We start from the raw sequence: 496505 nt of genomic DNA on the forward strand, positions 1-496505 counted from the left end.
CGCGCCCCGGCTGACCTAGGGGCCGGTTCAGCCCCGGTTGCAGCGCACCTCAGTGCGCAGCGGGAGAGGGGTGAGGGGGGTCGCGCTGGCATGAGCCCCAGGCTCGGTTTGGAGGCGGGCTTGTGCCGTGGGAGGCGGAGGATGGCCGAGGGTCTCTGTCACAGCCATCGCCTGCGCGAAGGTGCCAGGGCGCCCTGTCTCCAGGCTGCGATGGCCAGCGGGAGGTGGCTGCGTGCAAGGAACCCGGGGAGGTTCCCAGACACTTGCATTTGGGTACACGGGCCTCTCACCAGGGACAAGGTTCTGCCGGCGCCCCTGCGCTTCGCCTCCTGCCTGGTGGGCAGGTCGCATGCCTGCAGAGATTGAAGGGCGGTCTGGGGCCCGAGGGCGGCTTTCGTGGTCGGAGGCACGACACCGGGCCCGGGATTGTCCGCCGTGACTCTTGGACATGCCGTTTTGGTTTGTTTCTTTGTTTCTGCTTTCCCAAGCAGGCCGGCATGGCATTGGCCTTCCTGAGAGCTGGGCCGTTGGTCGTGAGCGCAGGGCGTGCGCGCGGGGGGGGGGGGCGGTATTTTGGTGGTGGTGGCGGGGGGGGGGGGCGGCGGTGGGGGCCGGTGTGGAGGGCCGGCTGAGCCTGTGCCTGTGCTCCTTCCGTCCAGAGGTCCCCACGTCCTCCTGCGTCCCGCTCCCCCTGAGCCCGTTCCTCCCCTGCTGCTTACCTGTGTCAAGGAACCTAACCTGCATCAGGGGCGAGTGGGCAAGGCCTGGGAGGTCCTGGATCTCCGGCTGGGGGCCAGGGCGGATGGGTGCTGAAGGCCCGGGCCCCTGTCTCTGGCCTGAACAAGCGGGTGGGGCGGGGTGTCTGAGTCCAGGAGTGAAAGGAAGGAAGGGCTGAGGGTTGCTGTCCCAGGACATGTCCGCCAGACGGCGCCAAAGCGCCAGCGGAGCTGCGCTGCCTCCGCACCTGCCTGGCTGCATCTCTGGGCTGAGGAGGGGATTGGCCCTGGACTGATGGAACCCCCAGGAGGTGCCCGGAGCCTGGTGCCTGCGCACGTGGTGCCGCCGGCCCGGTGGGCCGGTTTGGCTCCCCTCGGGGAGGGCACATGGTTCTGCCTCACAGGGCCAGTTGAATTCGTGCCCGGACGGGAGGCCGGACGGGAGATCGAGAGAGTTTGACAGGCTGTGCGGGGTCCGGGTGCCCTTTGCCTGTCTGGCCCCGGAAAGAAACACCGATGTCGAAGGTGGGGCGTGAGGGTTTCCAGAATCAGCCTGGCGGGGCGTGGGGCCTCTGGAGTGCTGGGCTTCAGGGGGTGAATGCAGTGTGCCAGTGCGGTGGGGCCATGCGGTTGGGGGCCGCGGGCCGCGGGCCGTGCTGGCACACCTGGCTCCGTGTGGCCAGGGATCGCCCAACCCGCTCCTTCCTTCGGCGCCTCAGCCTGTGCGGGGACCCCTATCAGAAGGAAGCTCGCTGGAACCAGGAAAGGGGGGTCATGGCTGGCTGGTCATCGTTTCAAGCTGAGTCACAGCGACGAAGGGGGCTGATTCCAAGGCGGCTTGCGCATGGGCGAATGAGTGGGGTGGCTGGTATCGGGAAGTGGGCTGGTGTCGGGTGGGGTGCGCGCCCCGGCTGACCTAGGGGCCGGTTCAGCCCCGGTTGCAGCGCACCTCAGTGCGCAGCGGGAGAGGGGTGAGGGGGTCGCGCTGGCATGAGCCCCAGGCTCGGTTTGGAGGCGGGCTTGTGCCGTGGGAGGCGGAGGATGGCCGAGGGTCTCTGTCACAGCCATCGCCTGCGCGAAGGTGCCAGGGCGCCCTGTCTCCAGGCTGCGATGGCCAGCGGGAGGTGGCTGCGTGCAAGGAACCCGGGGAGGTTCCCAGACACTTGCATTTGGGTACACGGGCCTCTCACCAGGGACAAGGTTCTGCCGGCGCCCCTGCGCTTCGCCTCCTGCCTGGTGGGCAGGTCGCATGCCTGCAGAGATTGAAGGGCGGTCTGGGGCCCGAGGGCGGCTTTCGTGGTCGGAGGCACGACACCGGGCCCGGGATTGTCCGCCGTGACTCTTGGACATGCCGTTTTGGTTTGTTTCTTTGTTTCTGCTTTCCCAAGCAGGCCGGCATGGCATTGGCCTTCCTGAGAGCTGGGCCCTTGGTCGTGAGCGCAGGGCGTGCGCGCGGGGGGGGGCGGTGTTTTGGTGGTGGTGGCGGGGGGGGGGCGGCGGTGGGGGCCGGTGTGGAGGGCCGGCTGAGCCTGTGCCTGTGCTCCTTCCGTCCAGAGGTCCCCACGTCCTCCTGCGTCCCGCTCCCCCTGAGCCCGTTCCTCCCCTGCTGCATACCTGTGTCAAGGAACCTAACCTGCATCAGGGGCGAGTTGGCAAGGCCTGGGAGGTCCTGGATCTCCAGCTGGGGGCCAGGGCGGATGGGTGCTGAAGGCCCGGGCCCCTGTCTCTGGCCTGAACAAGCGGGTGGGGCGGGGTGTCTGAGTCCAGGAGTGAAAGGAAGGAAGGGCTGAGGGTTGCTGTCCCAGGACATGTCCGCCAGACGGCGCCAAAGCGCCAGCGGAGCTGCGCTGCCTCCGCACCTGCCTGGCTGCATCTCTGGGCTGAGGAGGGGATTGGCCCTGGACTGATGGAACCCCCAGGAGGTGCCCGGAGCCTGGTGCCTGCGCACGTGGTGCCGCCGGCCCGGTGGGCCGGTTTGGCTCCCCTCGGGGAGGGCACATGGTTCTGCCTCACAGGGCCAGTTGAATTCGTGCCCGGACGGGAGGCCGGACGGGAGATCGAGAGAGTTTGACAGGCTGTGCGGGGTCCGGGTGCCCTTTGCCTGTCTGGCCCCGGAAAGAAACACCGATGTCGAAGGTGGGGCGTGAGGGTTTCCAGAATCAGCCTGGCGGGGCGTGGGGCCTCTGGAGTGCTGGTCTTTATGAGGTGAATTCAGTGTTTCCAGGCCTGGTACCTTTTGTCTTTGTCTTTGCTCTTGACCGTGTTCTTTAAGGCTAGAGTTTGGCCGAAACTCCTTTCTTCTCTACCTGTGCTTCTCACCCAGTGTTCCACCCCTAATTTTTCCTTTTTTGTTTCTCTTTGGTAAGGGTTATCATGGCTGGCAGTCCATTAGTTCATGCTGAGTCGTAGTGATTACTGGGCTCATTCAAGGGCTGCTCAGATGTGATTGAAATAGTGCGGTTGTTGGTATGATGATATCGAATTGTGTCGGTTTATGTGTCTGCCCCAACCGTCCTACTGAGGGGTTCAACGCCAGGTGTAGCTCATTTCAGTGTGTAGCGGGAGAGGGTTGTGCAGGTCTTGCTGGCACCTGTCCTAGGCTCGTGCACAACCAGGGTCCTGCTTCGGTAGCAGTGAGCATAGATGTTTATGCCCATACATGCCAAAATACTTTAAACCTCTGCAGAGCTTCTCTGCCTTTCCTAGGTTTCACCTTCATGCTCATGGAAATGGTTTGATATATGTTGTCTGACACTCTTAGGATATTCTCAGAGCCTTTCATTTTGGTACATGGTCTCTTACCATCCCATGAGTATGCCTCAACTGAAAGAGGGAAAACAGTTCTGCCTTTACATGTATTAGTCACTTTCTATATGGCTGCTTGGCCCAACTGCTAGAGAGGCAGGCATGTTGTCTGGGGTCTGGGTGCCCTTTCATTTTTTGAGCAGAACTTTGGATCTACAAATTCCTGCCTTGAATATTAGGTTTCAGTTTTCTAGAATCAGGCTAGATTGGAGTTTGACTTTTGGAAATCTTGGCTTCTCATTGCGAAACCAGAGTTTCAAACCAGTGGCTTTTTTGGGTTGGGCTGTGCCTCTCCCTTTGCCCCTTCTGCCCAGGGATATCCACATCCTCCTCTTCACTCCCGCACGAGCCTCCTCCTCTTTGATCCCCTGTGAGAAGGAAGCCATCTAAATCTAGGTATTTGAAGAAAGCCTGGGCAATTTTTTTATTTCAAGCTGGGTCCAGGGCTGAAGGGTGGTGATTTATTCAAAGCCTGGTCACTTGACTTCAAAATGGGGGTTGCTGATTTCAGTCAGTAGGATGGTGACAGGTGGGTTAGTGTCCTGACCGATTCTCAGATAATTATACCCCCGCCTACCATGCATTTCAGTGTGCTGAGAGGGAGTGGAGGAAGGAATTCATGCTGGCACATTCCCCGGGCCAGTGCCCACCAGGGTTCAGCCGTGGGAGGCTTAGGAAGGGCTGAGAGTTGCCATTAAAGCACATTCCATTCAGATGGTGCCAGAGCCCAGCAGAGCCGCCTGCAGCTCCCTGGCCATACCTTCAGGCTGAAATACATGGTTGGAGATGGTTCGGTGGAACTCCAAGGAGGTGCCCAGACCTGGGGTATGTTTGCAGGGCACCCCTTACCCTCTGGCCAATTTTCCTCACCTTAGAGAGGGGACATCTGTGGTTTACTTTCGGCATGGTCAGCTGGCCCAATATCCAGGCAGTTTGAAAGGCTCTCCGGGTTCTGAGTGCCCTTTGTTCATTGGAGGCACAACTCTGGACCCAGAGATACCTGGATCGAATCTTAGATGTGCTGGTATCACATCCTCGCCTGTAGGGTATTTCAGTGCACTGAGAGGCAGAGGAAGAAGAAAATTCCTCAGACTAGGGCTTAAAAATGACAATCCCAATATACATCACATATGTTTTGGGTCCAAATGTCTGCCTCTGGAGAGACAAAGGGCAAGCTGACCCAAGGAACATGTCACACTCTGGCACCTGATCAGGCTGGACATGCCCATCAGATGCTGAAGGCACAGCTGCGTCCCCTCCCTGAGGTGAGGCAATTTGGCCAGAGTATTAGAAGTGCCCTGTAACCAACCCAAAACCTATGAGCGTGTGCTAAATGGTTCAATAGTCCTTCAACTCTCTTTCTTTCTTTCTTTCTTTTTTGTCTTTTTGCCTTTTCTAGGGCTGCTCCCATGGCATATGGTGTTTCCCAGGCTAGGGGTCTATTTGGAGCTGTAGCCACCAGCCACAGCCACATCAGATCCAAGCCAAGTCCCAATGTGGGATCCAAACCACATCTGTGACCTATACCACCGTTCACGGCAACACCAGATACTTAACCCACTGAGCGAGGCCAGAGGCCAGGGATTGAACCCGAAACCTCATGGTTCCTAGTCAGATTCGTTAACCACTGAGCCATGACAGGAACTCCCAACTCTGCTTCTAAGACTGTTGGAGACAGTCTCTATTTCTGAGACTGTAATTTCATCCAGGCAGCTGCAGCGGGGCTCTGCCTGTGCTCTCACACAGCCTGGTGACCATCCACTCCACACGAACTCTCAGCCCTTCCTCCTCTTTCCCTCAACAGCCCCTGAAGCTATGCTGGCCTTGGATCCTGGCAGCTTGATTTCATTTCTCCTTAGCTGCTAAGAGCAGTGAAGTGCTGTAGACAGTGGGGTAGTTCTCTCTCTCTGTCTCCCAGAGCGCTCACCCCAACCTATCCAACCCCAACTCATTAAAACCCTCTGCCTCCCCACCCATCAGGTCCTGAGAGCCCTCTTTAAGTCAATCACATTGCCTTCATTCACATGACTTTCCTTTAGGTCTGCTTCCTAAAACAGGGGCCAGAGACAGGAAAAAGAGGCTCAGATGGGAGGGGAAGAATGGACTTTGGGGATAATTGTGGAGAGAAAAGCACAGGGATTTCCATAATTTTTCCATTTCCCATTCCTGACTACCAGCCCCATTTTTCACATGACAACTTCCCAGATCCTGGAGGCTTTTGAATTGCCAGCCCAAGATTCAAGAGAGATATTTTGGTTCCAGAGACCTTTGTCTAGAGAAACAAAAAAGCAATCTAACCCCGGAGAAGCTGTCAATATCTTTGGCTCTTGGGCCACCCAAGTAGGTTGGAAATACTCATCTGATGCTAGAGGCACACATATTTCCCCTTTCTGAGGTGAAGCAACTTCAGACAGTGTCAGGGCCATCCTGTAACCAACCCCAACATTCTGGGCACGTGCTGGGTGTTCTAGTAACCCACCTGCAACCCCAATTCTGAGCCTGCAGGTGCAGCCAGGAGGTGCATGGGGGCTCTGCCAATGCTCTGGCGCCATCTGGTGGGCATATGCTCTAACAGCAACTCTTAGCCCTTCCTCCTGTTGCCCTCAGCAGCCTTGACCTGGGCCAGCTTGATTTCGTTCCTCTTCACGCTCTTAAGTCCAGTGATGTGCCCTACACACTGGGGGTATTTTACTGTCAAATCTCTCAGAGAAATCACCCCATCCATTAATACCTCTGCCTCTCCACCCACTGGGTCTTGAGAGTCTTCTTTATATCAATTAACCTACCTTAATTTATGAGAACTGCCTTTAGGCCTGCTCCCTGAAACAGGGAAAAAGAGGCTCAGATGGAGAGGGAAGAAGTTTGGTGAGATCTTTTGAGAGGAAAAAGGACAAAGATTAGCAAATCGGCCCACCAAAGCATCCCCCCTTTTCCGTATTCCATTCACAACCACCAGCCTGTTTTTCCACATGGCAATCTTCTGCAGTCCTGAGGCTTGAAAACTGCAAACCCAAGATTTAAGGCACGTTTCTTGTCCAGAGTCCTGCCTCTCTAGAAACAAACAGAAATCAGACCCAAGAGAACCTGTCAAGCACTCACACCACTGGGCTGCCTAACCAGACTGGAAGTGCCCCAGTACCTTCTGAAGTGACACCTGTGTCCCTTGTGTGAGGTGAGGCAACTTGGGATGGAGCAACAAAGATCCAGAGTAACCAACCCCTCATGTGTGGGGCTCTGCCAAACTTATCTCCAGCCCCATCTCAGATGGAAGGTGCACCCAAGGAGGTGCAGATGGGCTCTGTCTGTGCTCTGGTGCCATCTGGCAGCTGTCCCCTCTAACATCAACTCTCAGCCTTTCCTCCAGAGCCCTCAGTAGCCCTCAGGGATGCACTGGCCTTGGGCACCTGCCAGCTTAATTTTCTTCCTGCTCTCCAACTCAGCACACTGAAGTGCCCTGCAGACAGGGCTATTTCTTTCTCAAACTCTCTCAGAGCACTCAGCACAACCCAATACAATAAAACCTGCTGCCTCCCCGTGACTGGTCTTTTTGGTTTTTTTTTAGGGCCACACCAGTGGCATATGGAAATTCCCAGGCTAGAGGTCAAATCAGAGCTACAGCTGTGGCCTACACCACAGCCACAACAATGTGGGATTTGACCACATCTGAGACCACAGCTCACAGCAACCCCAGATCCTTAATCCACTGAGCGAGGCCAGGGATCGAACCTGCATCCTCATGGAAACTAGTTGGATTCACTTCTGCTTTGCCACAACAGGAACTCCACCACTGGGTCTTGAGAGCCTTCTTTTTTTTTTTTTTTTTTTGTCTTTTTTTGTTGTTGTTGCTATTTCTTGGGCCGCTCCCGCGGCACATGGAGGTTCCCAGGCTAGGGGTTGAATTGGAGCCGTAGCCACCGGCCTACGCCAGAGCCACAGCAACGCGGGATCCGAGCCGCGTCTGCAACCTCCACCACAGCTCACGGCAACGCCGGATCGTTAACCCACTGAGCAAGGGCAGGGACCGAACCCGCAACCTCATGGTTCCTAGTCAGATTCGTTAACCACTGCGCCACGACGGGAACTCCTTGAGAGCCTTCTTTAAATCAATCCTCCTACCTTAATTCATGGTACATGTCTTTAGGTCTGCTTCCTGAAACAGAGGTAAGATACAGGGGAAAAAAGGCTCAATGGATAGAAAGAAGGAAATTTAGGGATATGTCTTAAGAGAAAATTCACGGTGATTCCAAAATCACCAACCAAAATATTATAACTTTTACGTGCTACATTCATGAATAACAGCCCCTTTTTGTACATGATAAACCCGCAGAAGCTATAGGCTTGAAAACTGCAAGCCCAAGATTCAAGACAGATATTTCTGTGTCCTGAGTTGTACCTCTCCTGAAACAAGGGAAGTCTGACCCCAGAGAACCTGTTGAACTCTCTGGCACCTTGGCCACACGACCAGGCTGAGAAAGCCCATCGGATGCTAAAGGCAGAGATGTTTTCCTTCCTTGAATGATCAATTTTGGGCCAGAGAGTCAGAGGTGTCCTCCGATTCGCCCCAACACTCTGACAGGTCCTGTGTTTGCACCAACCTGTCTTTAACCCCATGTCCGAACCTGGAGAGGCAGCCAGGAAGCTGCGGGTGGGCTCTGGCGCCATCTGGCGGTCATCAGCTCTAACACCAACTCAGCCCTTCCTCCTGTTTCCCTCAGCAGTCCCTGAGGCTGTATTCACCTTGGGCACCTGCAAACCTGATTTTGTTCCTCCTCACCCTCTAAGCACAATGAGCTTATACACCTGCCAGGTTGCTGTCCTTCCTTCTCACCCTTTAAACGCAATGGCTTGCTTTGCAGACTGGGGTATTTCTTTCTCAAAATTTCCCAGAGCACTCACCACAACCTACCCCACCACAATACATTAAAACCCTCTGGCTCCCCACCCACTGGGTCTTGAGAGCCATTTAAAAATCAATCAGCTTGTCTTAATTCATGAGAACTGCCTTTAGGCCTGCTCCCTGAAACTGGGGTAGGAAATTGGAAAAAGGCTTAGATGGAGAGGGAAGAAGTTCGGTGAGATCTTTTGAGAGAAAAAGTACAGAAATTAAGTAAAGCAGCCCACCAAAGCACCCCCCTTTTCCATGTTCCATTCACAACCACCAGCCTGTTTTTCCACATGGCAATCCTCTGCAGTCCCAAGGCTTGAAAACTGCAAGCCCAAGATTCAATACACATGTTTCTCATCCAGAGTTCTGCCTCTCTAGAAACAAGGGGAAATCAGACCCCAGAGAATCTGTCGAGTAGTCTTACCCTGGGCTGCCTAACCAGACCGGAAGTGCCCCAGTATATTCTGAAGTGACACCTAGGTCCCCTGTGTGTCAGGGATTTGGGATGGAGTGACAAAGACCCAGAGTAACCACCCTCTCATCTCTGGGCTTGTCCATGGGATTTTGCCAAACTTGTCTGCAGCCCCATCTCTGACACTGAAGGTTCTGCCAGTGTTCTGGCGCCATCTGGCCCTGGAGCTGCGGCACTGCCCTTGGAAACCTCCTAGCTTGATTTTATCCCAGATCTCCCTCTCAAACCCACGATATGCCCTACAGACACCGTCATGATTTTCTCAAAGTCTTCCAGAGTACTCACCCCACCCTAGACCACTTCAAAACCTGATACAGGTCACAGGTCTGCATTTTCAATCCCATGAGGCTTGTGAGCCTGATTTGGCTCCCCTCCATAAAATTAAAAGCCTTATAGAGGGTGGTATTTATCTCTCAAAGCTCCCCATATCTCTCACTGCTCCTTGTCAGCACTCCTTTAAGTCAATCAGCAGGACACACTCTGACTCAGGTGACCGGCTTTAAATTATTCCAAATACCACCCCCCCCCCAAATGTCACCTCACCATCCCTTATTTTACGTGACCTGGTTTTAGGTTAAGATTATTCCCTCAGGAGTGCACGAAAGGAGGGAGAGGCTCTGATGGAAGAAAAATGAGCGAGTTTTCAGAGATGCCTCACAAGACAGGTCTCTGGGATGGGCACAGCCTGCCTAGCAAACGACCTCTGCTTTGACGCTTTCCATCACAACCAGCAGCCCAGCTCTCCAGAGGCCAAACACTGTGCAAGCCCAACTCTGGAAAACTGCAGGCCTGGTACTCAAGCCAAAGGCTTGCTTGTGGGTTCTGAGTTCTGCTTCTGCAGAAATAAAAGGCAGTCAGACCCCTCATGACCCATCCAATGGTGTGGACTTTGGACTGCCTCAGCCCACAGATGATGACCCAGACATGTGAAAGCAGAACAATATCCCCTTTACCAGATGAGCAAGTTTGGACTGGAGAGGTAGAGGTGGCCTTGAACCTACCCCTCCTTGCTAGACAACTGCTGGGGGATCCACCATCCCCATCTTGAACCCCATGTCTGAGCCTGCAACTGTTAAAGTTAGGCAGCGGCTGGGCTGGGCTGGTACTTTGGCGCCCTCTGGTGGCCATTCTCTATAATAACTCAGAGCCCTTCCTCCTACCCCATGAACAAACCATGGGCTCTACTGGGCTTGCCCACATGATAGCTGATTTAATTCCTTCTCTCCAAGAACAACCAAGGGCCTACCAGAGAGGGGGTATTTCTCTCTTTCAGTCAGCCATGGCACTCACTCCTCCCTATCCTTCACCACTCCTCTCAGTCACTGAGCCAAACCTACTCCATAACAGGCAACCAGGGTTAAATTAATCAGCCTCCCCTCTTGTTTTGTGTGACTTGCTTGGAGGTAATGTTCCCCCCCACCCCCCAGGGGTGAAAAAGTGAGGGAGAGGGCCATATAGAAGCAAATGAAGGAAATTTTCAGAGAAATTTCAAGAGACAGGTCTGAGGGATGAATGCAGCCTGCCCACCGAGCCACCTCTGTCTGCTTTTACCCTCTCCATTCATGAATGCCAGCCCAGTTTCCTGATGCCAAAGAGCTTATAAGCCTGATCCTGGAACATTGCATGCCCAATATTCAAGCCAACTACTTTTGGGTTTGGATTTCTGCCTCTGCAGAATCCAAAGGTAGTCAGAATGGTGACAGCCTGTCCAAATGTCCAGACCTTGGGCTGCCCGAGCTGTCTAACAGTGACCTACAGATGTGAAGGCAGAACTGTGTCCCTTCTATTAGGTGAGGTAATTTCAACTGGAGAGTCAGGGGCGACCTGTAACCTACCCCTGCTCACTAGGCACGTTCTGGGGGATCCACTGGCCCCATCTCAAACCCCACTTCTGAGCTGTGATATGCGAAGCAGCTGCTGGGCTCTGCCAATGCTCTGATGCCCTCTGGCAGCCATCCTCTCTGATAAACTCAGAGCCCTTCCTCCTGCCTCCTGACAAAACCCATGGATGGACTGCCCTGGCTTTACAGCTGATGTCCATCCTCCTCTCCCTCCGAGAACCACCATGTGCTGCCTTACGCAGGGTGGCATTTCTCTCTCCAAGTCTCTCAGGGCACTCTCCCCCCTCCTTTCCTCTCCAACACCACTACTCTACATCCATCAGCTGATCCCACTTCAAGTCAGGTCCCCAGCTGGAATTCATCTGCTCACCTTAATACATGAGACCCCGTCTCAGCTAATGTTCTTCCCTCAGGAGTGACTCACAGGAAGCACCGGCTTGGGTAAGAAAAATAAAAAGGAACTCTGGGGAGAAATCTCAGAGCTACATCCCAGTGATAAGCACACCTGGCCAGGCACAAACACCGCTGCTACCCACACCATACCGGTCCACAAGCACTGCTTTTCTCATGCCACACCCGACAAAAGCCTGACTTGTGAAAACAGCATGCCTAACATTCAAAGCAAATGCCTTTGCATTCTGGGTTATACCGCTGGAGAATCCAAAGTTTGGGCTGGAGAGTCAGAGATGGCCTGGAATCCACCCCTTCCTCCCAGATTCACCATCCCCATCTTGAATCCCATCTCTGAGCCTGAAAGTGCCAACCAAATTCACACACCTGCTGGGCTTAGCCTGCACTTTTGTGCCCTCTTGTGGCCTCTCACTCTAATTACAACTCAGAGCCCTTCCTCCTGATCTAACCCATGGACTCCACTGGGCATGTGCAATTGAGAGCGGATTTAATTCCTCCTCTCAGTCTAACTAAGATTCTTACTGAGGGACATTTCTCTCTCAAAGTCAAGCATGACACTCTATTCTTCAACGCTTCACTTTGGTAAGATTTTCTCTCATAGGTAAATGAAAGGAGGGAGAGGCTTAGAAAGAATACGAAAAAGTAACTTTCAGAGGGCCCTCAGGAGACAAGTCTCTGGCTGTACCCAACATGGCCAGCAAGGAACCTCTGCTTTTGCACTCCCCAAACAAATAGAAACCTGATCCTGGAACACAGCATGACCAATATACAACTACTTTTGGGTTCATTTATGCCTCTGAAGAATCCAAAGGCACTCGGAAATTTGACAGCCTGTCAATAGTCTGGACTTTTGGTTACCCCAGCTGTCTGATAGAGACCCAGAAATGTGAAGGGAGAAGAATGTTTCTTCTATCAGCCAAAGTAATTTAGACTGGAGAATCCGAGGCAGCCTGTAATCTCCCCTAGACCCGGTGGATCTACCTATCCCCATCTCAAATCCCATCTGAGACTTGAAGTTGCCAACACCAAGCGGTTGCTGGGCTTGGCTGGAGCTTCTACACCCTCTGGTGGCCATTCCCTGTAATAACAACTCTGAACCCTTCCTCCTGAACAAAACCCATGGACTTCAACTGGGCTTGGGCTCCTGCTAGCAGATTTAATTTCTCCTCTTACTCTAAGAACAACAAAGCACCTTAAAGAAGGGGCTATTTCTCTCTCAGAGTCATCCATGGCACTCACTCCTCCCTATCCTTCACCACTCTTCTTAGTCAGTGAACTGAACCTACTCTAAATGAGCCTCCCCTCTTAATATAAGTGACTTGTCTTGAGATAAGATTTTTCCTCAGCTGTGCACAAAAGGGAGAGGCTCAGATGGAAGAAAAATAAAGAACTTTTCACAAAACTCTCAAGTGTCTGGGATGGAACCTCTGCTTATACACTCTGCATTCAGGACCACCAGCCCAGCTTTCCAGATACCAAACACTGTGCACACTGACTCTAGAACGCTGCATGCACAATATCCAGTCAACTACTTTGGAGTTCAGATTTCTTCCCCTGAAGATTCCAAAGGCTTTTAGAACTCCTGACAGCCTGTCCAATTGTCTGGACTTTGGGCTATCCTTAATTCATATTACCTGCCTCACATTTTTTAAGCCCCCTGAGTCTGCTGAAATCAATCAGCTGCCTTAAACTAGGTGACCCATCTTCTAGTAAATCACACAGCCTCAATTCATATTACCTGGCTTTAGGTAGGTCCCAATAACAGTGGTCAGTCCAGGAGGAAGGATCTCCGATGGAAAAGGAAGATGAAGTTTGAGGGGGAACGCTCCAGAGGAAAAACACAAGGATCAGCACTGCCCAACAGCCAGAATTCTGTTCTTCTTACCCACTCAATGTTCAAGATTCAAGTCCACCAGCCCCCACCCCACCCCTACCTTTTTTTTCCCCCCTGATTTCAGGAAAATCACTTTGCTAGCTGAGGAAGGAAGAAAAGGAACTCTAAGTCATCCTAACTTTTTGGACCGTTGTATCTGAGTATGTAGAGAACTGAACACATGCCAAATAGGCATTTGGCCTCCCTGACTGATTACCTGTATTCGAGCATGAGCAAACCCTATTTGAGCAAGTCTCACTGACTGCCAGAGAGGCTCTCTGAATAATTTATTTGGCTAGAGAACCTTTATTCCCACTCCACCTTCCCCCCATATCCAGAGAGTGTTTTCTGAAGAGCACGCATCTACTTCAGCTATTTCCTACAGCCTCACAGTGGGGCTTGGAACGTTGAATCACTGACTTAAGAGGGGACCTTATAACCAAGGTTCTCTTAGACTGCCCTTTGCCTCCCATCGCCTGCAAAGAGTTATTCATGTCTCTGTTAGAGCACCTAGACCATTTGGTGTGGGCTAGATTTTGTGGGATCTGCATCACCACCAACCCTCAGAGGAGGCCATACAGGAGCTGGAAACAGATAAGAAGTGAGGTCTTCCCTGGGGGGTGTAACTCAGCCTCTATCCTGGCAAAAATCACCATCAGAGTACATCCTCCATAAGTGAAAATTCTCACCCACTAACAAACAGCTCATTTCCTTTTGCCCCATCTCATGACCCACATGACCACAGTATAAATTTGTAGATGGGGAAAGTTAGCCAACTACTGGCTCTCTCAACTATAATACCATTTTCCATTGGACCTCCAGTGCTAGCATCTGAAAAAAATGGGACGAGATCCCCTTTGTCCCATTTTTCAGGGTGCTTTGCCAAACAGAGGGCCCCCAAAAGAAATGAGTTTATGTCTAATCTCTCTCTCCTTGTACTGGAATCTCAGCCCAAGGGTCCTCTTCATTTTCTCCCCTGGCCATGAGTAGCTCCTTCCCCTTCTGAGAGTTCACCCATGACTCCTGAGTCATCTCCCCCTACCTCTCCTCATTCTCTGGTGCCGTCCTTTCCCTCCATTTCACCACCATCCTACCTGTGGTCCTCACCCCCTCTCTGACTCTCCCACCTCCACCTTTTGGTATGCCTCCTTCCGAGACCAGATCAATGCACACCCATATTGACTTTCAGTACCAGCTCTCCTGAGTCACTACGCTATCCCCCCTTTGGGAGGTCCCCAGTGGAGAGGGCTGACTGACCACCATGTATATATCCTTATCTCCTCTGATCTATATAACTGGAGTAGTCACTACAAGGGATTGAAGGAAGGCCCCTTAGCTTCCTTTGAGACCTTTGGGACATTCTACCTTCCAGTCGCCCTCCTTGCAGTGTGCACTTTGATTGGTTTTGAGCCCTTCTCTCCACTATGGACAAGGTCTTTGAAACTGGGGGCAATTCACCGATGTCCCATCCTAGCTGGTTGCACACTTGAAATAGAAGACTGAAGGGGCCCAAGAGTTCCTTCGAGGAGGCTTAGCTGACCCTGACTGTGGGGAGTAAAAAGGTTTACTTTCTAGTCAACACAGGGGCCACCTATTCAGTCTTGAATACCTGACAAAGCAGAATGACCAAAGATAAATGTAAGATCATGCGAGTGGGAGGGAAACAATAGGAATAGAATTTTATAGTACAATTCAAAAGGGAGAATGTTATCTCACTCTTACATGTGTTGGAATGCCCAACCCCCCAAATAGGAAAATATTTATTCTACAAATTCAGAGCTACAATTTATCTCAGAGACAAACCCCTTACTGTGGAAACCCCTTACCTGAGCCCATTCTGTAGCTTAGGGCTACTGCACTCTTCCAAGAATAATAGCCTAATTAACCTTAAGGTGGTTAATCTCTTGGTAGGTGTTAGGGGCTACATGGAGGCTCTTTTTTTTTTTTTCTTTTTTTGTCTTTTCTAGGGCTGCTCCTGCAGCATATGGAGTTTCCCAGCCCAGGAGTTGAATTGGAGCTGTAGCTACCGGCCTATGCCACAGCCACAGTAACTCGGGATCCGAGCCGTGTCTGCGACCTACACCACAGCTCACATCAATGCTGGGTCCTTAACCCACCAAGCAAGGCCAGGGATCGAACCCGCAACCTCATGGTCCCTAGTTGGATTCGTTAACCACTGCGCCACGACGGGAACTCTAGGAGGCTCATTGTTAAGATGGCTTTTTATGCTGACCCATGGAACTGACCACCTTGCTCAAGCGACATCCTGTTTTCATCCACTGGGCATCCACTGGTGCCTACTTTCCCAAGACTATGAGACCTTTCCCCCCTTCACTGTGGGACACCACACACCTCCAGCTTTCTCGGGATTACGAGACCACCCTACCATGAGACACCTCCGACTTTCTCATGACTATGTGACCACCAGAGTTCAGCTGCAGGCGAAAGATAAACTCCCCCCGCTTCAGGGAATCCAATTTGCCATCCATAGGGTATAAGAAGACCCTGCAAGAAGGGCAAGGGGTTGGCTCTTCTCAAGGGTCAGTCACCCTCTTCCTTTCCCCTCTAATAAATTTTCTTCTCTTTGCCTGAACACCTGGCTCATTCTCTTTCTCTGTGCTCACCTTACAGTAGGGACCTATGACATCATGGGCTGAGTCAGAAGGCACTGCTCATCATAGTCAAGCTGTGACCTGGCCATAACTCAAAAAAAAAAAAAAAAAAAAAGTATATCCCTTAAGCAAAGAAGCCCTAGCAGGTACAAAGCCTCCTCAAGCAAGAGCTTCTTAAACCCTGCCAGTCCCCCTGCAACACTCCTATTCTGCTGGTAAAGGAGACAAATGGGAAATACTGGCTAGTTCAGGACCTTTGGGCCATGAATGAAGCTATGGAGGAGATTACTCTCTCCCCTAAACCCTAAGAGGACCTGTTACTCAGTGTTAGACTTAAAAAGGCTTTCTTCTGTGTGCCCCTGGCCCCAGAATCTCAATACATTTTTGCACTTGAATGGCAGGATCCTGGACAACTTGAAAAAATAACAATAGTACCAGATGGTTCTGCCCCAGGGATTTAAAAACTGCCCTACCCCTTTGGGAAAGGTTTTAGCTGAGGGCCTAGGTGACCTTGAGTTAGAACAAGGAACGAACTATTCTCCAGCCCATGGGTGACAACTTAATCACCAGCCCCACCAAAGAGCTTTCTGACCATAATGTAGTTAACATCTTGAATCATCTAAGAGAAGAGAGTTTCAAAAGAAAAAGCATAGTGGGTAGAATACTTAGGGTTCTTTATAGAAAAGGGGCACAAGGCACTATCTAGGGAGAGGAAAGAGTTGATCTGCCAGGGGCATTGCCTAATATGAGAAAGCAGCTCTGGGGTTTCCTGGGGTGGTTGGGCTCTGCTGCATGTGGATCCCCAACTGTGGCTTAATGCTAAGTCCTTGTCTGAACAATCAAAAGGAAACAGCCTTAACCCTTTCTAGTGGAACCCTTGATTATGACCAGTCTTTCCTTGAACTGAAAAATCATCCCATGAAAGCCCCTCACTTAGCTTTACCTGCCCCAGTTGTTCCTTCCATCTATATATGCAGGAGAAAAGAGGGACTACCCTGGGGTCTCTGGCTCAGGTTGTAGCCTATTTTTTTAAAAAACAATTTGACCCAACTGCTAAAGCTTTGTCCTCTGGTTGGTCTGCTGGAGGGCAAGTTGTTAATATCTACACAGACTCTAAATACACCTGTTCAATCCTACAGTGGGTCATCTGGAGGGGAACAAAGAGATTAAGAGTGGGAGGAGCTGGAATATGCAGCTACTGGAAGTTATACTCCTGCCAAAGGAGGCCCTCAAAAGGGAGAAGCAGGAGAGCTCTCATGTGGCTCGGTGGGTTAAGGATCCAGTGTTGTCACTGCAGTGGCTTAGATTACTGCTGTGGTTCAGGTTTGTTCCCTGGACCAGAACTTCCACACATCACAAGCATGGCCAAAAAAAGGGGCGGGGCAGGGCGGAGGTGGGGGAGAAGCAGGAATTCTAAGAGGACATGACAGAGCAGATGAAACAGTTAAACAAGCAGCAGAGGGTGGGGACAGACTTCAAATGCATTCTTCCTGGCTCTCCCAGACCCTAACTCCTACACTTCCATACACACCCCAGGAGAAAGGGGAAAAGGTGTTGAGATGGGGCTATTTTAAAATCCCAGACTACACAAAGTGGATGGATAATGGCCATGGGTCAGAACACACATTATGGGTAAGGGATCCTATAACAATGGCTCATAAATCCATTACTGTCCCCAATTTCCCTGGTCTCCTTCAATGGGTGGTTGAAGCTTGTCATATCAAGACCAACTCTCACCCTCCCCAAGGTAATTGGAGTGACCCCTATCTGGTATAGTGGCACATATACAGGTCAAGACTGGCAAACTGATTTTACAGTAATGCTCTAGGCACGAGGAAATTTTAGATGTTTGTGAGTTTTGACTGACACCTTCTCAGACTTGATGGAGATATTTCCCACCCAAGCCATGACTGCCTTGGAGGTCTCTGAGACCCTGCTCTAGGCAAAGATCCCTCAGTTTGGGCGCCCTAAGTCCATCCAGAGTGACAATGGGCCTTTAATTCCCAAATTACTAATGGGGTATCTAAACTCTAGGAATTAAATGGGGCTTACACTCTGATAGGGATGGAGTAGGCACAGGTAGTTGTAGAAGTTCCAACAAGGGACCACAGATAAAGAGGGAAACTTAGGGGAATTTGGGAGATCACTGTAAGTTAATAAATTGCCCAAGAAAGCCATCAGAACAAGGCAGGCTTCCTTAACTAGAGAAGGTGAGAGCATTGCCTCAGGATATTGGGTGGGGGTTGGGGTGAGGTCTGCATTCAGATTCAGACCCAGGGCAGGAGTTTGAGGATCACCCTTCAGCTGATTTGAATACACATCTTAAAGATACTAAGGAGGAGCTACTGCTCTAAGAAAGAAGACAAGGCAGTCTTTTCCGACCCCCACTCCCCTTGGATGATAAAACTGTAGCCCACTGGATCCTGGGGGCAGAGCCTCCTTGCCTGCCTGCTTACATCTCTCACAAGCATCCTATCTTAAAAAATCTATTTCTTGCCTATCACTTTGTCTCTGGCTGAATTCCTTCTGCGTTGAGGCATGAAGAACCTGAACCTCAATGAGTCCAGACATGGGGTGAGTGATTCTAATTTAAAACTGTGGATTCAAGTCCCAATCTGGGTTTTGGCTGGGTTCGAGTCCTGGCACATGGGTTCAAGTCCCAATTTGTGTTCTGGCTAGGTTCAGGCCATTAGTGCTGTCAGTTTCAACTCCACTAGGAAACCACAATCCTCAGGAAAAGTGGAAAAAAATCAAACCCTCAAAAGAAACTCCTGGATGTATATCTGGAGAAAACCATAACTTGAAAAGATAATATACACACCAATATTCATTGTGGCCCTATTGACAATAGCTGAGACATAGATGCACCTAAATGTCCATTAGGACATTTATCCTAAGTGTCCATGGATAAAGGAGATGTGGTACACATATACAATGGGATATTACTCAGCTATAAACAGAAGAAAATAATGTTATTTGCAGCAACATGGGTGGACCTAGAAATTAACATACTAAGTAAATCAGACAAAGACAAATATCATATGATATCACCTATATGTGGAATCTAAAAAAAATGACACAAAAATTTATTTATAAAACAGAAATAAACTCAAAGATTTTGAAATCAAACTATGGTTACCAAGGGGGAAACCATGGGGGGAGGAATAAATTGGGGAAATAGGATTAGCATATACACACTACCAAGTAGGGAATAGGCAACAGGCAAGAATCTGCCATAGGAGTTCCCATCATGGCTCAGTGGTAATGAATCCGACTAGGAACCATGAGGTTGCGGGTTCTGTTCCTGGCCTTGCTGAGTGGGTTGAGGATCTGGCATTGCTGTGAGCTCTGGTGTAGGTCACAGATACAGCTCGGATCCTGTGTTGCTGTGGCTCTGGTGTAGGACAGTGGCTACAACTCCAATTGGACCCCTGGCCTGGGAACCTCCACATGCCATGGGTGTGGCCCCAAAAAGCAAAAAGAAAAGAATCTGCTGTAGAGCACAGGGAAATCTACTCAATATTTGGTAATAACCTAAACGGGAAAAATTAGTGGCTATATATCTATATCTGTATATCTATATACACACAAAAAACTGTTTCACTTTGCTGTGCACTTGAAATTAATACAACATTGTAAGTCAACTATACTCCAATAAAGGTAAATATATATATATATATTTATTTATTTATTAGCCAAACTATGTCAAAACACTCATCAACCCTGGATCTCCCTTCTCCCCATTGCTCTCATGAGAATGTGAATAGTCTCTAAAGGAAAAATCATGTCTAGTCCATATGAGCCATGTATGGGAGGCACACTCCTGAAGGACCCGGCTCCAAGACTAATCTTAAGGATATGAAATATGCCTTATGGAGAGGGGGAAATTATCACAGCTCTACACCATCCAGCAATCCCAAACCACCTTCCTTTCTGACATGGTTGTACATCGTTTCTCCCCTGGGAATTGGGTTTATGTGAATGCCTGGAAAGCTGGAAATCTATAGGACCAGTTAAACTCCCAAGTGGACAGGACCTTATCTAGTCATCTTATCCACTTATTGTGCCCTAAAATTCCAGGGAATAAGTCCATGGGCCCATCATACCAGAGTGAAGAAATCACCTATATCTGAAGAAGTTCCTGAGCCACACACTCAAAACACTTGTGAACCTGGCACAGACCTTAAGTTACTTTTCAAAAGGATGAACTTACCAATACATAGGTAGCATGGTGGACAGGCTTGGTATCTGGCTTTGCCATTGCTATTGCCTTAGTTGGCTTCTGCTGTTCTGCCAGATCCCCTTCTCTGGTAAACATCTCATCTGTCCATGCTGGATATTAATATAGGAAGCAGGATGAGTAGCCATTATTGACTATTCTTTCTTATATTCTCTGCTCCATCTTTTACAAAACTGTCCATGCAGAATGGGAACTTAATGTAATCATAAATTCTGCAGGATTATAGCCCATGGACAAAATCTATCCCAGTGGCTGGCTCATCACCCGCACCCACACAGTGATGCCTATGGATTAAAGGTATTACATTTTATGCCTAAGAAAGACAACCTCACTCTCACCTTTGTTCACAGGTCTGCTAAACTTACCCCTCTTGAAGTTCATGTCCCACCCCTAATGTAGCTTCCCTGCTTGGAACTCACCCCTAGCATTGGTATCTCTAACAAATAAAAAGCACTGACACTAAAGCACCATCTCTCTAACTGATCTCACTGCCACTGCCCCACTACCAAAGTGAGAATCTTGCCATCAAATGCTCTACCCCCGAGCTATACCCCCCTAAAGTGAGAAACTTGTAATAACACCCTGGGGCTGCTCTGGACTCTGATTGATGCTTCTTCCATTACCTCACAATTTAAGTGCCCCAGGACTGACTCCTGTGGAAATCTCACCCATTGGTGCCCTCTGCACTGACTCCATGAATACACTCAGGGACTACACAGAGATGTAGTTATGGGGAAGGGGAGATGCTTCTTGTCTGATGTTTAGTGTATGGCCTTCCTGAGACCTGGGGAAAAGCCACCAGTCAAGAATCCCCCAGTGACCCCCAGTATGCAGATGGGCTTCTCTCCCCACACGGCAAGGGCACCCCCTCTTGGGATAGCCTCTTACAAATGTGGTTCAACTCCTTATAAGGGCACAGGCATGTGCTCCCTCTGGGTACCTATTCTTTCGGAGCCCTGGGATAAACCAACCATCCCATCAGAACAGCCCTAACTCCTCTGGGATGGGGTCTAGCCTACCCTTGCGTAGAAGATGCCCTATTTGTGCACAATACATGCTAGGCTGGCTGAGTTCTAGGAGCCTAGGTATAGCCATTCATAATATCACCCAGTCCTGAGATAAAAGGGTAATAAGACTCATTCTGGCAGGAGCAGAGATTGCTCTTGGACTGGTGGCCCCCTGGGGAGGTTCTGCATACCATGAAATCACTCTACAAAGTCTCACATGGGCCCTTGAGGACTTGTCTAAAAACATGAAGGATGCCTTACAAGGACCCCATATTTTTCTGGACTCAGGAGAAAAGATTGTACTTGACAAGAGGCTAGCCCTTGACTACCTCCTGACTGAACAGGGGGAATTCTGCACAGTTATTAATAAAACCTGCCACACGTATGTCAGTAACTCCGGTCAGACTGAGGTAAACCTAAAAGAGATATATGAGCAAAGATGTAACATAAAAAGTCCTGGAATATGGTCAAGCAGAGCCTTTTTAGTTCAACCTGGTTTCTTCCATTTCTTGGCCCACTAACTGCCATTAACCTCCTGCTCATCTTCAGGTCTTGCCTCCATAAAAGCCTTGTTAACTTCATTAGGAAAGGACTTGAAGCCCTCAAACTTCAGATGATACTAACACAAGGATACAAACACACAAGGATACAAGAACTGAGACTGTAGCCTGGTGACAATCAGACTTATTTTAGGCTGGGCAGGAACATTCCTGCACCTCCTACACCCATGTTCAGCAGGAAGCAGCCTCAGAAGACAGACTTGCACCCTCAAGAATGGGGAGCATGACAGGGAATGAGGGGAATTAGTTGCCCCAGCTGATGGCAAAGCCTTGCTCCAAACCTGCCAACTCCTCCTTGAATAGGAGTTAACATGTATCTTTAAATGACAGGGTCAGGTGACAAAAGGAGGAAGTTCTGGGAACACAAAAACCAGACTGAAGGAGATGGAATCAAGATGGTGAAAAATTTGACCTTCCACAGACTCCAAGTCTCATGCTGTGCTGATTTTACTACATTAGCTACTAGATGACACACCTCTTGGTGGCCAGGACTGGAAGATGCAGACCAAAAAAGGATAAGAAGGGGGTGGTACGCCATTTCCAGGAAAGCACTGCTCTCCCCTGCAGATGAATGCACATGCCCTCCCTGTCATTAGCCTCACTTCTCCTCCCTGTATCTTTACTCATTAAAATCAAATTCCTCTCACCACTTGGGTGGGAACTTGATCTGTGAACTATGTTCCCACATCTCCATTCTTTGCCCACTGAATGAAACTTGGGCTGCGTCGATCTCAGCTTCAGTTTCATTTTTTGACTGTGCGAACCCAAAGTAGCATCCATTCTATAGTTTCTTTTCATTCTTGTCTTTATAATACTGGAAATGACCACCTTAAAAAAAGACACTTGGAGTTCCTGTCGTGGCGCAGTGGTTAACGAATCCGACTAGGAACTATGAGGTTGCGGGTTCGGTCCCTGCCCTTGCTCAGTGGGTTAACGATCCGGCGTTGCAGTGAGCTGTGGTGTAGGTTGCAGACGTGGCTCGGATCCCGCATTGCTGTGGTTCTGGCGTAGGCCGGTGGCTACAGCTCCGATTCGACCCCTAGCCTGGGAACCGCCACATGCCACAGGAGCGGCCCAAGAAATAGCAAAAAGACCAAAAAAAAAAAAAAAAGACACTTGGCAATATATTTATTACCCTAGTTTGTAAATCAGAAAAGGAGAATAGTATGTCTCCCTAAGACTCAAGGAAGAAGCTCCAGATCCACCTTCATTTCCCTAAGCTGAAAATTAAGACTTAAACTATTCCTGAATAATTTGCATATGGGACATTTATACTATCTTTTAAGTGCCGTGTAAGAATTAAAAATGTTATCATAAAAGCTGACGTTACTGTGTACATTGTGCATTACTTGTCCTTCCATATATATAATAAATATGCTTTATCACACACAATTCATGATCATATAAAATGCATTAATTATCTACCTCATATGTATAAGCATGTACTTCAGGTTATTGTTATGGTAGGACACATTAAACATACAATCCAGGGATTCCCTAGTGACCTAGCTGCTGTGGCTTGGGTCTGATCCCTGACCTAGGAACTTCTACATGCTGTGGGTGCCCCAAAAAACAAAAAATAGTTCAATCCCTGGGAGTTCCTGCTGTGGCTCAGTGGAAACTAGGATCCATGAGGATGCAGGTTTGATCCCTGGCCTTGCTCAGTGGGTTAAGTATTCAGCACTGTCTTGAGCTATAGTGTAGGTTGCAGATGCGGCCTGGATCCCACATTGCTGTGGCTGTGGTTGGCTGGCAACTGTAGCTCCGATTCAACCCCTAGACTGGAAACCTCCATGTGCCGTGGGTATGGCCCTAAAAAGACCAAAAAAAAAAAAAAAATCCTTATTAGATTTCAGTCCCTACAGAATATTCATAGGGGTAATTGAAGTGATTGATATTATATAGGGAATATATTTATTAATTGTACATACCACATTATGTCCGAACATTTCCAGTCAACATGCTTGTCATAACCAGCAATAAGAACATAATTAGAAAGCCTCAATAAACCATCAACCTGTCCACAAATGTGCCTCTCTCCTAGTTCCAGGCCCAAGAACCATGGGGATTTCTATAAATTAACCATGTACATGTGTGTGTATGTGTGTGTGTGTGTGTGTGTGTGTGTGTGTATACATACACACTTGTTTGTTTTTGCCACACCTGTGTCATACCGAAGTTGCCAGGTCAGGGATCAATCCTGGGCCATAGCAGTGACAACATCAGTCCTGAACTTCTAGACCACCAGGGAATGGCAAACAAAATATATCTCGTGGTTGGTTCTTATTTCAGGGCCATTTCTCCCTTCACTGCCCACTCTTTCTCCTTAAATATCTCAGTGAACTATCAAAACAGCTTCTGTTCACATGTAACTGGTTTTATGCATTTGGTATTTTTAATTTTGGAGGATGCTGTGACTCAGCTGTGGCCATCAGAGGCCTTAACACAGTCAAGCAACTTTAGCTGAGCTTAAACTGAATAGTATTTACCAACATAATCAACCGTAATGTGTTACTGAGTCCATGGTCACAGGACATAGAGCAATTACACACATACGTACACACACACATGCACATCAGGTAGATAGCCCCCTTAATCAAATTGTCCTACCTCCCACTAAATTTCATACTTTGTATGCTATTATTGCTGAGCCAACACTCCTCCAAACATGGCAAAGCATAGAACTACATAGGAGTCAACTAACTCATCTAACAAACATTGCCGTTACTTCAGTAACCCAAAGCTAGTGTACCTTCAACCTAGCCTTCTAATAATACCAATCAATTACTTAGCTATTAAGGCTTATATAGAATGATGCCCCCTCTAGCTGCCATTTACCTCAAACAAGATAAAAACAAAGTACATTTTAATGATCTCCAAAAGAAAATAAATATTTCAACACTAAGTAACACAACCCAGACTACTACACAGAATACAAATATATCATAAAAATGCATAAATCTTATATGTACAAAGTCTTACTCCACCCGTTGATGTAGTTTAGTATTTAAAGTGAGCCACTGTAAATGCCTAGATGGATTTACTAACTCCATAAACACAAAGGTGTGGTCCTAGCCTATTCATTTCTAAGAAGATTACACATGCAAGTATCTGCATCCCACTGAGAATACCCTCTAAATCAGGAAAAATTAAAAAGAGCAAACATCAAGCACACTAAAAAGTAGCTCACAAAGTCTTGCTTAACTTTGCCCCTGTGGGACATGGCAGTGATAAAAATTAAGCCACAAAAAAGTTTGAGTATGTTATGTAAACTCATTAGGGCTGGTAATTTTTTATCAGCCACCTTGGTCCTAAGATCATCCCACATGCATAGAAATCCAGAGTAAAGCATGTTAAGGATTATCCCCAAATAAAGTTAAGTCCTAGTTAAGCTTTAAAAAGCCATAGCTGAAATAAAAACAGGTTATGAAAGTGACTTTAACATTTTTTTTAAATCATTGTGTAATTGTTCTGTTTAACTCTTTTTACCTCTAAGCATGTAGTCTCAGTCTTATCCAGACGATGAGTTAGCTTCTCAAATTTATACTTAAGACATTTATCCATACTTAACAAGAGTGGTCTCAGAGGCTATATAACACAGTCAGGTATTCTGAACTCTTGTATGTTACATAGGAACATTTTCTCAATATTTCTTTTAATTCACACCTCATTTATTTTCCTAAGGAACTGCACAGGCTTTTTAAAAATAGGTTAAAGACTTGTAATCAACTAGTTTGCTAAGCATCTGGTTAATGCTCCAAATGGTGTGGCCAGAGGAAAAGCAAGCATTATTAAATATGAATGCAATCCTTACCAACACAAATTGAACATTTTTTTTCCAATAAAAAAGCTAGTCCAGAAAAAGTTCTCATTCTATAAAGATTTATCATTTCCAAATCACAGTGAAAGGAACTTGAGTAATTTGCTACTTTTGTTTTCTACCATGGTGCCTTAAAGATAACTCACTAAAAACTGGTATCTGACACAAGGGAATGACAATATGCATATGTAATCCTGTAGTGACAGGACTGAGGTTGATTGTTACAGACATGTTTAAACACTGAGTATTAAATGGTTACATCCTAATTGATATAGAACATTGGTCCAATAACAAAAACAGAGAACAGCAGCTGGAAATATATCTCATTCAATCATCAGAGATAAAAGGGTTAACCATTCTTTGCATTATTTTCTGCAGATATGTCCTTTTTTTAAAATATTTAAATCTGATGTCATCTGAATTCTGGCATTTTTCCGAGCTACTGTATGAAGAGAATGCTGAAGGCCATCACAGCACAGGATAATGCAATAGAAGGACTCTTCTGTTCACCAATTCTAGTGTACTTCCAAAATATACCCAACAATCCAGCTTTATTTCTGTTCAGGAGGCTGGGTGCCAAGGATCGGATATAAGCACAGGTACACATAAGCAGCAAGATTACAGTCAGCAGACTGTGAAAGTTGAAAATGGCAGACATAGTGAGGCCCACGAAGCCCCAGCCACATCACCTTTCCCAGTGCAGGGAAGAAGACGACTTTAACATTTTTTTTCTTTCTTTTTTTTAGGGCCGCACCTGCGGCATGTGGAGGTTCCCAGGCTAAGGGTCCAATCCCAGCTCAGCTGCAGGCCTACACCAGAGCCACAGCCACGTGGGATCCAAGCCATGTCTGCAACCTACACCATAGCTCACAGCAATGCTGGATCCTTAACCCACTGAGCGAGGCCAGGGATTGAACCCACAACCTCATGGTTCCTAGATGGATTTGTTTCTGCTGCGCCATGACGGGAACTCCCGACTTTAACATTTCTGATGCCATAGCAGTGAAGATACAAACTGGCCTTAGATGTCCCACTATGCTTAGTCCTAAATTGAAATAAATATAACAAATCATTCACCAGAATACTACTAGCATCTGCCTAAAAGTCAAAGAACTTGGTGGCATTTCACACCCTTCTAGAGGAGGTCATTCTATAATCAATAAACTTGGACAAGTTTATTGGAACTCGCCAGTCCTATATGCTGACATCCTCAGGAAACCCTAGTAAAGAGTAGTGAGAGGAGTTCCTGTTGTGGCTCAGCCATAACGAACCTGACTATCATCCATGAGGATTCGAGTTCAATCCCAGGCCTCACTCAGTGGGTTGGGGATTGGACTCTGTGGTGTAGGTTGCAGACATGGCTTAAATCTGGCATTTCTGTGGTTGTGGTGTAGGCTGGGAGCTGCAGCTCTGATTCAACCTCAGCCTGGGAACTTCCACATGCTACTGTTGTGGCCCTAAAAAAAGACAAAAAAAAAAGGAATGACAACAACAAGAAGAACAGGTGTAACCCATGGGAGGGAAGAAGTGGGGTGCATTTTCTATCTCAAAGCATAAAATAGTTTATACAAAAGTTTTTATGAAATAAAAGACTGAAGGAGGATCTAGAAGCAAATTAAGAATAGAGGGCTTAGTTGAATCAGGCATGAAGCACAGACTCATTGCCTACCACCCTCCCCAAATATTGATAACTTTTCATAATCTCTTAACAAGTACCAAACATAAAGGGGGAGATATGGAGTTCTTGTTGTGGCTCAGTGGGTTAAGAACACAACTAGTGTCCATGAGGATGTGTGTTTGATCCCTGGCCTTGCTCAGTGCGTTAAGGATTCGGTGTTGCTGCAGTTGCAGTATAGTCACAGATGTGGCTTGGATTGGGCATTGCTGTGGCTGTGGTGTAGGCCAGCAACTGCAGCTCCAATTTGAGCCCTAGCCTGGGAACTTCCATATGTTGCAAGTGTGGCCTTAAAAAGAAAAAAGAAGAAAAAAAAGAGGGGGGAGATAAATTATAAGGTGAGCATATTGCTAAGTGTGTTTGGATGAATCAAAATGTAGCTTAAAGAAAAGCATGTAGTTTATACCCTGGAGAGTTCATATTGCATGAATACCTTGAACTAAAACTAGCCACAATTTCTCACCAAGTTCAACTATTATAAGTAATTAAATCAAACACTCATTCAACATTGTGTGTGTGTGTCTTTTTAGGGTTACACCCGTGGCATATAGAGGTTCCCAGGCTAGGGGTTGAATCGGAGCTATAGTTGCTGGCCTGTACCACAGCTCACGGCAATGCCCGATCCTTAACCCACTAGTCAGATTGGTTTTTGCTGAGCCATGACACAAACTCCTCATTCAATATCTAATGTGTAGAAGATAGAAATTTAAATCTGGTGCTATAAAGTACCACAAGGGAATGATGAAAGAAGCATTAAAAGTACCAAAAACTTATCCCTTTTATCTTTTGCATAGTGCTTTAACTAGAACACTTTAACAAAGAGCAGGTAAGTCCCTGAAACCAGATGAGCTACTCTGTAACAGTTTATAAGAACAAACTTATTTAAATGGCAAAATAATGAGAAGATTTATGAGTAGAGGTGACAAGCCTAACAAGCCTGTTGACAGCTGGTTGTCCAGAAAAGAGTTTTGGTTCAACTTTAAATTTGACTTAAAACCCTACGTTTTCATGTAACTTTAAATGTTATTCTAAAATGCTAAAGGTTTTTAGATACAGGATACAACCTTCTCTGGAGAATACGCATATACCATAGTTGGCTAAAAGCAGCCACCAATTAAGAAAGCATTCAAGATAGACCACACGTTCATCTTAATACCAACAGTAAATAGATCAAATAATAATTTAATACTGGACTAATCTGTTAATAGAAGAAATGCTGTTAATATGAGTAACAAGAAATATTTCTCCTTGCCTGAGCTTATATCAGAACAGACAACCCACTGATAGTTAACAATAAAAGACACCTAAACTAATCCTTAATGTATTCAAACATTGCTAACCCAACACAAGTATGCATTTAAGAAAAGATTTTAAAAAGTAAAAGGAACCCAGGATTCACAAACCCTGTCTCCTTATAAAAAACATTGCTTCTAGCATTTCTGGTATTAGAGGCACTGCCTGCCCAGTGACATCTGTTTAATGGTCACTATATCCTGAGTGTGACTAGGTAACGTAGTCATTTTCTCTCTAAACAGGGATTGTGTAACTGGTCAAACTGGGGTTTCACTGTCCCATTTAATCAATGAAACTGACCTGCCCAAGAAGAGGCAGGACTAATGTAAGACAGGAAACCTCCACGGAATTTCAATTAAGTAATTAATAAAAATTCCAACAACTGAACTTTAAGGGATAACATAGTTTTTAATGGATTAACAATTTTGGTTGGGGTGACCTTGGAGAATAAAGTTTAGGGATAACAGTGAGATCCTCTTCTAGATTTCCACAATGGAATTAATGACCTTGGTGCTGGTTCAGGATATTTCAATAATATAACTGCTATTAATGGTCTGTTTGTCCATCAATTAAAGTCCTACGCGGAGAGAGTTCCGAATGGAGTAATCCTGGTTACTTTCTTTCTATTACAGATTTCTCCCAGTATGAAAGGACAAGATAAATCAGGCCTAATTTTCAAAATGTCTTCAAAATAGATGATGATATAATCTATGTTCAAGTAATTTATACATATTCTACGGTAGAACAGGGTTTTTTAGGCTTTGCAGAGCCCAGCAATTGAATAAAACTTAAAACTTAAAATCCAGTGGTTCAATCCTCTTCCTAAGAATACGCTTATGATCAGCATTCTTTCACTAATTACCCAATTTTACTTGCTATAGCATTCCTTACATTAACTGAATTAAAAATCCTAAGCTATCTACAAATCCAGAAAGAACCAAACAACACCAGCAACTATGGATTATTATAATAACCCAGTACTAATGAAGTCAAATTATTTATTGAAAAACTGCTATGATCATCACCATCAATTTATATAATGAATTCCTCTTCCCATGCCTTTTCCACTAATTAATATATACCTAGGTACACTGTTTGTGTTAGCTATATGAAGCCTCGCCATTTATTCCATTCTCTGATCTAGATGAGCTTCGGATAAGACAATAACATATGAAATAACACTAGCAATTATTCTCTTATCAGGCCTTCTGATAAATGATTTAATAGAAGTAGAATCGAACCTCTATCTGGTTTCAATGTAGAAAATGTAGCAGGCCCATTCACTTTGTTCTTCCTAGAGACTATGTCAATATTATTCTAATAAGCATTTTCACAACAATCTTATTTTTAGAAGAATTTCACAACCCCTAAATGCCAGAATTATACACAGCCAATGTCATCATTACAACACTCCTAACAATCGCCTTTCTATGAATTTGAGCACAAATTGATGTGATCAACTTATACATTATAATTTTTTTTCTTTACCCCTAATATTAGCCCTACATATATGAGAAGTTTCACTACCTGTCTTCACATCAGGCATCCCACCACAAACATAAGAAGTACGTCTGACATAAAAGTTACCTAAAGTAAATTATAGAGGTTTAAACCTTCTTATTCCTAGAATCATAGGAATTGAGCCTACTGTTAAGAGTTGTACATGTTCCATGCTACCATGTTACACCTCATGCTAGAGTAAGGTCCACTAAGTAAGCGATCAGGCCCATACTCCCAAAATGTTGTATATATGTTGTTTTCTATCTTTTTTTTTGTCTTTTGTCTTTTTAGGGCTGTACCTGCAGCATATGGAGGTCCCCAGGCTAGGAGTCAAATCAAAGCTGTAGCTGCTGGCCTACACCAGAGCTGTAGCAATGTGGGATCCAAGCCACATCTGCAACCTACACCACAGCTCACAGCAATGGTGGATCCTTAACCCACTGAGCAAGGCCAGGGATCAAACCCGTGTCCTCATGGATACTAGTCGGATTCGACAGGAACTCTGTATGTCTTCATGTACTAAAAACCCTATTGTTTTTACTATAATTTTACTGACCATTCTCTAAGGAAGCATAATTGCAGTAACAGGCTCACACTAGTTAACATGATCCTCATTCTAACAAAAAAATTAAACCATAAGCTATAGAAGCATCCAACAAATATTTTCTAAAACGATCCACCACATCAATACTATTTATAAGGGCTGTTGTTGTTAATCTAATATACCCTGGTCAGTGAACATAATAAATTAAAAAAATCTTTAGCCCAACAGCATCCACCATTGAAATAATAGCTTTTGTCATGAAGTTAGGACTTGCCCCATTTCATTTCTGGGTACCTGAAGTAACACAAGGCAGTCCATGAAGAGCAGGCCCAATGCTATTACTGTGATAGACTTGTACCCAGATCTCACTACCCATCAGTCTAAACATAATGTTAGTCATATTGGAGGCTGCAGGGGATGCAACCAAGCTCGACTACAAAAATTATGGCCTGCTTATCAATTGCCCATATAGGATGAATAACAGCTATTAAAATGCATATTGCAACCTTAACAATCCTAAACGCTCTAGTTTATATTATAGTAACACTGTCTTCTTACTATTTATGCCCAGCTCATGTATCACACATTTGAAACTATACACCTCCAATCATAATCTTTATCCTCATTATTAGAATGTCATCAAGAGGTCTCCTATCATCAATATTTTTACCCAAGTGAATAATTATGCAAAAGAGATAACAAAAATGATAACATCATTCTACTTACACTAATAGCCATCAGAGCACTACTCAGCAGATATTGCTACTTGTGGCTATCATTCTCCACATCACTAACTACAGTAAACATAAAGATAAAATGACAATTCACACATACCAAAAAAATAACCTTTCTATCATTACCAATTGTGATATCCACACTATTACTTAATACCCTTTGGAGTTCCCGTCGTGGCACAGTGGTTAACGAATCTGACTGGGAACCATGAGGTTGCGGGTTCGATCCCTGGCCTTGCTCAGTGGGTTAAGGATCGGGTGTTGCCATGAGCTGTGGTGTAGGTTGTAGACGCGGCTTGGATCCTGCGTTGCTGTGGCTCTGGTGTAGGCCGGTGGCTGCAGCTCTGATTAGATCCCTAGCCTGGGAACCTCCATATGCCATGGGAGTGGCCCTAGAAAAGGCAAAAAGACAAAAAAAAAACCCAAAAAATAAAAACAAAACAAAAACCAAAACCCTTAACACCCACTATATCAGTGCTGGACTAGAAATTTAGGTTTGTTTAGACCAAGAGCTTTCAAAACCCTAAGCAAGTACAATTTACTTAATTCCCAAAAATAAGGATTACAAAACATACAATGATGGGCTTCCGCCCCAGGAAATTTTAGTTAACAGGTAAATACTCTAGGCGACTGGCTTCCATCTACTTCTCTGTCTTCAAGAAAAAAGAAAAATCTGGAAAAACACTTGCAGAATTGAAGCTGTTCCTTTGAATTTGCAATTCAATTTGTTGATGCATCACAGGGTTTGACAAAAACAGGGCTAAGCCCTTTCTTTTGATGTATACTCTAATGCTTGCTCAGCCATTTTACCTGTGTTCATAAATTGCTATTTTCAACAAATCACAAATGTATTGTCACTTTACCATTTGGTGCTTGAGCTGGAACAGCAGGCAGCACTTTAAGTCTATTAATCCATGCTCAGCTATGCTAGCCTGGAGCCTACTTGGAGATGACTATATCTATAATGTAGTCATGACAGCCCCTGCCTTTCTAACATTTTTCTTTATAGTTGTGCCCATTGTGATTGGAGGGTTTGGGAACTGTCTTGTCCCACTAATTACTGGGGCACCTAATGTAGCATTTCACCAAATACATAATATAAGCTTTTGACTACGTCCCCCTCATTCTTACTCCTACTTGTATCATCAATAGTAAAGCAGATCTGGTACCAATTCAAGAATACACCCACATTCAGCCAGCAACATGGCACATGCAGAAGCCTCTGTCATCCTAACCATTTTCTCCTGATTTTTAGCAAATGTTTCTTCAAATCTTAGTGCTATTACTTTTATGGCTACAATCTTTAATATAAAATCACCAGCCATTTTTCCAATACCAAACCATTGTTTGTTTGATCTGCCCCAGTTATAGCCATGTTACTATAATCATCCCTCTCAGTCCTAGCAGCTGGAATTACCATACTGTTAACAGATCAAAATCTCAATTCTACTTTATTTGACCCTGCAGGAGGAGACCCACTCCTATACTAACACCTATTCTTTTGATTCTTTGATCACCCTGAAGTCTGTATTCATAGCCTACCAGGGTTTAGAACAGTCTCACATTATCATTACATACTATTTAGGACAAAAAGAGCCTTTCAGTGAGGTACCACCTTACACCAGCCAGAATGGCCATCATCAAAAAGTCTAAAAATAAATGCTGGAGAGGGTGTGGAGAAAAAGGAACCCTATTACACTGTTGGTGGGAATGTAAATTGGTGCAACCACTGTGGGAAATAGTATGGAGATGCCTCAGAAAACTAAAAATAGAATTACCATTTGATCCAGCAATCTCTCTTCTGGGCATCTATCCAGAGAAAACCATGACTCAAAAAGATACAAGTACTCCAATGTTCATTGTGGCACTATACACAATAGCCAAGACATGGAAACAACCTAAATGTCCATGACAGAGGAGTGATAAAGAAGATGTGGTATACATATACAATGGACTATTACTCAGCCATTAAAAGGAAAGAAATAACGGCATTTGCAGCAACATGGATGGACGCAGAAATTAACATGTTAATTGAAGTCAGACAGCGAGACACCAACATTATATGCAAAAAAGGACACAGTGAACTTCTCTGCAGAACAGATACTTACTGACTCATAGACTTTGAAAAACTTATGGTCTCCAAATGAGACGGGTTGGGGGGTGGGGGATGTGCTGGGGGTTTGCGATGGAAATGCTATAAAATTGGGTTGTGATGATCGTTGTACAACTATAAATGTAATAAAATTTATTGAGTAATAAAAAAAGAAAAAAAGAGCCTTTCAGATACATGGGAATGACATGAATCATGCCCATTGGCTTTTTAGGACTTATTTTATGGGCTCATCATATATTTAACAGAGGGATAGATGTCAACCCATGAGCTTACTTTACATCAGCTGCCATAAATATTCCTACTTCTATAGGAGTAAAGGTATTCGGCTGAGTAGTAACTTTTCACAGATGTAGTATAACATCATCTCCCACTACATTGTGAGCTTTAGGCTTTACTTTTCTTTTTACAAGAGGTGGTTTGACAGGAACCATCTTAGCCAGTTCATCCTGGGACATTGTCCTCCATGGTCCATATGATGTAGTAACACACTTCCATTATTTAATGTTAATGGGAGCAATTTTCACTATTGTAGGAGGATTCATACACTGATTTTCACTATTCTCAGGTTTAGCTTAAGTAAACTTGAGCAAAAAATTCATGTCACAAATTTTTTTTGTCTTTTCTAGGCCTGCACCCGCGGCATATGGAGGTTCCCAGGCTTGGGGTCTAATCAGAGCTGTAGCTGCCAGCCTACACCACAGCCACAGCAACTCGGGATCCAAGCTGCGTCTGCGACCTACACCACGGCTCACGGCAACACCAGATCTTTAACCTACTGAGCCAGGCCAGGGATCAAACCCGCAACCTCATGGTTCCTTGTCGGATTCGTTAACCACTGAGCCATGACGGGAATTCCCATTTCACAAAACTTTATTTGCAGTAGTAAATATGACTTTTTTCCCACAGCACTTTTGTGGCCTTTCAGGGATGTCACTACATTATTCCAACCACCCTGATGCACACACAACATGAAATAGTTCATCCATGGGCTCATTCACGCAGTAACAGCAGCAATGCTAATTGTTTTCATAATTTGAGAAGCATTTGCATCCAAACAAGAAGTCTCAGGAGTGGAAACTGCTACTACTCACCTAGAATGGTTACAGGGATGCCATCTCCTATGTTTGAAGAGCCTACCTATGTACATTTAAAATAAGGAAGAGGGAGTTCCTCTGTGGCTCAGCGGGTTAAGAATCCAGCATTGTCACTGCTGTGGCTTAGGTCACTGCTGTGGTGCAGATTCAACTCCGTCGCAGGAATGCCCACATGCTGCAAGGGCAGCCACAACAACAAAAAAAAAAGAGGAAAGAGGGAATTGAATCCTTTCCAATGGTGTTAAGCCAATACCACAACCATCGTGTCTTTCTCGGTAAGTGTGGTAACAGCAAAAATTATAGAACTTTGTCAAAGTTAAATTATAGGTAAAAATCCTGTATATCACTAGGTGTATCCTCCCCAAAGGCAACAAAAGCTATTATGGAAGAACTTTTACATTTTCATGATCACACATTAATGATCATTTTGGGGAGTTCCCTTGGGGGATAGTGGGTTAAGGATCTGGAGTTGTTACTACAGTGGCTTGGGTTGCTTCTGTGTTGCATGTTCCATCCCTGGTCCAGGAACTTCCACATGCCAGGGGCATGGCCAAAGTATAATTATTTTTGGATAAATTCTTTCGTCCTCTATATTATTTCACTAATATTGAAACTGAACTGATTCATACACATACATTAGATGCACAAGTAGAACAATTTGAACCATTTACCAGCCACCATTCTAATTTTCTTCTTTTCTTTTTTGGCCACCCCATGACAATGTGCAATTCCCACACCAGGGATCAAATTCAAGACACAACTGCAACCTACACCACAGCTGTGGCAATACCAGATCTTTTAACCCACTGTGCTGGGCAGGGGATTGAACCTGCACTGCAGAGATAACCACAGATCCCATTGTGCCACAGAGGGGACTCCCACCATTCTAATCTTAATTGCTCTATCATCATTGCTAGTCCTGTACATGATATGTGAAATCAATAACCCTTCCCTAAACTTAAAAACTACAGGTCATCAGTGATACTGAAGCTATGAATATACAGATTATAAAAATTTAAATTTTGACTCCTCTGTAACCCCTACATCATATCTAAAATCAGAAGTATGACTAATAGACATTAACAATCGAGTAGTATAGAGATAGTCATCAAATATTAATTTCCTTTGAAAATGTTTTACACTCATAAACTCTTCCCTCTTTAGGCCTAAAAACAGTTGCCATACCAGGACACCAAAATTAAAGGGCCCTGTTACCAACAAGGCCTATGTTGTGAGCAATGATCAGTAGGCGACGTTTTCCTGTGTTCGAGATGGGACCGAGGAGACAGCTGAGACATGGGGCAAATCCGGAGCCCATGGTGAACATGCTTTCTGAATTCCAGGACTGAGATGGGGCCTCTGGCTCAGTCCACCCACCATGCCCTCCTGAGTTGGGTCATGGGAACATTCCGCATGGGTGATAAGGTGGCCTGAGAAAGTTTCATGACTCTGACACTGTGTCCCACGTGAACTCCATGCTCTTGGGATCATACCCCATACTCTGCGAGTGCCTCCTGCAAGGCTCTTCCTGCCTCAGGAGTAGAGATCACCTGGCAAGCAGTTGACCTGTCAGCAAACACCATAGGATGCCATTCAAATGGGGGCCCTGGAGGTAACAGCTCATGGAAGGAAGTGGACTGTGGTGCCAGGGCTGCCAGAGCAGGTGGGGAGTGACACGTTCATGGTTGTGGAACTTTGGTTTTATTACAAGACGAAAAATTCTATGGGTGGTGTAAGGGCTCCACAACAATGCGAATGTAACTCATGCCTCAGAAACATGAACTTAAAATGGTGATGATGGTAAAGGGTGTGTGATATGTGTTATAGTCCACTTAAAATAAATTTCATTTAATTTATTTTTTACTTTTTGCTTTTTGGGGCCACATCTATGGCATATGGAAATTCCCAGGCTAGGGGTCGAATCAGAGCTACAGCTGCCCACCTACACCATAGCCACAGTAACTCAGGATCTGAGCCACGTCTGCCACATACACCACAGCTCACAGCAATGCCAGATGCTTAACCCACTGAGTAAGGCCAGGGATCAAACCCACATTCTCATGGATACTAGTCGGATTCGTTTCTCCTGAGCCATAATGGGAACTCCCTAAAATATATTTTAAAAATGATGTCTTGTTAAGATTCCATTTTGACTCCCTTTATCACAAATGTGGGAGCCCCAAGCACTGTCCACCACCAAGGAGGCCATCATGGTACTTTCACATGGCACATGGGGAATCATTCTTAAGGGGGCTAGTCTGTGCTACTTGAACTCTGTTCAGGGGAACCCAAACAGTGGTGACCCCCATGGGTTAGATATACATTATTTTTAAAAATTTATTTATTTTTTGTATTTTGTCTTTTGAGGGTTGCACCCACAGCACATGGAGGTTCCCAGGCTAGGGGTCCAATCGGAGCTGTTGCTGCTGGCCTACACCACAGCCACAGCAACGCAGGATCCAAGCCGTGTCTGCAACCTACACCACAGCTCATGGCAACACCTGATCCTTAACCCACTGAGCAAGGCCAGGGATCAAACCCACAACCTCACGGTTCCTAGTCAGATTCATTTCCACTGTACCATGACGGAAACTCCTACACTGTGAAATTAATATGATGCCACCAAGAGTTGCCACTCAGCAGAACACAGAGCGGCAACTACTCAAAGGTGCCTTTCCTCATATGAATGTGTCAAGATAAAGAGAAGAAAGGGGACCACAGGTTCATCAGGGCAACACCCTCAATTCAGAGGTTTGAAACTTCAGAGAGCACAAGATATACTGGAGGAAAAGAGCAGTCATGGAGTTTCCCCTGCACAGAGCCTGACCCACACAGATGGGGTGAGACCCACACAATCGCCAGACCCTCACCTGGGGGCTCATGTTTATACTAACCAGGGTGACCTCACCTCCCTAGACACTGCACCTGAGGTCACAGGTTCCCTTGGTCAGGACCTGGGACCTGCTAGGACTGTAAAAGAAGTGTGGGGCCTGGAGTTCCCGGTGTGGCTCAGCGGAAACAAATATGACTAGTATCCATGAGGATGCAGGTTTGATTCCTGGCCTCTCTCAGTGGGTTGAGGATCCGGCGTGGCCATGAGCTGTGGTGGAGGTCACAGATGTGGCTCGGAATCTGGCGTTGCTGTGGCTGTGGTGTAGGCCAGTGGCTACAGCTCCGATTTGACCCCTAACCTGGGGACTTCCATATGCCATGGGTGTGGCCCTAAAAAGCCAAAAAACAAACAAAAAGAAATGTGGGGTCTGTCTCCTCCCCCAACGCTTGTCCCAAAGAAGTCAGTCCCCACCTCTTTTCACTTTGGTTCTGGGTTATTTTAATTGTTTTTAACCTTCTATGCTAATGTTGAACACACTACCTTGGCTCTGGCAGGCTTGGCCATTTCCTGCCTTGCTGAAGTGTTGAGAAAACTCAAGGGAAAGCAGGGCTGAAAGAGGAGGTCAGGTCTGGACTCTGCTGAGTAGGGATGGGCAACCAGAAGGAGACCCCAGAGGCAACTCCCCCAATTGGCCTTACACCCAGACCCACGTGCCCAGCAATCACTTCACCAGACAAACATGCCTCCCTCCTCACCTGGTGCAATCTGGTGAATTTGTTTATTATTTATTTATTCTTTAAATGGCCATACACAAAGCGTATGGGAGTTCTCAGGCCAGGGATTGAATACGAGCTGTAGCTTGGACCTATGCTGCAGCTATAGCAATGCTGGATCTTTTAACCCACAGTACCAGGCCAGGGATCAAACCTGCACCTCTATAGCAACCAGAGCCACTGTAGTCAGATTTTTAACCTGCTGCACCACAGCAGGAACTCCAAGGTAAACTGGTTTAATTATGAGGTAGCTCATCTGAGGAGCCTCCACAGTCCCAGAGAAGGTGACCGTCCAAGGGTAAAGTCTCCTCCCATAGCAATGACTCCTGGGAGGGCAGAGAACCACACTCAGAGCAGAGGCTGTGACCAGACAAGCCCACCTCTGCTCCAGATTTGACATCTAAGCACAGAAATTTGGACAGAGGCATAAAACTTCCCAGGACTGAGGCCAGTCTGGGTCTCTACCCAGGACCCCATGTCCCACCACCCCCAAAGCTCTCAGGACTGAGGTTGGGTCTCCACCAGGTCCCCACATCCTAGTGTGGGCAGAACCTGGTCAGGTCTAAACATATGCAGTGTAGACAGGGCATGGAGAGGTCCAAATCTACCATGTGGACAGAACTCGGTCAGGTTTAACCTAGTTTAGGGATGCTCTCCTGGGAGGCACAGGTCACACACATGGGACCTCTTCCCTGTGGACAGGGGCTTAGCCTTGGCGAGAAGTAGGATGTCCATTTCTTGGAGAATAAATCAACATCCGGCTGCATATTTCACCCACATCAGGAAACTGTACTCAGTGTTTGCCATTAAAACATTTCAACACGCAAAACAAAAAAGTTACCGATTTCTCTGGCCATGTGATGGTCAGGTCCCAGAAGTCAGCATGGAGCTTCTTGTAGTGCAGCCCAGGATCCCTAAGAACAGACCAGACGTGGTCCAATTCCACCATCCCAGGTCCCTGATAGAGCACCCATCCTGTGGACAACTAAAATGACATACACAACTCTAGATGCACAAGTAGGACAACTTGAACATTGTTAACAACCATTATAATCTTAATTGTCCTATCATCATTGCAAATTCTTTAAGCATATGTAAAATCAATAATCCTTTCCTGGAGTTCCCATTGTGGTGCAGCGGAAACGAAACCAACTAGTATCCATGAGGATGGGGGTCAGATCCCCAGCCTTGCTCAGTGGGTTAAGGAGCTGGCGTTGCCATGAGCTGTGGCATAGGTTGCAGACATGGCCTGGATCCTGAGTTGCTGTGGCTGTGGTGTAGGCCAGCAGCTGCAGCTCTAATTCGACCCCTAGCCTGGGAACTTCCATATGCTGTGGGAGCAGCCCTTAAAAAAGCAAAAAAAAAAAAAAAATCAAAAATATAATCCTTTCCTAAGCATAAAACTATGGGTCATCAATGATACTGAAGCTACAAATATACAGATTATGAAGATTTACATTTTGGCTCCTCTATAATCTTCACATCAGATCTAAAACCAGGAGAATTATGACTAAAAGAAGTCAACAACCGAGCAGTATAGGCATCAATGATCAGTTTCCTCCAAAAATGTTTTACACTGATGAGCTGCTCCCTCTATGCCTAAAAACAGCTGCTATCCCAGAACGTTTAAATGAAAGGATCCTGATATTGACAAGACCAGGCCTATGCTTTGGACAATGATCAGAAGTGCACCGACTGCCCACGCAAGGTAATTGCCTCCCCCAGCAGGTTCCACATCCCTCCTCTGAGGGGACTGGCTCACAGAGCCTCCTCTTAGCAAGATTCACTTTGCAAACCTTCCCTTCACTGGTATTCATGTTACAGAGCCTTCCTTTGCTGGGATTTGTCTTAAAATCCTGTTTTGGGGTCACCCAGGAGGCTTTTCCCCCTGAAGTGGGTTTAGTCTCATGTCAGCAGAGCAGCTTTCCTGGGTCACACTCACCACCTGCTCATCCATTCCCAGCTCACACCCAGAAAGACTTCCTTGGTCCCCAACCCCATGGATCTGCCTGTGTCCTCACTCCCCTACCGCCTGGCCCCTCCCTCTTATGTCCCCTGCGGGGTCACCAGGAATTCCCACCAGCCCGGGGTGGGCTATCCACTCTGTCCTTAGGGAAGCCTCTGTGTTGATAGGGGGAAGAAGCAAGAGGTGCTCATGGGGCCTCCCTCATGCAGCACAGCAGCCAGCACCCACCTACTGACCTTGTGACTCTGATCGCACCTGGGTCAGGGTCCAAGGACTTACAGCATCTTCTGGTTCTCATCTCATTCCAGCAATGCCCACAGGGGAATCATGCTGAGCAACTCTGTGCTGGCTGCAAAGAGAACGCTCATTCACAAGCCCCTCCCGGTTCATGGGCTCTTTTGGGCAGGCCCCTCCTAGGATATGGAGCTCACCTGGGCAATCAGCCAGTAGGCCACAGGGCTCACAAGGCAGGCCCCTCCAAGGATGTGGAGCTCACCTGGGTAGGCCCCTTGAGAGGGTTTAGCACATAGGAACTGTGCACATAGCCCTCACTGCAGACCACCCCCAGCCCCACTTGTTAGAGCTGACCCTGAGCACCTGAGACCAGGATCTGAACTAACAAACAGAAGCTCCTGGACAGGCCTGTGCCCCTGGGCCTCACTCTGTGCAGCCTCCCTCCACTGGGTTTCCCTGAAGCTTCCACTGAGCCAGGGTACCTGGCATCTGTTTCCACTCACCTTCGCTTCTCTCCTTGACTTCTGGATTTCTCTCCTGATGGTCCTTTTTTTTTTTTTTTTTTTTTGGTCTTTATAGGCATATGGAGGTTCCCAGGCTAGGGGTCTAATCGGAGCTGTTGCTGCTGGCCTGCACCACAGCCACAGCAACACGGGATCCGAGCTGCGTCTGCGACCTACACCACAGCTCATGGCAATGCCAGATCCTTAAGCCACTGAGGGAGGCCAGGGATCAAACCTGCAACCTCATGGTTCCTAGTCGGATTCGTTTCCACTGTGGCACGACGGGAACTCCCTGAGGGTCTTCTTGAAATTGTATTCCACTCATGGGCCTGTTAAAATGATTAGAAAACAAGCTGGAGCTACAGTCCTTTGTCTATCCTGACCCTCAGGACCTCACTCTTGTTCCTTATGCCTAGCCCATGCAGCAAAACCCATTTTCTGCAACCATGAGCCCCTGATGGGTGAGGACTGGCTGACCTGGACATCTTGACCCAGCAGGCCCACCCTTCCCAGGTGTGCTGGGTTGAGGTCCGTATAAATAGCCACTCCAGGCAGCAAGAGTACCTGCAGCTGTACCTGAGGCTATGCTTTCTGCCCTGTCAGCAACAACAGGGCTCTGCTGGTTGGAGGGAGTGAGGACCCATGTGGGTGGCCCAGTCTGAGTGGGCCTCTGCTGGACCTTCCATAGGAATTGACAGGCCACGACCTGCTAAGGAAGAGGATGTGTCTCTCATATCTGCCATTGGAAGTTCTCCCCTGGGGAAGAGGCGAGGAAGCAAGAAAAAAGGCAGAGAGGACTCAGATAGGAGTAACTCAGGTAGGCAAATGGAAAGCTTCCAGAAAAGGCCATAGGCCAGGTCCATCCCCTAGAGCCTGCAGAGGCCAACACAGCAAGCATGCTGTCACGGGCATGGCGCCAAATGCTTTCTTCCAGCTTTAAAAGTCTCTGCACATATTCAGGTGGTTTCCCTGGAAAGAGTGGATAAGGTTCAGGGGCAGCATTGACTGGCATTTACTCAGAGACCCCTCCACATGGTCTATCAGCTTTCCAATGAGGATGCTCTTTGTTGGGGGCGCTGCTGGCGGCATGGGAGAAAATTTCCCACCTCTGACCGACCTCAGAATTGTTCATCAGTGTAGTCAATGTCCTTATTGGGTTGTCATCTGTGTAACTGGTGGGTTCGTAATTAGCAGTGTGAACGGCGATATTAAAGGTCCTTGATCAGGGGTGAAATAGGTGTAAGAACCTGAGGCTGTGTGCAACCAACACCGTTAGGGATGGCTTGCAGACTTGACCCCTCAACAGCCCATCCCAACATGTCCACCCACTGCTTTGGGTTTTCTGGGGGCCCAATGCTGACTCTGAGTCTCTGTAATCCAGCCCCTATCTGCCTTTAGTGAGACCCACACTTCAAATCAAATATCAAACAAACTCATGCAGTGCAAAATGGTCTCTTAGGATCATGGTTCCATGGCACCAAAAAAGGAGATTACCATCCACGGCAAAGGGAAAAACCCAACCAATGCTCTGCCGCAGGCAAAACCCAACAGGCTAAGGAAGGATACCTGGGGTCATCAAATGGGAGCCCTGTTAGCCAAGATGTCTCAACTGACTGATGCAAGGACTACAACGTGTACCCCAACAATAAAGGATACGAGGAGTTGCCCAGAAATTCCACTTCAATTCCTAGATGGAGGCCTCCAGAGCAGCCTGGCTCCTGAAAGAGAATGGACTATGAGTGGCTCACCTCAAATCATACACACAAAAACACAAACAACGAATAAGCTATGGTGGCACAGACAGAAAACATGCAGTCTAAAACTCCACTTCAAAAACCTCCAGCTTAGCCCAGCTCTCAAAGGAGAATGGACCCAGAGTGGCTCCATTCCTGCAAAGGAAGCAGCCCAAATGGAGTGGAGAGAGTTCCCAGCTTGTGCAAGCTGGAGTGACTTACTCCCAGGTGACACCATCATTGGACGGAAGCTCTGGACATTTCTCGGCTCCAAACAGCCTTGTGCTCTGGGTGGCCAGTGCCTGTTGGGGACAGTCCCCCAAGATCCCTGGAGCAAAATTGGCTCTGGCAGCTGCTGAGGGGTCAGGGAAGGGGCTGTCCCTGGCTCATGCCAACCCTCCGCCAACCCTCCATGGGCACAGACTCCTAGGCTGGCTTCACCAGAATTATTAGTGCAAATCCATGTGTCCCATGCACAGTAAGGCCAGAACAAACTGAAACATTGGAGTTTGGAGCATGGAAAGGTTTACCACAGGGCCATGCAAGGAGATGGCTCATGCCTCAAAAATATCCCAAACTCCCAGAACCAAAATTGCAAAGCATTTTTAAAGGCAAGGGGAGGGAGGGGCATGGTTGTTTGTTGCAAACTTCTTGGTCCAGAAATCCTTTGTTCTTGCAGCTGTCCACAGAGGGCAGGTCAAAATGTTCCTATAAACCTCCAACAAGACACATGTTATACTTCAGCAAGGAGCTAAAGCAGAGGATATGGGGGAAGGGCCTGTTAATACCAGATCCTTAACCCACTGAGCAAGGCCAGGGATTGAACCCACGACCTCATGGTTCCTAGTTGAATTTGTTTCCCCTGCGCCAGGATGGGAACTCCTTGAGCTAGAATTAAAAGCAAAAATTTTTGAGTCATTAAGAAAGATTGTTTCATCCTGGGGCCCTTGGTCTTCTTAATCAGTGGAAGTTGATTAGAGGCCAGACAGGAAAATTCAGGCAAGGCTTTATTGGAGCCCCTGCTGCAGCAGGGGGGAGCAAAAACAAACATGTCTCTTGCTTGCTCACTCACTGGGGGTGGGGTGAGCTGATTCCTTTTGTGGGGCAAAGATAGGGGTGGATCCAGTGGTTGGGCCAGAGGAGTGCCCTAGCAGGTCTGCCCACCTTTTGATGGTGTTGTGTGCAGGGGGCATGCGTAGTACCCTGCTTTTCTTTCGGCTCCTCTGAAGTGACAGTTGGGGGGTTAGACTTTTTGTATTTTCTTGCCCTTAATTTGCCCCCACTGCCTGTATGCAGTTATTTTTAGTTCCTTATAGTTTCTTTGTATTTTCTTGCTGAAGGAGATGTTTGTTTAGGTGTAAGCATTCCAGCCACTGCAGCAAAGTGTCCCAGGTCCTGGCCTGTCTCAAGGTAACTTTCCTAGATTAAGCAACAGTCTTCCATTTGCATCTTTATGTGGCTCACTTTGGGACAGACCCCAAATGGTATTTTACGACAATGAGCATCTTTCGCTGGGAGGAAGGAGAGATGAACTACGCAGAAATGACAGCTATAGGTGGTGAAATGATGGTGTACCCTAGTCCTTAAAAGCAACGGCATTGGATTCAGACCCCCTGATTAGAATTGTGATTCTTCCACATCTGTTTCATGGAAGCTCACCTACTTTTCTCGGGTTCTAAGTCAACCAGCTTAGTATTTGTCACAGAGGGTTGTCATTAAAAAGTGTTAATGATGAAAAATAATGCCAGAGTACAAGGCTGGCAGAAAATTCTAGAATCCAAAGGCAGACTATGAAAAGTGGGTAAATGACATGATTCCAAGTAGACAAAGCAGGGGGAAATTTCTGGAGCTTAGCAACTTCAGGGTGAGCCTAAGAGGAAGCAAAGGCCCAAGAAGGGACCCCACGTGACCAATCCATGGCATTAACAGACTAGGGTAAAGTGTCTGAGGACCAGTAGTGAGCAGCCCCATCATATGAGGACCGAGAGTGGCCAGGCTGTTGTCCAGCTCGTGCCCAAGACTGAGCAGTCAATGCCTGGTCTGACCAGTAAGGGGGCATTTTGAATGTCATCCCCGATTAGGAGGGCTGTGAACCCAAGCTGAGAGAAATCTGATCGCTGGGACTTATTCACAAACTCAAAGAATATATAAACCAGAAAATCAGAACAGATACAAGGCTTTAAAGGGGGGAGGGCCTTTAAAATGTGTGGTTAATGTTAACAATTCTTCCCAGTCGCAGAGCCATTTCCATTCATTATCATTAAATGTCCTCCACTTAACGTGGGCAGACATGGGGTTGAAAGTGAATACTTGTAGCCAGAAAGAAGGAGAACTCTAGAGGTGTTTTTGTTTTTTTTTTTTTTTGCGTTCCCAGTTTAACATCCTGCATGGCACTCGGTAAGCATTTGGTTTATATAAATGTTGATGGTGGAAATGCAGCTTATATTCCCAGGGAGTTTTAATCTGATTTTCTACATAATATTACCATACCCCTGTAACAAAATACTGCACAATTAATAAAATTATACAACAAATAAACAATTACCATCAAAACTTATTCTTCAAACAATTCTCTTTAAATAATCTTGACTTTACTGTGATAATCTGAGTGAATAAAAATGAATAGAACCTTGCCAAAATGACAGGAGAAATCCTTATTACAAACCTCGATCCACAATTGAATTTCAATCTATCACATATTGAAATAAAGAATGTAATTCAGGAGTTCCCACTGTGGCACAGCAGAAACAAATCTGACTAGGAACCATGAGGTTGCAGGTTCAATCCCTGGTCTCGCTCAGTGGGGTAAGGATCTGGCATTTCTGTGAGCTGTGGTGTAGGCCAGCACTTGTAGCTCTGATTAGACCCCTAGCCTGGAAACCTCCATATGCTGCGAGAGTGCGTCCCTAAAAAGCAAAAAAAAAAAAAAAAAAAAAGAGAGAGAGAGAGAATATAATTCAACAGAGTTATTTGATGTCTAGGTCCTTTCTTGACCCTCTAGCCCTAACCCATGTTAGAGCACCATGATAGATAGCATTTATGACATATCAATGCAACTGCTTTTGTCACTGACTAGCTTCCCATTAGACTGTAAGCTACACAAGCCCAGAGATTTGTCTAGTTCACTTTTATATCCCTAGTGTTACTAAGCTGATTGCTTTGTCATGGAAAGCAATCAATAATTTTTTTTAAGTGAATGAATGAGGATTAGCCAAAATTTAGAATCTTAGTATTGACATCTATGATATAACATTTTAATACCAGAATATAATATACATGTACTATTATCAATCAATAATTGAGAATCAATTCTGTTATAAATCTGTTGCTGATTGTATTTTAGTCTGTTTTTTTCCTGTGAGAAATGAAATGTTATAGCCAATGGAATGACACAGTGTGAGGTGAATGTAATAACCACTACACTATGGAAACGCATGTACAGTTTTCTAAAGCCTTTTGAAGAAAAATAATAGAATTGGTTGATTTTAAATCATCAATTATTGGAAGCATTAGTGATTTTCTTTTCAAAATAAAGCAAGATGATAAGGTTTACAATATGGAGAAACTGATTTTCAAAATTCTGCTCTCAAGTTAGGAGAAATTATAATATGTTTTCATTGTAGAATGAAATTTTTTTCCCCCCACACCTGTGGTATGTAGAGGTTCCCAGGCACAGGATTGAACCGGCACCACAGTAGTGACCCAAGCCACTGCAGTCAGAGTCTTAACCCATTGCAGCACAGCAGGAATTCCCAGGTCCCTTCCTAGCTAAGCAATGAATGTTGTATAAAAATCCCATAAATCTGTACCCTCCTTCAGCATCCTTTTCCCATTTTTAGCAATAAGAACATTCTGAAGGTCATCACAACCAAGCTCACCAAGTGTAGCATGGCTGTAGGTTAGGGAATATCATATATTAGAGCACATACTTCACTATACAGCAGCTATGGCCTTAATTAGCTATATTCCAGTTTCAATTTCAGAAACTGTTAGAAATTGGCAAAACAAGGCTGAACATACTATTCTTATTAGTTTAAGAAATGATGCTAATCCCTGGCTAGCCCCCAAATATACCACACCCCAGTTTACATTTTATGTGTATTATATATACATAGAGGCTGTCTCCATATAATATACATAGTACCATCTGTAGTACATAAAATATGTAAAAATGAAATTATACTATAAATGTTCTATAACTTTTTTCTTTCTTTTTTTGCCTTTTAGGGCCACACCTGCGGCATATGGAGGTTTTCAGGCCAGGGGTCCAATCAAAGCTACAGCTGCCGGCCTACACCACAGCCACAGCCACAGCCACGCCAGATCTGAGCTGCGTCTGAGACCTACACCACAGTTCATGGCAACGCTGGATCCTTAACCCACTGAGCGAGGCCAGGGATGGAACTTGCAACCTCGTGGTTCCTAGTCGGATTCAATTCCACTGTGCCACAATGGGAACTCCCTTTTTTTCTCAATAATATGTCACAAACATTGTTCTAGTCCACCAAGTTTTAAACTTTGAATACTGGTATTACTTGTTTTGCTTTGAATTACATTCTCCCTCTTTTGCTACAGGTGTGTCATGCTTTCAAACTAATATAAAGAGTGCTATATTTAAAAAAAATTTTTGTTTTTATTTTTTTAATAATGATTTTTATTTTTTCTAGTATAGTTGGTTTACAGTGTTTTGTCAATTTTCTACTGTACAGCAAAGTGACCTAGTCACACACAGATATATATATATATGTATGTATGTGTATATATATATATACACACACACATTCTTTTTCTCACATTATTCTCCATCATGCTCCATCACAAGTGACTAGATATAGTTCCCAGTGCTATACAGCAGGATCTCATTGAGTGCTTTAGAAGCAAGATTGTGTTATGCCTTCCACAGCCTCTGGTAGATTAAGAGGTCCATCCAAGGTATTTAATAAATAATTCTAGAATTAAATTCATGAGTGGTTCAGTTTATAGCTATTTCAAATGTTAAGGTTAAGGTTTGGATATTTTAGAAAGTGATTAAAAATACATATGGGTTATGGGAGTCCTCTTGCTGTATGGCAATTGAGCATTGTCACTGTAGTGGCTTGGGTCACTGCTATGGTTCAGGTTTGGTCCCTGACCTGGGAATTTTACATGCCCCAGGCACAGCCAAAAAAAAGTGTGGAGGAAGTGGAGTTCTACATAAAACAAAAAATGCCTAGTTGGTTCTAAATTCTGTCCATTTCATGGTCAAATATTAGTTCTGGCACAGGAGCACCATCTTCTGCAGAAGCTCCTTGCTGGCGGCAAGACCTGCCTCTTAGACCAGCTAGAGGCCTGAGCAGGAGACACTACGACCAAGGCTGCACCACTGCCTCAAGCACCTCAGGACTCCATGGGGTTACACCCAGCACTACAGATAGCCCTTCTCCTGAGGTCTGCGCTCACCCTCCTGCTCCTGGCCGCCAATCAGGTGCCAGCAGCATGCCCAGCACCTACTAGAGGGCCACCCTGAAGCCTATCCTGAAGGGTGGTCACAAGGTGGACCCAAGACCACCTGGGACTTCTTGGGAGGCGAGGATGGGTTCTGCCAGTGCAAGTGCAGTGATGGATCTCAGTCTTTCCTGTGTTATGATATAAAACCCTCCCTGCCAAATGGATGTGGCTCCCCACTGTTTGGTGTTCACCTTAATGTTGGCACTCCTTCCTTCCCTGACAAAGTGCTGCAACTAGCACTGCAGGTGCTCTGAGACCTGGGGCAAGAGCACAAACAACTGTGCAGAGGAGTCCAGTATTGCCTCTCCGAGATCTTAACCCACTGCACCACAGCAGGAACTTGTGCATTCCACATTTAAACCTCAAGGAGAACTGGAATAACAAATCTTTAAAGAGGATTTTTTTTTTTTTTTTGCCTCTTGTCTTTTGAGGGCCACACCCAAGGCATATGGAGGTTCCCATGCTAGGGGTCTAATCGGAGCTGTAGCTGCTGGCTTATGTCACAGCCACAGCAATGCAGAATCTGAGCCACCTCTGTGACCTATACCACAGCTCATAGCAACGCCAGAACCTTAACCCACTGAGCGAGGCCAGGGATCAAACCCGCAACCTCAGGGTTCCTAGTTAGATTTGATTCTGCTGTGCCATGACGGGAACTCCTCTAAAGAGATTTTATAGATCACTTATTATTTGTAAGGGGGAAAAAAAAAAAGAGCTTTATCTAAATATGGGCAGAGATTTTCATGAGAATATTAATTTATTTAGTCAAAGAAAAACCAATATATGAGTCCTTAAGAACTTAAATATTACTTCTATTTAAAAATGACCAGTGGAGGAGTTCCCATCGTGGCGCAGTGGTTAACGAATCCGACTAGGAACCATGAGGTTGCGGGTTCGGTCCCTGCCCTTGCTCAGTAGGTTAACGATCCGGCGTTGCCATGAGCTGTGGTGTAGGTTGCAGACGCGGCTCGGATCCCGCGTTGCTGTGGCTCTGGCTTAGGCTGGTGGCTACAGCTCCGATTCAACCCCTAGCCTGGGAACCTCCATATGCCGCGGGAGCGGCCCAAGAAATAGCAAATAGACAAAAAAAAAAAAAAAAAATGACCAGTGGAGTTCCCAATGTGGCTCAGTGGGCTACTAACCTGACTAGTATCCATGAGGATTCAGGTTCAACCCCTGGCCTTGCTCAATGGGTTAAGGATCCTGCATTGCTGTGAGCTGTGGTGTAAGTCACAGATGTGGCTCCGATCTGGTGTTGCTGTGGCTGTGGTGTAGGCCGGCAACTGCAGCTCCGATTTGACCCCCTAGCCTGGGAACTTCCATGTGCCACAGGTGTGGCCCTAAAAAGAAAAAAAAAAAAAGACCAATCATTGGAATTTTCTAGGGGAGTGATAAGAAATTGAAATAAAAAACAGGAGTTCCCATCGTGGCACAGTGGAAATGAATCTGACTAGGAACCATGAGGTTTCAAGTTCCACCCTGGCCTTGCTCAGTGGGTTAAGGATCTGGTGTTGCCATGAGCTGTGGTGTAGGTTGCAGACGTGGCTCAGATCCCAGTTGTTATGGCTCTGGCATAGGCCGGTGGCTACAGCTCCGATTCAACCCCTAGCCTGGGAACCTCCATATGCCGTGGGTGCAGCCCTAAAAAGACAAAAAAGACCAAAAATAAAATAAAATAAAATAAAAACCAAAAAACAGGAGTTCTCTAGTGGCCTGGTGTTTAAAGGTTCTGCATTGTCACTGCTGTGGCTTTGGTTCAATCCCTGGCCCAGGAACCTCCACATGCCCTGGGTGCTGCCAAACAAAACGCAAAAATCCAAGCACTTTTGGGAAAATAAAAATTTCCAATATTCTATTCCTCTAGAATTCTGTTTTGAATCTAATATAAAATATTCCTCTTGGGGAAATTATATTTTGAGTATCAATTATATCTCAATAAATTTCATTACAAAAATAAATTATATGTAATACAGTTATTTGACAGATAAGGATCTGGCTGCAGGTTTGACGTTAAAAAGCAAAAAAAAAAAAAAAAAAAGCCCTGCCAGTAAACAAAGCTTAAGGACCAGATAGCATCACAGGTGAATTCTTCCAACCATTTAGAGAAGAGTTAACACATACCCTTCCCAAATTATTACAAAAAATTGCAATGCTGTACTTATTCCACAAGGCCAGCATAACACTTATATTAAAACCAGACAGAGATGTCACAGCACAACACACACAATTATAGGCCAATATCAGTGATGAACAGAGATGCAAAAATTCTCAGAGTTCCCATTGTGTCTCAGTGGTTAATGAATCCGACTAGGAACCATGAGGTTGCAGGTTCGATCCCTGGCCTTGCTCAGTGGGTTAAGGATTTGGCATTGCTGTGGCTGTGGTGTAGGCTGGTGGCTACCGCTCCGATTGGACCCCTAGCCTGGAAACCTCTATATGCCTTGGATGAGGCCCTAGAAAAGACAAAAAAAAAATTCTCAACAAAATATTAGTAAAGCAAATTCAACCAAATATTTAAATGATTATACAGCATGATCAAGAGGAATTTATCCCACAGATGAGAATGTGGTTTAATTTGTGCAAATGAATGTGATATCCCACATTAACAAGTTAAAGAATAAAAATCACATGATCATCTCAATATATGCAGAAAAATATGTTATATTATTTAACATTTATTTATAACAAAAATGTTTAACCCAGTGAGTATAGAGGGAACATACTTCAGCATAATGAAGGTCATATATGATAAACCTGCAGCTAACATCATACTCAATGGTGAAAAGTTGAAAGCATTTTGTCTAAGATTAAAAATAAGAGAGAGGGAGTTTCCATTGTGGCTCAGTGGAAATAAACCAGCCTAGTATCCATGAGGATGTGGGTTTGATCCCTGGACTTGCTCAGTGGGTTAAGGATCCAGTGTTGCTGTGAGCTGTGGTGTAGGTTGAAGATGTGGCTTGGATTCTGCGTTGCTGTGACTGTGGCATAAGTTGGCAGCTCCACCTCCAATTCAATCCCTAGCCTGGGAACTTCCATGTGCTGTAGGTGCAGCCCTAAAAAGCAAAAAAAAAAAAAAAAAAAAAAAAGAAAAGAAAAGAAAAAAAGAAAAAAGAATGTACAGAGAATGCATTGGTGGTTGCCAGAGGCAGGAGGTGCATGGAGAAATGGGTGAACTGTTTTGGATTTTGGATTTTTCAAGGTTAAGTAAATTGAAAGAAAAAAATAATTCATTGAACAAGTAGATAGAAAATCAGTCATGACATGGAGGAATTGAAAAATACTATCAACGAAGTTGATATAATTTACATTATAGAGCATTCCATCTAACACCAGAAGAATACATTATTTTCAAGTGGAAACAGAACATCTATCAAGATACACCACATCTGAGCTCTAAAACAAATCTCAATAAAGTTATTCAACCAATACAAAGTACATTCTCTTGTTAAAATAGAAGTAGGTTAAAATTTATAATGGCATGAAACATCCTCAGATATTTGGAAACTAAATAACACACTTCTAAATAATTCAGTGGTCTAAAAGCTATAAAAATTTAATTAAGGAAATATTTGAGACTAAATGACCAGGAAAATACAACTTATCAAAATGTATGGGAGGCAGATAAAGCAGTACTTAGAGGAAACTGATGTCACGCAGGAAAGCACTTTTAAGCAGTGGCACAATGGCAGAAATTGGTGGGATTGCAGCATTTCCACAGATTGAGCAAGTAAGTAGACAATAAGCCCAAATGGGTTTATACAGTTTATTACCTCGGCGATAATAACATCTTGACACTAGTTTCTCCAATTCCACCTTCCACAGAATGACGTGATGGGGTGATGTGCTGCTTGCACATACAGTGGGACTGCATTTTGAGAAAGAGAGCCTGAGATTTGGAGACTCTGATTTTATCTATGTCTGATTGCAAACCTGCCCATCTTGCTCTCAGATAGTGATATTATCTTTAACACCCTGGAATGTAAACAAATCTTTATGGAGAGGGAGATATATATCTCTATTTTTCCTATTCAGGAATGTAAATAAATTTGTTCCAGAAGGTGTCACTATTTCCATCCTTCCAAGGATGCCTGCTTATACAAACATTACTGAAAAGATGTCCTAAGTGGCTAATGCCTAGATGTATAGAAACATTAGAGATTCATGGTGAAATGTCTCCCAAGAATTTATAGCACTAAAGATGTGTATTTAAAACAAAAAGTCACAGATCAATGACCTCAGTTACCACCCTAAAAAAATAGAAAAAGAAGAGCAAAGCAAAAATAAAGTGAACAGAAAAAAAAGCAAATAGGAAAGTCAGAGCAGCATCAGTAAAAAATCAGAGCAAATCATTGAGATGAAAACAGAAAAAAAGCAGAAAAAAATAATGAAACAAAAACTTGGTTCTTTGGGAAGATCAATCTTCAGCTAGAATGATTAAAAAAGGAGAATGAATATACAAATTACCAATATCGAAAATGATAAATCCCCTATCACTACAGATTCTACAATATTCAAAGCATAATTAAAGAAATATTATTAAAAATGTATGCCAATAGGAGTTCCTGCTGTAGCTCAGTGGAAACTCATCTGACTAGCATCCATGAGGATGCAGTTTCGATCCCTGGCCTCACTAAGCAGGTTAAGGATCCAGCGTTGCCGTGAGCAGTAGTGTAGGTCAAAGATGTGGCTTGGATCTGGTGTTGCTGTGGCTGTGGCATAGGCCAGCAGCTATAGCTCCGATTTGTCCCCTAGCCTGGGAACCTCCATATGCTATGAGTGAAGCCCTAAAAAATAAAAAAATTAAAAAATTAAAAAATAATAAAAATGTATGCCAATAAATTAAACAATTTAGAGGAAATGACCAAATTCCTTGAAAGACACAAAATACTAAATCACACTCCGAAATATGATAACATTAGTAGTTCTATGTATAATAAAGAAATTGGATTTGTAATTTAAAACATTTCCTCAGGAGTTCCTGCTGTGGCTCAGTGGCTTAAGAATCTGACTTCAGTGGCTTGAATTGCTGTGGAGGTGTGGATTCAATCCCTGGCCTGGAACAGTAGATTAAAGGATCCAGCATAGCATAGATCATAGCTGTGGCTAGGATTCAATCCCTTGCCCAGAAACTCCCATTTGCTGCAAGTGTAGCCTTAAAAAACAAAACAAAACAAATAAAACATTCCCAAACATTTCCACAAGGACAACTCTATACCCAGGTGGCTTCATTGCAGAATTCTACCAAATATTTAAGGAATAAGACCTATTCTATACAAATTGTTCCAGAAAACTGAAGAGAAGGGAATATATCCCAATATATCTTATGAGGCCAGCATAAGATCAATGTCATTTATGAACAAAGATTCAAAAATTTTAACAAAATTTTAGTGAATATAATCCAATAATGTATTTAAAAAATAATACATAAGGACCAAGGAAGGTATAAGTCAGGAGTGCCAAGTTGATTCAGTATCCCATAGTCAAAATAGCCAGTAAGAAAGTCTGTTATTTGCTTTAGAGGAAGACATTATCTCTTCTCTACATATTGCTGCAGCTAACACAATGCTGGAGAAATGACCCTGGTAAAGAATGGTCCCACCTTAAATAAACAAAAACAAACCAACTGATTGGACATGAATCTGAGAGTAAGAGAAAAGGAAGGGCAACTCCAAGGATTTTTAACCTGAGCAACAGGTACAGTAGAGTCATACAAGATTGCCCCTTATGTGTGTCACACCTGTTTGGCCCTTGCAGGCATGTATCAGAGTTTGCAGCTGCTGAAGCCTAGCTCCCTCCATCCCCCCTTGCAGCCGCCCTCCTTATACGAAGCCCATGGTGGTCCTGGGAAGGGATGCATTGCCAGTGGGTTTCTGGGCCGTGGTCATATCTCTTAGTTTTTAGCCATAAAAGTTCTTACACAGGTATGAACTTGTTAAACTGAGCATTTAGAGTTTTGGAGTGTTCTTTTTAGCATGTAGAACATATTTCAAAAATGACACACAAAAGTAGCCCTAGTGGTACATTTTGGAGACACAGTAGAGCATAGTCCTTAAGAATCATGTGATTCTAGCATTCCCAAGTTCAAATCCTGGTATGCTAAGCCCTGTGCTTTTGGACAAGTTCCTCAGTCTTTCCAGGCCTTAGTTCCCTTTTGAAAAAGTGGAAAGCAAGACCATTACCACCACCTTTCTCCACAGGTTGTCACAATGATCCAGTGAAATAAAACACCAAAGTAAGAGGGTGTGGAAAAAAGGAATCCTCCCACAAGGTAGGTGGGAATTTAAACTGGTGCATCCACTATGGAGAACAGTATGGAGGTTGCTTAAAAAACTAAAAATAGAGCTACCAGCAACCCCACTCCTAGGCATATATAAGCAAAAAACTCAAATTTGAAGAGATACATGCACTCCTATGTTCATTGTAGTACTATTTACAATAGCTAAGACATGGAACCAACCTAAATGTCTATCGATAGATGAATGGATTAAGAAGATATGGTACATACATATGGTGGAATACTACTCAGCCATAAAAAGAATGAAATATTGCCATTTGCAGCCCCAACATCAATGGACTTAGAGATTCTCACACTAAGTGAAGTCAGTCAGAAAGAGAAAGACAAATGTCCTATGATATCACTTATATGTGGAATCTAAAAAATATGAAACAAATGAACTCATTTACAAAACAGAAATGGACTCACAGACATAGAAAAATACTCATGGTTACCCAAGGGGAAAGGGAATGGGGGAGGGATAAATGAGTTTGAGATTAATGTATACATACCACTATATATAAACTAGATAAACTACAAAGACCTACTATACCACAGTGAACTATACTCAATATCTTGTAATAATTTATAATGGAAAAGAATCTTAAAAATATATATATATATAGCAATCATTTTGCTGTACACCTGAAACTAACACATTTTAAATCAACTATATTTCAATAAAAAATCTTTTAAAGATAATAATGCCTAAAAAAACATACTCAGTGGCTGGTACATAATAAGTGCTCAATAAATAGCATTGTTATGGTAAAAAGAAAAAAAAGAAAAAAGAATAATCCTACCTTAATGACTTCATTTTAATTTAAAATTTTTAGGTCTTTTTTAGGGCCTCACCTGCAGCATATGAAGGTTCCCAAGCTAGGGGCTGAATCGGAGCTGTAGCCGCTGGCCTATGCCACAGCCACAGCAACACCAGATCTGAGCTACCTCTGTGACCTACACCACAGCTCACAGCCATGCCGGATCCTTAACCCACTCATCGAGGCCAGGGATCGAACCTGCATCCTCATAGATACTAGTCAGATTTATTTCCACTGAGCCATGACAGAACTCCCTGCTGTTCCAAATTTTTAATTGCTTGTCTACTTTGGGAAAATTTACAAAATTAGCTCTTATAACCATTAACAAAACAAAGTTCAACCGAGTAAAATTTAAAGCTCTTTATTGGATTTATTTAATGATTCATGAATTGGCAGCATCCAGGCTAGCAGATAGAAAGGAGCCCTGAGGAGTTGTACAGAATTCAAGATTTTTATAGGCAGAAGGAACAAGGAAGTAATACCAGGCAAAAAGGCAAGTTGGTTATTTCAAGATTACTTTCTTTTAGGGGAGGTGAACAGTCTATTAGGTGCTTTTATCAGGAAATTCCTGATTGACTTGACAACTAAGAAAAAAATTGCACAACATTAAAGTTGAGAATTATGTTTTATTTGATGAACTTACTGAGGACTTAAGCCCTGAAGATAGCCTCTCATTTAGCTCTGAGGGACTGCTCCAAAGCAGTAAGGAGGGGCCAGGAGTTTCTGCAACAAAAACAAAAGAGTAAGAACATCAAAAAATTACTACTAATTAAAGAAAATGAAGAGTTCCCTGATGGCTCGGCAGGTTAAAAAAATCTTGCATTGTCACTGCTTGGCTTGGGTCATTTCTGTGGCTTGGTTTTCAACCCCGGCCAGGGAACTTCCACATGCTGTGAGCCAAAATAAAAATTAAACGAAAAGAAAAAAAGTAAATAAAACCAGACATTTCAAGTTAATGAATTTAGCACTTTTCTGTACATTGACAAGATGCAAGAGTTTGGGTTCGCAGAAATTGTTCCTTTGATAAGCACCTTAGCCATCTAGGGCCAGTATTCTGCTTTTCTCCATCCTAAATCCCCTCAGGGTGCATGGTTGGGGTGGCTACAATGGCTGAGGGCTTGATGGCTGCAATATCCTTTTTTTACTGACATGACAGGTGACATTTTTTTCATCCACAGACAGGTTTAAAATTCCATTTCTGGGAAAGCCCAAAACTGTAATTAATGTAATGTTTAGTAATGTCAGCTTATTAAAATTGACTCCATTTTGGGCCTGTTCTCTTGCTTTTAACATAGCTAATGCATATTAAAAAGATTTTGGATCCAAATCAAAGAATGTAGAAATTGTAAACAATCTCAAGACTGTTCCTAATACATGGCACTGAAAGCTTTCTTCTCAAAATAAAATTCTATGAATCATCTTCTAAAATTCCATACTATATCCCACCAGCTATTTTTGCTCGAGAGACAGAGAGGGTGTGAGTGAGTGGAATTCTGACTTGGCTTGACATGTGCATCTTCACACAAGATCCTAAGAGACAAAAACATGTTATGGACCTTTGGGAGTGGGTGGGATAGTGGGCGGGTGTGAAACTTCTGGGGAAATGTGAGAGCCAGAGAGAAGGCAGCTCTCAGGAATATGGTGCGTGTCTTCCAGTGGATTTCACAGAGAATTGGCGGCAGGGGAGGGCATATCTGTGTGTTAAACTCAATCCCAAATTTCCAGATACTCACTAAACCAGAGGTCAGCAAGCTCTGGCCTGTGTGCTGGCTACCTGTCTTTGTAAGTAAAGTGCTAGGAGCACAGCTCCGTCATTCATTATATAGTGGCTGGCTGCTTTTGCCCTTCAATGGTGGAGCTGCATAGTTTAGAAAGATCAGATGGCTATATAAAGCCTATTTTACTATCTGGTTCTTCCTAGTAAAATTTTGCTGACCCCTGAACTAAACAGGAGGAGTGTATGAGGGAAATGAGAGAGTCATCCGCTGGTCCAAATACCTCCTTCCAGAACTCCCCTTCTAGATGGCCCATGGTTTTCAAAAAATTAGCTCAGAATTATATCATTGAGAACAGAGTTATAGACCTTTAGCTGTTAGAATAAAGCTCTGCTGCTCCAAAGCCTATTTATAGAATGTTATCAAAAAAACTTCAAAGGCTTTATAAACCACCACATTTTCATTCAAGGCTCACTTCACCTGAACTTGTGAGAGAAACAGAGCATATTTACTCAAGATTTCTACCTCTGTCTTTTCATGTAATTATCCTCACATCTGCCATCCACTAGAGACTCAAAAGTCCTGATTTTTCCTCAACACAAATATCCTCCAAGTAGTTCCTTAAGGGGCAGATAGAGATCTTATTCTCTCTCTCTCTCTTTTTCTTTTTGGCTGTGCCTGAGGCAAGTGGAAGTTTTTGGGCCAGGGATCAAACCTGTGCCACAGCAGTGATCTGAGCCTCTGTAGTGACAACCCACTGAACCACAAGGGAACTCCTGATTCTTTTTAAATCAAGAAAAGTTAAGGATGGCTATGGAAAGCCCTGCTAAGGTAATCTGAGGAATTCCTCCTTCCTACATCAGACTTTAATAGCCTGGAAACCCAGGGGAAATAAACAATGCCAAGATCAAAGATATTCTCACAATTATTTAAAAAAGACAGCCTTCTAAAGTGTGATCTTAGAGTTCCCACTGTGGCCAGTGGGTTAAGAATCTGACTGCAGCAGCTGGGGTAGCTGTAGGGGTGTGGGTTCGAACCCCAGGCAGCAAGTGGGTTAAAGAAACCAGTGTTCCTCAGACTCAATCCCTGGCTCAGGAACTTCCATATACCACAAGTACAGCCATAAAATTTTTAAAAATTAAAACAAAAATTAAAAAATAAAATGTGGTCTTCAATGCTATATGACTGGAAATCAACAACAAGAAAAAAACCTGCAAAAAACACAAACATGTGGAGACTAAACAACACGCTACTGAAGAAATCAAAGAGGAAATTAAAAAATACCTAGAAGCAAATGACAACGAAGATACGACACTCCAAAATTTATGGGATGCAGCAAAAGCCGTTTGAGAGGAAAGTTTATAGCAATACAAGCCCGCCTCAGGAAACAAAAAAAAGCTCCAATAAACAAGTTAACTTTACATCTAAAACAGCTACAGAGAGAATAGACAAGACCTAAAGTTAGTAGAAGGAAATAAATAATAAAGATCAGAGCAGAAATCAATGAAATAGAAACAAAGAAAACCATAGAAAAAAATCAATGAAACAAAAAGCTGGTTCTTTGAAAAGATCAACAAAATTGATAAACCCTTAGCCAGACTTATCAAGAAAAAAACAGAGAGGACTCAAATCCATAAAATTAGAAATGAAAAAGGAGAAGTAACAACGGACATCACAGAAATACAAAGGATCATAAGAGACTACTCTATGCAACTATATGCCAATAAAATGGAAAACCTAGAAGAAATGGGCAAATTCTTAGAAAAGTACAATCTTCCAAGACTAAACCAAGATGAAATAGAAAAGATGAGTGGACCAATCACAAGAACTGAAATGGAAATTGTGATTTAAAAACTTCCAACAAACAAAAGTCCAGGACCAGATGGCTTCACAGGCAAATTCTATCAAACATTTAGAGAAGAGCTAACACCTATCCTTCTGAAACTATTTCAAAAAATTGAAGAGGAAGAGATATTCCAAAACTCATTCTATGAGGCCACCATCACCCTGATACCAAAACCAGACAAAGACACCACAAAAAAAGAAAACTATAGGCCAATATCACTGATGACCATCGATGCAAAAATCCTGAACAAAATACTAGCAAACTGCATCCAACAATACATTAAAAGGATTGTACATCATGATCAAGTGGGATTTATCACAGGGATGCAAGGGTTCTTCAATATCCACAAATCCATCAGTGTGATACACCACATTAACAAACTGAAGAATCAAAACCATATGATCCTCTCAATAGATGCAGAAAAAGCCTTTGACAAAATCCAACACCGATTCCTGATAAAAACCCTTCAGAAAGTGGGCAGAGCAGGAACCTACCTCAACATAATAAAGGCCATATGTGACAAACCTTCAATGAACATCATTCTCAATGATGAAAAGCTCAAAGAATTCCCACTGAGATCAAGAACAAGACAAGGATGTCCACTCTCGCCACTAGTTTTGCAAGTCCTAGCCACGGCAATCAAAGAAATAAAAGAAATCCAAATTGGAAAGGAAGAAGTAAAATTATCACTGTTTGCAGATGACATGATACTATACCTAGAGAATCTTAAAGACGTTACCAGAAAACTGTTAGAGCTCATCCATGAATTTGGCAAAGTTGCAGGATACAAAAGTGATACACAGAAATTGACGGCATTTCTATACACTAACAATAAAAGAGCAGAAAGAGAAATTAGGGAAGAAATCCCGTTTACCATTGCATCCAAAAGAATAAAATACCTAGGAGTAACCCTACCTGAAGAGACAAAAGACCTGTACTCTGAAAACTTTAAGACACTGATGAAAGAAATCAAAGATGACACAAATAGATGGAAAGACATACCATGCTTTTGGACTGGAAGAGTCAATATTATCAAAATGACGATACTACCTAAGGCAATCTACAGATTCAATGCAATCCCTATCAAATTACCAAGGTAACATTTTTCACAGAACTCGAACAAAATATGTTAAAGTTTGTTTGGAAGCACAAAAGACCCAGAATAGACATCCTGAAAAAGAAAAATGGAGCTGGAGGAATCAGGCTCCTGGACTTCAGACTATACTACAAAGCAACAATCATCAAAACCGTATGGTACTGGCACAAAGACAGACATATAGATCAGTGGAACAGGATAGAAAGCCCAGGATTAAACCCATGCACCTATAGCCAACTAATCTATGACAAAGGAGGCAAGAATATACAATGGAGAAAAAAAAGCATGTTCAATAAGTGGTGCTGGGAAAACTGGAGAGCCACATGGAAAAGAATGAAATTAGAACACTCCCTAATGCTATACACAAAAATAAACTCAAAATGGATTAAAAACCTAGATATAAGACCAGACACTATCAAACTCTTAGAGGAAAACACAGGCCAAACACTCTCTGACATAAATGACAGCAACATCTTCTCAGATCCACCTCTTAGAGTCATGACAGTAAAAACAAAAATAAACAAACGGGACCTAATCAAACTTAGAAGTTTCTGCACAGAAAAGGAAACCCTAACCAACACGAAAAGACAACCCACAGAGTGGTAGAAAATCTTTACAAGAGAGTCAACTGACAAAGGATTCATCTCCAAAATTAATGAACACCTCCTACTGCTCAATACAAAAAAACAAATAACCCCATCAAAAAATGGGCAGAAGATCTAAACAGACAGTTCTCCAAAAAAGACATACGGATGGCCAAAAAACACATGAAAAGATGTTCAACATCACTCATTACTAGAGAAATGCAAATCAAAACCACTGTGAGGTATCACCTTACACCAGCCAGAATGGCCATCATCCAAAAGTCTACAAACAATAAATGCTGGAGAGGGTGTGGAGAAAAAGGAACCCTGTTACACTGTTGGTGGGATTGTAAATTGGTGCAACCACTGTGGAAAACAGTATGGAGATGCCTCAGAAAACTAAAAATAGAACTACCATTTGCCAGCAATCCCACTCCTGGGCATCAATCCAGAGAAAAGTATGACTCGCGAAGACACATGTACTCCGATGTTCATTGCAGCACTATTTGCAATAGCCAAGACATGGAAACAACCTAAATGTCCATCGACAGAAGAATGGATCAAGAAGATGTGGTACACATACACAATGGAATATTACTCAGCCATTAAAAGGAATGAAATACTGGCATTTTTAGCAACATGGATGAACCTAGACATTATCATGTTAAGTGAAGTCAGCCATGCAATGAGACACCAACATCAAATGCTTTCACTGACATGTGGAATCTGAAAAAAGGACAGACTTAACTTCTTTGCAGAACAGATGCTGACTCACAGACATTGAAAAACTTATGGTCTCCGGAGGAGACAGTTTGGGGAGTGGGAGGATGTGCTTGCGCTGTAGGATGGAAATCCTGTGAAATCAGATTGTTATGATCATTATATAACTACAGATGTGATAAATTCATTTGAGTAATAAAATAAATACATAAATAAAATGTGGTCTTGCCATCAAGGTCTGTAGATAATGCTAAATATACAGTATTTTGAACAGATGGCCCTCAAACACATGAAAAAATGCTCAACATCGCCGATTATAAGAGAAATGCAAATCAAAACTACCATGAGATATCACCTCACACCAGTCAGAATGGCCATCATTAATAAGTCCACAAATAACAAGTGCTGGAGGGGGTGTGGAGAAAAGGGAACCCTCCTGCACTGTTGGTGGGAATGTAAACTGGTACAGCCACTATGGAGAACAGTTTGGAGATACCTTAGAAATCTATACATAGAACTTCCATATGACCCCACAGTCCCACTCTTGGGCATCTATCCGGACAAAACTCTACTTAAAAGAGACACGTGCACCCGCATGTTCATTGCAGCATTATTCGCAATAGCCAGGATATGGAAACAACCCAAATGTCCATCGACAGATGATTGGATTCGGAAGAAGTGGTATATATACACAATGGAATACTACTCAGCCATAAAAAAGAATGACATCATGCCATTTGCAGCAACATGGATGGAGCTAGAGAATCTCATCCTGAGTGAAATGAGTCAGAAAGACAAAGACAAATACCATATGATATCACTCATAACTGGAATCTAATATCCAGCACAAATGAACATCTCCTCAGAAAAGAAAATCATGGACTTGGAGAAGAGACTTGTGGCTGCCTGATGGGAGGGGGAGGGGGAGGGGGAGGGAGTGGGAGGGATCGGGAGCTTGGGCTTATCAGACACAACTTAGAATAGATTTACAAGGAGATCCTGCTGAATAGCATTGAGAACTTTGTCTAGATACTCATGTTGCAACAGAAGAAAGGCTGGGGGAAAAATGTAATTGTAATGTATACATGTAAGGATAACCTGACCCCCTTGCTGTACAGTGGGAAAATAAAATTAAAAATATATATATATATATACAGTATTTTGAAAAGAAAACTTATCTTTTACATAGAGTGCCATTTCACTTAATAGCAGCAATTTCAATAGTCAATAATTTTGCATATAACTTGCTAACTTTCTTAGAAAATGTATTTATTATCAAGATTTTGGGGAGAGTTTCAGAGTATGCCTATAGTTCATTCAGAATGTATCTAAAATATTACATGTAAATGTTTTCTGTGAGGAAATTAATCGGTTTGCAAAGCTAGATAAACAAATGTGTAATGTTCTAAAGAATATATGGACTGTATCTGAGTTTCTCCCTCCCAGTCAGCCCCCTGCCGATTCCAACTGGCCAACTTTACACTTACTCCTTACGCTGCTTTTCTCTAGGTAGAATACAGTGTACCCGAGGAAAAGCAAAATGCGAACGCAGACTTTTCCTAGCATTGCCTATCTCATAACCCTTTGGGACAGTACCTGTAGATTTTTCTCTCTCACTGCATCTCTTGCTTCCTGGACAGATGTAATAATGTGAAAGCAGGAAAAGATATGCCCCCTCTCAAATAGTCCACAATGGTGATGAAAAACATATAAAAAAGCAATTGTGTAGGAAAACGAGATGAATATTTTGGTACGGATCTGGACAGAGTGCTGTGGAATCAGAGAAACACACTAAATTGTCCTGATAGGGCCTTGGAGGATGTCCCCCAGAAGGTGGCATTAGGAGGGTCCTGGAAGGTGAGGAGGAGTTCAGCAGCACAAAGGGAGAGCCAGAGGCAGGGTTGGGGCAGGACCATAAAGGCACAGAAAAAGTGAGGGTGATTGCTTTAGTTTAGATTTTGTATATTATGGATCTCAACAAATGATGCTTGAGAGAACAAATGGCAGCCTTGAGATGAAAGGTGGATATTCCACATTTGGTGGCTTTGATTTTCCACAGCATGTTGGCAAGCTGTTATTTGCTGTGAATGAGGAAGATAAATGTAGGGAAAGGAACTTGAGGAGAAATGTAGAGTTGGAAATCCTGCTGAGAAGAATGAAAAAAGAAACCAGTAACTGGATATTACAAGGAATGAGGGCCTGGATGAGTTTGGAAGCAATATGGCAAAATTAGCATAGGTGTATAACAAAGTGACAGGACATTGTAAATCAACTATACTTCAATAAAATTTGTAAAAATGAGAGAAAGAACCCCCCCAAATTATGGTTACAGCATTGCTTTCTTGGGCATAACTGGGTCAAGGAAAGCAGATATTTGAGTTAATCCAGAGCTTTAGATAGACAGTATTTAAAATTGATATTTTGTGCCACTAGTATTTTTCTTTTACAGTTTTTTATTGGTTAATGAAAATTGTGATTTAAATTGCAAACTATGTGAAATTGGTATAATGTTTGTGTATATCAGTCATCTATTCCTATGTGACAAATTACCACCAAAGTTAAGGGCTTGTTTTAACATATATTATCTCTCCATTTCAATGGTCCAGAAATCTGTGTGATCTCTCCTAGTGCTCCAGCCAAGCAGTTGGCTTAGGATGCAGTCTCATCTAAAGGCTTGACTATAGGAATGCATTAGTCCATTCAGGCTGCCGTAATAGAAAACTATAGAGATGATGTCTTATAAACAACAGAAATTAATTTCTCATAATTTTGGAGGCTGGGAAGTCCAATATCAAGGTGCTGGTAGAGTTGGTATCTGGTGAGAACTGCTTGATAGCTGGCCATCTTTTTGCTATAACTCACATGGCAGGAGGGGCAAAGGAGCTTCCTCAGGTCTCTTCTGTAAAGGCACAAGTTTCATTCATTCATGAGGGTTCTATTTCATGACTTAATCACCTCCCAATGGCCCCACTTCCTATTACATCACATTGGGCATTATGTTTTGACATATGAATTTGTGGAGGGAATACAAATATTGATTTCAATCTATATTCAGCAGAGAGGACCTGCTTCTGAACTCATTCATGTGGTTGCTGGTGGGACTATGTTCCTCAGGTGTTATGAGACTGAGGACCCCACTTCCTTCACAGCTACTGTCTGAAGCCTCCCATGGTCCCCCTGCCACACAGGCCTCCCCACAGGGCAGGACATAACAGGAGCAGTGCTTATAGGGAGATGGCTGGCAGGCAAAGAGCAATGAGAAAGATGAAGCATTAAAGAAAGTATTTAGGTTTAGTAAGGGTTTAGGGGACATGGGACCAGTGATAAAAATGAAGGTGACCAGGAGTTCCCAGAAACAAACCCAACTAGTATCCAAGAGGATGCAGGTTCGATCCTCACTCAGTGGGTCAGGGATCTGGCATTGCTGTGAGCTGTAGTATAGTGTAGGTCACAGATGCAGCTCAGATCCATGTTGCTGTGACTGTGGTGTAGACCAGCAGCTACAGCTCTGATTTGACCCCTAGCTGGGAACTCCCATATGCTACAAATGCAGCCCTAAAAACCAAAAAAAAAAAAGAGAAGATTATCAGAACCAGCCAGATTGTAAAGACACTTGTGTGTCCTGCTAAGGTGTTTATATTTCATGTTATGATAAGGTTATCACTTTATGATAATCCCTGAAAATTTTTAAATAGAAAAGCAATACAAGATTTGACACAAGTGTGCAGGATGAACTAGAGGCCGTGTGTGGTAGAAAGTTACAAATATGGCCCATATAAGAATTGATTAGAGAAGTTCCCATTGTGGCTTAGTGGTTAACAAACCTGACTAGTATCCATGAAGACACAGGTTCGATCCCTGGCCTCACTCAAGGGCCAAGGTCAAGGCATTGCCATGGGCTATGGTGTAGGTCACAGACGTGGCTTGGATCCTGCATTGCTGTGGCTGTGATGCAGGCCAGCAGCTGCAGCTCTGATTCGACCCCAGGCTGGGAACCTTCATATGCCATGGGTATGGCCCTAAAAAGACAAAAAAGACAAAAAAAAAGAATTAATTAGAGCCTCCCTTGTGTCAGGGTAGCTTCAGGCCTATGATGGCTCCTCCACCCCTGCCAGGCACCTGCCTAAAAAAATTCTAAAAATCTTGAAATGAAAAGTGAAGTCAAAAGCTAAGGCTACTATTATTCAAAGAGCAAATCAACCGGACTTGGTAAATCTTGGACATTGAGGGCCAGGCAGGACAACCAGAATTCAGTGTGGACCACTTGGGTAGGTGGTGGGATTGTTCCATAGAGAAAACAGGAAAGAGATTTGGGGGAAGAAGGGCACCTAGGTCTATGGTAAGAAGTATTCTACAAATATTTGTGGCTTATATGATGAATAAAGAACAGAATAGGAGTTCTTCTATGGCTCAGTGGGTTAAGGATCAAGCCAGTTAGATTAACCTGGATAGAGAGATGACATGAAAGATTCTAGTGTTATTTCTCAATCACGAATCACTTGGTGGAGGAAATCTACAGATTCAATGAAATCTCTATCAAATTACCAATGACGTTTTTCAAAGAACTAGAACAAAAATATTTTAGATTGTATAGAAACTCAAAAGACCCCAAATAACCAAAAAAGTCTTAAGAAAACTGGAAGTGAAGGAATCAGGCTTCCTGACTTAAGACAATACTAAAAAGCTACAGTCATCAAATCAGTATGATACTGGCACAAAAACAGAAATACAGAGCAATGGAATAGGATAGAAGGTCCAGAGATCAGCCTATGCACCTATGGTCAACTTATCTATGACAAAGGAGGCAAGAATATACAGTAGAGAAAAGACATTCTCTTCATTAAGTGGTGCTGGAAAAACTGGACAGCTACATGCAAAAAGAATGAAATTAGAACATTCTCTTATACCATATACAAAAAATTAACTCAAAATGGGTTAAAGATCTAAATGTAAGGCCAGATACTGTAAAACATAGGCAGAGCAATCTCTGACATAAATCACAGTAATGTCTTTTTGGATCCACTTCTTAGAGTAATGGAAGTAAAAACAAAAATAAACAAATGGGACCTAATTAAACTTAAAAGGTTTTGCACAGCAAAGAAACTGTAAACAAAATGAAAAGACACCCTACAGAATAGCAGAAAATGTTTGCAAATTATGCAACTGACATGGGATTAATCTCCAAAATATACAAAAATTCATGCAGTTCAATATGAAAAAAAACCAACCCAATCAAAAAAAGATCTAAATAGACATTTTCCCAAAGAAGACATACAGATGGCCAAAGAGCACGTGAAAACCTGCTCAACATCACTAATTATTAGAGAAATGCAAATCAAAACTACCATGAATACCTGAACACCTCACACCATCATCAAAAACTCTACAAACAATAAATGCTGAAGAGGATATGGAGAAAAGGAATCCTCCTACACCGTTGGTGTGTTGTAAATTGGTACAACCTCTATGGAGAATAGTATGGAGGTTTCTTAAAACATCAAATACAGAACTACCATATGATCCAGTAATGCCATTCATGGGCATATATCCAGAGAAAATCACAATTCAAAAGGATACATGCAGGAGTTCCCATTGTGGTTCAGCAGGTTAAGAACCTGATATAGTCTCCATGAGGATGCAGGTTTGATCCCTGGCCTTGCTCAGTGGGTTAAGGATCTGGCAATGCCACATGCGGTGGCATAGGTTGCAGATGCAGCTCAGATCTGGTGTTGCTGTGGCTTTGATGTAAGCCTCATCTACAGCTTTGATTCAACCCCTAGCCTGGGAACTTCCATATGCAACAGGTGAGGCTGTAAAAAGGAAAAAAAGGGAGTTCCTGTCATGGCCCATCGGAAATGAATCTGACTAGGAACCATGAGGTTGCTGGTTCCATCCCTGGCCTCACTCAGTGGGTTAAGGATCTGGCGTTGCCATGAGCTATGGTGTAGGTCACAGACATGGCTCAGATCCTGGGTTGCTGTGGCTATGGCTCAGGCTAGCAGCTGTAGCTCCGATTCGACCCCTAGCCTGGGGACCTCCATATGCCACAGGTGCAGCCTTAAAAAGCAAAAAAGGAAAAAAAAAAAGATATATGCACCCAATGTTCACTGCCGTATTTACGATAGCCAAGACATGGAAACAACCTAAATGTCCACTGATAGAGGAATGGATAAGAAGATATACAATGGAATATTATTGAGCCTTAAAAAAGAATGAAATAATTCAATTTGCAACAACATGGATGGGCCTAGAGATTACCATACTATGTAAATAACTAAGGTAGAGAAAGAAAAATATCATATAATATCACTTATATATGGAATCTAATTTAAATGTGTTACAAATGAACTTATTTACAAAACAGAGACAGATTCACAGATCTGCAAGTGCACTTATTGTTGCCAAAGGGGAAATGTAAGGGGAACGGATAAATTAGGAGGTTGGGATTACTGTATGCAGACTTCTATATATAAAACAGGTAACTAACCAGTACCTAGTGTGTAGCATAGGGAACTCTACTCAATATTCTCTAATAACCATTATGGGAAAATAATCTGAAAAAGAATAAACGTATACATATTCATTTTACATATGTGTGTGTGTATAACAGAGTCACTTTGCTGTACACCTGAAACTAACAGCATTGTAAATCAAGTATACTCCAATAAAATTTAAAATAAAAATCAATAATAAATAATAGATAAATAAAATGTCAAAAACCAAAACAACAACAACAAACTAAAAGCAAATCACTTGGCGGATCTTTGTTTCTTAATTCAAAATATGACAGGTTTTTTCCCTATCCTTGTTTATAGTTCCAAAAACCTATGATTTATTTAAAGAATTTTTTTTTGTCTTTTTGCTATTTCTTGGGCCACTCCCGCGGCATATGGAGGTTCCCAGGCTAGGGGTCCAATCGGAGCTGTAGCCACCGGCCTATGCCAGAGCCACAGCAACGCGGGATCCGAGCCGCGTCTGCAACCTACACCACAGCTCAGGGCAACGCCCGATCGTTAACCCACTGAGCAAGGGCAGGGACCGAACCCACAACCTCATGGTTCCTAGTCGGATTCGTTAACCACTGCGCCACGACGGGAACTCCCTTAAAGAACTTTAAATTCACAATTCTCATAGTAACTTTGGCTGGCCTTTCTCCTTACCATCTGATTTTCACTGTGCTGCCAACTCTTTTTCTTCTTTTCTTCTTTTTTCCATATCCTTTATTTTTCATTTAAATATCTTTTTCATGTCTCACAGGTCTTTTTTAATTTATAGAATTTTTAGTTTTTAAGGGAGTTTCTAGGGAAGATAAAATCAAGCTCTTCATAGACTACCCTCCCCAAATTTGGGCTCCAGATATGCATAGGATAAGTAAAAACTTGGAATTAGTACAACTTAACAAAGGATATAAAGAAGTTAAGAACTTGCTCTGTACAGTGAAATTTTGGCATTTTTCCATTGTTTTATAAAGAGGATTAAAATTACTAGAAGAACAATTTAAGCTCTGAAGCTTGGAGGTGCAAGTGTCGATATCCAATGGCACTTGTCTAGGGTAGTTGTTGAAAAGACTCTGGAAAACCTGTGAGAATCTTACAAAATATCCATAACAATAATGCTTTTCCTTTATATATTGATGATAGTATTCTATGTTAGAAAAATAGTAACTTTCGGAGTTCCCATTATGGCTCAGTGGGTTAAGAACCCAACTAATAACCATGAGGATGAGAGTTCGATCCCTGGCCTCGCTCAGTGGGTTAAAGCCTCCAGCATTGCCCCGAGCTTCGGTGTAGGTTGCAGTTGAGGCTCAGATCCCACATTGCTGTGGCTGTGGTATAAACCAACTGCTGCAGCTCCAATTTGACCCCTAACCTTGGAACTTCCATATGCCCCAACTGCAGTCCTAAACAGGAAAAAAAAAAAAAAAAAAAGAAAAGAAAAGAAAATAGAAGATTTTCCCTGGAGTTAGATTACCATGATATTCACCTACAAAAACTATATTGGAATAGTCATTTCCACACATGGAAGAATGTTTGTCAGACACTTATCAAAGTGATATTTTTCCTGGTCTACCATAGACTGAAAACTCCCAGTGTACAAAGCTTGTTAATATGCCACAAACTATGCACTTAATGGATTATATTTCTGTAATAATGATGTAAAACCACTTATTTAGTCTAGGAATTGAGGATTAATTTAAAGGGTTATTTTTTATCCTGGAAATCACATTAGTAAGGAGTAAAAATCCGTGGGGCCATGATGTGTGCAATTTTGCTTAAGACAGTGTCTATTCTACCCACTCAAGTGATGCGCAGAGCTGGGTTTGAATACTGAAGGGCAGAAATGCCTCTACAACACAAGACTTCTGGAAAATTCTCATAATTTTTTGTAACTTCCAGGAATTGGTTGGCTGGAAAAGCAGGTTTTTGAGACTGCAGTCATGCCACTGGAATTCAAAGAATGACTTTTTTTTTGTCTTTTTGGGGCCACACCTGAAGCATATGGAGTTTCCCAGACTAGGGGTAAAACTGGAGCTGCAGCCACTGCCTAAGCCACATCCACAGCAATGCCAGATCTGATCTGTGGCTGTGACCCACACCACAGCCCATGGCAATGCAGGATCCTTAACCCACTGAGTGAAGCCAGGGATCGAAGCTGCATCCTCATGGCTAGTAGTCGGATTCATTATGGCTGAGCTGCGATGGGAACTCCCACAAAGAATGACCTTTTTAAAAACCTTCCATAAATTATTTTTTTTAAAAACAGCTTTATTTAGATATAACTTATACATTATGTAATTCACCCACTTAAAGTATACAATTTGGGGAGTTCCTCTTGTGGCTTAGCAGAAACAAATCTGACTAGCATCCATGAGGATGCATGTTCGATCCCTGGCCTCTCTCAGTGGGTTAAGGATCTGGCATTGCTGTGATCTATGGTGTAGGTTGCAGATGTGTCACAGATCCTGCATTGTTGTGGCTGTGGTGTAGGCCAGTGGCTATAGCTCTGATTTAACCCCTAGCCTGGGAACCTTCATATGCTGTGGGTGCAGCCCTAAAAAGACAATAAATAAATAAATACATAAATAAATAAATAAATGTGCATTTTGGGAGTTCCTGCTGTGGCACAGTGGGTTAATGATCTGGCATTACTGCAGCTGTGGCATAGGTCACAGCTGCAGCTCGGATTCAATCCCTGGCCTGGGAATTTTCATATGCCATTCGTGTGGCTGAAGAAGAAAAAAAAATAGGTATAATTCAATGACTTTGAATGTATTTACAGAGTTGTACAACTATCACCACAATCAATTGTAGAATATTTCCATCACATCCCCCCACAATCCATACCCATTAGCAATCACTCTCCACTTTTCCCCAAACTCTCCCAGCCCCTGGCAACCATTAATCTGCTTTCTGTCTCTCTGGATTTGCCTGTTCTGTGCATTTAATATAAATGGGATTATGTAATATGTGGGATCTTTTGTTTTGAGGGAAGGAGCAGAGAAAGAGCATCTGCTTTTCTATTATTGTAAATTTCTTGTCTTACAATATTTACAATCTTTATGTTCCTAAGCATCATCTTCCTAATTCTCATCACAGCTAGTAATAGAAGAGAGGATGGTTTCCAGTTGAACAGAATATTTCCCAACATCAGGAACTGGTGTCCTGCTGTACAAAATGCATGCTCCTTGCTGACACTGTGAAGATGGGAGATCATGACAAACACTCTGCTCTTATAAGGCAACCAGTGCTGCCTTTGGGGTCCCCAGCAGCCTACATCACCTAATAATGTACTCTGGAGTAGGAGGAGCCAGAAGTGTAAGTATAAGCTGGAAGTCTGTGAGAAAGCACTGAGAGTCAAACACCAGAGAAATTAGTTAAAGGATCAAGTAGAAATAGACAACAGCAAGATTGAAGTCATGGTGTGGTATCTACTGTTTAGACGTAAATCAGATCAGAATAAGAATGGGTAAGAAACAAGAAGTTAATGTCCACAGTGTTAGCCAAGCTACTCTGATAGTCTCAATCTAGAACACAGGTATTCCACCAGGAGAAGCTGAAGGCCCAATGATTCTTTGCCACTGATTTAAGTTTTTGGAGAATGGGTAGGCATTGTTGGTGGCCTTCCAAGGAGTCATCTCCCCTTTTCCCACTCCACAATGCACATCCCCCTCCTCCATTCTGGAGGTCTGAAAATGCCAGATAATATATTCCCATTCCTTTTTCCAGGGGGAGCTAAGCATGAGATCCAACATGGCCAGGTGACCTGATGAGAGATTGCTGTGGGACTTCTTAGAATTGATTTCCTTCCTAATTAAAAAAAAAAATGCATGGAAAAATTAACAGCGTTTCGGCAAGACATTGTCTTCATTTGATCTCTGAAAGTGTAATAAACACCCTGAGACCATGAAGGAACAAGTCAAAGGATGGAAAAACGGGAATACAAAAAACATCAAAGCCTTTGATGGCAAAGTTGTAGTTCTGAGATAACCAGTCCCAGGATGCCTTCTTCAGCTTTTTGTTATGTGAGTTTAACAACTATTTTTCTTTTTATGGCCATACCTGCAGCATATGGAAGTTCCCATGCTAGAGGTTGAATTGGAGCTGCAGCTACCTACACCATAGCCACAGCAACATCAGACCCGAGCCGCATCTGCAACCTGTGGCAATGCCGGATCCTTAAACCACTGAGTGAGGCCAGGGGTCAAACCCACCTCCTCACAGACACTATGTTTGGTTCTTAACCCACTGAGCCACAAGGAGGACTCCAAGTTTAACAACTTTTGAGTATTCTGATATTTTTTATAGAAAGTATCCTAGAATGATACACTAGAATGAACAAACTACTTTCAGAGGACTCTCAATTATAAATATTGGTTTTCAAGGTAAGTATGCCTTTGTACTTCCTTTTTGATTTTGATTCCCTTGCTTCCTCCTTGGAAAAATCCTCCCAGGGCATGCCATACTTGGTCAATATTCCAAGAACTGGGGGTGTTGTGTAGACTAGGAGATCCTAGGAACCAAAGGCAGCACTGTGATGCTCCGAATGAGTGCTTCTTAAGAAACAGGGGATCATAGAAACACCAAAGTTCACCACCCCAAATGGTCAGTATGTGGTGGAGTATATCAGCCCCTTGAAGTGGAGGGGTGAGAGCAGATGGGGAGGCTGATTTTCTTTGTTACTGAATCCTAAATACCAGGCTTCCACATATAATACTTTGGATTGAAGGATATCTGGGCCCCAGGACCAGGGTCTTGTCAGTACACCATTTCAATTTTCCATAATCCACCTCAGTAAAGATTTTAAAGCAAGCTGGAAACCAGAATATATCCACTCTGATTAAGGTTTGAGATTTAGCAAAGGTCAAAAGCAGAGCCACAAACTCCCCATGATCAACACACAGTGACCTTGCCCTGAAGCATTTTTTATAGCTCTTGAATCAGAGATTTATATTCCTTTTTTTTTTTTGTCTTTTTGTCTTTTTGTCATTTCTTGGGCTGCTCCCCGTGGCATATGGAGGTTCCCAGGCTAGGGGTCGAATGGGAGCTGTAGCCACTGGCCTACGCCAGAGCCACAGCAATGTGGGATCTGAGCTGCGTCTGCAACCCACACCACTGCTCATGGCAACGCCGGATATTTAACCCACTGAGCAAGGCCAGGGATCGAACCTGCAGCCTCATGTTTCCTAGTTGGATTCATTAACCACTGAGCCACGACGGGAACTCCTATATTCCTTTTTTTGTTTGTATTTTTCATGCCCGAGGAATGCAGAAATCCAAGGCTAGGGATCAAATTAGTGCCACAGCAGTAACCAAAGCCACATCAGTAACAACGACGGATCTTCAACTCTCTGAACCACCAGGGAACTCTAGCGTATGGAATTTCCTGGGGCAGGGTTTGAATTTGACTCACAGCTGCACCAGCATCTCTGCAGTGGCGGGAGTGGTTCAGTTGAATTCCTAACCCACTACACCATGGCAGGAACTCCCCTATGTTCCTTCTTAAGATGATACTATGCCATCTGATGGTGGTAGGGAAATACCTCTATTGGAAAGTGATAGGGTCTTATGCCAAGCAACTCTGCTCTAGCCCACCTTAATCCTCTGTCTGCACATTAGGGAAAATCAGGAACAAGAAAGGATGTGTACACCCCCTTCAAACAAGAACCTCCATCTTCAAGCAAGAGTTTGTTCCGCAAAAGCCTCTTTGGACCACCTCAGCTAAATGTAGTTTTCCTCTGCTTATGCCCAGAATGAGTACTCTGCTGTCAATGGTCTTGATCAAAACTCTGCCTCTGCAAAACCAGTGAGACAGTGGAATGCCATGCCTTTAGGTTTCTACATAAATCATGGGTTCTGTGTGTATTTATTTATTTATTTATTTATTTCATTTTGGCCGTGCCTGTGACATGTGGAATTTCCTAGTCCAGGGACTGAAACCATGCCATAGCAGCAACCCTAGCTGCTGCAGTGACAATGCCCAGATCCTTAACCCACACTGTGTGTTTATATTTTAAAGCTCAAATACAAACATAACAAACTAAAAATGGTGGTTTGCTGGATTTCATGTGAACTTTGGTTGTAGGGAATAGGAATGAAACTGGAATCCTACAGTATCTATGAATAGCAGTCAAGTGGCCCCATTCAATTATCTAATAAGTTAAACAACACATTGGACCTCAGATACTAGGAATTTGTATTTCTTTTCTCTGTGCCATACTTCCCAAGGTCAGGGATTGGTACAGCACAACAAACTTATCCCTATTGCCAAAGATATGTGGAAAAGTTCCTGAACCAGCAATTTATTTATTTATTTCTGCTTTTTTAGGGCCACACCTGTGGCATATGGAGGTTCTCAGGCTAGGGGTCCAATCAGAGCTATAGCTCCCAGCCTACACCACAGCCACAGCAATGCCAGATCAAAGCCATGTCTGCGACCTACACCACAGCTCACAGCAAAGCTGGATTCTTAACCCACTGAGCAAGGCCAAGGATTGAACCTGGGTCCTCATAGATACTCATCAGATTCATTTCCACTGAGCCAGCAATTTCGAGGGAAGTGTCCAATACCCCTTTTCTTGGTAGGTCAATCTGCCTAGACCAATATGCTAGACCAGGAGTGGTGCTTGCCTTGAACTTGCAGGGGAGGGGGTTTCCTATCTGAGGTAATCTGTAGTGGAAAAAGGTAGAGAAGAAAGTCAGATCTTGAGATCAAAGAGGCAAATAACAGGAGTTCCCGTTGTGGCTCAGTGGTTAATGAATCTGACTAGGAACCATGAGGTTGCAGGTTTGATCCCTGGCCTTGCTCAGTGGGTTAGGGATCCGGAGTTGCCATGAGCTGTGGTGTAGGTTGCAGACGTGGCTCGGATCCCGCGTTGCTGTGGCTGTGGCTTAGGCCAGTGGCTATAGCTCTGATTCGACCCCTAGCCTGGGAACCTCCACATGCCACAGGAGCGGCCCAAGAAATGGCAAAAAGACCAAAAAAAAACAAAAAACAAAAATGAAAAAAACAAAAATAAAGATGCAAATAACAAATAAAGAACAAAGTAGTGGGGGAGGTAGCAGGGGGTGGGGGGCTAGGTAGATAAATATCCAGAGTAAATTGCTATGTACTGTAGTAGAAGATCTAGGAGGAGGAAGTGAGGAATCCTGGAGAGGATGAAGGTGGGATTATTTGAGAAGTCTTTGCTTAAAAAGTGGTATTGGAATACTACCCAGACATAAAAGAAGAATGATTTGCAACAACATGAGCAGACCTAGAGATTATCAGAGTAAGTGAAGTAACTCAGAGAAGGACAAATGTCATATGATATCACTTAGAGCTGGGATCTAAAATATGACACAAGTTAACTTACTTACAAAATGGAAATAGTCGCATACACATAGAAACAAATTTATGGTTACCAAGGGAGGTAGGATAAATTAGGAATTTGAGATCAACATGTTTACACACCAGTACACATAAAACAAATAACAGGAGTTCCCGTCATGGCGCAGTGGTTGACGAATCCGACTAGGAACCATGAGGTTGCGGGTTCGGTCCCTGCCCTTGCTCAGTGGGTTAACGATCCAGCGTTGCCCTGAGCTGTGGTGTAGGTTGCAGATGCGGCTCGGATCCTGCGTTGCTGTGGCTCTGGCGTAGGCCGGTGGCTACAGCTCTGATTCGACCCCTAGCCTGGGAACCTCCATATGCCGCTGGAGCGGCCCAATAAATAGCAAAAAGACAAAAAAAAAAAAAACCAACAAGGACCTACTATATAGCACAGGGAACTAGCCTCAATATCTTGTAATAACCAATAAAGGAAAATAATCTGAAGGGAAATATATATATATTATATATGTGTATACATATATGTACATAATATATATATATATTCACTGAATCACTTTGCTGTATACTTGAAACATTGTAAATCCAATATACTTCAAATTTTAAAGAAAGGAGACCCCACTGCAGTGCAACCAGATCAGCCACATCTCTGGAGCTCTGGGATGCAAGCTCAATCCTTGGCCTGGCACAGTGGGTTAAGGGTCTGGCATTGCTGCAACTGCTGTGTAGGTCGCAACTGTGGATCGCATCTGATCCCTGTCCAGGGAATTCCATGTGCAGTGGGGCGGCCACAGGGGAAAAAAAATAACGTTAGAAGTGATAGGTAAGTACGTAGAAAGTTGTCTTGGCATATAGGGATACTATTGAGACGGCACTTGGGCAAGTTAAATCAGTAGTATATATAAAATCATGAATTTCAGCATATACACACTGTATTTAGGATACAATGAATATTTCCAATAGAGTGTACTTTATATTCAGGGAAAGGTTTTGGTGTTTTTTTTGTTTTTTTTTGTTTTTTGTTTTTGGAATGAAAACAGGACAATGATGGTAGGGAGTAGAAAAAGTAGATAAAGATAAGATGATGATAAAGATAAGATGGAAGGATACCCTTGTAAAGGCTCTGACTGGCCTGCTCAGGAAAATGGCCTTGAAACTACTGAAAGTTTCTAATCTGGTGATGTGATTAGATCCCTTCCACAGCAAGTGTGCATATGCCTGCAGAGCCAGGCTCTTAATGGTACAGAATGAAGAAGTGGGTGTTCATGGTGCAGCAGAATCCCCTAGGAACCATGAGGTTGCAGGTTTGATCCCTGGCCTCCCTCAGTGGGTTAAGGATCTGGCATTGCCATGAGCTGTGGTGTAGGCCATAGACACGGCTCGGATCTGGCGTTGCTGTGGCTGTGGTGTTGGCTGGCAGCTGTAGCTCCGATTAGATCCCTAGCCTGGGAAACTCCATATGCCACGGGTGTGGCCCTAAAGATAAATAAATAAATAAATAAATAAATAATAATGAAAACAGAATGAAGAAGCCACATGAAGGCAGTGATGAACTAAGCACAGCACCATCTAAAGCAGGCTGAGCTACCCAGGTTCAGGGGATTTTTATCATTTGAGAATACAGGCCAGTGTTCCCAGCTCTTTAAGAAAAATGTTATTGAAATATACTTGACATTTAACTGTGTAAATTTAAGGTGTACAACATGTCAACTTGGTACATTTTATACTGTAGTATGATTGCCATTGTAGTATTATTAGGACCTCTATCATGTTCCACAACTATCATTTCTTTTTCGTGGTTGAAGTAAAGTTCTATCCAGTGTCTTAGCAAGTTTGATGATTATAACACAATATTGTTGTCTATATTCATTAAACTATACATTATATCAGATCATTACAATTTTAAAAAGAACCCAGAGGAGTTCTTACTATTGTACACAGAGTTGAGGACCCAGCGTTGCTGCAGCTATAGTGTTGGTTGATCCCTGGAACTTCCATAAGCTGTGAGAGTGGCAAAACAACAACAACAACAATAAAAAAAAAAAAACCTGCAGCAAGAAAGTCAGCTACATGAAACTTGTAATTTTTTAATGTTGGCAACTAATTTAAAACCAGTTTTAAACAATTTTTTTAGCTAAAACAAAGCATTTCTAAAACTGGTTTTGTCTGGATCTGAAGGCATCTAGATTTTTTACTCAGAGGTAAACAATGCTGCAAAGTACATAATTGCACAAGTGATGTCTATTTTCATGGCTTACACATTAATTACAAGAACTTTTTTTACATCTTTTTTTTTTTTTTGCCATGCCAGTGGCAAATGGAAGTTCACGAGACAGAATGGAATCCACACAGCTGCAGTGACTACGCTAGATCTTTAACCCGCTACTCCACAGGGAAATCCAAGCACATGAATTTTTAAACCAAATTTGAAAACCTGAAGTATTTAATGAGTCTATTAATGGCAACTCAGTTCAGGAAACAGGCTATACACATAAGAACTGTGAGGTTAGAAATCCAGCCCTAGGACTGGACAGATTTTTTTGGTGACCTTGAACAAGGTCATTAACCAGGAGTTCACCTCAGCATCTCTGTCTGCTGTGAGAAAAGCTAACCAAAGGGATTTAAAACATTTAGCTCCTTCCCAAAAAGTGCTTCAAGGATTCATGATACTGTCTGTAATTTTAAAGTCAATTTCATTTGGAGAGTGCCCATGAATTTTGCCAAGCTTATCAGCATCCTATAAAGCCTAAAAATGACAGTTAAGCACTGTCAGCTGAATGCAAGCTTTTGCAACACTGTAAAAAAAAAAAAAAAAAAAAACCCTAGATATTACTTTTATAAATTACAACATATATTTTCCGGAAAATATCTGTTTAAATCAATTTTTTTTCAATCACTTAGGCTCCGAAACTAACTTCCTTATAAAGCACAGTAGAAAATGAAAACATATTAAGACGTAGGAGTAAATGAATTGGTAGAAGAAGCTAATATTTACTTCTTTGTTTATCCACTCATATCCGTATATGACCCTTGAATCAAGGCTACGAAGAGTGGTAATTTACACTAGTCCTTATGAAGAGAATGCATTCGATTAAGTATGATGAGCTCTTTTTAGCTTTGATGCCAAAGTTCATTTAATATTCTCATGCTGTATTTTATAAGCCTCGATGTGTACTGCACAGATATGCACAATAAATAAAATTTTAACAGGGTCAGTCAAATTAATAAATGTGATATACTCCAAAATTATTGTTTGGTATATGATACCATACTTTCCCTATTCATCAGCATAAAAACCTTTTTCCCTTTGGTATGGGGTTTGGTGTGGATCTTTAGTAAAGTCTTCAATCTTATCCAACCTATCAATGGCCTTAAAAACTAATTCTTGGAGTTCCCATGTGGCTCAGTGGGTTAAGGATCTGACATTGTCACTGCTGTGGTTTGGGCCAATGCAGGTTCAACCCCTAGCCTGGGAACTTTCATATGAGGGTGCAGCCAATGAAAGAAAGAAAGAAAGAAAGAAAGAAAGAAAGAAAGAAAGAAAGAAAGAAAGAGAAAGAAAAATAAACTAATCCTTATATTTTTCATTTGTGAAATTTTCGGGTTTTCTTCAGCATTAAAAATGAGTTGAAGAGTTCCTACTGTGGCACAGTAGGTCAAGGACATGGCATTGATGCAGCTGCAGCTCAGATTGGATCCCTGGCCTGAGAACTTCCATATACCACAGGAGAGGCCAAAAACAAACAAACAAAAAAATTAGGTGATTGTGGAGTTCCCTGGTGGCCTAGAGGTTAGAGATTTGGTGGTGTCACCTCTGTGGCTTGGGTTCAGTCCCTGGCCTGGGGACTTACATATACCCCAAGCATGGCCAAAATTAAAAAAAAAATTGGTTGATTGTTCTTCTTGAAGCCCTTCTGCTACTTTCTCTAAGGAATATACAGGATTGATCTTACAAAAATCAATGTGAATGCTTCACTTTTGTGCAACATAAGTATCGTGACACATTCCCTACCTCATCCTCATTGTGTACCTCTGCCCGTTCCTCTTCAGCAGCAAATCATCTGCTCCAGTTATTCTGCCTTTGTTTGCTATAGTCTTATTCTCTCCCTTTCCTCAGGACTTCCAGCTTCACACAGACCTAACTGATTTGGCATCTGTGTGCATTTCTGACCCTCTAGCCTCCTACACATGCCTCATGCGCTGCTCTGACTGTGTGCTTTGTCTCCCTCGCCCACTCCACAAAATCCACTCCTTGTTTTTATTGACCTTTATGTTCAGAACTTCCTCCCACGAACATTCATAAACCTCCTTACTATGCTCCCTCAGATAATTTCTCCAAAAAGCCTCCTCATCTGCAAGCATCCCTGCTTTGGTGTCTGCCTGACACACATTGAACTGTTTCTGAGATGAATCTAGGCATTTCTAGCAATTCACTTTTCTCCTTGAAAGATTTTATTTGGAGCCTTAATTTTTTTCTTGATCACTTTTTTTTGGCTTTTTTTTTAGGGCCATGCAAATGGAAGTTCCCAGGCCAGGAATCCAATCAGAGATACAGCTGCCAGCCTACACCACAGCTACAGCAATGCAGGATCTGATCCACATCTATGACCTACACCACAGCTCATGGCAATGCTGGATCCATAACCCTCTGAGCAATGCCAGGAATAAAACCCAAGTCCTCATGGATACTAGTTTGTTACCACTGAGCCACAATGGGAACTCCCTGGATCCTTTCTTTATAGAAATAACCAGGGAAACTGCAGAAGTATATGTTAATTAAGTACGCATAATATTTATTTTTAAGTAAATTATGCAAAAACCTGGGCACAAGTAATACTACTGCCTAATGATCACATAGTACAGTGATGGCAGAACAAAATTATTTCTCATACTTGATAAACTTACATCTTTGCTGTATAGCATTTAATAACCATTACTATCAGGAATTTTGAAAATTTTTTTGCCTGCACCTATGGCATGTAGAAGTTCCTAGGCCAGGGATCAAACCTGCACTTGCAGCCTGTGCCACAGCTGTGGCAAGCCAGATCATTAACCCACTGTACCACATGGGAACTTCCAGGAATTTTGAACTTTTTGATTAAAAATGCCAGGTCAACATTTAGGATGTTTGTTAAAATGTTTAATGTTTGTTAGAATTTAATGTTTGTTGGAGTTTCCGTCATGGCGCAGTGGTTAATGAATCTGACTAGGAACCATGAGGTGGTGGGTTCGATCCCTGGCCTTGCTCAGTGGGTTAAGGATCTGGTGTTGCCATGAGCTGTGGTGTAGGTCGCAGACGCGGCTCAGATCCTGCGTTCCTGTGGCTGTGGTGTAGGCCAGCGGCTACAGCTCTGATTAGACCCCTAGCCTGAGAACCTCCATATGCCACAGAAGCAGGCCTAGAAAAGGCAAAAAAAAAAGGAATTTAATGTTTGTTAAAGAAGCTTTTTAAAACTGCTTTTATCATAGATATAAGAATACATGATTCTTAGAATCTTTGAGTAGTTTCACTCTTTATAGTATATAAGACTTGAATGAAAATGTATGCCTTTAAATATATTTGAGATGGAGAGGCATGAACAAGATGACAGAGGAGTAAGACATGAGGCTCACCTCCCACAAACACATCAAGAAGACCATCTACATGTAGAACAATTCACACAAAATATCCAGTAAATGCTGGCAGAATAACATAAACCTCCAAAAAGGGCAAGAAACCCTCCTCATGAGTGGGTAGAACAAAAAGAAAAAAGAGAGAGAGAGAAAGAAATCAGGATGGGTCTAGCACTCCTGAGAGGGAACTGTCAAAGAGGAAAGGAGCCCACATCCTGCGAAGTCACCTAACTTACAGGGAGATCAGCTTAGATGGAGGGACATCAAAGCCTCAGAGAAAAGCACAGCATCTTGTTTGAGGAGGGCAAAGCAGAGAGAGAGCCTCACAGACCATTGGTACCACTTCCCAGGACACCATAGCCTGAGATGCTCAAAAGGGCACTGAGACTCAGGTTCCAGAGGTCAGTTCCAGGGAGAAGACTAGGGTTGGCTGTATGGAGACAGGCTGAGGGGCTAGGGAATGGTGAGCCAAGGGCTAGGGAGTGGAGTGCCACAGTCGAGGGAACATGGGAGGAAGTCTGGGCCTGCAAGAGAGGTAAGGCACCATCACTGGGGAGGGCAAGAGGAGGAGGGGCAGGCAGTCATAGGAATATCTTTCTCTGTGCACCCATGGACTCAGGGCATGGGGCGGGGGGCGGGGGGGGGACTAAAGGTGGCGAGGCACCTCCAGTGCAGGCTATAAATGATGGGCCCCTCTTGCGTGGGCTGTGGGTGTTAGCACTTCCTGTGCAGGCTAAGAATGATGGGACACATCTTGTGTGGTCTACAGGCAGTGGGGACAAACCAGCACAGTCATCTCAGACTTCAGAGGTGGGTGTGGCCCACCAGCACTGGCATCCATGAACAGGCACCAGCTCTAGTCACCTCAGAGGTTGGCAGAGAGGAGGGCACTGCAACCAAGCACCACCAATTCTTGCACTCACTCCACCAGGAATGCACATGTCCTGATGCTGCCAGGGCCGGAAAGTCTGGGTGCTGCCTATATGTTCCTGAGGGTCACTGCCACTTCCCAGGGCCCTGAAACTAGGAGCAGTCTGCACCACCTTCCCATAGGTCCTTGCCACTGTCAAGGGCACAGCAACAAGGCACTAACTACTAGCCCTGCATGTCTCCATCTCCCTGGAAGCACCTGCAACACATTATCAAGGGAATAACAGCCTGCACACACTAAGGAAAGAGATAGCATGCATCCAAACAAAAAGCAGCCCTTACACCAAAAAATAAATAGTAAGCCCTCATAAAATACCCAGGGGTGCTCTTGCATATAAATATCCTTCCAAGACTACAGTAGATGTTTTCCCTAAACTCACAGAATGAGAAAAATAGTGAAAATACTGAAGGAATTAAGAGTGAATTTGAAAGAATTAAGCAGATAGGGATAGTAATGCAGATTACTTTAGAAAGGAACTAGAAAATAAAAGGAGGAGCCAAAAAAATTAGAAAATTCATTTAGAGAGACACAAGCTGAGTTAAAGGCACTGAAGAGCAGAATGAATAATGCAGGGGAACAAATAAGTATCTTGAAAAATAAAATAATGGAAATCACCCAACCAGGACAGCAGACAAAATGAAATGAAAAAACATGATAGCAATATAAGAGATCTATGAAATAGTATAAACTGGGCCAGACTACAAATAAATGGATTCCAGAAGGAAAAGACAAAGAAATGGGGATTGAAAATATTTTTGAAGAAATTATAGCTGAAAACTTTACAAATATAAAGGAAACGCATATCAAGATTCAAGACACAGGAAGCACAGAAGGCCCCAAACAAGTCGAACCTAAACAGGCCCACACCAAGACATAGTATAATAAAAATGGAAAGCGTTAAAGTGAGGATTCTAAAGGCAGCAAGAGAAACACAAAGCGTTAATTATAAGGGAACACCCATAAGGCTATCAGCTGTACAGAAACACTACAGGCCAGAAGAGAGGGGCAGATGTACTCAAAGTTCTAAAGCAGAAAAATTTGCAGCCTAGGATACTCTACCCTGCAAGAATGTCATTTAAGATAGAAGGAGAAATAAAGAACTTCCCCAACAAACAAAAACTAAAAGAGTACAGCAATACTAAACCCATTCTGAAAGAAATACTGAAAGGGCTCCTCCAAATAAAAAAGAAGTAAAAAGAAATATGATGGAGGAAGTCACAGCTGGAACTAATCACTTATATAAGCCAGTATACAGATCTAAAAGAGAGAAAACTATTGTAAAGTGACAATAAACACAAGGAACAGCAAAAGGTAAACAAGAAGATGTCAAAAAAGGACATTAAGGAGAGAGGACAAGATGGTGGAGGAGTAGGGGGACCCGCTCGCCCTCTCCCACAAACACAACAAAAAAAAGCACATCTACAGAATAAATGACTCACACAGAACAGCAACCAATCGCTGGCAGAAGAACCTAAACTCCAATAATGGCAAGAAGTTCGTGACATTACGGGGCAGAACGGGAGAAAAGAGGAGAGTGAGAGAAGGTGAATCCGAGCGGGACAGGCACTCCTGAAAGGGAACTGCGGAGGAGAAAGGGATCCTGCACCCTGGAAAGTCACCTACATGGGGGAAAGATCAAACGAACCGGAGGAATCTCCAGATGCAGAGAAGAGTGTAGCAGTAAGTTGGAGTACGGAAAAGCCGATCAAGAACCGAACGGACCATCTGAACTACGGGCACAGTCACCAAAAATTGAGACGCCTGGGTGGGGGCTGGGCACCGAGTCCTCCGCTCCAGAGGTTAGTCCCCGGGAAAGGGCCGGGGGACGCCTGGGTGGGGGCTGGGCACCGAGACCTAGGCTCCAGAGGTTAGTCCCCAGGCTGGGGGGGCAGGGCGGAGCGGAAACTGCTTGGGAGGTCTAGAAACCATTTGACAGGGCAGAGACTGCCTAGGAGACTAGAAAACAAAGCTGTCGCAGAGGAAGGGAGCAATACTCTAGGGGCGGGGAAGTGGAAAGCTGCATCAGAGGGAACCTGGGAAAAGAGCCTGGTCTGCGCCCGTGCTGGGGAGGGGAGAGAAGAAGGGGTGGGTCCCCATAGAATACCCCCTATGCCACAGCAAGCTGACAGGCCCAGTAGCTAGCTGAAAGCTGTGCTTCCCAATGCATCCCCTCCCCCCACCCCCACCACCCACTACGCTCTCGCTGAACCTGGGGCTGCCTGCCATCCAGGAGGGCTGGCCTCAACAATTGCCTGAAGCCTACCACCGCAGGGGCTGTCCCTGCACAGGCCTGCTTGCCCTTTGGAGGGGCTACACTTCCGCAGAGTAGCACCAAACGCCACCAGCCCCCGAGAAAAGGCCTGCAGCCCAGAAAAGCTAGAACAAGCCTAGCCAGGCAGTGAATAGATCTGCCTAATTCCCGGACGGTTTTTCTGAGTCGGGCTGCCCCGGGGAGGAGCCTCTTCGGTTTCCAACGGCCCTGCTACCCGCCCAAGCCCCCAGGGGGTGCCCTAGTGGATCAGCTGCATAGGACTGCCAGCTCCAGGCAGGACCCCCTGCAGCCCAGAAAAGCTGCAACAAGCTCAGCCGAGCCAGGAAAAGATCTCAGACGGTCTTTCTGAGTCGGGCTGCCCTGGGGAGGAGCCTCTTGGGTTTCCAGTGGCCCTGCTACCCGCCCAAGCCCCTAGGGGGTACCCCACTCCCACAGAATAGCTGCTCAGCACCACCAGCCCCCTAGAAGAGCCCCTGCAGCCCAGAAAAGCTGCAACAAGCTTGGCCAGACTGTGAAAAGATCTGCCTACATTCTCAGGCCATCCTTCTGAGTTGGGCTGCCCTAGGGAAGAGCCTCTTAGGTTCTCAGTGACCCAGATAGCTGCTCCAGCCCCCAGGGGGTGCTGCACTCCTGAGGAACAGCTGCCCAACACCACCAACCCCCTGCAAGAACCCCACAGCCTAAAAACACCAGAGCAAGCTCTGCATGACCAAGTGAAATCTGCTACCATCGTGGTGTGGACCTCCCAGTCCTGTCTGCCCTCAGGAACTCCTCCTTTGCTTCAAAGAAACACTGTTAGCCCCATCAACACTCCAGAAAAGCCACACTGCCTCAGAAAAGATTGACCAACAACACCAGCCCACAAGAAATATTCCACGGCAGTGACAAGGCAAACACTGCCCGATCACGGAGAGTACAACTCCCTCAGGAGAAAGAAAACAACAAGCAAGATGAAGAAGCTGAGAAACCACCCCCAGTCAAACCAACAGGAGAACTCACCTAAAACAGTCAACAATGAAACAGATCTCTGCAGTCTGACAGACCTGGAGTTCAAAAGAGAAATAGTGAAAATACTGAAGGAATTAAGAGAAGATATGAACAGTAATGCAGATACCCTCAGAAAGGAACTAGAAAATATAAGGAGGAGCCAAGAAAAACTAGAACATTCATTTGCAGAGATGCAAACGGAACTAAGGGCAGTAAAAACCAGAATGAATAATGCAGAAGAATGAATCAGTGATATGGAAGATAGAATAATGGAAATCACTCAATCCGGTCAACAGACAGAAAACCGAATCAAAAACTGGAAAGCAATACAAGAGACCTACGGGATAATATAAAGCGGGCCAATCTATGCATAATAGGAATTCCAGAAGGAGTAGAAAAAGATAAGAAGATGGAAAATATATTTGAAGAAATTATCGCTGGAAACTTCCCAAATCTAAAGGATACTGGGTTCAAGATACAAGAAGTACAGAGGGCCCCAAACAAACTGAACCCAAATAGACCCACAGCAAGACACATCATAATAAAAATGGCAAAAGTTAGTGATAAAGAGAGGATCCTAAAGGCAGCAAGAGAAAAACAGAATGTTACCTACAAGGGAACCCCCATAAGAATATCAGCTGACTTCTCTACAGAAACACTACAGGCCAGGAGGGAATGGCAAGAGATATTTAAAGTGCTAAAAGGAAAAAATATGCAACCTAGAATACTCTATCCAGCAAGAATATCATTTAAAATAGAAGGGGAAATAAAAATTTTTTCCAACAAACAAAAACTTAAAGAATACTGCAACACAAAACCCAGGTTAAAGGAAATATTGAAAGGGCTTCTCTAAACCAAAAAGAAAGGAAGGAAAGGGAAGAAAAAGAAAAGAAAAGAAAAAAAAAGAGGAAGAACTAGGACTGAGGAAACCGCAATCAGAGAGCAGTCACTCAAATAAGCCAGCATACAGATTGAATCATGAACAGGCCTCAAACAAAATAAAATTAAAAAGAAAAAAATGAAAAAGAGTCATCAAAACCATAAAATGTGGGCAAGGGATGTTAGGAAGTAAATAACCCTTTTTGTTTGTTTGTATGTTTCTCTTCTTAATTTTAATATAGTAATGAAGTGTTTGAACTTACAGGACCATCAGGCTAAAACACACAATTATGGGAAGGGGTTAGCATACTTAAAAAACAGGGCAACCACAAGCCAAAACCAAATATTGCATTTGCAAAAAATGAAAATAAAAATACACTTAAGCAGATAATAACAGGAGACCATCCAACCAAAAAAAAAAAAAAAAGAAAGGAAGAATGGAGAACCATAGAATCAACTGGAACACGAGGTTCAAATGGCAATAAATAATCATCTATCAATTATCACCTTAAATGTCAATGGACTGAACGCCCCAATCAAAAGACACAGAGTGCCTGAGTGGATAAAAAGGCAAAAACCTTCAATATGCTGCCTACAAGAAACTCACCTTAGGACAGAAGACATATAGATTGAAAGTGAAAGGGTGGGGAAAAATATTTCACGCCAATAGACATGATAGAAAAGCAGGAGTCGCAACGCTCATATCAGACAAAATAGACTTTAAAACAAAAGACATAAAGAAAGACAAAGAAGGACACTACTTAATGATTAAGGGATCCATCCAAGGAGAGGATGTTACTATCGTCAACATATATGCCCCAAATATAGGAGCACCCAGATACATACAAAAAATATTAACAGACAGAAAGGGAGATATGGATGAGAATACAATCGTAGTAGGAGACCTTAATACCCCCCTCACATCAATGGACAGATCCTCTAGACAGAAAACCAATAAAGCAACAGAGATCCTAAAGGAAACAATAGAAAAGTTAGACTTCATTGATATCTTCAGGACACTACATCCAAAAAAAGCAGAATACATATTCTTCTCAAATGCTCATGGAACATTCTCAAGAATCGACCACATATTGGGACACAAAGCTAATCTCAATAAATTTAGGAGCATAGAAATTATCTCAAGTATCTTCTCTGACCACAATGCCATGAAATTAGAAATCAACCATGGGAAAAGGAAAGAGAAAAAACCTACTACATGGAGACTAAACAACATGCTACTAAAAAACCAATGGGTCAATGAGGAAATCAAAAAGGAAATTAAAAACTACCTTGAAACAAATGATAATGAAGACACAACCGCTCAAAATCTATGGGATGCTGCGAAAGCAGTGCTCAGAGGGAAATTTATAGCAATACAGGCCTTTCTCAAAAAAGAAGAACGATCCCAAATTGACAACTTAACCCTCCACCTAAATGAATTAGAAAAAGAAGAACAAAAAAGTCCTAAAGTCAGCAGAAGGAAGGAAATTATAAAGATCAAAGAAGAAATCAATAAAATAGAGACTCAAAAAACAATAGAGAAAATTAATAAAAACCAAGAGCTGGTTCTTTGAAAAGGTAAACAAAATTGACAAACCCCTGGCCAGACTCACTAAAAAGAGGAGAGAAAGAACCCAAATAACCAAAATTAGAAATGAAAAAGGAGAAATCACAACGGCTACAGCAGAAATACAAAAAACCATAAGAGAATACTATGAACAACTATACGGCAACAAGTTTGACAATCTGGAAGAAATGGACAATTTTCTAGGATCTTACAGCCTGCCAAAACTGAATCAAAAAGAAACAGACCAACTGAACAGACAGATCACTAGAAATGAAATTGAAGAGGTTATAAAATCACTCCCTACAAATAAAAGTCCAGGACCAGATGGCTTCACAGGTGAATTTTATCAAACATATAAAGAGGAATTGGTGCCCATCCTCCTTAAACTCTTTCAAAAGGTTGAAGAAGAAGGAATACTCCCAAAGACATTCTATGATGCCACCATCACCTTCATTCCAAAACCAGACAGAGATACCACCAAAAAAGAAAACTATCGCCCAATATCATTGATGAATATAGATGCAAAAATTCTCAACAAAATCTTAGCCAACCGAATCCAACAACATACTAAAAAAATTATACACAATGACCAGGTTGGGTTCATCCCAGGTTCACAAGGATGGTTCAACATACACAAATCAATCAGCATCATACACCACATTAACCAAAAAAAGTCAAAAATCATATGATCATCTCAATAGATGCAGAAAAAGCATTTGACAAAGTCCAACATCCATTCATGATCAAGACCCTTGCCAAACTGGGTATAGAGGGAACATTCCTGAATATAATCAAAGCCATTTATGAGAAACCCACAGCAAATATAATCCTCAATGGGGAAAAACTGAAAGCCTTCTCACTCAAATCTGGAACAAGACAGGGATGCCCACTCTCACCACTGCTCTTCAACATCGTTTTGGAAGTCCTAGCCACAGCACTTAGACAAACAAAAGAAATAAAAGGCATCCATATAGGAAGAGAAGAGATAAAACTGTCACTGTATGCAGATGACATGATACTATACATAGAAAACCCTAAGGACTCAACCCCAAAACTCCTTGAACTGATTCATAAATTCAGCAAAGTAGCAGGATATAAGATTCACATTCAGAAGTCAGTTGCATTTCTGCATACCAGCAATGAAATATTAGAAAAGGAATACAAAAATATAATACCTTTTAAAATTGCACCTCACAAAATCAAATACCTCGGAATACACCTGACCAAGGAGGTAAAGGACCTATATGCCGAGAACTATAGAACTTTAATCAAAGAAATCAAAGAAGATGTAAAGAAATGGAAAGATATTCCATGTTCATGGATTGGGAAAATCCATATTGTAAAAATGGCCATACTACCCAAAGCAATCTACAGATTCAATGCAATCCCTATCAAATTACCCATGACATTTTTCACAGAACTAGAACAAACAATCCAAACATTTAAATGGAACAACAAAAGACCCAGAATCGCCAAAGCAATCCTGAGAAACAAAAACCAAGCAGGAGGCAGAACTCTCCCAGACTTCAAGAAATACTACAAAGCCACAGTCATCAAAACAGTGTGGGACTGGTACCAAAACAGACAGACAGACCAATGGAACAGAATAGAGAATCCGGAAATCAACCCTGACACCTATGGTCAATTCATCTTTGACAAGGGAGGCAAGAACATCAAATGGGAAAAAGAAAGTCTATTCAGCAAGCATTGCTGGGAAACCTGGACAGCTGCAGGCAAAGCAATGAAACTAGAACACACCCTCACACCATGCACAAAAATAAACTCCAAATGGCTGAAAGACTTAAATATACGACAGGACACCATCCAACTCCTAGAAGAAAACATAGGCAAAACACTCTCTGACATCAACATCATGAATATTTTCTCAGGTCAGTCTCCCAAAGCAATAGAAATTAGAGCAAAAATAAACCCATGGGACCTCATCAAACTGAAAAGCTTTTGCACAGCAAAGGAAACCCAAAAGAAAACAAAAAGACAACTTACAGAATGGGAGAAAACAGTTTCAAATGATGCAACAGACAAGGGCTTAATCTCTAGAATATATAAACAACTTATACAACCCAGCAGCAAAAAAGCCAATCAATCAATGGAAAAATGGGCAAAAGACCTGAATAGACATTTCTCCAAAGAAGATATACAGATGGCCAACAAACACCTGAAAAAATGCTCAACATCGCTGATTATAAGAGAAATGCAAATCAAAACTACCATGAGATATCACCTCACACCAGTCAGAATGGCCCTCATTAATAAATCCACAAATAACAAGTGCTGGAGGGGCTGTGGAGAAAAGGGAACCCTCCTGCACTGTTGGTGGGAATGTAAACTGGTGCAGCCACTATGGAGAACAGTTTGGAGATACCTTAGAAATCTATACATAGAACTTCCATATGACCCCACAGTCCCACTCTTGGGCATCTATCCGGACAAAATTCTACTTAAAAGAGACACGTGCACCCGCATGTTCATTGCAGCATTATTCGCAATAGCCAGGACATGGAAACAACCCAAATGTCCATCGACAGATGATTGGATTCGGAAGAAGTGGTATATATACACAATGGAATACTACTCAGCCATAAAAAAAGAATGACATCATGCCATTTGCAGCAACATGGATGGAGCTAGAGAATCTCATCCTGAGTGAAATGAGTCAGAAAGACAAAGACAAATACCATATGATATCACTCATAACTGGAATCTAATATCCAGCACAAATGAACATCTCCTCAGAAAAGAAAATCATGGACTTGGAGAAGAGACTTGTGGCTGCCTGATGGGAGGGGGAGGGGGAGGGGGAGGGAGTGGGAGGGATCGGGAGCTTGGGCTTATCAGACACAACTTAGAATAGATTTACAAGGAGATCCTGCTGAATAGCATTGAGAACTTTGTCTAGATACTCATGTTGCAACAGAAGAAAGGCTGGGGGAAAAATGTAATTGTAATGTATACATGTAAGGATAACCTGACCCCCTTGCTGTACAGTGGGAAAATAAAAAGAAAAAAAAAAGAAAAGACAAAAAAAAAGGACATTAAAATCATGAAATGTGGGAAAGGAAAGTAAAAACACTGGACTCTTTTTTTTTTTTTTTTTTTAGAATGTGTTTGAGCCTATATGACTATGAGGCTAAAGCAAGCAGATATAGGAAGGGGTTAACATACTTGAAAAACAGGGCAACCACAAATCAAAACTAAATAACATATTCACAAGAACCGAAAAGAGGACCTAAACATAAAATAAAGTGAAATTGTCTAACTGAAAAAGAAAGGGGGGGATGGGTGGAAAAAGGAGAAACAAGTTTAAAATGGCAATAAATACATATTTATCAATAATTATCTTAGTAGTTCCCATCACGGGTCAGTGGAAATGAATCTGACTAGCATCCATGATGACACAGGTTCGATCCCTGGCCTCACTCAGTGGATTAACGATCTGGCATTGCTATGAGCTGTGGTGTAGGTCACAGATGCTGCTCAGATCTGGCTTTGCTGTGGTTGTGGCATAGGCCAGCAGTTACAGTTCTGATTCAACCCCTAGCCTGTGAAACTCCATATGCTATGGTTGTTGCCCTAAAAAAACAAACAAAAAAATTACCTTAAATGTCAATGGATTGAATGCTCCAAACAAAAGATATAGAGTGGCAGACTAGATTTAAAAAAAAAAGATCCTACAATATGCTGCCTACAAGAAACTCACCTTAGGGCAAAGGACACACATAATTTGAAAGGGAGGGGATGATAGAAGCTATTTCATGCAAATGTAAAAGTCAGGAGAAGTTGCAATACTCATAGCAGACAAAACAGACTTTAAAACAAAGGTCATAAAAGACAAAGAAGGACAATGCTTAATGATTAAAGAATCCATTCAAGAAGAGGATATTACACTTGTCAGTATAAATGCCCCTAATAGAGGAGTACCCAAATACATAAACAAATACTAACAGACATAAAAGGAGAAATTGATGGGAATGCAATAATACTATGAGACTTTAATGCCCTACTCACATCAATGGACAGATCCTCTAGACAGAGAATCAATAAGGTAACAGAGATTCTAAATGACAATAGAAAAGTTAGACTTAATTAATATTTTCAGGACATTACATCCCAAAAAACCAGAATATGCATTCTTTTCAAGTGCACATGGAACATTCTCAAGCATTGAACACATACTGTGGCACAAAACTAACCTCAGCAAATTTAAGAGTATAGAAATTATTTCAAATATCTTCTCTGATCACAATGGCATGAAAGTAGAAATCAACCACAGAAAAGGAAATGAGAAAAAACTGCCTATATGGAGACTAAAAACATACTACTAAGAAATCAATGGGTCAATGAGGAAATCAAAAGGGAAATTTAAAAATATTTTGAGACAAATGATAATGAAAACACAAACATTCAAAATCAATGGGATGCTTCAAAAGCAATTCTTAGAGTGAGGTTCATAGTGATAGAGTCCTTCCTCAGAAAAGAAGAAAAATCTCAAATCAACAACTTAACCTACCAGTAAAAGAATTAGAAAAAGGACAACCCCCCCCCCAACCTAAGAGCAGAAGGAAGGAAATCATAAAGATCTGAGAGGAAAACAATAAAAGAGAGATTCAAAAAATAATAGAAAAAAATCAACTAAACCAAAAGCTGCTTATTTGAAAGGGTAAACAATTGACAAACCTCTGGCCAGAGTCACCAAAAAGGGGAGAAAAAGAACTCAAAAAATTAGAAATTAAAAAGGAATACAAAAAAGGGGGGGGGAATACTATGAACAATTGAATGCCAACTAATTTGACAACCTAGAAAAATGTATAACTTTCTGGAGACATACAACCCACCAAAACTGAATCAACAAGAAATAGATCAATTGAACAGGTCAATAATTAGAAATGAAATTGAATATGTATAAAAATACTCCCTACAAACAAAAGTCCAGGATCATACATCTTCACAGGCAAATTCTACCAAACATACAAAGAAGAACTTATACCCATCATTCCTAAACTTTTCCAAAATGTTGATGAAGAAACACTCACAAAGACATTCTTTTTGTTGTTGTTGTTGTTGTCTTTTTAGGGCTGAACCTGCAGCATATGGAGGTTCTCAGGCTAGGGGTCCAATTGCAGCTGTAGCTGCCAGCCTAATGTGGGATCTGAGCCTTGTCTGTGACCTACACCATAGCTAATGGCAACTCCAGATCCTTAACCCACTGATCAAGACCATGGATCAAACCCACATCCTCATGGGTTCTAGTCAGGTTTCTTAACAGCTAAGCCACATTGGGAACTCCTCAAAGACATTCTATGAAGCCACCATCACCCTAATATGAAAACAAAGACACTAATAAAAAAGAAAATTACAGGCCAGTATCATTGATTAATATAGATGCAAAAATTCTAAACAAAAATTTTAGCCAACTGAATCAAATAACATACTAAAAATATCATTAAACTAGGACAAAGTGGGATTCATTCCATGTTCACAAGATGGTCAACATACACAAATCAACCAATAGCACACACCACATTAACAAAAGTCAAAACCACATGATCATCTCTATAGAGGCATAAAAAGCATTTAACAACATCCAACATCCATTCATGATAAAAAAAAAAAAGAACTCCTACCAAAGTAGGTATAGAAGGAGCATAACATTTATGACAAACCCAAAGCCAATATAATACTCAACAGAGAAAAGCTGAAAGCCTTCTCGCTAAAATCTGGAAAAAGACAAGGATGCCCACTCTTACCTCTTTTATTCTACATAGTATTGGAAGTCCTAGCTACAGCAATCAGACAAACAAAAGAAATAGAACTATTCAAACTGGAAGAGAAGAGATAAAATTGTCACTCTATGCAGATGATGTGATACTATATACAGAATACCCGAAGGACTCCATACAAAAACTACTCAAACTGATCAATGAATTCAGTGAAGTAGCAGGATACAATAACATTCAGAAATCGGTTGCATTTCTGTATACTGACAATGAAATATTAGAAAAGGAATATAAAATACACCCCCAAAAAAGGAATATAAAATTGCACCACCAAAAATTAAATACCTAGTAAGAAACCTGACCAAGGAGGTGAAAGTCTTATATGCTGAGAACTATAAAACATTAATCAAAGAAATTAAAGAGGATTCAAAGAAATGGAAAGCTGTCCCATGCTCTTGGATTGGAAGACTTGACATTGTTAAAATGGCCATACTACCCAAATCCACAGATTTAATGTGATCCCTATCAAATTAACCATGACATTTTTCACAGAACTAGAACAAACAATCCAAAAATGTATATGGAAGAATAAGAAACCCAGAAGTGCCAAAGGAATCCTGAGGAACATAAACCAAGTAGTAGGCTTAACTCTCCCAGACTTCAGGCAACATTACAAAGCTTCAGTCATCAGGAAAGTGTGGTACTGCTACAAAAAAACAGACATACAGACCAATGAAACAGAATAGAGTCCAGAAATAAGCCCAGACACCTATGGTCAATTAGTCTTTGACAAAGGAGGCAAGAATATGAAATGGGAAAAAGACGGTCTCTTCAGCAAGTGGTGCTGGCAAAAGTGGACAGCTGCATGTAAATCAATTAAACTAGAACACACCCTCACACCATGCACAAGAATAAACTCAAAATGGCTTCAAGACTTAAACGTAAGACAAGATACCATCAAACTCCTGCAAGGGAACATAGGCAAAACATTCTCTGACATCAACTGCACAAATTTTTTCTTAGGTCAGTCTCCCAAAGCAATAGAAATAAAAACAAACATAAACAAATGGAACCTAATTAAATATAACAGCTTTTGCACATCAAAGGAAACCATAAAAAAAATGAAAGAACAACCCATAGAGTGAGACAAAATCTTTGCAAATGATGCAACTAACAAAAACCTTATCTCCAAAATATACAAAAAACTCATACAACTGAGCAATGAAAAAACAAACAACCCAGTCAAAAAATGGGCAGAAGACCTAAATAGACATTTCTCCAAAGACGATATAGAGACATAGCCAGTAGCCACATGTAAAAATGTTCAACATCACTGATTATTAGAGATATGAAACTGTTTGTGGGAATGTAATTTGGTACAACTACTATGGAAAACAGTATGGAGGCCCCTCAGAAAACTAAATATAGAACTACCATATGATCCAGCAATCCCACTCATGGGCATATATCTGGATAACATTTTTATTAAAAAAAATGAACCCCTATGTTCATTGCAGCACTATTCACAATAGCCAAAACATGGAAGCAACCTTAATGTCCATCAACAGATGAATGGATTAAGAAGATGTCATACATATACCCAGTAGAATACTACTTGGCCATTAAAAAGTACTAAATAAGAGTTCCCACCATGGCACAATGGGGTTGGCAGTGTCCCTGGAACACTGGGAAGCAGGTTCAATCCCCAGCCTGCCACAGTGGGTTAAAAATCTGTGGTGTAGGTCACGACTGCAACTCAGGTCTGACCCCTGGCCTGGGAACTGCACCTGCTGCAGGGCAGCCAAAAAAGAATAAAATAAAATAATTTTTTAAAAAGAACTAAATAATGCCATTTGCAGCAACATGGATGGAACTAGAGACTCTCATACTAAATGAAGTAAGTCAGAAAGAGAAAAAGAAATACTATATGATATCATTTATATCTGGAGTCTAGTATATGGTACAAATAATCCTATCCTATAGAAAAGAAACAAACTCATGGACATGGAGAACAGACTTGTGGTTGCTAGCGGGGAGGGAGTGGGATGGACTGGGTGTTTGGGGTTAGTAGATGCAAACTATTGCATTTGGAGTAGATAAACAATGAGATCCTGCTGTAAAACACAGGGAACTGTATCTAATCACTTGAGATGGAACATGATGGAGTGGAGCATAATGTGAGAAAAAAATATATATATATTAGAAAAAGGATATAGATAGATAGATAGATTAGACATAACTGGGTCACTTTGCTTATAGCAGAAATCAACAGAACCTTATAAATCAACTATAATAAAAACATTTAAAAATAAGTAAATAAATATCTTTGAAAGGAAGCAAATTATCTTTGAAAGGAAGTTCTATTATTCCATCTTTTTTACCTGGAACAATTTAATAAAACAATTTACTAAAACCTCCTTGCTGCATAAAACTTCATGCAGTATCCCAAAACTGAAATTCTGTATCTGTCTATAGATAGGTCTATATATCTGACCAGATATGAACTGATGCAAAAATAATAATAATCAATAGAAATTATAAGCTTTGAACTCACTTCACTATGGTCATAGGGCAGGTTGCCAAACCTCTCTTCATATGATAGCTCCCAGTCTCAGAAAAATCAATGCTAAATAAATAGTTCACTGCCTTGCCCAAAGGTTCAAAAAATGCCCTTTTTTATAAAAGTCATGTGGAGGTTCAAGGTCTTCATTTGGTCTCCTACAAACATTCCATCAAGCACCATTTCCCTCCCCTCAACTACTGTTGCTCTTAAACTCTGTGTCATTTACTCTCACAGTTAAACATGCAGTCCATCAACTATATTCTCCTTGCTTGTCATTTCAACACTGGTGCAATGCAAATGGGAAGTATAAGGATTCATCCAACAAGCATCTGCTGCATCTCTACTATGCTCCAGGCACTGTAACTGGAGATACAAGGGTAAACAAGACAAAGTCCTGCCCCCAGAGAACTGAAATCTAGAGGAAGAGAGATAGGCAACCACCATAAAATGTGATGTGTGATCACTGAAGCCAAGATTAGGGGTCATGACAGAACGTTTGGAGGAATTTGAGCTGGTTGTAAAGAGTCCAGGATGAGTCCTGGATGAAGTGACTTCTAACAAGCAATTTGGAGATAAGTAGAACCTAGCACGGTGAACAAGAGTTGGGGGAGGTGGAAGAGTTTCGCAGAATGCTTAAATTGCGTCCCAGTGGTGAGAAAGAATAGAATACATTAAAGCATAAATAATAAATATTTCAGTAGACTTGGAGGTTAAAGTGGTGGCATGGATTGGAAATGGGGGATGAAGCTCTAAAAATGAGCAGAGACTAAGATACACAAGAAGAAATTTAGTCTTGCATCTTCATGATAACGGAGTGTTGGGAAGGGTTCTAAGTGAGTATGTGACACGACTGTGTCTGAATTTTAGGAAGGTCTTTGAATGCACTGTGAAGAGATGGATGGAAGGAGCAGTGGCTGTGACAGTGAATTGGGTGAGAGCAGGTTTAGGGGGCCTGCACTAGGTGGGAGGTGGAGAGACATGGTTACACTCACTTCCTCTCTCCAGTGGTGGGAGATGGAGAGACATGGTTACACTCACTTCCTATCTGGCATGTAGAGTAAATGGAAAGGACTTGGTGGTGATTTTGTGTGGAGGATGTAGGAGAAGGAGGAGGATCAAGAGGATATCTGTGTTTTCAGTTTAGTCAACTGTGTGTAGACTAATAATTCTAGAGCAATAAGGAATTTCTCAAGGTGTGGACCCATAGCAATCACACCAACTGGGAAGTGATGAAAAATGCAAATTCTTTGAGTTCCCATTGTGGCTCAGTGGGTTAAGAACCTGACTACTATCTATGCGGATGTGAGTTTGATCCCTGGCCTCGAGCAGTGGGTTTAAGATGCTATGAGCTATTATGTAGATTGCAGATGCAGCTCGAATCTTGTTCTGTCATTGCTGTGGCTGTGGCACAGGCCAGCAGCTGCAGCTCCAATTTGACTCCTAGTCTGGGAACTTCCATATGCTGTGGGTGTGGCCCTAAAAAGAAAAAAATAAAGTAAAATAAATTAAAATCACAAGTCTGGACTTCCTACCATGGCACAAGAGGATCTGTGGTGTCTCTGCAGCATCAGGATGCAGGTTGGATCCCTGGCTCAGCATGATAGGTTAAAGGATCTGGCATTGCTGCAGCTGCTCAGATCTGATCTGTAGCCCTGGAATTCCACATGCTGCAGAGTAGCCAAAAAATGAAAAATAAAATAAAATAAAATTTAAAAATCACAAGTTTAAATCAATTACTTAAGGAAGTTCCCATCGTGGCTCAGCAGTAAGGAGCCTGACCAGTATCCATGAGGATGCGGGTTAGATCCCTGGCCTTGCTCAGTGGGTTAAGGATCCAGCATTGCTGTGAGCTGTGGTGTAGGTCACAGACTTGACTCTGATCCTGTGTTTCTGTGGTTGTGGCACAGGCTAGCAGCTGCAGATCCAATTTGACCCCCTAGTCTAGGAACTTCCATATACCATAGGTGTGGCCTTAAAAAGCAATAAATAAATAAATAAATAACTTGATCTAGCATTTTTTTTATAAAGCTGAAATTCTAATAGGAAATTTTGTATGTTAAAAATGCATAAGAAATTTATTCATGTTCTTTAACACAATAATATTATTGCTATGGTTTTGATTTTCCTAAACATTTAGAATTTTCCTGAAACTAAGATGTTTACCCTCCATGAAAGACAATAAACCTTGTAGTGCAGGGCAGTGTCCTCAATTGTAATACAAGGACCAATGGGGAGCAGGATGTGCATTATGGGGGAAGCTGCAGGTGTGGTGACAAGGACTATAAAGAAGAACTCTGTACCTTTCACCCAATTTTTCTGTGAATCTCAACAGCTCTAAAAAATATAATCTATTAATTCATTTTTAAAAAATAGGAGAAAGAGGAGTTCCTGTAGGGGCTCAGTGGTTAACGAATCTGACTAGGAACCATGAGGTTGCAGGTTCGATCCCTGGCCTTGCTCAGTGGGTTAAGGATCCAGTGTTGCTATGAGTTGTGGTGTAAGTCGCAGATGCAGCTCAGATCCCACATTGCTGTGGTTCTGGCATAGGCCGGAGGCTCCAACTCCGATTAGACCCCAGCAGGGAATCTCCATAGGCTGCAGGAATGGCCCAAGAAATGGCAAAAACACCAAAAAAATTAAAAAATAAAATAAGAGAAAGAAAGTTACCATCTCAGTTAATGGGAGGTTTGGGTTGGGATGCTGCATTCTGGTTCACAGTCCTCAAACCCACAACCCAAAGTCATACTCATCACCTATTTCCTAAGTCTCTCTCAGAACTTTATAGGCATGTACATTAATCACTTAATTGAATTTTGCATGGTTTTGGTTTTTAAAATATCTTAATGTATCTCAATGTATTTTTCCATGTAAAGATCTCTGAACTTTACTAAAAACCTGCATTATTTTTATTTTATATGTTTTATAGGCCCAGGCAAAACAGATGTTAAAAGCATATTTCTTAGAGAGCAGGATCAATATGGTGGAGGAGTAAGATATGGTGTTCACCTTCTCCCACAAACACATCAAAAAAAAAATCTACATGTAGAACAATTGATACAGAACATCTACTGAATGCTGGCAGAAGATATTAGACCTCCAAAAAGGGCAAGAAACCTTCCACATAACTGGATACAACAAAAGAGGAAAAAAAGAGTGAGAGACAGAAGAGAAAAAATGGAGGGTGGAAATCAGGAGGAGACCAGCACTCCTGAGAGGGAGCTGTGAAAAAGGAAAGGAATCTGCACCCTGGGAGGTCACTTAACTCACAGGGAGATCATCAGGATGGAAGGGAAACCTCAAAGCCATGGAGAAATGTGCAGCAGCCAGACTGAGGAGGACAAAGCAGAGAAAGAGCTGCACAGAAATCAGTACCACTGCCCTTGGACACCACAGCCTGAGATGCTTGTATGGGGGTTGGGTGCTGAGACTTAGGCTTTGGAGGTCAGTTCCTGGGAGAGGACTAGGTTGGCTGTGTGGAGACAGCCTAATGGGCTAGGGAGTGGTGTGCCATGGGCTGGGGAGTGGAGTACCACAGCTGAGAGTGCAGGAGGAGGTCTGGGCCTGCAGGAGAAGCATGGTGCCATTGCTAGGGAAGGGAAGAGGAGGAGGGGTGGGGCAATCATAGGACTGTCTTTTTCTGTGCATGCATACGGGCTATCAGGTGGCAGGGCACCTCATGCATGGGCCATGGTCAGCAGGTGCAAAATGCCAGTCATCTGCCACCACTAAGTGACCTGTGAACAGGTACCAGCTGCAGCCCCATACAACTTAGAGGTCATTGCTGAGGATGGCACTGCAACTGAGTGCCACCCATTGTCCTTACGTCCCTCAGAATGCACAGGCCCTGCTGTTGCCACTGCCAAAGGTTCTGGGCACCACCCACACCTCCCTGAGGGTCACTGGCACTTCCCAGGGTCCTGTAACCAGGAGCAGCCTGTGTCACCTCCCCATCAGTCCTCGCCACTGTCAAGGGCCCAACAATCAGGCACTGGCTATGGCCATGTGCATTGCCTCTATCTCCCTGGAATCAGGTGCAGGACTTAAACCAGCACAGCCCCTATTAAGAGAATAAGAGCCTATACACATTAAGGAAAGATAAGGCATGCATCCAAACCAAAAGCAGTCCTCATGCCAAAAAATAAAAATAAAAAAAAGTAAGCCCTTGTGACTTACCCAGGGGGCACTCTAACATATAAATAGCCCTCCAAGACCACAGTAGAATATTGTTTTCTAAACTTACAGAATAAGAAAAGGGTAAGTAAAATGAAGAAGTTCACAAATCATTGCCAGTTAAAAGAACAGTATAATTCCCCTGAAGGAGCAAACAATGTAGTCTAACAGACACCAAGTTCAAACAGGAGGTAATTTTACTGAATGAATTGAGATCAGCTATCAAAAGTAATGCAGATTACTTTAGAAAGGAACTAGAAAATATAAGGAGGAGACAAAAAAATTAGAAAATTCATTTAGAGAGATGCAAGCTGAGTTAAAGTCACTGAAGAGCAGAATGAATAATGCAGAGGGACAAATAAGTGTCTTGGAAGATAGAATAATGAAAATCACCCAACCAGGACAGCAGACACAAAATCAAATAAAAAAAAACATGATAGCAATATAAGAGACCTATGGGATAATATAAAATGTGCCAGACTACACATAATAGGGATTCCAGAAGGAGAAGACAAAGAAATGGGGATTGAAAATATATTTGAAGAAATTATGGCTGAAAACTTTACAAATCTAAATGAAACACATATCAAGATACAGGAAGCACAGAAGGTCCCAAACAAGTTGAACCTAAATAGGCCCACACCAAGATATATTATAATAAACATGGAAAAAAGTTAAAAATAGAGGATTCTAAAGGTAGCAAGAGAAACACAAAGCATTAATTATAAGGGAACACCCATAAGACTATCAGATGATTTTTCTGCAGAAACACTACAGGCCAGAAGAGAGTGACAAGGTATACTCAAAGTTCTAAAGGGGGGAGTTCCTGTCATGGCGCAGTGGTTAACGAATCCGACTAGGAACCATGAGGTTGCGGGTTCGGTCCCTGCCCTTGCTCAGTGGGTTGGGGATCCGGCGTTGCCATGAGCTGTGGTGTAGATTGCGGACTCGGCTCGGATCCTGCATTGCTGTGGCTCTGGCGTAGGCTGGCGGCTACAACTCCGATTCGACCCCTAGCCTGGGAGCCTCCATATGCCACGGAAGCGGCCCAAGAAATGGCAAAAAAAAAAAAAAAAGTTCTAAAGGGGAAAAATTTGCAGCCTAGAATACCCTACCCAGCAGAATATCATTTAAAAGAGAAGGAGGAATGAAGAATTCCTCCGACAAACAAAAACTAAAAGAATAAAGCAATGCCAAATCCATTCTAAAAGAAATACTGAAAGGGCTCCTCTAAACAAAAAAGAAGAAGAAATAGGATGGAGGAAATCACGATTCAAATGTAATCACTTAAATAAGCCAGTATACAGATTTAAAAGAAAGAAAAAGCTATTGTAAAAGGCATGATAAACACAAGGAAAAACAAAAGGATAAAGTTGTCAAAAAAGGACATCAAAGTCACAAAATGTGGGAAAGGAAAGTAAGAAAATATGGACTCTTTCTCTAGAATGTGTTTGAGCCTGTGTGACTATGAGGCTAAAGCAAGCAGATAGAGAAAGGGGTTAACATACTTGAAAAATAAGACAACCACAAATCAAAACCAAATAACAAATTCACAAAAACCAAAAAGAAGAGGACACAAGCATAAAATAAAAGGAAATCCTCCAACCAAAAAAAGAAAGGAACAAAAGAGAAACATAATATCAACTGGAAAACAAGGTTTAAAATGGAAATAAATACATATTTATCAATAATTACCTTAAATGACAATGGACTGAATGCTCCAATCAAAAGATATAGAGTGGCAGACTGGATTAAAAAAAAGTGCCTACAATATACTGCCTATAAGAGACTCACCTTAGGGCAAATGACACAAATAAACTGAAAGTGAAGGTATGGAAAAAGATATTTCAGGTGATTGGAAATGACAGGAAAGCAGGAGTTGCAATTCTCATATCATACAAAATAGACTGTAAAATTAAGACCGCAAAGGAAGGTAAAGAAGGACACTATTTAATGATAAAAGAATCCACTTAAGAAGAGAATATTATACTCCTCAATATATATGCCCCTAATATAGGAGCACCCAAATACATAAAACAAATGCTAACAGATATAAAAGGAGAAATTGGTGGGAATGCAATAATAGTAGATTTAACACCCCACTCACATCAATGGACAGATCCTCTAGAAATAAAATTAATAAGGCAACAGAGATCCTAAATGACACAATAAACAGTCTTAATTGATATTTTCAGTACATTAAATCCCCAAACAACCAGAATATACAGTCTTTTCAAGTACACATGGAACATTCTCTAGGATTGACTACATACTGGGACACAAAACTAACCTCAACCAATTTAAGAGTATAGAAATTATTTCAAGCATCTTCTCATTCCACACTGGCATGAAATTAGAAATCAATTGCGGGGGGGATGTAAAAAAACTTACTATATGCAGACTAAACAATACTCTACTAAAACACCAATGGGTCAATGAGGAAATTAAAAAGGAAATTTAAAAGTACCTCAAGACACATTACAAGGAAAACACAATGTTCAATACCAATGGAATGCATAGATATTTTATGCATTGTTTATTTAACCTAAACAAAAGTGGGGAAGAAAAACTTGTAATCCTTTGAGTTCCTAAAACCAAGATTCCTAACATATTTCAAGATATCAAATGAAAAAGAAGAAAAAATCAGGGCGGAAAAAAGTACAAATGAATTTCTCCCTTTGTGCATATAAACCCCAATCACTTTAAGAGTATTAAGTTAGGGAATTTTATAATTTGAGAAATATATACAGGAATCCCCCCTTATCCCCAGGGGATTATGTTCTAACACCCCCAGTTTTAGTGGCTTAAAACCACAGCTAGTACCAAACCCTATTTATGCTATGTTCTTTCCTATACATGCATGCTTATGATAAAGTTTAATTCATAAATTAGGCACAGTAAGAGATTAACAACAATAACTGTTCCCTTGTGGCTCAGCAGTAATGAACCCCACTAGTATCCATGAGGATGTAGGTTTGAACAATGGCCTTCCTCAGTGGATTAAGGATATGTTGTTGCCATGAGCTATGGTGTAGGTCACAGACATGGCTCAGATCTAGTGTTGCTGTGGTTGTGGCATAGTCCAGCAGCTGCAGCTCCAATTCCACCCCTAGCCTAAGAAGTGTGCCTCCCTTCCCCCCACCAAAAAAATCTATGGAATGCTGCAAAAAGAAGTTCTTAGAAGGAAGTTCATGGCAATACAGACCTTCCTCAAAAGAGAAGGAAAATATCAAATCAACAACCTTACCTACCACCTAAAAGAATTAGAAAGGGAAGAACAAAACCTAAAGTCAGCAGAAGAAAGGAAACAAAAATCAGAGGAAATCAATAAAAGAGAGATTCAAAAAACAATAGGAAAAAAATCAACAAAACCAAGAGCTGCTTCTTTGAAAGGGTAAACAATTAACAAACCTCTGACCAGACTCACCAAGAAGAAAAGAGAATGAACCCAAATAAAGAAAAACAAGAAATGAAAGATGAGTTCCTGTTGTGGCATAATGATAACAAATCTGACAGGTATCCATGAGGATACAAGTTCAACCCCTGGACTTGCTCAGTGGGTTAAGGATCTGGAATTGCTGTGAGCTGTGGTGTAGGTCACAGATATGGCTCAGATCCTGTGTTGCTATGGCTGTGGCATATGCCAGCAGCTGTAACTCTGACTCGACACCTAGCCTGGGTACTTTCATATGCTGTGGGTGCAGGCCTAAAAAGACAAAAAAAAAAAAAGGAATAGGAGAAATCTCAATGGACACTGCAGAAATTAAAAAAAAGAGAGATTATGAACAATTATATGCCAACAATTTTGACAACCTAGAAGAAATGACAAATTTCTAGAGACATACGGCCCACCAAAATTGAATCAAGTACAAATAATTTGAACAGAACTATCACTAGAAATGAAATTGAATATTTAATAAAAACACTCCCTACAAACAAAAGTCCAGGACCTGATGGCTTCACAGGCAAATTCTAACAAGCACACGAAGAAAAACTTATACCTATCCTTCTTAAACTTTTCCATGAGATGGAAGAAGTAGGAACACTCCCAAAGACATTCTACAAAGCCACCATGACCCTATTGCCAAAACCGGACAAAGACACTAATAAAAAAATTATAGGCCAATATCATTGACGAATATAGATGCAAAAATTCTCAACAATATTTTAGCCAGCCAAATCCAACAACATATAAAAAAGATCATACACCATGACCAAGTGGGATTCATACCATGTTCAAAAGATGGTTCAACATATGCAAATCAGTCATCATACACCACATCAACAACAGAAAAGACAAAACCACATGATCATCTCAATAGAGGCATAAAAAGCATTTAACAACATCCAACATCCATTCATGATAAAAACTCTTATCAAAGTGGGTACAGAAGGAACGTATCTCAACACAATAAAAGCCATTTATGACAAACCCAAAACCAATATAATACTCAACAGAGAAAAGCTGAAAGCCTTCTTGCTAAAATCTGGAAAAAGACAGGGATGCCCACTCTCACCTCTTTTATTCTACATAGTATTGGAAGTCCTAGCTACAGCAATCAGACAAACAAAAGAAATAACTATCCAAACTGGAAGAGAAGAGATAAAATTGTCACTCAATGCAGATGATGTGATACTATATACAGAATACCCGAAGGACTCCATACAAAAACTACTCAAACTGATCAATGAATTCAGCGAAGTAGCAGGATGCAAGATTAACATTCAGAAATCAGTTGCATTTCTGTATACTGACAATGAAATATTAGAAAAGGAATATAAAAATACAATACCTTTTAAAATCACACCCCAAAAATTAAATACCTAGTAAGAAACCTAACCAAGCTGAGAACTATAAAACATTAACCGAGGAATAAAAGAAATGGGAAGATAATCCATACTCCTGGATTGGAAGAATTAATATTATTCTTTGGGTAATGCTTTGGTAGTATTCCATACTACCAAAAGCAACCTACAGATTAAATGTGATGCTTATCAAATTAACCATGACATTTTTCACAAACTTAAAACAAACCATCCAAAAATTTATATGGAACAGTAAGATATCCAGAAGTGCCAAAGAAATCCTGAAGGAAAAAAAAACAAGCAGGAGGCATAACTCTCCCAGACTTCAGACCATATAATAACGTTACAGTAATCAAGAAAGTGTGGTACTGGTACAAAAACAGACATATGAAAAAATGAAACAGAATAGAATCCAGAAATAAGCCCAGACACCTATGGTCAATTAATCTTTGACAAAGGAGGCAATAATACAAAGTGGGGGGAAAGATAATCTCTTCACCAAGTAGTGCTGGCAAACGTGGACAGCTGCACGTAAATCAATTAAACTAGAACATACCCTCACACCATGCACAAGAATAAACTCAAAATGGCTTCAAGACTTAAACATAAGACAAGACACCATAAAACTCCCCCAGGCAAAACATTGTCTGACATCAACTGTACAAACGTCTTCTTAGGTCAGTCTCCCAAAGCAATAGAAATAAAAACAAACATAAACAAATGGAACCTAATTAAATATAACAGCTTTTGCACAGCAAAGGAAACCATAAACAAAAGGAAGAAACGACATATGTGATGGAAGAATATAGTTGCAAACGATGCAACTGACAAAGGCTTAATCTCCGTAGTATATAAACAACTCACACAACTCAACAACAACAAAAAAACCAAACAGCCCAATTGGAAAATGGGCAGAAGACCTAAATAGATATTTCTCCAAAGTAGACATAGAGCCAACAGGCACGTGAAAAAATGTTCAACATCACCAATTATTAGAGAAACACAAATCAAAACTATAATGAGGTACCACCTCACACCCCTCAGAATGACTGTCATCAATAAATCTCCAAATAATAAATGCTGGAGAGGTTGTGAGAAATGGGAATCCTCCTACACTGCTGGTGGGAATGTAAACTGGTACAACCAATGTGGAAGACAGTATGGAGATTACTCAGAAAATTAAATATAGAACTACCATATGATCCAGCAATCCCACCCCTGGGCATGTATTTGGAGAAAACATTCATTCTGAAAGATACATGCACCCATATGTTCATTACAGCACTATTCACACTAGCCAAGACATAGAAACATCCTAAATGTCCAATGACAGATGAAAGGATTAAGAGTGGTACATAATATACAATGGAATACCATTCAGCTGTAAAAAAGAATAAAGGAGTTCTTGTTGTGACTCAGTGTGTTAAGAACTCAACATAGTGTCCATGAGGATTCAAGTTCGATCCCTGGATTTGCTCCATGAGTTATAGGCTCCAGGATTGCCACAAACTGTGGCACATGTCGCCTATGTGGCTCGTATTTTTGTTGCTGTGGCTGTGGTATAGGTGGGCAGCTGCTGCTCTGATTTAACCCCTAGCCCAGGAAATTTCTTATGTCACAGGTGCAATCCTAAAAAGACAAAAAAAAAAAAAGAGAGAGAGAGAGAGAGAAGAAAATAATGCCATTTGCATTATTAGTTGCATGGATGCAACTAAAGATCTCATACTAAGTGAAGTAAGTAGAATGGGAAAGACGAATACAATATATCACTTATATGCAGATTCTAAAATGTGGCAAAGATGAACCTATTTACAAAAAAGAAACAGACTCAGAGACATGGAGAATAGACCTGTGGTTCCCAAGAGGGAGTGGGATGGATGGGGAGTTTGAGGTTTGGTAGATGCAAACTATTACATCTAGAATGGATAAGAAATGAAATCCTACTGGAAAGCACAGGGAACTATATCCAATATCTTGGGATAGAACATGATGCAAGATAATATGAGAAAAAAATGTATATATAGGTATGATTGGGTTACTTTGCTGTACAGCAGAAATTGGCACAGCATTGTAAATCAACTATAACTTTTATTATTTTAAGTTTTATTTATGTATTTAATTTTTTGCTTTTTAGGGCAACACCTATGGCACATGGAGGTTCCCAGGCTAGGGTTCCAATCAGAGCTACGGCTGCCGGCCTACGCCACAGCCTCATCAACACAGGACCTGAGCTGTGTCTGCAATCTACACCACAGCTCATAGCAATGCCAGATCCTTAACTCGCTGAACGAGGCCAGGGATTGAACCCGCAATCTCATGGTTCCTAGTCAGATTCATTTCCACTGTGCCATGGTGGGAACTCTACAATTTAATTTTTAAAAAGATGCACACTTCCCTATGTTCATAACAGCACTATTCACAGTAGCCAAGACATGGAAGCAATCTAAATATCCAACAACAGATGAACGGACAAAGAAGAAGTGGTATATATATAAAATGCAGTATTACCAAGCCATAAAAAATAATGAAATAATTCCAGTTGCAGCAACATGGTTGCAAATAGAGAGCATCATACTAAGTGAAGTCAGGAAGAGAAAGACAAATTCCATATTATACCACTTATATGTGGAGTCTAAAACATGACACAAATGAACTTATCTACCAGCAGAAACAGATTTAAGGACATAGGGAACGGACTTGTGTTTATTTACCGAGGGAGCCGAACATGGGGGAGGGCAGGATTGGGAGACTGGGGTTAGCAGATGCCAGCTATTATATATAGGATGGATAAAAACAGGACCCTACTGTATAGCACAGGCAACTGTATTCAACATCCTATGATAAATCATAATGGAAAAGAATTTATTTATTTATTTGTTTGTTTGTTATTTTAGCACCGCACCCACGGCATATGGAAGTTCCCAGGCCAGGGGTCAAATCAGAGCTGTAGCCACCAGCCCACGCCACAGCCATAGTAACTCGGGATCCAAGTCGCCTCTGTGACCTATACCGCAGTTCATGGCAATGCTGGATCCTTAACCCACCAAGCGAGGCCAGGGCTCGAATCCATATCCTCATGGATCCTAGTCAGGTTCATTAACTGCTGAGCCATGATGGGAACACTGAAAATAATGTCGTTTTTTTTTAAAAGAATGTACAAATATATTTCTTTGAACACTGAGTGTTTCATAAGTTTTTCACTGACTGGTAGGTGCAATTTATGAAGCCCTTTTAATAACAATCCTTCCCTATCTCTTAGAAAAGAGATTTAACTAAATAATGGTCTATATGGTGAAATATTCAAGCATAGAAGAAACTGACAGAAAATATCAGAGGATAAGTAACTTGGTGGAAAGGTACTAGGTATGTGTTTTCAGAGCACTTGATCATGGAGAAGTGTTTAGAATGTTAAACAGGTAAATACTAAGCAACTAAGAATGAAATTCCAGTAGGGAATGAAATTAGTCCAAATGCATGTACAATATTTTGGCTAGGACACTGCCTAACATGCTATATGGTGCTCAATAATCACTTCTTGAGTAAATGAATGAATACCTGAATCGTGAATGAATACAGCATAAGGTGCCCATAGAAGGTATTAGTTTGGTAGTACTAGAGTATAAAGTAAAAGATGGGGTTAGGCTTTTGATTTATTGTATTTTAAGATAAAACCCATTCCTCCCCCTAAAAATCCCCTGTGTCCTGCCTATTTCTTCATACCCCCAAGCCCAGAACCCCTGGCAACCATTAATCATTCTACTAACCACACGGTTTTATACTTTCTAGAATGGCATATATTTGGACTAAGCAATATGTATCTTTTCCACACTGGCTTCTTTCACCAAGCAATATTCATGCAAAATTCCTCCATGTCTTTTTAGGGCTTCTTTTTCACAAAGAATTACATTCCATTGTCTGGATGTATCACAGTCTGTTTATCCATACACCTATTGAGACCATCTTTGTTGCTTCCAGTTTCAGTTGACTATGACTCAAGTTGATATAGACAACTGTTTGCAGAATTTTGTGTGAAAATAGGTTTTAAAATAAATTGGATAAATAAGATCGCCGGATTGTGCACTATGGTAAGACCATGTTTAGCTATTTAAGAGGCAGCTAAGCTGTTTTCCAAAGGGCCTGTTTACCATTTTCATTTCCAACCAGCAATGAGTGAGAGTGCCCATTGTTTTGCATGCTCACTAGGATTTGGTGTTGGCAGTGTTTTGGATTTTAACCATTCTAAGAGACATGTAGTGGTGTCTCAGTTTATTTCATGAACTTCCCTATGACAAATGATGATGAGCATCTTTGCATATACTCATTCTCCATCTTCTTTAGTGATGTGCCTGTTCAGATCTTTTGCCCCCCCCTCCTTTTTTTTTTTGGCCCAGCCCATGGCATATGGAAGTTTCCCAGCCAGGAATCAAATTCACACCTCAGTGGCCCCCAGAGCCACTGTGGAGACAATGCCGGATTTTTAATCCATCGCACCACAGCGGAAACTCCTCTTTTGCTCTTTTTAATTTTTAAAACATTTTTTTACTATGTTTGATTCTTTCGCCCATTATAAACTGGGATGTCTGTTTTCTTATTGTTGGATTTTTTTGTCTTTTTGTCTTTTTAGGGCCGCACCTGCGGCATATGGAGGTTCCCAGGCTAGGGGTCTAATTGGAGCTGTAGCTGCAGGCCTACGCCAGAGCCACAGCAAGGCCAGATCTGAGCCGAGTCTGCAACCTACACCACAGCTCACAGCAATGCCGGATCCTTAACACACTGAGCAAGGCCAGGGATTGAACCCACAACCTCATGCTTCCTATTTGGATTCATTTCTGCTGCACCACAATGGGAACTCCTATTGTTGGATTTTAAGAGTTCTTTGTATTTTTCAATGAAAGACTTTTATCCAAGTTTTGCAAATATTTTGTAGCTGGGGCATGACTTGATTTTCTGAACAGTCTTTCACATAGTAGAAGTTTTGAAATTTTAATATTCAATTTATTTAAACTAAAAACAAACACAAAAAACACCACAAGAACATTTTACTCATTTTCCCCATCCTCCAACCCCACTTCTGGCAACCACCAATCTGTTCTCCATATCTATGACCTTAGTTTGGTTTTTGTTTTTAGATTCCACATATAAATGAGATCATATAGTATTTGTCTTTCTCTGTCATAGCAGCATGCCATGAAGTCCATCCATGTTCCATTATTTTTTATGAATAATATTTCATTGTGTATGTGTGTATACACACCACAGATTCTTTATCCATTCATTCATTGATGGATATTTAGGTTGTTTCCATATCTTGGCTACAGTAAATAATGCTGCAATGAAAACAGAGGTACCTATATTTTTTCCAGTTTTTTAAATTTCCTTCAGATAAAAACCCAGAAGTGGAATTGCTGGGTCATATGGTACTTTCATTTTTAATTTTTAAAGAAACTTCATAGTGGTTGCACCAATGTACATTCCCACCAACAGTGCCCAAAGTTTCCTTTTCTTAACACCCTTATTATTTCTAGTCTTTTTTTTTTCCTTTTTTTTTTCTTTTTTGCCTGCACCCGTGGCATGCAGAAATTCCTGGGCCAGGGATCAAATCTGCACCACAGCAGTGACACTATTCACTGCAGTCACAATGCTAGTTCTTTAACCTGCTATACAACAGGAGAACTCTTAGTCTTTTTGATAATAGCCATTCAAAGGCAAGTTCAAAATCTGTTATTAAAGCAGCATTATAGGTAAATTTGTTCTTTTAGCAGAAAGTAATATCTAGTCCTGCACCAATCTTCTTTTAATAACAAAATCCACTTACCTAATTAAGCTTAATCTAATCTCAGCCCACATACATAAAACTCCTTTTCTACTCAAAACATATCCCATTTTCCTATAATATAATAAAATATTTCCTTTATTATTTTTAGTAGCTTTAATTACATATTTGGATTAGAATCCTCAACTCTTGGGAGTTCCCATTGCGGCTCAGCAGTAACAAATATGACTAGTATCCATGAAGATGTGAGTTCAACCCCTGGCCTCACTCAGTTGGTTAAGGATCTGGCATTACCATGAGCTGTGGTGTAGGTTGCAGACAAGGTTCAGATCTAGTGTTGTTGTGGCTGTGGCACAGGTCAGCAGCTACAGCTCCAATTCGACCCCTAGCCTGGGAATCTCCATATGCCACAGGTGCGGCCCTAGAAAAAGACAAAAAACAAACAAAAAAAGAATTTAATTGACTCATAAAATTTCATCAAACCAAGCTATTTTTTTATTGACAAATTGGTAACAGATATGACAAGATTTTATTTAACTTCTATTACACCTAGGTGGTAATCAAGCCAGGTTTCTCTAAGTGCATATGCAAAAAGACCCAGTTTTGGAATTTCAAGAGTTTCGTCTCAACCAATTCTCTTCAGATTCTAAAGAATATAGTGGCCAGGCAGTGTTAAAAAATCTTTCTGTCTCTTTCTAGAAGCATATTAAAGATCTCCCAGTTTTGCAAAACGTACCCTAGGGGAACTATAAAATGGAATAGAGCTATGATTATCATGGCAGGTGTTATCAAATACCAAAAAAAAAAAAAAAAAAGGCAATGCAGAACGGTCTCTTCCCATCACAAGTCCCTAACACCAAAAAGGAAGTTTCACATCCATTGCAAAGGGAAAATACAAAAAAATGCTCTGCCACACGTGAAACCCAACACAAAAGGGAAGGACAGAGGCTGTTGTTGTTACCAAACAGGGCCCTGTGGGGCTTCTGGGCACTAAAGCCTTTCTATCCCCCATTTGTTATTTTGAGGAAATGGGCCTCATTTGCCCTCCATCACCTTCCTTGAGTTCCTGGGGACAGGTTCAGATAATTGCTCATCAGAGAAGGAAGGGGATGCAAAGACAAGGGAGGAAGAGTTAAGAAACAATAGTACAGCCTTGGGGGTAAGATCCCAGTTCCCTCAAGGGATACACATAATGATGTATCTTATACACCAAGAGAAAAGTTATATCCCTTATGCTTCTTTTAGAAATGAATACTTTAAAATTAAGCTTAGAGTCCCTCCTTGTCCTTCTCCCTGGCTTAATTACACCCTAAACACAATCACCAATAAGCTAAAGATTAGGCACCCTGAGCACAATTGCATGTGATTAAAAGATTATTAGCACATGATGTTTTTTAAGAACTTTCCCAGTTTGTTCCAATCTCTGATCAAGATGCCCTTTTCACAAGTACTGTTATTCTAGACAACAACCCAGAAGACCACCATCATGATCATGCTGAGATCTCCTGACAAAAGCTTTGATGACCAAGATTCCTCCAAAGAAAGAAGAATGCATGTTTGCCCCAATCCTGATTCCTATCTGAAAACCTGTTTTTATCCTTTTTACTATAAAACTCCCTGCAATTCTTCTCAATGGAGGGCACAGTCTTTAAGGCATTAGCCTGCTATGGCCTCATTTGCCTGGCAAAGCAATTAAAACTATTTCTTTCCCCTTCCCCCAAAACTCTGTCTCTGCATTTCTATTCAGTACCAGTGGCAAAGGCCAAGTTTCAGCAATATTGACACATGAGAGCCCTGATGCCAAAGACATCTCAACTGACCAATGCAAGTACTACAGTGCACACACAAACAACAAAGCCTGAGAGGAGGAGTAGCCCAGAAATTCCGCTTCCATTCCCAGATGGAGCCCTCTGGAGCAGCCTGGATCCTGAAAGAGAATGGACCATGAGTGGCTCACCCCAAATGATACACACAAAACCACAAATAACAAATAAGCTATGGTGGCACAGACAGAAAATCAGCAAAGACATAGTCTAAAATTCCACTTCCATTCCCAGATGGAGGAAACCTCTAGCTTAGCCCAGCTCTCAGAGGAAATGGGACCAGAGTGGCTCCCTTCCCACAAAGGAAGCATCCCAGATGCAGCGGAGAGAGTTCCCAGCCTGTGCAGGCTGGTGCAGCTTACCACCAAATGACATTGAGTGCGGACTGCAGCTCTGGACATTTCTCAGCTCCAAACAGCCTCAAGCCCTGGGCAGCTGGTGGTTGCCAGGGACAGTCCCCCCAAGATCCCTGGAGCAAAATGGGCTCTGGCAGCTGCTGAGGAGTCAGGGTGAGGTAGGAGGTAGATGGGCCCCTGGGCTGAGAACAGTTGTTAGGCCAAATAAATCAGGCCTTGTTTCTCTTTGACAGGTCAAGGAAAAAGTTAAAAGCTGAGCTCTGGTGGAATAGAAAGATAAGATGACCACTTCAATCACTCTTGTGTTCAAGGAGAGCTCCCCAATTACACATGAGCAGTAAGACTCTTAGGAGTTAAAAAGGGAGGGGGGGTGCCAGGCCATAAGACTCCTGACAGCATCCCAACACCCTTTGCTTTTGGAATCCGTCTTTGCCAAAAGATGCTCACATATATTGGGGAGGATCCTGGGTCACGTCAGGTGTGAAAAATAAAACAATTAGGATTTCCCATCGTGGTGTGCTGGAAATGAATCCGACTAGGAACCATGAGGTTTCGGGTTCAATCCCTGGCCTTGCTCAGTGGGTTAAGGATGCAGTGTTGCCATGAGCTGTGGTGCAGGTCGCAGAGGCGGCTCAGATCTGGTGTTGCTATGGCTGTGGCATAGGCCGGCAGCTGTAGCTCCAATTAGACCCCAGCCTGGAAACCTCCATATGTCACCAGTGCGGCCCTAAAAAAAAAAAAAAAAAAAAAAAGATAATTGGCTAAAGGTCAACAAAGATCCTGAAGAACTGTGCTATATAAGTGATTTAAATCACCTCTCTGATGTGCTCCTCACTCAGGGGGATTCCCGCACCTGCACGCCTCTGTAGGGTGTGTATTACTTCTTTGCTTCTGACTTAATAAAGAAATTACCTCTCTGTGTGCTCTCTCACATGTTGTAATGTGATTCTAACAATAAACTTTATACCTGTTTTCACAGTCTTTTCCTCCTTGAAATATTCTTGCTTTCAACAGAGGTCAAGAATCAGGGCAATTCTGCTTCTAGCCTCTACCTGGTCTAGGGGCTAGGATTCCTGGTTTTCATCCAGGCTGCACAGGTTCAATTCCTGAGCAGAGAATTAAGATCTTGCTTCAAGCCATCGCTCACTCCTGTCTCTTCAAGATCAAGCATCCCCTGCTCCCCAGCCCCACCCCACATTGAGACCAACCCACCAGGGGCACAGACTCCTAGGCTGGCTTCCCCAGAACTGTTAGTGCAAGTCCGTGTGCCCCATGCACAGTGAGGTCAAACAAACCAAAAATTCAGAGTTTGGAGCAGAGAAGGGTTTATTGCAGGGCCATGTTACAAGGTGTGTGTCTACATTTTTTCTTTTTTTTTGGCTGTACACCTAGCATGCAGAAGTTCCCAGGGATCTAACCAGTGCTACAATAGAGACCTGAGCCACTGCAGTGACAACACTAGACCTTTAACCTGCTGAACCACTGGGGAAATACATTTTTGTTGTTGTTGTTGTTGGTTTTTTTTTTTTTTGCATATGGAAGTTCAGTTGTTCCAGTACAATTTTTTGAAAAGATTATCCCCCCTCTTTTTAGAGCAATACCACACTGTCTCAATTGCCACAGTTCAGAGTAAACCTTGCAATCTGATAGTGTCAGTCTCCCAAATTCTTTTTTTTTTTCAGTATTATGCTGCCTATTTTTGATCTTTTGTCTTTTCACACAAAGTTTGGAATTAGTTTGTTAGTATCCACAAAATAGCTTGGTGGGATCTGATTGGGATATGTTGAATCTGTAGATCAATTTGGGAAGAATTGACATCTTGATATTTTTTCTTCAATCCATAAACACAGGGTATCTATCCATTTATATAATCTCAATTTAAATACCTTAAATAATGAATATATTTACTTATATAATAGAAAATTCTCAAGGTAACATAGCCCTCAGGCATGATTTCATGTAGAGGTTTATAATTTTATCCTAACACACATGTTTGCCCTCAGCTGGCTTCCTTCATTGTGCTAAGTTGGCTTCTCACATCCAGGCCATATGTGCATCTACCCTATTGTCCAGATATTTTGTGCAAGAAATTCTAGCATAATTCCAGAGCCATTCTGATTCAACTAGTAGAGGTCATGTGCACATTCTCAAAGCAGTATTTCTGTATTGTCGTATATTCCATTACAGATATTAGATACCAGGCAGGGGAAGTCTACTTCCCCAAGGAGCCCATGGATTTCCAAATAGGAAGTGGATGTTGTTCTAAGGTGTTGTGGAAAGCAATTACATATGCAACTCTAGCACAAAACTGAAGAGATAAGGACCAGATAATTTAGGGCCTTAAATTAAATCTAGTGATGCAGAGTAATGAATGGTGTTTACACAGTAGTGCAAAATTATTAGATTTACATGTTAGAATTTTTTCCTCTGTTCTGCTTAGAAAGGATTGAATTTTACATGCCTTGAGATAGACTAAGGAGGAAGCTGTGAAAGTGGTCCTGGAGAGAGAAGCTGAAGACTTAGAGCTTGACTATGGCTGTGGCAGGGAGGAAGGCATATTTAAGAAATCTTTAGGAATTTTTTAAAAATTGACAAGCATTTAGACTGACTTTCTGATTTCTCTAACTGACAACCTCATAAGACACAGAATAAAGGATGCTAGAGCGTGAGGTGGGAAGCAATGTGCAATACAGTTGGTTGGTTATTTTGGTCTGGTCAACTCAGAGAGAGTGTATAATAGGCAAGTGGACTTGGGAATGCATTATAGTTAAGCTGAGGGCAGAGAGGTATCATCAAATAGAAAGAAACTGAAAACAAAGTCACCAGGATTACAGTGTATTACATTTTTAATAAAGAATGGGGAGTTAACTTTAACAAAGCCTTTATCTTATTTATTAAGTTAATTGTAAGTAAACTAGTTGTGGTGATGATTCTTTAGTGTAGCTAACTCTATCTTAATAAACCCTTTTTATCATTTTAATGTCACAAATTGAAGAACCATTTTATGTATGACTTTGTATAGATGTCTGAATCAGTTGTGAACCAAGTGAACAATTGCCGTCAAGATTCTGGAGCCCAGCATAGGAAGACAATATAAACAGCACCTTTTCCTAATAGTCTTTTGATACAGCTTTATATAGAAATAAAATTTAGTATATCTAGTCACTTGTGGTGGAACATGATGGAGGGTAATGTGAGAAAAAGAAAAAAAATCTTCAAAAAGATATAAAATTTGCAAATGAGTAAGGCCTAAAAACCAATTTTTTTTTTTTTGGTCTTTTTAGGGCCGCACCCTCAGCATATGGAGGTTCTCAGGCTAAGGATCGAATCAGAGCTATAGCTGCCGGCCTACGCCACAGCCACAGCAACACCAGATCCCAGCTGCATCTGAGACCTACACCACAGCTCATGGCAATGCTGGATCCTTAACCCACTGAGCGAGGCCAGGGATCGAACCTGCATCCTCATGGTTCCTAGTCGGATTCGTTTCTGCTGTGCCACAACAGGAACTCCAAGACTAAATTTTAAGTCCTTTTCAAGATAAGCCATATGGGAATTCATTTTTTAAGCAATGCATTCATTTTCTAATGTTGCTATAACAAATTACCATAAATTTAGTGGCTTAAAATAGCACCAATGTAATCCTAAAATCAGTGTCAGCAGGGCTGCATTCCTCCTGGAGACTATTGAACAAAAATTCATTCTCTTGCCTTTTCCAGCTTCTGGAGGCCACCTGACTTCCATGGCTCATGGTCCCTTCCTCAATTACTCTGATCACTGCTCTGTCTTCAAATTTCTTTTTGTAATGCTGACTCTCATGCCTCCCTCTTTCACTTATAAGGACCATTGTGATTACATCAGGCTCTCCTGGGCAATCCAAGATAAACTCCTCCTCTCAAGGCCAACTGATTAGCAAACTTAATTCCATCTGCAACCTTAATATCTATGTAACATACTTACAGATTCTGGTAACTAGGACATGGATATCTTTGGGGCCATCATGCTGCCTACTATGGTGGGTTTCTATAATTATGGCAGCAGATCTTGTGAACTGTTCTCTCATGGTATCAGCTGGTTGGATCAAGTGGATACTTGATACTGTGGGAACAGCCCTTAGTTGGGATAAATCAAACACTGTTCAGTACCTGAAGTAAGTGATGTAGAACCTGGTCTTGTTTAGTTGTTTCAGGCCATGTGCTGCTGTTTTAGCAAAGGAAACAGGAGATTGCAGATGCACAGAAGTAGAGGCAAGAGACAGTCACAGGAGACAGACAGAGAAAGCAGGTGTGTGATGCCTTTTAAGTCACTGCTAATGGCCCAGGGTTCTTTGTTTTCTGTCCTCGGAAGTTCATGCATGTGCCCTTGAAAGAAAACACTTTTACTTGGAACTTGAGTGGATTTTGTTTCCTTGCATTGACATATTTCCTGGGACTATTTGTATGTACATGAGCAATTAACCATTCTTGAGCACTGCTTTGGGGATTAGAAAACAAAACTTGGTCTTGAGTTTAGTTTCCCACTCTGCCTACTCTTTCCCTTCTTATGATGAATATCTCTTTGGAATCAATGAAGAAGAAAATTAAAAATGGATTCAAGGGATTCCCATGTGGCTCAGTGTTAAGGATCCATTGTTGTTATTACAGCAGCTTGGGTCACTGCTGTGGTGCGGATTCAATCCCTGGCCTAGGATGCCATGGGTGCAGGAAAAAAAAAAAAAAGTGGAATTCTCAGTTGTGGCAAATCTGACTAGGAACCATGAGGTTGAGGGTTTGTGATCCCTGGCCTAGCTCAGTGGGTTGGGGATCTGAAGTTGCCATGGGCTGTGTTGTGTGTTGCAGATGTGGCTTGGATCCCCTGTTGCTGTGGCTGTGGTGTGGGCTGGCAGCTACAGCTCTGATTTGACCCCTAGCCTGGGAACCTGCATATGCCATGGGTGCAGCCCTAAAAAAAGAAAAGAAAATGATTCAAAAAACTTCCCTTGATGGGACTTGAGATGTCCAAATTGCCCCTGTCACTTTCGCTGACAGGTAACAAATTTTTGGTCCATTTTGAGTACTTTTGAAGAAAATATTAGCTCCTCTTTAGCTCATCTATTGTTAATAAGAAATAGTCTTTGGAGGAGTTCCACGGTGGTGCAGTGGAAATGAATCCAACTAGGAACCATGAGGTTGCAGGTTGATCCCTGGCCTTGCTCAGTGGGTTAAGGATCCAGCGTTGCCGTGGGCTGTGGTGTAGGTCGAAGACTTGGCTCAGATCTGGTGTTGCTGTGGCTGTGGTGTAGACTGGGGGCTGTAGCACTGATTGCGACCCCTAGCCTGGGAACCTCCATATGCTGCGGGTGTGGCCAACAAAAGACAAAAAAAAAGTCTTTGGAGGCTAGGGACCTCAAATTCATAATGTGTGTACCAGTCAGCCTGTCAGTGTCAATACCATGACAAACCCAGCTAGAATTCTTTCCTTGCTTGGCTTATCAAGTGAAACAGCACATCCCACAGCCACCATAGCCTTCGGGACTTTGGGACATTCATCTCTGGAACCCACTGTGAAGTTCCTTTTGGAACCTGACAGGTGAGTTGAATTTGGGCACCCAGGCCAAGGCTGCAGAGCAATGGGACACAGGCCATATATTATCTGGAAATCACTGCCTCCAAGCTGAGGCCCAAAGTGAGAATTTTTCACTTTTTAAATTAATATTTTATGAATGGTTTTGTGGAGGTGTAGTTTACATGCCATAAATTTACCTATTTTAATTCAATAATATCTTAGTATATTCACAGAATTGTGTAACCATCACCACAATCTCATTTTAAAACTTTTTCACCCCCCAAAATTAAACACATGCCCATTACAGTTACTCCCCATTCCTACCTCCAACCCCAGGCAACAACTAATCTACTTTCTAGCTCTATAAATTTGCCTTTTCTGTTTTACATTTATTTGTTTTTGTGTTTTTAGGGCTCCACCCATGGCATATGGAAGTTCCCAGTCTAAGGGTGGAATGGGAGCTGTAGCTGCTGGCCTGCACCACAGTCACAGCAACACCAGATCCAAGCAGCATTGCTAATTACACCACAGCTAATGGCAACCTTGGATCCTTAACCCACTGAGTGAGGCCAGGGATTGAACCTGCATCCTCATGGGTACTAGATGGGTTCATTTCTGCTGAGCAAAGATGGGAACTCCTAAATTTGCCTTTTCTGGACATTTCATATAAAAGAAGTTGTAAAAGATGTGGACTTTTTGTCTCACTCTTTGACTTAATGTTTTTGAATTTCATTCATGTGCTAACATGTATAGTATTTCCTTACTTTTTATTGCCAAATAGTATTCCATTGTATGGATATAGTACTTTGTCTACACATTTACTAAAACCATTATCTTTTACTATTAGATCATGAAAATATATTCTAGCTCAGAGAATGTATTTTGAGGAAATTCCCAGATGCAGTCAGATCTGAGGTGCTGGGTGGATTCCTGCCTGGTTGGGATTTCTTGGCTAAACACTCTGTCCCTGAAATGGACTCAAAACTCAAATCTTTTGGTTAGGAGTCCTGGGTACAGAGACTCAGGGCTCAGGCTCTCCTAACTCACACCTCAGAGGCTGTAGTGGATAAAATTCAACAGTGGGAGCAGAAAAACACTGGGCCAATCAGGAAAACACTCAGCCCTTGGTACTCATCTGAGGGTGCATAAGTAAAACGTCTTTGATGACAAGGTCATGGAAGCTCAGGACATCTAGCAACAGAACTTGAGAATGTCCAGCTTCTCATGCCTGGCAGGCTTACTCTGTCTGTCCTGGCGAACTAACAATTCTGCCTTTCCTCGTTTCCAAGATGCCTGGAAGAGGTTGTAAGACATTTGGGGTATTTGGATTACATAACTGATGCTTATTTCCTTTATTTAACATCTACTGAGCATCTGATATATACTAGGCCATTTATATATATTATCTAATTCAGTCCTAGCAATGATCCTATAAAATAGCTGCTCTTGGGAGTTTCCATTGAGGCTCAGCAGGTTATGAACCTGACTAGGATCCATGAGGATGCCAGTTTAATCCCTGGCCTTGCTCAGTGAGTTAAGGATCTGGCGTAGCCATGAGCTGTGGTGTAGGTCGCAGACGGCTTGGATCCTGCATTGCTGTGGAGTAGGTGGCAGCTGTAGCTCTGATTCTACCCCTAGACTGGAAACTTCCATATGCATAGTGTGGCCCTAAAAGGCAGAATAAATAAGTAAATAAATAAAATAGCTGCTCTTATACTTATTTTACAGATGAAGAAACTGAACCTCAGAGAGATTATTTGTCCCAAATCACTCAAGCTAAATGGTCAAGTCAAGATTTGAACCTGTTTCTCTAAGGTCGATTCTCCCTATAAATGAAAGCTGCTTTGAACAAGTAACATTAAAGAAAGGGGGGGGGGGGGGGGAGTTCCCGTCGTGGCGCAGTGGTTAACGAATCCGACTAGGAACCATGAGGTTGCGGGTTCGGTCCCTGCCCTTGCTCAGTGGGTTAACGATCCGGCATTGCTGTGAGCTGTGGTGTAGGTTGCAAACGCGGCTCGGATCCCGCGTTGCTGTGGCTCTGGCGTAGGCCGCTGGCTACAGCTCCTATTCAACCCCTAGCCTGGGAACCTCCATGTGCCGCGGGAGCGGCCCAAGAAATAGCAGCAACAACAACAACAAAAGAAAGAAAGGAGGGGATTTAATTTATTATGGTAGAATGGTGAGGGAGGAAGTAGGACATGGTTAAAATATGACTTTTCCAGTGGTTTTAGGGAAAGAAAAGGACACAGGCTGGATAACTATCAAAATCATGGAGGGGTGAGTGGGTCAGTTTGTAGGTGTCTCTAAGGTGGGTCCATTAGTCTGTTCCCACATTCCATGCCATCACTTTCCTCATATCTTTACAATGTAAATAATTGCAAGGACCAGATGGTTCTCAAAAGATATTAAATAATTTATACTCCATTCTGTTATACTGAAAATAGGTGGTAAATAGAAATAAAAATATTAAGAGATTTCCCAGGAAATTAGATGCTGCGAAAGTAGAGTCATAGATTCTGAGGCATGGAGCTACCTTGCCAGTTGCTTTCACCAATAAACTGCACGGCTTCCTAAACCCCGATTCACACTTTTTGTTCTGCCCGAATACTTTTCTCACACATTTTGTTTGTCTGAATCCTCAACCTCCATCTCTTGTCATGCATATCAGGCCCTTGGAGAGGCTTTTCCAGACTTCCTGCTTTAAAGCAGGTTATTCTCATCCTTAGACAAATCACCTGTTTTTGTTTTTTAGGGCTGCACCTGCAGCATATGGAACTTTCTAGGCTAGGGGTCGAATTGGAGCTGTAGCTGCTGACTGATGCCACAGTCACAGCAATGTGAGATCCAAGCTGTGTCTGCCATCTATACCACAGCTCACAGCAACGTCAGATCCTTAACCCACTGAGCAAGGCCAGGGATTGAACCCATATCCTCATGGATACTAGCTGGGTTTGTTACTGCTGAGCCACAATAGGAACTCCAAAGCACCTGTTCTTAACTTTCAAGTCTGCAGCATAACAATTTGTAATTATGTAGTTTATTGGGTTGTTCAGTGTCTGTCTTGCCTCACCCAGTTCAGGAGAACACGTTCCAACCCATCATTGCCTGAGGCCAATACAACTGTTGGCTTGATGGAGACAAGTTGGTACACTCTGGGCCTTTCTCCTCAGGCACACCAGATTCAACAACTCCACAAAGTGCCAAGAAGGGACTTTTTAGGGCTGCACCACCAACGGCATATGGAGGTTCCCAGGCTATGGGTCGAATTGGAGCTGTAGCCGCCAGCCTACACCATGGCCACAGCAATGCCATATTCTTAAACCACTGAGTGAGTCACAGAAACACCAGATCCTTAACCCACTGAGTGAGGCCAGGGATCGAATCTGCATCCTCATGGATATTTGTCAGATTTGTTTCCACTGAGCCACAACGGGAACTCCCCAAGAAGGGACATTTTAAATTGTGCAAGATACCACTCAACTGTTCAACTTCTATTTTAATTTTTGTTGTCTTTTTAAATCTTGTATATGCATTCATCTTAGAAGAAGTTCTATGAGCTTTATTGGGGCTGAGGAAGAAATGCTTAGAAAGTGTTTCTTTGGCTAGGAAGATTCTAGAAGACAAGATGAGATGAATATGTTAGGGACTCTGACCCGGTTGATTCAAAACAGGACATTTATCATTACCAAAACCAGGAGGCTTGTGATCAAACAATGAAGACTCATGCAGATACCAGAGGAATGCTCTTCAGAGCATCTCCCTATAACATTTTCCCCATGCAAATAAGGCATGGCTGGAAACCAATCAGAGGATCCAAATGTGCCCCCTTATGCCAGCATGGTGCAGGGGGGTAGGGACAGGAAATTAGTGGGCATGGAGCAAGAGAATGAGGGTCCCCAAACAGGTCCGTGATATAGGAATATAAGGAGAGACCCGGTTGCAGCCAGCGCCAGTCTCTACCCCAGGGCAGCCTGCTCTCTTTGAGGGTGTAAATAAAACTTGCTGTATACTGCTACCTGACTCTTGATTGTGACCTCTGAGGCAACAGGCAGGTGCATTTTTTCTCTCGGTGGCAATGGGCTTCGGGCCCGGACCAGAACAGCTCATTAAAAGAGTCTAGGTCATAGCCATTACACTGCAGCGGGCAACGGACCAGAATGGCTCATTAAAAGAGCCCAGGTCAGAACTGTTACACTGAGGTGTCGGTTCAAGGGGAAATTCCCTCCGACCCAGAACTGCTCCTGCTTTGAGCTGATTGTTCCTGCCTGGAGAGGCTGCCTGCCTCCATCCCTTCGCAAGACCACTGGATCTATCCCCATGCTGCTGCAGCACCCCCAGCCGAACAACCTCCTGACAGACCGCCTGCCTCCAGCTCTGGTTGCTTTTTAGGGTTTCACCTGCAGCATATAGAGGTTCCCAGGCTAGGGGCTGAATTGTTTCTGCAGCTGCTGGCCTACTCCACTGCCACAGTAACGCCAGACCTGAGCTTCATCTGTGACCTACACCACAGCTCACAGCAACGCTGGATCCTTAACCCACTGAACGAGGCCAGGGATTGAACCTGCGTCTTCGTGGATACTAGTTGGGTTTGTTAACCACTGAGCCGTGACGGGAACTCCTGGCTCTGGCTGTCTTTAATGTTGCATCTCAGGCAAGGAAAGGCAGACTTCCAAATCCTTAATTTCTGAGGTAGGGAGGATTTAAAGTGTTAAGGTAGGGGTTCCTGCTGTGGCTCAGCAGTAAGAAACCCAACTGTTATCTATGAGGACACAGGTTCGATCCCTGACCCAACTCAGTGAGTTAAGGATCCAGCATTGTTGTGAGCTGTGGTGTAGGCTGCAGATATGGCTAAGATCCTGCGTTGCTGTGGCTGTGGCATAGCCTGGCAGCTGCAGCTCCAATTTGACCCCTAACCTGGGAACTTCCATATGCCACGGATGTGGCCCTGAAAAGACAAAAATAAATAAAATAAAGTGTTAAGGTAGACTCATAAATTAATTCCCAGTAAGCAAGTAATGTAACTTTACCCTGAAACTTTAGTGACAGCTGTTTCTATACAATTACAAGAAAAACTAGTTGTCAAGAATAAAAATTTCCCTTTCCCCAGGGAGCATTCTGAGGTCAGACTGCTCTAACACAGCTGAAGCTCTAACACAGGTGAATGGAATCAAATCTCCCACCAAATTTTATCTTCTCTCCTGAGGAAATGTAAAGCTCCTGGCAGAAAACACTACTTTGTGTGAGAAAATAAAGGAAGGAAGGAAGGGAAAGAAAGAAAGAAAGAGAGAGAGAGAGAGAGAGAGAGAGAGAGAGAGAGAGGGAGGGAGGGAGGGAGGGAGGGAGGGAGGAAGGAAGGAAGGAAGGAAGGAAGGAAGGAAGGAAGGAAGGAAGGAAGGAAGGAAGGAAAGAAGGAAAGAAAAAACAGCAAGTACGCATTTCCTAGTGAGGTGTAAATTACCTGAGGGAAAGTCTCTTGAAGGATCAGTTTTGAGAGATGTGAGTTTCAAATTTGCTTTGGATTGGATTCATTTCTTATCAGAACAAGTGTCCTTAATTTCTTTGTTAGTTGCAAAGGTTTTATAATTAGCAGGCAAGCCATTGCCCCTAAAGTGAAACATTTATTTTCTCTTCCTCACTCTTGACCTTTTCCCACGTTGTGAGAATTAACCAAATTGACTTGCATTCTAGGAGAAAATGCTGACACTTAGAATTCAATGTAAAGTCATCTTTTAAAATATACGTATAGATAAATAGTGAAGATTTTAGGGAGCATTGTGATTTAAATCAACATTAAGATCATCTTCTGGAATATGCATGGACATACTCATGTTTATTAGAAAAAAAAATGTGTATGCATGGTATTTGTGGAATCTTGGCTTAATGAAAATTCATGTGTTTGGCCTAATTTTTGTGGGCAGCTCTTATTTTAGTAGTTAAGGCAGAGAAAAGATTACTAAAACTGGAGTGCTTTCTGGAATACAGTTTCTTCTCTTCTGTCTGTTGACCAAAAAGTGCACAACATAAAGCGTTAAGTTTCAGTTTTATTTGGGAATCTTACTGGGGACTATAACCTGGGAGACAGCCTCTCAAAGAGCTCTGAGGAACTGCTCTGAAGAGGTAGGGAGCCAGGATATATATGAATATTTTGGCCAGGAAATACACAACACAGAGTCAATTATTGGTAAAAGACTGGCTTGACTAATCACAAAGAACAAATATCTCAAGTTAATGACCATAGTGGTTTTCTCTGCATGGGAAGATGAAGAATCTGGGATCACTGAAATTCTTCCTTAGGAGTTCCTGTCATGGCTCAGTGGTTAATGAATGACCAGTATCCATGTGGATGTGGGTTCCATCCCTGGCCTTGATCAGTGGGTCAAGGATCCAGCATTTCGTGAACTGTGATGTAGGTCACAGATTCGGCTCGGGATCTGGCATTGCTGTGGCTGTGGTATGGACTGGCAGCTGCAGCTCTGATTAGACCCCTAGCCTGGGAACCACTCTATGCCGTGGGTATGGCCCTAAAAATACAATAAGCCAAAAAAAAAAAAAAAGGAAGAAAGAAATTCTTCCTTAGATATGCATCTTCACTATCTAGGGCCCATATTTCCAAAAGCACAGGATGCTTCCTGTTTTTTTCCATTCTGAATGCCACTCAGGGCTCACTGTCTGTAGTTGATTATTACTTAACCCTTGTAAAAAGGGATGACGAGCAATATTGTTTGTTCTTTGTTCTATTTGTTTCTACATCCATATTTATAATGAAATCTCTTTCCACCATCCTTCCTATTCTGTAAATTCTTTACTATAGTGAGGGCAAGCTCTGTCTAGATCAAGATCTTAACCCCTATTAAATTCCTAATAAAGCAAATGGTTTAAAAATGATATTTTTTTCCCAGTGTGTTAAAGAAAAAATGTTATGCTTATACATAAAAACTATATGTTTATGTTTTTATAAATATAATCTACGTGTCCTTTTTTTTTTTTTTTTTTTTTCTGGCCACGAATGGCATATGGAAGTTCCCAGGCCAGGGATCAAACCCACACCACAGCAGCAACCTGAGCTACTGCATCGACAATATTGGATTCTTAACCCTCTGTGCCACAAGGGAATTCCACCCATGTGTCATTTTAAGTCCATCAAAATACATCATACTCTTTTTAACAACTCAATGACGATATGGATCAGCCTTTGCAGACTCTAAGAGTTGCTCCAGAAGCTCTTAGGAATCAAAGGTAAGGCCTTGTTGTCCCAAAAGAGCCATCATTCACTATACTGGGCTGCCGCACAGGTGAGTGTGGCTGGTCTGAAGTGAGATACGGCTATTTGTGTAAAGTCGATGCTGGATCTTTTTTTCCTTTTTTTCTTTAAGTCAGCAAAACGAAAACAAACCAAACTTTATTAGGGCTGGTGATTAAAAGCATAGGAGTTTAAAAAAACTTGATTCTAAGTTATGGTCTAAGATGTGGTCTCGAGCAAAAGCTAAACGGGCAGAGAGGTGTTCCCTGGTAGCCTAGCAGCTATGGATCTGTCACTGCTATGGTGTGGGTTTGATCCCTGGCCTGGGATATCTGCATGCTGCATAGAATCGATGAATCTTTGAGCAGAAACCAAGGCAATTTTACTAAGAAGATGGCAAGTGTGATAGTTTCCCAGGAGAATGGAGACAGAACCTCACCCCTCGAATGTGGCTGTTGACCTTGGAGACATGCTGGGGACTTGAGTACAGCCAGCACCAGACCTACACCCTTTCCTGGAATGTGAAGCATAGATTAACCACCTATGAGGATTAACTGCCCTCTGTCATGGGACTAGACCACCTACCCATCCCCACCTACCCTTCCCTTGGTCTTCCCCTCCTCCTTCTTTGTTCCTGCTACAAGTTTCTGCCATGAACTCCATCCAGCCACAAATTCCCACCAAAGATCCGTTATAAGCCCAGCACCTCCTCACAGTCAGGGCTGGTGCCGTCTTGAGCTTAGCCCGTGCCCTTCTGATTCCTTAATAAATCTCTTTTGCTTTACTAACTAGGCCTTGCGTGTTCCTCCCTCAGCAAACCTAACAAAGTATAAATCTCCACAAACTTTTTAACTCACAAACTTGATTATGAAAACCTCACGCAGTGGAAATTGCAAAAGTCAACTTTGACTTCAAAGTGCTTTTCCTCACCCAATGTCACTCTCTCATACGAAACAAAATGCCTCCATTGTGGAATCACAGCATGAGGTCTTTTTGCTCCTGGCAGTCTTGGGGTCCAGGTTGGATCCTCCTTTAGATTCTAAAATTTTGAACTTCCACTAGATAAAATATGCAGTCAAGCATTAATTAGCACTACCCATCAGACATCAACATACTGAGCAGTGAAAATGTTCAGGTTATGGAATAAGCATACTACATACAATGGCAATATTTTACCTCCCTTTGTTCACAGCATGAACAGTTCTTAGAAAGCTACTTCTGGAATGTCACTACAGAATCCCATGATGGATTTACCCAAAAGGCAATCATGTTTATTTTTTGGCCCAGAAAGAAAAAGCAATGTCTATTAGACACATGTGGTTTGTGCTGGAGAATTAGGCTGGATTTCATGGGAACAGAGATAGAAATAGAGGTAAGTGGTTACTTAGCTGCAATATTTATAGTCCAGGTAAGAGTTTCCAAAACAGAATCTAAGATATTAAAGGATATATATTCAATCATACATGGAACATTCTCAAGGATTGGGCATATCTGGGCCATAAAACTCATAAAAAGGATAGAAATATAAAGAGTATGTTCTCCAACTACAATGGAATTAAACTATAAATCAACAAAATTTGAAAAGCCAAATATCTGGACATACTCTCTAAAGACATTTCGTGCTGGGAATTCTTAGGCAATTTGCTCATTATTTCTTCATGGTGTTACTGGGGTAGGCATGTGTTGTAAAAGAAAATAATGCAGAGGGGTAAGCACATTTTCCTAGATAAAAATGATCCATAGAGTTGGATATAAGGCCTCAAGTTCAGTCCCTAGTCTGTGCTTAATAACTGACATTTGCAATCAACTTCCCTGAATGGTTTGTCTCAAATTGTAAATGATGCCGGATCTTAAAGATATAGTATGAAAAAAAAAGAATGTAAAATATCTCCCTCGTAATTTTTAGTGATTTGTTTTCTTGAACTATTTTGGATATTTTGGATTAAATAAATATGTCATTAAAATTAATTTTCTTTTTCTTTTTACCTTTTTAATGTGTCTAGTAGAAAATTTAAAATTACTGCTAAGGCTCTCATTTTGTTTCTACTGAAGAATGCTACTCTAAGGCTAAGGCTTCCTCAACCTTAATTTCTTTCAGGCTCTGTCTTTAGAATGCTTTTTGTCACTTCTTGCCCCTGAACAAGGTACATTATGGGCCGAGGCAATCAGAGTGGGCTTTCTATTGTTAATTCTGAATGGTTTTTAATGACTTACCTAAGAGTCCCTGAATGATCCCTTAAAGAGTATTGAAGAGTTCAATGCTAGAACTCTTTGGCTTTATAGGAGATTTCTTGTGACAAAAGAGCAAAATAAATTATTTCATTTCTTCCTTTGTTTCTCAGTTGCTGTCAGTGATGAAGACATTTTTCTCTACCCGTCTAGGTTCTTCTGGCTAGTCTAAAAATTAAGTTGACATGAGACAGATTAACAGAAGAAAATCAAACAAAAATTTGACCACATGTATACATAGGAAAGACACAGGAAAACTGAATAATTCACCAAAAAGGCTGAATTCCTCACCTTTTTATTATTATTATTTAGGGCCTCTCTTGAGCATATGGAAGTCCCTAGGCTAGGGGTCAAATGGGAGCTGCAACTGCTGGCCAGAGCCATAGCCACAGCAGCTCAGGATACGAGCCACGTCTGCAGCCTACACTACAGCTCAAGGTAACCCTGGAATCTTAACCCACTGAGCAAGGCTAGGGATTGAACACACATCCTCATGGCTACTAGTCAGGTTCTTGACCTGCTGAGCCACAACAGGAACTCCTTATTTAATTATTTTATTCTTCGGAAGGTCAAAGACTCTTCCTGAGTCTTTTGGGCCGTAATTTTTTCAGCACAAAATAATAATATAAAGGGACATTTGGGGGTGGCAAATTTTGCTCCCTTACACAAACAATCCAAAAACTTTTGGCTTAATATGTGTTGAAAACTAAAACGTGCCTAGGAGTCTAAGAAGAAAGTTTAAGTTCCATTTGCAGCATCTCTTTGCCTCAAATTTTTTTTCCTTCCTTTTTTTTTCCTCCCCTGCCACAGCATCAGCTTGAAGCGTACTTCAGTTCCCAGGACAGGCTGAAGTGGTGAAAGTGCTGAGTCCTAACCACTAGACCACCAGGGAGCTCCCTTAACTCTTTCCTAATATAAAAACAAATTTGTAGTGCATTCTGTATTGCTTGGGGAAGTATTATTTGACTTGTTCTGCTTTGTAAACGTTTTATTTCCAAATGTTGCATCAGTGATAAAATGAAAGATTGTGGTTAAAACTGAAAACTACATACAGCTCTGAGAATTCTGTCCTGGTTACCAGAAAATTTCTGATAACAGAAAGGGCTTTTTATAATGTTATCAGTTGTGTGGAGAATTGGAATAGTTATACAGATGTATAGTTTCATGGAAGTGTTTTGTGTACAAATATCTCCAAGGAGAGTTAATTCAAGGTATTTGGTGATATAGACACAGTGTTTAAAATCTGGTAGGGGTAATAAATGAGAAAAAGAATGTGTGTGTATATACACACACACACACACAATAACTAGGTCACTTTGCTGTACAGCAGAAATTGGGAGAACATTGCAAATCAACTATAATAAAAAATCAAATCAAAGCAAATCTTGGCGTTCCCTAGTGGCTCAGCAGGTTAAGGCTCTGCCATTGTCACTGCTCAGGTATATGCCCACCCCCCAAAAAAGAATAAAACATAATTTTGAAAGAATTTTCATTTTTTTTACTCATTCAGTAAACATTTACTATTTTTGTCCCACCTAAGTTTGTGTGCCCCTTGCACAGTGAGGCCAACAGACAGAAATGTGGAAGTTTGGAGCAGAGAAAATTTTACAGAAGGCCTGAACAAGGAACTCCCCAATGGTTTCAGGGGGAGAGTTTTTGTAGGCACAATTTGGAGGAAGGGTTGCAGGGTGTGTGACCCTCCTCTTGTTGGTGGGCAGGTAACAGGGTGATGATCCAGGAATTTCAGTCATCAGCCTGTGGTTTCAACCAGCCTGGGGTCCATGTGCCTGTAGCATGTAGTCACCAGCCTGCATCTGTGGGAGTTTTAGCTTCTGTGGAAGTACTCAAAGTTGTGTGTCAGACAGTTATCTACATCCCTTCAGGAGGGATGGGGAGTCCTATGCCTTTGTGGTCCTAAGAACTGCTTGAATCTGTTCTTTGGAACTCAGGGAGGGCCTAGGAGGCTGAAGCATTTTCCCTATAAACAAGAAATGAGGACATGGAAAGGCTTTTGTACCCATAAGTGTTCCACAGTGTCCTGATCACCATCAGCTCTGTGAGAGGGATCTTAATATAAGACAGGCGTCTCCACCACAGCATTATTGACATTTTGGGCTGGATCACTCAGGTTGGGGTTGGGGTAGTGTCCTATTCATTATGTTTAGTATTGTGGTCTCTGCACGTAGGTGGAAAAAAAATTTCTGAATTTAAAGCAAGGTGTAGAAAAGACAAATTTATTGAGGCAAGAGACACTGTTAATACAGTGGACTGACTTCCTGATAATCAGGGAGAGCTGACTCTGAGCACATGGTCATGTCTGTTTTTATAGCCCAAAGACAAAGGAGTGCGAGGAGTGGTCTTGCCATACACCTCTTGACCTGCTGATTGGTTGGGGAAGAATAGGGTCTTCTGATACACTTGCTGGTTGGTTGGGGAAGGACAAGGTCTTTGGATACACTTGCTGGTTGGTTGGGGGCATCTGTTGCCCCAATAGGGGTGGGGTAAGGAGTGGGCTACATACCTTTTCTAGTAGGGGGCAGGAAGGAGTAGGCCAAGTTGGTGGGGTGGGGAGGTCCTTAGAAACATTGTAACAATTACAGTGAGACAGGTGGGATGATAAGGGTCTGGCAAGTTTTAGGTCAGCCAGAGGCTTTTTGAGTTTTATCTCTTTGGAGAAGCCTTGAGGTCCCATATAAGGCATTTCATTGCCAGGCAAAGAGGGGACACAGCAGGCTAGTGCCTCAAGGACTGTGCCCCCCTTGGAGGGGGTAGTGAGGAGTCTTATAGTGTTTGAGGAGCAGGATGTGATCAATTTGTGGACATTTTCCTGATTGGTGGGTAGTGAGGTAACTTGGAATCAGCATCATTGACCTTTTGGTTCCAATCAGTCTGGGGTCTGAGTGCTTGTCGGCAGCATACAGTTGACTTCTTCCACCCAGTGGGGCTTCGGCACCTGCAACATAGCTCAAAGGACATGGCTCAGAATATTTTCTATAGTTCTATAGTTCTATAGTTGAAAAACTGAAGGTCCTTGATTTTGTTGAATGTCTGAATTATTATTGTTTTTTTTTTCAGTATTTTTTTGTAACTTCTATGATTAAATTGGTTCTTTTAAAAGTTTTTTCTACAGATAAAAAGGCAGGTGGAGGCCATGAGGTGGGGGGTGGTCCACTCTAGGGAGGCCTCAGAGTGTCCTGCTCAGTTACAGACTCAAGTATAGCATTTGCTGCTATGTGACTTTAGAAAAAAATCTCTTAGTCTGAGCTCATTTATTAATTAAATTGGATTGAAAGTACCTATCTCCCTACCAAGTACACCTGTGAGTTTTAAATAAGCCTTTGCATGTAATAGAGCTTTGCCATCTGTGACCTGTTACACAACTGTCATCTGTTTTTTCATATTCAAAGGATGTGAAAAAAACCAGAAGTCTTCTCTGTTTCCCATCTCTTTCTTCTTCTCTCTTTGCCTTCCTCTCTCCGTTTCTTCTTTGATCTTCAGAACTTGTAGAATGCATTGCAGAAAAAAAAAAAAGGAAGCAAATAGTTCAGAGGCAAAGACGTCTTGTTAAAAAGAAAGCAAAAATAAAGATCCATAGTTCCTCAGCCCTCAAAGATGCAGAAAATTCTTACAGCCTTGGGCAAACTGTGCTCACTTGGAGGAGCCTGGATTCTGGAATAGAGCAGTCTTATGAACAACCTGAATCAAAAGCTTTCCAAGTACTCTGGAATTGCCCACAGACTGGGATATTATCCTGGCAAAATTACTAAAGTTGATCTCTCAGAACTATTTACTCAAAAGGGCCACCTGAGGATAACGAGTCACCTGCCCTTAAATTACCATCTATTTTAAAGAAAATAATTAGAAAAAGGTTAGTAGTTATTGTTTTTTTATTATTACTCAATGAATTTACTATATTCGTAGTTGTACAATGATCATCACAATCCAATTTTATAGGATTTCCATCCCAGTTAGTAATTATTGTTGTATGATGCTTTTACATCCAAGAATTATAGGACCTTAAAAATAAGGTTTTTTTTCCTCCTGGGATAGACCATGATGAAAATAATATTAAAAAGGAATTATATATATGTATATATATATGACATATATATGACTGAGTCATATTGCTGTACAACAGAAATTGGGACAGCATTGTAAATCAACTATACTTTGTTGGGCTTCAAGGCCCCTTCAAGGAGATTGAACTCAAAGCCTCCGGCCAAGACAAGAATTACCAGACCCTTATTATCACCCCGCCCTGTCTCATTCCCCCAAATGCCTCTTCCCCCCAATTCAGCAACCTGGCCTACTCCTTCCTACCCTCTTCTAGGAAAAGTACGTGGCCCACTCCTCACCCCACCCCTGTAGAGACCTTATATGCCTCAAACCAACCAGCAAGTTTGTTGTAAGAACCCTCTTTCCACAGCAAATCAGCAAGTCAGTAGGTGTATCTCAAGACCTCTCTTCTCCCTGGGTTATAAAAACAGACATGACCACACACTCGTTGGCCCTGGTTATGCTCTCCCTGATTGTCAGGAAGTTGACTGGCTCCATCTGCAGCATCTCTTATCTCAATAAACTCGACTTTCTGTCCACCTCGCCATCCTCAATAAACTCTTTATTCTTTTCACCCTGATATGAGTCCGAAAATTCTTCTTCTGATCTGTGTGTACAAACTTTAATAAAAAATAAAATAAAAATTTATAAAAAAAGTTTTTTGGTTTTTTTTGTTTTTTTGTCTTTTTTGTTGTTGTTGTTGCTATTTCTTGGGCCGCTCCCACGGCATATGGAGGTTCCCAGGCTAGGGGTCCAATCGGAGCTGTAGCCACCGGCCTAAGCCAGAGCCACAGCAACTCGGGATCCAAGCCGCGTCTGCAACCTACACGACAGCTCACGGCAACGCCAGATCGTTAACCCACTGAGCAGGGGCAGGGACCGAACCCGCAACCTCATGGTTCCTTGTCGGATTCGTTAACCACTGCGCCACGACGGGAACTCCAAAAAAAAAGTTTTTTTGATAAAATGGGTAAAGGAGGGAGGTTTCAAATATTAATTTAAAATATGCAAAGGAATATTTGCTTGCTTCATTTAAAATGCATCATGTAGGGGGTTCCCGTTGTGGCATAGTGGAAATGAATCTGGCTAGTATCCATGAGGTTGCAGGTTTGATCCCTGGCCTCACTCAATGGGTTAAGGATCCGGCATTGCCGTGAGCTGTGGTGTAGTCTGCGGACGCAGCTCTGGTCCTGTGTTGCTGTGGCTGTGGTATAGGCTGGCAGCAGTAGCTCTGATTTGACTCTTAGCCTGGGAACTTCCATATGCCACAAATGTGGCCCCCAAAGCAAAAAGAAACAAACAAACAAACAAAAAACATCATGTAATATGTAGTACTTTCTCCTCCTTTGGACTTCTTTTAAAAACACTAGCATGTTAGCTAGGTATTTCATATTTTCAAAATGATTAACAACTTCTAACAAATATTTATAACATTATTGATTAATTCCATTTTCATCTTATTTTAATTTACTGCTTGGAGCTTCTTTAGATGCCAATGATGTTTAAAAATAACTTTTAAATATAGGTATTTAAAATAGGTAATTCAATTTCCTAAGTAATTAAAATAGTGGCAAGATTTGCAATGAGGAGATTTTTATACTAATATTATGCAGAATGTTAAGAAACTCTTTTTCAGTTATCAGAGAGGAAGATATTTTTCTCTACCTTTCCAGGTTCTCCTGGCTGGTCTAAAGATTAAGAGACAGATTAACAGGAGAAAATCAAAAGTTTTAGCATTTGAGAGACTCAGGAAAACTGAGTAATTTGCAAAATGGCAGAAGCCCCCATTTTAAGTACCATCTTCAGCTAAAGACAATGGAGAATATTGTGGGTAGTGGTTTGGAACTTTGAAGAGGAAGACAATTCACGTGGAGACAGAAAAGCCACTGGTAAAGCAATCTTTGCTGGCCCTGCAGAGAAAGGGGAAGGGTGGACTCTGATCTCTAGGCCTGCTGAGTTTCCTGATCACACGCAGCAGCAATCTCTGCAGATAGTCTATTCAGCTCTGTTATCTGAATTCTTTAGGCAGCTATGTGGGAGTAAAAAAAAGACTTCCCTAATCTTCTGTTTCTTAAAAAATAGTCTAAACTAATCCTCATGCCAAAGAGACAATTTGGGGTGGCAAGTTTTGCTCCCCTAGGCAGTGAACTGTTGCAAACTTTTATAACAAAGGCAAGGACAAAGTTTGTCTCAAAGGGTTTGCTTGGGAAAGGAGTGGTTTAGGTGCATAATGTGATTTTTTTGTGTGTGTTGGTGCCAAGGGTATTTCCTTTTGTCTTTTTCTTTTTTGTAGGTGGCAACAATAGGCACATGTTTAATATGGATGAGTTTGACCTCATGGGAGTTAAAGTATATGTACCCTTTTTGAATATAAATGCTGTTTAGTTTATACGGTAGACACACAGAAACTTACAGATTAGCATTTTAATCAAGTCTAATCTTAGTATTTTCTGATTCCCGGCCCCCGCCCCCCCCGGGCCATTTTGTCAAAAAAAAGTCTGAAAAATTAAATTTTGAAATAATTAATGTTCTCTTATGGAGATACAAAGTCTGCACCAACATAAAACAAGCACTACGTGTAGTAACTTTCCTAAACCATACATCAAGCACATTAACAGTGTTTAAGATTATCAATCACAGAAGAACAGAACAATCCATTCAACCAGTATTTATTAAAAAGCCATGCTTCTGCAGGCAGATTGGAGAGGGTAGTGTATGTGGCCTTGATATTATCGCACCTCTAAACTGGAATTTGGCTTCCCTTTTCCTCTTTAAAATTTTTCTTTTTTTTCGGTGTACATCTTCCAGCTGCCAAGCTCTTTGGCATTCGACTGCTATGGCCGAGATTAAAGCCCCCAGACAGAGGGGCGCTCTCCCTTCAACGGCCGAGAGGCGGGGCCCAGGGCCCGGGCGGGGGCGGGGCCCTGCGTGTTCCGCGCGTCCATTGGCGGCGCTGCGTGAGCGTGTCGGGCCCGGCGCGGGCGGGCGCTGCGACGGCGCGTTGTGTGAAGCGCGGCAGGTGCGTTTTCGGCCTCCTTCCTCTCGGCGGATCGCCCGCGGTCTGGCTTGTCGGGAGCCTAGAGCGGCGGGGCTGAAGGCCGGCATGGCTTGAACACCTGCCGGGGCGGCGGTGGCAGCAGCAGCGTCAGCAGCAGCATGGGGAACCAGGACGCGAAGCCGAAGAGGAGCGCAGGCGATGCCCTGCACGGAGGCGGCGGCGGCGAGGACGCTGCCGGGCCCCGCGATGCGGAGGGCACAAAGAAGGGGGGCGGGGGCAAGAAGGCGCCGGGCAGGCACGGCAAGGGGGGCGGCGGCGGAGAGCCTGGCAGGAAGAAGAGCAAGTCGGACCCCAGGGCCTCGGTCTTTTCCAACCTGCGGATCAGGAAGACCCTGACTAAGGGTAGAGGTGCCGGTGGCTCACGTGAGGATGTGCTGGAGCCCCAGGCCCTGCAGGCCGGGGAGCTGGACAGCGCCCACTCCTTGGTCACCAAAACCCCGGACCTAAGCCTCTCAGCCGACGACACAGGCCTGTCAGACACCGAGTGTGCCGACCCTTTCGAGGTGACACGTCCCCGGGGGCCCGGGTCGGCTGAGGCCGGGGGCCCGGCGGTCGCCGAGAATTCGGAGACTGCGGCAGGGGCGCAGGATGGACAAAGGACCAGTTCAGGCTCGGACACAGACCTTTACAGCTTTCACTCGGCTACGGAGCAGGAGGATTTGCTCTCAGATATACAGCACGCGATTCGCCTTCAGCAGCTGCAGCAGCAGCCCCAGAGCCCCGAGTCACCCGCAGCGTCGCCCCCTTCCGCCCCTTACCAGTTCGGGGCCCTGCCGGGCCTGGAACGACCCCTGCCGGGCCCCAGCGCCGAGCAGACGCCGTCCGCGCGTCCCGACCAGCCCTCGGCCCCAGACTTGTCCGCGTCCGCCGCCCTTCCGTCTCCTGAGTCTGCTTCTGGGGAGCCCTCGGCTGGAGTCCCTCTGCGAGGGGCAGGGGACACTGACGAGGAAGGCGAGGAGGATGCTTTCGAGGACGCCCCCCGAGGCTCTCCGGGGGCGGAGTGCGACCTGGCGGAGAGAGAGGCCCTGCAGAGGCCCGGGGTACCGCGCGAGGAGGGCGCGCCGAGGCCCGGCGCCCCCGCGGCCGTCTCCCTGCCCGGCAGCCCGGCGCGCAGCCCACGCTGTCTCCGTTCTCGTCCGCTTCTCGCCCCCTGCTACGTCAGGACCACCACCCGGCAGCTCAGTTCGCCCGGGCCCTCACCGTCTGCGTCCCCCAGCCACAGCCCAAGGGTCCAGAGACGGCCGGAGTCCTCCCTGGGCCGGGATTCAGGAGCCGTCACGGCCCCCGCGGCCGCCCCGGCCAGGAAGCCCCGCGCGGGCCGCAGCCGCTCGGCTGACTGGACAGCCGAGCTGGGCCGCGCGCCGGGTGTCGGGGGCTCAGCTCACCTGCAGCAGCGAGGGCCTGGCGGCCTCCAGGACGTTTTCGCGGGTGAGCGCCGGGCTTCCATGGCTCAGGGCACTTGCCAGTCAAAGGAATTTCTATTTAAATGCAGGGCCTTAAAGGGAAGAGCTTAGCCATTGCTTTCCTGTGTGTCATCTCAAGAAAGGCTGTCCACTTCTCCAAAATATCCGTGCTTTATGTCCAGAGTCATACCAGGCAGATCAACTCCTCCTTGGCACACTTTGCAAAGCCATCATTCTCTTTCCCTCCTCATCCCACGGCATTAAAAATAACAAGATTGTTCACGGTCCTCTGACAAATCATCTATTCTAGGGCTGCTCTGATAGACATGCTGCTGTGCACGCATGTGATTTGTAGTTTCTCCCTCAGCGATCTGGGTGCACTCTTTAATGAACTTAAGTGGTCACTCCTGTTTGCTGATGCACCAAATCTAATACCTGCCTTTAGAAACTAATACACAGTGATAAAGAATATTAAGGATCACTTGCATTTGGTTTCATGGCTCTGTCAAAACAGGGTGTGGCTTGGAGATAGTGATGGTGAGCAGGCCAAAAGCACACTCCATGTTACTGGTACCTTCCTTAACGTCTGTTGTGGACTGGGCCAGGCACTGTGGTAAATGTCAGGTAGTGTGATGAGTTTATCCTTGTCTTGCTTAAGTGCCCACTGGTAGACTGTCAGCTTGTTTCATGTTTAACAGCTTCTCAACTATATGAAATACTGAGTATCAGAATTTAAGGAGCAGGGGGAAATGAGGATTTACACATGTATGGTAGGTTGTGGTGAGTATTTGAATTATTAAAAATTTCAAATGTAACTTGAAAAGCTAATCAATAGGTTATCTAGAAAACAATGATATTTCTCAATGAGCTTATCTGCTTCTTAGCTAAATGCTGTTGATATTTGGTACTTACTTGCGTTGACCACATTTTAATTTTAATCCATGGGCTATCTTATATTTTACATTTATAGATTCTTAAGAGTGACCTCTTCTGTTCATTTTACATACTTGCTCTCCCTCTTTACAAATTAAAAGGAATGTTTTTAGTCTAATATCCATTAGATAAATTATAAAAACAGACAATAAAACCAAACATAAAAACCCCAAAAACCTGATTTTGAAGGAAGACGATTGGAAAGCTCTTTAGTTGATTTTCATGAATTTAACATTGGTAAGAAATTGAGTATTTTTTCCTTATCTAGGTAACACTCATTTTATATATTATTTTTCTAATAATGAAGATGTCACTATAATTAAGACATTCATTAATATTAATGATTGTTCTTCCGAGCACCGTTAGAGTTTGGAGATATATTAGTTTCCTTCACTTAACAAGTATTTTTATGTAATTTGTGCTGGACGGCCATATTGTGCCAGGCAGTATGTTAGATGCTAGGCGATGTAAAGATCCTTAAATCATGCTTCTGCCTTTCCAAGTCTCACTGACTAGGTGTACAGGAACATGTAGAGATAGACAATACGGTACTCTGGGGGCAAGAAGTGTGGAATGACTTACCTCTTTGGCAAGGGACGAGGAGAGAGGAATTCAGAGGAAGATTGATTAGAGTCCTGCAGATCATAGGGCCTTAGATAGGTTCAAGTTTTGCTTTCCTTAAGGGGAAAAAAAAAAAAAAAAAGATATTCCTGGAACTAGAATTCCTTACTTTTCCTTTTTTTTTTTGCCTGTTTAAGGGCCACACCCTGAGGCATACGGAGGTTACTAGGCTAGGGGTCTAATTGGAGCTGCATCTCCTGGCCTACACCACAGCCACAGGGATGCCAGATCCTTAACTGACTGAACAAGGCCAGGGATTGAACCCCTGTCTTCATGGATACTTGTTGGGTTTGTTACTGCTGAGCCATGATGGGAATTCCCACATTTCATTTTAATTTGCTAAGTATTTACAAATTTGAAATTTGGGTCTCTTAAGGATTCCTGGGGTTTTGTTGACTACCCTAAGCAGAACTTTTTTCCTTTGCAGAGTTAATTGCTTTAATATGTGTATCACCTACTATATATATATTTCTTTCCTTTTTTTTTTTTTCTTTTTAGAGCTGTACCCATGGTATATGGAGGTTCACAGGCTAGGGGTCCAATCAGAGCTACAGCTGCTGTGCCACAACCACAGCCACAGCCACATCAGACCTGAGCCATGTCTGCACCTGCACCACAGCTCACGGCAACGCTGGATCCTTAACCCTACTAAGTGAGGCCAGGGTGAACTTGAAACCTCATTGTTCCTAGTCTGATTTGCTTCCGCTGTGCCATGAAGGGAACTCTTCAGCTACTTTATATTTGATGCTTGGATACAGTTGTTCAGTGATCAGGGGATATTTGTGTAGTTTTTTCTATAAATTTTTCTTATCCACTCACTTTTTATTTATTTTTATTTTTTTATTTTTTTGTCTTTTTTTTTGCTATTTCTTGGGCCGCTCCCACGGCATATGGAGGTTCCCAGGCCAGGGGTCGAATCGGAGCTGTAGCCACCGGCCTACGCCAGAGCCACAGCAACGCAGGATCCGAGCCGCGTCTGCAACCTACACCACAGCTCATGGCAACGCCGGATCGTTAACCCACTGAGCAAGGGCAGGGACCGAACCCGCAACCTCATGGTTCCTAGTCGGATTCGTTAACCACTGCGCCACGACGGGAACTCCCACTCACTTTTTAAAAAAAAAAAAATTTGTGGGTTTAACCTTATCTTGCAACTGGTGAGCGAATGGAGGTAATAAAGAGATCAAACTTTTTCAAAGTAACACTGTGATTCATTCAAAGGCCAAACCACAGAAATAGCTGAGTCTACTGATTCAAGTCTGAATGTTCTTGTTTATTATTAATTTTTGGATGTTCAACGCTATAATAGTAAAAACTTTAAAAAATACAGAATTTCATTCTTTCGCCTAGGTGGTTTTCCAGTTTCTTTATCAATAATGTGAATTCCTTTAATTGTTGAACATCTGGCCTTCTGTGGGCTGGATGCAGGTGATTGCTGGTCAGAGTGAAGCAGGTTTTCTCTAGGCAGCTCTCGTGGAAGCTTTCCTATGGTGGTAGAATGAATCCAGATTGACACAGGCCTCTGTTCCTCAGCTGTTGTCTGTTTTCTTGTCATCTGGCTTCACATTTGGTTCTTTACCATTCTCTACTATTTTATGGGTGTCTTGGAAATTACTAGAGCCCCGGAGAGCACTAGCATTGTCCTTAGGGAAATTGTTTTCTGGCCTTAATTTACATGTCTTTGGATCAATTAATTGCCAGCTGCCTTTGAAGCAGGTGATAGTTATATCTATAAGCTTCCATGAACATCTTTTATTTTTAGACCGTAGAATGAGGGTTGTCAGCTCTGCAGGAAGGAACAGATGTTTTTTGCTTTTTACTGCCTTCCAAATGTAAGGAGAAAATTCAGATGAAAAGAGATCTCCATGGCACATGTTTGTGTTTCTTTTGCAGATGTAAAAACATGTAGCAATTATGGAGACCAAGCCGTTTTCACTGTTAAGGAACTGTTGATGTCTTAGGCCACTGCACTGAAATTTCAGTTAATTTGAAAATACATTTTGACAGTGTATAGTGGAAAAATTGCTATGAATTTGAGAGATTCCTTTGCACATTAAGAAGCTTTTGAGTAGAATTTTGCAGTTAGAGTTTAGACATGTAGGGGTTCCTGTTGTGGCTGAGCGGAAATGAACCTGACTAGTATCCATGAGGATGTGGGTTCAATCCCTGGCCTCGCTCAGTGGGTTAAGGATCCCGGGTTGGCTCAAGCTGTGGTGTACATTGCAGATGTGGCAGAGATCTGGCATTGCTGTGGTTGTGGTGCTTTGGCTGTGGTGTAAGCCAGCAGCTGTAGCTCCAATTCTACTCCTAGCCTGGGAACTTACATATGCCACACCTGTGGCCCAAAAAAAATTTATATATGTAAAACGTTAAATTTGTGATGCTAAATCACTTTTGATCAGGATCTTTCCAAAGTCAATTATGTGCTTATCTGTCTTATTTAAACACAGTGAATAAATGGTTTATCTCTTTTAAATGGCTTAATGTCTCTTTAGGCCCGTAATGGTTACATCCTGTGAAAACACTGGTGTTGTCCTCAACTGTTACTGACGTGTAGTAGGCTGGTGACTACAGTTGGCTGTTTCTGAGGTTTCATATCTATGTAGTTTTCTTGATTTTTCCTTCCTATCAGCTATTTATTCTCAGAGCTATTGGTCTCCCCCTCTCCATTACTTCTAATTTGATTTCCTCATCAATTTATTATTGGTTTATAAATCTTCTGACTATGATGTTAGCTATATTTATTGCACTTCTAATAAATTCCGGGCTCTCTGTGAGTGCATTACATAATTATTTCTAATCCTTACAACAGTCCTGAGGTATGGCTGTTTATCTTCGTGTTGCCATGGAGCTAACCATGGTCAGGTGTGTGAAGTAACTTGCCTAAGGGCATTAAGTTTGTAACATGGCCAATCTAGGATCTGTACTTAAAAAAACAAATCTGTTGTTAATGTAAATAGAATGAAGTAGGTTCATGAGGTTTTGGAGGACTAGCTAGTCAAAAAAGGGCTTGGGCTTTAGAATTTAGATTGTGTGACTCATTTTGGCTTTTCAAAAGGTTATCTTGATTTTTATGTTGGAATAGAAGGACTCACTCTAGGAGTACAGACTTTCTTCTACAGCTTGTCAGATTGTTAGACTGTGAACTTTTTAAGGCTGGGAGCAGTTTTATACCCCAAAGTAGCATCTGACAGTGTAGACATCTAGTAATTGTCCAATAAATGAGTGATGGTCAGAAATCACCCCTGCCCTATTTAATGCATCAGTGTTACTGTAACAGGAAAGGGGATTGAAAGAATGTTGTCCTTTTCCCCATATCTTGCTTTACTGGGTTTATATTATCTGAATAGGATTTAGCAATGTAAACTGGGAGTAGCAGCACTGGTCTCAAAGCATTTTAGTTTGGTCTCAAACATTCTTTTTCATGGTTTCTTTAAGTCTGTGATTTGAATTGAAGTCAAGAACCCCAGTAATACTTCAGTGATAAGTTTTACTGACTGCTTCATGAACTGAGAACTGGCCTGGTTTTTAGTGCATTTAGGCATTTGGATACGAACCATGCGTATTTGAAACTGAGCAGGTGTATTTAGAGCAGTGTTTCCTTCTAATCCTATTAAAAAGGTGCTTAACATGCACAGTTGGGTGATGCAGCTGTGGTTATCCTAAGTACTGTTATTCCAGGTAAATTTGCATCCTAGCTTGCTGTTTTAGTTAGGTAACCCTTAAGTAATTTTTTCTCATATTGGGGGGAGGAATAATTTCAAATTAATAGTGCTAGGATGAAACGAAATAGTGTATGTGAAGCCCCTACAATTCTTCCTGGTACATAGAAGGCATGCAATTGGTGCTGTGTGTTTTCCTGTCCTGGTTTATTGCCTTAATAAACTACATTGTTCAAAATAGTTCAAACCAAATTTTGTCAAATCAAAACAAAACAACTTTGAAATTGTTTACAGATATTGGGAACTATATAATCAGGTGCTAGTTGAAAATTAATATTTTGGGTCAATAGGCTTTTTTTTAAAGTCTACACATTAGTTTTTTTTCGCTTTTACTTTTTTATGATTTTTTTATGTCACTTTATCAGAAATTTTGGTTTTCTTGGGCCTTTGGATAAGGAAAGCATATGATGAGGGATGACTGTGTGATTGGGGGAGGTGATGATGTTTAAAGGATGGGTAGGGTAGAGGAGGTGCAAGCTGATATCCTCAGTATTTACCTGCCTGACTTTGCAACCTTAACCTCCCATGGTTTCCTTCATAAACTCTCTAAATGAGTTAATCTGCTTACTGTTCTATGAACATGCGCTTCATTTTCTGACTGTGTCTTTGTCTAGCAGTTCTGACTCCCTTGTAACACACTATTTGTCTCTCTTGACTTAGCATCTGAAAAAGGCCGATTAAATTCCCATTTCTTCATTTGTATCTTTCCCAGCTAGACCTGACCTGGTCTGTACTTACTGTCTATATGCCATATGTACTTTTAAGATTCAGGGATTCTTTAGATCTTCCTTCTCACTTCATTCCACTTTTCCTTTCTCCTTGCCTGCTTGCCCAATTCTCTCCATTAATCATCTGCTTCTGTCATCCATCCGTGAATACCTGCTCCACGCCTCCTGTGTGCCAGTCAGTAAGATGGGCACTAAGCATACTGAAGGATTTATGAATACATATTTGCCATTTTTTTACCCAGGAAACTTGGGTGTCTGGGCTTCCTATTGGCAACTAAAACTAGCTGAATTTAAGCTGGAAAAGTTCTAATATTTTTGGGTGATTGAAATTAATTATCTTCATTGAGGTATGATTGAATCAGTGGTAAAGGTAGAATGATACTTGGATAGAACTTGTGTTGAGAGAACATCTATTCCTTTGTGGGTTGATTTTATTTATTTATTTATTTATTTATTTATTTACTTATTTGCTATTTCTTTGGGCCACTCCCGCCGCATATGGAGGTTCCCAGGCTAGGGGTTGAATCGGAGCTGTAGCCACTGGCCTACGCCAGAGCCACAGCAACGCGGGATCTGAGCCACATCTGCAACCTACACCACAGCTCATGGCAACGCTGGATCCTTAACCCACTGAGCAAGGGCAGGGACCGAATCCGCAACCTCATGGTTCCTAGTCGGATTTGTTAACCACTGCACCACGACGGGAACTCCTGTGAGTTGATTTTAAAATAGCATGAAAATGCAGTAATCTGAGCTTCCAAATATAAATTTTATTGGTAATGAGAGAAGAGGAAAATTCTACTACTCTGTTCATTCCTGCTTTTGCATTTTAAGTAGTAGCCTGATGTTAATGGAATTTAGCATTCAGGGACCATTAAGAAGAAACAAGTACATACTGCCTTGTGATTTGATAGTTATTGGGTACAATTTTAGTGACTGAAAACTTTATAAGGGTTTTTAATATTAAAAATATAGGGAGTTCCCATCGTGGCGCAGTGGTTAACGAATCCGACTAGGAACCATGAGGTTGCGGGTTCGGTCCCTGCCCTTGCTCAGTGGGTTAACGATCCGGCATTGCCGTGAGCTGTGGTGTAGGTTGCAGACGCGGCTCGGATCCTGCGTTGCTGTGGCTCTGGCGTAGGCCGGTGGCTACAGCTCCGATTCGACCCCTGGCCTGGGAACCTCCATATGCCGTGGGAGTGGCCCAAGAAATAGCAACAACAACAACAAAAGAAAAAAAATATATATATATAAACACATGAAAAGTAAAACTTGCAGTCAGTTTGAAATGGTATTTAGTAAAGCAAGGTTATAATTATAACATCAGAATTATAAGAATAAAAAATAACAGTTACTGGATGCTGTAAGAGGATGGCTAGTATGCTAGAGAGCATTGTCCTTTGATACCTGCTCCACTGTCGATTCGAGAGAGGGAACAATTTCTATCTATCTTCCTTCCGAGGATATACTTGGAAGCGTTAATTGGATAGGAAAATTGCTGCCGTTTTTCTGTGATAGTCAGTCTCTATCGTACCCTGGACTCACTGGAAGCTTTATTATCTGTTATGCCAGAGCGGTGATGGGCTGATAATAGTCCTTTTTATTTTCAGGGGAAATAGAATAATTTCTTGAGAAAATTAAGCCTTTGTTGTGTTTAAAGATAAATCCTACTTAAACCTTACTCTTTTAGCGTCTCTTTTTATTTGAAGCAGAAAGGTTCTTGGTTTTAGTCGGCTGTTAGCTAGTGGACATGTATGGAGAAGAATCCTGTGTCACTTAGATTGCTGCATTACACATGCAGTAACAGCACTCTGGCAGTAGTGCAGGCTGAGATGGCTTTCCATCAACCTCCCTTAAGTATCCCACTGAACTCTTACCTCTTCTTAGTGCCCTGGTTTCCTAGGTTGCAAAAGTGAATGTAGTCTTGCTGGGAAGCTGCCTCCTCCAAGTCGCATCCAACTGTGAGATTCTATGGTGTGATGGTTCCAGAAGTTAACCTTTTCTCCTAATAATGATACTTTGCATATGTGGAACTTTTCCTTACTGTTAGAGTGGAAGAAAATCCCTGTCGAAGGGTCCATTTATACCCTGGGGTAAAGATGCTTTGGGTGTCAGTAATAGCTGGTGGTAAGACCTTGATAGTTTGGGTCAGTAGTTAATTGATACTGAAGGAGATTTTGATTGGTTGGAAAGCTGTTGTCTAATGTACACTTAGGACCTTGCATTTTTTTTTTTTTTTTTTTTTTTTTAAGGACTGCATCCGTAGTGTATGGAGGTTCTGAGACTAGGGATCAAATCAGAGCTACTGCTGCCGGCCTACATCACAGCCATGGCAATGCAGGATCCAAACCGCGTATGTGACCTACAACACAGCTCACAGCAATGCCCAATCCTTAATCCCCTGAGCGAGGCCAGGGGTGGAACTGAAACCTCATGGTTCCTATTCGAATTTGTTTCCCGTGTGCCACCACGGAACACCTAGGACCTTGCATTTTTTTTTTTTTTTAAGGAACTCTTCTAATTTATTTTTAAAATTTTATGGAATGATAGTAGACTTACAGTGTGTCAGTTTCAGCTCTATAGCAAAGTGATTCAGTTATAGATATATGTATTTTTCCAGGTTCTTTCCATTATACATTATTACGAGATGCTCAGTATAGTTCCCTGTGTTATACAGTGGGTCTTTGTTGTTTATCTGTTTTATATATTTAGTAATGTATATTTGTTAATCCTAAACTCCTAATTTATTCTTCCTGCCACCCCCCTCCCCTTTGATAACCATGAATTTGTTTTATGTCTATTTCTGTTTTGTAAATAAGTTCATTTGTATTTTTTTTTAGATTCTATATATTCTATATGTAAGTGATATCTCATTTGTCTTTCTCTTCACTTAGTATGATAATCTCTAGGTCCATCCACATTGTTGCAAATGGCAATATTTCATTCTTTTTATGGCTGAGATTATATATATCTATTATGTATATATCTATATCTATCTATTATATATATTATAAATATATATATCTATCTCACATCTTCTTTATCCATTTATATATTGAGGGCACTTAGGTTGCTTCCATGTTTTGGCTATTGTAAATAGTGCTGCTCTGAACATTGGGGTGCATGTATCTTTTATTTGTTTTTGGCTGTATCTGCAACATGTAGAAGTTCATACGGGAACTCTGTTTTTTATTTTATTTATTTATTTATGCCACACCCTCAGCATGTGGAAGTTATCAGGCCAGGTATCAAACCCAAGCCACAGTAGTAATCTGCTTTTTTTTTTTTTTAAGGTTTTTTAAGTTTTATTGACGTACAGTTGATTTACAAGGTTGTGATAATTTTTGCTGTACAGCAAAGTGATTCAGTCATACATATGCACATGTCTATTCTCTTTCAGATTTCTTTCCCATATAGATTATCATAGAATATCGGGTAGAGTTCTTTGTGCTATATTGCATGTTCTCATTGGCCAGTCATTCCATAAGTTTCAGGGTACATATGTCAATCCCAAACCCCCAGCCCATCCCTCCCTCCCACCCCCACCTGTCTGCTTTGGTAACCGTAAGTTTTTCAAAGTCTGTGAGTCTCTGTTCTGCAAATAAGTTTGTTTGTATCTGTTTTTTTAGATTCCAAATATAAGTGATATTTTACCATATTTCTCTTTTACTGTCTAACTTTGCTTAGTATGATAGTTTCTGAGTCCATCCGTTTTGTTACAGATGGCATTATTTCATTCTTTTTTATGACTGAGTAATATTCTGTTGTATATCTCTACCACTTCTTTGTCCATTCCTCTGTTGATGGATATTTAGGTTGCTTCCATGTCTTGGCTAATGTAAATAGTGTTGCAGTGAACATTGGGTATCTTTTTGAATTAGGATTTTCTCCAGATAGATGTCCAGGAGTAGGATTGCTAGATTATGTGGTAGTTCTATTTTTAGTTTTTTGAGCGACCTCTATAATGTTTTCCATAGTGGTTGCACCAATTTACATTCCTACCAACAGTATAAGAGGGTTCCCTTTTTTCCACATCCTCTCCAGCACTTATTGTTTGTAGACTTTTTGATGATGGCTGTTCTGGCTGGTATAAGGTGGTACCTCGTAGTTTTGATTTGCATTTCTCTAATAATTAGTGATGTTAAGGATCTTCTCAGGTGCTTTTTGGCCATCCGTATGTCTTTTTTGGAGAAATGTCTATTTAGATCTTCTGCCCATTTTTCATTGGGTTGTTTGTTCGATATTGAACTGCGGGTGGTATTTGTATATCTTGGAGATTAATCCCTTGTCAGTTGCTTCATTTACAAATATTTTCTCCCATTCTGTGGGTTATGTTTTTTTTTATGGTTTCCTTTGCTATGCAAAAACTTTTAAGTTTAATTAGGTCCCATTTGTTTATTTTTTGTTTTTATTTTCATTATTCTAGGAGGTGGATGTGAGAAGATATTGTGGTTTATGTCAAGAGTGTTTGGCTTATGTTTTCCTCTAAGTTTTATAGTATCTGGTCTTACATTTAGATCTTTAATCCATTTTTGGTTTATTTTTATGTATGGTATTAGGGAGTGTTCTAATTTCATTCTTTTGTGTGTAGCTGCCCAGTGTTCCCAGCACCACTATTGAAGAGACTGTCCATTCTCTATTGTATATTCTTGCCTTCTTTGTTGTAGATTAATTGACCATAGGTGCTTGGGTTTATTTCTGGGCTTTCTGTCCTGTTCCATGGATCTGTATTTCTGTTTTTGTGTCAGTACTGTTACAGTTTTGATGACTGTAGCTTTGTAGTATAGTCTGAAGTCAGGGAGGCTGATTCCTCCAGCTCCATTTTTCTTTCTCAGGATTGCTGTGGCTATTTCCAGTCTTTTGAGCTTCCATACACATTTTAAAATGTTTCCATTTTCTGTGGAAAATGCTGTTGGTAATTTGATAGGGATTGCATTGAATCTGTAGATTGCCTTGGGTAGTATACTCATTTTGACACTATTGATTCCTCTGATCCAAGAGCATGGTATATCTTTCCATCTGTTTATGTCATCTTTGATTTCTTTCCTCAGTGTCTTATAGTTTTCATTTATTTATTTTTTAACTTTTTTTTTGGCCTTTTTTTGCCTTTTCTAGGGCCGCTCCCGCGGCATATGGAGATTCCCAGGCTAGGGGTCCAATCAGAGCTGTAGCCTCCAGCCTATGCCAGACTCACAGCAACGCGGGATCCAAGCCGCGTCTGCAACCTACACCACAGCTCATGCCAACGCCGATCATCAACCCACTGAGCAAGGGCAGGGACCGAACCCGTGACCTCATGGTTCCTAGTCGGGTTCGTTAACCACTGCACCACAACAGGAACTCCATCTTATAGTTTTCAGAGTATAGGTCTTTTGTCTCTTTAGGTAGATTTATTCCTAGGTATTTTATTTTTTTATTGCAGTGGTAAATGGGATAGTTTCCCTAATTTCTCTTGTGCTATTTTGTTGTTAATATGTAGAAATGCAAGAGATTTCTGTGTATTAATTTCGTATCATGCAGCTTTACCAAATTCATTGATGAACTGTAGTAGTTTTCTCATGGCATCTTTAAACTTTTCTGTGTATAGCATCATGCTATCTGCAAACAATCACAATTTTACTTCTTTTCCAATTTGGATTTCTTTTATTTCTTTTTCTTCTCTGATTATTGCTGCTAGGACATGCAAAAACTATGTTGAGTAGAAGAGGCAAGAGTGAACATTCTTGTCTTGTTCCTGGTTTTTGAGAAAACACTTTCAACTTTTCACCATTGAGCTAGCTGTGGGGTTGTCTTACATGTCCTTTATTATGTTAAGGTAGGTTCCCTTTGTGCCCACTTTTTGGTGAGTTTTTATCATAAATGGATGTTGAAGTTTATCACAAGTTTTTTCTGCATCAATTGAGATGATTGGATGCTTTTTATTCTTCAGTTTGTTTGTATAGTATACCACACAAGTTGATTTGTAGATATTGAAAAATCCTTGCATCTCTGGGATAAATCCCACTTGATCATGGTATATGATCCTTTTAATGTATCTTTGGAGTTGGTGTGCTTGTGTTTTGTTGAGGATGTTTCTGTCTGTGTTCATCATCAGTCATATTGGCCTGATATCTTTGTCTGATTTTGGTATCAGGGTGATGATGGCCTCATAGAATGAGTTTGGAAATGTTCATTCCTCTCTGAATTTTTGGAATAGTTTCCGAAGGATATGTGTTAACTCTTTTCTAAATGTTTGTTAAAATTTGCCTGTGAAGCCATTTGGTTCTGGACTTTTGTTGGGAGTTTTAAAATTACTGATTCAATTTCAGTACTGGTAATTTGTCCATTCTTATTTTCTATTTCTTTTTGTTGCAGTCTTGGGAGATTGTGCCTTTCTAAGAATTTGTCCATTTCTTCTATATTGTTCATTTTATTGGCCCATAGTTGCTCATAGTAGTCTCTTATGATCCTTCGTATATCTGTGGTGTCAGTCATTACTTCTTTTTCATTTCTGATTTTATTTGTTTTAGCCTTCGCCCTTTTTCTTTGTGAGTCTGTCTCAAAGTTTATCAATTTTGTTGATCTTTTCATAGAAACTAGTTTCATTGATCTTTTCGTTTCTTTTTTTTAGGGCCACACCCACAGCATATGGAAGTTCCCAAGCTAGAGGTCAAATTGAAGCTATAACTGCCAGTCTACACCACAGCCACAGCAACACCAGATCCGAGCCATGTCTGTGACTTACACCACAGCTCATGGCGACATGGGATCAATAACTGACTGAGCGAGGCCAGGAATAGAACCTGCATCCTCATAGGTATTGGTCGGATTCATTACTGCTGAGCTGCAGTGCGAACTCTTACTGTTTTTTTTTTTACTATTTCATTTATTTCTGCTCTGATCTTTATGATTTTTTTTCCATCTACTAACTTTGGGTATTGTTTGTTCTTTTTCTAGTAGTTTTAGGTATAAGGTTTGGACCTTGTGTTTTTGAACACGAAGGTAGTGACTGTGGATATGGTGGGTAGGTTGAGCTGTATTTTTTTTTTTTTTTGAAATTTGTAAACGTGGAGGCTGTGGTTGTACAATTTTGTGACCCAAGAATTTAGAGCATATTGAATTTTTATACTATTGGCTCCAGATACATTGAGCAAGTCCTTTTATTTTTTAAAAATATTTACTCAATGAATTTATTACATTTATGCTTGTATAAGGATCATCACAATCCAGTTTTATAGGATTTCCATTGCTCAACCCCAGCATATCCCCCACCCCCCGAACTGTCTCCTTTGGAAAACATAAGTTTTTCAAAGTCTGTGAGTCAGTGTCTGTTCTGCAAAGAAGTTCATTGTGTCTTTTATTCAGATTCCACATGTCAGTGAAAGCATTTGATGTTGGTGTCTCATTGTCTGACTGATTTAACTTAGCATGATAATTTCTAGGTCCATCCATGTTGCTAAAAATGCCGGTATTTCGTTCCTTTTTATGACTGAGTAATATTCCATTGTGTATGTGTACCACATCTTCTTGATCCACTCCTCTGTTGTTGGACATTTAGGTTGTTTCCATGTCTTGGCTCTTGCACATAGTGCTGCAATGAACATCGGAGTACATGTGTCTTTGTGAGTCATGGTTTTCTTTGGATAGATACCCAGGAGTGGGATTGCTGGATCAAATGTTACTTCTATGTTTAGTTTTCTGAGGCATCTTCATACTGTTTTCCACAGTGGTTGCACCAGTTTAAATTCCCACAAACAGTGTACTAGGGTTCCTTTTTCTCCACACCCTCTCCAGCATTTATTGTTTGTAGACTTTTTGATGATGGCCATTCTGGCTTGTGTAAGGTGGTACCTCACAGTGGTTTTGATTTGCATTTCTCTAGTAATGAGTGATGTTGAACATCTTTTCATGTGTTTTTTGGCCATCCGTATGTCTTTTTTGGAGAACTGTCTGTTTAGATCTTCTGCCCATTTTTTGATGGGGTTATTTGTTTTTTTGTATTGAGCAGTAGGAGGTGTTCATTAATTTTGGAGATGAATCCTTTGTCAGTTGATTCATTTGCAAAGATGTTCTCCCATCCTGTGGGTTGTCTTTTGGGTTTTGTTTAGGGTTTCCTTTTCTGTACAGAAACTTCTAAGTTTGATTAGGTCCCGTTTGTTTATTTTTGTTTTTACTGTCATGACTCTAAGAGGTGGATCTGAGAAGATGTTGCTGTCATTTATGTCAGAGAGTGTTTGGCCTGTGTTTTCCTCCAAGAGTTGTATAGTGTCTGGTCTTATATCTAGGTCTTTAATCCATTTTGAGCTTATTTTTGTGTATGCTGTTCATTCTTTTCCATGTGGCTGTCCAGTTTTCCCAGCACCACTTATTGAAGAGGCTATCTTTTCTCCCTTGTGTATTCTTGCCTTCTTTGTCATAGATTAGATGGCTGTAGGTGCGTGGGTTGAATTCTGGGCTTTCTATCCTGTTCCACTGATCTATATGTCTGTCTTTGTGCCAGTACCATACGGTTTTGACGATTGTTGCTTTGTAGTACAGTCTGAAGTCAGGGAGCCTGATTCCTGCAGCTCCATTTTTCTTTTTCAGGATATCTTTGGCTATTCTGGTTCTTTTGTGCTTCCAAACAAACTTTAAAATATTTTGTTCGAGTTCTGTGAAAAATGTTACCTTGGTAATTTGATAGGGATTGCATTGAATCTGTAGATTGCCTTAGGTAGTATCGTCATTTTGATAATATTAACTCTTCCAACCCAAGAGCATGGTATGTCTTTCCATCTATTTGTGTCATCTTTGACTTCCTTCATCAGTGTCTTATAATTTTCAGAGTACAGGTCTTTTGCCTCTTTAGGTAGGTTTACTCCTAGGTATTTTATTCTTTTGGATGCGATGGTAAACGGGATTGCTTCCCTGATTTCTCTTTCATTGTTAGTGTATAGAAATGCCGTCAATTTCTGTGTATCACTTTTGTATCCTGCAACTTTGCCAAATTCATGGATGAGCTCTAACAGTTTTCTGGTAGAGTCTTTAGGATTCTCTAGGTATAGTGTGATCTGCAAATAGTGATAGTTTTACTTCTTCCTTTCCAATTTGGATTCCTTTTCTTTCTTTTACTTCTCTGATTGCTGTGGCTAGGACTTCCAGAACTATGTTGAATAGTAGTGGCGAGAGTGGACATCCTTGTCTTGTTCCTGATCTCAGTGGGAATTCTTTGAGCTTTTCACCATTGCGAATGATGTTCATTGCGGGTTTGTCATATATGGCCTTTATCATGTTGAGGTGGTTTCCCTGTATGCCCACTTTCTGAAGGGTTTTGATCAGAAATGGGTGTTGGCTTTTGTCAAAGGCTCTTTTCTGCATCTGGTTTTTCTTCTTCAGTTTGTTAATGTGGTGTATCACACTGATGGATTTGTGGATATTGAAGAACCCTTGCATCCCTGGGATAAATCCCACTTGATCATGATGTACAATCCTTTTAATGTATTGTTGGATGCAGTTTGCTAGTATTTTGTTGAGGATTTTTGCATCGATGGTCATCAGTGTAGTTTTCTTTTTTTGTGGTATCTTTGTCTGGTTTTGGTATCAGGGTGATGGTGGCCTCGTAGAATGAGTTTGGGAGTATCCCTTCCTTTGCAATTTTGTGGAAGAGTTTCAGAAGGATACGTATTAGCTCTTCTCTAAATGTTTGGTAGAATTTGCCTGTGAAGCCATCTGGTCTTGGACTTTTGTTTGTTGGAAGTTTTTAAATCACAGTTTCCATTTCAGTTCTTGTGATTGGTCCATTCATCTTTTCTATTTCATCTTGGTTTAGTCTTGGAAGATTGTACTTTTCTAAGAATTTGTCCATTTCTTCTAGGTTTTCCATTTTATAGGCATATGGTTGCATATAGTAGTCTCTTATGATTCTTTGTATTTCTGTGATGTCCATTTTTACTTCTCCTTTTTCATTTCTAATTTTATGGATTTGAGTCCTGTCTCTTTTTCTTGATAAAGTCTGGCTAAGGGTTTATCAGTTTTGTTCATCTTCCCAAAGAATCAGCTTTTCGTTTCATTGATCTTTTCTGTGGTTTTCTTTGTTTCTATTTCATTGATTTCTGCTCTGATCTTTATGATTTCGTTCCTTCTACTAACTTTAGGTCTTGTCTGTTCTTCTCTATGGAGCCATTTTAGATGTAAAGTTAGCTTGTTTATTTGAGCTTTTTCTTGTTTCCTGAGGTAGGCCTGTATTGCTATAAACCTTCCTCTGAGAATGGCTTTTGCTGCATCCCATAGGTTTTGGAGTGTCATATCTTTGTTGTCATTTGCTTCTAGGTATTTTTTAATTTCCTCTTTGATTTCTTCAGTGATCCATTGGTTATTTAGTAGCATGTTGTTTAGTCTCCACGGGTTTGTGTTTTTTGCAGTTTTTTTTCTTGTTGTTGATTTCCCGTCGTATAGCGTTGTGGTCCGAAAAGATGCTTGATATGATTTCAATTTTCTTAAAGTTACCGAGGTTTGATTTGTAGCCCAGGATGTGATCAATCTTAGAGAATGTTCCATGTGCACTTGCGAAGAATGTGTATTCTGTTGCTTTTGGATGGAATGTCCTATAAATATCTATTAAGTCCGTCTGCTCTAATGCTTCATTCTGGGCCTGTGTTTCCTTATTGATGATCTGTCTGGTTGATCTGTCCATTGCTGTAAGTGGGGTGTTAAATTCCCCCACTATGATTGTGTTATTGTTGATTTGTCCTTTTAAGGTTGTTAGCAGTTGCCTTATATATTATGGTGAACCTGTGTTGGGTGTGTAGATATTTAAAATTGTTATATCTTCTGTAGTTCCTGTCATGGTGCAGGATTAATGGATCCAACTGGGAACCATGAGGTTGAGGATTTGATACCTGGCCTTGCTCAGTGGGTTAATGATCCGGCATTGCCTTGAGCTGTGGTGTATTTTGCAGCCACAGGTCAGATCCCATGTTGCTGTGGCTCTGGCCGAGGCTGGTGGCTACAGCTCCAATTAGACCCCTAGCCTGGGAACCTCCATATGCCATGGGAGTGGCCCCAGGAAGGCAAATAGACAAAATAAATAAATAAAATAAAATTGTTCTATCTTCTTCTTCTTGGATTGATATTTTGATCATTAGGTAGTGACCTTCCTTGTCCCTTAAAATATTCTTCATTTTAAAGTCTAGTTTGTCTGTTATGAGTATTGCTACTCCAGCTTTCTTTTGATTCCCGTTTCCATGGAATATTTTCTTTCATCCTCTCACTTTCAATTTGTATGTGTCCCTAGAAGTGAAATGGGTCTCTTGAGGACAGCATGTATGTGGGTCTTGTTTTTGTATCCATTCATGCAGTCTGTGTCTTTTGGTTGGGGCATTTAGGCCATTATCATTTAAGGTAATTATTGATATGTATGTTCTTATCGACATTTTATGCATTGCTTTGGATTTGTTTTTGTTCCTCTTTTTTCTTCCCTTTACTTTTCTCTCCTCTTCTGGTTTGAGGACTATTTTTAGTGTTGTATTTTCATTGATTTTTCTTATTTGTTTGTGTATCAATTGTAGATTTTTGGTTTGCAGTTATTCTGAAGTTTTGATGTAGGAGTCTATATGTATATGAGGTTATTTTAAGTTGTTGGTTTCTTAATTGCAAGTGCATCTCCAGTGTCCTGCATTTGTACCCTCTTCACAATTGCTGATTTTGGTGGCATAGTAGTGCGTGGATGATTTCATATCTTTACCTTTACTGATGAGCCTTATCATTTGTGGTATTTTTGTTTTCTGTTGTAGCCTTTTGTTTTCTGTCTGGAGAAGTTCCTTTAGTATTTGTTGTAAAGCTGGTTTAGTGTTGCTGAGTTCTCTTAGCCTTTGCTTATCTGTGAAGCTTTTGATTTCTCCTTCACATCTGAATGAGAGCCTTGCTGGGTAGAGTCATCTTGGTTGGAGGTTTTTTCCTTTCATCACATTAAGTATATCATGCCACTCCATTCTGGTCTGCAGAGTTTCTGCTGAAAAATCTGCCAATAGCCTTATCAGGGTTCCCTTGTATGTTAATTGTTTCTTTTCCCTAGCTGCTTTCAGTATTTTCTCTTTGTCTTTAATTTTGGTCAGTTTGATTAATATGTGTCTTGGGGTGTTCCTCCTTGGGTTTATTTTATACGGTACTCGTTGTGCTTCCTGGATTTGAGTGAGTGGTTCCTTTCCCATGTCAGGGAAGTTTTTGGCTATTATCTCTTGGAATATTTTTTCTGTCCCCTTCTCTCTCTCTTCTCCTTCTGGCACCCCTATAATCTGGATGTTGGTGCATTTAACGTTGTCCCAGAGTTCTTTGAGACTCTCTTCATTTGTTTTTAATCTTTTTTCTCTTTTCTGTTCTGCATCCGTAATTTCCACTAATATGTCCTCCACCTCACTTATTCATTCTTCTGCCTCCTGTATTCTGCTGTTAGCTGCTTCTAGTGAATTTTTTATTTCAGTTATTGTATTTTGCATCTCTTCTTGTTTAAGTTTTATATCTTGTATCTCTTTGCTCAGTGTTTCCTGTAAGTTATCCATCTTTGCCTCCAGTTTATTCCCAATGTCTTGCATTGTCTTCAGTATCAACTGTCTAAAATCTTCTTCCTGGAGGCCGAGAATCTCCTGATCACTTAGCTGTTTTTCTGGGGTTTTTTCTTTCTCCCTTATTTGAGTTATAGTTCTCTGTCTTTTCATGTATATAGGTTTTTGGTGTGGTGACCTTTTTACAGATAATAGAGCTGTAGCCTCTCTTACTTCTGGTGGCTGCTCCCCTTGTGGCTGATGTTGGTACAGGGGTTTGCTGTGGGCTTCCTGATGGGAGTGGTGCCTGCCCACTGGTAGGTGGAACTGATTCCTATCCCTCCTATCCGTCCTTATCTCTGGGTGAGATTAGTGGTGGCTGTGTGCCTGGGGGTTCCTTAGGCAGCCTATTTACTGATGGGCAGGGCTGTGATCCCACCTGAATTGTTGTTTGCCCTGTGGCTTCTCAGTGCTGATGGGTAGGCCAGATTTTCCTAAAATAGCCACCTCCAGAGAAATGCAGGCTGCTGAATATTCCCAAGAGCTTTGCTTCCAATGTCCTTCCCCCAACAACAAGCTACATTCCCAGCATGTCCTCTAAGAACCGCACCCAGGTCTGACCCTGATTCCCATGGATACCCTGCTTTTCCTTGGGACCCAGTGCATGTGAAAGTCTATATGCTCCTTTTAAGAATGGGGTCTTTGCTTCCCCCAGTCCCGTGGAGCTCCTGCACACAAGCCCCACTGGCCTTCAGTGCTAGATGTTCCAGGGTCTCTTTCTCCCAGTGCCAGATCCCCACACATGGGAGTTTGATGTGGGGCTCAGAACTCTCACTCCTGTAGGTGAGTCTCTGTGAACCAGTTAGTTTCCAGTCTGTGGGGCTTCCCAACTAGGAGGTATATGGGGTTGCTTATATCATGTAATCACCCCTCCTACCTCTTGATGTAGCCTCCTCTTTGTCTTCTGGAATAGGATATCTTACAGAAAGTTTCTGGTCCATTTGGTTGACGATTGCACAGCATTTGGTTGTAAATTTTGTTGTTTTTAGGAGAGAAGTTGAGCTCCAGTCCTTCTATTCCACCATCTTATTCCTTTCAGCGGAGTAAGCCTTTAGATTCATTATCTACAATAAAGGTAATCTATTCTTGAATGGGTTATAAGCTTTAACATTTTCCTTTTAGTTTAAAGTTTTCAATAAAAGTAGTACTACTAGAGAGTTTCCATTGTGGCTCAGTGGTAATGAACCTGACAAGTATCCATGAAGTTGCAAATTTGATCCCTGGCCTCTTTCACTGGACTTAAGGATCTGGCATTGCCATGAGTTGTGTAGGTTGCAGACATGGCTTGGATCTGGTGGTGGTGTGGCTGTGGCTGTGGCCAGCAACTGTAGCTCAGATTTGACCCCTAGCCTGGGAACTTATGTATGCCACAGGCATGGGCCTAAGAAGGCCCACCCTCCCCCCAAAAAACCTTTTGTTGCCCTTAAACAAATGCAGCTTATTCAAGCTCATTAAGAAGCAAATGGACTAGAAAATAATTATTTTAAGATTCCAGATAAATGCATTTGAATGCTCTGCAAAGTTTTATAAGTAGTCAGTCTCTTCATTATTAACATACAAATCTTATCTTTGAAAAGAGTAATAAAAACAATATGATAACAATAGAGATATTACTTTGCAAAGAAATACTTGTAGATAATTTGCCCCTGCCTCCTGCTCCCCCCTCCCCCTGCACCTTTCAAAACTATAGACCAATACTTCCCCAGTTGGAGATTTAAGGTAAGACCTCCATGAGAGGTATTACAGTTTGCAGCTATTCAAGATTTTCTGCAATTATATCTTACTGTCCTTGTAGTGCTCTCTTGGTTAAATGGCTTTGAGGGTATTAAATGTTTGCGTAGTATCCTGGCAGTTTACTTCAGGATGTAGGGCTTGATATGTCTATGTTTTGTTTTTTGGAAAAATTCAAAAATGTATTGACTCTGTTGGATCTGATATATTGTTAGTGGGAAAATAAGGCTGAATAAAAACTACACTGATAGGTGGAGAGACATTGGTCTCTGGGTTGAAAATCGTGGTATAGGAGTTCCCATCATGGTACAGCAGATGACTAGGAACCATGAGGTTGTGGGTTCAATACCTGGCCTTGCTCAGTGGGTTAAGGATCCAGTGTTGCCATGAGCTGTGGTATAGGTCACGGATGTGGCTTGGATCTGGCATTGCTGTGGCTGTGGCATAGGCCAGCAGCTACAGCTCTGATTAGACCCCTAGCCTGGGAGCCTTCATATGCCCTGTGTTATACAATAGGTCTCTGTTGTTCATCCATTTTATATATGAGTGTGTATCTATTACTACCAACCTCCTAATTTATCCTTCCCTCACTGTTTTGATAAACATAAGTTTTCTATTTCTGTGAGTAAATAAGTTCATTTATATAATTTTTTAGATTTCACATAAGTGATATATATGACATTTGTCTTTTTCTAAGTTACTTTAATTCATATGATAATCGCTATGTTCATGTTGCTGTAAATAGCAATATTTCATTCTTTTTTATGGCTGAGTAATATTCCTAGCTGAGCAGGCAGTGTTAGCAGAGACCTGGTGTCCAGGCACTAGTTCCTGGAGGACCTTGTGCAGTAGGCAGGGGACACAGCATGGTTGTGGGCTGGCAGCAGAGGTAGCCCACCTGTGGGACCTCCTGACCTAGCAGTGGAAAGTGTGCTCTCGGGGCCCAAGGCCTTGGATCAGAGAAGAGGCAGCCATTTCTCTGGTGGCCTGGTTCTCAGTCATGGCTCAGTGAGTGGTCCCTTCTTTTTCTTCAGCCCAAGATTCTGTAAGACTAGGAATACCCTACAGTAAAGTCTCTTGTTATTTAAACTCGTTAAAGTGGATTCAATTTTGTGTAATTGTTGAAATCTTAAGATATAGAATGAATTTTAAATATTAGAAATATCTTCCCCTGGTATTTCATCCCTTTTTTAAATTTGACGTGTCCCTTATTGATCAAAATACTTAATTTTGATATAATCAGATTTATTTTTCATCTGTAGTTTGTGCTGTTTTCTTCTCATTTAAGAAATTTTTCTTTATGCCTAGGTCACAAACATCCTGTCCTCCACAGCCTTCTATCAGTGTTACTGTTTCACCATTTATATTTAAATCTTTGTTTCTCTTGAGTGTGTGGTGTGCGTAGGGATTCAGTTTTATTTCTGTCCACGTGGCAAGGCAGTGTTTTCAGAATCATCTCCTAAAATCATTTACCTCATTGATTTTTAACTTAATACCACTTTATATCACTCCTATATATGGATAGGTCCATTTCTCAGGGTCTGTTTTTTTCCTTTCATGTATTTTTCTGTCTTCAGTAGATAACAAACAGCTTTCATAAATATGCTTTGCAATATGTCTCATTATGTGGAAGAGAAGTGTCCCCCTTTTCAAAGTTTGAACATAGGGCTTGTCCATTGATAAACCCTGTAGTCTTCTATATAAATTTAAGCAGTTGTGTTTCTTAAAAGTCTTGAAGGTATTCAATTTATTAAATTTGCGGATTATGTTGAGGACTATTGTCAATAATATCATGCAAGACTGTGAAAGACCTCTTTATTTATTTAGGTCATCTTCTATGTCCACTTAGTAGAGCTTTAGACTTCTGTACTGAAGGTTTGTGTTTTCTTTGCTGAGCTGGTTTCTTGGTGCTTCATATGTCTTATTGCTAATGGGAGTGGTATTTTACTTTTGTATTTTTTCTAGTTATTTTGGGGGTAAAGAAATGTTTTTGGTGTCTTTCAGTTGTAAGTATTATTGAATCTTCCCTATGAATATTTTTTAAACCAGGAGTTCCATTGTGGTGCAGTGGAAATGAATCTGACTAGGAACCACGGGGTTGTGGGTTCGATCCCTGACCTTGCTCAGTGGGTGAAGGATCCGGCATAGCCATGAGCTGTGGTGTAGTTTGCAGATGCAGCTTGGATCCCACATTGCTGTGACTGTGGTGTGGGCCGAGGCTACAGCTCCGATTCGACCTCCATATGCCACGGGTGCAGCCCTAAAAAAAAAACCTAAAGGTTAGTTAGTAATATCTGTGGTTTATAGTTGAGATTCTAACACTAACTCAGATGTGTGGATTTTTTCCCTATACCCCCGGACAGTTGTCTGTGGTACCAGCTGAGTGTCCTGTGATTCATCTCAGTCTGACAGTCTACCTGGAGGTAGTGTTGGGTCCCATAGGTTAAGAGCTCAGCTCCACAAGACTGCCTGCCCTTCAGATGCCAATCACAAGTTCAGGTTGTCACCAGGGCTTCTTACTGAACAGCTTATAGGGTCCACAGCCTCCTCGTTGGGTTTAATTAATTCTCTAGAGTAGCTCATAGAACTCAAACTTTTCACTCACCAGATTACCAGTTCATTATAAAAGGATATAATTCAGGCACTGTTAGGTAGAAGAGATACATAGGGCAAGTATGGGGAAAGCGCACCAAGCTCCTTGTGCCACTCTCCCTGAATCTCCACATGTTCACTGACCCGGGAGCTCTTTGAACCCTGACCTCTGGGTTTTTATGGAGGCTCTGTTACACAGGCTTTGATTGATTAAATCATTGGCCATTGGTGATTGAGTTCACCAGCTCTGCTCCACCCCTCTCTATGGAGGGCAGGGGTGTGACTGAAAGTTCCAACTCTCTAATAACTTGGTTGGGTCCCCTGACAACCAGCCCCATCCTTAGGTGCTTCCAAAAATCACCACATTGACATAAACTCAGGTGTAGTTGAAAGGGGTCTGTGATGAATGTCAAGATATTTTTTTGTTCCAGTCACTTAGGAAATTCCAAGGATTTTAGGAGCACTGTGCCAGAAATTGGGCAAAGTCAAATTTGTATTTCTTATTATAAATCACAATATCACAAAAGTCATGGGATTTTTAAAGTCAGTCCTTTCACTTCTTTATAGAAGAATAATTGAAACAATCATAGAACATAGAACATTGTGTAGATTCTTTTGAAATTAGCATAGCTTTTTTTTTTTTTTGGCCTTACATGTGATCAATTTTTGTGAATATGTGCTCTTTGGGGGAATTTTTATGAATCTGCTCTTCAGATTCATATGAATCCTGAAATCCAGAAATATTTTTAATATTTTAATTTAGTAGGTTGTGTTTTACGCTCAACATTGATTAAAAAAAAAAATCTCTATTTAAAATACTTCCAGGAGTTCCCTTTGTGGCACAGTGGAAATGAATCGCATTAGGAACCATGAGGTTGCGGGTCCAATCCCTGGCTTCACTCAGTGGGAAGGGGATCCAGCATTGCCGTGAGCTGTGGTGTAGTTTGTAGACATGGCTCAGATCCCGCGTTGCTGTAGCTGTGGTGTAGGTCGGCAATTGTAGCTCTGATTGGACCCCTAGCCTGGGAACCTCCATATGCCGCAGGTGTAGCCCTAAAAAGCAAGAAACAAACAAACAAAAAAACTTCCAAAGCATCATTTAAATAACTGTATGTTTTTTACCCAAACAGAAAATAACATATTCCTTGGTTTCTAGGACATGCTTCTCCCTGGTGTGCTTTCTGCCTTTCAGGCTGGCTTTTGCTGTCTTCTTCTGGTCTTCTTCCACCTGAGCCTTGCTCAGTAAATGTTGCTTCCCCCAGGCTTCCTTTGTCTTATCATCCATCTTCAGGAATACCTTTCCCTGCATGTTGATGACTGCAGGTTCAAATTTCTGGCTCAGATCTCTCCGTGAATTCCAAATGCGAATTTCCTATTGCATTAAGAAAATATTGATATGAATGTGGGAGGAGATCTGGACTGAACTTCTCTCTTCTCCAAACCTGTCCTTGTTCATTGCCTGCCTGGTAGTGGTAACGGCATCTGCACAGCTCTTTACTCAGGTCTCTTAAGCTGGAAGTCTGGAATGTGTGCAACTTAACACATTCCTCGCATTTCCTCCTCATAGTCAGCCAGTCACTAAGTCCTGTTAACATATACCTTCAGAATTAAAACAAAACAAAAACCCTCATCCCCTCCCTTCCAGAAAAATTCTTAATGTTCTCAGAATCATTCTGTGGCTCGCCGTTGGGCCCCAGGACAACTTTTAAGCTTGAGATATATGTTGAAGCTGAAGAATGAATGTGTTCAGGACAGCGGAACTAGATTTGCCAACACTTTATGTGATTCACTGTCAGGGAGGTGTCCCTCAGAGTGTCTACCTTGGAATGGCTGATATTAGGAGGAGTAATTGCACCATTCAGAGACTGGGTGATGATCTACTGGTGTGGCCACAACCCTGGAGAGGCTGAACTTGATCTCTGATTTTCCTTCCAACTAGGAGAGTCAGTCATGTTTGACTTCAGAAAGTTCAGAGGAGCAGCAATGGCCTGCGTGTCTTGTTCCTTTTATTTGAGACTGCTTTAAATATGTAAACTCTTCAGCCAGAGGAATTTAAAGCTACCATTTAATAGACTCACTTTTATGGACTTAACATATAATTGAAATTTAAGGGTTTTTTGTTGTTGTTGTTGTTGTTGTTTTTAGGGCCACACGCATAGCATTTGGAAATTCCCACGCCTAGGGGTCGAATCAGAGCGCAGCTGCCAGCCTACTCCACAGCCACAGTAATGCCAGATTCAAGCTGCGTCTGTGACCTACACCACAGCTCATGGCCACTCTGGGTCCTTAAGTAACTGAGCAAACCCAAGGATCTAACCTGCATCCTCATGGATACTAATCAGGTTTGTTACCACTGAGCTGCAATGGTAACTTCCTGAAATTAGTTTTTTAAAGTATTTTCCTTTTGAGGTTTCTGTAATTTTTTTCCTTTGAACTTTGGTTTATTTCATGATCTTTTAAGAAATTACCGGAGAAATCCATAATCTAACATAGTCCTGAAAAGGGGTTGGTTGTCACTGTCATGTATGTTCTATGATATTCCTTGGGTGATTTTATTAGATTCATTAGATTAAGTATCTTGGCTTGTTCCTGTCATATTTCAGTCCTTGATCATTGAAGTAGCATAGTTTCTTTTTCTTTTGTCCTCCTCTCGAAAAAGCCGTGATGGATGCCAGAATAGAACTTTAATATGATATAAATTTTAGTAGACCATGTAGAGAATAGTCAGAGCTATGTGTCCCAAGTCATTATTTGAGTGCTCTCTTTGTGTGCTGTTTTATTTGTTTTATTGCAGTTGCTTTTGAGCACTTTCTTCTTTCCTTTTTTTTTTTTAAGCCATTTCATGTAGTGACTTGATGTGGGATCTCAGTTCCCAGACCAGGAATTGAACTGGGCTGCAGCAGTGCAAGTGCTGAATCCCAACCGCTAGACCACCAGGGAACTCCCTTGAGCACATTTTTTGCTACTGTTTTCCATATTCTCAGTGTCAGGTAAAAAAAAAGGAGTCCTAGTTCACCATGCAGAGCAGTCACCTTCTTCCAAACGATTATGAAGACACATCGTAGGTACTTACTATTAAGGATACAGATAGAAAACCAACATACCTGTACCCAATCTTTTAATAAAGTTTAACTTCATGAGGTGGAATTTTGAGCCCAAGGTTGGGAGTCTTCCTGTAGGGGTATCTAGACCAGCAGTGGCTGTATGCTCCATGGGTTCTGAGTCTTGGGGAGCAGAGAAGTTCCCTCTTGCGCTGAGCCTCTGGGTGTCATCTCTGCAGGTGGGGACCAGTTGGGTCCATGCACCTCTTGTGGCTTGTCCAGCCATTTGACCACACTCTGGCCTTCTTTTCTTGTGAAAGTTCTAGATGTTTATACTCTTAAGAGCCATTCTCTTACTGTAAAATTTGTAGTATTTAAGAAAAAATTGTATTAAAGTATAGTTGATGTACAGTGTTGTGTTAATTTCTGTTGTACAGCAAAGTGACTCTGCAGCATTTTGGTTCTGACACTAGGCATGTTAATATCCATTTGATTGTAATTGGCCTTGTCTGATTTTTCTTATTTATTCAGTACAGGTCATCAGTCTATGATGATGCATAATACGTGGTCTCCCTCTCTTTACCACATCATAAACTGAAGCACTTATTGTTAAGTCTAACTGGATTTGCTGGTTCACAGTCTCATTTCCTTATAATATTTCAATTGATAGACAATATAGGATTTATTATAAGAATAAATACTTACCATATTTATTATAGATCGATATGACTGAGTTATAAAATCAGAAAATTTTTAACATAAGAGACTTCTGTTTAATTCCCATTGTTATAAGATATGTACCCTGTAGAAACAAAAACTTATGTCAGTGCCTTTCAAAATATAGCAATTATATTGTTCTTGTCAGCCGTTAAAAAATATGCAAAAGAAAAAATATCCATTATAAGTTTCTAGGCTGTTAAAATAGAAATTAAAAATAGATGATTATAAATTAATGATATTATGGGACATAAAATAACACAAAACTCATACTGAGTCTTCCCCTGTATATAACCTGGGATGTGTTACTCAAATATTTGGGCCTTGATTTCTCTACAGGCAAAATTAAAAGGCTAAACTAATAATGTCTAAGGTTTCTTATGGCTCTGAAATATTGAAAACTAGGTGGTCGATTGTCATTGAGTAATTTAATCCTAATAACAACAAAAAGTTGTTAGTATTTGGGAACAATAAAAACAAAAGTTACATGCATCAGCAAGGCTAGACGGAAAAAAAGTCTTGTTTCTCTTCCTGTTTGGACACCACTGTCTCGTCTGGTAGATGAGGAAAGAGCCAGAGTCTCTCCCTGTGCTGTTATCATGAATTAGGAGCCTGTTCTCTGCATGTCTTCTACAAAAGTCTCCTGCCTGCATTGTCCTACTATATTATTAGTTAAGGACAGGAGCATGGCCTCCTCGTAGTGATATCCTTAGTGGCCCTGTGACTTTGGCAAGTGATAGACTCCTAAGTGCTTGGATATATCTTGTCTTTGCAGTATCCTCTCTCCCAACCAGCTAGAGGTGGAATCGGAGCTGCAGCTGCTGGCCTACGCCACAGCCACAGCAGCACCAGATCCGAGTCAGGCCTGTGACCTATGGCACAGCTCGTGGCAATGCTTGATCTGTAACCCACTGAACAAGGCCAGGGATCAAACCTGCATCCTCATGGATACTAGTTGGGTTCGTAACCCGCTGAGCCACAATGTGAACTCTAAAGTATTTCTTCTTGAGCCTTGGTCATTGTGACTAGATTGTGAGCCCCGGCAGGGCACAGATCTCGTGGTCTCTGTCTTTTGTATCTTAGTACAGAATGTTGGTCAGAAGCCTTTCCCAGAGTGGCTGGCCCACACAGAGGTGGAAGATGCCTGGAATAAAAATTAGGAGAGCAGAGTACGGGTCTAGTTTTGGCACTGCCACTTCCTGGTCTCATGACATTCAGCAGATTTTAGAACCTTTTCATTCCTTACTTAGTTTCTTTGACATTGTGATGATAAATCCTTGCTCTGCTTTGCAAAGTTGACAGCATATGTGAATATGCCTTTTACATTGTATAGTTTATCCAAATGAAAGATTTTCCACTTTTTATAGTGTCAAACTGTTCACTCACTCACCAGAACACCAGTGCACAGACTGGTGATTTTATTTCATTGTGTGAGAAGTTTGTGATGCTAAATAGTCCTTTAGGACTGTCCCCTGGCTGTTGTTTCTTGTTTATCTAGTCCAGTGATATTTGCTTAGCCATGTAAGATAAATGTTTATAGATACGATCAGCTCTTTGTATCTGTGACTTCTTAGCATCTACCATTTCAACCAACTGCAGGTTGAAAATATTTCTTTAAAAAAACTTATAGAAAGTTCCAAAAAGCAAAACGAAATTGCTGGACAAGGTAACTGTTTACCTAGTGTTTACAGTGTATTAGGTATTGTAAGTAATCTACAGATGATTTAAAGGGAGGATGTGTGTAGGTCATATGCAAATACTAGGCCATTTAATATAAAGGACTTGAGCATCTGCAGGTTTTGGTATTGAGGGCCTCCTGGAACCAACCCCTCACAGGTACTGTGGGACAACTGTAGTGTCTGGCCACAGAGTGGTTTCATGTGCTAGTGTTCTTAAGTGTGTAAGTACATGTGGGAGGAGGGAGGAGGATTAATGCAGAAATAAGTGGAGAACATTAATGATCAGTGAGTTCCTTTATTGTCATTGGATGAATTTTTTTTGGCCATGCCCAAGGCATGCAGAAGTTCCCAGGCCAGGGATCAAATCAGCACCACAGCAGTGACAACGCTGGATCCTTAACTCACTAGGCCTGGGTGAATATTAATGTTATTATTTTTTCTTTTTTGGCTGCCCTGCAGCATATGGAGTTCCTGGGCCAGGGATCAGATCTGGACTGTAGTTCCTCCAGATCCTTAACTCACTGTGCTGGGCCAGGGATTGAACCTGTGTCCCAGCACTGTGGAGACACTGCCGGACACAATGGGAACTCCTATTTTTAGCATGAATTTAATAATATAGTAAAGCAAACAATGAAAGCCTTTTTAAGCTTTTAAGCAAGCAGAATTATGAACATTACCTTGTTGATATAATTAAAATACACTGAAGGTTAAAAAAAAACCTTGGTGGATGAGGTATTTTAATCTATGATTATATTTTTTCTTATGCTTTTAGATTATCAATACATTCTTATGATTTCATTAGTTACTTATGGCTTCCTTCCATTAAATTGAGCCAAAACTTTATTTATCCAAGCATAGAGCCCGTGAGCTGTATCTTGATGAATAACAGTTAATAGGCCAAGGGGGAGAGGGAGAGAGTGTGATGGACGGGGCGTTCGGGGTTAATAGATGCAAACTGTTACATTTAGAATGAACAGACGATGAGGTCCTGCTGTATAGCCCAGGAAACTATGTCCAATCACTTGTGATGGAACATGATGAAAAATAATTGTAAGGTTGGTTGAAAGGATGAGAGCTGAGTTCAGGCATAAAAGACTTTATTAGCGGGGTATACTGCCGGGCTGACTCACAACAGGAGGTCAGCAGCCAGTCATTTGAGGAGGGAGGTTATATGTGAGTGCCAAGAAAGGGGGTTTCTGGGCAGAATCTGATTGGCCATTTCTTATGTAAATAGGGTGAAAAGGAACAGACCAATCAGTTTGGGAGAATTGTTAGTAGGATGTGAATAGAAGTTTAGACATTCTCCTGGGTAGTGAGGTAGTCTTTAAGACTGGGTCACATGATTTCGGGGAAGACTTAGTCATGTCTTAGTCACGTCTCTCCAGGAGCTAGGCCAGAGCCTAGAGTTAAGTCTTGTTTTTCCCGGGACAAACCTAACAATAATATGAGAGAGAGTGTGTATAGATGTATGACTAGGTTACTTTGTTGTACAACAGAAATTGACAGGACAATGCAAATCTACTGTAATAAAATAAAAAAAAATAGTTATAGATAACATTTACTGGGCACTGTTTTTGAGCCTATTACAAAAATTATTTCACTTAATTATTAGAACTGTCATGGGGGTAATGAGGATGATTCATTCCAGTTATGGGTGAGGAACAGAGGCCTCAGAGAGGTTGAATGAGTTGTCCAAGGCCCTTAATGCAGCACTGGCAGCAGTTGGATGGCACCGATGCCTCAGACCTCTGTAGCCTGAGCTTGTGGTTGCCTGCACCATGCTGCTTTGCTGGGATCATCTCATGAAGTCTTGTGATGGATTCCATACCTTTACATTGGAAAGGAATGGGCAGAAAATAAGGAACGCTCTTCTATGAAAAAAATGAAATAACTCCCTTAGATTTCTTCAGGCCATTCCTTAGATGTATATTGTGTATGATAAGTGAGATGAGCTTTTCTGAATAAAGAGAGTGCAAGCTAACTGTCCTGGGCCTGCATTTCCTAATGTGTAAAATGACAGCTAGAGGCTGTCATTTATAGAGGAAGTCTGCCTCTTCCTCTGGATCTTTGGTTGGTTGGAGGGAGGGACAGGAAAGGGAGAAATGTGGCTCTCCTGCCCATAGACTTAGAGGGTCATAGATTCACCAGAAGCTGCTTCTTAGCTGCCTGGGGAATTTATATCAGTCTGTGAAGTAGAGAATGACTTTGTTGGTCTTCAAGATTTTCCCCAAGTTTTAGTGTTACTGTGGCTCCCAGCTGCTGGCTTTCCTTGTGATTGCATTTGTATTGCCCTGACCCATCATTACACCACTGTGTGTGCCCCTGAGGTCCCTACCCCAGGCAACATCCCACTAGCTCCTGCCTTATTCATCAGCAGTTTTTTGTGAATTGTTCATTCAGCAAGTAGGGTTTTGGCAAATTGATTTAGAGCTGCTTTGTACATAGTAAGAGCTCAGTAAATATTGTTGATTAAGTAGTGAATCAAAATAAGAAGCAAAATGAAGCTTTAAATAGCTGAGCACTTAGAAGAGTTGTGCTTATCTGTATTCTAGGTCCAATTATTTTCATTTTTTGGTGTGACCAACATGTCCAGTCTAGAAACAGGAGCTTTGACCAAGAAGCAGAGTAAAGGGACCAGGAGTTAGGGGGCACCCCAACTGTGTGTCAGTGTTGGGTAGGTGGTGGGGTGGGGAAGGGGTTACCAGAGGGAACCTGGGGGGCTGTGTTTCCTGGTCACAGCCAGCTGGTTTGTACAGTGAAGAAGAAAGGTTGGCATCAGAAGCTTTAGGTCAGCCTGCTCTCTCCAGTTTGGATGCAAGGCCTCAGGTGTTTGATGGTGCCAGTGCCTGGATAAATCCCCAGCCGTCAACTGCAAGAAGAAAAGCAGAAGGGAATGTCTCTATTCCCCCTGCTCTGGTCAAATTACATCCCTTAGTCCAAAAGGGAGTTCAGTCCTGTTGAGATAGTGTGCAGGTCCTAAAATAAATAAATAAATAAAACTTTTCATATTCCTGCCACAATGATCTGACTCTTTAACAAGCAAAGATTGTCTGCTATTTTTCTTTTTTTTTTTTGTCTTTTGTCTTTTTGTTGTTGTTGCTATTTCTTGGGCCGCTCCCACGGCATATGGAGGTTCCCAGGCTAGGGGTTGAATTGGAGCTGTAGCCACCGGCCTACGCCAGAGCCACAGCAACGCGGGATCCGAGCCGCGTCTGCAACCTACACCACAGCTCAGGGCAACGCCGGATCGTTAACCCACTGAGCAAGGGCAGGGACCGAACCCGCAACCTCATGGTTCCTAGTCGGATTTGTTAACCACTGCGCCACGACGGGAACTCCTGTCTGCTATTTTTCGAGAATCAGGAGCATAGTTTTTTAGCTGTGTAATCTTCATTATTTCACATAATATTTATGACACATTTTTCTATGTTATCAGACCTTTTAAATAGCATGATTGAAAATATTTACTGTAGAGTTTGATCATATCTAAAGGCAGAGGTATGATAAAGGCCCATGTACCCATCACCCAGCTTTAGTAATTATCAGCATTATCAATACTATAATAGCTTCATTGACCTCCATCCCTCTCCACTTTTGTTTTATGGACTAATTTGAGATAAATCACAGGCACCATGTTATTTTAATCTTGAATACTTCAGTATGCATCTCAAAAATGTACTTTTCAAGATACCACAAAGTCATTATTACACTGGGTGCAAAGACAATTTATTGTTTAGTTAATTAGAGCATTCACAGAGCTCTCTGATACCTTGGATGATAATAGGTCCAAGCTGATACCATGTGACCTATGCTCAGCTCTCCTCTATCTTTTTCCGGGAGGGACAGCATGAGAGCCTGATGGGCAGCACTGCTGTGGACTTTACAGTCCCTTATATCAAAAGGCTCACCACATTTGCCTCTCTCAGTTATGGTGACTCTGAATGACTTGTGGGTTTGGGGATGACAGTTTGATCTCTTCTTTACAAATTTTTTAATTTTAATTTTTATTTATTTATTTTGTCTTTTTGCCTTTTCTAGGGCCACTCCTGCAGCATATGAAGATTCCCAGGCTAGGGGTCTAACCAGAGCTGTAGCCACCAGCCTACGCAAGAGCCACAGCAACGCAGAATCTGAGCCGCGTCTGCGACCTACACCACAACTCATGGCAATGCCAAATCCTTAACCCACTGAGCAAGACCAGGGATCGAACCTGCAACCTCATGGTTCCTAGTCAGATTCGTTAACCACTGTGCTACGACGGGAACTCCTGCAAATTTTTTTTTTAAATGATTTTTATTTTTTCCATCATAGCTGGTTTACAGTGTTCTGTCAATTTTCTACTATACAGCAAGGTGGCCCAGTCACACATATATGTATACATTCTTTTTCTCACATTATCATGTTTCATCAGAAGTGACTAGATAGAGTTCCCAGTGCTTTACAGCAGGATCTCATTCTACTTTGCAAATTTTTCAACTGGCCTTTTTCTAATGAGTTTTCCATGTATGGATTAAGTGAACCATTAGGGATTGTGATTCTAATTTTGTCATTTCTTTGCACTTTTTGGCTGGAATTTTTTTTTCTTTTTGTCTTTTTAGGGCTGCACTCACGGCATATGGAGGTTCCAGGCTAGGGGTTGAAGTGGAGCTGTAGTCGCTGGCCTATGCCACAGCCACAGCAATACAGGATCCAAGCCGTGTCTGTGACCTACACTACAGCTCACGGCAACGCTGGATCCTTGACCTGCTGAGCGAGGCCAGGGATCAAACCCCCAACCTCATGGTTCCTAGTTGGATTCATTTCCACTGCGCCATGATGGGAACTCCTATATAAAGCTATCTTTTAAAACAAATCTCTGTATTGTTAGACATTTTAGTTTCTTTCTTTCTTTTTTCACTAATAATAGTCTACTTATTTTTCAGGGACCGTTTCCGAAGTTGATCTTTTGAGTCCAGGGGCAAATTTTTTTAAGATTATTGCCACCTTGCCAAATTGCCCTTTAAAACTTTCCCAGTCAATGCTGATTCTTCTGAGCTTTGTGCTTCCCTAAGTCCAGGTTGAGGAATACTGAAGGAAAAAAATCTCGCAGCTAGTTTGATGGCTCTTTTAATTCTCATATTCTCCCCTAGGTTGTCTGCTACTTGGATAGTCTTTAGGATTTAGGATCCTCACGCATTCTGAGGGTGGTGCCACTTCTGCTGTACTCTGCTGGCTGATACAGTCACAAAGGTCTTCAGTTTTAAGGAGAGGAGTGTGTGTAGACTGGGTGAGACTATAGGAGAAAGCCTAGTTTGGGCCCAGAAGCCACAGACATTAACACACTGAGTAGAGAGGCCAGAAAATGGGCCTCCAGAGACCATGGCTGGTAAGGAAGGCAAAATAGAGGGTGGCATCAGGTGGTGAGAGGAAGTTTTTTTTTTTTAATTTTTCATGTTTTTTTTTAATTATAGAAATAAAATATACTCACAATAGAAAATTTGGAAAACATTGCAGAGAAGTAGGGGGAAAAATCACCCAAGTTTTGAAAACAAAGATAACCACTACGATGTAATTCCAGACAATTGGGTGTTTTTTCCCTTTGACATGTTAACATTAGCACTGGGAGGAAGTGTTTTAAGGAGTAAGAATGAGTCAGCAGTGTGACTTTTCTGAAGGATTAAGAAACTGAGTAAGATAAAGGCAGAAATGTTTTGATACTGTGCTGGTTACCAATTTCTGTTGCCTTGTCGGGGTGGAAATCAAATGAGACTTGTCATATTAGAGTAGGCTGAGCCAGGAGGGAGGGGCTAGAGGTTGCAGGCATAGGTATTCTAGCTAGTAGCTTTCTTTCTAGTCGAAGTATAGTTGATTTACAGTATTGTGTTAGTTTCAGGTATACAGCGTAGTGATTTAGTATTTTTGCAGGTTATATTCTGTTATAGGTTATTACAAGAAATTGGGTATAATTCCCTCTGCTATACAGTAAATACTTGTTGCTCATCTATTTTATGTATAGTAGTTTATATGTTAATCCCCTACCTCCAATTTGTCCCTCCCCCCCTTGGCAACCACCGGTTTGTTCTCCATATCTGTGAGTCTACATTCATGTGTATTACTTTTTAGATTCCACATGTAAGGGATATCATATAATATTTGTCTTTCTCCGTTTGACTTATCTCACTAAGCATAATGCCCTCTAGGTCCATCCACGCTGTTGCAAATGGCAGAATTTCATTCTTTTTATGGCAGAGTAATAGTCCATCATGTCTGTGTGTGTGTGTGTGTGTTCTGTATCCTCTTTATCCATTCGTCTGTTGATGGACATATAGGTTGCTTCCATGTTTTGGCTATTATAAATTGTGCTGATAGGAACATTGGTGTGCATATATTTTTTCAAATCATTTTTTGGGAGATATGTATCCAGGAGTGGAATTGCTGCATTGTGAAATTGATTTTTAGTTTTTTGAGGACCCTCCATACTGTTTTCCATAGTGGCTACACCACTTTACATTCCCACCAACAGTTATGAAATTTCCCTTTTTTCCACATCCTCTTTAATATTTGTTATTTGTAGACTTTTTGATGATCTAGCTAATAGTTTTGATGTGAAAGGAAGCCAGGAAGTGGGAGAGTAGCTGAGGACAGGGAGTGATGTGGGTTCAGGGAGATTTTTTTAAAAATTAAGCAGTATTGGAATTCCCGTCGTGGTACAGCAGAAACAAATCCAACTAGGAACCGTGAGGTTGCAGGTTCGATCCCTGGCCTTGCTCAGTGGGTTAAGGATCCAGCATTGCCATGAGCTGTGGTATAGGTCACAGACAAGGCTTGGATCCTGTGTTCCTGTGGCTGTGGTGTAGGGTGGCAGCTACAGCTCCGATCAGACCTCTAGCCTGGGGAACTCCATATGCCATGGGTGCGACCCTGAAAAGACAAAAGATAAAAAAAAAAAAAAGATTAAGCAGTATTTGTGATTATGGAAATGTCCAGTAAGGAAGGATGCATGTTCATAATTTAGAACAAGAAGGAATAGTTCAAGGGCGAAGTTGCATGCATGGAACAAGGACTTTGATCCTTTTTGCTTTTCTTTGGAGCAGACATATCGACTTGAGGAAAAAGCAGAGGAGGGCGCAGGAATGTGTGTTTTGTGTATATACAGTTTGTCGTGGATTCTTCCATTTTTTCCAAAAATTATCTGTGAAGATTTTGATTTCCTCAAAAGAGTGAGGAGGGGGGAGAGACTGGAAGCTCAGTTGAGCATACAGAGCAGTGTTAGGCTGAACTGTGGTTTGTAGTCAGGATCTTAAAGTAGGAATAGGCAGTGTGGGTGCCCCTGTCTTCTGCAGTGCTGAGCTGCTCAGGTGTAAGCAGAGGGGGTGGATGGCCAGGCTGGGATGTGCTGTGGTTTGACCAGGGAGGGAGAGAGGGATGGGAGTGCTGGCGTTTGGAGGGTTTGGCTGTGGTGATAGGGCATGGGGTTTAAGCTGGTGAGGAGGACGTGACAGATCCTGTGATGGTGACTGAGTCAAGGTCCATGTGGAGGATGGAGTTTTACAGGGGATTCTAGAACCGGAGCTGAGAGGGTGGTAGTCAGGGATTAGATGTACATATATTGATTCATTTATGATCAAACATCAATTGATTAACTGCTCTGTGCCAGGCCTTAAGGTTCTGGGTAAAAGTGGTGAACAAACAGTTAAAATGGAGCTGACATTTCAGGAGGAGGAGTCGGCCCAGGAACTCACCTGAATTCAAGGGCCAAGCTCTGAAGGATGAAGGGGAATGATGGGAGAAAGGGTGGTAGAAGTGACAGTTGAGCAGAGACAGGTGAGTAAAGTGAGAGGGTGAGTGGGTCATGCAGGCATCTGGGGGCAGAAGCCCTGGGAGACGCAGGCTCTCAGGTGTTGGAGGAGAAGGTGGTAGGTGAGTGGAGTTGGGGGACAGGGAAGGAGGCAGAGGCGGGTGGAGTGAACTTGGACTTGGGCCAGGTGCAGGTGGTACAGCTCCCGAGGGTTGCGTGGAATGGGTCCTTTGGTGGGTGGAGGAAGCATGGGAGGCAGGACTCAAGGACATGGGTGAGTTACCTTCCTGAGTGTCAGTGACCATGACAGCAGGGGTTGAGGTGAGAACCAGGGTGGTGAATCAGGAGGTGAAGGATATAGTGCGGGGCAGAAGAGGGACAGACAGCAGGAGTTTCAAGGGAGTTGATGGTTTTAAAGGAGTCCCGTTCTATCCCTAAGATGTATGGGGTTTGACATAAATGTCCCTGAGAGGCCTGTGAGAGGGAACCTCCAGGGCAGCCAGGCTATTGTGACGGCCAGGAGGTGAGCCTCCCCTCAGAGAAGCTGAGGGTTCTCAGCCCAGGGTGGTTTCACCACTTGTCTGGAGAACTTGGGGGCCTTAGAGCTGGAGGTGGGGTCCAGGGAGCTGTGGTTGGGGTGTGGCAGCTGGATGGCTGGGAATAGAGGGGTTTGCTGCCCAGCATGTGGAGGCTCTGGGGCTGTGACTCCCTCTCTTGCATGCTGTCCCCGCACCATTTTTGATACGTTGGACTCAATATACACATATGCATTTATTCACTTGTGGACACACACACACACACACACACACACACACGCAAGACTCTTTGTCTCTTCTGTCATATGAAGATGGAATTATTGGAGAGAACTAATTAATTTTCTGGCTACTTTCAGACCTACTGTAAAATGTGTAAGGAGATATGTGATGATAATTAATCACTTGAGAATTGAAGAGGTGGTTTCCTAGGTGTGTGGGTCCAATTGGATCCTGGCAAACTTAAGTTCTGTAAAGTCTTTTTTTTCCCTTGAGAAAATGTCCTGGAGACCAGTGAATGTTCTCTAGTAACCTACAGGAATGGAGAAAACAGAGCCTCTTTTGCCCTGCTTTGTCATTCTACATAACAGAGGTAGACTTTGAGTTTAGTTTTGTTTTACAAACAAAAAATAAGAAGATGCTTGAAAACTGCAATGGATACTACCCTACTGAACTGAACATGTATATGTTTGAAATTTAGGTGTGACTTATGTATAGAGCTGGGCTTGGCTCTGCACAGACCCAAGCTAAGAATGCTTTTTACAATTTTAAAGTTGTTTGAAACAAAACAAAACAAAAGAATGTGCAGCAGAGATCTTACATGGCCCTTAAAGCCTAAAATATTTTCTGTTTAACCCTTTGTAGGCAGAGTTTGCTGACCCCAGGTCTAGACTGATATTTCCAGTTCTGACTATGACGTCGAGTTTCTGTCACAGAGTCATAGCATTATATTCGTTCAGAAATCCTAAAATATATTTTCATGTTTCTTATGTGCAAGTGGCCAGGTTTGTAGGATGTGTGCTGGATGTCAGTTTATGTTTTAGTAAGAGAGGCTGACATTAACCAAGTAATTGCACAAATAATTAATTAATTATACAAAGGAGCTTTGAAGGGTGCAAAAAGAGTGTGGAAGGGGGTCAAGGGAAGCTTTTCTGGATAAGTTACATTAATCTGAATTTGAGGACTGGCCCTGCTACTTGGCTAGAGGACAGGAGCAGGGTGAGGACTGAGCAACAGGTGGTGGCCTTGGTAGGGACTCAAGAGACTTCCCATTTCTTCTACCATAGTTGATTAATGCAGAAGCCAGTTAAAAAATTTCCAAAGGATAATAAGTTGGGGAGTGAATAGTGTCAGAAGATGGGTGAGGGCCAGCATCTACAGCCCTTGGCTCTGGGTGGCCAGTGAGATGCAGATACCCAGGTCCCCTCCCTATCACCTTGCTCTCCTTGGGTGAGTCTGAGGGACGACCAGGACTGAGAGCCAGGGGACCATGTGGGCCCAAGTCCTCAGCCAGTGTCCTCCTCTCTGAGTGCCTCCTCTTGCCTCTTCTAGGGAAATAAAAACTTGAAGCATAGATCTCCCCTAGAATGATGTTTCTGAGGCACATGTGAGAAAATTTTGAGTTTCTGTCATGTTCTTCTACAGGGTGACTTTTTCTGCTGACCAAACCTCTCCCCTTGGGTTGGTGCTCGCCTCCCTGTCACCTTATTCCCTGCCCCTCCCTGTCACCAGGCCTGGTACTGAATATCAGCCACTGACATTTCTTAGCCCAAATAGTGGCTACTGGCTGCTTCCTCAGAGAGCCATCAGCAGGGTTTACAAAGAGTGGAAGGAGGATTTCCAATGAAATCCAGGAGGCTGGGCGCTTCTTCAGGTGGAAGAAGGTGTAGTCCCATAACATGGCCCTTCCCCATTTGGGGAAGGAGGTATTTTGGGGGATGGGAGACCCACCCAGAGCTGCCCTTTCCAGAGTGGTATCCAGGCCTGCCTGTCGCAGTAGCCTGGGCAACGGCATAACCCTGACTGTGTTTGCAGCCTCCCTCCTGAGGGAGTCTGAGTCAGGGGACCTGCCAATGCTCCTGCCTAATGACCGTGTCTCACCTGCAGGGCGAACTCTGTTGGAGAAGCTGTTCAGCCAGCAGGAGAACGGGCCTCCAGAAGAAGCAGAGAAGTTTTGCTCACGGATCATTGCTATGGGTCTCCTTCTTCCTTTCAGTGACTGCTTCAGGGAACCGTGCAGTCAGAATGCTCAGTCAAGCTCAGCTCCGTTCGATGTAAGTAGAATTCATAGAACTACTGGCTGTGAGGCAGATAACCATGGAAATAGCAGTTCTGATGTGTGTCTGCCCAATCACCCTATCATTTAAAGACCCGTGTGTGATGCAGCCCTGCCCCCTGCACTCAACAGCTTTGTACATCTGTTTCCTTTTGACTAGGGTATTTTTATGTCTCTTTGCTACACCTCCTTTTCTTAACAGATGGCCACTCTTGACAGTTTTCTAGCTTGCTTTAACCAGTGATGGTTTTTAAGTGCTTTTGAGTCAGTATTTCTGACTTTGCTGGTTGTGGACATACCTTTAGAAGCAACTCCAAGGGCAAGAGCTTTGTTCCCAGTAGGCAGCAGGTTTCCTTGGGCCCTGGAGCACTCTCTCCATGCGTTCATAACTCATCTGTGTACTGTTGACACGAAGGAGCGCCATTTGCTTTCTCCCCCAGCTCCCACTCACCAAGAGGGTTAATACAGCGGAACACTAATTCCAAAGCCATTTCATAATTCATAACGAATAAGAGCACAGCTGGACTATCATTTTCAAGCAAGAGTATTGCTAATCTTCCTCAGGTATGTGGTACGTGTGTGATCTTGGAGGTTGTGATGAGCGTGTGTGCATCTAAACCCAGATGCGTAAGATTTCTCACGTAGGACTTTCTTGTGAGGAAACCAGAGTCTTTTCAGCTCACTTATCCACATGGGTTGGTTATGTTTGTGCTCTGCACCCTCTTCTTCTCTCCATGTGTATATATGACATTGAGCTGGGGGCCGGGGGTGGTGGTAGTAAAGATAAGTTTGGAAAGGCAATGAAAATGAGCCCTGGCTGAGATCAAGAAGTGACAGTAAATAGCAAAAGGTCCATATGAGCCTATTTTTCTTCTTCCTATTCTTTACCCTTTACAAGTGTGATCTCCCTTCAGTATTAGGAAAATAAACCACATAAAATGTTGTGAGATCTTCTTGATACTTCCAAAAGAAGATTCCCCAGGATGTACTGGGACTTGTGAAGCTTTCTTAAGACCTATCCATCTACCTATCTACCTATGTATCTAACTGTCCATTTATGGCATGGCAGCTAATTACTGTTTGGTAGATCTTTTTCTTCTATGAGAAGAATTGGATAATTTAACAAATTTCCTCATTTTTTCTTTGTGAAAGGGCTGTGCCATTATTGTGACAGAAACTGGGGACTATAGAGGGCTAACAGCTTTATAGGCTGTATTCTAGGAGATATATCAGTTTACAACTAGGAATTAAAATAAGTAAGATACAGATAAAGACAAACACTAGCCGTGCCTCACACCTGTCTTTTGATTAAAACTATTCCCAAGTTAATTGCATTTTCCTCCCATAAAATTCAGAAGTAAACAGTCTTATTAGTCAATACATGTGGAATTGGAATAAACTGAAAAGAATAGAATAATCCTATTTTTTTTTTAAGTCACTGAACTGGCTGCTTCTTATATGCTTGCTACTTTCTTCCTTATGTTAGAGAGACTAATAACCCTCCCAGCCTCATCATTTTGGAGGGTGGCCTGGTATGGCGTAGAGAGCAAAAAGCAAAATGAATATAATCCTTTAATATGGTATGAAGTCATTTCCTTAGGATGGGGAATTTCTTTCCCTAGATTTGTGTGGTTGAATTTTCTCCATACTTTATTTGTTGGTTCTGTACTACCTCTCCATTCCCCGGTCAGACAATACAAATATGAAATAAAGCTACTCCAGTAAGTAGCTTTATTACATGTACTAAATGGTAGTTCGCAACAGAAATGTGCATTTACTGTATACACAGTCAAGAATTTTCTTCACAGCCCAGAAGAGGTAGCAGTACAGGGAGTTCTATAAACTGAAGTATTAGTGGGGAAATGGGGAGGAATGGACTTTTCTGTAGGGAGAGAAGTTTCTGATAATTAGCCTCTCTGCTGGTTTCCAGAAAATCACTTGAGGGAGTCCACAGTTCTCTTGGAGGCAGTTGCCCTTTGAGACAGAACACAGAACACTCTGGGGAAACCAGCTCATAACTGGCCCCCAACTTTTCTCCCTTCCCTGAGAGCTCCCCACTTCCCTCTCCCTCTTCATCTCCATCCATACACAGAGCACCAGAGTTTTGATCTGGGCATCTTACTCATGCCATTTTTATGGATTGGCATACTTCAGTCAACCCTTTTTGATTTAGTTCTGTGTTATTTTATACATTTTTAGGGCCTCATCTTTTGCTCTAGAAATGCTGTAGAAAATATGAAAGGATTTCACCTTTTCCCTCACATTTTAACTTGGTTAAAATTTCAAGAGTACTGCAAAGCAAAAAGCTTTGAGTGATAATCACAAATGTTTACTGAATGCATTCTACATGCCAGGCAGTGTTTTAGGCTCCAGAGATATATTAGTGATTACATTAGCAAGAGAAATAGATTCCTGTTCTCCTGAAATTTGCATCCTCTTCACATCGGGGTGAGACAGAGAAAACATAAACACAAATGAAAGCCTAGGTAATGAATTTATGTCAGATTCTAGTAAGTGCCATGAAGGACTTAAACCCAAGAAGATGGTTAGTGATGAGGGCAGGTGGGGTGAATAGAGGGAAGCCCCACATGTAATGTCAAGAGCAGTGAGGTGAGCTCCAAGGGAAGGTCACTCCAGGAGCCTGGTGGCAAGTAGAAAGGCCCTGGGGGAGTGCAGGCAGGACCTAAGCAAGGCACGGGCTGAGGGCCTGTGTAGCTTCCCTTTGGGGAGATGATGACAGAAAAGACTAAGGAGCCAGGACATTCAAGGTTTGAAAGCCATGAAAGGAAAATGGGTTTTCTTAAGTGGGAGCTTTTGGAAGATTTTGTTGCACATGGATTGAGGGGCCTGGTGTTTGGGTGATGTTGTGCAGGGTAGAAGCAGAAGGGCTGCTGCAGTAGCTGAGCAAGAGTTGGTGGAGGAGACAGAGCAGAGTTAGTGAGTGTGGGGTGGAAACTGGAGGTGGAGCTGATGGAACTTCTGGTGGTTAGTCAGGGGGCCATGGAAAAGTAAATCAAAGGTGACTTCTTGTTTCTGGTTTTACATGGCGGGTGGAAGATTGTGCCGTTTACCAAGATGGAGAAGATAGGCTAGTTTTAGGAGGAAAGTATAAGGACAAAACTGGTGCTTATTGATTCTAAATAGAAAACTAATACCTAGTGTAGTACCTGAAAATCAACAGCTTTTGCTTTTTGCTGTGTGGAATGTTGTGATTTTATTAGCTGATCAAAATTAGGGCCATGAGTTTTAAAATTATCCCAGCCAACAAAAGGGCTGATAATCCTCTTCATATTCATGTTTTCTCAAATCAGAAAGGAAGACTGTTTTTTGGGTTTTTTTTTGGCTGCACCCCAGGCATATGGAGATTCCCAGGATAAGGGTTGAATCTGAGCTGAAGCTGCCGGCCTATGCCACAGCCACAGCCATGCCAGATCCAAGCTGCGTCTGTGACCTACACCACAGCTCACAGCAAGGCCAGATCCTTAACCCACTGAACGAGGCCAGGGATCGAACCCACAACCTCATGGTTCCCAGTCAGATTCATTTCCACTGCGCCAAGACGGGAACTCCAGACGACTGGTCTTTAATGGCCCAATATATTGTCCATTACCTTCACGTTTGCCTTTTTAAAAATATCTTTTTTTTTTTTTAATATCTCAAAAAATTGTAAGCTAGAGAAATTCCAAAATAGCAAGGGAAAACATATGAATAATACCACTTCTTGCCACTTGGTAGATTGTATTCTTGAGCTGTGTGTTATGGTGTTTTCTGTGGTCTGAGGAAAGATTTTTTTCTTTTGGAACCTGTTCTAATTGCGTCTCTCAAGTGTAAGGAAAAATCTCTCTTGAAATATTTGCCATGGTTTCTAAATCCTTAGAAATAGCAAAGCATTCACTATTATGACACACCATGTATTTAAGGTTTTGGGCCACTGGCCTGTTACCTGTGGACAAGGCACTACCCATCTTCAGCGTGCTGCCACCTTGGACCTTGGCTCATTGCCCTTAAGTGTAGATGGAGGTCATTTTGTAAGAACAGTCCAGTGTACGTACGGTCCCCTAAGTCTCCTGTTTCTTAGAGTGTCTTCATTCATATCGAGATCCTTTTTTCTGGGTCATGTTCATCTGTAGCTGTTTTCAGCAAACCACAATTATCTTACATAATTGTTGATTATCCGTTAGCAAGCTCTTCCAGGATTTCTTCAATCATAACCATGTCAGATAGCACATTACCTATTTACATCACACACACAAAGCAAGTTTACTTGGCCCAAGGATTTTGGCAGGATTATATGATTATATCTACTTAATCCTTTAGAATTGATCTTAAATGTCTTTCTAGTAGAATATTTTTGAACACTACGCTTTTTGGGGTTTGGCAGATCTGATAATTTTTGCTAAATATGTAATGAACCCCCTGTTTTCCACATGGGCAGAAGCTCCTTGGTGTGTGTGTGTCAATGGATATAGGTTTGGATGAGTTTATTAGTGCGGCTAGAATTAAAGTAAAGGAAGATGTGAAAATTCAAGCTGAAAAGAAATAAAAGAAATATGATCTTGAACCTATCGAAAGATGTCATGAATCAATACCAACAGCAGCCACTACCGGAAAACAAATGAAATGCACTCAACTCACTGCCGTTAGTAGCTGGAATGGAGACTTAAGTGACAAATAGAAATGATCATTTGTATTTTTTTTTTTTTTTTTGGCATCCCTGGGTGGGCACGAAGGTCATTTTTATTTGAGTTCACTTTTTTTCAGAGCAAGAAGAATACTTCAAACTCATGTGAATATTTTCCTGACACAAGAGCTCTAAGAGAGTGTATGTGTGTGTGGGGGGGGGGTATAGCTGTATTTATACTTTTGAAACATGTATAGTATTAACTGTCAGAAGTTGTTTTATTTGAAATGTGGTATTTAAATTATGCTCAATTTTTAGACTAGCTTTTTTTTTTTTTTTGGCTGTGCCCACAGCATGGGAAAGTTCCTGGGCCAGGGTCTGAACCCTTGCCACAGCAATAACCAGAGCCACAACAATGACAACACTGTATCCTTAACCTACTGAGCCACAAGGGAACTCCTAACCCAGCTTTTAAAATTATTTTAGCCGAAATATTTCTTTTCCCTGCAGACTTCTCTCTGGTGTCAACATAGAAGTCAAAAAAGATTTTATTTTCTGAAATTCATTTAGTAGCCAGATTTTGTGTCTATTCCTCTACCTAGGTAATCGTTGCATAAATCCATTATAAGCAGGATAACAAAAGTAGATTGAAGCTGTAATCAGTTTTACTCATCGGTTTTTTGAATTTTAAGGATTTGAAAGAGGCTAAAATACCACATTCACCTGGATGAGGAACAGAAGGGCTGGGGTATCAGCAGCAGGCCCTGCCCCTCACCCACTTTCAATCCCTCCACCGAAGTGGTGCCCCACACTCTTGTTTAGCTGATTTTGACTTCTGGTATTTTACGTTTGCCAGTGCAATTACTGTCACTCTGGATGCCCCCCTTCCCTGGCTTTTCCCTATCCTTCCAGCACAATTCCTATTGCTGTACTAGTTTCCTTTTAGTAATTTGCTTTGACCCTTAAATAGTAAGCTTTTCAATTTGTTATTGTTCCATCAGCTTCAGATCCTATCTCCTGCCACCCCACCTGCCATTAGCACCTCTGCTAATAGCTCGTCCATGCCTGGACTGTTCCAGCTTCCTTCCAGGAGGTGCACTTTTGTCCTCAGGGTATATTTTTAGGGTTACTGATTTACCCATAAGTTTATTCTAAAAGTCGAGAAAGATAGGGCTACTGTAAATACTGCCCTGCAGAGGCAGTACTGTGCTCTAATTTCATTTCCTTCTCAATATCACAGCACCCAGGGCACTCAAGCTAGGATATCCTTGGGTCAAGTTCAAATGGATTATTCACTTGCTCAAAAGTATCCCATATTTAGTTTAGTTGTCATTTGCTTTATCCCTTTATTATATGGAGAGCTACCGAGCATTGCAATACAGTTTCTGATTGTTTTTTTCCTTCTTTGCCTTTTTATAATGTTCTCTTCCTTTCCATTTGAGAGAAGAAACATGTAACTTTCTTTTCCTTTTCTCCTCTGTATTCTCAACATATGAAATTTGTTCTTCGTTCTTACGATTTGATAGCATTCTTTCAATTCTTCTTAAAGACTGCTGCTGTTGTCTGAATATTTGTGTTCCCCAGATTCACATATGGGGATCCTTATGTCATGATGTTAGGAGGTGAGGCCTTTGGGAGGTGCTGAGGTCCTGAGGTGAGGGCCCCCATGATGGGATTAGTACCTTATAGAAGAGATCCCATAAAGCTCTCTCACCCTTTCCACCATGTGAGAACTTAGGGATGACCCAGCTATGACCCAGGAAGAGGGCTCTCACCAGATAAGGAGAGCAGCTGGCATCTTGATCTTGGGCTTCTAGTCCCCAGAACTGTGAAAAAAAAAATGTCTGTTGTTTCTAAGGCACCCAAAGTGTGGTATTTTGTTATAGCAGTCCGAATGGACTAAGATAGCTACTGATTTCCTATTCTCATTTATTTTATTATTGAGGTATAGCTGATATACAACATTATATAAATTTCAAGTGTACATATAGTGATTCACAATTTTAAAGGTTATGTTCCATTCATGGTTATTATAAAATATTGACTATAGCCTGTGTCCTACAATATATCCTTGTAACTTATTTATTTTATACATAGATCCTCTTCTAATTTAGATCAGGGTCTTGATATGTAATTATGACTTTCATTTTTTTTTTAGCTCCTCCTTTCTCTTTCCCCACCCCTAGTTGCTAGGGACACACAAACTAAAAGAAAGCCTCTATTCGCAACTGACTTACATTGGCTTAAATAAGACACGTAAACAGATTAATGGGGTTTAGCAATTGAAGTAGGATCCCCAATCAGATTGTCCTGGATTTGAACCCTGGATTTTCCACTTTACTGTGAAAATTTAGGTGGCCTAATTTCTGAAAGTTTGTTTCTTCTGTCAAATGAGGAGTAATATAGTAGTTTCTATGTAAGAAACATAGAAACATTTTGCACAGTATGGGGTATACAGTAAGTGTTCAATGTATGTTATCTGTCACTACAGGTCATAATCATATTGGGGTCCCAGTGGAGACATGCACAGTGGGAGCAGCAAAAGGGGAGAGTTAACTGAATCTCCTTGCGGCTCAGGAGATAATACTTGGGGCAGTAGTTAAGAGTCAACTAGGAGTTTACTCCAAGCATCAGCTATAAAAGGCAAGAAGATGCAGGTAACTATGTGTTGTGGGTAGTTCTGGGTTGAAGCTTGGGAGACTGATGGGTGAAAAGGAGGTCAGATTTGTTATAAGGACATTTGGGTCATACTGGTGATGCCCTTAAATAATTTTGAGTAGTTAAGCCATAAACAGATTGGCATTTATATAAAAAAAATAACAAAACACTTATTCTAGTAGCAGAATAGAGAATGGATAGACGTAACAAAAAAAAAAAAATTTATTGTTAGTAGAAGTGCCTAAATGGAGACAGGGGCAGTGGGGGAAGGAGTAGAAGATTTCCTTGGTGTCTGATTCCCATCTGTGGGTGGATGGTGATGTTCCACAAAGCATTAGCATCTGAAAATCAGTGTGGGTCCCAGGCAGGATGATCATTTTCTCTTGGACATCTAGAATGTATGATTCCTTGGTGGCAATTCCTAGAGGACAGAGGAACTGGGGTTACTAGCACAGGCCAGAGGGTATATGCTAAAAAGATAAATATAACATAAAGAGATTAAACTTCCTAAAGACAGTGCGAGTGGAGAGTGAGTGGGTTCAGCAGAGGCTTGGCTAGAGGATGTTGTGTTTAAGATCTAAAAGGTGGAGCTTATCTCTTGATTCCCAAGTCTAGTATGTGAAGTGATTAGCACCGAGCAGGTCAGGGTGTTGGCTGAGACTTGCTGCCCCCAGGAGGGAGGAGAAGGGTGGAGGGAGGATGTACTGAGAAGCAGACCCAGAGCTGGGGGGTCCTTCAAGAGGAAGGCTGTGGTGAGCGTTGATGACACTGCTGGGTGATGTGGGCTGCAGAGGTGGAGAGAACTGTGCACAGCTTGGGCTTGGAACACTGTCTAGGTGATTCTGGAGGGCTAGTTGGTGAGGCCATGTTACAAGAGAGGAATGAGGAATGTCACCTATCAGCTCAGCTGTCACTTGCTTTGCTCTCACAGCCGCCCTCGTCAGTTACCATTTTGGGTCTACCCATCCCTGCCCTAGTCCTGCCCCCTTGTTCCAGTTTTGAAGTTCTCATTTCAGGGCCATGTTCCCCTCCAGGGTCCATCTGGCAATGTCTGAAGACATTTTGCGTCAGAACAGTATGGAGAGGGGTGCAGCTAACATCTAATGGGTAGAGGCCAGGGATGCTGCGCCAAACGTTTTACAGGACCCCCACCCCAGTGGAGAGTACCCAGTACCAAGTGTCAGAGCTTGAGGAACCCCACGATGTACATTTGATCTGTGGTTTTCCTGCACAGAGCCTTTCTAGTTTTTTCTGTCAGAATGCAGTGTCAGATTCCTTGGACCTCTCTGATCTGCCTCCTGTTTCAATATTTTCATACTTTCCCACCTCATAACCCATCTCTCTTTCCGTTCCTCCAAACCCCATCCTTCATCTGCTGAGGTGCTTCTCAGTTTTACCCTGGGGCTGAGTACTCATGCTTCTGCTTTCAACTGTTACTTCCCAGTTAGCTCTACTCTCTTCAGAGAGTGCTGTCCAGAGTCCACTCCTCTCAGACACCCTCCTTAACCATCAAAGTCTGCATTTTCTCTCTCAAAAGACTTAAGGTGATGTAACTGGCTCCACCCCCATGCATATTAAGGCATATGTGGAGGTGCCCTCATGACCAATGCAGGGCTTCGTCCCTGTGTTTACTGTGTTTACCATAGAAACAGAAATCTATAGTGAACAGAGGGATCCAGTCTCTCCAAAGTAGGTAAGAGCAGACTCTAGTCCTAGACTGTGGATTCCAGTCCCATCCCCTCCACTTAAGAGGTTAGGACATTTATCTAAGGTCCCAGGATAAAAATTTTCAGGTATAATCATAGAACCTACCTCTGGGAGGTTATCTTGAAGATTAAATGAGATTAATTGATAAAACATTTTAGCACAATACCTGGCATATAATAAGTGCCCAGTAAATACTAGTAATTACTGTTGTTATTATCTTTCCACTTTCTCTTACAGAACCCAGCACAGCCTTTCAGTAAATATGCCTTGATTTCATGAAGAGGAGGGCTGGAAGGGAAGCAGTGGTAACTGAGGAAAGGAAGAACTAGAGGGCTCATTAAGTGGATACTTTTGATTGACCAGGCATTACCTATAGTTAGTAATCTTATGAACACTTGGAGAGAAAGAAGGCGGAGGCTGGCATGGAGTGCAAATCTGCTCAGAAATGACTTGGCTCGGGAACTGACTCTATTGGATCTCTGCCTCTAGGCTTATTGCCATCCTTCTTTCCTAGTCTATTTGCCACTCTTGGTTTTACTGGTGTAATTCCCACCTTCTTCCCCCACCCTCCCTCTCCACATCTTTCTGGATGGAGTGGAAGGAAGATAGAAGAATAGGAAAAGCTGTGGGTCAGACACCTGCTAGTTTGTGAAGTGAGCCCATCACGCCCACTCGGCATTGTGTTCCCAGTGTTGACTTAAAAAGTCCACAGCCTGAAAGTTGAGAGTTAACTTTTATTTGGGGCAAAATTAGGACTTAAGCCCCTGGGAGACAGCATCTCAGGTAGCCCTGAGAAATCACTCCAAAGAGGCGAGCTGGGGGGGAATCAGGATATATAGGCAGGTAGCAGGAGCAAAAGACTACAGAAAACCAGCTATCTCAAGTTAAGGAATTCATAGACTCTTCTATGAGAAAATGCAAAGGTCTGGGCTTACTGGAATCACTCCTTTGATATTTGCTTCAGCTATTGGGCATCCTGTGTTTTCATAACCTGAATTCCCTTAAGACTTCCCTTTGTGGCTCACCTTTGGAGGTGGCTATATTCGCAGAAGACTGTGACATCCTTTGTTTTGTCTACTTCACTTCAGACTGAAATACCGCCCCAAAGAGTCAGAGGGAATTGATGTCAGTGTATGTGTGGTAAAAGTGAGGGGGAGGTGCGTGCAGCCATGCACATATTTTATAGAAGTTTGTTGCTGGTCTCAGGAAGGTTACTGCTAGTCATGAGGAGCGGACATCACCATGAAGGATTTCAGTGTTTTTCTAGATATGAGGAGATACAAGAAGTGGGCTCATAAAATCTAAAAAATATCTGTCTGAAGACCTGTTCTTCCAGTTTTCCAGGAGCACAGAGTGCCTCACTCCTGCTTTGCACCTTGAGCTCAACTCAAGGGGTACAGTGGCAGCTCATGATTTAATCCATATAGAGGCAGATGACACATGGTGGCAAGTGCCAAACCCCAGTTCACACTGACCACTTCATAGTGACCACATGCTTCCCTGGGAAAGGGTCACATGCATATATTGGCACATCATTTATTTGTAATGTCAACCCAAACAAAGGAGGTAAACTGAAACAATTTCAAAAGACCAGAAATTGAGTTTATTTGGGAATAGCAGAGGAATTACAATTCAGGAAGTCAGCTGAGTGTTTGGGGTGACTCTGTTGATGGGCAAAGAGTGAGAAAAGGGGGACGTCCAGCCAGAGTCCAGGCTTGAGGATGGGAAGTAATTTTTGGCAGGTGTTCACTGGTCATGAGATGGGTTTCTGTCTTGTGCAAACTGGCATTTACTAGAACTCAATCTCTCAGTTTCCCCAGTATTGTTTTTGGGGGGCTCATGCATGAGAGTCTGCATCCCGTCCATCCAGTTGAAATCCTTTCACAGTCACTTTCACTCTGTCTGTTGTGTGGGTGTCCAGCATGTTTTGTAGGTAATGTGACGAATGAAAATACAGCTGTCTGTAAGGACCTCTGCTTTACTCAGAGTCCCTGAGACAGAGAAACCAAAGGGCCAGAGGTTGGTTTGCTACACAGTATTGCTCTTCTCTCTCAATAACTCTACCACATGGGACATGTTTGATTTTCTCACTTGGATAAATCTTTTTTTTTTTTCCTGTCTTTTCTAGAGCCGTACCCATGGCATATGGAGGTTCCTGGGCTGGGGGGTCTAATCGGAGCTGTAGCCACCAGCCTACACCAGAGCCACAGCAACGCAGGATCTGAGCCGTGTCTGCAACCTACACCACAGCTCATGGCAACACTGGATCCTTCCCACTGAGCCAGGCCAGGGATCGAACCCACAACTTCATGGTTCCTAGTCAGATTTATTAACCACTGAACCTCGATGGGAACTCCAGGATAAATCTTTTTTAATATTTATTTTTTATTAAAGTATAGTTGATTTACAGTGTTGTGTCAGTTTCTGCTGTACAGCATAGTGACCCAGTCATATATATATATATATACATATATATATATATTCCTTTTCTTATATTCCATCATGATCTATCCCAAGAGGTTAGATACCATTCCTTGTGCTATATAGTAGGACCTCATTGCTTATTCATTCTAAATGTAATAGTTTGCATCTGCTAACTCCAAACTCCTTATCCATCCCACTCCCCCACTCCCCTTTGGCATTGGTTGGATAATTCTTGTAGGATAAAATTATTGAATGGAACAATCAATAACTATAAATAGGAAGAAATGTGCTTACTAGTCTTAATTTTCTTCAGAGGACACTTTTTCATTCTATTTTGTTTTAGTTAAAAAATAGATTATTCCCTAAAGAATATGATAAGTGGGTATGTATCATAGTTCTAACTTGGTTTCTTTCTTTGCTGGCTGTACACTTGCATGCTTCTGAAATAGTTGTATTATTAACCTTTTACTACAGGGTTAATTGCATGGTGGGCAGATTACATCCCCCATGTTTGTAGTCACTCAGTTCAATGTGAAGTAGAGGGACTTTAATACATATGTATACATATGTACCCCTGGCTCCTATAGTAGTCAGTGTCCAAACGTTTATGTAAATGATTTGAAGCACATATATTTTGAGATTTTTTTTTCAACCTGAAATATGGTTTAGTGAATTTCTAACATGTACTTCTTTTTTTGTATTTTAAGAGCAAATGGTATTCCCCCCCACCCCCATCCCCTGCCAGTTATCAATTATGTTAATTCAAGAGCATTGTTGCAAAAGTAGTCATGGTACAGATTGTTATTCCTTTACCGCAGTGCTCTGAGCTTAGAGGAAATGCTGCCAGGACTTTGATGGATTTTGTTATAATCCCCAACCAGAAAGTTAATTGAAGTTTAGAAAAACCAGTTTTTAAAAACTCATTTGTGGGAGTTCCCATCGTGGTGCAGTGGTTAACGAATCTGACTAGGAACCATGAGGTTGCGGGTTTGATCCTTGGCCTCGCTCAGTGGGTTAAGGATCCGGCATTGCTGTGAGCTGTGGTGTGGTTTGGAGACGCGGCTCGGATCCCGCGTTGCTGTGGCTCTGGCATAGGCCAGGGGCTACAGCTCCGATTCCACCTCTAACCTGGGAACTTCCATATGCTGCGGGAGTGGCCCAAAAAAATAGCAAAAAGACAAAAATAAATAAATAAATAAATAAAAACTTATTTGTGGCAGTCACACTATTTAAGTTAATGACATACTTTCTTCTTTCCTCATTTAAGAGAATCATGATACTTCAGATACCTATGTTGGTATCTGAACTGGTACTTTTTCACCCATTTGGCAACAGTGTGGGTGATGCAGGATTCATTTTAAATTTATGTGATGGACTTTTATTAAAATGGTGACTCAGCCCAGCTTTTCTGTCCTGATTTTCTTCTCTTTCTCCTGGATATGCACTGAATAGCAATTAGTTCTGCTGATGTGACTCGAATAGCTGTGGCCTTCCTCCCCTCACCATGAGCCAGGAGAAGTACAGAACCTGAGGTCCTTGCACTGATAAGACACCACCCTACCAGGACCTTGGGGGGGATTCCTCCCCCAGATTTTTACGAGATTTTGGAAATCTGAAGGAAGATTTATTTCCCATGTACTTTCTTTATTGTCTAGATGAGAGGTTGGCAAAGTTTTTAAAAGTTTTTCAGAGAGAAAGTATTTTAGGCTTTAGTAAATATTTTACAGACTCTGTCAAGAGTATGCAGCTCTCCTGTGAGAGCCGCCATGGACAACATGGAGTCAATGAGCCTGGCTCTTATTTCCTAACAAGACTTCATTTATAAAAACTGGCCTGTGGACTATAGTTTGCTGGCCCCTGGTCTACACTTAGGTAATACATAAACGGTAACTTCACTGTGTCAGTTTGACTTTTCTTTCTGTTTCTATCCATATGTGGTCCCTGTTAGGTTTGCCGAGGGAGGAATGCACAAAGTCTAGTTGGTAAACAAGAGAGATTTGTGAAGGCATCAGAGGGGCACGGGCTGAGCTCAAGATGGCTCCAGCCCTGACTGTGAAGAGGCGCTGGGCTTGTAAAGGATCAGTGGTGGGAATCTGCGGCTGGAGATCATGGCAGAAAAAACCGAGAAGGAGGAGGGGATGGTCAAGGGAGGGGTAGGGGATGGAGTCCTGTGACAGAGGGCAGCTAATCCTTGTAGGTGGTTAATCTGTGCTCCACATTCCAGGAGAGGGTGTGGATCTTGTGCTGGGCATACCCATGTCCGCAGCAGGTCTCCAAGGTGAACATCACATTTGGGGGGGCAGGCGGCATCTGTCTCTATCCTCCTGGGAACCTATCAGTCACCAGCCAATCACATAGTAGTTACTGAGTTTTTCCCGTGAAAAATGCAGATACTTTCCCTGTGCTGTCTCACTCACTGTCGAAAGAGCTACCAGGTGGGCAGATGCAAGGTTGCGGGGTTTCTGTGGGGGTTGGGTGGGGCAGGCAGAAGAGTTGAGTTGCGAGTGGTCAGTGTGTCTGGGGCACAGTGTTGTGGTGTGAGGGGCAGGAGCAGGGGGCATCTGAAGGAAAAATTCTGGGTGGTACTCAGAGCTGCTTATGGAGGCTCAGGAACTGGAACACAATCCTGGAGCAGTGGGGAACCACGGGAGGGTTTTCAGCAGAGGAGTGTTTTAGAGAGGGCTTTCTTGCTGTTTGTGGAGTCTGGACTGAGGGAGGTTCTATGGGTCTGACTTGGAGGCTGGAAGATTCTGAGGAAGATGTGGTAATTCAGGAGAGGGGAGGTGCAGTCTTTAGGGAAGACGTGGTGGGGACAGCTGAAAGGCAGTTCTAATGCCACTAATAGGTTAGTGGTTCTCAAACTCAAACAGGCATTGGAATCACCTGGAGGACTTGTGAGCAATTGCTGGGCCCCACCCTAGAGGTTCTGAGTTAGAAGATCTGAGGAGGGGCTGAAGAATCTGCATTTCCAGCAGTTTCCCAGGTGATACTCATGCTGGTGGTCCAGGACCACATTTTGAGAAGCACTAACTTAGAAGGTCAGAATGATGAGCCTTGGAGATTTGAGTGATTCTATAAAGGTGAGGGAGAGGGCAGAAATAAGGAGAGTATATGCCTATATTTCTGGCTTGCTGACAGGGTTGAGGGTGATGCTACTTACTGTGTAAAAGTACAGGAGGAGCCAGGTGGGAGAAGGCAGTTTAGTTTAGGTCTTACTGAATTTGAGGATTATCTACTCAAAGATGTGTACAAGTAATTGCTTATTTGTGTCTGGATGTCAGGAGATAGAGCCTAGGGGGAGAAAGATTGAGGAACTGTCCTTCTGTGGATGATAACTAAAGCCATTATGCAGTGGAAAGTGCCTATAGTGTGAGACAAACAGATGACTATTTATGCAGTGGAGTAGAGGGTGGGGAGGAAATTGCAAGGGACGGTTAAGGAGTTGGAGAGGTGGGGCGAAAAAAAAGATTAACAATAAGATAGAATATTAAGTGATATAAAATGTTGCTAAGGGTCAAGTAAGAGTAAGACTGAAAAGTAATCATTGAATTTGCCAAATTATTGTTAATAACCTTGCAGAGGTAGAGAGGAGGCTGTATGGGGTTTGGTGGGTGCTTGCTGGGTCCCTGCAGGCTGAGGCTGAACTGAGGGGCAGGGTGAGCTGGGATCAGTGTGGTGTGTGATGAACTCCAGAGGCTTTGTGTTAGGGGGAAAAAATAAGGTAAATTTATGAGTCAGGAAAGAGAACTACTTTTTTTAAGTTTGGAAGTGTTTGGAACCTGTGTAGATGCTGATGGGAAGGATCCAATAGAGAAGGAAATGTTCAAGATTTAGGAGAAATTTTGGTCCTGAGAAAGCCAGAGGGATGGGATGTGGAGCCTGGGGTGTGAATAGGAACACCTGTGTGTGAAAACAGACGTGCAAAGGGGGATGCAGTGCAGGTGGGCTTTCTAGGTGGCTCATGGGAAGGTAAGGGAGTGCTGACGCTTCTGTGTTCTCTGTGAATCAGGAGAGGTCTACCTCTGCCTTTGGTGAGGAGGAGTATGAGGCCAGATGTTTGAAAATGTGAAAACCTTTCATTTTCAAATCAAGGAACTGGGACTGAGGGCTGGCGGGAGGGATGGAGGGGTGCCTGTTGGGGCCAGTGGAGGTGGAGAGTGATAGGTGAATGCTGGCTCCGCCCCAGCATGGGATGTGGCAAAGGCAACACATTGCACTAATCTCAGGCTGGTGTTTCGCCCATCTGAAGGTTACAGAGGATGGAAGTTGAGGATATTGGCGTGGGAGTGGAAGGAGGTGACAGGTAAGGTCACTCAAGCTCAGAAAGGTGAAGTGACTTACCTGTGGCAGAAATACTTTTGACAGAGCCAGAAATCTTAGTTTCCTGAGACTCAGGTTAATTCCCTTTTCTTCAGGCACCCTGACTCCATTAGAGAAGGAAAAACTTCTTCCCCTTGAAACAGATTCTGACTTTCTCCATGTTCTTGGTGGTTAATGGTCCCAGCACACTCATTAAATGTAGTTGGGTAATGAGTATTCCTTGAACAAAGTAATTGTGTGACTTCTGGGTTAGGTGAATGTGTAAGAATCTTGGACATTTTAAAAGGTGTTTGAACAAGATGTTGGGGATCCTTCTAAGTAAATACTAGGGATTCAAAGATGGAAGACAGCCTAGGGGTTTAGTATTAGTAGCTGAGAAATCTGAGTGAAAAATGAGGACCTGAAGATGTACTTTAAATACTGCCCTGAAAGGAGAACTTAAAAAATGAGAATTTTTCCAGGATGGAAACCTTGGCATCACTAGTTCACTTGGAGCAGCTGCCTGGGAGAGGGATGGGTCTTGGGTGCAGCTCAGAAATGTGCTGGAGTGTCCTGATCACTGTGAGTTTGGAGAGCCACATGTAAGCATGGGCATAGGAGTACGGTGCCTGGTTGTCATCAGTCTAAGGCCAAGCTTCTCAAGGTACCAGGTGGGCTGTATTGAAGGTCTTACTGATCCTGTGAGGGGCGAGAAAATAAGGTATACTTGGAAAAAAAAAAAAGCATCTGATACAAAGCCAAAATATAACTGAGATTAGGGATTGGCATTAATGGAATTCAAATCTGAAAATTGCCTCCTTTTATAGTAAATATTGGTTGTATATTGTCTATATTACTGAAAGTGGATGGGGAAGAGGACTTCTGGACAAGTGGAGGTAGAGTCCTCGGGTCACAGGACACAGTGGAGAAAGCCTTTCTTTCTAGTATTTTATTGCAAGTGCAACCAATATTTATTACAATAGGAGGTGATTTTTGGATTCAAAATAGATGGCAGCAGAAGCCAAGGCAAGATCCAAGAAATCCTGTGATATGTACCTTAGAATGCTATTCTAGATATAATACTCTGCAAATAGGGGGTATTTGGGAGACGGGCTCTGAGATGCATGCATGAAATAGTAGGAGAAGGTCTTTGAGGGGCCATGGTTGGTACATCCATCACTCCCTGCCCAGGTGTAAGTTACCAAACTGAAAGACAGTGGTCTACATATGCTGACTTTCAGAGTGTTAGGGAAAAGTATATACTGATTTGCTATCTTATGGGAAAAAATTTACTCTCATCTGGGATATATTGACCTGATATTTAAGAACCTGCCCCTGATTTATTGGGCACTGTACTGATCTCAGTATTGTGCCATTTCAGGACACTGACGATATCTTGACAAAGTAGGGATTTCAGACTTGCTTTGGACGTAGGTGATGAAGACCCAAAGGTGGGTGATGCTTTCTTCAATGTGAGCAAGGAAATGAGAGAGGGAGTGATAAGTCCATGGCTAATGCAGATTGAGTGTATTCACGTGGGTTTATTGGGTCCCCCAGGCCACGCAGTAGGAATGGAGGAGAGTCAGAAAATTGGAACTGATTTCTTGTTCTTTGTGCCATGATACACATAATGTAGATGGTCTGTGGCTTTGAGGATCATGGTCACCAAACTCAATTGTTTCTATACTTAAGTATGTCCCTGTTTTTGGAGAAAAAAAAAAAAAAAGATACTACCTCAGCAGGAGTTATGGGAGAAACAAAGTGGTCTTGGGTCCCCATATTTGTCATCAGGGGAGCTTTTTTCCTCTTTCAAAAAAAAAAAAGGAAAAAAAATCCTTATTTTCACAGTGCCTTGCCCAAAGTAGAGCTCAAGGAATTATCTTTTTATAGCAGCAACGTTAACAACAAAATCCATGAATAGATTTTATAAAGGTTTTAATATGTTGAAATGTCATTTTATAATGCTCTTGTATCCATTTTATTGAATGTTTTCTCTATTGCCTTTCAAACTGAGTCAATAATTTTAAAGATAGAGTTGTATCATCTTCTATTTTCTGATGTGAAAACTAAGCCTTAGAGAGTGTAACTTGCTAAGTCACATGGTTTTGTGGAGACAGAGGTGGAATTCAAACCCGAGAAAGCTGACTCTACATCCTGTGCCTTTTTTTCAACCTGTATCACAATCTACTGGTGATGTGTAACCCCTACAGATTCAGAGATGCTGTTGACCCTAGAAGGGCGTGGGGGTGAGAGGGCCCCGACCCTCCACATGGGGAGAATCCTGTGAATTAAAGGTGGCCCTCTGCACACTTCCTGGTTTTCTCTGTGGATCCTGTGATTCTTGTGTTTACTGTTGAATAAAATCCGTGTAAAAGTAGACCCATGAAGTTCAGACCCTCGAAGTTCAAGGGTCAACTGTCTGTCCTTGTTTCTCTTCCATTGTCATCACTTTGGTGCAAGTCAGCTTTGTGCCTCCCACTTAGCCCCCATGGCCCTTTCCTGTCCCTCCAGCTCCTTCCCCACAGACTAGTGATCCTGATACACTTCCCAGAGATACTTTATCCTCACCAGAGGTAACACCAGAGCTCTTATTCATGGCCTGCAGGGCCCTCCTGGCTGAGTTTGCAGCTTCATCTCCTGCTCTTCTCTGCCATGTTACTATGCCTCCCAGAGAATTTTCTAAAATTCTGATTTGGGGGCTCCACTTTTGGAAAGTTCAACTAACTAGGTCTCAAGTTGGACTCTGGCTATAGGGGTTTTTGATCAACCGGGTTTAGGAAAGCCTTGTTCTAGAAAATGTGTTCTGTGAATATTAGTTGCTCCTTAGATTTGAAAGCTGCTTTTTGCCTTTTTTTAACTCTAAGGAGGACCTACCTGTGAATTCTCAAGAGTTTTAGCTCAGTTGATGAGAGCTTCTGTGCTTAGTACTAAGCTTAATGACCGACATTCCCCCAGATGGCTCGTTAAGGTTTTGTTTCGCTTTCTCTGGGTAATTGAGATACTGCTCAGCTGAGAGAAATGGAGTTGCTCTCCAGATGGTTGATGGAATCTTCAGTAGAGCTAATGCCACCTTTAATTTCTTGAAGGAACTTTCTCTACTTCTTTCACTCTTCTTATTTGAAAAAAGTTGAGATGTGAGATGCAGATATTCGGACCTGGAAATGTAACTGAATAAATCCCTATCTTTGACAAAAAGTATATTAAATTTAATCTTATTCAATATTTACTGTGGCCCTAGGCCTAATGCTCCAGATTTTTCTTCCTTTTGCTTCTTTACGTATTTATGAGGATGTTCCTTTGAATTTTACTTTTGAAGTATAAGGGCTTATGGGACATTGAAGTTAAAGAATATCAAGACAGAATAAAATAACTATGAGTTTATCAGAGCTTCCAACAATCCTAGAGAAAAAATTTTAAACCTTTTCAATTTTTTTTTTTTTGTCTTTTTAGGGCCACACCTGTGGCATATGAAAGTTCTGAGGCTCGGGGTCAAATTGGAGCTGCAGCCGTGTTTGCAACTATAAACCACAGCTCATGGTAATGCTGGATCATTAACCCACTGAGTGAAGCCACAGATCGAATCCATGTCCTCATGATACTAGTTGGATTCGTTACCACTGAGCCATGATGGGAACTCTTTTTAATAATCTTGTCTATAGGGTATGTATTCTAGATTAAGAAGTTATGGAATGCATATACAAAGTTATTTATTTATTTATTTTGTCTTTTTAGGGCCACACCCTTGGCATACAGAGGTTCCCAGGCTAGGGGTTCAACTGGAGCTGTAGCCGCAGGCCTATGCCACAGCCACAGCAATATCCGAATCATGTCTTTGACCTACACCACAGCTCAGGGCAATGCCGGATCCTTAAACACACTGAGTGAGGCCAGGGATTGAACCTTCGACCTCATGATTCCTAGTTAGGTTCGTTTCTGCTGCGTGATGACAGGAACTCCCAAAGTTATTTTTTATAACTTAATTGTTACAGATTAATTTTTACAGACTTATCTGTACCATTATCACACATGCTAGGTATTTCTGGTTTGATTTGTAAGCTATTTAATTGTACCACATAAATGTGTATGCATAAAATGACCAAGGTACTATTAATGCTAGATTGTTCCATTTCTTTGTTATGTTAATTCCAAGCATTTCTACTACATTTATTCTATAGGATTTATTCTATTGCAGTGTTGATTTTTATATCCTTATTTGTGCAGAAGAAAAATTAGGTTGCCATTTCTTCTTGGCATGTTTCTACGCTCAGCAAATATAGCAACTGAGGTTCTAAATTTCAGTCAAAAATAGAACTAGCTTCATTTTTAAGTTCTTCATTCATGCACAGGGATCCAAGTGTTTAGCTTTGCCCTCTTCTGGTCATTTCAGATTATGGAAGGGGAAGTCCCAGAGTAGCGTTACAGTTGACCCTTGAGCAATGTGAAGATGAAGACCTATCCTCTAAGCAGTTGAAAAGCTGCACATAATTTACAGTGAACTCACCATGTCTGTAGTTCAACCAGCTGCAGTATTTACTATTGAGAAAATCCACCTATAAGTGTACCTGAGTAGTTCAGAATCAGGATGTTCTAGGGTCAGCTGTAATTTCCACGTTTACAGAGTGGCTGGAAGACATTTAAAAATTTCAGCCACACAAAATATTTTTTATAATGATTTTTATTTTTTCCACTATAGCTGATTTACAGGGTTCTGTCAATTTTCTACTGCACAGCAAGGTGACCAGTCATACATACATATATTCATTCTTTTTTCTCACAGTATCATGCTCCATTACAAGTGACCAGACATAGTTCCCAGTGCTGTACAGCAGGATCCCATTGCTTATCCATTCCAAAGGCAATAGTTTGCATCTATTAACCCCAAATTCCCAATCCATCCCTCCCCCTCCCCCTCGGCAACCACAGGTCTGTTCTCCATGTCCATGATTTTCTTTCCCATGGAAAGGTTCATTTGTGCCATATATTAGATTCTAGATATAAGTGAAATCATATGGTATTTGTCTTTCTCTTTCTGACTTACTTCACTTAGTATGAGAGTTTCTAGTTCTATCCATGTTGCTGCAAATGGCATTATTTTGTTCTTTTCTATGGCTGAGTAGTATTTCATTGTGTATATACATCACATCTTCTTAATCCAATCATCTGTCAATCAGCATCACAAAATATATTCACTGGAAAATTGATTGTAATAGTTTTGCTTTTTAAAATTTAAAAAATTTGTTCATGTAGCAAATTCATAAAATTGGAGAGAAAATTGAAGCTACTTTCTACATTGCTTAAGAAAATAGTAATTGTAGTTTTCTTTCTCCAAGTAGAGATGCAGACAAATATGGATATAGTTAAGGTTACAATCATATTAGAGAATATAATCTGATATTTTGAATGCTGATGTTGATGAAGGTAAAGGAGTTTGTATACTCTTCTGACCCAGCACTTTCTCATTTAAAGCTCTAGATAACTCCTTTTGGTTTTTAGGTTACAAGAATGTGCTTTTCTTTTTAGATCAAAACAATTTTCATTTAGTTGAATTTGCTGAGCAATTATCTCCTTTAGCTAAAGAATTAAGTGTTATTGAAATATTCTTTCACTTTTAAGGATTTGTACAAAACTTGTGTAGGAGCTTATATCAAGATATAAAGATCATGGATGCTTACAGATACAAATGCAAAGTTGAGGTCAACCATCCATCAGACATAGCACAGAGTATTGACAGAAACTGGTTGATCTCTTCTGTACGCAGCAGTAAATGACTATTGATTAAATTAAACAAGACAGCAGGCCATCCCATGTTTCCTTAGCTATGAGTAGGAAGCAGTGTCTTTAAGCATGAGGAAAGTTTTCACAAGGTAAGACCAAGCAAAACACAGTGAAGGCACATCCTGCTGAGAACCTTGTTGGATCATGAGTTTAATTAAGGTCACACTGGCATTTCATACTAATTTGAGATTAAAATCCAGCTAAAGAGTACTGAGCTAGGGGATGAAAATTGATTTTGTTTCATAACTCTTATGAATTGTGTTGCCTCACTGGTAAAATGAAGCCCTCTAATGACCTTTAAATAACAACAGCAATTTTTGCTTACTTTGCTAAGGATTTTCCACATGTCATTTGATCTTATAATACCTTTTAACACCCTGAGAGGTTTTATTATTAATGTCTATTTTAGATAGGAGGAGACTGGGCATTGTAATTAGCAGGAAATGGTTCCCATCTAAGTCTGTTGAACTCTGACACATGGGCTCTTTTCCTCTGTAGCTGTTATGCAGAGGTCTTTGAATCTGTTTTGAATCATTACCATCTCTGAATGTTAGTATTTCACTAGTACGATCAAAGACAGATGCACAAGTTCTAACAGGAGGCTTCCTTTGTAACTAACTTCAAAAAATAAGTAATATGTAGTAGAAGCAAGATTAAGCTAATAAACTATCTTCCCTGTTTTATCTAGCTCCTCTTAAGGTCTCTAGTTGAGAAATGATAGGGTGAATATTGTTAATTTAAATGTTTAAATTCAGATGTAGCATCTCTGAAGAATTGAGCCAATTAATACCATGTTTGTATGTTCAATATCATACATGCTATTAATTCTTTGGAATCTTAATTCTTACCCTCGTCCTCATGTGATTACTCCCTACTCCTCGACCAAACACTGTTGGTGCCAACGAAGAGAACGCCTATGACATTGTCTTTCCAATCGATTTTTTTTTTTTTTTGGTCTTTCTGCCATTTCTTGGGCTGCTCCCGCAGCATGTGGAGGTTCCCAGGCTAGGGGTCCAATGAGAGCTGTGGCCGCCAGCCTACACCAGAGCCACAGCAAAGCAGGATCCGAGCCGCGTCTGCGACCTACACCACAGCTCACGGCAACGCCAGATCCTTAACCCACTGAGCGAGGCCAGGGATCGAACCCGCAACTTCATGGTTCCTAGTCGGATTCGTTAACCACTGAGCCACAATGGGAACTCCCCTCCAATTGATTTTTTAAAGATTTGGATTAACAGACCATGACCAGTCACATTCTCTATAAAATTAATCAGAGACATGAGTTAACACCATTTCCAGTTCCTTGTCTTTCCTTGCTGTAGGAATAGCTCAAGTGTTATAAGATATTATACACATTCTTTTATCTGGAGCCAGGAAAAAGATTTAAGGAAAGTCATTACAAAAACTGTTCCACCCAGGGAGTTCTCACTGTGGCTCAGTAGGTTACGAACCTGACTAATATCCATGAGGATGTGGGTTTGATCCCTGGCCTCCTTCAGTGGGTTAAGGATCCGGCATTGCTGTGAGCTGAGGTGTAAATTGCAGACATGGTTGGATCTCACGTTGCTGTGGCTGTGGTGTAGGCTGGCAGCTGCAGCTCGGATTTGACCCCTAGCCTGGGCACTTACATATGCTGCAGGTGCAGCCCTAAAATGCAAAAAACAAAAAAGCTGTTCCCCCCACTTGATGTCTTTATTTTGTTTCCTTTTTGCATTATATTGCTGTTGGTAGAATATTCTTGCGGTACAATACAATAGGAGACAAGAAATTTTGAGAAGTTGGGCTATTCAACCAACACAAAATTATAAAGACTGCCTTTTCATGTAGTTTTCTAAATATATGTTATGAAATTTCTCTTTGTATCTGTCTTCCATCAGATACACTGGAGCTTAAAGTCAGTTGCTATGTCCTCACTAGAAATGTATTATATTAGTGTTTCCTAAATGTCCTCTAGCTGCTGGAAGATATTCTCCATTTTTCCAGGCCCAATGTTAATTTTCCCTGCCCGTATTTATAACTCCTTTGTTTTCTCTATCGGACAGTAACAGCTCTACTTCTGACAAACCTGAACCATTACATCTCTTTTTCTGATTATGAAGTTCAAAATGGTATTCCTCGCCCTTCTACTTTGTTCTAATTGAGTGAGAAGTGAAAGACTAGTGAAATCCACTAATAGGATCTTCAAGGTGAAACATACTTTGTTCCAAACTTATAGCCAAGTGCAAAATCCCCTCTACACTATCACTACAGGCTCAGAACAGAGTGTGAGGAGATCCTGTTCCATTTATTGACAACTCTGACCAATATTTATTGGTTTTGTTTCAAAGTTACAAATAATTCTGCTCACTAAAAGAGGAAGTTTATTGAAACCCAAGGTCATGGCAATATGGATGTTTTAAACTTTCTCTTGAGCTCTTACAAATTTTTCAAACCATCTCAGTGAATAAGAATTATTTGCATCCAGGTATGTATACATACATACAGTTCTTTTAGCATTGTTTGCATTTCTTTTTAAACTTTTTTGTCATTAATAAAACAAAACCCTTTTTTGTCATTAGCAAAACAAAACCCTGGGTTCAGGTGGCTTCTTTGGTGAATTCCACCAAAGCTTTCAAGAAATAATACTAGTCCTATATAACTAGTCTTTTGAAAAGAGAGAAGGGAACAGTCTTTCATAAACAGAGTAGGGAACACCATCCTGTGTATTTTATAGCGACTGAAATTTCCCTGATATTAAAACCAGAGTCACCAGAAAACTGCAGATGGTATCCATGATGACATTCCTTAACAAAATTTTTACAAATTTAATCTAGCAATTACAAAGAGGAATTCAAGCTTGGTTTAACATTTGATAATGAATCAGTGCATAAAGGAGAAAATTATATTATCATCTTAATAGATGCAGAAAAAGGCTTTGACAAAATTTAATGCCCATTCACTATAAAAACTCTTGGCAACCAGGAAGAGAAGGGGACGACAGCCTCACACTGATAGTGGCACCTATGAAAAACCTACAGCTGACATCAAGTTTAATAGTGAAAGACTGTTTTCAACCTAAGAATGGGAACAAGCCAAGGCTGCTCACTTTACCTGCTGTGGAAATCACTCTAGTGCTACATAATTTTTATACATACCCTTCTATTCAACATTACACTTCTATTCAACATTACATTTCTTCTTGCCATTGAACTAAGGCAAGAAGAAATAGAAGGCATAAAGATAAAAGTAAAACTGTCTCTGTGCAGGTGACATGATTGTTTATGTAGAAAATTCCAATGACTACTAAACAGCCATTAGCACTAATATGTAAATTTTAGCAGTTCATGAGGCAAAGGTGAATATATGCAAATCAATTGTATTTCCATGTACTTACAACAAACAATTGGAAAATAAAGAAGAAAAAACAATACTACTTAAAATAATATGAAAAATGTAGAGATAAGTTTAACACAATATATGAAGATTTATTTGTGAAAACTGCCTAACTTTGCTCAGGTTATTTAAAGAGCTAAGTAAATGGGAGCTCTGACAAGGTGAATTGGAAGACTCAACATTAAGTTATCTTTACTATTCTAGATATTAATATATTAATATAATGCTAGAATATAGTAATATATTCTAGATAATATTTAATATAGTTATTAAGTTATCTTTAATCTAGAAAATAGGTTATATTTATATCCATGATAAAAACAATTTTATACAAAATCTGCCTCAATCTAGTTGCATTGATCAAATTAGTTTTTTTTTTAATTTATTATAGTTGATTTACAGTGTTTTGTCACCTTGTGCTGTACAACAAAGTGAGCCAGTCATACATACGTACATACATGCATACATATATATATGCATTCTTTTTCTCACACTATCCTCCATCATGTTTCATCACAAGTGATCAGAAATAGTTCCCTGGGTTATACAGCAGAATTTCATTGCTTATCCATTCCAGATGCAATAGTTTGCATCTACTGACCCCACACTCTCAGTCCATCCCACTCCCTCCCCCTCCCCCTCGGCAACAAATCTGTTCTCCATGTCCATGAGTTTGTGTTTTTCTGTAGATAGGTCCATTTGTGATGTATATTAGATTGCAGATATAAGTGATATCATATAGTATTTGTCTTTCTCCTTCTGACCTACTTAGTATGAGAGTCTTTAGTTCCTTTCGTGTTGCTGCATTAAGGCATTATTTTGTTCTTTTTTGTGGCTGAGTAGACTTCCATTGTGTATATAATCTGTTTAATTCATTCATCTGTCAATGGACATTTAAGTGTTTCCATGTCTTGGCTATTGTGAATAGTGCTATAATGAATCTAGGGGTGCATGTATCTTTTACAATGAAAGCTTTGTCTGAATATATGTCCAGGAGTGGGATTGCATGATCATATGGCAGTTCTATATTTAGTTTTCTGAGGTACCTCCATACTGTTACCCATAGTGGTTGTACCAGCTTACATTCCCACCAACAGTGCAGGAGGGTTCCCTTTTCTCTATACCTTTGTTATTTGTAGACTTACTAATGATGGCCATTCTCACCAGTGTGAGGTGGTACCTCAATGTAGTTTTTTTTTTTTTTGTCTTTTTGCCTTTTCTAGGGCTGCTCCCACAGCATATGGAGATTCCCAGGCTAGGGGTCAAATTGGAGCTGTAGCCATTGGCCTACACCACAGCCACAGCAACGCGGGATCTGAGCCGCGTCTGCGACCTACACCATAGCTCACGGCAACGCCGGATCGTTAACCCACTGAGCAAGGCCAGGGATCAAACCCACAACCTCATGGTTCCTAGTCGGATTCGGTAACCACTGCGCCACAACGGGAACTCCCCTTCAATGTAGTTTTGATTTGCATTTCTCTAATAATTGGTGATGTTGAGCAGTTTTTCGTGTTCCTGTTGGCCATCTGTATGTCTTCTTTGGAGAAATGTCTATGTAGGTCTTCTGTGCATTTTTCACTTGGGTTGTTTATTTGCAATGGAGTTATATGAGTTGTTTCTATATTTTGGAGATTAAACCCTTGTCGGTTGCATCATTTGAAACTATTTTATCCCATTCCATAGGCTGACTTTTTTTTTAATGGTTTTCTTTGCTGTACAAAAGCTTGTAAGTTTGATTGGGTCCCATGTGTTTATTTTTATTTTTATTTCTATTGCTTTGGGAGACTGATCTAAGAAAACGTTTGTACAGTTGATGTCAGAAAAAGTTTTGCCTACATTCTCTTCTAGGAGTTTGATGTTGTCTTGTCTTATGTTTAAGTCTTTAAGCCATTTTGAGTTTATTTTTGTGCATGGTGTGAGGGTGTGTTCTAGTTTCATTGATTTACATGCAGCTGTCCAGTTTTCCAAGCACCATTTGTTGAAGAGACTGTGTTTTTTTCCCATTATACAGTCTTGCTTCCTTTTGAAGATTAATTGACCATAGGTTTATTTCTGGGTTCTCTGTTCTGTTCCCATTGGTCTGTTTGTCTGTTTCTGGGTTCTCTGTTCTGTCCCCATTGGTCTGTGTGTCTGTGTTGATTACTATACCTTTTGTAATATTGTCTGAAGTCTGGGAGAGTTATGTCTCCTGCTTGGAATTCTCTCCTCAGAATTGTTTTGGTAATTCCCTATAAATTTTTAGATGGTTTGTTCTAGTTCTGTGAAAAATGTCATGGGTATTGCATTGGGATTGCATTGAATCTGTAGATTGCTTTGGGTAATATGGCCATATTAATGATACTAATTCTGCCAGTCCAGGAGCATGGGATATCTTTCCATTTCTTTGAATCCTCTTCAATTTCCTTGATTAATGTTTCACAGTTCTCAGCGTATAAGTTTTTCACCTCCTTCGTCATGTTTATTCCTAGGTATTTAATTTTTTTTGGATACGATTTTAAAAGGTATTGCATTTTTATATTTATATTGCATTTTTTATATTTAATTGTTAGTATACGCAGCTGATTTCTGAATGCTAATCTTGTATCTGGCTACTTTGCTGAATTCATTGATCAGCTTGAGTAGTTTTTATATGGAGTCCTTAGGGTTTTCTATATACAGTAACATGTCATCTGCATAGAGTGACAATTTTACCTCTTCTCTTCCAATTTAGATACCTTTTGTGTCTTTTCTTTGAATGCTCTGGCTAGGACTTCCAATAACATGTTGAATAAAAGTGGTGAGAGTGGGCATCCTTGTCTTGTTCTAGATTTTAGTGGGAAGGCTTTTAGCTTTTCTCCGTTGAGTATTATATTTGCTGTGGGTTTGTTGTAAATGGCTTTTATTAAGTTATGCTCCCTCTATACCTACTTCAGTAAGAGTTTCTTTTTTTTTATCATTAACGGATGTGGGATGTTGCTAAGTGCTTTTTCTGCCTCTATTGAGATGATCATGCGGTTTTGACTTTACTTTTGTTAATGTGGTGCATGATGTTGATTGATTTGGGTATATTGAACCATCCTTGTGAATTCAGGATGAATCCCACTTGGTCATGGTGTATGATCTTTTTTATATGTTGTTAGGTTTGATTGGCTAAAATTTTGTTGAGAATTTTTGTGTCTATACTCATCAAAGATATTGGCCTATAATTTTCTTTTTTTGGTAATATCTTTGGCTTTGGTATTAGGGTGATGGTGGCTTCAAAGAATGTCTTTGAAAGTGTTCCTTCAATCTTTTGGAAAAGATTGAAGGATAGGTATAATTTCTTCTTTGTATGTTTGGTAGAATTTGTCTATGAAGCCATCAGGTCCTGTACTTATGTTTGCAGGGAGTGTTTTTTATTACATATTCAATTTCCTTTCTAGTGATTGATCTGTTCAATTGATCTGTTTCTTCTTGATTCAGTTTTGGCGGGCTGTATGTCTCTAGAAAGTTGACATATTTCTTCTAGGTTGTCAAATTTGTTGGTATATAATTGTTCATGCTTTTCTCTTACAGTTTTTTGTATTTCTGCAGTGTCCATTGAGATTTCATCCCTTTTTCATTTCTTACTTTGTTTGAGTTCTTTCTTTCCTCTCTGGATGAGTCTAGCCAGGGGGTTGTCAGTTTTGTTTATCCTTTCAAACAAGCAGCTCTTGGTTTTATTGATTTTTTTCTATTGCTTTTTGAATCTATTTTATTGATTTCCTTTCTGATCTTTATGATTTCCTTCCTTCTGCCGATTTTAGGTCTTTTTTGTTATTCTTTTTCTAATTCTTTTAGGTGGCGGGTTAAGTTGTTGATTTAAGATTTTTCTTCTTTTCTGAGGAAGCCCTGTATTGCTATGAACTTTCCTTTCTAAGCACTGCTTTTGCCACATCCTGTAGATTTTGAACGGTTGTGTTTTCATTATCATTTGTCTTGTGGTATTTTTTTAAATTTCCCTTCTGATTTCCTCATTGGAAATTGGTTTTTTTTTTTTTAGTAGCATGTTGTTTATTCTCCTTGTAGTCAGTTTTTTCTCATTTCTTTTCCTGTGGTTCTAGTTTTATGCCATTGTGGGCAGAGAATATACCTGAAACAATTTCTATACTCTTAAATTTGGGGAGGTTAGTTTTGTGCCATAGTATGTGGGTCAATCCTTGAGAATGTTCCATGTGCACTTGAAAAGAATGTATATTCTGATTTTTTTTGGATGTAATGTCCTGAAAGTATTAATTAAGTCTAGTTTTTCTATTTTGTCATTTATGATCTCTGTTGCTTTATTATCTGTCTAGAGGACCTGTCCATTGATGTGAGTAGGGTGTTGAAGTCTCCTGTTATTGTATTCCCCTCATTTTCTCCTTTTATATCTGTTAGTATTTGTCACTTGTATTTGGGTGCTCCTCTATTAGGCGCATATATATTGACAAGTGTTATATCCTCTTCTTGAATGGATCCTTTTATCATTAAATGGTGTCCTTTGTCTTTCTTTATGGCCTCCATTTTAAAGTCTACTTTGACTGATATGAGTATTGCAAATCCTCCTTTCCTGTCTTTTCCATTTGTATGAAGTATCTTTTTCCATTCCTTCACTTTCAGTTTGTGTCCTTTGCCTTAAAGTGAGTCTCCTGTAGGCACCATTACTATTACTTTTTTTTTTTATCCAATCTGCCACTCTGTCTTTTTTTGTGTGTGTGTCTTTTTGCTATTTCTTGGGCCGCTCCTGCGGCATATGGAGGTTCCCAGGCTAGGGGTCTAATCGGAGCTGTAGCTGCCGGCCTACGCCAGAGCCACAGCAACGCAGGATCCGAGCCGCGTCTGCAACCTACACCACAGCTCAGGGCAACGCCGGATCGTTAACCCACTGAGCAAGGGCAGGGACCGAACCCGCAACCTCATGGTTCCTAGTCAGATTCGTTAACCCCTGTGCCACGACGGGAACTCCTCTATGTCTTTTGATTGGAACATTCAGTGCATTGACATTTAAGGTAATTATTATTATTATTTTTGTCTTTTTGTCTTTTCTAGGGCTGCACCCGTGGCATATGGAGGTTCCCAGGCTAGGGGTCCAATCGGAGCTGTAGCTGCTGGCCTACGCTAGAGCCAGAGCAACACGGCATCTGCAACCTACACCATAGTTCACAGCAACGCCAGATCCCCAACCCACTAAGCAAGGTCAGGGATCGAACCTGCAACCTCATGGTTCCTAGTTGGATTTGTTAACCACTGAGCCACGATGGGAACTCCTAAGGTAATTATTGATAAATATGTATTTATTGACATTTTAAACCTTGTTTTCCAGTTGATTCTATGTTTTTCCTTTGTTCCTTTCTTTTTTTGGTTGGATGATTTCCTTTTATTTTATGCTTGGGTCCACTTCTTTTTAGTTTTTGTGAATGTATTGTTTGGTTTTGATTTGTGGTTGTTCTGCTTTTCAAGTATGTTAACCCCTTCCTATATCTGCTTGCTTTAGCCTAATAGTCATACAAGCTCAAACACATTCTAGAAAAAAAAAAGTATAGATTTTCTTACTTCTCCACATTTTATGATTTGATGTCCTTTTTTTGACAACTTCATGTTTATCCTTTTGCTATTCCTTGTTTTATCATCACTTTACAATAGGTGTTTTTTTTTAATCCTTTTAGTTCTATATACTAGTTTATTTAAGTGATTACTTTCCAATATTTCCTCCATCCTATTTCTTCTTACTTCTTTTTTATTTAGAGGAGCCCTTTCAATATTTCTTTTAGAATGGGTTTAGTATTGCTGTACTCTTTCAGTTTTTGTTTATTGGAGAAATTCTTCTTTCTCCTTCTATTTTAAATGATATTCTTGCTGGGTAGAGTATTCTAGCTTGCAGATTTTTCCCTTTTAGAATTTTGAGTATATCTTGCCACTCTCTTTTGGCCTGTAGTGTTTCTGTAGAAAAATCAGCTGATAACTTTATGGGGGTTCCCTTATTAAGCCTTTGTTTTTCCCTTGTATTTAGAATCCTCTCTTTAACTTTTGTTATTTTTTATTATGGTATGTCTTGTGTGGGCCTGTTTGGGTTCAATTTGTTTGGGGCCCTCTGTGCTTCCTGTATCTTGATATCAGTTTCCTTTAGATTTGGAAGTTTTCAGCCATAATTTCTTCAAATATATTTTCAATCCCCTTTTCTTCATCTTCTCCTTCAGGAATCCCTACTATGTGTAGGTTGGCCCACTTTATATTATCCCATAGATCTCTTATATTGCTTTCATGTGTTTTCATTTGGTTTTCTGTCTGCCGTCCTGATTGGGTGATTTCCATTATTCTCTCCTTCAAGTCACTAATACATTCCCCTTCATTATTCATTCTGCTCTTCAGTGCCTTTAACTCAGCTTGCATCTCTGCAAATGAATCTTATAATTTTTTTCTTTGTTCCTCCTTATAGTTTCTAGTTCCTTTCTATGGTGATCTGTATTACTCTTTATATCTACTCTTAATTCCTTCAGTATTTTCACTGTCTCCATTTTGAACTTGATGTCTGTTAGACTGCAGAGGTCTGTTTCATTGTTCGCTCCTTAAGAGGAATTCTCTGTTCTTTTAACTGGGAATGGTTTGATGCCCGTCTGTATTTCGTGGGGACTTACTATTTATTTTTGGCGTAGGAGTTTGGATGCTTGTTGTCTCTTTCCTCAGTGTGAGTGGGCTGTTATCCCCTTGATAGGGTGCTGCTTGTGCTTCTAGGGAGATGGAGGCGATGGGCGGGGCCATTAATTAGTGCCTTGTTGCTGGGCTCTTGGCAGTAGCAAGGACCCATGGGAAGGTGGCACAGGCTGCACCTAGTTGCAGGGCCCTGGGAAGTGGTAATGAGCCTCAGGGAGGTTTAGGCAGTGCCTGGAGCATTTGGCATTGGCAGTGGCAGGTTGTGTGCATTCACAGGGGAGTGAGAGCAACAATAGGTATTTCTCAGTGACAGTGCCCTCCTCTGTACAGTGTTCTAAGGTGACTGGGACCCCAAATGGTGTCTGTTCACAGAGTGGTGGCAGGCCGTGCCCACCTCTGGAGTCAGAGATAACTTCAGTGGTTTGCTCCCACCACGTGTAGACCATGCAAGAAGCACCCCATTCCTGCTTAGCCTATGCAGGAGGTGCTGCCACCCATAGCTGGTGCTAGTGGTGCCATTGCTGGTGCAAGAGGCTCCTCACCACTGGTATCCCCACCATCTGAGAGTCTGCATGTGCATAGAGAAAGAAATTCCTATGGCGGTCTGCCCTTCCTCCTCATGCCCCACTCAACAATGGCACCTTGCTTCTCCTACAGGCCCAGACCTCCTCCCAGGTTCCTTGAGCTGTGGTGCTCTGCTCCCCAGCACTTGGATCACCACTCCCTAGCTCCCTCAGGCTGTCTCCACAATGCCATCCCTAGACCTCTCCCTGGATCTGACCTCTGGAGCCTGAGCTTCAGTCCCCTGCCTCTGCCCAAGCCTCTCAGCCTAGGGTGTCTTGGGACAGTGGTACCGATGGTCTTTGCAGCTCTCTCTCTGCTTTGCCCTAGTCCAGCTTCTATGCTGTTATCTGAAGCTTTGAGGTCCCTCCATCTTGGCTGAACTCCCCTTCAGTTAGATGGCTTCCCATTCCTTTCCTCTTTCTCAGCTCCCTCTTGGGAGTGATGCTCCTATCCTGATTCCTTTCTTTCCCTTCTCTCCCTTTATTTTTTCCTTTGATTCTACCCAGTTACGTGGAGGGTTTCTTGCTCTTTTTGGAGGCTTAGGGTCTTCTGCTAGCATTCAGTAGGTGTTCTGTGCAAATCATTGTACGTGGAGTTGGTTTTTTTGATGTATTTGTGTGAGAAGGTGAGTACATCTTACTGCTCCACCATCTTGGTTCTGCCTCCTGATAAAATTAGTGTTTACTGCATTATTTACTCAAAATAAAGTAATGTAATTCTGAAAACTTGCTAATTTAACACCCTAGAAGTTTCTACTAAGGACTGTTTTTATAAAATCATTGCTTCTGTTTTAGAACTTTGTTTAAAAGGAATAGAATATACAAAAGTATAATGCCCCTGCTGTGCTAAAGGAAAGTAATATGAGTAAGGAGGCGTCTCTGTAATTATGAGGTTACTGAGGTAGCCTGTAGATTTCCTAGTATGTCAGTGTGTCTAAGGAGATCAGCAGTTTTGGGGCTACTTGTGTGTAACCTGAGTCTGTCCAGGATTGCTGTATCTAATTTTGACATCAAGTCATGGGTAGATATGGGAAAATAAACCATAGAGCCACAGTGTATCTTATATTATTATTTTTTTATTACTCAATGGATTTATCACATCTGTAGTTGTATAATGATCGTAACAATCCAATTTCACAGGATTTCCATCCCACAACGCAAGCACATCCCCCCACCCCCCAAACTGTCTCCTTTGGAGACCATAAGTCTTTCAAATCTGTGAGTCAGCATCTGTTCTGCAAAGAAGGTAAGTCTGTCCTTTATTCAGATTCCACATGTCAGTGAAAGCATTTGATGTTGATGTCTCATTGTTTGACTGACTTAACTTAGCATAATTTCTAGGTCCATCCATGTTGCTAAAAATGCTGGTATTTCATTCCTTTTAATGGTTGAATAATACTTTATTGTGTATATGTACCACATATTCTTGATCCACTCCTCTGTTGTTGGACATTTAGGTTGCTTCCATGTCTTGGCTATCGCAAGTAGTGCTGCAATGAACATCGGAGTACATGTGTCTTTGCGAGTCATCCTTTTCTCTGGATAGATGCCCAGGAGTGGGATTGCTGGGTCAAATGTTACTTCTATGTTTAGTTTTCTGAGGCATCTTCATACTGTTTTCCACAGTGGTTGCACCAGTTTAAATTCCCACAAACAGTGTACTAGGGTTCCTTTTTCTCCACACCCTCTCCAGCATTTATTGTTTGTAGACTTTTTGATGATGGCCATTCTGGCTGGTGTAAGGTGATACCTCATAGTGGTTTTGATTTGCATTTCTCTAGTAATGAGTGATGTTGAACATCTTTTCATGTGTTTTTTGGCCATCCGTATGTCTTTTTTGGAGAACTGTCTGTTTAGATCTTCTGCCCATTTTTTGATGGGGTTATTTGTTTTTTTGTATTGAGCAGTAGGAGGTGTTCATTAATTTTGGAGATGAATCCTTTGTCAGTTGATTCATTTGCAAAGATGTTCTCCCATCCTGTGGGTTGTCTTTTTGTTTTGTTTAGGGTTTCCTTTTCTGTGCAGAAACTTCTAAGTTTGATTAGGTCCCGTTTGTTTATTTTTGTTTTTACTGTCATGACTCTAAGAGGTGGATCTGAGAAGATGTTGCTGTCATTTATGTCAGAGAGTGTTTGGCCTGTGTTTTCCTCCAAGAGTTGTATAGTGTCTGGTCTTATATCTAGGTCTTTAATCCATTTTGAGCTTATTTTTGTGTATGCTGTTCATTCTTTTCCATGTGGCTGTCCAGTTTTCCCAGCACCACTTATTGAAGAGGCTATCTTTTCTCCCTTGTGTATTCTTGCCTTCTTTGTCATAGATTAGATGGCTGTAGGTGCGTGGGTTGAATCCTGGGCTTTCTATCCTGTTCCACTGATCTATATGTCTGTCTTTGTGCCAGTACCATACGGTTTTGACGATTGTTGCTTTGTAGTACAGTCTGAAGTCCGGGAGCCTGATTCCTGCAGCTCCATTTTTCTTTTTCAGGATATCTTTGGCTATTCTGGTTCTTTTGTGCTTCCAAACAAACTTTAAAATATTTTGTTCGAGTTCTGTGAAAAATGTTACCTTGGTAATTTGATAGGGATTGCATTGAATCTGTAGATTGCCTTAGGTAGTATCGTCATTTTGATAATATTAACTCTTCCAACCCAAGAGCATGGTATGTCTTTCCATCTATTTGTGTCATCTTTGACTTCCTTCATCAGTGTCTTATAATTTTCAGAGTACAGGTCTTTTGCCTCTTTAGGTAGGTTTACTCCTAGGTATTTTATTCTTTTGGATGCGATGGTAAACGGGATTGCTTCCCTGATTTCTCTTTCATTGTTAGTGTATAGAAATGCCGTCAATTTCTGTGTATCACTTTTGTATCCTGCAACTTTGCCAAATTCATGGATGAGCTCTAACAGTTTTCTGGTAGAGTCTTTAGGATTCTCTAGGTATAGTGTGATCTGCAAATAGTGATAGTTTTACTTCTTCCTTTCCAATTTGGATTCCTTTTCTTTCTTTTACTTCTCTGATTGCTGTGGCTAGGACTTCCAGAACTATGTTGAATAGTAGTGGCGAGAGTGGACATCCTTGTCTTGTTCCTGATCTCAGTGGGAATTCTTTGAGCTTTTCACCATTGCGAATGATGTTCATTGCGGGTTTGTCATATATGGCCTTTATCATGTTGAGGTGGTTTCCCTGTATGCCCACTTTCTGAAGGGTTTTGATCAGAAATGGGTGTTGGCTTTTGTCAAAGGCTCTTTTCTGCATCTGGTTTTTCTTCTTCAGTTTGTTAATGTGGTGTATCACACTGATGGATTTGTGGATATTGAAGAACCCTTGCATCCCTGGGATAAATCCCACTTGATCATGATGTACAATCCTTTTAATGTATTGTTGGATGCAGTTTGCTAGTATTTTGTTGAGGATTTTTGCATCGATGGTCATCAGTGTAGTTTTCTTTTTTTGTGGTATCTTTGTCTGGTTTTGGTATCAGGGTGATGGTGGCCTCGTAGAATGAGTTTGGGAGTATCCCTTCCTTTGCAATTTTGTGGAAGAGTTTCAGAAGGATACGTATTAGCTCTTCTCTAAATGTTTGGTAGAATTTGCCTGTGAAGCCATCTGGTCTTGGACTTTTGTTTGTTGGAAGTTTTTAAATCACAGTTTCCATTTCAGTTCTTGTGATTGGTCCATTCATCTTTTCTATTTCATCTTGGTTTAGTCTTGGAAGATTGTACTTTTCTAAGAATTTGTCCATTTCTTCTAGGTTTTCCATTTTATAGGCATATGGTTGCATATAGTAGTCTCTTATGATTCTTTGTATTTCTGTGATGTCCATTTTTACTTCTCCTTTTCATTTCTAATTTTATGGATTTGAGTCCTGTCTCTTTTTCTTGATAAAGTCTGGCTAAGGGTTTATCAGTTTTGTTCATCTTCCCAAAGAATCAGCTTTTCGTTTCATTGATCTTTTCTGTGGTTTTCTTTGTTTCTATTTCATTGATTTCTGCTCTGATCTTTATGATTTCGTTCCTTCTACTAACTTTAGGTCTTGTCTGTTCTTCTCTCTGGAGCCATTTTAGATGTAAAGTTAGCTTGTTTATTTGAGCTTTTTCTTGTTTCCTGAGGTAGGCCTGTATTGCTATAAACCTTCCTCTGAGAATGGCTTTTGCTGCATCCCATAGGTTTTGGAGTGTCATATCTTTGTTGTCATTTGCTTCTAGGTATTTTTTAATTTCCTCTTTGACTTCTTCAGTGATCCATTGGTTATTTAGTAGCATGTTGTTTAGTCTCCACGGGTTTGTGTTTTTTGCAGTTTTTTTTCTTGTTGTTGATTTCCCGTCGTATAGCGTTGTGGTCCGAAAAGATGCTTGATATGATTTCAATTTTCTTAAAGTTACCGAGGTTTGATTTGTAGCCCAGGATGTGATCAATCTTAGAGAATGTTCCATGTGCACTTGCGAAGAATGTGTATTCTGTTGCTTTTGGATGGAATGTCCTATAAATATCTATTAAGTCCGTCTGCTCTAATGCTTCATTCTGGGCCTGTGTTTCCTTATTGATGATCTGTCTGGTTGATCTGTCCATTGCTGTAAGTGGGGTGTTAAATTCCCCCACTATGATTGTGTTATTGTTGATTTGTCCTTTTAAGGTTGTTAGCAGTTGCCTTATATATTATGGTGAACCTGTGTTGGGTGTGTAGATATTTAAAATTGTTATATCCCCTCTTGGATTGATCCTTTGATCATAATGTGGTGACCTTCCTTGTCCCTTAAAATATTCTTCAATTTAAAGTCTATTTTGTCTGATATGAGTATTGCTACTCCAGCTTTCTTTTGATCCCCTTTTGTGTGAAATATTTTCTTCCGTTCTCTCACTTTCAATTTGTATGTGTCCCTAGAAGTGAAATGGGTCCCTTGAAGACAGCGTATATATGGGTCTTGTTTTTGTATCCATTCAGCCAATCTATGTCTTTTGGTTGGGATGTTTACTGCATTATCATTTAACGTAATTATTGATATGTATGTTCTTATTGCCATTTTATTAATTGCTTTGGATTTGTTTTTTGTTTTTGTTTTTTTTGCTCTTTTTTCTTCCCTTTACTTTTTCTGTCCTCTTCTGGTTTGAGGACTATCTTTAATGTTGTATTTGAGTTGATTTTTCTTATTTGTTTGTGTGTCAATTGTAGATTTTTGGTTTGCAGTTATTCTGAACTTTTGATATGAGTCTATATATATATATGAGAATGTTTTAAGTTCTTGTTCTCTTAATTGCAAGTGCATCTCCAGTGTCCTGCATTTGTATCCACCTCTTCTCATGATTTCCAATTTTGGTGGCATAATTGTGCGTGGATGATTTCATATCTTTACTGTATATATACCTTTACTGGTGAGCCTTGTCACCAAAACAGGTATTTTTGTATCCTGTTGCAGCCTTTTGTTTTCTGTCTGGAGAAGTTCCTTTAGTATTTGTTGTAAAGCTGGTTTAGTATCGATGAATTCTCTCAGCTTTAGCTTATCTGTGAAGCTTTTGATTTCTCCTTCAAATCTGAATGAGGGCCTTGCTGGGTAAAGTAATCTTGTTTGAGGTTTTTTCATGCCACTCCATTCTGGCCTGCAGAGTTTCTGCTGAAAAATCTGCCAATAGCCTTATCAGGGTTCCCTTGTATGTGAATTTTTTCTTTGCCCTAGCTGCTTTCAATATTTTATGTCTTTAATTTTGGTCAGTTTGATTAATACGTGTCTTGGGTTTATTTTATATGGCACTTGTGCTTCCTGGATTTGAGTGAATGGTTCCTTTCCCATGTTAGGGAAGTTTTTGGCTATTATCTCTTGGAATATTTTTTCTGTCCTTTCCTCTCTTCTCCTTCTGGCACCCCTATAATCTGGATGTTGGTGCATTTAACGTTGTCCCAGAGTTCTCTGAGACTCTCTTCATTTGTTTTCAGTCTTTTTTCTCTTTTCTGTTATGCATCTGTAATTTCCACCAATCTGTCCTCCACCTCGTTTATTTGTTCTTTTGCCTCCTGTATTCTGCTGTAAGTTATCCATCTTTGCCTCAAGTTTATTTCCATTGTCTTGTATCATCTTCAGCATCAACACTCTAAAGTCTTTCTCCTGGAGGCTGAGAATCTCCTGATCACTTAGATGTTTTTCTGGGGTTTTTTCTTTCTCCCTTATTTGAGTTATAGTTCACTGTCTTTTCATGTTTATAGGTTTTTGGTGTCGTGACCTTTTTACAGATAATAGAGTTGTAGCCTCTCTTACTTCTGGTGTGTGCCCCCTTTGTGGCTGATGTTGGTATAGGGGCTTGATGTAGGCTTCCTGATGGGAGGGGCTGATGCCTGCCCACTGGTAGGTGGAGGTGATTCTAATCCCTCTGGTGGGTGGGCCTTTTTCTCTGGGTGAGATTAGTGGCAGCAGTGGGGGGGGGGGTCTTTAGGCAGCCTTTTTACTGATGGGTGGAGCTGTGATTCCACCTGGATTGTTGTTTGCCCTGGGGCTTCTCAGTGCTGATGGTTGGGGCCATATTTTCCTAAAATGGCCACCTCCAGAGAAATGCAGGCTGCTGGATATTCCCCAGAGCTTTGCTTCCAATGACCTTCCTTTACAACAAGCCACATTCACCCCTGGTTTCCCAGGATGTCCTCCAAGAAATGCACCCGGGTCCGACACAGATTCCTACGGAGCCTTTGCTTTGCCCTGGGACCCAGTGCACGTGAAAGTCTGTGTGCGCCTTTTAAGAATGGGGTCTCCATTTCCCCTAGTCCTGTGGAACTCCTGCACACAAGCCCCACTGGCCTTCAATACCAGATGCTCCGGTGGCTGTTTCTCCCAGTGCCAGGTCCCCATGCGTGGGTGTTTGATGTGTGGCTCAGAACTCTCACTCCTGTAGGTGAGTCTCTGTGAACCAGTTAGTTTCCAGTCTGTGGGGCTTCCCACCTGGGAGGTATGGGGTTGCTTATATCTTGTAATTGCCCCTCCTACCTCTTGATGTGGCCTCCTCTTTGTCTTCTGGAATAGGATATCTTATAGAAAGTTTTCGTCCAATTGGTTGACGATTGCGCAGCATTTGGTTGTAAATTTTGTTGTTTTTAGGAGAGAAGTTGAGCTCCAGTCCTTCTATTCCACCATCTTAATCTTCAATCCCAACAGTGTGTCTTATATTTTTGTAAAAAAGTTTTATGGATAACGTTAGTCTTTCTCAAAGGTTGATCTGCATATTTTAGTACTAAGAAATCTACCTTTCAGTAAAATTGCTGAAATGAAAAATAAACATTGACAGCATCAGAGAAAATTCCTCTTATCCCCATTCCTTGCCAAAGGTAACTAATGTTGACTTGTATGGTAACCACAAACAACTTTTCCTTATGATTTTACTACCCTAGTATCAGTCTTAAAACATTGTAGTTTAATTTTACTTGCTTCTAGAACTTTGATATATATATATATATATATATATATCCTATCGTATACAGTCTCTTATGTCCACTTTTTTTGCTCACATTATGTGAAGTTTACTTTTTTTTCACTTTTGTGTAGTTGCCTGCTGTGTGAAGACTTCATATTTTATCTAGCTACTCAGCTGTTCATGAGCATATCTATTTTATTGTTTGAGTGATTTCAAATAATGCTGTTATGAACATTCTTGCCTATTTCTATTGGTGAACATATGTGTACACTTAATTGGGTGTAATTCTGCTTAGGAGCAGAATTGCTGAGTCATAGGATATGCATATATTCAGTTTTATGAGATATGGGAATGTCTTTTCATAAGTGGTTTTATGAATTTATAGTTCTATTAGCAGTGTATATGAGAGTTCCCATAGTTCCACATTCTTGGCAGCTTTGGTATTGTCACTTATTTTTTCATATTTATTTATTTTTATTTTTTATTAAAAATATTTATTATAGTTGATTTATAGTGTTCTGTCAATTTCTGCTGTACAGCACAGTGACCCAGTTTTACATACATATACATTCTTTTTCTTACATCATCATCCATCATGTTCCATCACAAGTGATCAGATATAGTTCCCTTGGCCATACAGCGGAATCTCATTGCTTATCCATTCTGAATGTGATAGTTTGTATTTATTAACTGCTAACTCCCAGTCCATCCCACTCTCTCCTTCTCCCCCTTGGCAACCACAACCCTGTTCTTCATGTCCATGAGTTTTTTTCTTTTCTGTAGATAGGTTCATTTGTGCCACATATTAGATTCCAGATATAAGTGATAACATACAGTATTTTTCTTTCTCTTTCTGACATACTTCACTTAGTATGAAAGTCTCTAGTTCCATCCATGTTGATGCAAATGACATTATTATTTTTTATTTTTTTATGGCTGAGTAGTATTCCATTGTGTAAGTATACCACATCTGCTTAATCCATTCATCTGTCAGTAGACATCTAGGTTGTTTCCATGTCTTGGCCATTGTGAATAGGGGTGATGTATCTTTTAGAATGAAAGCTTTGTCTGAATATATGCCTGGAAGTGGGATTGCATGATCATATGGCAGTTCCATATTTAGTTTTCTGAGGTACCTCCATACTGTTATCCATAGTGGTTGTACCAGTTGACATTCCCACCAACAGTGTAGTAGGGTTCCCTTTTCTCCTCACCCTTGCCAGCATTTGTTATTTGTAGACTTACTAATGATGGCCATTCTGACCAGTGTGAGGTGGTACCTCATTATAGTTTTGATTTGCATTCCTCTAATAATTGGTGACGTTGAGCAGTTTTTCGTGTTCCTATTGGCCATCTGTATGTCTTCTTTGGGGAAATGTCTGTTTAGGTCTTCTGCCATTTTTCATTTGGGTTGTTTGTTCGCTGTTGAGTAGTATGAGTTGTTTGTATATTTTGGAGACTAAGCCCTTGTTGTTTGCATCGTTTGCAACTATTTTCTCCCATTCCATAGGTTGTCTCCTTTTTTTTATGGTTTTCTTTGCTGTGCAAAAACTTGTAAGTTTGATTGGGTCCCATGGGTTTATTTTATTTCTGTTGCTTTGGGAGACTGACCTAATAAAGCATATTTTGTTGATGTCAGAGAATGTTTTGCCTATGTTCTCTTCTAGGTGTCACGCTTATTTTTTGTAAGACTTTCATGGTTTTGATGGCTGTGTAATATTATGTCACTGTGGTTTTAATTTATTTTTTTCTGATTATTAATGTTGTTGATAACTTTTTCTTAGGTTTATTTGTGTGTTATCCTTTGGTTTATTTGTATGTTATCCTTTGGGGTTTCTTGCTAATTTTCTCTGGGTTGATTATATTTTTCTTAGTGAGTGCAGCATCTCTTTGTTATGGATTCAGACCACTGGACAATTAAACTTTTACTTTCTTCATGGTTTCTTTTGATGATTACTTTTAATGTAGTCTAAATTATCATTCTTTTCCTCGATAGCTTGTATATTGAGTGTTCTGTTTAAAAGTCTTTACCTACTCTACAAGCAACAAGATATCCTCCTCTGTTATCTTCAAAAGTTTTATTATTTTGTCTTTTCTCCCTAGATTTGTAAACATCCTGGAAAATGTTTGTGAGGTAGAGATCATATGTTATTTTCTGCCTGCATAGGTGAGAGTCTGCTATGTGAATCTCTATTGTACTTCATTATGTGTTTGTGTATTCTTGTACAAATTAGAGTGTCTAATTATCAGTGCATTGCAATAAGTCTTTGTATCTGGAATAAGTCTTTGTATCTGGAATAAGTCTTTGTATCTGGAATAGTTAACTCTTTCTACTTTTTTTTTTAAAGATTATCTTGGCCATTTTGGGCTCTTTTGAGTAAAAATTTTAGAGTCAGTTTATCATATCCCGTTAAAACACACTTGCACAACTTGGGATATTGATTAAAATGTCATTAAATTTAACTATCATTTTGGAGAAAAGTGAAATAATGGAGATTTCAAATTCACAAATGTGATACATTTGTTTATGTGCACCTGTCATTTTTTTCTCTTATTGAAGGGCTTTTTTAAAAAAATTTTCAGGTATAACTGACATACATTATATTAATTATAGGTATATGACATAATGCTTTGTGTATATTGTTAAATGATCACCACAGTAGGTCTAGTTTTCATCTCTCAGTGTACATAGTTACAAATTTTTGTTTTATGGTGATGAAAACTTAGAGATCTGGTGTTGGTTTGGTTTTTTTTTTTTGGCTTTTTGCCTTTTCTAGGGCCGCTCCTGAGGCATATGGAGGTTCCCAGGCTAGGGGTCCAATTGGAGCTGTAGCCACCGGCCTACACCACAGCCACAGCAACTCGGGATCCGAGCCATGTCTGTGACCTACACCACAGCTCACGGCAATGCCAGATCCTTAACCCACTGAGCAAGGCCAGGGATTGAACCCGCAACCTCGTGGTTCCTAGTTGGATTTGTTAACCACTGAGCCACAGTGGGAACTCCGAGACCTGTTAACTACAGTCACTTATTTTATAGCTGGAAATTTGTACTTTTTAACCACATTTACCCATTTTGCTAACCCATCACCCCCACTCTGATAAGTACCTATCTATTCTCTGTATCTATGAGTTTTTTTTTTTTTTTTTTCACTGGCCACGCTGGTGGCATATGAAAGTTCCCAGTCCTGGAATCAAACCTGCACCTCTACAGTGAACAAAACTGCTTCAGTTTCTTTCTTTCTTTTTTTTTTTTTTTTGTCTTTTTGCTATCTCTTGGGCCACTCCTGCGGCATATGGAGGTTCCCAGGCTAGGGGTCTAATCGGAGCTGTGGCCGCCAGCCTACGCCAGAGCCACAGCAACGCGGGATCCGAGCTGCGTCTGCAACCTACACCACAGCTCACGGCAACGCCGGATCGTTAACCCACTGAGCAAGGGCAGGGACCGAACCCGCAACCTCATGGTTCCTAGTCGGATTCGTTAACCACTGCGCCACGACGGGAACTCCTGCTTCAGTCAGTTTCTTAACACACTATGCCACTGTGGGAACTCTCTAAAAAAAATATTCCACATATAGGTGATATTATATAGCATTTGTCTTTCTCTGTCTGACTTAGTTCACTTAGCATAATACCCATGTTGTCTCAAATGGCAAGATTTCAGTCTTTTTTATGGCCAGATAGTCCACTGGATGAATATATCCATTCATCTGTTGATGGACACTTAGGTTGTTTCCATATCTTTACTGTTGAAAAAATGCTGTAGTGAACATGGGGGTACATGTATCTTTTTAGAGTAGTGTTTTAATTTTCTTCTAATAAATATCCCACAGTGGAATTTCTGGATCATATGGTTGTTCTTTTTATTATTTTATTTTATTTTATTTTATTTAGGCTTTTTGTCTTTTTAGGGCCGCACTCACGGCATATGGAGGTTCCCAGGCTAGGGGTCCAATCGGAGCTACAGCTGCAGGCCTATGCCACAGCCACAGCAATGCCAGATCTGAGCCGTGTCTGCGACCTACACCACAGCTCATGTCAATGCCCAATCCTTAACCCACTGAGCGAGGCCAGGGATCCAACCTGCATCCTCATGAATGCTAGTTATGTTCGATAACCACTGAGTTACAGTGGGAACTCCCATATGGTAGTTCTATTTTTAATTGTTTTTGAGGAACCTCCCTACTATTCTCCATAGTGGCTGAACCAATTTACATTTACACCAAGGGTGTACAAGGGTTCCCTTTTCTCCACATCCTCACCAGCACTTATCTCTTATCAGTCTTGGTGATCACTATTCTTAAAGGTGTGAGGTGACATCTCGTTGTGGTTTTGATTTGCATTTCCCTTATGTTTTGTGATGCTGAGCACTTCTTACGTATCTTTTGGCCATTTGGATGTCTTCTTTGGAAAAAATATCTGTTTAGTTCTTGTGACCATTTTTTAATTGGGTTGTTTGGGTTTTTTGTTTTAAGTTGTATGAATTCTTTATAAATTTTTAGAAATTAACGCTGCATCTGATACATGGTTTGCAGAATATATCTCCCATTCTCTAGGCTGCCTTTTCATTTTGTTGGCTGTTTATTTTGCTGTGCAGAAGCTTTTAATTTTTGATGTAGTCCCACTGGTTGAATTTTGTTTGTTTGCTTGTGCTTTTGGTGTCATGTGTATAAAACCAAGACCAGCATCGAGGAACTTCTTCCCTATGTTTTCTTTTAGGAGTTTTATGGTTTCAGGAATTATGTTTAAGTCTTAGATCCGTGTTTTAGTTAATATTTATGAGTAGTGTAGAGGGATCCAGTTTTATCTTCTGCATGTGTTTATCCAGTTTTACCAGCATCATTTGTTGAAGAGACTGTCTTTTCCCTATTGAATGGTCCTACCTTTCTTATTAAATATTAGTTGGCTGTTAATGTCGAGGTTTAATTCTGGGCTCTCTGGTTCCATTGGTCTGTGTATCTGTTTTTATGCCAGTATCATGAAAGTTTTTTTTTTAATTTATTTTTTTATGGCCACACCTATGGAATATGGAAATTCCTGGGCCAGGGATTGAATCTGAGCCACAGCTATTACCTATGCCATAGCTGTGGCAATACCAGATCCTTTAACCCACTGTTCTAGGCTAGAGATAGAACCTATGCATCCACAGTGACCTGAACCACTGCAGTTGGATTCTTAACCCACTGTGCCACAATGGGAACTCCTAATTTTTATTTTATGATCAAGTAAATGAACTGGAGTATAATTGATTTACAATGTTGTGTTAGTTTCAGGTGTACAGCAAAGTGATTCAGTTACGCATACAGATATATCCATTCTTTTTCAGATTCTTTTCCCTTATAGCTCATTACAGAATATTGAGTAGTTCCCTGTGCTACACAATAGGTCCCTGTTGATTATCTATTCTATATGAAGGGTATATATGTTAATTCTAAACACTCAATTTATCCCTCCTCCTGCATGTCCAGTTTGGAAGTTGTCTTCGAAGTCTGTGAGTCTGCTTCTGTTTGGTAAATAAGTTCATTTGTATCATTTTTATTAGATTCCACATATTAGTGATCTCATATTATATTTGCCTGTCTTTCTGGCTTACTTCACTTAGTATTATAATCTCTAGGTCCATCCATGTTGCTGCAAATGGCATTATTTTATTTCTTTTTATGGCTGAGTAATATTCCATTGTATATATGTACCATAGCTTCTTTATCTGTTCCTCTGTTGATGGACATTTAGGTTGCATCCATGTTTTGGGTATTGTAAATAGTGCTGCAGTGAACACCGGGGTGCATGTATTGAATTAGGTTTTCTCTGGATGTATGTTCAGCAATAGGATTGCTGGATCATATGGTAGTTCTGTTTTTAGTTTTTAGGGAACCTTCATGCTGTTCTCCTTAGTGGCCACACCAATTTACATTTCCATCAACAGTGTAAGAAGTTTCCCTTTCCCCACAACCTCTCCAGCATTTATTGTTTGTAGACTTAATGATGATGGCCATTCTGAACTGTGTGAAGTTATAACTCATTGTCATTTTGATTTGCATTTCTCTAATAATTAATGATGTTGAGCATGTTTTCATGTGCTTTTTGGCCATCCCTCTTCTTTGGGAAAAATTTAGATCTTCTGCCCATTTTTTAATTGGGTTGACTGGGTTTTTTTTTTTATATATATAGAGCTGCATGAGCTGTTTATATATTTTGGAGATTAATCCCTTTTGGTCACTTTGTTTACAAATATTTTCTTCCATTCTGTGGGTTGTCTTTTTGTTTTGCTTATGGTTCCCTATGTTGTGCAAAAGCTTTTAAGTTTAATGAGGTCCCATTTGTTTATTTTTTAGTTTTAATTACTTTAGGAGGTATTACTGTGATTTATGTCAGAGTGTTATGCCTATATTTCCTTTTGAGAGTTTTAAGGTATCCAGCCTTGCATTTAGGTCTTTAAACCGTTTTGATTTTTTTTTTTTTTTGCGAATACTGGTAGAGAAAGTTCTAATTTCATTCTTTTTTTATGTAGCTGTTTAGTTTTCCCAGCACCACTTATTGAAGAGACTGTCTTTTCTCCATTTGTATGTTCTTGCCTCCTTTGTCATGGACTAATTGACCACATGCATGTGTGTTTATTTCCAGGCTTTGTATCCTGCACCTTTGATCTACATTTCTGTTTTTGTCCCAGTACCATACTCTTTTGATGACTGTAGCTTTGTAGTATAGTTTAAAGTCAGGAAGCCTGATTGCCCCAATTCCATTTTTCTTTCTCAGAACTGCTTTGGCTGTTTGGGATCTTTTGTGCTTCCATACAAATTTTAAAAGTTGAACCAGCATACTCATGGAAACTAGCTGGATTCTTTTTTTTGGTGGGGGCGGGGGGAGGCACTGCACCCATGGCATATGAAGTTTCCCAGGATAGGGGTCAAATCAGAAAATTGGAGCTGTAGCTGCTGGCCTATGCCACAGCCACAGCAATGCCATATCTGAGTTGCATCCGTGACCTACACCACATCTCACAGCAACAGCAGATCCTTAACCCACTGAGCGAGGCCTGGGATCAAACCTGTGTCCCCATGGATACTAGTCAGATTTGTTTCTGCTGAGCCATGACAGGAACTCCAAATTCTTTATTTCTGATTGGGTCTTTTTTGTTTGTTTTCTAGTTCCTTGTTAAATTTTTCATGGTGTTTATCTTTTCTTTTTCCTAATTCAGTTAACATTTTTATCACCAATGCTTTGAATATTTTATCTGGCAAATTGTTCATTTATTTCATTATTTTATCAGCAGTTTTCTCTTGCTGTTTCAGTTGAGAGCAGCTCCTCTGCCTTTACATTTTGCTTAATTTTCTCTGCCAATGAATTTAGGAAAAAGTTACTACTCTCATCTTGAAGGGGTGGTCCCATGTGGGAATAGCCCTCTTTGAACTTTGTGCCAATACCTTTGGTGGGAAAGGTAGATTTGACATGGATGCAAGTCCTGTCTTTACTTAGGGTGCTGGCAGCTGTCACCTGGGTAGCTGGTCAGTTTGGAAATGTGGGTGCTAGAGCCTAAGGAGGTGGGGGACGGGACTTCCTCTCCGCTCAGTGGCCATTACCACCCTATTGGGAGTGGGGTCTTATTCTAAGAAGCCCTGAATGTTGACCCCAAGCTGGCTGTTCTTTTAAGTGTGTTTTCCCCTCCCAGCACCAGGAGCCTTGCCCCAAGAGTGCTTTGATGATGACCATTCTGACCAGTATGAGGTGATATCTCATTGTAGTTTTGATTTGTATTTCTCTAATAATCAGTGACATTGAGCATTTTTCATGTGCTTTTTGGCCATCTGTATATTTTCTTTGGAGAACTGTCTATTTAAATCTCCTGCCCATTTTTTATTGAGTTACTTGGGTTTTTTTTTGATATTTTGCTATATGAACTATTTGTATATTTTGGAAATTAAGCCCTTATTGGTCACATCATTTGCAGATATTTTCCTCCATTCTATAAGTTGTCTTTGCATTTCGTTGATGGTTTCCTTTGCTGTTCTAAACTTGTAGGTTCCATTTATTTTTGCCTTGGAAGACTGACCTAAAAAAATTGGCATAATTTTTGTCACAGAATATTTTGCCTATGTTCATTTATAGGAATTTTATGGTGTCATATATTATGTTTAAGTCTTTAAGCCATTTTGAGTTTATTTTTGTGCATGGTGTGAGGCAATGTTATAACTTCACTGATTTAGATGCAGCTGGTCAGCTTTCCCAATAGCAACTTTCTGAAAAGACTGTCTTTTCCCCATTGTTTATTCTTATGTCCTTTGTCAAAGATTAATTGACCATAGGTGTTTGTGTTTATTTCTGGCCTCTCTCTTCTGTTCCATTGATCCATATGTCCAGTACCACACTGTTTTGATTACTGTTGCTTTATAGTATTGTTTTCAGTCTGGGAGGGTTATGCCTTCAGCTCTGTTTTTTTCCTCAGGATTGCTTTGTTAATTCTTGGATTATTGTGGTTTTGTATGAATTTTAAGATTATCCTAGTTCTTTGAAAAATGTCATCGGTAATTTGAAAATGATTGCATCAAATGTGTAGCTTTTTTTGGATAATATGGCTATTTTAACAATATTAATTCTTTCAATCCAAGAGCATGGGATATCTTTCTATTTCTTTGAATCATCTTCAGTTCCCTTTATCAATATTTTATACTTCTCAGCATATTAGTCTTTTACTTTCTTAATCAGGTTTATTCTTAAGTATTTTTTGATGTGATTTTAAAAGGAATTGTTTTAAATTTTTTTCTGTTAGTGTAAAGAAACATTGTTAGTGTAAAGAAATGCTACCGATTTCTGTTTATTGATCTTGTATCCTGATACCTTGATGAATTCATTTGTCAGTTTTAGTAGTTTCTATGTGGAGTCTGTGGAGTTTTTTTGGTAGAGTATCATGTCTTCTGCATGTAGTGACAATATTACCTTTTCCCTTCCAATTTGGATAGCTTTTATTTCTTTTTCTTTTCCTTGCTGTGACTAGGACTTCCAATACTCTGTTGAATAGAAGTGGGGAGAATGGGTTTCCCTGTTCCAGATTTTAGCAAGGCTTTCAGCTTTTCACTAATGAGTATTATGTTGGCTGTTGGTTTGTTGTAAGTTTCTTTTATTATGCTGAGATATGTTCCCTCCATACCTCCATGAACATATCTCACTTTGGTGAGTTTTTATCATGAATGAATGTCAAATTGGATCAGTATTTAAATTCTTTTTTTTTTTTTTGGTCTTTTTGCCATTTCTTGGGCTGTTCCTGCGGCATATGGAGGTTCCCAGGCTAGGGGTCCAATTGGAGCTGTAGCCACCAGCTTATGCCAGAGCCACAGCAACGCGGGATCCGAGCTGCATCTGCAACCTACACCACAGCTCACAGCAACGCTGGATCCTTAACCCACTGAGCAAGGCCAGGGAATCGAACCCACAACCTCATGGTTCCTAGTCAGATTCGTTAACCACTGTGCCACGCTGGGAACTCCTGGATCAGTATTTAAATTCTTTTGCTACTCAATTCCCTTGTGGAAAATTTGCACAAATTAGCAATCTCAGTGGTAGTAAAAACAGTAGTTGTTTGAACATAGTTCAGAAAACACCCTTTTATATTATCCTGAAATGTTTTCAGAGACCTCAGCTCATCTTTAGATTTAGACTTCTTGATATTACTCTTATTATTCATTTGTAGTTGTCATTTTTACATAGTCACTTGACCCTTGAACAATGTGGGAATTAACCTATACTTTATAGTTGGCCCCATATCTGTGGTTCCTCTGCATCCACAATTCAGTTAGACACAGATGCTGTAGTACTGTGGTATTTAATATTGAAAAAGGTCCACTTATATCTGCATATAAGTGGACCTCTGCAATTCAAACCCACATGTTCAAGGGTCAAGTATATACTTCCAAGTTTGTAACTTCTTATTTAAATATGATCCAGAGGTGGTCAGTCAAATTTTTGTGGTCAGTCACACATATGTATTCTGTCTAGAACTGACTAAATGGCTAGAGTATAAAATTGTGTCAAGATTGTGTAAAAATATTCGGTGTGAAAATGATGCAATAATATTTTTAAATGTCTGTAGTGTGTTATTATAAGGTCATGTATGATTATAGCTATGTAAAATATTCAAAGATTAGAAAATAGTATACCTAGTGGATGCTGCTGTGTAGAAGTGATTGTTGTTTTTTTGTCTCCTCTATCTCAAAGCAATTCTATATAGTTATGCCGTTGTTTTTTAAAATAATTAAGCCGTCATACAAACCAAAGTATCATGAGTACAATTCAGTATACTATCAATGGATCTACCTTTTATTCAGGCTGTCATCTTTTAAAAAGTTCAAATTAGTTAAAGTAGATAAATAAATGGATCTTCCATCATTTCCCTTATATTAATAATTCGTTTATCATCACCTTCTTCCAAAAAGCATTTACACTGGTTAGTAAAAGAAGTAAGAGAACATAATATAATAAAAATCAGCTATGAGTGAAATGGAAAATGAAAGATAAGATGAAACTATGGAGGGGGGGGGACGTAAAATGGAGATAAGAATGATGCTAATCAAAAACAATACATTCTGGAACCCCAAAACATGGGAAAGGTGGGCCATGTACTTATTTCAAATTTTCCAGTAGCCAGAACAAAAAGTACACCTAGTCCACAGATTAAAAAGCACAAATAAACTCCAGATACCATCCAAGTATTTAATTCCTCACATGAAGCTGTTAAAGTTATGAGAACTCTGATCTTCAGAACCTTCTCTAGAAAGCACTGTGGAGAGGACATTTTCCTCCATCTACTCCCAGTGGGCCTGGCCATATTCTTTCTTAGACGTCTCACCGAGGCACAGTTCAGTTGGAACAGTTCTTTAGGCCAGTGGGACCAAGTGCAAAGCACCCTTAGGTGGCCTGAGATAGTTTTCTGTTGGATAGAGTACATGAGGTAGTACATAAGAGTAGTTTCCAGGGGTGGATAGAGTACATGCAAAGACATTGATATGTGACATAGTCTGAGAAAATTTTTTAGATTTTTCCCCCTCAGTAAAACTTACGATATTTGGTGGGAGAGTGTACTTCCTGGAATGTCTGGGATACACTTACTGTATTTTACCAATCAAATATAGACTCTTTGGCCTTGATAGACACTTGGGCTGGGGCAATGCTTAGAGCTTCTTAGGAAGTGAGGAACCCAGACTAAGATTATTCCCACATCTGTGGACACCCCATCTCCTCTCACTGACGAGTCACAGGAGTATTAATAGGAAGGATAACAGTTCCTCTCAAAGAGTAATTTAGATTCTGCTTTAATATACAGACTGATGGCAGTGAAGCTTTCTTGTATATAGCACCATCACAGATATGTTAACCATATATTTTAGGGTGATAACAAACCCTCACCTTGACTAGAAAAATCTCAAAGAAGCACTCTTAGAATGCCTAAGTTGGATCATTATAATTTTCTAATAGGCCCTCTAAAATAAACTATTTGTGGATCCAGTGTTGGTTGTCACTGAAGTGGCTCTGGTTGTTGCTGTGGCATAGGTTTGATTCCTGGCCCGGGGACTTCTGCATGCCATAGGCATGGCCAAAAACAAACAAACAAACAAACCAAAAAAAATAGACTTTAAGAATTTAAGGGAGTAGGAGTTCCTGCTATCATGCAGTGGGATCAGTGGTGTCTTGGGAGCATTGGGATGTAGGTTCAATCCCTGGCCTGGCCCATGGGTTAAGGATCTGGTGTTCCTGCAGCTGCATAGGTCTTAACTGCTGTTTAGATCTAATCCCTGGCCCAGGAACTCCACATGCTGAGTGGGGAGTGGGGCAAAAAAAGAAAAAAGAAAAGAATTTAAGGGAATAGAGTACTGATAGGGAAACATATTATTGTTTTAATTCAGATGTAAAACTGTGATTTAATTTGTTAAAAGACAGTTTTTATCAGTCTTGACCCTTGTAGTTCCTTAATACTCATTGTGTGTCTGCTATGTATATAGAATAACATATTGGGGAAAGCAACAGTGTATGGTTGATAAGGGGCTTAAATATCCTACTTGGGAAAATAACACACCAGGATGTTAAACAGAAATACAGCAGAGGAAAAGACTATATACATGGATGGTTGAGGAATTGCCACAGGACAGTTATTAATTGAATTCAAAACATAGTAATAGCACAAATGGGCCAAGAAAACTTTGTAGATTAAAGTTTGTTCAACTAGGTTCTCATTGTAAAGTAACAATTCAGTGTTGGTTCTGTGGAAATGTGATGAAAATTTTGAATTTTTCTAAAAAGGATATTTTAAAATACAGGAAATATCTGATTATTCTAATCAATGATTTTTTTTTTTTTTTGATCCACCCAAGGTATGCAGAAGTTCCTGGGCCAGGGATCAAATCCTGGCCACAACAGTGGCCTCAACCACAGCAGTGACAGTGCCAGATCTTTAACTTGCTAGGTCACCAGGGAACTCCAAACACAGATTTTTAAAAAATCAAGTTATATTTGAATAATACAAAGTGGTTTTCACAGCTCTTTCCACCTAGTATTTGCTCCTACCTCACATCAATCCTACAAAAAAAGATAAGAGCAGCCATTTTTCCTGAATTATTAGTGAGAACATGAAGTCCTGATAAATTTATGACGTTTATCTAGGGTGCAGCATTGATTATATCCTAGAATATACTGTCTACTTCTTATTTTACTTTATAACATAAAATTGCCAATAAGTTTAGATGTAATGAATCACTTGATACTTTTGTTATCATTTGATACACAAAAGTACCCCTTGGGTATCTTGTTAAGCAAATGAAGAAAAGATTATAGCCAGCTGTTCGTATTGACAAGCCATCTCTTTTGTTTTTTCCTTTTTTTTCTTTTTTTCTTTTTTTTTTTGTCTTTTTGCCATTTCTTGGGCCACTTCTGCGGCATATGGAGGTTCCCTGGCTAGGGGTCTACTCGGAGCTGTAGCCGCCAGCCTACACCAGAGCCACAGCAACGCGGGATCTGAGCTGCATCTGAGACCTACACCACAGCTCACAGCAAACCAGATCCTTAACCCACTGAGCAAGGGCAGGAATCAAACCTGCAACCTCATGGTTCCTAGTCGGATTCGTTAACCACTGCGCCACGACGGGAACTCCTTTTCGTTTTTGACAAATGCGTTCATTCAACAGACATTTAGAGGCTTTTATGAAGTCATAACACTGTCAAATGCTAGGGGAGATTTACAGGATAATATATATTGCTTCTGTGCTGAAGGAGTTTCAGTTGGTTTGATGGGAGACGAAATACACTCAGGAGAGTGTTAGGCCCCCGTTCTGGATTCCATGCTGTTCCTTATCAGAATGAGGGGTGGCCGGCATGCTTTCAGCATTGCGATTCAGCAGGTGAGATGCCAACTAGACTTAATCATTGGTTAGATTCCATGAGGGGAGGACTGGGTTGGCCATTCTAGTGGAGCAGAGCTTGATTTAGGAAACATGGAGAGATGAATGTGGGAAGAGGTTTGGGAGGAATCTGCAAAACTGACCCATAGCTTGAAGAGTTGACATTTGATTCTGTGGAATCAAAAAGAACCATGAAAGAAATTTGTGTTTTGTTTATTCTCTGCAAGTAGGGCCATATGGTGAAGGAGAGGTTTAGAGTTTTCCATCACAGCACTGTAACATATTCTGAAAGACTGGAGGTCTGGCCAGACTGGTTTGGGTTTATGGAGGGTTTTAGAGTACTTTTACCAAACTTTGTGTTTTGGCGAATGATGAAATCCTAAGTGAAGCCATTTATCCTCTTGGCTGTTGGTGCTGCCTCTTCTACATGGAAACAATAAAATCAGAGGCCAAGTGAGTTTATTATTAGAATGCTAAATCTTTGAATCAGAGTCCTCTTTCCAGGAAATGTACAGCTCACTACTCTGGCAGGTGTTTGACAACTCCTTACATGAAAGGTTCATGCAATGTGGACATGAAAAAGGCAGGATTCTGTGCCTAATGGTTGCCCATAGCCTAGAAGGTGTTTCCTAAACCAGCAGCTGGATGCAGCACCATCAGGGCATCAAGCCTTGACATCATTCCTTGCCCATGTGTGACCTTGTCCTCATAAAATGAGGCATCTCTGATGTTTTTGCTGGTCCACATACATTGAATCCCTTTAGTTTTACCAGTGAGAGCTCATTTCTAATACCATATTAATTAATTAAACAATTCATTTTGCCAGTGAAACGCTACTTCTGATAATCAGTATGCCAAACAGCAAAGCCTCATGGGTCAATCAATATGTGAATACTTGAAAGAGATGTGAATGGCTGAAATGCTGGGCCTCGTCTGAAAGGTGACCCTTTCTGATTTAATATTAGCTGACCCAAGAACCTGAGTTCTTAGGTAGGGCCAGTGACTGTCCTTAAGGTAAAGCTTAAACTGACTGATTTATACATTGTATTTTACTGTTGATGCTGAAGAATATTTTATGAATTTCTTAAATTAACTTGTTACAAAAAGTATGGAAATGGCAATGCCTGTCTCTGTTTACTTGTATGGTGGTTTTTTGTAGTACGGTTTTTTGTTTTTGTTTCTATCACTCTTATTCTCTCTGCTTTACTTTACGTGGATCAAATGGCTTAGGGATCTATACCTGTAAGTAAGGAAACTGTTACAAAGAGAATGGAGGGCATGTGCACTATGTGTCCTAAAGCAGTTGTTATTCCGAAATCCTAGTGAGCAGTTTCCCAAGGTGGTCACAAGCCTCAGAGTGGCCTCCTTTGTGAGATTTCCACTTGGCTTCCTGGCATGAGGTGTAGTTGTGAGCCTGCTTCTCATTCTGTCCAGATTCTGTTGGTCTGCAGCTGGTAGGGCTTTCTTGGCCAAATCCCTGTCCTGTTCTTTTTTTTTTTCTTGGCAGTTTCATTTGCATTTTCTTAGTTTCTCTCCCAAACAGTTCCCAACCTCTTCTCAGGATAATCAGTGTCCTGGGCTTTTTTTTGTTGAAGGCAAGGAAGCTGTTACTGTCCCAGGGTGCCCAGCATAGCCTGTCCTCTGACTTTGCCACGAGTGTTTACATAGATTATAAAAGGACATCATATTCCAGTACATTGAAGATTGAGGCACTCTGTGATTGAGAGGATTTTCTGACCTTATAATTCCCTGCAGGCCCATATGGCCTCTTACCTCCAAAGAAATAGATTTCCTTAGAAAAGAAGTTGTGACATGTATGGTTATGAAAATGAAATGACTGTGTGAAAGAATATTTATGTGATGAATCTACATTGAATAATATAAAATGCCATTTAGTGTTTATGTATATTCTAGCAAAAATACACATGTATATACACATGTATATTTTTTATGGAAATGATGTTGCAATATATCAATCAAGAAGACTCTATTTTTTCCTGACTGAATTAAAATAGCTTAAATTTTCCTTTTTCTTTTGAAATATAGCAAGATCAGCTTTACACCTGGGCTGCAGTAAGCCAACCCACACACTCACTGGATTATGTAGAAGGGCAGTTTCCCAGGCGAGTACCGTCTGCTTGGCCACCACCTAAACCTCCTGATGAAGAACACAGGCCTAAGGATGCTGACACAGGTAGGCCCCTGGGAAGAGTAACATCAAATATCTGTGCAGTGCTTACTGGTCGTGAGTCTGAGTTTCTCTTCTAAGTATATCTTAGATTATAAACTGTATATAACTCAAGCTAAATCACTGGAATATGTTGTATTTCCCATCCCATCTTGAAGGCCTCTGAGCTAAAGTTTTTGGGGAATGGGACACTGGATTGTCCAATTACTACTTGATAGGAAAATTTGAAAACCACTGCCTCAGGGTCAAGCATGGCTACCACCTGAGGGAAAGCTACCCACCTGTGGACTGAGAGAGTGCAAGAGAACTTTCTGTCTACTGACCCTCGAAGGTGGTAGCCACCTTGTCTCTTTGCATTGTCTCTTCCCTTACTGCTTTCTTTGAGCTTTCCTTAGTTTTTTCTTTGCCTTCAGAGATAAGTGGCAGAGGCAAGAGAGAGATGCTTTTTACCAAGTCTAGAGTAATCTTAAAAATTGTACATTGTTCAGATGTAATGTTTTTCTAAAAAATGTTTCCTTTTGGTTGTTTTTTCTCTTTGTACCTGTGTTATCCTAAAATATTTTGTGTTATTTTTGAAGTATTTTGAAGATAACATGAGATTAATATCAGATTAACACATAATGTGGAGCCTGAAACTAGGAAAACACTTTACAGTTATTGTATTGAATTAATCGTATTTGTGTAACAATGTTTTTGTGGGATTTGATTTATTCCTTGTTTCTTTTTTCACTTGCGCATAATAAATTCCCAGCTTCTTCTTGGTGAACTGATCAGGAATACTGACATTGGATCCATATATGGAGAGTAAATAGAAGGACATTATTACTATTCAGAAATCTTTCCCTGGAGTTCCCATTGTGGCACAGTGGAAACGGATCCAACTGTTGAGGGTTTGATCCCTGGCCTCGCTCAGTGGGTTAAGGATCCGGCATTGTCGTGGGCTGTGGTGTAGTTCACAGATGCGGCTCTGATCTGGCATTGCTGTGGCTATGGCCTAGGCCGGCAGCTGTAGCTCTGATTTTGACCTCTAGCCTGGGAACCTACATATGCTGCAGGTGCAGCCCTATAAAGCAAAAAACAAAACAAAACAAAACAAAAATGTAAAAAAGAAGTCCTTCCTGGAGTTCCTTGGTGGCTCACTGGGTTAAGGATCTGGCATCATCACTGCTGTGGCTCTGGTTACAGCTGTGGCATGGGTTTGATCCCTCGCCCAGGAACTTCTGCATGTCAAAAAAAAAAAAATTGCAATAAAATATTATAGGAAAAAAGTTTAAAAAAACAGAAATCTCTCCCTCACCAAATTTTCCTAAGCGCTAGTAGCATGGGTATTAGAGTTTAGGATTTTGATCTTTTCCCCTCATTGAATTACTGAGAGAAAGATAGTGGGATAGCCTAATTTGGACTTGCAATAAAGAGTGTAGCATAAGAGCATGGAGCTTGGCCTCTGCCAATTAATCAGCTTTGTAATATTGAGCAAGTTTGCTAATAAGCACTGTTCTCAATTTCCTCACCTGTAAAATGGTGATAAGAATAACATCCATCGCACAGGGATATTTTGAGAATTATATAGAGTATTTTAAACCATTGAATTAGCATTTAGAATGCAGTCATTATCTTCCACAAGAGTTCCCTTTAAGACCAACAGTGACCCACATTGTCAGTGACTTTATTCTCAGTTCCTGCCCAAAGGTCTTCAGTGAGAGCTTAGTGCTCATTACCTCTGTTTTGCTCCCAGTCGTGGACCAATGCTTTCACCTCTCTCTTCTTTGCCCTGGATGGGGGCCTACACCCAAGCCTGCATGTTCCCATTTTAATGCCCTGTGCTTTTGAATCGCTGCTTTGTGTTTACTTGGTGGACTCCCTGAAATGAGCAACAAATGGGAGATGGATGTAAGAAACATGTTCCATGTAGGGCTCTGAGTTTCTTATGGTACACAGTACAGCTGATCAAGGGCCAAGGTAGAGTTCCTTAACGCAGAGATCTTCAGGGACAAGGAGGTTCTGACATAATAACACCTGGGGGAAAAAAGCACATAAAAGCATATTTAGTCTTTTTTTTTTTAAGCATGTACTGAAAGTATTAATCCCGTTAATACACTATTTGTTTATGTTGAAATTTACTTACTGGTTAGGAAATAGCCACATGTAGATAAAGTAGAATTAATCAATTTCATTGGGAGTTCTTTTCAACAGTTGTTCATATCTTGTGTTTTATATCATTGATTAGGGTAATGTTTTAATTTTTTTTCTTTAGTGTGTTTGTCTTTCTCAGCTTTTCTAACTGAAACATTTGTAGTATGCTCTAAAATTTTAGGGCCATTTTTAAAAGTTATGAAACATTGAATCTTACTGATTTTGTTGTATACTAGAGGAACACCAGATAGAAGGTTCATCAATGATAATCGGAATTTTAGCTTGGTAAACTATGATAGTTGGAATTGATGACAGGAAATTTGTAACCTAGTTTTTCCTTCATTATTTGATGTAAATTATTAAATGCTAGAGCAGTCATTTTTAATAGAATAACTTGTCTTCTTTTAAAATATGCCTTCTTGGGGGTTCCCATTGTGGCACAGTGGAAATGAATCAGACTAGTATCCACGAGAATGTGGGTTCCATCCCTGGCCTTGCTCAGTGGGTCGGGGATCTGGTGTTGCCATGAGCTGTGGTGTAGATCTCAGACATGGCCTGGATCCTGTGTTGCTGTGGCTGTGGTGTAGGCTGGCAGTTATAGCTCCAATTAGACCCTTAGCCTGGGAACTTCCATATGCCACAAGTGCGACCCTAAAAAGCAAATTTTTTTTTTTTTTTTTTTAGGGCTGTACCCGTGGCATATGGAAGTTCCCAGGCCAGGAGTCAAATGAGAGCTGTAGTTGCCAGTCTACTCCCCAGCCACAGCAATGTTGAATCCTTTAACCCACTGAGCAAGGCTGGGAATCAAACCCACATCCTCATCAGATTCGTTACCACTGAGCCACAAACAGGAACTCCTAAAATATTCATTCTTAAAGAGGATGTTGGAGGTAAGTAGAAAATAGGTAAATGTAGTAACTTGTTTTTCTCCTGTTGATCGGTTATAAATCCAAAAGCCCAACAACTGTTTTTGTCCAAGTGGTCTAATAGCCCATCTCACTTTTTCCTGCTTTGATTCTGCAGGACCTTTCACCCTCCCTCTCCTTGGCCCCCAATCAGTGGTAAAAGTGAGGATGTCGATAATATAGTGAAAACCTTGCATAGAGTCTGTTTTTGTTTGGGGTTGGTTTGTTTATTTGTTTGCAGTAGGAGGATGTTATTAACTGTACAACATACAACTTTCCCAGGCCCCTCTGGGTGCCAGCATACTCTTCAGCCATTGGGCCCAAGGCGTGCCCCTGCTCATGCACCCACTTGGGACTCCCCAGTAGGGAAATCTGGGCCTACAGTTTCATGGGTGGGAGAGCCAGGGTAAGGGTGGGACTCAGAGTTGGGGTCAAAGCTGGGCGCAGGATTAGGACCAGGGCTGGGACCAGATGAGTGGTCAGGGCTGGCTACAAAGCTGGTATTGTACCCAGGCATAGGGTCAGAAGATTTGATAGAAACAGGGTAGGGGTAGATCCAGAGCCAGGGATTGGGGCTGGGTTTGGGGTGGGAGCCCAGCACAGAGCCAGGGTCAGGGCCAAGGCCAGAGCTGACGTCTAGGGCAGAGCCCAGCACATAGACAGCATCAGGACTCAGGAGGGGGAGACCTGCCCCAGCCTCAACATCAAAGCAGGGCTGAGGCCCAGGCAGGGAAGTGGTGATAATTGCAGCCACTGCAGCAGCCATGCCCTTCGTGGCACCCACTTGTGCTTGGTAAGGCTGGAGGCTTTGCCAAAGGCCCTACCCTAGAGCTGGCAGTGGTAGGGGTGCTTGCCCAAATGCACATGCAGGTGCTGCAGCAGTGCCAATCTCTGCCAGCTCGCCTTGGATGGTGGGGTAGGTGTGGGGCCGCTGGCCTGTGTGAATATGCAGGTGGTACTGCAGGTGGGAGCTGTGGCTAAAGGCCCTGCCTGAAACCCTTGGCTGCATACCCTGCACTTGTGTGGCCATGGGCCACCCTGTGTGTGTAGGTGCTATACCAGCCACAAGCCATGGTAAAGTCTTTGCTGCACACGGGCAGTTATGTGGCTTCTCGCCGCTGTGGCTGCTGTGGTGCTTCAGCAGCGTAGAGTGCCAGCCAAAGGCCTTGCTGCACCTGGGCACTGGTAGTGCCCTCCAGGCATGTGGATGCCGCTGTGCTGGGCCACCGTAGTGTGTGGCTGAGTGACTTGCGGCAGTTGGGGCAGAGGCGGGGCTTCTCGCTATTATGGCTGCGGCAGTAAGCTCGCCTGCAGTTTGAGCAGAAGGGCCAGGGCAGGCTGGCAGATGCAGGGAACACTGAGGGTCTGGTGGCCAGGATCTTGGGGGTGGCAGTGAAGTCGGGTGAGAGAGGGTCCAAGTTGGGGTGGCAGTGGGACAGAGGATGTTGCTATTACGGTTGAGAACTAGGGCGACTGGGCCGATGACCCCTGGGTCATCGAAACTTCAAGACACAGGGTCGAGATTTTGGGGTTCCTAGTGACAGGTCCCAGATATGGAGCCTGGAGCTTCCACATCGGGATCCAGATCCTCAGAGATAGGCTCCAGGTCTTCATAGCTAGGGTCTAAGTCTTCAGAGACAGTGTTGAGGTCTAGCCGGTCAGGCCCTGGGTTTTCAGAGACAGGGTCCAGCTATTCCAGGTTGGGGTCTAGGTCTTCTCAGTTGGAGTCAAGCTCTTCATAAGCGAGCCTCAGGCCTTTGTGGCCTGGGTTCCTGACCAGGACTGAGCACCGCATCCCCAGTTTGGAAGTGCCGGCCACTTCCGGGGCCAGATCTGGAAATCATGGAACCCGACACTAGAGGTCCCCAGTATCCACTGCATGGCTCTGCCTCTCTTTCCTTCCTGGGTAGCTCCTCTTATAAGCCAAGCTTAGGTCCCAGTGCCCCTCGCCTCCGCCCCGCCCACTACACACCCACCAGCATCCCTGGGCCGGTGTTGAGCTCCCCCCCACCCCCGGCCCCCAGTACTGCTGGCGGCCCTCCCTTCCTATTTTTAATAAAATAGATATGAATTGCAAACTTTGATAACACAGTGACTTGACAGTGATTGTTGCATATTACTGTGCCGTGACATTATGGCTAAAATCACTATTTGCAACATTTGGTCTCTTTCAATTTTAATTTAAAGTTGAAGAGCTCTTTTTGAAAAAGAAATACTGGGAGTTCCCGTCGTGGCGCAGTGGTTAACGAATCCGACTAGGAACCATGAGGTTGTGGGTTCGGTCCCTGCCCTTGCTTTGCTCAGTGGGTTAACGATCCGGCGTTGCTGTGAGCTGTGGTGTAGGTTGCAGACGCGGCTGGAATCCCGTGTTGCTGTGGCTCTGGCGTCGGCTGGTGGCTACAGCTCCGATTCAACCCCTAGCCTGGGAACCTCCATATGCCGAGGGAGCGGCCCAAGAAATAGCAGCAACAACAACAACAAAAAAGACAAAAAATAAAAATAAATAAATAAATAAATAAAAAGAAAAAGAAATAGTGATGGTTCCATCTTACTGAACTGGCAACTTGATTTTTCTTTTTTCCTTTGTCTTCTGGCACTTCTTAATATTGGTTACTAATTTACATGTCTGACTAATTCAGACTCGAGGGGCTGCTTTTTCTGCCTCTCTCATGGATCTCACTTTTGTTTTTCCATGCTGCATTTTGTGAAACTGACTTTTCTCCACCTTCATCTGTTGATGAAGAAACAGACCCTCCTTTATGTGAGTCTGAGTACAGAGGGTAGCCTGGGTGTCCTTTCCAACCAGGGAGCTTCACAAGGGCTACAGATTCCTGTGAATCTTCCACTCCCATCCTGCTCCCTACAGCATGTTTGCATTGTCTTCACAGAGGAGCCCAGGGTGCTGATAGTGAGTGGGAAGTCTATTGGGTGTCCCCTGGAAGGACAAGGCTGGATGGGAAGTTAGGAAGCAATGTGCTCCAAATGTTGGTGGCAGATGCATTAATAAGACATTTATCTTGTTTTCTCTATCTTTCCTCTCTTCATTTTCCTTTACTTATTTGATGGAACCCCCCTCCACAGTATGGTGGTTCTTTCTTCTAGAGACGCATAGCATTTTATTAGTATCTCTATCATTCGAATTATTTAAATGTATTTTATCTGTTATCTGTCTTCTGTGTAGACTGCTAACATTTCAAGACCTTTGGATACACAGTATGTACTTAAACATTTGAGTGAATAAATGAAGATCGTTGGAAAAGATATAAATAAATGAAATACCTCCTCGGCACATGAACACAAGTATTTGATGGCGTTTTGTGTGTGTGCTCAAACATCCCATGACCATTTCAGGAGCTCAGTACTAAGTTTCAAAGGTTGTTCAATAGATTGACAAAAGGATAATTAACTTTAGTTTTTGAATTCATGAAAAACAGAATCAGGATGTCTGGGTATGAACAGAGTCTTAATTAGTCTCTGTACATCTTTGGAAAATCAAGGCCCTTATCTTTCTTTAAAATTGTGAATGACCGAGGGAGTGAACAGAAGACTGATTTCAGAAAGGCAATTTGGGCACAGAAAATCCTGAAAGAAAATATGGAAGGAGAGCTGATAGAAACCATAAACATTGTGTTTGCATGCTGGCTGAAAAGAATATAACCCACCTTGGCTCCAAAAAAAGATCTGAGCAGCTTTTGAGTATGTAAGGTGTACAAAACCATTACAAAGGAAAATATAGTAAAAACTGAAGGGAACTTAGGGTGGGACAATAAAATGAAGCTGAAGTAAGCTAGCACATTGCAGTGTATTTTAGAAGGGCTTGCAGTATTTAAAGGTAGTTGGAAATTTATTCCTCAGGTTTAAAATAGAAAGGGAAATGAGAATAATTCTATATCATGCCCTCTATCTGTGAGATTAAAAGCAACAGTCTCAGAAGCACAACTTTTCTGGCTTCTAGTTATCAAAAGAAGTGTTTCTATTGGTTCTTAATAAAAGAAATCCTGTAAGATGTAATGCAAATACAGCATCCTCACCTCATTTCCAGGTTTTGTCCCAGTGTTTTAATCATGTTCACTTGAGGTAGAGCAGAAATTCTGTCAGGGCCCTGGGGGTGTGTGATAACATTGATTTCTCAACCTATTACCTGGTCAGGAGTTAAAATATCCTAGAACAGATGAACTGTGTCTCCTGTAGGTAATTCTCCATGTTCAATTTTTAAAAAATCAGCCTGCATTTCCCCCTTCTCTATGCAAACTAACACCCAAGTGTGGACATCCTTTGTTGGCAATGACAGATCCAGACTCAAATAATCAAATGAGCAGAATACAGAGTTGGCTTCTTTTAGGAAAATACATGTTTAACCCCATCTTCATTTGTGGAAGGACATTATACCAGAATTAAAGACAGCTGCCATTTGTTAGGCCTGGTAATCATAAGTCCTGCTATTTAAATGAATTTAATGAATTATCTTTCAATTAAATTGACTAGATTTGAATCAAATTGATGTATAGCATTAAATAAGTTAGTTTAATAATTTTATATAAGTGCACTTTTCATTAATGTAAAACTTTTTGGAGACTGCTTAGTTCATCTTCAGTAGACATATTTTGTGTATTTTAAAGAGGTGACTTTTCTTATTCATTTTTCTTCATGTCTTCTCTACAAATGTAAAATTCATCTATGGATGTTTTGTTTTATAATTCATAGGCTTATTTGTGATGATAAAGAGATCATTTCTGAGACATGTTTAGAATTTTGGGGAGCCTAGCAATTTTCTCTAGAAACCTTTAAAAAATGGAACATTTATTTATTTTTTTAAATGATTTTTATTTTTTCCATCATAGCTGGTTTACAGTGTTCTGTCAATTTTCTACTGTACAGCAGGTGACCCAGTCACACATACATACTTATTCTTTTTCTCACATTATCATCCTCCATCATAAGTGACTAGATACAGTTCTCAGTGCTATACAGCAGGATCTCATTGCTTATCCATTCCAAGGGCAATAGTTTGCATCTGTTAACCCCAAATTCCCAGTCCATCCCACTCCCTCCCCCTCCCCCTTGGCAACCACTAGTCTGTTCTCCAAGTTCATGATTTTCTTTTCTGTGAAAAGTTTCATTCGTGCTATATATATTAGATTCAAGATATGTGATATCATATGGTATTTGTCCTTCTCTTCTGACTTACTTCACTCAGTATGAGAGTCTCTAGTTCCATCCATGTTGCTAAAAATGGCATTATTTTGTTCTTTTTTATGCTGAGTAGTATTCCATTGTGTATATATACCACATCTGCTTAATTCATTCATCTGTCAGTGGACATTTAGGTTGTTTCTATGTCTTGGATGTTTTGAATAGTGTTGCAATGAACGTATGGCTGCATGTGTCTTTTTCAAGGAAAGTTTTGGGATATATGCCCAAGAGTGGGATCGCTGGGTCATATGGTAGTTCAATATTTAGTTTTCTAAGGTACCTCTGTACTGTTATCCATAGTGGTTGTACCAATTTACATTTCCGCCAACAGTGAAGGAGTGTTCCCTTCTCTCCACAGCCTCTCCAGCATTTGTTAAAAAAAATGGAACATTTAAAGTTTTGGCAGGAATATACTTTCTCCCACTTTGCTTCACAGTGATGTTTTTTGAAACCAGTCTAGTTTCTTAATTCTTAAGAAGGGAGAATGAAGGAGTTGGCAGTTTAAAATATGCCCGTGAGAGACTCTCACTGGGTTACTCTGAAACAACCATCCTGTGGATGAATAGGGACTGTGTTGGGTCCAGAGCTGAGGAGAAGGCAGTTCCTGGATCCTGGGGAGGAGCGTATCGGAAGTGGCCGCCATGGGAATTTGCATGAGGACTAAGTGGGCTGCACACACACCCGCCAATGACTGGAGCCATGACTCAAGGACCAGATCACTGCTCATTAGCTCCAGGATACTGTCTTTTCTCTATTCATACTACTTGTTGTGATTTCTCAAGCTTCTCTTTAGTCTTTCCCTTTCCCTTATTTCTTCTCTTTCTTTTATTCTCTACTATATTCCTTATCCTTAACATTTATTTTTCTTTCTTCTCTTGATTATTCTCATTCATTTCCCTCTATTTTGTAGTACAGTTATTCTGTACATTTTTTCATCTTACAATCTTGACCCTCTATAACTTCTGTATTTCAGCTTATAATTTTGAAGAGAATATTTTGATGTATAAATTTCTCCTAGATGTTGTCACACTAATTCAAGGAAATAAGTGTAGTGAAAGAGATGAGGATGGGAGAATGAATTCAGTTCAGGTAGCCATTGAATTAGAAACTCAAAGTTTAGGTGTTCAGAAGATTAAAAGATTGATAAGTCATAGTTCAATGTTATGGTGAGCTGTATTCCTCTTATTTACCATCAGAGTTCAGAAGTTTGCTTTATAGACAAGTCACCAAGTGTAGGACGATAGAAAACGCTATATGTATCTCTGAGGTAAAGGGCTGTTGGCGTTCCCCTCGCCCCCCCCACCCCCACCCCCCAGAGATCCTGTGGGCATTTTTTGCACCTACACAGACGATGTCTCCTTCATAGAAGACTAAGAAAATGCTTTTTCATGTATGCAGAGCCCCAGGACGTTTTCTCAAGTCTGTTGTGTTTGGGAGGATTTGGAGGTGACTATAAACAACACAAAACAAGTATTCCAGAGTCTGGATTTGCTTTCATAGTAACCATTCCAAGTTTTGATGTTAAGGATCTTTCTTCAGAATTGGCTGACTCTGGTGTTAAGATCAGAATAGAGATTTGTTAGTATAAGAGAGAAGAATCTCTGATTAACTCTGTGAAATACAGTATTTGAAAAAACGCTTGTATTTTAAAGCCACTTGTTAATATTCTGTTGCTGCAGTGACACCTGTTGGTGGGTGAGTGACTACTTCATGCTTTTCTCAGGGATGTTGTTGGAAATAGCTGCTCAGAGCTCAGGTGCAGCAGTCTCTGCTGGCTCACATCCCTACTCCCTTTTCAGGGCTTAGTGCCCACTCTTCCTGGCAACTTCCACTTCACATCCGTGGTCTGATCATTCTTTGATCTCTTCTTTCATTTCCTCCTACAGCTACTCAACAAATATTTTAAACATCTATTCTGTGCCAGGTGTCAAGAGTCTGAGGATTCAATAAGCAAAAAGAAAAAAAAATCTATAAAGTCTCTGTCTTCATAGAGTTTTATTTATTTTTTTGGTTAAGAGAGAGAAGTCACAAATGTGAATTACGCAGCATTTTGTTTGAGGATTTACATTGTGAAGAAAGCAGCCGGGAATGGGGCATGCTAGGGATCAGGTGGCGCTGTTGCTTTAAACAGAGTGCACAGGGAGGGCTGCACAGAGGCCAAGGCCAAGGGGCCAGAGGGTGTGCACACCAGATACCCCTTGGAGGGAGAATGACTGGCATGTTCGAGGGCAGTGGGAAAGCCAGTGTGGCTGGAGTGCAGGGAGCAGGTGGGGAAGGCTCAGGTGCTTAAGAGAGGTCAGGGGTGTGGGCAAGTGGAAGAAAGCTTATGGGCCCAGGTGGAGACTGCTTTAATGTAAGTGAAATGAAAATTTTCAGTGTGCTTTAACATATGTAATATGATTTAAATAATAAATGCCTTTTATTTTTTCTATAGATTGTCACATACATTAATTAAAATGCTGCTAAATTAGGAATATCTAAAGTATCCCCAGAATAACTGCTGTGTGTAGTCAGGTATCGGGCCTTTGTGCCAGTCGGGGGCTAGGAGACAGACTCTAGTCTTCATCTCACTACCAGCTGCTTGCATCTGGGCTCACCATAAACGGCCAGGATGGACAAGATGAGCTGTTTTCAGACTCCGAACCACAGAGCACTTTCAGGGATTTCTGGAGGTTCTTTTATGTTTTTAAACTCCCTCGCAAGCTCACTTAGAAGAGAGCGTCCCCTAGCTTAAAAACAAAACAAAACATAGACTTGGTTATCCCTTAGGTTTTCCAGCATGAAGAATTTGCTGTCCCTTAGTTTCTCAAATGATAAAAACTTAAAGAAGAAAAATTTCTTGTTATTCAGTGCTTCTTGGTTGAGGGTTCATTATCTCTCATTAAAATTGGAAGGTCAATTGTCAGTAGTCAGATGAGGCAGTCAAGATTCTATCCTTCCAGACTGGGGAGCTGGTTTCTATCATTGTACAGATTTAAGTAAATTATATAAACAGTGAATATCTTAGCAGATAATTCCTGACATAAAATAGAAATGAGCAGTTGAGAAAGAATAATCATGATCAATGTGTAAAGAAAGGCATAGGGCTAATCTAATTTTAAAAATAACTAATGATATAAGTGTTAGTCATTTTGTGTGTTAAATGTACTGAAAAGCAGTTACGTCCATATAACATGGAGGGATAATTGGAGGGTAGCCTGAATATTTTTGGTATTTACGGTTAAAGATATATTTTAGTTTCGTTTCTGATTGAAGAAAAGGGAAATTTTGCTGTTTAACATATTTATTGTCTTCTTCCTTTTCAACCCAGAATCTCAGTCTGCTGTTTTAGAAACTCCGAAAAAATGTTCAGATGCTGTTCAGCAGGTAAGAAAATTTAATTAGGATATTGGGTCCCTTTCTCTCTTATTTGTCTTAAAATTGTGACTAATTCTGATTTATCTTCCTATCTGCCCAGCCAGGTAGGAGGCCTGTGTTTCTCTGCCTGCAGGAGACTCAAGTTAGGTAGAAGGGGATGTTTTCTTCCATTTAGGCTTTGCCAAGGAATTCAGCCTCGAAGTGGCACTGAGTACAACTTTCTCAAAATCTGTATCATTCTATATCCAGCCAAATAGTAGAGCTGGCAGGAGACAGTGGGCACTCCAGGTGTCATAGAGAAGTGTGCCTGGTTGAACTAATAGTCATGTGAATACGATGTTTTTAAAAGTGTGTCAGAGCTTTTCTAAAGTCAGTATTCTTAAGTTGCTTTGGTGGAAGAAACATTAATTAGTGTCTGTTTCATTTCCACATAAACTTCTCTGTTCTGTAACAAGCCAAATGTTATGGCTTTTTTTCCCCCCACCAAACTGCACTTCTTGCAAAAATAGGAAACATTTATTTAGAATAGTAATTGTGGTTAGCAATTGCTCTTTTGAATATAAAACCACTTTTTCAGTTAACTTCTACATTCTCCCTACTATTCTTTTGAAAATAACTAGTATTAGAAATTACCAGTAAGAAGAGTGTTTTGTGGAATGTGGTCAAAGTAGAAAATGCAACGGCTCCTTCCTAGATTTCAGGCCCACGTCAGTTTATGTTTAGTTTGTGACAACATACTCAGGCTATCTGAAACATAGTGTTCTTCTCTGTAAAATTAAAGAATGTAATGATTTTTGAGATCTTTTCCAAGTATAAAATGACCCCTTTTCCAAAGAAGAAGCCCTTTATCATACATGAAAGTTTGTTCCTCCTGGAGGAGAAATAAGGATGTAACATTGGTTGAGAACTTCATTTTATAAATTCACTGGTGCTTTTCAAATATATAGCTAGATCGGGGTTCCCGTTTTGTCTCAGCAGTTTACAAACCCAACTAGGATCCATGAGGATGCGGATTTGATTTCTGGCCTTGCTCAGTGGGTTAAGGATCTGGCATTGCCGTGAGCTGTGGTGTAGGTCACAGACGTGGCTCGGATCTGGCATTGCTGTGGCTGTGTTATAGGCTGGCAGCTGCAGCTCCAATTTGGCCCCTAGCATGGGAACTTCCATATGCTGCAGGTGTAACCCTAAAAAGCAACTAGCTTGGTCACTATCATAAGTAAAGAATACTTGTAAGGATAATGTCATAAAACAGATTTTTCCTAGCTGCGTCTTCTTTCGTTTTTTCAGTTTTTTTTTTTTTTCCTGTCTTTTTGTTTTTTTAGGGCCTCACCCGAGGTGTATGGAGGTTCCCAGGCTAGGGATCTAATCCGAGCTATAGCTGCCAGCTTATGCCACAGCCACAGCAATGCCAGATTCGAGCCTCGTCTGGGACCCACACCACAAATCTGTGACCCACACCACAGCTCATGGCAATGCCAGATCTGTAACCCACTGAGTGAGGCCAGGGATCGAACCTGCAACCTCACGGTTCCTAGTCAGATTTGTTTCCGCTGCGCCATGATAGGAACTCCTTTTTTTTTTAAGAGCAGAGACCTATGTCAGGTTACTTGAAGAGACATGGTAGACTTAGTTGAGAATTAATTAATTGTATAGTGATTAGCCAATAGTTAATACAATGAAGAAAAATAAAAGGGAAAGAGAAAGTGAAAAATAATTAAGAAAAATAATGCCCTCTAAATATCTTCTCATTATTTTTGTAGATTTTTTTTTTTTTTGGCATGCCTAAGTTGGGGATTTTTGGTTTTGATGTTTTTATCCTTTTTTGGCTTTCTAGCAGCACATGGAATTCTTGAGCTGGGGTCAGATCTGAGCCACAGTTGCAACCTATGTCACAGCTGTGGAAACACCAGATCCTTTAACCCTACCATGCTGGGATTGAACCTGCATCCTAGTGATGCAGAGACACCGCCTATCCCACTGCATCACAGAGGGCACTCCGGCATGCCTAACTTATGATCTGAGATAATGCATTGGATTTTTCTCATTCTTATCTCTAGGGCATGGCATATATTACTGGATTCTCTGTTATCTTTGATAATGCCAAACAAAACATGGGCAGAAAGTGTTCTTTTTTTTTTTTTTTTTCCCAGAAAGTATTCTATACTATCAACAGTAATAAAACACATATAACATTGTTCTATAGATTAAGATTCTAGCTGTAGGTGTTCCCATCATGGTGCAGTGGTTAATGAATCCAACCAGGAACCCCATGAGGTTGTGGGTTTGATCCTTGGCCTCGCTCAGTGGGTTAAGGATCCGGCATTGTCGTGAGCTGTGGTGTAGGTCGCAGACGCAGCTCGGATCCCACGTTGCTGTGGCTCTGGCGTAGGCCATTGGCTACAGCTCTGATTAGACCCCTAGCCTGGGAACCTCCATATGCCGCAGGAAAGGCCCTAGAAAAGGCAAAAAGACAAAAAAAAAAAAAAAAAGATTCTAGCTGTAATAATTCAAGGTAGATATTCATGTGTATAAAATTATAGTGATTTTTTGTTTTTCTTGAGCTGTAAGCCAATAAATAAGCAGAAAGCCTGATGAACTGGATGATGTAAAAACACCTGATGTTAGAGCTTGGAAACTCAAAGGTGAGATAGATTGATTTAAATTTCACACATTCTTGGAGTTCTTACGGCTTAGCAATAATGAACCCAACTAGTATCTATGAGGACATGGGTTGGATCCCTGGCCCCACTTAGTGGATTAAGGATCTGGTGTTGCCATGAGGTATGGGTTGCAGACATGGCTCGGTTCTGGTGTTGCTGTGGATATGGCAGTAGGCTGGCAGCTGCAGCTTGGATTCAACCCCTAACCTGGGAACTTTCATATGCCATGGGTGTGCCCCCCCCACACAAAAAAATCATACCTTCTTGTATGTCAAGTAAAAGTCAAAACCCATTCAATAGAAGACACTTCTCTAAGTGTCTAGAAGCTAGAAAATACAATAAATTAATTGAGAAGTAAGTATTTCCCATAATGGGAACTTCTACTGAATGGGTTTTGACTTTTACTTTCTCCCTATAGTTAATAATTCTGAGAACTCCCTATCCCTAGAAAAAACACAGGGTTCATAAAGCCTTTTCTCAACAAGAAGGGGTAGAAGGAAGGCTGTATTGACAGCCAGAGCATACATAGCTGTCACTACACAAGAAGAGAACCAGTGCTGCTCCTTGGGTGCTTTACTGATGGTCCTGTGGAAGTAGGAAGTTTTAAAATAAAACTACTTTCTTTAGACCTCATTTACTGATAATTTTAATTTCAAATAATATGCTCTTGAAAAATCTACTGTATCTAAACAGTTATTTCATAAAACTGAAACAGGACCATATCAATTCTGTTTTCTTTTTGACATTTGAAATACTATTTAAACTGTAAATCCTTTTACATTCTACAGTATATAAATAGGAAAGTATCAATTACATTCTCTAGAAACATTTACTTCTTTGTCTAAGATTAATATATGGCAGCAAACTGGTTACTACCTAGTTTTTAACTTATTTTTTTGCTTTGGAAATTATGTATAAAATATATGGTTTGAAGTATTTTCCTAACTCTCTCAATACCTTTCTGATGTAAATGGACTAGTTGAAAGGTAAATAGAATAAAATTTGATCTTTAAAACTCTAGCTTTGGGTTAAGAATTGATACAATTAGGCAATTAAAAGTTAGGCCTCCCTACAGATTATGTATTTATTAGTTATGGATAGCCATATCTATTGTAAAGTGTTAGATAATGAAAATAGATTAAACAGAATCAGTACTCTCTTATCCCATATGTTGTACAATTTATATGCAAATAAGTTCTCAAAGGTCTGAAAAATGCTTATAATTTAAGGTAAGTGACAAAATCCTATCTCAGTCCAGTGTTTTGTTTTTGTTTTTGCTTTTTTACAGCTGCACTTGCGGCATATGGAAGTTCCCAGCTAGGGGTTGAATTGGAGCTGCAGTTACCAGCCTATGCCACAGCCACAGTGAGGCCAGGGATCAAACCTGCATCCTCATGGGTACTAGTCAAGTTCATAATCTTCTGAGCCACAGTGGGAACTCTTCAGTCCAGTTTTAACCTCTTTCGAAATTGCCTTAAAACTCTTCCACTAGGATCCTGCTGTGGTCAGTCCTCCTGGTCCTCTCAATGCCTAATTGAATTACAGACTTAATTGGGGAATGTTCTTTTCTATTGATTCTCCTTTTAAAGTGACCTCTCAGTACAGTTTATTGTTATTTTCAGAAACATTCTTATTGGGGAATAAATCAAGGGTATGCATGTGAAGAATGTAGGGCAGCCTAGCCAATGGAGCTTGAGGGATTACGACCATGTGTCTTGGCATAGACAAGTTAAAAGAGTGAAAAAAGAACTGGTCAGATAAAAAGGATGGTGTGGGGAAACATAATTCTGAAGGAATAATGATGGAGACATGAAAACAAGCCACTTGAATTGCATTGGAATGTATGAGATAGATCAGATGGTTGGAGCAAACATGGTTTAATGTAAGTTCCTTCTAAACTCTAAGGGAAAAAGTGACATGAATTCACAAGTTAATTATAAATGCATGAAACAGCAATTCACAAGACAAGTAAACAGTTAAATATAGACCAGAGTAAGGAAAAGTTTCAAAGAAGAGAGGGAAAGAAGTGGTTGGGGGCCAGAACATGTGTTAGTCTTCCTTGAAGTTTACCTCACTCTGATCATTTTTGGGTGCTTGATAAACACTTTGACTCAGTGGGTCTGGGGAGGGGTGAGGGGTGGTTTGGAAAGGGAGAGACGCAGAGATAGCCTTCCTTGTGGAGGCACCAACTTTGCAAATGGATTTGGCAAGGTGTTCACCGTAATGCATTAACAAGAAGAGAGAATTTTTCTGGAAAGTACATTTTCATTTTATGGAAACTCCAACTAGCTCAGAGAAAAAGAATTGGACTTTTCTTTTAGAAATGAAAAAGAGAAACCAATCTGTCAGTTTAAGAATTAAAACTAGCAGGCATCTGAAACAATTTGAGATGAAAATGTGAAAAAAGCCTTAGGGTCACTCATTGTTTTTGCTTTTCTCTGGGGCAGTAGGACTTGAAGTAAAATGTAGTTATGTCTTTGCTCTACTGAGCTTTAGCGGGTATAAAATTCCTTGGTGCTGGGTAATGTTGTTAATGGCCTGTGGAGAAAAGCAAATAGTTCAAGTAGCTGTTCTAAAATAACTGAGCTAATAAAAGTTCTTAGCCTACAAAGGGTACTTATCCTTTACTGAACATCTGTTGATGTACTATGTACAAAATATATGTGATAGGTATTAAAGGAAATACAAAGAATTGTAAGGTCCCAGGTTCTTCCTTATATGTGAAATAATTTGCAAAGTGTAAGGTGATTTTGCCAAGGCATTTAGTGTATGTTGTATTACAGAATTTTTTAAAATGGCAACATTGCTGAGAAATAGTAATTAAGAACAGCTTCTTAGGAAAGGTGAAACTTAGATCGAGTACTCAGAGTGATCATTTTGGACAGGGGAGGGAAGAAGAGTATTTCAGATGGAAAAGAGAGTGAAGGTACAGAAGTAGAAATGAGTATGGTGTTGTGATGGGGAAGACAAGGCAGCCCAGGAGTCCCAGGTGCATGGGAGGTGGTTCCCTCCATCCCTCCAGCCGTGGACTCCTCCACACACCCCCACCCGTGCTGCAGCCCCGTTGGGTCCCTGCAGTGTCTCCCAGCGGAGCTTGTCACTTGCAGTCTCAGTCCCTTCTGAGCTTCCCTCCACAGCCCTCTGGAGCTATCCTTCTAAAATCCACATTTACTCAGTGTCTGCTGAATGCTCATACATAGCGCTTGAGAGAAGATTCAGACTCCTGAGTCTGACATGCAAGCTTTCTCGTGCCATCATCTTTCTTTAGCCTCATCACCCACTGTTTGCTACGTGGTCGGGTTTATTCCAGCCTTACGGAGACACGCTCGTTTGCTGAAAACCTCTAGCATCTGTCTTTTATATCTTTTTCTTCTCCACTCCTACTGCCCCTTTTTAATCCATGGAACTCCTATTTCTTAATCTAAACTCAGGTCAACTTCACTCTCTCTTAGACACTTCCCCTGAGAGGTCTCAATCTCGAGAACCCTTTTGATGCCTCTACTCTGGGATCCTATTCTTACCTTACTTTCCCATAATTGTTGTTTTGTGCATGTCTTATAGACAGTTGAGCTCCTCTGAGCTAAGACTCTCCATATTCTATCTATCCCTCCAGTAGCTAATGTGGTAGCTGACATTTTGGGCAAGTCAGAAAATATTTGATGAAACGAGTAAACATATTGGAGACTGCACTGATGAGAGCAGAAGAGCAGAGGTGCTTACTGCGGAGTGGTAAAAATTCTCCTGGTATTCACCTCACGTGATTGAAGATTGGCCTTTGCATCATTTTTCTTGGGCACATATCCCAGTTATTCAGCTATTAACTGGGGAACCTCAGTAGTGTATTTTATTCCCTCTGCCTTAATTTCCTTATCTACAAAATGGGGATGACAATAATTATGCCTGTCTCAGAGGGGTTTTGTGAGATCTAAATGTACTAATTTTTTACGAAGCACTTAGAAGTATTCCTGGCACATAATGGGCACTCAAAATGTTTGTCATTATTGTCACATCTGAGCAATACTCTGGCTTCCAGAGTTGCTTTCTTAATATATTTTATCCTCATTATTTATAGATTCTGTATTAGCCAGCCTAACAACTAGCTATAATTTATTTGTAGCTTCCAAATCACTGCTTGCAGTACTTTCACTTCACTTGTAGGCATGCACAAATGTTCCTCAGCCATTCATTTTCTTTGAGCTTTGTTCGTTAAACTGACCTTAGAGGCTAGATGGGTGTTGATGCAGGAAGGTGGTTAGGAGGTGAGAAACTAAGCTGTTGTGTTTACCAGGATCATTAATGAAGTGGAACTGGGATAAGACTGTTTTTCTTCCTTGCATTAATTGGGACAGGTAAGTACTATTTTGCTTTGGAGTATAATACAAGACCTTCCACAACTCAAGTAACAAAAGAGAAAAATTCATAAGATGTGAGGGAACCAAAAAGGCTGTTTATTTCCATTTTTTTTCTGACTGTTTTCCATACATGTCGTTTATTACTTCTACTCTGGTTATTCACTAATGATGGTGAGTTTAACCTTTCCATCAATCATTTATCAACCATTGCCAAAGATGTTCAAAGTTACACAGCCAATTATGATTTCTAACTGATCCCCCTCCACTCCACCTCTCATTTCTCATCTATGCAAGGAAGGGATTGGTAGAGATTTGTCATTTCTGTTTCAGTTCAGAAATATTACATTTCCAATAATCATCTTTTTCTTTGTAAGGAGTCCAGAGATGCTATTTTAGCTCTCTGTGTGAGAAATTCTTCTTTTCCATAATACGTTCTAATTTAAGGAGCCCGAGGTTAGTTATTTACCAGTTACGATATGTTCTGATATTTCCTTCTTTCTTAAAATTCCTTTTCAAACTTGAAATTGGTTGTACTTTATTTCTGTGCATAGTCTCATCTATTTAAAAATTGAGATTTCTTTTCCTATAGGATTATGAACAACATGTGTTGGCTTATTGTAAATCTAGAATCTTTTGGCCATCTCCAAAACCTTAGAATGTTTTATAATTTAGATCATGAGAAATAGAGAATTTATATACTTCTGTTAAGAGTAGAATTCATATTTTACAGATGTCTAGAGGTATCCATACTTGCTGGTAACGTGGCCTTAGAATTTAGCAGATCGTGAAAATCTGAATATTGTTGAACATGAATTTTTGATGAAGATACTTTTTTTTTTGTCTTTTTGCCTTTTCTATGGCTGCTCCTGCACCATATGGAGGTTCCCAGGCTAGGGGTCTGATCGGAGCTGTAGCCGTCAGCCTACACCAGAGCCACAGCAATGCAGGATCTGAGCTGCGTCTGCGACCTACACCACAGCTCACAGCAACGCTGGATCCTTAACCCACTGAGCAAGGCCAGGGATCGAACCTGCAACCTCGTGGTTCCTAGTCAGATTCATTAACCACTGTGCCACAACAGGAACTCCCAAACATACTATTTTTTAATGACAACTTGTATTTTATGATATGCAAATATTCAAACAATTTATAAGAACTAACCAATACCACCCATATTATAGGATTTATAGAAATGGAAGAATTTTGGCTGAATTACTCTATATAATTGTTCAACCAAAGTGGATGGTGACTTTACCACTTATAGAGGTTTGAAGCAATATATTAAAACATAAATAATTTCTAAATTGGTGATATATAAAATATATTACTGTATTGACAAAAATAAATTATCTTTCCTCCACTTATAAGGAGACACCCATTATATAGATTCTATACAAAATTACAAAGATAACTTTTTTCCTTTTACAATTTTATTATTTTAATTTCTAATAGTAAGAACTTGATTAAGATCAGTGTCTCCTCTTTCTCTTCTACTTCCTCCTTTTCTTCGTGGCTTTTAATTTTTATATTAATTTTATTATATCCAAATCTATGATGACAGCTGGCTGAGGTAATAACATGTAAAAATTAAGTTTGGGGGAGAATGTTCAAGATGAGAGACTAGAAAGACCCTGAGCTCACCTCTTCTCACAAGCACACCAAAATCACAACTTATACAGAATACCTACTGATGAAAAAGGCTGGAGTCTACCAGAAAAGATCTTCAACTAAAGATAACAAGAGATGGGATTAAGATGATGGAGTAGAAGGACTGGCACTCACCTTCTCTCATAAAAGCAACAAAATTACAACCAACTGCTGAACAACCTTCAACCGGATAGCCTGCAACCTATCAGATAAGATATCCTACTCCAGAAGACAAAGAGGAGGCAACATCAAGATGGTAGGAGGGGCAATTACATGATACAAGCAACCCCATACCTGCTACAGACTGGAAAATAACTTTATAGCATAGGTTCACCCATGGGAGTGAGAGTTCTGATCCATATGTGAGGTTCCCATCCTGGGGATCTGACATTGGGAAGAGGAGCCCCAGGAGCATTTGGCATTGAGGGCTAGTGGGGCTTGTGTTCAGGAGCTCCACAGGACTGGGGGAAATGGAGACTCCACTTTTGAAAAGTGCACACAGACTTTGATGTGCACTGGATCTCAGGGCAAAGCAGAGACTCCATAGGAATCTGGGTCAGACCTGTCTGAGGTTCTTGGAGGATCTGGGAAAACAGGGTGACTGTGGCTGGTTGTGGGGGAAGAACATTGGAGGCAAAGGTCTTGGGAATAATCATCAGATCAGCTTATGCTCCTCTGGAAGTGGCCATTTTGGAAAAATCTGGCCCCACCCATCCAGGCTGAGAAGCCACAGGCCAAACAATTATCCAGGTGGGAACACAGCTCCACCCATCAGCAAACAGGCTGCTTAAAGACCCCCAGGCACACAGCCACCTCTAATAACAGCCAGAGACAAAGCCCCACCCACCAGAAGGATAAAAATCAGCCCCACCTACCAATGGGCAAGCACCAGTCCCTCCAATCGGGAAGCCTGCACCAAGCCCCTGTACCAACTTCAGCCACAAGGGGGGGCAGACATCAGAAGCAAGAGAGGCTTATATAACCCTCTTGTCTGTAAAAATGAGACCACACCAAAAATCTATACAAAATGGAGTCCCTGTCGTGGCTCAGCGGAAACAAATCTGACTACTATACATCAGGATGCAGGTTCAATCCCTGGCCTCGCTCAGTGGGTTAAGGATCTGCTGTTGCTATGAGCTGTGGTGTAGGTGGCAGACGTGGCTCAGATCTGATGTGGCTGTGGCGTAAGCTGGTGGCTATAGTTTTCATTTGACCCCTAGCCTGGGAATCTCCATATGCCATGGTTGTGGATCTAAAAAGACCAAAAAAAAAATCTATACAAAATAAAATGGCAGGGAATTATGACTGAGATAAGGGGATGAGAAAAAAAAAAAAAAAGAAAAACCACTAAGTGATCTAGAGACTACCAACCTCTGTGAACAAGACTTTAGATTAATGATAATAATAGATAATTCAAGATCTTGGAAATAGTTCCCATCGTGGCTCAGCGGAAATGAATCCAGCTAGAAACCATGAGGTTGTGGGTTCAATCCCCAGCCTTGCTCAGTGGGTTAAGGATCTGGTGTTGCCATGAGCTGTGGTGTAGGTTGCAGATGTGGCTTGGATCTAGCATTGCTGTGGCTCTGGTGTAGACCATCAGCTGTAGCTCCAATTGGACCCCTAGCCTGGGAGCCTCCATATGGCACGGGTGTGGCCCTAAAAGGCAAAAAAAAAACCAAAAAAAAAAAAAACCAAAAAAAACTTGGAAATAAACTGGAGGCAAAGATTGATAAATTACAAGAAACACTGAGCAAAGAAATGGAAGATAAAGCAAGCAGAGATGCAAAATAGAGTAACTGAAATAAAAAATTCACAAGAAGCAACCAACAGCAGAATATACGATGCAGAAGAATGAATAAGTGATGTGGCAAACAGGCTAGTGGAAATCACTGATGTGGAAAAGAAAAGTGAAAAAAGATTAAAAAGAAATGAAGACAGTCTAGGAAAACTCTGGGACAACGTTAAATGCACCAACTTCCATATTATATGGTGCCAGAAGGAGAAGAGAGAGAATAAAGGCCAGAGAAAATATTTGAAGAAATAATAGCAGAAAACTTTCCTAACATGGGAGAGGAATCACTCACTCAAATTCAAGAAGCACAACAAGTACCATATTAAAAAAACAAAAACAAAAACCAAGGAGGAACACCCCGAGACACGTATTAATCAAACTGACCAAAATTAAAGACAAAGAAAATATTGAAAGCAGCTAGGGAAAAGAAACAAATAATGTACAAGGGGACCCCGATAAGGTTATCAGCAGATTTTTTTCAGCAGAAACTCTGCAGGCCAGAAGGGAATGACACAATACACTTAAAGCGATGAAAGAAAAAAAACCTCCAACTGAGATTACACAGCAAGGCTCTCATTCAGATTTGAAGGAGAAATCAAAAGCCCTACAGGCAATCAAAAACTAAGAATTCAGCAGCACTAAACAAGCTTTACAACAAATACTAAAGGAACTTCCTAGGTGGAAAAGAAAATGCCACAACCAGAACAAAAAATACTAAAAATGACGAAGTCATACATACAGTAAAGGTAGGAAATCATCCATACATAAAAATGCTACAAAAGCTAGAAGTCATGAGAAGAGGAGAGTACAAATGCAGGACATTAAAGATGCACTTGGAATTAAGAGACCAACAACTTAAAACAGTCTTATGTGTGTGTGTGTGTATATATATATATATAGACTGCATATATATATGCACACACACATAGTATGTATGTATATATATATATGCACACACACACTGTATATGTGTGCACACACATATGTGTGTGTGTATATTTATAGAGAGACTGCTTATCAAAACTTTAACTGCAAACAAAAAAATCTAAAATAGATACACAAGTAAGTAAAAGCAATCCAAATACAGCACTGAAAATAGTCACCAATCTATAAGAGAAGAAGGGAAGAAAAAAGAACAAGAACAAATCCAAAAGAGTTAATAAGATGGCAATAAGAACATACATATCAATAATTACTTTAAATGTAAATGGACTGAATGCCCCAACCAAAAGACATAGACTGGCTGGATGGATACAAAAACGAGACCCACATATATGCTGCCCTCAAGAGAAACACTTCAGTTCTAGGGACACATATGAATTGAAAGTGAGAGGATGTAAGGAAGTATTCCATGCAAAGGGAAATCAAAAGAAAGCTGGAGTAGCAATACTCATATCAGACAAAGCAGACCTTAAAATAAAGGTACTGTAAAAGAAAAAGAAGGGCATTACATAATGATCAAAGGATCAATCCAAGAAGATACAACAATTAGAAATATATATACTTTCAACATAGGATCACCTCAATATGTAAGGCAACTGCTAACAACCTTATTTCTCTTTTTTCAGCAAGGAGAAATTGACAGTAACACAATAATAGCAGGGGACTTTAACACCCCACTTACAGCAATGGGCAGATCATCCAGACAGAAAATCAAGGAAACACAGGGCTTAAATGATGCGTTAGACCAGATATTTTATCAAACATTCCATCCAAAAGCAGCAGAATACACATTCTTCTCAAGTGCACACAGAATATTCTCTAGGATTGATTAGATTCTGGGCCACAAATAAAGCCTTGGTAAATTTAAGAAAATTGAAATCATATCAAGCATCTTTTCCGACCACAATGCTATACGACTGGAAATCAACAAGACAAAACTGCAAAAAACACATACATGCGGACACAAAACAACATGCAACTAAACAATCAATGGATCACTGAAGAAATCAAAGGAAATTTAAAAATACCTAGAAATAAACGACAACAAAGACAAAATAATCCAAAACCTATGGAATGCAGAAAAAGCAATTCTAAGAGGTAAGTTTATAGCAATACAAGCCTACCTCAGGAAACAAGAAAAACCTCAAAACCTAAACACTACACCTAAAGCAACTAGAGAGAGAAGAGCAGACAAAACCCAAAGTTAGCAGAAGGAAAGATATCATAAAAATCAGAGCAAAAATCAATGAACTAGAAATGAAGAAAACCGTAGAAAAGATCAATGAAACTAAAAAACTGGTTCTTTGAAAACATCCACAAAGTTGATAAACCCTTAGCCAGACTCATCAAGAAAGAAGAAGAGAGGACTCAAATCAATAAAATTAGAAATGAGAAAGAAGTTACAGTGGACATCACAGAAATACAAAGCATCATTAGCGACTACTACAAACAACTATATGCCAATTAAATGGACAACCTAGAAGAAATGGACAAATTCTTAGAAAAGTATATCTTCCAAGACTAAATCAAGATGAAATAGAAAAGATGAATGGACCAATCACAAGGACTCAAATTGAAGCTGTGATTAAAGAACTTCCAACAAACCATAGTCCAGGACTAGATGGCTTCACAGGCAAATTCTGCCAAACATTTAGAGAAGAGCTAACACCTATCCTTCTGAAACTATTCAAAAAAACTGCAGTGGAGGGAATACTCCCAAACTCATTCTATGAGGCCACCATCACCCTAATACCAAAACCAGACAAAGATACCACAAAAAAAGAAAACTATAGGCCGATTTCACTGATAAACATGGATGCAGAAATCCTCAACAAAATACTAGCAAACTGCATCCAGCAATACATTAAAAGGATTGTACATCATGATCAAGTGGGATTTATCCCAGGAATGCAAGGATGCCTCAATATCCTCAAATCAGTCAGTGTGATACACCTCATTAACGAACTGAAGAATAAAAACCATATGACCATCTCAGTAGATGCAGATAAAGTTTTTGACAAAACCCAACACCCATTTCTGATAAAAACCCTTCAGAATCTGGGCATAGAGGGAAACCACCTCAACATAATAAAGACCATATATGACAAACCCACAGCTCAAATCATTCTCAGTGGTGAAAAGCTGAAAGAATTCCTGCTGAGATCAGGAACGAGACAAGAATATCCACTCTCGCCACTACTATTCAACATAGTTTTGGAAGTCCTAGCCAGGCAATCAGAGAAAAACAAGACATAAAAGGAATCCAAATTGGAAAGGAAGAAGTAAAATTATCACTATTTGCAGATCACATGATACTATACCTAGAGTATCCTAAAGACTCTACCAGAAAACTGTTAGAGCTCATCCATGAGTTTGGCAAAGTCACAGGTTACAAAATTAATATACAGAAGTTGACTGCATTTCTATATACTAACAATGAAATTCATGATCAGAAAGAGAAATTGGGGAAACTGCGTTTACCATCGCATCAAAAAGAATAAAATACCTATGAATAAACCTACTTAAAGAGACAAAAGACCTGTACTATGAAAACTATAGGCACTGAGGAAAGAAATCAAAGACACAAACATATGGAAAGACATACCTTGGATTGGAAGAATCAATATTGTCAAAGTGAGTGTACTACCCAATGCAATCTACAGATTCAATGCAATCCCTCTCAAATTACCAAGGACATTTTTCACAGAACTAGAACAAAATATTTTAAAGTTTAGAAGCACAAAAGACCCAGAATAGCCAAAGCCATCCTGAGAAAGAAAAATGGAGCTGGAGGAATATAGCCTCCTGACTTCAGACTATACTACAAAGCTACAGTCATCAAAACCATATGGTACTGGCACAAAGACAGAAATATAGATTGGTGGAATAGGATAGAAAGCCCATAATTAAACCCATGCACCTATAGTCAACTAATCTAAGACAAAGGAGGTGAGAATATACAATGGAGAAAAGATAATCCCTTCAATAAGTGGTGCTGGGAAGACTGGACAGCTGCATGGAAAAGAATGAAATTAGAACAGTCCCTAACACCATACACAAGAATAAACTCAAAATGGGTTAAAGACCTAAATGTAAGACCGAATATTATGAAACTCTCAGAGGAAAACTTGGGCTGAACACTCTCTGACCATAAACTATAGCAATATCTTTTCAGATCCACCTCCTAGAGTAATGACAAAAATAAGACCTAATTAAACCTAAAAGGTTTTGCACAACAAAGGAAACCCAAACAGAACAAAAAGACAACTCACAGAATGGGAGAAAATATTTGCTAATGAAGCAACTGAGAGGGATTAATCTCTAAAATATATAAACACCTCCTTCAGCTCAATACCAAAAAATCAACCCTATCAAAAAATGGGCAGATGATCTAAACAGACAATTCTCTGAAGAAGACATAAATATGGCCAAAAAACACATGAAAAGATGTTCAACATCATTACTTACAAGAGAAATGCAAATCAAAACTAGTATGAGGTACCACCTTACACCAGCCAGAATGGCCATGAACAAAAAGTCTGAAAACAACAAATGCTGGAGAGGGTGTGGAGAGAAGGGACCCCTAGTACACTGTTGGTGGGAATATAAATTGGTGCAACCACTGTGGGAAATAGTATGGCGATTCCTCAGAAAACTAAAAACAGAATTACCGTTCAATCTAGCAATCCACTCCTGGGCATCTATCCAGAGAAAACCATAGGGCTTTCCCCTTTTCTCTACCCAAAGCATTTTTCCTTAAAGTGTTCCTGGTTGATTGTATGCCTTGGGAGAGGGAGATGCCATTTGTATGTGAGAGTGACCTACACATTGGCCCAGTTGCTCACAGCCATTTTGATAAGTTGTAGGGAGCCAAAGACATCACTTTCTAAAACGCCTTGGATAAAATATTTGAATTATAATAAACATGACAGAAGTTATATACATGCAAGACACAGGCGCATGCCCCTAGGGATGTCAGAAAGATTTCCCATAGTCTTACTGGGAACTCTTTTAGAGATTACCTTTTAAAGGTCGTGATTAACTTGAAACCTTAGGACTTAAAATATACTTAGGGAACTTCCTAATAATAAATGTTACTGAACAGGGAAGAGTATAGCCTGTCTTGGAAGTAAGTTGGTCTGTCTCTCAGCATTGTCCCTCTTCTCAAGGTCTCCTTGTCTTCCATGACTCCATTCAGAGACTAGACAAGGGCCTTAGGATTCTACGGTAATGTGCATAAACCACTTTGAAACCCAAGGGTAGAAATGAGGGACACATAGAAATCCTAATAGTATCTTTCTGTGGAGGGATTTCTTTGGAAGTATTACAACAAATATATTTTACTTGAATTTGTAAGTCTATTTTTTGACATTTTGAGTATTCCTTATTTTATATTTAACTCTGATGTCTGTTGCCCCTCAGGAAGTTTGTGACATGAAGTCTGAGGGACAGGCAACTGTCATTCAGCAGCTGGAACAGACTATTGAGGATCTGAGGACCAAAATCGCTGAGTTAGAGAAGCAGTACCCTCCTGCAGACATGGAAGGGGCCGTGGGCCCTCATGGGGTTCCAAATGGAGTGGCACCCCCAGAAGACATCTGTCTTGAAGCTCTCAGGTTAGGAGAAAAGGATGTGCAGCATCAAAGGATTTTACAGGCAAAGTCTATCCAGACGTCCCCAATAGAAGAGGGCGGGACACTGACACTGACTTCTGTGAGTGCGCTGCCGGAGTGCCTCCCGCACACACCTTGGGCTGAAAGCGGAAACTCAACGGTGCCGTCCTCACCTTCTAGACCTCAGACCAAATTCTGTTCAGAGATTTCTTTGGTTGTGTCTCCAAGGCGAATATCAGTGCAGCTCGATGCACCTCAGTCCCTCCAGCCTTCACCACCTCCATCCCTCCCTTGGTCTGTTGGTCAAGGACAGGCTGGATCACGGCCTTCTCTTCATACTGAATTTGAAACCAGCCATGAGCACTCTGTTTTCCCCTCCTCTGAAAATAGCCAAAACCTCCCACTCACACCACCTCTGCCTTGCATAGAGTCCTCCAGCGCCATGCCTGGCCTGGGCATGGCAACTCCCCCATCACTTTCTCCCCCTGGCACATTAGGGCCCGCTCCGCCCAGCACAGCAGTTCCCTCACCTCCTCCTCTGCCTGGTCCAGAGATGCTGCCACACTCTCCCCAGCCTTTGCCAGGAGTGGGAATACCTCCTGCCCCACCTCTTCCTGGAATGGGAATCCCCACTCCCCCACCTTTGCCAGGAGTGGGAATACCTCCTGCCCCCCCTCTTCCTGGAATGGGAATCCCCCCTCCCCCACCTTTGCCAGGAGTGGGAATACCTCCTGCCCCCCCTCTTCCTGGAATGGGAATCCCCACTCCCCCACCTTTGCCAGGAGTGGGAATACCTCCTGCCCCACCTCTTCCTGGAATGGGAATCCCTCCTCCCCCACCTTTGCCAGGAGTGGGAATACCTCCTGTCCCCCCTCTTCCTGGAATGGGAATCCCCCCTCCCCCACCTTTGCCAGGAGTGGGAATACCGCCTGCCTCCCCCCTTCCTGGAATGGGAATCCCCCCTCCCCCACCTTTGCCTGGAATGGGAATACCTCCTGCCCCCCCTCTTCCTGGAATGGGAATCCCCACTCCCCCACCTTTGCCAGGAGTGGGAATACCTCCTGCCCCCCCTCTGCCAGGTGAAGGAATACCTCCTGCCCCGCCTCTTCCTGGAGTGGGAATTCCTCCTGCTCCCCCTCTTCCTGGAGTGGGGATACCTCCTCCCCCTCCTCTGCCAGGTGAAGGACTACCTCCTGCCCCCCCTCTTCCAGGAGTTGGGGTCCCTCCCCCTCCTCCTTTGCCAGGTATGGGGATTCCAGCTCCTCCCCCTCCTCCTCCTCCTCCTGGAACAGGCATCCTTCTACCCCCACCACCCCCTCTGCTTCCTGGATCAGGCCTTCCTCTCCCACCACAAGTTGGGAGTAGCACTTTACCAACACCGCAAGTGTGTGGATTTCTTCCTCCTCCGTTGCCAACTGGCTTGTTTGGATTAGGAATGAACCAGGACAAAGGGAGTAGGAAACAGCCAATAGAGCCTTGTCGGCCAATGAAGCCTCTGTATTGGACAAGAATTCAACTTCATAGTAAAAGGTAATACATACGGAAACTCATCTTTGCACAGTTTGTCAATGTGAGGGGGAAGCATTTTTTCTTTAAAATTCTTGGGGAAAATGACAATTTAATGTATCTTTAAGTACCACTCTAAAACTTGTCTCTAGATTTTTATATCAATATCTTAAAATGTTATTTGATTGAAGTATAGTTGATTTAGTGTTGTGTTAATTTCTGTGGTATAGCACAGTGATTCAGTTATGCATATATATATATATATATATATATATATATATATATTCTTTTACATATTCTTATTTTTTGGCTATGCCTGTGGCGTGTGGAAGTTTCTGGGCCAGGGATCAAATCCAAGCCATTGCAGTGATCTGAGCCACTGCATTTACAGTGCCAGATCCTTAACTATTGTATTGTTTTTCAGATTTTCTTTTACTTTTTGGAGTTTTGTCTTTTTAGGGCAACACCCGCGGCATATGAAGGTTCCTAGGCTAGGGATCGAATCAGAGCTGTAGCTGCCGGCCTACACCACAGCCACAGCAATGTGGGATCTGAGCCACATTTGTGACCTACACCACAGCTCATGGCAACACCAGATTCTTAACCCACTGAGCAAGGCCAGGAATTGAACCTGCATCCTCATGGATGCTAGTCGGGTTCATTAACACTGAGCCACAACGGGAACTCCTCCATGATGGTTTATTGCAGGGTATTGCTTATAATTCCCTGTGCTATTCAGTAGGACCTTGTTGTTTATCCATCCTATATATAGTAGTTTGCACCTACTGACCCCAAACTCTCTGCCCATCCCTCCTCCAATCCCTCACTTTGCCAACCACAAGTCTATTCTCTGTATCTTACATCAATATTTAGTGAAACAATCTTTTATTTAAAATTTTAAACTTTTCTTCAGAAATATCAAAGGGATGAAATAAATGACATGTATCATTGTACAGATACCTGTCAATATAGTTTTTGATCGACTTTTTAAAGGTAGGGGGATATATTTTTCATAGCATACATGCTTTGTTGCCTCCTTGCAGAACCTCACTTTGACAAGTAGCTTATAGAAATTATAGAAATAAATCAAATCCTTAGACTGATTCTTGAGGATGTTTTCTGCATCCTTTTGAAGGCAATCTTGTTTTACTATTCTGTTTGCAGTAGTCTTTTCAGAAGCATGTTACACAAGAATACACATCAATACCCGTGTGAAAGAATTTAGTTCTGAGCATTTGGTGGTACTTCTACAGATGATTTGTGACACTATGAGGTCATAAAATAATAAATTTATATGATTTTTATAAAAGATAGGACATCTGTAAAAGAATGTTTCCCCCAGGTACCCTGCTGGTGTATTACCCCTGCATGGTCCACAGCCTACTTCTTGACCCTGGGGTGGTGCTGGGAAACAGCTGAACAATGTGATGGTGTAAGAATAAAATATGCCCTTTCAGTTTCACCAGACTTCCTTGTCCTACATTCGCGTGATTCTTGGAATTTCTAAGTGTTCCATGTAGCACAGATTTAGAAATAGATTTACCAGGCTCATTCTCATTTCTTATCTTAATTTTACCTTCACTGAATCATATTGGGGAGAAAACGTATCTATTTTGACTTCTCACTTTGCAGCTCATTTTCTAAGAAATTTGCCATGTCACATATGTGCTGATGCACCATTTCAGACTGTGCCCCAAACTCATTTTATCCATGTACATTTATGAGGTTTTTTTTTTTTTTTCTTGGCTTTTTAAAAATGGATCTCCCATTTTTAGGTAGTACTACGTGAGTCTGCAGTCATTGAGAAGTTAGGTGATACGGAATGACAGGCCGTGGTGGGGAGATGAAGGTACCATTGTGTATCACAAAATGATTTATTTTTAACCCACAAATAAGCCACAACACTTATTTGTCAGGTTGGGATTGTGAGATATAAGACATTTCCTGCCTTAATAGCTATACTAAGAGGGGTTTTTCTTTTATGTTTGTGTTCAGTGACTTGATGACTGAGAATTTCTGAAAGTTATTTCTAGGCAAAGGTTTCATTCTGTATTGATGCTATTTCTCATTAAGTTGGCTGCACAAATGGTGATCCTAAAGAAAAGAACATCTTTCCTCCTGATCCTCCTTCCTCCACTGTTGCCTGACTTCCTGTCCCATTTTTCTCTCCCACCCTTTATCCTTCCTGCCCTCGTTCTGTCCATGCTCACCATGATGTCTTGCAGTTTGGTTTGATGGCTCTCTCACTGGTCTTTTGCTTAACTTTAGAGATTCCAGTGCTTCACTTATTTGGGAAAAAATTGAAGAACCATCCATAGATTGTCATGAATTTGAGGAATTATTTTCTAAAACTACAGTAAAAGAAAGGAAGAAACCTATTTCTGACACCATCACAAAGACCAAGGCTAAACAAGTGAGTACTCATGTGTTTTTTGAAATTAGACAGTCTTTTGGGCATAAATGTGAACTTTCATTAGAGAAAAGCTTTGAAATTGTTTGCCGGGCTGTGTAACCTCCATAGTCCATAAGCAGATAGCAGAGATTAGAATTTCAGAACATGTGTTTAAGTGAGACTTTCCCAAATAGAAAAACAAATAATTATCTCCAGCAGGTGATCATCTTCCATTTTATTTGTAGCCTCATGATACATATTTCCAACATTTCAGCAATTGCTTGTTTCCAGAATCACTCATCTTATAGAAATAAATTGTCACTTGATAGAAATCCATCTTAGTGCTAGTATGGATGGAAAGAAAGTTAACAATGACCAAAGAAAAACAAGCAAGAAATCCAATCTTTAGTAACCAATAATGTGTTTGGTATTTTGTTGCCATTATAATAGCTGAAGTAGATGCCCTGTAGAACCCAGGTAAACAATCACATTGTACCTGACATAGGAAAGAGAACTTTGTATTCGGTTCCAACATCTCCCTTCTGTGTTAGATCCTTTGATCTATTCTGTGACACCTGAGTTATAAAAAGAAAAAATAATGCATTCAGAGAAAAACATTCTCAATCAATGTTTTTTTAGCTGATCCACCCAGTGCCCTTGGTCATGAAATACTGTAAATTTCTCAAGACAGTCATTCAGAAAATTAGAGTAAAAAACCAGAACAGTGAGCCCAGGTGGAATTGCCATTGGTGCCCATACTTCACTCTAAGATAGGGAGTGGCTGTGTTTCTCACTTTTGCAGGGTGAAGGGAGGGCACAGAGAAAAGAAATGGTCAGAACTCTGTCTTTTCAGTTCAGAGAAAGAGAGATAAGTGAAGCCTGAAGTCTCCCCAGATGAGTGACAACTAAGGGGTGATATGATTCCTTGAATTTTTGCCTCTTACCTGGAAGTTGTAGCCCGACATGTAACCCAGAGTTATTCCCACTGATATTTATTTCAGAGCAGACAGCTCCCACCAGATGGGTATTAGGAAATCCAGCCAGAAGGGGTAGATTTGAATGAAGTCTCTGGCTAAGTGGATGAGCACTCTTATCCCAGGCGTTTCTGTTAATCTGAGAATGATGAAAACTCAAATATGATGCAGCTGAATTTTTCAGAACCATTTATTGTGTTATAGCTGGTTGCTGGTGACTGGTAAACCTGGCACATTACAGGCACTGAATAAATATTCATTTAAACCAATGAACAGCTAGCTGGCTGTAGGAAGAGGACTTTCTAAATATCAATGACTATACTCAGTGATGATTAATAGCCAGAAAATCATTCATCTCATAGTAATCAGTATGGCCAAAGTGGCTTTGTCAGTGGAATAAAGGTAAATGGAAAAACCACATTTTTCTGGTTTACGTAGATATTTTGAAAATCTCTTCCATGCTGTGTTTGCATATAGCACACTTAGGCTGAGTTGTCCTATGTTCTCTCATGGACTGTCTCAGAGATGGAAAAGCTGTCTGGATGGGGAATACGGGCTAGGATGCAGACATCATGGGGAACAAGGCAGCAGCATCATCACATGATGAATGGGTAGATTTCTCTTATCTAGGGATGAAATTCTCAAAAAGGCAAACCCTGCCTTCCCTACCTTCCATTACCACTTTTTTCTGTTAAGTGAACAGAGATAAGGAAGACACCTCATTCGTTGCCTGCTGAGTATAGGATTTCATGATTTCTTTGACATAGTATTGTTTTTAAGCTTTACTGAAATAAGATTTATGTACAAATCATTAAGACCTCAAACTCGGCTAGTTGGCATGAGATGGCCTCTCTGCATGTGAACAGTGAATCTGTGTTGAACGTCATCTCAACAGAGTCGCCTCAGCGTGTTGTGAGGACTTTGCATAAACTGTAGGTAAGAGCCTTTGCAGTGTTGTCATTTGACCTGGTAGTGGTGCTCCTGTTGACCTTAAGCTCAAAGAACAGTGTCCATTATGACTGCCAGTAAGTTTGTCATCATCACCTTGGCCAGGTCTTGTATTCAGCTCTGCTTTTTCTAGCTGTTTTTGGAGGGATGAGGTTGTTTGTTTGTTTGTGCGTTGTTTTTTTTACAGTATGTGGGTGAGAGAAAAATCTGCTGCAAAGTGTTGTATTGCTGAAGAAAGTAGTTTTATTTAACTTTGTTGTATTTGGAAGAAAAATCTATCCATTCCATCTACTTGAGATATTTAAAATTGTGTTTAAGGAATATGTAATTTCAAAATGCATGCAGATACACTGGATAATGTGGTATGGATAAATTATAGCCATCCATTTGTAAACAGGGTCTCTCTGTACCTGAGGTTCCCCACCCATGATTTCAGCCACCCTCAGATGGTGTAGCCCTGCAGTATTTACTGCTGCAATAAACCTATGTGTAAGCAGACGGTGCATAGCTCAAACTGTGTAACCTGCTATTCCCCTTTTATAAGAAGATACTTTGGTACCTCATGGTTCACTTCTAGTGAAATGAATAGCTTTTCATGCTGTAGAGTGTGTTTATGGAGTTATTTGAAGCTGTTCTCAGATATGATGGAAGCTAAGAGTTGTGATTTTCTTTAAATATTTCAAAATTGCTGAATAACTTTTATGTGATCCATTATCCATATATAATGGTTTTTATTTTTTTCCACTATACGTGGTTTACACTGTTCTGTCAATTTTCTGCTGTACAGCATGGTGACCCAGTTATACATACATGTGTACATTCTTTTTTCTGACATTATTATGCTCCTTCATAAGTGACCAGACATAGTTCCCAGTGCTACACAGCAGGATCTCGATGCTAATCCATCCCAAAGGCAATAGTGTGCATCTGTTAACCCCAAGCACCCCCTCCCCCCCTCCCTCTTGGAAACCTAAGTCTGTTCTACAAGTCCATGATTTTTTTTTTCTGTGGAAAGGTTCATTTTTGCCATATATTAGATTCCAGATATAAGCGATATCATATGGTATTTGTCTTTCTCTGACTTAACTTCACTTAGTGTGGGGAGTCTCTAGTTCCATCCATGTTGCTGCAAATGGCATTATTTTGTTCTTTTTATGGCTGAGTAGTATTCCATTGTGTGTATATACCACATCTTCTTAATCCATTCATCTTTCAGTGGACATTTAGGTTGTTTCCATGTCTTGGCTGTTGTGAATAGTGGCGCAATGAACATAAGGGTACATGTGTCTTTTTCAAGGAAAGTTTTGTCCAGATATATGCCCAAGAGTGGGATTGCTGGGTCATATGGTAGTTCTATGTATAGTTTTCTAAAGCACCGCCATACTGCTCTTCGTAATGGTTGTACCATCTTACATTCCCACCAACAGTGCAAGAGGGTTCCCTTTTCTCCACACCCCCTCCAGCATTTGTTATTTGTGGACTTATTAATGATGGCCATCCTGACTGGTGTGAGGTGGTATCTCGTGGTAGTTTTGATTTGCATTTCTCTAGTAATCAGGCATGTTGAGCATTGTTTCAAGTGCTTGTTGGCCATGTGTTTATCTTCCTTGGAGAAAGGTCTATTCATGTCTTTTGCCCATTTTTCAATTGAGTTGTTGGCTTTTTTGTTGTTGAGTTGTGTAAGTTGTTGGTATATTTTAGAGATTAGGCCCTTGTCAGTTGCATCATTTGAAACTATTTTCTCCCATTCTGTAAGTTGTCTTTTTGGTTTGTTTGGTTTTTTTTTTTTATGGTTTCCTTTGCTGTGCAAAAGCTTGTCAGTTTGATTAGGTCCCATTGGTTTATGTTTGCTTTTATTTCTGTTGCTTTGGGAGACTGAGCTGAGAAAACATTTGTAAGTTTGATGTCAGAGAATGTTTTGCCTGTGTTCTCTTCTCAAAGTTTGATGATGTCTTGTCTTACATTTAAGTTTTTAAGCCATTTTGAGTTTATTTTTGTGCATGATGTGAGGATGTGTTCTAGTTTAATTGATTTGCATGCAGCTGTCCAGTTTTTCCAGCACCCCTTGATGAAAAGACTGTCTTTTACCCATTTTACGCTTTTGCTTCCCTTGTTAAAGATTAATTGACCATGGGTGTCTGGGTTTATTTCTGGGTTCTCTATTCTGTTCCATTGGTCTGCATGTCTGCTTTGGTACCAGTATCACCCTGTCTTGATGACTGTGGCTTTGTAATACTGCCTGAAGTCTGGGAGAGTTAGGCCTCCTGCTTGGTTTTTGTTCCTCAGAATTGCGTTGGAAATTCTGGGTCTTTTGTGGTTCCACATAAATTTTTGGATTGTTTGTTCTAGTTCTGTGAAAAATGTCATGGGTAATTTGATAGGGATTGCATGGAATCTGTAGATTGCTTTGGGTAGTATGGCCTTTTCAATAATATTAATTTTTCCAACCCAAGAGCATGGAATATCTTTCCATTTCTTAGAATCCTTTTTAATTTCCTTGATTAATGTTTTATAGTTCTCGGCATGTAAGTTTTTCATCTCCTTGGTCAGGTATACTCCCAGGTATTTGATTTTTTGGAGGGCAATTTTACAAGGTATTGTATTTTTGTATTCCTTTTCTAATTGTTAGTATACAGAAGTGTAACTGATTTCTGAATGTTAATCTTATATCCTGCTACTTTGCTGAATTTGTTAGCCAGTTCAGGTACTTTTTGGGTTGAGTCCATAGGGTTTTCTATATATAGTATCAGGTCATCTGCATACAGTGACAGTTTTACCTCTTCTCTTCCTATTTGGATGCCTTGTATTTCTTTTGTTTGTCTGATTGTTGGGGCTGGGACTTCCAGTACCACGTTGAGTAACACTGGTGAGAGTGGGCATCCTTGTCTTGTTCCAGATTTTAGTGGGAAGGCTTTCAGCTTTTCTCCATTGAGTATTATATTTGCTGTGGGTTTGTCATAAATGGCCTTTATTATGTTAAGGAATGTTCTCTCTATACCCACTTTGGTAAGAGTTTTTATCATGAATGGATGTTGGACTTTGTCAGATGCTTTCTCTGCATCTGTGGAGATGATCATGTGGTTTTTGACTTTTCTTTTGTTAGTGTGGTGTATGCCATTGATTGATTTGCATATGTTGAACCATCCTGGTGCACCTGGGAGGAATCTCACCAGGTTGTGGTGTATGATCTTTTTTATATGTTGTTGGATTCAGTTGGCTAAAATTTTGTCGAGAATTTTTGTGTCTATATTCATCAAAGATATTGGCCTCTAGTTTTCTTTTTTGGTGGTATCTTGGTCTGATTTTGAAATTAGGGTGATGGTGGTGTCATAGAATGTCTTTAGGAGTGTTCCTTCTTCTTCAACCTTTTGAAAAAGTTTAAGGAGGATGGGCACCAGATCCTCTTTGTACGTTTGGTAGAACTAACCTGTGGAGCCATCTGGTCTTGGGCTTTTATTTGTAGGGAGTGTTTTTATGACATACTCAATTTCATTTCTGGCAATTGGTCTGTTGATCTATTTCTTCTCGATTCAGTTTTGGCAGGCTGTAAGTCTCTAGAAAGTTGTCCATTTCTTCTAGGTTGTTAAATTTGTTAGCATACCATTGTTCATGGTATTCTCTCATGGTTTTCTTGTATTTCAGTAGTATCTGTTGTGACCTCTCCTTTTTCATTTCTTATTTTGTTTATTTGAGTTTTTCCTCTCCTCTTCTTGGTGAGTCAGGCCAGAGGTTTGCCAATTTTGTTTCCCTTTTCAAAGAACCAGCTCTTGGTTTATTGATTTTTTCTATTGTTTTTTAATCTCTATTTTATTTATTTATTTTTTATTATAACGTAACTCTTCTAATTTTTTTTTTGTCTTTTTGCTATTTATTGGGCCGCTCCCTCGGCATATGGAGGTTCCCAGGCTAGGGGTCGAATCGGAGCTGTAGCTGCCGGCCTACGCCAGAGCCACAGCAACCCTGGATCCAAGCCGCGCCTGCAACCTACACCACAGCTCACGGCAACGCTGGATCATTAACCCACTGAGCAAGGGCAGGGACCGAACCCGCAACCTCATGGTTCCTAGTCGGATTCGTTAACCACTGCGCCGCGACGGGAACTCCTAATCTCTATTTTATTGATTTCCTCTCTGACCATTATGATTTCCTTTCTTCTGATGACTTTACGTTTTGTTTGTTCTTCTTTATCTATTTCATTTAGGCGGTGGGTTAAGTTGTCGATTTGAGATTTTTTTCTTCTTTTTTGAGGAAGGCCTGTATTGCTGTGAATTTCCCTCTGAGCACTGCTTCTGCAGCATCCCATAGATTTTGCGTGGTTGTGTCTTCATTATCATTTGTCTTGAGCTATTTTTTAATTTCCTTCTTGATTTCCTCATTGACCCATGGGGTTTTTAGTAGCATGTTGCTTAGTCTCCGTGTAGTGTTTTTTTTCTCATTTCTCTTCCTGTGGTTGATTTCTAGTTTCATGCCATTGTGGTCAGAGAAGATACTTGAAATAATTTCTATACTCTTGAATCTGTTGAGGTTAGCTTTGTGCCCCAGTACGTGATCAATTCTTGAGAATGTTCCTTGTGCACCTGAGAAGAATGTATATTCTGATTTTTTTGGATGTAATGTCCTGCAAATGTCAATTAAGTCTAACTTTTCTATTGTGTCCTTTAGGCTCTCTCTTGCCTTACTGATTTTCTGTCTGGAGGATCTGTCCCTTGAAGTGAGTGGGGTGTTAAAGTCTCCTGCCGTGATTGTATTCCCATCCATTTATCTTTTTAAATGTCTGTTAGTATTTGTCGTAGGTATCTGGGTGCTCCTACGTTAGGGGCACATATATTGATGATTGTAATATCCTCTTCTTGAATGGATCCTTTAACCATTAAATAGTGTCTTTCTTTGTCATTCTTCATGGCCTTGTTTTAAAGTCTATTTCGTCTGACATGAGTATTGCAACTCCTGCTTTCCTGCCTTGTCCATTGACATGAAATATCTTTTCCCATCCCCTCACTTTCAATCTGTATGTGTCCTTTGCCCTAAGGTGAGTTTCTTGTAGACAGCAGATTGAAGGTTTTTGCTTTCTTATCTAATTCTGCCACTCTGTGTCTTTTGATTGGAGCATTCAGTCCATTGACATTTAAGGTGATTATTGATAGATATGTACTTATTGCTATTTTAAACCTCGTTTTCCAGTTGATTCTTTGTTTCTCTTTCCTTTTTTTTTTTTTTGGTTGGATGGTTCCCATTTGTTTTATGCTTAAGTACTTTTCAGTTTTTGTGAATGTAATGTTCGGTTTTGATTTGTGTTGCCCTGTTTTTTAAGTGTGTTAACCCCTTCTTATATCTGCTTGCTTTAGCCTGATAGTCATATAGGCTCCAACACATCATTAAAATAAAAAAAGAATTATATTTTCTTACTTTCCTTCTCCACATTCTGTGATTTTGATGTCTTTTTTTTTTTTTTTAAAAAACATCTTCCTGTTTAGATCTGTTGCTGGCCTTTGTAAGTGACTGCTTCCCAATTGTGGTTTCTGCCATTCTAATTCTTCCTACTTTTTTTTTTTTTTTTTCATTTAGGGAAGCCCTTTCAGTATTTCTTTTAGCTTTTGTTTGCTGGGGAAATTCTTAATTTCCCCTTCTATTTTGAATGATACTCTTGCTGGATAGAGTATTCTAGGTTGCACATTTTTTCCTTTCAGCACTTTAAATATATCTTGCCACTCCCTTCTGGCCTGTAGTGTTGCTGTAGAGAAATCAGCTGATAGCCTTATGGGGGCTCCCTTATAATTAACGCTTTGCTTTTCTCTTGCTGCCTTTAGAATCCTCTTTAACTTTTGCCATTTTTATTATAATATATCTTGGTATGGGCCTGTTTGGGTTCAACTTGTTTGGGGCCCTCTGTGCTTACTGTGTCTTGATATCTGTATCCTTTAGATTTGCAAAGTTTTCAGCCGTAATTTCTTCAAATATATTTTCAGTCCCCTTTTGTCTTCTCCTTCTGGAAGTCCTATTATGCACAGATGGCCCACTTTATGTTATCCCATAGGTCCCTTATATGGTTTTCATGTTTTTTCATTTGGTTTTTTTTGTCTGCTGTCCTGATTGGGTGATTTCCATTATTCTATCTTCCACATCACTAGTTCATTCCTCTGCATTATTCATTCTGCTCATTATTGCCTTTAGCTCAGTTTGCATCTCTGCAAATGAATGGTCTAGTTTTTCTTGGCTCCTTCTTATATTTCCTAGTGCCTTTCTATAGGAATCTGCATTACTGTTCATATCCTCTCTTAATTCCTTCAGTATTTTCACTAACTATCTCCCTTTTGAACTCAATGACTGTCAGGCTGCAGAGGTCTGTTTCATTGTTGACTGCTTTAGGTGAATTCTCCTGTTCCTTTAACTGGGAATGGTTTCTGAGCTTCCTCATCTTGCTTGTGTTTTTCTTTTCTGTGAGTTTGGGGAAGCCAAACTGTAGTCTGTGAGGCTACTTCTATGTAAGCGTACTCCTTTGTATTTTGGAGGGGTTACTAATTATTTTTTGGTGTGGGAGTTTGAATATTTGCTGTCTCTCTCTTTGGTGTGAGCAGGCTGTTATCCCCAGGATGCTCAGTGTGTTTTCAGGGAGAAGGAGGCACTGGGTAGGGCCAGCAGTCAGTTGGGCTCTCTACGGAAGCAAGGACCTGCAGGAAGGTGGCACAGGCTACTCCTAGTTGCAGGGCCCTGGGAAGTGGTAGTGAGCTCTAGGCAGATCTGCAAAACGACCAGAGTGTTTGGCAGTAGCAACAGCAGGGTGCGTGAGTTCCCAGGGGAGTGAGAGCAACAACAGCTCGTGTTGGATGGCAGTGCCCTCCTCTGAGGTGATTGGAACCGTGGGGGGGGGGTGCCTGTTAAGAGACCTCTAGTGGGAATGGCCGTGACAGTCTCTAGAGTCAGTGATAACTGTGGTGGTTTGCCCCCGCCACCTGTAGCCTATGCTTGAAGCAACCCGTCTCACTTAGCCCACATAGGAGGTGCTGCACAGGCTGCTCCTAGTTGCGGGATCCTGGGAAGTGATAGAGATCAGGCACTGCATTGCCGGCAGTGTTTGGCAGTGGCAGCAGCAGGGCGGGTGTGTTCCCAGGGGTGCGAGAGCACCAACAGGTGCTTTTCGGTCACAGTGTCCTCCTCTGTGGTGCCTGTGAAGTGAATGGGGCTGCAAGTGGTGTCTGTTCACGGACCCCTAGTGGTGGCAAGCCACTTCCACCTCTGGAGCTAGAGATAACTGCGGCGGTTTGCCCCTGCCTCCTGTAGACCATGCCGGAAGCACCTTGTCCTGCTTAGCCCCCACAGGAGGTGCTGGACAAGCTGTTCCTAGTTGCAGGTTCCTGAGAAGGGACAGTGACCAAGTGTCTGGCCACCGCCCAGAGCATTTGGCAGTGGCAGCTACAAGGGAGGGTGTGTTCCCAGGGGAGTGAGAGCACAGCTTATGGTGCTTGGTAGCAGTACCCTTTTTTTCTTCTTTGCCAACCCCTGAGGTGACTGGGGTCACAGGTGGAGCTCACTCACAGGCCCCCAGTGGTGCAAGCCACTCTTCCCTCTGGGCTCTGAGATGACCACTCTAGTCTGTCCCTACCATCTGTAGATCATGCAAGAGGCCCCACATTGCACCTAGCCCCTTGAGGCCCTTAGCCCACACAAAGAGGTGCCTGGCCACTGGTAGCCTGCACAAGAAGCGCCCAGTCTCCCCTAAATGAGCAAGAGGCTTCTTGCTGCTTGTAGGCTGCGTCAGAGCCACCCTGCCCTCTGAGTGCCTGTGGGCATGCTCATGCTCTAGTGCAGGGAGTTTTCTACAGTGGTCCACCCCTCCTCTTCCCTCCTCCCCAGCAATGGCCCCTTGCCTCTCCTACCGGTCCAGACCTTCTCCCAGGTTCCCTCTGCTCTGGTATTCCTCTCCCTAGCCCTTGGCATACTGTTCCCCCGCCCCGTGGTGCACTGCTCCTTAGCCCCTCAGGCTGTCCTCACACAGCCAGCCCCAATCCTCTTCCCGGGACTGACCTTCAGAGCCTAAGTCTCAGCTTCCAGCCCCTGCCCAAGCATCTCAGGCTGTGGTGTCCAGGCCGGTGGTACAGATGATCTGTGTGTGCGGCTCTCACTCTGCTTTTGCTGTTCTCAGTCCAGCTGCTGCACTTTTCTTGGTGATTTTTGAGGTCCCTCCAACCCCACTGATCTTTCCAGCAGTTAGGCAGCTTCCCAGAATGTGGGTTCTTTTTCTCCTTCACGGCTCCCTCTCAGGAATGCTAGTCCCACCCTGATTCCTTTTCTCTCTCTTTTTTTCTTTTGTTCTACCCAGTTATGTCAAGAGTTTCTTGCCCTTTTTGGAGGTTTAAGTTCTTCTGCCAGCATTCAGTTGATGTTCTGTGTGAATCATTTTACATGTAGATGTGTTTTTTTGATGTGTTTGTGGGAGAAGGTGAGCCTGACTTCTTATTCCTCCACCATCTTGCTCTGCCCCCTCCCATCCTCTTCTTGAATGTGAGATGGTGGCTGAATGCACTGACACTTACTGTGCTATTTTCACACTTTCAGGAGAAATGTTGTCAGTGTGGTAATGGAAATTTCCTGAGCTGGACACTTAAAGTTTGGCATAAGGAGGAAGACGCCTGGAGTTAGCAGAGGGATGAATGTCTTGCATTTCTGAATCCTTTCTCCTCTCAGGAGCCTAAGACAGTACATTTCATATTTTTTCATGGAACTGAATTATATTTATGTTCTGTGTTGTCTTACCCTACCCTTCCTCATTTTGAGAAGGTTTATGGGAGTTTATCAGAAAATGAATTGACAAAATTTTCCTTTAGCAAATGAGGATGACACTTACAGATCAGAATTAAACATCAACTGCTAACTCGGCCCAACAACAAGCCTGTCTCTTGAGAAATCAAGAGAAAAACTAGTCTCACATGAGGTCTTTGCATCATACACATACACACTTGCCCATTTTTAAGGAATGTTCTCGAATTAGTACACATTTAACCCAATGTCCTCCCTCTTATTGGGCTGGTTCAGTGATTGTTAATGTTGATAATGAGCCTAAGGCCACCTTGGAACCTTTTGTGTCCAAATAAAGATTAAATTGAACTTGAGCTTCTGAACAAGAAAGTGGGACAGTTTAAATTGGAATGATATTAAGAATGCCTTAAAAATCAGTTTCTGGTTAATGCTATGTCAAATGAGTTCATGAGCAAAGTAAATTCAGTAGTGGTAGAAGTAGCAGCTTTAGCAACAGTAATAGTATTCGTGGTGATTGTGACAACAGTCATAGCAACCATGGAACCTCCAGGCGTGTTGGGCGTTATGTGACATCTGCCAGGCATTATCTCAGCACTCTGATATCAGTTCATTTCATCCCCATAGACCTGTGAGGGAGACAGTTTAATCCTTGGTGTATAGTACAGAAAACCGAGGGATAGAGGGATTATAATATTCCCAGGATAATAAGGGGCAGATAACAGCCATCTGGCTCCAGAACTTGGGCTCTTAACCATTAAGTCATAAGTATGGATGTGAAATATTTTATATGAGTGTAAGTATGATATTTTATTTAGTTGGAGACTAGGATGGAGACTTTTTTTTTTTTTCCGTCTGTTTTTTGAGTGCCGCACCTGTGGCACATGGAGGTTCCCAGGCTAGGGGTCTAATTGGAGCTGTAGCCGCTGGCCTATGCCACAGCCACAGCAACACCAGATCTGAGCCACATCTGTAACCTACACCACAGCTCACAGCAATGCCAGATCCTCAACCCACTGAGCGAGGCCAGGGATCGAACCTGCAACCTCACAGTTCCTAGTCAGTTTTATTTCCGCTGCGCCATGGCGGGAACTCCGGACAGAGACTTTTTAAAAAGAATTTGTATTGATTTTCATATTGTCAATATTGATATGACTATAGTTACATTTATGAAATTTTCTGTGGGGATACTTTTACAGCCTTTTCCATATTCTAACAGATTTTGACAAGTACATAAACTATGATGCTCCCAAACATATTTGCCCAATTAAATAATACTTTGTCTGAGTGCTATGAGCTTTAGACAGATAAGATTCTATAAGCAGTAAAAGTGAAAACCATTTGCTCATACTGCATAAAAATCATGGGTGGAGGAGTACAGCCACTGTGGCTGAACCCACTAGATGTTGAGTGGTGATACTTTTGATTCACCCCATGGCACTCAAAGGAACGATCTCTCTAAAATATGCCTTTAGTCGATAATGTCTAATCATCCTTAAAAGATCTGTAGAGGAACCTGCTACCCAAAATGTCAATTTGCACACAGAAGTTAACAAGAATGTGTAAGATGAATCTCTTTTGCTTTTTTACATACATAATTGATATTTATATAACCATTTAATTCAACACAGATGAATTTCTTCTTTGGTTTCTTCTATTTATCAGATTAAAAAGCTCTGCCCAAAGCTTGGGGGAGTAGAAGAATTTGTGATGGTTACATATTTGACATCATCTTCTGGAAATAAGATTAGGAAAATGGATAGTTAAATCTATTTCTTATAAGGGTGGTAATAAAAGGACTTATTAGAATTCCCACTAGTACCGATGTGAATGTTAAGGAATTAGACATTTGGTATTTTGTTCAGTCTTTCCATTGTGCTTGCTGCCGTGATTTCTTTTTTGTATTTTGTAAAAGTTCATAACAACAATGGGAAAGAAGCATTCACTACTTTAGTGTTCCTGGATGGGATTGCCTCTAAGTATTTTAAATGTGAAATAGCAATTGCCATTAAAAAGATTCTTCCTACTATGATGGGGCATTGGGGAAACATATTGCCATCCTTCAAATATTGTCTGCTGCTGAAAGATTGGTTTGTCAGAAAAGAAAAAAGGGATGTGTATTTTACCTGAGAATCTCTGCTTTACTTTTACTAATTGCAAATATTTATTTTTAGATTAAAAATGTTTTATTATAATCAGTGGATATTTCAGTGTTTGCAGGGTGATAACCTAAATGATAAACTGAGTAGCAGAAGTCTGGTTTTTTGTACTGGTGTTAATTTTTCCTGTTGCACCTGGCAAGAGTGAGTTTGACTGAACAAGCTTGTTTGTCTCTCAGACCTAAAGTAATGTCTGAAACACCCAGTATCTTTTAAGAAGACAAGTTAGGTTTGTTTGGGAGAAAGCATCATAAACATTTGGTACTTCGTAACTTTTAACATAACGTCTATATTTAATAGAGTACATTCCTACTGAAAGCCGTAAAAATGTATTTACGTAGAAAACCACATCAAAATATATGGCTGTAAATAGAGGAACATACCTTTTGTAGAATCTGTATTATTTCAGATGTTGAAAGCTTCTTTTTTTTTGAAGATGCTTTTCTTATAATTACTTGTAGAGCATATCCAATTAATTAAAAAGTGCAAGAATAATAACCTCCTTTTAGAAAAATTTATTTCAGCCAAAATGTTTTTATACTTCTAAGTAAATGTCTAAAAAACAAACAAGCTAAAAGCCTAAAGGCATAATAAAAAGGGAATATAATTAGGCTAATGATCCTTGATCTTGTTGGCTGTATTAGGAAAATTATATTTGATTAATTGTACTTCGGAATTGCAAACATTTAAACATGGTGGTGAAGTTTAATTCCTTTGGACATTTTATTTGCATACTATGATGATATTAAGATTTTATTGGACTAGATATATTAGAAAAGGGTATTAGTTTTTAGCAGCTGAGTATTCTGTTTATTTGATCCATTGGCATTGAAAAAAAGCATTGTTTTGAAAATGTACTTAAGATTCAGTACCTTTTATGATTATCTATGGAAACAAAATCCTTGCAATAGTAAGGAAAGATTTTTGATCAGATGAGGGGAGAGTTTTTTTCTCAGTCCTGCTACTGCAGAGTGAAGCAGTCCTGCAAAGAACCCTGAAAACGAGTGGGAAGAGGGGCACCAGTTACATTCAGCATTGCATAGCTATCTTGATCCAATGGGAATAGAGTTTGTCCATTTCAGCTGCGAGCACAGCAGAGAAAAGCAGCAGCCACTCTGGGGAGAGCACAGAGGTTCTCTGGGACCTAGTTTACTACAGAACAGCTCACAAGAGCCAGCACTAAATTCTGTCACAGTGAGCACTGCCCATGGTCAGGAGTCAAATAGAACAAGTTGACTGGACTTAGAGTGAAGCTGTGTGGAGGAGATGAGATGTGAAGTGAGCCTCGGAACATTTATTTCATTTAGACATTTACAGACGATTAAGGGATGAATTTTGAAAATAGGAAAGATTTCCTTGCATCTTATTTAAAACTACAGTAAATAGCTAGTAGAGCAGCAGGCTTCTCCTATGAGCAGGAGGCTCCTGTCTGACAGTTCCAGGAATGTAGGTGTATGCTGGTGATTCGTTTCCCTTAGCTGAATGTGTTTCCTTCTCATCCCCCCACTTTTAGTCTTTAATTTTCTCATTAGATATATGATTGAGAATTTAATGTAGATAATGTAGCCCTGAAATTAATTTCAATGTCTTTGTACTGTGTAGTGGAATGAGTGTTTCTGTACCATGGACAGAAATAAGATTTTGGATTGTCCCAGAACAAAGGAGAATTTAATTTCTTATTTGACTTACATAGTTAGAGTTATGATAGTTCTTACCCTTTGCCTGTGAGAGGTGATGCTGGTAATTAGACTGGTTGTTCATAGTGTACCTCTCTGTGACCTGCTCAAAATAGTTCCACTTATTTGAGGACACATATTTAGGACTTGGAAGAAAAATTAATGTACTTATTTATATCTCTAGTATTTTTACTTAAAACTTTTTTTATTTAAACCAAAACCATGTTCATAATGGAAGATTTCTAACATTTCTGCTTTTTTTTATTAAATGTTAATGTATGAGTTTTTAAATTACTAAACTTGTAACTTGAAATTCTAGATGAAATATTGTGTTAAAAATTTCTTTGGAGATTATCCTTGTAAACTAAGAGGCAAGCAGCTTGACAGATCCTCTTCCTAACAAAGCAGCGGTTTTACTGGTGAAAATCATAACAGCAATACTCATTTAAAGTCTCTAGAAATTGTCCTCAGGCCATGCAGGAAATAGAGAAATAGTCATTCAAGAAATCTGAAACTTGAAGCAGAGCCACAGCATCTAAGCCATGAACACTCTGTTACCAATCACCTAAGCTCCATGTCATGGAAGCTCCACCCCAGGCATGTGCCATCAAGAAGACAGGGGTCTCCCTGCAGCTCTGTCTATGGCCATGGCTTTCCCTTGGGAGAAGGCAAAAACTGCTATTTCTAATTTCCCCAGGCTTCTGTTGCAGAAGCTCTATTCCTGAAAGCCATGGAGAGCCAAGGAAACAGATAGCCAAGAAGGGCCCTCCAGGGATCACAGTCAGCTCTGGAAGTCAGGAAGGTTGTGCATGTCACACTCATCAGAAGAAATCAGGGCTGGACATGGCACCATGACAGGGTTCCCTAAACCTCATACAGACTCATCAGAACTGAGTGGAATCTTCATTGCACAAGGGTCTTAAATACACCTTTGTGCAAACTGTGACAGAGGGACAACCCCTAAGCCCTTTATGTAAAGATAAAATTAGTCATTTCTAGCAGTCTGAAAACTGTACACGTCCAAGGCTACACCTTCTCAGGAGCCATTAGAGAAAATCCAAGTTACTAGTTTCTGGCTCAATATAGGGGGAAAAATTCTGTAAATGCCTTCCTAAGCATGCCCCCCTACCTCACACACAAAATGATTAAGGGTAAAGCTCTGAGTAATAAAGGGAATAGAAGCATAATCTTTGACAAAAAAATGGCCTATGCCCACCCAGAGTGACACATAGTATCCAACCCTTAGCTTTAGATAAAAACATGGGGAAGAGTGTATGCAGGAATGTAAGATTGCATACTGCAGCAGAAGTAGACTTCCTTGAGCTAGTCTAGCCAAGTCACTGAAAAAATGAACAAGCAAACACAAAAACAGTAAGCTCTGGGTTCAGGAAGGGACAGTCTGTATCCAGAGTTGCTATTTACCTAAATGTAAATATTTACATTTACATTTATTTACCTAAAATGTCTTGTTTCAACAATGGTAAATGAGATATACAAAGAAGCAAAAAAAGTGTGAACCATAATACAGGAAAGCAAACAAATTGGCAATGGAAAAATGTTCAAAGAGGTTCCTAACAGACACAGACTTCAAAGCACCATTCGAAATGTCTCAAGAATTAATGAAAGCTATTTGTAAGAAATAAAGGAAGGTATGATGATAATGACTCATCAAATTGAGAATATCAATAAAGATAAATTATTTTAAAATTCTGGAGTGGAAAAGCACAATAACCAGAATTGGAAAAAAAAAAAAAAAAGGCACTAGGTGGTTAAACCATGGGTTTGTGGCAGGTGTCAGAAGAAACTATCAGCAAACTTGAAGATAAATCAATAGAGACTTTGTAGTCTAATAAACAGAAAAAAGAAAGAACCTCAGAAAAATATGGCATGACGTTAAGTGACCAACGTACATGGAATATGAGTATCAGAAGGAGAGGAGAGAGAAAAAGACGCAGAAAAAAATTTGAAGTTATAGTGGCTGAAAACTTTCCAAATTTGACGACAAACATTAATATACATATTAAAGTTTAGTGAACTTCAAGTAGGCAAATACAAAGATCTTAGTTATATCTTAATCAAAATGTTGAAAGCTAAAGATAAACGAAGAAATCTTGAAAGCAGGAAGAGAGAAGTCATCATATACAAGGAAACCCTGGTGGTATCAACAGCAGACTTACCTGAATTAATGGAGGCCAGGAGGCAGTGAGATGATGTATTAAAATACTGAAATGAAAGTGATCAACCAAGAACCTTATATCTAATAAAATAATTTTTTATAAATGAAGATGAAATAAAGGTGTTCTCAGATAAATAAGAAACTGAGAATTTGTTGCTAACAGACCTGCCTTTTTTTTCTTTGTTTTTGTTTTTTTAGGGCTGCGCTTGTGTATAGAAGTTCCCAGGCCAGGGAACAGCTTGAATTGGAGCTACAGATGCCAGCCTATGTCACAGCCAAGGCCACGCTGGGTCCAAACCACATTTGTGCCCTTCGTGGCAGCACCAGATCCTTAACTCACTGAGCAAGCCAGGCATTGAACCTGCATCCTCATGGATACTAGTCATGTTCTTAACCTGCTGAGCCACAATGGGAACTGCCATTGTTTTTAAAGTCAGTCAAAAGAATAAAGAAGAAATATGCAGCTAAATTATATTTTGTGTAGATTAAAATTATGCTTACCAGTGATTTGTGTGTGTTCATGTGCATATAATTTCAAATTATTGTCTAGCGTCTTTTACTATCAGACTGAAGAGCATCCTTTAGTATTAAAGGCAGGTCTGGAGTTCCCATTATGGCTCGGGTAATTAGGGTGCAGCCCTAAAAAAATGAATAAATAAAAACTGCATGAAACAATGTGTATTATTGAGCCTTGACATACAGAAATGTAATGTATTTGAGAACAAAAGAAACTAGTAGAAACAAAAGCTGTATTAGAGTAAGGAAGTGACATGTATGATAAATCTACAGAAAAGAATGAAGGGAACAGTAAAGGATAAATAAGATGGTTAATATAACAAACTATATATTTCTCTTATTTAAAAGGCATGATTATATAAACTAGTAATTATGACAGTTTGTAACATGTATAAATCACACACAGCATGTAAGCAGTAATAACATAAAAAGGTGGGAAGGACTGGATCCTGAGGCAGAGCTTCCTTCCCTGCCCACTTTCATCTCTCACAAGCGTTCTATCCTAATAAATCTATTTCTTGCCTGCCAAAAAAAAAGGTGGGAAGTGAATGGAGCTATAGAGGAGTAAAGTTTCTGTATTTCTAGAATTAAGTCAGTGTAAATATGATGTAGATTCTGATAAATTAAGATAAAGATTGTATGCTTTAGATCAACCTCTAAGAAGACTCAAATGCTGTATAAAATAAAATCACTAAAGGAATTAAATATCCACTTAATCCATATATCTACCCTTTACAATAGAAGGCAATGAAGGAAGAATAGAAGAAGAAAAAAAGACATTAGATATACAGAAAACAAAATTTAAAAAATAGCAGATGTAAATGCCGCCGTATGGACAATAACATTAAATGTGAATGTATTAAAAAATCCATGCGAAAGGCAGACATTGTCAGATTGGATAAAAAGAAATCTAAGGATGTATTACAAGTGACACATTTAGATTCAAAGATATAAATGGGTTGAAAGTAAAAGGAACAACTTTAAACAACAAAAAAGCTGGAATAGCTATACTGATACCAAACAATATAGACTTAAAAAAAAATGTCAGTAGAGATAAAGAGGGATATTCCAAAATAATAAAAGGGTCAGTCTACCAGAAGATTTCTAAACATAGGCATCTAAAAATACTGTCCCAAGATGCATGAAGAAAGAAACTGACAGAATTTAAGGGAGAAATCAGTAATATGTAGACACTTCAGTAGGCCACTTTCAGTAACAGAATAGTAAGCAGAAGATTAACAAGAAAATAGAAGGCTGAACAATGGTATAAACAAGCTATATCTAATAGACCTATCTATGGAACATTCCAGCCAACAGCTGCAGACTCAGCAGAATACATGTACTTTGCAAGCATACATAGAGTGTTCCATAGCACATGTGTATGTATGCTAGGCCACCAAAAAAACAAGCCTTAACAAGTTTAAAACTATTGAAACACAAAATATGATTTCATAGCAGAAGTAAATTAGAAATCAATAACAGATTTGGGGAATTTGCAAATATGTATATATTAACCCCCTGAATAACAAATGATTCAAGGGAGTTCCCGCCATGGTGTAGTGGGTTAAGAATCCCACTGCAGCAGCTCAAGTCACTGTGGAGGTACAGGTTTGATCCCTGGCCTGGTTCAGTGGGTTAAAGGATCTGGTGTTTCCACAGGTACAGCACAGTTTGCAGCTGTGGCTAGATTCATTCCCTGGCCCGAGAACTTCCGCATGCCCCAAGTGTGGCCAAAAAAAAAAAAAAAAAAATTCACAAGAAAAATTAGAAAATACTTTGAAATTAATATAAGCGAAATCACAATATATTAAAACTCAGGCAACTGGGGAGTTCCTGTCGTGGTTCAGTGGAAGCGAATTGGACTAGGAACCATGAGGTTGCGGGTTTGATCCCTGGCCCTGCTCAGTGGGTTAAGGATCTGGTGTTTCTGTGAGATGTGGTGTAGGTCACAGACGTGGCATCGCTGTGGCTCTCGCATAGGCTGGCAGCAACAGCTCCTTTTGGACCCCTAGCCTGGGAACCTCCATATGCCACGGCTCAACCCTAAAAAGACAAAAGACAAAAAAATTAAAAAAAAAAACTGGAGTTCCTGTCGTGGCGCAGCGGTTAACGAATCCGACTAGGAACCATGAGGTTGCAGGTTCGGTCCCTGCCCTTGCTCAGTGGGTTAACGATCTGGCGTTGCCCTGAGCTGTGGTGTAGGTCGCAGAAGCGGCTCGGATCCCGCGTTGCTGTGGCTCTGGCGTAGGCCAGTGGCTACAGCTCCGATTCAACCCCTAGCCTGGGAACTCCATATGCCAAGGGAGTGGGCCAAGAAATAGCAAAAAGACAAAAAAATAAAATAAAATTAGCTTTAAAAAAAAATTTAAAAACTTATGCAACTAAATCAGTGCTCAGAGAAATTTATGGCTGTAAATATCTTATTAAAAAAGAAAAACATCTGACATTAATCTTACCTTACACCTTAAAAAACTGACAAAGAAGTGCAAACCCCAAAAGTCCGTTCTCTGAGAAGATAACAAAATTGATAAACCTTAGCTAGACCATGAAAAATAAAGACATTGCTACTGACCTTATAGAAATAAAAAAGGAAACTAGAACACACCCTCACACCATGCACAAAAATAAACTCAAAATGGCTGAAAGACTTAAATATACGACAGGACACCATCCAACTCCTAGAAGAAAACATAGGCAAAACACTCTCTGACATCAACATCATGAATATTTTCTCAGGTCAGTCTCCCAAAGCAATAGAAATTAGAGCAAAAATAAACCCATGGGACCTAATCAAACTGAAAAACTTTTGCACAGCAAAGGAAACCAAAAAGAAAACAAAAAGACAACTTTCAGAATGGGAGAAAATACTTTCAAATTATGCAACCAACAAGGGCTTAATCTCTAGAATATATAAGCAACTTATACAACCCAACAGCAAAAAAAACAATCAATCAATGGAAAAATGGGCAGAAGACCTGAATAGACATTTCTCCAAGGAAGATATACAGATGGCCAGCAAACACATGAAAAAATGCTCAACATCATTGATTATAAGAGAAATGCAAATCAAAACTACCATGAGATACCACCTCACATCAGTCAGAATGGCCATCATTAATAAATCCACAAATAACAAGTGCTGGAGGGGGTGTGGACAAAAGGGAACCCTCCTGCACTGTTGGTGGGAATGTAAACTGGTACAGCCACTATGGAGAACAGTTTGGAGATACCTTAGAAATCTATACATAGAACTTCCATATGACCCCACAGTCCCACTCTTGGGCATCTATCTGGACAAAAGTCTACTTAAAAGAGACACATGCACCCGCATGTTCATTGCAGCATTATTCGCAATAGCCAGGACATGGAAACAACCCAAATGTCCATCGACAGATGATTGGATTTGGAAGAGGTGGTATGTATACACAATGGAATACTACTCAGCCATAAAAAAGAATGACATCATGCCATTTGCAGCAACATGGATGGAGCTAGAGAATCTCATCCTAAGTGAAATGAGTCAGAAAGACAAAGACAAATACCATATGATATCACTCATAACTGGAATCTAATATCCAGCACAAATGAACATCTCCTCAGAAAAGAAAATCATGGACTTGGAGAAAAGACTTGTGGCTGCCTGATGGGAGAGGGAGGAATCGGGAGCTTGGGGTTATCAGATACAACTTAGAATAGATTTACAAGGAGATCCTGCTGAGTAGCATTGAGAACTATGTCTAGATACTCATGTTGCAACAGAACAAAGGGTGGGGAAAAAAATGTAAATGTAATATATACATGTAAGGATAACTTGATCCCCTTGCTGTACAGTGGGAAAATAAAATAAAGAAATAAAAAAGGATAAGGGAGCACTATAAACAATCATACGAAAACACATTAGTTAGATGAAGTAGACAAGTTCTTAGAAAAACTGACTCAGAAGTAGACAATCTGAATAGGCCTACAGAAAGAGACTGAATCATTAAAAGACAAACAAAACAAACCCCAAAAAACCACCTGCAGAGAAAAGCCCGGTCCCAGATGGCTTCACTGGTGAACTATGTCAAACATACGAAGGAGAATTACTATTGATCATTCACAAACTCTTTCAAAAAATAAAATAAGAGGGGATACATCCCATCTCATTCTACAAGACCACTTTGCTGTCAACACCAGGCAAACTCATCACAAGAAAAAAAATAAAAAGTAGACCAATATCCTTTACAAATATAGACACAAATTATCACCAAATACTACCAAACTGAATTCAGCAACTTATATGAAGGGTTTTACGCCATGGCCAATGGCATTTATCCTAGAAATATAAGATTTCACATTATGAAAATCAATTAATGTAACACAGTAAAATAATGGATGAAAGCCATATTAACATCTAAGTAGATGTAGAAAGAGCATTTGACAAAATCCTACACCCTTTCATGAAACACGCAGTAAACTGGGAATAACTAGGAATTTCTTCAACCTAATAGGGAGCATCTGGGAAGAACCTACAGCTCACATGAAAGACTGAATGAATGCTTTTTGTCCTGAAGTCTGGAAGGAGATAAGGATGTTCATTCTCACCACTTTAGTTTAACAATATGCTAAAGGTTCTAGTCAGGGCAGTTAGGCAAGAAAAGGAAATAAGTGGCATCTAGATTGGAAGGGAAGACTTAAAACTCTCTCTCTTTGTAGGGACATGATCTTGTATATAAAAATCCTAAGGAATACACTGAAAAAACTATTATTATTATAAATATATAAATATAAAAAATATATATATATATAATATATAAATATATAAAATATATAAAACTTTATTATTAATAAAGGGATTCTGTGAGGTTGCACAAGATATACAATCAGCGTACAAAAACCAATTGCATTTCTAGACACTAGCAATTAATACTGAAGATGTAATTAGGAAAACAATGTCCTATATAATAGCATCAAAAAATAAAATTCTTAGTTTCCACTGTGGCTCAGCAGAAACAAATCCAACTAGAATCAAAGAGGACATGGGTTTGATCCCTGACCTTTTTCAGTGGCTTAAGGATCTGGCATTGCTGTGAGCTGTGGTGTAAGTTGCAGATGCGGTTTGGATCCCGTGTTGTGTGGCCATGGTGTAGACCTGTAGCTACAGCTTCTATTATACCCCTAGCCTGGGGACTTCTATATGCCACAGGTGCAGCCCTGAAAAGACCAAAAAAAAAAAAATTCTTGGATATAAAGTTAACAAAAGAAGTTTAAGACTATGCACTAAAAAATAGATGGCCCTGAAAAAAATTAAGGTAGGTCCAAATAAACAGAATGATACACTATGTTTATAGATGGAAGACACCTACCAAATTGTCCTACAGATTCAATACAATGTCTAGATGGCATTCCAACTGCCTGTTTTTCCCAGAAATTGACATGCCAATCTTGAAAATTCATATGAAAATGCAAGCAGTCCAAAATATTCAAAACGATCTGGAAGAATAAAGTTGGAGGACTTAAACTTCCTGATTTCACAGTTATTACCAAGATAAAGTAATTAAGGCAATGTGGCTCTGGCATATGGATAGACATATTGGTCAACAAAATAGAATTAAGAGCCCAGAAATACTGACATTTATGGTTTATTGATTTTTTTATAATGGTAATAAGACATTTGGTAGAGGAAAAATGTCTTTGGACAAAGGAAAAATCTTTTCAATAACTGGTGCTGAGACAAGTGGACATCCACATGCAAAAACTGAATTTGTACTTCTGCCTCCTACTGTGAACAAACATTAACTCAAAATGGATCATAGGCTTAAATGTTAGAGCTAAAACTATAAAACTCAGAAGAAAACATAGGAGTAAATCTTTATGACCTTGAGTTAGGCAATGGTTTCTTAAACTCCAAAAGCACATATGACAAAAGAAATAGATAAGCTGGACAACACCAAGATGAACAGTGTCTATGCTGCAAACAATACTATCAAGAAAGTTAAAAAGATGGCCCACAAAATCGTAGAAAGTATTTGCACATGATATCTGATTGGGGTGAATATCCTGAATATGTGATGAATTCTTACAGCTCAGCAGCCTGGCAACGCAGCCTGATTGAAAGATCGGCGAAGATGTGAATAGAAATTTCTCCAAACAAGTTATCCTGGCCAGTAAGCATGTGAAAGGATGATCATTATGGTTGGCGTGAAGGAAATGAACGTCAGAACCACAAAGTGACACACTTCACATGTACTAGGATGGCTGTGATTCGAAGGGAAGACGATAACAAGTGTAATGAGGACGTGTAGAAATGGCGGCTCTTGTATACTGCTGGTGGGAGTAACATGTACAGCCATTTGGATTTCAATAAGAATTCCAAGTCTCAATCTGCTGATATATATATACCAGTAAAAATCAGTTTTCATGACAAAGTAAATATTTTTCTGGTAGCTCTAGTTACACATAGAATAATCATGTCAGACTATAATTTTCTGAATAAATATTTTTTCAAGCTTAAAAAACTTTTAAGATAACTCCCAAGAGGGAGTTCCCGGAGTTCCCGTCGTGGCGCAGTGGTTAACGAATCCGACTAGGAACCATGAGGTTGCGGGTTCGGTCCCTGCCCTTGCTCAGTGGGTTAAGGATCTGGCATTGCCGTGAGCTGTGGTGTAGGCCGGTGGCTACGGCTCCGATTCGACTCCTAGCCTGGTAACCTCCATATGCCGCGGGAGCGGCCCAAGAAATGGCAAAAAGACCAAAAACAAAAAACAAACAAAAAAAAAAGGAACCAAGAGGGAGTTCCCATCGTGGCTCAGCGATTAATGAATCTAACTAGCATCCATGAGGACGAAGGTTCAATCCCTGGCCTTGCTCAGTGGGTTAAGGATCTGGTGTTGCCATGAGCTATGGTGTAAGTTGCAGATGCGGCTCAGATCCTGTATGTGGCTGTGGTGTAGGCTGCCGGCTACAGCTCTGATTTGACCCCTAGTTTGGGAATCTCCATAGGCTACAGGTGCCACCCTAAGAAGCAAAAAAAAAAAAAAGAGAGAGAGAGAGATAACTCTCCCAAAAATATATTTTCAAAAGTATGAGCTAGTTTTTAACTAGCAGAATGAATATAATTTTATAGGCCAGAGTCATTAATCCTTGAAGGAGAAGATTGTCTCTGCTTTTGATGAAGAAACTGAAGATATGGACTGTGATTTTTCTCTTTAGGAATATGGGCCCTGGGAATACAATTAAAACCTGTTTAGGAGACCCATTAGCCTTCTAGTAAACACAAAGTCACTGGTAACCCTCCCCTCCCGCTGAAGATACATCTGCTGTGTTTATGAAGGTATGTCCACTATTGGTTTAACTTTGACCATAGATGGTTTACTGCCCATACCAATGAAAGCTGTAAAGGATTTTCCTCCCTTCCAGTCCTTATGTATGAAAGAGCACTGAAAGCAAAATCTAAAGACCTCTATGATTTTAACTTGTATTTTGAACAGACAAATGTCGTGGAGGGGATTTGTATGATTACACCTAAACTTAAGTTCCTAATTAAAATTGGCCACATTGGCACCCTCAGCTCACTCTCTCCCCTACTCAGTGCCACTCTCAGTGCATTGGTACATGGCACATGAGGTTTTATGTTCTCTTGTGAACTTCATTTCTTATCCTTTCACACATGAAGAAAGTGAAGACCAAAAACTATTGATTGGGGGGGGGGGCATAGTTAATGATGCCTTCATGGAAGAATCAGGACCTAATTTAGCACTAATTATGGTACCATTGTACTGTTTATATGTGTTTAGCTTCAAAAGCCAAAAAAAAAAAAAAAGCTCAAGTTTGATGGTTTTATTGAATTGTTTTACATGAGGTTGTTGCAGGATTACAAGTGAATGAGGAGTTCCCGTCGTGGCGCAGTGGTTCACGAATCCGACTAGGAACCATGAGGTTGCGGGTTCGGTCCCTGCCCTTGCTCAGTGGGTTAACGATCTGGCGTTGCCGTGAGCTGTGGTGTAGGTTGCAGACGTGGCTCGGATCCCGCGTTGCTGTGGCTCTGGCGTAGGCCGGTGGCTACAGCTTCGATTCGACCCCTAGCCTGGGAACCTCCATATGCCTCGGGAGCGGCCCAAGAAATAGCAACAACAACAACAAAAAGACAAAAAAAAAGTGAATGAAATGCCTATCCTTTGATAACTGAACAACTTTAACTAGGGTAGGAAAAGTGACTTAAAAATATCAAATTTTAGAAAGCATTTTAAGAACCTCTGGTATAAACCTTGCCACCTAGAAGTTACTGGGAAAGATAATGAGAGTGAATTTGAAATGGAAAAAAAGAAAAAAAAAGAAGTGAGTGTGTTGGCTGCAGTTAGGCCACAGTTCTGCATAGTGTTCAAGCACATTTTCTTATCACTTTTTCCTATACAGTCATAAAAATCATGTGTTTTGAGGAACTTTGGCAAGGTTTTTCTTTAACTGTTCTGTAAGGCAATCTTTATGGACAGGTTTATGTATTTCTCCACATGAATTTGTTCTAATGTCATTAAAATTTTTCACGAAACATAAGCAAGTGGTTCTTTATATTTTCTTAGCTGTAAGTATAGTACAAAATATACTTTTGTGTATAATGTCAGTGGCTTTACTTGCAGCCCTAAAGTTTTCTGTACTTTAGTGTTATAAGTAAAGTTTTTCATAATTAGGATAGAATTTCTCCTGCTTTGTTTCTAGTGCCAAAAAAAAAAAAAATGACACTAGCATGTTCTTCAGGCAGCACTAAAAGCTAAAAATTTCTTTAAGTATTTTTTAAAATTTATTTTTTATTGTTATTTCCCCCAACACACTTTTTTTTTTCTCACTATACAGCATGGGGACCCAGTTATACATACATGTATACATAATTTTTTCTCCCATTGTCATACTGCGTTGTAAGTATCTAGACATAGTTCTCAGTGCTACGCAGCAGGATTTCATTGTAAATCCATTCCATGAGCAATAGTTTGCATTGGTTAACCCCAAACTCCCAATCCCTCCCACTCCCTCCACCTCCCCTCCACCCCCCAACCCCCACCCCACCCCCCGGGGCAACCACAAGTCTGTTTGAATTGAGACATGCTTCTTGAATCCTAGATCAGCACAGAACTCCATAAAAAGTGAGCAAGTCTCTGTCCTTTGACCTGGCAAGGGAAGAAAAAATAACATTTTGTTGTTGTTTTGAAAGTTAAGTTGCAGTGTTATCCTGCACTTTTTTGTAGTTAAAAGCCTTTGTGTTATAGTACTGCTGTTACCTACTGGGGTTCTTGGCCTTCCCACTCAATAGAAATTGATAAGACACCAGAGAAGAAATTCAGGCAAGATTATTGGGGGCCCCTGTTGCAGCAGGGGAGAGCAACAAGTAACATATTCCCTTGCTTACTCCCTGAGGGATTGGTGACGTGGTTTCTTATATGGGGTGAGTGTAGGGGCAAGCCCAGGTGTTGGGCAGGAGGGATGGCTTAAGTCGTCTGCCCACCCCTTGGGTAGTAGTGTATGCAACAGGCATGCACAGTACCTAGTTTTTGCTCCTGGCTCCTCAGAAGTGGCAGTTGGATTTTTGGTCTTTTTGCATCTTGTCTGTAATTTGCCCCCAACTGCACATGCACACAGCTATTTTTAGTTCCTATAGTTTTTTTGTACTTTGTTGTTCAAGGAGACGTTTGTCCAGGTGCAGGCACTGCAGCCAAGGGTCCCAGGTCCCAGCTTCCTTTTGAATATTGCTGCATAGGAAGCAGATGGGAGAGGATCTACCTTCCAAAAACAAAGTAGAAACATATTAGACTACCTTTTTGGAGTCTTACCCCAAATACAAAGCAGACAAATATAAGACCAAACCAAATTTCCCCTTTTAAAAAGATTAGAAATATTTTACCCCCTTTCTACCAAGTATGGCTAAAGCTTGTTTTAATTTCAAATTCTGATCATTATAAAATGCACATATGGAAAATAATCAAATGGCAGGTTGGTTTCAGTTTATTCTGGATGTTTTGGGGATGCAAAAAATTAGGAAGTGAACAGGTATTATTGTAAACTACACAGTTTAAAAACAGATTATACTATTGGTGAAATTAGAGTAGGGTATATAAATTGGAAGAAAAAGCATAGCTTCGGAATAGTGATTTGAAGACATGGAAATTTGAGACCCTGTCCTCTTTATTCTGGAGAGATAGTTGAGAGGCTTGAGGGGCTTGGAGTAACTATAGTGATTACTTGAAAGTCGGTCTTGAACTGATTTGACAATTTACATTTTCAAATTTAAGACATGATTTATTGAGAGATTTTCTCCCTAAACAGAGTAAAGCCCTGTGTGAAGTGACCCTCATTGGTGTTATTTACCCAGCAAATGTCTTCAAGGGCCAGAAATAGTGTTAGGAAATCCTCTTAGAAAATTTATATCAGGTCTTTATTATCCTTCTGAGTTTCTCCCATTAAGAAATGCCCCTGTTCTCCAAAGCATCTCCAGACACTTCTTGAACTCATCAATTCTCACTGCTTGTTTTCTTCCTGGTAACACGTTCCATATGTTTTCCTCACATTTTCTGGAAATGTTATTTCCTGCATTCTGCATTTACCAGAAGTATCTGAACATCTTTCTTCCTGGATCTCTACCATTTGCTCATTCTTTTACCTCATTTGAAATCATGCAACACTATGGAATTGGAAGCCTACTTTCAAGATCTTTTTCATGTATTTATTAACCTCTTTTTAGCTAGGCCATGTGAATTGTGTCTAAGAGGGATGAGCATAGCTATCTTAACGGTATGTGTAATTTTATATGGTTGAAGAATCTTTACTCTTTTCTGTATTCCCTATTGACGTAAAATTAGCATTTCATGTATTACATCCAAAAGGCAAAATTATAGAAAGGGTATTTAATGCATAACTCATACCAAACAGTAATTTATTGTTTGTTTGTAGTTTGCCATCTTTTTATCTTGATTCAACTTCATAAATCACATTACCATTGTTGAGGTTATAGATTTCACTGCCCTGTTTTAATGACTATACCACTTCCTCTTTGTAATAGTCTGTTACACATTTTTACTGAATCACACAGGACTATATATATTGAAATCTGTCGTTGTTGCCCTTTTCTACTCATCTTACTGCAGTCTTGCTCTTTTGCCCATGTTTGTATTTTATCTTTTCTGTGTGTTTACTTACACTGAAATTGCATTTTTAAAGTGTAACCTGAAGAGTTCCCTGGTGGCTCAGTGGGTTAAGGATCCGGCATTGTTGCTGCTGTGGCACAGGTTTGATACCTGGCCCAGGAACTTCTTCATGCCTTCAACATGGCCAAAAAAAAAAAAAAAAAAGGAGAGAGGAAAAGAAAAAAAGTCAAAAAATGTAATATTTTAAATTTTCAGTGGCTTATATATTGCCCATGCTTTTTCATTCATTCAACTTTTACAGACATTTAATAAACTCAAGTTATTAGAAAACTGCTGTAATTGGGATCTATCTTTTTTCTTCTCAAGCACATGAAATCATCTCTCTTGCTAAAATATTTTTAACACATATAAGTCATTTGAAGGGAATAACATATTATCTTTCTGAGGACCCACCCAAAATTTCACAGAAAAGTTTACATTTGGAAAAATATTAGTTATTCTGAAAACTCAGTAAAGTAATCTTAGAGGTAATAAGACCCTGACTCCTTTACTAACTAGTTAGGGGTAAAAATGGACTATTATGTCCCTCTCTATATTTTCATATGAAGAACCAAAAGCAAGGGGCAGATCTTCTCAAACACTGCACATTGGCCTTCAACCCAATGATCTAGAACTTTGGAGGTAGGTTCCTGACAACTGTTGTGAAACCTGCTGGTGACAATCTCTGTATTTCATAGTTTCTTTAAAGTTTGGGGTGTATGTAAATCAGCCTTTCAAATAGATGAAAGAGATTTTGGTAGTGATGGAATTGCCATGGTACATGAATTTATTATTTTCCCCGGATTCTTTTCGTTGATAAGGTGTTTTTATTTTTTTAATTTATTTTTTTTTCCGCTGTACAGCATGGGGACCAAATTACACTTACATGTATATATTTTTTTCCACCCTGATAAGGTGTTTTTAAACTGATGGCTAGCATGATAATAGGTTCATTCTTTTTCATTTATTCCAGCCAGACTATCCTTTAGACTATAGTGTCAGCTGGTTTTTCTAGGGGGACAAAGAAAAAAAGGGGGCAGAAAAAATTCGTACAAATTATTGAATTTTTTTGCATTAACAACCTCCTCAGGTGGCACTGAACCCCCCTACCCTCGCCATGATCCTTAACCTTCTTCCCGATGACCCCTGAAAAGAGGAGAGGAAGGTGAGGAGGGCCAGAGAAATTATACACACTGGGCAGAACTTCTGTTGGAGAAGATATCAAGGGTGTAGAGAACTTCCAGAAAAGGGAAAATCCATTGTAGAAGAAAGGGAAAGAGGCCTTGGAAGGGTGAGTGCATTTGAGCATTATTTGTGAAGATGCCGATTTCTGTCTCTTTAAGCCCAAATCCAGTCTGAGTTTGCATGTCTGTTTCTTTTCTACCACAAGGAAACATATGTCATGCTTATCATTACTGTAATGTTGGAGAATAATCACATGACTTCTGTTTTAGGAGATGTGTTAAAACTTCTGTCATTACCAAAAAGATATGTGTATATCAGTCTCTCCATAGATGAGTTGTAATTAGAAACTCATGACGAGTCAGATGAGGATGACTCCTGTATTCCCGGTACTTCTTCTGGGAAAACACGGAGTTCTTTAATGGCTAGCGTCTAGATCCTATTTCCCCAGTCTTGTTTTATCAAACCAGTTATACAAATTCAAATTGTTCTCTTTCTTGCCTGTGCTTTGGTTACCAGCTTTTTGGCTTCCACTTCAAAAATTGGAAAGGGAGAGAGAGAGGAAGCCTGAGATATTGCAGTGAGTCACGAATAACTCCTCACTGTCCTGGGGTATCTACACAAGCTTGGATGTCATCATTGCGTCATAAAATAGAGGCACTTCTAGGTCAAGTTAGCAATCTGAGAAGAAGTGAAAGAGTATGTCTTTGTAAAATGGCTGTAGCTCAGTTACATTTCTTTAAAAAGCATCTTTTCATATATTTAGTTATTGATTCGTTAAATACCTAATCTTGCATCAGTGAGATTTAAGATTTTCCTATCTTTGGGTGTTAGAAGTGTTATCTCTGATGATAAAAATCCATCTCTGCTCTCATCCCTCCCCAACATCAAAGTTGGGATGGCATAAGGAATTCTACTCTAAAAGGCTGGTACCTTAATCACTAGTCACTCCTGATTCTTCATATATTCTCTTTTTAAGGTGTCTATTATTTAAGACTTCAGGTTATTCTTTTCTGTTACATTGTGTGAAGTCCCTCCCTTTACCCCCAACTGGGAGATTGTTTTTGGTATAGAATAGTCTGTGCCTGTAGTGAGATGGGGGTCAAGGATGTGAGGTCATGATTTGTGCTCACACAGATTTAGTCCATGAATGAGCCATGGTGGAAGTTAGGCATAAGGTTCTGTTCAGAGTCACATATTTTCCACTCAGCTGTAATTCTTTCATCCACTTGGTTCCATCGGTTGAAGAGTGATTTTCTTTCAGGTGATTACCTGAAAATGGATTTTTCTCTTCCCTCACTGGCATCATCCATTCTTTTTGGAGTCTTCAGGGTATCAAGCCAGGCCTTTAACTGCTTACTTCAGACCTCTAACACAGTGAGACACTCCATGGTATGGGTCTGTTACCAGCCTTGATGATATGTTTCCTAGTTACTAGGCTTTTTGAAAAGACTGTATGTGTAATAAACCCGTAACTGGTTCAGAGGTTCCTGGTGACTTGTTTAATCTTATGATTTTGTTCTGAGGTTTGTTTCAGAGGTTTTGTTTTCTTCTTGGTTTGCTACTTTGGGCTGAGCTTTTCATGGAAGTGCCTAAAAAGTTGAAAGTGACTCTTCTATGTGTTCAGCAAATTCAGTGTTGCTTCCTTTAATGGCAGCTGAAGATAAGAGGGATGTCATCTTTAAACAAGTGGGACCAGTCTTAAGAAGGGGTTGGAATTTGGGTCTTGGGTCTTCAGGTTATATTTCTACCTCTTGTCTCATAAAACAAGGAAATGATTTGAAGGCTTTTGAAGGCTGGGGTAGCAATTCTGTTATCATAAGGGTTAATCCATTTATTTGACTGCTGATGGTTTCTGTTGATGTATGATCCTTGAGCAGATAATTAATAGGTATAGTCAGATGAATTGCCATTAATTTAGAAAATATTCAGGGATTTTTACAAGAGCCATTCAGGTCAGTCTTGGCTCAGCTATGCTGGTCAGCTGCTGGTGCCCCTAGCTCATGCCTTGGTACAGACCATGAGATTTCATGCATCTGGATCTTGCCCAATTTCAGTTTCCAGAGGTGGTGTTGTTATGCTTTTGTTTATCACTCTGCATTTTTGATACCTTTCCATCCTCTGGATTTGTAGAAATAGATAAATGAAACACCCCAGATGACCTTTGTTGGGAGATAGAATCATTTACATGAAGTAACCTATGGCTTCCCATGAGAGCAAGTCATTGTGTAGAATAAAGTGATTTCATAGGAGCAATAAGGTAACAAGGGATTACACATGCCATTAATTCACTCCATGACTCTTTATTGAATAGTAACTGTATAGCACTGAACCAGTAGCTTTAGCTTGGTAGGGTGGAATAAGAAGATTGCAGAGTGAGACTGGAATTTGTGAGAAGATTGGAGTTGAGTTATATGTGTAGAATTCCAGACAGTACTTGACTCCCTTTGCCTTCTTGCTGCCCTAAACTCAAGAGTAATGCTGAGCTGGGAGAACAGACTTTCATAATTACAAATAGCATCTGATTCTGAAACTGCTTTTATTTGATTTCTAAATGAGTCTCTTTAAAAAGATGATTTGTTTTCTCATTATTTTGATCTGATGTAGTTTGTCTTCTATGAACATATTACCTACAAATGCTAATAAGACACAGAATGAATTGGCTAGAAAAATCTAATCCAGAAGTAAATATTTGCCAATTGTATTTTCCAAGGATTCTTACAGATCATTCAAAAGTATTTTTATTTTTTCACTTTATTTTTTAAATTTTTTTCTTTTTAATGATTTTCCTTTTTTTTTCCGTTATAGCTGGTTTACAGTGTTCTGTCAGTTTTCTACTGTACAGCAAGGTGACCCCGTCACACATACATACATACATACATTCTTTCTTCTCACATTATCATGCTCCATCACAAGTGACTAGATATAGTTCCCAGAGCTATACAGCAGGATCTCATTGCTTATCCATTCCAAAGACAACAGTTTGCAGCTATTAAGCTCAAATTCTCAGTCTATCCCACTCCCTCCCCCTCCCCCTTGGCAACCACAAGTCTGTTCTCCAAGTCCATGATTTTCTTTTCTGTGGAAAGTTTCATTTGTGCCATATATTAGATTCCAGATATAGGTGATAGCACATGGTATTTGTCTTTCTCTTTCTGACTTACTTCACTCAGTATGAGAGTCTCTAGTTCCATCCATGTTGCTGCAAATGGCATTATTTTGTTCTTTTTATGGCTGAGTAGTATTCCATTGTGTGTATATACCACATCTTCTTAATCCATTCATCTTTCAGTGGACATTTAGGTTGTTTCCATGTCTTGGCTGTTGTGAATAGTGGCGCAATGAACATAAGGGTACATGTGTCTTTTTCAAGGAAAGTTTTGTCCAGATATATGCCCAAGAGTGGGATTGCTGGGTCATATGGTAGTTCTATGTATAGTTTTCTAAAGCACCGCCATACTGCTCTTCGTAATGGTTGTACCATCTTACATTCCCACCAACAGTGCAAGAGGGTTCCCTTTTCTCCACACCCCCTCCAGCATTTGTTATTTGTGGACTTATTAATGATGGCCATCCTGACTGGTGTGAGGTGGTATCTCGTGGTAGTTTTGATTTGCATTTCTCTAGTAATCAGGCATGTTGAGCATTGTTTCAAGTGCTTGTTGGCCATGTGTTTATCTTCCTTGGAGAAAGGTCTATTCATGTCTTTTGCCCATTTTTCAATTGAGTTGTTGGCTTTTTTGTTGTTGAGTTGTGTAAGTTGTTGGTATATTTTAGAGATTAGGCCCTTGTCAGTTGCATCATTTGAAACTATTTTCTCCCATTCTGTAAGTTGTCTTTTTGGTTTGTTTGGTTTTTTTTTTATGGTTTCCTTTGCTGTGCAAAAGCTTGTCAGTTTGATTAGGTCCCATTGGTTTATGTTTGCTTTTATTTCTGTTGCTTTGGGAGACTGAGCTGAGAAAACATTTGTAAGTTTGATGTCAGAGAATGTTTTGCCTGTGTTCTCTTCTCAAAGTTTGATGATGTCTTGTCTTACATTTAAGTTTTTAAGCCATTTTGAGTTTATTTTTGTGCATGATGTGAGGATGTGTTCTAGTTTAATTGATTTGCATGCAGCTGTCCAGTTTTTCCAGCACCCCTTGATGAAAAGACTGTCTTTTACCCATTTTACGCTTTTGCTTCCCTTGTTAAAGATTAATTGACCATGGGTGTCTGGGTTTATTTCTGGGTTCTCTATTCTGTTCCATTGGTCTGCATGTCTGCTTTGGTACCAGTATCACCCTGTCTTGATGACTGTGGCTTTGTAATACTGCCTGAAGTCTGGGAGAGTTAGGCCTCCTGCTTGGTTTTTGTTCCTCAGAATTGCGTTGGAAATTCTGGGTCTTTTGTGGTTCCACATAAATTTTTGGATTGTTTGTTCTAGTTCTGTGAAAAATGTCATGGGTAATTTGATAGGGATTGCATGGAATCTGTAGATTGCTTTGGATAGTATGGCTATTTTTACAATATTCCCCAACCCAGCAGCCTAGAATATTGTTCCATTTCTTTGACTCTTCTTTAATTTCCTTGATTAATGTTTTATAGTTCTTGACATATAAGTCTTTCACCTCCTTGGTCATGTTTATTCCCAGGTATTTTATTTTTCTGAGTGTATTTTTAATTTTTAATGAACACCTTTATGCAGCTAACTATAGTGTTGACATGATTTAACTATTCATTAGAAATTTATTTAACAGTTTTAAAAACACTCGAAATATGTCCAAAACTGTGTATTCCTGTATCCACTGCTTATGTGTGCTCGGATAATGGTCATGGGTGAAGAAATTAAAACTTGTTTGTTGAATATCTAACTTAGTTACTGTTGTTTGTCCTTCATGTGTGGGTTTCTGTGGACACTACTGGCTAATGCTTTCCAAACACCTAACTGGTTCAGAGGTTCCTAAGTGACTTGTTTAATCATTTGATTTTGTTCCGTGATATTCAATATTTTATCACAACTATGTTTATAAATCTTTAAGAATATTATAGAAAAGTATGAAGTTTTGTTTGTTCATTCATTAGTCTACCAATGTTGCAAACAAGTACAATTACTGCGGAAATCTATTTGGTAGTAAATGCTAAAGTATGATATGTGTACAACATGACCCACTAGTTTTGTTCCTAAGTGTGTATCTCCAAGGGAAATTAGATCATAGGTCCATGAAAAAGCACTCCAGGGCATAGAGTGTCAGTGCCTCCTGTGGTCTGCAGTGCCTTGGGTTGCTTTGATGCCTGCGAGATGGCTACCCTGCCCTGAGGCTTAGCATGAATCAGAACAGAAGGAGGTGGTGTAGGTAAGAAGGGCAGTTCGCCCTGTGTACGGACACATACGTGTGTGTGTGTGTGTGTACACTAAGAAAACCTGATACACTCTTGCTCTGCAAAATCCCATATAAGCATTCTTTACTTTTAAGTGTAGACTAGTTAAGATTGCAGATGTCTGATGTTTTCATGAAATGTATCAGGTAGCATAGAGAAGGCTCCTGATTTTCATTGAATCAGTCTAGAAATGACCGTATCTTTCCAAAGTAAGAAAATTGAATCCAAATCAAAGTTATGGAATGACCAACATTATGTCTAAATAGTTCTTAGAGAAACAGCGTTTTATAAATTGGTCAATGTATAGTGTGGTTTCTCTCTTAATTGTGGAGTTTATTAAACTTTGGTTTATTCCTTATTTCTTTTATTCCTCATCTTCCTCTTAGGGGAATAAGCTCAAGTGCTCAGCATTGTAAAATATAACTGCTAGTATTTAAACTAGTAAATTAATACCAACACCTTGCATTTGCAAGATGACTTATACTTTAAAATTATTATATATTTGATTGTCTCAAATTATGGGACTATTGCATAGAGATTATTAAGATATTCTAAGATAGGAAAACTGGGATCTGTTGGCTGAAGAAATTGTACAGTTACAGAGCTGCTAATTTAGGTGAAGATAGGGACTGAAACACAGATCTCCTACCTGCTCACAGAGCAGAGCATTGGAAATTCTGAGTTTCATAATTGTCCCCTCCCTGTACCTCTTTCCATCCTTAAGCCTCTTGTTTAGTCCAGTTTCACTGTTTCATATTTCTTCATATTCTCCTGTCACTTCTCATTAGCACGTCCAAGGCTGCTTTTGCATCTTTGGGTCCTCCAGCGCATTGCATCTCCTTATACTCTGACATCTGTGTGAGAAACAGCAATCTTTACATTGTGTAATTCTGCTTTGGGGTTTAACTCTATTTAATCTCAGTCTTAGCCTCATAAGGGAAGGCATTGCCTTATTGGGATGGCCATACATCCCTCTAATCTAGTACTCCTTCCAGAAGGGCCATGAGACACTGTTTAAGAGGAAAGCACCATGCTCTCCCTGACTGGGAATTAAGAAACACAACCCCTGTTGTGACTGTATTTAGACCACAACTTATGTAATTTCTCTCTTTAGTGGGTGATTTCACTAGATTGTAAGAAACTGCGGGTTGTCTGTTTATTGGATATTTAATGTGAAGCCTTTAATGCATCAGCTTGCTTATGTAACATTCCATGTGATGTATATAAAATACATACTTTATTGAAGTAATGACACAGTATTATTGACTGATTAAATAATTTTGTGTGGTTTTAGTTACTTACATAGTAATAGTGTTAGCCCAAGCCCATGTGCCTGATGCACAGTGAAGCCAAAAAAACCAAAATGTCGGTGTTTGGAGCAGAGAAAGGTTTATTGCAGGTCCATGAAAGGAGACAGGTGGCTAGTGCTCCCAAAATATCCCAAACTCCCAGAACCAAGATTGCAAAGCATTTTTAAAGCAAAGTGAGGGAGGGGTGTGATTGATTGTTGCAAACTTCTTAGTGCAGAAATCCTTTGTTCTTGTAGCTGTCCACAGAGGTCAGGTCACCATGTTCCTGTAAACCTCCAACAAGACACGAGTTATACTTCAGAGAGGAGCTAAAGCAGAGAATGGGGGGAAGGGCCCACCCCAAGAAGGCCTCAAAGTGTCCTGCTCAGTTACAATTCCCCCCTTTTCTTTGATACTCCTCAATCTTGAGGGAACAAGCATTGGACAAGAAAAGGAATAAAAGTTCAGCTAAAGATGTTAATTATAAACTTGACAGGGGTACCCACAGGGTCTTGCTCAGTTTTACCAGTAGACAGTGCTTTGTGGGTGGGTGGCCGCCACTCCAGTTTTACTTCCAAATACATTTCTCTCCTCAGTGGCCGAAGCAGATGTCACCATTAATCATTTTAGTGCTTTTATATATATGAGAAGATGTAAGAATTTGGGCTTATAAAATCTTTTGAAAATATCTAACTATGTGAGGCCTGTTTTGCCAGTTTTCCCAGAGCACAGAGAGCCCCATTCCTGATGTCCACCCTGAATTCCCTTCAGGCGATGTTGAAGGTCAGCCACTGCAGTGGCTGTTGACCTGATCCTTATAGAGGCAGATGGCAAGTGCCAATTTTTAGTTGACAGGGCTTCTTCAGTGTCATAAACTTGACCGTGGTTTTGGGGGCATTTCATTACCATTTAAGTCCATGGTGCTAGGAATGCTTATTACCAGGTCTGGCAAAGATTTCACTGATAGGCCATTCAATGTGCTATTACTGGACTAGGTCTTTTTAATAGTAGCCAAAATTATCTGGACCACCTATTTTACTAGTCTCTTACCATCCAGGAAAATATTCCCTCTTACTGCTTTGTCCCATATCAAGAGTTACATGATTACAGACATGGATCTCATGGAACCCTGTGTTATCAGAGGCTCAGTCAAGCATTTGTTAATGAAAGAAAAAACAATTTTGTAAAACAGGCAGTATGTCATAAATTGTTGCAAGTATCTCCTTGTTTCAGAGAGCATGTGTTAATTTCTTCTTTTCTGCAGCCATTCACATGTGGACTGGATTAGGATATTCCCTGTGAGTTGAACAAAGTTTTTTAGTTTAACAACCAAGCATGGGGGCAGGGTTCCCTGAGATGGGCCATTATGTATACTATAAGCTATACAAATGGTAAACTATAAGAAACAGATCTAATATGGAGTCAGACGTGTTATCCCCTACCACAATTCCCCACTGTCAATGTCCTATCCACAATCTTTTGGGAAAAGGGGTGACAACCATGCTGTTTTACTTCCTGCTGAACTGGGTCAATGAAGGTTACTGTGGGATGGAACGCATCAACCCTGGGCTGGGAATGTTTCTTAGAATCTTGAGCAAATAGCACAATTCTCTTTCCTTCTTTATCTACAGTAAATTGAACCTGACTTAGCTCTATTGTTGTCTAATTTGTAATTGGAGTGAGGCTCTTGGTTTCAATTCTCATCCCTATCTATTAACTTTCTGTGTCATAGCCGTACTAGATTCCGATACTGTTCTGTTGAACAAGATTAAAGAAGTAGGTTGGCTCACCCATCTCCAGCTTAATGAAGGAACTGTCTGTAAGGTGGGCCTTAAAGAGAATATGCAGACCTCAAATTAACAGAATCAGAATTTGATATCCACTGGAATAGTCTCTTTCTCTCTAAAAATACTCTCGTTTTAAAATCAAATACAGCCAAAGTAAGATTAGTTTGTTTTCAAAATGAGTCCAGTTAATTGATCATAATTTGTTCCTTTAAATTTTACTGTGCTGAAATTTTTTTTTCACAAGGAGTCGCAGATTGAAATTTTAAAAGGTCTCTCAGGGCAGGAAAGCTGTGCTAAGGAACTGTCGCTTTTTGGGGTCACCAAAATACCTTGAGGCTTTTTGCATCTATTAGAAGGTGGACTTCCTAATTTATCTGAAAAAGCTGTTTAGAGCATAAGAGTTTCCAAACTCTGGAGAGATTAGGTAGAAAAAAGGACAAATGCTTCAACTCTGCCCACAAAGGCATAATCTACCAAACTGCTGTAAGTCACAACTAGCCCAAGGGGAAAATTTTCCCCACATCTGGAAAAGACACAGATGAAAAGCCAGTTACATCTCAGGCAAAACCAAAAATCATCACCATATTCATCAGTTTACTTAGTCTTACATAAATTAATCCCTCTTAGAACAGTTCTGTGACATCAGAGTTTCCATTAAACTTTCAAAGTATCTTACTTAGTTTAACAGTATGACTTAAAAGTTACCAGAAACCTGTTTTTGAGAAAGGTCCCTCTTCTTAAAAATGTGGCAGTTTCCCAAAGCATCACCTTAACTGTCTATTAAAGACTTCAAAAACACAAGGTTAAAGATCTGGTCACAATTCTTCTTGACAAAGACACTTATCCAAGTTGCTTTGACATAGAATATTTTAAAATAACTAAAATTATAACATTACACCAAGACATATCCAAATTTTGGAAACCTTATATAATTTCTATCACATCTATATTAATAACATTTATTCATATTGTGTAACCTGAGGAGGCTTATCACTCATTTGACAATTCTGTGTATTTAACATACCAACCAATGCTAGTTAAAATTTTTTTTTCTGAGATGCCTTAGGGACCCTCTGAAATCCTGAAGTTAGCTTAAATTGAAAGACCTTTAATCAAAATTTGATAGGAAGTTCATCAAAAATATCAGCTTCAAAAACACTTGGTCAAATAGAATCATAGGCCACTGTGAATACTTAAATATTGATCACTTAAAGGCAAGGAACATCACAGTCTGTTATCAAAAGTAGCATTCTAAGTAAACTTGTTCTCTTAGCAGAGAGGAACCAAATCTAGTCCTGTACCAGTCTACTTTTAGTAAAGAAATCCATTTACCTAATTAAGCTTAATCTAGTATCAGCCTGACATACATGAAATTCCTTTTCTACTCAAAACATTTGTGCTATTTTCCTACAAAATAGTGGAATGTTTCCTTCATTATTTTTAGTAGCTTTAATTACATTTTTTGGATTAGAATCCTCAATTTTCAAAAACCTTAATGTTCTAATGAAAACCAAAAGACAAATAATTGTTACCAAAATCTGGAGAGACTCTTTTTTTTTTTAAGGGCCGTACATGCAGCATATGGAAGTTCCCAGGCTAGGGGTCGAATTGGAGCTGTAGCTGCCCGCCACAGCAACATGGGATCTGAGCCACATCTGTGAATAAAAGCACATTTCCTATTTTGTGGCCAGACTAACCTGATCTAACAGAGTCTCTGTGTACTTTTATTTTTCCATTTACTTGTTGACCAGTGTTTCAGGGTTCTGCACTTAAAAAAGGATACTTTTTAAATCTCAGGCTGCAAATGATTGGATGTGTAATTGTTATTTTACAGAGAACAAACTAATTTCCTAAATGATTACATATTTTCATAGTAGCAAATCAGGCTCTTGAAAGGCTAATAAATAGCTTGGTGCTGAGGATCTTGGTGAAGACCAGGCAAAGATGCTGTGCTTTGAAGGTGTGAGATGCAAAACCCAAAAGCTCTTTCACATCAGTCCTGATCCTTTAATGATTTTAAGTTATTTGTTCTTCATTTAGGGTAAAAAATAATATGCTCTTAAGCCTATCACCGAGTTCGAATAACATTCTCCCTTTTCGTTTCTTGAGCAGGTTGTCAAGTTACTAAGCAACAAAAGATCACAAGCAGTTGGAATATTGATGTCTAGCCTCCATTTAGATATGAAAGATATACAGCATGGTAAGTAAAAAAAATTACAGCCTTTGAATACTAGGGCTGAAAGATGTGATGCTTGGTGGTGAAATTATTTCACACTTACTTTCTGTGTGTATTGAGATTAGTATGTTTCCTGTAAGTGTACCCAGACTTTCTACCATGATTGTTTCTGGAAGGGTATGACTAATTTGGCTCTTGCATTATTTCTTTGTCTTGCAAATAATGTAATTCTCGTGTGACATGTTTACTCTGCATTAGTAAACATTTAATTTTTTAATTCATAAGAAATACTGGTCCTACTGTGCTCTGTACCTGTTTAGACTTCTCTGTGCCATTTTCAAAAAATGATGAAGACTGGTGAGAGCCAGATGTGGGCTGTGCCTCAGCCACTGACAGTACCTGGAGCGCATGGTCCACAGGAGAGGAAAACATGCTGAGGGGTGAATCTCAGATGTTTGGTGAGCTAACATAAAGAAGAGGAAGTAAACCTAAAATTTTCTAATAGACCAGCTAAGACCAGGAAAGCTTGTTTGTTTTGTTGTTGTTTTAAGAATGTCCTTATTGGGAGTTCCCGTTCTGGCTCAACGGGTTACGAACTGGACTGGTATCCATTAGGATGCCGGTTTGATCCCTGGCCTTGCTCAGTGGGCTAAGGATCTAACATTGCCGTGAGTTGTGGTGTAGGTCATAGACACAGCTTGGATCCTGCATGGCTGTGGTGTAGGCAGGCAGCTATAACTCCAATTTGACCCCTAGCCTGGGAACTTCCATATGCCGCAGGTGCGGCCCTAAAAAAGGGAAAAAAGAGAGAATGTCCTTATGATTAGAGATGCCATGAAAACACAAGACTGTTCGAGAGGCTGTGACCACTTGTCGCAGATGTCTTTAAAGCACTGAATGGGTGATGGGGTATTCTCTTCATCCTCCTATTCTGAGATACTGTGAGATGTGGAAAGAGTCACTAAAGCACTTTTATTACGTATAACTTTTTAGGGTGGACAACTGGTCCTTCTTCATTCAGTTCTTTGGGATGATCATAGTGTAACCCCCCAGACTTTTCTACATATATAGGTACTTTTTTCTAATAACCATCAAAGATAGTTTCAAATTATTCTCACCAACTTATATTATTTTTGGTGATCCAGATCCATGAAATAGCAATATCATGACCTTTTGTTATTTCTTTTACAATGGTGTTTTAATTTGTGTCTTTAACCAGGCTTATAAAGTATTTTCTGTTGGAATTGGGGTCATTTTTTACATTTTTAAAATGTCTTTCATGTATTTTAATACTTTACTGTTGAAAGGCATCCCTATACCATGTTGTCCATCACATTTTTTGCTGAAAGATATTAACTGAAGATAAATAGAGGACTTAAATTTGTACTCAAAATGTCCCTTAAGCTGTTCAGAGCCTTAGAGTGGATTTAAAACATTAAATTGGGTGGGGGGGGAGCAAGATGGCAGTGGAGTAAGAGGTCGGGCTCACCTTCTCCCACAAACATATCAAAAAAACACAGGTACTTGTAAAAATGACTGGCACAGAACCCCAAAGGAATGCTGGCAATGCTGCCCTCCAAAAAGGGCAAGAAACTCTTGACATAACTGGGTAGAACAAAAGAGAGAGAGAGAAAAGGAATCAGGACAGGACTAGCATTCCTGAGAGGGAGCAGTGAAGGAGAAAAGAAACTCACATTCTGGGAAGGCACCTAAATAACGCAAAGAGGAGAGGAGTAGGAGGGACCTCACAGTCGCTGATAAAAGTGCAGCAGCTGGAGTTCCCGTCATGGCACAGTGGTTAACAAATCTGACTAGGAACCATGAGGTTGCAGGTTCCATCCCTGGCCTTGCTCAGTGGGTTAAGTGTCCGGCGTTGCCGTGAGCTGTGGTGTAGGTTGCAGATGGGGCTTGGATCCCGCATTGCTGTGGCTCTGGCGTAGGCCAGCGGCTATGGGTCCGATTGGACCCCTAGCCTGGGAACCTCCATGTGCTGCGGGAGCGGCCCAAGAAATGGCAAAAAGACAAAAAAAAAAAAAAGTGCAGCAGCTGGACTGAGAACAGCAAAGCAGAGTGAGAGCCACACACACAGATCATCTGTACCACCGGCCTGGACACCACAGCCTGAGATGCTTGGGCAGGGGCTGGAAGCTGAGACTTAGGCTCTGAAGGTCAGTCCCGGGAAGAGGATTGGGGCTGGCTGTGTGAGGACAGCCTGAGGGGCTAAGGAGCAGTGCACCACGGGGCGGGGGAACAGTATGCCAAGGGCTAGGGAGAGGAATACCAGAGCAGAGGGAACCTGGGAGAAGGTCTGGACCGGTAGGAGAGGCAAGGGGCCATTGCTGGGGAGGAGGGAAGAGGAGGGGTGGACCACTGTAGAAAACTCCCTGCACTAGAGCATGAGCATGCCCACAGGCACTCAGAGGGCAGGGTGGCTCTGACGCAGCCTACAAGCAGCAAGAAGCCTCTTGCTCATTTAGGGGAGACTGGGCGCTTCTTGTGCAGGCTACCAGTGGCCAGGCACCTCTTTGTGTGGGCTAAGGGCCTCAAGGGGCTAGGTACAATGTGGGGCCTCTTGCATGATCTACAGATGGTAGGGACAGACTAGAGTGGTCATCTCAGAGCCCAGAGGGAAGAGTGGCTTGCACCACTGGGGGCCTGTGAGTGAGCTCCACCTGTGACCCCAGTCACCTCAGGGGTTGGCAAAGAAGAAAAAAAGGGTACTGCTACCAAGCACCATAAGCTGTGCTCTCACTCCCCTGGGAACACACCCTCCCTTGTAGCTGCCACTGCCAAATGCTCTGGGCGGTGGCCAGACACTTGGTCACTGTCCCTTCTCAGGAACCTGCAACTAGGAACAGCTTGTCCAGCACCTCCTGTGGGGGCTAAGCAGGACAAGGTGCTTCCGGCATGGTCTACAGGAGGCAGGGGCAAACCGCCGCAGTTATCTCTAGCTCCAGAGGTGGAAGTGGCTTGCCACCACTAGGGGTCCGTGAACAGACACCACTTGCAGCCCCATTCACTTCACAGGCACCACAGAGGAGGACACTGTGACCGAAAAGCACCTGTTGGTGCTCTCGCACCCCTGGGAACACACCCGCCCTGCTGCTGCCACTGCCAAACACTGCCGGCAATGCAGTGCCTGATCTCTATCACTTCCCAGGATCCCGCAACTAGGAGCAGCCTGTGCAGCACCTCCTATGTGGGCTAAGTGAGACGGGTTGCTTCAAGCATAGGCTACAGGTGGCGGGGGCAAACCACCACAGTTATCACTGACTCTAGAGACTGTCACGGCCATTCCCACTAGAGGTCTCTTAACAGGCACCCCCCCCCCACGGTTCCAATCACCTCAGAGGAGGGCACTGCCATCCAACACGAGCTGTTGTTGCTCTCACTCCCCTGGGAACTCACGCACCCTGCTGTTGCTACTGCCAAACACTCTGGTCGTTTTGCAGATCTGCCTAGAGCTCACTACCACTTCCCAGGGCCCTGCAACTAGGAGTAGCCTGTGCCACCTTCCTGCAGGTCCTTGCTTCCGTAGAGAGCCCAACTGACTGCTGGCCCTACCCAGTGCCTCCTTCTCCCTGAAAACACACTGAGCATCCTGGGGATAACAGCCTGCTCACACCAAAGAGAGAGACAGCAAATATTCAAACTCCCACACCAAAAAATAATTAGTAACCCCTCCAAAAATACAAAGGAGTACGCTTACATAGAAGTAGCCTCACAGACTACAGTTTGGCTTCCCCAAACTCACAGAAAAAGAAAAACACAAGCAAGATGAGGAAGCTCAGAAACCATTCCCAGTTAAAGGAACAGGAGAATTCACCTAAAGCAGTCAACAATGAAACAGACCTCTGCAGCCTGACAGTCATTGAGTTCAAAAGGGAGATAGTTAGTGAAAATACTGAAGGAATTAAGAGAGGATATGAACAGTAATGCAGATTCCTATAGAAAGGCACTAGGAAATATAAGAAGGAGCCAAGAAAAACTAGACCGTTCATTTGCAGAGATGCAAACTGAGCTAAAGGCAATAATGAGCAGAATGAATAATGCAGAGGAATGAACTAGTGATGTGGAAGATAGAATAATGGAAATCACCCAATCAGGACAGCAGACAAAAAAAACCAAATGAAAAAACATGAAAACCATATAAGGGACCTATGGGATAACATAAAGTGGGCCATCTGTGCATAATAGGACTTTCAGAAGGAGAAGACAAAAGGGGACTGAAAATATATTTGAAGAAATTACGGCTGAAAACTTTGCAAATCTAAAGGATACAGATATCGAGACACAGTAAGCACAGAGGGCCCCAAACAAGTTGAACCCAAACAGGCCCATACCAAGATATATTATAATAAAAATGGCAAAAGTTAAAGAGGATTCTAAAGGCAGCAAGAGAAAAGCAAAGCGTTAATTATAAGGGAGCCCCCATAAGGCTATCAGCTGATTTCTCTACAGCAACACTACAGGCCAGAAGGGAGTGGCAAGATATATTTAAAGTGCTGAAAGGAAAAAATGTGCAACCTAGAATACTCTATCCAGCAAGAGTATCATTCAAAATAGAAGGGGAAATTAAGAATTTCCCCAGCAAACAAAAGCTAAAAGAAATACTGAAAGGGCTTCCCTAAATGGAAAAAAAAAAAAAAAGTAGGAAGAATTAGAATGGCAGAAACCACAATTGGGAAGCAGTCACTTACAGAGGCCAGCAACAGATCTAAACAGGAAGATGTTTTTAAAAAAAAAAAAAAAGACATCAAAATCACAGAATGTGGAGAAGGAAAGTAAGAAAATATAATTCTTTTTTTATTTTAATGATGTGTTGGAGCCTATATGACTATCAGGCTAAAGCAAGCAGATATAAGAAGGGGTTAACACACTTAAAAAACAGGGCAACACAAATCAAAACCGAACATTACATTCACAAAAACTGAAAAGTACTTAAGCATAAAACAAATGGGAACCATCCAACCAAAAAAAAAAAAAAAGGAAAGAGAAACAAAGAATCAACTGGAAAACGAGGTTTAAAATAGCAATAAGTACATATCTATCAATAATCACCTTAAATGTCAATGGACTGAATGCTCCAATCAAAAGACACAGAGTGGCAGAATTAGATAAGAAAGCAAAAACCTTCAATCTGCTGTCTACAAGAAACTCACCTTAGGGCAAAGGACACATACAGATTGAAAGTGAGGGGATGGGAAAAGATATTTCATGTCAATGGACAAGGCAGGAAAGCAGGAGTTGCAATACTCATGTCAGACGAAATAGACTTTAAAACAAAGGCCATGAAGAATGACAAAGAAAGACACTATTTAATGGTTAAAGGATCCATTCAAGAAGAGGATATTACAATCATCAATATATGTGCCCCTAACGTAGGAGCACCCAGATACCTACGACAAATACTAACAGACATTTAAAAAGATAAATGGATGGGAATACAATCACGGCAGGAGACTTTAACACCCCACTCACTTCAAGGGACAGATCCTCCAGACAGAAAATCAGTAAGGCAAGAGAGAGCCTAAAGGACACAATAGAAAAGTTAGACTTAATTGACATTTGCAGGACATTACATCCAAAAAAATCAGAATATACATTCTTCTCAGGTGCACAAGGAACATTCTCAAGAATTGATCACGTACTGGGGCACAAAGCTAACCTCAACAGATTCAAGAGTATAGAAATTATTTCAAGTATCTTCTCTGACCACAATGGCATGAAACTAGAAATCAACCACAGGAAGAGAAATGAGAAAAAAAACACTACACGGAGACTAAGCAACATGCTACTAAAAACCCCATGGGTCAATGAGGAAATCAAGAAGGAAATTAAAAAATAGCTCAAGACAAATGATAATGAAGACACAACCACGCAAAATCTATGGGATGCTGCAGAAGCAGTGCTCAGAGGGAAATTCACAGCAATACAGGCCTTCCTCAAAAAAGAAGAAAAAAATCTCAAATCGACAACTTAACCCACCGCCTAAATGAAATAGATAAAGAAGAACAAACAAAACGTAAAGTCATCAGAAGAAAGGAAATCATAATGGTCAGAGAGGAAATCAATAAAATAGAGATTAGGAGTTCCCGTCGCGGCGCAGTGGTTAACGAATCCGACTAGGAACCATGAGGTTGCGGGTTCGGTCCCTGCCCTTGCTCAGTGGGTTAATGATCCAGCGTTGCCGTGAGCTGTGGTGTAGGTTGCAGGCGCGGCTTGGATCCAGGGTTGCTGTGGCTCTGGCGTAGGCCGGCAGCTACAGCTCCGATTCGACCCCTAGCCTGGGAACCTCCATATGCCGAGGGAGCGGCCCAATAAATAGCAAAAAGACAAAAAAAAATTAGAAGAGTTACGTTATAATAAAAAATAAATAAATAAAATAGAGATTAAAAAACAATAGATTAAAAAACAATAGGGCCGCACCTGGAGCATATGGAGGTTCCCTGGCTAAGGGTCAAATCAGAACTACAATTGCCAGCCTACACCACAGCCACAGCTCTTCTCATTGAGACCCACTGCGTCTGTGACCTACACCACAGCTCATGGCAATGCTGGATCCTTAACCCACCGAGCGAGGACAGGGATCGAACCCACAACCTCATGGTTACTAGTCGGATTTGTTTCCACTGTGCCACGATGGGAACTCCCAATAACAGTTTATATTTTTATTAACTGCTTTGATGGTAGACTTTCACCAGCTGAAGCCCTGGGCATAGTAGTCACAGAACAGGATGCTGAAGCTGGCGCCAAAAAAATACGTGGCATTTCTAACGCTGGCAGATGGTCCTTTGCTTCAGTTACATATTGCCTGGGTTGAGTTGGTAATGAGAACTTTATGAGAAAAGGGGTCCACCTAAATCTGTCTTTGGTGAAGCCAGCGAGAGTTCATTAGAAATCTGCCGGCTTAGTTCACAGAAACACAGCGTGGATGGCAGTGGTCATGCAGAGCTTATCCTATTACATTGTGAAGTGATTGCTTGGGTCACTTTGAAACCCTGCGCATAGGTTTCTAAACCATGGCCACCTTAAAAATCTGCAGAAACAGGGGTGTGCCTTTCAGTGCCTGAAGCCCTGTTCTGCCTGTGTGTCATCTGGAACCATGGTATCCATGAGTGAATCACTCATGGCCTCCACAAGAAAACAGACTTCTATTGGGATAGGGCTCCACTGAGAAATCCACAGGAGCATCGACATCATTGGTTTGGATGTGGAAGTGGCCTATAATGTGTCCAGTATCCAAGGATCATCCTAGGCAAGAACAGACTAAATTCTTTTTAGTGTATCTCTCTCAACACCATACAGCTTGTTAATAGGACCGGACTTGCCCTCAGCCCTCCTCACTAACTGTCCTGCTCTTCTCATTGAGACCCACTGCTTGTCTAAGATTTTGCTTTTCCTACAGTAGCATTGATATCTGAAAAATAAAGCTTATATAAGATTGTAAAAAACTGCAGGAATCATTTTCTCTTTCTTCTCTGTTAGAACTCTAGGAAAGGTTAGAGTTGAGTTTCCTTTGTAACTCTTTTAAAGTGCTCTGTTAGAGTAATTAGTGTGGAAGTCTGGATTGTAGGTGCCAAAAGTCTAATCCTGGTCTCATCACCATATCCATGTCATGCTCAGACTCAGTGGTGAATATAGGTTATTTCCCACAGTTGCATGTGTAGAGTTTCCGTGTCACATACAAACGGCACAGAGGTTGGGTTTACCGTGTGTGTGTGTGTTGTGCGTGTATGTTACAGTGAAGGCCTGAGCTGCTGGAATACAGTTGTGAATATGCCTAGTAAACTCTAAACTATCCTGCACATTATCACAGTTTTTTGAAGAGTGAAACCGGTGTGCCACCTCTGAAAAATCCCACTCCCAGAGTTTATAATAATTTAAACTCCAGGATGAAAGTGCCTTTCAGAGAGGATTTACCCTAGTCTGTGCTAGGGGTTGCAGGTCCTCTGGTTTAGAATATCCTTAAATCTAGCTCAAGAGGCCCCATCATGCTGACTATCACTGCATGAGTCTGTTTCCCTTAGTACGAATGCCAGTTTATTGTCAGGGAGTCTAGAATCCGGTAGCATTTTATTCAGTAAAATACCTCAGACTTCATTGTTAGTTTCAAGGTATATGAAATATCTATGAGTGTTGACTCTCTATTAGAGTCACAACAAAAAGCAATGTCATAATATAAACTTATTTCCTAATCCCACTTAATAAACTATTAATTGATTTTAAAAAACCCTCAGTTGTGAACTTATGACTGAAAAGATCAGAGTTTACACACCAAAACGTGACATGTTATGGTAACTCCTTTCATTGTATTACAGATAGTTTGATTAACAACTTGTATCTCATGAATGCTTTTCCAAAATATTTAAATATATGAAAAATCTAAGAAATGCATGATATTTATCACAATGCCCTTGGAATAATTGTGCAGTTTTCTTAACATGTAGTTAATATGTGCAAGATGTAAATATTGGTTTTTGTGTGTGTTAAGTCACATTTGGTCATATGTTCAGTTAATGAAGGTTTTCTGTTTTCTCTTTTGATGTATATATTTGTGTATATGATGATTAGTTTGATGTTTCATTGGCCAGAGGAATGAGGGATCAACAAAATATCATAATGGAAGGAGTTTCATACATTAGGATTTCTCTAAAATGATTTTAATGAATAAAAAGTTGCTTTTAAATGTCAAATTATCACACATAATTTAGAAATCAAATAGTACAAAAAAGCTTAGTTTTAATAACTATTCTCACTTGCCTGTATGAACTTTATCATTTCTGTGATAAGTTTTAAAGGCATGATTTTGCCCTACTAAAGCCACTGTGAATAACAGCAGCCTCCTTAGAGAAAATGGTAGAATTTAGGAGGAGCCTCTCCATCATTATCAACAGTGCGAAGTCCCTATGAATTTTTGTTGTGAAGGGAATTTCAGAATTGAGCCAGACCTTCAGAATTGTTTACTTTTTTTTGGTCTACATGCACGGCCTGCAGAAATTCCTCAGGCCAGGGGTGGAACCACAGCAGTGACCCAAGTCACAGTAGTGACAACACTGAATCCTTAATGCAGGGAACTCTGAAACTGTTTACATTTTTGAAAATTTCTTTACATCTGAGTTAGAAAGAGATAGCTGTAATCTCATGTCTTGCTTCAGCACTCATTCTGTTATACGTTGTTTTGTTTGAAATGTATAATATGTATCTGAAAAGAGTATTTTAATTGCCTTTTCATATAATAGTGGATATTATACTTAACACTACATCCAAACCCCACAAATGGTGGTTTCCTAATGGTTAGTTGCACTGTGGAATTTGAAAGCCATATCAATAAACTTTTCATATTCTGTTATGTTTAAAAAGAGGGAGAGAACCAAAAAGAAAAAAAAAAAGAGGGAGAGAAAGCATGACTCACTAACTTTAAGAATCTGAATTAGCTAACATTATTTTATTTAGGTTAAGTCTTTGAATTCTTAGGATTTTGCCAAAGTCAGCTAGAAAATGTGTCATGCACTTCAAGCTTTTGAGGAAAAAAAGACATTATAAAATGCCTCAGTTATCAAGAAGGTACTCTCTCTCTCTTTTTTTTTTTTTTTTTTTTTTTTTTTTTTTTGCTGTTTTAGGTCCGAACCCACAGCATATGGAGGTTCCCAAGCTAGGGCTCAAATCGGAACTGTAGCTGCTGCCCTACGCTACAGCCGCAACAACATAGGTAGGATCTGAGCTGCATCTTCGACCTACACCACAGATCATGGCAACACCGGATCCTTAACCCACTGAGCGAGGCCAAGGATTGAACCCTTCATCCTCATGGATCCTAGTCAGGTTCATTAACTGCTGAGCCACAAAAGCAGCATATGGAAGTTCCCTGGCTAGTCCTCAATCGGAGCTGCAGCTGCCAGCCTACCCCACAGCCACAGCAACACCAGATTCTTACCGAGCAGGGCCAGGGATCAAACCCATATCCTCATGGATACTAATTGGGTTTGTTACCACTGAGCTGCAGTGGGAACTCCCAAGAAGTTTAACAAATTTTTGATTATTCACTCTGATTTTCTCTCAGAAATCTTTAATCCCACAACAGCTTCACTGACTACTTGGCACAGATTTGGTCAGTGGTAAATTCACTTCATTTCTAGCTAATTTGTACATAGTATGATAGAATGCTTTTGGTTAACCTATGCCTAAACTAGGTGAGAAAACACACCAACTTCAAAATTCAAAATGTTTCCTAGGCCAAAAAATGGATTTAATAACATATTTCAAGTTTTTGGTTACTCATTCCTCTTTTTCCTTGTATAAGCAGGGCAGTTTGTATATTAAGGACAGATTTTTAAGGATGTTTCTGTGCTAATCTAAATACAATAATCAAAGTTTTGGCCTGTGATTATAAACAATTTAAAAAGTTATGACAGGAGATGCATCTGTGGTTTCCATATTAAGTCTACCAGTTTAGTGATTAGATTTAACTTTTTTTTGTCAAATGTCTTTAGATAAATTGACAGGTGTAGCAGTAACGCAAGTGATTTGCCTATTTTTCTGTCATTAAGCAGATTTTTCAAATTCATTCAGATGAGTCATGCAAGAGACAGACTCATAGTTTCTCTCTGCCCTTTGGGCCCTATTCATGGGATGGTGTATTTGTGGAGCTTGTGAAAGCTTGGATACTTGACACCTGCCCCCTCAAAATGCTCAGGCTTGGCCTTTGTGGTGGGGTGGGGAGGTGCACTGAAGGCAGAGCCCCAACACCCTCCACCTGCTGGGCCATGAACACCACTCTATGGATGGCAACCACTGTGTGAGGTGGTCAAACATCTTTTCACATCTGGCTTATGGCAATTTATATTCTTTCTTTTGTATTTTTTGCATAGCTGTCGTGAACCTGGACAATTCTGTTGTTGACCTGGAGACTCTTCAAGCTCTCTATGAGAATGTGAGTAACAGAATTTTATGTGTGAGTATGTAATCCATACACAGGATTTATTCATTGTGCATCTAGGCTCGTTGCTGTAATGCCCTCTGAGGAAATTTGACACAGGTGCGCTGAATTTACTTACATATACTTTCTAGGGATGTACTGAATAAATATTTGGTATAATTTTTTTAAAATTGTGATTCAAGGAGTTTCCTTGTGGCTCAGCATTGACACTATAGTGGCTCAGTTTGCTGCTGTGGCCCAGGTTCTATCCCTGGCCCAGGAATTTCCTCATGTTGTGGGCATAACCAAAACAAAATTATGATTCAAAACGTGATGTATGTGAGGCCTCTCAGATTCCCTCTTCTGAAATATAATCAATACTTATGCAGAGGTTAATTTGAGAGGAGCATTGTGTGATTCATTCATTTAATCTTCACATGAAAACTATAGGTAGCTACTCTTGTCACCTCATTTTACAGATGAGGAAACTTCGGCAGGAGGGTCCAAATACCTGCTCAAGGCCACACAGTCCTATGCTGTGCCTGGGATTCAATTCGTTCTGACTCTGTTTCTCTAAGCTGTCAGAGTTTACTTCACTGAGTGGCAGGACATCATGACTCTCTTTTAGTAGCACTTTTTCTTAAGAAGTTGGCAGGAAAAGGAGTGAGGTACCAGAGGAGAATGACCAGAGCATGGTGGTCTTGGGAAGTGCAGTCTGGGTGGTGCTGTAAGAAATGGCTTTAGCTAAGGCAGCGCGTTAAATGGCATTGACTCAGCAAAGTAAGAAGGTGATTCTCTTTTCAGTGTTTTTGACTCTACCTAGGAGAAAGACTCCGTGTGTCCCTATTTTTTTCATTTCATTTTGGTTCTTATCTGTGATTTGCCTGGTTTTTAAACCTCTGTGCTCTTTGGCACCTGGTCTTAGTTGGTCCTTGGCTTTTGTGTCAAATCAGGTAACTCATGGCTCTGGGAAGCACACATGGTGGACAGGATCCAGACTGTCTTCCTTGACCACTCCCTTAAGGACATTGTTTGTCCATTCTTGGACTTGGTACTTTTGGAATATATGTCTGTATGGCTTCCTGGTGAGGCTGAGACATTTGTGAGCAAGTATATTCCTGGGGTGCATCACACACAATCCATAGGTGAGTGTAGCATTGGTGCTTGACCTGCACTTGAGCACAGGCATGTAATTCATTAACCAGGGCCGAGAAGGATGGCATGAATGCTTTATTATGTAATGGTTACTACATGCTGGGAAACTGAAAAAAACTGAAGCATTTGGAAGTGCAGAGAGTTTTTATTTCCCTTGAGACTTCCATGCCAACCCTCTCTCAATCAGAAGTGCCATATGGAAGAAACGAGGAAATAGCAGGGAGAGTAATTTCTTCAACAGGTCATAGTGATGTAGATGTTGGTGTACATATAACTAACAATCTAGTGCATTTATTCCATGAACTTATATATGTGTTTATGTATATACATAAAATATGTGGTGTGTGTATTATAGGAAGACACATGAACATTTTATTTTAAGCTGGTATATCCATGTGCAGAAAGATTTCTGACTCTGGACAAACTAGATAGCTACCCAGAATTTCTTACCATCATACTCCATAAAAGAACTCCACCATGGAGTTCTCATTGTGGTTCAGTGGTAACAAACCCAACTGGTATCCATGAGGACGCAGGTTTGATCCCTGGCCTTGTTCAGTGGGTTAAGGATCCAGCATTGCCGTGAGCTGGGGTGTAGGTTGCAGACGTGACTCAGATCTGGTATTGCTGTGGCTGTGGTGTAGCAGGTAGATACAGCTCTGATTCAACTGCTAGCCTGGGAACCTCCATATGCCATGGGTGTGACTCTGAAAAAAAAAGAAGAGGAAGAAGAAGAGGAAAGAAAGTAGAACAAGTATTATCTGGCACTGTTACATTTGTGGTTTTCTTTATATTGATGTGGTTAAATTTGATGGTTCAGACTTTTATTGTGTTAGGAAAACAATCACTTTTTGGTAGGAGTGGTGCACAGTAATACTAGAATTAGGTAGTGATGGGCTAGGTTATTTTGATGCCCATCTTCAGTAGAGGAACTTAAAGCATCCATTATGAATAGTAGTTAATTGTATATACCTTATATACAAGTGGAAGTCATGCTGATTTCTATTAATGTCCATTAAAATACAAGTCCAAAGAAGGCTGAAATATTTTTTTTATCCATGGAAATGTCCGTAACATTTAGATTTAAGTAGTATTGGGCACAGGAACTATTCAGTAAATGTTAAATGAATACATATATGAATTAATGAGTGGAATCTGCAAATAGGCTTGGTTTTAAGACCTCTTTTGGACTTTCTATTATACAGTTTTCAAATACTTTTTTCCAATTCAATGATTGATTCCCATTGTGAGTAAGGATTTATATTGAACATCTATTTGCGCTCTTTTTATTGCTTCTTCGGCATAACTTAAGAGGATTGCATGTCCAAAATGATGAATGGCTCTTTCTAGTAGGTGTGGCAGCCCCATCATCACTTCCTATAACCTGCTCTATACAAAAAGTGATGATAAGCCTAATGTTTAAAACTTTGAAGAAGGTAAATGAGAGTTAAAAAAATTTTTTACATGGTTTTATAATTCTGGGTCATTGAAGAGAGACTACCGGGGACCTGTTGACAGAGAAGACGCTTCAGTTTTTTAGGAATAAATGCTAAGGCAAAAACTGTGACTTTCTGAGTAATAGACAACAGTAGTGGTTGTAGGCTTCCCCAGTTAGGGGATGAATGTGCCTCTAACAAAGCAAGGAACTCCCCCTAAATTAAGAGAAAATGGAAATACATATTCCCGACTAGTGAAAAATGCACTTGTCAGTCCCTTCATTCCACCTGTCTAAGTTCCTCAAAGAGCTATGTATGATCATTTAAAAATCGTGGTATCTGACTTTTAGAAATAGTAATAATTTAATATTTACTGTCCACCAAGCACTGATCTAAGTGCCTTACATGTTATTAATTCACTTATTCCTCCGAGTACCTTACCTCTGACTTGGGAGGAAGTATTTTGGTGAGAAAAGAGGACACTGACCGGAGAGGTTCTCAGATATGAGCTGGGTTTGACCCCCAGCCCCTCCTCTAGAACTGTGCTCCGAAGCATGGAATTTCCTGACTTGCAGGCCACCTGAACAGCATCCTCCAAGAGGAGCTGAGACACACGAGTGGTGGAGAGGACTGGGGTGAAAAGTCAGAAGAACCCCATGCACTTTGCAGCACCACAGTCTGACAGATGTGTGCCTCCAGTGAGGTATTGATGCCTCTTCAGCTTCAATTTCCTCATTCCTAAATAGGTTTCTAATAATTCATAACAACAGCATCAACTTTTTGTCAGCATCAAATGAACGTAAAAAGAATTTTGTAGACCAATACTATGAGGCTTTTTTTTAATAAAAATAAATGTGCGCATAGAATTGAAAATAGCTAAGATTGTCAAACTACAAATGACTATCTCCAAGGCTGGTAGGATTGAAAGTAACAAAGGCTATGTACCATATAAATTTTTTATTATTAAAGTATAGTTGATTTACAGTGTTTCATCAAGTTCTGTTAGACAGCAAAGTGACCCAATCACACTCATTTTCCTGTGCTGTACAGTAGGGTCCCATTGCCCATCCAGTCCAAAAAAAAAAAAAAATGCCCATCCATCGCACTCCCTCCCCATCCCCCCTTGGGAAGCCAAAGTCTGCTCTCCTTGGCCATGATCTGTTTCTGGTTGGTTGGTTTGTTTGTTTGTTTGTTTTAGATAGGATCATCTGTTCCATATTTTAGATTCCACAAATAAGTGATAACATATGGTGTTTGTCTTTTGTTTCTGGCTTACTTCACTTAGTGTGAGAGTCTTTAGTTCCATCCATGTTGCTTGAAATGGCATTAGTTTGTCTCTTTTATGACTGAGTAATATTCCCTTGTATATATGTACCACATCTTCTTAATCCATTCATCTGTCAATGGACATTTAGGTCGTTTCCTTGTCTTAGCTATTGTGAATAGTGCTGCTATGAACATAGGGGTGCATGTATATTTTTCAGTGAAAGTTTTGTCTGGATATATGCCCAGAAGTGGAATTGCTGGATCATACGAGAGCTCTGTAGTTAGTTTTCTGAGGTACCTTCGTACTGTTATCCATAGTGGTCGTACTAATTTACATTCCCACCAACAGTGGAGGAAGGTACCTTTTTCTCTACACCCTCTCTAGCATTTGTTATTTATTGACTTGTTAATGATGGCCATTCTGACCAGTGTGAGGTGGTATCTCATTGTAGTTTTGATATGCATTTCTCTAATAATTAGTGATATTGAGCATTTTTTCATATGCCTGTTAAGCCATCCATATGTCTTTTTTGAAGAAATGTCTATTTAGGTCTTCTGCCCATTTTTTAATTGGGTTTTTGTTGTTGTTGTTGTTGATTTGCATGAGTTGTTTATATATTTTGGAGATTAGGCCCTTGTGTGTGTCACTGTTGGCAAAGATTTTCTCCCATTCTATTTCTATAATGGCTTTCTTTGCTGTGTGAAAGCTTTTGAGTTTGATTTGGTCCCATTCATTTATTTTTGTCTTTATTATCATTATTCTAGGAGGTGGGTCAAACAAGATAAGATGTTACTGTGATTTATATCAAAGACTGTTCTGCCTATGTTTTCCTCTAGGAGTTCTATAGTATCTGGGCTTATATTTAGGTCTTTAATCCTAAAGTTTATTTCTGTATATGGTGTTAGTGTTCCACTTTCATTCTTTTACATGTAGCTTTCCAATTTTCTAAGCACCATTTATTGAAGAGACTATCTTTCTTCCACTGTATGTTCTGTCCTCCTTTGTCATAGATTAGTTGACCATAGGTATTTTCTATCCTGTCCTATTGGCCTATATTTCTGTTTTTGTGCCAATACCATATTGTTTTGATGACTGTAGTTTTGTAGTATTGTCTAAAGTCCAGAAACTTGATTCCTCCATTTTTGTTTTTCTTTTTCAACATTGGTTTGGCAATTTGCTTTTACTGCTATTATTCAGCATAGTTTTGGAAGTCCTACTCACAGCAATCAGAGAAGAAAAAGAAATAAAAATAATCCAAATTGTAAAAGAAGAAGGAAAACTCCCACTGTTTGCAGATGACATGATGCTACAACTTAGAAAACCCTATAGACAGCACCATAAAATTGTTAGAACTCATCAATGAATTTGGCAAAGTTTCAGGATACAAAATTAATACACAGAAATCAATTGCATTTCTATATACTAATAATGAAAGCTCAGAAAGAGAAATCAGAGAAACCATCCCATTTATAATCACATCAAAAAAATAAAATACCTAGGAATAATTCTACCAAAAGAGACAAAAGACCTATACTCTGAAAACTGTAAAATGTTGATGAAAAAAATCAAATATGATACAAACAGATGGAAAGACATACCATGCTCTTGGATTGAAAGAATCAATGTTGTCAAAATGACTGTACCACCCAAGACAATCTACAGATTCAGTGCAATCCCTATCGAATTACCAAAGACATTCTTCACAGAACTAGAACAGAATATTTTAAAATTTGTATGTCCCATGTAAATTAAAACTAGACCTTTCCTTGAGGGTCTGAAGATTTTGCCAAATGAAGCAGAATAAATACCTGTGTATTTATAGGGACCATAAATTAATAGGAGATACTTTTTAAAAATTTCATCAAATTTAGAATGATACCACTTTATTTACAATCATCATTTTAAAGTTTGTATTTTATCTCTGAAATAGTCTCAGAGATGCAATACAGGTGTAGCATGAAGAACTATTCTTTTTCTCTATCATTTATAAATAAATTGTCGGCATTACACTTGATCCTGATCCTCCCTGAACACTAGTGTGTATTTCCTACAACATAGGACACACTTCAGTGTAATACAACCAGCAACATCATGAAGCTGACATTGATCTATTACTGTTATCTAATCCTCAGATCCCAGTCAAGTTTTGCTGGTTTCCTTTATAGATAGAACATCCTTGGGATCTAGTTGTGCTTTCTGTCTTCCTTTCTTTGGGCACGTACCTCTTCTTGCTTTATATTTTTATTATTGTGCATGTCTTGTCTTCCAACTTAAACTGTAAATTCCTTATAACATGAAATAATCATAATAATTACAAATTATTTAATTAAAGAATGACCTGAGAATTGTGTTGTTTTTGCTCTTGGTATGGTTTTATCAATGAAAGAGATGAAAATTGTGGATATCACTGTTTCAGATGCTGAACTTTTTTGAAAGACCAGTGTAGAAACTAATGTTGCTTTCTTTTGCATGTATATTCTTTTTTTTTTTTTTTTGGTCTTTTTAGGGCCACACCCACAGCATATGGAAGTTCCCAGGCTAGGGGTCAATTGGAACTCTGGCTGCCTGCCTATATATACCACAGCCACAGCAACGTGGGATCCAAGCTGCATCTGCAACCTACACCACAGCTCTTGGCAACACCAGATCTTTAACCCACTGAGCAAGGCCAGGGGTCGAACCTGCATCCTCATGGATGCTAGTCAGGTTCATAACCCACTGAGCCACAACAGGATCTCCTAATGTTTCTTTCTTAAATATAATTTCGGACATATTTTTTCAAAGTTTCAGAACTGATAACTACATGAAAAAAAGTTTAATCCTTATCCCAGAAATAGTTCATCAGATTTTTGTGTAATTTTCAAATAATATTTTAAATTCAGTTAGTGACACTTAGGGCAAACTAGATATGTTTGTTTAATTCTCACTGATGTAATTTCAGAAGCCGGTGCCTCAAGAGCACTTGGAGCTAACAGAGGGAGTCCTTCCTTTTTCCAGATGACCTTGAGCCCTTTGAATGTCCAGTGGGCTGACCAGATACTTGAGCTTTCTCTTCTCGGTTGATGATACATACTGCAGTTAACCCCAAACTATGGAACCAGCTGTAATTTATTTTTTTAGTGCACAATGCAAAAGTTTTTCCATGTGTTTTAGTTAATAGCCGTATGTTACCCATGACAGATAAACATGAGGTAGCTGCTATGTGAATGTATATCATGCTGTGCCTTGTCAGGAGTCCAGCCCACTTTACAGATGGATCATAGCCAGATTAAAATAGGCCACAGTTTCATTTCTGCATGACATGAAGATACTCTTCCTGGCCTTATTCTCCTCTCTTACTCAGACCACACAGGGCATAGCAGAAAGAGTGCCCGTATGTTACTAATCCCAAGGGGACTGGGATTGTAGCTGCAGCTTTCATTCATCATCCAATGGGGGCAGCCTAGCAACCCAGTCCAACTGCAGTAGAAGTTCCTGAATGTGAGGGATAGATGAGTGAACGTGCTGTCTGAAATGAGCTGCATGCAGTGAAACAGGCCCGCCGACTGCACCGCCACCCCCTTTACCTGGAGCCCCCCAGCTCATGGGCACATGAAGAGCAGATCATCTGGTTCACATTCACCAGTTGCTCTTCATTTATCACCACCACCTTCTCTTTATCTAAAAAATCCTATGATAACTTCTGTGCCCTCTCCTTGTGTTCAAGGCACTGAGCTCTTCTCACTCTGCACTGGTTTCTTTCATCTCCTTTTTGAAAGCATGTTCAGACAGCCCTCAAAACATAAAGAAAGAAAAATAAAGAGAAATGACTTTCTTCCTTTCAGTATTTCTTTCATTCAAGAGCATTTCTGGACCACTAATTGAATGTCAGCCGTGTGCTCAGATACGCACTGGAGTCATGGTCTGGTGCTCTGTGTCCTGCAGCCCCAAGGAAGTGCAGGGTGGTACCGCCCTTCCTCCATGAACCCCCAGACTGACGGGGGAGGGTCGGGGAGCACCCCTGGGGGAGGGACCCAAGGAGAAGGTCAGTTCTGAGCAGAGAATGGCAGTCTCCAAGGTTTAAAGGCACTAAAGAGGCATCAGCCAGTGGGGAGAAGAAAGTGTGTGCGCAGAGCAAAGTGAGCTCTGGAGAGAATGAGATGTGGAAACTATCAATGGCCAGATTTAGCTAGTATTTTAGGACCATTTAGGAAAATTGGGAAATGTTTCATTTTCCTCTTAATTCTCTCCATTTTTACTTCATGTGTTTTGAGGCTTTCTGCTAGGCCCATACACATTTAGGATTTTGTCCCTCTTTTGAACGATGGTTTTATTATGAAATATTTTTCCTTACTCTGGTGATGCTCTTCATCTTGAAGTTGATTTGTACTGATACTAAAGTAGCCATCCTATTCTTCTGGTACTTACAGTTTATATGGTTTTCTTATTCTATCTTGTTGACAGTGTATATTTGGGTCTTACTTTTTTTTTTCTCTTTGGTTTTTAGGGCTGTACCTGCAGCATATGGGAGTTCCCAGGCTAGGGGTCGAATTGGAGCTACAGCTGCGGGCCACAGCCACAGCAATGCAGGATCCTAGCTACATCTGCAACCTACACCACAGCTCATGGCAACACTGGATCCTTAACCCACTGAGCAAGGCGAGGGATCAAACCCATGTCCTTATAAATACTAGTTGAGTTTGTTACTGCTGAGCCACGATGAGAACTCCCTGGGTCTTGTTTTTTTATCCACTGTGATAACCTCTTCCTTCTTGGAGCATTTAGATTGTTAAACACTTTTTTTGGCTGCGCCTATGGCATGTGGAAATTCCTGGGCCAGGGATCAACCTGTGCCATAGCAGCGACCCAAGCCACTGCAGTGACAACTCCGGATCTTTAACTGGCTGTGACACAAGAGAACTCCTAGATTGTTGACATTGAATGTAATTGTTATTATTGGAGTTAGGGCTGTAATTCTTTGTCCTTTAGCTTTTGGTTCTTCTATTTTCCCCTTTTTTATGTTGGATTAAATATATGTTTTTTTCCTTTGTTTTGCTTTGTTTTGTTTCTTATTTTATTTTTATTGGATTTTTAGGGTACCACTTTGTGTTGCATATTTTTTTATTTCTTTCTCTAAGAATTACAATATACATCCCTAAACTTTCACACTCTGCTTACATGGACTTAATGCTATACAATGTAGAAAACTTAATGATGCCATATACGGCTTTTTACTGTCCTTCCTGCATGGTTAATGTTTTAGTCATCATATAAGCAGCATCTACATACACTTACAACTCTGAAACATCGTTGTAATTTTTGTTTTAAATAATATTATATATTTAAAGAACTTAAATATAGTCTTTTATATTTATCCACATTTTCTCCATTTCTTAATTTTTTCTTTTTTTATTGTGGTAAGAACATTTAACATGAGGGGTACCTTCTTAACAGATTCTGGGTGTGCAATAGTGCATTGTTACCCATAGGCATAGTGGTATATGGTAGATCCATTCATTTTCTGGGCATGTAATTTTGTACATGTGGATTAGCAACTTTTGTTTCCCCTCCGCCAGCCCCTGGCAGCCACCATTCTATTATTTTCTTCCATGAGTTTGACTATCGAAGACACCTCACACAACTGGAGCTATGCAGTCTTTTTCTGTGGCAGCCTCATTTCACTCGGCCTCAGTGTCCCTCCATGTTGTCACAATGTGCAGGAAGAGGTCCTTCTTTCCTAAGGCTGAACAATTTTCCATTCCATATACCTACTGTATTTTCCTCATCTGTTCTTCTGTCACTGGACATTTAGGTTCCTTTCCCATCTTGGCTGTTGTGAATAGTGCTGCAATGAACATCACAGGGCATCATCTCCTTTGAGAACCTAGTTTCAGTTCTTTTGAATAAATGCCCTCAGGTGAGATTCTTGCATCTATTGTAGTTCTATTATTGACATTTTTAGGAACCTTCACACTGTTTTCAATAGCAGCTGCACCTGTGAATCCCAACCAATGGTGTACAAAGTTTCCAGTTTCTCTACATCCTCACTAACACTTGTGTTTAGGGGTTTTGTTTGTTTTTAAGTAATAGTCTAACAGGTGTGAGGTCATATCTCATTTGTTTTTGATCAACAGTTTCCTGACGATTAGTAATGCACATCTTTTTATATACCTGTTGGCCATTTTGTATCTTTTTTGGAAAATGTCTATTCCAATCTTTTTTTTTTTTTTGCTATCGAGTTCTTAGAGTTCCTTATATATTTTAGAAATTAACCCCATATCCAATACATGGTTTACAAATATTATATTCTTATTTGTCTTTTTTTCCCTTTGTTCCTGTCATATACTTGAAGTTATTGCCAAGGCCAATGTCATGAAGCTTTTTCCTGAGTTTTCATCTAGGAATTTGACAGTTTCAAGTATTACGTTTAAGTCTCTAGTCTGTTTTGAGTTGGTTTTGAGTCCAGTTTCATTCTTTTGCGTGTGGATATCCAGTTTTCCAGCAGCACTTGTTGAAGAGACTGTCCTTTCCCCACTGGGAATGCTTGACACCCTTGTTGAAGATTAGTCGATTCTATATGGTGGATTTATTTCTGAGTACTGTGTTCTGTTCCATTGGTCTATATGCCAGTATTACAGAGTTTTAATTACTGTAGCTTCATAATATATTTTGAAATCAGGAGGTGTGATGCCTCCAAATTTGTTCTTTCTCAAGATTGTTTCAGCTGTTTGGTGGGAGTAAGTTGGAAAATGTGTTGTTGAATCTTGTGTTCATAAGGTAAGGAGGAGTCCACCATCCTGCTGACATCACTCGCTTTTCCTTTGTCCCTAAAGATCAAGTTTCCCTTGAGTATTCTTTTCTTTCAACCTGAGAAGTGTTTTTAATATTCTTTAGGTGCAGATTTTTTTTTCTTACTGAATTTTCTTGATTTTATTTACCTTTTATTTATTCATCTTATCCTTTATTTCACTTTGATTTTTGAATGTCATTGTCATTGAATATAGAAATCTGCATTAACATTTTCTTTCTGCATATTAATTATATTCCATTTATCCCTGGCCTCCACTCTATCTCATTGAAACATTATGATATGTCTAGACATTATTTTCTTTGCATGCAGTCTGACTGAGTTTGATGGACTTCTTGATTCTTTCAACTTTCCATCCTTCAACCTTCAAATATGCTTTTCTGCTCTGTTCTCACTTCTCCTGTAACTTCAGTGACATGTATTTTAGACCGTTTAATATTTTAGTGCAGGTTGCTGAGACTCTATTTGAATACTTTTGATATTTTCTTTTTTAATTTTTTAGATGTTTTCTTTTGTCTGTTCATAATATTGGATTCTTTCACTGACAATTTCCTCTGTCATCTTTATTCTGCTACTCAACCCATCCAGTTAAAAAAAGCTTTATTTCCTATATTGCAATTTTTCATCTAGAATTATAATTTGGTTATTTTAAAAATAGTTCTTTTTTAAAATAATTTTTGAGATTCCTTCTCTTTTCATTTACTTTAATGTATTTCCTTTTACATTATGTAGCATAGTTATTACAGCTCTTTTAAAGCCCTTGTCTGATAATTTAAGCACATGAGACATTTTGGTGTTGGTATCTGCTGATTTTATTTTCTTTTGAACAGTGGTCACATTTCCCTGATTTTTTCGTGTATATAGGATAATTTTGTATTGATCTTAGACTATATTGTGTACTGTTTATATATATGTATAATTGTATTCAGTCATTTCTTTTCTGAACAGAAATTAACATTTAAATGAGTTTAGTATTCTCTCTCATGTGAGTTATAGAGTCTGGTTTTTGCTGAAAAAAGAAGTTATTCATTTTTTGGAAGTTCGTGTTCCCCACTATTGTGTTTTTCAAATTGGATTCAGTGAAACACTGTTGTTTTTGTATGTTGTACTTTAAAAAAAGTGTTACATAATCAAATAAATTGGAGGAAATGTTAACTTAAAAAATACAACTGCTCAGAGTCATAATAAAAACGTAAGTAAATGGTGATATTCAGGTGAGGGGCATTTTTAACTGATTCCTTCCTTGAATTAAATTATTAATGGCATGAGAACAATTGAATTGTATAGTTTTGAAAATGTTACCATGGTTCAATTGAAATAAACCTAGATTTTAGAGAAATATATCTGTTACAAAATGCCAAGGAAAATGTCTACTATATAGTATAACTTAATATTGTTACTTTTTACCTGTTAACAAAATAATTGAATATACAGCTTTTAAATTTTTTTCCTGCTCATTCTTCTTTTTACTGTAAGAATTATTACTTGAAAATGTTGTCTTAGCACGTCAGCATCAGAGAGGGATGAATTAATCTCTTTCCCCTTCAGTACATAAGTTAAACATCAGTAACTTAACAGAGTGCCTCTGTCCAACACACTGGAGAATTCCACACATTGGTGCCTCTGAGGGGTGGGCTGAGACACAGAGGAGGCGGAACCAGGAACATCAAGGGTGGTACCCCCAGCTACAGGACTCAGCCCCAACCCCAGAAATTCCAGTAGCATCAGAGGAGGCAGCACATACAATCCTGGGCTTGTGGCTACAGTGGTGCCTGGGCCAACAGGAACTGGACAGCAGTGGCATTGAGCCTGCAACCCTGTCCCTGGAGGTTCATGGAGTCGTGGAGCTTCCCACAACTCTGCCTGCCTTTCTCCCACCTTCCCCCTACCCCAGCCAAGCACTGGTGCCTGTGGAACAGACACCCTTTGACGTGGCAGAGGCATCCACAACTCAGTGTAAAAAGACCTTCTCCAAGACACATTATGTTAAAATTGTCAAAAGTCAATGACAAAGAATTTTAAAGGCAGCCGGGGGGGAAAAGATGGAAACCTACAAAGGAACCTCCATTAGGCCATCAGCAGATTTCTCAACAGAAACCCTACATCAGGAGAGAGTAGAATGATATTCTCAAAACAGTAGAAAGTGTCAGCCAAGAATACTCCATCCAGAAGAGCTGTCCTTCAGGAGAATGGAGATTGCCCGGGGTAGTGTGTATAAATGTAAACATTGTCATTTGAAAGATGGCATTTTAAGTAGGAATTGTAGGAGAGGAGGAGGAGACACTGTGTGGATATTTCAGGGGCAACTTCCTGCCTGAGTTGTGAGAACACCTGATGTACAAAGGCCCCAGCGAAATGGGATAAGGGAGTGGACAATAGTTAGAGGTAATCAGAAATATAGTAAAGTACCACCTCCCCTAAGCCTTCTGGGCCTTCGCACAATTTAGACTCTAAGTAAAATGGGAATTTAATACATGATTTTTATCAGAAGACTCGTGTTTTAGAAAGGAAGCTGATTACCAAAGAGGCAAAATGGAATGTGAGGGACTTTAGGAGGTAAGAAATGATTATGGCTTGGACAACAGTAGAAGCAGTGGAGCTGGTGAGAAATCAGATCGTCAAACTCTGGAATTATTCTGAAGAATAAGTCCATAGAATTTACTGATGGTTTGCATACAGACAGTGGGAAAGAGGAATCAAGGGTGGTCCCAAGGATTTTGGCCTGAACAACAGGGTTGCCTTTAGGTGATAGTAGTTTAGTGAAGGATGGGGAAGGATAAGAATTCTGTTTTGGTCACATTAGGTTTGAGTTACCCATTCATTCATTCAAATGGATATAGGAGTCAAGTGTTTTCAAGGCAGAAGGTGGGACGTGAGGTTCTATTCTATTAATCAGGTCCTATCAGGGGATAGAAGCCTCAGTGATGTAAACAGGGAAGCTTATTATAATGAATGGTTAACCTGTGATAGGAGAGTATAAGGACGGAAATATGATTGTAAATGGTACTCTCTCTGGGCTGAGGGAGAGTACCCAAGCAGGGGTTAGCTCGGAGGGGACACTTTCTCTGGGAGTGCAGGTCCTGATTTATCCAGGCCACACCTGGTTCCCAGTCTCCAGGTGAATGTAAAACAACTTACAGCTTTTGGCCAGGCATGTAGGTTTCAGGATGCCCCAAGGGACACGAAGTCTAGAGTGTGCAGTGTCCATGTTGAGAGATTCCAGGAAACAGAACTCAGGGCACAGGTGAGCCATGGCTGGCTCAGGTACACCATGCATGGGTCCACATAGGTCACTGGGCCTAGACCAGCACTGCAAAACTGCCATGCTCTGTATGCTCTGGTTTGGTACTGTACCTGGGCCAGGGGACCCCCAGTGTCTTCACACACCTACACTGATGATCACCTGTGCAGCAGGAGGAAGAAAAAGCAACACCTGCACAAGGAATCTGGATGAGGAGCCCCCTTCCTCCTGCAGTGCGCCTCCAGCACCTCCTATGGGCAGAGCTCAACACTGTGTTCATAAAAGACAAAATGCTAAGAGGCCCATCCATGTCAAGAATGGATTCAGTGTGGGATAAATTGAGGGCTGAGAGATAGTAACTGGCATGGCCAATAGGGAGGGTTGAGATTTGGGAGGTTTGTTCTTATTTGGCTTGTAATTCACATGTAACTTTTCATTCCTATGATACAAGTCTTGCTCATGTGAAGGTGCCTCTGGAAGAAAATTATAATAATAATAATGCCATTTGCATAGATGAAACTAGAGATTTCTCATACTAAGTGAAGTAAATCAGAAAGAGAAAGACAAATACCATATGATATCACTTATGTGTGGAACCTAAAATATGGCACAAATGAACCTGTCTGCAAAACAGAAACAGATTCACAGACACAGAGAACAGACTCATGGTTGCCAAGGGGGAAGAGGGAGGAAACGGGATGGACAGGAAGTTTGAGATTAGTAGATAAAAACTATTACAACATTTAGAATAGATAAGCAATGAGGTCCTGCTGTACTGCAGAGGGACCTATATCCAGTCTCTTAGGATAGAGAGGATGATGGAAGATAATATGGGGAAAAAGAATGTGTGTGTGTGTGTGTGTGTGTGTGTGTGTGTATACGTATAACTGGGTCACTGTGCTGTACAGCAGAAATTGACACAACACTGTAAATCAACTATACTCAAATAAAAATAAAAGGAAAAAATTGATGTGTGATGCTTGTCCTTGGCTTGGGAAATCCTAGAAAATCTTTCAAACTTTATTATGTTGATAACTGTAATTATTGTCAGGTCTGAAACAGTGTTTGAAAGGTATCTGAATAGAGTATTAATTTTGCCTTTATAGTTTAATAACGGTATTTGAACGTACATTTAAATTTTATCTAGAAAACATAAGCTAATATTTAAACTCAATTTTTGAGGAATGATCTTTTTATTAGCAATTGTTTTTTATTTAATTTTTACTTAAGTATAGTCGGGATACAATATTATATTTGCTTCAGGTATACAAAGCAACAGTCTTATTTGGCATTCCACTACTTAGCCTTGAAAACAATAAACATAGCCACCTGGAATCCTTTGCTATAAATACATGCTCGCTTTTTTCCAGATGCTTTCATGGCATTGGACTTTTTTACAGCAGTTCTGTTTGACCTCTGTGAAACAGATGGAATTACTTGTTATACAACCTTTTTTAGAATGTAATCTTTTTTCTCCCACTGATAGCATATGTCTGGCAGTGAGCTTTTTCTTCTATATGTGAATGAATTTGGGGCAGTTGGCATATCAAAACACAACATAATTTCAAAAACCACAGGTACCACCTGAATCACAGTACCTGTTTCCTGAGAAATTAAAACCCAGTGAATCCACAGAGGTATGTCCTGTTGAATTTTTAAAAGCAGGAATCTTTACAGTTAACTTTGAGTTACTGACTACACTGAATTATGAGAGTAAAATATTTTCAAAAGAAGTATGTAATATATACTAATATGTTAAATATATCTGTAGATTCTCATTGCTAGTATACACTCCCCATATGGCCTATTGAGAAGTGATGGATTAGGCTGAGGGGATGGAGGAGTATTTGAGGCAGATTCTTATTTTCTTTAGTGTGTCAAATATTTAACATCAAGTCAGAAATGTATACGTACTTTAATAAAAAAATTTTAATTAAAAATTTTAAATAAAATAAAAGTGCAAAAAAAAGACATGTATATATAAACTGTCCATGTATAATTGCCAGTTGAATTTTTTTCAAATAATGGTTCAATTTTTCCTTATTCAAGAAACAAACAAACAAACAAAAAAAACCTAAATAATAAGACAGACCCAAACCTTGGAAGTGAATTCTATTAGAAGTTCAATCAAAGAAAAAATATTAAAAAGAAGGGCAGAAAATTCAACATCCCTTTGTAATTCAATAGCTCTAATATAATTAGAAGGAGAAAAAAGCAGGTAAGGTAGAAAGAATTAAAGGTTTAAACTTACACTTCCAAGGATTAGATTTCACAGACATGCCTCATAGTTGTAGTGATCTTTATTTACTGTAGTGGTTGACATACCATGAATTTCAATCTGGAAGAAGGATCATGTACCATGTGTACATGTCACATGGTACAGCATCCTCAGAGGTGTGCACTATATTCCCTTAATGAAAATGGAGGGATGAATGAAAATGATTAACTATTCCTATAACTTCCTAGAGATATTTACTTGATTGATGTTTTAAGCAACATTTAATCAGTAGTTTCTTCAGACAGGTGTGAGAGGATTATTGAATTTTTCCATGGAACTACATTAAAAATCATACTCTTCTATTTCATTGCTTTCTTGAGTTGGTTTTTGGAATCCCTGCAAGTGTGCTCATTTTCAACTATAAAATATGCTTAAGTTGAACTTTAGAATTAGAAAAAGAGAAGTTTAGAATTAGAATCAAGAAAGAATTAGAATCACTTACAGATTGACTATAGGGACTTAGTTAAATCCAAAAAGTATGTTTCTTTCTAGTTGATCTAGGATGTGGTACTGCCTGCCAAATCATAAGCTATTGACTGATTTTTTGATAGTTATGCTTCTTTTAGATAAACCATCTCTAGTGAATTCCTGGGAGATGGAAGATGGAATGATTAACACTGCTCTATTGGAAATGAATGAAATGGAAATGTTCACATACTCTCAGCATCCTCCTCTCCCTTGCCATACCTGCTCCTCAGCCCCATCCTCTATTTGGAGGTTACAGGTTTTCTTGGGAGTTGAAATTCCCAGTTCCAGTTTCCTGGGGTGTATGGGTTTTGGATAGTGGAGGTCAAAATATTTGGTGAAATCAGGGATGGTGGCCAGGAATCTGGGTCCCTTCAGCAGTTGGTGAAGTTTGTGTCCTGGGTGTCGGGTGCAGTGAATCTTGGTAATTGGTGAAAACCTCCAACTTAGCAGCTGGGGTCTATTTCATTTATAGGCAAACAGGAAATCTTGAGGAAAGGATATTCCGATACAAACCTTCTGCAGATAATTGGGATGGGAGAGGGAACGAGCATCCAGTAAAAGAAAGCAACCAAAAGATAATCCCTATGTTAGCGACTGAAACGATTTAATCTTGGGAGGTATGGGTATGAGACTTGGAGTGGAGAAGTTTGTCATTTGAATGTTTAGAACTTGGAAATTCCTTTATGTTGTTAATTGATGTATGAGTATGTAGTTACTTTGCCCATAAGGAAAAATGAACCTATGTCAACAAATAACTCTCATCACCACTGGTATGGCTGTGAGGTCACTAGCATCTCCTTCACAGGAGAGAGTTATATATGGTTTTAAAAAGCAGTGATGGAATTCCCTCATGGTGCAGTGATTAAGGATCCAGCATTGTCACTACTGCAGCTCTAGTTGCTGCTGTGGTACAGGTTTCATCCCTGGCCTGAGAACTTCTGCACCATGGGCATGGGCCCCCCCCTTAAAAAAAAGTGGAAGAAGAACCCTATTAAAGGGTTGAGCAAAAAAGAGTGGTATAAGCAATGTAATATATTGTGTGGTGGAATTTTGCTGAAATCTGAAGCCCACCATATGTCTTTTTATCTCCAGTGTCTAGTGTATTGCCTGGCAAAGAATCAGCCTTTGATTGAATGAGTGGATGAATAAATCCCTAAAATTTATCCTTTTTAAATTCCAGCCCTAATGATGACTTTAAACTGGTGGACCAGAGAACACTAGAGACTAAGTTCACTTCAGAGGTCAAACAAGGCCAGAATTCAGCAGTTTAAGAGTCCAGCATTGTCACTGTTGTGGCTCAGGTCACTGCTGTAGCACAGGTTAGATCCTTGGTGCAGGAACTTCCATATGCCACAAGCATGGCTTAAAAAAAGCCAGACTTATCCAGATGATCTCTAGGTTCTGATACAAATTTTTAGTCACTAGTTCGACATACTGATGGTTGCTGACAGGAGTAAAAATTTAGAGCCTTAACAGGTAGAAAATAACTGACTTTTGCTTGATTCCACACATTTTGCAAGGAGAAAGCCAAAATGACGGGCAAGAAGAAACAGTTGGTCTTGGTGTGTTGATGCCTATGAGAATCTTGTAGATTTGATTAACATTGCTTAAAACCTACTATGTTTCAGTCCTACTTCCTGTACACATAAGTATTGCTACATAACAGATGAATGATAGGTATGCAAGAAAGTTGTGTTCAATGAATGTATAGATGAGTTAATTCATATCCTGGGCATAGCTTTCTTATTTTGTTATTTACATATTTGTGTCACAGCATTTGAAATGACTAATTCTGTCTCATACATGTATAGGTATCTATTTTTGGATTCAGATTACCTCATAAGAACTCTTCTTATACGCTTAGGATGACGATAAACAGTTGGAACTGTCTGTATATCATTTCTTCAATATTTCCTATTTTGATTGTCCCGTCATATCTGTCCTATTTTTACCTCTCTCTTCTCCAAGGACTTAGAGCTGTTCTTTTTTCATATTCAATTACTGATCTAATTTTTCAATGTTTAAAAAGAATTACTGGCTGGGCATAGCTTTCATAACCGCATAGTCTTCCCTTCGTATCTGTGAGGGATTGGTACCAAAATCCACAGATGCTCAAGTCCCTTAAGTAAAATTATGCAATACCTGCACATAACCCACACACATTCCCCCCCCCACTCCATATATACTTTAAATCACCTCTTGATTACTTACAATACCTAATGCGGTATAAATGCTATGTAAGCGATTGCTGGAACACAGCGAATTCAAATTTGCTTTTTGGAACTTTATGGAGTTTTTTCTCCCAAATATTTTGGATCTGCATTTGGTTGAATCTACGAATGCAGAACACATAGATACAGAGGGTGGACTGTACCAGGACCATGCTGGTCATTAGGACCATAGGGATACACAAGACATGTCCCTTCTCAAGAAGCTTTAGTCAGTAAAATCAGTAGCCACTGTGTATATAACCACTAAGACACTGATAAGTGTAGCGTAAAACAGAGTGAATGTAATAAGGTTCTGTGTTATTCTGGAGAGAGATTAGTTATAATGGAGATCAAGGCGGGCAAGGCAGCTTTGCAGGGGAGCTTATACCGAAGCCAAACCACCTTCTTTATTTCTCTGCATCCTTTTGTTGTATTACATTCCAAAAGCAAAATTTATCAAACCCTCAGATCTACTGATCCATCATCAAGTCATCTTTATTTTGCTAAAAGAAGCTTCCTTTGAGGAACTAGTCTTTGCTAGTTAATCCTAGTCAAAAGAAAAGCCTGCATTTCAAAATAATCAGTATGTACAAAAAAGAACATAGTTTTGTTTAGATGACATCTGTAGTCTCTAGAAGTCTTTCAGGTGCTGTAATGTATAACAGTTTATAGCTGAGCAGCTTTTCTGTTTAAACAACAAATAATGATGAAGGGGTTTTAACTTCTGAGGACTGGACTCAAACCCAAGATATGGTTGTGTACTTAAACATCTTCATGCACTTAGAAATGTAGTATTTTGGCTGTTCTGAAACATCTTTGTAAATTGTAGAGACATGACTGAAAATAAAAATTATCCAGATTCTCCATAAACTGTAGTGTTTTTAAAGTCTATAAAGTCTTCTACCTCATGTTGAAATGCAGAGGATCCTGTCCTATAAAGTAACAAACTTAGAACTACACATTTTTAGCTTGAGATTTTAAAGGGTGAAAGAAGACACTGAGGAAGAAAAGAAGCCTGAAACTAGTTTTGTACCAAAAAGAAAATTCAGAGGAATCAAAATCTTATTGTTGTTACATGACTTAATAATTAAATTGTGCTTTTCTTTCCTCAAAACAAAGATATAAACAATGATTGCCATAGTTATTTTTTTAAAAAAATTCTTTTTCCTTCAAATCTTATAATAGCTTTAGGATCAAACTACTTCCAAATTTAACTTGATTAATTTATGAATAAGAAATACCACTTTAAATGAAATTTTTGCATACTAAAGAGTATTATAAACAGCTAATAAAAACTAGAGAGGAAAACTATTGTTTTAAAGCATGCTGGAATAAATATTTTCCACATCACTATTAGCCAATAACATTTGGGATATTTGGAGGTGATCTGGTTTGCATTAAGCATATTTACACTTTAAAATGCCTTCTAGTGGAGGTCCCATCATGGCATAGTGGAAATGAATTCGCCTAGGAACCATGAGGTTGTGGGTTCAATCCCTGGCCTTGCTCAGTGGATTAAGGATCTGTTGTTGCCGTGAGCTGCGGTGTAGGTCACAGACGTGGCTCAGATTTGACGTTGCTGTGGCTGTAGTGTAGGCTGGCAGCTGTATCTCTGATTGGAGCCCTAGCCTGGGAACCTCCATATGCCACGGGTGCAGCCCTAAAAAAGAAAGAAAGAAAAAAGGCCTTCTAGTGCTCGCTTAGGCAGCACATATACTAAAATTGGAATGATACAAAGATTAGCATGGCTCCTGTGCATGGATGACAGGCAAATCTGTGAAGCGTTCCGTATTTTTAGTGGGATGGACTGGGAGTTGGGATTAGTAGATGCAAGCTATTACATTTATAATGAATAAGCAATGAGTTCCTGCTGTATAGCACAGGGAACTATATCCAATCACTTGGAATAGAACATGGTAGAAGATAATATGAGAAAAAAATATATGACTGATTCCCTTTGCTGTACAGCAGAAATTTACAGAACATTGTAAATAAACTATACTTTAATAAATTTAAAAGTAAAATGTCTTGTGAATTGAAACAAGCTTTACCTCAAACATATGCTAAGAAACATGAAAACATATAGGATTTTGCCATACTTAAGACCATCATTATCTAAAAACTACCTGGCTTTTGTTTTTCCAGAGAGCACAGTCAGATGAACTGGAAAAAATTGAAAAGCATGGCCGGTCCTCCAAAGACAAGGAGAATGCCAAGTCTCTGGACAAACCTGAGCAGTAAGCATACCTTACGATCCTGTAGATGGCATCCAGGATATGGGTGGCTCTTTCCACTTGAGAAATGAAGTATCTTCCATGCATAAGTGTCATAAATGCTGTGAGGATAAACCTACTTATCTGCATTGTATTTTTCCTCTCAACTTGGCTTTATTTCCTTAGGTTCCTTTATGAACTATCACTAATCCCCAACTTTTCAGAGCGAGTCTTTTGCATCCTGTTCCAGTCCACATTTTCAGAAAGCATTTGCTCAATTCGTCGCAAACTGGAATTGCTACAGAAATTGTGTGAGGTGGGTTCTGGTCCATCAAGAGCTGATGTTTGGATTCCAATATTCCAGTGTTCATAATTTCAACCATGTTCATATTTCAAACAAATTGTCTTTTATTTACTGTAAGTATTCATACAGTTTGAAGGATAGTGGTCCCACAGAAGAGACTATATGGTGATTGAGCTTTAAGGTGATAGCAAATGTGCAGGTGGGCGCACAGGACCAGGGCTGTGCTGCTGGGGAGTAGTCATTGCGTCCATCCCCATGGGCTCCTGTCCAAAGCAAAGCCTTCACTTTTCATGATCCTCTCTTCCTTCAGACTGCCAACTGGATGCCATTTGAAGTCATTTTATTTCTTTCAATTTCTCCCGAATTGTTAGTGATTCCAACTGAACAGCCATATGACTCAACAGAAGATAAATATTTTTTTGAAAACAATAAATGCTTAGCAGAAATTACCATTATTAACATTTAAAACAATTTGTCAAAAATTAATACTACCATTTATCTGGTTGTGGTAAATCTTTTTGAAAAGTAGTAAGGATATTATTAAAGACACATTTTCAGAGGATGCGACATATAAATTCAAGTTAAACTTTATGTTTTGAAAGATGCGAATGTGAACCTTTCAGGGATAAATATAAAATTGGAAATTAAAATTTATGACTATATTTTGTATTGCTATACCTTGTGCCAAAAATTTGCATTGCGCAAGACGCTGATGGCAGAGATTTTGTGGTGGTTCTCATATCACAGCCTTGTTTGTTTTCCTTGCAATTACACCATAGAAGTGACCTGGGCTGGTACCTCAGCTTACAGAAACACACCTGCATGCCTGTTGGTGGTGCAACTTTTTAAAGTTAATTTTAGAGACACTGCTCTTAAAATATATGCAATAAAGAGCACTGATAAAAGTTTGGGTGTGACCCCAAATTATTAGTATACATGAGTATCTGCCACTGACTTAAGATAATGCATTCAAAACTTTGTATAATCAAGAAATTTTTCTTTATCCTGTTTTACAGACATTAAAAAATGGCTCAGGGGTTATGCAGGTCTTGGGTTTGGTGCTTGCCTTTGGCAACTACATGAATGGTGGAAATAAGACTCGGGGACAGGCAGATGGTTTTGGATTAGACATTCTTCCGAAGCTGAAAGATGTCAAAAGCAGTGTAAGTATTTCAGGTGAATGAATGTGGCATGCTGAGGGCTGCTTGTCTTATCTAGTAATAAGTTTGACTGTGAACCAGTGTGGTAAATATTTATGTTACAAGGTTATGAGCTAATAAAAGTAATGGCTATCATATATTTGTGATCTAGAGAATAATAATGTTTCCTAAAGGGAGTAATTTTGAATCCTATGTCTAATGAATCGAGTAGACTTTTTTTTTTTGTCTTTTTGCCATTTCTTGGGCCGCTCCCTCGGCATATGGAGGTTCCCAGGCTAGGGGTCTAATATAAGCTGTAGCCACCAGCCTACACCAGAGCCACAGCAACGAGGGATCCAAGCCGCGTCTGCAACCTACACCACAGCTTACGGCAACGCCAGATCCTTAACCCACTGAGTGAGGCCAGGGACCAAACCCGCAACCTCATAGTTCCTAGTCGGATTTGTTAACCACTGCGCCACGACGGGAGCTCCATGAGTAGACAATATTTTAAAATAAAAATAATTTTTTACTTTATCACTACCATGTCTGTTAATATTTTCCCTTTTGGATCTGAGGACTAGTTAATTTCCATAAATTAGACAGGATACCCATTACTTTCTTGTTTTCCGTGTTAAGTAATGGAGGCCAGCAAGCTCATGTTTTAAAAACAAAGATGAGTGAAAAGTTTTGTAAATAAAATATGAAAGATGATCCTCTCTTCCTACATAGCATCTTCACCTTAATACTAGTATGTATGGAAAAGTCTAAGCCTTTTTGCAAGCCTAATTTTGTTTAAATTCTACTTCTATAATTTGTTTAAAATTAACATTGAAGAGATTTTTGAGACTGTCAGTAGAAATATAAGATTAGGGAAATTACCACATTTCCATACTCCAAACTCCCCATCCATCCCACTCCCTCTCCTACCCCTTCCTCCTTGGCAACCACAAGTCTGCTCTCTATGTCTGTGAGTCTGTTTCAATTTTATAAGTAGGTTCATATTTATAGGCCATATTTTATATTCCACATGTAAGTGATATCATACGGTATTTGTCTTTCTCTTTCTGACTTACTTCACGTAGTATGCTAATTTCTAGTTGCATCTATGTTGCTGCGAATGACATTATTTCATTCCTTTTATGGCTGAGTAATATTCCATTGTACATATGTACCACATCTTCTTTATCCATTCCTCTGTCAATGGACATTTAGGTTGTTTCCATGTCTTGGCTTTTGTGAATATTACTGCTGTGAAAATAGGGGTGCATACATCTTTTTGAATTATAGCTTTGTCCAGATCTATGCCCAGGAGTGGGATTGCTGAATTATATGGTAATTCTGTTTTTAGTTTTTGAGGAACCTTCATACTGATTTCCATAGTGGTTGTACCAATTTACATTCCCACCAACAGTGTAAGAAGGTTCCCTTTTCTCCATACCCTCTCCACCATTTTGTTATTTGTAGACTTATTAATGATAGCCATTCTGACTGGTGTGAGGTGATACCTCATTATAGTTTTGATTTGCATTTCTCTAATAATTAGTGATATGAGCATCTTTTCATGTGCCTAATGGCCATCCATATGTCTTTGGAGAAATGTCTATTTAGGTCTTCTGCCCATTTTTCAATTTAGTTGTTTGCTTTTCTGTTGTTGAGTTGTATGTATATTGTGGAGAGTAAGCCATTGTCAGTTGCATCATTTACAGATATTTTCTCCCATTTTGTAGTTTGTCTTTTTGGCTTTTTTTATGGCTTCCTTTGCTATTCAAAAGCTTGTAAGTTTGACTAGGTCCCATTTGTTTATTTTTGTTTTTATTTCTATTGCCTTGGGGGGGACTGAACCTAAAAAGACATTTGTATCATTTATGTCAGAGAACATTTTACCTATGTTCCCTTCTAGGAGTTTTATGCTATCATGTCTTATGTTAACGTCTTTAAGCCATTTTGAGTTTATTTTTGGCATGGTGTGAGGGTGTATTCTAATTTCATTGATTTACATGCAGCTATCCAGTTTTCCCAATACCACTTGCTAAAGAGGCTTTTTGCTATTTTATATTCTTGCCTCCTTTTCTGAAGATTAGGTGACTATAGGTGTGTGTATTTATTTCTGGGTTCTCTATTCTGTTCCAATGACCCATGTGTCTGTTTTTGTACCAATACCAAACTGTTTTGATTACTGTAGCTTTTGTAGAATTGTCTGAAGTCTGGGAGAATTATACCTCCTGCATTTTTTTTTTCCCCTCAGGATTGCTTTGGCAATTCTAGGTGTTTTATGGTTCCATATAAATTTCTGGATTATTTGTTCTAGTTCTGTGAAAAATGTCATGGGTAATTTGATAGGGATCACATTAAATCTGTGGATTGCTTTGGATGGTATGGCCATTTGAACAATATCGATTCTTCAAATCCAAGGGCATAGGATATCTTTCCATTTCTTTGAATCCTCTTTAATTTCCTTTATTAACGTTTTTATAGTTCTCAGTGTATAAACATTTCACCTCCTTGGTCAGGTTTATTCCTAGGTAATTTTTTTTTGGTACAATTTTAAAAGGTATTGGTTTTTTTTCAGAGTTTCTGCTCTGGTACAACAGGCTTGGCAGCATCTTGGGAGCACTGGGACACAGACTGGATCCCTGGCTGGCACATTGGGTTAAAGTTCCAGTATTGCTGCAGCTGCAGTTTAGGTGGCAACTGCAGCTCGGTTCTCATCCCTGGTCTGGGAACTCCATATGCCGTGGGGCAGCCAAAAATAAATAAATAAATAAATAAATAAATAAATAACATACTGTTTTTTTACATTCCCTTTCTGAAATTTCATTATTAGAATACAGAAACGCAACTGATTTCTGAATGTTAATCTTGTATACTGCTACTTTGCTGAATTTGTTTATCAGATTAAGTAGTTTTTATGTGGAGTCCTTAGGGTCTTCTATGAATAGTATCATGTCATCTACATATAGTGACAGTTTTACCTCTTCCCTTCCAATCTGGATACCTTTTGTTTCTTGTCTGATTGCTGTGGCTAGGCCTTCTAATACTATGTTAAATAAAAATGGCAAGAATGGGCATCCTTGTCTTGTTTCAGATTTTAGCAGGAAAGCTGTCAACTTTTTTCTGTTGAGTATTATACTGGCTGTGGGTTTGTCATAAATTAGGCTTTTATTATGTTGAGACATATTTCGTCTGTACCCACTTTGATAAGAGTTTATATCATGAATGGATGTTGAATTTTGTCAAATGCTTTTCCTGCATCTATTGAGATGAACATGTGGTTTTTTAACTTCATTTTTGCTTTTTTCTGCCTGTCAACAACTTACTTGTTCATTCATATTCACTCATCTGTTCATTTGACATTCTTGGATCAGGTTTCTATGAAATGCCAAACACTGTGTTTTTCCAAAATTGGGAAAGATTTAATCCTTGCTTGGGAAAGATTTAACCCATATAATCTTTGTGGTTTTTATGGTTATATTTGTTTTATTTGTATGATACACATTTTCATAGGCACCTCCAATAGGTCAACCTAATAAATCACATTTATTTAAAAACAACAGCTTTCTTTTAAACACAAGGTAGCTTTTGAATAGTTCTTAACAACTAATTATTTGATTGAAACGTAATTTTTGCAAGTAAATTGGAATGTAAGTAGCATCACTATAATATTACTTATAAAAATGGATCTCAGATTTTGATAATCATAATTACATATGAGTAAGGTATTTTTTGGTATTGGTTGATATATCCTCTAATAAGTTAAATTTCATTAAATAATTAAAGAGTAATCTACATACAAAATAATGAAGCAGTAGAGTTCCCACTGTGGTACAACTGTATTGGCAGTGTCTCTAGCTCCAGGACACAGGTTCGATCCCCAGCCCAGCATAATGGGTTACAGCATCTGGTGTCAGCTGCAGTCACAACTGTGGCTCAGATCTGATCACTGGTCTGGGAACTCCATAAGCCATGGAGCGGCCAAAAAAGAAAAAAAAAAATGAAGCAAGATTTTTAAAATAATTTCACTTGCAGGAATTCTGATTTGGTTCTTTCTCTATAAAAACAAATAACTATTTGTATAGTTATATATATATACATAGTACTATTTGTAGGCCTGCACAGATGGAGCTATTACTCAAATCACTCAGCATTAATTTTTCCTTAGCTTGCCTATCAACAGGCATTTAATAAGTGTTTCATTAATTAATTCCGTCATTGCTAATTATTTCACTGATTTACATGGTACAAAAGACAAAGGGAGTCAATTTGCTTAAATCATTTTACAAGCAACTTATTTTTAATTAGTATATTACTTTTATTGTTATTTCATATATTTCTAATAGATAATATTAGTAATAGATATATTAGGAGTAGATTGTATATATTGCTATATGGTAAGCCTAACAGATATATTATCATTTCTTGTCAAATTTGATTATAAAAAGATATTGCTCTTTATCGATGGGGGAAAACCATGGTTAGTTTGAACATTCCAGGAAACAAAGTTTGTGTTATAGAGCATGTTTTAAAAATATGCATTTGTATTTGATTTCTCACATCCAGATTATCTAGTACTAATTTTGAGCAATGAAAAAAATTAAAAATTAATGCCTCTTAAGATCCAGAAAAGTGTAAAGCTCTTTGAAGACTGTTAGATATGAAACAGTTTTCTTTTACTTTCTTTAGAACTACACACATTGCATTATTTATAGCTGTGTGGATGTTAATTCCTAAATCTCAGTTACTGACATAATTTATAATATGTATTTCCATTTTTAAAGCTCCAGCTTGCTTGAAATAATACTTAACTTCTGGATTTTTCTAATCTACATACTAACGAGCCTCAATCAGACTTACTCTTAGTATGGTCCTTGTTGGTCCACCCATGTAAAAATGCTGGTGATATTGAGTCATTTCAGTTTAGGCAGTAGTTATACCTCTTATAATAAAACATAAAAATGAACTAATTTTCTGATTAACAAGGGGAAAACAGGAAAGTTTATACAGTTGAGACTACTCTGTGAAACAGCTGTGCTTCCATGTGGAGCTTATATTGGGACAGTGGGGAAACAAGATCCTCTGTGCTAGCAAACTAAAGTGGCACTTTTCACTCTAAATATTCTCATCTAAGAATGTGGATTTACTGGAATTCATTTTACTTAACACTGTGTATTTAATAATTTAAAATATATTTCTACTTACTTTGGTCTCTCTGCCTAGGACAATAGCAGAAGCCTTCTGTCATATATCGTGTCCTATTATCTTCGTAATTTTGATGAGGTAAGAGTTTTTACAGAGAGTCAGCCATAATTTGTTCTTTATTGTGGAGTGATTTGGCCATGTGTGTCATATTACTCTCATTTAGTTGAACATTCCATGTTTCCTGCTGATTAGGATGCTGGGAAGGAACAGTGTGTGTTTCCATTGCCTGAACCCCAGGACCTCTTTCAGGCCTCGCAGATGAAGTTTGAAGATTTTCAAAAAGACCTCAGAAAACTAAAGAAAGACCTGAGAGGTAACTTAACAATCTAAAAGAAGCTCGTGGTTATTATTTATGCTTTTTTAATGAGAGGAAAGACTTCTCGGTGTTTTTAAAGAAAGTAAAGTCTTTTACGTCCTTGTAAACATTTTTCTAAAGTGGGAAAAGAAAAAATTTATCAATAATTTTATTTTTTGTTGTTTAAAAAGTTATATGTATTAGAAATTTATTTATTGACTAACAGCTAGGTTGTTCAAATAGCAGTCTCTTCCATCAGGGTCAAATCTGATTGTCTTGTTTTCACTTGATAGCCAAGAACATTTGTACATTTATCTTGTCATTGTTAAAAGGTAAATATTCCCTCCCCACCATCCTTAGTGTGCCTAGCCAAGATTGAGACCTGTGAACTTCCTGAGAAGACATCTTCTTTTACATATTTGTTCAAAAAAACACATGCATGTGTAATGCTTTAATGCTATCAAAAGCTTTATATCAAATCATTTTGAAGAAGGTTTGAAATTCTTTGTTTGTAAATTTAAAGTAACACCCAGAAGCAAATGGTTATTTTTTTTAATTTTTATAAATAGTATCCCTTTCATCCCTCCCTTTTAAATGAAGTTCAGTTGGCTTACAATTTTATATTAGTTTCTGGTATACAAAGTAGTGATTCAGTATTTTCATACATTATGTGCCACACAAAGTTATTACAGTATAATTGACTATATGTCCTGTGCTGTACCTTAATTTTAAAACTGGCAGTTTGTACCTCATAATCTCCTTCACCTATTTCATCCATCCTTTTTATCTGCTTTTCATGAGGTTTCCTCTTATTCTGGAGTTAAAACCCCTTAGCTGTCTATTTAGGACTCTTTCTAACTCTTCAAGCACAGACAGGGAGTAATTTTATGTGAGATTTTTATTTCATGTTGTATCACCAGATGAGAAGAAGAGGCTTGGCTAGCCCATCCAGAAACTAAAAATATGATAAAACATTTTAAGATATTCCATCTCAATGTTGAAATGTTTATCCAGAGATATTGATCTATAATCAAATTTATAGAGTTGTTACAGTCTTGTAACAGGTGCTTTTATATGGATTTAAATCAACACAGTAACATATAGTTTGCTTATAGTTCCTAAACACTCAACATTTATTATGGGCCTGATGCATCTGCTAGGTGCTGTGGGTACCCAGAGATACAAGCATTTCTGTCAAGGAGGCATAAAGTCCTGTCTAGATGCTCCCCTGAGAGCCTCAGATATGGGTGCTCATTGATTGAACCCAAGAATGACCACCTTGTTTTTAAAAAATTAAAACTATGTTACATTTGCGTAATGCTACATTGCTATGTATTTAAGTATAATTTCTTAAAGCAATGTAAAACCCAAACCATTCACATGTGGTAGTTATCATTCATCAAAATTTAGCCAATTAGCTTGGTTTGCTTATGAGATGCTTCTCTCTCTCTCCTTGATGTATTGCTGGGCATTTCTGGGCTTTCTGGAAGGTACTTAATACTTTTATGCATTCAGCCTTGCAAAGTAGAGTACCATATCTTACACATGGTTTTATAAACAAGTGGAGTGGTGATCTCATAACCCAGAGATTTATATTCACTGTGGTTGGTGCTTCACTTTGGAATGTTACCTCATTTACTTCACATCTACATGCTTCCTCAGTATAGTTATGAGGCCATGCATGAAAATGGCTGATTTTCACAAGACTCAGAGCTTAAAAGAGAAAACTGACACACACCGGAAAATGGGTTTGAGAAGGCTGTGTAGCCAGTACGACCAAGCACTGTTTGCTCCGGCACATTTGACTTCTTGAGCAATGACTGCATGTTGAAGGGGCGTCTTAGCAGTGTTTGGGCCCCTCAGAGGGTTAAGAAGGTGGTGATTTTAACCCCAAGGGTTAACAGTTTCTAAGACCTTCTCTGAAAGGCGTGTTCCTTCAACTAGTACCTATTGGCTTTACCCAGCACAGAATTTCTCAAGTTTGTCTGTAGGCTGTTACACATTGGTGCCCTAGAAATGGGAAGTTTCATGACCAGATGAGTATGAGAACTGCTGGGCTAAGATAAACTTAAAGGCATTCCCAGTGTCCTCTGAACAAAGGGCGACGGCATCCCTAGTTTACCTGATCACAGAACACTTTTTTTCCAGTGTATCTAAAGTGTTGTTGCAGAACTCATTTCAAGAAATACAAGCCTGCCACCCTGTAACAGAAGCATATGTCTCTAAGGAGCTGACAGTGAAGGTGGGGAAATGAAAATACAGGTCATGAAATAATCTCTGTATATACTACTATTCTTGCAAAATGAGATCAGCTTCAATAGCTATTTACAAGGCTGTCAAACTCTGAGGAATCCTTTAAAAACTGACAAAAATCAGGGTTTAATTATACCTCTTATTTTTTGCTTTTCCAAAATGAGCTTTTCCATAGAAAAAGAGATCTTTTGTGACACAAGAAAGGAAATATTATGATCTGAAATTTAAATTCAATTTCTGGGAAGGATGTAGCATGAACACAACATTTCATTTCAACAAGGCATAGAATAGAACTGCCTTGTGTCCCTTTACAGAATGAGATGGGTGTAAAGATATGTTGATATAACTGAATAGGAGTTAATAGGAGGTTATGTTGGATGTAATTACTTTAGAATAATCTACTTTGATAAATATACCCTGATAGAAGCAGAGATTTTCATACTAGGTGAAGTAAGTCAGAAAGAGAAAGACAAATACTGCATTTATTACTTATATGTGGAATCTAATATATATCACAAATGAATGTACCTCCATAAAAGGAGCAAACTCATGGACATGGAGAACAGACTTATGATTGCCAAGTGGGAGGTGGAGGGAGTAGAATGGACTGGGAATTTAGGGTTAGTAGATACAAACTATTGCATTTGGAGTAGATAAGCAATTAGGTCCTGCTGTATAATGTAGGAAACTATATCCAATCACTTGTGATGGAACATGATGGAAGATAATATGAAAAAAAGAATGTGTATGTATATGTATGGCTGAGTCATTTTGCCGTAAAGCAACAATTGAAAGAACATTGTAAGTCAACTATAATGAAGACATAAATGTTAAGGAAAAAAAATTCCTTTTAAGTGATTGAATTAATAATTCCCTTCAGAAAATTCCAATAGTCTGTTCACTTTTTTTTTAGAAGCAAGTTTTTTTAAGGAGGTTTTTAAGGAGATGTTATATAGAGAGAATTTATCCCAATATTTTCCATATAGTTAATATCCCCAAAATATTGGCTATTTATAATAAGGAAAAAATAGAATAAAGAGTGTGATTGGTTCGATAAAGACAGATAAACTAGTGCTGTTAAGCCACTCATTTTCTGGCTCTATCACTATTTCTTCTTCTGCTTCCAGACTTAATAAGGTATGTCTATTTATTATCTTGCTCTGTACTTAGAACTTTTAACTGGAAGACTGATGTCTACCATAGTGTTTTAAGAATTGTCAACAATGATCTGTTCACATATCCATCACTTTTTCCTCGTCCCAAAACTCCGCATTAGGGCCAATTGGTCCACTGTTCTAGGTATCCGAACCTGTCTTTTATAAATTTTTAAAATCTGCCTTTCTGGAGTTCCCATTGTGGTGCAGCGGAAATGAATCCGACTAGGAACCATGAGGTTGCAGGTTTGATCCCTGGCCTCGATCAGTGGGTTAAGCATCCGGCGTTGCCATGAGCTGTGGTGTAGGCCAGCAGCTATAGCTCTGATTCATCCCCTAGCCTGGGAACCTCCATGTGCCATAGGTGCGGCCCTAAAAAGCAAAAATGAAATCTGCTTTTCTTTTGCTATAGTCTTTATACATTTCTCAACATTGTCTTCAAGTTCATTAACTCTATGACTGTGCAACCTGTTGTTTATATTATCAATGCAACTATTTACCATATCTATGTTTACCTTTAAATAACTTCTTGTTCTTATTTTGGATATTATCTTTATCTCTCTGATTTTATAAAAATATATTAAAATTCTTTTTGGATTTTTTTATACTTTTTGTTTCATCTGCAATGAATCCATGCTTCGTTCATTAATACTTATAAGCTGTGTTTCTACTCATTAGTTTTCTTCATAGTATTAGAATGTTGATTTAAAACAGGCATCAGAGAGTTCCCTTGGTAGTTCAACAGTTAAAACCCGACTAGGATCCATGAGGATTTGGGTTTGATTCCTGGCCTCACTCAGTGGGTTAAGGATCTGATGTTGCTTTGAGCTGTGGTGTAGGTCCCAGACACAGCTCAGATCCCATGTTGCTGTGGCTGTGGTGTAGGCTGGCAGCTGCAGCTCCTATTCGACCCCTAGCCAGGGAACCTCCATATGCTGTGGGTACAGCCCTAAAAAGCAACAACAACAACAACAACAAAAAAAAAAACAGGCATCAGAAGGTATTAGTAGGTTATATCTGTGGGCTTTTGGAAATAAAGTTCAGTTGGAATATAGCCATTCCAGCTATATATACAATTATTTATGAATTATCTATGATTGCTTTTGTGTTATAACTGAAGAGTTGTGGAGTTGTGACAGAAACTGTCTTATCAGCCTTTTGTCCTTTGCTCTCCCTTCCTCTCACCCTTTAAATCCTGCACTCTTTAAATTTTTTCCATTTTTCAGACTTGGCCTGCCTTTGGCCCCCAGACCAGAACCAGAGCTTCTATTTCTCAGAAGCCTAGGGGTCCAGCCCTTTGGACATATTAGGTTTATTGCCAATTCAGTCATCAAGCTAGTGAATGACTTGGCTCAGGTCTTGCCTGGAAAGCTGATCTGCCTACTTGTGCCACCCCAGCCACACAGCTGCTTATGGGCCACAGTTGTTTGCACCCTCCATGAGTGCAAAGCCCAGTCACAGCTCTGGTTTCCAGCAGTGAGACCGGTTCTACTCCCTACTGTGTGAACTCTCCTTCCACCAGTTTCAACATGAGCCAAGATCTTAACCTTCTTCACGTACCAGTGACCTTTTACCTTAATATTGTTGATCGACTTGGGCTTCTCTGCTATTTCTGGTTCAAGGATATATTAACATTATTTTAAAAAAAAGTTTCATTGCTTTGGTTTTCTCTTTATATTCTTATCATGGCTGTGTGTTTTCACATAGAAACACACAGAAGAAAAGTTCAGCCTATGAACTTATCATTCCATTTGACTGGACATCTATATTAACTTTTATACATTTTTTCCCACTGAAAATTATAACATGAACATTTTCCCCTGCCATTTGATATAATTAAAAAAACTGTTTAAGATGGTTTCATAATAATCCGTCTTATGATTGTGCTATAATTTAGTGAGTCATTGATTCTTGTAAGAAATTAGACTCCAGTTTTCACTACTCTTAAGTATTGGGTTGAACATCTTTATTGATAGCCTTTTTGCTAAATACCTCTGATTATTTCCTTAATATAGATTCTTAGAATTATAATTACTTGACCAGAAGCAATGAACATTTTTTCAGATTCTTGATATTTACTACCAAAATGCTTTCTAGAAAGGCAACTTATGAATTTAAATGGTGGAATGGCTCATAGAATAGATCAGAATAATAAAATTTATGAGATAAGAGTCAGTAAGGAATCTTAAAGATGTACTCTATGCCTATCATTTAAAAAGTTTATTAAATTAATAGAACATAAAAAAATAAAAACATAAACCCTTCCTTCATAGTTCATAGACTAATAAGAGGACCAATAGTTAAGTGAATAACCACTGTACAATATAAAGGTATTTTTTAGTTATATAAATAAGATACTATAGAAACCCAGAAGAGGTTGAATATTGAATATAGTTGAAAAAATTGTACTTGAATTGGATTTCGAAAGATAACCAATAAAGTGACAAGAAACAGATGGTAAAATCTGATATAGCTAGAGCATAATGTGTCAAGGGTATGGGATCAGAAGATGCTGAGCCATCCTTGCAAAGGGTTTAGACTTGATTCTGTAAGCACTGCTTAGCCCCGGAAATGCTTTTAGGCAAGGATGCAACATATTCAGACAGGCATTTTTTGAAAGGCTGTTGTGAGGTATTTGTGAATGATGGTTTATCTTTTTTTGTTTGTTTTTTAGGGCTGCACCTATGGCATATGGAATTTCCCAGGCTAGGGGTCAAATCAGAGTTGTAGCCTCTGGCCTACACCACAGCCACAGCCATGCCAGATCTGAGCCGTGTCTGTGACCTACACTGCAGCTTGGGGCAATGCCTGGATACTTAACCCACTGAGCGAGGCCAGGGATCCAACCTGCATCCTCATGGATACTAGTCAGGTTCATTACCACTGAGCCACGATGGGAACTCCTGAGTGATGGTTTAGAGTGGAGACTTGAAGCTGGAGACTTGGCCAGTCAGATGTTGAGGGTACAAGCCAAGGTCTGTGTGGGAGGATGAAGAGAAGAGGGGCTGGGAGTCTTTGGAGATGCACTGGAACAAGATTCTAGTACACAGATATACAGGGTAAGGAAGAAGGAGGGATAAGATGACTCTTATTCATAGCTCGCATACTTGGCTGGATGCTAAAACTATTCCAGGAGGAAATAACAGGAGGAATAAATAGTCCAGTTACCAGCTGCCACCCCCCACCCCATATTCACAGAATGCAATAAATAAACATGAGAGAGTTTTCTGATCATGTGAACCATACAAGTTTAAATGCTTTATAAGGAGCATTTATTCCAAATGCACTATCTACCCATTGAATAATTATATTTAGGGAATTGAGTGATATGATTTGTATCTTGAAAAGTGCTTTAAAAAATTGTGTATACTCTATAATTTCCCCCAAGCCACACTGGGTTACTATAATTTCTTCTGTTTGAGATGTTTGCATTTCTTTATGTAAGCTTTGAAGGAAATGTTTTCACTTGTGATATTTTGTTCCAAAGTTAGTAAGTTTCAATTATCTTTCTCTCCTCTCATTTACCCTCTCCTCCTACTCCCAGTATGCATGTGTACTTAATTCAGATAAAATTTTCCAGGATGTTTATACCTCTCATGCTGTAAATTTCTTGAATCTCCATTCCTTTCAGTGGTAGTTTTGCTAGTGGGAGAAGAGTTAATGAGAAGAAAATGAAGTCATTGGTCATTTAAGATTTGATGCCATTTATTAACATTAGAAAAAAATTAGTAAAATTTCTGACCTGCCTTGAGAAAAACACAGCTAATTAAAGGTGATTATCCAACATTTTGAGTTAAATTTTATTTTAGAAATGATCCCTGATTGTGTTACAATGTATACTTTGCAAAAATGTCTTCTTTTCATGTGATAACACACAGATTAATTCATAGTCACAAGATGTTGTTTCACACAGGGACCCAATAAGCAAATAATCATATGAAAGCATAGTCTTCACATATGTAGCAAACCATCACCATCAGATTTAAGTCATTTACAACAGTCTCCTTGTGAATGTTTCATTCTCTCCGGCTGAGGTCCTGTGATTCTTTTTCCATTTTCTTTTTTTTTAATGTTTTTGATCGTTTTTATTTTATTTTTATTTATTTATTTTTGTCTTTTTGCAATTTATTGGGCTGCTCCCGCGGCATATGGAGGTTCCCAGGCTAGGGGTCGAATCAGAGCTGTAGCCACCGGCCTACGCCAGAGCCACAGCAACGCAGGATCCGAGCCGCGTCTGCAACCTACACCACAGCTCACGGCAATGCCGGATCGTTAACCCACTGAGCAAGGGCAGGGACCGAACCCGCAACCTCATGGTTCCTAGTCGGATTCGTTAACCACTACGCCACGACGGGAACTCCCGTTTTTATTTTTAATTACTATTTTATGTTAGAGTATAGTTGATTTATAATGTTGTGTTAGGTTCTGGTGTACAGCAAGGTGATACATTCCTGTGAATACATGTATCTATTCATTTCAGATTCTTTTCCCTTATATTGAGTAGAATTCCCTGCACCATCTCCTTGTTGTGTATTTTATATATAGTAGTGTGTATATGTTAATCCTAAACTTCTAATTTATCCCTCTCCCCCTTTCCCCTTTGGTAACCATAAATTGGTTTTGGAAGTCTGAGTTCACTTCTGTTTTGTAAATAAGTTTATTTGTATCCATTTTTAGATTCCACACATAAGTGATATCGTATAGTATCTTTTTCCAATTTCTTTCTTCCTCCCTTCCTCCCTTCCTTCCCCGCATCCATGGCATTTGGAGGTTCCCAGGCCAGGGATCAAATCCAAGCCCCAGCTGCAACCTAAACCACAGCTGCAGTAACACTGGTTTCTTAACCCACCGTGCCACAGCATGAACTCCCCCTTTTCCATTTTCAGTTGGCAAAGTCCTGCTCACCTTTCTTTGCTCAGCTAGAGTGATTCCTCTTCAGTGAAGCTATCTGGATAAACTTGCCCTGCAGGAAAGCACTGATGAAAGTACACTTGTAGCCCTGTAAATGGATGTTTGCAGAGGTGCAGGACAACATGTTGAAAGTGAGGGAGTGTGAATAACTTCAAATTACACCTTGGATTTCATCTTGAGAAATACTACTGATTAATATCTTTTTCAAAAATTTTAAAAGTCAGAGAATGTAAAATATTGGCAAAGATGTGGATTAGTGAGAACTCTTTCGCACTGATGATAGATATACCTATTGATATACTTTCTTGGAAAACTGTCTGGCAATAGCTTATTCAGTTAAAAGGTGCATATTCTCTCACCCAGCACTGAAATAGGTGACCAGGTGAAATATATAACTGTGTTCATATTTATAGCAGCAGCACCAAAACCCCTCAGATACTTTTCAACAAAATTATTGCTGAGTAAATGATATCTTCTTTCAAAGAACATCTTTTGAAGCCTGAACCGGATTATGTTTATCTGCCTTAAAGATGGTTCTTATTAATATAATCTTGAGAACAGACAAGTCATGGGAAAATATGAACAGTATGACTTCAATTTTCAAAGTTCAAAAAATATATACGTATAGTTTTTATATACCTCAATATACATATCAAAATATATGTATAATTATAAACATATACATTTTAATTATATATGTATATATATATCATTACTTGTTTAGGGTTAGCATGGGGTTGAAAAATACAAATTTGCAGGTAGTAGTTGTCTTTCGGCCTGAGGGTGGGATGTAGGGAGTGTGTGAGACTCCTCCTCCAAATATTAAGTTCTGTTTCTTAAATTGGAAACACGGTATATGTTATATGCATGTATACATACTCCTCCATAAATATGACATCTTCAATGATTGTATTTAAGAAGAAATAAAAAATAGGCAATTATCCAGGAATATGTTTGGAGTTGAAATTTAATCACCTAGACTTACTAACTGGAAATGTGATTACTCAGCCTTTTGTATTCTTTTTTTTTTTTTTTGCTTTTTGGGGCCACACCCGCAGTATATGGAGATTCCCAGGCTAGGGGATCCAGTTGGAGCTACAGCTGCTGGCCTACCACAGTCACAGCAGTGCAGGATGTGAACTGCATCTGTGACTTACACCACAGCTCACCACAACGCCAGATCCTTAACCCACTGATCGAGGCCAGGGATCGAACCCGCAATCTCATGGTTCCTAGTGGGATTCCTTTCCACTGCACCATGACGGGAACTTCACAGCCTTTTTTATTCTTTACCAAAAGAAGTATATAGCTTAACAAACTCAAGAAGTATATAGCTTAGCAAACTCAAGAATAAACACAATTAAGGAACATATGAAATTTAATTAAAAGAACAAGCTATGTTTTAGAAGACTTTCAATATATGGTTACAGACGAATAATGCTTACATACAAAACCTTTTTGAGAGAAATGTTAATCTGAAAACCTGGCATATTTCCTAGCAAACAATTAAAACAGTTATTATGTGTAAGCAGTTAAATAAAAAGGAAATTAAGTACTAGTGCTAGAAAGCTGTTGAATACTTAGAAAAATATGATCCATTAATTTTGGTTACTGCTTCTACTATTTCTTTTGGGGGGGGGGTCTTTTTTTTTTTGCCTTTTCTAGGGCCACTCCCACGGCAAGTGGAGGTTCCCATGCTAGGGGTCTAATGGGAGCTGTAGCCGCCAGCCTACTCCAGAGCCACAGCAATGCAGGATCCAAGCCGTTTCTGTGACCTACACCACAGCTCACAGCAACGCTGGATCTTTAACCCACTGAGCAAGACCAGGGATAGAACCTGCAACCTCATGGTTCCTAGTCAGATTCGTTAACCACTGCGCCACCACGGGAACTCCTGCTTCTACTATTTCTGTGTGAAGTCAGGAAAACAGAAACTATGTTTATTCTTTTAATAGAAATAATTTTACATAGAGGATTAGGTTAACACCTGTTGGAGGACTGTAAAAGCAAAAAAGGAATTCTCAGGTAAATATTGGGAGCAGCTGTCATCCCTGGGCTTGAGGACTGAAGTGAAGGGGTTGGAGTCAGCCAAGAGCCTGGACTTGAGGAAAAGAGTTTTGTGGGGCTAGGACCCAGGCCTCTGGAGGGGATGCTGCCTGTAAGAATAGCCAAGGAGCTCAGGTGGGGGCTGCAGAGAGCTGGGATCAGGGGGTCTTGAAGAGGAAGTTCTGCCAAACTGCACTGGTACTTTTGAGGAGGCATTGATGTTGGATGTAGGCCTGTAAAAACAAGCTAGGAACTTGAACAACCTGCTGATGTGTGAGGAGAAGTGTCTAGAGCAGTGCTCACCTGAGCAGCAGATCCCCTTATCTGTCCCCTCCTCCAACCCTGTCTCCCCTCGTTGGTGAAACCTGTCAGGGAGCAGATGGCAAAGGAGAAAGGAGTTGGCTGAGCCCCAGTCAGCATTCCAGGCCTGTAGAAAGGTAGTTTGGGGCTAAGAGACCATATCTTAATGACTTACTACTAACTTCATTCTTTAATTTAACTTTTTTATTTACATTGTTCTAATCTGATTCCCCTTAGAACAGAGGACGGAGGGACGATTCTGAGCAGTGTCTGGAGCAATATAAAGGTGTGGAGCTGTTGCAGGGCCCACTTCACTGAATGATGCCCACATCCTCTTCGGTTTTAATAATGGTTATATTTGCTACCTCGGTCATCCATGTGATTCTTCCACATTTCCACGCTATATGTAGTCTGTTTCTGTGTCACCAAGTGTTCACTATATGTATGTTAGAATTCATGGCTTCTGATAAGCTCTTATCAATTTTTGATGATAAATTGATAATTTCTCGGAGTTCCCGTCGTGGCGCAGTGGTTAATGAATCCGACTAGGAACCATGAGGTTGCGGGTTCGGTCCCTGCCCTTGCTCAGTGGGTTAAGGATCTGGCGTTGCCGTGAGCTGTGGTGTAGGTCACAGATGCGGCTCGGATACCACATTGCTGTGGCTCTGGCGTAGGCCGGCGGCTACAGCTCTGATTCGATCCCTAGCCTGAGAACCTCCATAGGTGCAGCCCTATAAAAGGTGAAAAAGATGAAAAAAAAAGAAAGAAAGAAATTGATAATTTCTCAAGAACATCTAAAATTCTTGTGCCATGTTCTAAAAGTTGAAACTTCATTAGTTTTTTAAAAAAAACTTTTTTTTTCTTTTTAGGGCCCCACCTGCAGCATATGGAGATTCCCAGGCTAGGGGTTAAGTTAGAGCTGCAGCTTCTGGCCTACACCACAGCAATGTCGGATCCAAGCCACATCTGCAACCTACACCACAGCTTGTGTCAATGCTGGCTCCTTAACCCACTGAGCAAGGCCAGGGGTCAAACCTTCATCCTCATGGATACCAGTCAGGTTCTTAACCCACTGAGCCACAATGGGAACTCCTGAAAAAAAAAACTTTTTTTATTCAAATAACATTCTATAACAGCTTGTTTCATGTATACAACATTACATTTCTCTTTTTTTTTCTTTTTTTTTGTCTTTTCTTGCCTTTTCTTGGGCCGCTCCCACGGCATATGGAGGTTCCCAGGCTAGGGGTCCAATCGGAGCTGCAGCCACCAGCCTATGCCACAGCCACAGCAATGCAGGATCCGAGCCGCGTCTGCAACCTACACCACAGCTCACGGCAACGCCAGATCGTTAACCCACTGAGCAAGGGCAGGGATCGAACCCGCAACCTCATGGTTCCTAGTCGGATTCGTTAACCACTGCGCCACGACGGGAACTCCACAACATTACATTTCTACTTCTGTATACACTACAGCAAGCTCATCACCAAAAATTAAGCTTGCATCTGTCACCATCCATTTGACCCCTTTACTTATTTTGTCTTTCCCCTCTGGTAACCATTACTCTGTTCTCAGTATATACATGTATTTTTTTGGTTTGGTTTGTTCATTTATTTTGCTTTTTTGTTTGATTGTTTGTTTTTTATATTCCACATATAAGTAAAATCGTACAGTATTTGTTTTTCTCTGTTGACTTACTTCATCTAACATCCTCAAATTCCATCTATGTTGTTGAAAAAGGTCAACTTCATCTTTTATGACTGAGTAATATTCCACTATGTGTGGGATATATACCACATCTTCTGTGGTAGTTATCTATTGATGGGTAATTAGGTTGTTTCCATGTCTTGGCTGTTATAAATAATGCAGGTTAACATAAGGGTACATATATCTTTTTGAGTTAGTGTTTGCCTATTCATTGGATAAATACCCAGAAATGGAGTAGGTAAGTCATATGATAGTTCTATTCTTAATTTTTTTAGGACTCTCCCTACTGTTTCCAGTGTCTGTGTCAATTTATATTCCTATCAATGGTGCATGAGGGTTACCTTTACTCCACATTTTTGCTAATGCTTGTTATTTCATATCTTTTTGATAATAGCCATTCTAACAGGCATGAGGCAATATCATTATAGTTTTTATTTGCATCTTCCTAATAATCAGTGATATTGAGCATCTTTTCATGTGCCTATTGGCCATCTGTATGTCTTCTTTGGAAAAATGTCTACTCAGGTCTTTTGTTCTGTTTTTTTGTTTTTGTTTTTGTCTTTTTCCTTTTTCTTGAGCCGCTACCGCGGCATATGGAGGTTCCCAGGCTAGGGGTCTAATGGGGGCTGTAGCCGCCAGCCTACTCCAGAGCCACAGCAATGCAGGATCCAAGCCGTGTCTGCAACCTACACCACAGCTCATGGCAACGCCAGATCCTTAACCCACTGAGCAAGGGCAGGGACCGAACCCGCAACCTCATGGTTCCTAGTCGGATTCGTTAACCACTGTGCCACGACGGGAACTCCTTCTGTTCATTTTTTAATTGGGTGTTTGGGTTTTTATTTGATACAGTGTTGTATGCTTTCTTTGTGTATTTTGGATATTAACCCTTTTCAGATGTATCATTTACAAATACATTCTGACATTTAGTAAGCTGCCTTATTGTATTATTGATATTTTCCTTTATAGTATAAAAGCTTTTTAGTTTGATGTAGTTCCATTTGGGGTTTTTTTGTTTCTTTTCTTTTTACAGCCACACCTACAGCATGTGGAAGTTCCCAGGCTAGAGGTCAAATCAGAGCTGCAGCTGCTGACCTACAACACAGCCACAGCAATGCCTGATCTGAGTCACATCTATGACCTATGCCACAGTTTGTGGCAATGCTGGATCCTTAACCCACTGAGTGAGGTCAGAAATTGAACCTGCATCCTCATGGACACTATGTCGGGTTCTTAACCTGCTGAGTCACAGCAGGAGCTTCGCCATTTGTTTATTTTTTATTTTATTTCCCTTGCCTGAAGAGGCAGATACCAACAAATACTGGTAATATCAGTGTCAGAGGCATGGTGCCTGTGTTTTCTTCTAGGAGTTTTATGGTTTCAGGTCTTACATTCAAGTCTTCAACCAATTTTGAGTTGATTTTTTCATATGGTGTGAGATAGTGGTCTAGTTTTTTGGGGGGACAGGGGCGGGGCACACCCATGGCATGCATGCTAGGAATTGAACCTGCACTACAACAGAGACTTGAGACAGCAGAGACAATGGAACCTGCACTACAACGGAGACTTGAGACAGCAGAGACAGTAGATCCTTAACCTACTGCCCCACCCGGGAACTCCTAGTTTCATTTTTAAAGTCTGGCTGTCCAGTTTTCCCAACACGATTTATTGAGGAGACTGTCTTTTCTCCATTGTGTGTCCTTTTTTCCTTTTTCAGAAATTAATTGTCCATATATGTGTGTGTTTATTTCTGGCCTCTCAATTCTGTTCCTTTGATCTATGTTTCTGTTTTTCTGCCAATATCATGCTGCTTTGATTACTGTGGGTTTGTAATACAGTTTGAAGTCAGAGAGCATGAAGCAAATAACAGTGGGTCTGTTTCAGGTGTTGGGTGTTGCTCATCACAGGTTGATTGTATGGAGTGTTTACTAAACTACTTCATGTTGGTGCATACCTGTCTGTCAGTTACCCATTCCAGACCAGGATCAGGGCACATCAGAATTGGAAGAATTGATCACTGTGGTGACAGTACTACTCCAGAGACTCTGAAGGAGGCTCTGAGATTTCTAGGCCAGCCAGAGATGCTTGCAATTACTCTTCAAGTCATCGTGTAATGACACTTTTATTGGCAGCCAAGAGGAGGCCAAGCACTTGGCCAGTATTATGAAGATCCTATATAAGTTTCTGGGATAATCATTTATGCCCTTGATAAGCTTTATCACCTAGGCCTCTAAATATGATATTACTATATCCTTAGAAAATATCAAAAAAAAGAGAAAATATCAGAGGCTTCACATTGCGTTTATAGATGTACTATACTAGTGTCATTGTATGATATTTTCAGTTTTATGTAAATCACTTTTATACTCCAGGCATCATACCATTTTTTTTTGTAAATTTTAATCAAAGGATTTATTTGTCCAAATTCTAAATGTTTGAGCAACTTGTTAATTTTTGGAAATATTACAGTTAAGGATGGACGTATTTGAAGAATTCTAGAACTGTATGTGAAATATTATAAGCAGGCTAGTTTGTGGTGAGGATGCTTTTATTGTTTTATTGTTAAGATGCTGCATTGGCCATCTTAAATATGGTTTAAATCAATGAAGTAATAACCTTTTACAACCACCTTAAAAAAAGTTGAGTATTTTTATTTATTTATAAGAGTAGAGCTTATAAGTAATCTTTAAAAATCTGCCTGGTAACCGTTACCAATGTGTTTGCTGTCACTCTGAAGTGCCACTCAAACTGTCAGTTGAAGAGATGCTTGTGTCTGCAGCTGTAGTGCCTTCAGACTCCTCATCTTAAGCCAAATGTTAAGTGAAAGCCAAGCTTTACACTATCCATGAGGCATATTTGACTGTCTTTATAAACAAAGAATTGTGTAGAAGTCACCTGCCCTCAAGTCCTTTGGTTAGAATTCTTAAAATTTCAAGTCAGACAAATTGGAACACTGTGTTATTCACTGTTGTTGTTTGTATATAGCCTTTTATTTTGATGTAACTCAAACTTATGGAAAAGTTGCAAGCTAGCACATGGAACTCCTGGATATGCTTTACCTACAGCATCCATTGTCTTTTTTGTCCCACTTGCTCCCTCCTGTCCCCCATCTATAGACATGTATGTACATACATAGTAGGTGTGTATAATTTTTTCTAAACCATATGCCAGCAAGTCAGAGACATCATTACCCCTAAATACTTTACGGTGTATTTCTAAGAATATGGATATCCTTTTACATACGCACAGTATATAATTATCAAATTCAGCATATTTGACATCAACAAGTACTGTTATTGAACCCACCAAACATATTTAGAAGCATTCTTTATAGCTGTTTTCCCAATCCAAGATCACACACTGCAGTTAATTGTAATGTCTCCTGAGGCCTCTTGAAAATAGAGCAGTTCCTTAGTATTTATCGTTCTTGACTGTACCATTTTTGAAGTTTACAGCTGCTGGTTTTGTAGACACCTCTTCCTTTGGATTTGTCTGCCGAATGACATGTGTCCTCTCTGAAAGTCCATGATGTCCAGAAGTCTCATTATTGTTAATGAGAATACAACACTCTGGTCTCTTTGTTTAGTGCTATCTGCTGGTTCCTCCACTAAGAAGCTATGTTTTTCTGTCTATAATTAGTAAGTAATTGGGTGGTGATTCTGTGAGAGATGTAAATATCTTGTTCCTCATCAAGTTTCCCCACTAGATTTAGCGTCTGTTTAATATTTCTGACTACATTATCCCTTTTCTATGTATGGTTGAAGCTTGTCATCCTTCTGTATACATTTCTTTAAAAAAAGTTTGGTATAACTTTCATTCCATTTTAAGCTACTTTGGGTTTTAATATATTATGAGAGGCATTTGTCAATATTAACTGAGGACAGGTTAGAAGAAAACTCAGTTTACCTTTCCTTGTAGTCTCCCCATGTCATCTTCAGAACTTCTGAAAATTTCTACAATTTGCTTTGCTTTGCTATGAAAAGTTATGAGCTAGTAGTAATGTTTATTTAACAATTTGTTCACAGAAATCATGTTCCTATGAAATACCATAAGATTTGGGAAAGGAGATGGCTAGAAATTGTCTCATTCTTTTTTTTTTTGGTAGAAAATGTCATCATTAATCACATTAATGAATTTTAAAAGCAATGTGATTTTAAAAGGTTAAATTTTAGGAGTTCCCGTTGTGGCACAGTGGTTAACGAATCCAACTAGGAACCATGAGTTTGCGGGTTCAGTCCCTGCCCTTGCTCAGTGGGTTAACGATCCGGCGTTGCCGTGAGCTGTGGTGTAGGTTGCAGATGTGGCTCGGATCCTGCATTGCTATGGCTCTGGCGTAGGCTGGCAGCTACAGCTCCGATTAGACCCCTAGCCTGGGAACCTCCATATGCCGCAGGAGCAGCCCAAAAAATGGCAAAAAGACAAAAAAAAATTTATTTAGGCATGGATTTAGATATGGAAGGCTATTGTTGGATATCAAAATTCCATAGGACCTTTCCTTTGGCTAGTTTGCTGTACCACAGCGGGAACTCAGTACAGTGGGTTAAGGATCCAGTGTTGCCACGGCTGCAGTGTAGGTTGCAACTGCTAGAATCTGAGCCCTGACCCAGGAACTCCATGTGCTGTGGGGCAGCCAAAAAAGAAAATAAATACATAAATACATAAATGTGGTCCCTTCCGGGAAATCAGTCAAGATGGCCGAGTAGAATGACCCTGAACCCACCTCCTCTCATGGGCAGACCTATTTATAGAACAGCTATTAATGAAAAAAAGCCAGAACCTACCAGAATAGATCTTCTACAACTAAAGACAGAGAAGGAACCACAACATGATGGGTAGAAGGGGCTGCCTTGCAATATAGTCAAGTCCCGTAGCCTGGAGTGGGTGACGCACATACTAGAGAATCATTATATTGCTGAAATTCTCTTACAGGAGTGAGTTCTGGGCCCCACATCAGGCTCCCCTACCCAGGAGTCTTAAACCAAGGAAATCAAGCCCCCTGAGCACTTGGTTTTGAAGGACAGCTGGACTTAATTTTGGAGGTCCCAAATGACTGGGGGAAATAGAGACACTACTCTTAAGGTCACACACAAAATCTCACATGCACTGGACCCAGGACAAAAGCAGAATTTGAAAGGACCCAGCCTGCTAACCTTAGACAATCTCTCAGTGAGGCAGGAGTGCCTGCAGCTCACCCTGGGAACATAGACACTGGCAAGAGCCATTATTGGGAGCTCTTTCTACTGTGTGGACACTGGTATTGTTAAAATGACCATATTACCCAAGACAGTCTACAAATTCAATGCAGTCCATATAAAAATACCAAGGGCGTTTTTCACAAAACTAGAACAAATAATTTTTTTTTTTTTTTTTGCTATTTCTTGGCCCGCTCCCACGGCATATGGAGATTCCCAGGCTAGGGGTCGAATCAGAGCTGTAGCCGCCAGCCTACTCCAGAGCCACAGCAACGTGGGATCCGAGCCACGTCTGCGACCTACACCACAGCTCACAGCAACGCCAGATCGTCAACCCACTGAGCAAGGGCAGGGACCAAACCCGCAACCTCATGGTTCCTAGTCGGATTCGTTAACCACTGCGCCACAACGGGAACTCCAGAACAAATAATTTTAATATTTGTGTGGAAATACAAAAGACCCCAAATAGCCAAAGTAATCTTGAGAAAAAAGAATGTAACTGGAGGAATCCTGCTCCCTGACTTCTGACTGTACTGCAAAGCTACAGTCATCAAAAGAGTATGGTACTGGCACAAAACCAGACACACAAATCAATGGAACAAAATAAAGATGCCAGAAATAAATCCACGCACTTATGGTCAATTAATCTACCACAAAGGAGGTAAGAATATACAATGGAGAAAAGGCTCTCTTCGATAAATAGTGCCAGGAAAACCAGACAACTCTATGTAACAGAACGAAATTACAACATTCTCTTGCACCATATACAAAAATAAACTCAAAATTGATTAAAGGCCTAAATATAATACCAGAAGCCTTAAAGCTCTCAACATAGGTGGAACACTCTTTGACATAAATTGTAGCAATATTTTTTTGGATCTGTCTCCTAAAGCAAAGGATAAAAGCAAAAATAAATAAATGGAACCTCTCTAAACAAAAAGCTTTTACACAGCAAAGGAAACTATCAACAAAATGAAAAGACAGCCTACTGAATGGGAGAAAATATTTGCAAATGATATGACCAGTAAGGGATTAATATCTAAAGTATTTCAATAGCTCATACAACTCAAGCTTATAAAAACAACCCAATTAAAAAATGGCCAGAAGACCTGAATAGACATTTTTTTCAAAGAAAACGTACAGATGGCCAATGGGCACATGAAAGGATGTTCAATATCTCTAATGATCAGGGAAATGCAAATCAAAACCACAATGAGATACTGCCTAACACATGTCAGAATGGCTATTATCAAAAAGAACACAAATAGCAAATGTTGGCAAAAATGTGGAAAAAAGGAGACCCTCATTCACTGGTGGTGAATATGTAAATTGTTGCAGCCACTGTGGATAACAGTGTGGAGGCTTCTCAAAAAACAAAAAATAGAACTATTATATGACCCAGCAGTTCCACTCCTGGATGTTTATCTGAACAAAATAAAAACACAAATTTGCAAAGATACATGCTCTCCAAGATTCATTGCAACATTATCTACAGTTATCAAGATAAAATGGAGACAACCTAAATATCCATTAACAGATGAATGGAGAGTTCCCATCATGGCTCAGCAGTAATGAACCCAACTAGTATCCATGAGAATGTGATTTCAAACCCTGGCCTCGCTCAGTGGGTTAAAGGATCTGGTGTTGCCATGATCTGTGGTGTAGTTCACAGATGAAGCCAGGATTTGGCATTGCTGTGGCTGTGGCGTAGGCCACTAACTGCAGCTCTGATTTGACCCCCAGCCTGGGAACTTCCATATGGCCATGGTTGTGGCCCTAAAAAGACAAACAAACAAACAAAAACATATGAATGAATAAAGAAGATGTGGTATATACATGAGATAGATCTACCCAGCCGTTAAAAATAATGAAATTTTGCCATTTGCAACAACATGGATAGAATTGGAGGGTATTATGCAGAATGTAATAAGTCAGAGAAAGATAAGTACTGTATGATATCACTTATATGTGGAAATACTAAAATACAACAAACTAGTGAAAATGACAAAAAAAAAAGCAGACACAGATATAGAGAACAAACTAGTGGGGAGAGGGAATAGGGGAGGAGCAATATAGGGGTGAGGGAGTGATTTACGAACTTATTTATAAAATAAATTGCAAGGATATATTTTATAATACAGAATATTGTCAATATTTTATAATAACTACAAATGGAGTATAACATTTAAAATTGCTTATCACCATATCTTACACCTGTAATTTACATAATATTGTACATTAGCTATACCTCAGTAAAGAAAAGGTAATGTGTGATAACACTCAACAGAAAAGTTAATTCTATTATGTGATCAGAATTGATATTTGAAATGAAACTTGCTACTCTAAGATTAGCCTTCCCTCTGTGTTATACCAGAGGATGATAAGGTGATGATGTGAAGTTAGTGGCATGCACAATTCAGTTCTAAATGAAGGACTGTCTCAAGATGAGTAGTGAAAAAGCAGAAAGGTTGGCCTCAATAGTACTAGGCCACTAGAAATGTCCCTGTGCAGCCCCAGAGACTTGGGATTATAAATACCTTATGGCATTTAGTCTTCATGGCTTCATCTCTTATAGTGGTGTCATTCAGTATTCAAGGCTGAAGCTAAAAGAATCAACACTAGGAGCCTCCTTGCCTGCCTGCTTGCATCTCTTTATGAGTGTCCTTTCTTAATAAACCTATTTCTCACCTATCAAAAAAGAAAAAAAAGAATCAACACTAGCATTTCCTCCTAAATCCTGCACAATACAAACTTGTGGAGTTTTGATATATAAAATTGTGCTATTTGCATAAATACTGCATATGTCAAGTAATTTTCTCTAACTTTTTTGTTTTTTGTCTTTTTAGGGTCCCACCTGCAGCGTATGGAGGTTCCCAGGCTAGGGGTCGAATCAGAGCTGTAGCTGCCAGCCTACACCAGAGCCATAGCAATGCAGGATCCAAGCCGTGACTGCGAACTACACAGCTCAGGGCAATGCCAGATCCTTAACCCACTGAGCGAGACCAGGAATCAAACCCGTGTCCTCATGGTTCCTAGTCAGATTTGTTAACCACTGAGCCACAACAGAAACTCCCAGTAATTTAGAATTATTTTAGTTTTACTTTGGACCACCATTACTAATAGAGTAAGTCCAAATGATCCAAATGACTACAGTGGTATTGCTAATGATATAAGGAAATGTTAACTTTTCATGTTTCCTAAGGCCAAATGTGAGAAGAAAGCCCATTGCCAGCAGTGTACACTCACACTTTGTCACATTTTTATGCTCAGACACCAGTAAACAAGTCGGAGAACTTGCTCACATCAGACTTTGATTCATACCTTAGCTGACTGGGAAGTTATGGACCCTCCTCTTTCTGAGCATATAGACAAATTGAAAGGCATAACACGTGGTGTCAGAGAGACCTGGAGGGCTCATCTAGTCTATCTCTGTCATCCATAGTATCAACGTATATCATATCACCATTGATTATCAGGTATGTTTTAACCAAGTGTAAGGTATGTGAGAATTAGTCACTCCCAGTGAGGAATATGTTTGAAAAAATAATGATAACACGTTCTAGTCTGTCCCTACAGAAATGTCATTCCCCCAATCTGAAGCATTGCCTTCAGTGCTTCTTGAGACTTGAGAGATGAGAATTCAGTGTCCTTGTTGTATATTAGTAGCTGTGCCTCTGGTAGTTTGTGCTGGTGATAATTATCCAATAACTGTAGCAGATGTGATATTCCTTTTACTGTATACCCAGCAGTCTTCTGTGTATTTTATCTGCGTGAAGTCCTTTGATCTTCACAGAAAAGTAGATGCTATTATTAACCCCATATTACAAACAAAGAAACTGAAGCAGAGTGACACCTACTTGGCCAAAGGGACACAAATCCTAAGTGGACGACACAGGACACAAACCCAGTTTTCAGAACCCCATGCTTTTAGCCCCCAGGCTCTCCTACTTTTCTTTTCTTTTTGTTTTCTTTTTTTTTTTTTTTTTTTTGTCTTTTTTAGGGCTACACCCTTGGCATATGGATGTTCCCAGGCTAGGGGTCGAGCTATAGGAGCTATAGCCACTGGCCTACAGCCTACAGCCATAGCAACGGCAGATGGGACCTGCTTCTGCAACCTACACAACAGCTCGTGGCAACACCAGATGCTTAACCCACTGAGTGAGGCCAGGGATCAGACCTATGTCCTCATGGATACTAGTCAGATTCGTTTCCACTGAGCCATGACAAGGACGCCTCTCTTACTTTTCTCTTTGCTACTCTTGCTGATAACAGTAAAGATAACAATGACAGTAATGATGGTGAAATCTTTCATAGCCCTTAGTATGAACCAGGCACAGTTCTAAGTCCTCTACATATATCAACTAATTTATTGTAACAACCCGGGAAGGCAGGTTCTATAGTTATTTGTGTATTATAGATGAAGCTGAGAAAGGCTAACTACCTTTTTGAAAGTCACAGCTGTTATATTTTATCTTTTTTATGATTTTTTTCCATTGTAGTTGATTTACAGTGTTCCGTCAATTTCTGCTGTATAGCAAAGTGACCCAGTCATACATGTGTGTGTGTGTATTCTTTTTTCACATTATCCTCCACCTTGTTCCATTACAAGTGACTAGATATAGTTCCCTGTCCTATTTACAGCAGGATCTCATTGCTTATCCACACTGAATGTAATAGTTTGCATCTATTAACTCCTGAGTCCCAGTCCATCCCACTCTTTTTCCCTCTCCCTTGGCAACCATGAGTCTGTTCTCCAAGTCCACGAGTTTCTTTTCTGTGGAAACATTCATATGTGCCATATATTAGATTCCAGATATGTGATATCATATGGTATTTGTCTTTTTCTTTCTGACTTACTTCACTCAATATGAGAGTCTCTAGCTAGATCCACATTGCTGCAAATGGCATTATTTTGTTCTTTTTTATGGCTGAGTAGTATTCCATTGTGTATATATACCACATCTTCTTAATCTATTCATCCGTCAATGGACATTTAGGTGGTTTCCCTGTCTTAGCTATTGTGAATAGTGCTGCAATGAACATACGAGTGCATGCGTCTTTTTAAATGAAAGTTTTGTCTTGATATATGCCCAAGAAGGGATTGTTGGGTCATATGGTATTTTTATATTTAGTTTTCTGAGATACATCCATACTGCTTTCCATAGTTGGTTATACCAGTTTACATTCCCACCAACAGCATGGAGGGTACCCTGTTCTCTACACCCTCTCCAGCATTTGTTATTTGTTGACTTGTTAATGATGGCCATTCTGATAGGTGTAAGGTGGTCCCTCATAGTAGTTTGATTTGCATTTCTCTAATAATTAGTGCTGTTGAGCATTTTTTCATGTGCCTGTTGGCCATCTGTATATATTCTTTGGAGAAATATCTATTCACCTCTTTTGCCCACTTTTCAATTGAGTTGTTGGGTTTTTTGCTGTTGAGTTGTATAAGTTGTTCATATACTTTAGAGATTAAGCCCTTGTCAGTTGCATCATTTGAAACTATTTTCTGCTATTCTGTATATTGTCTTTTTGTTTTTTTAATGGTGTCCTTTGCTATGCAAAAGCTTGTCAGTTTGATTAGATCCCAGTGGTTTATTTTTGCTTTTATTTCTGTTGCCTTGGGAGACTGACCTCAGAAAACATTTGTACAGTTGATGTCAGAAAATGTTTTGCCTATGTTATCTTCTAGGAGTTTGATGGTGTCTTGTCTTACATTTAAGTCTTTAAGCCATTTTGAGTTTATTTTTGTGCATGGTGTGAGGGTGTGTTCCAGTTTCACTGATTTACATGTGGCTGTGTGGTTTTCCCAGCACCACTTAATGAAGAGACTGTCTTTTTCCTATTTTATATCTTTGCCTACTTAGTCAAAGGTTAATTGACTGTAGCTGTCTGGGTTTATTTCTGGGTTCTCTGTTCTGTTTCATTGGTCTGTATGTCTGCTTTTGTACCAGTACCACACTGTCTTGATGACTGTAGCTTTGTAATATTTTCTGAATTCTAGAAGATTTATGCCTCCTGCTTGATTTTTTTTTCCTCAGGATTGTTTTGGCAATTCTGGGTCTTTTATATTTCCATATAAATTTTTGGATTTGTTTGTTCCAGTTCTGTGAAAAATGTCATGGGTAATTTGATAGTGATTGCATTGAATATGTAGATTGCTTTGGGTAGTATGGCCATTTTTATGATATTAATTATCCCAACCCAAGAGCATGAAATATCTTTCTATTTCTTCAAATCCTCTTTAATGTCCTTGATTAATGTTTTATAGTTCTCAATATATAAGTCTTTCACCTCCTTGTTCAGGTTTATTCCTAGGTATTTAGTTTTTAGGGGTGTGATTTTAAAAGGTATTGTATTTTTATATTCCTTTTCCAATATTTCATTGTTAGTATACAGAAATGCAACCTATTTCTGAATGTTAATCTTGCATCCTGCCACTTTACTGAATTCATTGATCAGTTCAAGTAGTTTTCATGTGGAGTCCTTAGGGTTTTCTAGATATAGTATCATGTCATCTGCAGACAATGACAGTTTTACCTCTTCTCTCATGGAAGTGTATCATGTTTGAAAACAATCACTTGTGATGGAAAGTAACATAAAAATTGGGAATTATTCTCATAAGAGTGATTATTTAAGGAACAAAACCATTCATTTCAGTGTTAAACAGTGTTCACTTTCAAAATTCTTGTTAAAGAGTACACCTATGAAATACCTGTTAAGTAGTATATTTATAAACCCATTCAGTCTGATTTAGCTTTGTTTTGATATTTAAAATGGTGAGCTCAGCAAGCATAACTTATTCCACCAGCTGTATTGCTGCTAATTCTGCTGTGTCCATACTAAGGTATTGTGGTGTTTGTATGTATGAATCTCTGTTCTCTTTCATTACATTTGGGTGATAAGGAACTATTTTGGCCTTAGTCTATAGATATTTAATTGTTACAGGTCAAATTTTTCTGAAATTCATCTTTAAGATAGAATGATCCATGTAAATTATTCATTTCTCTTGATAAGCAGCTGGACCTGCTGGCCCACTGTTGATAAGACTAGGATATTTGGAGTATTTTTTCAGAGGCTGTAAAGAATCTATGCTTATTTATCCAGCATCCTGCCCATGGCCCACACCTCACCTTTGCTGGACACTTGTTCTGGAATACATGTGCTGACAAAGATGGTAACAGATTCCTGGTCTACTGTGCTCTTTGACTTCCCATTGCCTCCTCACTCTGTTATAGCTTGTCCCTAGCATTGCAAAAACTGTTTTCGAGATTTGCCAAATTAAGAGGCATTTTACTGCCACCTTTGTTTTATTTGATGTCTCTGTTGCCTTTGGCTCACTCTTTATGACTCACTGGCCCTTTGGCTTCATTAGCCCCACTCACTTCTGATTCTCACAGTATCTCACATTTCCTTCTAAGACTTCTTTCTTCAGGGCCTTCTTTTTCTCTGCTTCTTCGTGAAAATTGGTATGGCTCCAATGTTCAGCCTTGTCCTCTTTCTCAAGTGGTCTTATTCAGCATTTCCTTTTATCATTCTTATCTGTAAACTCATACACCCAACTGCTTCCTGGAAACTGCACTTAGATATTACACTGGCATCTTAAAATGCAGCAAATCAAAAGCATGTTAATTTTCTTTCCTCTGAAAGCTACTTTTCCACTTGTGGTCTTCACCCGCAAGCCACCCAAGCTATGAACCTAGTCAGCATTCTTCCTTCCCCTCCCTACCTCATGCATCAGTGCACATTAGAATCACCGTGTGAACATTTTTATGAGTCTAATCCTTGGAGATTACTTTTCAGAGTGGCTTGGATTGGAGCTTTGTCAGGTAGGCTCTCAAAATCCTCCCCTGTTAAATTAACAAAATGAAGATTAAAAATCATATGGTCATCTCAATATATGTAGAAAAAGCTTTTAACAAAATTCAACATCCGTTTATGATTTTAAAAAACTCTCCAGAAAATGGGTATAAAGGGAACATACCTTAGCATAAAGTCCAAATAGATAAGTCCACAACAAATATCATACTCAGCAGCAAAAAGTCAAAAGCATTTCCTCTAAGATCAGGAACAAGACAAGGACCCTCACTTGCCACTTTTATTTATCATAGTATTGGAAGTCCTAGCCATAGCAGGCAAGAAAGAGAAATAAAAGGAATCCAAATTGGAAAGGAAGAAGTAAAACTGCCACTGTTTACAGAAGACATTATACTATATATTAAAAAAAATCCTAAAGATGCCACCAAAAATCTATTGGAACTAATAAGTAAAGTTAGTAAAGTTAAATGTAAGAATTAGTATACAAAAATCTGTACCATTTCTATACACTAATAATAATTACCTTAAAAAGAAATTAAGAAAATAATTCCATTTACAATTGCATCAAGAAGAATAAAATACCTAGGAGTAAATTTAGCCAAGGATGTGAGAGACAACTCTGAAAACATTAAGACATTGATGAAAGAAATTGAAGATGAGACAAATAAATGGAAATATATCATGCTTATGAATTGGAAGAATTGCTATTGTTAAAATGTCCATACTACTCAAGGTAATCTATAGATTGAGTGCAGTCCTTATCACCAGTGGCATTTTTCACAGAACTAGAATAAATCACCCTAAAATTTGTATGGAACCACAAAGGACCCCAAAACCAGAGCAATCTTGAGAAAGAACAAAACTGAAGGTATCATGCTCCCTGACTTCAGACTATATTACAAAGCTAGAGCAATCCAAACAGTATGGTACTGGCAGAAAAACAGACACATAGATCAATGGAACAGAATAGAGAGCCCAGAAATAAACCACCACTTATATGGTCAATTAATCTACAACAAAGGATCCATTAATATACAATGGGGTAAAGATAGCCCATTCAATAAATGCTTTGGGGAAAACTGAACAGCCAGATGCAAAAGAATGAAACTGGACTCTTTTCTCATAATATATACAAAAATAAACTCAAAATGGTTACAGACTTAAATGTAAGAACTGAAACCACAAAACACCTACAGGAAATTATAGGCAGTATGTTCTTTGACATCAGTCCTGTGGATATAGTTTTTACATCTGTCTCCTCAAGCAAGGGTAAGAAAAGCAAAAATAAACAAATGGGGTCATATCAGATGAAAAAGCCTTTGTGCAACAAAGAAAACCATCAACAAAACAAAAAGGCAGTCTATTGTATGGGATAAGATATGTGCAAATATACTTGATAAGACATTAATATCCAAATCATATTTAAAAATCACACAACTTAATATAAAAAAAACAAGCAATCCAATTAAAAATTATGCAGGGCGCTCTGGTATATAGAATAACTGGCCAATGGGGACCTGGCCAACAGAGCCAGGAAAAGAATCTGAAAAAGAATTGATGTATGTATATGTATAAGTGAATCACTTTGTTATATAGCAGAAATGATCACAACATTGTAAATGAACTGTACTTCAATAAAGCTTTAAAAATGAAAAAAAAAATGTGCAGGGGAACCTCAGTAGACATTTCCCCAAAATACAAAAATGGCCAACAAACACATGTAAGGATGTTCAACATCACTAATCATCAGGAGAATCAAATCAAAACCACAGTATCACCTCACACCTGTCAGAATGGCTGTTATCAAAAAGCCGAGTAGTAACAAGTATTGACAAGGATGTGGAGAAAAGGAACTCTACATGCACTGTCAATGGGAATGTAAATTCATGAACCTCCACCAGTATGGAGATTCCTCAAGAAATTGAAAACAGAACTACCACATGACCCAACAGTTCCACCTTTGGATATTTACCCCAATAAAACAAAAATACTAATTCAAAGTTATATATGCATGGATGCCTATATTCATTGAAGCATTATTTATAGTAGCCAAGATAACAGAAGCAACCTAAGTTATCTACCAATGGATATACGGATAAAGACATGTTTCATATATATAATTGCATACACGTTTCACATACACACACTGAAATATTACTCAGCCATTAAAAAGATAGCTTTCCATTTGCAACAGCATGATTGGACCTGGTAGATATTATGCTAAGTGACATAAGTCAGAGAGAGACCAACTTATATGTGATCCAAAAAGCAAAACAAATGATCGAACAAAATGAACCAGAAAGATAGATACAAAGAGTAAACTTGTGGTTACCAGGGTTGAGGATGAGGGCATAGTTGAAAAAGGTAAAGTTGCTAAGAGGTACAATCTTGCATTTAATATAAAATAAATAAGTAATGGGACTGTAATATACAGCATAAGGATATAGTCAATGTATTTTAATAATTTTGTATGGTCGTAGATAATAACTAGACTTAATCTGGTAATCATTTCATAATCTATTTAAATGCTCAGTCACTGTGTACACCTGAAACTAACATAATATTGTACATAAACTATAACTTTTCAAAAAAAAATTTTTTTCCATCCACCGAAGTAAAGTCTTGATCATAGGCTTCTTTTGTCAGCGTTTGGATGTTCCCAAATAATGTGTAGACATATGTCAGTTATCATGGGTTAACAGAATTTTCTAACCCTAGCTAATATATTTTTCATTGTTTTAATGCCTCATTAACTGTGATATTCTAACAGTGTCTCTCTTTTCAGCCTGTGAGGTTGAAGCAGGGAAAGTGTACCAAGTATCCTCACAAGAACACATCCAGCCTTTCAAAGAAAACATGGAACAGTTTATTATTCAAGGTAAATTCTGAAGAGATATCTTTCATTTCCCTCCCTTTTCAGCAGAAGGGAAGGAGAAATTTTTTTAAATATACATTGGTTTAAAGAGGTTATTTTGATGTCACAGAAAAACAAATTATGTTTAATCACGAATCACACAGTTGTAAGAGGACAGCATTTGGCTAAAATGTGCTATTTTGTGGGTAATGTTCATTATTACTGTTTTTTAAAATGACAGTAGTTATTGCTTGAAATAGCACATATCTATAAATGCATTAACATTTTTATGCTTTCTCTGTGATAAAAAATCAGATATTCTTTTAAGTTTTATCTGCACATATGACTTCAGTTTAACCTGGTATTTATTTGCTTTATGAAAATATTGTGCCCAAAATGTTGATTTTTTAATCTCTTCAGAACAGTCAGGTTTTTTATAGGATGTAAAAATACCTCTGGATGTTAATACATTTTTTTCCATAAAATTTTTGTAAATATTGTCTTATTGATTCTTCCTATATTCCTATGAAATAAGCAAAGATGGAAAATTTCAAATAATATTAAGAAAACAAAAATTTTAAGGGAAAAAAAGTCCATTAAAAGAACTTGCTGTTTGTGGCTCCATAGAAACGAACTGAACTAGTATCCATGAGGATGCCGGTTCGATCCCTGACCCCACTTAGTGGGTTAAGGATCCAGTGTCACTGTGAGCTGTGGTGTAGGTCACAGACATGGTCCAGATATGGCGTTGCTGTTGCTGCAGTGTAGCCCAGCAGCTGCAGCTCCATTTCAACCCCTGAGAACTTCCATATGCCAAGAGTTTGACCCAAAAAACCTTGTTATTTGAAATCCTTGAAACTTATATCAAAGCATTCACTGCTCTAAACGTTTCTATTTTGTAATGTTAACACATCTTCTGAAGATAAGATTTGTATCAAGCCATGCTCTGGTAAAGTTCTTGCTGTTTCAGGAATTCTAAAGGCTGATATGGCCTGAGACTGGGGCTAAGTAGTACCTTGAAGACTGACTCCATCCTCTGCTTGTTAGGCTATGGTTTTTATAGATTTTTCAAGTATCTTTAATTTAATACAATGAATTATACCATAATTTGATTAAACATTAAGCATAGCTCTTTTTTAGATGGGAAAATACCATTTAATCATTTAAGATAACCATGAAGACAGAAACAAAAATCTGGTTCGTCATATATCAAAGTGATTGTCATTCTCAGTCAAGTTCCATTCTCTTGACTTAGAGTGGAAATTTTACTGGATGGTCTTTGACTGAAATCAGATTCCTGTAGATACATATTAGAGGACCCTGTCAGCTCACTGCACTCTTAATGGTGAATAAAAATGAGTCTTGATTTTTCCATCCAGTGGGGTTTTTAGGGTCAAGAACCTATGCTTAATTCTGTAACTCATTAAAAAAGAAGTAAAACAATTTGTTAGATTTCACATCTAAAACGTTAATGAGTGTGTCATTCAAATAGTTGTTCACATGATACATGGTATGTAATATTTTGAATCTGTATTTCTTAGACCAGGTATAGAAATTTTCTTTTGATTCCATCTTAGTCACTTTTTTTTAATGAATAACAACCCTGGTGGAATTTAGGGATTGTCTTACAAACCACACATGATCAGCCATATCTGACATATCTGACATTGTTAGAAATAATTATGATAATTCCAAGGATGAATAGAGGCCTTCAGAATTTGACTAGTAATTCACTTGCATGGGAGACCAGACTCGGCCATACTAAATGAACAGGTATCTATTCATATTTCAAGTCTTCCATGAACTTGTTTTAATCCCTTTATTATGATATTCAGATATTAGTAATTTTTATACTTCTCCATGATAAATGAAACCCTTACTCATGTATGGATAATAACGCATATATTCTAATTATGGGCTAGAATTAGGCTAATCCCAATTAAATGAGTCTTCATGCTCTTCTTTCAGCACTTTTAATTACGTTTTTATTTCTCCTCTGGTCCTCTTCAAGTATTCTGTGATTATTTGTTCATTGAAAAAAAATCTTCAAATGCCTCCTATCTGCCCAGACATTCTTCCGGGTATTGAGTTACAGCAGTGAATAAGAAAATGTATGTGTCTTAATAGACCTTTCATTGTACATTACCTGGAATACAATTAATGATAACAGCAAATCCTTAAAGGAGAAAAAACTTAGTCAAATGTGTCTAAAATATGGAAGAAGAAAAAATCCAGCTTTAAACATAGTTGCTCATGAACCTATGTTCAGTGACACAGTGAAACCAATATATTTCAAAATACATTTCTCTGAGAATATGGCCAGTTCTTTTGGTCCTATATGTCTTCTAGTTATCAGGGCAAAATTCTAAAATTAAATTCATACATTAAGAAATGCATTCCTGGAGTTCCCGTCGTGGCGCAGTGGTTAACGAATCCGACTAGGAACCATGAGGTTGCGGGTTCAATCCCTGCCCTTGCTCAGTGGGTTAACGATCCGGCGTTGCCGTGAGCTGTGGTGTAGATTGCAGACGCGGCTCGGATCCCGCGTTGCTGTGGCTCTGGCGTAGGCCGGGTGGCTACAGCTCCGATTCAACCCCTAGCCTGGGAACCTCCATATGCCGCAAGAGTGGCCCAAGAAATAGCAACAACAACAATGACAACAACAAAAAAAAGACAAAAAAAAAAGAAATGCATTCCACATTAGTAAAAATAATATATGCTGTTCATAATGAGGCCTTCCTCAGTAATAAAATAGTTTTCTTACATTAATCTATGTGCTCAGATTACCTAACAGAGGTATATTCATGTTTTTATATGTCCCGTCAGTCTTTTTTAATGTGCTTCATTTTTGAAAGCTAAAGTCTCTCTCAAACAATTCAAGAGTCCGTCTCTCTCTCTCTCTCTTTCTCTTTCTCTCCAGTGCTGGCCAAACATTTCAATATTAGCTCCCACAATATAATAGATCCTTCTCTTATTCTTGTAATTCAGCTACTGAGTGGTCTGTGGGCCACACTCTTCACAGTCTCTGATTTTATCTAGCTCAATAATCCATTAATGCACCCCTTTTGCACTTCCCAGCTCCACTCAAGCCAGGTTTTCATGGCCTCTACTTAGACACTTCTTTGTGAATGTCCCTCACCTCTGCTTTAAAATAGGCAGATTTAGAGAACCATGTCCTACTGCCAAGAGGCATTTTTTTGTTTGTGATTGGGAGAGTTGAGAACATTGTGTTAATAATGTTCTGACCCCATGAACATTAAAAAATATAAATGTTTATATTTACAACATTTAACCATTTCCTGCAATTGTATTATTTATTTGTCCCTCAATAGTGTCAGGTCCATTAAGAGAGTACATTGCTTTGCTTTCTGCTGTCTCCCAACACCTAGAAAAATTCTCAGCATGTAGCATACACCAGTCTTGTTCACCAGGCAAAAGCCCAACAACCCTCATTAAGTCTCTCTTTGCTGTCTTTGCATCAGGGTATCAACATTTTGTTCTTGGCAGGGTGGTCATCCTTACACAACACTGACTGCTGTCAGCTTGAAGTCATGACAGAGACCTGCTGTTAGTAACTCACTTCTACTCTGCAGTGCTATAGGGTTTCCCTTGCAGATTTACTGGGGTTTGTTTCTGTCTTCTTCTCTCAAACCTCCACAGTCACCCTGTCCCACTTACCTTTGTTCTGATGATAATCTCACTGCATACTCTGGTAAGAAAATAGATACTGTTATACAGCTGCTTCCACACCTACCCACCACTGCATCTGCAAACCTGGACTTTACCCTGAATTTGGGTGGAGCAGAGATTTAAAGATTTAAGAGAGGGTAGACTGACAGGCATGGAAAAGGGCTAAATGGAAGCAGCCCAGACTTAGAGATAGAGGGCTCTTTGTGAGACTGTTGAGTCACACTGTCAGAGAGATGAGGAGGCCCTGTTCTGAGGAAGAACTAACAGTGCTGAAGACAGAATAGATTTGAGGGATAATAATAACATACAAATGAACATAGAGGTGATGGATAGTTGTCCAGATTTCAGGTTTGAGTGGCAGGCGAGTGGTGGTATGAATAACTGAGATAGGCAAGATAAATCTTGGAAAAGATTTGAATGGATAGCATGATCACCGTGTAGATGTATATACCCAGTAAGCAGGTGTATGTTTGCAGTAGACATGAGGGAGACAACCAGCATGGAGAATTGGACATCATAAGCGAGATGATGTGATCACCAAGGAAGCTGAGAAAATAGCCTTAGGGATAGAGTTCTGGAAGAGGATACATTTATAGGATGAACAGAGGAAGAGAAGGCCCTAAGGCCCCTACAGGTGTTAGTAATCAGACAGGTAGAAGGAAAACTAAGAGAAGCTGTTATAACGGAAGCCAGGGTGAGGGATAGTTTCAGAAAGGAGGTATATGGTGGTAAGTGTTTCTTGATAGAATATTTTTCTTGGATTGGCATGGACAGAAACCAGTTTTCTGAGCTTTTAACATTTATGAGAAACCAGGAAGTACAACTCTGCAACAATTTTTTAAATCATTGTAGGACAACTGTAATTGATGCATAAACATTTGACTTAACTGTTTAATTGAAGTTACTGTAATTAGCTTATCTCTGATTTATGCCAGTATTTGTGATGATTTTATTTTTGTCAGTATGTTAAGAAAACTAATTGGTAATCTCCACATGGCTATGCAGCATTTATTTATTTTTAAATTTAAGCAGTTTTTTTACTCTGCTATTGATTCCTTCTAGTGTTTTTTAATTAAAGTTATTATATTGTTCATCTCTGTTTGTTCTTTAAATATTCTAGCTCTTTGTTAAATATTTCTTGTATTGTCTCTGTCTATGCCTCCATTCTTTTTCCGAGATCTTGGGTCAGTCTTTACTATCATTACTCTGAATTCTTTTTCAGGTAGATTGACTGTCTCTACTTCACTTAGTTTTTCCTGTAGGATTTTATCTTATTTCTTCATCTGGAACATATTTCTCTGCCTTATCATTTTGTGTAACTTTCTGTGTTTGTGGTCTCCTTTCCACAGACTACAAGTTTGAAGCTCCTTTTTCTTCTGTTGTCTGCCCTCTGGTGGGTGAGGTTGGTTCAGGGGCTTGTGCAGGCTTCCTGGTGTCAGGGACTGGTGTCTGCCCATTGGTGGGTGGAGCTGGGCCTTGTCCCTCTGGTGGGCAGGGTCATGCCAAGGGATGTTTTGAGGTGACTGTAAGGCCAGTACGACTTTAGGCAGCCTGTCTCTGATGGCTGGGGATGTGTTCTAACCTTCTGGTTATTTGGCCCAAGGTGTCCCAGCACGGGAGTTTGCAGGCTGTTAGGTGGTGCCAGGTCTTGATGTCAACATGACAAGCTCTGGGAGAGCTCACGCAGATCAGTATTCCCTCAGGCCTCCACCACTAGTGTCCTTGCCTGCACAGTGAGCCACAGCCATCCCTCATCTCCCCAGGAGACCCTCTAAGACCCACAGATAGGTCTCAGGCTCCTAAGGAGTCACTGCTTTGTGCTGGATCCCAGTCCCTATGAAACCTGTGTGCACCCTCCAAGAGTGGAGTCTCTGTTTACCCCGGTCCTGTGAAGCTCCTGTGTTCAAGCCTCACTGGCCTTCAAGGCCAAATGCTCTGGGGGTTCTTCCTCCCAGTGCCAGATCCACAGGCTGAGAAGACTGTTGTGGGGCTCAGAACTCTTACTCCAATGGGAGAACCTCTGTGATACAATTATCTTCCAGGTTGTGGGTTGCCCAGCTGGTGGGCATGGAATTTGATTATATTGTGAAAGCATCCCTACTACCATCATGTTGTGGCTCCTTCTTTGTCTTGGGATGTAAAATATCTTTTTTGATTAGTTGCAGTCTTTTTTGACGACGGTTTAGCAGTTAGTTGTGATTTTGGTGATTTTTGTGAGAGGATGTTTGCCCAAATCCTTCTACTCCACCATCTTGTCCAGAATCAAGGGGCTGCTTTTAGTTTGGATGCTTGCTATCTCTTTCCTCAGCATGTGCTGGCCATTGTCCCCTTGATATGGGATGTGCAGGTGCAGTGGCCCTTGCGTGCTTCTGCAGTGGTCTGAGCAGGGCTTGGTACCTTGACAGCTGCTCATGGGTCTTGTAGTGGCCCTGGTGGCCTGTGCCTGCCTCTGGAGCCCACAGTGCCAGAGATGGCTTGTGCCCTCCCCTGGAGCCTCCGTAGGTGGTTTCCTGTTGCCTGAGAGCAAGGCAAGAATCTCTTACGGCAGATCTACCCCTCTCCTCGCATGCCCCTCAACAGTGTCACCTTGCTTTTCTGGTCAGCCCAGGCGTCTTCTGAGTATACCCTCCGGTCTCTTCAAGGCTGCCTTCATGCACACAACCTCAGTCCACTCCCTGAGTCTGATCTCTGAAGCCCAAGCTGCAGAACCCAGAAACCCTACACTCTGATGGACGAGCATCGCACATAAGAGAGCTCAGGGCACTGGTCCCAACCTTCTGTGCAGGTCTCTCTCCGTTTTGCCCTTTGCAAACCAGTTGCTGTGCTCTCCTCTGAGGGTCCAAACATCCCCTCCATCCAGGCTGATCTCCCCATTGGTGAGGGAAATTCACAGGGTGCAAGAACCTTTCTTCTCTCACAGCTCACTCTCTGGGCCTCAGGCCCTATGCCAATTCCTTGCTCTCTTTTTTTGGTCTTTTTCCTTTTTTCCTACCTGGATGCATGGAGGTTTTCTCGCTGTTTTGGAAGTCTGAAGTCTTCTGCCAGCATTCAGTAGATGTTCTGTATGAATCATTCCACTTGTAGGTGTATTTTTAATGTATTTGTGGGAGGGGATGTACCCCATGTCCTACTTGCCTGCTATATTGGTCACTCTTCCAAATTATCTCCATTTTTGAAAGATTTTTACCAGATATAGAACTGTCAAGTTGACAAGTCTTGCCACACTGAGACCTGCTTATCTTCTACTTGCATGGCTTCTGATAAGAAATATGTACAAATATCTTTCTCGACTTACTGTGGGATTACATAAGTTGCAAATATATTGAATACACTTAATCTCTCAAACATCATATTAACTTTGCCTGCTTTAAACGTGCTCAGAATATTTACATTAGCCTACTCTTGAGCAAAATCATTTAACAGAGAGCCTATTTTATAATAACATGTTGACTGTCTCATGTAATTTACTGAATACTGTGCTGAAAGTGAAAAACAGAATGATTGTCTGGGTACAGAATATTGTTAAGACTATTGGTTGTTCAACTTCATGATCATGTGGCTGATGGAGAGGTAAGGCTGCTGTTTCAGAGAGGATTATACCTCATATTGCTAGACCAGGAAGAAATCAAAATTTAAAATTCAAAGTATGGTTTCTATTGAATGTGTATTGCTTTCACACCAACATCAAGTCGAAAAATAATTTTAAGTTGAACCATTGTAATTCAGGGACCTTAGTTCACTGTTGTTCCTGTAACAAATCACCAGCAGCTTATTAGCTTAAAGCAACACAAATTTATTATCTTACAGCTCTGTAGGTCAGAAACTCAAAATGGATCTCCCTAGGCTAAAATCATCATGTCAGTAGGGCCTTATTCCTTCTGGAGTCTCTAGGGGAAAACTCATTCCCTTGCCTTTTTCAGATTCTAGAGGTTCCCCACATTCCTGGGGCCTCCTTGTATCTTTACAGTCTGCAGTGGCTAATGATTTTTTCTCATGCCCTGTGACTGTGACACTGACTTGCTTCCCTCTCTTTCACATATAAGGACCCTCTGACTACTTTGGGCTCCTAGATAATACAGGATGACCTTCTCATCACAAGTTAGCAACATTAATTCCATCTGTAACCTTAATTCCCCTGTGTCATATAACATAACTTTAGCTGATTCTGAGCATTAGCATATAAACATACTCAGAAAGCCCAATATTTTGTCTTCTACAAAATCTTCTGTAATTTTTATTTTTGTTTCCTGTTACAAAATGTGTTTTATCTCACCTCTGCTTTTTTTCTTTCTTTATTTTTCTTTTTTTAAATTTGTTTATTTACTTATTTTTGAAAAATTTTTTTATTTTATTGTTATTTGCCCAATACAGTTTTTTTTTTCTATTGTATAGCATGGTGACCCAGTTACACATACATATATACATTCTTTTCTCTCCCATTATCATGCTCCATCATAAGTGACTAGAGATAATTCTCAGTGCTACACAGCAGGATCTCAGTGCTAACTGTTCCAAAGGCAATAGTTTGCATCTATTAACCCCAAGCTCCCAGTCCATCTCACTCCCTCCCCCTCCCCCTCCGCAACCACAAGTCTATTCTCCAAGTCCATGATTTTCTTTTCTATGGAAAGGTTCATTTGTGCCATATATTAGATTCCAGATATGTGATATCATATGGTATTTGTCTTTCTCTTCTGACTACTTCACTCAGGATGACAGTATGAGAGTCTCTAGTTCCATCCGTGTTGCTGCAAATGGCATTATGTCATTCTTTTTTTATGGCTGTTATGTAGTATTCCATTGTGTAGATATACCACATCTTCCTAATCCACTCATTTGTCAATGGACGTTTGGGTTGTTTCCAGGTCTTGGCTATCGTGAATAGAGCTGCAGTGAACATGCGGGTGCATGTGTCTTTTTTCCTTTTTTTTTTTTGTCTTTTTGCCTTTTCTGGGGCTGCTCCCACGGCATATGGAGGTTCCCAGGCTAGGGGTCTAATCGGCTATGGCTACAGCTGCTGGCCTGTGCCATAGCCACAGCAACTCAGGATCTGAGCCACGTCTGTAACCTACACCGGATCCTTAACCCACTGAGCAAGGCCAGGGATCGAACCCGCAACCTCATGTTTCCTAGTTGGATTCGTTAACCACTGAGCCATGACGGGAACTCTGCATATGTCTTTTTTAAGGAAAGTTTTGTCCAGCTATATGCCCAAGAGTGGGATTGCTAGGTCATGTGGTAGTTCTATGTATAGTTTTCTAAGGTACCGCCATACTGTTCTTCATAGTGGTTGCACCAGCTTACATTCCCACCAACAGTGCAGGAGGGTTCCCTTTTCTCCGCGCCCCCTCCAGCATTTGTTATTTGTGGACTTATTAATGATGGCCATTCTAACTGGTGTGAGTGGTATTTTTGATTTACATTTCTCTAATAATCAGGGATGTTGAGCATTTTTTCATGTGCTTGTTGGCCATCTGTGTATCTTCCTTGGAGAAATGTCTATTCTTGTCTTTTGCCCATTCTTCAATTGGGTTGTTGGCTTTTTTGCTGTGGAGTTGTATAAGTTGTTTGTATATTTTAGAAATTAAGCCCTTGTCAGTTGCATCATTTGAAACTATTTTCTCCCATCCTGTTTGTCTTTTTGGTTTTCTTTTTGGTTTCCTTTGCTGTGCAAAAGCTTGTCAGTTTGATTTTTTTCTTTTTCTTTTTATGTCCTCACCCACAGCATATTGAAGTTCCCAGACTAGGGATTGAATTGGAGCCACAGATGCGATCTATGCCACAACTACAGCAACAATGGATCCAAGCCTTATCTGCGACCTATGCCACGCAAGATCCTTAACCCACTGAGCAAGTCCAGGGATCAAATCCTCATCCTCACAGACACTCTGTTGGGTTCTTAACCCACTGAGCCACAATGGGAACTCCCTCCCACCTCTATTTTTAACATGTGTCTTTATTACTGAGTTTTAGCACTTTGATTATGATGTGCATTGGTATATGTGTATGTGTATATATTTGTCTTGCTTGGAGTTAATTGACCTCTTGAATCTGGGAGTATATAGTTTTTTGTCAGACTTGGAGAACTTTTGGCCATTACTTCCTCAGTTATTTTTCTGCCTCAGCTCTCTCCTTTTCTTCTAATATTCCAGTTAGACATATGCTATCCTCTTTACTGATGTACCAAAATTCTCAAAGTTCAGGGTTTTTTTCAGTCTTCTATTTGCTTCAGTTAGAATAGATCCTGTTGTTGTCTTCAGGTTCTTTGTTCTTTGCTTCTGAAATATCTGATCTCATGCTATTTTTATTTTCAAATATATTGTCATTTTCTAAGCGAATTTTTCTTCAGATACTGTGTTTTTCTCATTTCTACAAGTTCCACTTGGTTATTTTTTATATATTTCATTTTATTTACTGCAGGTTTGTGTCCCACAAAATTCACTATTGAAGCCCTCACCCTGAATGTAATGGTATTAGGAGATGTGTTTTTTTGAGGGGTGATTAGGTCATGAGGGTGGAACCCTCCCGAATTCGTGCTCTTATAGGAAGAGTCACAAGAGAGCTTACCTCTTTCTCTGCCCTTTACCATGTGAACACAAGAAGGTGGCAGACTGCAAACCAGTAATAGGCCCTCCAGAACCCCACCATGCTGGCCCTCTGATCTTGGACTCCCAACCTTGAAAATGGTGGCAAATGAACATTTGTTACCATCATGTCTTTAGTATTTATTACAGCATTACTGAGCAGACTAAGACATCCATTTTTCTCCTGTGTTTATGTTTTTCTATAATATTTGAGCATAGGCATAATAGCTGCTTTAGTTTTGGGTTTTTTTTTGTTGTTTTGGGGGGTTTTTTTGTCTTTTTGCCTTTTCTAGGGCCGCTCCCACGGCATATGGAGGTTCCCAGGCCAGGGGTCTAATCGGAGCTGTAGCCACCGGCCTACACCACAGCCACAGCAACGTGGGATCCGAGCCGCGTCTGCGACCTACACCACAGCTCACGGCAATGCCAGATCCTTAACCCACTGAGCAAGGCCAGGGATCGAACCTGCAACCTCATGGTTCCTAGTCAGATTTGCTAACCACTGTGCCACAACGGGAACTCTGCTGCTTTAGTTTTATTTGCTAGTTCATCTCTTGTCATTCCTGGGTCTATTTCTATTGATTCATTTATCTTCTGGTAGTTGATTACATTTCTCTGATACTTGCTTGGTCTAGTAATTTTTTATTAAATGCTAGGCACTCTGTTATGCATTGAATTTTGGATTTTGTGTATTATTCTAAAGAATATTTGGCTTTGTTTGAGTAGACAATTTAAATTACTTGTGACTGAGTTTGATCCTTTAAGGCATGTTTTTAAGCTTTGCTGGGTATAGTCTAGAGTACCTTCATACCAGTGACAGTTAAGTCCTGCTCATAAAGTTCCCCCAACCCCACCCCTTCCCCACACATCTCCAATAACTATCCTGTCTCAGATGTTCAGCAACAGCTTTATACTCTAGCTCTTCAGACTTCAGATATCTCTTGGCCCTGCATGAGCTCTGGGAATTATTCAGTTTATAGCTTCTTGGTTCTTTTCTTTGACTTGCAGAGTTTCACTCTATTTATGTGCAGCCCTAATAGTCAGCAAAAACTAAAAGAGACCTCAGTGCTGATTTCTGGCCATTCTTTTCTGCAAGGCTTTTTCCTCTCTGGCACTCTGCCCCTCACCTTTCAGCCACTTCAGACTCTCCAGACTCCTCTCTCTGTTTCTTTAGCTCAGTGAGACTGGTTGTCTTATTTGGGGCCTCCTTCCCATGACCCACAATCTGGAAACTGACTGCACATGGAGACCCAGGAAAAGTGTAGTGCTCAACTCATTTGTGTGCCTTCTTTCAGAGATCAGGGTCCTGTGCTGCCTGCTGTCCAATATATGAAAACTTCCATTTCATATACTTTATCCAATTTTCTGGTTGGTTATAGAGGGTGGTAAGTTTGGTTCTTATTAATCACATCCAGAAAAGGAAATATCTTTCCATTGGTTTGAAGTGAATGCATTTCAAGACCTGTGGTTGCAAAAAGGGCTGGGGAGGGGGTGGGGTGGACTGGGTGTTTGGGGTTAGTAGATGCAAACTATTACATTTATAATGAATAAGCCATGAGGTCCTGCTGTATAACACAGGGAACTATATCCAATCACTTGTTTTGTTTTGTTTTTCTGCTTTTTAGGGCTGCACCTGCGGCATATGGAGGTTCCCAGGCCTAGGGGTCGAATCGGAGCTACAGCTGCTGGCCTACACCACAGCCACACCAACGCCAGATCCGAGGCACGTCTGTGACCTACACCACAGCTCACAGCAATGCCAGATCCTAACCCACCAAGTGAGGCCAGGGATCAAACCTGCAATGTCATGGTTCCTAGTCAGATTCATTTCCAAAACACAACAGGAACTCCTATCCAATCACTTGTGATAGAACATGATAGAATATAATATGAGAAAAAGAATGTGTACGTACATGTATAACTGGGTCACTTTGCTGTACAGCAGAAATTGACAGAACTTTGTAAATCAACTATAATCAAAATAAGGGGAAAAAATCAGGAGGAAAAATCCTAAAATAAAATAAAATAGACTGCATACAGTTCACCCTCCTTGCTTTGCTTCTCATCACACCATAAGAGGCTGAACCTGCCCCTGTACAATCTGCACACAGCTTTTTGGCCACCTATTTTCCATTATATTTACCAGATTGTCTCCATAATATTCTTCCTTCTTGGCATTCTGGACTTTATGCATTTTTTTTTGTCTTTTTGCTATTTCTTGGGCCGCTCCTGCGGCATATGGAGGTTCCCAGGCTAGGGGTTGAATCGGAGCTGTAGCCGCCGGCCTACGCCAGGGCCACAGCAATGCAGGATCCGAGCTGCATCTGCGACCTACACCACAGCTCATGGCAACGCCGGATCCTTAACCCACTGAGCAAGGGCAGGGACCGAACCCACAACCTCATGGTTCCTAGTCGGATTCGTTAACCACTGCGCCATGACAGGAACTCCACTTTATGCATTTTGAAAGCAACATATCCCAGTCTCTTTTATGGTCATAGTGATGTGCAAAGGAAAGGAAAGACAAAAAGTATTACTGTGCAGCAGGTGGTTTTGAATTATTTGACCATGCAACTCAGAGGAATTATTACCCTGTTTAGTGATAAAGAAAAGTTTTATAACAATGTGATTATCAAAGTGGTTAAAATCTCACACAGTTAGTATTCATATCCAAACTCTAAATCCTATGTTATAGGAGTTCCCATTGTGATTCAGAGGGTTAAGAACCTGACATAGTATCTGTGAGGGTACAGGTTTGATCCCTGGTCTTGTTCAGTGGGTGAAGGATCCAGCATTGTTGCAAGCTGTGGCATAGGCCGCAGATGTGGCTCAGATCCAGTGTTACTGTGGCTGTGGTGTAGACTGGCAGTTGCAGCTCTAATTCCAACCCTAGCCCAGGAATTTTGTATGCCACAGGTGTGGCCATAAAAAGAAAAAAAAAATCCCATGATATAGCCCAAAACACTGATCCCTAGTGGGATCTGAAAACGAGAGGCAGAGTGGGAAGAACACCTTGCTGAGGAAGGAGCTTTTTTACATGAGGTGTGGGAAAGGCAGTTGTTCCCAGAGGTCGACGCCAGGGAGGACTTGAGCAGTGGTGTCCATTAGAAGTCAGACAATTGCCTCTGTGGAAGGTGGACAAGGCTCCTGGGAGCCTCTCATCATGGGAGGGCCAGTGAGGGTCACTACATGCTATGCCTATGCATATTTGTCTATTTTAAATGCTTTTTTTAGCTTTTGTACAGCTACCATTATCATGAACTAACTAGAAGGTTGCTGTTGTCATTTGATGTGTCAGAAAACAAATGAGCTATTTGCCGTAAAGAAAGGGGAAATGAATCCTGAAGGAGAAAATTGGAATCTTTTACATCTCTTAAGTAGCTAATTTTACTCACTTTGATATAATGCATTTTATTCATAGCACATTATAAGTACGTATGGAATGCAGCTAAAAGTAACACTGGCTTTCAGAACTAGTCACAAAGCCTTCTGTGCCATTAGAAATTAACTGAAAATAATTTTTATATTTCTGAAAAAAATAGGTCAGAGAATGAAATATTAGGAATTAGAATTTTGCATAGTTTATAGGAAATAATCTTATTTCTATGTCATGTTCAGTTTTTACTTGGAAATCTGTGCATATAATACAGATAGCACACAGCCTGTCAAAGTTTTTACTCAAACTGAAAAACACAGTTTAAGATTTTGGTCACTGCATGAGATTAGCTTGGGTACTCCCTAAATGAATGGCAGAGTTATTTCATTCCTGAGAGATACCTTCATTTTTACTAACTTAATAAAATTTTATTTTAGTTTGATAGGGTTCATCCTCACTAACTAAAGAAATCAAATCCTGCATTTGTCACAAGTATATTTAAAAGAATCCTGATAACAAAATGTTGGTAGTGTGTTTATACAAGCAGCTCATAGAAAAATGGTATCTTAGTGTTCCCAGAAAACTGAATTGCACCCCAGATTTTCAGAAAGGTTTTTTTTTTTATTTCTAAGATTGCCATACAGAGGAAAATCTGTTCAGTTCACTAAATTGTTGACTCTACATCAAGTTGCAATGTTTAATGTGCTTTCTTTGATAGCTCATTGAATTGTCCATCAAAGGTAATTACAATTGAGTACACAAATCATGTTAGCTTCAAAATCATGTAAAAATAATGGATAATAGATCATTTTTAATTCCAGTTTGATTTGATGGTTGTAATATGGCTGTTAGGTTTGGGAAGAGGATCTGTTTTTATGTCTTATACCTTTAGTAAGAATCCCTAATGGCCTAGTGGTTAAGGATTTGGCATTGACACTGCCGTGGCTTGGGTTCCATCCCTGGCCCTAGAACTTCTATACACTATGGGTACCCCCCCAAAAAAAGAATTAGTCTTCTACCACTTTGAAGTATCTTTTCAGCAAAATTTGCTTATATGATGAAGCAAGAGTTGTTTTAGTATACATTACAAGGAATCACTAAGAACAAATTGAAACACGTCATTTCAATTTAGGGGCTACATTTTCTGAAAAGCTGTAAGTAGGTGCTTTCTTTATCTGCATATAACTTTGAAACATGATTAAATAGCAGTTGATGTTTTCAGTTAACATTATTATGTATTATGTCACTTTAGACATTTTAAGAGCTTGAAATCCAACATTTTCAAAGAATATTTATTTCATCCCTATTAATTATTGGGGGGCACTATGCTAAATATTTTGAATCTGTTTGTCTGAGATTACATAGCTAATTTCAGTGGAAGAATCAGGAATAGAACACAGACCTCTGGAATCTCATTCTAGGGTGTTTTAAATTTCATAAATAATTTATTTGATTCTTCTAAAATAGGAAGAATATCCTTCCTGAAAATGATATGCATTGTGATGCTTTGTTGTTTTTCCTTAAACAAACTTGCTGTGGTTCTGGAATTTCTTTGAATGCTTCTTCATGCTAAGCAACCTAGAACAGATATTGTAAGAAAGTATGTTCATGTTGGAGACTTTTCAAAGTGAAGTCATGGAACAGTCATTGTGTTTTTGTGTTTCTCAATATGGCTAATAATTGACCTGTAGGTTTATGTAAACAATCTAAAGAACAGAAAGGGAAAGGGGGAAAAAAATCTCTACTGCCAGCTCTAAAGATCCCTGAACTTCCATATGACCCTGCAGTCTCACTCTTGGGCATATATCTGGATAAAACTCTACTTAAAAGAAATACATGCACCCTCATGTTCATTGCAGCACTATTTACAATAGCCAGGACATGGAAACAACCCAAATGTCCATCAACAGATGATTGGATTCGGAAGATGTGGTATGTATACACAATGGAATACTACTCAGCCATAAAAAAGAATGACATAATGCCATTTGCAGCAACATGGATGGAACTAGAGACTCTCATACTGAGTGAAATGAGCCAGAAAGACAAAGACAAATACTATATGATATCACTTATAACTGGAATCTAATATCCAGCACAAATGAACATCTCCACAGAAAAGAAAATCATGGACTTGGAAAATAGACTTGTGGCTGCCCAATGGGAGAAGGAGGGAGTGGGAGGGATCGCGAGCTTGGGGTTATCGGATACAACTTAGAATAGATTTACAAGGAGATCCTGCTGAGTAGCATTGAGAACTATGTCTAGATACTCATATTGCAACAGAACAAAGGCTGGGGGAAAAAATGTATACATGTAAGGATAACTTGATCCCCTTGCTGTACAGTGGGAAAAAAAAAAAGATCCCTGTTAAATGACAGTTGTGATGGCTTTGCAGACATTGTGCACACCTTTGAACAACACTGTCTTAAGGTTGTAAAACACTAACCAGCCCAACTGGATGATTGCCTAAGCAGTGATAGAGGCGCTTGGACAATTCCCAAGTGACCATGCAGTTCTGATTTTTTATTATCATTTTGCCTGCTCCATTCTGTCTTCTGATTTCTCCAGCTGGCCACAAATGTGACTCAAAAGGGAATGATTATGAAAACACAACTCCTTTCACTATCCCCAGGGGGGTTTTAATGGATTTTTTTTGGTCCAGTAGCTCAATGATTTTCAAACTGTGTGTCACAGATCATTTAGTGAAGCATGAAATCAATGTAGTGGGTACCAGCTACATTTGGAGACCTAAACAATAGACTAAAAATATTCACATAGTGTGAATTTTGGAGTATTTTGAAACTTTGGAGTCAAATACGTGTGTATATGTACAAAGTAATACATCAATTCCTAGGATGCTTACTGGTCAAAAAATATGAAGGTCACTACCATACATATTTTTTATGATGGGGATTTCTGTGTTTAAATAATTTTAGGGAGTCCCCTTATGGTGTAGTGGGTTAAGGATCCAGCGATGTCACTGCAGTGGCTCAGGTCAGGTTCAGTGCTGTGGTGCAGGTTCAGTCCATAGCCCGGGAACTTCCAGATGCTGCATGTGCAGCCAATAAATAAATAAAGTTAAAATAGTGATGTAATATCTTTCCAAGATTTGACCTTTGGGTTTTTGTCAGGCTACCATTATTTATTTTTTTAGGCAAATCTAATAGCAAATAAGTGGGTGCACTGTCATCTCCCCACTTGTCAGTCAGCACAGAGTGTTAGTATTTATCTTACATCTCCGTAAAAACAAACTCTGGATCTGCTCACCTGTGATCCGGTGTGGAGAGGCCAGTGAAGAAGGCCACATTCCGTTTCAGTTCTTTATTTTGTTTTTGTACCTTTGCTGGAAAGAACTGTTTTCAGCTCATTATTGACAAATAAATCCTTGACAAACACCTTTAATATGAACACCAAGCTAGCTAGTGTTTTGTTTTCTCTGATTGATGTGATTGATTTAAAGAAATTACTTAGAAAATTACATTAACTTAATGAAAATTCATATAACCTATTCAATCTTATCTTCATAGATTGAAAATAAATTTCTGGCTGGGGTACATTAGAGTTAATAATTTATGTTAATAATAGTAATGTTAATAATGTAACATATTTCATATTCTTTGGAGCTCTTTTTCTTGAGATGGTATAACCATTTATCATTTATCTCATCTGTTTTTCTTTTCTTGCATTTTCAGCTAAAATTGACCAAGAAGCAGAAGAGAACTCATTGACAGAGACTCATAAATGGTAAGAAATTACTTTCCTTTAATATTTGTTCTCAGAGTAAACTTATAAATTGCTTAGTGTCCTTTATCTCCAGGAGTCAATTATTAGCTCAGTTATATGTTCAAGCATAAAACAAAAAGAAATTAATATAATAGTGTACTTTAATTATACATCGGATTTCTGACTTTTATGACCGGATGATATATAAATCTGTTAAGTATCAAATTCTTGTGAATAGCTTAGCGTCTTCTCTTTAGAATAGGATTTGGGATTATGGAAATACAAGAGAAAGAAGACAGCAAGAACCTGTCAAGAAGAAAGAATGATGGGTTTGGTTACAAGAAACTGTTGGGGGTTTTTTTGTTTTGGGGGGGTTGTCTTTTTGCCTTTTCTTGAGCTGCTCCTGTGACATTTGGAGGTTCTAAGGCTTGGGGTTGAATCAGAGCTGTAGCCACCGGCCTATGCCAGAGCCACAGCAACAAGGGATCCGAGCTGTGTCTGCAACCTACGAAACAGCTGACGGCAACACCAGATCCTTAACCCACTGAGCAAGGCCAGGGATTGAACCCGCAACCTCATGGTTCCTAGTTGGATTCGTTAACCACTGCGCCACAATGGGAACTCCCAGGAAACTGTTGTTTTTCCATGTAAAAAGCAGAGTCCAGGTGGGAGCCCTGAGTTCTCCTTGCATAACCAATAGTTCCAGGATGAAGGTTTGCAATCTTGTGTGAGTGTAGAAAAATATCTCGGAAATCTCCCTGCTTCTCTGCATCAATTTTCACCTCTTCTCCCTTCTCTCTGTATTAATCAGGATTCTTCAGAAGATAGAACTAGTAAGGTGTGGGTATGGGGGGGAGAATCTGTGTGTATGTATGCATATATACAGAGAGAGAGACTGATTTTAAGGAACTGGTGAACAGCAGGCTGGAAATTCTACATATTATTGATGTTACAGTCTTGGGTCTGAAAGCATTTTGGAGGCAGAATTCCTTCCTACTTGGGGAAGGGGTCTCAACTAGATTGGATGAGGCCCATCCTTATTATGAAAGATAATCTGCCTTTCTCAAAGTCTACTGATTTAAATGCCAATCACACCTTAAAATATACCTTTTACAACAGCATCTAGACTGTTGTTTGAACCCTGACGCATACACAGCATGAAATACTATCTCCTCAATAGGTTCATTTATCTCACTAACAGCAGTGATGTTAATAGTCTTCATTATCTGAGAGGCATTCGTATCAAAACAGGAGGTGTCTGCAGTCGAACTAACAAGTTATCATAGCCCAACCAAGTTGACACATCAAATTAATTATCACAGTCGCTAAAGAAATCTGATTACTCTTGAGGGAAAAATGTTAATAAAAGAAGTTCTTTGCCATTACTTTATTAGGCAAGATCCTATATATCCTGCAGACATATATGTATGTAATAGTTGTATTGTCCTAGGCAAACTGGTAAACAGAATTGGCCAGTTTCTTTGAAAGCAGAAACTGAGGTCAAGACCTTTAATTCTGTTTTTTTTTATTACTCAATGAATTGATTACCTTTATAGTTGTACAATGATCATCACAATCCAATTTTATAGGATTTCCATCCCACAGCCCCAACACATCCCCCTACCCCCTGAACTGTCTCCTTTGGAAACCATAAGTTTTGTTGGTTTTTTTTTTTGGTCTTTTTTGTTGTTGTTGTTGCTGTTGTTGTTGTTGTTTTGTTGCTATTTCTTGGGCCGCTCCCGCAGCATATGGAGGTTCCCAGGCTAGGGGTCGAATCGGAGCTGCAGCCACCGGCCTACGCCAGAGCCACAGCAACTCGGGATCCGAGCCGCGTCTGCAACCTACACCACAGCTCACGGCAACGCCGGATCGTTAACCCACTGAGCAAGGGCAGGGACCGAACCTGCAACCTCATGGTTCCTAGTCGGATTCGTTAACCACTGCGCCACGACGGGAACTCCGGAAACCGTAAGTTTTTTAAAGTCTGTGAGTCAGCATCTGTTCTGCAAAGAAGTTCATTGTGTCCTTTTTTCAGATTCCACATGTCAGTGAAAGCATTTGATGTTGCTGTCTCATTGTCTGACTGACTTCACTTAGCATGATAATTTCTAGGTCCATCCATGTTGCTAAAAATGCCGGTATTTCATTCCTTTTAATGGCTGAGTAATGTTCCTTTGTATATATGTACCACATCTTCTTGATTCACTCCTCTGTCGATGGACATTTAGGTTGTTTCCATGTCTTGGCTATCGCAAATAGTGCTGCAATGAACATCGGAGTACATGTGTCTTTGCGAGTCATGGTTTTCTCTGGATAGATGCCCAGGAGCGGGATTGCTGGATCAAATGGTAGTTCTATTTTTAGTTTTCTGAGGCATCTCCATACTGTTTTCCACAGTGGTTGCACCAATTTACAATCCCACCAACAGCGTAATAGGGTTCCTTTTTCTCCACACCCTCTCCAGCATTTACTGTTTGTAGACTTTTTGAGGATAGCCATTCTGGCTGGTGTAAGGTGGTACCTCATAGTGGTTTTGATTTGCATTTCTCTAGTAATGAGTGATGTTGAACATCTTTTCATATGTTTTTTGGCCATCCGTATGTCTTCTTTGGAGGACTGTCTGTTTAGATCTTCTGCCCATTTTTTGATGGGGTTGTTTGTTTTTATGGTATTGAGTGGTAGGAGGTCTTTATAAATTTTGGAGATTAATCCCTTGTCAGTTGATTCATTTGCAAAGACGTTCTCCCATCCTGTGGGTTATCTTTTCATTTTGTTTAGGGTTTCCTCTGCTGTGCATAAACTTTTAAGTTTGATTAGGTCCCATTTGTTTATTTTTGGTTTTACTGTCATGACTCTAAGAGGTGGATCTGAGAAGACGTTGCTATCATTTACGTCAGAGTGTTTTGCCTATGTTTTTCTCTAAGAGTTTTATATTATCTGGTCTTATAACCAGGTCTTTAATCCATTTTGAGTTTACTTTTGTGTATGGTGTTAGAGAGTGTTCTAATTTCACTCTTTTACATGTGGCTGTCCAGTTTTCCCAGCATCATTTATTGAAGGAACTGTCTTTTCTATATTGTATATTCTTGCCTCCTTTGTCATAGATTAGTTGGCTGTAGGTGCATGGGTTGAATTCTGGGCTTTCTATCCTGTTCCACTGATCTATATTTCTGTCTTTGTACCAGTACTATACGGTTTTGCTGACTTGCTTTGTAGTATAGTCTGAAGTCAGGGAGCCTGATGCCTCCAGCTCCGTTTTTCTTTTTCGGGATGTCAAGACCTTTAATTCTAACAAACAAAGTTCGGTTCATTGTATGAAAGAAATGCTGGCTAATGATAACATCGTTTGTAAAAGAGCCATCTTTCACAATTTAATAATTAACTCTGAAATTCAAAAATAAAAGTAAGAATAATAGATGCTATGAAATATTCCTAAAAGAAGTAAGTCTCTGTACCATTTCTGGAGCAGTGCTGCATAACCTAGGCAACAATCTGTAGTGATTCTATGCAGGAGGCAGTGTGACCCTGGCTTCTCATGAGCTCTGTGCTGCGGTTCCAAACCATAACCCCAGGATAACAATGCCTACTTTGTAAGGGAGAGTTGTCAGGGAGCAAGACATTTTCCTCTACCCTGCTGGTCTAAGAATTAAATTGACTTGAGACAGATGAACAGGAGAAAAATCACACAAAAGTTTTATAATATGTACACCTGATGGGATCCAGGAAAACTTAGTAACTCACCTTAAATACCACTTTCAGCTAAAGACAACAGAGGTTGTTGGGGATTGCAGACAGGAGTGTGGAACTTCAAAGGGGAGAAAGGCAGCTCCCATGGAGATAGAAAAGCAAATGTCTGGTACCCCAGTGTTTTCTGGGTCTACAGAGATGGTAGATACAGAGTAGACTGATATGTAGGCCCTGCCTTGAGTGCCCTCACCACCCAACCCACCTTCTCACAGACATCTAGTCTGGGAACAATTCCTCTACCTAAATTCTTTAGGCAGTTAGGGGTTAGGTAGAGTTTCTTCCAGAGCCTTTTGTTCCTTAATTGTTTTCAGTTTTAAATAATCCACTTGCCAAAGAGACAGTTGGGGGTGGAAAATCTCCTCCCCTTCAGAATTAAGTAAGATAATGTTTGCAGATGCTTAGTACTTATAGTAAGTAATCAGTAGATGTTAGTTGCTGTCTTACTTTCACATTATTATCATAACTGGAGATTACAAAATATTGGGTGGGAGAAGCAGAAACCAGAGTCAGATTTCAAACTCAGGCCTTTGTTAATTTGTTCATTTTGTGTTCCTCACTCTCTCCACTGAATCTGGGATTGGGTGCCTGGCACCATTCTTAGAGCATAGATTTTGGTGTCAGATCTCCGTATCTGCACCTGCTCTAAACTGCTGGCACTGTAGCTCCAAGGATTTTCCATGACTATTGAATCCATGACCTTATCTGTGAAATAAACAATACCTACATGGCAAGTGGGTAGAGATCAGCTCAAAATAATTAAACTTTATGAGTTAAGTATATAGTTTGGACACCTGCCTCATACAGGTGTTCCAAAATCTCCTCCTCTTGTGTTTACCGAAGCTCTTAAGCTTGGAAGACTGATTTCCAGAATGAACTCTCTGCCCAACTAACAACCATTTAACTGGAGAAGATTCTAAAACAATCATTTAACATTTCTAAAAAAATGTTCTAAGGGTATCCAGCAAATGGAGAATCATTCATTCATTCAAGAAAATCTGGGAATTCCCATCATAGCTCTTTGGAAGTGAATCTGAGTAGTATCCATGAGGACGCTGGTTCAATCCCTGGCCTTGCTTAGTGGGTTATGGTTCCGGCATAGCCGTGAGCTATGGTGTAGGTCACAGGAGCAGCTAGGATCTGGCATTGCTGTGGCTGTGGTGTAGGCCTGCAGCTACATCTCTGATTCTACCCCTAGCCTGGGAAACTCCATATGCCTTGGTTGCAGCCCTAAAAAGACAGGAAGGGAAGGGAGGAGGGAAAAGGAAAGGAAAGGAAAGAGAAAAGAAAAGAAAAGAAAATCTACTAAATCTTGGTTCAAACAGCAGGCATTTGAACCGCATCCACTCTCTTCCCCTCTGTCTCAAGGACACCTTCCCAGGCTCCTGCTTGAAGCTGTCTTCATCTGAGCTCAGCGCAGCCCTCCAGCCTGTGTTTATTGCAAGGTCCTATTCTAGACTAACAGTCTAACTAGAGAGGACAGGACCTCCCTTCCTCACTGCTCCCACGCTTGTAGGGGATAAGCTCTACCCCAGGTGTGGCCCTAGCAGAACAGAGGGCCCAGTGTTTCCCTAGCTGCCCATCCTCCAGGGAGGGCCAGCCACTATTTGGGGGGCTCAAGGCTCACACTGGGACAAGTGGGCCAGCACCCACCCTAGCTTCAGCTTGTGCAGGGGCACAGAGATCCTGTCCAGGGGTCTGCAGCTCTGGCTGAGAGGGCTGACTCTATTCAGAACAGAAGAGAATCCCACGCTTACGGGCTTTGTCAGAAACAATGAAGATCTTGGTGGAGAACAATTAAGAGGGCACTCAGCTCCAGGATGTTAAGAGAACAACAGAATGTCAGTTAAGGAAACAGCTAAGAAGGATCCTCCTGGAATCGCTGTGGTCAGTGGACTAGGCCAACCTCACTCATGAGCAACCTGACCAGCATGCAGACCAGACTTGAGCATCTTCCCCAAGCTGCATGCAGATCCATCAGCAGATGGTGCAGGCCTCCCTGGGACAGGGGCTTTGATACAGCCTGTGACCAACCACTGGCTGAACAATAACGTTTCAACTCCTAGGAAGCCAGGCTGAAAAATGAAGTTACGCGCATGCCTGGCAGTCTGGACAACTGTACCTGCCTATAGTCTGCCTCGTAGCTGCAGAACAGCACCCTTGCATCAGCTGAGTTCACGGCCACCCCTCAGACTGTGGAAGTGGGCAGGTAGACACCCTTCCTCCCAATGCACTGAGGAGGGTCACTCGGCCAGGCTGGCCAGCTCCCCTCAGCAGCTGAGGGGATGCTGCCTTTGACCCAGTTTCTAGAGTCTCGGGTTTCCTTCCCAGCAGTGAAGTCTTGGCCATTTTATAAACCCCATTCCCACCCCCAACAGTGGATCATCAAATGCTCTCTCTACCTACCTGAACTTTGGAGTTCCTCTTCGTGCTTTCTTTGTCCAAAAGTCCCTCTGCTCCCCTCACCCCTACTCCCCTAAAAAAATTTAAAATGAAACACACTCTCACTCAGGGCCCTGAAAGAGGGGAGACCAGGAATTTGTATCCAAGCTCTCATATCTTCTCTGCCTTCCATCCCTTCTTTTATTTTTGCTTTATTATAGGTTATTATGTTCCATGTGTGAAGTCAGCTGACATCTGTTTTGGAGTAAGATGGTATATAAACCTTCTACTTGATCAGCATATGTTAACCAAATTTTCAGAAACAGAGACCTGATTGAAATTTAAAGTGTTCCTTTGAGGTTTGTAAGGACTGCCCAGGAGAGACAGATTCAAGAAGCGCGTGAATTGTTCTGCCAGCCTACAAAATAGGGGGTTGCTTATAAATTTTTTTTTGTTGTCGTTTTTTGTCCTTTTTAGGGCCGCACCTGTGGCATACGGAGGTTTCCAGGCTAGGGGTCGAATCGGAGCTGTAGCCACCAGCCTACACCACAGCCACAGCGACTTAGGATCTGAGCCACGTCTGCAACCTACACCACAGCTCATGGCAACACCGGATCCTTAACCCACTGAGCGAGGCCAGGTATTGAACCCGCAACCTCATGGTACTTAGATTCGTTAACCACTGAGCCACGATGGGAACTCCGGGGGTTGCTTATAAACACAGAACACCTGTGAAGTTACATAAATTGTTCTTCAGGAATTGACTGGCAAGAAGGAAGTGTGCTTGTTAAGCAAGGACCCATGGGATCCAAAATGGTTGCATAGTTACAAGGTGGGAGGCCATAAGGTTGCAGCTGGGAGGTGCTGTTTGTTCTAAATATGGTTAGTGGTATCCTTGGATCTGGTTCAGTTCAAAGAAAGTTCAGGTTCTTATGGAGGAGAGATCTGTGTGAGACCAGATCCTTAGTGGCTGCCTGACTTCATTTTTATACACTTGAACTGTGATCACTCCATTGTAATTTCAATTTGTTGTCACAGCAAAGCTACCCTCCTCATTTTCCTGCCTTCTGACCTTGAGGCAGCAAACACACAGGGAAGTTTTGGTTGTATGGGTACATTGAAAACATCCTTATCAAAGGGATTTTTGTGTGAGGTTCTGTTTTTATCTCCATGATATTACAACTCAAAATAATTAGTTTTATGTTGCACCACACAAGAGACCAGGTGACAAATTGGTGATGGATGTATGCTTTTGTTTTGTCTTTATAGGGCCACAGGTGTGGCATATGGAGGTTCCCAGGCTAGGGGTAGAGTCGGAGCTGTGGCTGCTGGCCACAGCCACAGCTACAGCCACAGCCACGTGGCATCCAAGCCACATCTGCGACCTACACCATGGCAACACCAGATCCTTAACCCACTGAGCAAGGCCAGGGATCAAACCTATGTCTTCATAGATGCTAGTCAGATTTGTTTCTCACTGCACCATGACAGGAACTCCTGCTTTAATTTTTAGAACTGGTGAGATTGACTTTTGAAATAGAAAAACAGCAGATTTTAGAAACAATTTGTTTCAATGATGAGTTCTTTCAATTTCACTAAATTTAATTCTTGCATCAATAAAGCTGATAGAAATAACTAAAAGTAAAATTTGTAGTACAAATATTACATTAGATAATTTACCTTTGTCAGTTAATTTCCATGATGTTCTAGATAAAGGAAATCAGGCTAAGATGTAATTAATTTGATACACCTTCTATGATACACCACTTCTGCCATTTCACAAGGGCTGTCACATTTTTTTAGGAAGCTTGTGGCTTTTCCTACAGATTAAAACATTTGTTTTAAAGATGTTTGTATTGGAGTTCTCCTAGTGGCACAGCAGAAAAGAATCCAACCAGGAAACACGAGGTTGCAGGTTCAATCCCTGGCCTTGCTCAGTGGGTTAAGGATCCGGCATTGCTGTGGCTGAGGTGTAGGCTGGCAACTATAGCTCTGATTAGACCCCTAGCCTGGGAACCTCCATATGCCACAGGTGTGGCCCTAAAAAGACCAAAAAAGAAAAAAGATATTTGTATTTTTTCTTTTTTTTCTTTGGCTTTTTTTGCTATTTCTTTGGGCCGCTCCTGCGGCATATGGAGGTTCCCAGGGTTGAATCGGAGCTGTAGCTGCCAGCCTACGCCAGAGCCAAAGCAACGCGGGATCCGAGCCGCGTCTGCAACCTACACCACAGCTCACGGCAATGCCGGATCGTTAACCCACTGAGCAAGGGCAGGGACAGAACCCGCAACCTCACGGTTCTTAGTCGGATTCGTTAACCACTGCGCCACGACGGGAACTCCTGTATTTTTTTCAACAGGACATATATGCTACTAAAATTTTTATGTAAAACTTTTAAAAACATGTTTCAGGATGGAAGTCTTTTTTTTTTTTACCCCCCAGAATTTAAAGACAACTAAAAGATTAAATTGTAACTAATCATCTGTAAGACAATAGTAAATTTGTGGAATAAAGTACTAATTATTATAATCATACTTACAGAATTAATAGATTAATATCTGTGCTTTATTTGGACGTTATTATGGGATGAAGGTTTGACTATAGTTTAAAATTATTTTAGTGTACCTTGTAGTACCAATTTTAATAAATTCTTGAATAAATTAGTTCTCCCCCATTTAATTTAAATAACAGCAAAGGCAATCAGAAACAACCTTTGTAATAAAAAATGGAAAATAGTGATAGAAGAAAGCACATTAGTGAAAGAATTTTAAATCACACATCTTAAAAAAGAAATACTGTTTCTGCATATAATATTCAGTGAGTGATATTTTACTGAAGCCAAGATTGCATAACATGTGAGTTTAAGTGGAAAATTAGTCTTTCATGCAAAATAAAGAAAAGGAATGTTGGTTTTAATCATTCCATATAGTATGTAACTGTTTATTTGTGTTGGAAAAGAAAATATTGAATCAGTCCTGAAATGATACATGCATACTTTATCTTTAGTGACTTAGTGTCAGTTTGTAAAGTGTTGATCCAGGGAATGATAAGAAAGGAAATGTTTAATTCATAATAGGCCTGTTTTTCAGATCTTTCTGAGTAACTCTCTGGAGATGAATAGAAAGACCACAGGGAGTTCCCGTTGTGGCGCAGTGGTTAACGAATCCGACTAGGAACCATGAGGTTGCGGGTTCGGTCCCTGCCCTTGCTCAGTGGGTTGGGGATCTGGCGTTGCCGTGAGCTGCGGTGTAGGTTGCAGACGCGGCTCGGATCCCGCATCACTGTGGCTCTGGCGTAGGCCAGCGGCTACAGCTCCAATTAGACCCCTAGCCTGGGAACCTCCATATGCCGCGGGAGCGGCCCAAGAAATGGCAAAAAGACAAAAAAATAAAAATAAATAAAAAGACCACAGGTCTGTGTTTATCTGGCTTATGCTGACAGATCAGACAGGTTCCAGCCTGGTATCAAAATCAAAGTGACATGGAATATCTTTGCAAAACCCCCCAGGCAATTATATCATTCTCCTAATGATATTGATAAAATAAAACAGAGTTGGAGTTTGTATTTTCTGATTTGGATTTCTTAGTTAGCTACTTCAGATCCTGCCAGAAGAGTTACCATTTGGAGGCCTTCAGGAGGGAGGTTTCCAGGAGCCATGGGAGAAAAATTTCACACCTTCCACTCTCAGGCTTTGGGGTACATTTTGGGTACAATACTTTTCTTTGTACAAAGGTGTTTCTTTGTAGCTGCATTATTTTAAGTTTTTATAAAACCCACTGACTTTAAATGGTGTGGGGCCCTCTAACACCCTCTGCAGATTTGCTGGCCTTTGTCAGTTATAAAAAAATACTCTGAGGTGGTGGTCTCTCCTGAAATTTTTTGTTAGCTTTTATGTATTTTGAGTAGAACTTCAGGACCACTGCTTTAGAGAGTTTGGTATGTTTCCTTTCAATTTTGGCTTGTGATTATAAAGGGGAAAATGCATTAAATATTTTCTGCCCTTTTGCAAAGTTTTGTTGTAAAATGGAAACTTTCCTGTTATATAGGTTTAAAAAGACTTCCCCACTCTAATATTTAAAAATATATTTGGGCCTAGGATAGGCTAAAGTGTTTCCAGAAGCTAAGTTCTCCAACTTAACAGAGATTAGAACTCCTAGAGTTTCGTCCTCTATAACCAAGAAGAAAAGGAATGAAATTACCACCTTTTTATTAGAGATTCTGATCCCTGTGTTCTTTCAGGAGGTTGGGAGGGTGAAGATAATACAAGAAAGAAAGTATAAGCTATTTTGCCTACTGTTTTGCATTTTAGAAAATAGAAAGTAGAAAAGCTAGGGGTTAATTTAAGATATCAGGTGTATTTAATCATATCACCATTGAAATCCACTGGGGTTGTGTGGTTTGAGAAACTATGCTTCTAGTACGATAGATGTTCTAGAAAAAAAAAAAAACGGTTGAATAAAAGTAGTTAAGATCACTTTCAGATTGAAGAAAAAGATTTTTCTGAGTAGAATGAAACTAACAGAAAAATAAAAGCGTTTTAGGTGATGTTATACACACATCTCAAGACAAATTAGAAATCTTTAGAAAATTGTCATTAAAGGGGCACATTTGGTTACAAGTTATAGAGAACCACCTTAAATTAAGTAACACCCCAGAAGGATTTCTCAGAGGCCTCAAGAGCCCAAAGTAAAGGGAAGCAGCCTTAGGCAGGATAGGGACAAACCAAGGGACCAGTGTGGGGTCCCTTCCCTGGCAAAGTGGTTAACATCCTCGTTTCACTTTTTTTTTAAGTTGTCTGATTTGGGGAAATTTATAGAAACCCTCTATGCCTCCATTTCCTCATTTTTTTTCCTTTTTTTTTTTTTTTTCCACTTTTGACTGCCTCAAAGCGTATGGAGTTTCCAGGCCAGGGATCAGATCCCTTCAACACAGCCACTGTTCTGAGCTGGGGATTGAACCTGGGTCCTGGCTCTCCAGAGACGTGGTCCATCCCATTGCACCACAGCAGGAACTCCCTTTTTTTTTTCTAATTTCTGAAATGAGAAAAATAGGAGTTCCCTTCATGGCTCAATGGCTAACGAACCTGACTAGGATCCATGAGGACATGGGTTTGATCCCTGGCCTCACTCAGAGGGTTAAGGATCAGATGTTGCCTTGAGCTGTGGTAGAGGTAGAAGACGAAGCTCAGATCTAGCATTGCTGTGGCTGTGGTGTAGGCCAGCAGCTACAGCTCTGATTCAACCCCTAGCCTGGGAACTTCCATATGCCATGAGTGCAGCCTTAAAAAGACCAAAAAAAAAAAAATCTCATTTTGTTTGACTGTTACTGCATACATTAAACATGGGTAAATTTAGTAGTGTGAAGAATTTTTTGTCCTGGTTTGCACACCATTTATCCTAAGAGTCCTGAACTTAGACTCATAGAAATTACAGCTGAAGAAGTTCCTGCTGTGATGAGGGGGGTTAAGGATCCAGCATGGTCTCTGCAACAGTGAAATTTCTGCAGCAGCACAGGTTCAATCACTGGCCCAGAGCAGTGGTTAGGTTAAGGTCTGCGTAGCCACCAGATCCATCCCTGGTCTGGGAACATCCATGTGCTGTGGGTGTGGTGAAAGAAAGAAAGGGAGGAAGGAAGGGAGAGAGAGAAGAAAGGAATTACAGATGCATTTACCTTGCAAACTTAGTCAAGAATTGGAGGAGGGAAATAAGCGCATAGATTCTGGCCCCACTAAAGCTGTACCCCTGCAGAAAGTGTCAAGGGAGGAAGATAGCAACACTCCTAGACCCACAGCAGGCTGATTAAGCTTTCTGATACTGGTTTCTCTTCATTTGTGTGGGAAGTCAGTGTGATCAAGTAAATATTGTATTTAACCCAGTAGGTATTTAACGCAGTAGGTATACAAGAAACAGCATTTTTTTCCCAAAGAGTTTGCTCTTTTTTTTCCCCCCCTTTTCAAACAATGATTTCTTTCAAAGGCCCGGCTCCTCTCCTGTCTCCTCCTTCCCCAGAGAGTATCAGCCCACCTGGGTGAGATCATATCGTACTCCTGCTCCTGGTCACAGAAATGCCTAAGAATAAACATTAGCATGTTTGCAATGAAAATGTGTTCTAATCCCTCTGGTAATACTGAGCTGTGAAAATTTGCACCTATACTGATTTTTGAAAAAGTATGATTATTTTTGGCATATAAAACCCTCTTTTAGCATGCATAGATGTAGATTTTTCATGCTGCTTCCAGAAAGTTTCCTTACCTTATTGTATATAATTTAGTCCACTAAAGCAGTTCCCAGAGTGACTGGAACTATTTTTAAAGCTACGAAAATATATCCTTCCTTATAAAAATCATTCATAAAGTCTTTTGGGTTTTGTTTATAGTCTTTACATTGTTTTAGCAATAAAATCATTAGTACTTCTGGGGAAAATCATGAATGGATCAAAATTCTTTGATTTAAAGATATTTAAATCCAGTTTAAAAAATGAGAATATTCAACATAGTTTTCAAAATTGGTCTAAAAAAATTATGTGAAAGTAGACTGGACTATTCTTGACTTTGAATTACCATCAAGAATCCACCAGAAAGAGGGCAGTGAGAGATGAGAAAGGCAACAGTAGATTGGAAAATAATTTCGGTAAATAGAAAAAAGGGGAAAACTAGAAATGGGGTGTGACAAAGACACTGAGTTATACTGTATATTTTTCTTGTTTTATTCTAGAGTGTTATAAGTGAATATCTAGTAGAGTATCATATTCCATGTTCTTTTTTTATGACCTGAAACTTGAGCTTCACTCTTTAAATGTTGATTTCCATGTCAAGCATTCAGTGACGTTTGAAAGCATGTGGTAATACAGATACTTTATAGTTGTTTATTTAAAGAACTTAAAATATAGGCCCATTAAAAATAACTAGAAAATCATTGCTTCTGATATTTCAAGCCGTGAATCAATGTGCTGATATAACCAAAGGGAAAAAGATCAAAATCCCTTTGAACCTCCAAGCCTACCCTTTAAAACCTAGCTGTTTTTTCTTTAAGTGAAGACCCTCAGATGTTGCAGTGATGACTTAGGAGAAATCATGCCTTATAGGTTGACACACATATTTTTTATACATATTTTTTTAAATCTTTGTTAAGGATTTAACATATTTAAACATAGATTAATTTCTATCCTTATGAATTTAAAACATAAATCTTGTTTGTTTTTTTTTCCCAAAAGTCATGAAACTTATCCTTTTTCCCTTTAGTGTTCCTGGTTAGATAAGGATAAATAAAGATAATATTTCAAACCTCACAGCTTTATTTGATATATGTGTTTTATCAATGCTACTCTTTAAGTGGCTAAGCCATGTTCTCAGGTACAGGCTTTCAGAATTTCAACTTCATGTTAAAAGCAACCCCCATAGTTAGAGTATATATTTGCATAGGATATTTTACATTTCATGCAGTTAAAAGTGCTTTCCTCACACACTACCTAAAGGAAGATGAGATCTAATTTCCTAATATAAATCCCTGGGGTTGGGGCAGATCTCTTCCCTATCTTCTCCAATAACTTGTACACACACAGTTATTCACCTTCATAAATATTTGTAAAAACTCCATAAATTAACTTTCATTGTAGCATTTCAATAGAAATGACCATATAATAAGGAAAATGGTAGCAAGAGATTAAAATAGGGGTAAATGTCTTTATCAATTTGCTAAATCTGCAGTTGTTAAGTATTACTATATTGATTTAAGACAATGGCTTATTTCATAATCTATTATGTAGTTCAAGGAATATAAGGAGATGTATATTTAAATAATTTCTTATGTTAAAACATTTTTTAGAATCAGTAACCACAAATAGCTATCTACTCTAGTACAATTTTGACAAAAAAAAAAGTCAAAATCCAGAATTTGATAGCTTATTTCAAGTATAATGTTTAGCATTTAATGCAGAATAAATTTAATAGTATTAACTATAAGATTTATAGAACAAGCAAAGGATGAGATATTCTCTTTCCTGGATAATAGTAAATAAATTAGAAAAAAAAAAGAAGGTTTGCTGTTAGCTAACAAAACATACAGGCACACATATAAAAAGATACTGGCATTTTTTACATTACTTCTTAATTCTATTCTAAAAAGACATGTTTAGGTGCCAGCTCACAATCAAAACTTTACCTTTAAGGTGTTCTGTTTGCAATTTCTCTCTGGCTAAATCTAGGAATCAAGAAAATTGACAGTGACAACAGCAAAATGAAGGCATTTTGAAATAGTGGAACAAGGTCTTAAAATTGAGAAGGGGGAAATCAACCTTAGGTTAATGAGGTTCTGGCAGAAGTAGGTCTAGATTTCTAGATTTCTACCTCAGACCATTAACCAAATAAATTACAAAAGGGTTAAGGAAATAAACATTAAAAGTGAAACTTTAACCAGAAGAAAATAATGGGAAATATTTTTAGGGTTTTAAATGGGAGGAAGCTTTGCAAGCATCATAGCCATAGAAAATCAATTTTTTTTTTCTTTCTTACTTCTAAGTGATTCATTGTTGGTGTTCTTCTAAATAACAAATTACAAAGGATATGTAGTAGTCAAGTTAATTGAGGAAAATTTTTTTCATCTTGACCATTAACTTCATATTTTCCAGGCATACATTGCTTCTCTGGTTCATTTTACTTTCAATCAGTTTTTGTCTTAAGGTTGTAAACATAGACATAGTTGAACAAGTCAATTAGTACCATCAGGCTTTTAAATGCATCAGCCTCCTGCCCCACCCTTCCCCTACACCCACTTGCATTTCTCCTAGCTGTTTACTCTTGTATTTTCTGCTGTGTTTCTCAGTAACAGCCTTGTACTGCTAGTTCATTATTTATTAATTTAGCCATTATCTATTAATTTACAATAATGGTAGATGAAATTTTAGCTCATTTTGTTACCAAACCAAACTTGAGCCTGCTCACCTAGTGCACAGCTCTGGTTGTGGTAAAGGAAGGTGCAATACTTACTGCAGGTTGCCAAGCAAGAAGAGAGGGTAGCTCATGTTCAAAGGACTCCAGCTCTCCCAAGGCTTTCATGCAAGGGTTTAAAGGTCTGATTAGGGATAAGAGTCACAGAGTACGTAATCATGTCATGGACATTCTTCTGTCTCCTTGGTGATGAGGTAACAGGGTGATGGTTCTGGAGTCTCAATCATCAGTCTTCTGGTTCCAACCAATCTGGAGTCTTTGAGCTTGTGGTCAACATATAGTCATCGTCCTCCACCTGGGAAAGGATATTTAGTTCCTGCAAAACAACTCAAGGAGGAACTGAGGGTCCTGTGACTCTGATTTGTGACTGAACTGTTGTTCATGCTATTAATTTTCTTGTTTTCTATTTCTGCATTTTCTTGCTTCTCTAATCATTAACTGCTTGAGTCTGCTTTTTGGAACTCAGTTATATTCTTCAACTCTGTTTCATTCTTCTTTATATTTTTTTAACTCTTTGTTAAAAACTAATTTCTCATTCTCTTCATCCAATCTTCTCTCGAGTTCTTTGATCATTACCATCATCACCTTGAACTCTTACCAGGTAGGTTGCCTGTCTTCATTTTGTTCTTCTGGTGCTTTATCTTGTTCCTTCATTTGGAAAATGTTCCTCTGTCATCTCATTTTGCCTAATTTGCTGTTTTTACTTCAGTGTATCTGGTAGGTTGGTTACATTTCCCAACCTGGGAGAAGTGGCCTTCTGTAGGAGACATCCTGGAGGTCCCAGCAGCACACTCCCCTCTGGACACCAGAGCTGTGTGCTCTAGGGGTATCCCTGATAGGGCTGCATTGGTCCTTCTGTTGTAGAAGACTTGACTACTATGGGTGGTCCTGTAGGCATAGCTGGCCCCTGGTCCCTTTCACTGCCAGGCTCTGCCTTCTGACTTTTTTTTTCTTTTTAATGGTTTTTATTTTTTTCCATTATAGCTGGTTTACAGTGTTCTGTCAATTTTTTACTGTACCGCAAGGTAATCCAGTCACACATACATATATACATTCTTCTTCTCACATTATTATGCTCCATCATAAGTGACTAGATATAGTTCCCAGTGCCATACAGCAGAATCTCATTGCTTATCTATTCCAAAGGCAATAGTTTGCCTCTGTTAACCAGGGTTCTGACTTTGGCTTAGCAGATCTGTTTGGCTCTGCCTTTAAATGTCTCTGGGGCTCTAATATGGCTATTAAAGCTTCTCTTTGTTGTTCATCTGTTTCTGTTCTTTCACTCTAGGAGACAACTGCCTCTTTCCAGACTACCAAGGAGCCCCTAGTAGTCTTTAACTGTCTGTTAATTCCTGGGGTCTCTCATTATCTCTCTGCAGGGTGTCAATCCAGCTTAGCCATAGTCAGCCAACTCCTCTGTCCATGTGGCAGTGTTCTCACTGTATCTTTGATAGCCTGAATCATCACACCTGCAAGGACATTGCCACACTGGAACATTTTCTTAGGCTACCTTTGGTGGTATCATTAGCAGATCTTGCCTCCACTGTGCCAGAGTCTGTTTCATGTACCATCCAGGACTGTGGGGTGGTGAATAAATCTGTCCAAGACCTCATCTCACTGCTTGTTTTCTCAGACTCCTTGTGGCTGCACTTAGGTTATTTCAGGCTCTCTAAGAAGTAAGTGGCAAGATTGGATTTATTGGGAAAAACAGGAAGGGAGCCAGAGGAAGCTGGGACAGCTGTTAGACCTGGATGCCAGTCCAACCCCCATGGAGGAGAGGGAAGGAAGGAAGCCTGGATAGCAAAAGTCTTTGACTGCAGTGCAGTTCCAAGAATGTTTTGGCAAAGCTGATTGGAAGTCCTTGAGCCAAAGCCACCCTTTAGAAGAGCCTTATGTGTCCCAGGATTGTACCTGCACCACTATCCCTCCTGTGCTCACTCATTATCTGGGAGCAACCCCAGGCCTCTGTGCAAGTGAAGTGACTGACTTCAGAGCACAGCAGCTAAGACCCTAGGTCATTTTTATTTTCTGCATTTGGAACCTTGGAGATCTGAAGATACATATCCCTGGCTGCCATAGAAATGAGACATTTTATTTCTCTTATTTTTACTACCTTTGACTAATACTTAAGGTATTTATTTCATATCTTTGCACCTTCCCCAAATAATATAACACCTTCAAATTATTTAACTTTTCTCACCACAAGCTGTTGATCAGTGTTTTAGGGGTGTGTGTGTTTGTGCACATTCAGGCATGTGCGCCTGTCAGTAAGATGTAATGTCTGTGTTTATGTTCCTTTTGTTTGTTTTTTGCATATAAGCATCCAGTTGCTCCAGCACCATTTGTTGAAGAGACTGTCATTTCTCCGTTGAGTTGCCTTTGTTCCTTTGTCAAACATCAGTGAAGTATGTTTATGAGCCTATTTTTGAACACTCCACTCTTATTCATTGATATAAATGTCTGCTCTGTTACTGCTTGTCCCAATTCTGGTAGTTCTATAATGAGACTTAAAATTGGGTTGTGTGAAGGATTCAACTTTGTTTTTCTTTTTCAGTATTATTATGGCTATTCCAGTTCTTTTGCATCTTCCATATAAATTTTAGAATCAGTTTATCAATATCCACAAAATAAATTGTTAGGATTTTTATTGAGATTACATGAATCAATTTAAGTGGGAAGAACTGGAGTCTTCACAATATTGACTACTCCTATCCATGTTCATAGACTATCTCTCCATTTATTCATATCTTATTTGATTTCTTTATCAGAGTTTTGTAGTTTTCCTCATAGATCTTCTATCTGTAGTTAGAGTTATACCTTCGAATTCCATGTATTTTATGCTATCATAAATTATATATTTTTCAGTTTTAAAATTTAATTGCTCAGTGCTGATATATAAGAAAGTAACAGAATTTTTGTATGCTGACCTGTGTCCTTCAACCTTCCTATATTTGTTTATTGGTTCCAGGAGTTATTTTGTAGATTCTTTGGCATTTCTACATAACATATTCATCTGCAAATATAGATAGTTTTATTTCTTCCCTCCCAATTTGTATACCTTTCATTTACTTTTCTTGTCTTATTACATTAGATATGACTTCCAGCATGGTGTGAAATACAAATTAAAGAGAGAATACCCAAGCCTTATTACCATTCTTAGGAGGAAAGCATTCAGTTTCTTACCATTCAGTACACTGTTAGCTGTAAGGTTTTTTGGTAGATGTTCTTTATCAAATCGAAATTCTGTTCCTAATTTGCTGAGAGGTTAGAATTGAGCCACAACAGGAACTCCTGCTGAGAGTTTTTATCATGCTGTTAGATTTTGCAAAATGTTTTTCCTGCATCAGTGTCATCATATTTTTTTCTTTAGCTTGTTGATGTAGTAGATTACATTTTTTTCTTTTCTTTTCTTTTTTGGCTTTTTAGGGCTGCCTGCAGCAAATGGATGTTCCTAGCCTAGGGGTCAAATCAGAGCTGCAGCTGCTGGCTTACACCACAGCCACAGCAACACAGGATCCAAGCCGTGGCTGTGACCTACACCACAACTTGCAGCAACTCTAGATCCTTAACCCACTGAGTGAGGCCAGGGATCAAACCCACATCTTCATGGATACAATGGGAACTATATTGAACCCATATTGCATAACTTGGATAAACTATACTTGGTCATGATGTATAATTCTTTTATTCATGTTGAATTCTATTTGCTAATACTTTGTTGAGAATATTTGTATCTCTGCTGAAAAGACATATTGGCCTTTACTTTTTTGTTCATTTGTTTGTTTTGGTATTAGACAATCGCTGACTTCATAGAATGAGTTAGTAATGCTTTTCTGCTTCTACTTTCTGGAAGAGATTCTTTTTTTCTATAAATATTTGGTAGAAAATTCACTAGAGAAGCCACCTGGACCTTGTAGTTTCTTTTTGGAAAGTTATTAATTATTGGCTTAATTCCGTTATTGGATATAGGTGTCTTTGGATTATATATTCTGTGAAAGATCTAGTAGTTGATATGTCTTTCAAAGAATTGACTCATTTTATCTAAGTTATCAAAATTTTTGGCAAAGAATTATTCATAACATTCCTTTAAATGTCCATGGGATTAGTAATAACCCTTTTTTCATGATTTTTATTACTAATTTGTGGGTTTTTTCTCTTCTGTATTTAGCCTGACTAGAATTTAATCAATTTTATTAATCTTTTTCAAAACTCAGCTTGTGGTTCTTCTGATTCTTTCCTTCTTTTTCCTTTTCTCAGTTTCATTTATTTTTGCTCTAATTTTTATTTCTTTTCTAATGCTTGCTTTGGGCTTAAATTTTATTTTTTTTACTCTAGTTCTCTAAGATGGACTCATATTCTTCATCTATTTATGGCATTTTCTTTTCTGCCTGGAGAAGTTCCCTTAGCATCTATTGTAAAGCTGGTTTGGTGGTGCTGAGTTCTCTTAGATTTTGCTTGTCTATAAGCATTTTATTTCTCCATCCAATCTGAACAAGATCCTTCTGAGTAGAGTAGTATTGGTTGTAGGAGTTCCCCTTTCATCACTTTAAATATATCATGCCACTCCCTTCTGGCCTGCAGTTTCTAGTGAAAAATCAGCTGATAACTTCATGGGGATTCCCTTGTATGATTTGCTGCTTTTTTCATGTTGCTTTTAGTATTTTCTCTGTCTGTGATTTTTTTGTCAATTTGATTAATATGTCTCCTGGAATGTTCCTCCTTGTGTTTGTCCTGTATGGATACTCTCTGCACTTCCTGAACTTGGGTGACCATTTCCTTTTCCAGGTTTGAAAAGTTGTTGGCTATAACCTCTTCAAATATTTTCTCAGGCTCTTTCTCCCTTCTCCTTCTGGGATCCCTATAACATGAATGTTGGTGCATTTAGTGTTGTCCTAGAGATCTCTTGAGACTGCCCTCTTCATTTTTTTTCTTTATTTTATTCCATGGCAGTGATTTCCACCATTCTGTTTTCTAGCTCACTCACCCATTCTTCTGACTCATTTATTCTGATATTGATTCTTTCTAGTATATTTTTCCTTTCAGTTATTGTATTCTTCAACTCTGTTTGTTCTTTATACTTTAACTCTTTGTTAAACATTTCCTATGTCTTCTTGGTCTGTGCCTCCATTCTTTTTCCAAGATCTTGGGTCATCTTTACTAACGTTCCTCTGAATTATTTTTCAGTTAGATTGCCTATCTCCACTTCACTTAGTTGTTCTTGCGGGGTTTTATCTTGTTCCTTCATCCGGAACATATTCCTTTGCCATCTCAATTTGCCTGACTTTCTGTGTTTGTGGTCTCCATTCTGCAAGCTAGAGTATTGTAGTTCCTCTTGCTTCTGGTGTCTGCCCCCAGGTGGGTGAAGTTGGCCTAGGGGATTGTGCAGACTTCCTGCAGGGAGGGACAGGTCCCTGCCCATTGGTGGGTGGAGCTAGGTCTTGGCCCTCTGGTGGGCAGGGCTGTGTCATGGGGTGTGTTTAGAGGTGGCTGCAGGCTCAGGAACACTTTCCTCAGCCTGTCTGATGATGGGTGGGGCTTTATTCCTGCCCTGTTGGTTGTTTGGCCTGAGGCTTCCCAGAACTGTAGCCTATAGGCTGTTGGGCAGGGCCAGGTCTTAGTGTCAAAGTGGCACCTCCTGGAGAGCTCATGCCAATGAGTACTCCCTGATACCTCAACCACCAGCTACCCCCTCCTCCAAAAGAGACCCTCCAGGACCAGCAGGTAGGTCTGGCCCAGGCTCCTATGAAATCACTGCTTTTTCCCTGGGTTCTGGTGCACATGAGGCTTTGTGTGCACCCTCCAAGAGTGGAGTCTCCATTCCCCCTAGATACTTGGAGTTCCCTCAATCAAGCTTCACTGGCCTTCAAAGCCAAAAACTCTGGGGGCTCCTCCTCCCAATCCCAGCCCCCCAGGATGGGTAGCCTGATGTGGAGCTCAGAACTGTCACTCTGGGAGTTCCCCTTGTAGCACAGTGGAAATGAATCCGAGTAGTATCCATGAGGATGCAGGTTCAATCCTTGACCTTGCTCAGTGGGGATCCGTCATTGCTGTGAGCCACGGTCTAGGTCACAGACACAGCTTGGATCTCCCGTTGCTCTGGCTGTGGAGTAGGCCAGCAGCTGTAGCTCCAATTCAACCCCTAGCCTTTGAACTTCCATATGCCATGGGTGCAGCCCTATAAAGCAAAAGCAAAAAAAAAAAAGGTAAAAAAAAGTACTCTTTCTCCTGGGAGAACCTCTGCAATATAATTATTTTCCAGTTTGTGGCTCACCCATCCTGCAGGTATAGGATTTGATTATATCATAATTGCACCCCTCCTACCATCTCATTGTGGCTACTTCTTTGTCTTTGGATATCAAATATCTTTTTTGGTCGGTTCTAGTCTTTCTGTCAGTGGTTGTTCAGCAGTTAGTTGTGATTTTGGTGTTTTCATGAGAGGAGGTGAGTTCAAGTGCTCTACTCCACCATCTTGTTTCCAACTCCCTGGGTTTAAAAAAAAAAAGATAAACAAAATCACAAACCTCTAGCTAGGCTAACTGAAAAGGAAAGAGAGAGGACTCAGATAAAATAACAAATGAAAGGGGAGAAATTACAAACATCAGAGATACAAGAAATCATAAGAGAATACTATGAACATAACTTGTATGCTAACAAATGGAAAATTTAAAAGAAATGGATGAGTTTCTAGAAATATTTATACTGTCACAAATGAATCAAGAAGAAAGATAAGTTGAACAGACCAATCACTAGAAGTAAAATAGAATCTGTAATTTTAAAACACTCCCTGCAAACAAAAATCCAGGGCCAGATGGCATCAACAGGGAATTCTACCAAACATGTAAAAAAGAACTAATACTGCTTAAACTATTCCAAAAAAAATCAAAGAGGAGGGAACACTTGCAAATTCATTCTTTGAGGTCACCATGATCCTGATAACAAAGCCAGACAAAGACACTACAAAAAAATAAAACTATAGGCCAATATCTTTGATGAATATAGATGCAAAAATTCTGAACAAAATATTATCAAACCGAATCCAACAACACATGAAAAGGATCAGATACCATGATCAAGGTGGATTATTCTAGGGTCGCAAGGATGGTTCAGCATGTGTAAATTCATTGATGTGATACACCATATTAACAAAAGGAAAGACAAAAACCACAGATGAGTTCCTGTTATGGTGCAGCAGAAATGAATCTGACTAGTATCCATGAGGATGCAGGTTCAGTCCCTGGCCTTGCTCAGTAGGTTAAGGATCTGACATTGCCATGAGCTGTGGTATATGTAGCAGACATGGCTCAGATCCCACCTTGCTGTGGCTGTGGTGTAGGCCAGCGGCTACAGCTCCAATTCAACCCCTAGCCTGGGAACTTCCATGTGCCTCAGGTCTGGCAAAAAACAAAAAACAAAAAACCCACATGATCATATCAATGGGTGCAGGAAAATTATTTGACAAAATTCACATCCATTCAAGATAAAAACTCTCACCAAAGTGGATATAGAGGGAACAAATCTCACCATAATAAAAGCCATTTACAGTAGACGCACAACCAACATAATACTCAATGGAGAAAAGATGAAAGCCATCTTGCTAAATTCAGGAACAATACAAGAATGCCCAGTGTCACAACTTCTATTAAACATAGTATTGGAAGTACTAGCCACAGCTATCAGACAAGAAAAATAAATGAAAGCTTTCCAAATTGAAAAAGGAAATGTAAAACTGTCACTATTTGGAGATAACATGATACTCTATAGAGAATCCTAAAGTTTCCACTCAGAAACTATTAGAACTAGTAAATGAATTCAGCAAAGTAACAGGATAGAATATTAATATACAGAAATCTGTTGTATTTATTTGTACTAATATTGAAACATCAGAAAGAGAAAGTTTTTAAAATCCTATTTAAAATTGTGGCAATTGTGGCAAAATAAATAGAATACCTAGGAATAAACTTGGGTAACCAAGGAGGTGAAAGACCTATATTCTGAAAACCATAAAATATTGGTAAAGGAAATTGAATATGATTCAAAGAAATGGGAAGATATCCCATTTGCTTGGTTTAGAAGAAATAATATTGTTAAAATGGCCATACCACCCAAGGCAATCTACAGATTTAATATAATCTCTATCAAGTTATCTAACAAAAAACAACCCAATCAGTAAATGGCCAGAAGACCTAAATAGACATTTTTCTAAAGAAGACATACAGATGGCCAACAGTCACATGAAAAGATGCTCAAAATCACTAATTATTAGGGAAATGCAAATCAAAACCACAGTGAGGTGTTACCTCACCGCATTCAGAATGGCTGTCATCAAAAAGCCTATAAATACTAAGTGCTGGAGAGGGTGTGGAGAAAAGGGAACCCTCACACAGTGTTGTTGAAAATGTAAAGCCACTATGGAAAACATTATGGAGGTTCCTTAAAAAACTAAAAGTAGAGCTACCATTTGATTCAACAATCCCACACCTGGGTGTATATCTGGAAAAGACGAAAACTCTAATTTGAAAAGATATATGTACCCCAGTGTTTATGGCAGCACTATTTATAATAGCCAAGTCATAGAAACTACCCAAGTGCCCATCAACATATGATTGGCTTAAGAATATGTGATGTGGCTATGGGGAACAGTATGGAGGTACTTCAGAAAACTCTACATAGAACTACCATATGACCCAGCAATCCCACTCTTGGGCATATATCCAAACAAAACTTTCCTTGAAAAATACACGTGCACCTGCATGTTCGTTGCAGCACTACTCACAATAGCCAAGACATGGAAACAACCCAAATGTCCATCGACAGATGAATGGATAGGAAGACGTGATATATATGTATATACAATGGAATACTATTCAACCATAAAAAAGAACAAGGAGTTCCTGTCGTGGCGCAGTGGTTAACGAATCCGACTAGGAACCATGAGGTTGCGGGTTCGGTCCCTGCCCTTGCTCAGTGGGTTAAGGGTCCGGCGTTGCCGTGAGCTGTGGTGTAGGTCACAGACGCGGCTCGGATCCCACGTTGCTGTGGCTCTGGTGTAGGCCGGTGGCTACAGCTCCAATTCGACCCCTAGCCTGGGAACCTCCATATGCCGCGGGAGCGGCCCAAGAAATAGCAAAAAGACAAAAAAAAAAGAACAAAATAATGCCATTTGCAGCAACATGGATGAAACTACAGATTCTCATACTGATTGAAGTAAGCCAGAAAGAGAAAGACAAATACCATGTGCTATCGCTTATATCTGGAATCTAATATATGGCACAAATTAATCTTTCCACAGAAAAGAAAATCATGGACTTGGAGAATAGACTTGTGGTTGCCAAGGGGGAGGGGAGGGAGTGGGATGGATTGGGAGCTTGGGGTTAATAGATGCAGACTATTGCCTTTGAAACAGATAAGCAATGAGATCCTGCTGTGTAGTACCAGGAACTATGTCTAGTCACTATGATGGAGCATGATAATGTGAGAAAAAATTATGTGTACATGTATGTGTAACTAGGTCACCATGCTGTACAGTAAAAAATTGACAACACTGTAAACTAGCTATAAGGGGAAAAATCATTATATTAAAATATATATATATATATATGTGATGTGGGAGTTTCCATCATGGAACAGCAGAAATGAATCCAACTAGGAACCATAAGGTTGCAGGTTCGTTCCCTGGCCTTGCTCAGTGGGTTAAGGATCCAGCGTTGCCATGAGCTGTGGTGTAGATCACAGATGCAACTCAGGATCCAGCATAGTGTGGCTGTGGTGTAGGCCAGCAGCTATAGCTCTGATTAGACTCCTAGCCTGGGAACCTCCATATGCCACAGGTGTGGGCCTAAAAAAAGGAAAAAATATGTGATGTGTTTATAGTGTATATAGTGTGTGTATGTGTGTGTGTGTGTATATATATACGGCCTAAAAAAAGGAAAAAATATGTGATGTGTTTATAGTGTATATAGTGTGTGTATGTGTGTGTGTGTGTATATATATACACACATATATGTGTATACATAGTGCAATATGCAACCACAAAACATGAAATATTGCCATTTGCAACAACATGGATGGACTTAGACATTATCGTACTAGGTGAAGTCAGATGAAGACAAACTTTATATCTCTTACATGTAGAATCTAAAAAATAATACAAATTAATCTATATACAAAATAGAAACCAACTCAAAGACATAAAAAACAAACTTCTGGTTACCAAATGGAGATGGAAGGACAAATTAGAAGTAAGGGATTAACTGGAGTTCCCATCCTGGTGCAGCAGAAATGAATCTAACTAGTATCCATGAGGGTACGGGTTCAATCCCTGGCCTCGCTCAGTGGGTTAAGGATCCAGTGTTGCCACAAACTGTGGTGTAGGCCAGCAGTTGCAGCTCTGATTCAACCCCCAACCTGGGAAATGCCTTATGCCACAAGTACAGCCCTAAAAAGAAAAAAAAAAACAAAAAACACCATGAAGAAACAATCAGTCTAGAACATAGGGTTATTGACTTTTTTGGTGTCTTCTGGAGTGTCTCTTATTGCAACTGGTGCATTTTCTTGGTGTTATAACCGCAGTTCTTTTTACCATCAACCCTTCATGTGCCAGGGTTATATTGAGAGTCTCGTAGAACAGTCTATGTGGAGAGAAAAGTCTGAGATAGGATATCTGTCCTGTATTGCCATATGGTGGATGGGACCCTCCTGGTTTCAGATTTAGATAAAGGGGATAATTTGGAAAGGATGGAACATAACCCTATCACCCACCCTCTAAATGTATGTCTTTCATGTCATAAAAGTTTGAATTAGCTGAATGCCGCCTAGTGCTAGACAGGATTGTGTAACTGCAAATGTCTCTGAAACCCAAGGTACTTTAATAACTTGTAGCATTACAGCCCTATTATTTGCTTAGTCATTTCTGAAAAGCACTCACATGTTATTCTGGGAGTTGGGTGATTAAATGCAGTTGGGACAGCACTTGTGGTCCTCAGTCAACCCTTCATTCTCTGGGTCACACTCCTAGGTGACACTTGTTCCATCACTGCAGCCATTTCCACAGAAATGGCTATGAACATAGGTTCTCTTCATGGAGAATCATGCTATTAATTGGTTTCACACTTTTAAGTCAACTATAGAGTGCTAATTTGTCTAAAAAACTTAAAAAGTTTCACACAAAGCATTTTTTGTGAAAGATGCTTAAGTGTTATAAAGTTAACATGTAAATTTAGTTTATGTCTTACAAGGTACTTTTCATTTAATCCTCATGACAACCTTGAAAAGCAGGCATAGTGCTGTAAAGGCATAGCACTTTACAGATGAAGAAACTGGAGCTCAGAAATTGTTACCTGCTTAAAGCTATGTGGGCAGTTATGACAAAGCCAAGAGGAAAATGTCCAACTTTTAGAATAGTTGTCACTAGTATCAAAAGCCTCTGTGCATGCCACTAACTCAAAAATATCCATAGGGTACATGATCACATGTGTGTCTATTAATAAATCGGGCCTGATTAAATTAGATGCAATTTAGAGGGAAAAAATCAGGAAATATATATTTCTTTAATATTCAGTATTTGTAATATAATATGCAATATAAAATAGTGTTAAAACATTTAACAAATACTTTGGAAATCCATTTTTTATGGGACTTCAAAACCATATTATTGCTTATAATAATCTGTTTTACAAATGAAAAAGCCGAGTCAAAATGATGTTAAATGGTTTGCTCATATAACTAGTCCAAGAGTCAGGATTCAATATCTTATGTTGATCTCAATATCTTATGTTTATCTCATTCTAAATCCTATTCTAGTTATATGGTTTGCTCATATAACTAGTCCAAGAGTCAGGATTCAATATCTTATGTTGATTTCAATATCTTATGTTTATCTCATTCTAAATCCTATCTTTTTTCCTTTATACCTCATGATAGAACTTTTAAAATGGTGTAAGATGGCTGGGTGGATGACTGGCTATTACAACTTGGATATGTCTGCCCAAATGCACTGGCTTGGTCTGTAATGATCAATTTCGTGAAGCATAAGTATCAGAGAAATGATGAAAAGGAATAAATGGATAGTCAAAGGCTTTGAGACCTAATTTCAGACTAGCAGCTCGTAAATAATCTTAGGCATTTAAGGAGGATGACTGGTTTTCCCAGGAGGGACATATTGTGTACATTTGTCAGTTTTAATAAAATGTGACTATTTCCACTTTCTGCCATCTCCCCTCCCGCGGTCCTCAAACCATGAACACATCTTACAGACACATTCTAATATCATGACCACGGCTTGTGGCAGCCATAGCCACTTCACAGCCTGACTCCTTAGGATTGCTTGATTTTACTGTGTCATTTTTCCTACCAGGCCAACTAGGGAGAAATATATAAATTCCTGAGAATAACACACTTGATCAAATCAGTGCTGTCATCTCCCTTTGGAATCTAAAAGCTGGTATCCCTGGGAATCTTGCTGCTCAGAGAGAGCCATAAGGCACATTTAAAAACAGAACAGGGGTTCCCGTCGTGGCGCAGTGGTTAACGAATCCGACTAGGAACCATGAGATTGCGGGTTCGGTCCCTGCCCTTGCTCAGTGGGTTAACGATCCGGCGTTGCCGTGAGCTGTGGTGTAGGTTGCAGACGCAGCTCGGATCCCGCGTTGCTGTGGCTCTGGCTCCGATTCAACTCCTAGCCTGGGAACCTCCATATGCCGAGAGAGCGGCCCAAGAAATAGCAACAACAACAACAACAACAACAAAAAAGAACAGAGTAGCCCCACATTGGTAACGCATAGTTAGGAGTGAATTTTTTTTTCCTTTTTGTCTTTTTAGGGCCATACGCATGGCATTTGGAGGTTCCCAGGTGAGGGATCTAATCTGAGCTGTAGCCACAGGCCTACACCAGGGTCACAGCAACACCAGATCCGAGCCACATCTATGACCTACACTAGATCTCACAGCAATGCCAGATCCTTAACCCACTGAGCAAGGCCAGGGATCGAACCCACAAAGTCATGGTTCCTAGTCGGATTCGTTTCTGCTGCACCACGATGGGAACTCCCAGGAGTGAATTTTTGATTTTGTGTGTGATGCTTGATCTCTTCTGAGCAAATTTACTCCACACATCTCATTTTTTAAATGATCATCTCAAGGAGATATTTTTCACATTGTTTTTTCATAGTAGGGATTTGAAATCAGCTATACAACAAGCTGAATACATGCACAGATGTGTGTTTGTGTGTGTGTGCGAACACGTTTTTAATCAAACAACATGCCAAAATCAGGTTGCCTTTGAAATTTACTTCAGGGTTCTCTAAGTCCAACTTTAGCTGGTGTGGCAGAAATAGTGCTGGGTGGAGTTCCTTTCATGGCTCAGTGGTTAACAAATCTGACTAGCATCCGTGAGGACTCAGGTTCGATCCCTGCCTTGCTCAGTGGGTTAAGGCTCTGGTGTTGCTGTGAGCTGTGGTGTAGGTTGCAGATGCAGCTTGGATCTTGCATTGCTGTGGCTGTGGCTACAGCTCCGATTCAACCCCTAGCCTGGGTACCTCCATATGCCATGGGTACAGCCCTAAAAAGCAAAAAAAAAAAAAAAAAGAAGAAGAAGAAGTAGTGCTGGGCCTTGACCAAAGTGGGGGGATAAAAAGAGGTATTTGCTACACCTTTTTGCAGCAACTCTGGCCACACTATGACAAGCTGCCCAGGCTTTATTGGCGTCAGTCCTTTTTAGGGTGTTGTCCACAGGAGGACTTTTGTTGTCATGAATCTACCATTTACTAGGTGTATGTTCTTTGTCAAGTAACCCTTTTTAACCTTTGTGTAGTTGTAACACAAAGCAGCCTCTAATGCCACCTTCTGGAGAATGGCCCTCTCGGCCCTCTGGTACAGTGCTGGCTACCCCACTGGTACCCACTCAGTGGCATTGCCATGATCTCCAAGGGGAGCCTTTGTTAGCATCTCCCTGGACTGTTGCTTTATTTTTCCCACCAGCACAATAAGAAGCCAAATAGTATAGAAGCAATATAATATACACATATAGTACATACTAGTTTGGGGGCAAAGTGCTCATATTTAATTTGTTTTAGAGTCTAGAAAGAAAGTCTAGTGCCACCACCTCCCATATGTCCCAAATGGATTACAGTTTCATTTCTGAAATGTGTCAGACACATAGTGATTACTTCTGAAAATAGGTGGATATTAGCATATGGAAGACTCTTGTCAGCTGCTAATATCTATGTCCAAAAACTCTAACATGAAACTGTAAGAGAGGTGCTATTAGTGCCTTGAGTCCTTCTGGTTAATAACTGCATGAATGAAATCAGCATTTGAATGGAAAAAGAATATCCCATATTGGAAAGTAATCACAGCTTTTATGCTTGTTTGTGTGTGTGTCTGCGTGTGTGTGCTTTGACAGCTTTTTGGAGACCACAGCATATTTCTTCATGAGACCAAAAATCGGAGAGAAGGAGGTGTCCCCAAATGTTTTCTTCAGTATCTGGCATGAATTCAGCTCTGACTTTAAAGACTTTTGGAAGAAAGAGAACAAACTTATTCTACAAGAGAGGTAGGCTTTTTTCCATTTACCAGAATGGCATTTTAAAACTGGTGTTTTATCAGGTATGACAAATAGGGGTTGCCAGCTTTTATAGCCTAATGAAAAATTAGGTCCTCACCCTGAGGTATCCAGTCTAAGAGGGTGCTGAGATTTGGCAGTATTTGGAGTTTCAGTGAGAAGAACCAGCACAATGTCTGTGACACTATAAAAGAAAAGGTAGGTGATAGTTTGCTGGGTAAATCACCTGTTGTGTGGTAAAAAACAACTTCTGTGATGAGGAAACCACACAAAAGCAGACCAGGTAAGAAAAGAAGGGAACATGGAGTTCCCATCAGGGCTCAGTGGTTAACAAATCTAACTAGCATCCATGAGGACGCAGGTTCCATCCCTGACCTTGCTCAGCGGGTTAAAAATCCAGCGTTGCCCTGAGCTGTGGTGTAGGTGGCAGACTCAGCTCAGATCTTGTGTTGCTGTGGCTGTGGTGTAGGCCTGCAGCTACAGCTCCGATTTGACCCCTAGCCTGGGAACCTCCATATGCTGCTGGAGTGGCCCTAAAAAGCAAAAAAAAGAAAAAGGAAAGGAGTGAGTGATCCCTGCTGAGATGACAAACCCCCTCACTCAAAAAAGACCGAGCATGAAGACTAAGGTAAGATGAATCGGTTTGGCTTTGGTTTTGCTCCATTTATGGGATATTTAAAAATTTTACCATTCATATCAAAATGTCTCCCAGGTGTCACCAAGAAATAGATGATCAATATTTTTTAAAAAGATCTTTTAAGAATCTTGTCAGGTCGTATCTCATTTCATAAAGTACATCTTTTCAGGAATGAAGGGAAATTTCTCCACTTAAGTATGTGAGATAGAGTCTGTGTCACTTGATTATGAAATCATAGAGGGGTATTGTCCTAAGTCAAGGAGAAGCCTGGCTCTCTCATAGCAGCATCCCCAGACAGTGGGTCTGGAGGGAGAATGAAAAGGAAGCATCAAGGACACTGGCATCCAAGCCCCAGCTAGTGTACTTCTTGATTCTGAGTCCAAGGATGAACTTTTATTTGAAAATGTTAGTGTGACCTCTCCTCCTCATTTATATTATGTTCTACTCCTGTTTTGATGCTTTACACAATTGACCTCTTGGTTTTATCATGAATCAGAAAGATTTTTTCATATACTTGGAACTAGACCAGTACAGTTGTTAATAAGAAATCCTTCTCTAAATGCTTATTACCGAGCAACACAAAACATATTAAAAATAATTTTTTTTAAATATTGGCTTGATGGAGTTCCCATCGTGGGTCAGTGGTAATGAACCCAACTCGTATCCATGAGGACTTGGGTTGAATCCCCGAACTTGCTCAGTGGGTTAAGATCTGGTGTTTCTGTGAGCTGTGGTGTAGGCTGGCAGCTACAGCTCTAATTCAGCCCCTAGCCATGGGAACTTCCACACGTCACAGAAGATAAAAAAGAAAAAATGAAATCTGTCTCTGGCACCTGGGTCTCAAGCCCTGTAGTGTGCAGTGAAGCCATCGTGATTTCATTTTTAGTCAGCTTCAGCATTTTAATTTCATAAATCAATTGTAACATTAGTCAAAGTTGTGTTAGAGTACTGTAACTTAGTTTACTGGTTGACTCAACTTTGATGGACTAAGGGAAAGGTTAGCTATTCTTCCAACTGCACAAGCATGTGGCAGTCATGTCTGGTTCAGGCCAGCTGATGTCTGTGGTTGGAGGAAATTCTGGGCCTTAGAAGTTTGTGCATTAAACTGAAGAGAACCTCATACACTATTAGCATTCCTCTTGCCATAATATTTATTCCAGTAGCTTGTTATGTTCAGATTGAAATATGCAATTGGTGTACAAGGAAGCAACCACTTTCAAAACAACTGAGAATAAACCTGAGCTAAGGAGAGAAGTTTATTATTATACACTAATATATCTGTTAGATGCCCAAGTGAAACTGCCTCTCAGACTCTTTGGCATTGTTGCATTGGAGCATTAAGTTTATTTGGCCAACCTTTTACCCCTTTAACTCAGGCATCAGTTTCTAGAGAAATAATCCATAAAGAAATCCTCTTTCTGGTCTGACTCCTGTACCAAAGCTTTGGCAAAGCAGTTGACAAACAATAGAACAATGGTGAGAGTGGAACCTGAGAAGGTGTAGGGAATGTGATCTACATTCATGGAAGAAGTCATTAATATGCATTAAGACATAATAGGCAGATGGAGTTCCTGTCATGGCTCAGTGGTTAACAAATCCGACTAGGAACCATGAGGTTGCGGGTTTGATCCTTGGACTCGTTCAGTGGGTTAAGGATCTGGTGTTGCCGTGAGCTGTGGTGTAGGTCACAGACTCGGCTCGGATCCCGTGTTGCTGTGGCTCTGGCGTAGGCCGGTGGCTACAGCTCTGATCAGACCCTTAGCCCGGGAACCTCCATATGCCACAGGAGCGGCCCTAGAAAAGGCAAAAAGACAAAAAAAAAAAAAAAGACATAACAGGCAGAGTTCCCACTGTGGCACAACGGAATTGGCAGCATCTCTGCAGCACCAGGACTCAGGTTCAAACCCTGGCCTAACACAGTGGGTTAAGGGATCTGGCATTGCCACAGCTGTAGCATAGGTTGCAGCTGCAGCTTGGATCTGATCCCTGGCCTGGGAACTCCATTTATCTCAGGGTGGCCAAAAAAGGAAAAAAAAAAAGACATAAGAGGCACTGAAAAATTATTAATTCTTTCAACAGTTATTTATGTCCTACTGTATGTATGCTGGACAAATTTCCTGGCCATGTGGATCTTACCCTCTAGTGAGAGACACAATACAAAAGTAAACATGCATATTTTAAAATTATAGGTTGAAATTAGTGCTTTGAGGAAAATAAACTGTGAACCATTTTTACAGAATAAAAAGCAGAAGAGTTTCATTCAGAAAGTGTAGTCAAAGGGGGCCTTTCTGAAGAGGAAACTTTATATTGACATCTAAAGTAATTTGAGGCTTGTGAAGGGGCAGGGTGGCAAGGCTGGCAGGCAGAGATGTGTGAAGATCAAGATAGCCTGGCAGAGAAGACTGACTGCAGTCCAAGAAAGATGAAGGTCATGAAATGAATCTGATGAAGTAGATGAGGCCTGGCCGTTCGGGTCCTTGCAGTCATGATAAGAGACTGATTTTTATTGTGGTGCAGCAGTAGGCCATCACAGGCCTTCTGGAAGTGAACAGCCTGACGTGGCTCATGCAGAGGAGAGATCGTTAGCTCAGGTAGCTAGGAAATTGGATAGTGGCATTGAGAAACGAGTTAGGAGTTACTGAGGTGGCCCAGGTGAAAGGTGTGGTGCTTTGGACTGGGAGAGGCAGCAGAGGAGACAGGAAGTGCATGCTTGGGTGTAGGCTCTGGAGGGACCCTATACACACGTGCCATCATGGGTTCTGGGCTGAAGCAGCTTTAAAAGTTAGAAAAGTCTTAAGTATTGGCTCCGTTACTGACAAGCTTATGTTAACCAGATATTTGAGATCAAGGTGTTCTTCTCCTAAAATGATTTATAAAAAGCATTATAGAAAATAAATTCATGAAGAATTAATACACTCATAAAGTTAAGGAATATCTGAATCCCTTATATCAGGAAATTTACTTTATAAAACTTAGTTCTACAAGAATGATGTAAAATCCTAAGGTGAAGAAATTTAGGTGAAAAACATCTTAGCATTTGGTTCTTTATCTTGCCATGTTCAAAGAGATGTTTTTTAAACTTTGGAAAATCCTTTCTCAAAGCCTTATGTTCAGAAATGAAGGAGGGAGTTCCCATTGTGGCGCAGTGGTTAACGAATCTGACTAGGAACCGTGAGGTGGCAGGTTCGGTCCCTGGCCTTGCTCAGTGGGTTAACGATCCAGTGTTGCCATGAGCTGTGGTGTAGGTTGCAGATGCGGCTCGGATCCCGTGTTGCTGTGGCTTTGGCATAGGCCGGCAGCTGCAGCTCCAATTCGACCCCTAGCCTGGGAACCTCCGTGTGCCACGGGAGCAGCCCTAGAAAAAGCAGAAAAACAAAAAAAAATTTTTTTTAAATAAAGGAGACTTGGGTGTTTCCATAGTGGCTCAGCAGGTAAAGAACACAACACTGTCTCCAATGAGTCCCTTGCCTCGATCAGTGAGTTAAGGATCTGGCATTGCCACAAGCTGCAGTGTAGGTCGCATGCAGCTCAGATCCAGTGTTGCTGTGGCTGTGGAGTAACCCTGCAGATGTTCCATTGTCTGTTTTTGTTCTAGATGTCTGTTTTTGTGCCAGTACCACACTGTCTTGATGACTGTAGCTTTGTAATATTGTCTGAAGTCTGGGAGAGTTATGCCTCCTGCTTGTTTTTTGTTCCTCAGGGTTGCATTGGCAAAACTGGATCTTTTATGGTTCCATATAAATGTTTGGATTTTTTGTTCCAGTTCTGTGAAAAATGTCATGGGTAATTTGATAGGGAGTGCACTGAATCTGTAGATTACTTTGGGTAGTATGTCCATTTTAACAGTATTAATTCTTCCAATCCAGGAGCATGGAGTATCTTTCCATTTCTTTGAATCCTTTTTAATTTCCTTGATTAATGTTTTATAATCCTCAGCATATAAGCCTTTCACCTTCTTGGTCAGGTTTATTCCTACGTACTTAATTTTGGGGGGTATGATTTTAAAAGGTATTTATATTTTTATATTCCTTTTCTAACATTTCATTGTTATATACAGAAATGCAACCAATTTCCGAATGTTAATCTTGTATCTTACTACTTTGCTGAATTCATTGATCAGTTTTTGTGTGGAGTCCTTAGGGTTTTCTATATATATATAGTATCATGTCACTTGCATAGAGTGACAGTATTACCTCTTTTCTTCCAGTTTGGATATCTTTTATTTCTTTTGTGTGTCCAATTGCTGTGTCTAGGAATTCCAACACCATGTTGAATAAATGTGATGAGAGTAGGCATCCTTGTCTTGTTCCAGATTTTAGCAAGAAAGCTTTCAGCTTTTCTCCATTGAGTATTATATCAGCTGTGGGTTTGTCATAAATGGCCATTATTATGTTAAGGTATGTTCCCTCTATACCCACTTTGGTAAGAGCTTTTATCATGAATGGATCTTGGATTTTGTCAAATTCTTCTTCTGCATCTATTGAGATGACCATGTGGTTTTTGACTTTTGTTAATGTGGTGCATATGATGTTGATTGATTTGCATATGTTGAACCATCCTTGTGAACTTTGGATGAATCCCACTTGGTCATATTATATGATCTATTTTATGTGTTGTTGGATTTGGTTGGCTAAAATTTTGTTGAGAATTTTTGTATCTATATTCATCAAAGATATTGGCCTATAATTTGGTAATATCTTGGGTTTTGGTATTAGGATGATGGTGGATTCATAGAATGTCTTTGGGATTATTCCTTCTTTTTCAACCTTTTGGAAAAGTTTAAGAAGGATGGGTATAATTTCTTCTTTGTATGTTTGATAGAATTTGCCTGTGAAGCCATCTGGTGCTAGACTTCTGTTAGTAGAGAGTGTTTTTACTACATATTCAATTTCATTTCTAGTGACTGGTATATTCAATTGATCTGTTTCTCCTTGATTCAATTTCAGGAGGCTGTAAGTCTCCAGAAAGCTGTCCATTTCTTCTAAAGTCAAATTCGTTGGCATATAATTGTTGACAGTATTCTCTTGTGGTTTTTTTGTATTTCTGCAGTATCCACTGAGATTTCTCCCTTGGCATATAATTGTTCATAGTATTCTCTACGGTTTTTTGTATTTCTGCAGTATCCTTTGAGATTTATCTGTTTTCATTTCCTATTTTGCTTGAGTTCTTTTACTTCTCTTCTTGGTGAGTCTCGCCAGAGTCAATTTTGTTTACCCTTTCAAAGAACCAGCTATTGGTTTTATTTTTTTCTATTGTTTTTTGAATCTCTATTTTATTGATTTCCTCTCTGACCCTTATGATTTCCTTCCTTCTGCTGACTTTGTTTGCTCTTCTTTTTCTAATTCTTTTCAGTAGTATGTTAGGTTGTTGATTTGCGATTTTTCTTCTTTTCCGAGGAAGGCCTGTATTGCTATGAACTTTCCTCTAAGCACTGCTTTTGTGGCATCTCATAGATTTTGAATGGCTGTGTTTTCATTATCATTTGTCTGGAGGTATTTTTTAATTCCCCTTTTGATTTCCTCATTGACCCACTGGTTTTTTAGTAGCATGTTGTTTAGTCTCCCTGTAGTCAGTTTGTTCTCATTTCTTTCCCTGTCGTCGATTTCTGTAGTTTCATGCCATTGTGGTCAGAGAAGATAGTTGAAACAATTTCTGTACCCTTAAATTTGTTGAGGTTAGTTTGGTGCCCCAGAATGTGGTCAGTCCTTGAGAATGTTCCATGTGCACTTGAAAAGAATGAATGTTCTTAATTTGGGGGAATGTAATGTCTTGAAACTATCAGTTAAGTCTTTCTTTTCCACTGTGTTCTTTAGGATCTCTGTTGCGTTATTGATTTTCTGTCTGGAGGATCTGTCCATTGATGTGAGTGGGGTGTTAAAATCTCCTACTGTGATTGTATTCCCATCAATTTCTCCTTTTATGTCTGTTTGTATTTGTTGTATATATATGGGTGCTCTTGTATTAGGGGCACGTGTATTGACAAATGTAATATCCTCTTTTTGAATGGATTCTTTTATCATTAAATAGTGTCCTTCTTTGTCTTTCTTTATGGCCTTCATTTTAAAGTCTGTTTTGTCTGATATGAGTATCACAACTCCTGCTTTCTGGTCTTTTCCATTTGCATGAAATTTTCCATTTGCATAAAATAACTTTTTCCATCCTCTCACATTCAATTAATATGTGTCCTTTGTCCTAAGGTAATCTCTGGTAGACAGCACATTGTAAACTCTTGGTTTTTTAATCCAATCTGCCACTCTGTGTCTTTTGATTGGAGCATTCAGTCCATTGACATTTAAGGTAATTACTGATAAATATGTATTTATTTCTATTTTAAACCTTGCTTTCAGTTGATTCTATGTTTCTCTTTTGTTCCTTTTTTTTTTTTGGATGATTTATTTTATGTTTGTGTCCTTTTCTCTTTAGTTTTTATGGATGTGATGTTTGGTTTTGATTTGTGGTTGCCCTGTTTTTCAAGTATGTTAATACCTTCCTATATCTGCTTGCTTTAGCCTAATAGTCATATAGGCTCAAACCCATTCTAAAAAACAGACTCTAGATTTTCTTACTTTCCTTCCCCACATTTTACGATTTTTATGTCCTTCTTTAACATCTTCATGCTTATCCTTTGCTGTTCCTTGTGTTTATTGCCACTTTTACAATAGGTTTTTATTTGCTTTTAGAACTATATACTGGCTTATTTTAAGTGATTGCTTTCCACTTGTGATTTCCTCCATCCTATATTTTCTTACTTTTTTATTTAGAGGAGGCCTTTCAGTATTTGTTTTATTATTATTATTATTTTGCTTTTTAGGGCCACACCTGAAGCATGTGGAAGTTCTCAGGCTAGGGGTCGAATTGGAGCTACAGCTGCCAGCCTATGCCACAGCCACAGCAACACAGGATCCAAACTGCATCTGTGACCTACACCACAGCTCACGGCAATGCCAGATCCTAAACCCACTGAGCGAGCCCAGGGATCGAACCTACATCCTCACAGTTCCTCGTTAGGTTAGTTAAACACTGAGCCATGAAGGGAACTCCCTCAGTATTTCTTTTAGAATGGATTTAGTATTGCTGTACTCTTTTAGTTTTTGTTTGTTAGAGAAATTCTTTATTTCTCCTTCTCTTTTAAATGATATTCTTGATGGTAGAGTATTCTAGGCTGCAGATTTTTCCCTTTGAGAACTTTGAATATATCTTGCCACTCTCTTCTGGCCTGTAGTGTCCCTGCAGAGAAATCAGCCGATAGCATTATGGGGGGGGGGGGTCCCTTGTAATTAACTCTTTGTTCTTCTCTTGTTGAAGAGAATCATTAGAATCCTCTCTTTAACTTTTGCCATTTTTATTTTATGTCCTGGCATGGGCCTAATTTGTTGCCATTAGAATCCTCTCTTTAACTTTTGCCATTTTTATTTTATGTCCTGGCATGGGCCTAATTTGGTTCAACTTGTTTGGGGTGCTCTGTGCTTCCTATATCTTAATATCTGTAAGATTTGGAAAGTTTTCAGCCATAATTTCTTCAAATATATTTTCAATCCCCTTTGTCTTCTCCTTCTGGAATCCCTATTATGCATAGATTGGCCCGCTTTATATTATCCCATAGATCTCTTATATTGCTTTCATGTGTTTTCATTTGGTTTTCTGTCTGCTGTCCTGATTGGGTGATTTCCATTATGCTAACTTGCAAGTCATTAATTTGTTCCTCTGCATTATTCATTCTGCTCTTCATTGCCTTTAACTCAGCTTGTGTCTCTGCAAATGAATTTTCTAATTTTTCTTGACTCCTCCTTATATTTTCTAGTTCCTTTCTAAAGTGATTGGCATTACTGTTCATATGTGATCTTAATTCATTTCTCTTCGCTCTTAATTCCTTCAGTATTTTCACTCTGTCCTTTTTGAACTCAGTGTCTGTCAGACCACAGAGATCTGTTTCCTTTTTTATTTGTATTTTTTCCATTATAGTGATTTACCAGGTTTTGTCAATTTCTGCTGTACAGCAAAGTGACCCAGTCATACATACATATATATATACATATATTCTTTTTCTCACATTATCCTCCAACATGTTCCATCACAAGTGACTAGATATAGTTCCCTGTGCTGTACAGCAGGATCTCATTGCTTATCCATTTCATATGCAATAGTCTGCAACTAATAACCCCAAACTCCTGGTCCATCCCACTCCCTCCTCCTCCACCTTGGCAACCACAAGTCTGTTCTCCAAGTCCATGAGTTTCTTGTCTGTAGAAAGGTTCACTTGTGCCATATTTTAGATTCCAGATATAAGTGATATCATATGGTATTTATCTTTCTCTTTCTGACTTCTCTTAGTATGAGTCTGTAGTTCTGTCCACATTGCTGCAAATGGCATTATTTTGTTCTTTTTATGACTGAGTAGTATTCCATTGTTCATATGTACCACATCTTCTTAATCCATTCATCTGTCAATGGACATTTAGGTTGTTTCCCTGTCTTAGCTATTGTGAATAGTGCTGCAGTGAACACAGGGGTGCATGTATCTTTTTCAATGAAAGTTTTGTCCACATAGATACCCAGGAGTGAAATTGCTGGATCATATGGTATTTCTATCTTTGGTTTTCTGAGGTACGTCCATACTGTTTTCCAGTGGTTGTACCAGTTTACATTCCCGCTAACAATGTAGAAGGGTAGCCTTTTGTCCACACCCTCTCCAGCATTTGTTATTTGTTGACTTGTTAATAACGGCCATTCTGACCAGTGTGAGGTGGTACCACATTCTAATTTTGATCTGCATTTCTGTAATAATTATTGCTGTTGAGGATTTTTTCTTGTGCCTATTGTCCATCTTTATATCTTCTTTGGAGAAATGTCTATGTAGGTCTTATGCTCATTTTTTTTTTCTTTTCGATCTTTTTTTGTCTTTTTTAGGGCTACACCCACAGCATATGGAGGTTCCCAGGCTAGGGGTTGAATCGGAGCTGTAGTTGCCAGCCTACACCACAGTCACAGCAATGTAGGATCCGAGCCATGTCTGCAACCTACACCACAGCTCATGGCAACACCTCAGGGCAATGACAGACCTTTAACTCACTGAGTGAAGCCAGGGATTGAACCTGCGTCCTCATGGATGCTAGTAAGGTTCACTAACTGCTGAGCCACAACAGGAATTCCTCTTCTGCTCATTTTTCAACTAGGTTGTTTTTTTTGCTGTTGAGTTGTATAAGTTGTTTATTTTAGAGATTAAGCCCTTGTCAGCTGTATCGTTTGAAACTGTTTTCTCCTATTCCATAGTTTATCTTTTTGGGTTTGCTTGTTTTTTTTTTTTATTTTTATGGTTTCCTGCAGAGGTCTGTTTCATTGTTTGCTCCTTCAGGGGAATTCTGTTCTTTTACCTGGGAATGGTTCCTGAGCTTCTTCATTTTGCTTGTATTTTCCTTATTCTGTGAGTTTAGGGAAAACAACTTCCATAGTCTTGGAGGGCTATTTATATGAGAGAGTGTCCTGGGTATTTTGTGAGGGCTTACTATTTATTTTTGGCTTGATGGCTTCTTTTTTGGATGCTTGCTTCTCTTTTCTCATTGTGTAGGCTGTTATCCCCTTGATAGGGTGCTGTGTGTGCTTCCAGGAGATGGAGCCAATGGGCAGGCCCAGTAGCCAGTGCCTGGTTGCTGGGCCCTTGAAAATGGCATGGACCCATGGGGAGGCAGTGCAGGATGCTCCTAGCTGCAGGGCTCTGGGAAGTGTCAGTGACCCTCAGGCAGGTGTAGGCAGTGCCCAGAGCATTTGGCAGTGGCAGCAGCAGGCTGTGTATGTTCCCGGGGAAGTGACAGAAACAACAGGTGGTGCTCGGTTACATTGCCCTCCTCTGATGTGAATGGGGCCATAGGTGGTGTCAGGCCATGCCCACCTCTGGAGTCTCAGATGAATGAATTTGCCCCCACCACCAGCTAACCACTTAAGAGGTGTCCCATCACATTTAGCCCACACACCACAGACCACTCAAGAGGTTCCCTGTCACACTTAGCCCACCACCTGTAGACTGTGCAAGAGGGGCCCGTCACCCATAGCCCATGCAAGGGGTACCTTGCCACCCATAGCCCCACCCCCTGAGAGTCCACATGTGCACAGAGGAAGATATTCCTAGAACCCCTCCTCCTCTTGCTCTCCCCAATAATGGCGCTTTGCCTCTCCTCCCAGCCTAGCAGACCTCCTCCCAGGTTCCCTGGGCTGTGGCACTCTTCTCCCTGACACCTCAGGCTGTCTCCGCACAGCCAACCCTAGTCCTCTTTCCAGAATTGACCCCCAGAGTGAGTCTCAGTGCTCAGCCCCTGCCTGAGCATCTCAGACTGTGGTGTCTTGAGAGCTGGTACTGATGATCTGTGAGGCTCTCTCTCTGCTTTGCCCTCCTCAGTCCAGTTGCTGCACTTTTCTCTGAGGCTTTAGGTCACTCCGTCTCAACTGATCTCTCCCCATCAGTTAGGTGACTTCCCAGAGAGTGTAGAGTCCTTTCCTCTTTCACAGTTCCCTCTCAGGAGTGCTGGTCCTGTCCTGATTCCTTTCTCTCTCTTTTTTTTTTTTTTCCTTTTGTTCTACCCAGTTGTGTGGAGAGTTTCTTGCCCTTTTTGGAGGTTTAAGGTCTTCTGCCAGCGTTCAGTAGATGTTCTGTGCAAATCATTCTATATGTAGATGTGTTTGTGGGAGCAGGCGAGTGCCACGTGCTACTCCTCTGCCATCTTGATCCCCTTCTATTAATGTATTCTTGAATTCATGTGTTGGTTTTAGGACAGAAACATTCATAATTCTGTACTGAGTTTTTACATGGAATTAATTCCTACCACATCTTTTAATTTTCTTAATGTTTTTATTTTACAAGGTGGAATAAAAGAACTAGAGCAAAGAGTTCCACAGCATGAACTTGATGCCAGACAGTGTTGATGGCAAATTAGAAAAAAGAGTGGAAATGCATTTTTTTTAATTATCATGACTGACAGATGGGTTATTGGATGGATGGATGGACAGAGATGGACAGATGGGGAGTTGTTAAAAATCCCACATACCATTCAGGAAAAAATATAAATTCAAAATGTGATAGTGATAATAACCAAAGGTTAAATTGGCTTCTATTTTTTAAAACTCTTGATTTCATACATTACTAAAGAAAAATTGCCACTGATAATGAGCACTAATGGGTCCCAAACATTAGGATGAGAACAGGGACCACACACAAGCTTTTAGCTTCAGGGAGGCAATTACATGACCATCAGAAAGCTTACAGATCACAGTGAAAAGGAAAAAATTATGTTGACTTCCATAAAGTACCATTCATGAGTAGTTACTAAAAACAAGTTTCATGATGATGCTAATCTCAAAAAACTAAGAATTCAGAGGTCCAAAAATCCTCTAAAACCAAGTTTTCCATAAGTTTATGGCAAACTCAGTGTACACGAGGCTCTGTACGCAGTGTGAATGTACACCTTTCCCACCGAAATGCTAATGTGTTTGATTACTCCTTGCTGTATCAGCCCCTTTTGATAGTGTTAGGTACCATATTTCTGTCTGGAATTAGAAAGGTAATCCATTTGGCCCCAGAGGTTTGGATAAAAGATTATGAAATGAACAACTATTGGGCTGATGGAACCCTGTGCCCACTGGCCCTGATTCCACTCTTTAGAAACACCCACATAAATACAATCCCTTTTCCATGGAACGGCTCTTCAGCCATCTGAGATTAGCTTTGAAGATGCTCTCAGGTTTTCCATTGTGCTGACATGGTATTCCCAGTTCTTTCAGTTCTTTAGAATCTCTGAACTTTTCTGACTCCCTCAGTTTTGCATTTGGCCTGGACCACTTCCTCTGTTGTTTCAGCTGTGCCTTTACTACACCATGATCTACTCAGCACATTACACTTCTTAACACTTCAGTGTCAGCAAGACGAGACCCTTCACTTTTCTTGCTCTGGGAGAAATTTTCCAAGCCAGACTATTTCACGATCAGTGTTCACCAACCTAAGGTAGATTCTCTAAGGAATGGACATCCTGAGGCAAATCCTGGGAAACATGAGAGTGATGGGAAGTCAAGAACAATTTTATTCAACTTTTAATTTTCCTTTATGATTGTTCCCCATGGTGCCTTCTTTCACTTTCTTCCAAGCCTGAACACCATTTCTGCACCTTCACTCTGAATATATGACTCGTCCACAAGTATTAAATAGCTACTATATGCCAGGCACTGGAGTTGTGAACATCATCACGACTTTCTTGAATCTCTGGAGCTTACATTATACACACTGGGTGCTGATACGGGCTCTGAAGACAAAGCAGGGAAAGGGAAGAGGGAGTTGAAGGAGATGCGTGGAAGCCAGCCAGGCAGTGCTCTCTGAGGGATGACAGCTAAGCAGGGAGTTGAAATGAGGGAATGAACCAGTAGATATGGCAATGGGACATTCCAGAGGGAGAGGCAAGTGCAGAGTCCTAGGGAGGAAGCTACAGTGGCTGAACAGAGTGACAACAGGTGGAAGATGCTGCAGAGAGGGGCATTGGGGCAGATCATGGACCTGGTGGACCAGGGGCAAAGGTTTCCGGAGGCTGTAAAGCAGAACCATGGACACACTGCTGGTGCTGAGGGAGCAGAGGAGAATCACCCTTTGGATTTGGGAATTGGTGGCATCTCCATTGGATTAGATGGGAGCAGAGGGTATGGAAAAGGTGATAATAGGCATATCAAGAGAAAGGTCTAGCTGGAGGGTGAGGGGATTAGGGATTTTCTTTTTTATTTGATGGGATGAACAGCATATATTTAGCCTGATAGGGATAATCCAGTAATGGGAAGGGGGGGATGTGTGTTTTTGTCCTCCCTTCATATGCGTGTTTCCTTGAGCCCATTCCTACATTGTATCCCCCAGTCCTTCTCTTGCATGATTCTAAACCATTATGATAGAAATAGCTTTGTTACACATTTTTTTAAGTTTCACAGGAGGAAATGTGATATAGTCCCTATAAACTAATTTCTATGTCTAATAGCCCTTGAGTCTCCCCATCAAGAAAAATTTTTTTCTAAAAAAATAGGATCCAAGTTACTCATCCACATCCTCCTTGCTAGATAAATATCCAAACAAAAAACATAGTGTACATACCAACAGAACTTAATGTTGTATCTCACTGGCTATAATCAAATGCTTTTCTGAACCATGTGTCTGCACACAAAAAGAATCACTGATATTTAAGAGAATATCTTATTTAACACAGGTGGAAACAGTAAAAGGATTTTTACATGAAAAATGTCAAATGCAGTAAGCAACACTCCTGTAAGAAAAGATATAAACTTCGGAGTTCCTGCTTGGTGCAGTGGGTTAGGGATCCAACTTTTCAGCAGCTCAGGTTGCTGCAGAAGTTCAGGTTCCGTCCCTGGCCAAGCTCAGTGGGTTAAGGATCCAGTGTTGCTGCAGCCGTGGCATAAGCCTTGGCTGCAGCTCACATTCAGTCCTGGGCCTGGGAACTTCCATATGCTGTAGGTGCAGTATCTTAGAATCTGCTACCAAAAGACATTCAGAGCTGTCACGCCCTGGCCATCTCTAAGTCAGACTTCTGGCCTCCCTAACCTTCATGACACAGCTGGGAACCCTCAAGTCTGGGGCAGGTGGGGTGAGGGAGAAGTCCTGGCAGCTGAAGTGACTCCCTCCAGGTCCAGGCGCTCTATCTGCTTAACTGAGACTAAACGGCTGTAATCTGAGGCTCATTTAAATGGGCTTAGTTATCTGGTTTTCCTTCCTAGAGAAGGTAGGAATTTGTTGAAGAAGATAAGGCAGGTTTGCTGGCACTGGGAGTAGTCAACACAGACTTCATAACTGGCAGTGACATTAGGCTCCCCTTGCAGAGCAGCGTGGGGTTAGCCTCATCATCGAGGCCTAAGTTCTTAGGCACCTTGAGGAAGGCCTGTGTCTGCATATCACAACAGTGATAAGGGTGGCCATTAATAAAGGTTAATAAAGGTTAAATTGTTCCATTTATTTAAGAAAGAGAAAGGTTTATTTTTCAAAAACTGTTCAAAATTGGTTATACAAAGATCGGTCCTTGTAGGAATTGCATCCCTATTTCCTGGGAATCACCCATTCATTTGTCTAACTCTGACCATTACCAGGACAAAAGTTAAAAATTGCTCACACTAGTTGTCTATTCTGTTTGCCAAACTGATTCCATCAGTCTTTTGTTTTTTCCCCCATAATTAACTTCTCCCTTAAAAGATAAAGGAATGCCTCCTATTCCTTTATTGCTTTTGGTCCTCCATTTGAGGGAGTACTAGATGATTTGTTTCATTCCATTGTTTAAAAACAGAAATTTGGAGTTCCTCTTATGGTAATGAATTGACTAGCATCCGTGAGGATGTAGGTTCTATTCCTGGCCTCCCTCAGTGGGTTGAGGATCCATTGTTGCCCTGAGCTATGGTGTGAGTCACAGTCACAACTCAGATCCAGTGTTGCTGTGGCTGTGGCACAGGCCAGCAGCTATAGCTTTGATTCGACCCTCACCTGGGAACCTCCATATGCCACAGGTGCAGCCCTAAAGAGACCAAAAAAAAAAAAATTTCACCTTTAAAAACCAACCCAACTATTCACAGAACATGACTTTCATGCATGGGCAAATGTAATGTGTAAAATGAATCTGATATTTTAAATAAGCATATGAGTTTTTATATGATACTGCTTATTTAACCATTTAATGCTTCTGATTTATGTAATAGAGCCATTCTCAGCACCCTCACCTGAAAATGAAGGATATTTCCTTATTTTCCTATATGACTCTGACACATGTATCTATATATGTATGCCTAAAACTATAGATGTGTTTCTGTACTATTCCATTTGACAGCCTTTGATTCCAGGTTAAAGACTTCTTGGATGAATTTTCCACTAGCTCTGACATTCTGTTTTTAAATCAAGTATCAGATAACATCCCTGTGTATATGGTATTATTTTCTGTAATAAGTCACATCCTCAATGAGTTGACACTTGCTCACCTATTATAAGGTGGATTGTAGTGGTCTTTTTAAGTCTCTGTTTAAATACATGTGTTCTCCCCACCCAGAGTAAAAGAAGCCGAAGAGGTGTGTAGGCAGAAAAAGGGAAAATCACTTTATAAAATAAAACCAAGGCACGACTCTGGAATCGTAAGTATTTATCCTGCTTTTTGACTTGTGATTTTCTTTGGCTTTTAAATACTGTTTTCTCAACGTACACAAACTCATGTAATAATATTTTAGTTATTTTCCTCTTAAGTTTGAACAAATAATGAGCTTCTGACTTAAAGAATCTCCTTTTCCTTCTGCCTTTAATTAGACCCAAAAGACAAGCATTCAAAGTGTAACGATTAAGATAAATCCACTCAGAGGGTACAGGTATTGGGGGGGGAGACCATCCTTCACTTTACTCATCACGCACGATCATAGCACAGCTGTTGTAGTTGGATGAGCACCACTGAGAGAGAAAACATGAAAGGCCAGGTGCCCTGCTGTCCTTTGCTCAGACAAAGGGCCCAGGCCTGGCTTGTGGCAGCTCTGTGGAGTTGGCTCCCTAACAGCTGTCAGCCAGAGTGTCAGAAGCTCATCTAAGTTTCCTTTGTTCGTGTCTCCCTCCAAAATAAAAGCCAGGGGAGTTCCCATCGTGGCTTAGTGATTAACAAACGCAACAGCATCCATGAGGATGTGGGTTCGATCTCTGGCCTCACTCAGTGGGTTAAGGATCCAGCATTGCCGTGAGCTGTGGTGTAGGTCCGCAGACACGGCTTGGATCCCACGTTGCTGTGGCTCTGGTGTAGGCTGGCGGCTATAGCTCTAATTCGACCCCTGGCTTGGGAACCTCCATATGCCTTGGGTACGGCCCTAAAGAGACAAAAATAAATAAATAAAAGCCAAATTGTACACCCAGGGAGGGAAGGGCTTGGTGCAAATGACAAGTTTCCCCCATGGTACTGTCACTGTTCTGTTGAATATTTTGAGGAATTATCATTTGTGGCACAGGGTAAGTAAATGATGCTGTAAATCAAAAGTTAGAGTAGGCCTTAAAATAGCATTTTGAATTGAATTAGTCTAATGTAGTCTAAATAGAAAAGATATTAAAGTAACCCAAATTGGGATATAATTAAGCAGCCCTATTTACAAAGAGTTATATTTTCCCTTCAGTTTCTATCAAAATCTTATCTAACAATAAGTATTTTATTATGATTTGGTTTATGTTCTTTTTGACAAAAGTACAATCTTAAAGTAAGTATATAGAATAAGAAGGAATAATTACTTATTAACCACAATTATGCTATTATAAGGATAGAAGAAAAATCTCCTTAACCATGAAGTTGTACCAGTTCCATTTTCATATTTAAGTATTTGCACATTAATAAAATGAGGAAGGGAGTTGATATGCTTGATATGCTTTTTTTCCTCAAAAACATTTGGTCATTTGTCTTAGTGAAAATTCTGAAAGATAGATAAAACAGGTTCTACTCATATTTTTCCCTTTATGAGCTTGTGGATCTTTAATGTTTTCTCAAAGAATGTGATTGAAATGATCAGATCATGTTTAGGCTACTCTAAACTCCATACATTTTCAAATTTCTTCTTTCTAACTATAATTCTTATCTGGTGTGTTTATTTTCAGAAAGCAAAAATAAGCATGAAAACCTAAATAACAAAAAGCAAAATGAAAACAAGTGACTGCAACCACTTCCACAGAATTCAGCCAACCTGAAGGCAAGAAGGAAACTCATCATTTTGATCATTTTTCTTCTTGACCTAGTATATAATCTTTGTGTTTCCAGACAGTTAGTTCACTGATTGTTGAATTTTACTGAAAAAGCAGTAGGCCAGTGGAGAATTTGACACCTTTTCTTTTTGTAAAAGTTTATGGTTATTATACCGATAGACCAAAACAGCATGTATAAGAGGCAGTATCTGCATTAATTCTGAACATGCTAAATATTCACCTAAAATGTACTTATTGTGAGAATATTCCTTATCGCAGAAAAACACCTTCCTTTCTACTGACAACCAGTACTGCACATCACTACATTTAGATTTCTGGGTAAAATGTTATTTCTAGTGAATTGTTTGTATCAGTTTCACGTCTACATATAAATTTTCTATTTTAAAATTTAAGTACCATTTATATATATCATAGTCAAGACTTTCCCAACTCTTGGGTTGGTCTCCATAACTATATATTTGTGAAAGAAGATTCTCATTTTTTATTCATCAGATAATGAATAGAAAAAAATATAGCAAAAGGAAAACCCTTCCTATAAATTAGTTAATACAGGCAGGAATCAGAATTTTAAGTTTAATGAGGGCCTTTATCACACTGTCCTTTGGGACCCTACTACATAAAGCCAGTCTGCAGCAAAGGTCAATTAAACCAAAGGTGTGCCCCCCGGTAACTTGCCATTGCCCTTCACAAAGAAGATGACACAGTACTTTGAAGGAATTTAAATAAATGATGTTCATAGAATTGCCACATATGACTCACTGTTGGGGGGAAAAAAAAAAAACTTTTGGCGGGACTGGCATCTGCCTAGAATTTGTTAGATACAGCTGCCCGAGTATTTTTGACATGACTGAGGTTGTCTTTGTGTTACGGCAGTTGATTAAAAAGTATAAAATGAGTATGCAATGATTTATTACCTGAAGGAGCACAGGAAAAGATTTTATTTTACTTTGAGAGGAAAAAAAGTAAATCTTCACTGTTGCTGAGAGTACTTTAAAGTCAGCTCACAATACATTGTGATAGTTTTCTCTAATATTAAAAGGTTTAAAAAAATTGTTTAATGATATTTATTGAGGTATGGTTGTGGATAAAAGGGAGAATTATTGCTACTGGAAACCAATTACAGAGAGCAACTTAAAAAGAAAATCTTCTGAATCATAACTATGTATTTATGTAAAGTATGGTCTCTTACCTTTCAGTTTGTAGTTTAAGTGCAAAGAAACATTAGTGGCTCTTGGGTTGTTGTTTTGTAGTCTTCCTGCCTCCTTCAGTCCCTCCAACGTGTATATTACCATCCTTCAATGAAATAATAGGGCATTTAACAAAGATCGCTATGTGCAATACTGTATTTAGTGTTTCTATTTTAATTTTTCTAGGATGTTAATTTATATGAAAATAAAATGAATAATAAAAGTTGTGACTGTTGTGTGTGTATTGCCTCAAGATACTTGAAAATACAGCCATGTTTTTATTGGTTTAATTGATTTACAGTGTCGTGTTAGTTTCTGGTGTGCAACAGCGTCACTCAGTTTACATATATGTGTTCTTTTGCATATTCTTTTCCATTAGAGGTTATTATAAGACATTGAATCTAGTCCCCCCTGCTGTACAGCTGGACCTTGTTGTTTGTTGTATTTATTGTAGGTTGTATCTGCTAGTCCCAAGCTCCTAATTTACCCCTCCCTCCCTTCTGCTAACCATAAGTTTGTTCTCTATGTCTGTGAGTCTGTATCTGTTTTGTGAGTTCATTTGTATCATATATTTATCTTTTTCTTCCTGACTTAGTATGATAATCTCTAGGTTCATCCATGTTGCTGCAAGGGTACAGCCATCACACTTAACACAGGAGGGAAATAAGCTGTCTGTGATTGAAGATTTTTTTAAAGTTCCTTTTTCAGGCTTAACAGTTGTTTGTTAGTAGTTAAGTATTTGATGAATGCTGGTTTTTAGAGATAAAATAATCATTCTACACATCAAAACTTTCCTTCACAAGTTTAAATTTTCCTTATGTAATTTTGAGGAAGAAGTATTTCCCACTTAAGAACACCAATATATTAGTAGTTGTGAAGTTTTTTTTCTAAAAGTTAAAAATTAGGTGCAAAAGTTCATTTGATACAGGTTAAATGGTGAAGGGTTATTAGACTATGATTAAGCAAAGGAGAACATTATGGTTTATAAGAGATGGATATAGAAGAGGAAATAGAATAAAAACAAATATTTTGCTAATGGAAAAATGAAAGAGATTCTTTCCCTTCATGAATAAACTTTGCCTTTAGGTCTGATCTAATTTTTCAATATAAACTCTTTTAACACTTGCATATTGGCTTGTCATCTACCTTGTACCAAGGCCTGCTGCTTATAACTGACATTCAAAGAGGAAAAGGTGGAGAGAGGGCGAAATGCATAAAGGGGACCAAATGTGCAGTGATGAATGGAAACTAAACATTTGGTGGTGAGCAAACTGTAGCGTGTACAAAAGTCAAAATACAATGTACACATGAAATTCATGTAATGTAATAAACCAATGTTATCACAATAAAAAATAATTTAAAAATTTGAACTATCAAGTTGAGGGGGAAAATGTAAAGCAGCAATTAAAGGTGTTCTCTTGGGAGTTCCCACCAAGGCTCAGCGGAAACAAATCCAACTAGTATCATGAGGATGCGGATTTAATCCCTGGCCTTGCTTAGTGTGTCAGGGATCTGGCTTTGCCATGAGCTGTGGTGTAGATCACAGACGTGGCTCAGATCTGGCATTGCTGTGGCTGTGGCGTAGGTTGGCAGCTACAGCTCTGATTTGACCCCTAGGCCTGCGAACCTCCATATGCCTCAGGCAGCCCTAAAAAGCAAAAAACAAAAAAGAGTACTCTTGTGGTGCAGTGGGTAAGGATCACTGTTGTCACTGCAGGGACTCAGGTCACTGCTGTGGCACGAGTTGTATCCTGGCCGGGAACTTCCATGTGCCATAGGAATGGCCAAAAAGGGAACGATTAAATTTCACTGTAATGTTCAATATAAAGAATACAAAATGCTACATCGAGAGAGTAGAGGGAAAAAGGAAATCCCCAGATGACAACCAGTCCTGGAAGGCACTGGAAGGTTCTGGGAGGGTCATTCCTTTTTTTTGGCCTCACTCATGGCATGTGCAAATTCCTGGGCCAGGGATCAAACCTTCACTGCCACTGCTGCAGCAGCACTGGTTCTTTTACCCAGTGCACCACAGGGGAATATCCAGGAGCTTCATTTCTTTTAGGAGTTGCAACTAGTTCAGATTGATGGAGGGAGCAGAGCATAAAAGAGAAAGACTGGAGAAAGATAAGGGACTATATGGTAGAAACTAAATATATACATTATATATGTAAGAAACCATTACAGTTTGGGGCCAGGAGTATCTAGGGGTCACTGTGCCCTCACTACTCTTAGCAGGGTGGTGGGTCAGCAGTGCTGATATCCCCAGGAGCTTGTTTGAAGTGCAGTCTTGAAAGTTCCAAATGGCTAGTGATGATGTTAAAGTTCTAAATGGTTAGTGATAGTGTTAGTTAAGATGATGAAACTTTTTTTTTTAAGGGCCAAACCCATGGCATATGGAAGTTCCCAGGCTATGGGTGTATTGGAGCTGCAGCTGCCAGGCTACACCACAGCCACAGCCGATCCAAGCTGTGTCTCTGGCCTACGCCAAAGCTCACAGCAACACTGGATCCTTAAACCATTGAGCAGGGCCAGGGATCAAACTCGCATCCTCACAAATACTAATCGGGTTTGTTACTGCTGAGCCAAAACAGGAACTCTGAGATGATGAAACATTTCTAAGAGAGGTAGAAAGCTGAAGGATAAGCATGGAAAACAGAGGCCAAACAGCCCCCCACACCTGTGGAAGAATTAGTCCTACACAGAGAGTAGGAGGTGCGTGTGAGGCAGACTGGCCACAAGGACAAATGTGCAGGATCATGGGCAACTGCTGAGGACCTTAACAAGAAACATTATGCAGTGGATTATGAAGCCAACAAATCATTTTAAAGGGCTAACATAACCTGGTTTCAGGTTAACAAAGCCTACTCTTGTACAGTGTGGAGGACAGAGTGTAGGAGCATGAAACTAGAGGTGAGATGATCACTGAAGAGCCTACTGCAATTCCGAGAAAGAGCCAGGACTCCATAAGATGTTACCACTAGAGATGGAAGCTTAGAACTGAAGAAAAGATATGTCAAGGAGTTCCTGTCGTGGCTCAGTGGTTAACGAATCCGACTAGGAACCATGAGGTTGCGGGTTCAATCCCTGGCCTTGCTCAGTGGGTTAAGGACCCGGTGTTGCCGTGAGCTGTGGTGTAGGTCGCAGACGTGGCTCGGATCCCGTGTTGCTGTGGCCCTAGCGTAGGCCAGTGGCCTGGGAACCTCCATATGCCGTGGGAGCAGCCCAAGAAAATGGCAAAAAGACAAAAAAATATATATATATATATGTCAAGGAAGTAAAATGTGTATGAGAATTTCATAAAGCTTTAAATATGAGAAGAAAACAGAATGGGTTTAAGATGACAGGGTGGTGTCCTGACTGTTGTTTGGCAAGGTGTGGCTCTGAACATCAGCAAAGGCGAGACAGGAAATGCTTACCTCAAGTTTCTTTGTGACTGTCAGTGCCTCAGAGAAACCTTCCTTCACCAGCCTGTGAAGAACGGCAACTCCCTTGGAGTTCCTGCTGTGGCACAGCATGTTGAAGATCCATCATTGTCTCTGAAGAAGACAGTTTCATCCTTGGCCTGGGAACTTCTATATGCCATGGGTGTGGCCAAAACAGAAAAAAAGATAAAGAAAAAAAAAAAAAGCTACTAGCCTTGCCCACTGTCTCCATCTCCCTGGAAGCACACATACCACCCAAAAAATACAAAGTAAGCTCTCACAAAATACCTAGGGGTGTTAAGACATATAAATAGCCCTCCAATACGACAGAAGTTTTTTTCCAGAAACTCACAAAATAAGAAAAATATAGGAGTTCCCGTCGTGTCGCAGTGGTTAACGAATCCGACTAGGAACCATGAGGTTGCAGGTTTGGTCCCTGCCCTTGCTCAGTGGGTTAACGATCCGGCATTGCCGTGAGCTGTGGTGTAGGTTGCAGACGCGGCTCAGATCCTGCGTTGCTGTGGCTCTGGCGTAGGCTGGTGGCTACGGCTCTGATTAGACCCCTAGCCTGGGAACCTCCACATGCCACGGGAGCAGCCCAAGAAATAGCAAAAAAAGACAAAAAAAAAAGAAAAGAAAAATATAAGCAAAATGAAGAAGCTCAGGAACCATTCCCAGGTAAAAAAAAATAGGAGAATTCACCTGAAGAAGAAAATAATGAAACAGATCTCTGCAGTCTAACAGACGCTTGAGTTCAAAAAGGACAGAGTGAAAATACTGAAGGAATTAAGAGCGAAGAGAAATGAATTAAGATCACATATGAACAGTAATGCCAATCACTTTAGAAAGGAACTAGAAAATATAAGGAGGAGTCAAGAAAAATTAGAAAATTCATTTGCAGAGACACAAGCTGAGTTAAAGGCACTGAAGAGCAGAATGAATAATGCAGAGGAACAAATTAATGACTTGCAAGTTAGCATAATGGAAATCACCCAATCAGGACAGCAGACAGAAAACCAAATGAAAACACATGAAAGCAATATAAGAGATCTATGGGATAATATAAAGCGGGCCAATCTATGCATAATAGGGATTCCAGAAGGAGAAGACAAAGGGGATTGAAAATATATTTGAAGAAATTATGGCTGAAAACTTTCCAAATCTTACAGATATTAAGATATAGGAAGCACAGAGCACCCCAAACAAGTTGAACCAAATTAGGCCCATGCCAGGACATAAAATAAAAATGGCAAAAGTTAAAGAGAGGATTCTAATGATTCTCTTCAACAAGAGAAGAACAAAGAGTTAATTACAAGGGACCCCCCCCCCATAATGCTATCGGCTGATTTCTCTGCAGGGACACTACAGGCCAGAAGAGAGTGGCAAGATATATTCAAAGTTCTCAAAGGGAAAAATCTGCAGCCTAGAATACTCTACCATCAAGAATATCATTTAAAAGAGAAGGAGAAATAAAGAATTTCTCTAACAAACAAAAACTAAAAGAGTACAGCAATACTAAATCCATTCTAAAAGAAATACTGAGGGAGTTCCCTTCATGGCTCAGTGTTTAACTAACCTAACGAGGAACTGTGAGGATGTAGGTTCGATCCCTGGGCTCGCTCAGTGGGTTAGGATCTGGCATTGCCGTGAGCTGTGGTGTAGGTCACAGATGCAGTTTGGATCCTGTGTTGCTGTGGCTGTGGCATAGGCTGGCAGCTGTAGCTCCAATTCGACCCCTAGCCTGAGAACTTCCACATGCTTCAGGTGTGGCCCTAAAAAGCAAAATAATAATAATAATAAAACAAATACTGAAAGGCCTCCTCTAAATAAAAAAGTAAGAAAATATAGGATGGAGGAAATCACAAGTGGAAAGCAATCACTTAAATAAGCAGTATATAGTTCTAAAAGCAAATAAAAACCTATTGTAAAAGTGGCAATAAACACAAGGAACAGCAAAGGATAAGCATGAAGATGTTAAAGAAGGACATAAAAATCGTAAAATGTGGGGAAGGAAAGTAAGAAAATCTAGAGTCTGTTTTTTAGAATGGGTTTGAGCCTATATGACTATTAGGCTAAAGCAAGCAGATATAGGAAGGTATTAACATACTTGAAAAACAGGGCAACCACAAATCAAAACCAAACATCACATCCATAAAAACTAAAGAGAAAAGGACACAAACATAAAATAAATCATCCAAAAAAAAAAGGAACAAAAGAGAAACATAGAATCAACTGAAAGCAAGGTTTAAATAGAAATAAATACATATTTATCAGTAATTACCTTAAATGTCAATGGACTGAATGCTCCAATCAAAAGACACAGAGTGGCAGATTGGATTAAAAAACCAAGAGTTTACAATGTGCTGTCTACCAGAGATTACCTTAGGACAAAGGACACATATTAATTGAATGTGAGAGGATGGAAAAAGTTATTTTATGCAAATGGAAAATTTCATGCAAATGGAAAAGACCAGAAAGCAGGAGTTGTGATACTCATATCAGACAAAACAGACTTTAAAATGAAGGCCATAAAGAAAGACAAAGAAGGACACTATTTAATGATAAAAGAATCCATTCAAAAAGAGGATATTACATTTGTCAATACACGTGCCCCTAATACAAGAGCACCCATATATATACAACAAATACAAACAGACATAAAAGGAGAAATTGATGGGAATACAATCACAGTAGGAGATTTTAACACCCCACTCACATCAATGGACAGATCCTCCAGACAGAAAATCAATAACGCAACAGAGATCCTAAAGAACACAGTGGAAAAGAAAGACTTAACTGATAGTTTCAAGACATTACATTCCCCAAATTAGAACATTCATTCTTTTCAAGTGCACATGGAACATTCTCAAGGACTGACCACATTCTGGGGCACCAAACTAACCTCAACAAATTTAAGGGTACAGAAATTGTTTCAACTATCTTCTCTGACCACAATGGCATGAAACTACAGAAATCGACGACAGGGAAAGAAATGAGAACAAACTGACTACAGGGAGACTAAACAACATGCTACTAAAAAACCAGTGGGTCAATGAGGAAATCAAAAGGGGAATTAAAAAATACCTCCAGACAAATGATAATGAAAACACAGCCATTCAAAATCTATGAGATGCCACAAAAGCAGTGCTTAGAGGAAAGTTCATAGCAATACAGGCCTTCCTCGGAAAAGAAGAAAAATCGCAAATCAACAACCTAACATACTACTGAAAAGAATTAGAAAAAGAAGAGCAAACAAAGTCAGCAGAAGGAAGGAAATCATAAGGGTCAGAGAAGAAATCAATAAAATAGAGATCCAGGAGTTCCCGTCGTGGCGCAGTGGTTAACAAATCTGACTAGGAACCATGAGGTTGCGGGTTCGGTCCCTGGCCTTGCTCAGTGGGTTAACGATCCGGTGTTGCCATGAGCTGTGGTGTAGGTTGCAGACGTGGCTCGATCCCGCGTTGCTGTGGCTCTGGCGTAGGCCCATGGCTACAGCTCCGATTCAACCCCTAGCCTGGGAACCTCCATATGCCGCGGGAGCGGCCCAAGAAATAGCAACAACAACAACAACAACGACAAAAAAGACAAAAAAAAAGAAAAAAAAGAAAAAGAAAATAAAATAGAGATTCAAAAAATAGGAAAAATCAATAAAACCACTAGCTGTTTCTTGAAAGGATAAATTGACAAACCTCTGGCCAGACTCACAAAGAAGAAGAGAGAAAGAACTCATATATATAATAAAAATAAAAAGAAATCTCAATGGATACTGCGAAAATACAAAAAAAAACATAAGAGGAGTTCCTGTCATGGCTCAGTGGTTAACAAACACAACTAGGAATCATGAGGTTGCAGATTCGATCCCTGGCCTTGCTCAGTGGGTTAAGGATCCGGCGTTGCTGTGAGCTGTGGTGTAGGTTGCAGATACGGCTTGGACCTGGCATTGTTGTGGCTCTGGCGTAGGCTAGCAGCTGTAGCTCCGATTAGACCCTTAGGCAGGGAACCTCCATAGGCCGAGGGTGTGGCCCTAAAAAGAAAAAAAAAAATATGCCACGACCAAATGGGATTCATCTGAAATTCACAAGGATGCTTCAACATACACAAATCAATCAATTTCATACATCACATTAACAAAAGTCAAAAACCACATGATCACCTCAATAGACGCAGAGAAAGAATTTGACAAAATCCAACATCCATTCATGATAAAAGCTCTTACCAAAGTGGGTATAGAAGGAATATACATCAACATAATATAAGCCATTTTTTTACAAACCCACAGCAAATATAATAGTCAGTGGAGAAGAGCTGAAAGACTTCCTGCTAAAATCTGGAAGAAAACAAGGATGCCCACTCTCACCACTTTTATTCCACATAGTATTGGAAGCTCTAGCCATAGCAATCAAACAAAAGAAATAAGAACTATCCAAATTGGAAGAGGTGAGGTAAAACTGTTACTCTATGCAGATGACATGATACCCTAAGGACTCCACACAAAAACTACTCGAACTGATCAATGAATTCAGGAAAGTTGCAGGACACAAGGTTAATATTCAGAAATCAGTTGCATTTCTGTATACTCAAAATGAAATGTTAGAAAAGGAATATAGGTGTTCCTATCATGGCTCATCGGAAATGAATCTGACTAGCATACATGAGGACCCAGGTTCAATCCCTGGCCTCACTCAGTGGGTTGAGGATCCGACCTTGCCATGAGCTGTGGTGTAGGGTGCAGATGTGGCTCAGATCCAGTGTTGCTGTGGCTGTGGTGTAGGCCAGCAGCTACAGCTCTAATTAGATCCCTAGCCTGGGAACCTCCATGTGTCATGGATGTGGCCCTAAAAAGACCAAAAAAAAAGGAAAGAAACTTTGTGACAAAGAACAAACCAGAAGAAAATTTTCATTAAAATGTTTAAAAAAGGAGTTCACATCATGGCTCAGTGGTTAACAAATCCGACTAGTAACCATGAGGTTGCAGGTTCGATCCCTGGCCTTGCTCAGTGGGTTAAGGATTTGGCATTGTCGTGAGCTGTGGTGTAGGTCACAGACATGGCTCAGATCCTGCATTGCTGTGGTTGTGGTGTAGGCCAGCAGTTGTAGCTCTGATTGGACCCCTAGCCTGGGAACCTCCATATGTTGCAGGTACAGCCCTAAAAAGACAAAAAAAAAATTTTTTAAGAAAGAAAAGGAAATAAAAATACAATACCTATTAAAATCCCACCCCAAAAAATTAAATACCTAGGGATAAACCTGACCAAGGAGGTGAAAAACTTACTTGCTGAGAACTAGAAAACATTAATCAAGGAAATTAAAGAGGATTCAAAGAAATGTAAAGATTTAATATTGTTAAAATGGCCATACTACCAAAAGCGATCTACAGATTAAATGCAATCCCTATCCAATTACCCATGATATTTTTTCACAGATGAGAACAAACATTCCAAAAATTTCTATGGAACTGTAAAAGACCCAGAATTGCCAATGCAACCCTGAGGAACAAAAACAAAGCAGGAGGCAAAACTCTCCCAGACTTCAGAAAATATTACAAAGCTACAGTCATCAAGACAGTGTGGTACTGGTACAAAAAGAGACATACAGACCAATGGAACAGAATAGAAAATGCAGAAATAAACCCACCCACCTGTGGTCTATTAATCTTCAACAAAGGAGGCAAGAGTATAAATTGGGGAAAAGAGAGTCTCTTCAGCAAGTGGTGCTGGGAAAACTGGATAGCACCATGTAAATCAAATGGCTTAAAGACTTAAACATAAGACAAGACACCATAAAACTCCTAGAAGAGAACATAGACAAAACATTCTCTGATATCAACCACACAAATGGGTTTTTTTTTCCTTTTAAGGGCCACACTGGTGACATGTGGAAGTTTCCAAGCTCGGGGGCAAATTGGAGCTACAGCTGCCAGCCTATGCCACAGCCACCGCAACACAGGATCCAAGCCACGTCTGCAAACTACATCACAGCTCACAGCAACACCAGACTCCCAAGCCACTGAAGACGACCAGGAATCAAACCAGCAACCTCATGGATACTAGTCAGGTTCATTTCTGATGTGCCACAATGGGAACTCCCCATACAAATGTCTTCTTAGGTCTTCTCCCAAGGCAACAGAAAAATAAAAATAAACCAATGGGACCTAATCAAACTTACAAGACTTTGCACAACATAGGAAACCATTAAAAAAAAAAAAAAAAAAAAAGGAGTTCCTGCTGTGGTGCAGCAGAAACAAATCTGACTAGGAACCATGAGGTTGCAGGTTCGATCCCTGGCCTCACTCAGTGGGTTAAGGATCCAGCGTTGCCGTGAGCTGTGGTGTAGGTTGCAGACACGGCTCAGATCCCGTGTTGCTATGGCTGTGGTGTAGGCTGGCAGCTGTAGCTCTGATTGGACCCCTAGCCTGGGAACCTCCATATGCCATGGGTGTGGCCCTAAAAAGCAAAAAAATACAATACAAAAACAACTTATACAACTCAACAGCAAAAAAATCCCACAACCCAACTGAAAAATGGGCAGAAGACCTACATAGACATTTCTCCAAAGAAGATATACAGAGGGCCAATAGGCACATAAAAAATGCTCAAAAGCACTAGTTATTCAAAACTACAGTGAGGTACCACCTCGCACTATTCAGAATGGCCACCATTAACGAGTCAACAAATAACAAATGCTGGAGAGGGTGTGGAGAAAAGGGAACCCTCCTGCACTGTTGGTGGGAATGTAGATTGGTACAACCATCATGGAAAACAGTATGGACGTACCTCAGAAAACTAAATATAGAACTACTACACAATCCAGAACTACTACACAATCCAGTAATCCCACTCCTCGGCATTTATCCAGACAAAAGTTTTATTGAAAAAGGTATATTCACCCTTACATTCACTGAAGCACTATTCACAATAGACAAGACATGGAAACAACCTAAAATGTCCATCGACAGATGAATAGACTAAGAAGATGTGGTGTATATACACAATGGAATACTACTCAGCCATAAAAAAGAACAAAACAATGCCATTTGCAGCAACATGGATTGAACTAGAGACTCTCATACTAAGTGAAGTCAGTCAGAAAGAGAAAAACAAATACCTAATGATATTTATATCTGGGATCTAATATATGGTACAAATGAAACTTTCCACAGAAAAGAAACAAAGTCGTGGACTTAGAGAACAGACTTGTGGTTGCCAAGGGGGAGGAAGAGGGAGTGGAATGGACTGGGAATTTGGCGTTGGATGCAAACAATTGCATTTGGAGTGGATAAGAAACGAGGGCCTGCTGTATAGCACAGGAACTATATCCAGTCACTTGTGATAGAACATTACGGAGGATATGTGAGAAAAAAATACACACACACGCACACCCGAGTCACTTTGCTGTAAAGCAGAAATTGACAGAACACTGTAAATTGACTATAACAGAAAAAAACAAAAATCTCAAAAAAAAAAAAAGCCCTTCCCTGTGTGCACCATGATGAGAATCCGACTGTGGTTGGTGGCTTGTGTTGCTACAGGGCACGGGTTCAATACCTGGCCTGGTACAGTGGGTTAAAGGTTCTGGCATTGCCACAGCTGCAGTTCAGATTTAATCCATGGCCCAGGAACTTCCATATGCCATGAGTGCAGCTATTTAATAATAATAAATACAGCAAACAAAAAGAAATCACCTTTCCAGAAACCCATCACAGAGTTCGGGTCTTTTGAGCACTAGCTGCCCATTCTTCTCACTCAGCCCTGCCACAACCTTTTCTCTGCTCCAGACTCCAAAGTTTCATTTTGTTTGGCCTCACCATGCAGTGGGCACACCAACTGGAGCTGGACAATACCTTCTTGCACTTGGCAAAACGGTTATGTGGTGCCTATGGTAACACAAATTGCATATTCTTTGGTTCCTATAATAAAACAAAGCATTTTTAAAATTATTCTACCACAAAAGAAACCACAGATGTAAACATGGATAACTCTCAGATCTTGTTGCTAAACACTCAAACATAAAATTTAGATTCTCCAAACTTGATTAGACACCCAATTTACAATTTGATATACAGCACTTTCTCCTTACCTACACATTAGCAATTGTGTTAGCACAAGTCCAAGTGCCCAATGCACAGAGAGGCCAAACAACCCAGGATGTCAGAGTTTGGAGCAGAGAAAGTTTTATCACAGGGCCATACAAGGAGAAGAGTGGCTTGGGCCCCAAAATATCCCCAACTCCCTGAACCAAACTGCAAAGCATTTTTAAAGGCAAAGTGAGGGAGGGGCAGGCTTGGTTGTTGCCAACTTCTTGGTGCAGAAATCCTTTGTTCTTGCAGCTGTCCACAGAGGGCAGGTCACAATGTTCTGGTAAACCTCCAGCAAGACACAGAGAGAAGCTTCAGAGAGAAGCTAAAGCAGAGGACATGGGGGAAGAGCCTGCCCCAAGAAGGCCCTGCAGGGTCCTGCTCGGTTACAATTGCATCCCTTAAATAGTCTTGTTTGATGAAAAACTCCCAGCAGCAGAATCTTACTAATGGAGGTTGTGGTTAGGAGGACTCTATGGGCCCTTAGTTTATATCAAACACTCTCTCATTCCCTCTCATTGAGAGTGGGCTCAGGCCGTCAGTGCTCCATCAGGAAGAAGCGGCCCTACTCAGAGAGCAGAGTCATGGGGGTGGAGGGTGGGGTGAGGGAAGGGTCGGAGAAGCAGCGGGCAGGCCCGGAGAAGGTTGGTGAAATGAAAGGTAATAAGGCCCCATTCTGTATCAGGCCCTGGCAAACACTGCCTGAGGAATGCCGCTCATTTCCTTGTACTAGTGTTTCCGAGGTTACTCTGTTCTCTCTGTCCTCATTCAAACTCCCTCTCAATCTCTCTCTCTCTCTCTCAGTCTCATCTATCTCATGGATTTAGTCATGATCTTTTTGTGTTTCTTCTACTTTCTTCAGCTCTAGCTTCTCCCACAAACTCCAGTCCTATTTCTTAAAATGAGATGCTTTTATTTAGATTATGTCACTGTCCCTGCTGACCCGACATCTCTAAAAACCCATGTGTCATGACCTTCTAACCAGGCCCTCCCTTATGCCACTTACCCTCTTCTTAGTCACCAAATTCTGCAAATATTTCATTTATTTGTCTCTTCCTTCCAGATCCAATTCTATTACCTATTCTGGCCCTAATCTTCCATCTAAAGTCCTGCAAGAGCTGCTGAGCTGGCCCATTTAGATATGGATTCTGTTCCCTCCAGTCATCTTACATATTGTGACTAGAATAACCCCTGATCCAATTTGTCAGTAATTTTCTATTCCCTATAAAAACAAGTGGCACTTCCTCTGCCCCTCTTTCAAGGTCATACGTATACTTTATGCTCTGTCTCCTCCCTCATCCCATCCTCTGCTCCTCTCATTCTTAACACCCAGGCTCAGGTGAATATTACATTGTTCCACCAGATACCCTCTTTGGGGCTGATGGACCCACTCATCCTGAGATAGGAGGTAGATAGGCCCCTGGGCTGAGAACAGCTGGGACTTGTCAGGCTGAGTAAATTGTGCCTTGCTTCTCTTTGACATGTCAAGAAGAAAGTTAATGCTGGGAGCTGAGTTTGGCTGGAATAAAAGGATAAGATGACAACATCAGTCATTCCTGGGGTCAAGGAGACCTCCCTAATTACACATGCACAGAAAGACTCCTAGGGGCCAAAAAGGGAGTGGGCACCCTAATTAAGTCCTAATGTCCTCCCAGAACTCTTTGCTCCAGAACCCATCTTGGCCAAAAGATGTGCACACAGATTGGGGAGGGCCTTGTATGTGAAAGATAAAACGACATGATTGGCCAAAGGAAAACAAAGACCCACAAGAACTGTCCCATAAAGTGATTTAAACCACCTCTCTGGTGTACTCCTCATTCAGGAGGATGCCCACACACACACTCCTCTTTAGGGTGTATATTACTTCTTTGCTTCTGACTTAAACTACTTCTCTACGTGCTCTCCTGCATGTTGTACTGTGTTTCTAACAATAAACTTTATACCTGTTTTTACAGTTGCCTTCTTGAAACAGCCTTGCTTTCAACAGGGAGCAAGAGTCAGGGCACTTCTGCTTTTAGACTCTAACTGGTCTAGTGGCCAGGATTCCTGGTTTTCATCCAGGCTGCACAGGTTCATTCCCAGGCAGAGAATTAAGAGCTTGATTCAAGCCATCACTCATGCTGTCTCTCCAAGATCAAGCCCACCCCTTGACACTCCTGAAAAGAGCAGCTGCAAATGGCTCGGAGATGGAGGCCTCCTAAGCAGTGCCTTTAGTGGCACTGCATGCCTCACCTGAGAATGGCCTGAGGCCAGGGGCTGGCTGATGCTGGTGACAAGCATCAATCTTGCTTCAATTTGGCACAACTCTAATACACCAGTCCAGCTCCAGAACTCCTATAGGTCAGATTGTTACCGATCTGGGTCCTTGGCCTTTCTTAATCAATAAAAATTGACAAGAAGCCAGACAAGAAAATTAAGGCAAGGCTTTAATGGGGCCACTTCTGCAGTGGGTGGGGGGGCAACAATAAAAAGCAAGTTCCCATGCTTGCTTGCTGAGAGTAGAGAGGTGAGCTGGTTCCTTTTATGGGGCAAGGATAGGGGGTGGGTCCAGGGGTCAAGCCAGAGTGGTGGCTAAGGTGGTCTTCCCACCCCTTTGGGGTGGCATGTGTACCTTGCTTTTGCTTCCCACACCCTGCTTTTGCTTCCCACACCCTGCTTTTACTTCCCACACCCTGCTTTTACTTCCCACACCCTGCTTTTACTCTTGGCTCTTCAGAAGTGGTAGTTGGGTTTTTAGATTTTTTTGTATCTTCTTGCTCATAATTTGCCCCAGCTACACATGTCCACAGTCACCTTTAGTTCCCTACAGTTCTTTGTATTTTTTTTTCTCAAGTAGATGTTTGTCTAGGTGCAAGCACTGTAGCTACTGCAGCAAAGTGTCCCAGTTCCCAGCCTGTCTCTAGATGAGGCCTTGATTGCAACCAAACTTCTTTTTCTGATCCTTTTTTCCCTCAATTCCTTGCAGGCCTATATCATAAGAGAATTTCCCAATAAACTTTTGACACACAGCTCTTGCTCCCAGAGTTTAGCAAACCAAACTAAGACAAGCAGTTCCAGGAGTGGTTCAAGGAGGTGTGCTCTAACAGGGATTTCAAGATAGATCATTCACTGGCTGGTTCCCAAGGATGGTCCCTGGGGTGCCATGGAAGTGCACTTTTAGTGTATTTCCCAAGGATAAACTCCTCTCTGAAGTATAGCATTCCTGGGCCAGGAATTGAACATGCACCACAGCAGTGGCCCAAGCTGATGCACTGGCAATACCACGTCCTTAACCTGGTGAACTCCACAAGAAATCCTCAAATATTAATAAATACATTAAATTAAAGTGGATCAAAGTGTGAAAGGAAATATTTTCAGGCTGCATTAAAAACATAAAAGATTTACATATATATAATATGCTATTTAGAAAAAGTTTAAAATTGAAAAGTTGAAATTAAAAGGGTAGAAGATATATACCATGAAAACACAAACTAAACAAAAACTAGTGTAGCCACATTAAAATATCTGTTAAATCAAAAGACTACTAGAAAAAAAGTTATTTCATAACAGTAGATTGAGTTCTAATGAAAGATAAAACAATTTCAAATTTATGTGTACCTAAAGACTTAAAATAGACAAGGGGAAAACTGACAGTTCTACTAGAGAGAATAAATAAATGCAAAAACAAAGAGAAATTTTGGCCCATTCAGTAACTGGAGTAACTGGTCTGATTTTTTTTTTTTTTGGTCTTTTTGTCTTTTTAGGGCTGCACTTGCAGCATATGGAGGTTCCTAGACTAGGGGTCTAATCAGAGCTGTAGCCACCGGCCTACACCACAGCCACAACAATGCCACATCCAAGCCGCATCTGCAACCTACACCACAGCTTGCGGCAATGCCAGATCCTTAACCCACTGAGTGAGGCCAGGGATTGAATCTGCAACCTCATGGTTCCTAGTCAGATTAGTTTCTGCTGAGCCTTGACAGGAACTCCTGGTCTGATTATTTTATTCCTTCAATGAGGATGAGAGATGTAACAACTGTGTAAGAGGTTTTAAGGAGATGGGATTAAAAGGGCAGAGTAGAAGGACCCAGCTCACTTTCTCTCATAAAGGCAACAAAATTACAACCATCTGCTTAACAACCTCCAACCAGATAAACTGCCACCTATCAAAAAAGGTATCCTACTCCAGAAGACAAAGAGGAGGCCACATCAAGATGGTAAGAGGGGCGATTACGTGATATAAGCAACCCCATACCTGCTGGGTGGGCGGCCCACAAATTGGAAAGTAACTGTATCACAGAGACTACCTATGAGAGTGAGAGTTCTGAGCCCCACATCAGGTCCTCACTCCTGGGGATCTGGCATTGGGAGAAGGAGCCACCAGAGTATCTGGCATTGAGGGTCAGTCGGCTTGTGTACAGGGGCTCCACAGGACTGGGGGAAATGGAGACTCCACTCTTGAAAGGCACACACAGGATTTCATGTACACTGGGTCCAAGGGCAAAGCAGAGACTCCATAGGAATCTGGGTCAGACCTGTCTGTGGTTCTTGGAGGATGTCCTGGAAAAACAGGGTATATCTGTGGCTCATAGCGGGGGGAAGGATATTGGAGGCAAAGGTCTTGGGAATTATCATCAGCAATCATCAGCATGTGTTCCTCTAGAGGTGGCCATTTTGGAAAAATCTGGCCCCACCCATCAGGGCTGAGAAGCCACAGGCCAAACAAAAATCACAGCCCCACCCATCAGCAAACACGCTGCCTAAAGACACCCCAACCACAGCCAGGGACACAGCCATCTCTAATCTCAACCATAAACAAAGCCTCACCCACCAGAGGGATAAGAATCAGCTCCACCTACCAGTGGGAAGGCACCAGCCCCTCCTACCAGGACACCTACAGCAAGTCCCAATACCAATTTCAGCCACAAGGGAGGCAGACATCAGAAGCAAAAGAGGCTACAATTCCATTGTGTACAAAAAGGAGACCATACCAAAAATCTATACAAAATGAAAAGACAGAGAATTATGACTCAGATAAGGGAACAAGAAGAAAAAAAACAGAAAAACAGCTAAGTGATCTGGATATTACAAACTTCAATGAAAAAGACTTTAGACTGATGATAGAAAAGATGATTCAAGATCTCCAAATAAGAGTCCCCATTGTGGCTCAGCAGTAATGAACCCATTTAGTATCCATGAGGATACAGATTCCATCCCTGGCCTTGCTCAGTGGATTAAGGATCTGGTGTAGCTGTGAGCTTGCAGATGCAGCTCAGATCCTTCACTGCTGTGGCTATGGCAGCTGCAGCTCTGATTCACCCCTAGCTTGGGAACTTTCATATGCCACAGGCATGGCCCTAAAAATCAAGAAAAAAAATTTAAATTAAGGGAGATGGGATTAAGATGGTGGAATACAAGGACTGGAGCTCAACTTCTCTCCTAAAAACAACAAAATTCACAACTAAAGACTGAGCAATCTTCAACCAAATGGACCAGAAACCTTAAAAAAGATATCCTACTCCAGAAGACAAAGAGGAGGCCACATAAAGAGGTAGGAGGGGTGATTACACGATATAAGAACCCCCATACCTCCCAGGTGGGAAGTCCACAGACTGGAAACTAACTGGTTCACAGAGACTCACCTACAGGAGTGAGAGTTCTGAGCCACACATCAAACTCCCACATGTAGGGACCTGGCACCGGGAGAAAAACCCCCGGAGCATCTGGCATTGAAGGCCAGTGGGGCTTGTGCACAGGAGCTCCATGGGACTTGGGGAAATGGAGACCCCATTCTTAAAAGGTGCACACTGACTTTCACGTGCACTGGGTCCCAGGGCAAAGTCTCCATAGGAATCTGGGTCAAACCTGACTGAAGTTCTTGGACGACATCCTGGGGAAACAGGGGTGAATGTGGCTTGTTGTAAAGGAAGGTCATTGGAAGCAAAGCTCTTGGGAATATTCAGCAGCAAGCCTTTCTCTGGAGGTGGCCATTTTGGGAAAATCTGGCCCCACCCATCAGCCCTGAGAAGCCCCAGGGCAAACAACAATCCAGGTGGGATAACAGCCCCACCCCTCAGTAAACAGGCTGCCTAAAGACCCCTCAGGCACAGAGCTACCTCTAATCCCATCTAGAGACAAAGGCCCACCCACCAGAGGGATTAGAATCAGCTCCACCTACCAGTGGGCAGGCATCAGCCCCTCCCATCAGGAAGCCTACAGCAATCCCCTGTACCAACATCAGCCACAAAGGGGGCAGATGCCAGAAGTAAGCGAGGCTACAACTCTATTATCTGTAAGAAGGTCATCACACTAAAAACCTATAAAAATGAAAAGACAGAGAACTATAACTCAGATGAGGGAGAAAGAAAAAAAACCAGAAAAACAGCTAAATGATCAGGAGATTCTCAGCCTCCAGGAAAAAGACCTTAGACTGTTGATGCTGAAGATGATGCAAGACATTGGAAATAACCTGGAGGCAAAGATGGATAACATACAGGAAACGCTGACCAAAGAGATACAAGATATAAAACTTAAACAAGAAGAGATGCAAAATACAATAACTGAAATAAAAAATTCACTAGAAGCAGCTAACAGCAGAATACAGGAGGCAGAAGAATGAATAAGTGAGGTGGAGGACATATTAGTGGAAATTACGGATGCAGAACAGAAAAGAGAAAAAAGACTGAAAACAAGTGAAGAGAGTCTCAGAGAACTCTGGGACAATGTTAAATGCACCAACATCCAGATTATAGGGGTGCCAGAAGGAGAAGAGAGAGAGAAGGGGACAGAAAAAATATTCCAAGAGATAATAGCCAAAAACTTCCCTGACATGGGAAAGGAACCACTCACTCAAATCCAGGAAGCACAACGAGTACCATATAAAATAAACCCAAGGAGGAACACCCCAAGACACATATTAATCAAACTGACCAAAATTAAAGACAAAGAGAAAATACTGAAAGCAGCTAGGGAAAAGAAACAATTAACATACAAGGGAACCCTGATAAGGCTACTGGCAGATTTTTCAGCAGAAACTCTGCAGGCCAGAATGGAGTGGCATGATATACCTAACGTGATGAAAGGAAAAAACCTCCAACCAAGATGACTCTACCCAGCAAGGCCTTCATTCAGATTTGAAAGAGAAATCAAAAGCTTCACAGATAAGCAAAAGCCAAGAGAATTCAGCAACACTAAATCAGCTTTACAACAAATATTAAAGGAACTTCTCTAGGCAGAAAAGAAAATACAGCAACAGGAAACAAAAACACCACAAATGACAAGGCTCACAAGTAAAGATATATATACAGTAAAGACACAAAATTATCCATGCACAATTATGCCACCAAAATAAGAAATCATGAGAAGAGATGGGTACAAATGCAGGACACTGGAGATGACCTTGCAATTAAGAGAACAACAACTTAAAACAATCTCTCATACATACAGACTCATATCAAAACTTCAGAATAACTGCAAGCCAAAAATCTACAATTGATACACAAACAAATAAGAGAAATCAACTCAAATACAACACTAAACATAGTCATCAAACTGCAAGAGGGGAGAACAAGACAAGAAGGGAAGAAAAAAGAGCAACAAAAACAAATCCAAAGCAATGCATAAAATGGCAATAAGAACATACATATCAATAATTACCTTAAATGTTAATGGACTAAATGCCTCAACCAAAACATATAGACTAGCTGAATGGATACAAAAACAAGATCCATGCATATTCTGTCTTCAAGAGACCCACTTCACTTCACTTCATATACAAATTGAAACTGAGAGGATGGAAGAAAATATTTCATGCAAACGGGGATCAAAAGAAAGCTGGAGTAGCAATACTCATATCAGACAAAATAGACTTTAAAATGAAGAAAATTTTAAGGGACAAAGAAGGTCATTACATAATGATCAAAGGATCAATCCAAGAAGAAGATATAACAATTTTAAATGTCTATGCATCCAACATAGGTTCACCACAATATATAAGGCAACTGCTAACAACCTTAAAAGGACAAATTAACAATAACACAATAATAGTGGGGGACTTTAACACCCCACTTACAGCAATGGACAGATCAACCAGAGAGAAAATCAATAAGGAAACACAGGCCCTGAATGAAGCATTAAACCACATGGACTTAATAGATATTTATAGGACATTCCATCCAAAAGCAACAGAATACACATTCTTCTCAAGTGCACATGGAACATTCTCTAAGATTGATCATCCTGGGCTATAAGTCAAAATCAGTAACTTTGAGAAAATTGAAATCATTATCAAGCATCTTTTCGGACCACAACACTATATGACTGGAAATCAACAACAAGAAAAAAACCTGCAAAAAAACACAAACACGTGGAGACTTAACAACATGCTACTAAACAACCAATGGATCACTGAAGAAATCAAAGAGGAAATTAAAAAATACCTAGAAGCAAATGACAACGAAGATACGACACTCCAAAACCTATGGGATGCAGCAAAAGCCATTCTAAGAGGAAGGTTTATAGCAATACAGGCCTACCTCAGGAAACAAGAAAAAGTTCAAATAAACAAGCTAACTTTACATCTAAAGCAGCTTGAGAGAGAATAGACAAGACCTAAAGTTGGTAGAAGGAAAGAAATCATAAAGATCAGAGCAGAAATCAATGAAATAGAAACAAAGAAAACCATAGAAAAGATCAATGAAATGAAAAGCTGATTCTTTGAAAAGATGAACAAAATTGATAAACCCTTAGCCAGACTTATCAAGAAAAAGAGAGAGAGGAATCAAATCCATAAAATTAGAAATGAAAAAGGAGAAGTAACAGCAGACATCACAGAAATACAAAGAATCATAAGAGACTACTCTATGCAACTATATGCCAATAAAATGGAAAACCTAGAAGAAATGGGCAAATTCTTAGAAAAGTACAATCTTCCAAGACTAAACCAAGATGAAATAGAAAAGATGAGTGGACCAATCACAAGAACTGAAATGGAAACTGTGATTTAAAAACTTCCAACAAACAAAAGTCCAGGACCAGATGGCTTCACAGGCAAATTCTATCAAACACTTAGAGAAGAGCTAACACTTCTCCTTCTGAAAATATTCTGAAAAATTGCAGAGGAAGGGATACTCCCAAACTCATTTTACGAGGCCACCATCACACTTATACTAAAACCAGACAAAGATACCACAAAAAAAAAAGAAAACTACAGGCCCATTTCACTGATGAACATAGATGCAAAAATCCTCAACAAAATACTAGCAAACTGCATCCAACAATACATTAAAAGGATTGTACATCATGATCAAGTGAGATTTATCCCAGGGATGCAAGGGTTCTTCAATATCTGCAAATCCATCAGTGTGATACCCCACATTAACAAACTGATGAAGAAAAACCATATGATCCTCTCAATAGACACAGAAAAAGCCTTTGATAAAATCCAACACCATTTTCTGATCAAAACCCTTCAGAAAGTGGGCATAGAGGGAACCTACCTCAACATAATAAAGGCCATATATGACAAACCCACAGCTAACATCACTGTCAGTGGTGAAAAGCTGAAAGAGGAGTTCCCGTCGTGGTGCAGTGGTTAATGAATCCGACTAGGAACCATGAGGTTGCAGGTTAGGTCCCTGCCCTTGCTCAGTGGGTTAACGATCCGGCGTTGCCGTGAGCTGTGGTGTAGGTCGCAGATGCGGCTCAGATCCTGCGTTGCTGTGGCTCTGGCGTAGGCCCCCTCCAATTAGACCCCTAGCCTGGGAACCTCCATATTTCACAGGAGCTGCCCAAGAAATAGCAAAAAAAAAAAAAAAAAAAAAAAAAAACTGAAATAATTCCTGCTGAGATCAGGAACAAGACAAGGATGTCTGCTCTCGCCAATACTATCCAACATAGTTTTGGAAGTTCTAGCCACAGCAATCAAAGAAGTAAAAGAAATAAAAGGAACCCAAATTGGAAAGGAAGAAGTAAAACTATCACTATTTGCAGATGACATGATACTATACCTAGAGAATCTTAAAGACGTTACCAGAAAACTGTTAGAGCTCATCCATGAATTTGGCAAAGTTGCAGGATACAAAAGTGATACACAGAAATTGACGGCATTTCTATACACTAACAATAAAAGAGCAGAAAGAGAAATTAGGGAAGAAATCCCGTTTACCATTGCATCCAAAAGAATAAAATACCTAGGAGTAACCCTACCTGAAGAGACAAAAGACCTGTACTCTGAAAACTATCAGACACTGATGAAAGAAATCAAAGATGACACAAATAGATGGAAAGACATACCATGCTCTTGGATTGGAAGAGTTAATATTATCTAAATGATGATACTACCTAAGGCAATCTGCAGATTCAATGCAATCCCTACCAAACTACCAAGGACATTTTTCACAGAACTTGAACAATATATTTTAAAGTTTGCTTGGAAGCACAAAAGAACCAGAATAGCCAAAGATATCCTGAAAAAGAAAAATGGAGCTGGAGGAATCAGGCTCCCAGACTTCAGACTATACTACAAAGCAACAGTCATCCAAACCATATGGTACTGGCACAAAGACAGACATATAGATCAGTGGAACAGGATAGAAAGCCCAGAATTCAACCCACACATCTGTAGACAACTAATCTATGACAAAGGAGGCAAGAATATACAATGGTGAAAAGAAAGCCTCTTCAATAAGTGGTGCTGGGAAAACTGGAGAGCCACATGGAAAAGAATGAAATTAGAACACTCCCTAACACCATACACAAAAATAAACTCAAAATGGATTAAAGACCTAGATATAAGACCAGACACTATAAAACTCTTAGAGAAAAACACAGGCTAAACACTCTCTGACATAAATGACAGCAACATCTTCTCAGATCCACCTTTTAGAGTCATGACAGTAAAAACAAAAATAAACAAATGGGACCTAATCAAACTTAAAAGTTTCTGCACAGCAAAGGAAACCCTAAACAAAATGAAAAGACAACCCACAGGATGGGAGAACGTCTTTGCAAATGAATCAACTGACAAGGGATTAATCTCCAAAATTTATAAAGACCTCCTACCACTCAATACCAAAAAAACAAACAACCCCATCAAAAAATGGGCAGAAGATCTAAACAGACAGTTCTCCAAAGAAGACATATGAATGGCTGAAAAACACATGAAAAGATGTTCAACATCACTCATTATTAGAGAAATGCAAGTCAAAACCACTATGAGGTACCACCTTACACCAGCCAGAATGGCCATCATCAAAAAGTCTACAAACAGTAAATGCTGGAGAGGGTGTGGAGAAAAAGGAACCCTATTATGCTGTTGGTGGGATTGTAAATTGGTGCAACCACTGTGGAAAACAGTATGGAGATGCCTCAGAAAACTAAAAATAGAACTACCATTTGATCCAGCAATCCTGCTCCTGGGCATCTATCCAGAGAAAACCATGACTCGCAAAGACCCATGTACTCTGATGTTCATTGCAGCACTACTTGCGATAGCCAAGACATGGAAACAACCTAAATGTCCATCGACAGAGGAGTGAATCAAGAAGATGTGATACATGTACACAATGGAATATTACTCAGCCATTAAAAGGAATGAAATACCGGCATTTTTAGCAACATGGATGGACCTAGAAATTATCATGCTAAGTGAAGTCAGTCATACAATGAGACACCAACATCAAATGCTATCACTGACATGTGGAATCTGAAAAAAGGATAAACTGAACTTCTTTGCAGAACAGACGCAGACTCACAGACTTTGAAAGACTTATGGTCTCCAGAGGAGACAGTTTGGGGGGTGGGGAGATGTGCTTGGGTTGTGGGATGGAAATCCTGTGTAACTGGATTGTAATGATCATTATACAACTATGGATGTGATAAATTCATTGAGTAATAGAAAAAAATGCAAAACAAATGCAAAAAAATCTATTAAAGTACTTCAAAAATGTAAAAAAATTTAAAAATTAAAATTAAAAATAAAAAGATCTTGGAAATAAACTGGAGGCAAAGATTGATAAATTACAAAAAAATTTGAAGAAATAGAAGACTTGGGAATAAGCAAGCAGAGATGCAAAATACAATAACAGAAATAAAAAAATTCATTAGAAGCAACCAAAAGTAGAATACAGGAGACAGAAGAATGAATAAGTGAAGTAGAGGGCAGACTCATGGAAATCACTGACATGGAACAAAAAAGGGAAAAAAGACTGAAGAAAAATGAAGACAGTCTAAGCAAACTATGGGACAACTCTAAACATTCATATTACAGCAGTACCAGAAGGATAAGAGAAAGAGAAAGGGCCACGGAAAATATCTGAAGAGATAATAGCCAAAAACTTCCCTAACATGGGAAAAGAATCACTCACTCAAATCCAGAAAGCACAGTAAGTACCATATAATATAAACCCAAGGAGGAACAACTGAAGACACATATTAATCAAACAGAAAAAAATTAAAGACAAAGAGAAAATACCGAAAGCAGCTAGGGAAAGAAATAAATAACATACAAGGGAACCCACTGGGTTATCAGCAATAAGTTGATCAGCAGATTTTTTTCAGCAGAAGCTCTGCAGGCCAGAAGAGAATAGCATGATATAAAGTGATGAGGAGTTCCTGTCGTGGTGCAGTGCTTAACGAATCCAACTAGGAACCATGAGGTTGCAGGTTTGATCCCTGGCCTTGCTCAGTGGTTTAAGGATCTGGCATTGCCGTGAGCTGTGGTGTAGGTCACAGACGCGGCTCAGATCCTGCGTTGCTGTGGCTGTGGTGTAGGCCGGCAGCTACAGCTCCGATTAGACCCCTAGCCTGGGAACCTCCATATGCCACAGGAGCAGCCCTAAAAAGACAAGAGACAAAAGATTAAAAAAAATTAAAAAATAAAAAATAAATAAAGTGATGGAAGGAAAAAACCTCCAACCAAGTTTATACTACCCAGAAAGGCTCTCATTCAGATTTAAATGAGAAATCAAAAGCTTTACAGATGAGCAAAACCTAAGAGAATTCAGCATCACTAAACTAGCTTTACAACAAATACTAAACAAACATCTCTAGGTGGAAAGGAAAGGCCACAGCCAGAAACAAAAAAAAAAAAAATTACAAATGACCAGGCTCACCATAAAAGCATACATATAGTAAAGGCAGGAAATCATCCAAATACAAATATGCTACCAAAATCAGAAATTGTGAGAAGTGGAAGGTACAAGTGCAGGACAATGGAGATGCACTTGCAATTAAGAGACCAACAATGGAAACAATCATACACATACACACACACACACATTCTTATATCAAAACCTCATGGTAACTGCAAACAAAAAATCTACAATAGATACACAAACAAATAAGAAAAAGCAATCCAAACACAACACTAAAGACAGTCATCAAACCACAAGAGAAGAAGGGAAGAAAAAAGAGCAACAGAAACAAATCCAAAACAGTGAAAAAAATGGCAGTAAGAACATACATATCAATAATGACCTTAAATGTAAATGGACTAAATGCCCCAACCAAGAGACAGACTGGCTGAATGGATACAAAACCAAGATCCATATATATGTTGTTTGCAAGGGACCTCCTTCAGTTCTAGGGACAGATACAAATTAAAAGTTAGAGGATGGAAGAAAATATTCCATGTAAATGGAAATTTAAAAAAAAAAAAGCTGGAGTAGCAATGATCATATCAGACAAAACATGTCTTAAAAGAATATTATTTTAAAGAATATTATTTAAAAAAAAAGAATATTGTAAGAGGAGTTCCCATCCTGGCACAGTGGAAATGAATCAGACTAGAAACCATGAGGTTGCGGGTTTCATCCCTGGCCTCGCTCAGGGGGTTCAGGATCTGGCGTTGCCATGAGCTGTGGTGTAGGTCACAGACATGGCTCAGATCTGGTATTGCTGTGGCTCTGGCATAGGCCAGGAGCTGTAGCTCTGCTTGGACCTCTAGCCTGGGAGCTTCCATATGCTGCAAATGCAGCCCTAAAAAGACAAAAAAAAAAGAAAAAGAAAGAATATTATAAGAGACAAAGAAGGACATTACATAATGATCAAAGGATCAATTCAAGAAGAAGATTTAACAATTGTAAATATATATGTACCCAACATAGGATCACCTCAATAAATAAGGCAACAACTAACAACCTTAAAAGGAGAAATTGACAATAACACAATCATAGCAGGGGACTTTAGCACCCCACTTACAGCAATGGACAGATCATCCAGACAGAAAACCAACAAGGAAATACAGGCACTAAATGATGCAATAGACCAGATGGACTTAATAGATATTTATTGAACATTCTATCCAAAAACAATGGAATACACATTCTTGTCAAATGCACACGGAACATTCTCTAGGACTGACCACATTCTGGGCCACAAATCAAGCCTCAGTAAATTTAAGAAAATTGAAAACATATCAAGCATCTTTTCCAACTACAGTGCTATATGACTGGAAAGCAACAAGAAAAAAAACTGCAAAAAAACACGAACACATGGAAAGTAAACAACATTCCACTAAACAACCAACAGATCACTGAAGAAATCCAAAAGGAAATTAAAAAATACCTAGAAGCAAATGACAACAAAGACACAACAATCTAAAGCCTATGGGATACAGCAAAAGCAGTTCCAAGAGGGAAGTTTATAGCAATACAAGCCTACCTCAGGAAACAAGAAAAAGCTCAAATGAACAACCTAACTTTACATCTAAAGCAACTAGAGAAAGAACAGACAAGACCTAAAGAGAGCAGAAGGAAAGACACCATAAATATCAGAGCAGAAATAAAAGAAATAGAAATGAAGAAAACCATAGAAAAGATCAAGGAAACTAAAAACTGGTTCTTTGAAAAGATCAACAAAATTGATTAACCCTTAGCCAGACTCATCAAGAAAAAGAGAGGACTCAAATCAACAAAATTAGAAATGAAAAAGGAGAAGTTAAAAAGGACATCACGGAAATACAAAGGCCAATAAGAGACTGCTATAAGCAACTATATGCCAATAAAATGGACAACCTAGAAGATATGGACAAATTCTTAGAAAAGTACAATCTTCCAAGACTAAACCAAGACAAAATAGAAAAGATGAATGGACTGATCACAAGTACTGAAATTGAAACTGTGATTAAAAAATTTCCAACAAACAAAGGTCCAGGACCAGATGGCTTCACAGACAAATTCTATCAAACATTTAGACAAGAGTTAACACCTATCCTTCTAAAACTATTCCAAAAAATTGCAGAGGAAGGAACACTCCCAAACTCATTCTATGAGGCCACCACCATCAGCCTGATACCAAAACCAGACAAAGATACCACAAAAAAAGAAAATTATTTGCAGCCATTTAAGCCGACCATCATTCTTTTCCCCATGGGGGCCTGGTGTTCAATGACTGTAAACAGCAGCCTCCTTGGTAGTGTATACAGCCTGTTGCCTGTATAAGTTGCCCTAAGGGACCTTGAAGACAGCCCTTTCCAGTGGACATTCTTCATGACTGGCATGCTGTCCCCAATCTAGGCTCCAGACAGGTAGGTGCAATAACTTTGGAAAGCCCTGAAGCACAGCAACCAGGGTCCACATTGGAAATCAGGAAAAAAAAAAGAGATAAAAGGAATCCAAATTGGAGAAAAAGTAAAATTATCACTGTTTGCAGATGACATGATACAATACCTAGAAAATCCTAGAGGTGATACCAGAAAACTGTTAGAGCTCATCAATGAATTTGGTAAAGCTGCAGAATACAAAATTAATACACAGAAATTGACTGCATTTCTACATACTAACAATGAAAGATCAGAAAGAGAAATTGGGGAAACAATCAGATTTACCATTGGATCAAAAACAATAAAATACCTAGGAATAAATCTACTTAAAGGGAAAAAAGGCCTGTGCTCTGAAAACACTAAGATGCTGATGAAAGAAATCAAAGATGACAGAAACAAATGGAAAAATATACCATGTTCATGGATTGGAAGAATCAACATTGTCAAAATGACTGTACTCCCAAGGCAATCTACAGATTCAGTGTAATCCCTATCAAATTACCAATGGCATTTTTCACAGAACTAGAACAAAACATTTTAAAATTTAGAAGCACAAAAGACCCAGAATAGCCAAAACCATCCTGGGAAAGAAAAACAGAGCTGGATGAATCAGGCTCCCTGACTTCAGACTATACTACAAAGCAACAGTCATCAAAACCATATGGTACTGCACAAACACAGAAATATAGATCAGTGGAACAGGATAAAAAGCCCAGAATTAGGAGTTCCCATCATGGCACAGTGGTTAACAAATCTGACTAGGAACCATGAGGTTGCAGGTTCAATCCCTGGCCTCACTCAGTTGGCTAAGGATCCAGTGTTGCTGTAAGCTGTGGTGTAGGCTGCAGATGTGGCTCGGATCCCACATTGCTGTGGCTCTGGCATAGGCCAGTGGCTACAGCTCTGATTATACCTCTAGCCTGGGAACCTCCATATGCTGTGGGTGTGGCCCTAGAAAAGACAGGAAAAAAGCTCAGAATGAAACCCATGCACCTACAGTCAACTAATCTATGACAAGGGAGGCAAGAATATACAATATAGAAAAGACAGTCCCTTCAATAAATGATGCTGGGAAAACTGGGCAGCTATAATGAAAAGAATGAAATTAGAACACTTCCTAACACCATACACAAAACTAAACTCAAAATGGATTAAAGACCTAAATGTAAGACTGGGTACTATAAAAGTCTTAGAGGAAAACATAGGCTGAACACTCTCCGATATAAATGACAGCAACATCTTCTCAGATCTATCTCCTAGAGTAATGACAATAAAAACAAAAATAAACAAATGGGCCCTAATTAAACTTAAAAGTTTTTGCACAGCCAAACAAAAAGACAATACACAACCCTAAACAAAATGAAAAGACAACCCACAAATTGGGAGAAAATCTTTTCAAATGAAGTGACTGACAAGGGATTAAGCTCCAAAATATATAAGCACCTCCTGAAGCTCAATACCAAAAAAACAAGCAACCCCATCAAAAAATGGGCACAAGATCTAAACAGACAATTCTCCAAAGACCTACAGATGGCCAAAAAAACACATGAAAAAATGTTCAACGTCAATGATTATTAAAGAACTGCACATTAAAACCACTATGAGGTACCACCTTACACCAGCCAGAATGGCCATCATCAAAAAGTCTACCAATAAGAGCAGTTTCCATCGTGGCTCAGTGGTTAACAAACCTTACTGGCATCCATGAAGACGCAGGTTCCATCCCTGGCCTTGCTCAGTGGGTTAAGGATCCAGAATTGCCGTGAGCTGTGGTGTAGGTCGCAGACACAGCTCACATCCTGCATTGTTGTGACTGTGATGTAGGCTGGCGGCTACAGCTCCAATTGGACCCCTAGCCTGGGAACCTCCATATGCCATGGGTGTGGCTGCAGCCCTAAAAAAAGACCAAAAAAAAAAAAGTCTACAAACAATAAATGCTGGGAAGGGTATGGAGAAAAGGGAACCCTATTACACTGTTGGTGGGAATGTAAATTGGTGCATCCACTGTGGAAAACAGTATGGAGATGCCTCAAAGAACTAACAATAGAATTACCATTTGATCTAGCAATCCCATTCCTGGGCATCTATCCAGAGAAAACCATGACTCAAAAAGATACATGTATTTCAATGTTCATTGCAGCACTATACACAATAGCAAAGACATGAAACAACCTAAATGTCTATTGACAGAGGAGTGGATAAAGAAGATGTGGTACATATTTACAATGGAATATTACTCAACTATAAAAAGGAAAGAAATAATGGCATTTTCAGCAACACGGATGGATCTAGAAATTATCATGCTAAGTGAAGTTAGACAGTGAGATACCAATGTCATATGCTATAACTTACATGTGGAATCTGAAAAAAAGACACAATGAACTTCTTGGCAGAACAGATACTGACTTACAGACTGAAAAATTTAAGGTTACAAAGGAGACAGGTTGGGGGATGGGGCGATGGGCTTGGGATGGAAATGCTGTAAAATTGGGTTGTGATGATCCTCGTAAGACTATAAATGTAATAAAATTCACCAAGTTAAAAAAAAAAAAACACCATTAGTGGAATTCATATGGATCTGATAATTTTCTACTTGAAGGTCATAAATTATTAATTTTTTTTTCTTTTTAGGGCGACATCCACGGCATATAGAGTTTCCCAGGATAGGGGTCAAATTGGAGCTGTAGCTGCTGGCCTATGCCACAGCAACACAGGATCCAAGCCGTGTCTGCAACCTATACCACAGCTCACGGCAATGCCAGATCCTTAACCCACTGAGCAAGGCCAGGGATTGAACCTGCATCCTCATGGATGCTAGTCAGATTCGTTGAGCTATGACAGGAACTCCAGAAGTGGAATTGGTTTTTTTGTTTTTTGGGGTTGGGTTTTTTTTTTGTTGTTGGGTTTTTTTTTTTTTTTGGCTTTTTAGGGTTGCACCTGCAGCATATGGAGGTTCCCAGGTTAGTAGTCAAATCGGAGCTACAGCTGCTGGTCTATACCACAGCTCACGGCAACACTGGATCCTTAACCCACTGAGTGAGGCCAGGGATTGAATCTGCAACCTCATGGTTACTAGTCAGATTTGTTTCTGCTGCGCCACAACGGGAACTTAAATTATAAATTATTTAGGTGTGTCTTTCAATAAATTATTGTATTTCATGTTTAAAAAAAGAAGTTTTGAGTTGTTTCATTTTTGCAAGTTGCGAGTGTGAGAGGCAGGCCCTAAACTGGCTCCCAGTGATCTCCCCGTCTGCAGTCTTGTCTAACTCCCTCCCTTGTGGTGTGGCTTGGACCCAGTGACTTATTCCTGGGTCCAGTAAATGTACTGGATGTCACTTTTAAAATCATTCTATAAAATACTGTGACTTCCACCTTGCCCACTTTGCTCACTCCTTCCACCTTCCTCTTCTTGCTCACTCAGGGGAAGCCAGGTGCCCTAAGGAGAGGCCCATGGGCCAAGGAACCCAGGGCGATTTCACTCACAACAGTCAGTGAAGAGCTAAGGCCCTCAGTCTAACAGCCCATGAGGACCTAGATCCTGCAGGTACCCACCTGAGTGAGCTGAAAAGAGAATCCATCCCCGAGTGAGCCACTAGATCACTGAAGCCTGAGTGACCCCAAGCCAAACAGCCCAGCTAAGATTTTTGTCCCAGAAAAATGTGTTAGAGAATAATAAATGCTGGTACTTTATTTGGAGTAACTTGTTATTCAATAGTAGGTAATTAATATACCTAGCATCTCAGTAAAAAGTTTCCACTCTTCAGTAACATCCTCATACGTGCTGGCAAAATAGTTTGAGCAATGCATGTAAATACAGCTTTATAGAGAACTGAATAAATATATGACTTTATACCCACCCAATGGAATTCCGTGCACCTCTTCAAAACGATGCAGTGATGAGGATGACGCTGATGGTCAATATAATGATGAACACTACTTACTCTCCTAGATTAGAATTATCATTATTGGCTCTATTTTTCAGATGAGAAAACCAAAATTTAGAGTTGATATAATTTTTCTAAGATTACTCCTTCATCAGTGTTGGGACAGGAATTTGACAGCAACCAAACCACACTCAAGAATGTCATTCTCAAAAAAAAAGTCATTCTCTCCCTCCCTGTTCTCGGGGCTCAACAGACCCCAAGGTTTTCCAGTTTGTATCCCAAGGAAGGGGAAAAGAGCCATGAATTTTTGTGCTTTCTCTAAAAATGAGCAACTCAAGAGCTACTTTGTGTGTGTGTGTCTTTTCAGGGCCGCATATGGAGGTTCTGCCGGCCTACACCACAGCCACAGCAACACCAGATCCAAGCTGCATCTGCAACCTACACCACAGCTCACAGCAATGCCGGATCCTTTTTTTTTTTTTTCCCCTCTTTTTAGGGCCGCACTTGTGGCATATGGAGGTTCCCAGGCTAGGGGTCCAATCAGAGCTACAGCTGCCAGCCTAGGCCACAGCCAGGCCAGATCCAAGCCACATCTGCAAACTACACCACATGGCAATAACCCATTGAGCGGGGCCAGGGATCGAACCCACAGCCTCATGGTTCTTAGATTCGTCTCCACTGTGCCACAATAGGAACTCCAGAGCTACTGTTGATTTTGCTTTGAAATATATGTGAATGTATTCATTTCTAGGCAGTAACATCAGCTTATAGCAGTTAAGTCATTACTCTTTTCTTCCCCATCTTTTTTTTTTGGGGGGGGGGGGGGCTTTTTAGGGCCACACGCACAGCATATGGAGGTTCCCAGACTAAGGGTCAAATCGGAGCTGTAGGTGCTGCCCTAAGCCATAGCCACAGCAATGCAGGATCCAAGCCGCATCTGCGACCTACACCACAGCTCACGGCAACGCCGGATCTTTAACCCACTGAGCAAGACCAGGGATTGAACCTGCATCCTCATGGTTCCTAGTCAGATTCGTTAACTGCTGAGTCACAATGGGAATGGGAACTCCTTCCTCATCCCTTTTTTAAAAAATATAGTTGATTTACAATGTTTCTTCAGTTTCTGTTGTACAGCAAAGTGACCCAATCACACAGAGTTCCCTGTGCTGTACAGTAGGACCCCATTGCCCATCCATTCCAAATGTTACAGTTTGCATCCGCTGACCCAAACTCCCCATCCATCCTGCTCCCTCCCCACTCCCCCCATCCTTTTAAAACAACTAATTAGATATACATACATGAAGAAAAGTGCCTCAGCACCCTAAGCCAAGGGACTCAGAGGCTCCTGCCCACATGTATATCCAAAAGTAAACCAAACCTCGGTGAGAGCTGAGGATCCCAAGAGTCAGAAGACCTTCCCCACCACCATTCACCATGGTCGGTGAAAAAAATTAGAGTATCTGACCTAGGCAGATACTCACAGACAATAGACTTTAGTACAAGTCCAGCCTGCCTGAGGAGAGACTCCAGCATGCCACTGGCCTGGGATATACCAATGGGGATGCCAGGAGGAGGGATTATGCCAGAACTCCCTTCACAGGATGACACTGCAGCAGCAGCAGCTGCGACTTCTCCCACGGAGGTGGGAAATCCTGGCCAGCTCCTGGCTATAGAAAGCTGTTTCTTTCCAGCAGCACCCTGATTTCTGAGAAAGGATCTCCATAACTGGGGAAAGCAAGGAGAAAGGAAAGAAAGCGGAGAGAAAAAAAGCAGAGAAGAAAAAGAAAGCAGAGAGGAAAAGCAGAAAGGCAAGAAAGCAGAGAGGTTCCTGCTGTCTGCTTTCAAAGTCAACATGAAATCTGCCCAGTAGGCTCTTGGGTTATCCCCCACAAGAATCTTCCCACCTGGCCTGCTGACATCCCCAAAACCCCAGTTCTAACCACACACCTCCTCCCACTCTGCTGCTGGCTCTTGTGTGAGAGGGATCAAGGAGACAGGGAGCTTCTCAGAAAATAGGCCACAATCAGTGGCAAGGGGAAGCTGCAAACTGGATTTATAGCACCACCTTATGGAGTATAAACTAAATATTTCTGATAGCCAACCTGGTTCACTGTAAGAACCAAAGTAAACATAAATCCTTAAGTAATAAAGCTGTCTACTACACTTCAAATGTGAAAGCACAGGTGCATCTATTCAAACACTATTAAAACTCAAATATGTTACCACAAAGAGACAATTCTCCAGCAACCAAACACAAAGGCACGGAATATAACAATCTAACTGATAAAGAATTTGAAATAGGGAGTTCACGTCGTGGCTCAGTGGTTAACAAACCTGACTAGTATCATGAAGACGCAGGTTTGATCCCTGGCTTCTCTCAGTGGGTTAAGGATCTGGCGTTGCCGGAGCTGTGGTGTAGGTCACAGACATGGCTCAGATCTGGTGTTGCTGTAGCTCCGGTGTAGGCTGGAGGCTACAGCTCCAATTTGACCCCTAGCCTAGGAACCTCCATACACCATGGGTGTGGCCCTAAAAGGACAAAAAAAAGAAGAAGAAGAAGAAGAAGAATTTGAAATAGCTGTTATAAAGAAATTCAACAGGAGTTCCTGTCATGGCACAGTGGTTGACAAATCCCACTAGGAACCATGAGGTTGCGGGTTCGATCCCTGCCCTTGCTCAGTGGGTTAACGATCCGGCGTTGCCGTGAGATGTGGTGTAGGTTGCAGACACGGCTCGGATCCTGCATTGCTGTGGCTCTGGCGTAGGCCGGTGGCTACAGCTCCGATTAGACCCCTAGCCTGGGAACCCCCATATGCCGTGGGAGCAGCCCAAAAAATGGCAAAAAAGACCAAAAAAAAAAAAGAAAAGAAATTCAACAAACTGCAAGAGGATTTCCTGCTGGGCACAGTGGGTTAATGGTCTTGTGTTGTCTCTGTGGTGGTGCCAGTTGAATTCCCGGCCAGCACAGTGGGTTAAGGAACCAGCATTGCTGAAGCTGTGGCCTATGCCACAGATTTGATCCCTGACCTATGAACTTCCATATACCATGGGTGTGGCAGAAAAAGGAAAAAAAAAAAGCTACAAGAAAACTCAAAAAGCCAGGCAATAAAACCAAATAAACCCAGGAATAAATATAAATTTGAAGAATAGAAGGATTTCCTTAACAAAGGTTTTGAAATTATAAAAAAGAAGCAAGAAGAAATTCTGGACTGAAGACCTAAATGAATGAGATTAAGAATGTAACAGAAAGCATGTGCAGCAAGGTAGACCAGAGAGAAGAACAGACAGGTGACCTGGAGAATATGAACACAGAAATAACAGGGTTAGAGGAGGGGAACTAAGATTTAATAACAGTGAAGGAAGCCTAAGAGAGCTATTGGTTTCCATCAGAAAGGCAAACATCCAAATAATTGGGATTCCAGAAGAACAGAGGGAGAAATTTGTTTAAAGAAATAGTAGCTGAGAACCTCACAATCCTGGGAGGAAACTTCAAACAAAGCTACTAGAACACCCTATTACCTCAGTGCAAAATGACATTGCCAAAAATACATCCTAATAAAACTGCCAAAAATCAGCAATAAAAAAATCTTAAAGGCAGCCATGGAGGAAAAAAGACAGTAACCTATATAGGAACCCCCATTAGGCTGTCAACAGATCTCTCAAGAGAAACTTCACAGGTTAGGAAAGATTATAATGATGATATTCAAAGTGTTGAAAGATAAAAATTCCCAACCAAGTATACTTTATCAAGCAAAGTTTCCTTCAGATGTAAAGGAGAAATAAAGGCCCTTCTCAGATAAAAATTGAGGAACATCACCACCACTAAACAAAGCTGCAGAAATGCTGAAAAGACTTCTTTAAGCTGAAATGAAGATACTGTCGGTGACAAGAAAACATAAAAATACACGACACACCGGTAAACGTGAAAAATAGTCAGAATTTGAAACCAAAACTATATTGGATGGTGTGTTAACCAGTAAACTACAGTATAAAAGTTAAAGGAAAGGAGTACTACAAATGACTATACTACAATAAATTGGTAACAATTATATGCCATAAAAGAGGTGCATTTTGGAGTTCTCCTGTGGTGCAGCAGGTTAAGGATCCAGTGTTGTCACTGCAATGGCTTGGGTTGCTGCAGTGGTGTGGGTTTGATCCCTGACCCAGGAATTTCTGCATGGTGTGGGTGTGGCCAAGAAAAAAAGAGGTTAATTTTAACATCAATAATAAAAAGAAAGGAGTAAAATGTTGGCTTTTTTTTTTAAGGGCTGCACCCACATCATTTGGAGGTTCACAGGCTTCTAGGGGTGGAAACAGAGCTACAGCTGCCTACCTCATGGTTCCTAGTTGGATTTGTTTCCCCTGTGCCACAAGGGAACTCCAAATGTTGGCTCCTTTAATGAATGAAGATAAGTTGCTATCAGCTTAAAATGAACTATTATTAAATTGAACTGTAGTTGATTTACAATATTGTGTCAGTTTTGAGTGTAGAGCAAAATGTTTCAGTGATATAGAGATTTAGATTCTTTTTCAGATTCTTTCCCATTATAGGTTATTACAAGATATGAGAGTATAGTTCCCTGTGTTATACAATGAGTCCTTGTTGTTTATGTATTTTATATCTAGTAATTCCATACTCAATTTATGTTCCCCTTCCCCTTTGATAACCATAAGTTTGTTTTCTATGTCTGTGAGTCTGTTTCTATTTTGTAAAGAAGTTCATTTGTACAGTATTTTAGATTCCACATATAGTGATATAATATTTGTCTAACTTACTTCACTTAGTATAATTTTTAGGTTCATCCATGTTGCTGCAAACAGCATTACTTCATTCTTTTTATGGCTGGGTAATATTCCATTGCACGTGCCTTCTTTAACCATTCATCTGTTGATGGACATTTAAGTTGCTTCCATGTCTTGGTTATAGGAAATAGTGCTGTTATGAACAACACTGGGGTGCATGTATCTTTTTAAATTAGAGTTTTCTCTGGATATATGCCCAGAATTGGGGTTAAAGGATCATATGATAATTCTATTTTTAGGGTTTTAAGGAATCTTCCTACTATTCTCTATAGAGGCTGCACCAATTAACATTTCCAACAACAGTGTACAAGGATTCCCTTTTCTCCACATTTATTACTTACAGACTTTTGGATGATGACCATTCTAAAGGTAAGATACCTCACCATGGTTTTGATTTGCACTTGTCTAATAATTAGTAATATGGAGCATCTTTTCATGTTCCAGTTGGCCATCTGTATCTCTGCCGTGGAGAAATGTCTGCTTAGGTCTTCTGCCCATTTTTAATGTTTTTTTATATTGAATTGTATGAGGTGTTTGTATATTTTAGAAATTAATCCCTTGTCAGTCTCATCATTCACAAATATTTTCTCCCAGTCCATAAACTGCCTTTTCATTTTGTTTATAGTTTCCTTTAGTGTGCAAAAACTTATAAGTTTGATTAGTCTCATTTGCTTTTTTTGCTTTTACTTCTATTGACTTGGGAGACTGATCCCAACCTTACCACAATTTATGTCAGAGAATGTTTTGCCCATATTCTCTTCTAAGAATTTTATGGTGTCATGTCTTACATGTAAGTCTTTAAGCCATTTTGATTTATTTTTGTATATGGTGTGAGGAAGTATTCTAACTTCATTGATTCACATGTGGCTGTCCAGCTTTCCCAACACCACTTGCTGAAGAGACTGTCTTTTCACCATTGCACATTCTTGCCTCCTTTGTTGAAGATTAATTGACTTTAGGTGTGGGGTTTATTTCTGGGCTCTCTATTCTGTTCCACTGGTCTACAGGTCTGTTTCTGTGCCAATAAAACACTGAAGTTTGTTTTATTTTGTTTTGTCTTGTTGTTTCTTTTTTTGGCTGCCCCATGGCTTATGGAATTCCCAGGCCAGAATACAGATCTGAGCTGCAGTTGTGACCTACATTGCAGATGCAGCAACACCAGATCCTTTCACCACTGTGCCAGGCCAGGGATCAAACCTGCATATCCTGGTTCTGCAGAGATGCCACTGATCTCATTGCACTACAGCAGGTACTCCTAAAACACTGTTTTGATTACTGTAGCTTTGTAGTAGAGTCTAAAGTCTGGGAAGTTTATACCTCCAGCTTTTTTCATTTTCCTCAGGATTGTTTTTGCAATTCTGGGTTAAAATGGATGATCCTGTTTGCCAGATATTTAATATAATTCACGAAGTAACCAAAAAGGAAGTCCTAGGTAGATCCACAAAAGACAAAGAAAGGAGAAACAACCATATCAACATGAAAAATGACCAATTTACAAGTAGGCTGAGAAAGACAGGAGGAAAAAACAGTGGAAATACAACAGAACAAGAAAGCAATTAATAACTTGGCATTAATAAATCACTACATATCAATAATTACTCTAAATATAAGTAATTATTGATTGATTTCACCAATAAAAGGTGCAAAGTGGCTGAATGAATTTTAAAAATGACACCCAACTGTAAGACCCATTTCAGATTGAAGGACAAATATAGAATCAAAGTGATGGGATAGAAAATTATATTCCATGCAACTGGAAACCAAAACAAAGTGGGGATAACTATACTTATAGCTGACAAAATACACTTTAGCCAAAATGGTAACAAGAAACAAAGAAGGTGATTATATAATGGTAAAGTTGTCAACCCATCAAAAAGATACAGTAACAGTAAATATATACACATCCAAAATTGGAACACCTAAATATATTAAGGAAATACTAACAGAAAGGAAGGGAAAGATAGATAATACAATAATAGTGCATTTCAATATCCCAATTTAAACAATTGATAGATCATCCGGACAGAAAAATCAGCAAGAAAAGATTAACTTAAACCATACATTAGACAAAATGGATCTAACACATGTATAGAACATTCCATCCAATACAAATACACATTCTTCTTTTTTTTTTTGTCTTTTTGCCTTTTCTTGGGCCGCTCCCGAGGCATATGGAGGTTCCCAGGCTAGGGGTCTAATCAGAGCTGTAGCCACCAGCCTACACCACAGCCACAGCAACGCAGGATCTGAGATGCGTCTGCAACCTACACCACAGCTCATGGCAACGCTGGATCCTTTTTTTTTTTTTTTGTCTTTTTGCCATTTCTTGGGCCACTGCCACAGCATATGGAGATTCCCAGGCTAGGGGTCTAATCAGAGCTGTAGCCACTGGCCTATACCACAGCTCATGGCAACGCTGGATCCTTAACCCACTGAGCAAGGCCAGGGACCAAACCTGCAACCTCATGGTTCCTAGTCGGATTCGTTAACCACTGCACCACGATGGGAACTCCCAATACACATTCTTCTTAAGTGCACACTGCACATTTTTAAGGATTGATCATATGATAGGACACAAAACAATGCCTAGCAAATTTAGGAAGATGAAATTGTACCAAGTATCTTTTCAAACCACAATGATTTAAACCAGAACCAAAAGCAAAGCTGGAAAATCCACAAACATAAGGAAACTAAACAAAATATTCCTGAAAAACCAACGGATTAAAGAATAAAAGAATGTCTTGAAACAAATGAAATTACCAAAACCACTAGCAGTCCGCAGAAGGGGGTTTAATAGAAATAAATTCATATATTAAGATTAGAAAAGTCTGGAGTTTCCACTGTGGCTCAGTGGGTTAAGTACCTGACAGTTTCTGAGAGGATGTGGGTTCAATCCTTGGTCTTGCTTAGTGAGTTAAGGATTCATGTTGTTACAAGCTGCAGAATAGGATGCGAATGCGGCTCAGATCCAATGATCCAATTAAGGATCTCGTCTCTGTGGCATAGGCCTCAGTTGCAACTCTGATTCAACCCCTAGCCTGGGAACTTCCATGTGCTGCAGGTGCAGCATTTTAAAAAAGCAATCAAACAAAAACAAAACAAAACTTCCTAAATTTAAAGAGGAGGAAATATGTCCAAACTTTCTATGAGGCAGGTATTTCCCTGATAACAAAGCCAGATAAGGACACTACAAGAAAACTAGGAGTTCCCATTTTAGCACAGCAGAAATGAATCCAACTAGTATCCATGAGGATGCAGGTTCAATCCCTGGCCTCAATCAGAGGGTCAGGGACCTCACATTGCTGTGGTGAGGCTGGCAGCTGTAGGTCCAATTTGACCACTAGCCTGGGAACTTCAATATACCACAGGTGAGGCAAAAAAAGACAAATATAGGCAAATATCCCCGATGAGCATAGAAACAAAAACCTCAACAAAATATTAAAATATTAAATCAAGAACACATTTCAAGGATTATACACCATAACCAAGTGGGATTTATCCCTGGAATGCAAGGGTTCAACATAGGCAAATCAAATGCTATATCCCACATTAATAGAATGAAGGATAAAAATTATATGATCATTTCCAATAGGTGCAGAAAAAGCAATTAACAAGATAGATCACTTCATGATAAAGTGGAACTACCATGGGAGTTCCCTGGTGGCTCAGGAGGTTAAGAGTCTGGTGTTGTCACTGCTGCAGTGTGGGTTTACTCCCTGCCCCCTTCCCAGTAACAGAGAAAATAAGATGTAGCAATCCCACTTCTGGGTATACAACCATAGGAAACGGACACTGGTTACTGAACATGGTTACTCATGTTAACTGCAGCAATGATTTACAATAGCCATGATGTGGAAAGAGCTTCAGTATCTATCAATAGATGAACTGATAAAGAAATGTGGTCTATTCACACAATAGAATACTATTCTGTCATGAGAGAAAAGGAAGGACTCTAGGAAGAAAAGCATGTGGAAGGATTGGTGTGCGTGCTAGTGGGCAGCCACCCACCAAGTGCTGGACTGCTGAAATGGAAAAGGATACAAGGTGGGGGTGCATGCTACAGAAGATGCAGAGGAAGATTCTGTGCACTGAGGAGGGAGCATCTTCTGCTGAGTTCTCCTCTGCAGGGTAGGATGGATCCCAGGCATTGATAGAAAAATCTCAGAGGCTTTGTTTCAGTTTTGAGATTAGATTTCAATAACAGGAATTCTTTAATGCTACTGATGACATTCAGGGGAAAAAATGCTGATTATTCTCTTTTCTGAAAATTAAATGGTTTCTTTTAACTTACATTGATGTTTTACCTTTGTTTGCATTGAAAGTTTATTGAATAGAAATTATCTCAAGTATCTTCTCTGACCACAATGCCATGAAATTAGAAACCAACCATGGGAAAAGGAAAGAGAAAAAACCTACTGCATGGAGACTAAACAACATGCTACTAAAAAACCAATGGGTCAATGAGGAAATCAAGAAGGAAATTAAAAACTACCTTGAAACAAATGATAATGAAGACACAACCGCTCAAAATCTATGGGATGCTGCGAAAGCAGTGCTCAGAGGGAAATTTATAGCAATACAGGCCTTTCTCAAAAAAGAAGAACGATCCCAAATTGACAACTTAACCCTCCACCTAAATGAATTAGAAAAAGAAGAACAAAAAAGTCCTAAAGTCAGCAGAAGGAAGGAAATTATAAAGATCAAAGAAGAAATCAATAAAATAGAGACTCAAAAACAATAGAGAAAATTAATAAAACCAAGAGCTGGTTCTTTGAAAAGGTAAACAAAATTGACAAACCCCTGGCCAGACTCACTAAAAAGAGGAGAGAAAGAACCCAAATAACCAAAATTATAAATGAAAAAGGAGAAATCACAACGGATACAGCAGAAATACAAAAAACCATAAGAGAATACTATGAACAACTATATGGCAACAAGTTTGACAATCTTACAGCCTGCCAAAACTGAATCAAAAAGAAACAGACCAACTGAACAGACCGATCACTAGAAATGAAATTGAAGAGGTCATAAAATCACTCCCTACAAATAAAAGTCCAGGACCAGATGGCTTCACAGGTGAATTTTATCAAACATATAAAGAGGAATTGGTGCCCATCCTCCTTAAACTCTTTCAAAAGGTTGAAGAAGAAGGAATACTCCCACAGACATTCTATGATGCCACAATCACACTCATTCCAAAACCAGACAGAGATACCACCAAAAAAGAAAACTATCGCCCAGTATCATTGATGAATATAGATGCAAAAATTCTCAACAAAATCTTAGCCAACCGAATCCAACAACATATCAAAAAAATTATACACCATGACCAGGTTGGGTTCGTCCCAGGTTCACAAGGATGGTTCAACATACGCAAATCAATCAGCATCATACACCACATTAACAAAAAAAAAAGTCAAAAATCATATGATCATCTCAATGGACACAGAAAAAGCATTTGACAAAGTTCAACATCCATTCATGATCAAGACCCTCGCCAAAGTGGGTATAGAGGGAACATTCCTGAATATAATCAAAGCCATTTATGAGAAACCCACAGCAAATATAATACTCAGTGGGGAAAAACTGAAAGCCTTCTCACTCAAATCTGGAACAAGACAGGGATACCCACTCTCACCACTGCTCTTCAACATAGTTTTGGAAGTCCTAGCCACAGCAATTAGACAAACCAAAGAAATAAAAGGCATCCATATAGGAAGAGAAGAAATAAAACTGTCACTGTATGCAGATGACATGATACTATACATAGAAAACCCTAAGGACTCAACCCCAAAACTACTTGAACTGATTCATAAATTCAGCAAAGTAGCAGCATATAAGATTAACATTCAGAAGTCAGTTGCATTTCTGTATACCAGCAATGAAATATTAGAAAAGGAATACAAAAATATAATACCTTTTAAAATTGCACCTCACAAAATCAAATACCTCGGAATACACCTGACCAAGGAGGGAAAGGACCTATATGCCGAGAACTATAAAACTTTAATCAAAGAAATCAAAGAAGATGTAAAGAAATGGAAAGATATTCCATGTTCATGGATTGGGAAAATCTATATTGTAAAAATGGCCATACTACCCAAAGCAATCTACAGATTCAATGCAATCCCTATCAAATTACCCATGACATTTTTCACAGAACTAGAACAAACAATCCAAACATTTAAATGGAACAACAAAAGACCCAGAATCGCCAAAGCAATCCTGAGAAACAAAAACCAAGCAGGAGGCAGAACTCTCCCAGACTTCAAGAAATACTACAAAGCCACAGTCATCAAAACAGTGTGGTACTGGTATCAAAACAGACAGACAGACCAATGGAACAGAATAGAGAATCCGGAAATAAACCCTGACACCTATGGTCAATTCATCTTTGACAAGGGAGGCAAGAACATCAAATGGGAAAAAGAAAGTCTATTCAGCAAGCATTGCTGGGAAACCTGGACAGCTGCAGGCAAAGCAATGAAACTAGAACACACCCTCACACCATGCACAAAAATAAACTCCAAATGGCTGAAAGACTTAAATATACGACAGGACACCATCCAACTCCTAGAAGAAAACATAGGCAAAACACTCTCTGACATCAACATCATGAATATTTTCTCAGGTCAGTCTCCCAAAGCAATAGAAATTAGAGCAAACATAAACCCACGGGACCTCATCAAACTGAAAAGCTTTTGCACAGCAAAGGAAACCCAAAAGAAAACAAAAAGACAACTTACAGAATGGGAGAAAATAGTTTCAAATGATGCAACAGACAAGGGCTTAATCTCTAGAATATATAAACAACTTATACAACCCAGCAGCAAAAAAGCCAATCAATCAATGGAAAAATGGGCAAAAGACCTGAATAGACATTTCTCCAAAGAAGATATACAGATGGCCAGCAAACACATGAAAAAATGCTCAACATCGCTGGTTATAAGAGAAATGCAAATCAAAACTACCATGAGATATCACCTCACACCAGTCAGAATGGCCATCATTAATAAATCCACAAATTACAAGTGCTGGAGGGGCTGTGGAGAAAAGGGAACCCTCCTACACTGTTGGTGGGAATGTAAACTGGTGCAGCCACTATGGAGAACAGTTTGGAGATACCTTAGAAATCTATACATAGAACTTCCATATGACCCCACAATCCCACTCTTGGGCATCTATCCAGACAAAACTCTACTTAAAAGAGACACGTGCACCCTCATGTTCATTGCAGCACTATTCACAATAGCCAAGACATGGAAACAACCCAAATGTCCATCGACAGATGATTGGATTCGGAAGATGTGGTATGTATACACAATGGAATACTACTCAGCCATAAAAAAGAATGACATCATGCCATTTGCAGCAACATGGATGGAGCTAGAGAATCTCATCCTGAGTGAAATGAGTCAGAAAGACAAAGACAAATACCATATGATATCACTTATAACTGGAATCTAATATCCAGCACAAATGAACATCTCCTCAGAAAAGAAAATCATGGACTTGGAGAAGAGACTTGTGGCTGCCTGATGGGAGGGGGAGGGAGTGGGAGGGATCGGGAGCTTGGGTTTATCAGACACAACTTAGAATAGATTTACAAGGAGATCCTGCTGAATAGCATTGAGAACTTTGTCTAGATACTCATGTTGCAACAGAAGAAAGGCTGGGGAAAAATGTAATTGTAAAGTATACATGTAAGGATAACCTGACCCCCTTGCTGTACAGTGGGAAAAGAGGGAAAAAAAAGTAAATGAATAAAAATAAAACTATGGTATATTCACAAAAAAATAATAATAATAAAATAAAGGTAGTTAATAAGTAAAAAAAAAAAAAAAAAGTTTATTGATAGGAGCTCCCACTGTGGCACAGTGGGTTAATCATCTGGCTTCTCTGTGCTGGTTCAGTTCCACAGCTGGTGCAGTGGATTATGGATCCAGCATTGCTGCAGCTGAAGTATAGGCATTTAGCTTAGATGCAAGAAGTCCCAGGGGTACAATGGCATTCTGGATGGCCCTTTTCCTCACTTGGCTAACTTCAGTGTGTGGTATTTACTCACTTATCTCTCTCACTAGACAACAACATCTTGAAAGCAGGGACTAGTAAATTAATAAGTAGCCAACTATTGATTAGTTCAACAGCCTGAACATCACCAAAGTTTCAGGTATAAACTTAGACTCAAAAGGCCAGAAACAAAATATGAAATTCTGATTGATCATCTTTGCTATTGAGAAAAGCCAACAAAATAGTATCACACACCATGACTTTGGTGGCCTCCCAATGAACCATACCCCCAAGATTTATGTCCGTGTATTTATGTATTTATTTATGTCCCACAATGAGTCAGGGGATAGCCACAAAACTAACTTTGGCCAATAGCAAGTACATTCCCAAGTGGAGGCTTGATAGGCATATCAAGATAATTTTGGGAGTTCCCGTCATGGCACACTGGTTAACGAATCCATCTAGGAACCATGAGGTGGCAGGTTCAGTCCCTGGCCTTGCTCAGTGGGTTGAGGATCCGGCGTTGCCGTGAGCTGTGGTGTAGGTTGCAGACGCAGCTCAGATCCCGTGTTGCTGTGGCTCTGGCGTAGCCTAGTGGCTATGGCTTTGATTAGACCCCTAGCCTGGGAACCTCCATATGCCACAGGAGCAGCCCAAGAAATGGCAAAAAGACAAAAAAATAAAAAATAAAAAAGATAATTTTGAATGGGGCTTGTCTTTTGGGAATGTTCTTTAGAACCCCATCATCCTCATGCTAGGGAGGAAGTCCAAGAACCCATGCAGAAAGGCCCAACATCTAAGGCCTCAAGTCAACAGCCCCAGTTGACCTCCAATCAGTAACCAGCACCAGCTACCAGCCATGGGAGTGAGGCCATTTGGGATCTTCCAGCCAATCCACTACAGTGAAACAGAAGAGCCTCCTGATCAACTGGCAGTGTCAGAAAATAAAATTTCATTTTAGGCCACTAGGTTTTGGGGTATTTTGTTACTGTAACCGAGAAGGACCCTATGTGGTCTTCCCAGAATAGACACCCACCCATGTCCTCTGTTTGTCTTTTGTCTGTAGAAAAACTTTGGTCAAAGAATAAATTTAATCAGAGAAGTGAGAAAATGCAGAAGGAAAGGAAAACAAGTCAAGCAAGACAAAACAATAATAGTTTAGACATTCAAAAAAGTCAAGGACCTTTCATTCTTCCTCAAGGGCTCTAGTCTGAGCCACATAACCATAACCAGAAAGAAGGTTAATGACACTGATTCCCAATTACCTCACCACCAGCCAATCAGAACTCTGTCCATGAACTGACCTTGCTCTGGTCCTGCTACTGCTCCTGGGCTGGAAATCAAAGCTGCCCTCCCAAGCCACTGCAGTTGGATTCTTAATCTGCTGCACTACAGCAGGAACTTCTAGGAGCTTGTAAATATTCAAGGAATATGTGTCGATTTTCTGGGGTGGGAGGGAGAAGACCTGCAAATCACCAAGGCAGCTATATTAGGTTTGGAGCAGGGTAAACAGTAACCTGCCAAAAAAGCTACAACAGAAGCTCCCCTTTGAGGGACTTAAGAATAGAGGAGGAGAACGAAAACTTGGGTAGAAAAGCTCTGAACCAAAACATGCACTGTGTGCCACTGGAGTGCAGTGTGCTCTGGGAGATCAGAAAATAGAGGTGGCTCCTGGTCGAGGGAATCATGCAGGAAGACAACCAACCAGAAATCTGATGGGCTGCGATTGGAGGTGAGAAAGACAGGTAGAAAAGCTAAGTACAACTCCAGCATATGCAAAGAGAAGAGTATGCTTGGAGTGGAAAGTTTCTGTCACAGCATAGAGTGACAATGGTGTTTTATAAAGAGTTGACCTGGGTTACAAATTAAGACACAACGACCTATGAGTTTGATTCCACACCTTATAATCAATCAAGATGCTTTCTCATCCAAACGCATAAGAAATACAGTAGGATGTTCCTTAGTTCTTGAAGATTTAAACAACATTTAAAATAAAAATCAAAACTGAAAAAAATAAAAACAATACAAACGGTTGACCTGGGAGTTCCCATTGTGGCCACCCTGGGCCGATACAGTTTTATCTGTTCACTCCCATGGCTGACTGTGCCTTGGGTCCCACCTTCTTCAGGATGCCAAGGGCACTAGCTGTGTGCAAATGAAGTATCTTGTGCATGTTAACCTTTTTTTCTGTAATGTAAATATTCTGGTTTTGTATTTTTGTGTATTTTAACCTAAGGCCCTCATTCCTGCCTTGTTTTCTCAGGTACATGAGCAATTTCAGGGATAAATTGGCAGTAGCTCCATTGTCTGCATAGCAGGAATACTTTTTGTTGCTGTATCACCAGAGAGAATAACTATTTGGAGGGTATAGCCTATTGAGCTACCTCATTTTTGACAACTGGAGCTGGTTTTCTGCCACAGTGTCCTCTTGAAACCAGTCTGTCTGTTTTCAATATTTCATGGGAGACTAGGTTTTAACTGGGTTGCCCCATGACTTGGTCTCCTTCTACTGAAAGATTCTAAGCAAGAAAGGTTAGGAGAGGCAGGGCCAGGTAGAAGGTGCTGAGAGGGGAAGCCAAGATGAGGTGAAGGTTATCTGTATGTGCGATAAGGATTCCCGTTCCAACATCCAACACAACATTATAAGTCAACTATACTCCAATAAAAATGTTTTTAAAAGAAAAAAGGGGGGGGGGGATTCCTGTTCCAGACCTCTAATCCCAGGGCACAAGGCTCTACCAGATCCATCCTTCACTGGACTGAGCTAGGCCTACCACAAACAACAGGCTGTACATGTCTGTTTTTGTTAAAAGTGTGGGTTGGTAAGGATAGCTTTTAAGAACAATGCCTCTGTACCCATCTTAAGCTGCCTTGGGATGGATGTATGATGCAAGGACAAAATCCCTAACCTTTAACAATTCTAGGTTTTCCTCCTGGGCTTCCAGAGAGACCATCAGCGATGGCTTCTTTGTGGTTCCCAGAGCCCATGTCCTGCCCTGCTGCAGTAGCGACTAACGTCATAGTAGCTAAAGGAGAAAAAGGGGTTTCACGCTTGACACCACTGCAAACCTACCCCACTGTGTGGTAATGGGGCAAATGCAATGGAACACTTTGGGTGATGTTTGTCTGATCCTGAGTTCTTGTCTCCCCACTTGTTGTCCCGCTCGCTTTGACAAAATATTCTGCACCAGCAAAAAGATATAAAACGTAAGCTTGGAGGTCCCTCTTCTTGAAGTGGGGGTCTTGACTACATTTTCTTCTGTGTTCCCCTTCTTCGATGTCCTATTTCAGAGTAGATCTTCTGCCCTAAAAACTAGGACTCATTTTTCCTACCTCCTCCCCAATAGCCCATACACCTCTACATTGACTTGTGAGGTGTCTAATTCTTAAACGATTTGTGCAAAAATCTTGAAGAAGGGAGTTCCCCTTGTGGCACAGCAGAAATGAATCTGAGTAGTAGCTATGAGGATACAGGTTCAATCCCTGGCCTCGCTCAGTGGGTCGGGGATCCAGCATTGCCATTAGCTCTGATGTAGGTCACAGATGCGGTTCAGGTTCAGATCCCACATGGCTGTGGTCGGCAGCTGTAGCTCCAATTAGACCCCTAGCCTGGGAATCTCCATAGGTGAGTGCAGCAATCAATCAATCAATCAATAAATAGGAATCCCAAAGAAGCTAAGACCTCTCGTCCCTTGTTCCTCATCTCCTGAGTCAAGACCATTTCTTGATGTGATACATGCCAAACAGACTGCTGTTTTTGGATGGATTAAAACCTATTTTAGGGAGTTCCCATCGTGGCGCAATGGTTAACGAATACGAATCCGACTAGGAACCCTGAGGTTGCGGGTTCGGTCCCTGCCCTTGCTTGGTGGGTTAACGATCCAGCGTTACCGTGAGCTGTGGTGTAGGTTGCAGACATGGCTCGGATCCCGTGTTGCTGTGGCCCTGGCGTAGGCTGGTGGCTACAGCTCTGATTCGACCCCTAGCCTGGGAACCTCCATATGCCATGGGAGTGGCCCAAGAAATATCAAAAAGATTAAAAAAAATAAAAATTAAAAAAAACACAAAAACCTATTTTAGGAGGTCCTGCTGTGGCACAACAGTATTCATGGTGTCTACAGCTCTAGGATCCAGGTTTCATTCCCAGCCCAGCAGTGGCTCAGATACAGTCCCTGGCCAGGGAACTCCACATGTGGGGATGTCAAAAAATATTATTATTTATTTGGTTTTTTAGGGCCACACCTGTAGCATATATAAATTCCCAAGCTAGGGGTCGAATTGGAGCTGCAGCTGCCAGCCACAGCCACAGCCACGTGGGATTGGAGCCATGTCTATGACCTAGACCACAGCTAATGGCAATCCTGGATCCTTAAGCCACTGATCAAGGCCAGGGATTGAACCCTCCTCCTCATGGATACTAGTCAGGTTCGTTACCCCTGAGCTACAACGGGAACACCCCCCCAATCTTAATCTCTAATCCTAGGGTAGGCACAAGCAATGAGGGAGGCCTTCCACATAGAAAGTGGGGTCAGGAGACAAAGAAAGGGAAGATGAGGAGTTCCCATCGTGGCGCAGTGGTTAACGAATCTGTCTGGGAACCATGAGGTTGTGGGTTCAATCCCTGGCCTTGCTCAGTGGGTTAAGGATCCTGCATTGCTGTGAGCTGTGGTGTATGTCGCAGACGCGGCTTGGATCCTGAGTTGCTGTGGCTCTGGTGTAGGCTGGTGGCCACAGCTCCGATTCGACCCCTAGCCTGGGAACCTCCATATGCCATGGGAGCGGCCCAAGAAATGGCAAAAAGACAAAAAAAAAAAAAAAGGGGAAGATGAATGTATATCCAAGTCACTCAAGAACTTTTCATGCAGGTGCAAGAAACTTATGTTAAAGTGGTGAAGAGGAGCGTCCATCTTGGGTTGGTGGTTAACGAATCCAACTAGGAACCATAAGGTTGCAGCTTAGATCCCTGGCCTCGCTCAGTGGGTTAAGGATCCTTGCTGTGAGCTGTGGTGTAGGTCGCAGACATGGCTCCAACCTGGTGTTGTTGTGGCTGTGGCACAGGCCAGCAGTTACGGCTACAGCTTCGATTCAACCCCTAGCCTGGGAACCTCCACATGCTGCGGGTGCGGCCCTGAAAAAAAAAAAAAAAAAAAGACAAAAAAATTAAAAAAATTTTTTTTAATTAAAAAAAATAAAGTGGTGAAGAGATTGTTTAGCAGGAGACAGATAAATGTAACTCCGTGTTTATGGCTAGAAATGAAAGCTTTGTGCAAAATCTTGAATTTAAGGTGGGGGTGGGGGATAGGAAAGATTTATCTGTCTGTTCTTTGCCTCATCCCTTCTCCTCATTCCTGAACTACAGGAGACTGAGCCCCTTTGGCAATCCTAACTGGGGAGTGTTTATTTGATGGAGGATTTTGCTGTGCCAGGTACTTTCTTTGCCATTTGCCTTCAGTTTATAACACATATGCTCACCCTTTTCCTTTCCCTTTTCTCTGGAAAAATACAAGGTATAAAAACTTACTGATACTAGGGGGGAAAAAAACCTCTTAAATAAACTTACTAATCTCAGGAAAAGAGAAACTTTCCAAGTCTTTTGTTTCTACATTCAAGTATACAGTACAGCAAAGAGAATGAACAGAAAAAAAATTTTTTTTTTTTTTTTTTACAGAAAAAGTCTTGCTTGCATTTCATCTTCTGCAAAATAAGCAATATACAGGCAGGTCTCAGAGATATCATGGGTTTGGTCCTAGACAGCAGGAATAAAGTGACTATCGCAATAAGGCAAATCACGAGTTTTTTTGGTTTTCTAGTGAACATAAAAGTTATGTTTATAGTATACTGTACGTAGTCTATTAAGTATGCAATAGCTTTAGTCTAAAAATTAAAATATTTTAATTAAATGTTTTATTGCTAAAAAATACTAACATCATCTGATGACAAAGTTGCCACAAACCTTAAATTTGTAAAAAACTTAGTATCTACAAAGCACAATAAAGAAAAGCACAATGAAACCAGGTATGCCTATATTTTATGTCCTGTTCCTCTCAATTATTTTTAAGGAAACATGGTACAGTTGAATATCCCTAGATTTGTTATCCCAGTGCTATGCTGAACCAAAAGAACTCTCCCTTAGGGCATAAGGGATTTAGAGACATCAGTTATTAAGAGCCTATGGAGTTCTTGTCATGGCTCAGTAGTTAACTAATCTGACTAGGAACCATGAGGTTGCGGGTTCGATCCCTGGCCTCGCTCAGTGGGTTAAGGATCTGGTGTTTCCGTGAGCTATGGTGTAGGTTGCAGACATGGCTCGGATCCCGCGTTGCTGTGGCTCTGGTGTAGGCTGCCAGCTATGGCTCTGATTCAACCCCTAGCCTGGGAACCTCCATATGCCACAGGAGAGGCCCAAGAAATGGTAAAAAAAAAACAAAAAACAAAACAAAACCCCCCCCAAAAAAAAAACAAACCCAAAAAACGCCTAGGTGGAGGCAGACTTGCTCTTGATTCCTGCATATTTCTATTTTCTAGAGAGAATAATTCAGCAGATCAGAATAGAGAAGTTAAGGTATATATTCTCTCCACCCCAGCCCCTTGGTCAAATTGGACCAGCAGCTGCAGGCCTACCCAGGGCAAAACCAGATCCGGGCACATCTGTGACCAACTGCCAGAGGCTTAACCCACTGGGCCAGTCCAAGGATCAAACCCACATCCTCACAGTCAGGTACTTAACCTGCTGAGCCACAACAAGAATTCCAAGGTATATATTCCTAAATGCTGTCTTCACTGAGCCTGCCACCCAAAGCCGATGTTACGCTCAATGGGTTTCAAATGCTGCTGAGTGCTCCAAACCTTGAAAATCACTCTCACAAAGCTGGAACACCAGTCTGTGCCTCAGGATTAGGGTCATCACTTGGGTCTCTGAGAAACTGCCAGTCAGGCCAGAGTTGAGGTTAAACTGATCAATTTAAAGAGTTGAAAGAAAGAAAAGAAGAAGAAAAACGCTTAAACCTTATCACCTTAAGGTTAATTTTTTTTTTTTTTGGAGCCCTCTCCACTTAAATGAGTTGGTGACAATGGCATACTACTCACCTAAGAACCCGGGCAACTCATCTCTGCTCTAGGCCTTTGATAAACCAACAATTAATTCACAAATGCCTCAAATTCCTAATCTTTGAAAAAGGCATTCCATGTGGGTGATATTTTCAGGAATCAACAGCTAATGTTCCCCCACCCACTCCTGAAGCTATGCTATCAACCCAGCAGGCCATTATAACCCAGGGGCTCCTGAGCACAAAGACTTTCTATGTTCCCATTTCATGTTTTTAGGAAATGGGCCTTTCAGCCTCCATCACCTTCCCTGAGTTCCTGGGGACAGGTCAGACAGTTGCTCATCAGAGAAGAAAGGGGACACAAAGACAAGGGAGGAACAGTTAAGAAATAATAGTACAGCCTTGGGGGCAAGATCCCAGTTCCCTCTCAAGGGAACTGTATGAGATGCCTAACGACGTAGGCATCTCATACACCTAAGAGAAAAGTTCTATTCCTTATGCTTCTCTTAGAAACGACTGTTTTAAAATTAAGCTTAGAGTCCTTCCTTGTCCTTCTCCCTGGCTTAATTGCACCCTAAACACAATCACCTGTAAGCTAAAGATTAGGAACCCTGAGCACAATCGCATGTGATTAATGAAGAATACTAGCACATGATGTTTTTCAGGAACCTTCCCTATTTTGTTCCAATCTCTGATCAATATGCCCCTTTCCAATGTACTATTGTTCTAGGCAACAAGCCAGAAGACCACCATCATGATCATGCCAAATCTCCTGATGTCAGCTTTGATGACTAAGATTCCCCCAAAGAAAGATGAATGCATGTTTGCCCCCATCTCGATTCCTATCGAAAACCTGTTTTTCTCCTTTTTACTATAAAACTCCCCGCAATTCTTCCCAAAGGAGGGCACAGTCTTCAAGGCACAAGCCTGCTATGGCCTCACTTGCCTGGCAAAGCAATAAAACCTTTTTCTCCTCCTCCGAGTTTCTCTTCCTCACTGGTGGCAGAGGCCGAGTTTCCGGCAACATTGTCACAGGCAAGCCCTGATACTAAAGACGTCTCAACAGACCCATTCAAGTACAACAGCACACACAAAGAACAAAGGATCAGAGAAGCAGTCCAGCAATTCCACTTCCGTCCCCAAATGGAGGCAACATCATTACAATGAATTTCTCATCAAAACGACACACTGTGGCTGGAGAAATAAGGGCAGTTAGCAAAATGTAAAGTTTCTCAGATATCAAATAAGTTCCCTTAAACACTTTAGAAAATAAAACAGTAGCTTCTTGGATCTGGACTAGGCACAAAGAGGGAGAAAAAAATGAAGCTGCGGAGGAAGGCGGTGGTGGGAAGGAGCGTGAGTTAAGACCTGATTTGGGGCAAAAGCGAGTTGCACGGGGCGGGCCAGAGACTGCACCACGCAGCCTTTACACCTTCCTAACTACCTACTGTCGGCCTCGCCCTTCATAAACTTCCCCACAACTCACTTCCTTGACGACGGAGGGAGGACCCAGGTCAGTAGAGTGCAGCAATTTCCACAGCGACCAAGCACCCCTACACCCTGTGCATCGCAGGGATTGTAGTTCTGCAATGCTACAAGCCACAGGCTGGAGCCGCTAAGAGACTACAGTTCCCAGAATGCGAGAGGAGGGCACCCGCCGCCGGTCCCGCCCTCGCTGAGGGTGGCCTTGCCAAACTGAGAGGGATTGCTTTCTTCCCCAGCCTTTCCCGCCGGGGGAGGCCCTGCACAGCGAGTAAACACAAGGTGGCTGGATTCACCCAGTAAACAGATACACTTCCATGAGATGCTGGTAGCGAAACTGTATTTCTCGTGGACCAATAAGAGGCCTGTGCTACCTGCATAGGATTGTCTGAGAATACGCGAACCCGCGCCTCCTCCGGCCCGCCCTGCGGGCATGCGCAGTGTGGGGCGCGCAGGGCCGGGCTGTTTATGCCTTTTAGGACCCTTGGCGGAAGCCCACTGGGGCGGTGTCAGAAACGGTAAATAAATCGATTGCCTAAAAGAGAAATACAGTACCTGTGATAGTTTGTTCCAGAATGATAAGATTGCAGTTTCCTCTGTCCTCACCTTGCTGCAATGAAACAATGAAATGGAGGGTGTTTTACAAATTTAATTAAAGCGAAAGTACTTTTTCAGAGAGAGACAATGGGCACGCAGGCACGTACAGAGAAGGCCCTTCTCTCTGCGATTGTTCTTATATCCCCCACGCTACGGACCTGCGTGGAGACCCAAGATCTCCTGACCCAGCCCCCTACGCCTCTTGATAAGCGCTGAGTGGTATTTGGTCTTCTGATTGGTTTCAGGCAGGATAGCTTATTTGCATAGGGAACAGGCTATTAAAGGCTGAATGAGGAATGGCTTAGTGAGGTTGGAGCCGCCCAGGCTGTTTAAGGCTAAGGAAGGGGTATTACAATGAGACATGGCCAGAGGCTTTTGCGTTTAATCTCCTTGAAGGGAACTTGAAGCTTCTAACACCTGATAGCTGGCAACCTGGAACTTGCCTTTTGAAAGTCACCTTTCTCCCTTCTTTCCCTTTGGGCTGCTGTAAATCTGTCCAGATCCAACTGGCCACAGAGGCCTTACCCTGACCAATGTTCTTAAGGGTTAATTCTCTTTATTTTAAAAGGAGAAAAACATCACAGTTGGAAAGGCCTGAAACCTGCGTTTTACAGACAGGGTACTCAGCTACACAGAGAAGTGACTCTATAAACCACTTTAGGGTTTTTTTTTTAGGGAACCACACACACAGCCACTCCCTGCCTCCAGCCATTACATTTGTGTAACCTAGAGCTAGAAACGGCTTTGCTCAAGCCACTGAAAATCACTTTCTCCCTCCCTTCTCCCCAAAGGTAACTAGTGTGTTAACTGTTAGCATTGTGGATTGATTTGTCTTTTTATGCAAGTATCTTATTACAGAAAATTTTAAACATAAACAGTAAACAGAATAATGCAGTAAACCTGTCACCTAGCTTCTACAACTACTATTCAGCTGAAAGTTTTGTTTCATAAATACTTCAATCCACTCCCCACCACTATTGTTCTCAGGTGGCTGTCGGGTGAGAATGCTGAACCCTAACCACTTAATGTAGGTCCCCAGAATCTTGTCCCTTTGGAGAAAGAATTTGGCAGAGACTGAGGGTATGATGGCAAATAAGTGTTTATTTAAAGAGAGAAGACAGGTGTGGAGAACGCACAGGCAATGTTTATTAAGAGATAAGAAAGTGAAGCTAGGTAAAGAGAAAACACAGGCAGAAGCCAGCTTGGGTTGGGGGATGGGGGGTGGAGAGGGAAAGACAGAGGCAGACAAAGAGCAAGAGAGGAAGAGAGACAACAGGTGCTTTAGAGGTTGTTTAAATCACTTGTGTGCGGGCAGTCCTTCCGGGCTGCTTATGGCTAATCACCCTGTTTGTGTGGCTTTGGCTTGACCCAGGGCCCTGCTGGCAGGATGATATTAGCACAAGAGTCTCTGGGAGGTTGACAAGATGTACTGTGGCCTGGTGCCCCTCCTTTCTCTGACCCCTGAGGAACCTTTCTGTGAGTGTGTAGTTTGGAGGTCTCCTTGACGTCAGGAATGAGAAATAGGTGGTCTCTAGCTTGTATCCAAGCCGAATGCAGCTTTTATCCTGAAGTTATCCGTCCGCAGGAAACAGATTATAGTTACCCAGCCTGGGGTCCATCTACCTCCTACTGCACCATCATTTTTCTTTTTTTAATTTCTTTTTTTCTCCATGAGGTAAGATGTACATGCACTAAAAGACACAAATTTAATTTTTGTAAATTTACACTTAGGCAAATAAACACTCCTATAATCTTAGCCCTTTTTTTTTGTCTTTTTGCCGTTTCTTGGGCCGCTCCCGCAGCATATGGAGGTTCCAAGGCTAGGGGTCTAATCGGAGCTGTAGCCACCGGCCTACTCCAGAGCCACAGCAACGTGGGACCCGAATTGCGTCTGCAACCTACACCACAGCTCATAGCAACGCCGGATCCTTAACCCACTGAACAAGGCCAGGGACCGAACCTGCCACCTCATGGTTCCTGGTCGGATTCGTTAACCACTGAGCCACGATGAGAACTCCAATCTTAGCCCTTTTGAAGAATAGAATATTTTCACCATACTTAGAAAATTCCCTCATGTTCCTTCCTATGCAAATTTTCTACCCCCAGAGGCAATCAGTGTTCTTATTTTTTCACCATAGGTTTATTTTGGTTGAAATCATATAATATTTATTATTTTATGTGCAGCTGGCCTCTAAGGGTGACATTTATGAGACTCATCAGCAGTATTTCTTTTGGTACTTTAATTCTGTTGTGTGAATCACTGCACAGTGTTCCTCATTCTCCTGTTGGTGGATGTGTGGGTTATTTCCTGTTAATATTCTTGTACAAATGCATTTTTGTATATATTCTGTTAAATTCTTTTATTAGCATTTAAGTGACACACGCATTTTTAGTGGTTGGTTCAGGTATATGCATCTCATCACAATGTACTTGGAGTTAGTATTGTACTATTGGAGTTCCCGTCGTGGCTTGGTGGTTAACGAACTAGTAACTATGAGGTAGTGGGTTAGATTGCTCAGTGGATTAAGAATCCAGTGTTGCCGTGAGTTGTGGTGTAGGTCACAGGTGAGGCTTCGATCTGTTGCTGTGGCTGTGGTGTAGGCCAGCAGCTGTAGCTCTGATTCAACCCTAGCCTAAAAAAAAAAAAAATCTACTATTAACCTATTGGATGTGCTATGGAAAACAGATGAATATGGAAAAGTGGCTCCAAGTTTCATTTTTTCCTTTTTTGGTCTTTTTGTCCTTTTTAGGGCCACACCCTTGGCATATGGAGGTTCCCAGGCTAGGGGTCTAATAGGAGCTGTAGCCACCGGCCTACACCAGGGCCACAGCAATGCCAGATTCGAGCCGTGTCTGTGACCTACACCACAGCTCATGACAACGCCAGATCCTTAACCCACTGAGTGAGGCCAGGGATCGAATCCACCACCTCATGGTTCCTAGTTGGATTTGTTTCTGCTGCGCCACAACAGGAACTCTTCATTTTTTCTTTTTAAAATATCCCCTATGCTCACATTCTGATATATTTCAGTGTTGGGCTTATCTTTAACCTGGGGCCCTTGGGCTTCTACTTATTTATGAACAGATGCTTGCTTTACAATAATGGGTTTTTTTGCCCACACACCAAGGGAGGTCAAAGTTGAGGCTTTAGCCAATTTAGAAATAGGAAAATCAAACAAGCTGGAGCAGAGAAAAGGCTTAATGGAGAAAGATTCCTGCAGCAGTGGCCTGGCTGGAGCCCTTTTCTCCTTCAATGCCTCCCAACCCCTCACCACCACCCAGTACCCTGGAACTGTTTCCTGTCCAAACTTCACAGAGTCAAGACACTGAAAACAGAGCTGCACAAGGGTGTAATTATCTGGAAATCAACTCACATCAAAACACAATTCAGGGAGTTCCTGTCATGGCTCAGTGGTTAACGAACCCAACTACAAACCCGACTAGTAACCATGAGATTTCGGGTTCGATCCCTGGCCTCGCTCAGTGGGTTAAGGATCCAGCATTGCCATGAGCTGTGGTGTAGGTCGCAGACGCAGCTTGGATCTAGTGTGGCTGTGGCTGTGGCGTAGGTCGCAACTACAGCTCCGATTAGACCCCTATCCTGGGAACCTCCATGTGCCAAGGGTGTGGCACTAAAAAGACAAAAGACAAAACAAAAACAAAAACGCAGTTCAGCTTTGTGGCTCGGAGGGTTAAGAACCCAACTAGTATCCATGAGAATGTAGGTTCAATCCCTGGCATCACTCAGTGGGTTAAGGACCTGGCATTGCTGTGAGCTGTGGCATAGGTCGTAAATTTGGCTCCGATCCTGTGGTGCTGTGGCTTTGGTATGGATAGCAGCTACAGCTCTTATTCAACCCCTAGCCTGGGAACTTCTGTATGCCATGGGTTGGGTCCTATAAAAAGACTAAAAAAAAAAAACCAACCCGCTAAAAATAGAGCTATTGGAATTCTACTCCTGGGCATATATCCAGAGAAAACTACAATTGGAAAAGATACATGCATCCCTGTGTTCACTGCAGCACTATTTACAATAGCCAAGGCATGGAAGCAACCTAAATGTCCATTGATAGAGGAATGGATAAAGAAGATGTACATATATGTACAGTGGAATACTACTCGGCCATAAAAAAAGAATGCAATAATACCATCTGCTGCAACATGAATGGACCTAGAGAGTATCGTCATATAAAGTGCAGTCAGTCAGATATCATATGATAACGGTTTCCAATATTGGAATCAAACTATGGTTAACAAACAGGAAATGGAATGGAGGAAGAAAAATTAGTTTAGGATTAGAAGATGGCAACTGCTATGTATAAAATAAACAATAAAGTCCTACTTTTTTTCTTTGTCTTTTGTCTTTTTAGGGCCGCACCCATGATATAGGGAGGTTCCCAGGCTAGGGGTCTAATCAGAGCCAGAGCAATGCGGGATCCGAGCCACTTCTGTGACCTACACCACAGCTCACGGCAATGCTGGATCCTTAACCCACTGAACAAGGCCAGGGATCAAACCCAAAACCTCGTGGTTACTAGTCTTCCTAAAATAGGTCTATCTGAAGAGCTGTGATGCCAGTTTCAGCAGACAACAGAATGCCTGGAGCCTAATCTCCAACCTGAGGTCTATCTCAGGGTGTTTAGTATCAGCAGATCCATTGCCACATGATTCAATCACTATGGAAGCACATGGCAAGAATCAGTCTCCAGTTCTGCACTCCTTTCACTTACCAGTGCAAGCAGGACTCTACCATTCCTTAATCAGCTCCCCAGACCCTATGACCCTCCATAGCTGCTACACATGCACAAACACAAATAGACAGTGCCTGAAGTATTAGAGTAAAAAATTAAAGACGAGGCAGAAGGCCAGAGTGCTGAACCTCTAACAGATTTTATTGACCAACAGACTGGTTGACAGCACTGAGAGAACGCAGGAACCCCACACCTTATGGAGCAGTAGGTAATGTAGAAAAGAAAGCGGATTCTGTTTTGAGAACAGACTTGTTCTCTGAAAGTAAATAAAAAATGGATAAGGGGAAACAATTTCCTTACGAAAGTGGTTAATTGTTTTGGATAGGAGAAGAAGGAAATTAGGAGTTCTGTCTTGGCGCAGCAGAAACAAATCTGACTAGGAACCATAGATGATGCCTTCCTCAGTGCATTAAGGATCTGGCATTGCCATGAGCTGTGGTGTAGGTCAAAAACGGGGCTTGGATCTGGTATGGCTGTGGTGCAGGCTGGCAGCAACAACTCAAATTAGACCCTTAACCTGAGAACCTCCATGTGCCACAGGTGCCGCCCTTAAAAGACAAAAAAAAAAAAAAAAAAAGAGTAGAGGGAAATTCTAAGGAAACAATGAAGATAAATGAATATTTAGCTTTAAATGCTCTGCAGTGGAAGGCATTGATTCAGGAAGTTAACAGCCTTGTGCCTTGGAACTCTAAATAAACTTAAGCTGCCAGGTATCAAGGCCTGGTATATTACCTTAAAAAAAGAACCAAACACATGAAAAACATTGAAAACCAAGGACGACAAGACTGGGCACACACACTGGAAAAAAGTGACAGCAGACACAAGGAAAAGAAATGTAACATATAAAACAGAGAAGAGAGAGGGAGTGAAAAAACAGACCGAAATCCCATCAAACCCAAAAAATAACAGTTACCACCAAGCTTACCTTCCAATATCAGACGAGATCCGGAGCGTTCCCGGTGGTGTGGCCGTAGACGGAGGAGGGTGCCGCGCGCCGCCCCAAGAGCCCGCCGCCGCGCCTCCGGGCCTCCGGGCCTCCGGGCCGCCTGGCGCTTGGCCTGCCCCTCTGCGGGCGCCTCTGCCCACGCAGCCCGCCGCCGCAGGGCCCCGCTGCCGACCCAGGGGACCAGAGGCCTCTGGCACCCGGAGGGTGGTGGAAGTCTCGCCACTCTCCCATGCCATGCCCGGACGGGTGGCACTCGGCAGGCCCGTCTGCGCTCGGCACCCCACCGGCCGCTCGCTCACCCGCAGCTGGGCGGGGGTTGGGGGGGCGTGGCCCCGGAGGGGTCAAGGCCCCAGGCTCCCTTTCCCCTGAGCCCCCTGCACACCTAGGCCCAGCCCAGCCCAGCCCAGCCCGGGGTCTGGCCGCCCCGCCCACCCCCCTCCCCCCCTCCCCCTTGCGCCAACCCCACGCGGAGCGACCAGCGTGCAGCAGGAGGGCATCAGGCCCGCCAGGTGGCCTTTCCAAGGCCACCCTTCCCCACAGGAGTCCAGGACACGGGGCGGGGGGCCTCGTCGTCAAACCGGAGAGCTCCTGGTGGGGAGAGCTGAGGACGGGCAGGCGGGCGGGCTCGGAGCCTGTTCCCCTGCCCACAAGGTGCCACCCCCCCCCCCACCCATCCACCACGTCTCTCTCTGGCTCTGTCACACTCACACAATACACACACACACACACACACACACACACACACAAACGCGCGCGCGGGTGCGCGTGCCAGCGCAGGCGGGGGTGGGGGTGGGGGCGGTGGCGAGAGAGAGAGAGCGAGAGAGAGAGAGAGAGAGAGAAGAAGCTAGGGAGACTGACAGAGATCCAGAGACGGAAGGAGAGGTGGCGGGAGGAGGGGATACCACCCCCAGACCCAGAGAGGCACTCGGGACCCATAGGGTCCCAGAGCCTGACACAGATCAGAGAGAGGCTCTGCTGAAGAGGCGGCTTTCGCAAGGAAGGGCTTGGGCTGGGCCTGGGGCAGGAGGCAGTGCCCTGAGGCTGGCAGGGGAGGGGGGTCGGGGTGGGTGTGGGGTGGCCGGGCTAGGGGGGAGGGGGGAGGGGGGGAGGGGGGTGGCCGGGCTTGGGGGCACGGGGGGTGGGGGTGGGGCGGGCAGGGAGGAGAGGTGAGGAGGGGTCCAGGCAGAGGCGGGGACGGGGGAGGGGCCCAGGACCTGCAGCCAAGGTGTCAGGATTCCGCTTCCGCTCGGATGCCTTCCCCCCCCAGGTCCCTCTCAGGCCAGAAGAACCCCCTCCCCCGCCCCGAGACAGTGAGGTGAGGTGGGTGCACGTTCGGGCTGGTTCGGGCTGGAGCGTGCGCATGGGGACCAGGCGGCTTGCTTTGTCTCCGTTGCTTTTTCTCTCTACCTAGGGACACGGGTTCTTGCCCCCTCTGGGCGGCGCCGCGCCCCCGGGACTGTCTTGAGGGCTCCTGGCCGGCCCACGCCCCGCCCGTCTGGTTTCCTTTTTTTTTTTCCCGCCTTTTTTCCCCCCCCCCCCTTCCTTTCCTATCCTCCTTTGTTTCCGTTTTTTTCTTACCTAGGGACACGGGTTCTTGCCCCCTCTGGGGCGGCGCCGCGCCCCCGGGACTGTCTTGAGGGCTCCTGGCCGGCCCACGCCCCGCCCGTCTGGTTTCCTGGATCGGGAGGGCCCAGGAAATGGGTAGTATGGAGGGGCCCAGGTTCCAAGAGCCGGCCGGCAGCCGACCGACCGTCCGCCTGTCCATCTGCCGGGGCCAATATCCGTCCATCCATCCGGCCGAAGGGCGGGGCCGGGCCGGGCCTTGGGTCCCGGGCGAAGGAGGGGAGCAGCTGTGCGGGGGGCGAGCGGGCAGGTCACGGCGGCCGACAGGGAGAGCGGCAGGTGGGCAGGCCCTGGAGGGAGCGGGCCGGCGGCAGGGGCTCTGAGGTCAGGGTGGGATGAGGCCGCTGCGGGCGCGGACCACTGGCTGGCCGCGCCGCACGGTGGGGGGGGGGAGGGGCAGTCGGGGCAGGGGGCGCTGGGGCTGGCGGTGGGTGAAGTGCGCTGAAGGGGGCGGCGGCGGCGGCGCGCCTAAAGGAGAGGGAGGCAAAAAGCCTACAGCACCCGGTATTCCCAGGCGGTCTCCCATCCAAGTACTAACCAGGCCCGACCCTGCTTAGCTTCCGAGATCAGACGAGATCGGGCGCGTTCAGGGTGGTATGGCCGTAGACGGAGGAGGGTGCCGCGCGCCGCCCCAAGAGCCCGCCGCCGCGCCTCCGGGCCTCCGGGCCTCCGGGCCTCCGGGCCTCCGGGCCGCCTGGCGCTTGGCCTGCCCCCTTGCGGGCGCCTCTGCCACGCAGCCCGCCGCCGCAGGGCCCCGCTGCCGACCCAGGGGACCAGAGGCCTTGGCACCGGAGGGTGGTGGAAGTCTCGCCACTCTCCCATGCCATGCCCGGAGGGTGGATCGGCAGGCCCGTCTGCGCTCGGCACCCCACCGGCCGCTCGCTCACCCGCAGCTGGGCGGGGGTTGGGGGGGCGTGGCCGGAGGGGTCAAGGCCCCAGGCTCCCTTTCCCCTGAGCCCTGCACACTAGGCCCAGCCAGCCCAGCCCAGCCCGGGGTTGGCCGCCCCGCCCACCCCCCTCCCCCCTCCCCCTTGCGCCAAACCACGCGGAGCGACCAGCGTGCAGCAGGAGGGCATCAGGCCCGCCAGGTGGCCTTTCAAGGCCACCTTCCCCACAGGAGTCCAGGACACGGGGCGGGGGGCTCGTCGTCAAACCGGAGAGCTCTGGTGGGGAGAGCTGAGGACGGGCAGGGGGCGGGCTCGGAGCCTGTTCCCCTGCCCACAAGGTGCCACCCCCCCCCCACCCATCCACACGTCTCTCTCTGGCTCTGTCACACTCACACAATACCACACACACACACACACACACACACACACAAAACGCGCGCGCGGGTGCGCGTGCCAGCGCAGGCGGGGGGGGGGGGGGGGGCGTGGCGAGAGAGAGAGAGAGGAGCGAGAGAGAGAGAAAGAGAGAAGAAGCTAGGGAGACTGACAGAAATCAGAGAAGGAAGGAGAGGTGGGGGAGGAGGGGATACCACCCCCAGACCCAGAGAGGCACTCGGGACCCATAGGGTCCCAGAGCCTGACACACGATCAGAGAGAGGCTCTGCGAAGAGGCGGTTCGCAAGGAAGGGCTTGGGCTGGGCCTGGGGCAGGAGGCAGTGCCCTGAGGCTGGCAGGGGAGGGGTCGGGGTGGGTGTGGGGTGGCCGGGCTAGGGGGGGGGGGGAGGGGGGGAGGGGGGTGGCCGGGCTTGGGGGCACGGGGGGTGGGGGTGGGGCGGGCAGGGAGGAGAGGTGAGGAGGGTCCAGGCAGAGGCGGGGACGGGGGAGGGGCCAGGACCTGCAGCCAAGGTGTCAGGATTCCGCTTCCGCTCGGATGCCTTCCCCCCCCAGGTCCCTTCAGGCCAGAAGAACCCCCTCCCCGCCCCGAGACAGTGAGGTGAGGTGGGTGCAAGTTCGGGCTGGTTCGGGCGGAGCGTGCGCATGGGGACCAGGCGCTTGCTTTGTCTCCGTTGCTTTCTCTCTACCTAGGGACACGGGTTCTTGCCCCCTCTGGGCGGCGCGCCGCGCCCCCGGGACTGTTTGAGGGCTCCTGGCCGGCCCACGCCCCGCCCGTCTGGTTTCCTGGATCGGGAGGCCCAGGAAATGGGTAGTATGGAGGGGCCCAGGTTCAAGAGCCGGCGGCAGCCGACCGACGTCCGCCTGTCCATCTGCCGGGGCCAATATCCGTCCATCCACCGGCCGAAGGGCGGGGCCGGGCCGGGCCTTGGGTCCCGGGGCAAGGAGGGGAGCAGCTGTGCGGGGGGGAGGGGCAGGTCACGGCCGGCCGACAGGCCAGCCAGCGTGCGGTGGGCCAGGCCTTCGGAGGGAGCCCGGGCCGGGCAGGGGGGTTGAGGTCCAAGGGCTGGGATGAGGCCGCTGCGGGCGCGGACCACTGGCTGGCCGCGCCGCACGGTGGGGCGGGAGGGGCAGTGGGGCAGGGGGCGCTGGGGTGGCGGGTGAAGTGCGCTGAAGGGGGCGGCGGCGGCGGCGCCTAAGGAGAGGGAG

The 496505-nt window shown here is 40.8% G+C and overlaps 3 protein-coding genes, 1 long non-coding RNA gene and 3 other non-coding genes across 7 annotated transcripts; 3 read left to right on the top strand and 4 right to left on the bottom strand.

Moving 5' to 3' along the window:
- Window positions 1–25681: 25681 nt before the first annotated feature.
- Window positions 25682–25900, bottom strand: LOC125116839 (protein kish-A-like). Its single transcript, XM_047762417.1, has one exon. It carries the CDS (start codon window positions 25898–25900, stop codon window positions 25682–25684), a length of 219 nt encoding a protein of 72 aa, XP_047618373.1.
- Window positions 25901–133809: 107909 nt separating this feature from the next.
- LOC125116950 (uncharacterized) lies at window positions 133810–134295 on the bottom strand. Its single transcript, XM_047762651.1, has one exon. It carries the CDS (start codon window positions 134254–134256, stop codon window positions 133810–133812), a length of 447 nt encoding a protein of 148 aa, XP_047618607.1. The 5' UTR covers window positions 134257–134295.
- A 12-nt stretch (window positions 134296–134307) lies between these two features.
- On the top strand, window positions 134308–431107 carry FMN2 (formin 2). Its single transcript, XM_047762652.1, has 18 exons — window positions 134308–135674; window positions 173888–173979; window positions 174278–174516; window positions 229388–229535; window positions 241071–241126; window positions 256933–258653; window positions 260898–261042; window positions 301100–301187; window positions 312035–312096; window positions 333069–333160; window positions 333323–333452; window positions 334457–334603; window positions 339797–339856; window positions 339971–340091; window positions 368237–368329; window positions 385651–385702; window positions 415147–415296; window positions 431002–431107. The coding sequence occupies exons 1-18, from the start codon at window positions 134308–134310 to the stop codon at window positions 431105–431107; spliced, it is 4869 nt and encodes a 1622-aa protein (XP_047618608.1).
- LOC125117094 (U6 spliceosomal RNA) lies at window positions 332616–332719 on the top strand. Its single transcript, XR_007132470.1, has one exon. It is a non-coding gene; the product is annotated as a U6 spliceosomal RNA (small nuclear RNA).
- A 2551-nt stretch (window positions 431108–433658) lies between the features above and the next one.
- Window positions 433659–487096, bottom strand: LOC125116260 (uncharacterized). The gene is made up of 5 exons (XR_007132290.1): window positions 486807–487096; window positions 486658–486712; window positions 478879–479039; window positions 437275–437430; window positions 433659–433964 (listed from the first exon to the last, which is right to left on the bottom strand). It is a non-coding gene; the product is annotated as an uncharacterized LOC125116260 (long non-coding RNA).
- LOC125117125 (small nucleolar RNA SNORA70) lies at window positions 460669–460804 on the top strand. Its single transcript, XR_007132494.1, has one exon. It is a non-coding gene; the product is annotated as a small nucleolar RNA SNORA70 (small nucleolar RNA).
- A 7412-nt stretch (window positions 487097–494508) lies between the features above and the next one.
- On the bottom strand, window positions 494509–494627 carry LOC125117090 (5S ribosomal RNA). The gene has a single exon (XR_007132467.1). It is a non-coding gene; the product is annotated as a 5S ribosomal RNA (ribosomal RNA).
- Window positions 494628–496505: the final 1878 nt, after the last annotated feature.

This window comes from Phacochoerus africanus, chromosome 15 (genome assembly GCF_016906955.1).
Source record: "Phacochoerus africanus isolate WHEZ1 chromosome 15, ROS_Pafr_v1, whole genome shotgun sequence".
Classification (NCBI taxonomy): Eukaryota; Metazoa; Chordata; class Mammalia; order Artiodactyla; family Suidae; genus Phacochoerus; species Phacochoerus africanus.

Coding starts and splice junctions, on each gene's coding strand:
- LOC125116839 (XM_047762417.1), bottom strand. CDS start 25,900: ATGTCTGCCATTTTCAACTTTCACAGTCTGCTGACTGTAATCTTGCTG.
- LOC125116950 (XM_047762651.1), bottom strand. CDS start 134,256: ATGCCGGCCTTCAGCCCCGCCGCTCTAGGCTCCCGACAAGCCAGACCG.
- FMN2 (XM_047762652.1), top strand. CDS start 134,308: ATGGGGAACCAGGACGCGAAGCCGAAGAGGAGCGCAGGCGATGCCCTG. Junction 174,517..229,387: donor CAAGCTCAGCTCCGTTCGAT/GTAAGTAGAATT, acceptor TTTGAAATATAG/CAAGATCAGCTTTACACCTG. Junction 339,857..339,970: donor ATCTTCGTAATTTTGATGAG/GTAAGAGTTTTT, acceptor CCTGCTGATTAG/GATGCTGGGAAGGAACAGTG.